This window comes from Anser brachyrhynchus (genome assembly GCF_964034855.1).
Source record: "Anser brachyrhynchus genome assembly, chromosome: 11".
NCBI classification, from domain to species: Eukaryota; Metazoa; Chordata; class Aves; order Anseriformes; family Anatidae; genus Anser; species Anser brachyrhynchus.
In genome coordinates this window covers 7239975-7711292 of record NC_137706.1, presented here as the reverse complement: position 1 = coordinate 7711292, position 471318 = coordinate 7239975, and the positions used below count along the sequence as shown (strand labels likewise).

Sequence of the window (471318 nt, the reverse complement as noted above, 5' to 3'; positions counted from 1 at the left end):
GTAAGAGGTGATTTCAGGCTTCCTAAACCAGAGAACAGTTTGTGGTCTCCTAGAAAGCAAACAGTTTTAAGCAGCAGTCTGACCTTACTCAGGCACATGGTTTAGGTCCCACGCACGGACCATGGGACCATAAAAGCAATCCAGTGGAGCACGCAGCACACTGCTCTGGAAGACTCATGGCCAAGAGCCATGAACTCCTCTGATCAGTTCTCAGCTCTACCTAGCATAGCACTTCCTACTGCAAACAGCCCTACTGTGCCACAAGGCTTGAACTCTTAGAGCCCAATTATCTGACACTGTATCTTTGTACTACGGTATAAGAAAGATTAGTTTAACTTACCTCTGCACATCTTATATATGGAGCTTTACACTGTCAGCCTCCAGTAAAAGCTTAAGATACTGCCAGAGCTTTGTAAGACGTATTTTGCTTCCCAAAATCACTTACATGAGAATGTGAAGTCACAGATCTCCTTTCCATTCAGGATGACTTGGTAGCAGCCAATGAATCATGCAGAGGTGTGCCATGTTGCAAAGTTCTCCCTTTCATAACACAATCAAAACAAAAACTAAGGCCAAAGAGACTAAGATCAGCAGATCCTCCTTTTCTGACTCCCACTTAACCTGACACCATCATGTAATACTTCATCCTTTCACCACTACACAAGCTCCTGAGAAAGTCACCTGGTTTCAGTTACTTGCTAAGGAGATTCTTTGATGATCTGGAGGGCTACCTCTACCTGCCTCCTACCAAGCTCCTTACTGCTAGAAAGATGGACAGCATCAGCTTTCAGCAACATACTACAGGAAAAGAAGGGATGAGAATTATTTCTGAAGTTTCTCATTGACATACCTTGTAATTCAAATAAAAATGCCTAGACATGCTGAAATTAGCAACCAGTAGAGACAAGTTAGGTGAAAGGATCTCTCATGAACTTGGCACATCATTTTGAAAAGTTTATCACCATTGTCAAAGTAAATTAACACATATTAACAGTTAAGATGTACAAGTACATGGTAGCATTTCGAAGAACACAGCTGTAAGGGCTCACTTCCCACAGAAGCCTATGTCATACAGAAGTCATACAGTGCTTCTACTGAAAACAGTTTTGATCAACAAGTAATAATTTTTGAAATTCTTGTCTTCCCTTGAGTGGTGGTTGCTGTCTGCACCCATCTGGGAATACAATCAAGTGGTTGGGATAGATTCCTGCAGTACAGTTCTCAAATGGCCCTTTTAAGCAGCTGCAGGTCCACGTAAGTCCAAACCACTGCATTTCTTTGCATTTTTATACTTTTATACATTAACTTGATAGCAAAGGAGAAACTGAAAGCCGACGTGGTAATGATGCATCTCAATGACATACAGCACACGTGTGCATACTTTACACAGCAATACACAGACAGGTAACTAAATGATGAAAAACAAATCACAGTAGAGTAAAATTTAAAAAATGTCCTAAAATGTGCATTTTATTCCATATCATTATACAATGTTTACATACAGGTATACTTTTTAAACTGCTCAAAAGAAAGTGTGAAAAATAAAGTGAGGCGAATATCGATTTATAAATTCCACCCCCTCCCCAAGCTCCACACAAATAAAATACATTTTAAAACAATCTCTTCCAAATTTGTTTTGTCCTGAATTTATTGAATCTTTCATTTCAACATGAAAAATACAATCGAACGAATACTCAAGGTGAAATGTTGACCTACACTTCTGTAATGAGTTGGAAGTACATAATTTAAAACCTTCATAAGCCTTTGCTTTTTGCTGCTGCTTACATAACCTTTGTTTTATTGAATTAGAAGGCACAGAAAGTCCAAATCCTCACAGATGAGTAAAATTCTGATAAAAATAAATTACTATGCTGGACTACTCCTGACTTATCTGGTATCACACAAAAGAAGTTAGTAAAACCTTTTGTTGAAAATAGCACCATTTCCACTTAATCTCTTTTGAATATGTATCATCATTCTTGTTAAAAGTTGTGGTGGCACTTGAGGTGGGACACTTTCAGACAGCCAGGGTCCTTCAAAAGACCAAGCACATCAAATTACTGAACTCTCTACAAAGTGTAGGTAACATTTTGTTGGGAAATGGCACATTTAAACCGTAACTTATTAGCTTAACCCGCATATGGCTTGCCCATTTTGGTGTTTCCCTGACCCCTGCCTGATAATTTAGCTGATGTTCTTGTGACTGTGGTGAAACTAAAATAACGACATGTTTATGGGGCTTCGCGGCAAGCAGGTGTAAAAATAACAAATAATGTGGTTGCTGCTAAGAAGGTTTTCACATGTTGTTTAACTCCAGTAAAGTTTGATCCAGCATCTGATGCATATTAAGGTTTTCTTCTTTGGCATGCGCCACTTTCTCTGTTGTGGGATTAGAAAATCAAAACATGAATAGTAGTTCTTCAGAGGCACTGATTCTCAGAATATGAAGGCATGCAATGATCATTTCTAATCAAGGGTTTATAAGGTAAGAAATGTGCATGCTCATAAATACTGATATCTCCAGACAACTCATCTAGACATAATTCCAAATTAATAGAACAAATGGCAAGCAATGCAAGTTTAGAACTGTTTGCAGGTACATTTGTTAATAAAATGCACTGCCAACAGAAATGAGGTTCTTGCATGTTCTAGAAGCTCTTTGCTATAGGAAACTGAGACAGTGAATGGATTTTATTTTTTTTAATTAGGGCAAGAAGAAAATGATAGAGTTCTTCGCAGACCCATAACTAAGGTTAATTTATTTCAAAACTTGCAAAGAACAAACAAGAAATTAAAACCAATCTCCCCTTCAGTCAAGTGACTTTTAATAAATGTATTTTTTTCTACAGCCTAAAAAGTTAGTAGTTTTATGTTGCATGCACATTTTTATAGGACTGTCATTTTAACACACTTATATGATACAATAAACAAGCACAGTGTTTTAGAACTGCATCATACCAGAATCCAATAACAGTAACTTCATACTAATGCAAGCATACCTTTAAACTGACCAGGTATTTTCAGGTAGAGCTCTCATTCCTAGCATTTTTTTTTTCCTTTTTTTTTTTTTTAATCAATAGCTTTTTTATTTTTGAAATTAAATGCAAGACCATTTCATAGTAATGCAAAATTAATGCATTAAAGTCTCCAGATAACAAAACAGCTGTAATTATACTTTGTGTTGGTTCTGAAACATGAATCCTGGTGAACATTTTTCTCTCATCCACTTTCTAGTAAAACTCCCAGGGCCAACTCATGACATCAACAAAGCAGCGGGTCTCTCCACAAGAAAGGCTGCTACTTTCTGGACACTTAGCTAAGTGCTGTTAAGTGTTCACTGAAGTGGAAAGGAGCTATTGCACAACCAAAGTAACAGCATACTGCTCGTCTGAAGGAGGCGTGAATACAGATATACAAAAGCCGCCTCAGAAGGAGCATTTGTGTATTTTTCCAAAATAAGATTAGAATTTGATCCATTAATATACCACAGAATCAACAATCTGAAAAATCAATGTCTATGTTTCTTGCTTATTTCTACATTTACTGATTCATTCTTGAGGAACTTTTGGAAGAAGCCGTTTTTAAATAAGTTAACAACATAGTCACAACAAAGTTTAATCCTCATTCAGTGCCAGCTTTAGTTCATTAGTTAGGCGACTGTTTTGCTCAAGTTGCTGGTAGAGTTGGTCTGTACAGGCAGCAAGCAGGTTAGAAGGAAAAAGGCAGAATGAAGACAGATTAGACAGAGAAAACAGGTAAGTAAGTTAATAAAGAAACTGGTCACACCACAGACAGTTCAGTAACAGAAACATTTTACCTTTGTTTCCTAGAACTCTGGTAATTAAATAGCTACTCCACCGAACAGCTACTATAACCTGCAAAGGACTTGCTAAAACTCCTATGCAGAGAACAGCTGTGAGACAGGCAAATGGGAATACAAATGGAAGAACAGCAGCTATATTCCTAGAAGAATGAAGTCCTGCTTTAACCTTCATGAACAATGCATGGAAGATTTGTTTTATGAGTGCCAATTTTCTTTGTGCATTTTTCACGATGTGGTGGAACCTCATCCATCAGCTATCAGAATGCAACTGTGTCATAACCAGTCTAACCAACAGCAGGAGAGATGCTGAGAGCACGAACTGCCTGCCCCTAGGTTTGACTCTCATTGTATGCCTTTACTGTGGAATCTGAGAGCCCAAATGGTATTTTTGATGGGTAAACTTATTGTTATCACTGATATTAACACACTTCAATATCTGTAAATTGTCCAGTGGTACTTTATAAAGAGACAACCCCAAAACACTTGGTGAACGTGAAATGGAAGTGGGAAAATCTGCACAGCTTGAATACAGCAAATTGACAAGATGGTTCACTTCCATGGTCAAACAGAACACCCACAGCTATGATGCAACAGTGAATTTAGTGAGTTCTGCAGAAAGAAGTTCTCTGATGGTTTTTGATGATTGTTTTTTCTCTAATTGTCTATATTGGTCTCAATAGTCTAGATTCAAACAGTACTCCTGACCTCTTGATCCCAGATTATTCCACTACGGGAAAAGACTGGTTCTTTTCCACAAGATTCTTAACAGCTTTCACAGAAATCCTCTTCCCCTGTGGGGTTTGGACATAACAGCCCACAGCAATAGCAAAGCTGTTTTTTTGTTTTGTTTTGTTTTTTAAAGCAGTGAGTTACTCCATACAACACACTTGCACTGAGTGGCAGCTCCTGACAACTTCTCCCCACAGCCTAAACTCTGACAGCCAGCTCAGTAAAAGAAGGACACATTTCACAATTCTGTTCTTGGTCCAGTAACAATTGGGTTTTTGTCTCTACTATGAGGATAACATTTGACACTAAGACACACATGGAAAAAACATCGAGACATCATAATAATAAAAATTCTACTTTGGCAAAATGTATTTAGTTGTTATTCAAATACGACAACAGAATTTGAATCACAAACTTGATGCTTACCTTCATCACAGAGAATTAATTAATCTCTTGGTTTGAGGCAGAGACTTCCAGTGTTTCTCAACATCCAAAATGAGACTAAAACCCCAGGTCAAGTGTGGAAATGTTGTGAGCATAAAGTCAGCTCTTGATTACCTGTACACAAGTCTGGCTAGGTTGCAATTTATCACGCAGATAGAGCCAAAGGTCCTGGCTCTGTATGGAGCCACCTTGGGCCAAGCAGTGTTTGACTTCTGGTGCACAACCCCTGAAGTTCAGCCTCAGCAGAGCTACCTTTGCACATCACATAGCCCAGGCAAATGAAATGTCAGAGCCAGCTTTGCACTTCTGTCAACCACTCGCGTATGCTACTACCTACACATGGCCAGACCTTGTGGGATGTACGGTCTACTGTACAGGTCAGGTCCAAGGGTGACAGCATGCTGAAGTACAGTGCACTGAGAAACCTGAACAGCTCCATGGAGTTAACATCAGTGTAGCACAGCCAGCTACAGATTCTGTGGGCAGCTACCTGGATATACGCACTTTGCTACCCATTTCTAATCCTCTGTCCAGGCACTCATCACCCCACGGTGCAGATGACTGATGATGCATGCTTGAACAGAAGTTTTTAATTAAATACTGACATTCAGAACAACTGTGAACTTTCCATCTTTTTTTTTTTTTTTTTTAATATTACTAGGTTTCTACATTGCGTTTTTCTTTTGTTACTTCTTTAGAAACAACAGTATTGCAAGGAAAAAACATTACTGACAATAAATGAAATTCAACAGATTAAGGGGTTGGAGTTGCTGTAGCACAACATACACTGGTTAAGCTGATAAATGACAGGGCCATGTTCTCCGTGACATTTGCATATGTGAAGTTAACCACATTAGCTTCAGTCATTTTACAAATGCTCATCCAATTATAATTGGTTAACCTTCACACTGAACATTTTATTTTTCAGTTGCAATACACCAAGTGTATTCACTTACTGTATCTTAACTGGTAAGTAATAAGTTATTGAACTCAAGTAACTGTACAACCTGTGATTGCTGATAGGTATCCCAAGAAAGCCACATTTACAAGATAAACTAGAACTCAGCTGTGCTACGTTTGGAGATTACTTAGCCACTGCAACTTAGGAACTTTAGCAATATATGCAGTAACAGGTGTAATCAGAAATCAATTTAGTTTAAACTGATTCACCTGAATGTGAACTGAAAAATAATTTCTCATTGTGAAGAAAATGAAATTAAAATAAATAGGTTAAACTTCCTAGTGGCAAACAGCTACAAAAAACAAGGTGTCACTATTTAATATTTCATACTCAACTAGGCACTACCAAATCAACTGAAAGTCAACGTTTAAGCTTTCAAACCTGAAATCAGTGTAGCATTGTACCAGAATCATCACATTATTACGTTAATAATGAGAAGTTTCCTGTTCCAATTTTAAGACATTTCTCATGAGTCTAGAATTCAAACTCTCAAATCTGAGCTAAGTACAAGAGTGAAAATCTACTGAAATCTCTACTGAATTTTCAATCACATCCTGCCACTCAAGAAAAGTCTAATGAAAAAGTAAGCACACAGTATCTTCACTGACCAATCAAGGTGCAAAAGAGGGGAAAACTTTTTGCAGAGTATTTTGAATTTTTGGTATTGCCCCTTTAAATCTCTCAGATTTAAGCTCAAGATCAAACATATTGACATAAAAACGGGAAATCTTCAGCATCAAGCTTGCAGAAAATTTTGGGCTTTAAAGTGAAAAATCTAATGTCAAGGGCTTAACTGCTCTCAGCTACGCTCCCACGACCAAGTGACCTTAAGGCAGTAGTGTTTTTGTAGATTTTGGCCCAACAATAACAACTGAAAAAATTCACATTAAATTTGTCATTTTATCTGCATCATAGTTAGGAAAAGAATGAGACCATAACTGGTCAGTATTAACCCCAGAATATCATGAATGGTATCCTCATCCCATAGACTCCTGTCGCTGGCTTTGCATTGTCAACAGGCAGGCAAAATTGTTTGTAGAAGAAAAATGGATGCATCAACAAAAATTAAATCCCTAATGGCAAAAAAGTATATTCTTTTTTATTAATAACTGAAATGGCTCTTTAAATAAATAAAAGGCAAGGGGATAGCAACAGGGATACAGCTGGGATGTTTATTTTACATTGAGAGATGTAGAGTTTCTGTACAATAGAGCACAAAAAGCATATTCCGAGACAGGTGCTAGAAGGATAGAGTCAAGTATGCTAGCAGACAGGACAGTGAACCATGAAACATCCAAAAGCTTGGAAAGATGTTTTATCCAACCTGATGAAGATGTCTTTGGAGAAGTGAAGCAAAGAAAATTATCTGCATGAAAAGAAAAAGTGAGATAAGATAGGAAATAAAAAAGCGCAGGAATAAAAAGTCCAAAAAAGCAGCACACAACAGAATCCAGCATGCCAGGATGACTGCTAGTGAAACACCACACCATGCTGGGATTGGAATGCTACAGCAATTTCCTCATGTACCAGTAGAGGACTGCATTTTAAAGCCTGTTTTCTATATGGAAATATCCCAAATGGATGAAATACTGTAATCTCTGTATACACGGGAGGAAGAAAAAAAGAATCCATTTGTTTGATAAGCCACTGACTAAACTGATGTGCTTGTACATAACAATCAAAGCACAGAAAGCAGTCAATATTAGACCCCTAATAAGTTGCGGAAGACAGGGAGGAAAGTAATGTAGAAATGTGGGGATTAAAAAAAAAAAGGAATAAATATTTAAAATATGCGTGCACGCAAAATACATATTAAGCCCTGCTCAGAGCTAATGTCTTGCTGGAAGTGCTAGCTTCCAAAAGAAGTTCTAGGACTGGACATCACACCTCACAAGCACTTGAGAAAGCCACAACTCTTCCCATGTCAATTTTACAGGGTTCATGCAAATGAAAGGTATGAGCATGGGAAGGTGGATTTAGCACAGCTGACCTCTGTTCAGAGTTTTACATCAATGCAGGAAGACTCAGTGTGTATGAATCACTGCATGGACTAGTCACAACTTACAACTGATTGTTTTGTTTTTCTCCCACCTAAAATGATTGTTCTTTTTCTCCTTATAACTAAAGTTGGTTTTACCACAATTTTGGTATTTATAAATTAATTACTACTACTCTCCACAAAATATGCAGAAACAACCTACACTTCAACTGTCACTTTTATGGGTCTAAATCATAAAGTGTTCTTATTTTTCAAACTTGTAACTTAGTGCTATCAGCAGAAAATTTCAGAGCAGTCTAGGATATTTAAGATGCACACATTCCACTATTATTAACAGAGCTAAGTCTAAATTCCTTTGAAACTCTTCTAAGAGCTTTACCAGAGCAAAACCGTGAAGGCAAAACACACTCGATGCAACATGTATACTGAGATTATCATCTTTTGGCAAATTCAAAATGATGGGCCTGGTAGGAAATACTTGAACAGAGGTGAACTGAAAGGATAAGTGCAGAGCTACAAAGGGCAACTGCAAGACACAAGGATTGCAGATACATACTGAAAGAGTAAACACAAGCTCATTAGCTCATTGATTAGCTTACAAAATCACCATGAGTATTTACCAGGCTAGGCACAACACTCACCCACACTTTGCCACGGTAAAGAAATTGTTCATGGTATTTTGTACACCTAGTCTCGCTAAAGAAATGCATCTCCCGCTACAGAGGGAGTATGATTTCACAAAGCCGGAACCGCGCAATCAATGAGGGCAGGAAAGCAGGTGCAGGCACAAGCTGGGAAGACATTTACATGGAAGTCATATCGTTGAGAGCGTGGTCGAGCTCCTCGCTGATGGCTTTGTACTTCAGTTTCTGAGCATATAGCTCATCTAACATTCCCCCCAGGGAAAGAAGAGGTGCACGAGGAAATGGAGTGTGATCATGGGATGGAAGATGAAGGCAATGGCATGGGATACCATCCAGAAGCAGGAGAAAAGGGTAAGAATGCACAGAAAGAAGTGTTGCGGCAGACAGGACAACAAAAAAAGAAAATAAAATATTAGGGAAGAGTAAAAAAAAAACAACAGTGAGTAGTTTTATATGACAAGTTCATTAACCGCACTGCCAGTGGGACAACCTGTGATATAAACAAGATGAAGGAAACAAAGTGTATATGGAAAGCTAAATCTGTTTCCCTGCCCTAAATTTTTGTTCTAATGCACATTAGGAGGGCACACAGGAATTACAGAAGTCAGTATCAGGGACAGGAGATCTGAAAATGGGTCTCCAGAAAGATGCTAATTTTTCGTTTTTTAGAAAAAAACACACAAAAAAACCTCTGGTTTGGGTGATCTGTCAAGCACTTTTTAAACAGAGAATTTTTGTTCTAAAGACTTAGCTTTTTTTCTCTGCTTCCTGAGTCAGCAACCATAAACTTGCAGCAGCTCCCCAGCTATATTTCATACCCTAAGTCTGACATGCCAAGCAATCAAGCTTATTAAAATCCTAGACTGTATGTAACATCTAAGTAGTGAACTCCATACAACTTTTTATTACCAAACACTGCTGAATTATTTTCTCTGGAGGGAGAAAGCACATTCTACTGCAGTTCTGAAAGATTTATCAAAACCTTAAACCAAACTCCATGAATTTAAATAAGCTGTCCTCCCAAGTATCTATACAATCCATAAGATTTACTGAAAACCAGCAACTGTTCTATGTCACATTCTTAATGTCCTGTGTCATATTCTATGCTACATTCTTAACTATTAGAAACCTAACTCTTCACCACCTTTATAATAAGCTAATGCTACTTATCTAATCATTTACCCTATACATTTATAAAACTCCAAGTAGACGAGTGTGAAGCAGAAAATGAAAGGAGTCTTGAGAACATCAGAGAAAAGGAACAGGCAAGAGCAAAACACTGTTCACCTGAAACATTTAAGTCATCAATATATTTCAACTAGAAAACATTTTAACTTTTTTTTTTTTAAAAAAAACCTTTTAAACTAACCATATTTATGTAAGCAGGACAAGTTAGGCAAGTAGAATTGTGTACTAGATAAAACCAGGAGAATAAAAGATCTGTATTTCTTTAGCAAGTAAGGAAAACAAAGACCCATACCTTCTAGATCATCAATGCTCTTCTCCAGCTTGGTTACTGACCTCTCAGCAAATTCAGCACGGGTCTCAGCCTGAAGTCAAGACCAGTACAAACGATTGTAGGGAATACGTATTACTTACAAATAGAAGAACGATTTATATGAGGGAAAAAAGGACAATGAGAGGAATAAGACTAAAAATAATTAAAACAATAAGGCAATGCTCCTTTTTAGGAAAGACATCCAACACCATACCCCAAAATGACATGTTCATCCTTAAAGAATCAAAGTAGTTTTTATATTAAAAGAATCAAAATTTTAGTCAAAGATCCGTTGTAAAGAACAGCTCTAGTTTTACCTCCTTCAGTTTGTCAGTCAGGACTTTAATCTCCTCCTCATATTTGTCTTCTTTCTGTGAGTACTGTAATTAGAAAGAAGATCACTGATATTAGATCAAGCACTCTATGTATATAAAAAATACCACTCTTCTAATAGATCAACTGTGTAAAAGAAATTAATGCGGGTATAACTAAATTCCTCTTACCAGACTGTGGTCATATACAACTTACTTCAAGAGAAAAATTTCCCTGAGTTGTATTCTAGCAGGATACAGCAGAAACTCTGAGTAGAAATTAGTATTACAGTTTAAAGATGAATGGCACTTGGAGAAATTAAAGATTAGCACACAAATGCCATTTTGAGTCATATTATATAAATAATACTAAACCCTGTTAGACTATTTAACAGTAGATATGTTCAAATAATACTAATCTATGTGGAACCTGAAGGAATACAAAGTTCTGATAATAGCCAGATATGAACTGAGTATTAAGTCCAAATGCTTCTACTAACAAATCACAGAATTGTAGGGGTTGGAAGGGACCTCAAGAGATCATCGGGTCCAACCCCTCTGCCAAAAACAGGTTCCCTAGAGCAGGCTGCCTAGGTAGGTGTCCAGACAGGCTTTGAGTATCTCCAGAGAAGGAGACTCCACAACCTCCCTGGGCAGCCTGTAAATGGTCCTGCTGAACTGCTGCAAAGTGATCACAAAAAAAAGCCAAAGGCCAATCTAAGGGATAGCATAATGAGCACATTCTCACGCAAGTCTCTAGCCTACCTTCTCGGCCTGAGCCTCCAGCGACTTCAGGTTGTTGGTCACAGTTTTCAACTCCTCTTCAAGCTCAGCACATTTGCTGTTATTTCGGAAGGAAGGCAGGAAAGGGGTGGATGGAAGATTCAGTCAAGCAAAGGAAACAGGAGAAAAAAAAGGGGGGAAAGATAGAGAAAAATGAAAACAATTACAGAGCAAAAGAACGGCCTCAAAAGCAGCTGAATCTATCACAGACTGAAAGCAACATTTTACAATGCCAAATTCCATTTTAAGTGTGCATTAAGACGACAACCAGACACAAATTATCTACAGCCTTTGGCTTACACAGAAATATTTACAAAGCATTTACATGTGAGATAGTTCAGCTTCTTTTTGGCTGCATAAGAGATCAGTTTTAAAGGCAAAAATGAACAAATAAACAAAAAAGAGACCAAAGAAAAACACCAAAGCAAGATGCAAAGGGAGCAAAGAGCATAGTGAAGATCTGTTTGTTACTGAGTGAGCTAACTGGCTATGGAAGCTGAAAGACTCGGGTTGCAGTTAAACCTAAAAACTGTTTATTAGTATCAGTACCTTATCCTCTGCAGCCATTAATGCTTTCAAGGTTTGATCCATTATTCTTAACTGTTCTTCCAGCTGTCGGACTTGGCTGTTAGTGAACACATGAAATGCACAAAAGCCATTCACAAAATCAGTGTGCAGGTACAGCATGCAGTGACAAAACACACGCGCACACACATACAAACACATTTACTTTGGTGCTGACCATTTATTTCAACCATTAGAGTAAATGAGCAAAACATAGCTTTGAGCTGAACACAGGGTGTACTGCCAATGTTTCATGCTGTTACAGTTACTGTCTTGTGGCACCTCACAGGCATCTCAGGGACAGTTGAACACTTACCTTTCCGATAGTTCAGCACGTTCCTCAGCTCGCTCCAGGTCACTCTCAATGATCACAAGCTTACGAGCTACCTACAGACAAAAGCAAGTGACATTCATGGATATCCCATTGCTGCAGCCAACAACATCTGTCCGTAGAATCCACAAAGCACGCAGTTGGACCTCTTCCCGTTTTCTGGTTAACATGTGGGTGTCATCATGCGACATCTTCAGCGTTCACTTGGGTCTTTGTTACCTGACCTTTTTCAAGACCTCTTTTTTCTATTCACTGAAAGGCAGCTTTAAAATATTTTTTCTCCCTGTGAGAGAGTCCTTAAGAAACCAGGGAATACTCTCAACCATTTTAGCACAAAGATCTGAGCACAGATGTCCTGCTACCTTGTCCCTGAAGGCATCCAGGTGCCTGCTTTTGTTTCTGCAGCTGCAAACAGTGGTGTTTGCAATCTTTTGCACTTTAATCAGGAAACAAAAACAAAAAGGAATTACAAGAACAGCCTAAAGTGTCTTAGAAACAGATGATCTGTGCCCAAAAACTAACCTCTTCATACTTGCGGTCAGCCTCTTCAGCAATGTGCTTAGCTTCTTTAAGCTGGATCTCTTGGATTTCCATCTTTTCTTCATCCTTCTGGGCTCTATTTTCAATAACTTTCATTCCTCTGAAAGACATGAAAAACAGGAAATGTAAGGTTCAGGGTTTGCCAGTTCATCTCCAGTTCTACTACTACCGGAGTGTGACTTTCAGACAGATGCATTAAGATGAACGAAGCATATCAGATACTTGACTTATCACACCAGAGGTCTAGTCCTGTATATCCACACTTTTGAAGTTTAAAGCAAAAGCAGCATGATTTAGGAAGAAAGAAAAGTTTGTTTGTTTAGCTCTTTCCACACTTTAGCTCTACGCAGAAACTCAATCACTTCACTATCCTTTTTTATTTAAAATTCCAGGACAACTGTTCTCAAGAAAGGTAAATAAGGGATCTTGCTACTGAAGACCTAATATGACTAAAGACATCCGTGTTTCTACACTCACTGTGAGATAGCATGCTCCAACCCCTGCAGGATTGACAGACATCATGTTTACGGAAAAACAGATTCAGATTCCCATGAGCTTTCCTACATCAGAGTCCTAAAGCACTGAAGTTCACTGTGCTCTGCACAAGCAAATTTTAATGCCTCCATAATAGGAAATATTGTGTTACCCCTTCCATACATGTTTGACCCAAATTTTCTTAACTATTTCACAATGCACAGTATGCATTTTCTTTTCAACAGGCTGTGCTGTTAGCAAGGTAGAAACAAATATGCAGAATACTTGGGATTCCTTCCCAAAAGGTACTATCACAGTTATAAAATGTAATTTGCATTAGTGAAAGATGGGCTCTACCAAAGCCAACAAATCTTGAGTTCCTAACTCGTATTAGGAACATCTGGAAATCCGAGCCTAAATGTGACAGAATTAATGGGATCTCTCTCTACTTTTTTCACCTACGTGTATAAATCCTAACAACAGGAGAATCAAAGCCTCTTCCAGCACTTTGCTATTTCCCTGTGGGATTTTCTATCCACAATGAAATTAAGAATCACATAGCAGCACAAGAGTAATGTTATCTTTACAACTGAAACACAAGTAAGAATTCAAGCCCATACATTTCAGACATCCTTACAGACAAACTGTGACTGAAGTCCACGTGACTGTAGTCCAAAGACAGAGTGGATTACATGTGTGCAGAGACATAGGAGTGGTTTAATTTATTTCCCTAGCCCACACCCTGTCAACTACCACCTTCGTCATAAGGGTAATCCAGCTAATAGGAGTGGATCCACCCACCTTTCACTCTCATCTGCAGCCTTCTCAGCCTCCTCAAGCTTCTGCAGGGCAGTAGCCAAGCGCTCCTGAGCCCGATCCAACTCTTCCTCAACCAGCTGGATGCGTCTGTTCAGAGAAGCTACTTCGCTCTCAGCCTAAGCACAGAAAGAACAGAAATTAGTTCATGATAAGACACACATCACCTTTTTCAAAAGATTACACCACGTACCTGCTAGTGCCATTTAACAGCGCTTTTGTAATTTCTGACTTCATCCACTAAAAAGCCCACGTAACGATGTATATGCCCTCATTGAATTATGAAGTTATTGCTTCCTTTACACAAGGCACATTAAGGACCATACAACGTGTACTAGAAAGAACAGGACTAGAAGAATTATGCATTGTTCCCTAAACATGTTACCTTATTTGCAGATGTGAACCAATTGCCTTTCTTCCCTTCTAGGAGATCAACACAAACTATCACAATCCTTCCATGTTATCCCAAATCTTTTACCTATGCCCTTTTGCCATATTTTGCAATAAATATTGCCCCAATGTTTCCTTCAATTCCATAAAAAAAGCTCAAAGTAAACATGCAAAAATACACCTGGATCAATATCTGCAATGAGACAGCTCCTACAGAGATGGGATGAGAACATTTAAGTGCTTGAATATTCACAAGTTTTGCTTATAGGCAAGCTATTCAAGAGCTGACAAAGAAGGCAACGGCAAAGGTTACATTTTGTAAGGACCCAGATACAGGCAACAATTGCTTAAAATATTATTTTTCCCCTCCAAACTGTCATCCTCAGATTTCCCCCAGATTTGCCTCTCTTCCATTACCTATTTGCTTAATCTTATGTACAACACAATTTATCTGCCTCCTATCATTACAAGCTTTTACTTCTAACATATTGAAACCCAAACTTGTATAAGTTGTAGAATAAGTTCTATAACAACCTTCCCATAATAACCTCATTATTAAACTCAATTTCTTTCAAAATAAACAAAACATACAAGGTCACCATTATTCCAATAAGTTAATTACTTCCAAGAACAGCAGTTACTCTTAACTAGTACTGAAAATATTCTTGCCATACGTGACGACAAACAAATTTTAATTTCTAGCAGGGAAAAAAAGAAAAGAAAGCTATCATACCAAAAGTACCAGTGCTTTTTCTTTAACTAAAAATTTAAGAACTGTTGTTTGTTGCTTTTACTACTCTGAGGCAGTTAGATACAGCTGGCCACAGCCTGAATTTTGTTGTGAGTAACACAAGAACAACTTATACAACAGCCAAGTAAACGGCATCTGACATAACAGTAACACTGCTACTTGAAACACTGGAAGTAACGCAAACATCTGGGAAGCAAATCTGTATTTGAACATTAATGAGTGTTGGCAGTGAGTATACCGTACCAGGAGTAGAAGAGACTAGATCCTTACATTTCCACATTAGCCCCCCCTCAGAAATCTTCACCTAGCTATGTAACCAACAGTGGGACTCCAAACCTGCAATTTGCCAACTTTGAACAGTAAAAAATTGAACTTTTTTAGAAACAAAGCAGCTTTGGGAGTGGTGGAAATACATGTTCTTTCAGAAACATCACCCTTGGGAAATCTGTAATGCTACAAGTTAATTATTATCATGTCAAGACTCCTCATCCTGATAAGAGCGTATAATATGCTTAGAAAACAGAGAGTGACTAAAGTTCAAGTTTTTACTTCCTGCTCCACCACCAGCAACTCAATGAGGTTTCACCAACGTTGCAGCCTTATATGGCCCAAGTCACGCAGCGGAGCAGGACTTCTCCCTTATATGGTGAGGAAGGAAAAACCCCAGTGACATTAGGGGCACTCCCACGGCAAACAGGCAGACACAACCTTCTGCATTTTTGACGCTGCACTTAGACACCGCATATTTTCACAATGAGAGATGCCATGGATAGGTTACAACTGAGCGTTAATTATCACTGCCGTAAGAAAGACTTTTCCAGCTAATCATATAATTGAAGAAGGAAAACTGCATTATGAAAATGCAGTTACTAACAGCCCCACGAGATGCACGCACACAACCAAAGGGACTCTTTCTAAAGGCAATGCCTGCTTGTCACAGACTCCAAACTTTTAACAATCTGGTTTAACAGTCAAAAGCTGTAAGCTGCAATACGTTTTGGCCACTGCTTTAGCTTTTTCATTGTTTGCGTATCTGTACCTTGCACAGGAAAAGAAAAAAAAAAACAAACCTTGAGCTGGTCACATGCTATACACATAAGGCAATACACTAAGCGAAGGGTCAAGTTCACACCTCAGCTTGCTTGCTGCAGCATTCTCAAAGCTTCCCTCCTCAATCATGCAGCAAAAATTAGAAAAAAAAAACTGTGCCTGGTTGGCATTAGGGAAGAGGCACAGGTCTTTGTGTGCCTGGGAGTTCAGTTTTCTGGGTTTATTCACCAAAACGCTGATCCCCTCCAAACAAAAACGTAAGTACCAGGCAAACACGCTCTGCACAATTCCACATTATCTCCAGGAAACAGACAAACACTACCCTTTCGGATGGTAACTCTAAGCCTTGCCCTGTGGCCAAGCTCTAATGGCACGACTTAACCAGCAGGCTCTAATTGCTCCTCCAGTGCTCTTCCTTCCGCCACCAAAGGTATCACCAAAACTTCCCATTTTTAGTGACACTGTAACTAACTTTAATATCCTTGTTTAGAACTGTGTGTGTTGTTGAGTAGGAAAATGGGTGGCCTTTACCCAGAGGAAATAAAAGCTTAGAAAACAAATGCAATCGTTTTTAAAACAGAAACCCTTAGAAGACAAGTTACTGACTGTGACATGATCTCTCTCTCTCAAAAAAAAAAAAACAAACACCAGGTATGTGAAATGACTTGCAAGAATGAAGCAGCCACCCACCTGTAAGGAGCTGTACTGAACTCCTTTGGAAGGCCAGCTTGAAGGGATCAGAAGGCTTACTACTGCTACCTATCTTATAAGTTTGCTGCCCAGAATGTGCAGAAAGCCCCACATTAGATGCAAATACAATAATCACCGCTTTTACACTGCGATAAACGATGTGTGTAAAAAAATCTTATTTTGCATCACTTTCAAGCAACCAGCAGACACTGCTAGAAATGACGCTCTACGTTTTACAAAAAGAAAAAATAAGTTACAGATGCTAGGAGCTCCCAAGGTCAGTAGCAAGGCAAACAACAGCACTATCAGTTTTTTGCTGCAACTACCACCCATAACCACATCTCCCTGCTACACAAATCTGTGCTGCTTACACCTGACCTTGTCCCTGCCTAAAACCGTGCAGACCACTCCCTTCCACTCTCAGCTATTGTTTTTGGTGTGCTAAACATACTGCAGATGCTCTAGTGCAGATGCATAGTGACAGGGACCAGCTAATCACATCGTTGGGGTGTTTTCACATACTGTGGCTAAGCAGTCAGCTGCTGCCACCTCCGCTTTGCTCCCAGGTTCGTGAGCCCTTCGCAGCCCAGACGCTTACCTCCCCGGTGAGTTAAGCTGGATGGGATGCACAGCCAACGAGCAGCTGCAAAAACCCAAAAGCTTGCTTGGAACCTAGTGTGGATCACCCGATCTCAGATCTCTCCCCTAAATTCGACCTCGTTCTACCTCGACATCTTGTGACGTGCCCGCAGCGGTCCCCTCGGACGCTGCAGCCTCCCCCGCCGAGCCGCGGGCCGGAGCGGGGCCGCCCGGGAGCGCAGCGCCCCGCCGCCCACCTGCAGCCTCGGGGAGGGCCGGCCTCAGCCCCAGGTGACCATTTTGTCGGCGGCGAGGCGAGCGGCCGAGGCCGGGCTGGGGGGGAGGACGCGCACCCCCCCGACCCCTACCTCCTCCCGCAGGGCCCGCTCCTGGTCCACCTCCCGCTGCAGCCGCCCCGCCCGCTCCTCGGCGGCGTCCGCCTGCTCCTGCAGGCTCCGGATCTTTCTCCGCACGGCCTCAAGCGAGCTCATCGCCGCCATGCCCGGCCTCGCCTCGCCTCGCCGCGCCGCCTCCCTCCCTGCAGCCTCCGCCCCAGCCCCGGAAGTCTCCCGGTGCGCAGCGCAACGCAGCGAGCACCGGGGCGGGGCTGGGGGCGGTGGAGCCCCGCGCGGAGGCCGAGGCTGAGGCCGAGGCCGAGGCCGGCGCGGCGAAGGCTCCGCGTCCAGGTGGGCGCCCAGGGGCTGCGCGGGGCGGCGGCGCCCCCTGGCGGTGCGGGGCGAGACCGCTCCCTTCCCCCTGCCTGGCCTCGGGGCTGGGGCCTCGCCGCCCGCACGGGCTCCCCTGCTGCTGCGCGGCATGCGGCGGCTCTCCGCAGGGAGGCACGGAGGCACGCCGGGGAGGCTTCCTCGCCCCCGCTGTGTTTCCACTGCAGGCAGCCGGCGCTCCCTCCCCTGCCCTGTCTTTTTCCTCTCTCTCCACACTTGTCGAGTGAATACTGGACCAGCTGCCGTGCCCCGAAGTACTCCGCATCGCCGAAAAAGCAAGACATCCTTAAACTGTCAGGCGTATTCCACGCATACCATTAAACACGGCATTCATCTCGATGAAAACAAGCCAGACGCTCTACCTACCCTCCGCCCGAGGGATGACTGCAAATACAATTGCCCTCAACGAGCTTCCAAACGCTGTTTTCCAGCAAAGGCAAATAGCCCTGGGATTGGTTAGAGAGATACTCTTTTCCAAGAGGGAATCTAGTAGCATTTCTCTTGCCTTCATCCTAGGCGAGCTATTTCCAAATAGTCTGCATACTTTTCCTTATAAGGAATATCTCCCCTAGATCTATATGCGGTTCCTTTGAACAAGTTAAATAAACGTCCTGCTAGGAAGCTGCCTCTCATCTATGCAGCCATACACAGAAGAAGAAAGACATCTGATCCCCATTACACGCAAAATCCCTCTCCCCCATTCCTATGCACACTTATGTTTGTCGAGTTCTCTGTCAAAGCTACACAACTTAATTGCTGTACTGAAATTAAACCTTTCTTTGTGGTCTCTTCTTTTTAAAAGTAAAATAGCATAAAAGCATGTTGCCTTTCATGTAAAGTCGGCTTGAGTAACATTTCCCTTTCTAAAAGTATCCTTCCACCACTATGCTTGCTTCATCTGTGGCAACTTGTCTTCTTATTATGGCTTTGAGGTTAATTTTAAAAGCTGTGTTATAGGAAAAGGATGGTCATCGCTTTGGAAGTACTGTGCTTTTGCCTAATCCTGTAATTCAGACCCAAGGTGTACTCAGAGAGAACTGGATTGTACAGCAGCAGCCATAGTGATCTGGACCGTAGCTGCAGAAACAGTAAATGCACAGTTCCGTGCATGTAATACATTAAATGCATGTCAGGGGCAGACAGGTGGGTGGGATGAGGGCCTGGGAGGGCCATGCGCTCTTGCATTATTACCATATAAAGTGCTGAGCTATATATATCCCCCAGCTTGCTCCCAGGATCCCTGTCCTCTGAACTGCAAACCTTGCAAGTATCATCTTCCAGGGAGTTTTCACTCTTGCAGGACTGAACTTTTCTTTGACAAGTAAAATCATCTCAGGGATTTCCAGGAAGAAAAACTAGGAGAAGACCTTTTATCTCAGGGATCAGTGAGTGAGCCAACTAGTATCTAGCACCAGCTCTAACGCAAGTGTGCCTAGGAACAGCTCTCTTGCAGACAGAACTAGCAGCCCTTGCTCTTCTGCATCTGTGGGGTCTGTATGATGTGCTCTTCTTGGATGTCCCTCTCCCAGATCTAGTGGCTATTAGCTCTCAGATTCTGTTCCACTTACTACCAAGGTAACGTCGTTCGAACTCAAGCCATTTTCCCCAACATCTGAATTGACAATCCACAGGATATGGAACAGCAAATACACATGAAAAGCACGTGCTGAGTGAGCAGCAACCCAACCAAATGCCTCTGAGAGTGTGCAAACCTCATGCAAGGAGGCAGTGCTGTGACTCCCACCTCCCTACCCAGGAGGTGCTTGGACCCTGCCTTCAGCAAGGCTTCAGAGCACTGCCTGGTAGGAGTCCTGGCCAGCCTGTGCAGCGGGGCTGTGTGGTCTCTGTATCTGGGTGGTGGTGAAAGGGATGGGGGTAACTTACATCTGTGGCCTTTTTGTCAGCCAGTTCCAACTTTTCCTGTGCATCTTTAAGGGACTCGGAGTATTTGTCGAGCTCATCCTCAGTGCCCTTCAGCTTCTTTTGCAGAGCCACCAGCTCGTCCTCCAGCTGTGATTTGGGTGGAAAGTGGTGGAGAGGGGAGGGCGGGCAGGAAAAGGTGCAGCAGGCAACGTGATCGTGCAAAGGGAGAAGTGCGAGTGCAGAAGAGACAGAAAAGGACAGACGGACAGAGAGAGAGAGAAGGAGAAACAGTTAGATTCTCTTTGCTTACGGCAAGGGCACAATACCTTGGCAGCATTCTCCTCTGCGGAGAGGAGGCTATCCTCAGACTTGTGTAGCTCTTCCAGCACTTGGTCCCTCGTATCCTCCGTCACACGCAATTGCTTTTCCAATTGCACAATGTCATCCTCTAACTAGGTGCACAAGAGAAATACAATGCGCAAATACATTTTTCCCTGGGCTCTGAAAAGGAGGAAGGTCATTTTAAAATCCCTTTCCTCTCCTCTGGCCTCCTTCAGGATCTCCAAGAAACTTACAACCACCATGCCCCCCTCCCTCAAACTAATAAAGCCCCACGTGTGAAGGAGGGGGTTTGGAGCGGGCCAGGAAAATGGGGCACACAGCCGGAGATGGGGGGAGCAGCCGAAATTGGACAAGTCTGCTGGGTGGTACGGGGGGGGGGATACAAACCCAGCTTTAACGTCTCCTTCATCACGTTGCAGCACGTCTGTCCCTTGCTAACCCGCTGCTCAAGGCAGAGGCTCCCAGCCAAGCCACTGTGACAAAAGCACAGAGGCCATGCAGCTGTCCCAGGGTGTGGGGACACCACCTCCTTCCTGCTGGGCCCCCAGAAACCTCCAGCCACGGGGAAAAACCCTCTTTAAGAGGGCTTCATTAGTTCAACCAGTTCTGCAGGGAAGGAGATGGGGGGAAGGAGGGGGGGGGAGTCAGCAAGGTACTTATAAAAAAGTAATCAGAGAGAAATAGTCTGGAAAAACTTGTGCCCCGGCGCCAGCCACGCCAGGGCCCTCGGTGCAGACCTGCTTGCTCCTCTCCTCTGCTGCCTTCTTGTCCGCTTCGGCTTGCTCGGCTCTGTCCAAGGCATTCTCCTTGTCCAGTTTAAGCATCTGCATCTTCTTCTTGATGGCATCCATGGTGGCGGTGGGCTAGGGCGCGTCCCCGCGTGAAGTGCACCCGAAAGGAAAGCTGGAGCAGCACCGGGACGGGTGGGAGCCGAGCGGGAGCCCGAGGCCGAGCAGTGCCAGACGCGGCCCCGCGGAGCTGCCGGCGGGCGGCGGGGCCGGGCGGTGCGGGCCGGGGCGGCGGCAGAGTGCGAGCGGCGGGCAGGGAGCGCCTCCCAGATATGTACTTTCCCAGGGGGCCGACTGCATTCCTCAAGACATCCAATACTTTTTTGGAAAGGGCTTTTTTTTTTTCCCCTCCCTCCTTCCCTCCCTCCCTCCCTCCCCCGCCCGTCCCTACCCCTTTCCCTCGGCCCGCTCCCCCCGGCCGGGCGCGGAGGCTGGCCGCTCCCACTCGCTGCCGCCGGCCCCTTGGCCCTGGATGTGCCTATATTTGGGGCGAGGGAAGGCGGGGAGCCGTCCCTTCCCTTTCTAAATAGGCAGCACGGGCCGCTTCGAGGCTGCTCCTGGCAGGGAAGGGAAAAAAAAAAAGGGAAAAAAAAGAGCAGCAGCTCGGGGAACGGGGTGAGAGCCGGCTGCTGAGGGCCGGGCAGAGCAGCTGGGTGCCAGCGCTGGGGACGAGGCTGGTTTGCGCTCAGCTGCGCAGTAAGGGGCAGGGGGGCGAGGCCCCTATGCTGGGGCACAGCGGGGGCCCGGCTGCCCCCCCGGGGGAGGCAGAGCTGCAACGACGGGGAGCCCACGGAAAGCTGGGACAGGGAAACCGGCTGGTGAGGCTGCTACGGCTCGCACCCTGCGCCTGCAACGCCAGCGAGCGATCGAGGCAGCAGAGAGGCTCGAGCAACCCAGAGAACAATTAACAAAACCTATAATTAAGTAGAAACCTATTTTCGCTTGTGGCAAGTCTCTGTCTCATTAGCACAGCGAGCAAGACACAACACGCTCTGTCACCACTACGCACGCTCCTTCCCATAGTGCAGAAAGTACACAGCCATGCACGAGCCCCACGGGATGGGGTTGCAAAAAGGGAAAATTAAGCAGCCTCTTTGTCTGAGCTCTGTACTTACACCAGAAAATTCCTCCCTGGTGCTGTCACCAATCTGCTGAACCGACGTTACTTTGCAGCAGGAGAGAACATCCTATGGCTTCTGGCCTGCTGTACTTGCCAGGGCAAATAAGGGCCGTGAGCTGCGAAGCAGGCTTAGAGCCCAGCTTCCTACAGCCTCAACAAGTCACGCCATGAAGCTTCAGCTTGCCCGCAACAAGACAGTAAAGCCCCGAGTTCGGATGAGAGACTGGTTCTCTTCCTCTGCTCCCGAGAAGGCCAGAATCTGGATCCAGCCGTGAGCCACACAAAGTTCGGAGCGGCTCACACCAGGCTCAGGGCTCAGTGTGTTGCTGCTCGAGAGGGCATAATGCCGCTGGCAAAGCAGCAGCTTTCCCTATGACTACCTAAAGATGATTTCTTGCATTCCCTTTTAATAACCAAACTCCTCTGAGAGTAATAGTAAAATAACAGCAATGATAGTAAAAAACAGTAAGCAAAATCTTTCTAGAGAGTGAAATCCTCTCTTTTCTACACAATAATGTGCGTTAATCCATATCTATTGGTTTGAAAAACCATCTATGTAAAACCATCAAAATAAAAACAGCAGTGCACTGCCGCAGACTATTTAAAAATGCCAGACAATAAAGTATTCAAAAAGTTTGCAGATTTGCAGCTAACTCGTAAGCACAGATTTTCTTTGTGCTTATCTTGCTTTCACTAGATAGCCACTTAGCCTTTCTTAAGTATAGTGAATATATAAGAGACATCTAGTTACACATTGTTCAACAACTTGACTGTATTAAGAAATGCATCAGTATGTTTTGTTCCTAGTTGAGGAGAACTAATTCCTCTGCCACAAAAAATTCCTTTAAAAGCATATTGTGGCTGGGAATTCAGTGAGGTAGCTCTTTCGCCTTTGGGTGAAGCACATGTCTTGCGAAATTAAACAAACAGTATCCTGTCTGGCTAATTTGGGAGTGGTGCTGATAGGCTCTTAAAGAATTCCTGTGCAGACCCATTTTTCTAAAAGAATGTTAATGATGACATGGGAGCCTCTGGGAAACATGAGAAAGTATGATATGGAGAAAAGGAAAGGAACTAAAAGCTTTTTAAAAAAGACACCTGGAGGATGCCACCGCTTTCACAGAAAAATAATAATAATTAAAAAAAAAAATCCTGAGATCCCATGTGCATGAAAATGTCCAAATGATAAGCTTTCTTTAAATCAAAGACTGCATCCATGGGGCTGAACTGGCTGATTTTTTTTTATTTTTTTTTCCTTCCTCTGGTATAGAGAATACAGAAAGTATAGACACATGTAAATGTGCCTACTTTACCTGTAATTAACAATTTCAATTGCCTGGAAATTTCCAGCTGGCTAAAAAAGATAGGCTTGGAAAGCAAGCAGCTTGTATAGTCACTCCCTTTTTAATTGGTATGTGAAGAAAGACTGTATACAAATTAATTTTGTATTCTGAAAAAAGAAGGCAGCACAAACTCTGTTGCTCTGACATAACACTAATTCTACAATGTTACTTGGTATTCCCCCTGCACCCCCCTACCACCACAGGGACTGTCTCACCTCTCTCTCCTTGACAAATGGTGCAGGAACTCCCTAGCAGCAGTTTTACTTAATTCTGGGGAATACCTACTGTACTGGTTTTCAGTTCTGCTATTTTAATCAGGCTCTTCAGAAAACCAAGCCAGCCAACACAAAGAACTGGTGAAGTGTAATCTTTTTTTAAAAAGAAACATCACTGCTTCTCCTGTGAGTACGTGATGTGGCACTTCAGGCTTACCGACAAGATGATATTGTTTTCCCAGGGCAAGGCTAGAATCCATTTATATCACGATGTTCCTGTCATGTCGTAAGTCCCTTGACACAGGCAGCATTTGCCTTGCGAAGGACCTGCTTTTCTGTGCATGGATTGGGCTGGTCAAAGGCAGTTCTCACTAGTGATGCTGATGACATGCAAAAAGGCAGGTGGATATATTTATTTGGAAACAACTTCAAATATACCCATTCCTAACAAAGTTGGAATTGCTTTTTTTTTTTTTTTTTTTAAGGAATATGCAGGAAATGACATCTAACTTCATACTACAACTGGTTCTTCCAGTTCTATGAAAACATGCCTCTTAAAAGATGATTAAGGATTCGAATTAGGTCAGTCAGAGTGAACTCATAGGCTTGTATGTGTCATTGGAAAAGTGAAGTGTTCCTTCGGAGGGAGGCAAATGTAAATAAAATACAAACTCATTTTGCAAAGTCTTTGAGACATCTGCAGCCCTTCTAAAACTGGAAGGTTTATTTTAGACAAAGGGAGCAACATGGCTATGGCATGTCATTACAGATGTGAAATAGAAATCACAGAATCATAGAATGGCTCGGGTTGGAAGGGACCTTAAAGATCATCTAGTTCTAACCCCCTTGCCATGGGCAGGGATGCCAGCCACTAGAGAGATCAGGTTGCCCAGGGCCTCGCCCATCCTAGTCTTGAACACCTCCAGAAATGGGGCATCCACAGCTTCTCTGGGCAACCTGTTTCAGTGCCTCACCACCCTCTGAAGAATTTCCCTGTATTCACCTAGAAAACAAAACAATAGGTACTGATTATATTAGGGAGGTTTTACTACCCCCAGTAGTGTATTTCATACTGTAAGGATCTCAGAGAGCTTTGCAAAAGGCAGCCGAGGGACAGTATTTCTAAGAGAAGCGTAGAAATCGCAAAATTTCCCCTAAGGGAAGCAGTCGTATATGCTCCAGCCATAAGGCAACAGGACTTAAAATAGAGGTAGGAATCCTGACAATCAGTTCTCTGCACAGCCCAGTGGGCAGCAAATGAGTACACAAATACCCCCAGAACATGCCATTCATGCTTGACAAATGCATGCTATAACCTTAAAAAGGTTTTCCATAATACTTCTAATGTAACTGCAAAGAACACTTTAGCTTTTGAAATTGTAGAACTGGAAGACTGTTGGAAAATGAACCTCTTCTAAAATTATTTTGATAATTTTCCCCTTCAGAACTAACTTGTTTCTGTCTGGTTTGTCATTCAAGAGGGCAACTCTATGAAATCTGTGAACTCCTTAAGGGTGAAAGTATTTATAGTACAGTCTTCTGCACCTGCCCTGATCTATAATCTGAGGGTCTACTCAGATGCCACACCAAATGCTAAGGAACTCATGATCTAACTCATGACCTAAGGTCTTAAAATATCTCTGAGGTCTTTTTTTGCACTACCCTCTTTACCCTAATTTCACTATTTTTCAGCTGAGCAAAGTTATGTCTCCCAAGGTTCTGTACTGCATTTCATTTTTAAAGATCAAGAGATGTGCTTTCATTGGTAGTTTTCAAAACCTACTTTAAGTATCTGAAAATAAACAAGAGCCAAGTAATAGACCAAAAAAGACCACTTTTGGTAAGATGTCTTCCCACATCCTTCTTTTTATAGTGACAGAGCTTTAGACAAAAAAAAAAAAGATAAGCAGTTAATCTTCTAAAACTGATCGTTTGTACTCATACATTATTGTATTTATGCTCTACCCTGCAAAGTCTCTGTTGAAGTCACTTAATTGAAAGTGGCTACAGCCATCCAGTACTTAAAAAACAGTCTTGCAAAAAGGAAGAAAATTCAGTCCACTTCAATTTAAAGCGTGAGAGTGTGAAAGAGAAAAGAAGAATCTAAAAAGGTTAAGTAAAAACAGAGGGCAAATAATATATTATGGGGACAGGGGGACAAAGACTAAAATCAGGTGTACCCAGGCACCCAACTGAAAAGCACTGTGGATCATCAAACCCAAAAGGAAGCAACTCACCCCTGGTGAAAGGGCCTAGTCAAAACTTTACATTGGCAGAGAAATGGCATGAAATTCAGTGGATTTATTCCTGACTTACACTGTACTAAGTGATACCAGACTCGGTTCTGCTGAGTGTAAGGTAAGAAAAAAGTTGTTGAAGTATCTACTGACCTGGACAATAAGAAAGGCTAGCTATGCCTTCAGAAGGCATAACTCTATCCTTATTAAGCAGTCCCTTTGCCAGTGCTCTGAGCTATATATAGATAAATACACTATCGTTGTAGCATCTACTGCCACAACTACATGATTATAAGCTGTATCAAACTATAGCTTTGCAGTTGTGCTAGTGATTCTTTCTTTTCTGGCAGAACAAACAACAGTTACCACTATTTACGTGTTACTGATCTGTACAGCAACATATGATGACAGTAAGTAGTGAAGCAGAGTAGGAACGGTAAAAGCAGCCAAGAAACCATATAATTTTTCTGATGTCCACCCCTTGATACAGAGGGATACAAAAGGAGATGCTGTAGAGACATACCAGGGCAAACAGCTACCTCCCTTCTTTCAGCTGCGAGAACACAAAGTGTTTCAGAAATGTCCTCTAACAACCTGAGTTCACAGCAGAGAATATACAGCAGTAGAAACTCCTGCAGCACAGAAAGCCAGAAAAGAAAAAGCAGCTCCCATAAGTGAATCAGCAGAAGCCTCTAGGCTGTACGTGTGAACGCTCCTTTCCAGACACGAACTAGTTTTGTTTTGTGGAGGTTCATGCAATCATCAGTCTGAATGTCTGAGTGTGGACAGCATGAAGGCAAATACATCCATGTTCATGCAGCCTAAATTCAAGTTACCTGCTCATGACCACTGACCTAGGAATTTAAACAGAAGGCTTCAGAGATTCCTAGCCAAGAAGAAACACCAGCACAGAGAATTTAGGCTGTGTGAATCTGGCTCTGGGAAAACCAAATTTGCTGAGGCAACTAGAGATATCACAACACTTAATCTTCACCACTTACTCCATTTCAATCACAGCATAGATATAACTCAAGAAAATAAGCGAGTAATTAAATTGTCAAAATGTATTAGATGAGCCTAAAAGGTAAAGAGATTACTTCTGAAAGACAGTAAACTTCCTTATCTGATCTCAATATTCACCTTTCTAGCGGGAAGATCCTGAAAACCTGGCTGTACCTTGAATTTATTCATTTTTGTTTTCCCTGACAGCTAACCTACCAGATCTGGTCAAAATTTTCTTAATACCAGAGACTACAAGACTACACCTCCAGAGAAGGGAGAAAAAAAGCAGGGGGGTAGGGGGTGTTGGGCTTGAGGAGGATCAAACTCATTCCCAGTCACTAACAGTTCCAGGATGTTTTTGGAGCAAATATATGAAAAACGCTTAGTTGAGTTTTATGCTTAGTGAGCTTTAGCCTCCCTGTTGACACTTGGCCGTGCTAGTGAATGTGAAAGGTAGTGATTTCTGTGAAGAGGTCTCCTGCCCGCTTACCAGACAGAAATCAGCTAATTTTAACAGTGTTCAGCCAATACTAGCAGGGGCCAACTGGCATTGAGGCCTTAGATATAGTTGCTCATCCTTACTGTCATTCATTCTGTTCTTTCATGCATTTAAATACTTAATCTAGGCAAAGAAAAAATCTCAACTGAAACTTAGAGGGTTTTTTCTTCTGATCCAAGTTTTTTTTTTTTTTTTAAGGGAAAAAAGTCAGTGAAGAAAGATGCATTCAGCCTTATTTTATAAACAATCATTCACCATGTTGCAGAACAAATAGTATTTTATCCCCTTCACATCAGGCCTTTTATTTGTACAGCCTGAAACTTGCTGCCACAGCAAAATAACTGTGAAAGTGCTTAGTCTCAGTTCAGATGATAGTCTGTAGGCCAGGTACTACCTCTACCCTTTCAACATCTGTCTTCACATATCCCACAATCTCTGCTTGTTCTTTCCTACCCTCGCCAATAGCAAACATGCATTTTATATCACTGAGATCTTTGAGCTGGCAACTTGACATGTTGTTATTTAAACGTGACAGATGAGATTCAGCACTAATAAACACAGTAAAACCAGTCCACTGCAATAACAAATATACATAAATCTGTCCTCTCCTTAGTTCCTTATCCTTTCTCTTTGTATCTCTGAAACTCTTCAATAATTTCTTGGCAGTTAATGTTCTTCCAGTTAAAGAACTTACTTATGTTCCCATTAGTCTTCAAGATATTTTTGCTATGGAAAGCTGTTTGGGCAGAAGTCACGGGTCTGCATTATTTATATTTACACACTTGCTCCCCAACATGAAATAGAAAAAAATAAATTGCCTTATCACTTTCCTGGAATAAATTCTGATTTTATATTGAATGTGCTTCCCCAAACCTCAGAGGACAAATTTGCTATCACAATGTAAGACTCAAATTAGCAGATCCAAAGGGAAGGTGTGAAAGGAGTTGTCAAAGTTCACCAAGAATTGCATCTTTCTCCAGAAAAATGATCTTTCTGTGAGCCAGTTAAAATCCTCTTACATGCCATGATGCCAAAGTGAATGACTTGGGAAAGCTGCACAAGAATACTGGATACAAGACTACCCCGGGAATGCTGTACAAGAGCAGAGAGAAGAACCTCTGTAGGCCCTTTGTAAAGGTACTGTAATAGTTGATTCAGTATAACACAACATTTATATTTCAACATTCAGATGGCAGTTTCAAGCATTAACATCACTGTATGGTGTTTGGAGCTTACAGCTTCTTCTATTCTGACAGTAAAATGGCCTCTTCATTTCAAATTTCCAGATCAATTTTACTGAGCACTGTTTTGAACTGTGTCTGGGGCCTCATGGTATTCTGTGATTGTCATACTTCTCAGCTAATCGCTGGTGTTGTAACAACACTTATCAAAACAGCAGCTTGCAGGTGCCAACAATAAAAACGTCTGAAGAGGTAATCCTCTGCATGTCAATGTGTTTAACATCCATTTCAACCATCCCATGGTTTGAATGAATTGTTAATCAAGTAGAATTGAAAACTGGCACGCAAATGGCATAACTGTTACAGCTGGATTTCAGGCTAGGAGCCAGCCAGAAGCTAAAGTTTCATTAGAAGCTATTTTAACATTCATTGGTCTGTGGGGACAACAAGCTTAGCACACAATTGGACTTTTGCTATAGCCCTCTGCCAGAGTGATTCTTCAAAGTTCATGGCTGAAGTTAACATTTTACCAAGAATCAACTGCACACTCTTTCTGTGCAGCCAACAGCAGGTTTAACCAGAGACAGAATTCTCCAGTGGCATTTTTGCAACAGTTTAACATGGTTGATTACAATTTCACTTCAGCTGTTTATGAGAAAGAATGACAATTTCTAACACAGGCTGCACAACTTTATATTTTACTTCTGACACCAGCATATCAGACACAAATCCTTATGAAGCTGAAGCCTGCTCACAGCTTTTCTTCTTTAGCATTGCAGCTCTACAGCAATGGGCTTCAAAAACACACAACTGCCAAGAGTTAGGGAGATTTAGATGTTCTGGACTCATTCATCTGGGCTATGGAGATGAGTAGGATTGCACATTCTGCCTTATTTCATCACTGACCGAATAAGGTTCTGCATGCCAACAGCGATTCATTCTAGGGACCTTGTTGAAAACTGACAACTGCTACAAGCCCAGGGTGTATAAAATAGGCTGTTTGGGGATTTCTGGCAAGTTGCCAATTCAGCTTTTAGATTTTGTTACTGCCCCTGATAGTCTGAATGGTTTTCAAGACAAGATTTGGCCAGTGTTTGCTGTCTGCTTCATCAATAAAACATCTGGTAACATACAGCAGATCTGTAACAAGTACATGCTGACACTAAATAAACACTAGGAAAAAAAAGGATATATTTTTCACATTCTACTAATATATTTGACTTTGAGTGTATAACATGTAAGTTGTATTTAAACATATATTGGTTTGCTGAAATAAATCCTGTGTCAAAAGTTGGGATTTATGCTAAGCAGCTAAACTTTATTTGCATTAGACAAGCAATCTGCCATGCTTTTGTCAAGTCTGTTGCACAAAACATAGTTGTTTTGCATGTTATTTTCCCTGTGAAAGCAAGTCATGAATTTCATTGTGTTGTTCTCCACAAGCCCGCAAATCAGAACAGTAGATCATATACATCACACACGAGACCTTCGCTTTCACACTAAGTACTTTCCATAGTACTTAGCTGTGAAGAAAGATACAGGTGTCTGTATACTCCAGGGTATAAATGTAATTCCTGTACTTAAGGCAATGGTATCTTTTAAATTTACTGTTATTATCATTATTATTATATTTCCCTTCCCACAGCATCACTTATTACCAGGTTCATTTTACAAGTCCTTTGGGCATGTACATATCACGTAATGAACACCCTGTAAAAATCCCCAAGCAAGTGTTAAACAAGTTAGTATCAGAACTGAAAGAAGTTTAGCTGCTTGAACACAGAAAGGTAGAGAGCTAATTAGCACTCACAGCACTGCAGCACCCAAACTCTGCTTAGTATCTCTGCATGATACTATGCTGCCCAATGTAAAATCACCAGCTAGCTTGGAGCCAAACTTGGAATCTCTAATATGGATCTCTTTTCTGCAGAGTAGACCTGGCCTTTGTTTGCTCCAGTTAAGCAAGCTATCTGCAAGACCTCCTCTATTCTGCAAAACACAACCTCAGCATATATAGGAAAAACAGCTAGTGCTGGCTGCTGAGTGCTCTAAAGACAAGAAAGATAATGCACTCCTGTACCATATGTTAAAAATAGAAATAATAAAATATATTTTGGTCCAAAATGTTATGCATGGCATATTTCATTGTAATGAAAACTATATTTTAAATCAAAAACAATGGGATCCTTCTGCCACCAATCCGAGGGGAATTAATTCTCAATATTGGTGTAGGAGCTTGGTGTTGAGAATAAGCTCTTTGTGTTTCTTTTAATCCTTTTTGAACTTTGGAAAACCTTACATTTCTCTCCTCTCTATGCAGTTTATTTTGTTTAACAACTGGTTTTCAAAGCGTGAAGACCTTAAGCTCTTGAGGATTCTAACAAAATGGTTGGGTGGGGGAATGCATTTTTTTCCTAAATAAGTAGTTTATTCATAAATGAAAACACCGACTTCCACCAGAGCTTCGAATCTCATGTATAATTTAAACAAATACTGTAAACTAAAGAGAAATTTAACTGTCTTCACAGACTGGATTCCAGAAATAATTATTCATGTCATAATTATTTCTAGCAGTCTATGCAGCACATCTTAGCATCAGTATGAAGGGAAGAGGGGCTTATTGGAGAAAATTTTTCTAACAAATTAAAAACATCAACATGAAGCATTATTAAAATGCTAAATTAAATGCTGGAACTAAAAGACATAGGGAATCACACCAATTCCTTTAACAGTATTGTCTTCAAGATATTACAGCTGGCGACAATGAAAGTTCTAAGGATTTAATTCAGCAAAGTATTTCAGAGCTAGCTTAACTTACGCACATGCTTTAATGCAAACTCACTAGCTAGAATTAGCACCCAACTGGAATTATCAGCCTTAAAACAAAAGGAAATGCTTTTTCATACAAAACATAATTAAACCATGGAACTCATCACCACAGGATGCTTTGGAGGCCAGCAGTATAAATAGGTTCAAAAAACCATTACAAAATTACATGAATACATAGACTATTAACCTACTGAAGACTGTTAAATTTGATTGGTTAGATGCAAACATGGTTCATGAAGTCCCTAACCTGTTGCTGGAAGGAGGCAGAGACCAGACAGTGCACTTGGGAAAGGAACATCTCAGAGTGCTGCTTTTTTTTTCAATTATTATTATTATTATTATTTTTATTTGCCCTTAAGAATTTGCTAGTAAATATCCTTGGATTCTCATGTTTCTTTTACCCAGTACCCATATTGATTTCTTGTTCTGCCAAAACACCTCTCTATCTGAGAAGCTACAGAAGACGACAAACCTGGTATGCATGACTTTCCTGCAAAAGAATAAATTCAGCAGATAAATGGGCAAGAACCTACAAAACCTACAAAATCAGTCCAACTGCTTTAAAAATACAAAACAAGATGAGAAAAGTGCTAGAAATATGATTTTCACAAGCATGCATACAAGTGAAAAAAAGAATTTAGAAACGTCTTTAGAATCTGATGTGTTGTTGAGGGTGAGGTTGTATGGTATTTCTGAGCACATCTTGTAGCTCCCTGTCACTGAAAGAGGCAGGTCTGATCCAGGCAGTAGGATCTTTTCCTTCCTTGGAATCAGATTCAATGCTTGTCTAACCTTTGGTGAGCTGAACCTGGCTCACTAAATCTGCACAAAATAACCCAATAACTTACAACAAATCAGTAGTTTTTTGGTGTTGTTTTTTGCTATTTTCCAGTTCAGTGATCTGAATCAGCTCACTAAGTGGTCAGATAAGGCCCTGATCTGGCACAAGGGAACAAATGGCCAACAGTGGAGCCACCCCTTTTGGCTGCACTGAGTTGTATCAGTCAAGGTATCTCATGGAGCTTTGCTCTAAGTAGTCTGGATAACTGTTTCTGCAATCTGATGGGTCAATGATTTTCGATTAGAATACACGCAGAATTATTTCAACTAAGAAGTCATGCCTGTAAAGTTCATTTTAGTCTATGGTACTTGATTTTCTTCATTACCTTGCAACAGATATTTACCTTCAACTCCTGGAGAACCACATACTACAGAATGGGATCTTCTACAGAAGAGACTGGCACAGAGAGCATGTCCAAACATATGGTGATAATCTGACTGACATATAGTGTTATAGATGTGCAGACATGGGAAGTGACAGATATTAGGAGCACCAAAGATTAATGTACATCCTTGCGTTCCCCCTGGGTTACTTATAAACAAGAACAAATTTGCTGCCATTTTACTGATGAAACCCTTATCCCTTCTCATGCATTTATATAAAGTAAACTATTTTGTCAGTGAAAAACTACCTTGTCATTCTCATAACTCCAACCTTGTGTTTCTAAGATTCTAAGATAACCCCAACCTGAAGCTCATGTTCTGGACAGGAAGTCTTAACAACAGCTGAATTCTCGTGGCACCACATAGGCACTCCTTTGCACGGATCTGCCCAGAGGAAAAAATTTAAGAGCTTGACATTTGTCCCTCACCTTTCACCTCTGCTCCCCAGTTTGTCTACTCCCTCCTCCACCCTCCCTTGGGGGGGGGGGGGGGGGGGGGGGGGGGGGCACAGATGGAGCAGCAGGGGGCAACTACCAACATGTATATTACATTAAGTATCAAGGATTCCTCACTAACTGCTGTTTAACTCAAAAGATGCTGCCTTTGAAGCTTTACATCTTGTTTCAGAGTGTCAGACCTTGCCTGTGGCACCTGTAGCTGAAGCCAGTGTGGGGCTTGTAGTATATCACAGACCTGAGAAATGCAGCATTGCTGCCTGGAGGTTCTATATGTTAGTATAGCATTTACAGGTTTTAATAAAACATCTCAATTTGTCTAAATCTTTGCAAGGCTAAACAAATACTATATGTAACTTGAAATTTCCTCTATCTTCCCTGCTGTAGAACACATAACACATGGGTTTTCTAACACGTGCAAATTATATCTGCTAACAGAGCATGTGTGCTGAGGCAGAAGGGCAGCTCAACATCATTCAGCCAACAAGGCAGTTATCTTTCCTGAGCAAACTCATGAGGACTCTAAAATGGCCTTCTAAAGCACAATTCAAACATGACTTTAACTGGTTGTTAAATATTTGCAGAAAAAAATAACTAATTCTATTGCTCTGATCAGCAAGACAGACTTAGACTACCAAGGCATTAGACTACCAGGCCAGACTCTGGCCAGCTTTGCCAAAGGCTGACCCACGCAGTCTCAGGCAAAGCAATCCTATTCACGTTTGGTCTCAGTAAAACATGTACTACAGTACTGTTCTTTCTCATGATTCAAATATGAGCACCCACCTCTCAGTGCATTCGTTTTCTCAAATCTTAGGGCAACAGGACGTCATCTTGCATCACAGATACCAGAGTAGCAGAACTAATACTGGTTCACAGGTAATGTACAAAACAAAACTCAGATTGAGAACAGTGGATTCTTTGTTAACCTCACAGCACATTTGTTTGAACTTAGAAAAATCTCGGGGTTTATGTTATTTGGTACTGGAATTCTGCATCATACCTACACGGCTTATTTTAAAAGCAAAACTAGACATCTTAGATAAAAAGAAAAATGAACAAGTCACTCACTGAGTGATTTTCTCTGCCAGCACATCTTGCAGCTCACAAAATTCAGGGAATACTCCATTGGGGCCACAGCTGCTGCATTTTCTACAGATCCTTTTCTTAAGCCTCAATGTTTTCCTTAATTTAGAACTAAGAAAATTTCCTAATTTTTTCTTAATCTCTCACTAAATTAAAAACATATTTTCTTAATGTTCTAATTCTTAATCTAAACATTCTCTCTCTCTCTCTCCCCCTGAGTTCCCTGATCACGGTTTAATTGCTGAAGTCATGAGGTAATAGCCATGTAGAAGCTAAATTTTTCTTTCCCAGACCAGCAGAAATTTGGCAGTAGAAACGTGACTGCAAGCACCGGGCCTAGAGCACCGGGACTAGAGAAACTTCTGCTACTACTGTCTTCACAACAGGCCATTTATTCCAGAAATAGCTGAAAATCTATCTGTTGGAAGAGAGTTACAATGACTGCGGGGAAAAAATGGCTTTCAGTATGTCTTGGGGCGCTTAATTTATATTACATGTGGGTATAGAAAGCACTCACTGTGGACAGAATACATAACTAAAATGAAATTTTCCAGAAGTTCTCAGAGAAAACCTTAACTGCCATCAAAAGGCAACAGGCATCATTAGTTACAGGCTTTTGTGAATGCCTTAATTGAGTGAAAGAGAAAAATGAGGCAGAATAAGCATATAGCTATGCTTTTATCTGTCCCTGTCATAGGCTCTGATAAAGTGGAAAAACATAACTTATAATAGGCTTGCCGAAGAGAGGCCCTATGGGGGCAACGTAGGAGGAAGAGTCCTGTGGCCCCTGTCAGTTCCCTAAATATTCACTCTGAAACCAGAACTATGTCAGGAATCCCTATCTTTCCAAAAAAATAAAAAATAGAAAACCACAACCGCAAGATTTTTCCTACTTAAAAATGGCCAACAAGATTAAATTCAAATTCAAGGAAAAAAATTCCTGGACTGCATCTTTTAATGCCAAGTTTCTGCCTGGAACAAATTTTTGTGGTTACATATTAATCCCCTAAAAACAGCATAGAAATGTTGACAGCTGTTGTAGAAGTTATTCACGTTGGTCCTTTACTTCCACAAAGTTGCTAAGATCTTGTATTTAATTATCTATGCCTAATTATCATGCCAATGTTTAAAAAGAAATCTATCCCCACTACATTGATTTTCAAGAATAGGAGCCGGTATCTGTTTGTAACATCAACATGGGTTACCATTGGCCAGGGAACTCCCAAGCTCTTCATCAGTACCATGCAAAAGCCAACCAACCAAAACAACAAAACAGGACTTGCTGAAGCCCTTGTGGTTCGGGAACACTGGTGACACAGAGACATCTTATTCCACTGGGAGCCAGCTGCTGGGAAAAGGGGCTTCACTGCTCTATTACTGCCTTTGAAAATCTGCTTGAGAGCTAATTCAGCATCCTGCATTTACAGATAGTGACTACATCTCCTATAGAAGCTTGCTGTGTAAGAATTAGCCAAGAATACTGCTGAAAACATTTCAGCAGAATAAAGGACCCAAAGGCACTACGAACTTTTAATTAAAAACAGAAACAAAACAAAACAAAAAGCAAAACAACAGAAGTTAATTTTAGCCTATAGCTGGTAGGAAAACATGACATTTGATTATTATCATGGAATTTTCCAAGCTTGCTGATAATTCCCTTGGAAACAGCTGTATCAGAGTTCTTTTTAGATGAGATTTTGTTGTACATCACTAGAACTGCTTTAACATACAGCAAGTTACCTACTATTTGGTTTTGTTGTTGTTGTTTGTTTTTGTTTTTTTTTCAACACCATCACCAGTTGGTAAAACAAGGTATTTCTTCACTTACCTATTGTATGTGCCATAAGATTGGAAACAGAATAATGAAACACAGCATTAAAGCCATCATGTAAGCAAGTTTAATAAAACAATGACAAGAGCCAAGAGTCTTTTCCTTTTCATTATTAGCTCGTTTCAAAGCAGACCCATAGGAGGAGGAGATGCAGAGCTTGCAGAGAGAAATTACAGCCTTGTCCATTACTCACGGGGGTAGGAATTTCCAGATTTCTAGCTAAACTGATAAGAGGAAGCAGGACCAGGACCAGGCAAGGATACACTGAAGGCAGATTTTGAGTGGAAACTGGCTGCAATTTCAATGGACAGTTTGACCAAATTGTGTTAAATTATTTCCAGCAGGACCCCAAAAACTATACCCTGATTTTTATGAACATAAGCTATAGATGACGCAATGAGGGTTAGAGATGCAATTGCTTAGATGTTATAATTCCTAACTGTAGAGTGCCATAGAATGTACACTATTTGAATTTTTGTTAGCAGACAGCAGTTAGGATGTAAAAAAAAAAAAAGAAAGAAAGAAAGAAAATTAAGCACCCCTCTCTTGGTGGAGTTGAAACTGAAACTTTTAGCAGGAGTTTACCACAAGATAGTACAATTAACACCCGAAAGTTTTGCAGGGATATATTTATTTCTACCAAAATACTTGTTTCTACAAAAATATAAATGTTTGAGTTAAACTGTTGTCTTCTTGTTTTGGATTGCTATTTTAAGACTATCAATATTTTACAATATCATGTAAAAACCTCACTGTTATTGTTTTCAATTTGCAGAAACTTTCAGAATCTGTATTCTTGGGTCCAATTTGTGTTTCTGTTTGTTTTTTCCTCCTTCCGAACAAGAAATTCTGGAATGGAGTTCCCGTTGACAAACGGATGATGATGACATTGTATTTCAGTTTGATTGTGAAGGAAGAAATCATATTAAACCACAGATTTTAAAAAATTGTATTCAAAAATGAGGAAGCATGTCAAAAGAATATTGGTTCTAATTAATTTATTGTAAAATTATTGTGATTCATAATCCTAAGTTTGAAATGTATGATTAAAAGCCCTTAGATTCAGCTACTTGACCAGTGATTATATTCATAAAAATCATCAGAAATTGAGAGGGATTTACCAGTTACATGCTCTCTCCTGTAATTTTAACTCTGTAGAAGTGAGTAAAACGGGCACATTAACATCCAGCAAATTCTTTACTTTTTAGAGTGAAGTAATGTACCTTGCAAAGAATGTTCTGAATTTCAGCTATTCATAACTGAGTATAACTGCTCATGAGCAAGAGGTGAGCTAATTGCAGGCAGCTCTGTTAAGTCTCTATTCATTCAGCTGATAAGGTCAAAAAGGTTAACACTCAAGTGGAAAAAAAATAATTATAAAATTAAAATGCTATTCTAAAGTGAAAGGACTACCTTCGCCTGTGTTACTGGCTTCAGTTCTAGGCAGCAAGTAGGCAAAAGCAAAGTTGAGGGAGACTAGTGAAGGAAATGGCTGAAGGAAAGACTTCTCTTTGAAAAAAAGCATGGATGAAAGGAACATAAATGTTTATTTTAGAAAGGAGATTAACAACAATCAGACTCTACAAAAACAATAAATGCTGCAGGAAAAAGACAAATTTATTTTTGGCTATTCTCACTTTAAAAGAAAAATGAGATATTCCATAGGGAGTTGGTGGACAGAATTCCTAAAATGGATGAACAGAAATCTTTGATGAAATATGTTTAATCCATGAAATGTACTGTTGCAGGTATAATTAAGGCTAAGACTTCAGCAGATACAAATTAGGACTGAATGGCTATGAAATCACCAGGCATCCAAAACACCAAGGGAATTTTGCACGGCACATGTTTGCAGCCTTCTACATTGCCCCCATCCCTCCTTCTAAGAAACAAATGCAAAACAAAGACTAAAACAGAATATAAAGCTCCATGGTTCAGGGAGGAAGTCAGCAATTAAAAAGAAATCTAAACCATGGGCAGGTTATGTCAGAATTGTACTTCACAGATTTTCGGCATTCTCTTCAAAACATCTGGCTCAGACTATCAGAGATAGACTTCTGGACTACATAAATCACTGTTCTGAGCTTGCATGTCAGGTTTAGATTTTGCCTTTATATTGTGGGTATTTTGCTTTTCTATCTCCCTATCTGTTAGAGACACAGTCAAAGCTTCCTGTGTTTATGGAATGTCTGCAAAAACCACTAGCTTTTTGGTGGGGAGAACTGACCACAAGTGCTGAATGTTCAGAGATTGTCACAATAGTAATCTGATGATTAAAAACAGGCTTTGGGAACCAGAATACCCCTCTCTTCCTTCCCCAAAATCAGAGTACTGATTTAAACGCATGCACTTTTAAAAAGGAAGATGAAGGATATTTTTTTTCAGTTAAGGAAAAAATAAAGGAACTTTTTTTTCCTAGCAGCAAGAACTTGGGATTGTGTCAGTTTTGAACTTTGCAAGTTTTTTCATCTGTGCTTGCATCTCAGTTGGGCATTTTCTCCTACTGTGCACACATATGTAAGTAATCTCTAGTATTTTCTGTGGAGGAGGGGGAATAAAAAGCAAAAAACAAACAAACAAAAACACCCCACCACTGTGCGCAAAATGCTCACTAACTCCTTCATTAGTTTGTTGATAAAACTACCAAAGCAATGGCTTTGGTCTCCCCCTCTCAACAGGTGAGAGTTCATTGAGTGAAGCTTGGAACAAAGTGGCATAGCTTTTGCTAGAACCACAGTCCAATGCCCTAAAGCAATACTAATGAAGCACCAGGACTGCAAATATTCCCACCCAATGGATATACTCTTCAGACCACAGTGAGCTGGTATACGGTACAGCACTGCCTCGCTACACCTTACTACTAGCCTTACTGTAGAACTGAGGAGCTGAAATGCAGAAAGGTGAAAACACCTACCTACTGTAGGAATGCTCCTGAGATAATGGACTTCTACTCTGGTCTCCCAAATATGAAAACAGTGATACACAATTGCTGGAACATCTCTTCCTATAGGTACTATTTATTCCCTACCTTGCTTTCCTGACTTCCTTATTTAGATGAAGACACCAGCCACATATAGAAAAAAATCATGTTAAAATGAAAAATAAACATTTTTGATGTAGTGAAGAAAAAAAAAAAACAAAACTTTTCTTTGCTAGGACTTGAGAGTACAAAGCTCATGCAAGTGGAGCTCAGGACAAAAAAAACCACACACACAAAACCAAACCAAAACAAACAAACAAAAAACTATAAAACTGCTGTATGACAAATTCTGATGAGACCCTAGGTCCAGTAACTTTCTTTTCTCATGACAAGCGATCATGTGACAATCACTGTATTTTTTTCTCACTGCAATGAAGATGCGTCTTGGGCTTTATTCAGAACTGTGCAGAACAGCCCTGCAAACTAAATTTCCAGGAACAAACATTCACTCTCTCCTCACCCCTTCAACCCCCTTCCTCCAAGACAGTTGGTCATCTGAAACAGCGTAAGAGTGGACACTTGCCATTTGGTAACTCATAGACTGCACAGTGTAACTGAGGACATGAAGAACGTGTTCAGTTGAAACTGTAGATGAATTTTAGGTAGGAAGAATACAGTTACTCACACCGGACTTTAGTCAGAAGACAGGAGTTATCAGCACTTGCAAAAAAGAGCAGGTAGCTTAGACTTCTGCTTATCACATCCAGTATCTCTTGTAGTATCTTAGAGCCCCCAATAATGGCACATCAAGGAAGGAAGCCAGGACAGCCATATTTGCTGTCAAGCTGACATTTTCCAACCGCTGCTAGTACTGCCTTTGTTTCTGTAAAAAACAGGAAAAAAAAAAACCACATTAGAAGTGGAGAATAAGCAAAAAAGCACACAAAATCAGCAGCAACATTAAAAACTACGAACCATAGCAGTATAGATCAATTGCTTGTAAGCGAAAGAAGGCATTATTAGCATGTAGATCTATCCATGATGGGAATTTGTTCAGGGCTCTCCTGCTAGGATGGTCCAATATTCCCTTTAACAGTCTTGCAAAAAAGGTTTCAGAAACGAAAAGTATCATTTGTTAGGAGCTAAGGTGAAAGCAACCTTGATTGCTGGTGTGGGCAGAGGGTTGATCAATCCTTCTGTTCTTTAAGTACTGTCTTTTAAAAACCCAGTTTTACTAAATTCCAGCACTGCTTGCTCCCTTAGCAGGCTGCTTGTGGTGTCATTCACTCAACCAAGTGTATTTTGGAGCAGCCAGTTTCCTTTAGAATGTGCATTTATAAGAAGTTGGTGTTACTCCCTGCCTTTCGCACTCAGACTCCTCTTTGAGCTATCCTCAAGTGCCTCGGCCAACTTAATTAGTCCAGTCAGGCCAGGCTCATTTCTTGGGCACCAGAATTTGACAGCTCTGGTCAGCAGACAGATATCTGGGGCTAGGTTTTTTATGTTTTAATTTTGAAATAATAAGGAAGGAAAGGAAAAAAATAGGACTGCTAGCCTATGGAGGTGGTGCCATCCATCCACTTGAGATGCAAGTACAAAAAATAATATGATCCCATACTTCACAACTTTCACTCCTGCAAGGTTCGAAATAATGCGACAACGGACAGTGATAAGGACTGTTGTTTGTTTGTGGGTTTTTTTTGCAATAACAAACTGCAAAGCAGAAGTTTAGTCAGAGATGTGAAGAGAGGCAACAGTTAAAGAACACTGTTCCTTGACTAAGGCATGATAGTTGATGCAATGAATTATTTTTGTTTGTTTGTTTTAAGGCATAAGCCTAATACAGTAATTCTTCAACTGCATAAGCTACTAATTTATTATATGAATTATATTTCCCATTGGTAATTATGTGAAGAGAAGAGAGAGAATACTCCCTAGAGAACAAATGCCAGATACTCTGCAATGGCCAAACTATTCTACATGGAGTATGTTCACATTCTGTGGTGATGGGCAGCAGCATAGGCCTCTAATAACATGTTGGGTTTTTTAAACACCTTTTCAACTTTGTTCTTAAAGATGTATGTTTTTGAACACAAGTATTCTTTCAAATGCATTACTGTGCAGTACATTTTGGAATGCATATGGAAAGAATAACAGAATTAGATATTTAAACTGAGAGACCTTCACAATGGGAAGATGGATGATAAAGTTTGAGACAATTTTTCTGGAACAATCATTAAGGATAAGAAAGAGAAGCCCATGAAAGAAGCATTAATGAAGGATTAGGAAACCAGCAATAGGGCATATTTAAGGTGATAGATTTTTGAGAGACTTTAATTAGATTATTCCCAAAGAAAAAACACCAGGTAATCAAAATTATGCATAACTAGATTATCTCATGGTAAATTCCCATTGAAAGAAATCCGTTCTATTCAATTCAATTATCAATGGAAAGACGAGAATGATCCTCCTGCCTGAAAATTAGAAGGTCTCCAATGAATTTGTCTTCCAAACACACAAATGTTTCCTTTTAGCTGTTCTGAGAGCGAGACTATGTTTTCAAGCAATACAATTAATTTCTGGAAATATCAATGGGATTTTGTGCCAAACATCTTTTAGTAACTGATGGCTTGAGCAATACAAGGTGTGAGATTATGACGCCACAGTATAGTGAAGAACTAATGAGAACATTTCATCAAATGTTCAAGGGCAAAATTCTCTTTTGGGATTCAGAAATTCTTCTGCTGCACTGTTGTCCTTAAACACAGAAGTTAGCCTGCAGAATTAATTCAAAAGATTTCTCATTACCCTTAGAGCATGTAAGTCTACTGCAGAGCAAATGCGAGCAAAATTCTTTGCTTTGACGCTGACTGCAGTACTATAGACCCCTGGGAGACATAACAGGTAAATCGAGCAGAAGTTAGAAAACAGATGGAATGTAACAACGGAAGATTTTGCTAGTAATCTCAAAGCACCTGGAGACTGTCAGGCTCAGAAGTCTCTGTACAAACTAACTGAGTATTCCATCTAAAGCAGAAACTATAGAAATGTGCATATTTAAAACCCTACTAGAATTGTTGAATGGTTTTACCCTTGGTGCCTTTTGGATATGGACTGTGTGATACAGTGTTTTATCAAAACATAATCCAGTTCAGATCTTGGAAGCAAGAAACTTGCATTGTCCTGCAATCACTGGCTAATAAACTGTGTTTCTCACTACAGCTAACATGCTGGGAGGAGCGCAGACTTCCTGGGGCTATATTGCATCACACTGTGGGCGTGCGTCCTTTGCATTGGACAGGCTGAATTTAGCAAGAGAGAACAGAGTTTTGCACCCAGCTGACAGTACACAGTGAACAATACCAGAGTCTGGGCTCAGAGCTGTGCCCCAGGAGAATCTTCTGTTTTCCTTGCACTGATTTTCCTCATGCCAAAACCATACTTGGGTATCACGTTTTAACTCCAGTAGGTTGAGTGAAGTGACTTTTAAGCACATGCTTGTGGTAAGCAGTTAGTTAAGGCAGGTTTTGGAACTGATAGTGATTTACATGGCAAGCTACGTTCCTCTAAATACTGTGATCCAGAGGGACATAAATGAAGTTTGGCAAATGAAGTGGTTAAAAAGAACTGTGAGCAAGACTTGGGACACTTAAATTTTTTTGCAGTGTAAAATTAAGATTATAGAAGAAATCACCTGAAAAAATATGGCAAATATGGCAATTCTCTATGAATTAGATGTCTTAAATAAGTATGTTGTAAAACGGCATCTCCCGTAGAAACAAAAAAAAGATATATCTTGCCAGAGGCTCCTTCTGGCTTAAAACTCTCTAGCAATCCCAGCACTTGATGCAGTGATCCTATGAATTTCCCACAGCAGGCAGTGGGAATGACAAACATTCTTTTCAAGGCTATCCCCAGTAGTGGACCCCTTGCACAGACTGCTAAAAACAATCCCTTAATCCCCTCCACTCAGCGCTGACCTAAAGGAGCAGAGGATCAAAACACAACCCATAGAATGACCTCAGCTTGCTCTGTAACACCTCACCAAGGGTCAGAGGTGTCAATAAGCTCCCCATGGGCCTTTGCTCTGCTCTAAGGAATGTGCTCTGTATCAGACAAACAGGAAAGCTCCTTTAGAAGTATGTAACATATATACAGGGACTATTGGCCGCCTTCCTTATGAGATCTATATGCAAAGCAGAAAGCAAAAATTACATGTATCCAATCAGCTTATCCAGGCCACATTTCTCAATGCTTATCGTCTACTTTTCACTTTCCAAATAATTTTCAGTTTCTCAAAATGTAGCAGAGGACACTAATGGCACAACAATTAACAGTAACTACACAAATCCCGAACTGAAAAATAAGAACATCTCAAGCAGTCCGCAGCTGTTGTCAACTTGTTAAATGCACTGTTTTCCATTTTAAGCCTTAAGGCCAGGAACAAAACTGCACAGTGAAGACCACGATCCAGATTCTCTCCTATTCCTTCACATACAGGGTCAGAAGAGAGAGAGAGAATTTAGATAGATCTGTAAATCTAATTAAAATGGCTCTGACAGAAGCCTCTGTTCAAATTTGTCTCAAAGCTACAAAAGGTTCGATCGTTCACTCTTAGGAAAACTATGAATTAGCTGCTTGTTATCCTATTAATTACATCTCTCTCTCTAAATTCAGTGACAGCAATACAGAAACATGAATGTGGTGGCAAATGATGCTGTACTTACCCCCTCTGACATACTGAAGTCAACTTACAAGCTATTCATGGCTTTGAGGATAATCACTTATCTTTTGGCATATTTACTCTGCTACTCTGTTGGGATTCCCTAGCTATCCGCTTACCTAGACATGAGATCTTTCTCTGAAGAGATAAGCTAGAAAACCTGGATCTTTTGGACTAGTTATCAAGATTTTCCTCAGTATCAGTTTATAATATTTGCTGCCTGTGACAAAACTCGGCTAAATGAGCAAATACTATATTAAAAAAGATATCCCATACCTGCATGTTGAAGACTCTTCAGCATTCAGACTCCATTCCAAAATAGAATTCATAGGTTGCTAGAGGGACTCAGGGATCACAGCATCACAGAGATGTGTCAGTTAATTCTGAAAAAATAAAAGGAACAGAAATCACAACACTACATCTTGGGAGCATATCACTTTTCTATTGCTTAGCATGTTAGCAAAGAGGCACACTTTTTACATCAGTCTTTTCACCAGTACTCCTCTGACCAATTGCAGTCTGGAGGAAGCAGAAAAGAAAGTAAGCCAAACACAAAACAGAACATGCATTTGCACACTCCTGTGCACTTCCTTGCAGGAGACACTAAGTAAAATGGAAAATACTACAAATTACAGAAGAACAGTTTGCATTTATTCTCATATTTGTCATGGTGACAATGTGTGTGATGATCTTCCTGTTGTCTTCCAAATAACTTGGTGGTCCTTGGACAAACACAAAAACCTACCCTAGGGCACCAATACATTTTATTATTTGTCAGCATGCTGGGCAGATCCAGTTCAGCATACCATGCACCCATAGCACATGGTGTATGTGATGGCCCAGTACATAGCTTTCTTTGTCAGAGCATAGCCTGAATAAATCCAAAAACTGGTGACTTTTTTCTCTCCTGCTCAGTCCACTTGCAGCTAAGCCATACAAAGAACATCTCACATACTAAATGTTTGGATCCCTGGGTCTCTATCCAAAAGATGGGAGATTCGCTTAGTAGAAAGGGCAGACAAGCTGTACTGGACACTTACAGCTGTAAAAGGATCAAGGGAGTTTCTGCCTGGAGGATTTTATTGCTCTTCTGCTGGGGTTTCTACCAAGAGAAGCCAGTTGCAAAGCCCCCAGCAAAGCTGACAGCCTAGGACTTGTTCCATGCACTTGGTATCCCTACACTGTTTTCTAGAATAAAACTAGGTGAGATGAACTATATAAAAGCAAGGGTAGCATGAGGGTTGTGTCTCTGCTCTGGCACATTCTATCCCCTTTCCACTATGGATACATTTGGAACTACAAGTCCAAGGAATGCTAACTCAGATCCTAGAGAACTTAGATGCTTCCAGAGCACTTCCCTTTTCTATCACAGCTTGGTGTGAAGCAACTTAAAAATAGATCGCCATGTCAACTAGACCTTGGATTTCCACTGGCAGAGTAGCAAAGAGCATTGTCTACCTCCAAAATCAAGTTCTGGATCAGCTGACAGAAGCAACAAGGGAGATGCTGCTTTAGACAATGTCATTTCTGGAGATTACGCAAGGTTCTGCAGATGGCCAGACCTGCACATCTGAAGCATTTGATAGAATCAAGGTCCAGATGGGTAAGACAAGGAAATTTTCAAGCGCAGTATCAACTTACTAATCACAAAACTTAGCAATCTGAGATGAAACCTTACTGCTTATCATAAGCCTGCTAGAATATAAAGATTTGTTTGTCTCTTTCCTACCTGAATATATGCCAGCTTGGATTTAATGGAATTCCTAATTTAAGATCACACTTGCATCACAGCACTTATCTCAAGTCAGGTTACTTGCTTCCTAAAGAGGAAGTTATCACTATAGTCAACGGATGCTACTTTCTGCATTTAGTCTTCCTGACTCACAAGAAATTAAAACATTCTTCTTCTTCAGCAGCTCCCACATGCCAGACCTTTCTGATACCCATCTAAGTCCCAACCCAGCTCACTTATTCACTCACAGACTTTTTTAAAGTGCTAAGGGGCCTTAGAAATTATCAGGCCATTTCTTACGATGTCGTTTGTTGCATTGAAAGGTCACCGCCTCTGGGCTATGCTGCCATCATTCCGATGGCATCAGTTTCCACAAACACATCTGAGCTAGCTTGGTAGCACTGTTGGCACAGAGGTACAGAGCTAGCTTAACACTGCATCTTATGTATTCAGCCAGCTTCTTAAATAGATTTTACAGCCTATTTTTCCTTAACTGTAACTACACTTAGTGGTGAAATAGCCTGTTTAAGGACAGAGGTATTAAATCTTCGGTCAGAGCCTTCCATTCTAATTTTATCTTCTGCTCTAGTCTAGTCTTTTGAAGGAAATGTCTCCAATAAAGGCATTTTCTAAGCATTTTCTTTTTAAAATAGAAAAAGCAGAGATGTAGAGGCAGAATCATGCTTAAAACAGCTTGGAAGGAAATGCTGTGATCCCCAGGGGGGTTGAGAAACATGTGGGTTTGGGATGAAAAGAACCAAGCCAAGAGCTAGCTGGCCACTTCCAGCTTTCACACCATAAATCGTTACATTCCTTAATAGTCAGCCAGCTTTCACATACAGAAAGAAACTGAATACAGTAGGATGTAGCAGACAAGATACGGCTTAGTCAAGGGCACACTGTGTCAGGGATCCTTTCATACTCATAGCTGCAGTGCAAAGACACAAATGGCACAAGGCCCAGCATCTCTGTAAATCAATACAGCTGTTTATTCAAACCAAATGGCTGGCGAGAATATCAAGCTTTGATTGTTGTAGCCATTTCCAAAAGGAAATTAATAACACTTTAGGAGATGACAGCTAACCCATGTGAGAACAAAAGAATTCTTTCCAAGTAAGTTTTTATTCATTTATAGGGCATGCTTTCAGTTCACTGCTTCAAGGCAGTAATAGACAGTACCCATTATGATCAGAATTGATTATCATAAAACCCAACAGATTAGCAGACAGATATTCCTCCCCAAGTGTTCCTGACAGTAGAAACCTCCAAAATCTATTTGCAGTTATGAATGGCATGTGTTTAAGCTTCTTGGCAATGTGTGGTAATCAAATCCCAAGATTCACGTTTAACTGCCGGGTGTGCTGAAGAGTGGCATGGACATGTGCTGCCGCAGTGACACATCATCCCCTGGGTGAGAAGCCAGACTTGGCACGACTCTGCATACAGGTTCTGCCTGCGTACAGGAGTAAGTGCAGCAAGAACACTAATTTTCTGCCATGTGATATCTCACTCTAATCCATTTTTTCCCTTTGTGGTTATGACAGCAGATACATAAATCTCTGTTACAATAAAGTAGGAAAAAACAAGAGAGAAGGACAATGTGCATCGTGAACCTCCTTTTCCACCCTATCCTGGATCATACAAATGTTGGTAGTATTTTTTTAATAAATAAATTGCTTTTCATTGTACAATTGCTCCCTCTCCACTTTCAAGGTTATTATTAATTTTATTAATAACCTCCCAAGAGATGGAAATTGATACTCTTAAAAAAGCACTATGACCTTTGACATTTTTAGGCTATGTTGTCAGATCTTATTGGAAAGAATTTAAGATGACAGGACAGGATAAATGAGACAACTTCAAGTGAGCACTGGGAACAAGGCTAAAGCCTGTTCTTTTTACACCGACTACCAATATTTTTTCACCATGCGTGAGACTTGCAGTTGGTGCAAGAGGGTAGCCCAGACACCAGTCTGGCCCAGGGTCATAATAATAACAAACTTCTTGTTTGAACGTTACTGATTAGGGTGCAAGGGGACACCTGGTCAGAGCAGCACTAGATATCAAGAGTGAGAAAGCTAGAGATTTAGCAACTGTAGATTATTCTTTAGCCTGCATGTTTGTCATACCTATTGCAGGAGTTAGGGATTCCAGAATATTCTTTTTTTTTTTTTCCTCAAAATCTGTAGTTACTGACAAACAAGAAGCTTCACCTATGAATAAAGTAGAAAAATTGAGCTAATTTCAAAAGAGACCTACCAAGCTGAAAGTAGGCAACAACAGAACGTTAAGAACCACAATAATAGCAAGGGCCAATAATCTGCTCTGTAGAGACGGGATTTCCCTCAGGTTGTGCTAATGCACCCAATTAAGAAGCACAAAGACCATCCTGATATTCTTAGTCTGTATTTGAAAAGAAAAAAAAAAACAAACTGTGTCCCTGGGGATCACAGACTGTTAAAATGGCAGAAGAAAAGTTCAAGCTCTGTTACTGTGTTGTGGAAGAGATTTGTAAGACATGACAGCCGAGGACACCATTAGGAATTCAAGTGGCTGGTGGAACATTCACTCCTGAGCTGACACAAGTTGTTGGAGCCTCCTGGACACAGTGATTATCCTGAAATTGATGCAAGGCCATTTTGTATACAGTTCTTTAACTGGCCATAGAATATACCTATCCCTCTCAGAAAGCTTGGAGACTCACACTGAGGTGTCAGAGAAGCAGTATTTTGTTCTGCATTTTTTCTGTTATTATGTTATTGATAGAAATTTTGGACAACCATTACAAACATTTTCCTTCAGCATTTTAATCCTGATCACAGCCATGATAATCTAAGAGAGAAGGAGCACTGAAGACTCTCAGGTATGGGTGCTCCAGACGACAGCCTGCAGGATTTCCTCTAACCTATCCCTTTCTCTTGCAGGAACTCTTGCATCCACGTTGAGTAGATGCCCTATTGCACCTGTACAAAGCCAAGAACATTGAACCATCAACCACCGCCTCGCACAGGCTGTAATTGAGGTCTGAACTGCAGTATTAAATGATTGTTCTGCCCTACTTAACACACAGCCTGCAAACACAGGCACTCTGTTCCACAAACATAACCTAACATTACATCTTGCCTTCTCCCCTAGCTAATGCTTCTGCCCTGGATTAATCTTCATCTGTTTCAGGAACAGAAGATGGAACAGGAAATAAAACTTACATTGCTCCAAGCACTACCTGAACAAGGACTCAAAATCAGTGATATAAGATTAAAGACTTAGCAATGTAAAGACAAAGCAATATCAAAAACCAAAGAGATTAGAACATTAAGCAATTCAGAACAGAGATTCTGAATCTGTTCTCCTATACCACATCAATCTGGAAACGAGTGAGATTATTCCCTTACTCGACCCAAAATAATAGTAAAGCTAGTCAGTGTATTGCCCCACACAGTAGTGCATTAATTAAGTACAGCAGTGCATTAGTATGCCCTATGTTACAGACAGGAGCGCAGTCTATACCTCTCTTTAGAAGTTCTGTCCTGAAGAATCTGATGACTACTTTCACAAGTCTACTCCCTCAGGAAAAATGTGCTTTTTCTGGTCTTTGGTGGTCTGTTGCAATATTCCCAACCCTGTAATCAACAATGAAGTACAGACATAACCTTACTGCCGGCTGAAGACATGGACCTCGCGATACTGTACATATGACCAAGCACACACACAAAACCTGCTTCTTAACGTCCTGAAAAGCACTTATAATTAACAAGAACAAAAATGGTATATATGGTATCAAGAATACTGAGTGATCTAAAACACATTAAAACACTGAGTAGGTCCTTACATTTTACTTTTTCAATTCCTTTCTTTACACTAATTTTCAGAACCCAGATGTCACATCTGCTACAGAAGGACACTTATATTTCAAATAGTGACAGGGGCATGGTGCAACTCAGAAAAAGATCACAACCCTCCCGTCACTTCAGTCTCTCCAGTCCAAATCTCATCTTGTTTTTGACCACGCTGATCAGATCTTATGACTAGTGATCATTAGCATGAGGATCTTCATTTATAGATGGAACACATCCATATTTCACAGAATCATAGAATATGATTCAGTGTTTACACAATGCAGTAGGATACATGGTAGGAAATATGTTACCCTCTCTTCTCTACATTGAGCCAAGCATATTGCTGTCATTCAAACAAACAGAAGAGAAAAAGCAGAGGCCCAGAACATTTAATATACAGATCCTTCAACTACAGCACCAGAGGAAATTTTAGCCTGGCTCTTCAGAAATACAGTTCTAAAAGTAGCACTTAGTGGGTAAAAGTGTATAAAATCACCACCACCACCATTCAGGAAACTAAGAGTTACACCCAGCCTAAACCACAAAATATCAAGTTAGTGTTATATTCCAAAGTAGTTATCTAGCTGCAGAAGAAGGCTGTGACAGTGTGGTTAGAAGATGAATGCCTGTGTATTTGACTGTTTGATTGGTGATGGTACCCTCCTTGCTATACAGTTAAAAAGACTCTTCCCGAAACGTGCCACATCTCCGAACAGTGGCCACTGACTTCAGATAACCCTTTCACCAACATTGACTTGACATTCAGAAAATGAGGACTTTAGAATAGACCTTTCCTATACAAACAAGATCGATTACTCCCTGCCAGATGAGGGATGCTCAGGTGGGAATACTGAGGAAAGGATTTGCCAGTGACTTAAGAGAATCATGCTGACACCTTGCAGGGTCTGCAAGAGAAGGTTAGCGTGGACCTCTTGACCCTGCTTAAACTGTAAGAAATGCTAAGGTATGTTATTTTACCCCTCCTCCCCTGAATATATTTCTATAGATAGCAAAAACAGAACTACAAAGGCCTACAAAGGATGCACGATGCCAGGTTATCCGGAAAAGGTCTCTCTGGATCAGATTGCTAGCCTGCAAGCAAGACCCATGGGTTCTGCTTGGAAGTCAATCATGCTGCTTTAAAGACACCCAGGAAAAAGCAGAGGTGGATCTTCAAGGCAGCTGGTTCTGTAACTGTGGTATATCTTTTCATCTAAAACACTTAGAATTTATTCACAGGTGCTGATACAACAGGTGTAAAAGGTAATGGTTGCCCAGGAAGCAAGGGTTGTAGGAAAGAAAGGCCGTTTAGCAATATATCATCATACATGCTTGGCCACAGCTATCGCTGAAAAGTATTCCATTTGATGATTTGGGAATGGAACATGCAGAGTTCATGTAATGAGTGTAAGTGATAGATTTAAATTTACCGTTGTAGGATTTTTTTTATGGTCTAGCCATAAAAATGAAGCCTAATTATTCAAGCCTTTTCTTGAGCATATACATATCTATACATACATATATAGATGCAGTATTTAATCTAGTTTCTTTTGCTTCATTTCCAGCAATTTTTCCAACTGTCTAGAAGAACAAGCTTACCAAAAGACACAAACTTCAACCATGCTCTGATAGCAATTCTAAAAAGACAAACGTAATACTGGTGCCTGCAGACTCCCAGCTGCCCAGCTATGCTGTCCTTCATTTCTGTGCCTGTACCTCTGATCACAGCTCTGCCAAGCCCACAAATGGAGGTATGGTTCTTTTTCTTTCGATAGAGCAAGCTCTGCAAGGATGTTGTTAGTAGGTTTTTTAATATTGAGTTAAAAACCTCTCCTAGTCAACAGTTCATATGGCTAAGCATCTAACCTTTGACTTAGTTCAATTTAAATATATTTTCAATGGAAACAAGCTCATCCCTACACTCACTAGGAAGCTATAGTACATACCATAGCAAAGAGCAAGAGGACATTAGCAGCTTTTTAACCACACACAAATACTGCAGAATTCGGCAAGCTTGCTGTTCCCATTTCTATCACACCTCTACATGCTTTCGCAGTCTTTCATCACTCCAAAGCTAAATGCGAACAGTTACACATGTGAAACTCAGATGTCAAGAAAGATGAGAATTCAGTGGCACAGGCTGTGCACACTATGCAAATTGTTATTTTCATAAGAAACATTAAGTAGCACCTCGTCTCCGAGACAGCATTTGCAAAGGCAACAGGTGGAAATTTGGTTTTTGACAGCATATTTTTTTCACCTAATATGAAACATGTAGAAGACTTGTAACGGGATGTAAGTTGCTCAGTCTTCAGGAAATTCCACTGGTGCTCTCTGGAGCACTGGTTTAGGAAAAGAAAAAGGAAAAAGAGAAAGTAGGAACTGGAGCTGGCTAAGCAGAATATTACTTCTGGATTCTACGCTAACAGATGCATTAGAATGACACAACCTCCAGAGCAGAAGTGTGGAGACCTGAACATTTGTATATATACTCTCTTGCTCAAGAGAGAACATATGGAAATAGAGTTGAACAAAAATTGTAAAGATTAATTTTGAAAAAATGGAAAAATCAGCTTGTCGTATTTGCTTAGTATAAAAAAAATAACATCTCACATTACTGTCTATACAGAAGGTCATTTAGATTTCCTAAACTTTAGTAAGAGGGACTTCAGTAAAAAACTGATTTTAAGTATGAAAAACACATTTCCTTGCTTATGTAACTAGTATTTCTCAGCAGGAACATTTTCAAATCTGGAGTTAGTTCTTGCACTGGCAACTTCGCTTTATTTTTATATTTTCTGTAGCTGAAAGAAGAAAGCAGACTTCTCTGGCCCAAGGCATTTCTATCTCAATTGTCATGCACTGCTGTGCTAGGGCAATGCTTTTTGCAAAAGCAGATTTATTTTTTGATTTTTAATTAAACAGACTATTGTAATGTTCTTCTTAAAAAAATAATCTGATTTTCTTTAAAAGCACAACAACAAGAACACTTATAAGCCACTATTGCTTTATCTCCTACCCAGCCCCTTTCACACTGGTCTACTTCCTAGGTTGTTTATTTACAGTTCCCTTCACAAACACATGAAACAGAAACACATTGAGCTAATCAACTGATGTCGATCCACCAAACTCTCTTACAGTTGATCAGTGATGAATACAAGTGGTTGGTTGCACAGTTAACCAGTTAGTAACCCCCCCCCAACCATCCCCAAAAAGGGGCTTAAGATCCTGTCAGATTCAGCCCTCCAGCCCATTCCTGAATCTGTTATGCACAAAATAGGCAGTTCTCCCATCTACAGTGCAACACAGCTCATAGAACAGTTTGGATCTCAAAGAAACATCTGTGGAAATGTATTGTGACTTCTATTGTCCTTTGATAGGTGTTGTATCAAACTCTGCACAGTTATCTCGGTGCTTTGGCATCTCGGCTCTAATGTTTGGGGGGGTTTCCTCAACTTCTTCCTCCCATTGTTATCATCTTTATCTTTCTAGATGTAATCTGCTGCTTCTTCCATCAATGCATCCAACTCAGTCTTCAAACAAAGACATTAAGAATATGGTACTTGGAAGTGTCAGTCAAAGACAGAAAACAGAACTCTTTATATTTGTTGGCAGTATCTATGTTCATGCTGTGTTATAATCTCTAATAGGGGCAGCCACAAGAATAAAACCTAAGCCCATGGAAGTGGAACTGTAAATTCCACACTAACTAGTTTGAACTGAAAGGATATTGGCAGCTTAGGCATGTGTATAGTTACCGTCTTACTCACAGGTGAAATCACTGGAAAGCTTTTTGGCTGAACATCCATCTGGCCACTTTTAGAGAGCAATAAAGACATAGGCACCAGCAAACAGCAAGGGGGATTACAGAATTTGGTAGCACGTGTTAACATTTTATAATTTGTGGATGCAGCAACCAGTGATCCAGGCAAAGCTGATGAAAGTAATGATGTCCTGCCTCATCCACTGCTCCAGGTATAGTACTGCAACCTTTCCAGTGCTTGCAAAAGTTAATGGAGTCTCCATTTGCTAACTGGAAGTATGTATAGCCTAAGAAACCTCATTTCATATGGCACAGCTAGGTACAGATTACAGGACTCCACTGAGATGAAGTGTGAAACTACATTTGTGAGCAGCACTGAGAGCAACCGATAAAACACAGACACAATCTAGATTTTACACTGTGTAGTGTTAAAGGCATTTCCTTTTACCCACAGTGAACAACAGTCTACAAGTCTTTATCACCCCTGGATATGAAATACGAGGAGGCTTCTAGCTCTGGAGGCCGAAAAACCTACAACAGCCTAACCACCCATGTATCCATCAAGGAGGTCATTAGAAGTATGTGAGCAGTTTTCCATCAAACTGTCCAGTAAGAGCTGAACATTTTAATCCCCTCTGTGGACACTCATGTATGTGGCAAGGAACCAAATATTTCTTAAGTGACCAAGATGCTGCAAAGGAGTGACAAAGAAAGGAGAAAAAAAGAAGCGAAAAGAAGAGAAAAGAAGTGAAAGACTGTCCTTGGAGATGAAAAGGAGAAAGCATCAGCTAACAGAAATCTTCTGAGTTACTGCCAGACTGGCTTTGAGCTGCAGCAAAGGAGGACTTTTTAAGACCTCAAGCCCCAACTCCTTTCTTTCAAGAAAGTCATGCTATTTGTAAAAATATTACGTATGCCATACCTTAGGCAGTTGAGAGGACTGATTTTTTCATTCAAAAGTTTTACATATGTACAGTTACACAACAGCTTTTCAATTTCAGGGCTATTAACTCAATTTCTGATTCTTCTTCCTCTTAACAAAGAGCCAGTCCTTGTTGTAAGCAAATACCTATAAAGAGTCTTTTGTGTAATCTAACTTGCTGAATTTATCAAATTACTTTCACTCTAATAATATGGACTATTGCAGAAGGTATACAAAATTTCCTAGGGAAACGCTGAAACACAAAGCTGGAAATGTGGTAGAAGATGTATTGTGAATTAAAGGAAGCACCTGTGAGCCAGTGGTGGATAGGTCCTCACCTGGAGGATCCTGGAAGTGGCATCCACATTATCTTGAGAAAAGCTGGAGGGAAAACATAGTAGGGAAAAGACAGGGATAAGTCTATCATGCATCCTGCTCTATGGACACATCCTCCTCCTTTTCTGCATAGGCAGGAGGCCACTCTCATGCTTTTTGTTTCTGTCAGGGAGGTCACATTGCTGGCAGTCTTAATATTGAACCTGGAGTCTCCCAAGCTAAAAGCATGAGCTGACACAACCTGAAATAATGAGCTAACACTTTCTGGCTAGGGCAACAGCTAACCGGTAACTTTCTGGGGGTTGCACACAGAGGGAGATGTACATCAGGCTCACTGAGAAGTTTCAGTTGTCCAATTTTGGAGTTTAATGCTAGTAAGCCTACATAAAAAGAACATGCAGAGGACAATTTCTGCCAAGTTGCTGTCAATTTGGGTAAAATCAGAGCCCTTGCAATAAAAGCTGAAATCAGAGCGGACAATGTATGTTCCAGTCTGAAAGCCCAGTGACTTTTCTTTCATCCGTCCAGCCCAGCCATACCACAGGCATTTGTTTTAACAAGCAGCTTGAGATACACATTTAAAACACTTACTTCCCTCACTCAAAAATGTTCAGATGAAGGCTTTTCATTTAATGCTGGGGAATGACTAGTAGTACCTTAAAGGTTTGAGCTGTTGAAGCATTACTTGCCAGAGATTTGTGACTTGTAACACTAAATAAATACACTTATCAATTATAAGAGCTTTTTGCTCTGCAAATGCAGGGAGGTGCCTCAGATTTCCAGTAATTCCTCTTCACCCAGTTCTACATGCTCACCAGGTCTTTTTATTACAGCTCTAGGGATTCCACACATTCAGGCACTGATAGTAAGAAGATTGGTTAGTGATGTGACCAAAGGGAACTGGAAGCCAGGGTTACAACATACTTCTCTGCTTGAGGCTAACATTAATTTTCAGACTTCTTGCTATCAATCCAATCATGTTTTTAAACAATATAGCTCTCAGCTAACTAATACATAGGTACCAACATGCTAGTGACTTCCCTTTGGAAGGCTCTTCTCCAGTCTGTGTGCTAGTCACAAACACATTGATTGACAGGCAGCATTTTTGTCTCTGATGCTTTTTTTTTGATACCACTGGAGAACTCTGGGTCTAAGAAGGGGACACTGTACCTGCACCATCGGGAAGCTGCTCTCCTTTAATGGTTCATTACACCTTCAGCCTGAGAAGTTTCTAAACACAAAGCAAAGCTTGTTTTTAAAGGGTTGAATCAACTGATTAATATTTGCCATGGGCTCTGTCAAAGTGGCATGTATGGCAGGGAATCTGTCATTCATTTTGCTCTCTGGGAAGATGTCCTGATGCCAAGGCTATAGATAACAGTAGTAAGGCTTTCAGACAAGGATCTTCCCCTTGATTATCAATCTGTCCTTACAGAAGGCCAGGATCAACCTGAACAATTTACACTGGCAGTCTGACAATGTTTGCACAATGCCTATTTGCATTACACCTTGCTCATACCAACACAATGAGCTACTGGCTTTCATTATCACTAAATATATTACCAAGCTTGAAAGAATGTGGCTGTTTGAAATCAAGGAGGATCCCATAGCAATCCTCTGCTGAGCACAACTAATATTCCTTCTGCAAAGTAGCTGCACTTGTTTTAAAACCTCAAAACCAGAGTCAGCCTGAACTGTGATAGGAAAAATGGGACTGAGATACAGCATGGAACCACTACAATTACGCGTTAGCAACACCAGTTCACACAGGGCTCTGAACCGGAAGGCTGACGTTCATTTTACTTGCTTACGCAGCTTCTTAGCTTGCTTCTACAAGAACAACACTCATCTGCCAAAAATCTTCTATATTTAAGGGCTATGTCATTTCTATCCAAACATCATCAATTTCTTATAACGAGCTTATAAAATATCAAGAATACCTGAACATTTTAAAGAAATATTCAATGCAATATTCAATGCAAATAATTAATGAAATTATAGGTTCTAGGTAATTAATTTGAGTTATGAATGCAATCTATTATGTAATCAGTGACTCCCCATTAATGAGTGGCCTATGGTTTTCTTGGTCCTCAAAACATTTAAAAGGTTTGCCCACAAAAATCCTAAGTGAAGGCAACATATCAGTCTGTGACATGTTTTTAACAAACACTTATTTGTTATAGGCATAAATATGTTCTGATGTCTGATGAAGTCAGAAAACATACTGTATTTCTGAGTCTGGAAATGGAGAAAGAGTACATGATACTGTTTCTATTGTAGCTGGCATTGAACCTGGGCTGCTGAAGATCTGCACTCCCTGTGTTGACTACCTGCTTACTAACAGCTCTTTTGACTGTAAAAAAAAAAAAAAGTTAATTTTATTGGTGTATGCATAAGCTCCTTGAGGCAGACCCTCTCTCCCCAGTACTTCTACAGCTCTAAAGTAGGGGTTCTCTCCTTTGATGTAATTAAGGTCTCCGCAGATAATTGTAAATAAATTAAAATATGACTAGTGACCTGCAAAACAAATCAAGGCAAGATATGTACAGTGTATTTCTTCCTTTCATCTGTTTTTGAAGGGCTTTACATACCTGAAGAACAGATTCAGTGATGCACATACATTTCTAACACTTCCACATGACTGGGAGTGAACTCTGTCCTGATCTTCTAGATTATGTACTAGCTATGCACATGCACCTCCCCTTTCTGCATCAGTCTTACGGCACATTTAATTCAATTGCTATGTTTTGCATTTTCTGTGTTTTCATTTGTATGAACCTACCCTATATGCCTCCTAAATAAGAACTAGCTGGATATGTAAAACAAAAATTAAAAATTAACCACGTGAGATTATGGGAATATTGCTGATCTCCCTAAATCCTGAGATAAACTCTTCCAAAGAAATGAATGTTCGAATGTCTTCATTTCAACAGTTTCACAGGAAATATACCTTGATGTCAGGTTTCTTTCTGGATTTTGAATTCACATGACACTTCCAGGCTTTTCTTCATGCATAGTAATTTAAACAAACAACCTTACCCTACCCCGCCAAAGCTGAGATTCTCACTCGCTCATGTTGCTCTAGAAGCTGGGTCTCACTGAAAATCATTCTGTAACACATGACAAATGCTCAAACTGAGCAAGCTGGCAGAACTGGCACAATAAGGTGAAACAGACAGTGTTTCAACCATGTGCATTATTGCTTAACAGTCACAACAATAAACCTTTATTGAGAGATTCATAGTCTTTCACATAGAAAAAAATAAGAGTGTTGCGCTGCTGGGCCCACTGACTGTGAACAGAACCTAGACACAGAACTGGCATCCCCAAACCAACAGATGGTACATTTCCATGTCAGGGAAGGGACCTCTGATAATTCACAGCATGCAAGTTACCCGGTTTATTTCCTGCACTGTAACTGTTTCAGCATTTTTGGCCATGGGAATTTTGCAGTTTGTCATTCTAGGCAAGAAGAATTATTAAACCAAGCAACCACCTGACCAATCAGAATGAGCTATGAAATCCAAGATGCTTTATCATATCAGGACAACATATCACTGCGCTTATCTCTCCCAGTAAGAACACAAGTTTGTCTGTGAATGTTCCGGGTGAAACACCGGTGGAGATTAACTTTTAAAAATTCTTAGGCAGAGATCTGATATGAACATTTCAATCTGTTATATTTATTAGTTTTATTTGTTATTCAAATCTTTTTTTTTCAGATGGTGCTATGGGATTTTACCTTTTGCTCATTCTTCACTGAGGTCATAGACTAAAACACTATGCTTAGGTTTCAGAAGCCATAACAGGGTAATGACTATTTCCTTTGCTCATGTCTGGAAATAAATGGGGCAATTCCATTTTTCTCTGTGGATGTGAACACTTGCAATTTTGCTACTCTGAACAAAACACAGTTCACCTCACCACTACCCAATGCTCACATGAATTTAAATACAGCAGAGAGAATGAGCTGTAGCATTTTATCCTCCACTGACACTACGAGCTCAATTTCATTGACACGTGGCTCAATTTCTTACTCTACCAGATACCCTTAGTGCTATGCAACTTAAAGACCCAAAGCCTCAGCTGGAAACTAAGTTGCTGCAAGGTGCTTCATCGTTCTGGTCTTCTACAGAACTTCTGTGAATGGCATTTAAACTGAAAATGTTTCTAGTGTCTTCTCTCATGTAACAATAAATAAATAAAAAATAATAAAAAACAAAAACACACCACACAAACAAAAGCAGAGCAATAAAAACATGCCAACACAAAAAGTCACCCAAAACCAAAACCCACAAACTGTCAAACACAAAAACCTCAAAAAAGCTTTGTCAGAGTATCTGAGAAAGCCATATTTATTCTAATAACTGCCACGTTGAATCAGAGTTCGTATTACTGCATCTAACCAGTGCTAACTGTCCCTCCACGTTCAGAGAAGCATCTCCAATAACCAACCAACTGAGGCGACGTCTGGAGGCACTGGGCAGCAGCAGCACACAACTTCCTCTCTGAATCTCTATGGAAGAGACCTGTGAAAGGCAGAGCTCTTCAGCACATTTTTTTTTTTTTTTTTTAAGGGTAAAAACAGGGAAGCCTCAAATCCAGCTGCTTAAAATCTGGAGCTGGTTTCCAACTTCCAAAGAACATTTCACACAGCTTTATTTTGCCTCTCTGTAAAGACCTTTAAGGACTGTTTCTACAACAACAACCAAAATGACAAACTTCATAGCCCCAGCTCACCTGTTTGGAAGGGAGTCTCAAACCCACCCCCCGCTATTGTATGATCATCAAATCTGACCATAACTGGCTTCCAACTTTGACCTCATCAGCTACTCAGAAACCCCTGTCCGAACACTTTCCGGCTGGTTTTCATGCATGCAGATGTCTTCATTTCCTGTTAAGTATACCAGAGAATGTGACTCTTTCTCATCTCTGATTATTCAGATAGTTCCATGCTTGACCACAAAACAAGTAAAAAAACGAGTACAAGTAATACTACAAGTAATACATCTTTAATACTAGCCTGTTCACCACTCCCTATACACAGCTGTGCTAACTGGATTTAAAAATGTCTGAGATTTAAAAATACTTACTTCCTTTGTCATAGTTTGTTTAAAGATTGCTGCCATCTGCAATTCATAAATGCCAAAAGCCCCATGTCAAGTTCCTCTTGCTTCTAACCTGCCCTCAGGCACTGAAATTGGCTCCTGATGCTTTTAAAGAGAGGGAAACTCCCAAAAAAGTCACTCAAACCCAGGGAGATGTGTCTCATTGACCCCTTCTCCTGTTCCCCATCTCAGAGAGAATCAAAGACTATCCCGAGTTGGAAGGAACCCACAAGGATTGCTGCGTCCAGCTCCTGGCTCCTTTTATTACAACAGTTCAAGGACCAAAATGCCAAAGCACACAGAAGACTTACTTCTAGAGAAGGAAGTTACTATGCCAGAATGAAAAACATTCCTTACTCCATACCTGGATACAAAGCCAATCCATAGCTGAACACTGGGGATACAGGAAACACAACATGACTCGAAAAACTCCTGTTTTTAAAGCTGAAAAAAGGGGAACAAATTCGGCCAAATGCTATAAGGCTTTGAAATTCACCATGATATACAAATTTCTGCATCTTTTCCAGGAGAAAAGCAAGAAAAAAGAACACTTCTAACTTTTTCCAAGCTACTCCTGCCTTTTGAGCCTTTTAAACTTTGCTGATGCAGGAGCTGTGAAAAGTCAGAGTTTCTTCTGGGAACATGTGCCTGCTGCTTTATGTTGACACTAGGAGATAAAAATAGCTGTGAGCTGTATCAATAGCTATTTTCAGAATGGATGGAGTCAGGCATGGTGGTATTAATTCCTGAAAGCAGGAAAGGGAGGCAGCATAATTAGCCCAAATGAAATATGAGAAATCCTTCATGTAAGAAAGGCTGTACAATGTCTAGAAAGGAAAAGCTAGCCTATGCAACTTCTCATAGCGAGGTAAGGTCAACAATTCTGTCTGGATTTCCAGCTCTCTGACATCACCAGCTCTTTAAATCACAGTGAGCTGAGAGAAAGGAAAATGTTGATAATCCTTTGATGTCATCCCTGAACATGGCCTCCTCTTTTGACTTGCTTTATCCAGAGGATAAAAAACACTCCACATTCTTCATTTTTGCCACTAACACCGATGTTAACCCACCAGGCTGTTCATTGCTCCGCTGTGCTTCTACTTGTTTTATTGAGAAAGGCAATGGGATGGAGACGGCAGGGAGACAAGAAAAAAATCTCAATCTTAAAACCAGTTTTATATCAACCTCAGCAGCCATAAGAGCAGTCTGATGGTGCTAACTCCCCAGTAGCTGTAATCACAGAGGTAATGAGAATAAAGATGCTCTGTCAGCCTCTCCCTCCTGTTTCTGCCCAAGACAGCAAATAGCACTGCATAGGGCCAACCATGCTGACTCTATGTCCAGCAGTAAGTATCTCTAGCACATGGTAAGCTTCTACTTCTTGATATTTTGAAAATACACAGCTGGTCTACATATCTTCTGTGCCAACAGATATTGGACAAAAGAAATTCAATCTTGTTTACCCACCTCTGTTAATGTAACTCCTGGATTTTCTACAGATGCCTCTACTTTTGTATCCACCATGCACATTCTACTTTGCTCCAGGCTTGAACACTGAAAAATCTGTTCTGTAGCTGCCTGTGTATTCCATGGGCATGCTCTTTAATCTGCAAAAGCAACAAACAATACATTATATTTTCCTCTAAGGTCATCCCCTGAAAGCTGGAATGATTATACAGCCATCTCTTCAGTCTACATTTTTTGAACTTCTAGCACTATAAAGAAGTTCTATCTAGCCCCACTCATATAAATTAAGAAATAACTCCGGGAAAGCTTAAAAATGTGGGATGCATTCTATGCAGTCTCCAGACAGAAAATAGATACAGTATTTATGAAGCCTTTTGTGTCCACACAAACCTAACAAAAGGACACAGAACAGCTTAATTTTTTATTGTACATGAATTTTCCTGTGTATCTGTGACTATCTTCTGCTTGAGGAGTATCATAAATAAACTCCTTAAAAGATAAGTACAGACAGAGGAAAAAAAAAAAAAGGCAGTATAACTGAGAGAAAAAAAATCAGCAGCATCTTAGATCAGTACTTTTAGGGACAGCAAATCAGTGTCCACCACCAGCCTAAAAAGGAACCTCAAAAGAGCTGTCTGAGAGCAAAACAGCAGAAGGCTATGCAAGTTAGGCCTTTCAACGTCTTGAAAAATGACAAAGAACTGTTACAAATGCCATTGCTACTGACTTTGTCTGGTTTTGTGTTTCTCACTGCAATGACGAGGAACTCCCCGTGAGTTCCTGAAGATTTATGCTCTTCCTGGGACAAAGCAAGCAAATTGCTTGAATTACCAAACTCAAATAGTAACTTGTGCACTCAGAAAATGGCTGGAAGACAGGTGTGAATTGGGAATATCTGGAGGTCTGTGATGGTACAAGGAAAACAGTTCAAAGAAAAACAAATTTCTAAAACGTACTCACCATGGAGACACAGGAAAATCATGCAAAATACCATAAATGATTATTCTGATACCAATTTACAGACAATCTTACAGGACACTGTCTTTACTTGAGCAACATGTACTGCTTCCCTGTGTTTCCTTTCCCATTATTGTTACCCTGTACCTATTACAGAGGTCAATGTATTGACCCTGTTCATGCCGACAAATAAATCACACGTGGTTCCTCTCTGACGATCCGCATTGTAAAGGGCAACAAAGTTATACCACACTCCAGATATATACAGAGACAACAAAAACTTCAAGAATCAAAACTGACTTTGAGGCTAGAAGTCACTCCACATTATCTGTCTTGTTACATGCTACCCATTTAGCTCTACCAAAGGTTCCTTCCTTTCACAGTAGTAAAGGAAAAGCAGAATAGAATCCGTCATCTTCTCAATGAACTTACAGCTTAGTCATACAAATTGGAACCTTTATTCTATTCTACACCAATGATACAGAATACTCCACATACAGAATATTCTATCCTATACCATATTCACTGCCAGTAGTCTGGCAAAACTCCCAGTTCAGTTCCCTCACCGCCTCGCAGCTGAGCTCAGGGAACCCTCTCACTTCCACATGCAGTCGTAACTTGGAAAGATATGCCAAAGAGGCCATTCCAAATGTTCACTAGCCAGGGCAGAAAAAAGAAAAATCCTAACTGCAAACCATTTCCCACCCCTTCCCTCAGGGGCTACTTCCAAAACCTACATGCGAATCTTAAGCCAGTTCAGAGGACAGAGTAACAAAACCCCTTGTCTGCCCTTCCTGCCTGGAAAGCTGGAAGGGAAGGGAACACCCTTCTCCTGATAAACTCAGCCCCAGCTTCCCCTCGGCTCCCAGCTGACCAAGATCTGCAAGGCCATCAGCAGGAATGGTAACTCCTTACTCCCCACAACACCTGTAACTCAGCTGTGTTACTACACAAAGCACACATAAGGCTATTGACTGTAAAGCCACTGGCTCAAATTCTGAGCAGGAAAACAAATGTGTAATACCTAGAATTTTTTGCATAATCGCTCAGCTATGTAGACATGGTACCCTTACAACCAAACCACTGTGGACAGAGGAGAAATGGTAGAGCCAGTACTGTTCTCTCCTGAAAACACAACTAGAGATGTTTCCTGTAGGGGAAAAAGAAAAAAAAAAAAAAAAGGCATTCTTGCACCACTGGAACTTAATAACTTAATACAGTCCTTTCTTATTTTTGAAAGGAATTCACATAGTCCAGCTATAGCTTTGAACAGAAACCTCATCCATATAAAATTAGGAAAAATGTGTGAAACAATCTGAGAACTTTTAACGTAGTAAAAGCTAGATCAAAGAGAGATTTTTCCAGGACAGAAATAGCCTGTGAGGAAACAGTGGTCACCCATGAAGCAGCTTAATTTGATTCAGTGTGTATAGATCATAACAACACTTTGCACTTCTAACACAAGGATGAAATGACATTTTGCACATTCTGACTAATCAGTTTAAAAACACTTCAAGACAACACAGGCATTTTATAAACTGGGATTTTTTTCATATATTTCTTAAATTAAAAAAAATAAAACAAATAAACTTCCACAAACTAACTAAGAAATCTTTAGAAGGTAACTCAGGAGATCCGCTTTTCAGGCCACTATTTCATATGGCCAGCATGCCACATGAGGTAAGGTTCACCTGAAGAAAACAGGGGAGAAGTGAGAGAACTGCTTAATTATAAGATAAGATGAAAGAGCTCATTACATAGCCCTGAAGAAACTCCAGCATCATTACCATCTTAATTTATGGATGCATCTCAATATATGATCCAAAACAAAGCATGAATAACCAAATAAAAGTATTCCAAGCAAAAGACTGAAAACAACTCAAGTTCTTATAGCCAGAGCATAGAATTGTCTCTGGAATTTCAGGTTTAAATTACCAGTCTAGTATCATGCTATGAATTATTGCGTTCACCTCCTGAACAGAGGACAGACCTGTTACATCCCTAGTGATTGGATTTAGAAGCAGAGCAGATTAGTAATTATTCAAATAGGCACTTGTCATGAACTACACACAAACAGAAGCAGTTAATCTAACACCGACACACCTTCAGAAAAATCTGTCCTCACTGATTCACAGATGAACTATGATGCAACCCCAGCTGCTCTGCTCCCAATTCGTAATGACAGCATTAGGTATATTGCACAAAAAGTCTAGTACCTTGTTCCACTGCTACTTTTCCAATTCAGGATGGGTTTGAAGGTAGTCTTAGCCTCAGGACCAGGGAAGAACAAGCTCTTACAGATGATATTCTCTGCTATCATAGCTCTAAGATTTATAATAATTTTGATTTGTCTATCTGGGGATATCAGCTGCAATGGACACTTGAGAAGAGCAGTACCCTACATAGGCATCAAAATAGCTCAATTATCTTAACCTAGGACTTAAAGGACAAGAAGAATATTAGTCCAAGAAAGAGCTAGAGAAGGTTAGCTAAGCGTATGAAATTGGCAAAGGGTATTAATAATTTTTACCGTGTGGCTTTTTGTCCAACAGTTTTCACTTGAGATTCTTTTTCTAAGAAAATCAGAACACACATGCCTTACCTCCTCTAGAAGCATAAACAACTGGAGTTATTGGCACAGTTGAGTGATTTCTGAAAGCCTTCCCACTTATCCTTCACAACTTCCACGGTATCATATTGATGTGGTTTGAACTGGACATTCCTGATAGCATTTAGAGATCTCTTTGAAGCAGAGCATATCTTGCTGATTACATTTGAAAAACGTCTTGCAATTTCTCCAAGCAGCATAATTACATTTTAATCCAACTACTTGTTTATTGGAGTTTCACCCAGAAACTTGGGTTACCAGATGAAAACTTCCGTATCAAAACAGGATAAAGCTGGAGGAAAGCCCTATGCAATTATTTTTCAGAACAAGAAATGCACAGCAAGAAACTGCATGACTATTAAAGGACATGCATGCTTGATCTGCAGATACGAAATTTCTAAAAATGAGAGCATAGGAGAAATAGGAGAAATCTTTAAAGTTTGTGAAAAAAAATCAGCTGTCTAAAGCCTCCCCTTATTCAGCCCTTTCTCACAGCTAATCTTTCAAATTGATAAATCTCCTTTGTACTTTGACAACTTGCATGTTAAGAGACATTCCTGTGCTTTTCATCACACTGCATCGATTGCTACGTAGCAAAATGCAGCATGTTTGGCAGGACTGTGGGAAAGAGTGTCATTTTACTGAGGCGCTTGGACATACTTCAGATATGGCATTCTATAAAGCTTGAAGTTGTTTTGGAGATGGGATAAAAAAAGAATTCACCTCTTTGTGCAACTGTTTGTCCTCCAAGTAGATATCTAATAGGGAAAGGCTGTTCAAACAGTGGCCAGAAGAAATAAAGTCCAGGTTTTCTGGTACTGCAGACCAGTTCTCTGGTTCCACCTATCTCTTGTTAAACAGGTACAGGCTTTTAGTGCGCTGGCTTATACTTAGGGAGCCACTCATATAGTAAAGGAAAGTAAAAGCTTGATAGGATTTGATTTCAAGGCTCCCCCAAAACAAACACTTTGTAAAGAACAAGACCCAGGGTAGAATGCTATTTAGTACTGACTCAGGAATATTTTTTCTCTCTTCTAGTCACATTCCAAGATAACTGAAGACATCCCAAGCTAGAGGGAGCAATGCAAACTAGAGAAGCCTAATCAGTCCAAATCAACGTTTGGAGAGTCCATTAACAAAGGGCATACAGAAATGCTCTCCTATGAGTTCTACATAATATTCAATTTTTATCCTCAATGCCCACCATTGATAGACACCCTAAAGCACTAAAACAGCTTGAACTGGCACATCAGCAGCAGGCTGAGCTCCAGACCACCGTATTACCTAATAGCCCTAATATCACAGAGAGAACACCATCGTTACAGTATCAATGTTTTCTTTTTTGCGATTCTAAAATTGTAATTTTGAATTTGCTAGTGCATACATTGAGAATCACAGTACTGATGTGGTGTTACCACCATGACTGTTAATCCAAACAAAACTGTGAAGCAGATAATCTGACTTAAATTTTCTCCATACAGTTAAACTACATCTCCCTATCTCTTCCTTACAAAAAGCATGTTCCAGTGCATAGTGAAATCTGCAAAAGTCTTTACAGTGGCTTGAAAGGTTTCTTCAACATTTTGAAGCTTCTCAGGAAACCTGTATTAGGCATATTTTAACAGAAATAGAATCTGAGATTAAGCTTCAAAGCTCAAATTAAATTCTTAAAAAACTCAGTGCTAAGAAATGTTAAGAATTGGGCTATTTGTTTGGGGTCAGTTTGGATAAGAGTATGTTTGTCAAGGGAGAAAAGAGATCAGAAGATAGCTTGTGCTTGGTTGAGATTCAGGGTTAGTTTAGATGCAATCCTGGTTTCAGCACTTTCCTACTCCCTCCTCAAAAATGTAAATGAATATACCAAAGCCAGGGTGGCACTTCTGAAAAATTCACATTTTAAATATAATACTGGTGGTGCTTCAACTGAATGATAGAATGAAAACACCATTTCTACCTGCAAAAACTGCCAGTGCAAGCTGCTGCTCTAAATCCAAACCAGACACTTTATTTGGCATGAAATCACTAATGCATGTAATTCTTTCACTTGCATAAAACTGCATTTTATTTGGAGTATGACATTATGGTGAATCACATTGTTTTAATGGTATGATTTCCTTAATGGGAAGAAGGCATTTGATCGGTACAGGAACCCCTCTCCATTACTGGCCCTTACTGAATGCAGAGGGCACATGTTTCAAACATAGTAAACACACATTGCTAAAATGCTGTGAGGCGAACACTACTGTATTTTCCTCCATTAAAGTTCCCATCTTCCTACAGGCTTGATATGGTCACAAACGAATATAATCAGCACGAAAGGTGTCTCAGGTTTTTCTCTTCTAGGTTTTCTCTTTCTGAGAAACTCTGTATCTTTTGCCTTCTGAAAACCACTCCTTTTTCTTGTGTAACTACTGTGTAATAATTAATGAGACATCTGCCTCAGTAAGGACTCAGCAAAATGCATTAAACTATTCCTTCCTCAACTAGATCAACACTTATTAGGAGGGTGGAGAACTTCTAGTAGCCATCGCCAGCCTGTTACAGCTTGTTAGATGCTGGTCCAGAGGCAACAATCAAAGAGCCACCAGTTCCCTTCTGCGACAATTTCTGTTACAGGACAAACCCTGGCCTGCTCCCTCCTGAAGCCTGCTTGTGCACTGGAAGTCCTGGGACAGCACGGGTCAGCGGCCCTCCGGCAGCTGGGGCAAGTATGCAAGGAATTGCTCTGACCTACAAATAACAGAACAAATCATAGCAGAGGAATTTAAAAAAAAAAAAACAAACAACAAACAAACAAACAAAAACACTAAACCTCCAACAGCAGAACTTGTGGCAGAAAAGCGCACCAAGCCTCCCACTTTTGAATGGCACGCTAGGCAGCAATAAACAGCTCAGCACCTCAGACAGGCTCCTTTTTTCCTCACCTTCTATATTCTGCCTCTTCAGTGCCTTCTGTGCTCCTTCCTCAGGGGCTGGCTCTTGCCCTGCGCCGAACACCAACTGACTGGAGGCCAGCAGCCCCCTCCGGTGCCACACCGACCGGTGAGGGGCAGCGCCGCCGACCCCGGCCCTCAGCGCGTGCCGCTAACGGCGGCCGCAGAAGGCGGGAGCGGCGCGGCCGGGCCCTGAGGCGCGGGGGAGCGTCGACGCAGGGGGCGGCTGCCATGTCCCGGTCCCCCCTGCTGGCAGCCACAGACGGCAACGAACGCGGGGGGACAGGTAGCTGGTGGGGGCCAGGCAGCTGGGGGCCCTCCCGATGAGCCGCCTTTGTTCTGTCGTTGTTTCTGGCCGTCCTCAGAAAAGGGCGGGAAAAGCTCTGGGTCCGTCAAGCAAGGATACAAAAGACTGGAGAAAAGTGTGGCCTGACAAATTTTTTACCTCAGTGAAGAGATAAAAAGTATGTGAAATGCTAGTCCTGCTTTAATTAAAGCTAGAAAAGGGAAGAGACCAGCAACTGCTTCCAAATTTCCTTCCCCACATCAGCAAAATAAACAGTGCATTTGACTGATGAACCAGTGGGGGGAGGGGGGTACGCAGGGAACCCCCCTGCGCTGTCTCATGCCCCACACTAGTGGAGGCAGCCCTGCGTGTACGTGCACACCCCATACTCCATGGACTGTGAGCAAACACCACGGCGTTTAGTTGCCTGCCTGCATTGTGGAGTACGAAAAGTTTATAAAGAAAAATCTGAGTGCCAAAACCTATATGCGAGAGGGCCATGAAAGCGCCATTTTGCTCAACAACATGTGGGTTGTATTATATGGGAATGGCCACAAAAAGCTTTCTAATGTGTACAGATAAAGCAAACTACTGCACTGTTGTAAAGATCAGAGATCATCAATCAGCGGCACAGGGAGATTATGAAGCCTCAAAGGCTCTGACTACACTCCAGAGACTCTCACCACAGTAGTTTGAAGCATTACTGGTCCCGTGCAATCATCCTGCCTCCAAGCGAGAGCTGATATCCCTCACAGTACAGAGAGCAGAAGAGACATGTTCCTGCACTTCAGCTGCTGCAATATGTAGTCCATCTTAAGAGGAAAACAAAAGTTGATAGAGCAAAGATACCAACCAGTGCAAGGGAAGGGCTCAAGCACAGACTCTGCCATGAGGCAAGTAAGCTTTGGCAGATGGGCAGAGTGGACAGCAGGAGCCATTATGGCTTATGTGGCTTTACTGAGGTGCATCCTTACCTTGCTTTAGTGAGACGAGTCGGTGCTTGTCTGTCAAAGCCCCCAGTTTGGTAAAATACACAAGGCCTTGCAAGGAGTAGAGCCCAGAACCAAGCTCATCTGGAACCACCTCTGAGACGCTTCCCTGGGGAAATAACAGCTGAGGTAAGATTTTGAATACCAGCCATAAAAATCCAACAATTTGTTCTGTATAAATTTGAGATGGTAGCTATCGTCCAGCTTTCATCCCTTTCTTTACTCTGGAGTAACTTATTTGACTGTAGCTGTTTTCTGTTAGATAAGATAAACACACTTCAAGCTTCCTGAACTTGCAGAGAGTTTTGAACTCATGTGGCAGCTCAGTGTTGCACTTAAATCACCTGCTCATATCAGAGCAGTATGATGACCCATGAGCTCCTGAGTGGAGACACATATGCAGCCATGCACCTTGTTTGCCTGTACAGTTTCAGTAGTCACAGCGAGGGCAGTGTTGGAGTCGTGCCTAATGGAATACCTTAAACTGTCCCTCTGTGGAGGAGCTGGAAGACAGCACAGTCCAGAAGAGAAAGGTAAGTTATATTACAGTGTTCTTAGGAAGCTATTTCTAGAGAAGCACCAAGCTTACTATTATGCTAGCAATAAGGAGTGGAATTTAAACTGCAAGTTATTTTCACCTGGTTGGCTAGCTTAGGAAGAACAGAAACTGCTTATCAGAGTTGTTAGAAAAGTCAGTGGAATTACGTCCAATATTATCTGTTGCCCATAGTGCAAATCTGAGTAAGGACTTGTCTAATCTCTGGACCAACAAAAAATGTTTTCGTATAGTATAAAGTGGTTACTAAAAACAGTATCTCTGCAAGAAGAATGTGCTTTCTGGTATCTGTAGAATTACAGTATATATAACCTTCTGCAAATATAGGGTAGGCTAGAGTTTTAACACCAAAATACAGTAATTTTTTGTTCATTATTAAATACAACGTTATGAACAGTTGTGCCTAAAACATCCCCCACACAATTGACTGACTGAAGTAAGAGAGATAGTATGACTTAGGGAGTCTTCAAGAAAAATTGTTAAGAGTATCATATGAAAACAATACACTCACAGGTTTCTCAAGCGAGGCAGGCAAATATCTAGGTAAGTACCCATCAGCCTTCCATGTTCTCTCTTTTAGCAGCCTCAAAAGCAGCTCTACAATAGTATGTTCAAGTCCCTTGCTTCATGCAAACCATGCGGTCCAGTGGTATGTGTACTTCTTCACTGTCACCACAGCATTGGTGCTCAGAACCTCTGTCCCAAAGTTTGCATGGGGAGACAGGTCAGCTCAGATGTTAAAACCCCTTGTGTAGCCTTCTGTCTTACAGAAGCCTTAGGGCTAGATTCAGCAAAACACTGAACAACCTCTGGAAGGACGACACCCTATGCAGATGAGAGAGATAACAGATCAGGCGCCAGCAGATGGCACCCAAGAATGTGAGCAGCACTCCTGAGCTCAGATGAGTTGCAATGCCCCTGGTTGTGTGAGGCTCTGCCAAGTACCTGCTTGCAGGCTTTACACACCCAGTATGTTCCCAGACTGAACTCAAGCAGAGTAACAAATAGCACTTTCACTGTTTCTCATCTTCAATCAGGGCTCTAATTCCTCTCTCCAGTTTGGGAGGTCTTTGCATGTGTGTTGCATGTGACCAAAGCACTCTATGAAATAGCCTCTTTCTGGATTTAAGGCTTTTTTTTTTTTTTCCTGCATTATAGATAAACTGAGCTGATTCTTTTTTCCCCCACGTTTTAGAAGTTTTCTTGCCTCTTTCTTGGGCTGTGGCAGTTGGGTTGAGGAAATTAAACTTCAATGGTTTACAGCTTAAGAGCTGTTTTTAAAAGGATAGCTTTGATATCTAGCTCACTACTCTTTACTAAGATCACTGCAGAAATTTATTTCTGCTAGTCGTATGAAATAAGTTAATCACATTTTTTTTTAATTTAATTAATGACACTAAACAGGTTTGTCTGATGGAATTTTACTGTTGGAATCTAGGAAGTGTTTGGAAAGAAAAATCAGGCTTTGCCTGTTTATGGCACTGATCTCCAACCCCCTCAGGTCTACAAGCTAACCTGCCTACTTGCAGGAGGTCATGACTTGAGTTGATGTGGCTGACAAAGTTACAACTTAGAAGGGAGATGTTAACTAAGGAAGGAGTCTTGTTACTCGAATTAATGAAGTTAGCCCCTCAGTTTGCTGACAAGAACTTTATTCTATGATTTATACCTAGACTAGAGAATTTGAGAGGTTTTTTTTCTTCTTCCTTTTTACACCGTAATAAGGGTGAATATATCCAGCATTCTTACACTCTAGAGTTTTCAGAGTGCCTGAGTCATACTTTTGCTTGTGTTTCTTTGGTCTAATATGGGTAGGTAAAAAAGAAGTCTGTCAATGCCAAAAGCTTTTACCAGAACTCTCCCTGTAAGGCTTCAGACTGAATATTAAAGTCTGGGCTAAAGTCCAGCACACTGAATCCACAGAGGTTTTATAAGCTAAATAGAAGAATTAAAAAACATTTGTGCAGTTTCAAGTCTATCCAAAGCACTATGGGACTGAACGTGGCATGGATCTGAAGCTCTTTGAAAGGGTCATATGCAATTTCCAGTATAAATATAGCTGTACAGTGGTTAAAATCTTAGCATTTAAATTTTATCTGTTGAAAGCTTGGTATACAAGTTAAAATGACAGGATTTTTCTTTTGGTCTCAAAAAAAAATGGTTTAAATTGGTAAAACCATTTCAAAATAAGTTTGTGGTTTATACTGTGGTGGTTTTTTTTGTTTGCTGTTGTTTAATAACCCATGAAAATAGGGCTTAATTAGAAAGCTGACATTTTTGTACTGATCGGTTCCTCCCTGAGAAATACAAAGAAGCGAGCTAGCCACACACACATGCAAGCAGCAGCTCTGGTTTCCAGCCCACTGAGAGATGAGCCTGCAGAAAAACTCATTGTCAGTTTCCCGAGATTTCATGAGCCAGTCACAAATGTCTTGATTATTTGGATTTAGTTACCACAGCTCCAGTTGGGATACAATTGTGGATGGCTTTTCATCCAAACTGTGCAGTCATCCTGATCGAGGGAAGAGTTGGTTAAAAAAAGGGGACTGAACTGGTTAAAAGAAAATAAAAAATACTTAGTTGAGAAGCACACATCTCTGTTTATACCTAGGGTAACTGGTAAGATAGTAGCCTGGAATCATGCTTTGAGATTCAACTCCAAATCCAGCTGTTTGTTTAATGTTCTGACTTTGAGCAAGACCTTGTGTACTGAGTTTTCTTTCCCTCATCTCAGTTTTGGCTGAAAGTTCTAGTTGGATCTACTAGGGCTCTTCTCTAAACATTTGTTAGTGCAGTAGACCTGCTTGCATTCTGGTCCTTGCTATGTGGCTCCAAGGTACCTTGCAGTGAGATGGAAAGTTAAAATACTCTCTGTACTGAAGACCTGACCTGTCTTGCAGACAGCTCATCACTGTGGAGCCTGTAGGACCACTGGAATGCTAACAATAACTTTAATTCAACATTGCAGAGTGGCAATGTTGAATTGCAATGCCCGAAGCTGGTCGGGCTCTCTGACTACTATCCCTTGCTCTTACTCCACATGGGTGCAAATGATACCGCTAGGGGAAACCTGAACAGTATCAGAAGGGACTACAGAGCTCTGGGGGTGGTAGTCAAGGGCATGGGATCCCAAGCAGTGTTCTCAGTCCTGCTGGTGAAGTGAAAGGATATGAGGAAGAGGGCACTTGGTTGCAGAACTGGTGTTGGCAACAGGATTTTGGGTTCTGTGACCATGGGACCCCGTTTGAGAATCAGCATCTGCTTGGGAAAGGCAGGATTCACCTCACTAAACTGGGCAAAGACAGCTTTGCTAGGAGGATGGCTGAGGAGACATAAGAGGGGATGGAGTGAGATACAGCCAGCACAACTGGAGATACCAACAAGGCCAATTAAGAGGCATGAAAAATGAAGCTGAAGCAATAGAAAGCAAGCAGAGAGGGGTGGATGAAACAGTGGAAATAAAAAGCAAGCAGAGAGGACTGGATGCTGCTCCTAGAAGGGTGACCACTTCTCGGCATGTGCAACAACCACAATAAAAGGAATTCAGCACAAGCTTGCTGAAAATGAGCAAAAGGTTAAGTCATAGTGGATTTTGAAGAAGAGGAACAATACATAGAAATGGAATGCAAGCTATAAACTGCAGGAAAGGTGACCTGAAAAGTAATTGTATGCACATTTTTCCAAGGGCAAGTTCCTTGTATAGTCAATAGTCACATGTAGACCATGGATTGATCTTTAAGCCTCTAGCCAAAATTCCACATAAGGCAAATGGTGATTTGACTGGAACTTCTAGTGGAAAGGAGGAGTTCAACGCTTGATTCAGAAGCTGGCTTGCACTGGTCTAAATTTGAAGTAAGCTCATCGTTTCCTAAAGTAGCGGAAGAAATCCAAGTCTTCTGGGATGTTTGCATGAGGCAGACTTTTGCCCTTACTTTTGTTTTATTTCCCTTCTTGTCAGAAGAAGCTTCAGTTAGAATGCCTTAACAACAAGAGGAAAGTCTTGATTCTGATCACACAAACCATTTCACACCAGGATGACTTCACAGACTTCATCTGAATTACTTCCAAATATGCTAGGGTAAATGTCTTCAGAATTAGGCCCAGGGTACTCATGACATCACACTTCTTCACACTTCTTTTTTATGATTGGCACAGGCACGTGGAGAACTTGGAGATCACTCCCACTTCAAAATAATATAGCTATGGTGGAGAAAGTTTACAAATAGCAGTGGCTCATTCCACCTGTGCATTCTCCCCTCTCTGAATGCTAGAATATTGCCTGCCTACATTCAAGCTGCTGTCAGCTGTATACCTAATTCAATTTTCATAATTCATTTTAACACAAATGAAACAGCTACCACAAATGGCAACTCACAATCATCAAAGCAAGCAAATGGCAAACATGCGTAAATAAGAGAACAGCATAGTTTGATGGAATTTAGTCTTAATGAGATAGCGAAGAGTCACACAGCCCGTCTCGCCTGTAGGATACCACTGCAAGTGATAGGTCTTGGCAGACAGCTTCTGAAGAGAGGCAAAAGCATCATACTGAGCTCACAGCTGCAGTCAGTCCTGGCAGATACGATTTCATAGCCATACTTGGGATTTCTCACTGGGTCGAGGTTCCAGCTGCTCTCTCAAGCTGAATAAGGAAGTGTGAGTGAACACTGTCTCATGTTGCCCTTCTCATATTGGGAGTATTTGAAATCTCATCCTAGACAATGACAGGACAAGATAAAACTGTGGCAAAACAGTATCATGGAAATTTTCATTTTGAACCCTTCCCCTCTCTTCCTGCCTGAAATTACTTTTTTGAAGGTATTTCTCCACAGTAGTCTGAGTGGAAAAGCTATAAATATCAAAGCATATTTCTTTCAGTGCTGCAGCTAGTTTCCAACTGAGCTAAACAGATTATATCTGGAGTTAAATAGGCATCCCTGAAACCTACTGTTGTGGAAAATTTCAGGTAAGGCAAGGCTGGTCTCTTGACATTAACCTCATTTATAAGTTTCACACCTTCCCATATTTCCTTTTTCAATATTAATGTCCATTTTAAAGGCCAGTGAACATGCTCTTGTTCATGTAACTTGACAGTAATGACAAATATTAACTTATCTAACATTCCATTTAGTGGGCTTTATTTTTAATATATCTCAATGTGGAAATTTTTTTATTCATTCTGAAGGTTCATCGGGTAGTCCTTTGACAGAGTTTAATCTTGGCACTCATTTTTTTCATGTAGTTAATCCATTTAATGGGTATTTTTATGAGCGCTTGAAGAAACATTGTTTCTACCCATTTCAATTCATATGGAAACATCAGCTAGAAAATCTGCTGGTCATGTCAAACTGCAGGGCAAAGAAGCAAACAGAACACACAATTCTCTGCTGGCCATGTTCTTTGAATTTAGGGTTCCTCAGCTTTGGGACTGGGAATCCTGCTACTGAGAACAGCTCCAGTTATCTGTGCTTGGGCTTGCTGCAGCTCATATTTTACAGAACAGGGGACAGTAGCTGTCTATAAAGCTACAGTAATATTTAGGACAGACTATTTACTGATAATATCTGCTTTCAGTGACATTGTGCTGACTCATGCTAGCTAGATGTCCAACCCAATAAATCTAAAGTGTGACAGAGGGGAGCTCTTTATATACATACACCTATGCACTGATAGGCAGGTCCTATTGTAACTACATTAGGAAGAAGTGTGTAGAAGTGACAAATTTGTAGGGCAAATCTGTTGTTACTAAAGACCATGGTTTGCCCTACGTACACTTCAAGGAGTTTTATTTCAGATTTTCTCTATTTTTAGGGGGGACTGAATGTCTGTTTGTGGTCTGGCCACAGCTTCTGGGTTCATCTAAAAAGCTGCCCAGTCTGTGCACCCCAAGTCCATCCAACAGTACAAACAACAGCACAGTAAAAGAGGCTGACAGAGATCTGCATTAAAATGACAATCCTGATCTGAATTAAAATGCTAATGAAGATACATGATACGTCCCCAGTAGCAGCGCATAACTTAAGTGGGCGAAGCAGTGCAGTACTGCTCTTCTGATAACAGTTTGCAGAGAAACCTTCAGCACTATTAGATGTAAACGATATTTGTATAAATCTTAAGTAACTTCTCTTAAGTACATGCAGCCTGACTTTTCCCTTGTGCTTAAATGCCATTTCGAGTTCATTTCTTCTTGGGCTTTAAATCACTTTTAGATTTTTTGTGGCACCTGAAGCTTATAATACCACACCATAAACGTACTGTGCTTCCCATTGTCTTTACAGCTGAGAAACTGTTTCCTTTCCAGTCCTTTTTTTTTTTTATTAAATATATATACATATATATGAACAATCTTTATGTTGTTAACTTGGTCAATCTCTATTTTCCACTGGCCTGTAATTTAGAAGGGAAAATAAAATATGCTAAGCTGATGCTAAAATACCATGACATACTTCATTGATTTACTAGGGAATAAACAAAGGACAGATCTTGCCTTTTATAGATGCAAGCTGCTCTGTGCCAGAATCGTATAATCTGCCTTTGCCAAAGTTTCATTACACACAACACAGCATTTACAGGCGTTTAGAATCACAACCTCAGTTAACTTCCATAGGAAAAATAAATCTGTGTTTAAGTACCTCACCAGAAGACATTTTCCATCATGGGCAGACTGTCATAAAGGAATCAACAGCGAAAAAAATATATTGCTCTTGAATGCAGATTCTCTGCCTCCTCCCAGGAGACAGTATGTATTAATATGTAGATAATTCTGATCTATCATAGCAAATACCTTGCTTCATCAATGCCAAGGATGGTAAAATAAGTTCTGATGCCCAGGGCTGGCTGGAATATTTAAAAAAGAACAGTAAAATCCCAGATCTCAAAACAGCCTGAATGCTGCAACAGTGAAGAGCCACAGCAGTCAGGAGTTGGAAGAGAGGGGCCATCTGAAGTTGCTTACATTTTAAGCTCAGAGCTCCACAAACCCAACAGTTTAGTCCTGTCATCATTCCTACTGAGCATCCTAATCTCATGTACTCAGGTCAACTCCACGCACCAGGATCCCTGGTATAGGTAGAATATCATAAACCGTATTTTTATTATTGCAATAATTCCTGTGAATATTTTTTAAAAGTGAAAAAAAGAACTGATTCGATCACCTTTTGGCTAAATATATTCACCAAAGAGACTCCTCCAGCTGTACATAGTCACTTGGATTTAATTTTTCTTTGCTCCATTTGGCAAACATTTCTTCTCCTTCCTATCACCATCCTGCTTCAGTTGCAGATAGAACTGAGGTTTCAGCTATCCAAGCTTCCCAAACACAACACAGGAATTGCCAAAACCTTCAGCTGGCAATGTTTTCCAGGACATGCAGAGAATTTTCAGGCAATCTGAGTAGCTTTTTTCTCAAACGTCTCTTTCCCAGTTCCCCATATAGTCATTTAGCGGTTACCACCAGCTGCCTAAGAGTACTGAGGTTTGATGGTTCAGGAGGCAAACGGCAACAGTAAGCAAGATCTGGCAGACAGCAAGATGATGATGCACGTTTTGGAGCATTTCTTACTGACCACTGGAATGAGCTAGAGAACAGAGCTTTAATCAAATGCCCCTAGGCTGGAGATATTTTAGAGCTGACTCAAGCGTCTTACCTGGCAACAGCTTTCCACAGATGCCTTATTAGTGCAAAATTTATGCTACTGTGCAGTGATTGTATCCACAAAATTGTGGTGGTAACTATCACTGTTGGATTTCTGCTGCTGAGGCATGAGCACAACATGTATGCCAGCTGCAGAGGTATTAATGAGACACAATATTTGGGTGTATGTTACTTGAGCTACAAAAAAAGGTTATGTAATTTATAGAACTCCAAGATATTCCTGAATCTGGATGAATTTAGTTCTCCAAACTACAGTTTTAAAATCTACAGGTCCTGTTACTTACAGTGAAAGTCCTGGCCACAGTACTAGTAAAGCTGAACAGTGAACTTTTAATGCATATTTAAGTTTCCACATCTGTGATTTAACCAAACTTTGTGCTCACTTGCTATAGGTATTTTACCCCCTGAGAAGTTGCCCACTGTCCATTGTTCACATCAATTCCAGTAAAGTTTAAGGATATTGGATTTACATGCATAGTAGAAGCCAAACATTACAGGAACATGTATAGCAACAGATGGTGGTACAGACTGGATGATTAGGGTAGCCCCAAGCTGTCTGGCCTATGGATGTGAAAGAGGAGCAGAGGTGCTCTTGCAGGTTATTTCTTGAAAGATAGCACTGCATTGCTGAGATCATGGTTTATATTTACATGTCTGTTTCTGAGATCAGACGTTCATATTTACCCAGGAATACCCACTGACTTCTGACATAGGCAATGCAGTTTCAAGTCCCTGCACTATAGGAATCAGCCAGGAACTTACAGCAATGTCTCCCACATCTGAAATGAAGGCCCTAAATGCAGTGATATTGAGTGTATCATTTAATTGTAACTTCGTGGTGTCAGGGAAGTCAAAATAGTCACTAGCCACAAAGAAAGACTCAACCCAGAAGATGACAGCATATGAGAAGGAGCAGAGGGCAACTGGAAGGAAATGGTGGTAAGTGTAACTGTTATTAAGCAATGTCACAGCAAACCAGCTGCTAGGGAGAAAAAAAACTCTGTAGGTTTCAAGGCTTTTCCAAATCCAAAGGCATCAGCTGTGCTAAGCAAGGGGTTTTCAGCACATTTGTTCAGTGCAGGAGGGCCTGGGGTATGAACGTTGTGCTGTACCATAGGCTTGCAAGGCCATGTTTTCTCTGTTTCTGAAACTACTTCTGCCAGTCAAAGAACTGCCAGATTTGGCCAGTGTTCCTGTACTTTTTGTCTGAATCCCACTAATGACATGGGGGCTTGAGCTGATGTCATCTTTATATTTTCCAAAATCTGTTCTACATTCTCCTTTTCTCTTTCAAGAGCAAGTACTAAAGGACTGATTCAGTGGGTCAGATCCCCAGGTGACATTAACTAGCATGACCTATGTTAAATTAATTCTAACGAAGCCATTTCAGTTTACACTGGTTGAGTATCTGGCCCAAAACCCCAACCCCAGAATGCCCATTATTGCATTTTGGCACATTTGCTCTACTGTGCTCTTCTAGCAGACTAATGGTGTGAGGACCTGGGGAAAGGAAGAAAAAACATCTGGCCACTTGCATTCAAAATCAGACATTCCCAACTTATTTACATTCCTAAATCATCCTTTTTTTGGAGGGGGGGAGGGGCATTTTCCTTGTGGTCCTGAATATTTTGTCTGAGAGTTAAATAGCAGGGAATCAGGTATGACACGGCTTGTTGGTTCTGGGCCACCTAGATCCTTTAGTCCTAGCAGGAGGCAGGTATGCTTCAATGGAGGAGACATCTAGCAGATTAGGCAGCTGCTGTCCCCGGTAACCCCTGCAAAGCACTTGACACCAGCGAGTGCCAGGCTGAGTGCATTACTGAGCCGTGGACGATAAGCATATCTCCAATAGCAATAACGGCTGTAACTTACCCAGCACATTCCCCGACCAATTAACATCTTAACTGCACACACGCTGCCTAAAGGATATAGGGAATTTGACAAGGGATTAGACTAGATAACTTGGCATTATTTTTACCGTGATCCTACCAGTGATCTATCTTGTTTCCATAAAGATATTCTTCACAGCATTACTGGTAGGGAACAAGCTTCAGTTTGTTACTACTGCTTCCAGGTTAAGTTTTAGTTTTTAAATCCTGGCAAGTACAAATAGGGACACTCCCAAGTAATACTAAAGCAGCAGACTATTCCCTCTTTCCTACTAACCTGGTAAACATCTAGCGTGCTATAGAAAGGCTTCCAGTATCGTTGCCTAAGTAGAATGGCACTGGCCTGGGATGTCCTTTACAATCCTGTTTATCTGCAACTATCTGTAGAGATAAAACATGGGTACAAATTAGAGGCTGCTTTGAAGTCCTACAGAACACATGGACAAACATATTAAATAAAAAGGCAATCAGTCGACTGTCCAGCGTGGTCAATTGGGACTCCTCTTTTCCAGGAGAACTGGTTGCTGTCATTCTAAGTTAGAGTAATATTCACGCCTCTGCAAAGCTCTCTAGGAATGAAGTTAGCATAAGATCAAAACACTCCTCAAGTCTTCAGTACGTTTAATCTTGCCATCTATCTCTGTGAGGTTTGTGTGCAATTATTCCATTTTACAAATGGGGTCGAAAGTATAGAGGACAAAACTTGTGACTAAGATCATACAGGAAGTCTGTGGGAGGATGAGGTATCAAACAGGCCAACATCCTCGCTTTTGAGAGACACCATCTCCAGCATGGCACTGGAGGCTAGCCTTTGTCACTGCAGCGGACTCAGAGGAGACAAGGAGTGCTCCAGCTGACAGCGCCACAGCCTTCATTGTTTTGTTTCTGAATACTCTCCAGTATACATACAGGGTGGGGATGAAGAGAATTGCCTGGGAGGGTTTACAGCTTTGACCAGTTTGTGTATGGTACTGTGACTAGATGTTAGTTTGGAAGAGTGAGTTTCTGCTCTGGAAAACCTAAAGAATACAGCTCCTTGCCCTCCCATGGGGTCTCTGAAAGTCCTTGGGATGAACAGTCTTGGTGGACATCCAACAGGCTGTAAGGGATCTCTTGACTAAAAATAATAGCTGATGCTTTTTCAATGCTTTTGATTCCAACACTTCACATGCTTGAACTGCTGTACTAGAAGTCATAACATTACCCATTGCTGACATGCTGACACTTGAAGAGCTCCAAGCAGAGCAGCACACCATGCCACTGTTGCTGAGGGAAGGAAAAATGGTGAGAATTAAGAACACGGTTATTTAGCTTGGAATTTTACCAGAATACAGAAAACAATATGCAGCTTCTTAGTAAAAACAAACAAACAACAATAAAACTAGATCTTCAGTTATAAAACATGGAAAGACTGAAAAAACTAACTTGAGCTTTTCACGCTTCAAGGCAAGGACTGTGAATTTTCTTTGAACGCCACAGCTATTATCAAGACTCATTCCAAGTTTGTAGTTGTACTTTCAGAAGTGCTGTGCTACAACACACCTGGGCCAAGATACAGCTTATCCCTCAGTCAGAGGGACTACCTCTTTGTTACTGCTGAAGAAAGAATGATCCCCATGTCTTATGTATAACAGGCACTCTGCCTCTGCCCTCCTCCTCTTCAAAGCCTGCAGGCACGTCCATGTCCCTCAGCACAGCTGCATGGAGCCAGGGAGCAAGTACACCCTGGAGCATCGGAGTTGCAGCACAGGGCAGACCAGACTGCTCGCAGCTCTGTCACCCGCTCTGCCTTCTGTCTGGGGACTGTGTGTTTGAAATCAAAGACTTCCACACTGTGCAGCATGTCACTGGACATTGCCCAACTCTGCTGGCATTTCTATATAAAGAGCCGTAACCTGGTTTCAGATTATCTGCATCTATCCATGTAAATAATGAGGCGGGCTTAAAATTGTTTCATTGAAGTGGCAGGTTAAAACTCACAGATGGCCACAGAGCTGCACTTTGCTATGAGATGACAGGATAACATGCATCACCTTTTCTCTGGGGAAGAATCCCTCTTTCCATGGTCAGCCTTTCCCCATGCCCAAGAGGCCTCTGTCTGTTTTTTGGTTTGTTTAAAGGAAATCAAACCAACGAAGTGACACCCTCCCCACCCTTTTATTTATTTATTATAAATAGGCCCAGTGCATCTTTTTTAAACTTGTTTTTAGGAGTGCAGAATCTTCTTAAAATGCTGCTTCCTAGCATCAGACCACATGGTTAACCAGTCTTGGAAGCAGGAGGCTTTCAACAAACACTGTGGTAGAAAGGCAAAGCAATTCATTAGCCTTTTCATGTGCATGTCCCTTATGAGGGACAAAAGTCTTCAGGCATAACGCTGAAATTACCAAGGCCTTCTTGTCATTTCACCTCAGCCAAGGGAACTCCTGGTACAGAAGATTAACAGTGCCAATGGGAATAATTTTGAATTGCTGTTCTCCTCTGTTAATCACAGATGGTACCACAGGATGCACCCCAAAACAAGGAAGGGAGTCAAAGTTGCTTACTTATGATGCTTAGCTCACTGAGAAATCACCAAAAGATTTCTTTGCCCTTCCTCTAAAACACATGGAACTGGCTGCTGCCCCAGGTGCAACACCAGCCTGCACTGGCCTCAGGCCTCAGTGGGGCATGTGGTTCCAGAGGGCTGAGAAGGGTTTGCACCCTGCGCCCTGCAGCAAGAGAAATAAGACACAACCCTTCATGGTCAAAATCTCTCCCATTCTTTCAAGAAAATCACTGTACAAAATAGAGGTTTTATTTCTTTCTCCACTGAAAAAAAAGCCAACCCCAGGGTCCCTAGGAACTACAGAAAGCAATAAATAGCAAAGAGTTTCTAGAAATATGACTGGTACTGATAAAGGCAAGTAGACGCATATTTAAAAGTGATGCTTGACTTTAGAAAGAGACACTTCATAAAATTACCATGGGTTTGGTCTATTAAGCACAAAACAAACAAACAAAAAAACTGTGAGACCAGGTGTCCAGTTTTTAGGGGCAGAGAAGCAGATTTATATACACTTGCTACTTACTTTTCTCCAACCCATCTCCATCACTTACCAACTTCAGCATGAAAAGCATGAAAACCTTGAAGGCTGCTGGAGCTGGATTCTGAATTCCCTGCCTTCTTTATTGAGCACTTTAGGTCCACAATATGATGTTCTGTTTTGTAGCACATACACTAACTTCCTCAGGGACTTAGTGATCCCAATTTTTTGCTAAAGATGTTTACTCAAAACCATCAAACGTGATATACTGCTACTCCAAACAAGCTGCTCTTGTTGTGTGACTCCCTCTTTCTCTTACATACCGAAGTTTCTGTAGGAAGTCAGTCTAAACATCCTGACTGATGGAAGAAAATTACAAATCTTAGACAGTTTAGCTACACAAACTGCAAGTATCTCCTGACTTGGATCACTCAGATTACTATGCAATACTGTCATTTGGAGCAGCCCCTAAAAATGTTATGTATGCAAGCAAATACAATACAAGTTCAAAGCTGAAAACTGAGAGAACAAAATTATTTCTTGAGTGGGGGAAAAGTACACAGGGACTATCTTATATTGTACTGAGAGTCTTTCTTTTATTTATTATTTAAACAGTCAGCATCTCTTTAAAGTTGTGTGACAGCTTTGATGACAGAAAGCAGATCTCTCTAATGCACATCTAGCAGCAGTGCCAGGAATGCCAGCAGATGCATAAGCCTTTTCTACAACTAGACAGGGACTGCGAAGAGAACTGGCCAAATATGGTGCTGCTTCAGCATCCCAAAATGCCTTGAGAGTTACACGTGCCTGAGTAGCAGTAAATTCACCTCACCATGCTCAAAACCTAGATTATTAGAGAACATTTTCTATTGCAACTGCATTTCGTGCTGCATTTTTACCATTAAAACTACAGATTGGTGTACCCTCCCCCATCCCTTCATCCTTTTTATAAAAGTGAAGATAGTAGCTCAGAAAGCCCCAGTGTGATAGCTAGAGGTGGTGCCGTCAGCACTACAGCAACTGAGATCCTGCCAGGGGCTCGGTCTGTTGGCACATGCAAAGAAGCGTATCTGCACAGCCCTGCTTTTGAAAGGGTTTCACAGCTTTCACAGAGCAACCTGGTGCTGCAAGATGACAATTGCTGGCTTCCAACTTTACAGTTAAATGCTATTTGAACAGTCAGTGCTTCAATGTGGACACAGCAGATAAGTTAGACTAAGGACAGAGGAGGTGTATTGTGTGGGACTGCCACCCAGACCATTTTGACAAAGAAGGAAAGGGTTAACAGTATCATTTCTGTGTACAAAATGGATCTCTGCCTGCCTTATCACAACAATTTGTACCTCAAAGAAGAGTTACTCCTGGTAAGAAAGAATGCGTAGACTTAGCGTTGCTTCCTCCATTTATACAGTTGCATTTCTCACAGCAACGTAGTCCAGAGGTACCCAAATAAGTCCTAAATGGGAGACTGGACACCAGATGTAGTTATACGAAAAGTAAAATGCTTCTGAGGAAGACCTTCCTTTCTCTTTGCTGTGGTTAATGCTGCTGGTTACCACAACTGAGAAACTTCCCCTCTTTTATTTCCTCCTCGTGATAAGAGCAGTTGATTCTAAGCTGAGCAGCAGGAATAAGGAAAACCGTAACACTTTTATTCTAATTTGGAGGATGGGAAAAGGGAAGAAGCTATCTATTGTTTCATTTCCTGGATCTCATGCCTCTGTGTAATACTGTTCTGAATAGATTTTAAGATAAACTGTTTAAATAGAGCTGTCTGCAACAATTGGAAAACTAAATGAGGAGAAATTATTATATTGACCATTCCTACAGTGAAGTTCAGTGTTTTGTGGCAAACTGTATTTCAGAGTGATGCTGGACATAAAGACCTAAAGAACTAGAAAACAGGAGTCTTCAAAATAGTGCAAAGCTTTAGAGCCAGTTCATGAAACAGTTGATTTCTCCCAAACCCTCTTACCTTAGGGTCCTGATGAAAAATGCCTTTTTTTTTTTTCCCCTTCAACATCCCTTAAACAGGTTATAGGAAAAGTTCTCCACAGGTATATGACAAACTTTCACATGCCTAATGTGTGCTACATGTGTAGCATTTGTAGGAAGCATCACTCTTGTGCTTCTGTGGATTTTACAGGTGTGGGTACAAGGAAGGGAGAGGAATGGTACACAGCTGTGTTGCTGAGCAGTATTGACAAGCATTGTGCTGGGCCATTCCAAGGTAAGGTTTAAGGAAGGTAAAGTTAATTAGTTGATCTACTTCACCCAAATATCTTTAGGGGATGTAAATAAAGAGGAAGCAACAGAAGTTAAAATATAATCTAGCCAGAGCCAAAAATAGCATTGACATTTATCCCGTTTCAAATGATTATGTAATCATTTTTATTTAAAAATAGTTAAAAAGTGATGCCAAATTTACTCTATGCCCTAAATGCATCTCTCTACTGAGAAAAATGAGCGCCATTGTCTACACTCAGTAAGAAAACAGATAAAATTGCCAAGAACCATGTAAGCTCGAAGGTAAAAACTGAGCTCTCAGGTTTGAGGGCTGTAGGTTATTCATGGAAGTTTTGCACAATGAAATTGTGCAAGGACAATTTCTGCTTAGCACTAGTGACAAGTAGTGGGGCAAGCTTGGCATATGAAGGCAGAGGCATAAATTCCACCTAACTCTTCATTCTTTTGTTCCCCAGCATTTGTTGAATTCTTCCCACTTTCCATGATTTAAGAGCTCTTGCAGATGTTTTAGATTTCTTCTAATCACATTTAAGCACTACTTACATTGTTTTTTAAACAACATGCAATATATAATTTTTTTATATTAAGCTCCAGTTTTCCAAAGCCTATGTTGCCCTGCACTTTTTTGTTCTCATATGTTACGCATTATAAAGTGGGCGTGTTAGCCAGAAATTATTCCACAAGTATTTTCAAGTTTTGCCTATTCTGTGTCTGTACACATTTCTATCTGTCATAGCACAAAGGCACTAAATGGAATTGTGGTCACTAGTATATTTGACATTTCACACTTGGCCTGGAAAAAAAAACAGTGATACAGTTCAGCATTGCTTGCTGAAGAAGTAATGAACAGTAATCATACTGCAGGATCAGGTGATAGAGCACAAGCAGCAGCTCTTCTAGCACAGGACCAGCTCACACTGCAAGACAGGAATGGGAGAAGTCAGAATCATTCCTTGGAAAAAAGGAATAGTCTTTCTGCTTTCCACTGCATATCTGTACAGCTGAACAGTGCAAACAGCATCTGTGGCCATGAGTCAGCTATGCGGGAGCATTGTTTGTCTCTGCTCTCTATCCAGGAAGAAGTCCCAGACTGTGTGCTCTGCTGAAACCCAAACCCTGCCTGGAAGACTCTGAAGGTTTCAGACCACCTTGCTGCCCACAGAGAGGTGCTAACAAGTCAGAACAGCTCTGATAGGAAGCAGGAACCTGGAGCGACATGAACAAATCTAATTGGGCTTGTGAAGCTTAGTTGGAGTGGGAGAAAAATCCTCTGGGAATATATCATATGAGGAAGTTTTTCATTTTCTTCCTTCTTTTTTCACTTTCTTCCTTCTTCTTACTCTTCAGTCTTTCAATTCCTTTCAAGCAAAGTAAGTGGTCTCAAGTACCAGTATACCAGAAACATGGTTAGGACTGATCGAGTTCGCATTTGCTTTTCTCTTGTGTTCAGTCCACAGGCAAGGAACAAATAGGAAAAAAAAAAAAAAGCAAGCTTCACCCAAAATAACTTCCTGAAACAATCACTTCCTCAACGGTTCACCTCTCTCCTGTGGGCAAAGAGAGAGTGTCAACAGATCAATGTGGGCAGGAAAGGCTTTTAAGTAAAACACTTCCACAGTGATCAAATGCAAAAGACAACAGAAGTGGGTCATTCACTCAGGCATATAGGAACTGTCAGCACTAGTAGGCATGGCTGAGTGGAAAGGGGCTCTGTAAAGGCGCTTAGGGCGAGCCTCCAAGTTCACAGTCGAATCATCACCAGAGTAAGTGGAAAGAGAGTCTGAGATAGCACAGTAAAATATATTTGGGTTTTTACACTGACAGCACTTTTCAGACACCAGTAAGTTGAACACCAGCAAGATCCAATTCCCATAGGATCCTACTGGACAAAATGTCCAGCATACAACTAAACAAAAACATCATACGATGGGTGAGCAATTGGCTGACGGGCAGGGCTCAAAGGGTTGTGGTAAATGGGGTCACATCACGCTGGCAGATGATCATTAGTGGGGTCCCTCAAGGCTCCATTTTAGGGCCAGTCCTCTTCAATGTTTTTATAAACGATTTGGATGTAGGACTAGAAGGTGTTTTGAGCAAATTTGCTGACAACACCAAACTTGGAGGAGTTGTAGACTCGGCTGAGGGTGGAAAGGCCTTGCAGAGAGATCTGGACAGATTGGAGAGATGGGCGATCACCAACCACATGAAGTTTAACAAAAGCAAGTGCCGGGTCCTGCACCTGGGGCGGGGCAACCCTGGCTATACGTACAGACTGGACGACGAGATGCTGGAGAGCAGCCCCGCAGAGAGGGACCTGGGGGTTGTGGTTGACAGCAAGTTGAATATGAGCCAGCAGTGTGCCCTGGCAGCCAGGAGGGCCAACCGTATGCTGGGGTGCATCAAACACGGCATTGCTAGTTGGTTGAGGGAAGTGATTGTCCCACTCTACTCTGCGCTGGTGTGGCCTCACCTCGAGTACTGTGTGCAGTTCTGGGCACCACAGTACAAAAAGGACATTAAACTGTTGGAGAGTGTCCAGAGGAGGGTGACAAAGATGGTGAGGGGCCTAGAGGGGAAGAGGTATGAGGAGCGGCTGAGGTCACTGGGCCTGTTCAGCCTGGAGAAGAGGCTGAGGGGGGACCTCATCGCAGTCTACAACTTCCTTGCGAGGGGGAGTGGAGAGGCCTATTCTCCGTAATCACCAGTGACAGGACCCACAGGAACAGTGTTCAGCTGAGGCAGGGGAGGTTTAGGCTGGACATCAGGAAGAGGTTCTTCACCGAAAGGGTGGTTGCACACTGGAACAGGCTCCCCAGGGAAGTAGTCACTGCACCAAGCCTGCCTGAATTTAAGAAGCGATTGGACTGTGCACTTAGTCACATGGTCTAAAATTTTGGGTAGACCTGTGTGGTGCCAGGAGCTGGATTCAATGATCCTTATGGGTCCCTTCCAACTCGGGATATTCTATGATTCTACGAATCTTATCTGCTAATGCATTTGTCCAGCAGGTGGGAGACTGCCTTTAATCCTAGGCTATATTCCATGATGAAATGGTGCAGTCCATTGGAGAACAAAGCCATTGAATTGTCCTTTACCATCTGTTAAACAATCCATAGAAAACAGTTCTTTTCCTCAGAAGGAAAGAGTTATATACAGCACATGCAGAGAATATACAGCGTTTTCAAGGGAAGAGGCAGTCTGGTTTTGCGTGACAGTTCAGTCATACCTGCACTCCAAGGTGCAGTTTGCATGTAGAGAGAGAGGCTGTGTATGAGAAGTTTGATTGACATATCCTGGAGGCAAATAGGGTCAAGAAAACCTTGACACAAATTCTTCTCCATGTAGGACAGGCCCATACATTAAGAAAATTACTAAACTACTAGCAAAGTCATCCAGACTCTCCCTCAGCTATTTCTCTCCATAGTTCCTATAAGCAGCTGTTCTAAGTGTTGTTTGTAGAGGGGCGCGTGCTGCTAACTCATCCAAACAGTAGGCCTCCTGCAAACTTTTAAGAGCTCTCTGCTTGTAGCAGGCATCATTTTCCAGACCTTGTAAAATGTTATTCTGGGCACTGGTCTATACCCTAGGGAAATTCCTTACTGAGCAATTACAAGGACAGCCAGTGACCCAATAACCTTCATTTTCTTGGGATGACGCAATGGCCAGTTCACGCTCAGGAAGTACAGCAGGCTGAGCAGAAGGTGAAATGAGCTGCTGAAATTCCCACATCAGCATTTTGTTTCCATTCCATCAAGGGCAAGATTTCAAAGTGTGGAATGGTCCTTTAAGTTCTGTCTTTTATGAGGTCAGGCTAAATGCTTCCCTTTTATATATGAAGAGAGGGTGATCTTTGCCAGAGTCCACACTGGGTTTGCTCTTGTTTTGATTTGCGTTTCGGTTGAGAGCTCTGTGTAGCAGGAAATGCAACTTTCAAAAGCAGTTCAGGCTTTGCTGGAAAGTGGACCCTGTAAGAAACAGTGGGCTGCAGAAGCATTGCTGCAGCAGCAGCAGCAAAGATGTTCTGCTGTGACCCCACTCTGTCTACAGACTGTAACTCAATCTTCCTTTCTACCCAGTCCTCATCTTCAAGACTATGCTCGATTTGGGGCAGTAAATAACATACATGAAAGAATAAGACAGGAAAAAAAGCTCATAAGAGTTGGCTAGGTTGTGTGAGAAGGGCAAAGAATTCAACATAAACCTGACTGTGAAGAAGTGAAAGGCGGCTTATAAAATTCAGGATTGCATGAGAGGGATCCTGTAAGACATTGCACGCTGTAATTTCCATCTTCTTCATTTAGTCAACTACAGTTGACTAGACAAGAAAAAACAACTCCCAGCACAGCCTGTAGAGACCTCAAGGAAAGCATTAGAAAGTCTATTAAAATAGTTAAATTGGATGAAAGCACCTGAAAATGTTCTGTGGTGGGTAGTACTTGCAATGGCAGAAAGATGAACTGGATGCACTGACACAATTGTGTATGGTTTGGCTTGACTGCAGGCACAATGAGTATCCTGAAGTCTGTACCGCTTTTAAGATTACAGCAGTCAGCAGAAGTAGCTTGAACATTAACTTCAGCCATGTACAGCTAAAATTGCACCTGATCTTACATAATGTGTCTCACTCACATGATACATGTGTGAGAAGCATATCATATCACCGTGAATTACACTGAAGAAAGCACAGCATTGTGCTGGGACACAGTTCCCCAAAGGCTCAGATAAGTCTTCACAGCCCACAGTGATCCAGGATATTATTTAGATTTCAGGCTGATAAACCTGTAGAACTAGCACTGCGTTCCCATCATACATTTCAGTGACAATTTGTAAGGGACAAAAGCAGGAGGGCCCGAAGGCCAAATCCTTTGTGACTGTATAAGCCTGTTTCTCAGTCTTGATGTCACAAGCAGGTTGATTGCTACTCCCCTCTAGCCATACTTAAAGACAAGTCCAGAATTTCCTTTCTCTCATGGCCATGAATTCTCTTCCTGCCTAAACTTATTCAGGACCAGTACATACCAATTGTTCTTATGGTAACAGTGTTCTGAATTTAAATAGCTCCGCATGTCCCAACTCTGCACTTACCTTCTTGCTGTTTTTATGCAGTCATATCCTCTATGAGACTCTGAAGCTTAAACATGTCTCCCCTTCACTCCCACAGCAGACTTTTCTTCCCCTTCGATTTCAGAATTTACGCCCTTAGAAATGCTGTGCTTTGCCAGCTCAATATTTCTATTCACCGAAGGGTTTCTGCAGGAAAAAAAAACATCAGGGCATTCAGCACTGGCACCTGGAATGAGTTCCGGGGGAGCTAGCTTCATTACAGAGCTACTGGAGCTCTGTGGAAGTAGTTGGCCTGAAGAGTTGCCAAGAGGGCTTCAAGCAAATATATGTCTTTTTCTTAAAAAAACAAATAAAACAACAGGAACTCGCTGCTGATGGAATGGGTTGCACATGAGACTGGACAAATATTGCTAAATCAGTAGAGTTCCAGGGACTGTATACCAGGTGTGGAAACAAACCTTCAACAGGATGCAGGATTACTCTTTAGGACTGCAACATTAAGATTAGTCTGTTCTCAGTCTAGAAGGGAACAAAATCAGAGGAATTTGATGCCAAATACTAAAAAAAAAAAAAAAAAAAGCCAGACATTTTCTGGATGTCTGTGTTATTTGAGGGACCAGCCAGGGATGAGTTATTTGTCTTTGAGCTATACAGCTGTTAAAGTTCCAAGAAATGAAGTCATGGCTTTCAACAGGCCTCGGTTATAGCATGTGTTTCTGTTTGAACTTTGAAGGTGGCCTTGACTCTCAGAAATGCATGGAAGTCTCAAAAGCCACCACCTACTTGCCTGCAAGATCAAAAGGGACCAAAACAACATCTGAGCTTACCTTATTTTAAACATGATCCTGTAATTCAGCAAACGAGTGCCCTTTCACCATCAATAGTGTCACTGCAGGTCTGACTTACCCCTTCAACACTTAGGGAAACTTGTTACCAGAACAAAGCCATCACAGCATCGCACAACACTAGCACTCAGCAGACAGCAACATTTGCTGTATGAATTCCATGGTTAATTTTGACCAGCAGGGAACAACTACAGATAGTAGTCCCTGCTTGGAAGCAAAAATCTGAAAAAAAACATGAAATACTTTGTTTTCTGTCTCAATTTATGTATTTTCAGAGTTTCTCTAGGAATATAAAGGTATCACAGCACTTCCTGGCCCTGAGATTTGTGTCAGCATCTACCTTTTACAGGAAAATCCAAGTATATTCCCCCCAATCCTTATCCTGTTTCCTTTTTGCAAAACAGCACAGATGCAGCAATATCTTTTATAGTGTTGATAAAAGGGTGCAAAGCTGTTATCTCATGCTTTCACCTTGCTCTTGCTCATGGTGAAGTTCTTTTCTCCAGCACAGAAGTTAGACTTGTCTGTGGTCTGATGTTTGGCTCCTCTTCAGCCACATTTGCAGAACACCTTTGGACACATCCAAAGCTGTGCTGGCACCTCAATTCCACTGTATTAAGATGACCCACCAGACCTATAGAGACCTCTCTATAAAATCCAAAGCTTCTTCTTAACCTATGCCTGCTTTACAACCCCCAAAGAACGTAATATGCAACTTCTTATTCTTTATTCAATATTTCTCCCTCCACTCAAAAGGTTATTAGTACATTAGAAACCATCCAAAGTGCTAAGCAAGGAGGAACAAGAACATGAAACAACAAAATGCAAAGGAATACCTCTTATCTTCATCTACTGACATTATGAATTTACTCATAAATCTACTTGGGGACCAGTGTGAACTCTGCTGCTAGCAAATACATTTGAAAAGGGACTATAGATTGAAGGTTCTCTGTCTAGTGGCTGTTACCTTTACGATAGTGAAGAAGATCTGAATAGAGTCTGACCTCTTCTGGAATGAGTGCACTGGCAGCCTGGGTTGTTTCACAAATCATTTAGTCTAGGAGATGCTCTGCATATTCCAGTGGAACAGGAAACTCCTAGAGAAATTTTTGCATCTAGCCTCTTTCCAAGATCTTGGACAAACCAAAATATGACTGAGCTGGACATGTAATAAAGAGCCACTCACATGATTTCGAAGAGATCAGAGATGACTCCTGAACAATCGAAGACGTTAACCAGAAAATTCTCTGTGGCCTGTGGCTTGAATTGATGGGTCACAGGATCAGGAAGCATCACAGACATGTCACAGAAGTGGTTGGGCTAGAAAATTACCCTAAATAGCCTTTACTATCACCAAATGATACAGGATGATAATGGTACTGTAAGCCAAACACAACGGGCAATGAAATGATCTATGAAGCTGTTCTTTTGAGGTCTTCTGTTTGAACTTGTTTGCTTTTTCCCCCCACAATTTTGGTATGTGAAATAATGTCTCATTAACACAGTCCTGGGGCAGAAAAGATCAGCAAAATACGTAAAATCTCAACACATTCATACTGAAGTTCTCATTTACTTTAATTTTTCTAAGGCAAAAAGAAACATGCTCAAACTTAGGCTGGCACTCAAACATTTAGCTGAAATCACTATTGATTTCATAAAGCAAAATTTTGGGCTTGGTTTGACGAATATATTCAATTTGTTTCCTAACACTCCTCATAACTGATACTCCTACAATGTGTGGGTTGCTTGAACCCACCTCATTTCAAATCTATTAATAAGAACATGATTATTCATGTTCATGACCATAGAAGAGGGGACAAATTCTGTTCCTATAACGCAGTTTTGTGAATTTAGGGATTGAGTGTCCTGTCAATAACGGCAGTTAATAAACACCACTGAAGGATTTGTTCTTAATTCAGAAAATATATTGGTTCTGATTTTGATAATAAATCTCTAAGCTAAGAGCCCTAGTTTCTCCCCAGATAGACACAACTGTGACTAAAGCTCCACATACTAAAACATACTGACTTTCAGGGAGAAAAGCCAACCACAAGTAGATGTGAGCAGGCAAAAACAGATGCAGGCAAAAACAATTGCAAGAAAAAAAAAAACAGAAATAAACATTTAGCTGAAGCCTCCAATGATTTCATGAGACAAAAGTTCAGTCTAGGCTTGAAGAACAAACCCATTTTGTTTCCTAATATGCCTGTCTTAGATCATAACCCAAATATTCCCAGAGTGACTGTATTGCTTTAACTCTCTACATTTAAAATCTAGTAATCTTTGAATTGTTAAGTAAAGCAATGAACTTCCTCCCCCCAGTAAAATATACAAAACTGTCACAAGTACAAGCATTTAATACGTGCTTGAGCAGCTACTAGATGTCTCACACCAGCTTTGCCACATATGCCTTTTTTCCCTTTTTTTTTTTTTTAAAGTACAGGCAACAATTTATATAGAAGTATAACTAAATATAATCCTCAGACTGAATCTAGAGAAAGTGTGCTATTTTAGAAATATAGTGTCATTTCAACTCCCTTACTGTTAAAAATGAAAACAAAAGATGGATCTTTAGATGAGAAAATTCTCATCCTTATATAGCCGAAGGCAAAAAGTAACTGCAGACAGACAGGAGTCATTAGTGTGGTGCTGTTAATGTCTCTCACATGGATGAGAGCTGCAGATGACTAAAGGCATTTGTGAGTAAACTTCAAAACTGGTTCAATGGATAAAGTGTCACAATAAAAGGCTTCAGTGCCTCAGGATTTTCATATTTTGCAGGCAGCTTTGGTAAAGCAAGAGGCTGATTTAAATAACCTGCAAGAGCTTTGGGCCAAAGTCCTAAAGCTGTCACTTCTCTTGTAGAAAAAGACAAAAAATGAAGCATTGAGTAAAAGCTGGAGGAGAACGGAGGCTAATGCCTTACTAGAAGCCTTTGCATGGGGCAAAGCCAAGACACTGAGCACAAATTCTTGCAGATTAATTTCAACTCTGGAAGACAGGATGTTTGTCTAAAGCATTGGCAGTGAAAGACAGGGTTGTTCTTGGCACCAATCACAATCACTGTTTTAGTCCCTCTGCTATACAGTTACAGGAAAAGAATGCATTTGATTTCTCTGGAGCTGACAGAATACAGAAACTTTAATGTAAAAAATAATGTAGACCAGTTAGTGACTAAATGGGAATATAAATATTAACCCTTTCCTGGATATGTCCACTACTGATCTATTTAGTTCCTGGCTAACCAGTCCTATTCTTAATCAGGTCAACAGTTTGCTTACTTATGTTCAAGTAAACATTTTATTCAATAAATTAAAATACACAATGCAATTGGAATCAAAAGGTCATCAACTATAATACTGGAACAAACCTCTGTTTTAATCTTCATACTTGATCAATTGCACCTTACAAAATGCCACCAAAAAGATTGATTGTGAACCATATTCAGAGTAGACAAAACATGCTACAGATAATTATTTCAGAACAAAAGGATTATACTAACAGCTCAGAAAGTACTGAATACTGATCTGTGTGGAGTTGCAAATTCCAACTGATATTATTAAATCCAGCAGTTTAAAAGTAAGAACTGTATTAAAGAAATAGCCAACTTTTTCTGACTGTCTTCATGCAATCTTCTTCACAGACTTCAAAACAATTCTGAGACTGCTAAATCAGCAATTGACTGTACTGTGAGGGAATTTTCATGTTCAGTAGTTCTGAAGTTATGAACTTCATGTTCCACCTAACATTTTTAATAAAAAGATTTTGACTTTATAGGCATAGCAGTTACGGGTAACAGGAGAAAAGAAAACCACTTCACCTGAGATAAACTCTCATGGTGGACACTTCAGGACACTGAGTAGTCACCAGCCCATACTATCCATTTTTAAAATAAGTAAATATACTTATATGAAATAATTAGTAGGGAAACAAAATCAGATCTGATACATAAGACTTCCATTATCCAAACTAAGAGTGGATAAATCCAACATATTAGTATTTGTCCTAAGCAATGCTAGAAAGAGCTGATCGGTGGAAAACTTGGTATATATATTGTTAAGGGATGATTGACAATGAAAGACCAGCTCTCATAAATGCTTGGAACAATAGGGAAAAGGAAAAAAACAAAGTAACTTGTAAAAAACGTTAAGGACAAAAGGGATTGAAGCACGTAAAAAAAAAAACACATTTTAGTCTTAAAGTCTTCAGGCATTACTGGGCAAGCACAAAAAATTAACTTCCGCAGAGTCTCTAAAGTTGTGGCTAGGATGTTTTCAACACATACTAAAATGATGCTACACTGAAAACAAGGACAGCAAATACCAAGCAGCTGACAGACTACGTTCTGCCCAGAAGTATCGGAACTACCAGCTACTGAAGAAATGAATGCTGTTATGCCTCAGTACCAGGTCCTCCAAAGCAGAGTAAGTTCGGAGGTGCATCTGTCCCCATGACCATCCTGATGAAAGCTGTGATGATGCTTCTTAGTTGGAAATACCCCCATGTGGCTTGACCCTGTGCTGCATGCACTTAGTGACATTGCTCTCCACTGAATGATGCTTGGTGCGCAAGGACAGAGTTCACACGTTAACAGTAAAGTAGCTCATGAGCCTGATCCACTCTGTGCACCTGTCACCTCTGAGCTTATTGATCAGACTTCACCACAGATACTAAGGTCAAACAAAATAGCCATCTGTAACAGACTAGCATCTCAAACAACCTAAGTTTCTTCATGTGGCATCAAACTTTGTATCACAGAAATGTGTTGTTCCATTAACAGGTACAACTACGATGTGTTTAACTTACACTACTGTGAGTACTGAAAAGCAGGTTCCAGGAATCATGTCAAATATGGGCAGATAAATTGTTAATTGTTATGCACTTATGTAAGGACAAAATTGCAGTGCAAGTCAAAAAAATATCCAAAACTATAGATTAAAAAAACTAAGTGGAGGGGGATAAATTTAATGATGATGGATGCCATACTCCTGAGGTAAATATCTTATCAGTTTGGTCTGATTAAGAGCCAAAAAATTGCTCATGAGCTAAACACATTTAGAGTGAGAAAGTTTCTACAACAATTATCCATTCCTTCACTAGGAATTAGGTAATGAAGATGCAGAAAGTCAAAGGGGAAGGGAAAGACAAAACAAGAGTCTAGCCTTCAATTTTTGTTTTAAACCTTTTCTTACTTTGAAGCTTCTGATGTAGAAAAGGAAAAACTTAAGACATGATAAAATGTTCCATTTGAGTTATTTTCTGGACAGTTAGGGAAAACAACACTAGACTATCTGTACACAAACAACTTTGAGGCATTTTGCTTTTAATTTGCATACAATTCCTTAAAGTGAAATCCACATGAAGAAGGGTGAGATACAACAGAGCCAATTTACCATTTCACAAGTTAACAGCACAAAGTAAACATCTGTCCTCCCTATTAACTAACTTCCATCCCTTACCCCAACTTGTCACTTACTGCTGCAAGTTTCCATGACAAATAAATGCATGGACTAGTTCCAAACTCCACAGATGTTCACATGTGGACTTCAGTGGTACTGCAGATTATAACATCACGAACAAATTGAAATAGAAAACCTTGAATGTGCTTATATTCTCTGAATGTTTCCCAAATCAAGTCCTAAAGTTCACAGTAAAAAAAAAAAATACTCCTTGAATTGTTCTATTCAGTTACTTAGCTGACTGTGGTTCCTCTGTGGAGCACATAGCTGAGGAGAAAAAGAACAATACTTTCTGTCAAATGAGAGAGAGCATTAAATCAGGAATAGAGAGGTGTCAAAATAACTATGCTGAAATGGACTTCCCAAGCAACTTTATCTGGAACACAATTTGAGCAGGCTCTTTCCACCTATGAACTCATAAAATTTTCTAGCTATGCAATTTCTGCATAAAGTTGAACTTGACCAGGCTTGCGGCTTCTTTCACACCGGCAAATACCATTTTGACCAAAATATATTAAAACATTATTATATATACCTAAGGTAGAATAATGGCAAGGTACTAAGGACAGCATCATCTTTCTTCGTGTTTTAATGAGACTAAATAATAGGATAAAAATAGGCTGAAAGGAGAACAACAACAAATCTGTCTTGTAATCTTTCCAAAAAAAGATAGGAACATATGAGAGAGAGATTGCAGAGAAGCTTGGCCTACCATCATCATCAGAAAATCTCTATCATTTAGAGCTGTCTGTATTTAGGTCTTACAAGAGTAACACTGATATACCTTTCTACCTAAAACTTTACATGAAGGCTTTTTACGTGTGTAGGAATTCTTAACATGGAGATTCTGTGAAACTACATCACTCACTGAATTCACTGTTTAAAAGTTGAGTGGAAAAAAAACACAATTGTGCTGAATTGTATATTACAGAACTCAGAATTGCGTCTCTGACAATAAGGGTTGTGCATGCACAAAAGCTTACACATCACAGCACATCTGTCAATAACCAATGATTCTATCTGGCATTTCCCTTTTTTCCCCTCTCATCAGTATGGATTCTCCAAAAATTCTATTGTCTGAAATATTTCAGTACCAGAGAAGAGACTAACAACAACAAAAAATCTTTGTACACGTTAATATTTATTATTTTTGTAATCATTTTTCCTATATATTTAACACTAGTGTGACAAAATTCCTGTTAATTATATGCCATGCAAGTAACTTAAATGAGTTAGCACTATCTAAACTGGTAAACCTACCACTAGGGGTTACTTCTGAGTCTACAAGATATTTCTGCAACAATGTTGACTAGATGAGTCTGCATATAACATAATAGGCTCAGTTGGAGGTACTTTACAGGTATCTAAATGACAGCACAGCCTTCAGAAGCACTGTAGTGGCATCATCCTTTGACCTAAGTAGACTTGACATTATTAAGAGGGCTTGAGTGGAGGTGTAGGTATGTTGGAAATTGCTGTTAAGAAGGATGGTGTTTCTGCAGTTAGTCAGTTTATCTTTTGCTAGTTAAAGTTGCTGTGGTTCATGTTCCTTCTTTGACAGGATAAAAGGTAGAGATTTTACTCACTCTACCCATGTTGCTGTTGTCTAGGTCACAACAGAGATATTGAGAACATACAGTACCTTTCTGCAGCTGAAGACAAAGATTGCTGCTCAGACTGCTGCTATTCCTTCTCTGCAATTCTTTGGTGAGTACATTTTCATCAATACCAAGTATGAAAATAAACTCCCTAGAGTCCAGATCTTTATTATTTACATTACAGGAAAGGTCTACTTGTAAATCACTTATTCTTTTCTCCTACGACACCCACAGGTTTCAAAACAAAATAATTACAAGTGAAATTATTAAAAGAATAGCAAGAGTTGTGATAGTCTTTTGTTGTACTGGGTATTTCCCTTTTTAACTAACATACATTCTAACAGAAATCCCACAGTACAAACCAGATAATTTCAATTACAAAACAGAACACTAACTATTCAGTCCAATGTGAGAGCATGTGTATGTGTGTATAATACTGTAAAAGTAGTCACACATTAGAGGTATATAATTCGAACAGCATCTTCCTTCATGAACCTACTATGATTGAGGCAGTGACAAGGTTTCCATTTCTTTGTTTTCTGCGCTCTCTAAAGAATGGCTATTGCCACATTTTGTGAACCATAATACTGTACAAGCAGAAGCTTGTTGGTATCAGGTAAGGACTAATAACACTAGTGCAAACAGGTGCAGAGAGAATTCCTCCAGTTTTGGGATGAACCAGCTATATAACACTGAAAGAGGCCAGGCATCTTCTTCAAACCCACATACGTGCATCTTTCCCACTCAGGACATACCTTTTTCTGACTTGATCTTCTCATTACAAGGGTAAGGGGGAGAACCATCAGCTCATGTGATATTTATCACGTGCATGATTTCTTGACTGTTTTCCTATTAATACTATGAATGTTTTATAACAAGTTTTTATAACAAGTCAAGGAACAATAATTATGTCAAGCATCAGGAAAGTGACAATAATACTGATTTAGAATCTTCAATAAAAAGTAAAACATTTTGTCCTGAGATGCAAGTCCAGGAAGGAACAGGAATGAACTTAATACTGTACCATTATTTGATCATCATGCACCTCAGCTGACCAGATGACAAAGAACAAGTGTTTATTGCCCTCTGCTCATCCAAAGATATGATAAGCAGTTTATTTAGATAAGTGCTTGGCATACCAGAATGTTGTCAGACCAGTTCTCACTGTACTGTCCCCCTTTAGCTTATTTCTTCAAAAGAAAAAAAAAAAAAGAGAGAAAAAGGAAAGAAGAACATCTCAGCAGGTTAACCCTCATCTTCTCTCAGCTCTGTGGGTAGAAATTTGTATTGCTGTTGGCGGATCTGAGCTAGTTTTTTCCTTGCCTCTTCCAGCTCTCTTTCCTTCTTTAGCATTTCTTCTTGGGCTGCAATGATCTAGAAAAAAAGAAGCATGAATTAGGATAGCAAAGAATACTGTCTGTAAAGCCATTCTTCTTTTTCTATGGCACCAGTCACAGAAAGGGTTCCCAGCATTATCCACAGAAGTTTCAATGACCTCAGCAGGAATTGCTCAAATGTTTCCCAGATTCCATCAAGAATAGTACTTTATTCCCACTTGTTACATATAGAGGATAAAAAGAAAAAAAAGTATCTTCTAGCACAGTTTTACCATACATCCATGTTGGATTTTAGAATGCTGTGCTCTTCCAATATTCACTGTCCAATTAGCAAAAATTAGACAAACACCATGTCTTAACATATTGTTTGTGTGACAGTAGAATTGCATACTCATTGCTGCATGTAACCAAAATATTTTCCTGCATCTTGAAATGCCAAAGGAGAAATGACAGTACTACAGAAATTGACAAGTTACAGTATGTAACCTCAGTATGGTATGTACAGTACAGTATGTAACCACAGTATGGTAACCTCAGTTGATGCTGTTTCTTCTTATTCATAACAGTGAATCCAGAATTTGGTATAACATCAGAGCCTTGAAATCTTCGTTATTATTTCACCATATTTAGTAAGGTCAGTGTAATGAAATGTCATCAGTTCTTATCTCTCACGCTTCGTCTTTGATGATGTACACAGAAAACTGGTGTTCCATTAAGACTTGGGGATATTTAAAGTGCATAATAGAAGTTTGAAAAGAACCATTAATTTAATCAGGACAAAAATTGACAAGATATTGGACAACTGTAACTGCTCTTATGGTAACCACTCAATGAAGAAGTGTAGTCATGCTAGAGCATTTCATGTTGCTGTTATGTCAGCGGTTACTTAACTGAGGGAAGTGATTTATCATAGATCTCTATGTAGCTTTGTCCAGTCAGAAATACAACATGTGAACATTGTAATGCTATGCTACATTTCCATGACAGTTTTTCTCCACCTTAGCTATTGGTGATTGTACCAACCTGAGCAATTCCACCCACAAACTTTGTTTTGACTACAACGTCGTCATCCTCTGCTTTTCCAAATGCTGCTTTTTGAGCCGCCCTGACAAGATTGTCTGATGCTCGCTTGACAGCATTTCCTGCGGCCTTGGGAAAAGACAGAAGAAATTCAGTAATAACAAAAATGCATAATTGTAGCATTGATTCTTCTGAGCACCAAAACTAAAACATTTTTGCTTACCTTCACAGGAAGGCATCCTTTTTTGTTTGTTTCCAGTGAAAAGAAAAGTAATCCTTCCAAAAATCTAAGCTTTGATCAAAATCAATCTCTTTTACTAGAGCTAAAAGGTGGAGCTGGCACCTTGTTTTGGAGCACTCAGGTCTTGAAGACCATTGACTAGGAAATACCCTGTGCAGACAGCTGACTAGCATAGTGCTCAGCATCATATGATCTGGCACTGAATTTGCTCTACTGTACTAATAACTGGTGAAAATCATGGAAAGCTGACTCTAAAAGAGTAGCCCATGGTTTAAGGGGTACTGCACATGGAGGTGTAAATGAGATTTTTGATAAATCACTGGCAGTTCTTAAAATTTGTCCCAGATAAGGCACGCATCTGATATTTTGTATTTCAACTTGGTTGATACACCAAAGATTTGACCTACGCCTCCTATTTGGCTCTTACTGGAATCCTCCTCCTTCCCACCTCTCTATCTAATCATCAATGTCAGAACAGAGGCAAGAAAAGAAACTTCTGGGCTGCTGCGGACTTAGAGCCAAGAGGTGTCATAGGTCACTCAATCTGAGAGACTGACTGGGAGACTTATCTATTTATGTGCTACTCAGTTGTACATACAAATACTGAAATACATTTGGGGACCCACCTTTCAAGTGCTTTATCAAAGAAAAAACTTTACGAAATGGGACAGAACACCAAAGATATTTCTACCTCCTGTGCAAGAGAAACACCTGTGAAGAATTTAGTAGAGATACCAGAAGGAACATCTTATCAAATTGACGTGACTTTATCACTACTCAAACTTGCTTCTGCTATCCTGTACAGCATTACTTTGTATCAAGTACTCTTAAGAGTAATTGAATACTTCATGAAGGGAAGGATGTGAATGGTTAAATCTCCTATTCCCTTACTCGAACCCCTGGACTGGGAAGATGTTTATCCTGCAAACTAAATTTTACACCTTTGAGCTACAGGAGTGGATTTGCATGTCACTGAGATATTCCTGATGCATGGAATGATATTATAGCTGGAGGAGGTTGGGACAGACGTAAGTAAAGCTTAATCTATTGACCAACAAGACTCTAAAAGTTTACATAGGGTTAATGAACTTTTGATCTTATCCAGTAGTGTAACATCTCACACTAAGTCCTGCTCATACAGCAGATCAGTCAACGACATCAACACACAACATTGATGTTATCACAGACTGTAGAGAAAAGGCAGATACTTGCAGTGTTGTGACAGGAAGAAAGAGAGAATAGGAAGACCATTCTCTGTTCCATGGCTCCCAATGTCCCCGGGGTGTTATGTGCTGAGAACACTTGTTCTCACAGAGGCCACTGGCCAAGACAGCCTGCACTGACATGCTGGAGGCACACAGGCAGCAGGAAGGGAAGCCACAAGGACCAGCTCTTAAACCCCCTCTGTCCTATTCCATATCTCAAATATCACCTCCCTTTCAACTTAACTCTTTTTCCACCTGAAATGACCCAAAAAACAAGTCATTTGAAATTTGCTTTGCCTAGTCTGGACCTGATCCAAAGCAAATGGAAACATTTCCACTTATTTCCTTAAGTTTTGGAAAAGATTCCCTAACAGTACATTCCAAGCCACCATTCATGGGAAATGCAGTTCAAATACCTTCTCCCAAAGCTTGCAGCTGTTTGTGGGGCTAGAAAAGAGAAAAATAATATACTCGAACTCCTGTACCTAAACTACTGATTAAAGCTATATAAAATCATTTGTGCTGGGGGCAAAGCTAGCTGAAAAACCACGGTAGATTTGGCAAATCTACCAGTAAAAATATTTGGTAGACATCAACTCACTGTTTTTGCTATGATAAAGGACATTACTTCCAAGCGCAAACTGCTTTTCCCTTCATTATTCATTTTGGGACTAATGTAAAGCTTAGTAAAGTGGCAAAGTTCACTTTCAACCCATGCTTAGACTTGTCTCCTTTTCACATTCCCTTCCAACTTTTCACATTCCATGGCTATTTAATAATATTTGCCTACAGTGACTGAGTACCCTGAATTTCCTGGCAGAGCTGAGAAAATACAGCCTCAAGTACATGATTTTGTTCCTGTTTCTATTCTTTGTTCTGCATTTAAAATTCATTGAAACCCATCCGGGCATTTGGATATGAAAGTAAAGGTTGAGTTACAGTTGGAACTATCTTGCAGTTACTGATACCTCCCCCACAGACCCACGACAAAGCCAGTCCATATGAATCCACATTAAAGCACTAAAGCCATCTCATCCCTAGGGATAACATTAACATGCCACTGCTTTCTGTGGAAACAAACACATTTCATCCCCTCATACATTTATTTTTTCTTCCTAAATACTTAAACCATTTTTCTATGTTGAAAAAATGACAATATCAGTTCCTCTTGCTCAGACAGCTACTCAGTCATGTATTTCTGCTAGACTTGACCTATCAAGACCTATCTATACGCCAGTTGTTATATTGGACAGCTTATATATAAGCATCCACTAGCAGTATCTGTGGTAAAAATTGAAAAAGAGGAAATTCCACTGTCACCAAAGATACTAGATATTGGCGTGAAAAAAAGGAGCTGAAATAGTTCTCGCATTCCAGGCTGAGCCTGCAGGATTGGAAGTCAGAAAAAGCTGTAGCCGTTTTTAAATGAACACCCTCAAAACAAAGCTCCAGGAAACAGTAGACTTTATCCATCATAACACAGTGCTAAATTCAGTAGCAGTTCAAACAAGCTAAATGTGAAATAGATATGTAATGTGAAAATGAACCAGTTTCATTTAAAAACGTTAAAATGGACTTAGGTTGAGGTGTTGCATCCAATTCTGGTTGCGGGTTTCTGGTTGTTGTTGTGTTGTGTTTTTTTTTTTGGTCTGACAATGACTCTCCATTTCAGAAAATTTCTGTTCACAACTGGGGTCTTTTGACACCTAGAAACAAAGGAAATCTGAAACTGACTACATCCCCGGCTGGCAAATGCTTCATTGAACATATACATAATCTTGCACAGGTCAGAAGGATACTCATGTGCAACCAAGTTAAGCCTTCTTAACAGTCTGCAAGCTCATGCAACACTACAGGCTAGGGGAAGAGTGGCTAGAAAGCCGCCTGGCAGAAAAGGATCTGAGGGTATTGGTTGATAGCTGGCTGAATATGAGCTAGCAGCGTGCTCAGGTGTCTAAGAAGGCCAACAACATCCTGGCTTGCAACAACATCAAGGTGCTGGGGTGTGTCCAAGGAAGGGCAACAAAGCTGGTGAAGGGTCTAGAGAACAAGTCTTAGGCAGAACGGCTGAAGGAACTGGGATTGTTGAGCCTAGAGAAAAAAAAAGTGCAGGGGAGACCTTATCACTCTCTACAACTAGTTCAAAGGAGGTTGTAGCATGGTGGGGGTTGGTCTCTTCTCCCAAGCAACAAGCGATAGGACAAGAGCAAACAGCCTCAAGTTGCAACAGGGGAGGTTTAGGTTGGATATTAGTAACAATTTCTTCACTGAAAGGGTTGTACCAGCACTGGAACAGGCTGCCCGGGGAAGTAGCTGAGTCACCATCCCTGGAGGAATTTAAAAGATGTGTGGATGTGGTGCTTAGAGACATGGTTTAGTGGTGGATTTGGCAGTGCTAGGTTAATGGTTGGACTTGATGATCTGAGAGGTCTTTTCCAACCTAAATGATTCCATGATTGATTTTCACTGGAGGCCTAACTGAATACAGAATAATTGCAGAGAAACTCACTAAACGCAGTTGCTGTAAAAACGCACACAAACTTTCTCAGCGCATGTATTCCTGTAATTGATCAAAAGTATACACCTATGAATATTGCATCTAAACCAGGCTAGGCAAAGACTAGTCAATGTTTGCATCTCTCAACATCTTTCAAAAATGAAGAATAAAACAAACATTGAAGTGAGCTTTAGCTACTGCTGAGTAATGAGAAATGCACCACTACTTCATCCTTAATGAACTGAAGTCCCCCAGAATCCCACAAGGAAAAGTGAGTGTAAGTCCAGAAATTCAAGAAACATCCAGAAATTCTGGATTTGTTCAGCAGTGCTAAAACAGTGTTGACGTAGCACTACTGTGGGTTTTCAGTAATGAAGAAAACAAGTACCTGTAGCCTCCTCATGGCTTCAGAGTCATGATCAGCCTTTACTTTGCAAGCCACAAGAAGTTGTGCTGTAGAAGCTGCAACTTGTTTTGCAGATGAGATGAGCTTCTCCTCACTAGCGTGGCCTTGTACTGAGGCATTAGCTGCTTCACAGAGATTGCTGGTTGCAGCTGCCACCATTCGGGCCTAGGAGTCAGTAAAGAAAGTCACTGTGTGTTCTCACAGGATATTATTTCTGCAGAGAAAGTACTCGTTTGCCTGATATGTTAAGGACCAACAAAAAAGACAAGTAGTTACTCACAGCGGAAATAAGTCCCTGAGACCACTGTCCATCATCAGCTGCATTTGCAGGGATTGCTCCAACCTGAAAAAACAGTTCAGAGATAGCTTACAGTGCAACAGAAAATACAGCTGTTTTGTCTTTGATTTAGATAAGCAGTGATCAGTGAAAAAGGACAACACCTGCAGCTGTTACTGAGCACAACACATAGATAAAGGAGCACAAAATCCACTTGAAAGTTAGTTATCACGAAGTGTGCTTCCAGCACACATCTGCCTGCTCTGGTGGTGTCCAACTTGCTATGCTGCTTGAATTGCCCCACCCTTGAAACACATTTAGAAATCCCACAGTAATACCCGTTACAGCTGAGACTTTGGCCTAAACAACACTAAGCAGTAGATCATTAACTCCGGGCCTTTCAAACAAGTTATTTCTGTCTCCACAACACACTTGGATTTACATGATTTCTGAATTTGTTCTGATTCTGGCATTATGGAAAGGTACAAAACAGAAAGCTCCCCAGGGATGTCCCCTAACTGCCTTCGACTCTAGTAATAGCATTTGAGGAAAGCATCCCATTTTTCTGCGTGGTTCACTGCTGCTGCTGAGTCCATAGAATCAGCGGTACTGGCAACAACCAAGAAAGAGTTTTCTTCCAATTTCAAATGAAAAACCAGGAAATAAAAGCTTACAGTTGGTCACCAACCCCCAGTTTGCCTGGGTTTGGGAGGTTTAGGGAGAATAGCTGAAAGATGTGAAATGTAAACATGGTCCAGAACCTTTGTATGTTTTAAAAGAAATGGAAACAGGGATTTGTGCATAATGAGGATCCCAGGGATCACAACTGAATCCTCATGCATGGCATCAACATAAACAGGATATGGTGACACTATTGTAACATTATGAGAGAATTCAGTTATACACCAGAATATGCTACAGTTCCTGAATTTGTAAGGTTTCAAAGTTTTCTTGCCTAAGCATTCCCAGAAAAATCATTTGAAGTAGTCCATAAATAAAAAAGTATAGGCACTGGTGTCGAGAGAGAGAGAGAGAGAGAGAGAGAGAGAAAATATACAGCCAGGTGTGGTAAAAGAAGATAGATCAGATCCGACTTCCCAGACTTCATCTGTTCTGCAGAAATTGCTATAAAAGAATTAATTTCAAGTAAAATTTCTTTAACAAACTCTTCAACTGCAATATTGTGCAAGTTTGCCCTTTAAGTTACTTTCACAGCTTTTACCATGTAATGTGGGAAATTTAAGTGGGACAAGAATGTGCCTGGTTCACATATATCCATGCAGTTGTCTCAGTATTTCCCACTGCCTCCAGACCAATTAAAAGGTCAGTGAGAAATCTAAGCCAGTAGTCATTACTCTTCAGTACTGAAGAGATGGATGTGGAGCAGATCAAACTTGTCCTTCCTTCCTATGTACCAGGGTCCATATCACACGCCTCAGAAGGTTTCTTGCAAAAGCAGAACGCTTCCTCCAGCATCAACAACTAAATCCTCCCAGCAGGCAGGTTGGAGCCATTCAATATGTGCAAGAATTCCGTCAATCACTTTAGGAGCCAGCTTCCCATATTTCTGACTAATCTGGAGGTACAGGTGCACACATGTCTGTGGATAACCTGAAGTGACAATTATCTAAAAACTAGTAATTAGTAAAGACAGAAAGGAGAGAAGGAGAAAGGGTTTTCGCTTCTGTGTATCAGAAATATCTTATGGCCTTATTTATTTGTGTATCATGAGAGGAACTTGCATAAACAATTCTAAAGGTATTTTTCATTACATTTTCATTTTGACTGGGATTAATTTCTTTCCTTAAAGATCACTGCATTGTCTGCTGGCTCAAGAGAAGAAATCCAAGCAGGCAAGCAATTATCAGTAAAAGCCATTCAATGCAAAAACTTGATGATCTTACAGCAAGTAACCATAGAATAATGAAAGATAAAGCAAAACGGCTAAATTCAGTAAAGCAGGCTGAACAAATCTGCTGTTATGGCACTATATTTGACAGGTGTGCTTCTATTAGAATAGTAGACTATGGCTTTCCTTCAACAGACAGATTAAAGTGGTTTTTAGCGATTTTCTGAGCTTGGATAGAAAGCATGCATGTGACCTTAGCCTCAGTCTGAAAGATTCAAATGGAAACATATTTGAGAGAGCAAAGAATCCATAACTACCAGACAGATATGCAGGGCTCACACCTGTACACAATGTATAACCCTACAGTGGCGGTGGTGAGAAACGTAAAGCAAGCTGTATATATGTAATGAAACTAAGAACAGGTCTTATCACATAAAAGCAGACTGCACAATAGTCTAAATGAAGCAGTAAGGTAGGTCAAACCTGTCATCAGGGGGACTGTTTCCACAGTCAATTTCAAAAGGAATTAATAGCTTTTATGTGTTATCGAAAAGTTCAATAGCTACAGCTTATAGAGGGTCTTTTCAAACAATTGCATTACTAATGTTCCAAAACAAGTGTGTTGTACTCCTGCTGGAACTAAAGCAAAAAGTTCCACAGGAATCACAGTTTAAGTAGACAGACTCTCTTTTGTAACAGGATCCATGATGCAGTCTGCTCAGAATAAAGACTTAGATGAAATTAGAAACCATAACTATACAACAAAAATGATCCTATAAACAAATGGTTCTCACAAGCAACATACCCATTCAAATTTTACATTTCAAATTATATTAACAGGAAAAAAAAGACAGTGATGGATATGAAATGGATTACAAAGAGTTCAGTTCTAACAAGACCAAAAGGATAATGGCATGTTATTAGCACTGCTTCATTGGTATTTACAAGCATGTCCACTTAAATGTACCCAATTTACATGCAGGCCTGTGTCCCCATTGGATTAGACAAGAAAACACTGAGGGCACAACTAGTGAGGCCCTTTGCTATTCCTGTCCACAATGGTATTGTATACTGTGACATTTGGGTTTGGACACCCAGGCTGTGACAAAGGGACTCTACATTACTTGCTTGAATCACATCTCTTCATGAAATGAAAAAAAACCCACAACCTCTCTGCAACTGAAACCTTTGAAGAAGCTAACTACGTGATTACAATTGCTAGACTTAAATTAGAAGCATTATTTTGAACAGATCCAGGCCTGGGCCATGTATTCTGAACGAAGAATGAAAAGATTTACTTTTTCACTAGTCCATTCCCAAGCTTCTTTTTTACTCTTTTAACACAGAACAGTTAGGAGACTAGATTCAGTTTCAATGCTTCCCCTCAACACTGTTGATACTTTTCCTGTTTACCCACCTTTCCCTGTGCCACGAGTTCTCTCTGTGCTGCTGAAGCTGACTTCACAAGGGCACTGGTAGCAGCGGCAATGGATTTAGCTGCTTCCAGGATCTGTTCTTCAAAATCCAGAGTCTCATCTGCTTGCTATAACCAAGAAAGAACAATGCCACACATTATTCACCAGAAAGCAGTTGCATTTTGAAGATCAACAACATATGTAAGCTGAGACAAGATCTTGAAACCAACAAGTATATTAAAAAAGAGGTGCAACATGGTTTTCTGCAAAGGAGTTTCACGTGGTCTACAGCTAAAAATCAACATAAATGAACTTAAATATTAAAACACTCTTGTGGCTGATCATATGTGAAGTTGAATATCACATGAGATATTTCAAGAACTGCCTTTAACTTTCTAATACATTACACTCCACCAGGGATACTCAAAACTACATTCAGAAACCTACAAGTCTGAAAAGAAATTCTTGCCTTTACATATCAAAATCATCTCTGTAGTGCTACAATACTGACTTCCCAGAAGCACTAAATGAGATGGGAGGGTTTTCTAAATACTTAAATACATACGGCATTAAAAAAGGAACAGTGGTAGCCATATAATATGCCATTCACCTGTACTAGGAAGTGTAATAGAAACTAAGCAAACACATAGATTTAGCATCTTTTGGTAAGAGCTGGCATTCCATAGAGAGCAGCGCTGTGCAGTAGTCCAGTTTAGTCATCTGGGAGATACAAAGGTCCAAAGGCCTGTCTGGAACAATTCAATCATCCAGACATGTCTTTCAACAGGCATGTGTGAATAGACAAATCAACTATTCCTAATGAGGTTTCCTGCTATTTAAAAGGCAAATCTGTTGTGCCATAAAAAAATAAAAAACCTTCCTTGACTTGCTAATCATTTAGACATGTACTAAAAAAGCTTATTTAAGCATCTTACTAGTTTCCTGAATGTTTAACAAAATCAATAGATAAATGGTTATGATTGATTTACATATATATATATATATATATATACACATACAAAAAAAATAAACCAATACAATTTCTTTTGATTGTGATTAAATCACAAACCTACCAGAATCCAACACAGTATGACCAGTAGGACTAGTGGATACAATACCACAACAGACCACTTTGTGAGAGATGAAGCTTTTGAAATACGGGTTTCGTCCAACTTATGCAACCATCGCATTGTTGTGTAAAATAACTAGGAACACAAGCTATGTGAACTTAGAGTGAAGCCCTGCAGATCAAATGCTCAGTTTTTTTAAGTGCATCCATCTAAATTTAACGCAGGTTTTGTTCTGCTGTTACTACTATCTGATGTAATATTAGTCAATCATTGTCACTACCTATTTAGTATTTAATTAATTATAAAATTGCACATCAAGCAGTGACTCAATCCTACAACATTTCACGTAACTGCCACCATATAAAACTAAAATAAAGTCCAAAAGATGAAACTGCATTGTCCATGGAGAGCAGAAAAACTTAATGACCTGAAAAATAAAAACTGATGTGCAGATGAAGTTGTTTGGCACCTAAAATTCTTTCTTAACCATTAGGAAGAGCCACCTAATGCAAAGAAAAATATTTGTCTTGTGTTGCTATTGGGCTAATGCCATCAACTGAAGTGTATGTCTTTGTAATAGAAATATGATAAGAAATGTCTTCGTAAAGTGAGTAACTCATGTTCCACCTGTATTTTTGACTATGCTTGCAATGTAAAATCATGACCAATTTTATATCTAAATGGTAATTACACTGAGTTTCTCAAACTTCCAAATCCTACATTTCCTGTCATCTCACAACTCCTTTGAAGGAAGGGAGTTATTTATGGGGAAAATAATAATCTATTGACTGTAGATCCCCTCTGTGAAGAAATTATTTTTGAACTGGCCTTACACAGCACTCAAACTATAGAAATTCTGTCGAGTTTTCATCTTCTCTAACAACTTTTTTTTCTAGTAACTCCCTGTAATTTTCCTTCAGCATTCTCAGGTATTACATCTAAGGGCTGGATGCTTATCTCTGAAATGGAGTAGACACAATGCCTAATCAGCACTGTGGGTATGTTTACCTGCCTGTACCCACCTAAAAGCATTCCTTGGCAATAAGGACATGCCAAAGTCCAAGACTGAGCACAGAAGAAAGCCCTACAAGAGCAGTTATTATTGTCCTCATTCCCGTTATTGAAGACTGTGTCATGGTAGGTTCACACTCATCAACAGTGCTCTCAAAACCTGTGTCTGTTCACAGCCTTCATGAACAAAGTTAGCAACAATGGTGTGATATTTGGCAGAAAATTTCACATTGTAAGATTTTAGTTACTTCAGAGGGCTATTTATATTTTTTTAAAAAAGCAAATCTGAGACAAGTGATTAGCTTCTCCTTCCTCAATTTGCCACCATAAAGACCAGCACCACTTTCTTCATAACCTTAAATTAATAAGCTACTAATTACTGTCTATGTATGGGAAAGGTCAGTTGGAAGACAAGGTCACCAGAACAGAAAAGCCAAAATTATTAGGCTAGCTACACATTCTGTAATATAAAATATCCTGAATAAGTTGATTGTGCCATTGATAAAAAAAATCCTTGTTTTTGTACTGTCTTTTAGCCAGTTTTCTGTAGAATCTCCATTATGAGGGGTAGCATAAAGTCATGATTAATAGGAGAACAAATAAACCCCCAGTGAGATTGCTAAACATTAAAAAGAATTACAAAAGACAAACCATTTTCTTTTGAAGCATCTCTCATCTTCTATTTCATAAAGAGAAAACCAATATGGGTAATGTTAGCGCACTGAGCATGGAAAACACAACCATTTCAGTGAAAGTCAATCCGTGGCATAGCTGCTGCTTGCTATCATAAAAAGACCTACACAACTTACAAGTCCCTCCATGAGCACATCTACTGATAGAGGAACACTTCATGTATATATTTAAAGTTGGATTAGATCAGGAGTCTGCAGGAAGTCTTCTAAACCTGCTTGAGAGTGAATGTACTCCTTCATATTGCATTCTACTATGTTAAAACCCCCGGAGACAGGGCAGGACACTGTAGGAATATGTTTGATATATAGTTGGATTAAATAACAACCTAATATATCAAACATATCACACAGAGTCCTGCAGAAAAAGACATCCAGAATTGATTCATCTTGGGGAAAAAAAGGACAAACTGCTGAAAGCTAACAGCAGGGAACTCTTATTGACTGCTAAAGACACTTATGTTTGAAGGCACGTGCCTGCAAAGAAGCATGAAGAACATACCAACAGAATAGTGCGGGTACAGCAATGCTCTCTGTTGCTGTACTTCATCTACAGCACCATTTTCCTTAAAGTGTTCTTTCCAGTATTACTGAAACATGTAGTTTTTATTAGCTAAAGTGATTTTCTTGTTCAAAAACGAATTTGGGAGGTTGTTATTTTACAGTCAGTGGCATATTTACAGAACAAGGGTCAACAGGTGACTGCACTGCAAGACACAACTGCCCAGAGAAGGAAAACAAAAAAATTCCAAGCTCTGAAAAAAAAAAAAAAAGTAACTGTATTTAAAGGAAATATGACAGCCAAAACTTGCTTAATAAAAAATAAAGATCTCATTGCTTCACCAATGATTCCCTGCCTTGAACACTGCAATGAAAATATTGATCAGGTTTCCAGTTTTCATGTTATGGGGAGGAGTAGCAAAGCCTATTTAGGAGAGTCCTCAAAGTGCTTGCAAGATACAAGCTCAGAAGACAGATATTAACAGGATATCACTGGGGCAATGAACTAGCAGCAGTCTAAACATCTTAGGATGTTTAGATATTCACCTGCAGCCAAACTACCAGGCTTCAAAGCTAACAAAACACGCACACACCATACAATAAAATCTGGGCAGCAGTTAGCAGGGCCGTGTCTTTCTAGAGACTGTTCTTCTAAAGAAAGAATGATTCTCCAGTAGTGGAAAGTGAAAAAGCCTCATACTATTGCTCTTAGACTAAGACATCATGAGGATATGATGACTGCAAAAATATGAAGAGAAAACAAGCAAAACGAAAGAATTAAAAAGTAGAAAAGGACCAAAAAATTTCAGGTGGAACAAATGAGAAACAACCCTACCTTCAATAACTGATTTTTTCTTTAGAGATAACAGACAAACTGGAAAACAAAGATGAAAATTTCAAGTCTAAAAGAGGCTCACCCAGAAATAGACAATCAGCCACCAATTAATAAGGAAGAAGATGGTGGTTTCTTGCAGGCAAATTATTCTAAAATTACCAGAGAATTTATCTGCAGGCTCACTTAATGATGATTACTATTAACCGAAGCAAGATACTGGTGTAGCTGGACCAGCAGTCTGTTCCATTGTAGAAAATCACTACTATCGGTGCATTTCGTAGACTAAGCATAAGAAAAATCAACTGTATCAACCCTGTTACCTAGCCGAGGCATTCACTCTGCAACACCACGTATGTTGTCAAAGACTTGAGCATCAGAAAGTCAGAGCCTGTTAAATGCAGGGAATCCTACTCTGGGAAGACACTAGAGAACATCGGTCTTTTCCAAACTAACTCTTCAAGAGAAAAAGTGTTATTTGAACCACTCTGCGATCTTCCCTGTACCTTTGATGTGCATTACAATCCGTACTGAAAAAGGGATTAAACATCTAAAGAAAACGTTGTAAGGGGCTGTTTAATTCCCAAATTAAACAAAGAGTTGAATATGAATTTTACTTTCAGAAAGTGACAAATAAGCTGACCAATAAATCACACAGACTGGATACTCAAATTAACATGTTAAATGAAGAGCAGGTGTGGGATCTGTATTCACTAGAAAATTACAATGACCCTGGAGTGGCTTCGATGTTGGAAGGAAACTGCTCTGCAGTTACTAGGCAACGCACATATGTTATTGTGCAATGATTGTATAGAAAAGGTGATGGAGGACTCTTCTCCTCCAACTCAGCCTGTGTCCTTTGCTCTGTAGAATCTCATTATAAGGGACCATTTTTTCTTTATAAACAAAACGGATGCACTTGTTAAAAAAAAAATACGCAGTACAAAGAGCATTTCTTTTCCATGAGCTAATTTATTCCTGTCACTAAAGGGGGAAAAAAGTCCTGAAACTGTGAAGTTACCAAGAACTATTTCATCTGATGTTCCTGAATGGCAGAATACCGCTATGCACTGAAAACAAGAATCCAACACTGAATGTTCTTGAGGCCCTGCTTTTTGGAAAGACTTTTCATTAGCTTTACTGTTAGCTTTAGTTAGAAAACAATTCTGTACCTACAAAGCAGCTTAAGCAAGGAAAGAGATACATAGTCCTTCCTGAATTCAATTACAAAGCTAAAGCGCAATTTTGTTTTGAAGAGATAAAATTTGTAGGCAGCATGGCAATTTCTTCTAAAACCTGACTGTTATTCCACACTAGGCAAAAGGTAGCAATTCTGGGTGATCCAAGTCATGCATACAGCCAGAAGTAACAGCGGTGTCATACATTCCCTCTGTACCACTCATGAAAATAGTTGGTTTTATTTTATATAACATATTCAGACACATTTGAAATGACCTGGCAACATACAGCACTACCTGCTTTCACAGTGAACTGTAATTTATTTTCCTTCAGGAAAATTGAAGAAAAAGGGTCATACCACATACCTGATCTGATACCAAAGTAGTTACTCTTTTATCATAGAATAAAATACTATTTTTATCTTACAAAATCCTGAAGGTCTTTCGCATTCTGCTCAATCTTTTCTGTTTTGCTGCTGCTTTCTCCCACTATACTACACACATTCAGATGAGAACAGAGGGTCTTCAAAGGAGAGCAAGTAAGAATGACTTTTCACATCAATAAAGTATGTTTGGAAACAGTAAGGTACATAATCAACAGTAATGATACTGTGACACTTACAAGCATTTCTAATATTAGGCTTTTCTTCCTTTGCTCATGACTTGTGCTTGATTTGCTCCCTGAAAAGCATCTTTTTAACCTCTTCCTTCAGGGGTGAGTTCCACCCAGTGCAGCATCTAGTGGCACTGAGACTGATGCAAATGTTTGATTGTTTATACCATTAACATGGATGGTAACAAACACTAAGCCAACATATGGGTTATTTGCATCATCTGCTTTATTCAAAGAAACAATTGGGATAGACACTCACCTTTGGCTTGGCTCTTGGTTTCAGCTGCTCTAACTTCTTTGCTGCAGCCTCAATTGATGCTGCAGCCCCTAGTAGCTCTGTCTCTGCAATGACCGTTGGATCTTCTGGATCCACCCACTCTGTCCCTGAAATTAACAAAGACAATAACTTCAGTGCCACTGCGAGCTGCCATTCAAACAGGGTGATTTACAATCACACTTGAAGTGTCAAATACAGCATGTGTGTTGTAAAAAAAAACTCATTTTAGTAACATAATGGGATAAAATATTGTAATTTATGCCAGTGAGAGCAAAATAATAATAAAAAGTATTCAGCAGGCAAATCTGTTATGAAAGTAACTTAATTAACAACTGCATAATTAAAGCATCTTCAAAAAGGAACACTGTCCACACAGGAAACAAAACTAGCTCTCACTCAACTTTCAGTTATCTGGGCTCTTACTAAAACCTTGATCAAATTGTAAGGTACAGTGAGAAATCTAACATTGCTAAAGATGACAAGTTATAGACAACAGATAATCGTCCACAGGACGCTTTTCAGAGTCTCTTTTTTTGGCACTGGTTAGAGATGAAACTAGCACTGAATGAAGAAAGCATGGTTTTCAGCAGTGTGTTTCTAATGAGTTTTAGAAAAGGCCAATAGCAGTTTCTGTAACATATCCAAAGGTCAGGTTTTTTGTTGTTGAGTTTTTGGCATTACTCTTGACTCAAAGAAATGTTGTAGGTCCACGAAGTGAATACTTGGGTAGAGATCATCTCCAATTTATTAAGTTCATAGTGCATCCTTATTTTCAATTTCATAACATTATTCTCTGGGTGACAAGATTTAGAAACCATCCATGTTTTGAATTGAGGGAAGCAATGAAACAGACAAAAGAACAATCAGCTTCTGGGGAGAGACGGAAAGGAAAAAGGAAACTTCTGAGTTCATAAAAGGCAAAAGGAGAAAGTAGCATCACAGATGGAAACAGAAAAGGATGGGCAGCAGTGTACACCGACAAAGGAAGACTAAGTTAAAATTGAAAAATAAAGAAAACAATCTCTTTGGGCCTTGTTAAACTTAGTGAGACTTGATTAGGAAGTTTATGTAAACTTAATAAAATATCAACTAAAACAGTAATCATCATTAAGGACAAAGGGGTAGAAGGATACTGGCACTTTGCATCAAGAGTAGTATAACCCATTTCTGATTCATCAAACACCAAACAAAAGAACCTTGAATGCTTATGGATTCACACCAGCTATATAATGAGGCACTTTCTGCTATGGATGACCAAATCACAGGAGAATACAAAATGACTTGCTCCTATTTATGATGTGCTGGAAAAAAGCTGAAGTTCATGGTGTTCTAGTGAGGTACATCTCATACACACATATATATAAAAAACCAAAACATTACCAGAAACAATTTCTCAGCCTAATTGGTGTACAAGACAGAGGAATTCTTTATTAAACGCTAGCCTCATCCAAATAAGCAGGGAAAAAATAATGGCTTTTTTGTTAGAGGCAGCATACAGAAACACAATCAAATCCAAACTTTTAAAATGTAGGATTTCCTCTTCAAAAAAAAAGGCATTTTGCAAAGGTGAAAACATTCACAATCTAAATCAGTTAGGAGACAGAATTTTACCATGTATCAATAAAAGATAACTGTAAATGGTTAAAAAAATTTACTTTGCACGAAGAAACTTCTGAAGAAAAAAGTGCCGGCAGGCAGTAAGTAAAAAAGGAATTCAAAAAGGAGAAAGCGTAATTTAATTTTAATGTATATGAATTAAAATCCTGAAATTACTGGAAGTAAGTAAATGTCTCTGAAGATGAGGATAGCAACAAGATTTCTTAAAAAGCATTTAGGGAATACAAAATCTCTGATATTGGCTTGGCTTCTTAGTAAACGAAAAGAGAAATTTCAAAACATCCTAAAGACTGCAGAAAAGGCTAGAGTATTCAATTTATTTACTTGGAGAGGAACATTTGTTCCTTGCTACACATGTACAAAAAAGCGAAGAGTTACTGCCATCTAAGTGTAAGCTTACTTACATGGAAGTGTCATGACTAAGATCATGATAATGGCGTTAGTAACTTGTACACAAGTGAATGCTGGGAGAGAAATTAAAGTTATTAAATTAGATGGTACCAAGATGCCTCAAACATAGTAAAATGGTCTTTGTTAGTTTTTGTTTAAAGTACAAAAATCATGGATCATTGTCTCTAAAACGTCTTAATGGCAGTAACCAGGCTACCCAACTCACCTTTCATTGCTTCTGCTGATTGGATGAGCTCTGTAACAGCACCAGCAACCCGCTTGGAGAAAGCTGACAACTGATGCTTTAGCTCTGGAGTTGGTTTTTGAAGGATCTAGAAAAAAGTACAATTGTCAATGAATCACTAGGAGCAAGGCTTATACTGCAATGGCTGGTGCATACTAGAAAAGAGGCAGGGCTGGCCATTTCTACAGGAACTACCAATGTTGTCTGGAAGTTCTCAATACTAAAACTAGGACAAAATCCTTCAAACCTGGGGCATGTGGGAGTATGTGGGAGGAATACACAGCTTGGGCACTCCATTCTCAGATATTACAGTCATTATATTTAGGCATCAAGCTTAGTCTTTCTAAACTGTGGGAGAAGAGACAATTTGCTAGTGTTATCAACTTGGCTGAACACTGTAATTTCCTTTCTTAGAAACACAGTTGTGTAAACTTGTGCTAGTTGCCTGTCCTGGAAAGAGTCAACGATTGTGCCTATCCTGGAAAAAGTCAGCAATGGTGAACACAATGGAAATGCCAACCTTGGCAAGACCCTTAAACTGATGGGAAAGAAAGAAACCTCTGAAATGAATTTGCATCAAGTACTACACTGTCCTGCTTCAAATGGAAAACAATCCATAGACAGTGAATTTGACTTCTAAAGATATCTGGCTTCCCCTAAACAGAAACAACATTTGCATTTTTAATTACCACATTGTAAGGAGAAAGAAGATTAAGTTCTGGAAATTAATTTATACTTAAAAACTGCTTCTGAGAATTACAGATATATGGAGAGATTTAGGAGCAAAACAAGATGTTGAGTCTCCAAAGTCACATTCAGTTATGTGTTTTCTTAACATTTGCAACCGCCCCCCCCAAAGCAGCTTGGAAAACTAGGCACACATTGAAAATACATTTGTACATTTGATGTTTTTGTAAGCCTGTTTCCCATTTTGCAGTGAAATGCCTAGCCCCTTACTCCGAGAGAATAAACTAAACCTAATTGTTTCCTTAATTTTGCCTGATGAAAGTTCTGACACGAGGAATTTGATCTCTTTGGAACTGCTGTGTCCACATATGGGTACACTGGTCTGCTTCCTCAGGATGATCCTTAGTCAACTAGTTTCCATAGTAAACAGAAGCACATGAATCCTCAATAGCTAAACAATCTGCAGTATTATCAAAATGAACAACAAGGTTATAACTAGGATTTATTCATTGCATAATTCTTTAGAACAGCAGAAATTGAGCATCTCAAAGGTAATTTTTCACAAAGCAAATATGTCCAAAAATGCTTAAGTGCAGTCAGGCCCTACAGCAAGGAATAACATTTTCTGCTCCAGCAACTGTGACACTAGTGCCACCTATATGATTGCTGTGACAGTGTTGGAATTGAACAAGTGGATGCAAACGTTAAAACTGAAAGGTTTATAAACTACATTGTTCTAAAGGCAATTTACAACTCGCAACAGACCCTCATCCCCTGCAGACCCATGTACTGATATGACATGAGAATAACAATGAAAGCTTCAAAGTTCCACTCGACTCAGCACACATCAATACTGAGATGAAGGAAGCACTGGCATACACGTAGGAGAGCAGATCAGTCCTCAGCCTTCCCAAAAACACAGCTTACAAGTTGTTTTAGACTAATTTGTACATGCCCAGGAAAGCCATGGCACAGATGGAACCGAACTTGGAAAGGGATGCAAAGAATAACAAGGGATTCTATAGGTACATTGATCACAAAAGAAAGAACAAGGAGAATGTACCCCCTCTGATAAATGAGAAGGAAGAACTGGTAACAACAGACATGGAAAAGGCTGAAGTGCTCAAATTCTTGGCCTCAGTGGTATCCATCAGGGGTCCAACTTGGGACCGGTGCTGTTTAACATCTTTAGCAATGACAGTGGGATCAAGTGCACCCTCAGAAAGCTTGCAGACGCCACTAAGCTGCAGTATCAGTGCAGCTGATACAACAGAAGGAAGGGATGCCATCCAAAGAGACCCGGGCAAAGCTTGAGAAGTGGGCCCACGTGAACCTAATTCTTCACTCAGAGGGAGGTGAAGCCCTGGCACAGGCTGCCCAGAGAAGCCCCATCCCTAGAGGTGTTCAAGGCCAGGTTGGACAGGGGGCCTGGGCAACCTGGTCTAGTGGGCGGCATCCCTGCCCATGGCAAGGATGGAAGTAGACAATTTTTAAAGACCCCTTCCCACCCAAGCTATTCTATGGCTCTATGAAATACAGCTGCTGAATACTACTCCTTGGCATCTCGGTGTTGAGACACCCACACAGTCAACTCTAGTCCAACTATCAAGGGCATTACTGAACTGATTAATAATTGTATTACAGAACACCACCTAGACTAATTACAGATTTCTAATCTGTGATGTCTCTTATGAGGTTAAAAATTAAATGCAATTGTAGACCTAGGGGTGCTGAAATACCAGAGTAACACAGAGCAGGAAGCAAAAGAATTTCTGACTCTGAAACCATCTTGCTGTCATTTCCCTTAATCTGAGGAAAACAAACCTGAGGTAGGATGTGAATGGCAAGAATGTGTATGGCAAGAGAACAGCTCAGGTAAACACAGAACAAGCAAAGAAATCATTTGCATCACATCCAGACTGCATCTCTCAAATCCAAACAGAACTCAGGAGAAAGAGTCACAAGATCAAAAAGCTGTTAATCTCCTTGGTTCAGTGCTCCTCCAGAAGAGATCTTTTTTCATGTACTTTCCAGATCCTGTTTGTATTTATGGAACATATTATGGATGTATTACATACATGACTAGCTCTACACAGCCTTCTGCAAACAGTCAAGATGAAGTTATCATTCCACCCATCTTTTTTTCAATAAAGTCATTATCCTCTTCAATTTTGGTTGGAATCTGGGTCAGGGTGAGTTTTCTAAGACAGCAAGTATTCGGGGGTGGAGAATATTCTCAGGGCTTTAGGGTAAAAAAAGAAAAGAGGCTTAAGATAAGAAACGCCTGTTTGACTTATAGAACAGAACAGAATGTGGAAGGTAAGCAAAGAGGGAAGAATAAAATGAACAAAAATTGACAGGTTCTGGTGTATAGTTTGAAATCTGTTCTCGTGTACAGTTTGAAACAAGTACTGTGACTGAGTATAGGAGACCAAATCTAAAAAAATACCCAGCTTTCTTTTAAACAAAGGAAAACATTTACACATCTAATGTGAAAATTTTGCAAGGGATACAAAGATGGTGAAGGGCCTAGAGGGGAAGACGTATGAGGAGCGGCTGAGGTCACTGGGCCTGTTCAGCCTGGAGAAGAGGAGGCTGAGGGGAGACCTCATCGCGGTCTCCAGCTTCCTCACGAGAGGGAGTGGAGGTGAAGACGCCGATCTATTCTCCTTAGTCACCAGTGACAGAACCCGCGGGAATGGTGTCGAGCTGAGGCAGGGGAGGTTTAGGCTAGACATCAAGAAGAGGTTCTTCACTGAAAGGGTTGTCGCACACTGGAACAGGCTCCCCAGGGAAGTAGTCACTGCACCAAGCCTGTCTGAATTTAAGAAGCGATTGGACTGTGCACTTAGTCACATGGTCTGAAACTTTGGGTAGACCTGTGTGGTGCCAGGAGCTGGATTCAATGATCCTTATGGGTCCCTTCCAACTCGGGATATTCTGATTCTATGATTCTATTGCTACCTAGCTCTAGGAATTACATTAAGAAACTCAAACTTTCTTCAACTACTTTCCTTACTAGTGGCAAGCATAAACATAACTGTGACTTTATGTCTATGTTCTGTATTCTTAAACAAACAAGTTGATGTAATTGATTAGACATGCTGTATTCTCATCAGTAAATGAGGCATAGATTTGCTAATCTGTAGTTGGTGGCTCCAAATTTCAGTTTCAGATACTTTAATATGTCCACTTAAAGCCACTTAAAAGAAATCTCTAGGAGTCTATGAATGTAGCTGCCGATTCAAATCATCTCCAGAAACTTGAATATTTCAGAAATCTTTGTTCTAACACACATTATTGCTTCCTGCAGTTATAATAGCAGCAGAAGAGCAATATATTACTTGTTAATTATCCGTGGTCAAGAAAAGACACCTGAATATAGGATTCTGAGTACGGATTTCACAGGAGAATTTTATTCAGAGCTTTCAGGGTGTCATGAGTTGGAAAGATCTTCGTGATATGGTGCTAACTTGGGGTTTGGGGATGACGTTAGTAGGTGCCTCGTCTTTTTCTGGAATCAGAACTGCAAAAGGCATGTCTAAGTGTTTTCATGAAGTTTTCACAACCTCTTTGGTGTGGGGAACAGGAGTGTGCCTAATACATCTAGAGCTTACAGTAGGTTTAAAAAAAATACTGAAATGCCTTATTTTAATTTATTTGCTGGGGACCATTTTTAGGTCAGCACCCTTACTACCTCCATATCTGCTCCAGAATGCTATCCAATTTAGGTACTTCCAGTCTTCCTTATGTCCTACAGTTTGAGCTGAAGTACTGAGTTTGCTCTAGCTTGTTTTTCCTGAGTAACAAAACTGTTCATAAAGTATGTCACTAACAGCCACTATTATAAAAAGTTCAGAGACGTAATTTCCATCGGAAGGGACCCAGCATGTGCATGGAGGCCCCTGCTTACCAGGAGAACGTGTTCCAGGAGTTCCAGATATCCCAGCGTACATTCTGTTCCAAAGCGCAGGGCTCTCTCTCGAACTTCTTCGCTCACCTCTTGGTGATACGATGCTTGCTGTGGAGGCAAAACATTAGTATCCCCCAACTGCTCCCAGTTGAGGAGGTCAACGCAAAGAGGACAGAGGAAGGAGAGGGGAAGAGATTTCTCACAACAGACAGAAGACATTAGAGCTTGAGAGCCAGCTATTTCTATTGTAAAATAGGTGAGCAAACTGGGCTTCAAAAGTAGCAGGGTTCCAGTTTTCAGAAAAGCATTAATACATTCCCTTTTATTAGCACATCTTCCTCTCTGGCTATCCTTCATCAGTCTTTCTCAGCATACTTCCTTAGGTATTGTCAGCAGTAGTACTACTTTCTACCAGTTAAAGCCAAATACAGAATCCCCTGAAGAACACTCTGAAAATAGAGGAATATTTATGATTTCTTTTAATGAAAAAGTATCACTTGGAAAACATCTTGGGGCTGGAATTGGCTCTTGGGTTGCACACAATGTTCTACAGTGCAAGGTTTATGCCACTGTGGCTCTTCCTGTTTACTAATATCAACAAAAATAAAAATTGTAAGAGTAGTTTTGCAACCCACAAATGGGCATATACATGTTTCAGGTCACAGAAGTGCTAAAACCCTATTTTACAGTAAGCCTGGGCAGTCAGTCTTGAAGGAATCAATACAGAAATGGTCATCTGGTTTAGAAGCCAAAGCACAGGGCTGGACACAGAAAGCACTGTACCAGAGTTCAAGCACCAGCCTAGTGCTTTTCCTTTTCTCACTTTTCCTTCTCCCTTCCACAAAACAAAGACAAGGGTTTGTTCCTTGTAGAAAGCTTTGCAAACAACAGATGAAAAGTGCTCTAGAAGCACCAGGATGTTGTTATTCTACATGAGAGGGGAAAAAAGCAAACCAACCAACACCAAAAAACACTTAGCTGCTTTTTGTTATCTTAAGACATTGTAAGTAAAAACTTATTAATGGCTTGAGCTTGAAATAGGGATTTCATACAGCAATAGACAGCGTGAGAACCATCTCTTTAAATACAGACAAGCAGCAGCAGCAGCAGCTTTTGACTTCTTAAGGATTTCCACTAAGTATAATGTCTGACATAAGCCTGAATAATTCAATCATTTAATCCATAATAAAAAGTGAAAACTGCAGCCTATTCAAGCCTTGTATTTTCTAAAATAAATGTCTGTTTCATTGGGAACTTCTAAATTGAACATAAGTGCCGGTTGTAAACAAGTAAAACTTCATAAATAACTTAAAAAATAGCATTTTCTCTCACTGAACAGCCCCATTCACCCCTGGAGCCTCCTGCCTTCGATTAGGACTGGAGATTATCGCTATACGTGTATTTGGGGTGCTTCCCGCAACCCTCCACACCCAGAGCAAGTCCTGTTTTCGGCTGGGCCTGGAGCTGGTCTACGGGCTCCCTCTGCTGGTAAATTCAGGATCAGCACAGCACAGAAACCATCCAACCCTTCATCCTGCAATAAATAAATAATCTGAAGGGAAATGAGAATTGAGAAACAGGATAGGTTTTTCCCCACCTTCAGCATACTTCAAATAAGTTCTAGAGGTTCTGAAAATGCAGTACTGCTTATCTTCCTTTTTCAAATCGAGCAAAAGGCTTCCCCAGTGTTCCATATGAATATATTGCATAACACCATAAAATGCCTCTTGTGTACTTAAGTATTATTTTTACACATGCAATTAGAACAAACATCTGTAGGAGAGAAATATAAACTTCCTCTGTGCTTTGCACACATGACCAAGACTGATATCTGAATACTTACGAAGTATTTCTGAGGTTTGATAAATCTTAAACCATTTACTTCACAGCAGACTAAAGTAGTGATAAACTCATTTTAAAAAGACATTTTTGTAATCTAGAAATATACAAACATAAATCTCACTACATCAGTTAGGACTTGTAACAGAAATTTTTACCTTCCCTGATGTGCAAACAAAGCCTGACAACGCTTCTCAAACAAACATGTTTCCAAAGAACCAAAATAGAGATTTCCTCACACCAAGGCTTCTTCTCTTTGCTATCAAACCTCATTTTCTCCCTGTGCTTTCAAAAGCATTGAGGCAGCACTACCTGACTCTCACTCTACAAATCCTAGCCCGTCAGCACTTGTGGGCGTAAAATATACTAAAACAGTGTTAGAATCAAAAAAAAAAAAAAAAATCACTGCTGTTTGAAGGAACCTTGAGAATTCATGTAGTCCAACCTCCTGCTTAAAGCAGGCTCAACATTGCTTTCAGACCAGACAGCTTAGGTCTTTGCCCAGTAGGGTCTTGAAAATCTCCAAAGATGGAAATTTCGTATTCTTCTCAGGTCCCTGTCCCAATGCTTAATCATCCCCAGAGTGAAACACATGGAACTTTTAATGTTTCCATCTTGGACTGTTGTGTTTTGTTCTTGTGCCATGCACCTTAAGTAAACGGCCTGACTCCATCTCTTCTCAGTAATTTCCCGTTAGATTTCAGAGGGCTGCCGCTGGGTCCTGCCAAAGCCATCTCTTCTCCAGGCTGAACAAGCCCCACTTCTTCAGCTTCTCCTCACAAGAACTGTGCTCCAGCCCCAACTGTCTGGGTGGCTTCTGATGAACTCGGTCCAGTGTAATCAATGCCTTTCTTGTCCTGGGGAGCCCAAAACCGTACTTCTAGATGCAGTCTAATGAGTGCTGAGGAAAGTGAATAATCCCCTCCTTCAATCTCCTGGCTAAGTAACAATCTAAGTGATTACTTACTTCAATTATTTACTATGCTTTTGACACACCTTTCGTACTTTTTTTTTCTTGTTGTTTTTTTTTCCCCCAAAAGCAACCATAAGAATATCGATATTCTGCACTGGTTACTTACTGCAGAGTCATTATTTTATACAAGACAAAAATTATTAACAAGCATAGGTATATATAAATATAGCTACTAAAAAGTCAAATCCCTTATACTATTTGGTTTAGGCAGCTGACAATGAAATACATCTTTAAATTAATTTAAATTACTGACACTGGTGAAATCTGTGCAATGTTTTACACAGTTCTATAACTCACATACATGCACATTTGTTGTAGCCCAAAGAACCTCAAATTTTGGTTACTTGTCAGTGGTTATTTTACAGATGAGCTATATCATGCTGAAAAAGGAAATAGTATTTTTCAAAAAGAACAAATTGCACATCACTGCACAGTTCCCACTCTAAAAGTTCAAGGGATATCACTTATCATGGAAATGCCATGTACAGTTCGTAAAAATTAATGGCATAAGGTATCTAAATCTCTGGGCAAAAAATTTAGAAACAGGATTTTCTAAATAAAGTCTGATATAAGCTGTTTATTTAAAAGCTTTGTTAAATGACATGACAATTTTGTCCCATATTTTAGGTTGTTCATCAAATAAGCACTCCTGTGGACTCATTCCTGTTTCCCAATAATCTCTCTTGATTTTATGAAAGCTAGAGAAGATAAAACTAGATTATTAGCCTTTACCTTAACTGTTCTAAACTATACTATAGCTAATTGGTTATTATTTTGAATTTTTCTTACTAAGTTAGGGAGCCTAATTCAAAGAATTCATAATTGGCTGAGAAGGCCTCCATGTCAGTGTATTATTATAGCTAAGTAAAATGATTTCCAGACATTTTCCTTCTGCACATTGCTTGCTTTGTGAAACTAATTCCCTGAGAAGTCGTGAATGCTTTTCTAGCATTCCTTAGTACATTATTCAATTTGCAAAAAAAATCATCCTGTAGGCCACCAGCTACAAACTACGGAACCATTAAATTAACTGGGAGCAAAAATGAACATGAGAAGATGAATACTTTCAAAGCAAATGTTCAAAACTACATACCAAGCTTTGCACTGTGCATATAACATTTTTAGAAACAGATGACTTCCTGAGAATTTGTTGCTTGTTTGGAGAGAGATCCAAACAAAAATGTGTCTACACTAGCCAATTCCAAATGACAAAGGATGTTTAGTGCATTTCAGCATCTGAATTGATGCCTTTTGTCATAACATTGCACAATTACAAATTGTTCTACCCTCTCCTAGAAGTGTCAATTAACTGGATTCTGCCTAAGACATGATATGGAATAGTTCTCGTGTAATTAGCATGGTTGCTTACTTTTCCTGTGCAAATTATACCTGTTTCATTTTGTTATGCTTCTGAGATTAGCAAGTAGAGACGGTAGAATCAAAATGTGAAGTATGCAAAGTATTCAAGAACTGTCAGACACTAAAAACGCTCTAAGAAAATGAAGTCAAAATAAAAAGTTTAATTCAACAGTTTGTATAAATCCAGCTTTATGTTATATTAGACCTTCCACTTTGGTTTTTAAAATGATCATTAATCAAAAATTATTCCTCCAATTTGGTCAGTATTAAGCTAAAAGTAATCTGGGACAGACTTTGGCAGGAATGCAATGAAATAACGCAATTCACAAGTCACAGAGAACACCATTTTCCTGTCATCTTCCATGCATGTAAAGACATAATAAATACAATTTACAGACAAAGATCAACAGGAATGAGTTAGTTCATATGGTCTTTACAGTCCCAACATTTTTATTTATGCCTAGATCCTTTTTATCATCAGAAAAAAAGACAAATGATTCTTCAGTCACTTATACAACATACCCATGCCTGCCCCAAGTTTTGTACATCTGCTTTTAAAAGTTGTCTAGCTCAAGCAAGTTTAGAAAAGAAGTTATCACTATTTTCAGTGCAAATATCAAACACATTTTTGTAAAGCAAAAAAGAAGCTGATAAAACCAACACGTTTGCCTAAGGAGAAAAGAAAGGACTACTAAAACAGACCTAAATGACTACCTTAAACAGGGGATTCCTAGAAATACTGCAATCATATTTCTGACCATAGCATTATTCTTATACTCTACTGCTTGTGCAGATTTCTTGTCTTCCAGTTTAGTAAGATACTGAAAACATGAAAATTAGGTCAATTAAAACTTCATTTTCACAAAAATAAAGCAGTGAGCATTAGTGTTGGTTTGGTTTTTTGTTTATTTAACACAGAAAATTCTGATAGGGATGTTACTACATTACCTTAGAATTATCATAACCATTAACTTCCTCATCTGAAAAGTAAAACCTTAATAAAAAGAAAACTGAACAGGATCTATAACATTCAAGGGATTTAGAGAGAGAGGAAAAAAATCAGTCTTAGGCAAGGAAGTGAATCTTTACCTTACAAGCTGTTAGCATGTCAGCTACTGCTTTGCGGCTCAGATTTGCTGTAGCAATCACATCCTCCTGTCTGCATGAGTTCCCAGCTGCAACAGCTTTGGCTGTTGCCATGGTGATTCCTTTCGTCATCCGGATTGATTCTTCAGGTGATGATGTCTTTTCTGGAACCTCATTTGACTGAAACACCTGTAAGTGGAAGCAGAAGGAAAGCCTGACACCCTTCAAGTCAAACCAGAACAACTTAAACCACGAAAAAGAGACAACTGGAAGCAGCCTTCAAATAGCAGGAAATTAGAAACACATTCAGAGTACTTCAATATCATTTTCATTGGTCATCAGCCTGGTTCTGATAAGCCTGCTCACCTACAGACAGAGAGAAACAATAAGCTGAAGAAAGGATACAAGAAAAGCTTAACCCACTCATCTCAAAGGACAACTCATCTAAGTACCTAGATCACAGTTTTACAGACAGCTGTTTAGAGCGTTACAATATCAAAAGAATTAATATTCTTTCAGTTAGATGTATTTTTTCATCCTGACTGCTGCCTACGCTGCTCTACTCAAATAAAGAGATCCTTCCTTCGCAAAGGCTGTGGGCTACCAAGTGATTGCTGCCGAAACCAGCACAGTGCAGGGTAGACTGAGAACATCACCAAAATATTCAAATGCCTCTTAAAAAAATGGAGGTGGAGAAGGGATAAAAAAAATGTAGAGCATTTTCTTTTTCTCTACACTTGGTGTCCCTTAAAAGCCTAAAGATATAATTTTCCATGGAGAATTGTCTGAAAACAGTTCAAACTATCTGACAGTACATACCACTTACGGATAGAGGAATACATTAACTGTCATAAGAGATAGATAAGAGCTGGGTAACTTTAGATTTAGCTCATATTTCCCGTTCTCAAGCTTTAATCTATTTGCTTGCCAATCTTTTTTTCTCTGCAGTAGCAATTCCAAGTGTACAATTAATCAAGTTTTCTCTAATACACACAGTGCAAGCAATGCTTTGGGAGTATTTCAATCTTACACATGCTAGTGGTTACAGAATCCAAATGTCTTGACAAACATTAGCCTGATTTACCCCATGCTCCTGGTTCATCAGTGTTTTAACTTTCCAGAAATGGAAGTGATGTTAAAAATCAAGCCTAATCAAGTATGCGAATAACATTCCTTGGTGTTGCTCAGCTTCAATCCATGGAGTTCCAGGTCAAATTTGAAACATTTTCCTGAGCACGTGTACCATTCTTGCTTCCTCTCTGTGCCCTCCCAGCACTCTGCTTTTCTTCCCACATCCTCCTAGAATTCCACTTTTCTCCCCATGAAAAAAAATGACATCACCACCACCACAGGCCTGTTCCTTACCAAGTCCCATCACTAAACTATGTCCCTTTGTGCCATGTCCACATGTTTCTTGAATATCTCCAACTTTCCAACCACTCTTCCCCAAGCTTATAGCGCTGCATGGGGTTGTTATGACCCAAGAGTGGCACCTGGTGTACGTCATATGATTGGACTTGTCCCATTGATCCCTCTGCAAAGCCTTCCTAACTTCAACCAGATTGACCGTTTCATCTAACTTGGTGCTGTCTGCAGACTTACTGAGGGCGCACTGAGCTCCCTCATCTGGATTATTGATAAATAATGTTAAACAAAACTGGCCCCAGTACTGAACCCTGGGGAACACCACTGCAGACCAGCCGCCAACTGGATTTAACTCTATTCACTAGGACTCTTTGAGTGCAGCCGTCCACCCAGCAAACTAAAGACCTGTCCATGCAATGAGCAGCCAGTTTCTCCAGAATACTGTGGGAAACAGCAAACACTTCATTAAAATACTATGAAGTATTTTTCGAAGAAAATGCCTATATTTTTCAAAAATGGATTTTAACCAAAAAGGGAACAAAACAGGCTTCTTCACAAACACACAAGTTTTGATTTATGTCACTGACCAGTCTACTAGTAAAAGAGTAACTGAAAAGTGCAGTTGTAGGTTGTACTATTGTATCTTAAAGAGGAAGAAAAAAAAAACCTGTCATGGTCTAACACCTAATTTGGAAGAAAATTCTATTCTATTGTTAATTCCTACTTAGACAAAATATTGGATATCAGGCTATTTAGCGCTTCTAATATCATGTCATAATAAAGGAAAAAGAAACAAGATTAAACTGTAACTGTAATACAGCTTTGATAGTAAAGAGACATTTTGAAAGCTAGGGTCAATAAAAAAGCAAAGAACATTTGACTCAAAATAATATCTGCAGTGAACGCTTTGTGTCTAAAGAACAAAGAACCAGTTGCTTCCAGATTTTTACATGACAGTAGCATCTCAAATCCTGCAGTGGGGACTTGTAACATCTGAAAGTACATAGGCTGAAGTGGTATGTAATTGTACTTTCAGAGATGATTTATAACAGATGGAGGGAGCCAAATTGCATCTAAGTCATTGCAGGGCAGTAAAGCATAGCTTGAGGAGTCCCTGGGCTGCCTGGCTTGATGTTAAGAGTTTATTTACAAAAGCTGCCATGTATGGCTATTCTATTCTTTACCGTGAGTTCCTGTTTGATATACTCAATTGTGGCCTCAAGAGCTCTTGTCCCTCGAGTAGCTTCATCTTCTACTGCTTTAACTGTCTTCAAAAGTGATGTGACATTTGTTACCATCACCTGAAAAAGAGAGAGGTAGAGAAAAGGATGCATGATTCCTTCTTCGCATTTTTCAGAGCATGGTATGAATCATCAAGGCAGATTGATCTAAGTAGTCTTATTATTTCTAATAGGGCCTAAAAAGCTTCACGAATTGTATTTGTTACAGGAACAAATATCAACTCTCCTGTTTGCCAGCTTATAAATGTTCCCTGTAAGTTGCAGAAGCGTAGCACAACTTACTGCAGAGTGATACTGCAGTTATTGTTCCCATTACAAACAGTTCTAATGCAGCGTAACCTGTCATTCTCTTTCCTATACCCCAATGTGTTGACATACAAACAATACCTAGTCACACCTGAAGTCTTGGGAATTAAGAGACAGAAAGGTCAGCTTGTTGACAGTTTAGGAATTACAACACAGATAGCTCTTCTGAGCAGAAAGAGCCAAGAAACCGCTTTTCTTGGCTAGACAGGTCATTTTTAAGTAGCGCCTCTACAGTATGCAGTTCTCATCTGCTCTGAAAGAAACAGAGGTGCAGGTCTTACAGGTAAGGAAGAGACATGAGTAAGAACTTGTAGACAAAATGCTATCATTACACTCCCATAATGTGAAAGCAGAAGTAATACTGCCTAAGTCTCCACATCTGGAAATATTTTGTAGACACAAAGTTGAAAGATCTTTCTGAGGCACTGTCATAATATATCGCAGATGCAAGGAAAATATAGCACAAATACAGCATAGATGTGGTGGAATCTACATGACTTTTGAGCTTTGACACTTATGAACTACCTCCTGGAAACATCTAGGAGAAAAGGACTGGACATGCACAACATCTTACTGTGGAGTTCTTGGTGGTGTTGTTCCCCCTCCAGCCTGCAAGGTCTAAATAAGGAGTATAACATGCTTATCTTCAGCATTATTCAGATTCCAGGATGTAGGTAACACTTTTTTATAGGATACAATTTAGTCTATAACATTATTAGATGAGAACTTGCCCTCAGACATGCAAAAGATGCAAGTTTCTCTCTAGAAAGACTACAGTTCTTCCATCAAAAACCCAAAAGTTACCTGACTGCCTACAAAAACTGATAGCTTCAGGGAAACCCAATAGTATCTTACTATTTTCCTGTATCATCCCAGAATGCTAATGAAACAAAGAAAGAGATGAGATCTCAGTGAACCAGAAACTGCTGAAATCCAAGCTTCAGCTGCCTAGGAAGTGTGATTGTACCTAATACTTTCAGATAAAAAATAAGTTTTCACCTTGGCAGCCCCCTTCAGATGGTACATGGATGGGTCATCTGCTGGTTTGCTGGCAGCTCCTTTGGTAGCACCAATGAGATCAGAAAGGGCCTTTGCAACATCCTTGATAGCATTAATCAGGACAACCTATAGGAATGAGCAATAGCCATGAGGCTCAGCCAAGAAATGTCAGCCTGGATGAACGCATGATTTTTAGAGAACTGCTAAACAAAGCCTAGTAGTGATAGGTAAAGACACAAATATACACAAATATAACCACCCTCCCTCTCTCTACCCCAATAAAACATATAACATTCTAGAAAAGGAAAAACTGTGTTTATAGCTACAGTATTTCATACAATCAGTCAGTTTGTAAAAATGATTATTTCTTGTGAAGAAACTGAAACGCTGATTGCAAGTAGGCTGTTGTTCCTCTGAACTTCTGTAAGAGGTTTACTTTTCCCTATGTTCTTGTTGATGTTCTTCAGATGACAGCAATTAAACAGACTGATTATACGGTTACAAACTACCACTACATACCAACTGTGAAATTCGCTACTAAAAAAGCAAGTGTACTTGCTTCAGCTAGATGTTAGAGGGAGACATTACTTTAGGGAAAAGAATGTTGAGTCTCCTTAAGTGGCCTTACAGAATTAAGTGCCATATGACTTAGCTGTCATTAAGGTCAGGAAAAGTCAAATCTAGAGATATTGCTTCCTAAAACCAAGCTCAAGTAGAGAACTCCCAGACAACATACAGACACTACAAGAAGTTATATACAGACACTAAAGCCTTATTAGATAATATAGGGTACTATTGAAATAACTTCTCCAAAGCCTTCTCCCTTGTGCTTTCCACTTACAGAAAATGTGCTAAGTATTTTTCCTAGGTTTCAGAGCATTTGTTCATCTTAAGAAAAAATATTAACACATGCAAGAAAAATAAAGCTCAGGGGAAAAAAAAGGCACAGTCAGTTATCAATAACTGCATTTCTATAGCATTATATAACTGCAACTTCCTTCCAAAGCTGTGATTCTATAAATGCTAGTGGGCCCAGCATCTGAAATGCAACATGTAGATGCTGAGCTTAGTGACATGGTTTAATGGTGGGCTTGGCCGTGCTATGTTAAAGGTAGTACCAGATAATCTTAGAGGTCTTTTCCAACCTAAATGATTCTATGATCTTTTACGCCTCTTTTTAGTTCATTGTAACTTTTATAGAAGTAAAGTCCTTGCCACTGTAAGACATCTGAAACTCTATCACTTCAGTTAAAGTCAGTTTTGCTTCCACAGAAAAATGCTGTGATGGTATTGTGTGCTAAAGCTATTAGAAATGCTCCATTTAGGACAAATGATGCACTTAAAATTTTCAACTGGCAATATAAAATTGCTCCCTCAAATACCTACTTTTGTACAATAGCTTTTATTCTAGATACTACATTCTCAGCTTTTACATAGAGAGTAAAACAATGATAAATCTTTTAAATTTGCAAATATGTTACTAGTTTAAGGAAATCCTCTGTTAAAAACAAGAAAATATTTCCAGCAGTGTGTTTTCCAGAGAGAAACATCTTGGAAGTTTACTCCATCACGGAAATCATGCAAAAGCAGAACACACATCCCTTTCAGAGCCCTAAGCAAACAAGCAGACTTTTTCAAACCGATTTGCCACCACAGGCACATCTGCAACAATTGTCAATCTCCATTTCACCAAGATCCCAAGAAACAACTGAAGAAATATTTGAGATAACCTACACTGAAAGCTTAAGTTACTGCATTAAATTAAAAAACTCAGATATAGCTATAGAATGCTGAGAATTTAGCCTATGCAAGTAACACAGTGCCTAGCTCAGCTGTAAGCTCAATAAATAGCTTTAAAGTGATGCAATGTATTTACAACAAAGTGGTAACTCGGGAGTCCCATCATAACATAGCAAAAACAATACTTTGCCAAAAGCATCCAAGCCGTAACACACTCGTGAAATAAAACCAGAAGTCTTATATAAAGGCTTGTCTATTTCCACTCGGTGTTCTAGACTCGTGATTGTATATTTAAAAATGAGCTATGTCTCACCCAGAAGAGCCCCAAGAGAGATAAATCCTACTGTCTTGCTTTAAAGCACAAGGCCTGTAAGGTCTTATCAAACAAAAAGGTCCTTTAGCCTCTTTTTCAATTTCTGTAAACCCCTTTGGTCTATTTCAGAGTATCAGAAAAACCTTAAGACATCTCACCTGCGTTTCAGGATCATCTGATCCCAGGCTAGCTGCTCCCAATTTTACAACCTCTGCAAGTTGAGTGATGGTGTTAGCTGATGACTGAGCTGCTTGAGCCAATTTGTCCTGACTTGAGGCAGCACCAGAAACCAACAATTTTGTATCTTCAACTAGGGCTTTTGCTGTTTTCAGAATATTTTCCCTAAAGGAGAAAAAAAAAAAAAAAAGCAGGGAAGTGAGTAAAAAGGAGAAGAGGAAAAAAACATCTTTTTCAATGTTATGCTGACTAACATCTTCATAAAAGAGCTGATGTAAGTCATCACACCAGTCATGACAATGTATCACAAGCCAGCTTGCTATTTAAAAACAAATAAATAAAATAACAAGACAATTAAAACGGCAGCATTGTATTTATATAATATTATATACAAGGCAGTTCACTGAAGTTACCTTGTCTTGAAAAGAAATGAGATAGGGAAATCTTGGAACAAAACGTTGCATTTTAACACAAGAAAATCAAGCCATGCTGTGAACAAACTAACAGGTGTCAAACGTCCACCTTAACCAGCATACCATATGGAAATGAAAACAGTCATTCTGACAGAGGGAGGCAGCAGCAAGAATGGCCAAAGGAACAAACAACATGACCTTATCAGGGCTCCCCTTCACCACAAACTAAGTTTTGGCACATCAGGCAAACAAACCCACAGCAACATTCAGATTAAAAAAAAAACCAAAACATTTTGAGTATACACTTCACAAATGACACAAGTTAACTCAGAACTATAATTGTAGCCATAGAAAATGTCTACCTGGAAATTATTGGCACCTGCAGAAAAAACCAACAACTTATTTTCTAACTCACTCACTGTAACAAACGGAGAGACACTCATTCTAGGGTTGTGCTTCAGGTAAGCTTTAAGTTCCAGTATTTGCACCATAAGTAACACACATTATGAAACTAAAAGACTGGTATAGTACAACCATTTAGCCTTCATTTACCTTCAGTAATCTAAACTAACAAATATCCTTATAATTCATAGCTTCAAGGAGAAAACTGTTTGAGGCCAGTCTTCAATATCTACCCATAAAGCAACAAAGAAAACATTAGCCTGGTGAAGTTAAAGAGAACAAGCCCGGACTTTCACTCTGTAGAACAGCAACAAGTAACACACCATCATATCTTGCCTCTTTCTTGAGCAACTAGTAGCGAGTCGGGAAATAAATACAGGCTATCTAACTGCTGTGTTGGCCAGCTAGGTTGCTAAGCAAAAATTCGGTATTGTGTCTGTGAAGCCCTGAGTTTTACTGCAAAGGTAGTCAAGTCAGATGGCATAAATCTCTTAATGTGTTGAAAGACACTGAGATTGTTATATTCCAGTTGCTACTAGAAGGAAAAACTGGCTTCTCTCCCAAAGGAGAAAACATGTGGCATAGCTGTGCCATTTCATTAACTGCTGCTTACATCAGCATTAACCATATGCAGTGTTGAGCAAGAAAAACTAGCAGACAGTCATAAACAGCTGTTGGAAAAAAAAAACATATAGACAAGATTTGTCTTCAATGTCATGGACTGTGATTCTCCCTACTGGGATGACAGTGCATGGTAGTCTATACAATGAAACAGTTTAATCAAAAACAAAAAAAAAGCCAAAATAGTGCTACAGATGTGGTTGTCTGTTGGAAGAGCTCTTGGCAGATGTTCTCCAACTGTTAAAAATACTTTCCTCACAGAAATAACCGAAGTGAGGTTTGCTGTCCTCTACCCATAATCTAATTTTCCTATTTCTCTTCTCACTCCACTGCTTCATTTGACTGCATTCCTGGGAATCTAGAAAGGTAGAAAATTTATCTCCACGTGCCTTTTGCTTCTGCCAGTTCCATTGTTCCCCTGTGCTCGCACTCTTCTGTCTTTTTCAGTTACACTGACCTGTGGTCTGCAAATGATTCGTTGTTTTCAGCATTAAGGGTTCCAGCAGTAGCAAACATGATAGTCGTGTCTAGATCTGCAATTATCCCAGACACAGCACTGGCTGCAGTAATACAGGCTTGCGTGCCTTTGTTTCCTGCTTGAAGGGCAGACAAAACTAAAGAGACCTGGAAATGACAATAAAGGAACAAGGTGGTCAATGAAACGAATCGTTTTTGTCTGATAGGAGTTAACAAACCCTTTTTGTATGATAGGAGTTAAGTTTGCTCTTCAAAATGACTGCAATCAACATTTGAAACTGATCCTGCACAGTTATTTTGCAAACTTTAACAAAACTCTCCTTTTCCTTTCTTGCTTTATGTGTGCATTAGTCACATAGGTTATGTTTTCCACCATAGGAAGCCTGTTACTAGCCTTTGTCATTCATGCTAAGACAGGCTGTCTCTTGATCAGGCATAATACGCAATGAACAAGCAGATCATGAAGGTCTTATCTACATCTGCTCTGAGTATAAACAATGACATTTGGCTATCAATACTATAAGCAGTCGTCTTCCTTATTATCTAAAAGAAGAGAAAAGCTGCCCCTGCTACAATAAATAAGAATTCCGATTATCTTGCAATACTTTGTATTGTCAATAAAGGGCCTGGCTACATTTACTTCAGGGTCACTTTTCCATCTCTCTGGTACTGCTCGGTAATATGATCACGAGGATAAAAAAAATCTCATTGTGATTCAATGTTGTCATACAGACAATAGTAAAGGAGGTGAATTTCTGCTGGCTGATGTTACACAACTGCTGCTGAGCTGAGATCCCTCCTATCCCTTTTTGGTAAATCAACATTTGGCAGAAAACCTGTGAAGAAAATAATGGCTCCATGTCTTGTACTGTAGTCACAGTGCAGTCCTACAGTGCTAAGACATCACTGCCACTCCAGTTCAAACAGTCACTTGAAAACAATCACCATCTGGTAACAAACATCTACATCCAAACGATACTTCAGTCCAAACAAGTGCAACCTACATATGCAAGCTACGCAAGGCATCTGCAGCATGTATTTCCAAAGACCAAGAAAACCCAGGCAAGCTGAAAATGCTAAATGCATGAGAACAGCCCAGTTTTAAAAGCAGAGGACACCGATGAACGAAGAACACGTCCTCAACCAACCTCATCATAACAATTGTTACTACCTACATGGACTTACTGTTTCCAGGGAAGTATCTTGTAAGACACAAGTGGCATCTCATGTCTTGGGGACCAGATTTGGACCACACTCCCTCCAGTATGAGGTTAATGTTTTATTATAAGTTAGAAACAGGACTGAGACTTATCTAGTACATGAACTGTACCGAACACTTGAAAGAAAAGAAGGAAAGTAAGAACCTCCAGCAATTCAGTCAATATCATAGTATAATGGGAAGTTTAAAAAAAAATATTTCCTGAACATACACACAACTTGACTGATTTACTCCCTGGTGAAGTCTAGTAGACAAACTCTGGGGCAATACAGATGGATGCCTTACCTTTTCAGTCACAGCACGAGCGCATTCTATCAGCTCCCTTTTGGTGTAACTGTCTGTAGGACAAATCTGGAGAGCACCAGCTTTTTGCACAAGAAAAATACAGCCATGACCAAGTTCTTGCACCCGAGTCTTGATCTGGAACCCTATCTACATGATAAAGGAGGTACAGGGTAGAAGGGAGCAAGAGCAAAGTAAGTAAATGTCATGCTGGCACACTGTGTCAACACAAACGGAAACATGTTCACTCTGGTGATTCCTTATTACCAAACTTCTGCCCATCACTATATTTTTGGCAGAGATTGGACTGATTTATTGTCATCTACTCACATAGCCCCTACAAAAGGCTTACTGATAAAACTGGAGAGCTAGTGAACCAGACCCTGGGAAAGAGAACACATCTGTAAACCTAAATTGGTGAGCATAAGACATTTATCCAAGCCAAGAGTATTTAACTCAAGCACACAAAACTTCACCAAGAAGTCTGCATGCATTTGAGTAATGCTATTTAATCTCCCAAAATCAAAAAGCAAAAAGAAGTTGTTGTCAGCAGGAGCTGTCTTAAACGTATTTATGATGGGTAAAAAGTAAACATTTGCTCTACACTGTTGAAATTGGGTTGAAGAATACATGACTTGATTCATTCGTTTTTGAATCTCGCACAGATTCTCATCTCTCCAGAAGTAACTATGTCCATATGCGATATTGAAAACTGAGATACTTCTGATTTATTAATAATTATATAGCATAAGGTGTGGTGTCCCTGACTGGAAATGTGTGCTAGTTCTAGCACCTGCAAGTACTGAGGCATATAATTTTGTATTTGGATTAATATGTAAGCAGGACTCACAGCCATTAGTATCACAAATGAAATTATTTCTACTTCAGGCAAAAAGTAACGTGCAATGGTCATTCAATTTAACAATATAAAGCTGAATGCAAGACATTGCTTTTCATTTAGCCACTGATCATGAAGCACTCAAGTAGTCTCTCAGTGGTGAAACCTAATTACAAAGTCAAAATCTCTGTGGAGATCTTTTATCTAGATAACCTGATACATCTCATGATGCTAAGATACCCTCTTACCCCATCTCAACCAAGTTCTTCTATGCTCCATAACCAGAGGAATTCAATGAAAAGAAGAGAAAAATTTATTTTTGCTCACAGAATATGCAGCACCTACTATAGCTGGTTAATCCAATTGAGGCAAATAGTAAGCGTGAGGAGCTTAATACCATGTAAGGAAGCCAATCCTCCAACATTGTTTTCTGATTCTAAGGTACGAAAGATGCCTGGCAGTAAAAGACAACTGTGCTCCTACTGTGTCCACACCCTGCTGTCAAGATGCTATACTTGAAAATAAGTACAGGAAGTACATTTTTCCAAGTATAACAGGAAGTTATATTTGAAATCTCTTACAGGCAAGATAAATAAACATATTTGTAATTCATCAGATCCTATGAGATAAAGAAAAACTGTATAGTAAATAAGAGCTTTCTCTGTGTTTGCAAGTTGTCTGTAAGTGATATCCTCAAGTGATTTGGAGAATTCTGACCTGATCTACAGGATTGTTAACTATAATCACAAGCTGTTGATTTTTGAAGCTGGATAGAGGTTTTCACTGAAGATTTCTATTCTTTCATCTTACACCACTTTCTTACAACAAATTGAAATGTTATTCCTTTTGCATAATCCCTAATGCTTGTTAAACATCTGCTGATTCATAGCTCTACTAATAGAAAACTTATTCCCTACAGTAAAAGAATACCCATGTTGACGCCACTGTGTGCACAGAATAGAGAGGTCTAAAAGCTGCAGACCTCCTCTGGTTCAGCTGTAGCTGCAGCCATTCGGCCCTGGAGAGCCAAATGCCCATAGTCATTGGTCATTTGTGATGCAAGTCCTCCCAACTCTTCCGGGTTAGTAACCGACTTAGTCATCTGAAAAAAGAACACAAGCAAGAGAGAAAGAAAAATGACAGGCATGAGAATAATTTGTTAATACACTCCAGTTTAGAAGCACACTCATTTGTTTGGCCACACTGATGAAACAGGGAAAAATGCTTGAAGTATAAGGGAGTTGTCTTCCAGCAATAATTCCGTGAGGAAACCCAAGCGAGCATGCTTTATTAGAGTCACAGTAACCAGGCACTCGCAGAACATCCGGAGTAATCAAAGAGCAGCAGTTAGATCTGGTAATTCACCCTTTGACATAGCAGGGCAATAGGCCAGCTACACAGTTATTCACACTGAATAGTGATGTGGGTTTTGCCTTTCAGAGCCACCTTATGTTGGCAAAAGTGAAGTAGCCTATATCAGCCTCAGCCCGTGTGGCATAGGAGCATAAAAATGGAGAAAGTCCCAGAATCAATGCAAAACGTGTCTAAGACAGGAGAAAGAGTACAAAGAAATAGCCGCATATGCAGAATGCCATGGTACAGCATCAGTATAAAAGATGGAGCATCTCTCTAGAAAAAAACCTACCTTTTAACAAAACTATTTCTTCTTTCTCCAATTTATGTTAGCAAAAGCCATGAAATTCCATCCTTGGGGCAAAACTAGTTTTAGACAAATTCCTACTATTAACAAATAAGCTGTCACGTCATAGAGAGCAGTAATATCAACATTTCTGGACTGCAAAACCAAACAATTTCTTAAAAATCATCTCCACAGGAAATTCTTGCAAACATACACTAATAATCCGCCATCTCTCTTAAAAACAAACGAGGTATTCTTCAAAACTAAAAACATTTTATCATAAACAGTATAGTGAAACAAACAGTTTCAAATAAAGTTTCTTTTGTTCTGTTTTTAAACCCAGATAAATCTCACAAATGAATGAAAAAACAATTTAACATCTTGAACTGCATTCATAAGTATTACAGTGATCTGAAAAAACTGATGTTATTTCATGGGCTAAGTTAAATTACAGCACACACTGTGAAAGGGTAACCTGCAGTCATCAATAAACCTAGGGCTGTATTTCAGTAACAAATAATCAGACTGACTAAAATGAATATAAAAATATTTTCCCTGTATTTCTAATAGAATACAAACTAAATAGAAGTATCTTTGTACAACAGCTGCAACACAATACAGAGACCCAACACTCCTCTTCTAAAGAGCAACCTTACCAGTACACCAGTAAGGTCCACAAGTGGATTTAACAAAATCATGGCTTCTTTTATAGAATTATTGCTAAATAGACAAGATTATTGGGAAACAGCATTACACAGAGTTACTCAACAGCATGTAAAGAGTTCCATGATGTTTATGTACACAAAAGAGCTTTTACTCAGGTCTAGCCAAATTTCTTACCATTTCCTGTGCTGTAACAGCAATGGCTTTAGAGTATTTCACCACAGTGGTCTGATAATCAACAAATGTTCCCTTGGGATCCACAGGTGTGCCTTCATCCAGCTGCAGGAATGTGGAAGTTATGGAAAAAGTAAAAACCTCATAATAGATAGCAACTTCCTATATAATATTGAAATTATCTATGTATTTTTAACAATCTCGCTCTTTCCAAATATGCAAATAAAGACAATGCACCAGGGATATATATATATATATATATGGAAATTTAGAAAATGCTTTATCCTATTTTGTGGAAATGAAATAGAGCCTGGTTAAAGGAGTTTTCAAGTGGAAGGCCAACTTTCCATGCAAGTTCATACCAACTTTTGTTGTTCTCCACTAATGCAGAAATGAATGTGTGAAGGCTAGATTTATTCATGAGAAAAAAATATTTTAGATTCCCAGTTCTGCACCCCTTTAGAACAAAAAAAGAAAAAAAGCTCACTTTTTTGGTTCAGCTTATTTACATGTTACAATTGCAATGTTCCAGTATGACACCTTTCAAAAGACAGCAAGATACCTCAGGCTTTGCCACTTTTCCCCACAGGCACTAGTCTGCTTCAAGGCTGGACGCTAATCATTTAAAACACTAACTTAAAAGATAAATAAGAAAAGGAGAACAATTAGAAATATAGCTGACCTATACTTATGACCTTTTTTTTCACTATCAGCATAGTGCTAGACAAAAGCATTCCATAACAATTCTAGTAATCAATTACTACCTAGTTCAGTAACGTGAACACCATCCCACATCTCAGTTTGAAAAATAGCACGTATCGTGAAGTCAAACAACCACTGAATTGTTTGTTGTTGCATATCAGTTACCACATAACACTGAGATGAATTAGCTGTAACTTCTCCAAAACCCTACATTGTGGATCTGCTTTAAGTGCCAGGGAAAAAAGGGTGCTCTTTACTTCTCTCCTCACCTTGCTCATTGCCTCTGCTATTGAGTCTACCATGCCTCCAACCATGCCTACTTCGCTAGCAGCTTCATTTAAGGTAACCATAATATCATCCACAGCCTCTTTCATCAGTTGAGCTGCCTCAGTGATTGCATCATGTGTATGTGATGCCTGTAACAAAGAGAACAAGATAAAAATCAACATTCTGTAAGAGAAAGACAACAAAAAAGCCTGTATGATTTAAAAATAAACAAAACTTGAAATATGTGAAAATCTTATCTTAATACAAAGACTCTAATAAAATAAGTTGGTAGAACCTGTTGTATAAGGGTCGCACTGATCGCACCAGGTGTCTTGGAAACACATGCTCTACTGGGGGAATGTGCCCACTTTATAAAAGGTGGGCTGCACATACCATATGTCTTGGAAGCACACACTACACCTAATTTGTAAGTATCCTAAGGCGCGTATAATTTATTAGTATCATAAAGCACACTGTGTGTGGCTGCTCTATAAGGGACTGCACGCAGTGCTCCCAGTATCTTGGAGGCACCTGCTGAGCCTGCTGTATTAGAGTCAAGCGCTGAGCGCCTAGTCTCTTGAGGCACAGTGCGCACACCCACTCTATTAGGGGCATACACAGTGCCCTGGAGGTGGTGTGCTGCACCCACTCTAACAGAGGCATGTGCAATGCACCCATTGTCTTGGAGTCATGGGCTGCACCCACTTTGGAAGGGGTGGGTGCAGCATGCCCACTGTCTGCCCCCAATAAAGCAGGCATATGTGGCCCTTACAATTCAGGCACATGTAGGCCTAAAGACACTGGACACTCTTCACATGCCCCTTACAGAGTAGGTGCACACACCCATTTCAAGGACACCTGCCTGCTGCGCACAACCCTAATACAGTAGATGTGCTGTGCCCACCCCTTACTGAGCAGGTGCACAAGTGCCTCAAGACACAGGGCACACTGTGCCTGACCCTTAGTGAGCGGGTACACACTTGCTTCAAAGCACTTGGTGGGCGGATCTTTTCATTTATCCCATCTCTGTCCAAGTGTATTCCAAACCCCATTTTTAACATCCCTACCATCCCTGACTGTACCACAGTCTATGTCTCCATAGTAGTATTACAGCACCAACTTATTGACAATTTCACCTTGTCATGCCCACTTCTTTGGCTGCATCACTGCAGGATGCATTTCACCCTTCTTCCTCTCGTGATTTGCTTGTTACGCACAGTGACTATACCTTGGGATTTCCTCCTCCTTCCTTAGCTGCATACAACATCTGTAAGGCAGATTCTGCAAGTGTCTTGCTCTGGTCCAACACTGTCATCTGTTGCTGATGATCGAGAGTTTTGGATGCCACACCAACTGCAGCTAAAACCAGGGGTTCAAAGTAACTTGCCAGCTGTGTAACCTAGGAAAGCCAAAATAATCTTTTAACTCCATTTCAAACTAAGATGAAGAATGGTACTCTTTAACTAACATACATTTATAAAATGTAGGACTGTACCTTGTGCCCAAGCTGAGCTGCTTCTCCCCGTGCTGCGGTAGCTATAGGATCAATTAGGTGGCCAATTTCCTGAACAACTGATGTTAGCTGCTCCTGTAGAGCCTAATACAAAGAGAAGTTGTCAGTTACTGTTACAGTTCACTTATCAAGTCATACTGTACCATAACAATCAGACTGACCAACTGAAATATTTCCAACTGTTAAATGACCAACTACACCACAACACAGAAATCCACGCTGTCCATTTGATTTCCATGATCATTTCTTCTCCTTTATCCTTCAAAATATGAAAACACTGAGATAGGCCCTGCTGCTCTTTAGATTGCTACGGCAGGTCTAGGGAGGGAAGGGAAAGATGGCTGCCTCCTACTCCAGCTGATAGTAGCAAAACATCTGCCATTTATCATTGCAATGTGACCGCCCCCCCCCCCCCCCAACAAGCAAAGCAAACAAATAAAACACCTATTCTTGCCCTGCAAAGGGTTAATACTGCTGCAGTAATCAGGAAAAAACAGCAGGAGCTCCCATTTAAATATGGAGACATTTTTCAAAGCAAACAATACAGCACAAGAGCTCTGCTGTAGACTTTGAAACCAGCAGCTGAAATTCATCAGTAGTGAAAGACAAAGGTGACATCTCAGAGATGAGGACTGATCCCCGAATACACTCTGTGGGACAGAATTCTAAGCACATACTAGTGGGTTCCCTAAGACAAACACTGGCTTTCAAAGTTTCAAAAGCGGATCGTGTCTTGGCAGCCAGGATTTAGCTCATTCTCATGCAAGGCAGGAGAAAAATACTATTTTTCCATTTAGTTATATTTCTATATTACTTTGTAATTAACTTGCTATTCTAAGTACTATTTCCATTCAAAATGACAGCTGAGATGACTTGATTATTTCAATTAAAAATATACCTATGAAATATTTCCTGTAATAGCTTATTTTATACAGCTTCATTTAGTCTGAAAGGTTTCTAGTATGCAGCATTACAGCCCAAAAAGACCACTGGAAAACAGAAACAGATGTAATTTCAGGAAGCAACAGTACAATATGACACCTTGAGGGGAAAAATCTTTTCAATGAGAACATATCAACATTGGTTAAGGAATTCAGTTACTTAACGACAAAACACACATTAATAAGAAGGACATTGAAATTTAAATCACTGCACTTCTAGCAATAGATTCATTTCATAAACATCCTGACTTCCACAAAGCCAGACACCATAGAAACATTAACTAGCGCTCATATCACCAATGGAAACGAAAGCAATACACGGGTGGTTCTTAAAAATAACTACTTTCACCAGTACTGGTGATTCTGTTACCTTCCCAGAAGCAAAGCACTTCAGCTAGCATGTGATTTTACCTAGAAAGATTCTACTAAGAAAAATCCTTCGCTCAGGCTCATTCAGCTCATTCTGCTGAGTGCTCAGCTTTATATGTTCAAACGCAAAGGAAAGAAGCAGGGTGAGCGAGGCTGCTCAGTGCTCCTCCGTTACTGTGCTATCTCCCTTACCTCCACTGATATGTCATCTCTGGTGGCCAGACTCTGACTGACAGCTGCAAGTGAGGCCTGCTCAATGTCTCTGATGCACCTGTTGATCCCATCAATAGAGTAATCACATTCGCGCTGGCCTGGGGCCTTATCCCTGAAAGACAGCAATAGTAATTTGAGCAGGATGGGAAGGAGGCAGGCTCTACCATGAACGCACACCAGCACACTTCATTAACTGATGATACATAAAGCACATGGGAGGAGGACAACAAGGACCTAAGTGAGCTCTGTAGAACTGACAAGATTTGATTTATGTACCAAGTACTCCAAACACTTTGCAAAAATCAGTACAAGGGCTGGAGACACAAGGGAGCATGGAAGGAAATATTCCTCGTTACACAGAAATAAGTGAGCTGCCTCAGAAGAGAAGGGAAAGCTCAACCTCCTCACTATGATCAGAGGATTAGCCCAATCAGGTCAACATGAAAATGCAACAGACACTTGGGAACAGGCAAATGGAAAAAATATTCCAATTTCTGCACAGTGCAACTGTCTCAGAAAATAATTCCTTGGTCATTATCTTTTAAACTCAGTCCCAAGTATCTCTTAATGAAAATTAGTTTTGAAGTACTTTGTCCTGATGTGCAGTTTGCTATATCAGTATAATCATTACCAGAAAATAATTCAACCGTAACACTCCCTAGTGCACTACATTCATGCAATTTAGACTTGATATTGAGAGGTTGAGGACAGAGTACACTCCTAATGAGTTCAAAATTTGTCTGCAATAAATGGATAGAAAGGTTTAGTTCAAATATTAAAAGATGTTCACACTTGGTGATGACATTCTTACAACTAAACCAAAAAGACTATAGTAAAGAATAGATAGAAGAGATAATTTATTTACTATCTGACCTGCCCACAAAAACTAGTTTTCCACACGGCCCATGTAGGTAAGCAGTCTGGATGGAAATAATACTAGCTAAATTTGTTACTCCACAGCATTTCCTCTTACATTTGATTTACACTGAATCAGAGCTGGAACTGGAGAAGGAGAACAGAATAGAAACAAAATATCAACCCCATGCTGCACAGTGCTGCAGTCATCAGTTACGATTAAACAGCCAGCATGACTGGAGAGATCTCATGCACCGCAGAACAAGTAATTTCCATTAGCGAAGAATACCACAGCACCATGGGCTGTACAGTGTTAGTTTATTTTCCCTTTATTGGAACAGCTGAATTAGCATGGATCTGGACACAAATGTACTTACTACAGAAGACATACCTGATAGAGGTGATAAGACTCTTAATAGAATCTGAGACAGTATGGGAATGACCAGCTAGTACAGACCACGTAGGGGGGTCTTTTGGATTGATAGCTAAAGAACGAGCAGTCTTGATCAACAAAGATGAGCTCTCCAACATCGTTTTAGCAGAAACTAGAATTGGCTCCTGTGCCCGTGATCCCTGTGGTCAGAAAGGTGCAAGATAAAGAACATTTATATCACTATTTGAGTTTGTACACGCATTCTGCTACTAAAAATAGGTTTAATTAAAAGCAGTGAAATGACATTATTGTTTCTTGTATAGTACTACAATATTTACTAATAATCAATATGCAAATTGTAGTAAAGTCACTGCCATTTAATTGTTTTCTCTGTAACATAATTCAGAAAACAGTGTATAAGTTTGTAAAGGCACCATCTGGCTGATAAACAGGACAAAACAGACACTTGTAAACTACAGATTTAACAAACCTTTTGTCACAAAAAGTGTAAGATCCAAACAAGTGTGCTCTTTTCAAAGGAATTACTCTGACTACAACACTTATTGGATCATCATTTTCATATCTATTTTAACTCCAGTAACCTGGTAAACCCAAGGACCACAGACCTGGGAGGTAGGCTTAAATTTCAGTTACAGCCCCACAATTTTGAAGATGCAACAGCTACTGCATCATCTAATATTGCCAGCTAGAACTGAGCTTGCCAAAAGCAGGAAGCAGCAGTTGTAAAGGCAGTAACAATACTTGATCTCTACACTTCTAAGCTTTTATGAAGCTGGATGGATTTTTCCCCCCTTAAACTTTTATTAGTTACTTTAAATACTAATCTGTTGTAGTTACACGGATTGACGACAAAACTGGGGAAAAATACAGGTGACCTGTGAAAAGTTATTCTTTGCAAAGAAACTTCTTGTCATCATAACTCTGCATCATGTTTGGAGGGGAGAAAGCACAGTGACATCCATTCAGTCCTTTTCAGGACGAATTAGACGCTGTGTGTTAAAGCTGTTCTTGAGGGAAAAAGGGAGATTTATTACTTTCTCACATGCAAGAATCCAGCTAACAAGATAAGCAAGTCACTTGTACCATATAACTTTACTAACAGGAGATAGCCAGTGCTTGCTGGAGCATAACTAGTATTATCTTACTGGTAGAAAAGTCAAGATCAGAGGATAAGTGAAAGACTGCAGAATGTCTTATGAACACTCAGGAGCACAGCCACATTCCACGGCCAAGTCTCTACACCCGCTTCATGTCTCCCACCAGAGGATTAATTCAACGTTTTCAACTTTTTCAGGACTGAAGTGCAAAATCCTGCCTACCTCAGTGCTGATCTGTGCTGGTATGCTGACAAATTCTGGATTTGAAGCAAACGCTGTCAGATTTTCCACAGCCTCTATCAAAGGTGCAGTAGCAATTCTGCACTTGTTGCGATTCTCTTCAGAGAAATCACCATCCAGGGCCTGGAAATTAAATCACGATTGAGCTCTATGTGAAAGGGTTTCCTTGTGAAATTGAATGAAGATGGTTTAATTCCTCAGAGGTTTAAACTGTTGTGTTTATGACATCTGAAAACTGAAACTTCTTCCAGAAACAAAACTGAGGCAAAGAATGTGATTCTTTAAACTTTTTTTTTCAAACTTAGCTGATTATTGACCCTAAACTTGACACAGCTGCTTTACTTCACAAGACTGAATAAATGCTTTAAATCATTGCACTCAGATGACTCTCACAAATCATGTCTCAGTACACCTCATGCTCCAACAGGTAGAAATGGCTAACAAGTTAGTACTCTAGTACAGCTTTTCTTTTTTAAAGCAAACTATGAATTTATTGCTCTCATTTTCACATGAATGAACTAACCTCTTTCATAATCCCACAGAAATATTTCAAAACGAAGGACCTTCTGTGTAACTTTCCAGTCTTAAGAAGATAGCTATTTTTATAAGAATTTCAGTAGTGTACCAGCTAATGGCTTCCAGAGGAAGGACTAAGATTCATTAGTCCTCTATGCCTTAACAAGTATTATTTTTGCTTATAAAAAGTAAAGCTACTCCCTGCCAAAACGCAGGCAACTATCTGCAAAACACAATATTACCATTAACAAAAGACTATTAAACAGCAGCAACATAAACTGCTTCTGTTCGGTTCCAAGTACTACTATTATGTTACTTTTTGTTTGTTTAATTAATGATACAGCTGTCAAATACCTCCAAAAGGCTCTGGATATCGAGTAATTTAACACCATTAAAAACCTTCACATTCACTTGTTCACAAACTATTCTGATGGTGCAAGCTCATTCAGTATATCAATACAGAGGCATCACATCTCATAGTGAATGAGCCAGCCGCCTTTTCTAACATTAACGTCGTCTAGATCTATCTATTTTGACTATGGCACAGTTATACCACTGGTCATATTTTGCAGGCCAGACCTTCAAAAATGTAATTAATAATTTCTTAAAGCACACATATCACAGAAGTTTAAGCGATACCACTGTTCTGATTCAGGGGGAAAAATGCAGCATGATTAAGCAGCACATGTACCTTGATAGTCTTAACCAGGTTAGCTGTGCTGTTTGCAACTTCCTTGGCAGACTGCACAAAGTGTCTCTTGGCAACAGGATTTGCTGTCTTTGATGAAGCAATGCGACAGGCATTGCACAGAGCAGAAGTATGTTTGGCCACAATTGTGGCAGCTGACAATACCTGTAAAAACACACAGCACAGAAGAAGGAGACTGTCAGAGCACCAGGACGGTTACTACATCCTAGCTCTGCAAAGTTGTGGTCAAAGCCAGGCAACAATTTTAAAAGAGAACTCCTTTGCTTGGTCACAAATTGAACTCATGTGTCCTAGCAATGCTAGGCTCAATGCAATCCTTCAGTTACCTGCGATGGGCTGCTTGCTGGATCAACTAAGTTCTGGCAAGCCATTTGGATCGCTTGATTGGCTCTGGCAAACTGAATTGGGTCAACAAGACCCTGCTGACCTGCCTGACTGTTGGGATCTGAAATGCCAACCAAGTAAGCAGCCTAGAAATGGAGAAAGAAAGAAAAGACAAACGATGAAACATTGCTAAATCCACCTTGTTCTTTTCTGATAAGCTTGCCAAATGTCATTGCATTTGGTAGTCAGCAATCATCCAGAAATCATACTGTTAAGTATTAGTAACATTATTTTTAGTAATACATCTCCACAAACCTCTGAAACCAAGACACCTCAGCCATTGCACTTCTGAAATTTAATTAGCCAAAACAAAATCATCCCGTTTGCTTAGGCAACTAGTCTTCCTGTAAAGCAAACAAATGCCTCTCCTAACTCCTCCTTACTGACGTCAGATCACCACAGCAAATGAACTACTACTACTAAGTAGCTGACTGTCACATCTGCAGGTGAGCGTCTTGAGCTTCAGTGAGACCATCATATCTGCAGGTGATGGTCTCACTGCAGCTCAAGACGTCTTCTGGCCAAACTTATTTTCTTTCTTCCACAATATAAGATTGTTTCATGCCTCTGAACAAAGACCTTTTGTCTGGATTGGCAAAACAGTGTTGGAAGACTGCTTGATGAATTTCCATTACAGATACAGTATTTGTCAGCTCCACATGCTGGTAAGGCAACCCAGGGTTAGATTTGGAGAAGATTAAGTTCAGAATGAGATTCTGTACTGGGGAAATCAAAAAGCAGTTTCCAGATGCAAAGCATAATCTTCCACAGCCAGATGCTTCACTGAAAAGGTTGTATGGGCTTGAAGCACAAGTGAGAGAATCTCATGAGTACAAGTCAACCAGTTACCAGATCAAACCACAGTGACCTTGTCTTGACTCTAATTGTTGTGATAGCTTAAGATATTTGGTTATTGAGAAAGTAAAGAGCTAGAAGGCAGATTGCTTATTATCTGAAATGCAGTCTCAAATTAGGAGTGTAAACTAAAACAAAGCTGTATCATTTATTTTTACTGCAGCTTGATTTTGTGTGCTTCTCTATGATGTAATATGAGCTGCAAACATGTATTCTATAGACTGCAGCTTTGACATTTGCTTTACCCTCAGGAAAACTTACCTTCTTGATGTCACTTCCTTTCTTTATAAAAATTTGCATGTTATTGTACTCTGTTACTCCTGCAACATACAGCAGCATGTTCACAATTTATGTGTATCCTACACAGAGCGCACTGCGTAGTACAAGGTCATTATTTGGCCCAAATGAAAAAAAAACTCAGAATTACACAGGTATAACGTAATATTTTTTAAAAAAATACATACATTTGCTTCACAGACTTCAATAGCTTACCTGAGCTGCTGCCTCTGTGAGGCCACAAAGAGCCTTGGATGCAACTCCAACACATTCTCCAAAGACTAAAAGATCCCCAGTTTTTGCATTCTGGGAAATGCCTGCCATTGATTCTCCAAGAACCTTGGAAATTAAAAAAACAATGTAAACTTCCAATATGCTTCCCTACCAGTAAAAGGCAAGTGATTTCTGGCCATGAACCTGTTCAGGCTCATGAAAGTGCTTGACCTGGCTTCCAGAAATTTTAGCTAGTTAACAAGCTCGTAGATTTGAGCACATTCCTTTGTGTGGCATGAGGGATAAGACATACAGATCAGCACTGGATTTACAGGGCCAAGAACTAACACTATTATAGCTCAATTGACTATGAGGGTACAGAAATAACACGCATTACTTTTTCTACCATACAGTATTTGTCACAGGTAGCCTGGCTCTAGGTATGTTTCATGGATTTCAGAACATGGCAACCAAACCAGCAACTGCTTCCATACATCTTGGATCTTCTTTGCCCCCAAACTCACTGAAGTTCACTGGAGATCAAGTTGTATCTAATCTGCTGGAACCATCCAGATATCAGAACGCACATTAACTCTCAAAGAATCTCTCACCAAATTCAGCTTATGTTCGTTTTAAAATTCAAAGTAAGTTCTGACTACAGTAGAGCACTAGAACAAGATGACGTGCACATTCCCAACCCCTTAAGCATTCTGTTTTTCTTTTAGAGAGCAAAGAATTTGAGAAAATCCCAACACATCAAGTAATAAGGACACCAAAGCAAAGCTTCAAAGCAAGATGTATGACATGGTATGCTCAAAAAGAACTTCAGAGATTTCATACAGATCTTCTTGTGTGCTGGAATATCTGGACTGCTCAGACATTTCACTAAGCTGTTTCACACAGAACAATACCATGGTATTTCATTGCCAAGGCTCTCATTTACACTTTGGGCATTTCTAACATAGCTGCAGTCAAAACATATCATCGTGCATGATAGACATCCTGTAAATTGTCTAATAAACCAGAGGAGAAGGGAGAGAGGCGAAAGCTTAACCAGCATTGCATGCCAGTCACATAATAAAAAATACTACCAAGGCAAAAAAAAAAAAAAAAGACTTCAAAGTGACCAAAAAAATGCACTGACCTCTAAGAGACTGATCTCAGGCTAAGTCTTACCAAGGAATGCAACACACACTTTAGAAATACTGTGCTGTGTTTCTAACATGTTTGATATACTTGTGGAAATCTATGACAACCAAAATGTACTTCACAATTGGCAGAGAGGTAGCAAAAGGAAGTTACCTTTGAGTTTTCCATTACACCCTCAATGCAATCAAAATATGAGAGGTCGCTCACAGGCTCATTGGGGTTATCCAGCATTCCCTTAACTGTCTGAAAGAAGGAAAGAAACTTGGCTTACTGACAGAGCCAAAGACTGAGCTGAGAAAAATGTACACTATCACAACTGCTCTGCTTATCCCAATGTAGTTGTAACTGTCTCCAGCCAGCACAGAAAACTACAGTCACTGAGGGTTCACATACAGATATATGGACTACACATTAAATGCTACCCCACATCAACTGAACTACAGTAACTATTCATTTCTGCACTACCCATCTGTTGGAAGTATGGGTTAATGTGGTTTACCCTGCATTTGTTATGGCTGGCCTACGGTCAGTTAGTAATGCTTGGCTCACATGAGGCAACCTGTTTTTGCATCAGTTCTGAGTAGTCTAACGTTTTCAGTAATATTTTAACATTTTATAACTGGAATTAAAAGACTAGGTGATAGGAGAACAAGCTACCATTTAAGTACTGTCTAGAGATAAAAAGGGCTACCAAACTAAATGCTAGTAACCATCTGCCTGCTTCCTCCTACTGTCAACAGAACCCACCAATATAGCTCCCTCTGCCAAAAAAACTACAAGCACAAATGGGATTTAATTTTTCTGAGGTGAAACTGATTCCTGGAAATGAAGAAGTTCATCAGATATTCATTTAGAAGATTTAATGCATTTAGATGAAGAAACTTGTAAAACGCTGCAAAATACTGTAGACAATAATTCTCTTATGCTTAAAATATTTGTAAGGTGCCTTTTTCCAAGTTTGGAAGAACCACCTCACTAAATATCAGGCAGAAAAGAGTTGAACTTTCTGAAGAAAAACTAGGTAAGTACAGAAAGATACTAGTATCTTTATCTGACCTTTGCCTTGCACCTGAAGGAAGTCTGGGCATGAATGTAAACTATTAGACTTGCTACAGAAATAAACTCCTAACATTAAGGCATACCTACAGTATTTGTAAAGGCTTTTTTTTTTTTAATCTTTACATCCTTACAGCCATTAAGAAACTGTGACAACAATGTGATGTGACGAAAAGGTTGTATTTAGAACACAGTTTCCAGTGTCTTCCCATCTCTTTCCCAGTTCTCACAGCAACTGCAGCAATTCCTCATTGTTATGCTTGATCCTTAAATAACACCCTTGTAAAATACGCCATGTTCCTGCAAAGTTTATACTACTATGGAGACAGAAGTCCTCAGAATATAAAGAAACAACAGCATAACACAAGCCAGCACAACTTCATACTAACAGCTAACATGTATTTGCTATTGTTATAACATCTTTGTGTATTCTATAACCCTTTCCGTTGAAATACTGTGAAAGTTTAGCCATCTCTCTGGAGGCCATACAGGAAGGTCCTCCCAAAACACGGTCGTCCAGAATCTCCGGGAAAGACTACAGAGCATCCTAACAAAGTCCTGGCTGAAACACACTAAGTGGTTAAGTAACACCATAAATAACAACCTTCTAAGAACAGAAAATCAAGGAATTACAACTCCCTTCAGTACACTGCTGGCACTGGGGATGTCCAGCCCACTGAGACTCCTTTTTAATCCACAGTAATTATGAATAATACTGACTGAACTGTACTTTATGGGGAGCAAGGAAGAGAAGGGGACAGTAGGGCAAATTTCACTCCAGCCAAAACTACAAGATGTTCAGAGAGGTTCTGTGCTTATCTGGTATGCAATTAAAACCCCTGCCATATATCTAAGTGAGAAGACAGTGACAGAAGCTAATCAAAGACAAAGGAAAATCAAATATTTTGGTCCCGGTGCTCTTCAGAAGACCTTTCTGGAATGCAGTAATACCTCCAGTTCTCTGAGTGCATTGTCACATTCCTTCTGACCAGGAGCTTGCTGGGTGCACAGTGTGATGAGCTGGTTTATACTCTCAGTCACAGCTCTAGGGAAAGTAGAAGAAACAAGGTACATTTTTAACTTGAACTATTCATTGAGTTAAAGCTTCTGTTTCACTAAGTGCATACTACCAAGTTTTCAAGCTTTGATGTTCTATTACTTTCCTTCCACTGTTTCGGGAATAACTCTGCTGTAAAGTAATTGGCCTAAAGACCCTTTCCTTAATAAGCTTCCTAGAATCAGAAAAAAATTAAAGCATTTAATAGTGATCAACATCAGAGACAATTGCAAACAATTAAGAAGTTAGTCCAGAGGCAACAGCTTTATTTCACAGTGACATGTGCATTAGGTGTGCATGGCAAGGTCTTGGTGGGGAGGGCTGCAGGGGTGGCCTCTGAGTTCAAGGCCAGGGGCTGCCCTGTGCTGAGTGCAGCTGGTTCCAGCTGACTTCACAATGGACCTACTACAGGACACAGCTGAGCCCAGCAAACAAGCTGGAGGTGCTTCTGGGAATGCACAGTTTAGAAAGAGCACGTGGACTCCTCACCACATGGCAGTGAAGGCTAGGAGGGAGAAGTGCAACAACCCTGCAAACACCAGTGCCAGAAGAAGGATGGGAAGGTGCTGGAGCAGAGGTTCCTCTGCAGCCTGCGGGAGAGACCATGACAGAGCAGATATCCGACAATGCAGCAAGTGGACATTCCCTGAAGGAAACTACAGCCTGTGGAGAGCCCACAATGGAGCAGGGTCTCCCTCCAGGAACTGCAGGCCCATGGAGGTCCCACAGTGGAACAGGTTTATCCTGTCACAACCAGTCTGTGAAGGACACACTCTGGAGCAGCTGGTCCTGATAGGAACTGTGCTTCATGGAGAACCCATGCTGGGGCAGGTTTATTCTGAAGGACTGTGGTTTGCAGAGAGAGCCCATGCTAGAGTAGTTTGTAAAGGACCGCAGCCTATTCCAAGAACCCACACTGTAGCAAGGGAAAATGTGAGGAGGAAGGAGCAGCAGAGGAGCTGTCATAGACCAACTGCAACCCCCCCATTCCCCAACCCCCTGTACTGCTCGGGGCAGAGAAGGAGGCACAGTAGTCAGAAATTGAGTGAAATTGAGTCTAGAAAAAAAATGGAGTAGGGCTGAAGGGAAGATGGTTTAAACTGGTCTTTGTTTCTCACCATCTATACTTTAATTGGCTATACATTTTTCTCAAGTGTTTTTCTTTTTTCTTTTTTTTTTTTTTAAACTGTGATTGTAATCACAGTCTCCTCATGTCAACCCATGAGCTTTTTCATGTTATTTTCTTCTGTTGAGGAGGGGTGTGAGAGAGCAGCTGTCTGGGCATGAGGCAGCCAGCCAAAGTCAACCCACTCCACTAGCACAATGACAACTCAGTTGCTAAAAGGCATTTATGACATTACCAATATCTTTTCCTGGTCTGATATTAGCTGAAGAATTTCTGAAATAGCACCCCAGACATCTTAAAATACACAGAAACAAGTGGCCATTATGTCCAAAATGTTTACATGTAGAGGAGTACTACACCTTTTGCTAGCAGTCTTCCATCCCGACATACTGTATTACACACACACACACGTGGTCCTGCTATATAAAGTCAGTTATCTTTTTTCTTCAGCTGATCATTGATATTTTGAGTCAACATATCTCACTTAAGTTAAAATCAGCAGAGATCAAGGTATTCATTGCATTGAGTTTCTCCAAGAGTTCACAGTGCTTGTGCTGTTGAACACAGCCTGTGCCTGACATACCATCTAGTCACTATTTGTGCTTCCACTGCAATATTCATTATCCCTAGCAACACACCAGACTAGTGGCTAATTAGTCAGGGAAGCAGCTTCTAGAAGAGGCTTTGCAGAAGGAGGAACAAGTCTGCCTTTCATTGTTACTAGTCAAAAATCATTTTCTATAGCTAGGCATGCTAGGCAACTTGCAAAACCTTGACTTACATTGTGACATAGGGGAATGCAAGTTCGCGTTGTATCTCATGGCAAATTAGAAAAAGGGTGAAGGAAGAGTGCATGGAGAACATGCTTTGCTCTGACCTTGAGAAAACTACATGGTGTATGGATAGTTTTCTCTTTAGAATACTGGCACTGGATAAAAATGACTGACAACTTCAATAGCATGATTACTTAGATGGATGCTATCGTACTGTTACAAAAGGAAAAAGGACCTACTTTAAAAATAAAACTGACATATTATATTTCAGGGCAACAAGAATTGAAACAAAGGAGGTTGAAGGGTAAACTTGTTCTCTACAACTTCCTGAAGAGGGGAAGTAGAGAGGGAAGTGCTCATCCTTTCTCGCTAGTAACTAATGACAGGATGCATGGGAATGGCTCAAAGCTGTATCAGCAGAGGCTCAAACCAGACAGTAGGAAGAACTTAATTACCAAGAGAACAGACACTGGAACAAGCTTCCTAAAGAGGTGGTTGATAGCCCATGCTTAAGAGGCATTTGGATAGAGTTCTTAATGATGTGTGTTAACTTTGAGTCACCCCCAAAATAGCCTGACAGTTCGACTCAGTGATTTTTGCTGGTCCCTTCCAGCTGGAACTGCTCTATACCTATTTGTTTAATTGAGAAACCTACCCTTTTTGGTACGCTTTGGTGTCCTTGTGGAGTCATTTTTCCAGGCTTGACCAACATACCATCAATACAATGGATTCTTTCTTAAAACCTCTTGAATGTCACAGTGATTTCTACAAATCGGAAAAACTTCATTGCATTCAGACATATAAGCAGATGACAAAAAAGAATGGTTCTGTTAACTCCCAGAGAAATTTCATGTACAAATATTTCATTCTCTGTTGATTGTAACCTAAGGGAGATGAGTTGACTTGGAGAATATCAAAGATTAAAGAAAAAACTTGATGGCAGACTCATAGTTTGCTTTGTAGAGGATGCAGTATGGTCTCACTAACATTAATACTATACACCACAGAAAGAAAATACAAGATGAATCATAGCACTATAAAAGATGAGAGGAAAAAATTAGAAGGTAAGCCAGTGAGAAGCAAAGAAGTTGTGCCTTTTTATTTCCTCATTTCCTCAGAGAAGATAAAGTAGAAATATTTGACCTGACCACATCATAGCAGCAAAGTGAACGGAGCCCTGGCAAGCCACAGAAGATTAAAGAAGGGAAATATGATGGTCCCTTGTGTCTCAAACACAAACCTGGAATTGATGAAATATTTACTTTTTGTTGCTATCTAATGTCTGTGCACAGTCTTAGTCATGCAGACATGCCTTCACACAAACACCATGGCAAAACAGACCATCTCTGATGACTCTATACTTTATACGCTGCTTGTGTCTCCCTTTTTATTAAATGTTTCTACAGAGAGAATACCAGCCTGGTATTCTCTCTGTAGAGAAGAGAAACAACCAACCAACTGGCTTTCACTGGAGATATTAACTTGCTCTACACTCTAAAGAAACGGCAATGTTCCAAGTCTAAAGCAGAAATCCATAGCAGTCTGGTGCCATGGCAGTAACACAAACACATGCGACTCCTTCATTTGTATTCAGTGTACCTTTGATTACCTACAACTTCTCTACAAGTCTAGATATTTCTGGGGAGACAAGGTAAATGTCAGAGTATTTTTGTCAAGAACACAACAAAAAGTAGCATACCTTACTTATTTAAGTAGTCCTTTATTAAGAGTGGATTTTACTTTTTTAAATCAAGTTATTTGACATTAAAGGAGTGATGATTCCAGGGTCCAGGACAAACATCAACTGCATTATCCTCAAAGAAGTAAGTCTTAAATTACTCACTTGCACTCCATGCTAATCTTTGTGGGAGTAAACATTTTGGAAGACAGTATTGAGAGTAACATCCGAACTTTATTTCAGACTTTCACATGATAATATTGACATTTCTAGGTCTGAGTGCCTAGCTGTCCTTCAGCAGTCCCCTTCTAGTTTGATAGTTGAACATTCAATGTAAAGACATAAATGAGTTCACTTGAGAAAAAAACATGAAAAGGGTTTGGGAAAATGAACAAGAGGTGATTATCCAAACACCAAAAGGTGTGCAGTTTTCAAATAAACACTGAGCACTGAGGCTGAGAAACAGAGTCCAAACAATGAAATTCAGGGCATGGTTGAAAATCCTTGAAGTAAGAGAGTATCTTCCATCAAATAAGCATACCCTATCAGGTAACCCTTTGAAGTCTTCTTGATCATACATGCTGTTGTTGAGAGGTAGCCACAACACGATTTTTACAAACAGCCTATATAAGGACGTTATTCAATTTCTTGTCTTCGTTAAGGATTGAGACTTACTATTACCTAGCAAGTTGTCAGAACATAGATGGAAAGAGGAGCAGGTAAAGCACACTAGTCCCTTTCAAAAAACAGGTCAACTCTTCAACTGTAGTTCATATTTCAACCAACAGTAACAAGTTATGTCAGATAAAGGACTCCTCTGAAATAAGCAATTTGCCTGGGACCTACATTCATTTAAATAGAACTGTAGGTTCCAACCACTCAGTTAACTGTATCAGTAAGAATACCTAAGCACATTTTAAGTAGTGCTGAGGAAAGCAGACAACTTAAGTAAAACAAAACAAGCAATACATCCTTACCTTGCTGCTGCTGCTAAGAGATTTTTGGCATTAGGAGCTCCGGGATCAACAGACAGAGACTTGGCAGCCAGTAACAGTTTGCTTGAAGCCATAGAGATGCTCTTGAGGTTACCTATTACTTGAATCTGATCTTCTTTAGTCTGAAAGACCATACCCACATAACATTAAGCGCCTAGTTTGCAATAAAGTGTGTGCTAAAACAGCATCTGGAAACATAGTCTGTTATCCACCTGAAACCACTGACATGCAAGGGAATTCTGTCCAAAGGAGGACGTGGACCAAAGCCTCTGTTCACCCAGACAGGTGCCTCTAGCTCCATTCACATAACCGAACAAGAAACCCATATAACAAATAGCTTTATTTTTAACAATAGCAGTATTCATAAACAAGCAAGGGAGAAACTTTACTACTTGTTGAACAATGCTTTCATTGTCAAGATTCTCATACATCTCTGCCTGGCACAACTGATCCACATTACTCCATCAGTGTGTACTGTCTATTCTATCATCCTGCATAACCCACAAGCTCTCTTGCATTTAACTGGGATTACTCCCACAAAGATATCTCCAGAAGGTCCTCTGCCTCAAGAAAATAAATTTTTATAATCTTACTTCAGAACATCCAAATCAGAATGCTTACTATTCTTCACTAACTTTAAGCCATTGCTTGAAAAGGATAACCTTCATGTGTGCACAATTACAGGGAAGCACTGCAAATAGCTAGAACAATATTCTTCTTTCAGTTATCGGTAGAAGTTAATTTGTTCTTTCTAATGGGCTGTTTAGGGTTTTAAATTTAGAGGTTGTATATTACTTAGATGATGTGAATAGCTTTTAATCTGTGTTTACATTCTGCTCTCCTCCCTACCCTCTTCTGCCCATTTGCAAAGCATCCGAAACATCTGATACTGCTTCTGTTCAGGCCAAATAACTAGACACAGACAAAAGGTATTCTCTACTGAAAGATGAGCCAGTATTAGCTAAGGTGGTTTTAATTCACTATGACAGCAGGAGAATCAAATCTTCACAGTCCACAAGGTCATCAGCACCTGGAATTTTCAAGTAACTGTTTGCACCAGCTCATATAATTCCTACCCTTGCCTGCACTCAACTGTTTTATTCAGACAGTTTTATACAAATAAAATGTTTTACAAGTTAATGAGGCCCATGGCTGAAGAGATAGATATCGAACTCCTATTTAATTTCAGAGAATCAGCTGATATTTGGTGCCTACTTCACTTCATGGATCTGAACCTGAATGATTAAAGTTTAATGAAGAATAATCAACAGTTATTGCCTGATCTCTCTGTTCTGCATTATCTACAAAGCATTTGCTTTATAGAGACACTTCATAAGTGACTTTGAAGGACTAGTGTACTCCTTAGATTTCCTTCCTATTTCTTCTGGCAGGAATTCTTAGGTTTAAAAGCTCCTTTTACTAAGACAATACAGTCCAAAAATTCTTTTATCTCCACCCTCCTAGATCACCTGGTATGTGACCCTTCTTTATATGCTGGCATTTACTATGTTAAATCATCTCTAATTGACCAACTTCCTTAAATCTGTACACCTAAACCCAGTAAGCTAATGAATGAGATAGCTCCAACTTGAAATGAGCACCCAGAATACTAGGAATAAACTAGGTAATGTGACAACGCTCCTGAATGTTACTGAGTTTGTCAGAATAGATCTAGGCCAGATTGTAAATCACCAAACAGATTTGCAAGTGCTACTGAAATAGAAGCAACTCTTGCCATAACCTGTGAGAGGTTCAGCAGGCCTTTTTACTTTCAGATATACAGCTTATAAATTAGTTAGCTAACAGCCCAAACCAGACAGAAGAGCATGAAATCACATTTCTGACTGGCCACAGAAACGAAGACACAAATGCTAAGCTCACTTCACTCCAGATGACTGCTTCATAACATACATCCCCTGTTATATTTGGATACACTTACACTAGTAAATTATACTGTATTCCCAAATTAACCTTGGTCTCAGTTAGCAAGATAAAAAAAAAAGCACACACGCTTACTTGGGCTTGGCCAGCCATTTCAATCCCAGCATCAAGAAATTCATCAAAATCGTCACTGAATTTTCCAGATGCTGCAGCCAGTTCCCCACTTTGGCCCCGTGTAGCATGGACAACTTCTCCTGCTGACTGGTTCAGATCTGCTGCTGCCTGGTTCAGTTCGCTCTGAGCTTCTTGAAATGACTTTGAACTTGGAGGTAGCTGTAAGAGACCAATAACTATTTTATTGTCTACCATGTCACACCAACCCTTTGTGACGATAGAGTTCAACACAATTCAAGAACACTAAATTCAAGACAGCAGTAGGCCCCACATACAAGCTAAAATGGAGTACTGCATCTGAACTGCTAGTTAATCAGTCCTAAAAAGCAGAATAGTCCAACTATGGGATAGTTATCAAGCAGAAATCTACACAGCAAGCTTTGTCTTGCTGTTTCTTTCAATGGACAGACAATCAAGCAAGCCTTTCTAGGGACAGAGAAGATAACAGCTATTTTATGGTCCAACTATGAAACTCGAAGTGATGAACTCAGTGGAGAAAGTGGGAGAAATTTATTCTCCAAGTCATTGTTCACTTCCACAAACAAGCCTTCCAGAACAACCTACAAGTATCGGCAGTTCTTCAATGACTGAATTTAGTCCTGACCTGATTCAACCAAGTAGCATTGCAGTAATATTAAAATATAATCCCTCCTTCATTCACAGGGTAGCAGGATCACCAGTAGATGAGACAGAGTTGTTCAAGTCATGCAACCTTCCAGCAAGTTAGCAGTGCTCACAGTTGTTTTTTTTTGTCCCCCCTCCACCCCTCCCTGACATGGATGCAGATAAATATAACAATTCATCTCTTCACACTTAACGGTTCTAGATGCACTAAAACTTCTAAAGGACCATTCTCCTTCAACTGAATTGGTCACCTAGGTGGGAGATGGATTATAATTTATAATTCTCATTTTCATATTCAATTTGTGAAGTCACAGTTAGCATTCTCAAAAACAAAACAAAACCCTAATGGTGATACAAGACAGCAATTTTAATACTGCTTTCATAAGCCCTAGGTACATTTCAACTTTCCCGTGAACTAGAAGAACAGCATTTTAGCCAAGTAATTAATTTCTTAAACCTGCAAAACAAATAAAACATACTTGAAGTATACTTCAGGCACACTTGCTACATAATTTGATATGTGGAAAACCCAGATCAGCTCTTCAATTCTCTGAATTTATTTGTATGGTAAAAGACATCTCACCAAATCAACAAGGAGCTTCTTGCTAGACTCTCCAATACTCTTTAAAGCCACATCAACATCCTTTTGTCCAGGTAGACAATTCACACAGTTATTCAGCGAATGAGACACTGCTTTTGCCACCTACAACACAGAAGTAAACACACAGACACTGAGAAGGACTTAAGCAATCATTTAGCTAACAAACAGGAGGAACAATCTAGAGCCAGCAATTTTTACAATTCTGACTCCAACAAAGCCATATTTGAAGCCTGGGATAAAGGCTGTACCACCCTAGCTATGGAAATGCACCAGAAGTTAACTATATACTAAACAGAAAAATCCTTTGTGTACCACTTATTTCAGATAAAGTCCAGATACTTATTTAAATCAAATCTCACCTCCTAAGAAATTATTTGAAATACAGGCCAAATAAAGATCTCTTCAAACCGGTTAAAGAACCTACTATTCCTTACAATCTTCAAAAGCAGTTGTGCTACTCATGGAGAAAAAAGCGTGCTCACATTTTGAAGATAACATGAATACTAAGCCTTCTTTTGGCAATGAGTTTAACAGGTGTTTCATCTTGCAATCAAGCAGCCCACTCTAAATATGTTGTGGGTAAAAGCACCTAATTTCATCTTTGCATAAGTTGATTTCTCTGAAAGAGTATTAAAATGCACTAAGTGCCATCTACATTCTTTGACACAAGCATAATGTTACAATTTGAGAGCTACTGGCAGTAATAGGCAGCTCTCTGATATTTCTTGAGGCCTGATCTGTTGTATTCTTTTACTGTTTAGGGCTGTGTTCTATGCAATTTCAGTGGGTTTTCCATAATTCACATCGCCGCAACTTACCTGGGCTAATCTCTGCTGACTGTCCGCATCCCCCGGTGCAGCCAGGGCCTGCTTTGCCTCCTGGATAAGCATAGCAGAGCCTTCCATGACATCCCTTGCTGAATCCAACATCGCATGCGCCGCTACAGGGTCAGTAGTTGATGCTGCAACCCCTCGTGCTGCCTGAGCCAAAGTCTTCAAAGCCTGAGCAGTTTCTCTTGCAGCAACTCCTATGTTCAGATTTCAACAAGGAATCTATTAGCACTCTTAAAGATAATTTCTGTATTTTATGACAGCTGAATTTGCAGGTTATGATCACATTGCAACACAACATTTCAAATGCAGTTTAAAAGATAACCTTGAAACATGACTAGATTTGAAATACACAGCATCATTTACCAAGAGAAATGCCTGTAGTGAAGCCATAAAGTAAATCTTATACCCCAAAGAGGACATTCCAGAGCAGCTATAGACCAGTGACTAAATCTCAGTGAAGCAGGGGTAAAGAAGGAAAGCTAAAAATTGGAAATAAGATAAAAACCGCAGGGAAAAGTGATTGTCTCCAAGAACTGTGTACATGACTTCAAAGGGGGAAAACGATTGTCTGCAAGAACTGTGTATATGACTTCAAAGCCAGAGCATCTGTCATTTCTGAAAATGTGGCTTTGGGGTTTTATAGAATCAGAGAAATAGCTTAAGTTCAAGCAATTAAAAATTAAATAAAAAGAAAACACTAAGGATGAGGTATCTTGATATAACTTCACCCCACTGTGAGTACAAGCAGATAAAAATAAAGTCAGAGAACATGTCATGAAATTGCTTTTAAATACACAGTGAAAAGAAACTTACTATTGCAGCTTCAGACAAGGGGGAATGATTAATTAGTGAAGATAAGCTGTAAAGACCTTTCATCACTGAGAACAGCAGAATATGCCATAATACCTGCAAACATTCAGCACTTGCTCAAGCAAAAAAAATCTTGCATAACAAAATACCATGATAGAAAATAGCTACATGAGCTCTGAAAAGGAACTCATTGCAAAACTTCCCAAATGAACAGCTTTTATAGCTTGATGTTAAGAGAACTAGATTCAATTATTAGATACCAGCTGCAAGTACCTGTATTCCTTCACCAGATATCCAGTGCTAACTTCTGCATAACTATGTAATAGAAACACAAGCCTTATTAATCCAATTACATCTGCTTCGAATGAAAGCAACTGTAAGTTACTTAGCCATGATGCAGTTATATCTAATGAAGTGGTAATTGCCGTAACGGATTTTATCAGTAATATAAAGAAAATTCTACTGTAGCATTTGCATCAACAGCTTCCATTTTTTACACAAAGGAGGGAATGGAACATTTTATCATTTATATGTAAACCTTCCCCAGCAACCCCCTGCAAGGAGCTTTCTCCTTATTAAGTGCTTCAGTCCCTAAAAGCACAGGTACAAAAACTGGGGCAATGTATAAAAAGAATCAATCACAGAATGCGCATGTCAATATTCCCTGTTGGCTTTACCCCAAACTATGCAAATTTGATTAATGAGCCAGAGAAGATAGTTGCGTTATACATGGGAAACGGTGAAACATCTAGTAAGAGATGCAATGTTTTAAACATTACCAAATCATCCCAAGTATGTTTGAATCTTGTGTTTCAAAACATACCCAAAGACCCTTTCAAGACTTGTGAAAGGACACAGCAACATTTCAGTGGCACTGGCCTTTGAATTGCTTTACATTTTAGTTCTGTCCAAAAAGAGTTTGTGACGCTTTCAAAAACAGCAGATGTCTCAATCTGGTTATGTACATAGAGCAGATTGGAACACTATTCTTTCATGAAGCACATTATTTACATTAGCAATTCCTACTAACTTGCCAAAATTCACTGTCAGCATAGAAATAAAGAAGTGAACAATTACTTGACTTCAGCACTCTGTGGTAAGAGAGCCTTCTAACAAACATCATCTGGGAAGCAGAGTTCTCACAGACATTATGAATAAAATGGTACCTGTGTAGTGCTCATTGCCTTGAGCAGCGCAAGTTAGCAGCTGGGCCATTGATGAACCAACTGCTTTGGAAGTACTTCCTAGATCCTGAGCACATTTCTCAAGCTGTGAAAAGTTGCAAAGGACAGAATTCTTCACTTAAACTTAACTAAAACACACTTGCCTTTTAAACAGTATTAAGAAAACTCCTCTCCTACCAAAAACAAGCTTTTATCTCAGCAACTGAACACAGAGTTTCTCTGAAGCCTTATTAGCATGTTTTCCCTGCCCCAATTGAAATAAATTTACATATTAGGTCATAAGAACAACAACATTAGAATTACAACATTTAATAATTAGCAATGGAAATCACTACTTTAAACTGTGGTGAGAAGGAAGTTTTTACCAAATAAAATATTTCTGTTTCTAAGAATACCAACTTTTGAGTTCTCATCTTTGTCCTCTATGAAAAAAAATTATCTTTTTGGAAAGACTGAAACATTACTACTACTAAATAATATTTTGTTCAATATAGAAGGAGGCCTTACAGTCCTGTGAGTACTTCTGCTAAAAAACATTCCTCTTGTGTAGTAGGAACATATAATCTTTTTAAGAGAATCAGCGCAAAATCCCAACAGCATGATCCCACCAGCATGATAATTATCCAAAGCCTCACGACTTATTTTGCCTCAAACACTTAATTTTTTTTTAACAGATAAGTTTGTTTATAAATGAAGGACACCCTTCATTAATTACAGTTTCTCCTGGGAGAGGTTTTAGCTGTCCATCCACAGCTGCCATCTTTGCATCTTGCAGTTCATTTTTGAGTGTCTGGACTGTATTCAAAGCAGAATCGATCTCCATTGGGCCACACGCTTCATGAGCCTATTCAGAAATCAGATCAGTAACACTGTTAGCACCTGTAAGACACTATTAGAAATAGTAAATGCTTCAGATACAATCCCTCCAAAATATCTATTGGTCTCATGACTTCAGTAGCCCCTGTGGGCACTCTACACATCATGGCTTCCAAGCTACTGGGCAATACTCTTAGCTTGTGAATAGAATAACACTGGTAAGAGCCACCACAGGAATGAGATGCACTTACCTTGTGTATACACATCTTCACATTAGGTAGTCCAGGTACTGAGAAAGTAACTAATGCAGTTTGGACTTCACCTTTGACAAATAGTGTAACATAATTCAAGTCACATTGAACCCTCTAATCTGGCAGCCCGCAATAACCAATAACTTGGCTGAAAATTTTGCAGATTGCTGAGGTGCAATTTGAGGTGTAATTTTTGCTACAACCCTCGTTTGGGGCTTCAGCATTCACAAGAAGATAAGGCTTTCCGCTAAGACTTTTTTAAAAAAAAACAAAACATCAAGTTTAGAAGTCTGTGTGTCAAACACAGACACCCTCTACCCCTCATATTTAAAGGGAACAGTTCCAGGCTAACTCTGTGCATACCTCCCTGCCATGTTTCTGGTACGTCAATAGTACCACAAGCTTTTCAGTTTTCTTGTCAGTTATTCTTCCCTTGTCCATTACAACACAGAAGCCACATGGGACTCTGAGCAAACCATGCATGAAGGCAACACTGAAGCAAACACTGCCTGAGCATGAACCATTCCCTTTGGGTGGAAGGGGGTGAAGACAGTAGAGCCAAGGAGTGAACCTGTGACCACCATTTGGGCCATCTTGCTTTAGCTAATTAAAACTACTATCCTACCTTCTGAGAGGCAGTTCGTAGCTCAGCTAAGCTGGTTGCAAGGTTCTTCGCGCACTGACTTAGCTGCATTGCTGCTGCTTGATCAGTCACAGTGGGTACTGCAGCTTTAGCAGATGCCACCATTTTACTTCCAGGCTGTCCAAAGAAGAACCAGGAAAACAATTATATGAGTTCATTTTCTTTAAGTAAGACTTAGGATTTAATGTACACGTTGGTTCCCCCATTCACACAACCATGAGCTTTTTACATCTTCTGCAATGACCACTTCATGCACTTGCCTGCTCCTTATCCATGAACCTCCTAGACTGCAACCTTTTTATTCATATGCTACACCCAATTATAATTCCAAATTGCAGTGTCCTCTGCAGCAGAGAACATTTGTTCTTTACTACTACACCAGTCACTTTGTAGGCAACAATGGAAGCCAAGAGGCCTTAAAGTATTTGTACAGACTGCTTAAAACTATTTAAATTTGCAGTTCAACTATTCAGCATCTAGGTGGTACAATCAGGTCCAGATGGTATCAACGGGAAATTTCTTTCAGCACTTCCAAATATTAAATTCTTTCAAAATTCTGTACACTGAAAAAATTAATACAAGCAATGACTCTTCACAGGGTTCGTTTCCTGCTAATGCAGTTAAGCTGCTTTCCTGATTCACACCACCGCTTTGGTACACACATACAGCCAGAGAGGAGGCAGATTATTTTAATGACTACAGAGGGAATCATACAGCAAAATAGTGACAGAACTGTATGTGATGCTTCTACTACATGAAACCATAAAGAACCTGCTAACAGCATCTAATGAAAGAGTTCGCTTCCACTTCATATTGAAGGCATAACTGAAGCTTATTAATGATAGTGTCATTACACAGACAATTAATTTCTTCAGTTTGTTTCTTGTCAAGAGTAAACCCAATAGCATTATCAACACTCTTGATTTTATCTTTTTTCCTTCCCCCCCCCACCCCGGGATGTTTTGGAAGAAGCAGACTCAAGATTTGTTTTGAACAGAAGCCAAATCAAGATCTATAACATCTGTAGATTAATATCTAAAAATCATCGTAATGTTCCCTTTTATTCGTGAAGAATTCTCAAGATTGTTGCTGCAGCACTGCGACTCTACCTTCACTACAAATGGTTACAACAACATCTCTTATATTCAAGATCCCCGTTTAGAAAGATGCTGAATTGTCACCACCTTGTTCATTAAACTCTTTCCAAGAAAGCAAATGCCACTACAACAAATGTTTTTTTCTCCATATATTTCAGTTTTCCTGTTTCTTATATCCAAAATTTTGACAGCTTTCACTCTCCACAGGTTCAACATGTTTCAGCCACCTGACCTGAGGAGCTAAGTTCTCCTTAGCCATGGCAAAATCCCAGTCTGCAATGAACTTCTTTACATTGTTTGTAACAGTTTACTGCTTATTTGTCACAAACAAAAACATAATTAAGAAGTGCCTTTTCTTCTGATGGAATCTACTACAATGATTGATTTACTTCACCTGAAGGAAGTTTTGGCTGGAATTTATTAGAGCAAGCTGAGCACTGAGGTCTTCTGCCTGAGCTTGACTTCCTCGTACACCCTGCACCAACTGAGGAATGTGGTCTGCAACATTCTATAGTAAACAAAAGGAGAAGTTTTCAGCGTATAAATATGAACCCTCTGACATTAAAACAAGCCCCTTCCCTGTCCCTCTCAAATACAGCTGGTAAAACTCACAGGTATAATACTCTTCTGACTTCAAAGAATTTGTTTAGGAGTCCATGGAACTCAATTAATACATGATTGGATTTCTCAGAGACATTCTGTTTTTACTTAGAAAAGTTTATTTCCGCTACTCATTAGTTGAAAGACCCTACTATACAATCAAGATTCTTGTGAAAAATTAGGTATTTATACAGCATTTTGAATGACTTCCTTTGTATGCATACATGCCAGTAGCGGAGATTAGCAACAGATTTTCAAGAGTGTCTTGTTTTCAGAAAAGCAAAATTAAGTACCTCATGCTGCTTTTCCTTGACATCTAATACTAAGTTTATACTATAACTATAGAATTCTGAAGTGTAGATTGTCAAAACAATATTCTTGGACTGCCCAAATTCAAGCTCATATAACTCTTTCACTTCACATTAATCTTACCTCAGCAGTGCAATACTGTTTTTAATCCCCAAAGTACAAAAATAGGTATTGATCTTCTCTACTATCTAATAAATCATCAAGATCAAATGAGAATAGACTGTAATGTATGCAGCAAATCAGCTTTTTATTATTATTATTCACAATAAAACAGCAGCTGTCTACAACACAATCCTGATATGTACTGCATTATTTATTTCCCAAATTTCTTCAGAATACCACCATAACAAGAAATAATTGCTGCATATTAACGTGGTTTTTAAAAGATGCTTTCTTTCATGGTTTGGTTCTCATTCCCTGCATAACTGTTCTCTCTGCAAGAATACACTTTTGCCTTCTATTATCCTTTTAATTATTTTTTTTAATGTAATTTCTTTTAGAATTGTGAAGAAACATCTGTCTAACATTTGTTAGAAATTAAGCTGTCAAAGGTAGCTCAAGAACAAAGCAGAACAGCTTCTCACCACCAGGACTCTTAATTCTAGCTTGGAGCTATAAAAACATACTTGACTTTAGGCATACCTTGAAATCTGTGGTCTTAGCAGCTTAAATTGCAAGCTAAGAATCATGTAAACCGAAGTTATGGTCTACACCTTAGTTCTGAGTGACATTTAAGGCCCCAGCTGCTTGTAGACTGAACAACAGAATAGGATGATCAGTGTTGTTAATTATATAACCAATATATTAAATAAAGATTTCACTGCATTATCCTATAAGTGACTATTGCTACTCCATCCTTCGTTTTGGAAAATTCCAAAGCTACTTTTATTCCACAGCAGACTTCGGTACCATTTCACTGCTTTCATCATTCAACAGCCTGTTTTTATGACCATGGAGGTACTCAGTTGCCAAAGAGCATAACCATGCACAGAACTGATGGCCAAGACTTCTTGCCAGTGTACAAATTTGAGCAACCAGACTCATATACACAGTGCTTTCAGCATAGCTCTGCATACACACTACTGCTGACTGTTTTAGAACAAAAATTCCACTTAAAACACTTGCTTAAGGTGACCTGTTTATTACTCGGATACATGCTGAGTTATATAAACCTGCAATTCTTTCTAGTAAGATGTTTTCAGGGGTACTGTAGTAAGCAATTCTTTGCACCTACAGTAGCTCAGCTTTCTAAGGCTCTCCATATATTAGAACATATAAACCAGGGGAAAAAACAACGAATGATGGTTCTGCCGAACCCATATTGATGAATGTGGAGATACATATATTTCATTTTTCAGTCTCTGTTGAGGTTAAAACAATATGACTAGAGAGGTCTGTCTTCATCTTGCCATAAATCTGGGTTTGAGAGTTATTTGTCAATAGGCAGTGATAGGTTTACCTTACAGCTCTGCACAAGTTGCTGGTGGGCTGCAGTGTTCTTATTTGAAACAGCTGCATTCTGAGAAGCTGCAATAGTCTGAGTAGCAGCAGCTGCAGCTTGTTTAGCTGCAATCTTAGGAGAAAAAGAAATAGATAAAAACACTTAATGATTATAGTAATTCAGAGGATGAAATACACACTCTAACTAACTTTGAAGCTAACAACTTTGATAGATTAAGACACTATCCCTTGATTAATTTGATTTGCCTTAAAGGAAATAGGCCTCAAGATGAAGATGAGCTGAACACTGTTATACAGATGTTTACCTGATTTGTTATTTGATTTGAAGGTCGATTCTGACCCAAACCATTCAGCTTGTATGATCCATCTTGCCAAAAAAGCAAATGGTGAAAACAAGCTCCTGCCTTGGGTGAAAGGGTGGTTGTGAGCTCCTACCATTTGTATCTTAGTCTGCAATATTACCAAAAGATCTCACTTATAGAAATGCTCTAATCAGTTAGATGCTTAGAAAGAAACCCACAGAAAGCAAGCAAAGTAGATAGAATATTGCTACATTAACATCTCTGACAAAAGACTGAAGGGAGCCCATGCTTTCTTCTACTGAGATGGCTCTTCGGCAGAAGTGAAGACACTAAACTGATGCAGAGGTACAAATTATTCTGGTATTAATGAGTCTAGATGCACTGAGAAGGTCTTCAAATACTTAGGACTTTTATTATTTATTTTATTACTCTCCCTCTCACAAAATTAAAAATTCAACAAGTTATCCAAGACATTCCAAAATGTTGTGCAATGCTCTTCTTTAACTGGCCCACTAAACACAACCAAGCATAAAGTTCATCCTCATCATTACACACTTCATTCCTTTAAGGCATTATGTATTATCAGAGCAATATAAAAAAATGATTTTTCTATAAAGTTTTCCTGCATTCAGTTAGAAAACTGAGGCATGATTCATTTCCTAAAATACACCTAATTTTTGTTCTATACAGATAGAGGAGCTTAAATGAACTTCTGGAATATGGTTATTGACTAAGGTCTTCTTGTTTGTCTAATCTAATTGTACCTGAAACATTTTCAGATTACCAAAAATAACATTTGGAAACCAGAGATTAGTGATGGGTGTTTTTTTTTTTTTAATTGTTTCTACATTCTAGCTGAAAACAGGAAGATCAAGCCCTGCCTGCATGACAAATTTCAGATAAATTTCACCTTTACTGCACAGTGAACCTTTAGTTCAATGCCTTCTGAATCAAATGCTTACACCAGTTGACTACATCAGTGATAAAAGTTATTTAAATTTCCTGTATCTGACAACTATGGTATTCTACGCTACCATCATAAATTTCAAGCCCTGTACTCTGGAACTGATCTTACAGCACTTAGAACTTCTCCTGAAGCATGCATTTCTAATTGTTCCAGCTAGAGATTTATCAAAATATAGTAAACTGAAAATTAAACAGTATCTGGTTCCAACCTCTAATCTGTTGACGATTTTCTTCTTGATGGCATTCTGTGCAGCAGCATTTGTGGCAACACGCAATCCCTCTGCTGCTTCTCGCAGACGCTGTTGTTGATCCTCATTTTCAGGATTGGCTGCAGCTCCCTGCACAAAATTTCAGAGCAAAAACCATCAGCCTCAGAAGCTGTTCCTGGAGAGAATGTAGATGAATATTAAACCTTTAGTTACAGACAGTATACTACATCAGCCTGTATTTTCTATATATTACCTTAGCCAAAGTTAGAAGAACATTTGACTACTAGAAAAATATTAAACCATTAAAAGCATATGCAGAAAACTTAATGCTAGTGCAAGATCGTTTCTGTTCTTACTGATTGTTAAGTGCTTTCAGGATAGATTTATTTATTTATTTGTATACAATTTTTTGCTTTACATACTAGTTCAGCTGGAGAAGAAATTGTTTTGTTAAATGCTTCTGTTGTGATCTGTGGAAATATACTTTGATTATATGAATGCTGGTTTTGAAAAAAAACACACATTTCAAAATTCCTAATTTAATATGCATTTCAGTAACTGTAGTCCAAACCCTGAGATTTAACACAGTGCGTTTTCTCCATTTGAAGTCTGAGAAGGCTGAGAAAGTACTGGAAAGTCAAGGATATGCTTGTAGCCAGGGACATGGCTCTCTTTTAGAGGCCTAGGACAATTGCTCGCCCTGATCTATAAAAGTCTTTTTGAGTATACGATCTGGGACTCAACTCAAAGAATCTAGGCCTAACTTAGTGGATTTAAATAGTTTTCCAGCACAGAAAGGAAAGAGAAGTTCAGATATTTGCCTTTTGTGAGAACAAACATGGAGCAGGAAGGTGGGGAGGTGTACATGGTATACAATACACCAAACATTCCCCAACCGTAGGAAACTGTTCGCAAAAGAAACAGAGGCAGAGCAGACTAACCCATTACATTCAAAACACTTACAGGATAAGAAAAAATGTCTACTGTCAGCCAAACCTAATCTATAACATACCACATACTATCTCTACTTCATGTATAACTACACAGTTTTAAGCCGACAGTTACTTCAGTTACCCAGTACCTTTGCAGCTTCAACCATGCGGGCTGTAGAATCTGCCAGGAGCTTTGCAGCAGCTAGGAGCTTCTTTGAGTTGTCCATATCAATTTCTGCTTCAGCATCCGACCTCATAGCATTGACAAGATCTGAGGTAGCTTGAGCCAGTACCCTGGCCTGTCGTACCATTTCACCTATGATATACAATTATGTTTTTACTGTCCCCATCTTTACATTTCAGCTTTGATTTAAAAAGTCAACAAGATAAAAATAGAGTCACATTTGCTGAAGTACTCATTTCATTTGACAAGGATATATAAGTAGTTCATAGCACAGTAGCTTCACAAAGTCTTGGATGACAATAATAAATGGAAAATAAATGTCATACAAGATTATCTTTTACTAAATCCTTCTGTACAGAAGCCAAATGATTTATAATTGACAGTTGAACATAAGACTTAATATACTTTATTGTATATACATATATACACACACACACACACACACTAATTAAACCCCTTTGAGTAGCAGAGTATTAGCTTTTTTTTTTTTTTGGCAGCTTTCAACTGGAAGGTTTAGAAGGGTTTAGCAAACAATGCTCCTGTATGTCTTGTAAAAATCTTGATCATTCATTTCTCAGAGAAGCTGCTTTTAGGGCCAAAATACCCCCAAGAATTCATATTACTTTCCCACACAAGTTCCTCTAGAAGATCACCGCACAGCTGAAATGATAGTTCCTTGAAAAAATAAATATCTGAAAGAATCTGAACCTACAAGAAAAGATTAGTTGGTTCATATTGGCTGTACTGTGAATACAGCTGTGACAGTGATATATTTAATTTCCTGTCCTTGTGTTCAGGTAACACAAAAGAGGGAGGAGATCAAAACCATATAATCCCCAAGAGGTACCACAACCGCGTTTTAAAATTGGTGCCATTTTAAAAGTTTATATGAATTGTCTTGTTATCAAATAGACATTGCCTCTTCACGCCGTTGATAATTCATCCCATTTTTAACCATTGAAATATCACTACTCTATTTAATTTCCTGTGGGGTTTTGGTTTATTTTGTTTCTGAAAGTTCACATTGGGTCATTTCACAATATTAGGTATCTCAAGTCTGCCTGGTTCTAGAATTTGCACATTTTAGAAATGTCACAAGCAGCAAAATAATTTTTAAAACCTACAACAAAATCTAAGCACAAAGAAATCCATCATTGGCAAGTGTTCACTTAGGTACCTGTCCTCCTATTCAGAGATGAGGACTTACTGCACAATTTTGTGAAGTGAAGCAGTAAAAGAAAAAACACTGAATACTACAGTGATCCTTTAGCATGGTATTCATTGTTTTCATAGAATATTCATTCTATCTAGCATGCAGCTATGTGTATTTCACTGATTTAACATTATGGGTTGAATGACCATGAGCGTGCGCTAGCAGAGTACCCTACAGAGCTTTTAAACTTTATTCATTCGAAATGTGCAAATTTCCAAATCATGAAAAGCTATTATCCATTAGAGAGACTTACCAGCATCCCCCATTGAACTGAAAATACTCTCCGTGACACACATGATGGTATCTGTGGCCTGATCATAGCGACCAATAGGTTCTCCCCTGCTTGCAAACTGGCGGACATGCTGCAAGAGGTCATTCAGGGCTTGGCTGACAATGCTGGCAGCTGCACCAACCTGCTTCAGTAACTCAGTATCATCTGTGGCAGCCTGGCAGGCCCTCACGCAGTTCTCCACTGAACGGTCCACCAGTTTCCCTGCCTCAATCAGCTGTTCCTGGCACACCGGGGAGCTGATGGTGGGACTCACAACCTGCATGGGGAAGACAGACAAAACATTCAGAAAATGGCTTATTTGCAAATTTTCCAATTACCAGTAAGCAAAACATCTGCTGTATTAGAGGTTTTAATCCTTAACATATCTGTTTTCCCTAGACAGAAAGCCCTGTAGTGAGTATTCAGATAGGTAGCTTCACACATTTAAGTTAGGAATCTGGGTTGTGGATGTCATTAATCTTCACTTAGATGCAAGAACACAAGCCACCACCTTGTTTCATGCTTCTTCAGCAGCTGCTGACCTGAGCAATCACTTAACAGTGGTTCTGTAAGACAGGCATTCACCAAACTCCTCAAAAAAACCTAAGTACACTTAGCACACTTGTGTACTCTAGAGTTCCAAGTAAAATTAAATCTTAATTGGAATTGGTATTTTGTACAGCCTTCTCATACCAGCCTTCTGTTTGTTTAAATAAGTTACTCATCAAAAGCCACACAACACTATTTCTGAAGCTACAAGTAATAAACTCAGTAATCTACAGATTAGAAACAACCCTTCCCCATTTTGACCAGGCCTATCCAGACAGTTTTTAGCAATGGGAAAACTGTGCATATCTTATAAGGAAAAAAAGGATGCCACTGGTCATCTAATTCTGTACTGAAGAAATTCACAGGCAGTAAGAACATCAAGTCGAGATAATGAAAATTCATACATATTCATTACAAAAAGCCCTTACAGCCAAAGATATAAGGTGAAAATATTGAAAATGTAATAGCTAAAATTGGCTATTAGTTTTATTTTAAGCCTCCTGGATGTTTCCGAATAGTTGAATACACATTCTCCAATCACAAGTAACCTTATGAAAACTGAATCTGCAGACTTTGAAAGCAGTTGCCAAAGTCAGTAGTGTGAATTGCTTTCATTAAATCAAAAAAGGCTACAAACAACGTAATGTTCCAAGTGTAGACTTGAGACTTTGCAATCTGATCAACTCTTTTGTACTTTTCTTATACTGAGAAACAATACTTGGCCAAAAGCAATGGACCCTATTAAAACAATTGGGCTACTATGAAACAATGCAAATATATTTAATATCAATGATTACTACGTTGATTTTAACTTCAGCATGAATACTAACTTTTAATTATTTGAATTTTAGATTAGGTGAATTCAGTGTAATTCTAGTCTTCATCAGAAAACTTGCACAGTTCCCCAGGCATGCTGTATTTCTAGGGCTTTTTTTTCTTAAAGTTACTATTTTGATCATTATCATCAGATGATCGATATTTTCTACAGAATCTCCCCTGGGGATTACAGCAGTACCTCACATCCTCTGGGCCGATATTCGATTGCCACTCTTACGGGTGAGAATTTATTAATCATCAAGTTTGATATTGCACAAGCCTCCAACTACGATATTATGACAGTATATTGCCTGAACTACTGGAAACACACAGAAGCAATCTCATGAACACTGCTAGCCTCACCTTGGCACAAGCCACGAGCTGGGAAGTAGAGAGTGCACATTGTGTAGCAGCAGCAATGACCCTGTTCTGCAGGACTGTATCCTCAGCGACCTGGGCTACGTTCTTGGCCTTCAGCACTAACATGGCAGCAGCATTTGCAACAGCTTTGGCCAGACTCATTAGAACATCCTGATAAAATAAACAGAAAAAAATCAGTATTATAAGCTAATAGTATATACTTTGTTTATACAAGATCAAGTCTTCTCAAGGTAATTATATATATATATTATATATATATAAAACCCATGCATCAAAACATTTAAAAAAGTAAGCAAGGCAGCAAACATAGATACTACTGAGAAAACTTGACAATTTTCTACTCTCAGTAAAAATAATCTGATATGTGCTATGGAGCGTTGGAGAAACCAGGTAAGGAAGAGGGATGGTTTATCATGCCTTCACGTCTTAAAAATACAATGAAAACCTGGTGTTTTCAGTTTCTGAAATTCAAATTTTCTGCCACAAAATTAAAAGTTACACATAAGTATACGGAATGTAGCATTTTAAGTGGTAAAACAGGAAGCTTTTTTTGTACTATTTAATTGCAGGAATTAATTCATGAGTGTTTTAACTTTTCACTTCCAAGGAATGTTTAGGTTCTTTCCTTTACCAAGGAAGAAAGCAGAGGGCTGCAATACATATATTAAACTAGGAATACAAACAGTAACTGATGAAACTTGCAGACAGGTTTACTAGTGAATAAAGTGTTAAAATGGCCTTTATTCCTACGAGTAGACATTTTTCATGACATGTCCTCCAGATTTCTACCTTCTGCTGTAGATTACTTCCCCTTGTTTCTGAGGGGAACCTTATCTTGGCACTGAGTGAAAAAGATGCATTTATAACAGAGCATTTAAGGACAACAGTTTTAAACTGCTAATAGGTTATTATGTGATTAAGCCAAACAGGCATTATGCTTTGACATCTGATAATACTAACCACCTTAAAGAATTTACTTTTGTAATACGAAAATTTTCTCCTCATCAGTTTGCCAGAAAGTTTTGTACACATGCATACATATACACACAGTAAAACATATACATTTAATGAAAAGAAATACTCATTGTTTATTAATCTTCATAAATACATAAATTCAATAGGTTTAGTAGTTTGCAAAAACAGGGAAACGCAAGGAAGGGCAAGAACTGAAGTTGCCTGCATGCAAGTGCAAATTTTAATCCCATAAAATCCCTGTGTCTTACAGGGCAAGCAAGGATCTGACTAGTACGTATATATTATGAGCCATGCATTCTCAACACAGGGGGAGTATAGCACAAACAGCTTTCCATGGAGCAAGAAACCATCTGTATGATGTATAGAATGAAGGAGTTTCTACAAAAACAGCATTCTATGATCATATAATTAAAATAGTTTCACAATGGATTAACCTCAATTACCATTGAGCAATCTCAAATCTAACATTTGGAAATCACACTTGGCAAAGCCTGGTTTGATGCAATGGCCTCCTCATTATTAATCTACACAGCTCTGGCAAAGACAAGCAACCCCCTCATTACCTGGAACCTTTCATCTGTTTCATTCTCTCCAATCTGTCTCAGTAGCTCCCCGCTTGCTTGCCCAATGCTTCCAGCTGCAGTCAAAACTGTCTGTCGAGGCTGGAAAAATAATTGTGGAAAATAAATTCAAAGACAACATGCTTTATTTAAACATCGGATTTCTTCAAGAAGCCTCTGCATTAGCATGCAGTCAAAATGATTAAAAAATTAAACCAAAAATACTTTGGAAAAATCTTTTCTATATACACAGCTGGATTATTTTGCAAGTTTCATCTGTAGTGCTCCCTGAGAATGTGTGAAGAACTTTGAAGAATTTGAATAGACATTATTTATTGCAGTAACTCCAAGGAAAATTAACGATGGACAGCCAATAGGCCAACTGATCTGAAACAGCAGCAGATTTCAGTCGTCTTCTTCAAAACAAATATCTCCTTTATGCTGAGTCTGTTTCGTCTGTGGCAGTAATTTGTGAGTGAACTTCCTTGTCCTTCTCTCGACCCATGAACATTTTCCCCCCATCATATTTTCTCAGAATGTCCTTTTGAGGAGAGGGAGTAAGACAGCAGCATGGTGGTGCTTAGCTGCCCATCAGTGTTAAATCACCACACTCACCTCCCCTGAGGTAGGTTGCACAGCCTTCAGCAAGTCTGAGACAGCACTGGCTAATGTTCGAGCAGCTTTCAGGAGGTCCTCTCCACTTCCGACTTCATCATCCATGAGAGCAGCAAGCAGTTTTACACCTTTAGACATCTCAGTGAGGTTGGAGGAGATGGTTGTAATTGCACATCCCACAGCAGTATAGTCTGTGTCAACTGGGTCACCTGCAGAACAAATGTTTTTTCTGAGCAGAATGCTTCAGTGGTTAAAAGGGAAAATGAGGTAGCCACCACAGGCTACGCTCTGGTGAGAGATAACAGATACATTTAAGGATGGCCAAGAAATGTCTACTAAGTAATTTCAGTGTCATTTAAAAATTAAGGTCAGCTATCACTTTTCCAGTCTCCACATTTCTCTTCTAATAGAATTTCTCTTCATCCAATGCAATTTGCTGACAAGTCCACAGTTTGAGCTATTTTCCCAGTTTCAACCTTGAAAGAACCCAAGGTCACGTGGTATTAACCCCTTTAGGTCACTCACAGCTCCTTCAACCTGTAATTTGCCAAAGCAAAACCACTGTCAATAAACATCTGTAACCTCTAACAACTGTCAAACAATTAATGCTTTTCAGGGTAACCTTGCAGAGACTGCTTTGTTGAATAAGCAAGCTATACTTTTCATCAACAGTAGTAACTTTAATGTTAGAGATGATAAATTGAATATAAGAAAATTGTGTTGAGAGGGACATAAAGCTTCTTTTGCATGCCAATGCACTCAACTATTTTGACTATTTTGAAGAAAATTTCTCCCCAGCCCCCTCATAATCTGTCCCTATGATACCTGAATTAGACTGATAAATAATTAGGAAACTGCAAGAAAGTCCTTCCTTTTGAAATTTACCTGCCGTAAGGTTAACAACAGATGCAGTTCCTGCAGTGATAGCATCAACCTGAGAGTGTATTTCATGTTTTGATTCATCAACCTTGTTCTGAACCCATACTCTTGATGCCTAAAGAGCAACAACAAAAACAAGAATGAAGGACTGCAGCAAGGTTCTGTAAGACGAAATCCTGTATTAATCTCTCGTTCCTTCATCAATCTTTTAAAATGAAACAGAGGACAACTACTAAGCCTTTAAAGAGAAAAAAATAAAGCAAACATTCTCTTTTGCTGAGTCTCTCACTACAGAATTGCTGTTAGTCCAACAGCTGCCCTTTTAAGGTGAATACCATAACCAGTGCATCATCAAGGATGATGATTCTTGACTGACAGTCCCGCATGAACAGTAGTTTATTGATCTGTCCTTCTACCTCAGCCTGGATCAGATGCGACAGAATCATATTTTGTTCTTTTTTCATTTGTTCATATTTTTCAGGTGTCTGGGAGACAGTCACTCTCATCACAAATATTGCTTACAGTTTGCTTTTACTTGTACATACGCACATGAAATAAATAGAATTATGGACACAGTTATGCAAGGAAGTTTGCTGTAACTAATCTCAGAAGATTGATGAAAGTGAGATGGAGCAGCGTATATGAATTCCTTACAGCAAGCACAAACATTGTTTTTTTAATCTAATTTAGGAAGCTTTACGGATACCACTTCACCTCCAGGGACAATTATTAAACTGATCTGCAAACACCCCAAAATATTAAGATTCATTTCTATGGGGACTAGAAAAACTCACCATGTCCTGCCCTAGAGGTGGAAGGTTATCAACTTCACTGAGGTCGGCTTGCGCTTGTTGAACAGCATGCATGCTCGTGTTAATAGTTCCCATCAAGGCCTGCTGAGCTGAGGTCTGAAAGTCAGAACAAGGAAACGGCTGTGTGTTGTGTTCCAGATGGCAATTCCAGCAGGTGTTGTTACTTAGGCATTAAAAGATGGTGAGTGACAACAATTACACCCGGCCATTTCAGACAGCTAGCATTTCCTTCATGCAGTCAGGAAAGCAGCTTAAGCTCACTGAAACTCCTCTCTCATAGTCTTGATTCTGCCCAAGCCACTTTACACTCCTCTATACTTACACACGTGTAAGATGTTGAACATTCACAGATCAAACAGTGCCCAACAGACACTCACAAATCACCGAGCTGTCTTACTGACTTGCAACCTGCATACTGAACTGTACAGGACTGACTTCCTGGAACAGCCTACAAATGTTACGAAGAAAAATTCTAAAACTAAATTACCATCAATATGCATAAGCTAATGAAAAATTGAAGAGTTTTAAGTGAGACAGGAGAGCCATCTCCATAGAGCGCCCATGGCAAGGTCTTGGCAGGGAAAGCTACAGGGGTGGCCTCTGAGTTCAAGGCCAGGGGCTGCCCTGTGCTGAGTGCAGATGGTTCCAGCTGACTCCACAATGGACCTACTACAGGACACAGCTGAGCCCAGCAAACAAGCTGGAGGTGCTTCTGGGAGTGCACAGTTTAGAAAGAGCACGTGGACTCCTCACCACATGGCAGTGAAGGCTAGGAGGGAGAAGTGCAACAACCCTGCAAACACCAGTGCCAGAAGAAGGATGGGAAGGTGCTGGAGCAGAGGTTCCTCTGCAGCCTGCGGGAGAGACCATGCCAGAGCAGATATCCGACAATGCAGCAAGTGGACATTCCCTGAAGGAATCTACAGCCTGTGGAGAGCCCACAATGGAGCAGGGTCTCCCTCCAGGAACTGCAGGCCCATGGAGGTCCCACGCTGGAGCACCTAGCTTTAGCTGATCCCACCTTTAGCTGGAGCTGAAGGACTGCAGCCCATGGGGGAAAACCCATGCTGTATCAGGGGAAAAGTGTGAGAAAGAAGCAGCAGCAGAGAGGAATTACTATGGAGTGACCACTTGTGGGTGGGAGGAGGAGGTAGAGTAGTCAGGAATGAAGAAATGAAGTTGAGTTTGTGGGGAAAAAAAGGAGGTATCAGTGTGGTAAAGGTGTTTTAGTTTTTGGTCTTCGTTTCTTACCATCCAACTCTATTTTAACCAGTATTAAATTAATTTTCACCAAGTAAAGTCCATTTTGCTCATGATGGTAAATTGTTATCTCCATGCTTTTATCTCAACCCACATTGAAATAAAAAGCTTTGTCTTATTTTCTCCTCCTGTCTGGTTGAGGAGGGGTAATCAAAGAATCTGGCAGCCACTAAAGTCAACCCACTAGACATACCACACTTCTAGTGATATTTCATGAGCTTAAGCACTGAGTATACTCTCTATAGCCCATTTAGGCCTTTTGGTAGTGTTAAATTTAAATGAGAAAACTCAGCACCAGGTTTAAGCCGTCTAGAAACATCTAAATTGTAGACTAGTGACAAGCTAAAAATGAGCTTTTTCCCTAAAATTGCTTACTTTTGCCAATCTTCAACATGCTTTTTTTCCCCTAACCCTTGAATACTGGTTTAACTACTTAGAAGCAAAGGAAAGGGTGGAAGAGCTGTTGTTAAGACAAATGAGCAAGTCATTGAAAATGTGATAACCTAAGTATTTCAGCTCAAAAAGTGTTCAGTAAGACAGCCAGGACACCACACTCTACACTTAGCAACATGGAAAACATCCTGTTTCTGACAACTTGCAGCACCAATAAGTTTCAAATGCTATTACAAAACAAGGAGGTTCCTCACAAGCGGGGGCATATGTCCTCTGTGCATCTGACCAATGGTGACCTGTTGCTGGGGAGAAGGCATGATGCCGATGTTGAAAGTTTCTGGGCCACTGGACCCTGAACGCATAACAGCTGGTAGTGCCACAGAGCCATGCTCTACCTTCCCTGTTCGGTTGAACTGCTGCTGCAAGATGGTGGACCTAAAAAAAAATATATTTTTTATATGTATATATAATAAAATAGAAAAATGCAATACAAAACTAGTCATCTCCTGCAAGTCCTGCCAGATGTTCTTCCTTTAGGATTTTAAACTGCATTTCATAATATTTGGAGAAGCTGGAGAAATTTTAACAGTCTTTTCTACCAAGCATTTTCTAACATTCTAGAGAAAATGTACGTGCCACTTTTGACAGATCAAATATTAATAGCACTAACAAGCAGGCAGCAAGGAAAGAAGGTACAGTTTTGGTATATGTGGTACAATAGATTTACCCCTCTAACATGCCTTACAGACCGAACAGGGTTTATGGCATAACAGGCTGCTTTGTTTCAACTGTGATATAGGCTGATGAATAGAAAATAGAAGCATCAACCCTCTGAAGATATTTTTTACAAGCAAGCCCGATGTTTGGGATAAAAACTAAATTTTTTTTCTCTCCTCTTTATACACATATACACACAAAATGCTTGCTAATAATCTGGAAGCCTGTAATATTACAGATTGGGAGGTAGGATGCTTTCAAGAATAATGAAGTCATTGTCATCCATAGTCACTATCTCCTTTGCCAGATGTAACACTCTTATTTAAATAGGATTCCAGCTTTAACAGCTAGAGGTATTGACAGGACTTCTAGCTTTAGCAGCAGCAATCTGCTGGAGAAAAAAGTAGTTTTAATTATGGAGAATCTTGTAATCATTTATTACAATCTTTGGGCTTCGCTGCACAGCACTTAACTAATACAGTATATTCTGGAAGTAACTTGGAAAGGGCAATGTTGAAAGCAAACATCTGAACATGCGTGTCTCATCAATAGTTGAAATTTCACATGAGGCCAAATGAAGTATCTAACCAGTTCGTATCCACTGAACCACATGTTGAACAATAAATCAGACTTTTACATATATAATGCAGACGCTGTCATCCTTAAAGTACAAACACGAGACTTGAGGGGCTCATTACAGCTTAAAATATCAAACCTGCTTCTATTTCTTCACAGCAAGGAAAGACTGAATATTTGTTTCCAAGAGTATGTCCATCTCTGCAGTTGTACTTTTTGCTATGTTCAATTACTTTCCCATCAGAACCATCGCCTGACCTACTAGAGCCAAAACCTTACCTTGAACCACACCACACATCTGACTGGTTTGTCTAAAGTGGTTTGGTGTAATAAGCCAGTTCTGTTAATGACACAGTGTACAATTAAACTGCCAGGAGTCAAATTCTGCAGGAAACCATGGACCTAGAAAGACAAGTAACTAAGATCTTGCAAATCCTAGGTGTTTGTATGAAGATCAAAAAACTAATACAATATTTTCAGCTCTTTTTTTTTTTTTTTTTCATCTTATTGACTTACAGCCTGAACTCCATTGTTGAAGAGTCAAGTTACCACAAATTGGTACCACTGCTGGTTGCCCTAACCAGCACTCTTAAGACAGAAAAGCCTGCTCTGCAATCCTAGGATGAAGCTGGAAGTCTACAGAACTGTCTCTTGAGATAGTGCTTCCTTCTGTTAAACTACCCTGTAGAAAATCATTTTTAAAAAGTAATAACTAGACTTTTTATAGTTATTACTATATTTAATAATAACCATACTTTGAGGGATGAAGAAACTGCCATAGCTAAAAGGTAACTTAAATAAAAAGCATTTCCACTCACTTCTTTGGTGAAACAGATTCTTCCAACATTGTTGATTCCTCATCGCCTTCAAGACCAAATCTATCTTTACTTTGTTTCTAGAGAAAAAACAAACAAAGTTGAATATCTGGCTTTTTGCTTTCTCTCCAGCATTTTCTTGCCATTTATCAGAAATCTAGTCAAAAAAGTCTTGTCCAGTACTCAACACCATGGCTACTTTTTTTTTCTTTTTTTTTTTTTTTTGGGGGGGGGGGGGCGGGGGGGGGATGTTTTTGGCAGAGTGTAACAATATAGTCTCATCTGTGGAAGAGGAGCTGTTGCTCTTCAGCATCTAACAGACCAAGTTCTATGCCTTGGAAAATTCAGTGCATAAAAGAAGAAAGCCTATCACAACTGGCAATGAAAGCAAACTTGAGGCTTTTTTTGAACAAACGGGTATAAATAAAGTGCTGAGATTAACGTCTTTACCTCTCAGAAAAGAACACTCTGGAGACAGTGATATGCAACAACAGCAAACTACAGCACAGACAGGACACGTGCCAACCACTAAAACCCCCTACTCTTCTGACTCAGGAACAGCAGACTAACTCAGCCAACTAGAACTCAGCTACAAGCCATCTTTAGCATCCTAAAATGTCACTATAAGGTACTACCTACCTTTAGGAAATACATATCCATAAGAAAGAGAGTATGTTTAACATGGTACCAAGCCCTTTTACCATATATTTCATATATCTGGACAGTCTGTGCATCTGCCTTTGAGACTTTTTTTTTTTTTTTTATAATGACATAAAGGAGGCAAATGTACACAAGGGAACTACAATGAGAAAAAAACAGGAAACTACAAGCAGTTATAAAAGCAGAGCCTTGTAAAAGCAGTCCATTGCCTCCAGTGACCAAGTGCAGTTTGCTTTCCACCTTGTTACGTGACTTGAATACTCAGCAGACAACAAGAGGGAAACACCCACTATGATCTTAGGTACATTTAACAGGAACTTTTCATGCATGTCCATACATACACGTACCCCAGCTTTCTCTGCACAAGTCCTTACCGTAATAATTTGAGTTTAAGCATGACCCATTTATTTCTAGTTAAGATCGTGTCTTACTTCCAGATTAGTGTGAAGTAAAAAGTAAATAAAAAAACAAGTAAAAGCTACTCAGGTTCAGGATTCCCTGTCAACTGTTTAACAACTTATTACTAAAACTGCAGGACTGCAGGACAAGAGTTTGTGTCTTTTTTTTCATTTTTTTTGGTGCATGGGTGTGCGCTTTTTTAATCTAATACTTTAATAATACTTTAGCAGGGGAAAAAATGTATCCCTAATCCACACCAGAGCAAATGAGTTGAAATAGTCCAAAACACATCAAAAATAACATTAAGCAACTGAGAGGGATGACCCATACTTTGAGTCATGCATCAATGAGCAAAGTTGAGCTCAACAACCGGAAACTGTGTGCTTTTCACATGCATCATGAAGCATCATGGGTGTTTATTACTTAACCTGTTCGTATTTCATCCATTTTACAATCTGCTGACACAACCAGTTTAAAAGAAGAAATCGAACGGAAAGGGGTGGAAATACGCACATCTATACTATCAAGGTGGAAAAGCTGCTTTTGTTTTGAATTAGAAAGCAAAGCTAATTGTGAAGCTTGAGAGCTAGAATCAAGTTTTAAACCATCTATAGAAGGCTGTCATTTCTTTAACACATTAAGTGAGATCAACAGCCTCAGAGAAAAAGGCAAGTACTTTGATGAATTCTGGCAATCCTCTTCAACCTCTGATTTCACAACAGTTGATGTTACACCCCACACTGTTTGCATGAACAAAGGCCAAAAATTCTCCTGAGCTGCTTAGCTTTCTGTCTTTCTTTAATAGTAAAGATCTGTTAGAGCAAATTATTGAGATTCAAACAAACTGCATCAAGTATAATCTTGTCAAGAAGCAAAAAGTGCTATTTGAAAAACTTGGCTTTTGTACACAACATGCTCAGAATAAAATCTTTCAGCTTCATATTTGTTGGCAAAATAGGTCTTTTTTGCTGTTGTGTTCATTTACTTTTAAATATTTTTTTCTGCAGGTGCTTATCAGCCTCTACTCTCTTAATATTTTGCTAAAAAGCGTTTCTAATAGTCTGGCGCCTTTACAAACACCAATTTCCTCCCTCTCTCTCTGCAGAAGTGAAATATAAATCTTTGCTTTACTGACCACAGTATTTATTAAGCAATATGCCAAAAATTACTTTTTTCTTTACTTTTGCCAAAATACCACCTTGGCTTTGATGCAGTGTATGCAGCAGACAGAAGACAACTACTACATAGTCTTTAACGTAGTTTTGAAGGCTGCTACCATGTGATCATTTCCTCCCATCTAACTCACCATTTTGATCCATAGCTTAAAGCCCACAGTTGAAAAGACAACTTTTGTCTGTTCTATGGATATACACTCATAACCAGCTGTTCATCTTCCAGATGGACAAGCAAAGCCCAAGCATTCTGTATTGAGCCTAACTACTGTAGTTAACAGCCTTGATATTTTTCAGAAACAATCACTGAGGTTGAACTGAAAGAGCTTACGATACTTAAAAGTAAATAACATCAAGACACTAGATAATACTGACTTTATGAGAGGAAAAAACTGCAGCTTGCACATATTCAAGCTTTTGCACTGCTGTACAGTCATTTTACTGCATTTTTACTAGATGTCATCCCAATATTATACCTTCTTCAGGATGATATCAATATAACCTGCAATTAACTGAGAGATCTGCTCTCCTTCAGTGGTCTGTACTGAGTAATAGCTTTCCTGATATTCACCAAAATCCTGAAAGAAAAAAAAAAAAGAAAAATTAACTCTTGGCAAATGAAAGATAAACAAGCAGCGTCAAATGTGGGATTAATTCTCATTTTAAAGTTGTTTGTATAGGCATATTTTTTTATATCCAACAATAATTGAAACTACTCCAAGATTCTAAACCACAGTATATAGGGGGGTAAGGAAGGAGAGAGGAAGGATACTTTTTATGTCTGCTTCACAGAAGAATCACAAACTGAAATACCAGAGGACCAACAAATATTTAGTCTGACTTCATCAAACTTAGTCACCAAATAATGGAGAAAATTCTAAAGAATTGTATTCTAAAGCATAATCAACTATATCAATGGAAATTAAATGCATATTATTAAAGTGAATATCAGCTGCTAGTCGCTGCCTCTTACTCTAGCACATTAAACAACCTTTTTTATATCCAGGATACTCTTTTTGCAGTGGATTCCTACGGATCAATTAACAACACACATCATATTCATGAGAGTTCTTTAAATTCATAATTATCAAATGTTTTCATGACAATATAACTTTGCTTATGTTCATATCCTGCGAGTCACAACTTGCATTTTGAATGAAACCCTGTGATTGATTAAGCAGGTTTTAATGGTATTTTTCATAACTGCACCAGTTCCAAGGTATATAAGGGATTTAAACACTGCTTTTGGGAAAATGGTCTGTCTAGAAACATCAGAATACAGACTGACCGTAGACACCAAGATAAGCCAATTTAACACTTTAGGACTTCGCAGCTCTACTTAATTCTAGAGAATTCCAGATAGAAGAGGTTGTATTAAAAAAAAGGGTGAGACTACAAGTCCATCTTCCTTTCTCCACATCACATGGATTCCTCTTCCTTCTCAAGATGTACAGAAAGATTACCAGAGTAAAGCTTTTAGGTGAGGCAGCCCAGCGTTTCACAGTTGTCAGTGGCCATTCTTGTAACACTTCCTTGGTCTTCTCATCCACACGCATCACTGAGTCTTTGGTGACCCCCAGTAAGCGAGGAACCAGCTTGTTTTTGCCTTTCATTTTTTCCTGTAACGGGGTGTGAAAGTTTGTTTTTCATTAAAGCGCAGCATGCCAGAGGAGAAAGGGGAAAAAAAGTCATGATACACTGAAAAAGGGTAAAAATAGCATGCAGATGAGGACAATTTAAGCCTCAAGGCTCAGTTTTTCTGGTCATATCAAGTCATTTTCAAGCAATGCATTAACATCAAGTTTTTGTCTTTACATGATTTTTACTAAGCAGTTCATAAGACGCTCCCTTTTCTCCCTCCCCCAGCAAATAGGAGCATTTTAGGGAAAGAATTGTTGGAAGTAACTTTAAAAAACAAAAACACAAGAAGACAGTCTTTCCAGAGACAAGCCTTTAAAGTAACACCATATTAGAGAAGCAGAACAGGAAATTGGCATCAGAAGGACTGAAAACTTGCCATCAATTTTTGCACTCAGACTCACCACTTCTCCAAAAAATTTCTGGAGAGGGAAAAAAAGAAAAGAAAGGACTGTTGGGGTTCACTTGGGCTGTAAATTAAGCAAGATCAGCCATAATTTGTCCCGTATTCTGGATTTGAAATTTTAGTTACTTTCAATCCACAAGAGCAGTCTAATCAAGGGGTAAGGAGAGGGTCAGTCTGCATGCTGTGAACTGCTCTGTCATAATTTGTTGGGCATTCCACCTCTTCATTTTTCTAAGGTTGCAGAGCACAAGCCCAAACTACTAATCTGCTACATAAACTATCATAAATAGAAATGAATCCACATCTCCCATTTCCCTCAATTTATGTAGACTGTAACGAATCAGTTCCTAGTTACAGTTGGCCATTTGATAGGCTTCAAAACAGACCAATTTGTCCTTTCAAACCAAGTTTCATGACAAAGTTAATTGTTTCAGTTACTGCTTGCTTTAAGTTATGACCAAAAAAAGCAAGATATTAATGAAAAATATAAAGATAGCCACGTTACTTTTTACCATACATGTTGCCTAGATTGTGTTAACAAATCCCTCCAAATTAATGGTTCTAAACATACATGCTTTTTAGTTTTAACATTTTAGTTACTGAACATGGCACACCATAACTTTAGTATAGTTTCCGAGATGAAACTTAATATATTAGCTGACAAAGTCAAGTTGAAATGTTTATTGCTTATGGTGCTTTATCTTATTCCAATTGTTTGCATTTTAAGGATTTACGCCCACAGCAAAATTTTTTTAAAAAAGTTTTCCAGAATATTTAGCTTTGTATTCCTAAATAACTGGATTAGAAGCTCCATAATTCAGATGTAGTAATGACAACTAATAAGCTTTTTTGTAATTCTTTATTACACTAATTTAATGATTGATACTATTTCAAGATGTCTATGAGCTACATACATTCTGTACAGTTGACACGAGCCTGTAACACTGAAAATAAATGTAGCTTCAGATGAAGTTGAAAACGTTTTTCTCAGTCAGGATGCTAGCTCAACAGCTCCTTTAGAGAGCTGAGACTGCTTTCTTCATTAAAGATGCTAATAAAACATTTTCCCTTAAAAGAAGGAAAAATAAAAGGTAATTATTTCAAAGGCTACTGTATGAATAGTATTAAGCTCTGCATGTTTTTTTCCTTTTGTTTTCACCTATCTGCTTCACTAGAATTTCTCAGTGACTAAGTACTTTAGGAAAAGGCAACCTATTGATAAACAAAATTCAGAACTGTAACTGTGGCAAACTAAAAAACTTTGCCAAAATTTAGCCTTCTTTTAATTATGTGGTAACTAAATACTGAGGCACTAGTGCTTCAGTCCAGTTTTCGCAGCAGAACATCAGTATCTTGGTATCAAATTGTTTCAGCGCCTTTAGATCACAGCCTTATGGTAAGGATTAAGAGAAATTAATCATGCAACTGATGAAGTTCTAGGTCAGATGCTGGCTTCAGCATGCAATTCATATTATCATTAAACTTTGAACAGAAGCAGCTTCAGAGCTTTTTTGTGAATGTTTTTATGAAGAAAGTACTTCGATGGTAATCAAAATTAAAAAAGAGAAGTGTCAATTTAAAGAAGTCAAATCAAGACTAAACTGTCTTTCTGGAATTCAGCATGAAAAGTATCAAAACTCAGATCACAATTCTCTCTTAGGTAGTCATTTCAACTGTTTTTCCTCCAGATGTTGCTTTCAGAAAAAAAAGCTTAAAAACAACTCTGACCTTTGATTAGTGGAAAACCTGTGGTAATACATAACCAACCATACAATATGGTCAGCAAGATCTGCATTACCTTAACAAGAAAAAAGGACACTCCATAGGTCCGCAGGGAGCGGGCTAACTTCACGTATTTCACTTTGGCTTCTATTTCAGTCATCTCACCACAGTTTTTGTGCTCCTGTAATGAGAGTTCAGTATCACTTAGACAGAAATAATACTCTTTCTGGAAACAAACAAAAATGGGGTGTTAGCTTTTCTCTGTTTAAGAATGTTTAGTTAATAATCATTCCAATTAAGACATTTGAAACAATACTGTGTAGAAATGTTAGTATGACTATATCCCTTAATTCCTCATCAAAAAATATAAACAACATGTGCAAATGAAACATTTTTCTTTGACCATCATCCATCTATTTGTGCCTCAGTCAAGCAGATTTAAACCATTTATGAAACAGTTTTAAATTATTGGTATTGCTGCTATGTGACACCATTATGTTTCACACAGTCAATGTCTACTTACTTGACTTAAATCATTTAAAACTCTCAGCACACACAATTTTTTCCAGGAAAAGAATATTTCTGCTTTGTACCCTAAACCTCCAACTCACTAAAGCCTCATGCTTTGTAATTGACCATTTGTCATCTCTTAAATGGATTTCCTGTAGCTTATTTATTTATTCATTTTGCCAGTTGCACCTTTATCCACATTTTTGCCATAAGCTGAAAAGAATTCTACAGGTGAGAAAGGAGCAATTATTTTTTTCTAGTAGTTCATTCTGAAATGTTCATCTAGGTGTATTAAAACTCCATTTTTATTATTTGAACAATTTACTCATTAGTAAATTTTCATACCTCTAACTAATGAGAATTACAAATACTACCTATTCAAACTTCATTTCAACATCTGCTCTCCTACTCTGCTGAAAACCCTGTCCTGAAGTCCTCCTGTTTAAATACTGTCTGTGGGTTTCTGTAGCACCCCTTATCTTCTCTTCACCATTGTCTTGTGAACTGCTGGTTACCACCTCCTTCGTGCTAATTAATGGCAGCAGGGGGAGCACCAGTAACATGGGAAACACTTGCCTACTCCAGTTCACTCTTGTCAACACTCCACAGAGGAGCACTGGGAGAAGCAAGTGCAACTCCAAAAACCTTTTTGCATCCCAAGGACACAGACTAATCAGACCTCTCAAATTCAGTACAGAACAGAGTCAGGATCGCTGAAGAGCAAGAAGCCCGAACAGTCATTGCAGATGGAATATTTGGAGAAAGTCAGCTACCAAACTCAAGATGTAAGTTTTTCAAAGCATCAATTTGCATATTCTGCCTTGCTGTTGTGTTATCCCCCATCATCTAGAGCCCTCAGTGATTAACTTCTCATCCATGCACTGAAGTATGTCAGGAACTGAAACTACTCAGATCACATTTGACGTAGGCAAATCATTTGCTATGAATCCCACAATGAATGAATCTTTTTTTGCTTGAAGTGCAATATCACTGCCACCAACTAAAGGTATACACGGTAAAGTGTTACACATCCTCTTTCATAAGATGTATTACAAGCTCTGGATAGAATAGGATTTACTGAGCTACAGAATTCCTACATTAGGAATGTAACAGACATAGAAAAGGATGTGACTTCACATGATTTCAAAATCACAGGTCACTGGTATGTCTTTCCAGAAACTGTACTATTTCAGCTGTTGACCTCAGATTTTTTCAGTTTAGATTACATTGCCAAATACACATATTAATCAGCACAGACATTTAGTGCATTTATAGTGCTTCAGCTTGGAGAACATTTCCAACAGTATCAGTACATTGGAGACTCAGCTGCTTTACATCTTTTACAACTGCATGACTCCCAGGCACACCACTGAATTCAAGCATTCGTTAGTAGAACTACATATTACTTGAAGCTCATGCCTGAATAATGAATGCATGAAAGGCCATGTGGAAGAAGTTAAAATGATTTTCCTAAATGTGCTTCTCTTTTAGTACAAACACACATCCTTACATTTCAATGCAACTGAGAAAACGGACTTAAGAATATTAAATACTTTCTTTGTCCCCTTCAACAAAGTACACTGAATAGTCATCAGTGAAGAAAAAAGGATCAGGACAATAAATCTGCCGAAGAAAGGAAAAGGAAAAAAGGGGTGAAAAAGGGGGGGGGGAGGGGGGGAAAGAAAAAAAGGAAAACTGTCAGATTCTTCAAACCTGATTTTCTGGTAGTGATACAAGTCAAATATATAGAGATCACACACCTGTGAAAGAGAGATCATTTCTATTATAACAGAAATGAAACTGTAGTAAGTTTTTCAGCCTCACAATTACCTGAAATATTCTCTTTTCAGCCCCTCTTTGCTTGGTATATTCTTTAGGCAGGAATTCTTTTAGGCTAGAAAAAAAGAAAAGCAATACTACAGGTTAGTGGTGCCTTCTTGAGGACAGACTCTTTCCACACTCTATTGTTGGCATTATGTTCCCCAACATTCCCAAAGTGGGCATAAAATCTCTCTACAATCACTAAGTAGGGTAAGGTTAAGAGGATAATTGGCATAACAAAATAAAAAAACCACACTTAGCTATGTCCTCACATAATACCCTCTTCATGTTTTGAAAAGTCAGAAGTAAACAAAGTTGGGACACTTTCTATTGTTCATCTATATAATGTCTATTATTATATAGCTGCATTATAATGTCTATTAGCAGCTCAAAGGGGTTCACATTTAATCCACATACATTTGCTATAGTCTGAGAAATCAAAGCTTAAGCCACTTAGGTGTCTGAGTCCAGACACTACTATTACTGTCCCGAAGCACTTTGATTCACTGACATGTGGGACACGGTTCTTCCTCTGCATGTTCCAAGAGGAGTTAAAACAAGTATTTTATTGAAAAACTGCAAAGCCTTTAAGTGGACACTTAATACCAGCCATTATGTCAAAAACAAAGTCACAAATAACTAGCCTTAATTTTTTATTTATTTTTTGCAGTACTCAAATACTAAGGTTTCAGAATATAAAGTAAACAAAACAAGTTCAGCCTCCCTGTTAAGTTCAGTGAAAGAATCTTTAAACACCTCACAAGACTGTCTAGCTGTATGTACCTCTTTTTCTTTGCAATTAAATTAGACTTTTATCTCAGCCAAACATCAACCCAACCTGAAGACTTATCAGCATCATGCATTAAAAAATGGCAGTTTTCTGGATTTTATCTTCCTATCTGCAACACTGAACTCTGATGAAATTATGCCATATATTCAGCAGTTCACCTTCAGTCTGAAGAAAATTCTGCCCTTCAAGAGAAGTTTTGGGTTTCTAACCTAAATTCAACATAAAAAAAAAAAAACAGCACTTCCACAGATATATAAAAAAAATAAAATAATAAAAAAGAGGTTTCTAAGGATCCAGTATGACTGGAGGATTTTATCCTCATTTTGGTCTATTGAGTTTGAGTATACAAGCCCACTATTAACACAGAAACTACTAACATCACGAAAAGGTGCAGGTTTTGAGGAGGACATCTATTCCAGATTTCCTAAACAAGATTGGCAAAAAAATTGTCCCATCATTCCTCCCCCCCTGACTCCCTTCAAAGGAAGCCTGCCACTGCAGACAACAAACAAAAGAACTTCAAGACTGTCATGACTTTGTCACTCCTCAAAAACACTATCTAGTAGTTAAAATTTTCATTGTTATTGCCATAAAGCTCTAGCAATTCCAACCCAAGTAAGAGCAATTGCGCTTGCTAATCTGCCTTCCAGTGTTTCCGTAGTTGTGTCTCAACTGATTACATCTTAATTAAATCTCTTCTACAAAATGAATTCTATAGATAAAGTCTGAATACAGCTTATTATCCTAAAAAGCTAGCACATCTATTCTAAAAATAAAAAGCAAAACAAACAAACTAAACAGTGTTTTTACGCAGAATTTCATAGGTTCAAACCAGTTTGGTTACATTCACTTCTAAGAAAAACAAAAATAACTGAGTTGAATGCACTCTCATTCTAGCAGTGGATTTATACAGAAAAGGGATAATCATGCACTTCCAATTCTCATCTTTTATTAACTAAGTTAATTTTCTCAACTATTCTTAAGCAGACAAGCTATCGAGAACATCAGATGTTCAAGCATGTCTACTTATCTTGTTAGATAACATACACTTTAAGAAGCGATTGCTGAATAAACATTATTTGGAGCTTCTTGAGAAAAAGTTACATCTGCCAAGTGCCAATTGGCATACTTTTGTACGTGCAGCTGGCAGTTAGTTATGAGCTTTTTCCTTGTATGACCCTCCATTTTTCGATCAATAGAGAAGCAATCACCACAACTGAAAGGGTGAAATACTAGCTGCAGACAAATTATTTTGATGCTGCCCATAATATTTTCTTTATTTATGTTGCAACAAACAATGGCTTTACTTTATTTAACAGTTTGTGTAATAAGTTCACAAAACCACATGAAATATATTATTCATTTAGCCTTCTTTAAAATCTTTAATTACACATTGTAACAATGTGCAATGAACTCAGTTAATAAACATCTAATAGCAAGCTGTGTATATCTAACTTCATCTAATTTGAGTTACTCCTACAGTTCTTCAAAAATGATTATACCAAGTGCCAGCATATTGTTTTTCATTAGCATAAAGGTATATAGCACATCCTTGCAGAAGTTTTAGACAGTAAAATAGGCTATATTGTAAAAGTGAACTTAGTGGTCACCAAGCATGCTTAGAAATAAATGGCAGAGGCGAGCAAGTTTTAGCTGCTCCTTTCTTACCTACATACAAATTGTAAGATTTCTTTAATAGATATTCTCCATCAAATTTAAATGCGGAGTGCCTCTAGATGCAATGCAGAACTTTAGCTGTATGAGGAAGGGCTATTTAAGAGCTTTCACAATTTACTTTGGCATGAGCTCTAAGGAAATTCCAACAGTCAATATCAAAGGGTTAAGAAGACACAGGCAGTAATCTTCACCTGTGCCAAGAATGACTTATCAATGGCAAAAAAAGGATAAAAAGTAGCTCTGCACACAAACATACTGCAGACATAGCAAAGTAAGCCAAGCTGCTTTAAAATAATACTAAAATACGCTAGTACTATTCTGCTATATGCTGTTTTCTATATGAGCAGAGACTTTCATTTAAGGGAACCTGTAGGCATGTTCAGGGGCCAGCAGCTAGTGAATAAACACTTCAACAACAAGAAGTGTTTCCTGAAATGACAGGAGATGCACTCTTCAGTCAGCATTCATCTATACTATTTTTATATATTGCTCATAACAAGATAGGAGAGCTTGGCTTGATTAGACTCAACACAGAAGCATGAGATTTCACAAAAATACTGTCATGAAGGCTTAGTACAGCCAAACACATGTAAAGCTAAATCATAAGCATCTATACTTTAAAACAAAAAGCAATGACTAGGACCTTATGGTTCTCAAGTAGGCTTCTCCACAGAGAACAAAAAGGCAACAAGAATTACTTGTAAATCAGAAATGCGTAATTTCATGAAACTAGTTATATACGTGGACAGCAAGAGACTAGACTTGGTGGCCTGCAAGGCTCAATCCTCATGCAGTCAAAACCCATTTAAATTAAAATTATACGTTAAGTAGAAAAAACACCCTGCAGGAAAAAAAAAAAAAAAAAAAAAAAGAAAGCCAAGGTTATAGAATTTGAAATTCCAGTTCTATATTATTTCCACTGGACTAATGTTCCCTTTTCTAACATGCAGTTTGGTTATTTATACTTCTCACTCACATTAGCATATAAAGATACTGCACTTTCTGTGTAACATTTTATTCTGTGATGGACTTCCAACTAGCCAGCATTCTGTATAAAGCATAAACGTCATCCAACCAGCAGTTCTTGCTGAACATAAAATACAGTTATGATAGAGGATCGTAAAAAATAACTTTAAATTTAGAAGATCAAGAAGAATGCCTAAATAATGCCTGCCATCCTTGTTCTGTTAATTCTGTTAATTCTACTGCAGGCAAAACAATCAAAATTTGTAGAGAAATGGAACCTCTAAACGTCATCCAAACTAAGTTTGCCCATCTGACAACAGGAAAGTAAAGCATGACAACCAAGGTTAAAGGATGGGTCTCCAGGCCAGGACTAATACAAAGAGCACAATACTAGATCTCCATTCATACAATGCCATGAGAGGGTGAATCCACACAACTAATTAACATCATTAAAAAGGTTAGAAAAATTCAATATCTACACACAACAGTATTAACTTCAGTAAAATGATTAAGTATCTTTCCATTCATGTGCTTTCCTATCAAATCAAACATCTGATATATACTAACATATACTTACTTCACAAATGGCATTACTAAATGCAGGCAGAAGATGACATCTGAGCAAGAACAAAGCTCCAGTTCTCCCTAACTCAATAACTCAGGAATAACAAAACTTCCAGTACGCTCAGTCTAATCAAGGATGCATATGACATGAGGATGGATACATTAAAGGAGAGGAGACTATTGGGTAACATGAACCTTGGCTTCCAGAGAAAGCAGAAAGGGCTTCCATGGACAACATTACCATATGGTTGGAAAATCCAGTTGCATACCTAACTGGCACCCTAGGGGAAGCTGGCACCCTGTGTTGCCTAATAAGTCACTGTCAAATGTCCCCTCACAGCAGCTGGAATTGCTGATTTACGCAGTAAGACTCCTGGTTACAGAAAACACACAGGATCTGGCTACCACTAACTGGAATACTAATATGCTTTTAGGCTATGAAAACCTAACACTAGTTATACTTTAGGTCACCTGAATTTATAAGTTAACGTAAGTATTTACTCTAAAAATCCAGGTTTGTGTTTATGTTCTACATGAGGTCCAAACTGTATCTGCGCTTGAAAGCCTCCAAACTCGCAGGCCTTCTCAAAGGAGACAGGATGGGAGCCATTCAGAATGTCATCACGAGCCTATAAGAAATAAGCAAAGACATATCAGGGACATCCAAAAGAATTACTCCATCCCTGAAATTCATCAAGAGCTAAAACACAGGCCAAGAATCCAGCAACACACTTCTCTGTCTGAATGTCTTCATTATTCCATTGTGCATGTGTCTATGACTAATAAAATAAACAAAGGGATAGATTCTTCTCTGGTGAGTATCTACAGAGACATGCTAAAATCATGATTGTAACAACTGTTGTCAAAAAGACGATTTGATATACATTTCCTGTGGCATGTATATATCAAATACAACTTATATACATGTACACACACACACACGTGTATGCATTCACACCCAACATAACTCTTATCTTACCACCTTGTAATAGCAGGGAAAACGATCTAACTTGCAAGTAAAAAAAAAAATTATTGTTACAGAAATAGTAAGAGGTGAAGGCAAACAGCATTTTCCTTCTTTTTGTTTACATTTTGTAGTCATAGAAGATGATGGATTTTATAGTTCTGGCATGGAAAGACTCATCTATCCATACAGAAAACAAGATAGTATCAGTGCATACTGTTGTAACAGTAATCTGGAAGAAGTATCTAATGGACATGAGAACAGCAGAGCGTGATAATCTTTTAAAACTCCTGAAAATTTAGTGCAGTCCCACAACCAATACCTTCTTATAATCATCTTAAAACCATTTTATAATTTGCCTCAGACCTTTAAAATGCAATTTAGAACAATCCTACTTGAATCAGCTTCAAGTATAACAACTGAGCATCCCGTTAAACATTCAATGGATTTTTTTCAACTAACAAAATCAACCCTAATGATTTCAAACTGAATTACAGCCAGCTACACTGGAGACTACAGTTAGAAACTATCTTCTGCAGAAAAACTCAAGTTTCCTAAGGTATAAGCATCTCTAACAATTCGGGGAACCTGCCTGGCTGGGCTCCCACTGTGTTAAATGATATGGTCCATCTCAAACAGGAAGCCCACCTGCTCTGTGCTGTTTATGTTGAATATTGTAAAGAAGGTGCAGAAGCAGCTCAGGCAGAAAGAGATAAGTGGAAAGCCAGCTGCAAGATTGAAATGAGATTCGACATTACAGAGAAAGCATCACCCATATTACAGAATGGGGAGGACTATACCTGATACCTGAAAACAATGATCTAAAGACAAGGCATTAGTGAACACATTTATTTATGTATTTAAGGAAACAAGAACGACATAAAAATCACTGTATTTTTGAATGTCCATTATTCGGTTGGAAGTATTGATTTTGAGCATCAAAGCCTCTACACTATCAAGAGTGCTAAACCAAAAACAAAACAAAACAAACACACACAATCCACATTCAGAACAAGAAGTTTAGAAGATCGAATACCTGAGCAACAACGGAGTCAGTTATTTAACACTTGTTTTTTTAATATTTTTCTTCTAATTAACCTATACAGGTTTCCTCAGGCAAGCTAGAACTGGTACTCCTGGTTCACATACTGTACCTGAACATAAAGCAAATTCAGTTGAACAGGATCTCTTGAATCTACATTCTGGTCTGAATAGAAGAACTTTCGTCTCAACAGTAACGTTTCATTTTCATCAACTCCTTGTTCTCTAAATGTTCGGCTATGATCTAGCCAATTTACTGCAACAGAACCAGACAGACAGAGTGTTTAATCTGCAGCGTTGCCAGCGTTAATAGCTATTGAGAAAATCATACGACAACTGGCCTTCCCCTTGGAGGGGGACACCTAGCAAAAAAAAATTATTTTTCTTTATGTTTCTAGTCAGTGCTGATGGTTGCTACAAATGAGAATTTAATAACAGAACAGCACTGCTGAAGAAAAAGAGGAATTTACCCCATGGTGTAAAACACCATGAATACCATTGAAGCAGCAACCACAGCAAAAATAGTATTTCAATACTATATTCAGACCTTCAAAGCTGCATTGCAGTATTACTCGAAAGATTACCAAAACACCACCACCGAAACCAATTGCTTTGCTCACTTTTTTTATCCCTTAATACACTTTAAAACATCTTCCTTCCAGTAAAAGTTCATCTTAGTCCCCTGATGTTAAAACAAAGTAATTTTCATCATTTTGCATATAAAACAGATCAAATATTGTCTTAGTTCTTTGGCACACTCCATTTACACTTCAAAGACATAACCAGACACAACTTTAAACGGCTTTCAGTAGGCATCAGTAGCTAAATATCCAACTTGAATGAAGGGATAAAAAGGGTCATTATGGAAATAATCTTCCCTTCCCACTTTAAGTTATAACTCCACCACAAAAAAAAAAAAAAAGCAATATAAACACTTCAAAAGACATGCTATCTCTCATAGCTAGAGGCAACAATTTGTCTACTTAACTAAACTCAAAAATGCACAGTAGTAGATGACACCATATATGAACAGATGCAATACAGGTAGGGAACAAGTGAGTCATACTGAAGAAGCTAAAAATGCATTCCTGTATGGTTTTCTTGCCCTGTTCTGCAGAAAGGTAGTAGTGAAAGAATCATCCTGGAATTCACTACTCACAATCATCATCAGTATGAAGCTTTGCCTTCAATTTTTCCATTTTTCTTTCATCACGCAACAACGTCCTATCTTTCTTAAGTGTTCCTGTACTCTCTTCTTTCTTTTCTTCAATGCTCTCCTGGATTAAGGAATATTCCTCATAATTGGTTATTCCTGGAATTAGAAATAGATCCAGTGTTTGTAATAACAAAAATTTTATACGTTTAATACACAGATAAAATTATTTTCCATATATTAAAACACCAATGCTTCGTTACAAGTATAATGAAGATATTCCAGATGAAATGCAAACCAAAGCATGGGGAAAGGGATCCCAAGAATAATCTACAAGTTCTGCATTGAAGATGTTTCTCTAATGTTTGGCATTATTCTTCAAATATATCATATTTGAAGGTGCGTTTCCCTTCGCGGATGCCTACAATTGCTTCCTGAGAACTGGGTGATTTCAGCTTGCCCACAATGTGCAGAAGAAACATGGCACAGCAGACTGAGGAATAAAAAACACGTGAGTAGAGTTCCAGAACTCTCAACTCTTCCTATGAATTTTGCATGAAACTGAATTGAAAAAAAATCAGTTCACAGGATTTAGTATATATGCTATGCCATTCTTATTTCTCTGTTCTCATCATCTTCCTCCACAGCATATTTATGTTATACAAGAAAGCAAATTAAATAAATGCTTGACCACATTCATGAAAATTAGTCAAACTAATTTTTAGAGCAAATTAATTGCAGCACATTGGAATCCAGCATAGAAGCACGCACACAGTTAAAATACACATTTTAATCTACCTTGAAAGTGAATTAAGCTAAATCTATCTCAGTCAAATTAAGATAATTAATTCTAAATGAGAATGAAGCAAGAGCTTAAGATCTTTTAAAGTAATCCATGTTGAATGCATGTTTATAGGTAAATTTGAGTTAGTTTCCTAAAATGTCTTTATTTAGATAAATATAAAAATAGACTATAACCAAAATGATACATTTTAGGCCAGCTGCTCTGGATGGTTTCCATATGTAGTTACACAAGTAACATGATATTGTGACTAAACCTAAATCGTAACATAGAAACCTAAGTTTAGGTGTATTTCAAGGTCAACAACTTCTATGTCATTAATATTTAGCGAAAATTTAGTTCTATTTTTCTACCACCTAGCAGGAAAGCTTGTATAAGAAGTAACACACACTGAAGAATTTAAAACAGTACTGTCAGATACCTGTGCCTTCAAATGTTAAATACTGAAGCTTAAGGATATAGATAATTCTTTACTGACTTTCAGAAGAAAGCATGGACAACAGCTTTCAAAAAAATGTTTGGTCACTGTTAATTGATAACATAATTTCAACAGTTTTCAACATGTGTCAACTTCTATCCAATAACACGCATGGCATCCTAAATTTCAAGATGTCAATACGGGAATAAACAAATAAATGTTCTTGAATATGTAGGTCCCAAAATCTTACCTATCCTGCTGCAAATGGTAACCAGCAATTCACCAACTGTTTTAGAATCATCCACCATGACTGTTTTCACTGAACCATCCAACATACGTATTTTCTGAGGTCTCTGTTTCTTTTTGTACTCCAATATATCCTATGAAGTAAACAATACTGTTTCTAAACGTTTAGGGAAACCACCACAAAACCAACTCTATAGGGTAGATTCCTGAAGCAAGATGCTCCCCCCCACATTTTTTTTTTTTAGATGCATATATGCGTCTTTGAAATGGATCAGTTTCAAGAAAAGACTCAAATTTCTCCTACCCCTCCAAACACTAAATATTGTTCCTGCTACTTGGGAAACACTTTTCTGAAAACATGTTGATGAACAAAGCAACAGACTTGTACCATACCCCATTTCTCAGCATGTAATAATCCAGCGTTCTTCCAGACTCCAACCATATACCTTTACGAGGATCTTCATCTGACAAGAACAATCCGTAGTCAGAGGCTGTGTAACAGAAAAGATGTTTCATTGAAAAATATAAAACCTCAAAAATCATCGTTTTATTCAAGATTATTCAGGTTCATGGTTAAGCTTCCATTATGTTTACCCCCCATTCTTAATGAACTAGTATGCCTTTATTTTTTTCTGTGCTTCAGAGAAATATTTAATTTAGCAGCAGATAGCAGGGTAGATCAGGCATTACAGAAGACTTGAACAAAAGCTTCACTAAATATGCACATTTCACATCCATTATGGATCATCTGTACTATATTTGTAATTAGTTCTCTCTAATAAGACCTTTTTAAAACGCTCATAGGTCCTGCTTAAAGACCTATATCCTTAGAGATCCAAAAATACAACCAGTTTGGATTTAATCATAGTATACCATTTTAAGCAGCAGTTGTATTTCAAAACATTGTTTTCAACCCTTAACATACTGAGCCTATGCTAAACATACAAATCTTTTTTTTGGTAGATGTTTCAGGTTTATAACTTGAAAAAGATAAGAGGTTTTCAGAATTATATTTGTAGTAACAATCTCAGAAAAAAAAAAACGCATCTATTGAAGGCTAAGCAGAATCTATTGATTCCTTCGGAAACACAAGTAAACGGTAAAACTCTCGTGGCCACGGAAGAACAAATTCAGGCTTAAGCTTCAAAGCCTAGACTCCAGGTACACTAAATGAATACCATGACTGTCAACTGAAGGACTACTAAAGCATGAAGAATTGATACACAGTACATGCTTAGACAAATCCACTATCACAAACAGAAAAGGCTACCTTTCTTCCGTTGCGCCTGCTCTAACTGTGGTCTTAAAGTTGAAGCTAATGCTTGTTTCCATAAAAGCTGGTCACCTGTGTGCACACAGTCTGTTACAACAGCCCAGTGAAGGGACAGTGCCCTCTTAATTTCAGCCATGTGATCACACCCTCTGATTAGAACCTCAAGTAAACATAGCCACAACTTTGGGACAGTGTTTCATCTTTAAGCGTATAATTCACATTTATTCAACAACATTTACATTAAACACAGTGTTATTTATGCAAAGATATAAAAACATAACTGAAAGATACCAACTTTTAAAGGAAAAACCCTTCCAAGAAACTGAGTAAGAACAACTTTTCCTACAGACCATACTTAAAAACTCTGCTGAAAAGGCAAGTGATCCATACAGAGATGTTTATGGACACAAATTCAGTACAGAATCAATTATATGAAATTTTAGAATCTGTGCCTATAAATAGCTTGTGACCTTTACAAGCACACAAAGGGCCTTTGCGCTGAGAGCAGAATTACCAAGGAAGCGTTGACTGCTCTACATTTCACTTCTGGGGAGCGCACCCTAGTAATGAAGTAACAGTAGCTGTGCAGCTTGCACATGAATATCACAGTCGCCTCTGTCCCAGCATGCAAGCTTGTTGGAGAAGTCAAACTTACATGGTTGATAGTAGAACTACAAGACAACATTTTCTGTTGTGCAGGAACTGGTTAGATCACTCTGTACTGCACCACTATGAGTTTTCCTAACGAACAGGCAAACAAATGTTTTAACAGCCACAAGGAAGGGGAAAGGATAAGTTGTTTTATATATATATTGTTATGCATTGCAACTTCAGAAAGGTGTTTAAAGTTTGCAATTGCACTGCAATCACATAAAAAAAACAACTTAAAAAACCTCAAGACAGTTCCCAGGCTTTTCTGAGATTTATGATATTCAGCGCTATTTATTACTTGACTTCACTGAATACAACAGCTGTTCAAAATAACTGCCTTAGGAGATCAGTATATCAAGAACGCACAAGTTATATCTGAAAAATAGAAGCTCTGTAACTAGACTTCCTAAGGGCTTCTGCAAAGGAGAAGCATTACTAAATAATACCAATATCATACATTACTGGATTTTATTTTTTTAAACAGTTGAGACAAGGTTTTCAGGAGACCTCTAATATTGGAAAGCTGTGCATAAAACTGTTCTAACAATTACATTCCAATGGCATTATACACAGTAGAGAACCAAATGATTCTGAAGAATCTGGATTTTTGAACAACTTTGGCTAAATTTAAAACAGATTTTCTGCCTGAGTGAACAAATATTTCAGTGTTTTCACATCTAATTTGCTCAATATGTACAGAGAGATTTGATTAATGAATAGCACCATTTTGAATATGGTGGGGTTTTTTTGTTTGTTTGTTTTTGCTCTTGTTGTTTGTTTTTAAACTTAAACAGTTTAAAGCATTTCCCTTTCTGCGTTTTGGAGATGTCCAACATTCTTTGGTAATCCACATTGTCCCTTTCTTTGCTGAGGCATTAAACAAGGTTACCCAGACCTTCCTAGAAAGCACAGCCACAAGCTTTGCTTTAAGATGATACCACAAAATCTGTTCTCCAATAACTTGGCCTTTCAGAGAACAGAGCAAGATTCAAAAAGGCTGGTGAATGTGTGCACACAGGGAAAACAATCCTTCAGCCAAACAAGCAGTTTACATAGAAAGTGAGAGTTTCAACAAAAAATGTTCCCATTGTAGAAAAAAATCTGTCTCACCACAAGAAGAAAGAATTCAGCTAACTTCAGCAACTTAAAAATCTGTTTCAACTCTGTGTCTTTTACTCCAGAGTCTTCTTTAAATTAAAACACAAGCCCTACAACCGTAAAGATAAATGAAGGAACACAACAGACAGTAAAAACAGCGTGGGTCTGTTTATTTTCAGTTCAGCCAGTGAATCGACTAAGGATAAATACAGGAACTCACCTTGTCCCATTTGAGCCTCTGGAACTCGTTCACGAATAACTCTGCAGGCATCATACACTGCAGTGGATGGTTCAAACTGCATCGTCTTCACTACATTGCATTGGCGGACACAGATCTTCAAGGAAAGTGCTACCATGGTGTTCAAAATCTTGCAAGTTTCTGCTGAATTGTCTGAAAAAACAGTGATACATTATTGCTCAGAATTTTCCACTTAACTCTTTCATATGCTCAAACTGTTCATTGAAAAAAATTGAATGACTTTAAAAAAATGATACATTTTCAATAGCTCTATATACAGTCCCACTAGCATCCTCAAGCTAGAAACCATCCTCAAACAGATATTATTCTTGGCATACTGGAAATTCATTTTCAGAAGAGGTGTGTACACATTCCTAAAGGTTAATATTTTGTCTGAGATAAGACAAGATGCTGCATAAGAAAACAATATACTTATTGGGTATATCACCAACAGTAAGTATTTAGTAGTAACAGAAAAGCAACTGCATAATTTCCACTAAATCCATATTTCACTCTTCGATATGACAGATTTAATAACAAATACAAATTAGAGGTCAAATTTTCAATATGCAAAACTCAAATCAAAATGGTTATTTTTTCCTCCTCCTTTTTAAATCCTGACACATGGGAATCAGCGGGTACAGGAAGGAGTAGGTTGCTTTCCAAAGACAAAGGCTACATATTTTCAGATGAGGAAATTAACTGGTTCCCCCTAACGATGAACATGACTCTCACCATCCCTTTTTGTTAGAACATTTAGATTAGCTGGTAATAAACTGCTTAGAAAAACTACATTAAACAAAGCAGATTCTGAAGTATGCAATACTGTGTGTTCTTTTCAAGCCTGCATAAATCTACTAGATTTTTTTCTATCCTGTTATGCACCTACCCAGAGCTCCAAGAACAAGTTATTTTTCATTCCAGTTCTATTTCAGAAATGTCGTTGAATTTGACAATATTTGTCTACAAAAACAGGAAGATACAAATGATTTTTGTTTCATTTTGTAAATTGTCTGGGGTTTGTCTCAAGTGTCCTTCCTCACTGTCCTGACATTCCAAATCACACCTCCATCACTGGACTTTCCTTAGGGATCTTCAAAAATTCTTCAGAACTAAAACCCTTTCTGCATAAATGCAGAATCAACAAAATCTTAAAATGCTTTCTGCATAAACGCATGTGCATGTTTTTAAATAGGAGGGTGTGAGATGCTAAGGACTCAAATTAACTGCTGCTGATAATTTGAGGACACATTCCATTAGCTAAAAATTTAAAGGCCAGTTGTGCATCTTTTTACAGCCCAGATACTCAATTTGGCAAACTCACTTGAAGCAATAGGAAGGAACCACCATTTATATCTCAAGAGTGTTAAGAAAACAACACCAAAGCACCGAGCTTTATGACTGCACCCTTCTCCAAGGCACAGACAAATCATCTCTCTACTGATGCCATTTACGAGTAACTCTAGCTCTAAAATGTCACACTCCCACATATTACTGGGGCAGCCCACCCAGCTGCCTCTCAACAAGCTAAATCATTCTACTTTGTGTTTTTGGTTTTTTTTTTTTTATTACTTCCAGAACCACTTATTACCACCAGTATAAATTCTAGACAGTGCCAGATTTTCAGATTGACAATGGAAAAGAGGTCAGTGAGAGGAAAAATGTACAGGGAACATCGATGTATATACCTCAATGCTTTCTGAATCTATGAGTGCCTGATAAAAATCTGGATTTGAACCATTCTAGGCAAAGATATACATTTATTGACCTGACCTACTACCAAACACTCTTCTTTATTCTTATCCAAAAGGTCCTTACTTTCAGAAGTAATCATTCAGTACAGCAGCAGGTCAAAATAAATGCAGAAGGAAAAAGAAAACTCTGCAGTATTTCCACAGAGAATCACCGAAGTCAGGATTAGCTTAGTACTTAATCATTCATAAATAAGCAAACCCCAGAGCATCACGAAAACAAAAATATCCTAAGAAACCACAGGTTGGAGCAGTGTTCACCAGAAGGGTCCCTGGGAGAATTGTGTGTTCATGTGTATGTACATACACTGTTAAAAACAACTGGCACACTAACAGCTGGAAAATAGACACATCAGCTTGAAAAACAGCCTGAGCAAGTTGCTCAGAAAGCAACCCTAACTCACAAGCCACCTTTAAAACCTGGCTGTTGGCTCTGGTGCAGTACAGTGAGCCACAATTCCTGCTCCCTTCTCTGTCTGGAGAATGTTAGGGCAGGGACATTAAATGCAACCCTCTGGACTCTCCCTCTCTCATCATTGCTACTCCTCTTAAAAAGATTAAGAGAGAAAGTGACACCAGTGAGTAAAAGTTCTAGAAAACATTTTCCAGAAAAAGCTGTCCTCTCCCCTTTGCTTTTTTATTGAGCCAAAGGTGAGGCTTGCAAGCCACTCACATTAAATAGAATATCCTGAGTTGGAAGGGACCTACAAGTATCATCTTAAAACTTGAGCTGTCTTGTCCATTAGAAAGTAACATGGATGTTGACCTTTTCCTGGATTTTTCAACTTTTCCATGAACGAGATGCAGTCTAGCTTTTGGTATGAATGCCTTTGGTTGAAGGGAAATATTCAGAAAAAAAATATAAATGCATTCAACAATCATCTTTTTAAAAAAAAGAGTAGAAACATGTAAAGATGTCTCCTCTCTTCTGCTAACATACACATTCAACTGAATCTGTATACTCAAACATTATAGCTAAATGAATATAATACAGTTGCACAGGCACATGGCACCACCTTCTCCAAGATCCATCTAGCCACCTTCTTTTAAGGTTAAAGTGAAACATCACCATGTCTAATGAAGTGATTCATGTTTCCTGGTAAGAAATACTAGACCAATGACTTAATAGTCATAAATTAGCACTTAGGTTGAAAGTTTCCTGACATACATAGAAATCCTTTATTATCAGCCCTGACAGTAGTCAGTGGGTCCTTGTGTAAGTTATGATGATGTATTATTATGCTTCTTAATTCTGAATCTTTATATCATGTCAGAAAACAAAATTTTCTTTTAAGGTGAAGGGTCACAAAGTAATGGCATGAAAATAGACACATTTACTTCCAACAGATAAGTTTTAAAAGTTTAATTAACCCTTTCATATGGATCACTCAAAAATGGATTTTTAAAAGGGCACGCTATGAGGAAACATTTAAATTCAGTGCAGTGCCTAATCTCCCTCTATGAATGGAGAAAAGGGGACAGAGAAAAGCCAAATGGTAAAGCTAGGCTATGAAATTTCAATAGGAAAGGTAAATATCTATGATAAAAGATATTCTGCTAAACTTGTTGTGATTTTGCAGTTTGTACTATTTCTTTTGTTAGGTTAGTATAAAATTAGCAAAACACAGCTTTTGGGCAGGATCTCACCAGTAAGATACAGAACACAGTAAGTTAGAACTTGGAAACAGCTTCACCAGTATGATCTCATCACATACTTGATAAGTTTAAAAACAAGGTGATGACCCATCGCTTCATATTTACACCAAAAAGCCCCTTCGAAATGCATTACATTGTTTCCTAGCTTGATAATATTTTCACTTTGTGGTTGTCCATTAGAAGAACCACCATAAAAACAACTTGTCCAAAGGAACCTCCAGAGGCAGTCTAGTTTAGTCCCTTTTACTGAAAAATGGTGCATCCCTATGGTGTCCCCGGCAGGTGCTTATTTTATCTATTCTTACAAAGCTCTGTTGAAATGGAGTCCACAACATCCACAGGGAAGCTACTCAATTGTTATTTTTACTAGTTTTTACATTTTACCACCACCTCACCTTGCAAGTTTTCAAACTAGGTCTTCCATGCTGCAAAAGAACCTTTCCCCCCCCCGCTCTACATACACAGACATGGCAAATTAATCCCTGTAGTCTTTAATACAATTTTACAAGTTATGAACCTGTTACCATGGCCTCCCAATGCCTTCTTGTTATTTTTTTTCCCTCTAGGTTCAAACACTACTCCTTAAAGAAGGAAGGACCTAAATATGCAATGGTCTAATCTCCCTTAAACTCAATGCTCCTGTTTTCAGAGATGCCAAAATATACTTTATTCCGAAAAGAGCTTACTAAAAGAGTCTATGAGTTATCAGCTTCCTTCAGCACTGTGTTCTCAAAAATCAGACGTGGGTATTCATGTGTCTACTTCAGATTAGCCTCAAACTAAACCTCCCCACCTGGCTTTCAGCAGTAACTGGGACAGGCAGTTTCCATCTCCTGGGTAACAGCCAAAATAAGAGAGCTGTTTTTCCTCAAAAGAAAAATGAACGTGGTTAAGAAAAAGGGCTGACACCATGGAGAAAAACAATGGAAAAAATCCTTCCATGTTCCCTTTAGCTTCTATACACTGATTCACACCACATTCAAGTATTTTTCTGTGCAACTAACAGACACTTTGTTTCTCTTCCCCAATATCACTTACTCTCTGGAGCAGGTGATCAAAAATCAAAGGATTCCTGGAAATCAAAAGTATTTTGGAAGCAATGTTTCACCTCGTACTAAATCTAATGCCCTGTAAGCACTGGAGTAGGCAATTTCTAAATCAGACTGTAACTGATCCGTGCTTGCAAGGCTGGAGATCGAAATAATAAGTTACAGTCCAGACAGCATGGGAAAGAGAGCAGCAGCTCGAAGTTCTTAAACAAGAGAATCATCACTGAGAGAACCCAGTACTGACAGGTACGTACCCACGTTCTGGGAAATCCCAACAAAACAAGAGTATAACCAGTGGTTGAATAAAGATGAGCAAGTGCCTATGCACCCACAGATATACCTTTGATAGATCATGACAATAAGAAAAAATATTTCCAACATACTAGAAAAGATAATACTGAAAAGTATGAGCTGAGAACGAGACAATATTAAGTTTCTTTGGAGTGAAGTAACATCAGGCTGTGGGGATGCCTGCCATTCCAGCCACAGTCCAGCACTGGTGTAACCACTACAACAGCCAGCTACCTTCCAGCTGCAGACATTAACAGCCCCTCTCAGAACTGCCAACATTTGTCTGCACAATCATGTTCACCCAGTTCTGATGCTTTTTTTCATGTGTTGGTCATCATGTTTTGAAGAGAATCTTCTCCTTAGTTTTGACAGAACTGGGTTATGGAGTGATTATATAAACGATATGCCAGATCATCCAAGACAGTAGTGATCTTCAGTAGAGGAAGAGAAGCACCATGTGGTAAAGTGATGATCACTGTCCCATTTGGGTCACCGAGAGACCAGCATGTCACCATAGCTGGCAGTCACTAACCTGGGAGGATAAAACTTGCAGCAGACACTGTACTTCCGTATGCAAAGCCTTACTTCAACTTTCAGCAGATATTATTTTATCCTTCCTCAAAGCCCCTTGCATAGACATGCATTCACACAACCACAGCTAGAACTAGGATGCTGGTACTGTTAAGCTACAATAGGTCTGGGTTTAGATGCAGATACATACTCAGTGAACAAGTAATCTCAGTGAACAAGTAATCTCAGTGAACAAGTAATCTATTTTTCTTTTACATTTTTTTTCCCACTAGAAGAATTTTTCTGAAATTCCCTAGAGAAAAATATATTTATATTATATATATACACACATATGCATGCATACACACAGTAAACATCCCTTCATCTCTTGAATTTTTTTTCAGTGAAAGTTTGAACATCAAATACATTTTCTATACTGAAAAAAAATGTAAGTATCTGTAGATCTGAACATTCTATTTTCCCTGAAGTAAGTTTGTAAAATGCTTTTCTATTGATTTACTTGTTTGATACAAAATAAGCAAGAAAAGTACAAAGTTAATGATGGACAACAAGTCACAAGATAGTAAGTCAAGCAAATGTTTGTTAACATTCCTTGAGAAATGTCTCCAAAGTAATAACAAGAAAGCTGAGTGTCAAAGCATACTCACCTTTTACTTCCACTGGCAATTCATTTCAAATTGCTTTCCCTCCTGGTGTCACATGACAAATACAGAAATTTCACATCACATTCCCTGAGAAGCTAAATGGTAACAGAGCACAGCTCTGCTAGACTGAGAAGGTGGCACTGACACGAAAACTACCTCATCAGCTGCTGTGCAAAGAGATAGAGGGGGGAAGCATAATTATCTCAAGAAGCATTTTACAAGGACTCTCAAGAGACATATAACCCAAGATAAAAGGCTGTGCTTCTGAATATTAACAAGAACAGGAGTTTGCATCCTGTAATTCAAGCAAGAATTAACTATCATCAAGCTAAAAGCATACAACAAAACAGCAGAAGCATAGCTTATGAGAGCCACAAGAAGTGAGATTTACAGGGGTGATCATTTAGCAAACACTGATCTCCTTGAGCATTCACATACTTACCTGGCTTAATTTCTACCATTCCTACCCCAATGCTTGGGGTGTCTGACTGCTGATGAGGCAAGGACATGGTTTTTATATTTTGAGCTACACTGCTAAGCAAACAGAGAATGCAGACTTTTTTTTTTTAAACTATCTCAGCTTAATGCTATGATGAAATGAACATGACTTTGCTTCCATTTCACATCCTTGCCAATAGAATGCTTGAAGTAAAACAAGCCAAAACATCTGCATTTTTAAACCAAGCAAACATGGAACAGCTAACACTGATTATGGACATAGTCCATATTTGACACGTCAAAGTTGCCACTGCCAGTGCTATTGGTGAAAAACAACGCTCTGCTATGATTTAGCAGAAGTCGGTCTCCCCAGAGATGTGCCTTAACTTGTTCATTTAGGCTTGAGAAAATACAAATCTAGATTATGGGAGTATCAAAGTCTAAAAGCCTACATGTATACATGATAGTATAAGGCAAAGTTATGTATTTTTATATTAGACTAACTTAGTAAGACAACCCAGTGGGTCAGAAGGTCTCTATTCATCGCAGTACGCACCACCCTACTGCTGGCCCATGGCACGAGCAATACAGCACATGCTATATTTTCTACTAATCACAACAGTTGAACATCTAATTCTCCTGCAACATACCAAGCACTTCTTCAGTGGACTGCTACCTGCTAAAACCTTCTTAAGCAAAAGGTAATCAAAAACACAAACTGAGTTGTCCTTCTAGTTACATTTCTTATTTCCCAAATTATGAATGCAAATTGAAGTGTCATCTTTCACAATCAGTAACGACGGCACCACACGGCAGGCAGACAACTGTGCAGGCATTAAGATCAACAAAATATGTTTTACTACAAACTCACAGTGGCACTTAAACCAGTCGTTCGCCGTTGCCACCTTATGTAATTATCCTGTAAAAGCTCACACTTTCCAAAGAAGTCCACCCTCTCTATAGTGCTCCATTGCTGTCTGTTTGTAACTCATTTGTACCAGGCTGCTCTCAAAAGTGCTTAAGAGGTGCTATTTATATTTTTTCTTAGAACACTAGGCTGATTCTCCACCAGCTCATTGCAGAGCAGCTGACTAACCTGTGGGTTGCATGCCTGAAACATGGTCATATGGCACAGCAAGGCCTTTATCAAACTCCTTGATGGACAAGACACTGAAGATGCCATCACTGACCGGTTGCTTTCCCATTCCCCTGAGAACACTGTAGAGAGGTGCTTCAGGGAGAATTATCACTGATGTCCAAATATCACACACACGAATGCTGAACTAGAAGTTGTGTTTCATCAACAACTTTAGAAGGGAGCAGCATGCACTCTTCTGGCAGCCAGAAACAGAACAACAACAACAAAACAAAAGCAAAAAAAAAACCACTCTGTTTTGATCAAATAAGCTTAAAGGTGAAGGCAACAGCAGTAAACAAACTGCCCATTTCAAGTATTAACTTCTAGTCTCTGAGTACAAAGATATCAGCTTAGGGGTGTCCAAAAGAAAACAAAGTCTCAAGTACTACATGCTGTCTGGGGTGGCTAGTCAGAACTGTTTAAGCGTGAACAAGCAAACAAGAACTATAAGCCTTCCATCACTTATAATACAAGACACTTAACACTATTCCAAAGAACATTCTTTATTCTGTGTGTAAAATGTGCATTGACAGTTAAATGCAAGACCTTAAACATACCGTGCCCTAAGAAAAGCCCTACTCAGCCACAAGGCCTATATATACATACCACACATTCTGATAAAATAATAAAAAAAAAAAGCTTACACTTATATGCTGTGAATTTTTGCTGAGATTTTTTTTTTTAAAGATATCATCTAGTGTCCAAAACCAAGTCTTAAAAATAAGCCATTTGAAAACCAGTAAAATGAAGGTGAACTAGGACCACCTTTGGAATCATTAATAAGCATCAATCATGCTATTTGCGGTTCACACAGTCATACAGGAACATCATCTATTTTGTTCCGTATCCAGCAAGCAAGCACCTTCAAGCAAAATTATGTAAGAAACCAAAATATTCAACTCTAAGATTTGTTTATAGGACAGTCAGTTTATTAGCAATTCAACTAGTTTGCTTTCCAAGTCAAAAGGCATATTTGCTAACTCGCATGAATGTACCTTCAAGATGAAATATGAATTACAATGATATGGGAATATCACTGTTCTGAACAGAACCAGGGCAGCTTTTGGGCAACAGAAGCAAAGAGCTCGACTGAAACTAGTTATAACGTGGAAGTCATTAGCCTCAGGAGTAACAGCCTCTGACACAGCAGTCAACAACTCAACGCTTTGAAGAGGCCTTCCAGGCGCTTGCTCCTTTTTGGCAAGAACACCACAGAACAAAGTTGAAAACAGGGAATATGAGTTTCTGTTGAAGCCAGAAGAGGTGAAGCAACATGTCAATGTGATGCCCATCTATAAGAAGGGCCGGAGGGCAGACCCGGGGAACTATAGGCCTGTCAGTTTGACCTCAGTGCCGGGGAAGCTCATGGAGCAGATTATCTTGAGGGTCATCACGCGGCACTTGCAGGGCAAGCAGGCGATCAGGCCCAGTCAGCATGGGTTTATGAAAGGCAGGTCCTGCTTGACGAACCTGATCTCCTTCTATGACCAAGTGACGCGCTTGGTGGATGAGGGAAAGGCTGTGGACGTGGTCTACCTTGACCTCAGTAAGGCTTTTGACACCGTTCCCCACAACATTCTCCTCAAGAAACTGGCTGCTCGGGGCTTGGACTGGCGTACGCTTCGCTGGGTTAGAAACTGGCTGGATGGCCGGGCCCAGAGAGTTGTGGTGAATGGAGTCAAATCTGGTTGGAGGCCGGTCACTAGTGGAGTCCCCCAGGGCTCGGTACTGGGGCCGGTCCTCTTTAATATCTTTATTGATGATCTGGATGAGGGCGTCCAGTGCACCCTCAGTAAGTTTGCAGATGACACCAAGCTAAGTGCGTGTGTCAATCTGCTCGAGGGCAGGAAGGCTCTGCAGGAGGATCTGGATAGGCTGGAGCGATGGGCTGAGGTCAACTGCATGAAGTTCAACAAGGCCAAGTGCCGGGTCCTGCACCTGGGCTGCAACAACCCCAAGCAGAGCTACAGGCTGGGAGATGAGTGGCTGGAAAGCTGCCTGGCGGAGAAGGACCTGGGAGTATTGGTGGATAGTCGGCTGAATATGAGCCAGCAGTGTGCTCAGGTGGCCAAGAAGGCCAACGGCATCCTGGCCTGTATAAGAAGCAGTGTGGCCAGCAGGTCGAGGGAAGTGATTGTGCCCCTGTACTCGGCTCTGGTGAGGCCGCACCTCGAGTACTGTGTTCAGTTTTGGGCCCCTCGCTACAGGAAGGACATGGACGTGCTCGAGCGAGTCCAGAGAAGGGCGACCAAGCTTGTGCGGGGTCTGGAGAACAAGTCTTACGAGGAGCGGCTGAGGGAGCTGGGCTTGTTTAGCCTGGAGAAGAGGAGGCTCAGAGGCGACCTTATCGCACTCTACAGGTACCTTAAAGGAGGCTGTAGAGAGGTGGGGGTTGGTCTATTCTCCCACGTGCCTAGTGACAGGACGAGGGGGAATGGGCTAAAGTTGCGACAGGGGAGGTTTAGGTTGGATGTTAGGAAGTACTTCTTTACCGAAAGGGTTATTAAGCATTGGAACGGGCTGCCCAGGGAGGTGGTGGAGTCACCATCCCTGGAGGTCTTTAAAAGACGTTTAGATGTAGAGCTTAGGGATATGGTTTAGTGGAGTACTTAGTGTTAGGTCGGAGGTTGGACTCGATGATCTTGAGGTCTCTTCCAACCTAGAGAAATCTGTGAATCTGTGAATCTGTAAACATCCTTTTGCTAGGTTCCTCTCTAAATCAAGTGCTTCCATTGTAGAGATAAGCCCTTTTAAGAGGGTCCCTTGGGAGGATAGCAATAAACATCTTCACAGGCGTCAAGAGCAAAATTTACACAATACCTGAGATACAGATGTATTTTATTTATTTAAGCAAAACGTAACTGCTTGAAAGGATTATCTATATCCATCAAAAGAGCAGAAAGTTGCTTACACTCAGACAGTTAAACAGTTTTGAATATATTTCTGGTAATTTAAGAGCATGCATGTAAATTAAATAGCATAGAGAGAATAAATGAAGATAAAAATAGCTTTTCTGTGGAAGAGTTAAGCCAATATAAGACTGATTTTTCCAAAGCAGCAGATTATTTTAAGCATTTCATCCAGATTCGAAATCACACTGGCAACAATAATAGGTCAAACTACCAACTGGGCTGTTTAATCCAGGCTTGCAGACTTCTGCATATTCGCTCCGTTTTCAAACAGTGAAATGATATCATATTTTGAAGGACAATTTTTTTTTTTAAATATTTTTATGCCCGAGTTTACAACCTTTAAGAGCATACTTGCTTTAAAGCATTGCTTCATTAATTCAAAGCAGCTACTCAAAGTTCCGGCTACGTCTGTCACTTCTTGGCAGCAACCCCCATGTAGGATGTGATAAACAACTTGACAGAGCTGTTAATTTAGTCATTAAGTGACACAGCTAGGATATGACCTACTGGGTTCATCTACTGTGGTCTAAGTATTACTCAGCATTTCCTTATTCTTTTTCAAGTGGCATATAGACACAGTATAGAACACGTCACTCATTTTACACCGCAATATATTCTGCCCATTCAAATGGAAAAAAAGGAATTGTTTTCTTTAGGCAGTGTATTGGCATTACATTGCTAATATCACCAAGTGGGTCTTTAGAATACTCTTTTTTTTTGCCTTATAATATTTAGTGGAAAATTCAATGCTTAGCCTATCACTACTTGAATCTACTTTCTTAATTCAGTTACGTTTCTACCTCTTAAGTGCTCTGTTCTTGATCCCACCTACTGTAAAAATACCCCGACAATTTTTTCTCATGAGCAAACACAATTTGGAATCATGAGATTACCATCATTTCTGTATAAATTATCCTTCTTTATCAATGTTTGTGTCATGGAGATAAAGTTTACAGAAAAAAAGATTAATAAATAAATGAATAAATAAATAAATAAAATGGTGAGGACAGCAATAATAATCCAACATATATCCCTCCCTACAAAGGTAGTCCCACAGAACTGTGATACTTCCATTATATCCAAATAAATGCTAGATGAGTGTATACAACAATTTACACACTACCTACGAGTCAAACGATGCCTTCATAAAACATGTCAAATTGAAAAACAGCAGATCATGTCACCTCCTCCCAACATACTTCAATAGCTAATAAAATAAGATGTTCATGCTCTTCCAACCTCCATCACCCGCTTAAAATTTATTGTGAATACACGTACCAACCATAGTTTCCAATATCTAGAATACCAAAGGATTTTCGAATGCTGTTGCAGCAACCTTGAATGAGCTTAGTGCAAGCTCCTTTAAGTTACTGAGAGCAGCAACTGAATAGGGAGGAAGGAGAAAGGAAGGAAAAACGATGTCTTGACACTTAACCATTTCATGTCATCACAAAAGTTTAATGTTCCTTGTAATAATTTTTTTTTTAACATCAAGGTTTCTGGTAGACCCAACAGGCTCCTGTGTTTTTATAACAATATAGATTAAAAAAAAAAAAAAAAACTACTTTTTCAACATGAGAAAAACAACAAATGACTAACAAGAAGAACTCCAGGTAAGAAATGTAGAGTACCAGAAAGAGTAACAGTAAAGGAAAGAGACAAAGTAATAGCAAACAGAAGGCTCAGTTGCTATCAGAAACATCAACGCTGATGAAAGCAGAAAAGCTAAGCAAGGATAGTGTTCTTGCACCTATCAAGCCAACATTTCTGAGGTGTTCAGAATTTCTGTATGCCAGCTGGGTTCACACTGGCAGAGTTGGGAGTTCTACCCAGCCATGTGTTACTCCAGCAAGCCTTCATCACAGCCCTCTCACATTTCAGCTCTAACTAATTTGGAAGGATTCAAATACATTCACAGAAGTGTTACACATGAAAAGACAATGGATACATGCTGAAAATGAAAGTTGTTAAGACTGATCAAGATCTGACTACTTCACTCTATGAGGGAAGTAACCTGAAAATCTAGGAAAAATGATTCCTCAATGCCAGTTCTCTCTCTCTCTGTCTAATGGAGTAGCATCATAACAAAACAGCCACGAAATACGAGAGCAGAGAAACTGAGACAAGAAAAAGCTAACATTCATCAGCCATTGGTTCAAGCAAACATCACAATGTTCATGTATTTTAAGCTTTAAGACTATTTCCATTCCCCCACAATAAATGCTCACAACTACTGGATAAGGAGGGGAGGACATTATAGAATGGTGTAGTCCCCATGACAATTCCTGAAACTGATTTAAGCTTGAGAAAAGCCTCAGTCTCTGAAGATACCAGGATAAAAGCGCAGAGCAGCTACTACTATAGAGATAAAAAGGATAAGATCATAAAATGCTGCCGGACTTTTATAGGGCTTAACAGGATGCACACACATTGCAAGTCTATTATAAGATAATTAGTCTAGTACATTGCCAACTATGTGCTAATCTCAGGTCAAACCTGTGCAAACCTTTATGAGCAAATATGCTTGTTAAGAGACGCTGGTGATGATCTTACTTAAAAGCTCATAGTCAAATCAGCAGACTCCTCAGTTGGTTAAGCTCCAATTCACATGTTTTATTATTTTTCTTAGCAGAGCCTATTTCAAAATGCACCTAAAACACTGGATCTTATGGCTCATAACCACAGTCTTATGGCTCATAACCATCTGCTCACATCTTCAAATGGGTTACTCACACAGATGAGGAAAATACTACATATGCCCTAAGTGTGGAAGAACACGTACTCTGCACCTACATACCTAAGTATATACGAGCAGATGTATATGGAACACACACTTGCACATAAAACTGAAAAAATATTGGGCTAGTATTTGTGACAGAAGTATGAATTCACAAGAAAAGATGTGTTGAACTCATGCTACCACTTTAATTTTAAGTTCACTATCCAGAAGAGGATTACCAAGTACATTTTCTACAGAAACCATCCCTCCAGAAAACTGTTTCTTAGTCCAGAATAAAGTGCCCTACCAAGACCTCCCTCACCTCAGCTCATGGACAAAAGCATTCAAGGAGAAAGCAGGTCAGCAAGGAAGTTCACTATATTTTAGATACTAGATTCAGCCTCCAAGAAGACTTAAGCCACCACACTTTGCAATGTACACAAAAATATCAGAGGGCAATAAAAACGTTACTGCATAAAAAAAGCAATGAGGTTATTTTCCAAGTGCAAGTGGGAAAAACAGTCTGTTATTGTTACTGCTTCTATTGATTATATCCAGCAACAAATGGGAAATGAACCTGAGATCCAATTTACAACTACAGGTATCATTTCCTACCAAAGCACGTATGACTCTAGCTTGGGCTTCCACTTGTTTCAGCTGGTATCAACCTTCAACAACTACCAGTTTGGCCACCTCAGAGACACTTACCAGGCAGACCTGCTTTTCTAAGATGAAAAACATCTTCCTTTAACGTTTTCTTAATTGGAAAGCAAGGGAATATGTAAAATGGGGATAGTCAGAATATTTGAAGTATACGTGCAAATCAAGCAGCTAAGCTCCAAACTGGGGACACGCTCTGACTTATTTCCCTGTAGGGTTTCTACCTACAAAAACTGTCCATTAAAAAAGAGCCTGCCAAGGCAGGCTGCAGGAAGCAGGACAACAAGATTTCGCAAATTTCACGTTCACCAATGATTCCAAATACACAGTCCGAAAATACCTTCTTCTCTGACCCCACCTTTAATGGAAAAAAAAAAGCACATCAAAATGATTTGATAGCAAGTTATGAAGCAATCATCCAACAGCCTTTTGAACATTTGCATCTTTTGCCCATGTGTAACCAGCACTAAAATTGTGCCTATCAGCTGGTGCTTGCTCTCTGAAAGTCCACAAAACCTTCTTTGAGAATTTTGTCAAGAGAACAGAAGAAAAGCAAATTAAAAACTTGGAACATTCAACACACATCCAGTATTTGAAAATCCCTTTACCAATCCAATGATTGAGAACTGGGACTTAAAACCAGTTCACCATTAACAATAACACTGTTTACAAAGACTACAGTTATTGCACAATAAAATAAAAAAGAGGGGTGACTAATTTATACACACAACAAAAAATCCACAAAGAAAACTCAGAATGGAGGGAGCAACACTCAAGAATTCTTGCAGCGCAAGACCTATTTCTGATCTGCTTGCCCTGTAAGACTAACGGCTGCAACCAAAGTTACATGCTGACCCAGTATTTATATTTGAATTGGGTTCACAATTGTTGCATGCATCAAGGTACAGTGTTGCTTTTAAAAAACACTATTCAACTATCACCACACCAAATACTATTTACCTTGTTCACTGTCTGATGCAAACATGTCTGCCTCTGCTGTTTTACAAACTGATAAAACTTTTAATGAAATTAAGAAAGGTTAAGATTTTATTTCTGGAGAACTGCTAGCCAATTTATTCAAGTGCAGTAGAATACGTAGCTTTTTAAAATTCATACATTATTGATAAGCAAATCACCCTCTCAAAGCCATACAATGGCAAATTTTCTCTAACATCAAACTTCTCGTTTTAGTATCTTGAACTGTCTGATACAGAAAAAACTCTGAGTCACGGCTGGAAATATCAGCTTCCTTGGACACTTTTGTATTAGTAAATTCCAAGGAACCACATTCCCATTAACTCTCAAAAAGTATTATATTGAGTTAGATTTCTGCAAAACAACCACAACATTAAACGTACCCAGGAAAACTTTCAGAGATAAGCTTCCGTTTTCCTTACATCCAGCATATGCATGCCAAGAAGAACTTGAAGCATTCCCTACTATTCATATTCTTCTCTGGCAGTGATTCCACTAGTGGTTACTTTCTCCTATTATTGGGTATTATTTTAGCTCATAATTGTACACAATAACTTCAGTTCAATTTCCAGTCCCCACATGCACTCTTCATTAATCTCCATATACTGAAAGAGACACAGCCTAGGCAAGCTTTAGATTCAGATTTACATTTTCCATGACTAGTTCAGTATGAAGCTTTTTCAGAAAGATCTTAAGTTAACCTCAGATACTAAAGCAGGTCTTACTGCCATCAGTGAACCAAGATCCCATGTGAAGAGGTCAGTGAATTTAAGCACAGTTTGTTTTCCCACCATTTGCTTACATTTTTGCTCACATTTGGAACTGCCAGAAGCACTGACATATTACTGACAGAGAAGAGGGAAATGATTGCAGACTAAGCAATACATTCAAGAAACAGGTCAACATGAATGAACTGAAAAAATTTCCTTGGGGAAATCTCCTTTCACAGCTAGGCATTCAGGAATATTCCCAATAGCATCTGTTATGTCTGATATGTAAGGAATTACCAATCCAGTTCAATCAGTTGCACAGCCAGACACAATTAGCTTGACTGATATAAGATATGATACTTTTTAAGAATGAATTTCTCAAATCAAAACCTAATTAATATCTTTAGCTATACTATTTGATATCACACTTGATAACAGTGATTTGATACAAGTATCACTAAAGTGAGGAAATGGTGGCATTGCAAAAGAGGACCTAATACAGTTTTAATTCATAAAATTACACTAGTTACAACGTTCTTTCTGTTACGCTTGATTGTAAGAATTCCCTATACTTAGCTCTACCTATAAAACAATACGAATTAAAGAGTTGCTAACCATTGAGCCTTAAGACTTGCAACTATAATCAAGTAACTATTTACTCTTTAACAATTTTACATCATTTAATCTTGTCCTCAGACATGCTGATTTAATTATAGGCCGTTTTCAAGCTCACTAAAGACATTTTTCAAAGATTTTGGAGAGTAACAGGACAAAATTCCATTAGCAACCTTTTAGTATTATAAGCACTACTTCCAGATGAGAAGTCAGAGCCAGAGACACACTTAAAACAGTAATGTGTACAAGGTCAAAATAACTCCGACAAATTAAGAATCTAGAGCAGGATTTATCAACATTTTGTCTAAGGCCAGTCTTACCACTTTCAAAATGACATTCACTTATCAAAACATTACGGTATAGAAATAATATATCTGTTTAGTCTAGTAATGACTTTCCTTTGTTCTTTCTGCCACTTTTCTTACATGTATTAAGATGGAACAAAGTAATCTTCTCAACTATTTGTTCTCATACCAGTGAAAGGCACAGCCCTTTTTTCCTAAGGCTTAGAGAACTCATTTATTTTATGATATTATCCTCCAGTATCTAGGTTTCCTCCCTGGAAACTGTTTAAAAATAGTCAATAGCTGTAATGGTCAAGTTAGTCTCCTGGCTGTTAATTGCAGTGTTTACTTGGAGCTTTAATATTCATGCATTGCATTTAATTTTCACCTTGATTTCTCTTTTCACAAACACGGCAGAAGATATATGTATTCATATGGATTATCTAAAGAAAATACTATACTAATAAGTACAGGCAGCAGATAAAGGTTTTAAATTTCTGTAATTTCTTATCCTACATCATATTGCATAAAGAAAGGTAAAAGTAAACTGAACCTTACCTCAAGATTAAACTTCATTTCATAGAAAATAAGCCTGTCAGAGAGTATTGCTTGACCAAGAAGAATGTTTCCAGTAGCCAGGTCTGTAACACAGGAAACAAACAAGTTACTTTCTTATCCCCAGTCCATTCATTTCTAGTTTTAAAGTACTTTCTGCCAACAAACTGAAAAGGAAGCAACTCAGGAAGTTATGAATTTCCTCTTCTCTTTGAGAGTTGGAATTAGCATTGCAGAAAAAAAATAAAAAAATCTTAAGACAATCAAATTCAACCCAGGCTTCCAAATAATTCACACTTAAAAGTTCATAATAAATTAACTCTGAGTTTATAGAGTTAAATACCTTGAAATTGTCTAGTCTCTGGACAAAAAGCTTGTCAACATAAATAAAACAGCTACAGTGATCTACGACAGACTACTATTTTGCAATAACACTGCTTTTCTGTGGTTTAAGGTATCTTCATCAACTACCTTAGTGTAGAAAACAGCCCAGCAAAAGACTCTCTGGGCTATTTCCCTTCACAGTGACCTCCATTCACTGCAGAGTATCACTGCAGAAAAAATAAAAGTAAGTTAAAGGTGCTGTTTGTTTTTTTAAAAAAGAAGAAAAAATATTTCACTGTTTTAGTTGTTTTGAGGAGATGAGCTTTGTTACTGAGCTGGTTTTAGACGGTGCATTCCTTCTGCTTTGAGGGGTTTGCAGATCTGTTGCTTGTTTTTACTTCAAGCAAAAGCCAATTTAGTATGCAAACTTAATACTCATCTCATGCAGATGACCAAATCAGTTGGAACATCAAAATAAATTGCAATTTATCATTTTTTCCCTGCAGTGCTATGCAATGAACAACATCTTCCAAGTATGTCAGTGATTACAAGATTGACTGGTCACTCTTCCAGGCAGAGAAATAGATCTGGACAAACAGAAGATGGCCTAAAGCTTGCTGCTACGAATCGCCTGTGTATGTTCCATGTGTGCAGACTATAGTCATAGCTGTTCGTCCTCGCTTTTAGATCTCTTGGAGTAGTCTCTTACTGCAACTAAAGAGAAAGTTCTGATCCACAACAGATATCCAAATTTGAAGATGGTTTACATATCAATTTAGAAAGACCAGGAAGTTAGAGAACAAAGTTATATGTGTATACACTTACACGATACAGAATGCCTTAACTGCCCCCAGCAACAGAAGAATCCCTATAATTTTTAAACAACAAAAAGCTGGCAAGTACATTGCTATAAGAATTAGTTAATCGTATTTCTCTTGCCTAGGCTGGTTAGAAAAGTGAAACTTTTTTTAAAAAAAACGGGACCTTTAATTAACATGCCAACTTTGCCAACACAGCTTCTAACTGGAGGTCAACAGATTTATTGCACGTCAGAGTAAGAGAAGCCTATATTAACTATTTCAGCATCCAATGGATCATCTGCACTGAAGGTGGCATTACAATAGTTTACTACTTTTCAAATCAGACATCTAAGCCACACATTCCATTTCTCAATGCAGACCAAGTCTCCGGTAATGTGCTAAGAATCTACAATTAAGCTTAATTATAACACACACCACTAGTCTGCACTACATGGATTTCCTGCTAAGATTTAAGGTCAGGATAAAAGCAAGTTCAGTGCACAGAATGTCTGCATATCTAATGCATGCATATCTAATCCCTTAATGTGGTTATATCAGTGTACAAAGAATTTCTCTGGAATGCAAATATTTGTATTACTGTAACATGTCAGAGTCCTGTTCTGTACAGACCATCAATTTGCCAGCCACTCTATTTCCTGGAAACCACTATTTACTTTTCCATATTTGCACATGCTTTAAATTTCTAAAATACATTTTAAACACAATTGTAAAGTATTTCCATCACTTTCAACATTTATACCTTTCTTCATCGTTAGTTATCTGTTGACAAAGGCATCATAATCCCTTTCAAATGTGAAGTTGTGAGAGCATCAAACACTAGGCTGGAAGCACCTTCCCTACTCAGAGCCTTCATCAATTGAGGCTGATACTTACCAGGCTTGCATCAAAAATCAATGTCTAAAGAACACCACATCTACAGGACTCTACCTGATGTAGCAGAGAAAACAGATAACCATCTCAATATTGCTGCTTTCTAGTTATGCCTGACAAAGTCCTCCAAACAAATTTTCAAATTCAATACAAACTGATTCATTCATCATTGTTGCGATAGTTGGGAAACTGCTTTGAAATCTGCCCTTTTCAGACGCAATTCTATAACAGAATTTAGTTCTGTTGCAAAGGAAAAATGAACTCGTTTTCAAGCTAGAAACTAAACATGATGTTAAAGTTTTCCTGCTCTGACAGAACTCAAAATAGATTCTTCTCTAGTGTATCAGAAGGGTCTATCTACTCACGCAGGTGTTAACCCGAAACTTAACTACATAGGACTGAGGTGAATAAACTGCCCTCTTATGTTTTACATCGACAGAAGCAACAAAACAATGCATTTGCACATACTGCCAGAGCAACCTAATGAGTAGAATATCATATTTCATAATTAAAACTCCTTTTAAAACACTACATTCAGTCATCTGCATATTTAATAGAAGAAAAATGAACGCATCATCTGGAGTCTTACGAAAAACCTGCTTACACTATGGTCTATTTTTAGGTTAGCTTGAACAAGTATGACAGTGGGAAGAACGTTAATTTTTCAAGTGGGTTAGTTACTGCTGAAGTAGCCATACACTTTTCCTTTTCATTAAACTTACCAAGTGGCAATCAGAGCTAAAAAGAGCCTAAAAATGATTAATCACTGTTTATTTATTCTAGTGTCCTCACTTCTTGGAATGTAACCAGAGATGAAACTGAACTGCCCAAAAGCCCTGTCAGCAAATTAGCTGCCCTGAAACCTGGATTTACGCACAGTATGAGCCTATTTAGTAGCACTCAACCTACAGTGGGGTGAGGACGACGACTGCATAAAGCACCTCACTCTGCGAGTTTCCACAAAAAGCAACAGGGCTGAACATTTCAAATATTTCACTGTTGTTTTTTTTTAAACCATAAGTAGTATTGTCCATTGTGTACCCCTGCCCTTCAATTCCTACCCCCCCCCCCAACTTAGCTGCAGCTACATATCTGTGAAGGGGTTTTAGTTCAAATGCTAGTGATATTATTTACAGAAAAAGAAGGTTGAGTGAAAAAGAAAAACACTGAACTGGCACGCTTTCTGAAGTCCACTGCAGAATCCTACGCTGTGAATTACAGGTAAACTACAATTTTGCCCTTCATAGATACTTCCCAGGTAGTCTTCATTCTCAAAATTCATCGTGTTACTATAATTTACTTCAGTAGTATTTGCATTAGAGGCTCACTGAGACTGTAAGGATAAATTCCAGTATCCTGTTATACTGTTATTTCTGCCCACATATTTCCTTTGGGTTTATATGGGTTTTGCTATATTGTGTGCTTTTTGGTTTTGTTATTGATAGCCAAGCACTGCTGCAGACACCAAAAGGAAATCAAAATACATGGTCTATTAGACAAAGCATGGATTCCAGTGTTTTAGTCCTGTTGGCATTCATCACCATATTACATGAATCTGATAATAGCTTAATATTTTTGAGCTATAAGTGGGGAAATAGCTCCTTCCCCCCACCCCTCTCACAACATTGAGAAGTTTAATCCTCTGATTGGAGATTTAATGCCTCAAAATTTTGCTCTGTGAAAAGAAGAACAGCACAGAATGACCATTTTAAGCTTGTAGTTCCTCCAACTTTCTTCAAAACCACTCTCACTAACTTGATTCCTTGGCATCCTGCATATTGATTTGAGCTCCAAACCCTAAAAATACGCACGCGAATATAGCTCCTATCCTCTTTTCAAGTGTTTCCTCTTTTTTCTTCTTCTAACTTGGTTCTAATCCTTAACCACAACAAACAAGTTGCATTCTGTAAAACAACATTCTGAAAACATGCTCACGCCACTACATGCACTCCTGGAGAGGGTCTGCAACATGCTGAGGTAGGACATGCACAGTTCAATGAGTTTTCAATAACATTGCAGAGTTTACAAGAGAACAAGAGAGCTATTGCTCTTAGTCAGCACTGTACAACAAAAAGATAGCCTGGACAGCAAAGCAGAAACTGTCCTCACTAGGCAAAGATGACCTACTGACCAGTATATATCAGTTCCTATATTCTAATTCAGCTACAGCACAGAAGAGATTGTACTAGCACACTCTGAAGCAAACACAATTTAAGTAGGACGTATGAATGTAGCAGTGTTATCTGTAAAATTCAATTCTGTTTTAAAAGTTCCTTTTTGATGTAATGCTTGATATCTTTTCCACCTTCACTGACAAGGATCTCCATCCATTTCTATAAAAAAAAAAAAAAACACAAACAAATGAACCCTAAAGAAGAATCACTCAAAAGTCTGCCTTGCAATGAAAGCTATGACCAGGCTTCTAGGCCTCTATTTCTCATTCTTTTTCACATACCAATGCTGAGTTAACTTCTACTGGTAAATGTTGCATTCACACATCAGGTCTACTTATAACAAGATTATAAAACAAAGAAAAGAAAAATTATTACAAACTTAAGTTAGTTTGCTATTAGAAAATACCAAGTAGCTGGCATTTCAGTTTTGAAACTGGGAGGAGTTCAGTCAGAACTGGGAGGCATCCCCATCATGTGACACTTGAAAGCTGTAGTAACTTTCAAGCTATCTGTTCTATTAAAGATCTGGAAGTACTGGAAACAGCCACACATCTCAGTAAAGCTGAGCTGTCATACAACTTAACTAATCAAACTGACATTACAATGTACCAGCAACATTTTGGTGCTGTGGATTCATACATGATTTTTCAACAATCAAAGCAATTTGGCATTTATGACACTAAATATTCTTGTAACCACTCACATCTCTGTACGTTACCACCATAGTTTTGCAAATGATTTCCCAGAAGTGATACGCTACCTGTTCCTATTACCTGGAAGTAATATGGCAACAACTGCCAAAGATCTGGGGTATCCAGTGGGTCATTCTGAGACAAAGAATGTGGATATGTGCACACCAAGCCAGGACAGGTACACAAAGAGTCTACTGCAGAAACACTCTCAGAGAACCACAGTTGTACTCTTCAATTCGCTTATACTAAAAACAACTGGAGTCCAACAAAGAGCTAATACAAAAACTTAGGCTGGTACTATTTGAAGAAGCTCGCATTTTAAAAAATTCCTAAGTGGTTTGTGTTCAGTTTTAATCTGGGTTCATTACCAAAAAGCCATTACCGAAAGCCATTAAGATAAAGCTTTAAATATTTTATATAATGTTCCTCTAGAGTACCATAATGACAGTAAGTGTGAAAGGTTGAGCAATCATAGCACAACCATTATAGTATTCTTCTTGGTTAATACAGAGAAGTTATTAAATTATAAGGCTGAACTTTCCTTTATGCCTAAAGCCACCTTTCAATTAGTGATTTTCTTCAAGTTTTAGGTGTTGGGACTACTTTGAAACCAGAAAGAAGTTCTAGCTACAAAAGGTAAACAGAAGAACACTGTGTATAAATCTAGCAATCCTACATTTAGTTTCATCACATTACTTCCTCAACGACACAAAACACCCACATGCTTTGGCACTATGCTTACTATTCATGAGAAATAAATCAGGCAACAAATGGGGAAAAGTGACCAATAAGCAACCTATACCCCAAAGTAGCTACTGCAGATAAGTCAGTTTTTAATAGTATGAACAGAAACATGAAAGGTACCTTTGAATATGAGAACAGTTTTAATTAACCTCACCACCACCCCCCAAGCAAAACATTACAGGAGACTTTATAGTCAGAAATCCATGTGTGCCAACACAAACCAATATGCTGTGTCAATTCTTGCTCTTCCACCCACCCCAAAACACATGGTCTATCATTTACACTTCAGATTTGAGAAACTACTATTTATCATGCAAGTAAAGATTGCCCCATCTCCCTAGCCAGACTCCTCAGATCATGTCATCCCCCCTGCCCCGCCCTTCACAGTTTTTACATAATAAACTGCTACTGGTTGAGAAACAAGTTAATAGGATGAAAGGTGGCATTTCTTCTTTCAACAACAAGCTTTTCTCTGTAATTTTCTGCCAGTAAACACTGAGAATCATTTCAAACTTGACATACAGAAGAGATTAAAAGTTGTCATAAACACAGCATCTGAAGAGCAAAATCAAATACTTAGAAAAGGTTATTATTTTGTAATAGGGACTTATCTTACGGAGCTAGTCTGAAACAAGTATGAAAACTGTCACAAAGAATTAAATTACAGTTTGGAATTTTTTATTCTTTTTACGTTCCTGAACAAGTCGGACATACCTAAGTCATCACTGAAGAAAAGCAACCAAGACTGAGGTGGGACATGCTCAGATATTTACACGGACACCCAACAATGGAAGTTAAAAGGAGACAACCCCAAGATCTTCAAGAATCTGAGGTTGTACCTACCAATGTAGGCAAAACTAGTTAATCCCAGATTAGTAGGGAAATTCAAAAGCTCATCTACTCCCATCCCTACCTTGAAATTGGGAGTTTTGATTCGCCTGACTGAATTTCAGGCACATTAACTGCTTGTGCACTGCTTTTCATAAGTCAAGTGGTGCTATTAAATATTTGTGTCTTTTTTGTCTAACATCTGTAACTTCAATCTTATCTGTTCAAAACAACCATTACAAACATGTTCTTTACTGATAACACATAATCTACAGCTGTGTCAGGTATTTCATAAACAGAAATCACCTACTGGAACAATGTATTCAGCATGTAGGCAAATTTGACTATCCTGCAGCTGAAACTGTACTCTCAAATACAATTCTTCACATACACTTGGAACTAAGCATTATTCCTTTAAAAATGTAAAGCATATGAAAATAGTGCTTCAGGTATGAGCTGAAGTATTTAAACTAGCCTTTTTTCCTTTATACTTCACAGGTGGTGGCTGCTCAGTCCTACACTGATCTGCTAAAACCCAGTCTCAGCCTCTTAGGATCTACTATGCTTCTTAATTATTTGCAGCTTTGAAGATTCATCATCTTCATTGCATCCTACACATGTGGGATGACAGCTTTGAAGAGATCTGAAAAGGCACAATGGGTAAGTTTTTCAACATAAGAGGCAAGTATGCCATCAATTTCGTCTTACGGCTGCATGTTTGTATACAGGTCAAAAGAGTGCATGTTGTGACCATTTAAAGCCAACTATACTCTGCTGCATTTTCAAGGTAATGTAAATCTCATCTCTTACATGATGAAGCTGAACTAACCTTCTGAAATAAATATCAGAGATAAATCTCTTTGTGTTTTCACAAACTCTTTGTTAGGCAAATACTACTTTCCTGCTGTTCACAAATCTTCAGGAGTGGTAGGAAGTTCTCCATAAAGCAGCAACTACTCAAACTTTACTCAGAATTGTACAATGAACTCCAAGCTTACTCTCCAAGTAAATTAGAAAAACAAGTTCTAACTTTGTTGTCGGATAGGAAGAGAAAATCTTGTTTAACGTGTATAATTGTTCCTCTTAAGGGGGAAAAATGAGGTTTACCAAACATGAAATAGTAACTTACTTCAACTTAATTATTGTTATTACAGTAAAAGCTACAGCAAATACTCACATTCAGTCACACTTATTAAGTTCTTTGAAAGGCATTTGCCCGGAACAGTATGTCATCCTGGCATCACATTGCAATGCCTTTCCTTTGATGACAGAAAGCTAGTTTGACTGATTTACCAGTGTAATCTGAAGTACAAGGCAGTCATGCTTTACCACCCTCCTGCGAAACCAAGCACTAAAAATGTGTCACGAGTCAAACTCATCTATTCTTCTGTCATGATGTGAATGATATTTACCCTCCAAAATGTCCAGAGACTCTCAAGTATCAACTACTTAGGCATGCCAGACTCACAGTCTCTGCAAGGAGTTCACTACAGTTATCATCAATGGTTCTTCATTTAATGTAACATGTCTGGCTCTAGACTTAAGCCTAGAAATAGGCTTTTAAAAATGGAACTAAATATTTTCCAAATAAGGGGATACAAAACATAGTAATTGAAAATGACAGCTGATGATGTGAAATAACATGCCTTTGAACTATGAGTACACGGCAGTTTCTACAACAACGTACCATTCACGCTAACTGTAACTTCTCACCTTTCTTGATTTGGAATCTGCACTGAAGTTATCCTTTATTCACATCTGGACAAACTTTAAGCTGTTGAACAACTGTGAACAAGACATTAACCTTATTTGTCCCGGAAACGGAAAGAGCAGCTTGCCTTAGAACAGTTGCATTCTGTTTCTCTTCTGGCTACTGACACCTCAGCAGCGAACAACCCCATAATATTAAAGAAACTTCTCAGTACAGGGTTTATTTTGTTCCCACCTTGTGATGCCATACACTCAGAATATCCAAATATTTACTTGCATTCAAATCAGAATTCATTGGATTTCTTACCCATTTATGCTGATATACACTACAGCAACATTTATTCAGCAATCCTTTACAAAGGCTCACTGGTTCTGTGGAAGCTAGTTAGCCTCAGCAACTCTATGGCAATATATTTGTGTTGTTTTCATTAAAAAAAAAGCATGAATTCAGATGTCATAAGTAATCACTATCAAAAAAACATACAGGAGCTTCTACTTTTTCTGTACTATTAAGTCATGAATTACTCTGGCTGCAAACATTTCTTCTGAATAAGCATCCTTTAAAGGAGGTTCTTGTTTCCCCTTCAAGATACTCATCCAAGAAAGGTCTATCAGTACACGATAACACTAGTCCTGTTCCCAAACCCCATTCCTCTTCACAAAAACATATTTAACCTCCACTTATTAACAAGTCGATTTTCATATTTCTTCTCAAAAAAGTTAAGTCAAAATATTTATTTTCTTGTTAATGTACTATGTGCACAGTAGATTTTAGCCCCGTACAAAAAAACAAACAAACAAAAATACCTATCACCAGATCCAAGCCTTATATTAAATTCATCTTAAAGTTTTGACTAATGCTGCAAAAAGGCAAGCACACCAAGTGAGCCTAGAAAGCTGTCCAGAATATTGCCTGTTGCAGCACATGTCCTAAACACGCTGGTGACTATGCATTTTCAGAAGTATGCTCACCTTTCAAAGTTACAGGTACAGCCTTTGAAGCAGTTATTTAAGTGCAAAAACGTTCAGCACTGATCACCAAGAACGAGCATATATACATTTTAGAGACCATAACAATTCATAACATATGTGCACTACAGAAAGATTTTAAATCCCAGTTAGTTATATAAAAACAAAAAATAATTGAAGATATAAGAAGGCTTAGCTGAATCTGAGGTTTTATACTAGTAATCCACCTATGTCTGCTGCTGAGCAGGTCTGGAAGAATCATGTGTTTGAAGGCAGATGAAATTAGTAGGTAATTATGTGAAAACAGGAGCAATTTACATGGCCAGCCTCTGCCTTCACAACAAGCACTAAAAAGCATAGTAAAAACAAAGAATAATATGCATTTCTAAAATCAAACTCAGCACTGAAGTGCAAGCTATTATTTTACTAGAACAAATAATATATACGTATGAGTAGCCACAAGTTCTAAGATGAGGTATCTGCTCTAAGTCCATTGTTTGTATTAGGCTTATTGTTTCTATTAGGCTTCGTGGGTAGCAGTACTCTTGGAGACTAGATACAGCTCCAAAAGAAAAACAAAAAGGGCAGAACTTGCAAATTTATGCCAATGCAAAGCACTATTTCTACATTCTAAGTCTAGACAGTTGTACATTTAAATCAGTCTGGTTGAAACAGATCTCTATCTATATTTTACATTAGAAGCTATAAAGGCCTTTTAGCTGATTCAGTTTGCAGGTTTCATGTAATAAGGATTTCCACCATTCATTTCCCATACACAAACTGACAATTTAATTCATGCAAGATAGTCAGGACCCTAAGATGCATGTGTACTAAAGCGCAACTAAAAATGCACTTTCCTTTATTGTCTTTTTTTTTTTTTTTGAGTTAAAAGGTGATTTTTTTGTTGTTGTTGTTAAGCACTGACAACATGCATGGAAAACAAGCATATATGAAAAAGAGGAATCACTTCTTACCTTGAAAACACTTAATATAAAGGAGGGAGTTAAAAGTCACACTGCATATAATGCAAAATATCCTAACAGTATTATAATCTCGTATTTATACAATTTAAATATTTCTGGAACAAACATTCAATAACTTCAGTTCTTAGTAGAATACTGTAAGTATATAAGTATTTTGTGCCTAGAAAATACAACAGAGAATTTCATGAATGTAATTCTAGTTATCATTCAGCTGTTAAAACTACATATATTTCCGAAAAGCAGCCAGTACGGAGACCTATGCTGCCAAATTTGGAGTGCTGAAAGGGAAGAATGTGGAGTCAAACACAATATAGGATTTTGTAGTACTGCAGAAATGTTATACCAGGATATACCAGCCTACTAAGGAACTCCCGAGAGGGGCCCAAATTCAATTAGTACCCTGAAATCGACACATTCCTCTATTGCATTCTTGCACTCCAGAAAATTATTCCAAAAAACACAATACCTTTTCAGAAAATAAAAATTGGCATAACATCTCTGATCTTCAGACTAAACAGCTTGAGATAAAATTCTCCTCAAAAAAATAGATATTTATTCCAGTGAAAAGTCATTAATTTATCAAGACACCTCAAAAGTAATCTTACAATTTGCCTTCAAACTACACAAATTAAAAGTGTCTACTTACAAACAACACGTGCAGAAGGCTGTCCAGACCAATAAGGAACCAAAATGCTGTTCCGGAAAGAAAGCAAGCTATAGCTCTGTATGTATGTTTCATCATAGCTCTCTAATTCACAGTATGGCATCTTAACACAATTTGTTTGCAATTTTTCTGGCTACTTAAGACTTAAAATTGAAGGTATTCAACTTATAACAAAAGGTTTATTTCTTCCTTAAAATTTCTCCCTACAACAACAGCCTTCGTAGATCAAATTATCTACTTCTAAACATCAAAATACTCTGGACTGTTAGGAAGCATGCTATTGTATCATTTATTTATCTTCACTTTCACATCACTTACGAATTAGAAGAGCTAAAATGCCAGGAAGTCTCCACACTGACTACTGCTACAGAAGCTATGCAATCATATACACATAACGTTACACATTTTTTCCCCTCTATGCATTTTGTCTAATGACATACAGAAGCAAAAATCAAACTTTCAGCGCCAGGAAATTATTTCCACAAGTATATTCTGGTAAGATGAAGAGAGAAAGAAATGTTCTGCACTTGAAAATTAATTTGTTTTAGGCTGCTACTTCCTCAGTAAACAGTAATGAAGAAAAAAAAAAAAACACCTTTTTTACAAACAGGAACTGCTGATGCAACTAGTGTGTGCTTTTAACAGCCATCAGCAGCTCAGGAGTTCAAAATGAGATCACAAGCAGCCACCTGAGGCCTATGGCCACTTTCTGTCAAGGAAAGTTACCACTCCAGTCAAGCTCTTAAGACGGTAGAAATCAAGATCAAAAACAACTGGCATTACAAATTGACCAGAGTGAATGTCGTTGACTAGCACAAATGCAAAGCACTTCTTGACCCACAAACACTAGTCTCCCAGATCAAAGCAAGCCCACTGGCATCAACAACTGTTCTAAGTCTTTCCAGAGGAAGAAAAGTGCTCTTTAGAGCAGATTGCCAGTAATAAAATTTTGTGAGATTTCCTAAGACAGTACTTTTTCATCCTCTTGTATGCTTGAAGGTCATCTTCACAGCACAATCATTTGGTAACCAAGCTTGCTGTACAGTACTGTAACCCCAGCAATCTATGGTTTTTAAATTACTTGCAATGTGCCTCCTTCTCCAAATAACATCCATTTATACAAGTAAGCAAAGTCACACCAAACGGGTTAAGACCACTAGTGGCTATTTCATGGATTAGTAATTTACTTTTTTGCAGGAGGTACCAGTCTTTTGATACCACTCGAAAACAAGAGCAAATTAAAAAAAACAAAAGCAAATTAAAAGGCAGCTTTTTCACTACTAGTTATTAGAGCTCTTCAGTGACTGAAAATTTCATAGTTCCAGGAAGCATATATATGATTGTTGTACGCTATACCAGATAGCATAAATCTGTTCTCTTTCTGCCTGCTATATCTTAGAGGACAGGACGTTCACTTTTCAGAAAAAAACAGTACATCTTCAGGTCCTGACATCATCACATTTTTACGTCTATTACTTTAACTATGCAGCTGCCAAATCAATTCTGATTAGAATACACTTTAAATTTCATAAAGTCTTCCCACAGACATATATCTTTCAGTCTCAAGCACTTCATGTCATTTTAATTGCTTCACTTCAAGTACCCCTAGGAAAAAAAAAAAAACAAAAAACAACTGATGCTTTGCAGTATTCACAGGCAGTTTGAACAGCACTCACACTGTCCCATGAGAGAACACTGTCTGGAATCACCATTTAAATAGGGGAAGAAGGAGAGAGAATGCTGAAAACACATACATAAGAAATGCATGCTGCTTATACTCTTCATTAAAATCAAACATAAGACCAGCTCAACTCTCCCCCACCCCCACGTGCCTTCAATAAAAAGAAGAGAGATGTCTTCTCTTGACAGAACTAAGCTTTCCAAGCATGTGTTTTGAGGCTGAGGCAGTGTCTGAGCTATGTAGGAAAACATGAAATAATCCTTTTCAGGATGCCTTATCTACATAGTCTCAGACTAAGGCTTTTTTGTTTGTCTGTTTTTCCACATATTTTATATTTACCCAATAACATAAAGAGCAGGTAGGACGCCATCACACTTGTCTTTGTCAAATCCTTGAACTAAATCAACCCTCCAGTTGTGTGCATGTAGGCATCTAACCCCAAGCACTAACCCTTTCAATCGCTCCCCATACTGGGACTGTTTCAAGTTCAAGTCTCCCTACCATTTCACTGAGGTTCATCTTTGAGAGGAAAAAGCAAAATCATTGCATCCTCAGCCTCCCGTATGCCATAGCATTTACACATCTTTAGAAGATCGTACAGTTGATATCCAAAGTTAACTCCAAAGTTTTTTCTCATACGCTATCTGCCCAAGGGACTGATTCCTCTGCATTCTGAAAGCACATCGGAAGTGTTTATTGCTTCCAGATTTTGAAAAGAGAAATTACTGTTATAACTCAGCTGGGTTGTCTTAAGAGCTCTGCTAAAGCCTCTCTGGTTTTCATCACAGAGTCTCACTTCAGAATAAACACATTTCCTGTGTGTTAATTTTCTCCAACTATACAAAACTCACACTCAAGTCTTGGGCAGAACAATCCATTTACCAAGGAAGAAGAACACAGCAGCATTTACACTGCAATGTGCTTGAAACACTTGCAAAATATTTAGAAACTTCAGTTGCTGCACATAATACTTTTGCCCTAACCTTTTTGCCACTCTCTGCCAAGAATCTGACGCACTACATTCAGAATTCGCACTAAACACAAAATTTGATAATCATGACTTGTGTCCAATTCTGCACTTAGTTTTATTGAATTAAGCTAGCACATAGGTGAAAACTGACCTCACTGTCCCAGGTACACAGCTTATGTCAGACAACAAGAGCAACCGTTAACACACAGGTCTACCCAAGTTAATGATAAATGAATCTAATGTATAACCTCCAGATCTGAAAGTCAACCAACGTAACAGCCCAGCTACCAGCTTGACTCTAGCGATCAGAGTACAGACACTAGTCATGGCTGCAAAAATACACAAACTTACCCAGAGAACTTTTTCCCTCAGAAGTCACAAACAATAAAATTAAAACACAGCCATCTACTGAGCAGGTAATTTGACAGCTGTATTGTTTGAAGCCACAGTTTAACCACTTCTAACCAAAGACTCCAGTATGGTTTGATTTGCCCAGTTTCAGACTAAGCATCATGTCTTTGAGGTCAGGAAAAGCCAGTCACTCCTAAGCAACCATCAGCACAATTCAGCAAGGCTGATGTTCGTGCTCATCTCTTACCACTACACTGAGCCAGTATTTAAGCTGCTTTTTAGGATGTGCTGGAAAAACACAGTTTCTATACACATATACTCTCCCTGCTGTCTTAAAAAGCAAAACAACTCCCCCACACTCTAGAAAGCTTTTGTATTTAACCATAAAGTCAGGCATCAAAAATCACCATTGTTTTACACCTCTTAACATTCAATTTGCACACAACAGAAACTGCTCCATTACACAGCAAATCACCTCAGGCCACAACACTCTTGTGGCCTTTCTACAAAGACATAGAAACAGAAGTGGGCATTTCTAGCCTACCTGATAAACAACCTCAACTGCAAATAGCAGTATTTGAAACACTTTCATTACTGAGTGGAAAACCAAAACCGACTTACACAAATGTCATAAGAATCAGGCATCCTATTCCCTTCCTATTGCTGTCTCACAGAGATGAGGACACTTCTTATGCTGGCCAATTACTTGCTAGAAACATCTCTAACTTTGCTAGAACTGTCTGGGGGGGGGAAAAAAAAAAGGCCTGACATGCGTGTCCATTTGCAGATGTTGGTTTGCAACGTACATACATTAGAATAGAATAGAATAGTACAGATGGACCTTCAAAGACTGAGTCCAACTGCCTGAACACCTCAGGGCTAACCAAAAGTTAAAACTTATTCATGAGGGCATTGTCCAAACACCTCTTGATTGCTGACAGGCACGGGGCACCAGTCACCTCTCTAGGAAGCCTGTTCAGTGTTTCACCACCTCCTGGTAAAGAATTTATTCCTCATATCTAGCACACCTGCAATATAGAAAATCCCAATAAGACGTCAAGTTTGCTACCTAACTACCTAAAGACATTAATGCTAGTGATATGCTCTTAGAAGCCTCACTTGCAAAGTTCAGTCTGCAAAACTTCCTTGCTTTCTGGCTCTCTCTCTCTCCTCGGTACAACGCTTAACATGCTCAGCGTCATTCAGGAGAATCCTACATGAAAACTGATATGGTTTAAAATCCAAGCGCAATCCAGCTGCCAGGGAATCGGGTAATTATTGTACTTCTGGAATATGATACCAGCTCAAGTGTTAAAAAATCAGCACCATTTCTCTCTATAACACTGTAAAAGCCACAATACTCAATCGCGACTAGTCAAGCTTCGTTAAGAGATGACTTGATCCCCCCCATTTCACATTTCTTACAACTAAACAAAATTGAACTACTTAATTAGCAGGTAACATTTTATGCAATAATTATACGGAAATCCACACTGACCGTGCATTCCCATATTACCATTCAACTAACACATTTCTCTATGGAAGATTCAATACAACTTCAGCCATTTCTGTCATCAAATGGAATAGATCTTCTCAACTGGTGTTTCTAGTGGCATTAAGACAAACACATCAGCCACCTACAACCATTTATATTCACTCTGACACCTTATTACTTAAACACTTGCTTACCCACTGCAGTCTAACCGTTACCATTTAGTCTATATTGATTTGCTTTGCATTAATGTTATTATACTGATACCTATGCACCTAATATTGTCTCAGCCAAGCATATGAATAAATTGAAACTAAGTAATATGACCACATAAAAGATGACTGCTTTCTTGCTGTAGCTGTAAAAAGATCAAAATCCTCCTTATTTGCCAAATTTAATTTCTGAATGCTGGACTTCTCAGCTATGCTGCAAGGATATATTTAGCTGCTGTACTACAGCTCTCATCTCAAATTACACTGCTATTTAAATCTAAAAGCAATGCATGTGTTCATGAAAGCTGTTAGAGTAAACATTCAAGTCCAAATGTGAAGTCTTTGTGGACTACGTTAAGACATATGTACATATCAAATTTAGACATTACAGGGAAGGACTTCGGTGTCTTGTTTATCACAGCTTTCAAAAGGTACCTGTAACTAATTCCTCAATTTAAGATGGGAAGAGATGAATACTTCTCATTAGTGGCGAAAAGCCTTTCCAAAGCAAGTTGAGAATATAGAAATAGACACACCATAACCTCCACTCACAGGCCACAGCTAAGCTTTCTTTCCCAGCCTTTCACCCTTGAAAGGGCAAAAAACACACAAGCCATGTAAGATCAGAACTGAGTACTCATTTTCTGTGCCCAAACTAAGGAATCTTTAGCAGCCTAACAGAGCAGAGCTCAAGAGTCTGAGGGTGGTTCAGGATTATTCTCTGGATACGGAAGGCATAACAGTACTGCTCCCAAAGGAAACACACAGCCTTTACAAGGACCAGTAACACACATGGAACCTGAAAGCCAAAGGGGAGAAAACAGTAGGCTAAAGGGAAAAGACACTGGAAAGAGTTTGGCAGCAATTCCTCCTTCTGTACAGTGCTTTTGAAAAGACAGTCAGTAGCATTCCCACATGGTGATATGAAGCTTGAGAACAGTAGCTCAACCACAGGAGGCTGAACTAGCAAACCACAATTTGTTGGCTGTTGGTGCAATTGCCTTACACAAGTCAATCCACTACAGAGCTACACCTTTCGCTATTGTAGCACCAGAGCCTCCATCCAGCTCTTGAATACTCCTGCACAGTCACTAATTTTGTGATCTATGCTTGGAGCCCAGATACTTGGTTGTACCAACTTCATTTTGATGTGACAAAAAGAAATAGACCCTGGTCGTAGGTAAATGAATGTTAACAGTAATAAGAAAATGCTAGCTATGCTTAGTTGTTGGCAGAACAACTGACTATACACGTGCCGAATACCTTTAATTAATTAATACAAACTCCAAGTAACAACAGGAAAAAATATTCTGAGGATGGAAAAAAGCTTACAAGATTTGAAGATGGAGGGAAGAAATAAAGTAATTAAAAAATTAGAATTGTCATAGTAAGGAAATTCAAGATTGATAAAGTTGTCCCTCAGAAGCCTTGTTGTAGCAAGCAGGCAAAAAGCCAAGTCAGGCCATTCAGGCTGCCAAGAAGACAAAGCTGACAGCATGCAGGTGACAAGCCAATTCTGCTACACGTGGAAGCTGCAGTGGACACTGAAGACAAGATCCAAGATCACTGCACATTTTCACAACAGTTAAAGTGGTTTGTAAAGCAAAAGGTTGCACAGGGCTCTGCAGCGTTACCAGAATGAAAGCATCAATTCATACCTGATACATGTCAGCATCTCACTCTAGTTAACCCCATTAGTCCCACACAACTTCTTGTTCAAATACAGTATGCATATGGACTTGAATCATTATAACAAGGAATAACAGCCCTCTTTAAATTTGGATAGACTCAAAAGAAATGTCAGGCTCTCCTACTTATAAAAATAGGAAGAACTAAGAGGTTCAAAGAATGTGACCGGAAGTGCACAAAGTTGAATTAAAACACATGATATTCAATACTTGTTTGAACAGTATTGTTTTGTTTTTGAGTAATTCCAATGCCTTGAAGTTCAGGCTATATCTGAGGGGTCTTTCCCCACTGCCGGAAAAAAAAAAAGCATAGGAATACCCATTTAACTTTACAGCAATCTACACAATTTCTCACAAGCTTTACATTTCCTCAAATTTATATATATATATAAATTGATGCCACTTCCTAAAATTTGAGCATATTTAATTTTTCTTCATTATGCTGTATAAACTGGCTCTGCATCTCAGAGTGCAGTTCAGAGCAGTTCTGAAAGGTTCAATATTCCTCATAAAAAACCTCTAGAATTAACTTCGAGCTACAGGCTCCGTTTAATCCACTTGGTTAGGATAGTCAGCACAAAAAATATTAAACCAAAAATCACACATTTTGTAATCACAACATCCAGCCAACTGTGATACTTGCAACAAATAATACTTGCCAGCAGTATACAAATACATAACATGACACTGTAGTAAGTCTCTGAAGAAGCTGAACTACAAACTGTTGGCAATCATCCTAGAACTTATTTTGAAAAGAAGTCGAGGACACTGCCACCACTGCTGGACTAGTAGTATAACAAAAACCCTACGTATAACCGAGCATGCTTACAGTTACGACAAACTTCACTCATGTTTAGCATACACAAATGAACAAATTAAAAAAAGGTAGCCTGGAAAGCTCTGCTTAAACAGCAGCTTTATCACTGGATTGGTGCTGGCTGTCTAGTATTTGGGTATGTCAGGAGGATAATGCCCTCCTCAGTAGGATTGGCCACTTTATAACTCTTGCCTCCTCCCTAAAGCTTCAAAAAAAAAAAAAAAAGTAAAGACACAAGAAAGTTAGCCTATCTTACAAATAGAAGAATCTATTTGCATTCTTTGTGGTATTTTCATTGTTTTAAAATCTAGAAAGTTTCAGTACCTTTCTGTTCAGAATATCTAGGAGTCAAGAGTTTTAAGCCATGGTTTCAACTTATTTTCAAAACAAACTGTCCAAGTTATTTCCTATTTGCACAATAAACATCAACACCTGAAGATATTTTAGCATCCAACTGCAAAATGAACTACAGAGCAGTTCAAGCAAATAATTCATTCTTGACTTTGTAGCTCTGTAGGAAGAAGAGGCGGAGTTCTGAGTCCATACATGTGCATGAGACACAGATATTCATCCAAACTTAAAGGATAACATTGCAACTATAAACTTCATTACAAGCAAGATCCAGTCAAAATTCACTATTTGTTTTTAACTTTCACCATCCAACATGAAGCTCTTTTAAGCGTGTGCTCACATTCTCTGGAATAAAACAGTCAAATCTTCCTTGCAATAGCTGTGATCAACAACATATCAATGGTCACAGCCCAGAAAATGAGAAATAAGTGTCAGTATGGTAGTATGTACGTGTAGCAATATTTAGGGGATGAAATTCCAAACAAAGTTGAGTGGTCATACTTCATAATCAAGTTAGTAACTCAAACTGAACCTAGTACTCAAACAAATAAGCAAAGCTAATGAAGAATTAACCGTATTGACACAGTTACATCAATGGAGACAGGAGTGACAGTGGGGGAAAAATTGATAGTTTTATTTATACCTAAGAATTCTTGTGCCTGGAAATAGTCTCAAACAAAACACTTTGAAAGATGAGTTATCATGCCACTCTTCATTAATGAAATTCAAAACACTGCTACATGATGAAGCAATGTCATTTTCAGAGTAGTGTAACTGATAAAGACAGATTCTCTCAAAGAGACTACGTTCTGCAAGTGCCAGGAAAACAACTGCAGTTTCCAGTCACATGTAAACCACATCTTGACTGAAGTGTTTTCATATTCCTTCCTGAAGTCAGGATTGATGATAAATATAATCCAGTATTTCCTATTTCTGAACTGCCACGGTATAAAATACTTGCAACAACACTTTTTTCTTGTTTAAAGGTTTCTCTAGAATCCAACTATTACACGATGGCAGTTGCTTGAAACACCATGTATTGGTTAGTATGGCATTCCCAGTAACAAAGAGCTGACAAATCTCTCTCGAGACGTACTTTTTTCTTTTCCACTATTCCTGCTAAACCGTAACAGCAACTGTTATCTTCATTCTCCATTTCTCTGTGGGTAATGCCACTTCTTCCAGAATATGTGTTCAAATATGGTAGTCACAGTCCTTTTTGCAGTATTACTTTGCAACAACACACCAATCAATACAGCAAAGGCTGTGTTATAAGGATCCAACTATCCCCTGTAACCTAAAATTCCTAGTAGGTAACTCCAGATTATCAAATTAAATACCCACCATATTCGGTTATTTTAAAGTTAACGTGCTTCCCTATAGTCTTCTTCCTCCTATTTTAGCTTTGCCTAAGATTGTAAGACACCTAAGAAAGATTTTGTTAACAGAATTTTCTCCTTTTTCCGTCTAATATTTTCATTAAATGCTAAAAATACAAAATGGAGTTTTAATAAAGCAATACCCGATCTTTGCTTATTGATCAACCGCACGCACTAAATCAGAGAGGACTACATGGTATAAAACAAATGCTGCCATTCACCACTTACTTTACAAGGTTTTATAAACAACATCACACTATCTTTATAGGATGCATACCTTTAAGTGGCAGCAAAGTATTCCCCCATACCACTGTACTTACAGATTCCTTCGTGTCAGTCTGTGGTCTCAGAATATTGGAACAGGTCAACAGAACAGTCCAGCAGCAAGACAGACCTTGATGTTATCCCACAATGCAGTACTGCTGGAAAAAAAAGAGGGGTAGGGAGGATGAAAAATAATTTTAATATTCTAAGTGAAAAGGTTAGCAAAAGAAATATCAAGTTATGACAGCACTCTTCAAGATGACAGGCACACCAAACCCAATGACAAAGAAAAAGCTTGAAATATGGCAGTAAAATGACCCATACACCAGTCCTTCAAAGTGAAGTTATTAACAAACCAGCACAGTTTATATTGCAGAATTTAGGCAGAGTGACCTGACAGCAGCAACTGCTATCCAAACCTATACCAGTAATTGGAAAACTACAGGGATTGGTCAACACTCCTGAGAATGTGCATAGTGGAGATGTGAATAGAAAAAAGAAACTCTTGATAGATAACTTCAACATCTGCAGCATCACTACTTTGTATCACCCAACGCTTGTTTGTAGGAAAATGATCGTTGTTTTCAAGATGACTGTGATAAAATACTACAGCAAACCTGCAAGTCATCATGCACCCAGAAGTTGTTTGTGAATCCAGTTCCCCTTAAATGCCAGTCATTTGTCCTCACTGACATCTATGAGTCTGAAGGCCACACAGACTGAAATAGTCAAAAACTATGGTGTTTTGTCCAAATTATAACAAAGTACCTTTAAGAAATGCCATATTTTACAGGACTTTGAAAAAGGCTGTATTTTATTTTCATGCAACTCAAACATTTGACATGAACATTTTTAGGCTTAAACTTAACATAAGCAAACTAAGTAAAGAAGTTACACTAGAGCCAGTAAAGGAATAAACACTGCAATCAAAGGAAATACTTTCCATCTACGTGAACATTAGAACATCGGTGCTAAAGCATTAATTTGAGGAGAAATGCACTGTATAAAACTGAGGTGCTATTTCCAGGACCTCATCTCCCTTTCAAGTAGCTGACCTCCAGATTACATAGGTCTAACAAAGAACTTTACTGATTTTAGTGCCTGCCTTTGGAACTTGCAACATGCTCATTAATTTAAAAAATATATATATAACTTGCAGTATTCAAATACAACTTCGAAGCTACTGACAGTGTTATTCAGGAATGCAAATATACATGCAACCACATATATGCATGCAGATATACGATACACAGTGTACCTTTTACTCCTCATTGGTTTCATTTCTCCCAGTTTCAGTAATGAACATGCTGAACTACTACATGCTGTTTGAGGCCTCAAGGATTATCATACAAGGGGTTAGCTTTTCACAAAAAGAGATCTAGGAAATGAAGTCATTTGTTTGTCTTGAAACTATAGCAGCTGTCATTACTATTCAGTCTAGCACTGCTGCTCATCTGTATAGTAAAGCTGGCCATTTCAGAAGACATCAGTCATTCACAGCATGACTGCCCAACTGCTTCCCCTCCAATACAGAAGGGGATCAGATTCAACTATTCTCAAATTACTCCGGGTAATCACAAAACTAAGAAAGTAATGTAAGATATTAGCCTCTCCCCTTTAATTAAAAAATCTTAAGTTTATTCGTAGCTTTTCTTCAGTTTTAAGGCTCAGCAGAAGAAGGTACTTCATGGACAAGGACAGATGAACTTAAGGTCATTTCCTCTCAGAGGTTTACAAATAAGGGAAATAATAATTTTATCTAACAAAGCTGAAGGCACTCCAGAAATAATTGAGAATTCAAAGCAAACCTACATTGCAGTCTACTTTTAGTTACCTAGTTTCCCTTTAGTCCTTACTAAAACTACCATATGCTTGCCAACCTGAGACTGTAACCTTACCTTATTTCCTTCTACAAACTTGTTGACTGCGTGGTTTAGCAACAGAAATATAGGGTGACACAGAGAAAGCCTAAACTAATCCTAAAACCTTGACTTGTATATTAATTAAATATCTGCAGTTGTAACTGAAAATTGCATGCGCCTTGTCTGCTAGAGTAACACTAACAAGAGATTAACATACAGATCATTTGAGTTGACATTTGGTCTTATTTCCTCATGCAGCAAAAAAGACAGGCAGGATCCTTCCTCACATCCATACTCAACTCATGCAAATAATGAGACAAATAATGCTCCTTCTCTGCCACCAAGCTGACTGTGTACATCAGCAAAAGCATATCTCCTAGAAGCAGTGTCACTTCCTTTAATCAATGAACTTGTGATATGCCATCAGTCAGTCAACTTGTATAAAGATACGTATTGAAATTCTGACACTGGTCACAAAAGCCTTCTGCCTGGCAGCACTGAAAATGATCTGAAAGAAATATCATTATGTGTGGAAAGCTATTCAGCAGACACCTTTCAACAAGGTGATAGCTGTTCACATTCAACAATTTCCTCAACATCACGACAGATGTTTCCTATATTCCTATATTCTCTGATTCCTTATTCTATGATTTCCTTATTCTGTAGTTTGTCTTGGCTGCTTTGTAATACCAATACTACCTGCCTGAAAGCCAGGCAGTCCTGGTACATGGGCAATACCACTACTTGGGCACTGCATTCATTATAATCTAACTGCCTGCTCATACCACTTGACCAGATGGCAGCACTTTTGAAAGCCTCACATTTTTGAGAGCAGATCTAAAGTTCAGGCACCTGAACTCCCACAAGCACTGTCCTGCAGCACTACATACACAGCCTACTTGTGAAATATTCTCCCACCAAACCTACAGTATCTGGAAATACTTAGAGCACGGCACTGATGGGCTGCTTACATGAGTGAAAACACCAAACAAGAACAAGCAGGCTTTTCTTTCACCTTACTTTCTTAAACACATGAAGTGCTGTACACAAACCAGCAACACCAACGAAGTCTTTTTTCACATCATCCACTTAATGTACTCTCTAGAGAGATACATATATACAATCTACAGAACAATGTACAAACCAAAAAAAAACAAGTTAGATTTCTGCTGTTAAATACTCAACAAAAGGAGATGTTCTCCAGTGAATACAGGACTAGTTAAAAGCTTACCTTTGGGGAAAAATTTCTATCTACTTGAAAAAGTTTTTCTAAAAGACTTCAACACAAATCCTAATATCCCACGCTTAATATTCAGAAGGCTACTGGAAATACATTGTTTAAAATATGAAATTTTATAGGTGTATGACTACAGGTATAAATAGTCTTGCCCTTTACCACTTCAGCACTTATTAAGGAAAGAACTGAGTATCTCCCTTACAACCAATCTTCTCACCATATTAAATATTAATGAAAAGTGTACATGTTTAATCTAAGAAAAATCCTTAACCCTCACATTACTTGCTTGTCATATGACTAGATAAGTCATTATCAATATCATCTCACTGTTTTATCACAACCAAACACGTTATACATTTGTTTCCCCTTAGCTTTCTCAGAACTGTCTTGAAGTTGTTGCATAACTCATGAGAATTATTCAAGCTGAATAATGGGAAAAAAAAATCACTAAAAAGATTCAAAAGTTAACAGAGCGTACGCATTTTACAGTCTACACACATATCCAAAAGCCACGAAACATCAAGCTAGAGACATGGTTAGTATTGCAAACAGCATCACTCATTTTCAAGATGTACAAAAAGAAAAAGAACAATTTTGTTGTGTAAGTAACTAGTGGAAATTTACAAAGTCTAGAAGTCTCTCTAACCAGTTGCAGCTGGTTTGAGAGCCTACCAGGGGAGGTGCCCCGCTAGACCTTCTGTTCACAAACAGTGACGGACTGGTGGGAGATGTGGTGGTCGGGAGCTGTCTTGGGCAGAGTGACCACAAAATGGTTCAGTTCTCTATTCTTGGCGAAGTCAGGAAGGGGACCAGTAAAACCGCTGTCTTGGACTTCCGGAGGGCTGACTTTGAGCTGTTCAGGACACTGGTTGGCAGAGTCCCTTGGGAGGAGGTTCTGAAGGGCAAAGGAGTCCAGGAAGGCTGGGCACTCTTCAAGAAGGAAATCTTAATGGCTCAGGAGCGGTCTGTCCTCACGTGCCCAAAGATGAGCCGGCGCGGAACTAGACCGGCCTGGCTGAACAGAGAGTTGTGGCTCGAGCTTAGGAGAAAAAGGAGGGTTTATAATCTTTGGAGAAGAGGGCGGGCTACTCAAGAGGACTTTAAGGATGTTGCGAGGCTGTGCAGGGACAAAATTAGAAGGGCCAAAGCTCATCTGGAGCTCAATCTGGCTACTGCCGTTAAAGATAACAAAAAACGTTTTTACAAATACATCAACACCAAAAGGAGGACTAAGGAGAATCTCCATCCTTTACTGGATGCGGGGGAAAACTTAGTTACAAAAGATGAGGAAAAGGCTGAGGTGCTCAATGCCTTCTTTGCCTCAGTCTTTAGCGGCAAGACCGGTTGTTCTCTGGATACCTGGTACTCTGAGCTGGTGGAAGGGGATGGGGAACAGGATGTGGCCCTCACTATCCACAAGGAAATGGTTGGCAACCTGCTACAGCACTTGGATGTACGCAAGTCGATGGGGCCGGATGGGATCCACCCGAGGGTACTGAGCGAACTGGCGGAGGAGCTGGCCGAGCCGCTTTCCATCATTTATCAGCAGTCCTGGCTATCAGGGGAGGTCCCTGTCAACTGGCGGCTAGCAAACGTGATGCCCATCTACAAGAAGGGCTGGAGGGTAGACCCGGGGAACTATAGGCTGTTAGTTTGACCTCAGTGCCAGGGAAGCTCATGGAGCAGATTACCTTGAATGTCATCACGTGGCACTTACAGGGCAACCAGGCGATCAGGCCCAGTCAGCATGGGTTTATGAAAGGCAGGTCCTGCTTGACAAAACTGATCTCCTTCTATGACCAAGTGACGTGCTTGGTGGATGAGGGGAAGGCTGTGGATGTGATCTACCTTGACTTCAGTAAGGCTTTTGACACCGTTTCCCACAGCATTCTCCTCAAGAAACTGGCTGCTCGTGGCTTGGACTGGCATATGCTTTGTTGGGTTAAAAACTGGCTGGATGGCCGGGCCCAAAGAGTAGTGGTGAATGGAGTCAAATCCAGTTGGAGGCCGGTTACTAGTGGAGTCCCCCAGGGCTCAGTGCTGGGGCCAGTCCTCTTTAATATCTTTATCGATGACCTGGATGAGGGGATCGAGTGCACCCTCAGTAAGTTTGCAGACGACACCAAGTTAGGTGCGTGTGTCGATCTGCTCGAGGGCAGGAAGGCTCTGCAGGAGGATCTGGATAGGCTGGAGCGATGGGCTGAGGCCAACTGTATGAAGTTCAACAAGGCCAAGTGCCGGGTCCTGCACCTGGGGCACGACAACCCCAAGCAGAGCTACAGGCTGGGAGATGAGTGGTTAGAAAGCTGCCTGGCGGAGAAGGACCTGGGAGTAGTGGTTGATAATCGGCTGAGTATGAGCCAGCAGTGTGCTCAGGTGGCCAAGAAGGCCAACAGCATCCTGGCTTGTATAAGAACCAGTGTGGCCAGCAGGGCTAGGGAGGTGCTTGTCCCCCTGTACTCGGCTCTGGTGAGGCCGCACCTTGAGTACTGTGTTCAGTTTTGGGCCCCTCACTACACGAAGGACATGGAGGTGCTCGAGAGAGTCCAGGGAAGGGCAACGAGGCTGGTGAGGGGTCTGGAGAACGAGTCTTACGAGGAGCGGCTGAGGGAGCTGGGATTGTTCAGCCTGGAGAAGAGGAGGCTCAGGGGCGACCTCATCGCTCTCTATAGGTACCTTAAAGGAGGCTGTAGCGAGGTGGGGGTTGGTCTGCTCTCCCACGTGCCTGGTGACAGGACGAGGGGGAATGGGCTAAAGTTGCACCAGGGGAGGTTTAGGTTGGATGTTAGGAGGAACTTCTTTACTGAAAGGGTTGTTAGGCATTGGAATGGACTGCCCAGGGAGGTGGTGGAGTCACCATCCCTGGAGGTCTTTAAAAGACGTTTAGATGTAGAGCTTAGTGATATGGTTTAGTGGAGGTCTTGTTAGTGCTAGGACAGAGGTTGGACTAGATGATCTTGGAGGTCTCTTCCAACCTAGACGATTCTGTGATTCTGTGATAATTGCTCCAATAATCACTATAAAAATACTCAATTGTGATCACTGAATTGTCATTATCAATAATACCATTTACAAGATTCCAGGATTTTAAAAAAAAAAAAAAGTTCTGTGTTATCAAACCTTAAAGTAACACCCTCTGCAGTACAACTTGTGAAAATGAGTGTTGAAGAAAGCAAAATGAAAAAAAGGACCCCATAAGTTTTTAATGTTACAAATAGCATGATTGCAAGCAGGGATAGCTTTGAAGAAGACGCCCAAAAAATGAATGGTTAAAAACTAAAACATTACTCCTTTATGAGAATTTCAGTATTTGATTCCTATTTAAATGAATGAAGCAGAGGGATTCTTGCAGAAAAAGTGTGTGCTTGCAAGCTATCTCATACCCACCCTTCCACTACAAATATCTATTACAAACTAAACTATCACCATCAAGTATTCCAGGCACAAACTCCTGAGATGCATAAATTTACATGTAGCACCTTCTCACCACATGTTTTCTGAACACAGTAACAGCGATTTCCCTCTTTTTTGGGAAAAAAAAAAAAAAGAGTTGGTACTTCTGAAAAGGCTCCATTTTGGATGTTTAACACCGATAGATGTGGCTTCTTCAAATGCCATATTCAGTCATCCTACAATTGATGCCTCTTACCTCTGCCTTACTAAAATGCCAGCTAGTCCAAACAACTGGTGGGTAGCCAGCTACAAAACAAAAACAGCTTATGATCTTGTGTCCATAGAATCAACTCAGGGCAGGAGAGTTCTAAACATGCTTCCGCCCTACAGCTGCTGATACAATAGGAAAATTTAGATTCAATAGCAGCACATACCTATCTTCAGTCTAGTTTCTCTATTTACACTAGTCAGTAAACACAGATTTCAAATAAAAGAAAAAGTTGGCACACCAGTGCTTCCCTCCTAAGTTACTTGTGATCAGTGAGAACACCAACAGGTAAGATTCTATTCCCAAAGCAGACAATAATTGACCTAAAACTGATTTAACAAGCGGTTTCAAATTCATAGGGAAGAATGAGCAGACTCGTGTGTGAAACTATTGCAAGAGTCAGACATTAATGGACTGTCAATCCAATTTGTGCCAAGCATTACTGACTTGGTCCCTAGAGTTAAGGACCGCTTGTCAGCCACCCAGGATTGGCAACCCCTTTCAACAGGGCACATCGTTCCCCATACCAAGAGATCCAAAAGAAACAAATTTTAGCTACTCAAGAACATAAGCTGATTGCTTAATATTGTCTGACCTGTTTCTGTACTGTGATAATCATGCTGTAATCTGTTTTGTTTCAGACTTCTTGTAGTTTACTCCGTGCCTCCACAGCTGGGCAGAGACAGTGTTGTTGGAGACCTTAACCAAATCACGTTACACTCATGTTAAACGTATAGTATATAAATATATATATATATAAATATAATATAAATAAATGTATAAAGTATACAAAGAACACTGACATGGGCTTGTTTTCACGTCAAGAAATCCTGCAGGGTTTGCTTATGAACACATATGAACATGGCGTGCAGAGTTACTTCTATGTAATCACCAAATCAACAGTTTAAAGGCATTTTACAAAGCTTGGCTTTGTCATGGATAGCTTAATGATATAGTGAATGAAGAAAGTTTTTAAAACACACTGTGAATCCTAATCAACACAAGAACAGCCTTCTAGAAGCAAGACTGTTTCTGTGATACCTTTGCATACAAACAGAGCAGCTTTGTATTGTATTGTACAGACCTTCTCAAATACAGATGATTTCCTGCAAAAGTCACAAGCACTGATATCAACTATAAAATACTGAGAAGTATTTGATGCTTCACAAGTTTCACTGAATGCACCTTGTGCTGCCCTTGCAAATTCCCTCTGCCCTGGCTTTCACTGCCAGCCAGCACTCTACAAAAATTAGGAGTACAGAGAAGATAAAACCTGTTTTTTTCCAGTATTCCTGTGCAGGTGCCAAAATAAAACTATTAACTAGCTGACACAATACTTTGGTCCTTCCTGGCAAATATGTCAGATGATACCCAAGTCTGTAATTAAGGGTAACTTCTGCAGCACGTGAGGGGTTGCTGTATAGGCCAGGGTAACTCACCATCGTTCAGTACAAGCAAGACAACACCTGAGACTTTCCACTACCTCCAGGAGGAACAAGTACTGACAACAGTGTGACACTCCTCCTGTACAGCTGCTACTAAAGCAAGACAGCATTTTTGTTCAAGTTATGTGACAGAAGTTACCTTACACCTACCAAACTTTTTTTTTTTAAATGGAGTCAAATTTACTCTTCAATATCTATAACTGGATGCTGTCATATTCTTTTTTCTGTTTTCATGCGTTTGTCAGCTAGCATCATTGTACATTAAGGCACAAGTAATATCTTTTATTTTCACATACTTGAATTCAACTACAGCAGCAGTTTATGCTACTAAGTAACTTGAAAAAGCTAACCCAAATGTATATTAAGCAGCGAATTCTCACACTAAGAATAGCTTCCACAAAGATACTACCTCTCAACCTCCTGCAAAGCAACATTACAATTAAGTGTCCAGTATCAGACAGGCACTGACTTAATGCTGCCTTCATTTACAGCCTTTTGCATTTAACCCCCCCATACATCAGAGAAATAAAGCTACAGTGACTCCCCTCAACATGAAATAACTCCAATGCAGTTCAGAGGCCAATGTAAGTAACTTTCTTCCCTTTCAGTTTGGAAAGGTTTCTGAACACATATTTTTAAGTGAAATTTAACCATATGCACCTTGTTTAGCTTCACTGGTACCATGCAAGCACTTGCACCCATCATGCAGCCACACATACTGAGACGGGTACTGCAGCAGGTGGCAATGACTTGCATAGCTGGGAATGACAGGAGCTGTGCCATGGGGCAAATCCTAAGAAAAACTGGAAAGCACAGATACCCACATAAAAGAAGTGGCTCAACAGGAGGCTTGTCATTTAAAGGATGTTATAAATTAAGCCAACCCAACCACTGTTTTCCCTATATCTGCAGTTACCTCCCTTATTTTACTAAGACAAAACCGTAGTTTTGTTGGACTTTGTTGTTGTTTTGTTGGTTTTAAGTAGCTCAACTACCAGAAATCTTACACTGAACAGTTAAAATGTTGTAAGAAATATCTTCCCTTCTCACCACCGTTTCACATCCAGCCTTCTACCTGTGCAGGCACAAGGTTGCCAAGAGATGTCAAAGCAGCCATTAGTGTTGCTTACCAGTTGCTCAGCCGCACAAAGCAAAAGCTACCACTTTGACTGAGTGGCATCATAGCCCCCGTCCCTCATAGCAGCCCACACATTCATTCTCATGTCTAATTGGCTCACACAAGCACATTCCTCCCTCTACTCAATCTTTCACTTGCTTTGAGTGCTTTGCTAATTACACGTCAGGTACAAGTTCACTTTAAGGGACCTCAGCAGCACTTGCCACAATTTGAGATACCCCTTTCCAGCACTGGAGGAAAAGAGAGAAGAAAAAGAAAACACCACCACAAGAAAAACTTTACACCTCCATGTCACAGAACAAAATTTACATTTCCATCACCTACCAGGACTAGAATTTGTAGCTTCACATTTACTTAAAAAAGAAAGTGATAAGTGATGAACTATGTTCTTTTTCCTAACACATTTGAGAGCTAACAGCACGAATTACTGGCCTTTCTACTGCAGCACAATCTTCTAGACTGCCAACAACCACTCTTAAACACCTTCCTTGCTGGTTATTTGCTCACACCTATATCAGTAGGCATACCCACTTGAAAAACCTGCTTTAAGCGTTCAATTCTGCAAAGACACTGTATTCCAACCCTGGAGTTGTTTGTTGTTCTTTTTTTTGTTTTGTTTGGTTTGTTTTTTTTTGGTGCACAAAAGCTTACAAAAACAACAGCTGTCATTTCCAACATCAGCCACTCTCAGTAACACTCCTGATACTGTCCTGTAACATTCAACTTGCACATTTGGTCAGTTTGAATTCCAAATTATAAGAATAGCATTCTGAAAATGTAGTATTTCAGTTTAACACAATTTTTAGCTGTAGTCTAGTTAAATACTGATAAGCTGTCAGAGATGTTGGTGAAATACTGCCTGAGTATCAAAGCCATATTGAATTTTGAGGTTATAGCACCACAACTGTAAGACTCCATCAATCCATAGGATGAGAATGCGGGACAATGCAGGACTGCCAGTGCTGTTCTGCCAGTTCACTGGGTGGACGCACTATACCCTTGTAGTACTACTTCATGCCCAGGTTGTTTTGGCTGCCCCGAACAGGTAACTACCAACTCTGTATGAAGACAGAGAATGCAGTATTATGCTACAAAATTTAACAATGAACATTCAGAAATGCCACCTCCTGCACACCTGAAGCCCACCACAGATCAGGGAACTGTAAGTATTTGGAGTCTTTCTACACTCAAATATTAGCAGTTGGCTGTAAACAGTACTGAAAGTTTGCCAACAACCACACTGCATGGTGCAGTTGACACGGTGAAAGGAAGAGATGCCATCCACAGGGACCTAGACAGGCTTGAGGGGTGCGCCTACATGAAGTTCAACAAAGCTAGGTGCAAGTTGCTGCACCTGAGTCAGGGCAATCCCAAACACAAGTACAGCGCAGAAAATAGATAGAGAGCAGCCCTAAGGAAAAGAAATTGGGTGTGCTGGCTGATGACAAGCTCAACATGAACCACCAAAGTGCACTTGCAGCCCAGAAAGTCAACCATATCCTGTGCTGCACCAAGAGCAGCATGGCCAGCAGGGCGAGGGAGGGGATTCTCCCTGTCTGCTTTGCTCTCTTGAGACCCCAGCTGAAGCCCTGTGTTCAGCTCTGGGGCCCCTAGCACAAGAAACATGTTTGTCAGCTCAGTCAATGCCTCAATTAAGAAATCACCAAATGCTATTTAAAAATTACTTCCATTAAAACCATTAACATGGAAATGGCAGTGTAACTGTGAAGACTGGTGAGCCAATTGCATTAGCACTCAAAATGGGTACCTCAGGTCCGCTCTTCCCACCTTCTCCCATCCATTGTTGTAGCTCCAGAAGTGATGAAAGTAAAAACAGAGCCATTCTCAGAGCAACACTCAGAGCAGCAGCAGACTGCAATCTGGATGGTTCTATAGAGGGTTACAATGAATTACTTGCTTTACTTCTCATACAACATGTGTTTAGGTTCATGTGTCAAGAACGTTCATCATTGTTACTATGCCCATACAACTCAGCCCAGGTCAGCAAGGTAGCAAAAAGTTTACCCACAGCAACACATGACATTTGAGAGTTGTTTTTTCACCTCTTATTCAAACTAGCTAAAATGTACAAAATAAGACAACCTTCAAACCTTTAAAACAGCTAACTTTTCTTCAGCTGAAAAAATCTCTCTTCTCTTGTCCTTTGCTGTTTTTTGAAAGGAGTTAGGAGAAGACAAAAATAGATAATAAAAGTCATGTGAAATAACATTGATACACAAAATCAAGTATCAAGAATTTTATTTTTATTTTAAAAAATTATACAAGACATAGGGATGGCTAAGAAAGAATAACTGTCCCCCGTAGGAAATTTGCTCCCACTAGGTTTGGTTATTGTTGCTGTTTTATTTGTTTTAAATCTATCCACTCTTCCTGTCAGTTTCACTCAAGTTTTAGTAGAGATGAAAATAAGTATCAAGAAATACATGAACAGAAAACTGGCCATTACAAGTGTTTGCGTTCTACAAGTTAATTTAAAACAATTACACAAGAAACCAAACTCTGTTCAAAAAACTATTTCCTTTCCAGAGGAAGGAGACAAACTAGAATAATAATGCACACAGAAAAACTGAGTGATGCCAGCTGCAGGAAAGCAATGATGCATAATTGAGCCCACATGAAGGCACTAAAGCAAACTTCAGCATTATAATTACGCTCCAGAAGCGACTTGTTTCACCAGTCCAAGTTGGAAGCTCATAATGCTGGGGGACATAACCATCTCCACCCTAACAAGCAGTCAAGTCAATACTAGGACTGGTACAAGGGGTAAAGGAGGAAGAACAGACAGCAGCTGACCTTGGTTTGATCTAAACCAGTCTCCTTGAAATTGCACCCTCAGACTAGAGAAGTGTTCCTGTATCAGGAAGCATTTCTTACACGCACCGTGTGCTTCCTTCCCCACATGGTGCTTATCAGGATACAAGGTAGGCCTGAAAGACCCATGGTAACTAAAAAGGCTAAAGCCTCCTCTTCATCCCGGTAACAGTTCCTACAGCAGGATGACACAACCTAGGTACAGGAAGCCAACAGCAAAGCAAAACTGCTCTTGCTCGAGCTGAGGGAGACACAGCATACCAGAACAGATTTTGCAGTCTAAGGAGAAGGATACCCAGAAGACCCACAGTGCTGACCCAGTCTTTTCAACCCTTTATGACAAAGTATCCAAGCACAGATGCTCTAAAGGAAGCAGGAAATAACTCAAAGAGGTTCTCTAATAGATAAGGTTATTGTTCAAGTCCATGAACAACAAAGTTCAAAGTTGGGTTATTTCTTTCACTGTTGTCAACTGTACTGGAAAATGTGAACTTGGATGTTATTTTTCACGAGAATGAGCTTTTTCAGGCAAAGGATTGTGCAAATCTGCTTAACAGACTTCACCATCACAGCTTTTGTAACACAATCAGTGTTACGTTTATATTCAAGTTAAGAAGAGCATTTATGGCAACTTCTGCCAAAGGCAGATGGCACAAGCTTATCTCTTCTTTTAAACAAATTATCATGCTACTTTACTCCCAAAAATCGCTCACTTCAATTTCAGCCCAAACCATTTATATTATGTATCCACTGGAATGAAAGGAATAAGACTAATGAATTTACACAAAGACTACAGATACTTCACTGCAATGCTTATAAAAGGCTTCAAGACACATGTAGAATGGAATAGTGTTTTATTAACCTACTGGATGTGGTAAGTCACCTCTGCTTTCCACATTTGTGCCTAAGAATCATTTTTTCATAGCTGGGGAGACTGCACGTTATTTTCTTAGCTGTACAGTTGTAACCAGAGAAGACACATCCTTTCTATACTGGTAGCTAAAGAAGCTAAAGTGTAGGATAACAAAAGATTCACCATCCTATCCTTAGAACATTTAATATGAAACATCTTCACAGTGTTGAAACAAGTCAAATTTTCCCAGTAGCTTATATGTTACTGACAACCGAATTTATCATGTCTTAGCAAGATGTTTTATGATAGCTGAAGGAGCACTGAATATGCAGGTTCCCTGTAAACATATGAACCTATCTTTCTAGTTTCACAGATGCTATAGATGCCAAAGGCCCTCATCATCAGTCTGCAGTACAGGTTGTTACCCAGCACAGACCTTCGCGAACACAAGAAAACAGCCTGGCTTACAACAAAACCAGGCATATTTGGAAGCTACATTGCTCTGGAATGATAGCTGGCTTTGTCCTTCTCCCAGCTCTCATTTAAGCCTTAACTCCCTACAAATGCCATAGATAAAACTATTGCAGCCTACTTTATTTAGCTGCCATTCATTTGGAATAAATAGGGGCTTTGTTTATAAGTTTCAAGCACAGAATGAAGGCCCACCCCACACATTTGTGCAAGGCAACTGGAATGCATCAGCATAAAGGTCTTCAACTATTAGTGGCTTCACATTTACAAGATACAAGTTTGTCAGTAAGTTGTCAAAGCTGAAGAGTTAATGCATTAACTGTTCTCCACCTTAAAAGAAGTGCTGGATATACCACAAACATATTTACTAGCAGCTTAAAACAGATGCTTTTAGTCTACTTGAGTGTCAGATAATTGTTCACATATTAATGAGCATGTTGAGACCAGCAACTTCGATTGCACTGCAAAGAATCAGAACAGCATTAAAACCGAAAAGGTTCCACTGTTAACATCCTCCTCCCCCCCCCCAACCAATCTTATTGTAAAACTTTTATATGCAAAGGTTTTAGCCTTGTTTCCACAAACCATTTCAAAATTCCCACTAAGGCTTCCCTAAGGAATTTGTTGTTTTGCAGCAAAAAGTAGATTTGAAAAAGATTATACTTCAGATCTGAGACAAACACTTTCTGTAAGCATGAAAGGCATCTCACTGCAATACTTCAAGTGACAAGAAGTGATTGCTTCTCTTAACACCAGCTCCATATACCAGACATTTGCAAGGAAAAGTCTTACATATATGGTCTGGAGAATCAACAGCATCAATTTTTACAGTAGTGTCACATTCAAATACATTTAACCGAAGGCGAAATAATGACTTAAGCTTTTCTTATTTTCCCCATACAAAATATGTGGGTTCAGGGTTTCTTTACCAAGCTATTCTGTACTCAGTTGGATTATTTTCCTTTATTTAAGGAAAAGTGTTAGAACTAATAAGCTGAAAGTAGGGCAGAGATCACCAACAGAGATGGGAGAAGAGCAGTAAGGTGACCAACACAACAGTTCATTTCTGTAAACAATATTTGTACTCAGTACTACAAAAAAGCTAACTCATCATGCTCTTGAGCTAACAATATCAGCAGCACCAACTCTTCTCCAATTCCATGGTCTTGAATTACAGCTCATCTAAAATTTAGCTCTGTGAATGCAAAAAACACTTAGAATGTTTGAAGAACAGCAGCTTTGCTGTCCAACTTGTAGAAGCTAACCTCTGCTGTAACCTTATGGCTTAAAACAAAGACAGCCCCTAGGCACCCAAACCACTATCCTTTACCTTTCAGACACTTGCTCTCTTCTTCAGTCACAGAATCATGGAATGGCTGAGGTTGGAAAGGACCTCTAGATGTCATCTAGCCCAAATCCCCTGCTCAAGCAGGGTCACCTTCAGCAGGTTGCACAGGATCACATCCAAATGGGTTTTGAATATCTCCAGAGAAGGAGACAACACAACCTGTCCGGGCAACCTCTGCCAGTACTTGGGCACCCTCACAGTCGAGAAGTTTTTCTTCATGTTCAGATGGAACTTCCTGAGTTTCAGTTTGTGCCTGTTGCTTCTCGACCTAAGTGAGGCAAGAGAAGCTCCAGTATTTCTGTTCATGGCCACCACAGAGCAAACTCTCCTCTTCACCTACCTCTAAAATCCATAACCCTTTCTTGGAAAGATGAAGAGCTATATGGGAGAGAGAAGAGAATTGGCTAAGGAGAACAGTGAAAAGAAGAGAGATTAGTTTCAGCAACTAACAGTTGGGAAGTAGCAAATGAAAGTAACAGTCATGACTTAATGCAAACGCCTGTTCACAGGGGGTGCACGTTAACAGAAAAGTTGGCCTTAAGAGAGAATTTGGAGTGTCTTACAATCTTTCTCTTAAAGACTAGATGGGTGATTTAAGTTTCTGTAATGCTTTTTGAAAACAAAAGCTGCTATTCAACCAAAAAAAAACACATCTTTAATATTTCAGCCATTTAACAGTTCAAGTCCAAAAGCTGTCTTTGTACATCCAAAAAAAGTTCATAACCACAAGACAGATTCATATCAAAGCAGTCTCATTTGTCTAGATTTTCCCCACATCGCAAGTGTTTAAACTTGATAACAACTCAGGTGAAGAAGACTTCGGACTTTTCTCCTTCTTCTATCAGCAACCTGTGACAGGGTGAGGGAGGAATCCCTCTAGACAGAGATTTTCGGCCACGGAGTGGGAGAAGATTGAGGAACCAGAAGTACAGAAGTGTAATCATCCTGAAACCCTGAACTAATTACTAGGACTTCTTACCTGTCACTGCCTGATACTGGTACCTGGTCCATCAAAAAGCTCTGACCAAAAATACCTAACATTTTGAAATAAACTACTCTGCTGCTTTTACAGCTTTACCAGTGGCTATAAAAACTAATCTCACATCTGGCACCATAACCCCCGCCCCTCATTTAGAAAGTGACATTTCATCCTGACATTTCATCCTTTCTTGTCCATGTTCTAGATTTCTTGCTCAACATTGCCATCCACCTCACGTTGCAGGTCTCTTGTTTACATTGTTCGCCTCTCCTCTCTCACACGGGCAAGTCCAAGCAACCTCTTTTCTCACTACACTCCTAAAACGCAGATGCCTTACACACTGTAGTTGATATGTGGAGTTCCCACGATATGTGGGAAGCTAGGGAGGAAATGGAACGCAAGGAACATGTAAAACTCCATTTCTGAGGTAACTATAAATAAGGGAGCAGCTTTTCCCTTATTAAACAATGCCACTGACTTCTGATACCTTACATTTCTGTCCTTAGGACAAAAAAAATTGTCCTGTCGCATAGTTCTGAAAAATGCATACAGCATTTCCACCTTCATTCACACACAAGAAAGAGCTCTGTGAATGGAGTTGATTGCACAGCTACCAACCAAATCAATGCGAAGCCTGTGCTACAGACCCTCCTGATTTCATCTGGGGAGCCTGGTAATGCTAGGAGAAGAAACAGAGGGAGAAACAAGTAGATATCAGGTATCAAACCACCCTGCGTCTTTCACAGGGATATCTACAATGTCAGGCCACAGCTTTTGTAAATTCATTCTTCTACTGGACAGAACAGAGGACACAGCAATTGCTTATTTGAGGTTAGCTCTGTGTGCACACATACATATGCATCATGCCCACATGCATGAACAGGTAAGGGAAAATTGTAGGCACATCTCCTTTGACCTTAAGGATCAAGGACCGACGACATGGACTATTCAACTCACTTTCAAGTCTACTTCCTTAGGGTTTTTCCACTGTACTTTCAATTGTGCAGCTAGAGTTTCCCCACTAGTCCAGCCAGGGGACATAACTATTTTCAAACCATTGTTTGATGCCTAACAAGCTTGTAAATTCTCCAAGCTCTAACCAACATATTGCAGATGCAGTACACAATTATAGAGCTACCTCTAGACCTATGCACCAGAACCGGCGCATAGAAGACAACAACCAACAATGGCAATACTTCTGGGTTTCAGTCACTTAAAATTGAGTAGATATCAATTTAACTAAAGCAATAGCAAGATTTTAACAGCATGTTGCCTAGCAAGTTATAAAATAATGCCCACAGAGGTATTCAAAGCTAAAGCTGTGAGGTATTCAAAGCTCAAGTGTTGTAGGGTTTCTGGGCAGGTCTGTTCAGGTCCTAACAGAAGAGATTCTACAATTAGTCTTAATTTTTTTCAGTTCTCTAAGGAGTGATGTTACTGGTCAACCAGCTGCCTGCATGAGGCATTAGTGATTCACAAAGACTGCATACAGCTGGAGTGAAGTCCAGCAAACAGCAACATGTAAGATCCAGGGCTCCTGATAGCTATAGCTTCTTCACTGAGAAACCTATTACTACAAATCATGTTTCACAAGCCATATATGTACAGTAACACCTGTAGAGACACTGCCTGCCTCATTGCCCTAAAAATAACTTTGCTTCGGAAAGCCATCAGGACATCATACATTATGCTATGTAGGCACTTCCAGTGCAGTTTTTACATTCAACAACTGAACTGCAGCCGAAAGCTAAGCTTACTGAGAACTCATCTGCTCGTAACAGTAACCATGCTCATTAACAAGACCTGAAAAACAAAAATTCTAGCTCTTGCCACGCTAACAAATAAGTTTACGTGTTGGAGTTTTTAAAGTTGTCTGCAACAGCTTAAGGGTCCACAATATCAAGCCCTGTTGAAAAATTACATTCCCTCAGTGGTACTCTCAAAATACCTTGAAACTGAGTTCAACAGACTATTGAACATAACAGCATAGAAGGGACAAAAAAAAAGAACAAGTTTTAAGCCAACTAAACATTCTATTAGCAGGCAGATTTCTCACCTGAAACTAAAAGAAATGAAAAATTAAGTAATGATTTTCATGAAGGGTTTTAAGTAGAAGAACAGGAAGTTACTTCCAGTGCATCTTTAGTGAAAAAGAAGATTCTGGCTAGTATTTCTGACAGCATGAAAACCTAGGAACAGTTCTGAGTGTAGAATCAATGACTGAGTACTGAAGCCAGCAGAAGGGAAGAAAAAACAATGATCACATCTGAAGGACTGAGTTATTAACTGTTTCAGCAATCTTAGGTTGAGCATTTTGAATTAAAAGACATAGGTGACAAAGATCCAACACGTGAAATTACAAAATGTCCAATCTCTAAGGGAGAATTACACTACAATGGGCACCCAAGGGATGCGGGTGGGGAAGCGGGCCACAAGCAAGAGATGCTGTGCAAAAACAATCGCTGCTCCTGACCTAGTTGTGTCAGTCATGGAGAGGCTGAATCAGACAAATCTGATTTTAGCTTGTCTGATGAGAGCAGAAGGATGGAGAAGCACTGACATGAGTCTATTTGCAGCTCACCTTTTTCAGACTAATTCTAATTTCTCCCACAGTTTTAGTACCTTGATTTGATAAATGATATAAAACAAATACCTAGGCCCAATCAGTTTCATTATCCCTTAAGTCAGAAACCAAGCTAACTCCATTTTCCCTTAAACAACTGAATCACATCATGCACAAAATAACGGCACGCCAACTCTGCTTTATCATCCACCTGCCAGATACAGAGCATTTTACGCAGCAGTGCAGCAATCAGGTGTTTTTCATTCAGTCCACTAGAAATCACTGACTTAGGACTCTTGTTGTCCCAGTGGTATTACTTTCAAGATCAAGGATCTAGATCAAGTATCAATCGTGTTTTAAGCAATCAGCTGCTTCCAACACACCAACACTTACTGCGTTGCAAAGTCAGAGATACAAGTAGTAAGATCTGAAGATAGCATACAAGGTAAATGCCAGCACCTACCTATATTTGGCCAAAGATACATTTTAGTAAGACAATTATCAACTAGCTAGCATTGCAATATTTGTAACTGAATTGTTGAGAACGCTTAGCAATAGTGATATTAAAATACCTGATTTAATAAGAGTGCGTTTTTATTAATGTTTTATATCACAGATAGTTTTGAAGATTTTTTTTTTAATGTTAAAGAAAGAACACACACCAAAACATTGCTAAGTTCCTTCATCATTTATTCCAAGGACTTAGCTTCCATAACAGCTGCAGTACAAGAACCATAGCCATGTAAGGGAAAGCAATATAAACAAAAAGTTTTTTCCTTTCTATCATTCATTCAAGATTTATTTTCTTCAAATTTCAAGCATAGCAGATCAATGCATGAAATACTCAAAATAGCATGTAGCTATGAATATCAAAAGAATCGTTTCAACAAGTCTCCTGTTACCTAGTTTTTTATCCTGTCCCAGGCAAAAACAAACAAACAACAACAACAACAACAATAAAAAAAAACAACACTTATCACAGTGACTTTACCAGCTCAAGACCCAAAGTGCATTGTTTTTGGAGTACAGCTGAATTTGTTGCAACTTGTTGAGGGCTCAAAGTCACAGCGCACTGTAAGGTACAGTTTGAACAGAAAAAGGAAGCCATGAATGGGGCATGAGCAGCAGGGGAATCCCCTTCTTTCTCACTGCTATTTGTAAATGAAGGCAAGTAAGGTCATTTCCAAATTAACACTCAATTCTCTAAGCTACTTCTGCTGAGAAGGGAGAAATAAACAAAAGGCATAAGTATTTCAAACAAAATGCTCTAAAGCAACAATTGGAAAACTTCATAAACTGGCGAGACAAACTACACTGACCATCTCTACAACAAACCAGTAACAAAGTCAGCAGTTAGTGTTCTGTGTGTTATTTCTTTTAATGCCAAATGCAATGAACTCTGAAGTAGCTGGCACTGAAATGTGGAGTAAGGAAGCACAACTAACACTAGTTTCCTTATCAGCTGTAGGAATAGATTTTACATTACTTTGGCTTATACGAAAATTTTGTTTGGCTGCAAGTATCCTTTAGAAAGCAAACTTCAATAAACGGAAACATTCTTTCAAAGGGAGTCTCCAGCTTCTAGTCCAGCTTCAAAAAAGTGGGTGTCATTAATTACATCTGCTTCCCCACAAAAATAATAAAAAAAAAATCAAAGCACGCTGTTGATCATGACTTCCATCCTAATGTCAAATTAATTAACACTAATTCAAATTATGAATGTAAGAATGTTTTGAATTTTGAAGAGTTAGGAGGGGATTTTATTTGCTAGGCACACCGGAAGTCAAACAAGTCTTCTGTCAACTCATTGCCCAAATGTTTTTCTGCCCTAACTACATCAAGAAGCTAAGTGTTGTACTATAGTTCATTTATGGTATTAATTTCTGGAAAAAGTGAATGGCAGTGAGCACTGTAGCTACTCGTGTCAGGAGGCTGGTTTGTAGATGCTCCTGCACACAAGAGAATGAACATCAGCTTGCTGCTCTGTTGGAATCACCACAAATTCTTTGCCAGCACAGGAACCAGCACAGAACCTGCATTTTCTTTGCTTACCTGAAGGAAGAAACAGGCTTTAGAACCATGTTTACTACAGAGCTTAGCACAGAACAGTGATCAGAGTTCTGCATGAAAAGTTTCATGTCTTCTGATAAGGCAGCTATTACAACCTGGTACCAACAGCAAACCCTTTACCTACTGCTGAAAGGAAACAAAAAGACTTCCAGAGAAAAGCACGCATGAAATTATACTAAGTGCTGGTGAGATTTGCTTTAAAACATAACTTATGGAGTAGAATCCAGTTTGTAATGGACCTTGAAGATTTACACTGGTTCAATCAACAACCTTACATGATCTAAGTACATCAAAAATTGGTATTTGAGAAAGAGATGAGAAGTCAGTCACTCATGTAACACAAGCATCCCCAGCTTCACTCTATTTCCTGTGTGCACTGCCACACAGGATTTAAGACTCCACAGCAAAGTTAGGTTCCTCACTGGACAGGAAGTCTAAGCTCTACCCCCTTAATGTAAGATTTGAACCTTGCAGAATTGTTGCTATCAATACCTGCTAATCCATGAATAAATTCCCCATCTTCACACAGAACATAATGAACTGAGAAGAAAGTGAAATTAATGACAACTGTTCCGTCTGGATGGTGCATCTCTGTGCTGCTGGAACAACTTGGTAATGAGCTCTTCTTACCAGGATTTGGAACTAAGTATTTCTTGTAAACCACACCCAACATGAAAAAGCAAGGCTTGTTTTTAGTATTAACACCAAGCAATTGAAATATATGCTCCCTATTTAGAGTAGCAAAAGGAGAATCAAAGCAGAGCAGCTATCTGTCCTGTGATCTGCCAACCATCAAAGAAAACAGCTTTTTACAGAGGCCAAGTGCACTATCCCTGATAACTGGACACTGAATTTGTGAGGGTTTGTTGTTGTTGTTTTTGTTTGTTTGCTTCTTTTGGTTTTTGTTTTTTTTAGATGGCATTCATCTGAAGTCTTGAAACACCTAGTTAAAGAGACAAAATTACTGAAGTAGAGGTATAATAGGATTTGCTCTTCTCAAAATAGGAAAATAGGACAGTAACTGCAGCAGTGCTTGCAGGTGTTCATTTTCCATGGAATGACACCTTTATTTTCACAGGCTGCACTCCAGTATGCAGCTACTAAATATTTTGGGAGTGTTTACCATATCAGCAATTGGGGAGGGTGGAAGGAAGGCAAGAAAATAAAGGAAAAACAAATACGTATTTGCCCTAAAAGTTAAAGCTTCACAAATAAGAAAAAACAGGTATTTAAGAAACAAAAGTTAAACACCAAAATCCAAGAAATGTATTTTTGAGTTTTGAGATAAGTAGTAACAAAGGCTAACAGACTTTCATCTTAAGTATACATGATACAGTTACAGTGCACCAAAAAATGGGCTCCTCATATTCCAGGTACAAGTCAAAATTAACAAAATCTTAGTTTCCTCTTTTTTGCCACTAAAAATGAGCAAGAAAATTAAAAGCACACACATAACAGCTCATCTTAACTAAGTTTAACAGAATTTGCAACAGATAAAATCCTAAACAACACACAAGTAGAGAGCATGCCAGATGCTAAAAGCCTCCTTGCAAGTTCTTCAGTCAAAGTGATATTAATGCTCAGGAAGCTGGAAGAAACTATAATAAAAGTTAAACATCACTGCAAGATGAGGTCAGTTATATCCTCTTGAATACGAAGGAATATACTCCCAGGTAAAATGGATACAACACACTTTTAACCTTTCCCAAATTGGTAACTATCTCAAGACAAAATATCATTAGGTATACAACCTAGCTCAGTATCATTAGATTTGGTTTTCAATATTCATTGTGATAGATAGCAATTCACCCATCAACGTTAAAAGCTGCACTTTCATTATCAAAAAATAGCTAAATTTGTCATGTACAGCATCATCAGTAACAAGTTATTCAACAAGTGTTGTCAGAAGTGGCTTTCAGATTATTAGGCCAGTACTTTCGATATCTGAGCCTACAGTAAAATGTGCTTCAGATGTTCTTAACCTAAAACACCAGTGTTAAATGCAATAGTCTTGTTCACCTATACAGTCTTCGTTTTATCCTGCTAACAAATAGTTTCATAAAAATACGTTGCTACATTTGAATTATACTTTTGGTAATTCCTATTCAGTGATACCATGAACACAACTGGATTCTGAATGTCAGCTGTACAGGAAACAAAATCCCTACTACAGTAATGTTAGGAATGGCATCTGTTGAATACACTTAAAGTAACATCTATCATTAGCCAAACCTGATGGGGCACATCTGGAAACTGTTTGCTTTTGTGTTTTTGTTTTTTTCTTTTTTTAATTTACTTATGCAATAATTTGAAAATATTAAGTTTCCTGAGAAAGTACATACTTTTGTGATTAAGAGAAGACTTTTAAAATGAACACTGATGTCCATAATCAACTCTCTGGGCTTCTCTCATATCATCAGAACACAGCAATTCAGACTTGTCATCATGTTCAGAGAGTATATGAAAGGTTACTGGAGAAGGGGATATGAAAGATGGGGTGGGGGATACAAGTTTAATAAAGCCTCAAACTCAAGCCATTGGTCAAAATATGCCTGCACAGTCAGTATTTCAGATTACTCTTACAAATCCAAGCCTGACATTTGGGCTTAGGAACTCCATTTGCTATGACACTTAATTTCTTTCACCTCACCCTTTAAGGAGGTCTCTGACTTCACCTTTGACAGAGCAAACACGTGCCTATAATGTTTCTGAGAAGGGCAAAATTCTGATCCTTCAGCCAATACCTATACATACAAAGCAACAAACAGAATTGGTCCCCTTAAGAGTCTCAACTTGAACTGTGCTAATTTGAGGACTTTGACTGTAGCATGTATAACCACATCAGTCCTGCCTGCACGGCTACCCAGCTCTGATCCCCAGAAGTGCCCTGGAATCCACAGATGGGCTATGTGCGAAAAGAATGAAGTATCGAGTGACTGGAGAACTTGGCCTTAAGCTACCAAGCTCACTTTTCCCAGAGAGAGAGAAAGTGAGAGAAAGAGAATGCAGAAACAAAAAATAGATGCCAGTAATTCATTGATAGAGGGTGCGATGGTTCTGTGTACTTCCAGGTACAAAGATTTCCGTTGTATTTCAAAGACTTCAACTGCTTCCATGGATAACAGAAAAACTGCATTTGATAGAAGAGAACATCATAAGTATATGTGACAGAAAACACAACTTGACCACCTCATTAAGAATCTGCATTGTCTTCAAGCATAGTAACAGTCATATGACAAGGGTAGCCCTATCTTCTCAAAATACGATCAAAAAGCTTTCTTTACTTGAATGCTACTGCAGTCCTTCTTACAAATATCAAGTGTAAACCAGTTTTGCAGTGTATATGCAGTCTTCCACATTACCCAGAGATGCACTTTTCCAAGTTGTAAACCTAAATCCTTACATCCTAGACGTAACCTAGGGCCCTAGCAAGTTAAAAACCATTTTTCTTAGTGTTCAGGATCCTGTAGTTGCTACTGAGCCCTGTCAACAATCTTCATTTTGCACTTCTATCTTGTGTGATTGTTAGCAACACCTTAATAAACAAACAGTAAGCACAAACACCATTGCACAGCTATTCCAGTAGGACTAGAACTTGGAACAACTCCATTCAATGAGAGATGGTATCAACACACTTCAAATGAAGTTAGAAGCATGGAAACCTCCTCCTATCTACACTTTGTTTTATGTAACACTAAGTTGCTATGTATTTGAAACCATTAAACAGAAGACACAGCAGGACAACAGAACATACATGGAAAAATGAGATTCTTTTCCTCTTTTCCTGATTTGGGGATTTCAAAGCCATGTTACTAAAAATTCATTTTCTGCACTACCTGGTGAGCACTGCCTTTGGCCTATATATTTATTCCAAACACCCAAGGAAGACTGCTTCTTTGTTTAGCTGCATGAGACATTAACTATTGCAAGACTTGCTGCCGAACAAGCCAAGAGACCACTTGAAACCACTAGCTGTCAATATAAGCAAACTTAAATTGTTATCTATTATACTCATAAGCTGTAGCACTTTGCAGACTTTTCCAGACCGTCTCAGAGCAGTATAACCATCAGCTTATTTCCTCCAGCGCAAGAAAATCAGACTCCTCTAAAGCAAATGCATTTCAAATGCTTTAGTTCTTTACTCATCCCACTAGGAAGACACACCACTATATCATTCATTTGCAGTATAACATTCAGATGAGAGAACCTTAAGATCAAGGCTCTGCCAATTTTTATTATTAAACAATTAGATGGTTAAGCACACTGTCTTTAAACTCCACCCCCCTTGAGTGGAAACAACAGCCACTATCTGCTCATGCATGTATCGGACAGATAATTTCAAGTTTACATAATATAGAAATCATCTTTGTCAGAACTTCTGTTATAATCAAAACCTTCCTAAGGGTATCCTCTTTACATAAAGGATTTTGCTGAAGAGGTGAGAACCTTTTCCCTTCTGTGTGCCAAAGAAAGCCTTCCAAAGTAGATGCAACTAAACAAGGAGAAACAAAGGCCTTAGTCTCCAGACATCTAACTGTGGATGGCTCCAGAAAGCTGGTTATATGTCCCCGGACACCACACACTTAACAGAGGCCAATGCTTATTGATTGTGTGCCCTTGATCCCCACTTCATTTCTTGAATAAAAATCAAAGCTGCAATGGAAACCAAGGGTTGCTGGAAATGTACATTTTTAGCTTTTGAAATTCTGCTCTGAATTAACTCCAATAACTATTAGTCAGGACTTGCATCTTCCACATGACACTACAGCTTTTTTTGATGAATACAAACAGATTCTTTGTTATAACCCCTTGAATTTCTAGAGTAAAGAACTAGCACCAGGATACTGCAACACCATTCACATCTCACTTCCTTGTTCCCAAGACTTGCATTACCTAATCAAAGTATGCTGAACTTTAACACAGGTTCACTTGTTGACATTCTGGCCCAAACCATATCACCTGAAGTTTTTTTGTACAAATACTTCAGTCTGGCCTCATTTTGAAGAAAGAGTTGCTTTCATGCAAGTATTCCTTAACCCCCAAAGCACAAGAACCAAGAACGAGAAGTAAAGGCTAACCTCTGCCCTACTTGTTCCAGCTCCACTATCACACGTGCCCCTTGTTTCCTTACCTAGTGGTCACTGACACACTCACAGTGCTCTGTCAACCAGCACTGTCCAAGTCTAGATCCAACCAGCTGCTTCCAAGAGTCATGCTTCTTAGACAAGCTTGGTTGTACAACTACTAGGTCTTTATTATCGTAGTACTCAGTAAGTACATAGTTACATACTACCTAATTGTGTAGTACAGAGTAACAAGCATTTTCCTATTGTGCATTGGAATATTCTGTAAGTATTGTCAGAAGAAAGCTTTTCTAATTCTAAGCCAGTTGGAGACATCTCAAATATGAATTGCTAGAATTTCCAACGGCAACTTCCCAACAAGTACAAATGTTTCAAGTATCTCTAAATTGACCAGGCAGAAAAAAAAAACAATTGTCCTCTAAGGAACACCAAGGAAGGTGGTTTTACCTGAAGGAAGGTAAACATCACTTGCATAACATGTCTCCAGCATCTTGACTCACCTGTCATGTGAAGTAGCACCCACAGCTGCTTCCTGCTATTCTTACCCATTCCAAATGAGGGAGGGATCCCACAGAATAAATGTATAGGAAAACGTCACAAATAAAATAAGGTAAATTGGGGACTCTCCTCTTAAAAATAATTTAACTCTAAAAGAAAAAAAAAAAAGCCTTTAAGAAATACACGTAGGTAACACATACTCACTACAGAGGAACAAGACTTTCTAGAAGTTAAGATGATTGCTTTCCCTATCTGATCATACTAGTGCAAAGACTACTTCACAGGTAGTAATGCAATTTTATTTTAAATAACGAAAGATACAACTTGAGCAAGAAATTTTAAGCATAGAGTCAAGAAAATAAAAGATTAGTCAATACCAATTGCACTATACTGCATATCTTCTGTCTTTACAAAGCTGTAACTACAGTTAAAAGAAACACCTGCCTCTCTTTTTTCTTTTATCCATGTATTTTCTGTCCTCATTCTACATTTTTCCTTTGGTTTTATGAGGTTCCTTGTAAACAACTGGAAAAGCAACTCCCTCCTTAATCTTCCCTTTTTACCGAAGGGACTGTTATCAGCAATCCCACCTTGCTTCTGCATCCTCTTCAGGGACTGAAGTTGTGTTTAATTCCTTACAACTCCCATGACAGCTACAAAAAGCTGAGCTGTACGTGAAGAGATATACTTATTGGGTGGGTACAAAGACAGTATTGCCGCCTGATAGCAGATGTTTAGCAGGTACTTGAAACTTATCTTTAAGGGAAGCTCTGTAGCCTAAGGCAGGATGAAAACTACATTGTGTTGGCCAATAAAAAAACTGAGTTAAGAATTACTGTCCCTTCTTAGAAGTCCTAGACAAAAGAAAAAAATACTTCAATTATTTAGGAATGTTTATTTCTAAAAGTTTGCGTGACGTGACCTGAGGCCACACTTCACAAAGGTGTGATCATTAGAATTTGTTTGCTAACACAACACACAGGGGTCACATTACCTAACACCCCATTTTAAGTACAAGAATGCAAGGCAAGTGAAGACAAGGAATTCTAACCAAGTGGTTTAGGGCCCTCTGTAGCTGTGATTTTGTTCATCTCATCTCGCTTGAAAAGCGTTGCTGTATGTTGCATGCAAAGATACCATGGCAGATTTGTTTTTTTCGTTAAAAATCCATGTGCATCAACCAGCTGGATCAATGCACAGCTAGCAGTTTTTCTAATACGCAGCTATGCAAGAATACAGGATCCTGAACACCTCAGTTCAACACCTGAGCAAACAGACTTGAAATCCCCCTTCCCACTCTGCTTTGATCATCAGTATTTGAACACAAGTACTTCAGTTTAACAATGACTACAACACTACTCACAGCTTCATCGGTGGCTTCTCAGTTGCCATGTAAGGAAATGGGTAACATATCACACTAGAACTAGATCTCACAAAGTGAGGCAAAAAAACAAATAGGGTTTTGTTGTTCATGCGTAGTGCACACAAAGCAAGAGGTAGCACCCAAAGCTGCAGACTAAAATGAAGTTTTGGAAGTTAAGAACAAGCAAGTGATCTTACCCCACTGCAAGACCGTGAAAACCCAGAAACCCACACCGATGGGCTATAGCATGCCATCACCATCCCACCAGCAATTACAGAATTAAAAATACCTCATACGGTCAAGGCTCGTCAGACAACGAAGCATGGTAAACTGTATAAAGCAATGCTTTATCAAGACCAAACAACAAAGAGCTAAAGACAAAGTATTCATCGGACTAAGAGAACATGATTTGAACCTCCATGAACAAATAAATGTAGATAATTTTTTTATTAAAACAGGCACAAGTTACTAACAAACAGCACCCCTTGTTCCAGACTGTTCATAAAACCAAGTAATAATCTCTGGTTTGGAGCTGAGCTAACAGTACTCTTTGTAACAACCTCCTCTATATGGAGGGAAAAAAAAAAAAAAAGCCTCAACCAAAGGAAACTCTGGTATCTGGTTAAATCAGGGTAGTTAGCATGCTTAGGTAGCGGACTGCTTAAAGTGATTTAATACAGGCGTGCATGCACACACACACACCGAGCAGCTGCCGAACTTTGTGTTAAGATGACTCTTACAGAACTTCCCAAAGCAACTTCATAAAATGTTGATAATTATATTAAGCACCAGATTCCCTAACACTAATGAACAGAGCAACTATTGCAGAAATGGTTGGCTAGCATGGCCAGTATTAGGCCTGCCTGATTCCACGATGTCTGTCCCCAAGTGGTACAGCTGCTGAGTATTTGTCACCCAGGGTGGCCAGCAGCATTCTTAACACAGCATTGGCCAGACACCACAGGATTTGCCATGAATTACCTACAAAGGAAAGCATGAAGACAGATAATACAATTCCAAATGCATGGTTACCATGTTCCCCCCCACACACACAAAAAAACACATCATAACACTATTAGGCACACTCAAAACCCTGCACCATGAAAACTTCCCAGGTTTTATCTGATTTGCACAGCTGGACTTGTAAACCATACTGTGCAACTACATGGTCAGCTACTAAACATAATTCTTTTCCTCGAGATCATCAAGCTTCATAGTATTGTTTTCCAGGGTACTTTGGTACTTAAAGACTTGGTGTTAATGTGGGATGGTTTGTTGTGATCACTACCATGGGATCTCTCAAGCCTGGACCGTTTTCTTTCAGGAACAGCTATGCATCTCCCCATATGAGCTGAGTATCTGCTTCTTCTGGAACGAGGTGGCTGTCTTGGACAACACAACAGGGCAGTATAGAAAAGGAGGAAAAACTCAAGCAACCACGTTCTCCAACTACCACAGTCAGTGCAATGGATACAGGTAGCATTACTAGGAAACTATTTTCTGCTCCTGGGAAGGGTTTGTTCTGTTTAGCCCCTGGCCTTTGTTTTCTCGTCTCTCAAGGGACAAAATGTCGCTCACCCATATAGCACCTATGAAGCCATTTGAACTGATCCCATACTTCACTACATCTTCTACATACAGTGGCCTTAGACAAGGCCCATCTAACTCATTGCAATCCCCTTTCTCTCCTCTTGGTGCCTGGGCTTGTGCTTTCCCTAAGGCACAGTCTGGCCTGTCCTACCTCACTACACAAAATCCAGTTAATCACGCTTCCTTCACGGGTTTTTGTTCTATTCATTCAGTTATGTTTCTCTTGGCTTCCTCAGCTGCTTTTAAGTCTGGTTAGCATCATGCTGCAGCTGAACATGCAATTAGGCAATTCACCTACAACCACACTGACCTGGGCCTTACCTACCACTGCAAAACCAGCCAATGATTTTTATTATTATTATTTTTAATTCAAAATATTAACATTTTCCAGGGTGGGTGCATATAAGACCTTGGGTTCTCCTCTGGGGACTGTACATCTTAAGCTAATGCACATAACATTTCCCAGGAGTGCTATAAACATCACAACAAAATTATCTCATTTCCCACAGCCTTTGCTGTTTTAAAGTGAAGCTGGGCATTTCTCTCTCCCTCCCTGTAATAGTTCCTTCAGTGATATTCTGGCTCAGGAGGCCTGCCACTGTTTCTTTCTGCTTGACCCTGCAGTCCTGCTGTGCAGCAGTGGCGACCACTCGATCCTTTCCCCAGGTAACTCAGATACCTCTTGACAACGGGAAATGTTTCCTTAAACGAGGAACAAAAATTAAGACAAGAAAATTTGTGGCCAAAAATAGGAAGATTACAAGGAAACACAGAACGTGCAAGCTACGGGGAAATGTAGCATTCAAGTTCTGATTCCTGACCTCATTTATTCATATATCCATTTATAGGACCATCAATTAATTTCAATTCTGTCCTGTTATTTCAACGTTTTTATCACGTCTAAAGCACTGTGTTTTAGTTCTACACCACCATCACATTCCTACCACCATCCTTCCAAATAGATTACTATAGGTCTTTTCTTCAACACAGCTGAATTACCAATTCTGCCAGAAATTCATTCCCTGCCTTGGCTGCTTTCTTTCTCCTCTGTCTCTCCAGCAAGTACCACCTTGCTGTTTCCTGTTACACAGTACTTGGCATATTGAAATTGGACAGTCAAAGATAAGAGATACTTCCCATCAATGCCTTTAAGGCTAATTAATGTTTCCACTAATACACATTCAAGCCTGACTTTTACAACCAGTAAGTTTTCAAGATTGTTTTATGCTTATGTATTTCGTCTACATTTGAACTTTAAGTATCACATTCCAAAAAATAAAACAGCTTTCCCATTAGTACATACCACCTCTGTAAATTGACAACATTAAAAGCTAGATTCCAGGTAGCTGCAACAAAGGCAAATGAACAATATTACAGATATCAGCTCCCAAGAAAAATAAGAGATCATTAGACACAAATATACAAGCATACATGTGCTAAGAAAATCCCTATGCAGCTCTGAAGGCCTTCCTAAACTGAAGACAATCCTATCGTTTAAGTTATCACCCCACTCAACACTGACACACTACAGTAACAAACACTTCTACCTCAGCTGATAGAAATGTAAATTGTTATTCAGCTTGAAAAAGTGCATGTCCCATATAGTACCACTAATTCTTTATCACCCTAATTGTTATTTGCTGTGATTTAGAAGAGTGAAACCCTCCTGGCCTCTTCCTGTGTTAAATGTCACTTTTCTATGGAAATAAAATCTCAATGTTAAGAAAGCTGCCAGATAGAAAGACACAAGGTTCATTTACAATTCACTTCAGTTGCCACTTTCTTCCTGCTGCCCAAACACAGAAAGATGAGCTACCTACGGAGAATGCAAGTGAGGCAGTTTCGGGTGCCTGTCTGACCCACCTTGGCAGAAATTCAGCTGGTTGCTGCCAAGTAAAGGGACTACAAGTCAGAAGCCAACAGCGTAGTACTGTAAAGATATATTAAGACAAGACTTATTATTGTATGGCCACCCTCATGTTGTGAAGTCAGTCAGTGTGTTCTCTGGCTTTATGAATATGCTTTGGCAAAAAAGCACTGGAGCTTTGAGAATTGAGGGGGTGGATCTCGGGGGATGGAATACCAACTTGCAGCTGGAAGTGGAAAACATCAAAATGTTATCACAATTGCTTTAAGTATGCAGGCTAATTCAAACTCAATTCCAGTATAATCATGTGTGCACATAACACACCCAGGGAAATGACCCTCTGCCACTACCATGAAATGGGTTTTCAGCAGCATTAGCAGGTACAGAAATCAGCTTTCACAGTTACAAGATTAACATCAAAACTAACCACAGGCTCATCACCAAGCCTCACTCGAAAGGCATCTGCCTATTGCATCCAGAGATAGAAGGCCACAGTTTTCTAACAACTGAGCAGGCCCAGAATTTCAGCATCGTGTGGTTCAGCCTTGCATTTACAGGTCTAAGTAGCTCAGGCTACTTGCAACACAAACGGACTTGGATTTTTATTTTTTTTTTTGAAAACAAGCAGACTGTTTCATGACAAAAATAAAAATAAAAGGGCTTAAAAAGCGATGTGATGTCCATACTCCTAACAGTCTCATCCAGAGTCTTAAAGGCCTCAACTATTCTGCCTAACAGAAAAAAAAAAAAAAAAAAAGCTCTGCTGTTTTATTTGCATCATCCCTGCCACCACAAGTTCTTCAGTTCAATTTACTTATTGTTCTTATTACCACCTGTGGTCAAAAGGAAAACTCTCACTAAGGAAAACCTGGCATTCCTCTTTGGGTACAAACAGATGAGACTACCTGAAACAACTTCCAACTACACACAAGCAACATGTGTTCCGACTGACATACTGCAATGCAAAAGCAAACAAATGAAACCTAATATGCAAAATATTACACACTGAGACAGCCTCCCCCCCTGCTTTGCAACAACACCCAACCATTTTGTTTGCTCTTCTCAATTTGCATCAGCATTCTATTGTCTGCAGAAACATGTATAAACAGACTTGCCAAATCTTTAAAGGATTCATGAGTGGGGAAAAAAATGAATTTTGGAAAGCTGGATTCAGTGCTCTCACACATCTCTCCACTTCTTCATTATGAAGCAGCATCTGGATGAGAACTTAGCAAGAAATTTAGTTTATTTAAAAAAAAGTCAGGATGTCTACATATTTGGCAGTTTGTTGAAAACCCCAAAGTTTAGAGAGGAGATGAGGATTACTTCAAACATTGTTTTTGGTATTTTAATGCTAACATTATGTATTGGAATGATGGTTCAGCAAGCAGCATTGCCCACATCTCATCACACACAGTATTGCTATTGCAGCAGCTATCGGACCCTAAAATGCCACAATAAGGAATGGAGGTGGATGTCTACTCATGTCTAGCTGTAATGACTAATTAAGTGCTGGCGTTTTTGGAAGCTGCCCAGACCTCACATTTGCACAGATTTGATAGATATATATTCTATAGGTAAGCATATAAAGTGACATAGTCCAACTATGAATGCTTCAGAACATCCTTGCTATGCTGGGTCAAGTCTTTCCAGACCAATATCAGATAAAGTAATTTTTTCACAGCAAAAACCAAGTCATCATGAAGATTATGCAGTTCAAGCGATGCCACGGCCAGATACTTCTGTCAAGCCCACACTTCCCTCTCCAAAAATAAAAAAGAATTGAATAAACTGATTAGTGTAAAACAGTGCTGCAGTCATATTTTTAAACTACAGATGCATTTCCTAATATAAGTAGAATTTGGTGATTAGATTAGTTGGCAGATCATGAAAGAAGTCTAAGAAAAACTGCACAGAAAACCAAGCTCAGAGTTAAAGTACTTAATCCTTTGCAGTTCAAATGCAAATTCATGTTTCTCAGCATCTTCTACTCCTATCCAATCCATCACATACACACCCCTCAAAAAAACCTCTCGCCCTCTGAGGCACTACTACAGTGCAATGGCAACGTTTCAAATCAACTTAAATTAAGCTGTACCACATTCCATTACATGATATCATGCAACAGATGTTACTCTAAGAACACACAGGACAATTATTCAGAAGCATTCAGGGCAAAGTGCTATAATTTGGATGATAAAACAAATGGATATCCCACTAGAAATTGTTATATTCGTTATCAAGTTTTACACGAAGATTCAAAACTTAAATATTGACCAAGTTTGTCACGGCTAACCTGGAGACTTAGACTCACAACCAGAAACAAGAGCTCTTCTCCTATTTAGGCTCAACAATTTTGCCAAAAACGGGAAAGGTGGAAGAAAATTCAGCTTAACCCTCTAGCTCTGCAGCACCAGTTAGCTAAATGAGCTGTTGTTAAACTCATATGAAACACACTTGCCAGAAGCAAGAGGCTTTTTCCTAGCTCTGTGGTAGCCTTCAATTTCAAGGAACTGCCTCAAATATTTCATATTTTGAAAGATAAAGCAAAAGTAGCAGTTCATACAACTTCAATCATCATCAGCCTAGCTAACAGGTGTACCATCTGACCATTACCTCAAATAAATGTGAAAGTTTTTCACATATTACAATTTGTAAGGTATTCTTAACTAACACTGGAAACTTTCGCCTATACTTAGAACATGTGGACACACACATAAAAATAAATGTTGTGGAACATAAGCAAGAGCTATCTGGTAGATCTGTTGTTTGTTTGCTTTCTAATCATATGGGCATTTTCCATAGCTAATGGGCTCTCTCAACCATGCAGATCTGATGCTTTGAAGTACCACGCTTTCAAACCCAGAGTTGGCCTTCTGGCTTGAAATTTAACATGGCCCAAACTTGGCTCTAAAACACAGCTCTGTAAAATAAGCTTATAAAAGAGCTGGAGAAAAGCGGGCAGTTATTTAACCTGACAGAGCTTTTGAATCAATGAACATTCCCATGGTCTTTCCAGCTAGACACTGCAGCAGTGTTTTAACGCAAAACCCAATGCAGAACCCAAATAAATCAAAGCTGCTGGTCAGCACAGCAGAACCCCTCAGAAGATGAGCATGAAGACAGCAGAAGCCCCAGCTCCAGGACAGGCGCTGTGCCCAGACCATGACGGGTTTCACCCCAAGGCATGAGCACGTCCTGCACCCCGCAGCCACGGGGCAGGGTGGCACGGAAGAAAAGAGGGCGCCCAGGCACGTCGGGGGAGGCCAACCTGTGGTGCGGAAAAGACGCTGCACCAGGAGACAGTCCAGCAGCACCGGGCCGGGCAGCCCGGGGCAAGGGACAGCCAGGGAGCAGCGGGGCTCACGGACCCCCTCGCCTCGCCTCGGGGGCGGCCCCACGGGAGCGGGCTGCGAGCCGCTTCTAAGCGGAGCCGTCCCGCGAGTCTGTGGGCAGGGGAGGCACACACACAGCTGCATGCACGGCACGACCGTCCTTGGGAGGTCGTCACTTCCAACGTGCTGCGAGGAGAAAGCTTTCTCCCCCCCCCCCCACCTCCTCCTACCACCCGGCCGCAGCCCCGAGGGAGCCGCGGTTCCCCCACGCCCCGGCTCCGCTCCGGACCCAGGGCACGGGGCTGCGGCAGCGCAGCGCTGCCGGGACGCGGCATCTCGCCGGGCGGGCAGCGCTCCGCGGGGCTCCGTGCTCGCAGCGCGGCTCGCACCCGCGGGACCGGCCGGCGGCAGCCGCCCCCCGCCCGCAGCGGGCTCGGAGCCTTCCCCTCCCGGCGGCTCGGCACGAAGCAGGCGCCCCTGCAGCGTGCACCGGCGGGGCAGGACGGGGGTCCCCGCGAGATCCTACCGGGAACGGCGTCGTAGCAGCGCTGCCGAGCACCCGAGCCCGCTGCTCTCCTCCTTCCTTCCCGTCCTTCCTCCCCCCGCTCCTCCCGCTCCCGCTCTGCCGCCGCCCGCAGCTGCCGCCGCTGCGGACTCGAGGCGCAGACCCCCGGCGGGGAGGGCAGGAAGCGCGTCATCACTCCGGGACCGCATGGCCCGGCTCGGCCCGGACCGCAACCCGGGCCGCCCGCCCTGCCGGCCGCCGGCCCCCGGGCCCTTACCTGAGCGCTCCGCAGCGGCCCTGCGGCACCCGCTGAGGCGATGTGGGCAGCGCCGCTGCCGCCCTGCACGCCCACAGCCGCGCTTCCCGGCCGCTCCTGAGGGAGGAGGAGGAGGAGGAGGCAGGCAGGGGGAGCCGGGCACGTTCCTCAGCCAGAACGAGAAGCCCCGGGACGGGGACGGGAACAGAGCTGGGGAGGCGACGGCTGCCGCTAGGGCCGCCCCGCCCGCCGCGAGTCCCCTCAGCGCTGTGGCAGCGCGCGGCGCCAACGGCCGGGCTCGTGCCCGCGGCCGTCCCGTACCTGAGGGGAGCCCCTGGCACCTGCATCAGCCCGAGCTCGCGCCCCCCGCCCCGTGAGCGGCGGCTTCAAACAGCAGGCCGGTTTCAGAGTACCAGAAACACCTAAATGCAGCCAAAGCAATCTAAACCGCCTTCGGGTCTTGTTGTATTAAGCGTTTGTAATGCCACCAGCAAGAACTTTACTGCTGTAGTTACTGTTGTAGGTTTGAGACTCCTTAGAGGGTCCTGTTTTAACTGTGGCACTGCGCTCACAGCTGTATAGATGGTTTCCATACCAACGCACCTACATCTGTATGAGAAAGGAGGTAACTGCAAATTAAGTCCTTCGCGTGAACCACTTTCATGCATGCTGGGGCCTCTGTCAGTGAAACCGCTGCAATTCAAAATCCTACAACCAAATACGATGAAGCCTTCCTTGTTCAGCACACAACTCAGCTTCCCCCTCACAAAATACATAACGGCCACTCCAACATTGTTCCTATGCTGTGTTACCTTATTTCCTGGCCACAATACTGCTTCAGAAGAAAATTCCTCAAGCTCATTGCTTTACTTCACTGCATGGCCTTTTTCTGCCTCATTTTTTTAACCTTTCTCTAGCCTGCATGTTCTTGCATATACCAACATGCAAGTTCTAGACTCTATTGCTCATTTTGGATGAGTGTTCTCCTGTGATCTCCCGCCCCGACCGCTCACAGGAAGGCCATGAAAGCCTCTGTACCACATGGCCCCCCAGACCTCTTCTTTGAAATGCCAGCAAAAACACCAAGCAGTGAAATGTTCCTGTAGTATGCAGTGCAATGATGAGACCAGGCTAGCCTGTACCAGTTCAGTATCTGGCTACTCCCAGTCCATCTGTGTGTCTGGGCCCATTTACTGCCTAATGTCTTTGCAACCAGCCATTGACTTGTTTTGCAGCACAAAACAAGTGTTTGGTTTTTTTTTCCCTTTTTTGCTTGTACAGTACAGTAACAATTCACGAGAACAATATTATAAAAAATATATAGTAATATAATAATAATGTTCTAATAATAAATTAGATCTATCAATCTGCCATTTGAGGATCCAGCTTTTGTTATTCCAGTAATAAGGAACAGTCATATTTTTACTGCAGTACAGTGGATATAGAGATGGACGTGAAAATGCTTACATCAGTGTACTCATGTAAATTTCTCTAGCATTTCTAGAAATCTTTTGGCCTTTCATTTCACTTCTATTCAGTCTGCCACTGGTTTCCTGGAGTACCATTAAACCAATTCTACCAGTCATAGCTGCTGAGTTTGAGATCTGAGTATCTGCACAACGAAATAATCTCTTGAGATTAAATCAGATGTCAGGCACAGTTACCAGCCATGACAAGTAAAGTTTATGATTTGTAATGACAGGTGAAAAAATAACTTTTTTTTTTTTTAAGAATATAATATTTTTTTGCTTTACCTGTATTCAGACACTTTTTAAAAATTGAAACATTCTATCAGGTATCTGACTTTACTTCTGAAGTTATGTTTTCCTTCCATCTCAGCTGTTCAAATACTTTTCCTTTCCATCTCCCTAATCACCAAACCCCAGAGCCTTAACAGTAAGTGTGCTGTGTACTTTGTCAGAGCAGAGATACAACAACCTTACGTGCTCCTACAAAACAAACAGGGACTGGCACATGCACATCAGGGATGCTCTCCAGTGGTTTGTCAGGTAGGACAGTAAGGCTGGGGACATTCCTTCAGCTTGGGAGGCAGATGTTAGGCAATCCGCCAAACCAGAGGAATGAAACAGCTACACAAACTATCCATAAATGCTGTCTTACCTGTTCATAGCCCTGTGACAACCCTGATGAAAATATTTTAGGCATCTGCTACTTAAAATAGCCCATGGATGACAGCAATTCCGGCGTATTTACTGATGTTTCAGGTGAAGTAGAACTTAGTCAAGCATGCATGCAGGGGACTTCAATGAGGTGTGCTATAAACAGTTTTCTGAGCTGTCATTTCAAATACATTTTAAATCACTATCTCAGAACATGTCCATTAAAATGCAGCATGAATCATCCCCAAGCATGTAAATTGGATTGAGTGTGTGTGTATGAGTGTGAGAATGAACATATGTATTTCCACTGTGGTATGGCAGATTGAGAAAACTGACAGTGATAAAACAACCTTCTCCCATTATATAAATGAGTGTTCTGCCATTTACCAAAATAATTCAAACACCTCAGTGGAAATGATGTCACTTAAAAGGCTCGGGAAGCAAAATTCCTGCAAAATAAACTGTTTAGGAAAAAAAGAAAGAAAGAAACAAACAAACAAACAGCTGGTTAGAAGAGGCTCGGGTTAAGCTGTAACCAGACTGATAACTGCTTTAGGTTTGGACAGATGAATTTAAGAGAGATAGCTTAAAAAAAAGGGGGAGGGGGGCATTTATACTGAGTCAAAGTCGTTCTTGATGAGCAAAGTCAGGCAAACATCAGTATTATCATTACTACTTTAGCATAAGGAGGCAGTGATATTATCAGGGCCCTGACTGCACTAACAGCCTTTAATTGTTCTGACCCGCCTCACCTGGGGTCTTCACCCCGCACCCTCTACCCTGGGTGTCCTGGGGCTCTATTTAAGCTCAGCCTTGGGCAGTTAGTCTTTGTAAGGCCTTGTTTATTGAAATTTCTGCTTGTTTTTAAGCTTCCTTTGGTATGCATGTTCTTGCTCTGATGTTGTTTAATGCTTTAGTGCTTAGTTGAGTTTAGCTGTTAGCTTAAGGTTTGCTCTGCTTTTTTTCTTAGGTTGTTGTAGGATGGGCTCTGGGTGTTGAGGACTTTGTGTTAGAGGTGTTGCTGTGTGTAGCTCTTCCTTAGGATGTAGCTAACTCTTATTGCTTTCTGGTAGTTAATAGCATAGTTACAAACTGATTCCTCAAATTGTTACAGTACTAATGTGTGCCTTATTGTTCTAAGGTTACTGTTATTGCTGATGTTAAACCTGTGAAAGTTCAAACTTGTTGAGGTATTAAGTAAGCATAGAATAAAAAGTAACTGCTCTTGAGCAGCTTATTCATGAACTTGGTAGTGAGGAATCTTACATGGAGTAAGACAGATGAGGAGTAAGATGTTGGTAGTAAACACAAACTTCTGTACATCAGTAGCCTGAACACTTGTGAGTTATTTGAAAATGCTTTTGCAAAGGGAGGCTGTAAAGAGATACGAGGGAGACCCTGCAAGTGCCTGCAGAAATAGCTGAGGTTTGTTGTAACATATATGATAGTAACTAAGTGTACAGTCACTAAAAAGAAATCTGAAAGAAACTAACACTCTACATAACAGCAAGGTGTATAGGTTCTTAAACACTGCTTTAAAAAAAAAAAACTCTTAAAATCATCAGGGTAGGAGATAATGCAGTATTTCTATGTAGCTGGTTCCGGTGTTCCACCTTCCAGTAGAAGGTTTATTTAAGGACCTAGCCCAGGTTTGTGGTGTTAATTTAGTTGTATTCTACCTGTATTATTCTCTAATGCAGGGTAAACCAAGGGGTCATGATTTTGGTTGTGCGCTTATTCAAACTACAACTCTACATACATTCTCAGAATCATCTAGGTTGGAAGAGACCTCCAAGATCACCTAGTCCAACCTCTGACCTAACATTAACAAGACCTCCACTAAACCATATCGCTAAGCTCTACATCTAAAAGACCTCTTAAAGACCTCCAGGGATGGTGACTCAGCCACTTCCCTGGGCAGCCCATTCCAGTGCCTAACAACCCTTTCAGTAAAGAAGTTCTTCCTAACATCCAACCTAAACCTCCCCTGGTGCAACTTTAGCCCATTCCCCCTCGTCCTGTCACCAGGCACGTGGGAGAACAGACCAACCCCCACCTCGCTACAGCCTCCTTTAAGGTACCTATAGAGAGCGATGAGGTCTCCCCTGAGCCTCCTCTTCTCCAGGCTGAACAAGCCCAGCTCCCTCAGCCGCTCCTCGTAAGACTTGTTCTCCAGACCCCTCACCAGCTTCGTGGCCCTTCTCTGGACTCGCTCGAGCACGTCCATGTCCTTCCTGTAGTGAGGGGCCCAAAACTGAACACAGTACTCGAGGTGCGGCCTCACCAGAGCCGAGTACAGGGGGACAATCACCTCCCTAGCCCTGCTGGCCACACTGCTTCTTATACAGGCCAGGATGCTGTTGGCCTTCTTGGCCACCTGAGCACACTGCTGGCTCATATTCAGCCGACTATCAACCAGTACTCCCAGGTCCTTCTCTGCCAGGCAGCTTTCCAGCCACTCATCTCCCAGCCTGTAGCTCTGCTTGGGGTTGTTGTGCCCCAGGTGCAGGACCCGGCACTTGGCCTTGTTGAACTTTATGCAGTTAAATATTATAAATATATATATAATATATATGACTTCATACAGTTAAATATTATAAATATATATTAAATAAATACACATTATTAAAATACATTTTTTCTTTGCTAGACTGAAAGTCTTGTGTGTTCTTGAAAGATAATTTCCTGTATCCTTATTTAGATCCTTATTAGATCACTAGCACTTCATGTATGACTCAGAAAATCTGATGGACGTCTTTGTATTGTTTTTTACCTTTTATTTCTTATTCAAATTTATCTTCTAAATAACTTATGCTATTCTCATGTTGAGCTAACTATTTTCTAATTGGTGTTTGTACATGGACTTTCTTTTTCCACTTCAAACGTTTCTCTGCTAACTGAGCTTTTTGATACTGGGCAATTTACCTCGTTTGTTCAGATAGATAGTTTAGCTCTCTTCCAGGAGTACTCTAAGTAATGTATTTTAAACTTTAGGTGTTATGACTGCTAACTCCAGGAGTGCACAAAGGATGTTTTCTTGATGCAGTAGTGCCTAAGAAACAAAAGCTGGTATTGTGGGCACCGCAGGGGCTTCTCAAAGATTAAGTCTTTCTGTTACCTTGAGTCATGTTGTTGCAATCAGACTTAAATCAAGTTACCAGTTTGTTCCTACATTTCTTGGGCAATATCCCAAGACCTCTCTGAGCTGAGAGGCAGTGAATGGCCCTTACATTACAGGTACAAAAGGGAGAAATAAACAGGGCATGTTATGACTTTCTTCCCTGTCACTCATTTCTACTTACAGGTATGAGTAACCAGCAGCTGTAAGACCTGTGCCATGTATCATGTTAGATGGATTCAGTGAAGATCTGGGGTGGGGGAGAATTTTGTGTAACAATGCTACTGCTTGCTTGTGTGAATGCTATTTTGTTTATTCCAGACTAATCCATCTTCCTTTTGAAATAACAATTATAAGAGGCATTATAACATTGCTCGATCTTCAGATTGCATAGTAATGTCCAGGAATTAATTATTTAGGAAAGAAAACTTTAGACTGTGATACTTAACAATAACTGTTACTGAATGGAGTACTTCTTTTATTGTATACTTAGTGTTGTATATTAAGTTGTGTTCAGAGTTGTAGCAATTTTGTCATGACCTTACCAATTTTTCCCAGCTCTACTAATTTTTGTTGCCTTAAATACAAGGCACAGAATGATGTCTGTAATTCAGGATCAGCTGATCTCATCGCATTCCTTTTTAGTTCTGTAGTTACCGTACTGTAAGATAAGCCTAGTGATTATATTTCTCTTGTGTGATAGTGGTTATATCTGCAGAAAATCTTCTGGCCACTATAAACTAGAGAATGCATTTAGAGAGTTAACTTTCTTGGTGTGGAATACTGAAGACTAAGACTGCAGAAAATAAAGAACACATTTTGGTACCTAATCTTAAGGGGAAGAGCACTTTCAAGGGCTCAAAGAGCATGAAGAATAGGATTGTTATTCAAATCTGGTTCCCACAGAAAATGTCAGTCCTGATGAAGTTAATGGGACACAGATTTGGCAATGTGTGAGGTCAGGAGACTGACTGAGAGCAAAACTAGTCTCCCTTGGAGTTATATCTTGCACAGCACCCAGATTGGAAGGGTCATAAATGTGAGTCCCAGTCAGTCTGGCTGTGCTTATGCAGTGTCTGTATCATCAGAATAATCCTAATGCCTCAACAGTGGTGGTTTCTGTAATAACCTCTCACAGAAGACAACCGATGTTGCCTTTTGTTTATAAGCTCCCTATGGCTTCAGACAAATGTCTTTTAAAGTTGGTGTTTGTAGCTGAACTATCTGATCTGATGAATGCTTCCAGGTTTGCAAAACTGCTGTGGGAAAAATCAGAAAATAAGCATCGTGACTGTCCACAAACCCACATGCATTTAGCTAACTGATAATTCTCAATGTGAACAGTGAGTAATATTCTTCAAGCTCCAGATACTCTGGAATATAATTATACATGCTTCATCCTTGTTTTTAAGTGTTAATTTAGCAGATGCCCTTATTTTTCAAAGTTTGGCCCTTTATTTTTCTTTTCCATATCCAAAGAACGAGCAAAGTGTTTTTGTGAAAGTACACATGGAGATACTGTATTAATTTTCAAAATAGGATTTAGTCTTCCAAACTGCTTGAGTAGTACACTGGTCTAAATCAGATGCTACTTGTATGGAATTAACTTGAACTTTTTGCTTTGTCTGAAATTCATATTGTAACAATAAAATCATATTTTCTCAAATGCCTATATTTTGCAGATGTTGATAAAGCACTGGAGTGATGCCATGTATTTTACAGAATTTATTGCTATTTCCATGGTTCCCCAGATGTTACAGTACATTAAACTTGTTGCTGTAATAGAGTAACTCTTGCTGAATTTCTGAAAGTACAGTGTTTCAGTGTTAAAGAAAAATCCTCACCTTAAAGCAAGTGATGTTGTTAGCACTATTTCGTCAAATTAATCATTCAGATAACAAGCACTATAATGTACAACTGTTTCCTTTCTCTTTCAGTCTCCTTCAATGACTGGCAACATCTGCACGTCACTTTTCTCATGTGGTTTTATTGTTTGGAATTACTAATTATTTGTTATGATTTATAACTGCAAAATTCTTTGATGCTTTAAAACAATGAAGCACACTTGGAGATACTGAAATGAATCCAACAGATGCATTGTCTGAGTCTGTATGATACCAAAGGAGAGTGCTACAGTTGACACAGGAATATTTCCTGCTGGAGGTTTGCCAGAAAAAATTGGCAGCAGTCACATTTTTTATTGCAAATCTCCTCTAATTTGTATGTTTAATAAAGCACTAACATCTGGACCCACAGGGTAAACTCTGTGTACAAACAGCATAGCTCTCTTCAAAATCATTATTTGCACACTTTTTAGGAATGAAAAAAATAAATCCCATGATACTGGCTTTGGGGCCACAGTGTTTTAGCATGACTACGGGTTTATGTGGGACTGCAGTGTTAGGTAAGGTTTGTTCTTTCCTGCAACTTCTATTCAATTACTGTCTTCTCTTTATGGTCACAGAGCGACTTCCATGGCATGGCCCCAGGCTTCTGCAGGCAGCTGGTATTGGTGCCATTACTGACTGCCACTGGGCAGCCAAGGAATGAAATCACAGGAACAGGGAGCTCTGCCTGGGGATGGCCACCTCTAAGGTAAGGTGCAGGGCAGTGCTCTGAAGGTATCAGTCATTCTGGCAGCTGAGAAGCTGCATATGTTGTTGAATCCCTTATCCCTTCCCTGTTTCTGTTCCTCCTCCTCATCCCTATACATAATTTTATAGCAATTAGTGGGTACATGCACAGGGCTGTAAGCATGGGCATGTGGGCTTATATCTTCTGCAAAGGCTTTTTCCATAGCAAGAAAGAAGCTGTACTGAATGCTTACTTCTGCTGTGCCAGGTTGCAGGCCTTTTAAAATAGCTCTACCCAAACCCTGTGGGAATATTGTTCGAATTTCTTCTAGATCTCTGGCTTTCTCGCACTTGTTTTATGTGAACCAAAACCTGAGGCCTCCTCAAACAGGAGGCAGGACAGGTTGGGTAGTGTTTTCCTTGGTAATATGTGTTGCCTATATAAAAATGTAGATTAATCTATGGTAGAAATATACTGGGGTATTTGCTAAAAAGTATTCTACTGTATTGCTGACAAAGACTCAAATACTCATAAATGACAAATACTAATGTAATGTTGGCGGGGGGGAGGGGAGTGGGATGGAAGGTAGGGGAAGTTATTGTGGCTGCTAAAGCTTTGAATAAGCTCAGGAGCTCTTCATCCCCACATCTGTCTTGGAATTTCACTCTATAAACTGAGTGGCTGGATAGAACTAGACGATCAGTGACTTAGGGGGACAAAGGAGTTACTATAAAGAGGGCAGTAGGTTCTCTGTAGACTGTTTTCTACTTTCATACCTTACATGAGTTCACCCATTTGCACAGAGCTGGATAAAAAATACAATGTTGGCAAAAAAAAAAAAAAGTAGATCAGCTTGTGCAAGTACTGTGTGGGTAAGAGCCACTCCGTAAGCTAAATAGGAGAGAATTATATATAACTTATGCAAAAGCATGCATGTGGAGTCCTTTCCTACCAGTGCTGAGCAAGCAACCTTGACGGGTGTTCTTTGAGTATAGCAGGATGGCCTGTATTTAACACTTTAAATATCTTCATCTTATGGGATTTTCCCTTTTGCAGATGAATTTCTAAAATACTAGTGCTAGTGTATTTCTTTCTGCTTCTGCCTAATCTAAGATGTCTTTTCCTGCTGGTGCATACCCAACCAGGTTTATACGAGGAACACTTGCAACCAAGTAATTAATCACTTCTGAATATCAAATTTGTACATAATCAGCTTTTTACCCAGGGGAATAGCATATTAGATCTTCCCTCAGCAAAATGAAAAATTCTTTCTTGACATGAAATCACTGACAGCATGTAATTATTACGAAATATAACTTACATGGAAATAGTTTTATAAAAAATAGATTACTGTATCCTTTGTCTCCTACATATCCTTCTCTTAGGCTGCTTCCTCAAAAGTAAGCTTCCTTTTCTATGATTGCATCAATAATCTCTTGTTTGTTTGTGGTCTCCTGTTGATGTATTCTGTCAGTAATGATTTAATGGCCTTTTTTAATAATAACAGCAGATATTAATGAGAACTGTACTACTTCTGGCATGCCTGAGGTCTGGAGGGAACATGAGTGTAACAGCCCTGACTCTTAATTTTATGCTTAACTGGAAGACACCTTTGTGTTCTTGGCATTTTACTGCCAAGTGCTGGCCTCATTTATGTTCAGATGCCCATACTTCAGGCTGGATGGTGGCATAACGAGTATAGCTGGCATTGATCCTTCTCCTATCCTCCACATTTCAAGTACTTGTCCCTTGTCTTCCAGCAGGAAGCCTTGCTGCCAACCTTGTGTCAGATATGAAGCCCATTCTCTAGTCAGTAGTCCCTTCGGGGACCATTTCCAACCCTTTTCTGCTGCTTGTGTAATGCAAATGAAGTGGGATGCCACGGGGCATTTAATGTATGTGGGGATAACTACATATATTAGGGCAGGGCTAATGTTTGTCTTTCCTCCATTTTAAAGATCTCATAGCAGAAAAGTCTATTAAATCTACTAATTGTAATCGGGACTTGTGGATTTGGCGGTTTTCCCTTACTCCCTAATCAGCTTTACTATTTCTGCCAAGCCACCCCTTCCTTTCCAGAGCTGACAGAGCTTTGTGGAGTTGGACCTGAGGCAGCTTGTTCCAACTGCTGAAAACAGAGCCATGGATTTCTTTCTACAGTTGTAATGACTTCTGCAATAGTTTGTTCTTCTTTCATCTTATTTATCCCCTCAAGGGCAAAATTAACTGTTTCAGTGCAGACTTGCATTCCTTCCAGAATGGGTTAGTCTGTTGTATTCTGTGCTTACGCCCTCCTCTGTGGAAGAAGGGGGAATGAGAGCATCATAAAAGGATCAGTTGAACAACTTCTGTATGGATAAATCACTGAAGCTTTCTTTGTTGGAACATATCACTTTGGATTGCAAGCTATTACTCATTTCATGTTCAATTGCTAAGAAATAAAGGTATCCCAGAACAGAGGAGCAGTGCCAAGCCTTATGTTCAGAGATAAGTGTGTTTGGGGTCTTCAAATTATAGTAAACTTTCCTTAATCATTAAGCATGAGCTTAGACTTCACTGGGGCACATAGCCTAGTAGGAAATGGATGCAAACTTTAGCTCTTACATGCCATTCTACACCCTCTGTGTATATCTGGCTTGTAGTTTGTATTTTTTATTTGCCTTTGCAACAAATGATCACTGACAAAGCATAAAACAAGCACATTCTGTTATGGATATAGTAAGTGTCTGTGCAAATGCATGTGTATATCTCTATGTAATCTGTTTACTAGAGAAGCAATTAGTAGCACTGACTTTGGCAACTTGTGAGACTTTTTTGAAAATAATGCTGTAGATGTAAGAGTTAAAACTACTGACAAGATGGAGGCTGGTGCATACTGGATATAAAGATGCACAGTTTGCTGTTTGAAGCTTGCAGGCAAGATTATTGATGTATAAATTTCTAGTGAGATGAAGGTGTTTACTTAGAAGGCATAGGTGGAGTTGTTGAGGATTTTAATTTTGAATGTGGATAATCCCTTAGTGTTTGACAGGGCTAGGTCCAGGCACAGGCAAAGGAGGCAGCACTAGTGATGCCACGATGAGAATGAATGGAACAGCAGCTACTTCTGGAAAACAGGGCACATGGGCCTCATAAACCCTAGTCACTTTTCTGTGATAGAAGCAGCTAACTCCGAGTGTAACACAGGTACTTCATCCTCAGGGCAGTAAAACTTAGTTTAAGTGGATAAGAAGCCTTGAGACAGCTCTGGTGGTTGACTTGAGTTCCCTGTGCCTTCCAGATGAAGTGTGTACAATTAGCAGTTTCACACAAAGTCTTTTTTTTTTAATAAAAAACTTCAGATAAAACATTTATGAATGGTGGCAGACTTAGATGTAGAGGACGTAGTTCGACTTACATGGAATGAAATAGAAAAGATGAGCAGAACTACTGAGGAGAAACTTGATTGTGCCAGAAGAGCAGCAATCTGAATGCTTCTAAGGTCTGAATACAGGAGGAAAACTGGTGAGATGTAGACATACAGGAGAGTTATTCAACACATCCAAACTGCAGAGAAGGCTCTTGCATCACTTGTGAGGCTTTGTGAGAAGACTCAGGTACAGCCAACTCTCAATGAGGGGAGGAAGGAAGGGATAGAGATGATCAATGACTAATCTCATTAAGAAATGTTGCTTTTATTTTTTCACAGTTCTATCCAGAGAATTGTGATATTATCTGTAATAATATCTCCAATTGCTTCTGAGTGCAATGAGTAAGTTTCTCCAGTGGCTCACATCCAACTTTCTTTGTTCTGTGCTTTATATGATGGAATATTCTTCCCTTGCCCAAAGGGTGATCTCTTTCATGGCCTTTAAACTGGCCAGAGGCTTGGGTTTCTCTGCAGGAGTCCAGACTGCAGATTCTTCTGCATGTCTAAATCTAACAGTTTCAAAAATCAAATTTATTTACACAATTTCAGATATAGCCACCTCCAGTTAATCCAAATACTGATGGATTTGGCTGGAATGTTAGCATGTTATGAGAGATTTTTCTTTACTATGGTGCTTTGGGGAATGATGAAAGTGCCACAGTATACCATACTCATCGTCTGGTGATAACTAATCCATACACTTAAATGTGTACTGAATTGATCTACATGTTAGTTTGCTTTGTTACATGTATTCCCCCAGGCTTTCACGAACTACTGGCAACTTCATGACCCTTACCTGCTTGTTATTTCTTCGCATTGCTTTTTTCTATCACTCAGATAAAGCAGTGTGTCACTGATATTTTTTCTATGCCCAGGTTTAACAGCTATCATCAGGATTGAATGTCTCTGGAACAGAATTATAGTTGAGTTATGAGCATGGTGATGTTAAACAGGTAAAGTCAGCTAGGCTTACATAATAGTATCCCTTTTTCTTGTTTGGAGAAAAAAATGTTTAAATGGGTAAGGAACTTTTTTCTGAGTATAATTCTCACCTATTCTGTTACCCACTGCTGAGCATGCCAGGGCCATTGTATATAATCAGGCAGTTGCATAATTACAAGTGATACTGGACAGTACTATTAAATGTAACCGTTCTGCCTTAGGGATGACTTCAGCATTATGTCAATGGAATCTAAGTGCCAAACTGCCATTATGCTAATTAGAAGCAGAGCTTGCCCAGAAGTGTTGTGCGGTCCTTAAGGATTTAATTCAATTTTATCCTTAGATCAATTTACATGAACAGTTCTACTTGAATTTTATTTTGTATCAGTTTATATTCATAAAACTGAAGTGGTTAAATATTTAATTACCTAGGGAGGTAAGAGTTTGTCTCCTGCAGTAACAGAGCAGGCTCTGTGGAGTGCTTTCCCTTAGCTGAAAGCCCCCCCAAAACTGAGACTGCAAACTTGTGAGCTAATAAGAGAAAGATGGAATCAGGGAATGTAGGATACAGAAGACCATGTTTCTGTATGATCTTAGTGCCTTCAAGTTGTGGTGTTGCTGGGTGTCAGGAAGAATGATTCCTAAACTAACACTTCTCAGGCAGCAGAGACACTGTATGGTGTACTGCTTCATTCCCCATCCCAAGCACTTAGGTTACACATCAGGCCTCCACTGTGACTTGCTTTTCAGTTACTCAAGGAAGTAAAAATCAAGTGCTGGTAAGCTGTAAGTCAGATGCCAGGCTTCAGCCAAATAGAGGAAAGAATGCTCCTTAAGAACAAGGAGATAAAGTCCAAATGAAAAATGTTGAGGTGACTTTGCAAGTGTTTGAAGAAAGTGAAGATTTCTCTGAATATGTGAAGGACTAGAGTTAGGAAACTTGATTCTAGGATGCCATCTTGTTGCAATGCGTCTCAGTCAACCTCAATGCAGTCTCCAATGATTGTAGTGAGGTCTGAACTGCTGTTCAAGTGGCAAATTGGCAAAGGCATGTGGCTACCTAAGAATGTATGTAGACATCGAGCACTGACTTTAAAAGTAGGCTGTCATGAGGTGCTCTGCTGGCTGGAAGCGTTCTGGGAACGTATCTGTGGCCAGAGGTGTGCAGCAACACGGAGTGCTGGGGGAAGGAGCATGAACTGGTTGTGGTTTGAAAAACAAAGCTATTAGACAAGGGAGAGAAAAGGGAGGGAGAGCATGGCATTAGATTTTCTGGGCATTACTGACTGTGGAGGGAGTCAGTTACAGCTTCATAGTTTAGTGTGGAAATTTATTCTGCGTCAGAACTTGGCCACAGGGCAACAATGCCTACCAGTCTCACAACTCTAAATCTTTCTGGCTTTCAGACAGGTTTTGCAGATGTCTCTTCTGTGCTTAAACACTGCTTCTGCCCCTCAATTCAATGAGGAAATAGTAAGTATTCTACTGGACACTGAAGCACAGCTATTTCTAAGTAGGGGAGCTATGCTGATCACCAGTCTGGACTTGGTTTTTAAATGCACTGTCTTTGAGGGGAAAACAATTGCCAAAACAAAAGCTACCTACTCCAGTGAAGTAAGGTGTATTTATACTTGTTAGTTGGAACCATGTCAACAGTGAATAGCTCACGTTTGGGTGGTGACCTTAACACTGCAGACTGGATTCTGCTGCCTGTAGCCCAGCTCATATACTTCAGGTAAGCCTGTGTGTTCCCCCCTCTTCCCAAGGGGGAAGGGCCAGTATTTCAGTGAGTATGGTCAGCTCTGTGCTTTTTAATGGTGTGATTTGATTTACTTCCTCCAGATAACTTCAAATATTTCTCAACTTAAAGAAGAACGAAGTTCTGATATCTGCATTTTACAGCTGACTTCACAAAAGATTCTAAAATTAAAATCATATGTATTAATAGTTCTGATAAAATTATCCCCTAGTATTGATAGATTGAGGGACTGACATGAGTTTTGAGTTGAAAAACATAAAAATGATGCATTATATATCTGTCTCTCTCACTTTCAAATGAGGAATTCGAGATAAAGCAATAAGGTTTTTTCCACCTCATCTTTTGGTAGGTTTTTGATGCATTGGCTGCTTTATCTTATATCCTATGTATTGCTTTATGAAACTTTGAGCTGTTTGGCTTATTTTGTATTACTAAAAGTAGAGGAAGGTTGTTAAAAAAAATACAGACAGATGTGGTGGTGGCTCTGTGTCACTTGGGTATGCCTTAAGTTAACTTAATAAATGTCTAGTTTTTGACTAGTAAAACTAGTGTAATACATTATCACTTGTCTTAATGTTCTTCTGAGTTCGTGCCATGGTTCCCTGCAGAAGAATGGAAGCATTTGCCAAAAAAGAGATTCACTCTGAATTTGCAAAATTTGAGACCAACAGCTGTTCCAGAGCCAACAAAAATAAAAAGCATGTAGCAGGTGGTACCGTGTATGTATGTCTAATTGTAGTCCAGCAATCTGCTATCCAGTTACCAAACAGTAAGGAATTTGATCATGATTCAGGCAAAGGAGGGGAGTAAAAGAATGACAGAGAAAGTTTTGGCTCAAGCAATTACTATCTTTATAGATGAGAGTAATCTGTGCAGCTAGGAGCAGTGAGATATTTTCTTTTTCTTGTTTGAAATGTTCTCCTTTTGACTACTCACTATTTAGAGGAGCTGGTTATAGGTGCCAAGCTGACTGGAGAAATTATGGCATGTCCATTGGAGGGTTCATTGTAAGTAAACCTGGCTGTTGGACATGCTATATCAGTGACACGCAGCTCATGGTCCAGAGACTGATGCGAAGCAACTGTACACGTTCTCTAGGGGCTTGCATTGCACATAGTAAATCCTCCATGTGTACATGCTCACACCTGCACTTAGAAGGACCAATGATATGACCATACTTCTTCATTTGCACTATCCTGATGGCAATTCACTTGAGCTCTGTGAATGGGCTGTTCCTACTCAGCTTTCCTCTGGCCTCTGTCCAGAAAGCAGTTTATTTGGATTTCTGATGACCAAAATATTCTCCCTCTTCTCTCAAACAAAGAAAACCTTTGCTTGAAACATCCCATGTGGGAGGATTGGGATGAGGGTGGAAAAACTAGTGTTTCTTTAAGACAAGGGGAAAAGAACTGTTGTCCACTAGGACTGAAGGGATCAAAAAAAAGTTGAGAGCTGCAAAATGCATGGTCTTGCAATTAGGAACAAGAACAAAACCCTCTGCAATGAAATGTGAGCCATTCAGGGGAGTGGCTTGGGTATGAAGTCAATCATGAAATCTCCACGGGCACTCAATGTAAAGCAGGTGTGAAAAATACATCTATTAGGATATCTGTTTCCCTTAGATACAAAGAATACTGTTTCTTTGATATAAAACCCCAGTGAGAGCTCCTATTGCAGGGAAGGACAGGGCTAGTCTCTTCTACAAGAAAAGATCTAAGGAGTGTGATTATCTGCAGAAAGGCTGAAATAGTTGCCCTTCGTAGAGCATCAGAGGATGAAGGCTGGTGGGAGGGAAGAAGGGGGAGAACTGAGTGAGGTTCAGGAAAATGTCAGCATCAGGATAGATGAGCCTGGGTGGCTGTGAATAAACTGAGCCTGAGAAGATTGCAGTGGTGTTTGGGATCTGGAACAGCTTCCTCTGGGAGAAATAGTGCTGAAACCTGATTTTTCTTTTTTTTTTTTTTTTTTTATTTTCATGAGGTGGTGTAAGTTTATGATGGGGAATTGGATAATGTGGTGTCTGCAATAGCAAGGGATCATGTTCAGAGATCTAGGAGGCCTTTTCCAGCTAGTCCAAAAATGGTCTACTTGGCAAGTTTGCCCTGTATAAATAGTCTGGGATTCAGAGAAACTCCAATGTCAGCAGTAGAGTATTTGGTAACAGGAGAGGGATCTCTAGATCAGTCATACACAGCCAAAGCCTTATCTTAGCTGCTTGTTCTGCTTCAGATAGTTGCAGGACCTGTAAGAATGGGTTTAGAAAATGGATTTAATATGTTAAGACAGGCTGGATTTGAAGGTGTCAGGCAACTGACAGGCATTTGACTTCTAGGAGAGGAAGAAAATAGAATTCTGGAGCATGGTGTAATACACAGCTGGAGAAGTGATAAAAGATGAAACAGATGGAATCGGGCTATGCTATCTACTAAGCTTTTAAAAATGTTTTTTGAGAAGAAATGTTCCAAGTATACTAGACTAGCTTCCTTTGGCCAATATTTTTGTGAGTCGCATTGAACTGGGTGTGAGAAGAACTATGATAAATGGGTTTATCAACTGACTAGCACAAGTCTAGTCGGAGAGATAAAAGGGTGGCATGGGAATTATGCTTCATAAAAGGACTGACAGTGAAAAAATACAGTACAAATGAAGACATTAACTCTACTTTGGGAGCTCTGAAGAAGGATAATTACTGCTGCTCTTGATGTTAGAGATTTTCAATGAGATGATTCAAAAGAAACATAGAATAAAATGAGCGAGGGTATGCCAGCAATTGCCTTGTACAAGAACTGGCAGGAAGCCTCCTCTCAAAGTGCTGCATTTTTTGAGAGGAGCTCAAGTGCCCTAGTGCAAAAGGTGACCAGGATGGATAGGAACATTATTGTTGGAAACTCTGGAGTTATTGTGAAGTTTGGTCAAAGCTAGCATGGTGTGTATTTGGAGTGTGATTCTCTTCCCACTTAAGCAATAAAAGCCTGAAGCCAGCAGCCTTACACGAAGGTAAATCCAACACAACTGAGGGGAGCACTGACTCCTAGCTGCTCGGGCTCCAGGTTCTGATGGTGATTTATTTTCATCACAAACTGTCAGTTTCTGCTGAGCTTTTCACTGACCCCCTAAAGGTATAATTTGTTTGCATTTCCTGTGATCACATCAATCCTTCATCTTATTGTCAGTCATTCACTCACAGAATTAACTGAAGATTGTTTTCCTTTAATGATGTCTTACCATATAGATAAACCATAAAGGGTTTCTTTGCCTGGAGGACATGAAGTGCTGCTAATTTAAACTGATTTATGAAGTGTCTTTTGATGCTTTCACTGAGCAGCACGCTAAAGCCACTTTTCAAAAACAAAATCCAAGTGTTCAGTGTATTGTTCCCCACACTTTTCAGAGTGGCAAAAGTTGTGCCCGCACAGTCCTAGAAGTGTCATGTACCCCTGAAACAATCATTGAAGGGGTTATATCATAACTGGTGTAACAGTTCCCTGATAACATTGCAATTGTGCAAAAAACAAAACCTGGGAGTGTCTGGGGGAAAGTGAATGTCCAGGGCAAAGCTAACAAGACATACAAACCTCTATTTCATTTTGCAAATTTTCTTCACAAAACTGACCTAAGGCTAGAGTCAGGTGAGGTCCCTACATGACTCCTAAGGGGCTTTGGTATAACAGAAAGCAGAAGAGATTTGAATTATGTTCTTAGAGCTTAAGTGGGTTGTTGCAAAGAGGATTTGACAAATCTAAGGGCTGAATTGCTGACAGGTGAGGTGGGGTAGCTGTTAATGACTTCAGACTGCCTGAAAAGGCTGATCTCTGAATGGGCAAAACCAGTCAGGTATTTGGGGGCTGAAGCTTCTCTGGCCTGGCTGCCACTTTGTCTGCTGTCAAATGCTTCCACTTGAACAACTTTCCTAAAGCAATAAGCAGTAAATTGGTGAGTGTAATATTTTAATTGTTCTTCCCAACTGATCACAGTGAAGAGCAAACAGTGCAGAGGGAGATTGCTGCTGCTATGCAGCTCAAAGCTAGAACTATCAGAAGCCAGACCTATGCTTGCTGGTGCCTGTGAATTTGCTGGCCTTCAGTTTCCTTACTTAAAAGCACCAGGAACAAGCTCATGGCTTTCTGATCCTGGCCATATTTCTTGAGGAATGCTGATGAGGCAGACACGGCTCCAGCACTGACTCAAAGTGGTCTCTGTCCTGGAGGCCACAGATGGGAATGAAACAGCTCCCAGGTGTTTCCAGCCCCACAGCCTCCAGGGAGGGGCTGCCCCTGCCCTCCCTGTACTCACATGTACCCATGACTAAGCATCTGCATCCAAATAGATGAGAGAGTGCAAAGCTGCTGACCAGGAAGTTTTTTTATACTCTCCTCCCACCTGAATTAGTGATTAAAAACCTGCTGATCACCTGTCTGATTTCACACTCAGCTCTGAGGCGGTGCCATAGATCACAAAGGAAGAGCTGTGCTTCCCATAAGTATGGGTTGGAAAAGGTATTCCCTGATATCCCATCTTTCTTCTCCATGCAGCTCCTATAAAACTGATGTTGGAAAAACACTTTTTCTCATCTTTCATTGCATTTCTTATTTTTACTAAGACAGAACAAATGGCAAAAGATACTTGCAGGTGTTACAAAACAGAGGAAATTGCTTTTTAATTTCCATGTATGGGCAGCAAAAAGCACATCCCAACAGCTGAAGCATTTGGTTCTGCCATGCTTTTGGGTAGTGTGAAACATGCATGGCAAGCAAATTGCAGCCTGTTTTCTCTTAAGTGTTTTGGGCGGAGAGGGAGGGTTCCCAGTGCCATGTGGTCTCCATTGCCTGCTCCAGCAGGGAGGCTGCCAGCCCCGGGGGGCAGGGGAGGAGGCTCAGGCTGGGTTCAGACTTGAGACTTGCTCGAGGGGATGAGGCAGCTAAACAACCAAGGGTTTTTATTGCGTCCTCCCCTCTTAAGCGAAGCTCCTCACCATGCAACCATTCTTACCAAGTGCCAGAGAATCCCTTATGGTCATATGAGCCTGTTTCTACTTTTCCCAGTGGGAATGCATGACAGCAATAACTTCAAGTTGTTTTTCTTTATACAGTAATATCTGGCCATACGTTAAACGCTTTGTGTTTGGGAGTGGTAGTTAAGCTGTTTGTTCTCTCTTATGCCTATGGATTCCCTGACTTGGAAGCAATTTGTTCAGAGAATATCCTTGCTTTTCTCATACTCTTCCTGTGCACTGCTGTGAGCCAGTGTTGTTCTCTAAACATTTTTAACTGATTTTGCTACTTTTCTGGTGATAAATCATTAATGGCAGTTATTTCCCACAAGGATTTGGGAGAGGAGAGGAGCAGCAAAATCACCAGAGCTTTTCCTGGGTATTATGACAGTATCCTGTGACTTTCTTCTAGTTTTCTGTTAAATGAAATTTCTGATAATTGCCTCCTGATAATAAAAATGTCACTTTTTCTTTCTTTCTTTCTTTCTTTCTTTCCTAGGACTACAAACAGCACCTCCATTAGATCCTGAGCCTTCTCCCAGTCACCTGAAGTCTATAGGGCTCCTTAATGGTTCCTGATATCAGATTCTACTTACTGGTATCAGTTTCATTAATGGTTTTGTTTTTTCTACCACTGATATTCAAAATTACTTCTGTTTTCCAAGACTCCTGTTCTCCAAGTAGTCTGTGGGCATAAGGAGCTCTGGCATATGTGAGGTAATCATGGATGATCTGGATGAAGGTTTTACAGGGTCAAGGACTTAGCAGGCCCTGGTTTTTAAGTGGAAAGTAAAAATGTGGAACACTCTTCTCATTGCAGAAAATACTTCTGCAGAAACACAACAAATTGGTGTACAGAAAACTACAGTACAGCTGCTGAAATGCAACTGGGTCCTTCCAAAATAAAATTTTTAGAAAGCAATGTCCCTCCTCTGTGCACAGAAGTGCAGAGGACAGTCTGAGATGGAGGGTCTAGTTTTCAGTGTTTTGCTATGTGTGGTCTCCAAAACAAGGAACTGCTGGTGAGAACTCGAGTGGTAAATAAATAAAATAATAATAATAATAAAAAAAACCAACTGCTGGAAGTGGAAAAAATGCATTGGTTTAGGTAGTAATTGCCAACCTTCCAACTTTCTTAAAGTGCTGAATTCATTCAGATGGCAGAAGCCTTGTTAAAAGATGCAAGGAATAATGCAGATGTTAAGGAAAATGATGTTAAGGGGAAAAAAATGCTTTGTAGAACAACATTAACACTGAAGAGCAGAATCCTTTTAACCATGTTGTTTTCCTGTTTTACACCATGTTTTCAGCAATTAACATTTGGCCAGCCTCTACCTGGCTCATGGCTCATGCAGACAGGCAGGGGAAAAAGGGGTTGTACAGGATGATACCTGTCAACAAAGGAGGATAGAGTTCTGACCAATGCTCTAGCTGCCTACCTGATGGTAAAATATCAGGTATATCAGACTTGTACAGGACCCAAGCTTTGAGCTACTATTTATCTAATATGTGGTTCTGGCTACACATTAGATAAAAGATTTAAGCCAGTAAGTTTTTATACACTTGTGCTACAGGCTGTGGACTCACACAGGCATATTGGAGAGCAAAATACATCTTAGGAGCTTGTAGTTTACTTGGTCATCTTGGGTTTGAAGGTCTCTTGCATAGGGAATTTTCTCATTTCCTGACAGGTCACAGCTTGATAAAATAAACCAAGTTATTCACTCTTATAAAATATAAATTGGGTTATTTACTCTTCTCATCACCTTTGCTGTTGCATGATGAATGAAGCATATAGAAAAGGAAAATGAAAAGGTTTGCGGTGGCACAGATCTTGGATGAGCTGACTCTTTCAGCACAAAGAGGACTTGTCATCAGGTACTCTGTGGCAAGGCTCTGTCACCTGCTGTTGGTATTCTGTTGATGGACTGGCTGCTGTGAAATAGATTGAGTGAGCAAGAAAGAGCATAATCTAGATTTGACAGGTCAAATGCCATAGGTGTAAGAAAACAGTAACATTCCTTATTGCAGTGGGCATCCGTCAGTTTGGGAAGAACTCCAGATATAATCTCTTTCAATTATTTTTCTCTTCACCATCTTCAACGTTCTCCCTGTGGGAAAGGCCAGTCAGGTCTGGAGACGGGATGTAGATTCAAAAACAACAGTGACAACTCATGCTATAATCAAATGCAAGAGCTAGGAGTAGATGGCCTGTTTCAAACATTTTTTGAAGCAGTAAGCAGTTCAAAAGCAGTACTTCTCTAATTAGATGTTGCTGATTAGTGATACCACTGAAATCTATTGCACTTAAATGTAATCCTAGGATACTCTTCTGTTATTCATAAGCTTTCTATTTAATATTCTACTTGCAGGGTCTAAGCGAAGCTGCCTGGACTGTCTGGCTGTCTTAACCTGCTCCAAAGCAGGAATATTTCCAAGTCAAATCTTACATCAAATGAAGTCTAGGGGAAAGATGATACAAGCAACTAGGCATTCACCACATAGGATCTGGAGAGGAGGGAGACAACTCTGCCTTTAAAATCTCTTCCTGCTTAAAAAGCACTTCTCACAAGTCTTATATAGCACATCTTCAACTCAACATTTGTCCCTGAGAAATATGTTTGATGCTGTATAATTAAAGAGCACAAAATACAGATGTAATTAGTATTCTGCAAAAATAGCTTTTGCACTACCAGGCTCTGAAATGCATGTTTGCCTGCGCTATTTGCAGGCTGTTCTTGCATCCTTGATGTACCCCTGTGCCTATGTCACAGGATCCATCTACCTGACAGCTCCCTATCAGAATTCTCCCCCGCAAAATTGGGGAGTTGCTCCCTGATGCCTCCCCCTGCAGTGTGTGGCTGGGCAGGGGCTGGGGGAGGAATGCCCTGGGAATGCCCAAGGTGCTTCCACAGCCTGGCTCCTTGGAGCTGTGTTGTGTTCACAGGCTCTCAGTCTGTCGAGTGTGGCCTGCAGGCAACTGCATTTGGTGTTGTCATAGCTGAGCCTAGAAACTCTCCTTGCTCACTGACACCCCAGTCTTCATAGCTTGTGGCATGGGAGGAAAGGGATGTCTGCCAACACACCTGTTTTTCAAAACATTAAATGCTCTGAATCAAGTGGTAGCATGTTTTGACAAGGTAAGTTATCCTTTTTGCAATGGCCTTGGCTTGATGTCTCATTCATTCTCATGAGCCTTGTTTGTACTAGCAGGCTGCTGCTCCAACACAGCAACGTCACCTAGTGCATTTAAGCTTTATACGTACTGTACCTGCGGGACACGCTGCAAACAGCCAGGAAGCCCCAAGAACCTGTGTTTCAGGTGCATTAGAGAACTAATCTTTCCTCTCTTCCGTTTAAGGCTGTTTCTGATCTGTGCTCTTTAGGAGAGGACAGTATGTATGTAGGTTACTGAGAACTATTTGTTTAATAAAACCTGCCAGTAAATCCTTTGCTGCGCATAGATCAATCTCTCCACATACAGGGAATCAAAATCACCTTGTTGCGGGTTTCTGCATGACTTTCAGAGCGTGGTGTGATGCAATTGGACAGGATGCTCTTGGTATTGCTTTTTGTGCAAGTCGTGGGCCACAGGGCATTGTGTCTAACTTGGCAACTTTAGCCTTAAGTCTTAAATGAAGAAAACAAGCAGATAAATCCTAGCAGCTTTTCTTCCAAAGAACAATTAGTGACATCATAATGCTTGGTTAATGTAGTAGTTAATTGCTGACTATTACAGTCCTTTTTGGAGGACTAAAACAATGTATCAATAAATCAGCAAATAAATCCATAGCTTTTCTGAAATTTGATATTTTTGGTGAATGTTTTGCCCTCTGACTGATGTCAATGATTGATCTGGACAAGCATAGTGCCGGGCTGTGTGCTAGGGTACTAAATCTTTCCTTTCTTTTTTTCCCCCTTCTCTTTCTCAACCTTGCATGTTTTTGTAAGTCCATGATATAAGTGACCGTTACTGAACTTCTTACTAAAGTTTTACTAAGTTTGTTGGAATCTTGTGTTACAAAGTCTAAAATTCAGAATAAATATGTTTATTCTTTCACCCTTAAGTTTGTTTAGAGCACAAAGATGATACAGAGAACAGTTTTGCTGAATGTGTTATTTGCCTTACAGGTGTCAGTATAGCCTTTAAGTGCAATAAATTCTTTTAGAATACATAAGAATTAACTTAGTGTTATTTCATGGTAAGCTTTGGGCCAAAGTGCAGGCAATGTTTTTCTGTCAAGGTTACCAGGACAGAGACAGCTGCATGAAGTGCTTGGATATTTTATGATTTTATTTCCAAGAAGGGAATCTGTAATGAAGAATTATTAGATAAAGTTGGACTGCCTGACTTTATTTTATTTTTTACTCTGAGGGAAATGTGTTATAACTCTCCAATGTCATGAGCTGTGGTATATCCAGGTACAAGCCACAGCATACTATGTCTTCAAAGCCATGAGATGAATGGTGGTCATTACTACTGTAACAGAACACACTCCTGTGAAAAGAGATGACCCGTTTGGGGGACTTTTTTCAGGAAATGCTTAGAAGCATTCACCCTTCCTAGTGGAGAGAGAAGCCTGCCTTGAAGCCAGGCTAGATATTTGTACTAAGGGGAAAAAACAACCCAAAGGTCAAGTCAATGCAAGACAAGGAATCTAGGTCTTGGGAAGGAAAGCTCTTCTGTCACGTTCAGAGTTGTCTTCTGTCATGTTCAGAGTTGCTGTCACTTTGCAGTCATCTGAATATACAACACTGTAGATGGGGTGGCCTACAGGATAGGATGAGCTTTCCCACTGATACTAGATATCTGTGCCTGGCAGCCATGAAGTAGACAGATCAAGCCTGGTGAATTTGGTTGACAGAAAGCCCAGGCAGGGATGGCAGTGTTGCCTCACCACTGTTTTTAAGGTAAGCCTCTACATCCCAGGCCACTACAGTGGAATGTAACTTACTTGTGCTCATTAATTCCAGCTACTGATGTTAAATTGTCACTACTACAAGATGAGCTGTAGCATATTCTAGCATGCCCTGTCTCTCTTGACAACACATCATTGTCATCTCCTGTTCCTCAGTGGCTTTGGTGTTCCAGGACCTGTGAGCCCGAATGTATGGCCAATCCACCCAGCTCTGCAACTGTCATGGTTTCAGGAATGGAGAATTGGGGGCACCTACAGAGTAATCTGTGGATTACTTTTTTCTAGAAGATATTCAATTTCCATTCTCTGCAGTTGTGCCTGCTTTTCCCAATCAGACATCCTTTAACTGTACTGACAATATAATTCCTGGGAGAAGTATCAGATACTCTTGTGTCACCCTTCAGAATGGTGGCCTCAGATACAGGGGCACTACTGGTCTCCTCTGGAGTCCCTCAGTCCTTGTCAAATAAATAGAGCACTAATTTACCAAGCCCCATCTGAAGTTGCACACTTCTCCTATTTCCAAGTGCAACAGAGCTCAAAGTCCTTTTTTTTTTTTTTTTAATAAGCAAGCAGAACAAGCTGAGTCATCCTGCCCATCATTCTTTCAATTAAATAATCTCTCTCTGTCCCCTATCTTCTTCTATTCTCAAACTAGTTCCAGCTGCTTTTAGGATCCTTTCATCAGTGTACCTAAACTGCACAGGCTGATTGGGTGCCTGTCAAACCCTCTGATGGTGCTAGGAAATCCATTATGCTCTGCTATTGAATTTTATCCTTGTCGTCTGTGCGCAGAAGCTTGGTTTTCCAGGTAATTGGCTGAATTGAGCCGTGAAGCTTGTTTCACTACAGGCATGAGAAGTGTAAATAATGAAGTACCTATTGTGTGATATATTTTCATGATGCTGATAGCCTTTAAAACATTTTCCAGTTCCATCCTTCCCTATGGCATTGCAAGTCTACCTGGCAAAGTTATTGGCAGTCTTGAGCTCTTTATATGCTACTGCCACGAAAAGATGCATCTGTTTTTCCATTAATGTCCAAAGTGATCTTTGTGTGTAACAGTACCCTGGGCTGTTGGGCTGCTCATTAGTACTGTGTTGGCCACAGCACTGTAACTACAGCTGAACAGTAAGCAGAGAAACATCTTATTAATTCGAGGAAATATATCGTCATAGAAACAATAAAAAATAATTTAACTTTATCAATCAGACTCAGACAACAAATATCTATTTTTGAATCTAAATAGTTCTGTAGATCCCAAGACAGTTGCACAGTTATAGAATTTTTTCCCTCAGCAATATTGGTATACTCTAGGCTGAGTTTATTTTTGTTATTGGTGTTTTACTAGAATATTCAATGTTTACAGCTTTCACCAGGAATGTTTCACAGAGCTTTTCCGAGGATACATAATTGTTACTTTCATTGGACAGAAGACAAGTCTGATAACCTGCTACTTTGTATAAGCATGTTCCAGTTAATTGAATGGTTGGTATAAAATTTGTAGTTCCTGTTTAAAGTCTATAAAGTTGCTACATATTTATAATGCTTTCTCTATGTGTTCTCTACAAACCCCAAGCCATCTCTTTCTTTATATTTTAAAGGAATTCAGATGCAGTATCTCATCTGCTTATTGTAAGAGGTGGATGACTCACTCAGAAAAGAATGTGTATTCAAAATCTGCTCATCTTGTTAGTTTCAATATGGTGGTATGGACTTTGTGGAGACATAGGGAATACTGAAAAAAATGATTTACCATCAAAAGCCAGCCTGCCCCACAGGCTTTATTGCCTGTAGGCACTTTAATAAATGATGTGTTAATTTAAATGAAAGCTTTTAAATCTTTTCTGAGGGCAAAGGCAATGATAATAGAGAATTAGTTTTCACATCCAGCTACTTTCAGGTATTCAGTCAATGCAAGCAAAGCCAGCGATTTGCCTTTCTCTGTGACCAGCTCTTTTCCTATGGTAGAACTTGCTCTATGTCAGAAGTGTTCCTTCTTGTTAGTGATGGTTATGGAAACTAAATTTCCACAGTAAGATAGTATATTGTTTTCTGTGCTTCACAAATAGAATAAAATCTAGGCAAAAGGTTTCTGATGGGTACAATTATTGACTGTTGACAAGTGATGTGGGTGTACTTTGGAGTTGTGTTGAGTATTTTTTATCATTTCAGGTAAAATCAGTGCTAAATATTCATACGCTAGTACCAATGTAATCAAGACTAATCAGAAATCAATATTATTTACTGGTGCATGTTTGTAGTCAAACTTCTATTGGTGTTTGGGAGAATGGAATAAAATGTTTCCAATTTAAGCTTTAAAGAACACAAGCAATTTCAGAAAGGATGTTAGTCATTACTGGTAGGCTGCTTGAACACAGAAAATGCAAGACCAACTTAATTCCCCTTTTCATTAGAGCTATTATCTTTTTTTTCTCCCAGCTTTATGCATATTCATGCCTGCTTTGAGAGTTCCTTTACACAGCTGAGCGCGGAAATTGCAATTAGTGAAAGTTACTCTACCTTCATGTTAAAATGTGTGAGAGAGAAAACAGACTAGAACAGCTCACCTATTTTTGGGCACCAAAGACAAATTGTTGTGAAGAAAAATATTTTCTTGACTTGTTTTGATGATTGGCTTTTCCATAGTTAGCATCTGAATTTTAATGGACTTGGACACCATGTTTTTATCTGAAGTGTTTCAACCTAGAAACTGTTTTGTCTTATGCGGACTTAAATCCTGGAATGTATGCAGGGAACAGAAATAAAATGTATACAAAACAATGAAAATGTTTTCAGATTTGAAATAAATATGAAGTAGGTACTGCCTGGAATTCAGTGTATTTCCATTTTAAACATGGAAAGCATTTAAAACCACATGTGGTTAGATTCCTAAGTAGTACTGTATTTCAGACCAAGTTCAGTGGCAGTGGAACTAGGGGCAGCAAAATCTCTTTGGATTCTGCATGGCAAGTGTTAGCTTCTCATCACAGGACCATCTAGTATGCGACAAAGAAAGAATTCTTCAGTTCAACCTAGCAGATTTGCCTCTCAGGAGGAGAATTATCCTAGGCACTTGAGATACTTTGCATAAAGTCCCTATGTGCCTGAAGGCCCTGCCACTCATATGCTCGTGCTGCCAAGCAGCATGCAGTCATCCGTTGTTTCATTCACGCATTCAGAGGAGCACAGACACATCTTAGAAAACTGCATGGGAATCGTTCTTTGCTGATGAGGTAAAATACCAGCTGTTCCAAGATACTAAATAACAGAAGAAAGATAAAGTTTTCAGATGAAATTTGCTGGACCTCTGTAACTACATTGCATTGCTATCTATATAAGCTATGCAAAGTGACTTGATCTAAGCTGGAAATGGTGAGCAGACTGCTAGTAGCTATCTTTCACCTATGTCAAAATGACAGGAATGAATCAATGTGCTAAATATTTGCTCACAATATTGATCTCTGAAAAAAACGTAAGTGCCTCTCAGTCTGTTGAGGCTTTTTTCAGGAAACTACAGCTGGATGATGGCTGTTCTCTTTAGGAAAATGAAACTGAACAGGGTTATTTATTCTCACAGAAGCCTGGGGAAGTTTTGCATATATCATGTGAGGTAATATAATGCACTAAGCCATTTCTCCTGCTTTAAGAATGTCAGATTTTGTGTTCCCTCATCTATGTCTGCCTTGCACATTCCCTGTTTACAGTGGAGCAGAAGTTTTTCTTTCTCTTCCCACTCATCTTGACTGGACATGTTGAGCAGGAAGGACAGAGCCTGAGTGGTGACCAAGCTCACCTTTCCACGGGCCCTGATGCCTTCTACAGGGAGCCCACCCTCAGTCCCTCCACAGGGCTGTGAGGGAGGTGGCTGTGCTGAGCCCCTGCGAGGGGAACTCCACATCCCTGCTGCCCATCTGCTGCGCGAGGCCTCCTGTCGCTCCCCCTGTGACCCCCTCGCACTGCAAGGACCCAGCCCTTGGAACTGATCACTGCCAGAGATGAAGACTGGGAAACCAGTTCTGAATTTCCATCGTTACTCCAGCAGTTATCTTCTACCGAAACAGCTGCACTGCACAGGCCTTGCAGTTGTGCAGGGTAATGTTGTTCTCCTCCCCTGACAGAAATAGGAGAGGGTGGGTAGTTTGTGTGTGGGAGGGTATACGGGCACCTTTTTTTTTTTTAATAAATAAGCAGCACATTGCTGTTGCTTACAGCAGACTGCAACCAGGGCTAAGCCAAGTCCCGAATCAGCCCGCTGAGGGAGCTGGGACAGGCAGAAGGGAAGGCCGAGGCGGCGCGGCCACCAGGGGGGGCTCGGGGCCGGTCCCTCGCTGGGCTCAGGGCGGGCACGGCGCCGGCAGACCCCAAACTTCTCCTCGGGAGGGGGACCCCCCGTCACGGCTCGTGCAGCCCCCGGCCGGACCCCGCGTGTCAGCAGGGACCGGGACGGGAGCTGAGGTGAAGCCGTGCCCCCAGCTAGATCCCTTCCGGTTTCAAAGTGTCTCGCTGCAGAAATTTGCTATAGCAACAGGAAGCCTCGTTGGCAGCGGTTTTTAATTACGGTCTGAAACTAATCAAGGAAAGGAGAAGCTTTTGAACGCAGGAAGCTAAAGAGCTAATCATCCGTTTGAGTGCCTCTTTCCAGGGGGGATGTACAAGTACTCCAGCGCTGCTGAGCTCCCAGCACGCCAGCCATCTGGCAAATGGCTGTAATGCGCAGGCCTTAGGGGAAGAGGGGATTCAGGGAAACCCGAGGGATTTTCCACTGGGTGTACAGGAAGCCTCAAGAGACTAAGTGGAAAGTAAGTCCCTAAAACAGGGTGGCTACTTTCTGTCACTGCTGCCTGATGCTAGTTGCTGTACTTGCCGTATCAGGAGAACATGTGTGAACCATCACTGGAAGTAATAATGTTCCTACTAAAGATCTCTAATTCCTTAATTTTTCTCCATTTTTAGAAGCCAATCTTTTATTGTTATTAAAAGCAGAGGTGTGCACATTGGGAAGAGGCTCACTTTGCAGATACTACATGTAAGGTGTGACACGTATAGGACCATATTGCCTGGTCTGAAACAGTTCCAGTGTGTGCCTCACAGCTCTGCTTCCTGAAGGAGCCATCCCCCTGTCTTCTCCTCCCATGCCACTGAAAAGTCCCATTAGCTGGGGAAAGGGCCAGCCCCCCTCTAAGCCTCTCAGTTCAGTCAGAGATTATTTGAACCACACTCACAACAAGCAAGCCCACTGAAGTAAACTGCAGAAGCACTAACAATTGAAACATTATTAGGATGTTTTGGGGTGTCCTCAACTCTTTTACAAAGCATGGCAGATTTTTTTCCCCCTCATTTAAACCCCTAGAGGACTATTATAAAAGTGAAGTTTAATTGTAAAACAAGCAGGAGAGGCAAGGCTCAGCCCCAGAACATGTGTGTTCCTATATAAACCTTTCAGCAGGTTCAAAATGTTCCCTGCCCCTGAAACCCACTAGATTTGTTTCCTCTGAGCATATCCAGTCTATTCCAAGCACTGAGTAAACATGAACTTCAGCTCTTCAGGGAGAAAAGGAAAGACAAAATTGTCTACTGTCAGTGTGTTACAGGCATACAGCTTCCACTGAGTATTCAGCTAACCTCTCTGGCAGGCTGTTTTGGTTTTGCTGTTAGGGTTTCTATTAGGAGCTTGCAGAGAAATTACAAAGAGTTTGCAGAGGCCCGTTTGTGCCCTGCTGCACTGCAGAGCTGTGTTGGTAAAGTTCATGGATCCCACCTGCTCTGCGCAGTGTCTGTTAAGGGTCACGCATGCCTGCGCTTTGGAGATATTCCATTTCAAGGTGACTTGCCAGAGCGTTCCTTTGCCTCGTCTTTCTCCTCATTTCACGTGCATGCCCAGTTCTGCTGCTGCTCAGCATCAGTGATAGGACACTGGGTCGGGGCTTGGTCATCTCATGTTCTTTGTAGATAACAAGCAGAGGGGGGCACATATCCAGATGCAGAAAAGAGACCAAGTTCTTTTCAACTGAGCTTGCAAAACTGCAATCCACTCTTCCTACTGCTCTCACGCTGGACACCCGCCAGGATCTCGAGAAGAAAAGGAGCAGAGAGACAATCCCGCCTTTGTCCCGGGTTTGTTCGTTAATACCTCTGGACGCCGGCGGTAGGGCACGGACGAGGGGCCCCGCGCTGTGATGCTGGCTCCGGGGCCGGGTTTGGCCACCCCCAGGAGCGCGGAGCGGGGCCGGGCCGAGACTGGGGCTGGGGCTGGGGCTGGAGCTGGAGCTGAGGCTGGAGCTGGGGCTGCCGCCCCCTCTCCCTCCTTCCCTCCCTCCTTCCCTCCCTCCGCCGGTGGCGCGGTGGGAGGCGCCCGGCGCCGCTAGAAAAGGGCCGGCGGCCGGTGCGGGGAAGCGGCAGCGGCAGGAGAGGGCTGCGGGGCGCGGCTTCCCTCGGCAAGGTACGTGCAGAGCTCTGTCCTGCTCTTAGACAGGGCTCGCTGCCGTGGGGTCTCTCGAGTGGCTTCTTTTCGCCCTCTCGGCGCGATCCGCTTGCTGCCGCGCTGCGGGTTGCGCCGGTGCCGGTCCTGCCGCTCGCGGTATCCCCGCTGCCCCCTTTGCTGTTGTGCATCCGAGAAAGGTGTTCATGTACTTTCGTGTTTCTGTGTCTGCAGGTGGATTTGTGCTTTCGGCTGTTCCCCTCCGAGGACGCCCAGGCTGGCTACAGCGATGTGGTTCTTGGAAAAGATCAGAGCATCCCATGAAAACAGAAGCCTCCCTTGCCCTGCCTTCCTGGGACTGCCCCCCGGCCAAAACGTGCTAGAAAAAGGCCACCTGGGGGCTGCTGCTTTTCCCAACGTGCTCACCCCGGACAGAATCCCGGAATTCTGCATCCCCCCCAGGCTGGCCACCTCTGTTCCTGGAAAGGGCCCTGGCTCCCACCAGCGCCACGGTTTGGAGGACACAGATCTTAATTCCTCTGACTGCAGCTCCAGCTCTTGTTTGCCCCATCTCATCCAGGTGGAAAGTGCTGAAGAGATCCCAACCATGGAGGAAGAAAGCACCAACTCAGACCCACAGTCCCAAGCGGCACTCTCCCTGCCTCACTTCCCCAGAGCCCCCACTTCCTATGGCTTCTGTACGTTGCTGGAGAGTCCACACACCAGGAGAAAGGAGTCGATCTTCCATGGCGACACATGTGGTGCTCTGCCCGGCCTGATGCTGCCTCGATCCAGAGCTAACACTTTCAGTGGCAAAGGGAATATGTCTAATCCTATTGCTATCAGCTTTGCTTCTGTAAGGCTGCCTCCTAAGCACCTCTCCCTGCACAGGCAAAGTGCCTGTGACAGCGATACTGCCTCCTCCAGTGACTCCTCTCCTTTCAGCTCCCCACTTCTCAGCAGATCGCCTCCCAAACCCTGCTCCTTGGTCAAGACACGAAGCCAAGAGGGATTGCTCTGCCGAGCACTGAAAGCCAAGAACAAATCCAGCATGGCCAGGAACAACTCTCTGTCTACAGAGGAGAGTAGCTCCACTGATAACAGCCCCAGTGCCATCAGGCGGGCCTCAGAGGGGCTGCTTGCCGCGCGGAGCTTTAGCATGTCCTGTTCTCCCATCTTTCCCCTGGACCTTACCCACAGCCGGGAGAGACTGTTGGGAGAGAGCACAGTGGTAATGGACAAGGGAGGCATGCTGAGGCTGTCAGCTGAATATTGCTCAGAAAATGAAAGGCTGCGGATCCGCCTGATCAGTGCAGAAGGTTTATATGATGACTCTGTAGACCCCAAAAACATAAACTGTTGCATCACCTTCTCCCTGGTACCAGGGAAAACGCAGAAGCAGAGAAGCACTGTTATAAAGAGAAGCAGGAATCCCATCTTTAATGAGGACTTCTTTTTTGATGGTGTTACAGAAGAAGAGCTTCACAGCCTCTCTGTGAGGATGAAAGCCACAAACAAAGGGTGCAGTATGAAACGGGATTACACCTTAGGAGAACGGGAATTGTCTTTAACGAGCATGTTGTCCTTGTAATACTTCAAACAGTTATTTTGTATACTGGAAGTTTTGTACTGAATAAAGTTTTGGTTCTTTTTGTTAAAGGGTACTTCAAAGCACTACGTTGTTTGGTATTGCTCTCATGCTGTTGTAACTTATTTTACTTAACACTTCAAGCTCTGTAAGGCATTTGGTGCTATATTCAAAGGTGGCTGTGGAGCAGATCTTCTGCCTGTGAAGGTGGAGGAGGGGAGAGAAGAGCTAGTTCGCCTTTAGGATAAAAAAGCATCAAGCACTTATTAAGTCCAAACTGTTTGGTATATGGCTTTGAGGGGGTGGGAGGGTTGTTTTTCACTCCCTCTGGTCCCTAAGCACGTAGGTGGCATGTGCACACAGTAGGTGCTGAACTCTCACAGCTCCTAGGTATTACATTAGTTAAATAGACCGTTTAAACAGCACTCATTTACAGAAAGGAAGGTTTAATGTGCCCTGTGTTTGGGGAGGGAGAGAAAGGTTTGTTTAGGGAACAGCCATTCTCCTAGGAAGTGGGGGGGAGAATTTGTATTCCCAAAGCAGGCATTAGCGGTTTTCCGTGTTTTGAGGATAACAGGATCAGCACGAGCTAAAAGTCATTGCTTGCAGGCTTGGCTCTTTCTCTCACAGACCTATATTGTCAACATTAAGCAGTCAGGTGGCTCCTGCCTTGCGTCACTATGGAGAGGGTGATCGCTGTAGCACCGTTAATATCTTCATTTACCTTTCTTTTCCATGGTTGATTTTGCAGCTGCCAGGATGAAGTTGCCAGGTAATTATGTTTTGGTCAGGAATGTACCCTGGAGCTATGACCCTCAGTAATTCAGCTATTGCATCGTTTCTTCAACTGAGGCGGATAGGATATCAGTGCTGAATGGGTAAAAGATAGCTTTGGATCTTTGGGTTGAATTCCCGCTTCAGCTAATGACTTGTTATGTACCTTGTTCAAGGCACTATGGTAAAATTAGGATAATCTTTCTCCATATTGTACCAGCAAATGGTGAGTGGCTGAAGTGCTTGCTTCAGTGTCATGAGAATCACAAAGGTACAGAGCTTCTGCATGCTTGAAGGGTCGTCCCCCCCCCTTTATTTTTTTTTTGGCTGTGGTGAACTGGGGACTGGGTGGAACAAATAAACTTGTAGAAACTGCAGCTGTGCAAGTGCAAGGAGACAGAAGCTCAGTCTTGGAAATCCAGGCCTGTTGCTGCCTCACTTGATTAAGCTGCAGGCTTCATTATGTGAAAGGTAGATAAGCCTTAATGGGGGAACAGTCCACGCAGGCCTGGGGCACGGAAAAGGAAGGGTTGTTTTTTTTTCAGAGTTGATTGTGAGGCTGTAGAAATAGGGCTTTGCGTCTGCCAAAATCGACAGCTTTAAGGATCTTTCAAAAGGATCTCTAGTAGATCCTCCCCCTGCCCTATTCTGGCAGGAGTTTAACTGCCTGCAAATCATGAGCCTATTCATGGGAGGTTGTGGTATTGCTTGGCCACCTAATCATTTGATTCTCTTTCAGGCTTTACCACCCCAGGAAGGATTTTCTTCCTTGGTATAGCAGAAAAAGCCCAAAGGATGTTAACTGTGATGACAAGTGGTCAGAAATACTCATTGCTAGTCCTTGATCCATCTCATGTGAGATGTTTAAAATAGAATCCTTGTACAAAGCACAACTTGCACAGGGGAATGGCTGAGTATATTCCCAGAAGCTAATTAAAATCAAATGTAGTAATAATTCCTTTGTGCTAAAGGAGAGAATTAAATGTACTAATACATGTTTGCGCAGCAGGAGGTGATGCACTGTCACTTGTATCCCTGAATCTGGCCAAACTGACTATAAGCAAAAATAAAAAGGTAGTGGGGAGATGTGAAATTAAAAAGTGTGACTTCAAGGAAGAATTAAGATTGCTGCAAATGAAATGAAGCCTTTTTAAATGGTCGTTGCATGCCAAAATGACTTACAAAAGAGCCATTTCTTCCTACTTCTCTCATGTTGTATGGAGTTCCCCATAGGAAGTCAAATGCTTCTGCTTCAGGCTGATCACTCATCCACCATCACAATTTTAGTCCTTGGGACTTAAGGTTTCTTTGCAGGTATACCCACATGGAGAAAGAGGCTGAGATATACAGAGTACAACAGTTCAGAGGTTCACTCACAGTCACACTGCAGTGTGTATCTACCTGCCCTGTGACAGGGATGCAGAATGACTGATCAGCTGAGGTGGAAAGGGGCCTCTGGAGACTGAATCCCCTGACTGCTGCTGTGAGCAGTGTCCTCTTTATCGCTGCCCATCATCCCATTATATGCAATTCTGAGATCTCTCCTGAATCTTCTCTTCTCCAGGTGAATGGGCATAGCGTATTTTCTGGCATCGAAGACAGGTGGTTGTAAAGTCTCATCCATCATCGTGCAGGGAAGGAGTTAAGTCCTTGGAGAAAGCCCTCCCTTCCTGTAATAGGAAAATAAGTTTCCAGTTCATCTAGTCAGGTATTTGAAGACGAAAATTCTTTGTCTCTGGTCAGCTGAATGAGAATTGAGCTGTTTCTAATGCTTTTTAAAAATGACTAATTTCTGACAAAGTCTCCTTACAGAGGTTTGACAACAGACCTGCCTGCCAGGGGATGACTTGCTGCTTCAGCTGACAGCAGCAGCAGACTTGCAGACCTAATTCAAAGGCAGAGTTTAAGCTTGGGAGGGTGGCTGGACTTTGCCTGTGTTTCTCTGGTAAATAATGTAACTTCAGCTTTTCTTTGATAATTTTCTTCTCTCAGAGAGAGAACTTCTTCACGAGAACTTTGAACTAAGTACTTATTCAGCTTCATTAGTCAGACTCAGGACTAAGTCTGAGTGTAATGCTGGAAGGAAAGGAATTTTGTTCCCTTTCTCCCCTTTCTCTCCTCCCCAGGGTTTATTTGATCTTTTTACATTTTGGGGTATTTGATTCCTTCTGAGCTTTGGGGTGTTGCCTATCAGGGCACTGTTTTTGTTAGCAATGCAAAGCCATAATACAACTTGAACAGTTCGATTTGCCTTAATATCAAATATTGTAGGGCTTATTTTCTTTTGCTCTTAGAGGTTAATTGAACTGTAAGTGGTGAACTGTACAACACTGCCTATGCTGCAGCTGCTTTCCAATAGCGTCTGTTGTCTTGGGGCTATTACGTAAAACACCTGCATAAGCAAACAAGAAGGCAACCGGATACTTCAACCTGGAAAAGACTCATGATGCTTCAGTGCTGATATGAGAGTCAACAGCAGAAAGAAAATCCACCTCCTGGCACTAGAAAACAACTCCTCAGAGTGAAGAAATGCCCTGTTCAGAAGTTTTCTAAGTTTAAAATACCACTTATAAAAATGTGCTACCCTAAATGGCTCTCTCAAGCAGAACTCCTGTTTTGGGTAGTCTGGTCAGTGCTGTTTAGTGGTGCTGGATGGCCAGATCACCTGGCAACATTGTGTTTTAAAAGAATTACAAATATTTGATAAAAGAAGTTCTTTCTGCCAAGGTCCTGGACTCCTGTTTTGCTAAGCAAATATTATCTGTTTCTGCTGCATGGGAAGTACTTATTGTGCTGGCCTTTTCAAATAGAGTTATTTTAGGCATGCCTCTTCAAATGGTTGGGGACAAACGTTACCGCAAAGAAAGTCTTATGTTTTCCTTTATTTTGATGCCATTTTTCTGATTATAAATCCAAGGTCCAGAAACAAATCTGTGCAGATTCCACTCTGTGGTGCAACATACTGAAGTACAGTAGGGTAAAACAGTCCCTATAACCATGCTGCTTTTCACGTAAAGTTTAGGAATAACACCAAGGGAAGCAAATATCTATGACCTCAAAAGCCTAAGAGGACAGGTGTGTAGATCAGGGATTAGGCGGCTCAGTGACTGCAGTATCACATTCCATGTATTGCACCACTTGTTCTAAGCTGCTCCTGTTTTTTCAGACCGGCTCTGGAAAGGCACTGCTGAAAATGGCACCCCCGCTGTCTCTGAGCCCTTTCCAGGGGGAGCTCTTTAAGGAGGCTGCCCCTCGGCTTTTCCAGTCCACTGCAGTGGCTGTGATGAAAGACTGAAAGTATGGTGGGGTCTCACGGGCAGAAATTCTTCTGATTTCACCTAACTATTAATTGCTGCAAGTAACTTTAATTTTCCTCAGAAAACTGAGGAAAAAAGAACAGCTTAACAAATGTACAAATCTTTGCAAAACCTGTCTTCATGCTTCCAGGCTGTTTCCCCCAGGCTAGGGAAGCTGTCCCAGAGGAATCTATGTAAGCAGGATTGCTCTCCTCAGGACTGCTTGGGACCCTGTGCCACAGGCCATGTGCTTGCTGGGCTGTCCTAGTGCTCTCCAGCACCTACCACCTGCTTCAGAGATGCCCACTTGTCCTGCATCTAGGTCAGAGGTCCACCAGCTTGCTTAGGGGGCCAAATTGTTGGGCACAATATTTGGCCAAGGTAGGAAAGGTAATGAGTCACATCTATTGATGGCTTTTTGTAGCAGGATGTTTGATTAAAACAAACAGCAGCCTTACGTTCACAAAATGAATGGCATAATTAAATGCTATCTGTCTTCCATTATTATGTGTTCTGAACACACACACACACACACACACACGCACACAAACACACAAAACCCACAAGATTTTGTCTGCGTTTTAAAATAAGATGGCATTTCAATACAGACTTAATGCTGATTGTCAATGAAATGTACTCTAGAAATATTAACATTATTAACAGTGTGTTAGAAAAAAAATCTTTTTTCCTTTTTAAATCTTTATGGAAAATCCTTTATCACAGTGGAGGTAAAAGGAAGCTGAATGTTGCAGAAATGTCTGTGAACTGATGTACTGTGCAGAAAAGGGACTGACAGAAAACCCAGGTGGCAGGAGGAGATAGAGCTGCAGATGCCCGAAACCAGACCTCAGCCTGGTCTGTGCACAGAAGCACACTGCTTGCGGACAGGGGCTGCTTTGGGTTTGTGCATTGGTCCTTCGTGTCTGCATCCACTGGGATTGCTATGGAAGTCATTCTTTATGCTGCCAGTTTCTTCGCATTTAGGGAATCCTTATAAGAGGAAAAGATCTTCCAGAAGTTCTTTGCTCCTGTGAGGAACAGAAATGGCTACAGTTCACATTGCTGGTGGTATTTGGCAACTGGAAATTGAACACAGTCCCAGAAATGAAAAGAATGGTCCAACAAACTGGAATGAAAAGAGATGACAGCCTCTTTTTGCCTTGATACCATCACAAGTGATTAAACAGCTATATCTTCTGATATTTTTTAACTCCCTCTGCTATTCCTTTTCTATTTCTGGCCATAAATGTTGTCATGCTACAAAATTAGCTATCCTGAGTGGTACAGTGAGAACCTGACCTTGCCAAGCATCACATGTACTGGACAGAAAACAGTGAACAAGATTTTCCAGCTCATTTCCTTTCTGTTAAAGCTAAATGATTTCTCTACTTGCATTTCTCAGCCTCTTCAGGGCAAAATCAGGAAGCATTTGAAAGAACACAAGGTAAATGAGAAGGCTGTGGCTTCTTCTCACTGCAAGTAACAAAAGAGTAGCGCGCATTTTTTTTTTTTTTTTTAAGTAAGAGGGCCAGCCAAAGTTCTGTGTCTTCACTACATTGCTTAGTTGAGGAGCCATGTACAGGGAAACAGGTCACACACAGCCTGTTTAAACTGTTGCTGTGAAGTCCAGGAGGTCACACAAGTATAGTTTTCCAATGTTTGCATAACCCTAAGTGTTGTGGGTTGCTTGTGGCTGTCTCACCAGGTTCCTCAGCTGCCTGTAAGGATAAGCCCTTCCTTGCCTTGACATAATAGATGAGAAACACACTGAGAAGAGCACTTGGGTAAGAGGCTCATATTAAAGGTGCTCATTTTCTCACATGCAGAGCTGAAGGATGAGAAGGGGTAGCTCAGAGTGGTGCTGCTCAAATTCCCATCATTATTTCTGTTATCCCCTTATCAAAATGCACAGTTCCATAAACTGAAACAATCTAACTTCAATCTTTGTTCTGTTTTTGGTCAAACATTCCTCTCCTAACCATTAGCAATTTCCAGCAAGCAATAAACCTCAATTTATCATCCCAGTAAAAACAATAACAGACATTACCTTGAAATGCCAGAGACAGCCTAATTTTGTCTGAGGTTTCTCTGATTTCACCATATTATTTATATAACTGTGATTCTAGACGATACCCTGGTTGAGTGCGCTTTAGCTCGAGCCATTCTAGCAGCCCCGTGCCCATAGAAGAGCTGTGCCTGCCAGATTTGCTTTCTGCTGGCATCCCAGTCATCAAATTTTGGGAAAGGAGTTGGGAAGTAAGCACAGCTGGCTTTTGTTGTGCTGGATGCTAGAGCTACAGCTAAGCTGGAGGCCCCAGCACCGCTCCCACACCTACTTGGTGTGACAAAACTTTGATGTTAAAAATGGGCTCCACATAACCTGCTGCCCAGCCTGTAGGGACTGCTGAGCTGTGCTGAAGCTGAGGCTGAAGCCCAGGTGGGCAAATCACATGTTAGAGCCTGCTGAATGCAAATGGCTCATGCTGAGTGTTGGCAGAAGCATTCTCAGTGATGATGAAAGAGCAGCTGTGGTCATTGCTGACTCTCACACCCTTAATTATTTTGCCTAAAGTGTTGAAGCTGATCCAAGACAGTAATTCAGTTAGGCAGTTTTGGATCAGTTAGTTGGGAGTGGTAGTGGTGGTGGCATGACCTGCAGGAAGAGCCAAGCTTCCACAGATGATCTTTAATGGAAAAGTTGTCTCAAATTGTTGCTGGGGTTTTTCAGAGAAAGCTGTTTAGCCCAGCTTTGTACTTAATATTCACTGCCTCACATCTTGGAACAGCTAAAACAGACTTTGAGTTCATCCCTTGCAGACAGCGGGGCAGAAGCGTGCCTGAAGCACAAACCAGCAAGGAGCGTGGCGATGTGCCGTTTGCTCAGTGGGCTGTAGCCTCAAATCCACAGTTGTTAATACTTGCTTGTTGTCAGTCTCCTGGCTTATTGCTGGCCACAAGGAGAGCTACTTTTGTGTGGGTAGCTGAGCAGTGCAAGGCAGCCTTATTTGATGCCACAAAAGAGTTGCACCTGGAATTTGTGCCCCTTGTGTGTTCTCAGGGCATGGGGCTGTTAGAAGTGAATGTGACCTTCAGCAGGGAGTGTCACTTCCCAATAGGGTGAGTATCCCAGTGCCCTGACAGAGGATGCGATGCAGCTGAGAAATCATGTTACATCTTTCTTTGTAAAAACTTCTGATTTCTGTTCAGAAAATTTCCTAAACTGTTCTCCAGATCTGTCACCCAGCTGCCTTTATAGCAGGATGCTGGAGTATGTGCTTCATCCATAGGAATCTGAAACAAAACCATTAATGTGAAAAAGCTGGTAAAATTGAGAGTTACTCCTAATCCACTGGGAGCACCAGACATTATCCAAGTCTGTGTAAAACTTCAGTACAAATCTAATTCAATAGTGAGTTTCCTAAGACTTGTCCTAAATATTTCTACTGGGAAGGAATGGGCACATTTAGTAACTGTAGGCCAGAAGGATTATGTGAGTCTGGAAGATTTCTGTATTGTCCTACAAATACACATGGCTTCATTTAGACATCCGCTTTAAAGACACCTTGCTAGCGATGAATGAGTTAAGCTTGCCTCAGGAATGGGACTGGATGGAAGTTACTGGACAATAGATATGTTCCAGCTGGCAGAAATGATTTGTCATGCCAGCAAGTTACTACATGGGTACAGACGATGAGGCTTTAATGTCAAACAGCCCATGCGAACAGAGCACTTAACAACTGCATGAATGCAAAGGAAAACAAAGGGATACTTGCTTCGTGGGACCTTTTTAAAGGTCAAAATTCAGCATACTGTGGGGGAAATTACTGGAGGAGAAACTGATAAAGTGGAAAACCAAAATGTGAAACTAGGATTATCAGTATGGAGCTAATCTGCTTCACTTATTTGTATTTCCACTCAGTGTTCTTGTAGTAAATAAATATTATTTGAGTCTGGATACCGCTTATAATTCCTTTTTTCCTGATAATAACTTATTAATAGGTAAACTCTCATTTCTAATGAAGATCAGTCCTTGCTATGGCATTGACTTTTTGCCAGCTTCAGAATCACAAAATAGTTGAGGCTGGCAGGGACCTCAAGAGCAAAAATAGTTGAGGCTGGCAGGGACCTTAAGACCTAATCCAACCCCTTGCTCAAGGGGCAGGGTCAGTAGGGCTCAGCTACAACAGATTGCTCAGGACCATATTCAGCTGCATCTCCAAAGCATGGAGAGTCCACAACCTTTCTGGGCAACCTATCCCAGTGTTTGACCACCTTCAGAGTAAAAAAAAGCTCTGGTTTTCTTTCTTCTTTTTCTTTTTATTCCTCTTGCGTTTTCTTAAGTTCAGATGGAATTTCCTGTACTTCAGTTTGTGCCCACTTCTTCCTGTCCTTTCACTGCATAGCGCTGAGAAGAGTCTGGCTTTGTCTTCTTTGTCCCCTCCAATCACACTTCCATAATTGCTTTTAGTCACTTTCACCTTTCAAGGGCAGAAGGTGACTTTCCTGGTTGTGTTTTGCTTGTATGTTTTGCTAATACCAGAAATCTAATATAAGATGTCTCATCCATCTTCACTTTCTTAAAGGAATACAGATATTTTTGGCCTGATCCTGCTTACACTGTGTAAAGGGAATCTCAGGAAAATGTCACAAAGGCTGAGTTAGAAAATTACTTGTAATACCCAAAAGAGATGTAATGTCTTCAGAGTAAAATTCAAGTGTTGGAAAACTACGTCTTAAAATGCAAAAAGCAGAAAGCCTTACACATTTCCTTGTGAGAAATATTACAATGGTCTTGTTTCTTATTAAAAACAGGCATTATCCAGCAATGGGGAACTGCTAAATCTATGGAGAAAGATACAAAAATGAAGCTCAGCAGAGAGGTTGATCAGACTGATGTACTAAACACTAAAAATTGTGTCTGATGTTTGTTTGCATTCTGTACGGAAAAGTCAACAAAGACCTTGAGCTATTTGGACTGATTGTGGTTTGCAAAGAATCAAAATATTTAAAGTTGTGTGTTTCTAGTGATGAGATGAATTTGATAATAAAAATAAGTATGTCACCAAGAAGCTCCAAGGCCTTAGTGCATCTGTAGTGTTGATATGGGGCAGCATGGGATATAAGTTTATAGGTGCTGTGAACTTCTGATGGGTGTAAATATAAACATATCTGGACAGTTTAAAATATCTAAATTTTAAGACTGACTTGACTGTTTTAACATTTTATCTCTGCAGTCTAAAACTCAGGCTGGTGGCTTAGGCCCACAGACCTTATTCCAACACAGGCAGTTCCTGTAGTTCTTGGTATATTTGCTGTGTTGAAGAGCTCATATGCATGAGCTATGCATAGATTTAATTTTAACAAATGCACCTGAATAATATGCCTACGTCCTGTTTTAGCTCTGGTCTAGAGAGGCAAAAATACAGAGAACATTCTGCAAGAAATATATAAATTGTAACCTATTTCAGTAACAGTTTCCTAAGAAATATAGTCAAACTTTTGTTGTTTGACTAAAATAAATGGAATAGGAAGAAAGGGCCCTTTCAGTGAATGCACTGGCTGGGCCAGAGGCTGTGCTTGCTGGCATACTAACAGCAGAAGAAGCCCTCTCTATGGAGCCAGTTCAGTTCTCTCCTGGGGACACTGAGTGGCCACAAATTGCGATTGCTGCTGCCCTTCAGGCTGTAGCGGGAGCTGCTATTGAAGGATTAGCAGGCAAGCTTAAAAGCAATGGATACTAAATTAAATTATTTATAATAAACAGAAAACTCTGTAGACAAAACGGTAGATATTTCTAGGGTAAATTCTGTAATGGCATAGTTGTGTTGCAGTGCTCTCTTACCTAATGTATTATGAGCTCATATCTTGCTCTTTTGTCAGCTGTTGCTGTTGCAAAGGTCAGACCCTCTGAGTCTTTATCTCTGATTTTTAGCACATCACTTCGCTATTTTTGCTGACTCTTCTCTCCTGGAAATGTATTATCTTCTCCCACCTCTTTCCATTGCACACAGTAAACTCTTCTCTCTGGTGTGTCCTCTTTGCCATAAATCTTTCTCAGGTAAGGACAGAACTGAAAGCCTGTGTTCCTTTATCTGTCTCCATGTGTCCATCTCCCTATGCTCTCCTAAACTGTTCGGCCTCTTTGCAAGTGCTTTATTTGCCTTTGACAGTATTGTCTTTGCTCCAGAACTATGCAGTTCCAGACAACGTATTTTTACCCATGGGTTACTAGAACTGGGTCACTTCCAATTGTGCTATGAAACATGTCATGCCTCGCAGGTGATGCAGCGCAGCACTGACATCACAAACCTGATTGTCTCCAGTCAGCAGTTCCAACACAAAGACAGGGCTGGTAATATCAGAGTACCTGGAGTAAAACTAAGTGTGAGCTTTGGTGCCAATCATGCAGACTGTTGCTTTATACTAAACCTAAAGCTACAATACAAGGGCAATATTGGTATATAGTAATATAGACCTGGTACTTTTTCTCTTTTGTTGGAAACTTCACACTTTGTACATGGGAGATAGGCTTAAAATTAAAAAAAAATATTCTCTTTACTAATGGTCAGACTGACTTGCATAGAAACTGAAATACTTCACTGTGCAGACTGCTTCAAGCTATTTAACACAGTATCTCTGGTTTTACAAATCCCTGATAAAATAAAACGACTGCCTGATGCAGAAGAGATGATTGCTCCCTGTGCCAATACCTCCCTCCCTGAGAAGGCTACAGCACACAGTGTTTGTTTGTTTCTGTTGGTTGGTCTGGGTTTTTGTATTTCTATTTTTTTTTCTTTTTTGCTTTCTTCCTCCTGAGAGACTTCCTCCACAGCCACAGCAGGTAGCATGCTATTGTCATAGGCGCATTTCTACTTTGCCTATGCCTTTGGCTCTATTACCTACTTACAGACCAAGTACTTGAGCATTCATCTTTGATGTTACAGCTTAGTTTGTGTTTTAGTTGTAAAGACAGAAGAGATGGACTCTTTCCTGACAGAACCTTTGACCCTCAGCTCCTCTGAGACTAGCATCTCCCCTGCTTCAAGTACATTGAAGAAAATAATTTGACAAGGCAGAAGATTTTCCTTTCTGATAAATTACCAGCTCACAGCATGGGATTCAGCCATGGTTCATTTCTCGTTGTTCATTGCACTTAAATTAACAAGATCTTTTACTGCACACACTGCAGGACTAATGCCTCAAAGGATGAAAAGACTTGCAGTATGTGATAAAAGCATACCTCTGTTAAAGCGAAAAATACAAAAAAATAACCCATGCCTCATCTGCACTTAGAAACCACTGTCGTCTAAATTGAATAGAATGGGTTTCAAAGGTAAGATATAAAAATGCTGACAAATACAGAGAATGGGACAAGACTTTTTTTTTTTTTTTTAAAAGGGACCAGAACTGAGTGTTCTTTAAAGAGTTGAGGGTGAAAGAAGCCCTCTAGAATTTTACTGTGCCTCCCTGTTTTAACTTGTCTTTATTAGTTTCTTTACTCCCAACAGAGAAGAAATAGTTTTCCTTGTAATCACGGTACCATTTATGATCCTGCTTCTTGAATTTTACTTGCTGTAAGATTTTGAGAAGCTACTTGGAAAAAAGTCTTCTCTTGATTTTTAGAGTTCTTTGGTAGCTAGAGCCTATTAAATAGGTCAGTATGTTCTGAATTCTATTTGACAACTTCTGTAATTAGGTTCTTGTCTGACAGATACAAAAACAGGAAAGTTCTCCCCATCCCCAGCTCCCTGCTCCCCCAGCACTTTCCTAAATTCATTTTCTTTTTCCAAGGCAAGTTCAAATGCATAACCCAGAGTGACAGCAGTTTAAAAGTGAAGACAGGAGTTGTTGGATGCATTTTGAGGAGTGACTCAGAGCCCTCAGTGCAAAGCAATTTATTGCATAAACATGCATTACTCTTACATGTGCTACAGTAAAGTCTGAAGAGAAGCTTTTGCCCAGGATACCTCTGAAGGGAAACTTCAGTTTACCATGCTCTCTAGTATATCAGGCCTATAGCCGCCATTTAAGTACCATTCTTTTTATTATAAAAGAAGCAAAACTGAGTTAGTGGTAGTAGCAGTAATGACTATATTCCCTTGTGTGACAGGAGACAAAGTTCACCACCTTCTCTCTAATTTCCATCAGTCCCTCTTCCTCTGACACCATACAGCCTTTTACATCCGCCTCAGTGTGCCTCCTCTCCATTCCCATTTCGTTATGTGAGGGTTATCTGAAGAGGCTGGACATTTCAGTTGTGGGCTGTATGCAGGAAAACAGTAATCTAAAGTTGTTTTGTGCCATCTGTGTAAGTGTATGTAGACTTGAGTGGATAAATTGGGCTGAGTAACCTGAGTATTACGCTATTTTCACCTATCAATTTGTATAGATCATGAGACAAACAGAAAGCAGCACGGGTCTTCTATAGGTCTCCCAAGAAAACATAGCTATGAAAATAAAATAAAATAAAAGCAGCAGCAACAGAAATCTAGGCCTACTGAATGGAGGATTGGGCCTTGAAACAAAACATGTAATATCTCAGAGTATGTTGTTCTCTTGGAAACAATTTTTTAAAAGACCTAAATGGAAGATTGTTTTCTAGGAGATACATTAAAAGGAAAGCTGGGGATCAGCCCCAGTTGGATTGATTTGTAATGACAGGAGCATTTTGGGCTATGTAAAGCTACTGGATCATCACATAAGTGCCCCATGTTGCCCTGGTAACTGATGTTGAAAATGTGCGTAAGAATCATTTGCTTTGGAAAGAGCTGGCAACACATTGAAACTTGACTTGTTAGCAATGCTTTTATACACTGAGTAGTGGTAGGTGCTAGGAGATTTCTGACAGCTACATTAATATGGCTCATCCCATACAGGCCTGTGCTACCAAAATTTCTGTAAACCACAAAAGACAAGAGAAGTAAGAAGATGCAAATGGAGAGTAGAGAGACACAGAATGTCATGCAAAAAGAGACCTGCAGGTTCCTTGCACACCAAGTCCACTTCAAACTCACAGAAACATAAACATTAACAAAACCCCCTACATAGGATTCCCTCAGGTATATGAAGCACAAAACATTTAACAAGGAAACCGTTGAAATTAGAGTACATCTTAAAACATAATTATTGTCCTCTTCATTTAATGAAACATTACACCCCATTGGAACAAGCAGTCTGTGCAATAGCAAGTTTAAGGAAATAAAATTAGGCCTCCTTATATCTCCCATGAATTTAAAAGAGTTCTAGGAAAAAAAGAAAAAAAAAAGCATGGTCATAGTAATGACAGGCTAACTTCCCATGGAGAAAAGTTGACGGAGTTGCTGGTTCACTATGTGCATTTACTAAATGTTTCTTTCGCCACCCAGATTCTGAGCCTCCCCTCTAAACTGCCACCCACAACTATTTTGCATATCTGTGACTGATAAACATAGCAGAAGCCTACTCTGTACATGTGAGTGGGAAGCACGCATCCAGGCTCTTCATCCCTGCTCAGTGTGTATGGAATCAGTTGATTCATCATTTATGCTGCTGCTGAAGAAGTCCAGGCACCATTGCATTATCATGATTAATCTAACAAAGCTAACTTAGAAATGACACCAGAAGCAATACCTAATGGCATGTTGTTTCACTCTTAAAAGCAACATCTAATATACACTTACAAGGAAGAACAAGGGAATGAAAGTGTGTCTTTCTGACTGATAAAATGTGAGGCTGAATATTTTTGACTTTTTCCACATTGGCATGTAATTGCTCAGGTGTTGTGTTAGCTGCTCGAGGCAGCTTCAGTCTGCAAAGTAGAGGCAAACAGATTCCCCCATGCGAGATCAGTAATTGAACATCAGCGTAATGTTTATGGAGGTAGCTTATTCACAGGCCCACAGCATTTACAGACATTGCCTAGCCAGGCTGTCAGCCACACCAGGCTTATTTGGGATGTTTTGGAGTTAACTGCTGCATCAGACATGGGTAGTAGTGTCCTTCCTCCATGTGCACCCTGGTCAAATGCATTGAAGAACATTTTGCAAACATATCTCTAACTATGTGCCTCTCAGCCAGGGAACTCCATGAACTGCTGACACTTCTTGGTGCAGCTTTGACTTACCAGAAAGGTTCCTGAGGGAAGTCTGACAGTTAGGTTCAGCAGCCCCGCAGTTAACATGTTTCCCAGACTGCATCAAAACTATTGTACCATCAGACCTGCCACAAAAACAAATGAACTTCTTATGAAAATGCTTTTAACCTGTAATTTAACGTTTTTTTGGGGGGGAAAGTGTCAAATCTGCATTTCACATAAACAGATATATGAGTCATTACAGCGAGTGTGTTTATTGTACATGGCAGTTCTTTCCAAAACACACATGTTTAAACAGATGGCTTATGTTGACTATTAATGCAGTTCCTGCAATTAAGTTCAGTCTGAACAAAGTAGACAGAGACTGACATTCTATTGACATCAAAGCCAGTGTATTACATCTTCCCCTTATGAATGTTCAAATTCAGATCTGCTACTATAGCCTTACTGAAATGTCAACTGCGATAAGTCACGATGTAAATGAAGAGGAGAGATAAGGTAGCTGGCATCTTGCTAATTTACTTTTTGACTGGGATTTACTATATGCATATTCATGCTGTTATAATGGTGAAAGTCCATGTTTCAGCAAATTACTGTAAATAAACACAGCAGTAGGGTTAAATTTGGTTCTCCATATCTATAGGTGTGGTGGGCTCAAAGCACAGGCAAACTAGTTTTTACTGGACAGGGAGCCCAAGAGCAGCAGGGTGGTGGTGTGCTCTGCTGGCTGTGCTGCCAGCTGAAGCAGCTGTATGGCCCATGGATGATTATCACAGAATCACAGAATCATCTAGGTTGGAAGAGACCTCCAAGATCACCTAGTCCAACTTCTGACCTAACACTAACAAGTCCTCCACTAAACCGTATCACTAAGTGCTACATCTAAAGGTCTTTTAAAGACCTCCAGGGTCCTCCATTATGGTCCTGCAGGCAAAGCAGCTGTGCCAGAAAATAAAAATGGCCATACCTGCTCATACTCAAAGCTATTCTAGCACAGTATTGTGTTGATGGAGGATATTGCAATAGGGGCTGGCTAAGAAGGAACATGAGAGCAGCTCAGATGAAATGGCCTAGATGACGAAGCTTAGGCTGCTTCAGGTCTTCCTGAACTGCAGCCTGTTTCCTTGTATTTAATAGTGCCTAACAGGTTTCTCCTCTACGAATTTGTTGCAGAGGTTTTGGAATCAATGTAAACATTCAGTATTCACAGTTTCCCGTAGCAAAGTGTTTCATACCTTAGCTGGGTGTTACATGGAAGAAGTGCCTCCCCTTCTTTTGAACTTGCTATTAACTTCATTTAACAATCTGCAGGTCTTACACTGGAAGAAACAGTGAACAATTGTTCCTTACTCACTGCCTCCTGTGATTTTTTGTAAGTCTATTCTATCATCTGTTTTGTTTTCCAGGCTGAGGAACTCTATACTATTTCTGGTATGGAAGGAGTTTCATACCTTTCTTTATCACTTTTTCTCTATTATCTGATCAGTATTTTTTTGCATACCTATCTTATTTATTTTCAGATAAACTTGTGCAGCAGGCAGTGCCTTGGCCCTGCAGCTGGAGTCTCCTGGTTGCATTTCAGTGAAGGGCATCTCCAGCTTCATGTGACCCGTTTAGGAGATGTTAGTTGTAGCTTCTGAAACAACATAAAAGAACAAGTATGTTTAGGCTTCGTGAAGTAGAGGAGCTGTTTATAACAGCTTAACAAGCATGTCATATCTATTAAGTGCTGCTTACCTTTTCCTCCTTCCTTGGTACTCTCCCAAACCAAATTTCATCTTCTGCTTCTTCCTCTATTATATTCTTCTTTGCTTAAATCTAGTAGTGGAAAAAAACCAACAGCATGCATTTCATACGTGCCTCTGGATAGAGATGTTTTAAATGCCTTTTCATATTCAGTAGTAACTTCCTAAATAGGCATGCATGGGAAAAGCTTTGTTACACCACAAAAGCTGTGTAATAGTTAGGCTAGTTTGGCTTCTGCTCTAGCAGGGCCTGTGACACAAGTTCTTGGAAGATCTCCAAGTGTCATGGCATGATGCTGGACAAGGCTGAAGCTGAAGCAGAACAAGGTCCCTTTTATCAAAAAGTCTGGCACGTCTTCAGCATTACAGGGCTGGCGCTGCACAGTGGAACACTGCCTCCCTGCTGAAATACCACCAGCTGTTGAAGAAGAGAGCTCATTTTCAGTCACACAAATGCAAATAGCCAGAAAGCAACATTCAACAATCTAATTGAGGCTGAACAAGAGGAGAAACTTGATATCTTACAACCTAGAAAACAACTAATCATCCCTCTTTGAGTGGTCATTGCTGGAAGTAAAACAAAAACAGCAAACAAACAAAACAAACAAGTAAGAAACAAAAAATACGCAAACCCCAAAACACACAGACACACAAAACAAACCCCACAACATTTCTGGGAAAGCCCTAGGAAAACTATTTCAGGAACAACATACTTTACTTTAATTTCTTCCAGTTTGTTTTTGACCAGCTTTAACAGAATTCACAAGACAAGAATAAAAGGGAAAATATATATCTCCAATTTTACAAAGTCTATGAGCTTTCATTTCAGTGTATATACAATAATAGATGTGAACTTCACAGAGTTACTATTTCAGCACTCCATGGTAGTATTAGGAGAAAAAAACAACCTTGCATAGAAACCTTTCAGTGAAATAGCCTGGCTGTAGTAGATTTACCCTCTAAAAAGCTATAGTTAGTGTTTCAGTTGACACAAAGCTCCAGGAAGAAAGTTTTAGACCCAACGGGAAGAACACCCTGGATGCTTTTCCAGTAAGGGGTAACTACAGCAACCACCAGGCATGGCTATTTGTTCTTTACAGAAAGAGAAGTAAACTTCAGTTGTGCTGCAGCTAGATTAAATATTTGTGAAGCTCATTTAATGTCCTTTCAACAAGTGAACGTATAATGGTCTAAACAGCTGTAATTATAATGCATAAACATAACCTACGAAAATAGATTCTTTTTATAACTTTCCTTGAAAAATGGCTTCAGAGCACTAAAGGTAGTGTACTGATACCAGAAACATTAGGAAGCTGATTACAAGTGTATCTCCTAACACTAGTTATTCAGGTTGCTTGACACTTCCTGTCATCAGAGCAGGATTTCAGTCGTGTAACTTTGCCAAACTCTAAGTGTTTAGCCTCAAGTTTTCTAGCCTGAATGCTAACCCCAGGCTACATTTTAGTGAGAAACACTGATCAAAAGGCACAGCCTAATGATCAAGCTTAGGAATAAGATTTTGTTTTTTAATTCTTGCCACCAAAGGCTTGGGAAAATGGTTCAAATACAGCATTGGCATGGCTCTTGTAGCAGGGATAGACCTCTCGATGCTCTTGTGCAAGTTAGAAAGCCTTGATAAATTGTAACTTGCACACAATCCATGCAGACTTAGATCTTAGTTGCAAAAATCTCAGTATGTCTTGTCTGGCTTGCGCATGCCTGATAAAACTATGTTTTGCAATTTTTGATAAAGCTGTGTGTGCATGAACTCTACAGAGCAATTAAACTTGATTCACTTCCCACAACAAAGCTACTCTGGCTCCAGCACAGAGCTTGTCTTTTCAGAACCTGCATTGATCCTCCTGCTAGGATGCATAAGAAGGAGGAGGAGCAAAGGCTGAGGGCAGGGAGGGAAGCTGATGGGTTGCCTTGGGGAGGTGGCAGGACATGACAGCCCCTGCAGGAGTGGCTGATGACAGTGGTATGCTGGTCCTGGCTGGGAGGACCAGCGCATCTGGCCAAGGGGTCAGCAGGAAAACAGCTGAAAGAACTGGGGTTTGGAGAAGACAAAAGGAGAGGAGGAGCAGGGCAGAGAGTCAAACTGGGACATGAGGAAAAGCACGGGAGATTCGGGAAGGACCACAGCTGCAGTGGTCCAGGCAAGGGAACGAACGAAACAGTAGTAGTTTTTCAAGCAGCAAAAACAGTTTATTGATTTTGAGGATAAAATATTCAAGGTCAGTAGATTTTTTTTTAAATGTGTGTTTTCTGAAAGTTAAGTTCTAAAACAAACTATTTCAAAAGAATAATATTAACCATTCCAACCATAGTAAGAAACATCCAGGTCTTTCCTCGAACAGAAGTTTCCCATGCTGTTCTGAAGGATGTTGGTGTTAGCAAAGAATGTCTGCAGGCAACACACACTCATTTAATTTCTCAAATCCAATTTATGGACAAAAGAGAGGGAAAAATGATCAAATTATGGCTACTAGTAGTTCTTGAATTTTACCTCCTACTACGTTAAGCAAATGATATGATTGTGCTGATGCCTTTTTTTTTTCAGATTCCTGTCTCTAAGCTTATTGGCATTTCCTCATGCCATGAAAAGGTAAAACTAATTTACTGAGAGATTATAGAGTAGTTAATTTATGTTGGTTTAGGCAATGATTCAGCTTCTGTCTGACATGAAACATCAATCTCTGTTTCCCTTTGGCTTGTGGATAGATGTGACTAACTTAACATAGCCACACAGGTAAGTTAAGGAGTCTTACGGATAAGGCAAGGAAATAAGAGTGCTGCTCCTTGAAAAGCAGAATTACACTTCAGAACACCAGCTATCACTTTAACCTTCTAACTGCTGAGCATTGGCAGCATTCCTGAGCTGTGCTTCCATGTCCTGTAATGCCAGCTATGAGGAGGGAGTAACTTGCTGCCAGTGGCCTTGATAAACCATTAGGCTTAACATTCAGATGGAAAGAGATGTGAATGGTGTGGTTTTGTTTGTTTGTTTACCTCAACATTTTCTACAAGTGAACAGCTTTTGCTTTTTCTTTCTAGAAGGAATCTATCTGTATGTAACAAAGCACTAATAGGGCCTTGAAGATGATCAGAAGGCTGGAGCACCTCTCCTATGAAGAAAGGCTCAGAGAGCTGGGCATGTTCAGCCTAAAGAAGAGGAGGCTCTGGGGTGACCTCATTGCAGCTTTTCAATACTTAAAGGGGGCTTATAAAAAAGATGGAGAGCAACTTTTTGCCCAGTCAGATAATGACAAGGGGGAATGGTTTTAAACTAAAAGAGGGGAGATTTAGATTAGAGGTTAGGAGGAGATTCTTCACTCGGAGCATGGTGAGGCACTGGAGCAGGCTGCCCAGAGAAGCTGTGGATGCCCCATCCCTGGAGGTGTTCAAGACCAGGATGGACAAGGCCCTGGGCAACCTATCTAGTGGGTGGCATCCCTGCCTATGGCAGGGGGGTTGGAACTAGATGATTTTTAAAGTCCCTTCCAACCTGAGCCATTCTCTGATTCTATGATTCTTCCTTGCTTAAATGCCGATCATGAACTGCCTGTCATTCAGAGAAAGACATCTCATCAGGCAGCCTCTCCATGCTGGTGTTTTTGGCATACTGGTGGTGTCCTCCTCTTTCTCTTGGTCACTTTGTTTGGGCATATTTTACCACACAGAGGTGCTGCAAACAGGATATAAACACCTTCAAGGTACAAAGCAATTATTCATTGCCCTATGCACACAGGCAATAGGCTGGGACTAACAAGTTCCCAGACCAAAGAAGCTGGCTCAATGTTGTGTTGGCCCAGCATTAACAGCCCATAACTGAGACTAGGTATTATTGCACAGAAATCATTTCAGAACATCATTAGTGAAAGCCAAAATTAACCCTCTCAATTGTCTAAACTTGAGACAACCCTGCTTATCAGGGTCTAAAAAAAAATATTTGGTACTAGACTGTTTCTGCTTGCATTAGCAAAAGAGTTACTTTTAAGGACCTTTCAGGAAATGCAGGTCCAGCAATCCTAATGCAGCAGAAAGTTTCATGACTGAAACTTCGGGACAAACCTGAGTTCACAGTGAAGGAAAGGCAATCAGAGGATATTACAAACCTGTCATATATTGATGAAGATGTGAGACAAGTCTGTGACACAAAACCAAAACTGAAATTCTTATATGTAACAGTACATCTGGCACTTGTGGGCATCCTTCTATATTGAACACATGTAAAAATATCTTATTTTAAGACTTACCTCATCAGTCATGCCACTTAAAAGTCTTACTCACTGATTAGTCTAAAAGTTGTATCTTTGTAAAGGAACTTATTCCTTTCACTGCAGTTGCATGTCTCTTACCAATTGCCAGTGAAATACAGTTCCTGCCAAGCTCCAGGATAAGAGGAACATTCAGAAATTGCATTTATGTTATGAATTACATCATGTTGCTATGCTCTTGAACCATTCAGGAAATATTCCCCTTCTTTCAAAAAGCCTTTGATCTGCTTCCTGGGAAAAGAAACAATTTTTAATCTTACTTGGTGACAGAGAAAGACTTTTTTACATTTTTAATTCAAGTTAATAAAAAAGCATGACAATTTATCTGATATCTCCAGGGAAATTTATGTCTGTATCAGGTGTACAACACTGACACAATTGATAGAGAAAGAATACATTGCTAACACATTCAGAAACACCAAATACGTAGACCTGGTTGTTGAGCAGTCACATTTTTGCAGATTTCTAAGTGTTGCCCTACTATAAAATTTGTCCAGAGCCTCGTTCTTTGGATAGGTATGCTCCTCAACTTCACCCATGGTCAGTCTCTGACAGCTGCCAGCATTGGCCTCTCCAGCTCTTCTCCCTCCATAGCACTTGTGACGGCTGTGAAGAAAAACCGTATCCTTATCACCCTTCCATTTGCTAGGCTAATCCATCCAAGCTCTTTTATTCTTCTCCTGTAAGATATGCTAATGTCTCCTCTGATCATGCTAGCAGATAAATTCATCTTTCTTGATAAGGGGTGGCTTTCTCTAATAAAGGCCTTTGTTTTTAAAAGTCCTAATTTGTGTTATTTGAGGTACCTGTAAAGGGCTATGAAGGCATAATCTAGTTCTGTGTGCTTTTTCTGATCTTATTGTTGTAAATAGAAAAGTAAATATTAACATCACAGAAGCACATTACATAGACTCAACTACTATAAACTTAAAATGAACAATATTATAATCAAACCAAAATGGCTGCTGAGATTAGATCAGTGTGTGACCAATTATATTGGCTTAGCTCACCAGTTTATGAAATCATAAAGCTAGTACAGTGTGTAATCAAAGTGTGTGTCCAACAAAGAGAAGAATTGCTATGTGTTAATTTTGCGTCAGGTGATTGAAAGAGGAGTTGTTTCCTGCTGCAAAAAGACCTATCAGTAATAGAGAGCTTTAGCAACCTGGGGATTACTAGTGCCAGGATTCATGGAGCAAAGGACATTGCCTGAAAGAGAAGATAAAGCCTATTTAGCTAATCTTGAGGAACTACAGAGACCTAAGCAGGCCTTCTGTAGTTTTCTGCTTCAACGCTTTCTCCTTAAAATTTCATTGCAGTTGTGGGGCTATTGTTTACTCTCCTTAGTTATTACCTGCCTTTACCCACGTGAACACAAAGCTTGCAAAGGGTTTTGCAACGAGGTCAGTTTCTGGACCAGCCTTAAGACTAACAACAGTGGGTTAACATGGCCTACATTCAGATTTCTCTTTTTTGGTCTCAATTTAAACAACAGGGGTTCATTTTTCTGTGAATTATGAGTTCTTATACAAACCAGCACTGTCTGATCTTCCTTGTACATTATTGCACAGGTTGACAGCCAAGTTATTTGTGCACTCTGGACAGGAACTGAGTGAACCAGTCCTTTTCAAGTGGGAAATCTTTAGACATGAGTCCCATTCAGAACTGATCTTGATCACCCAATGCCGAGGAAAAAACCTTAGAAAGGATCCATCTATCTTTTAAAATGCATAATCACCTGTTATATAATGAGAATCCACATGACTGGAAACATTTTTTTTTGAGAACATACAATAAGTTACATGCCAAATCTGTTTTTCAAGATAATAATTCTTCTGCATCCACCCAAATTTTCCAATTTCTGGGTAATCTGAACACTCATTATCTTTGGTAAAACAAACAAACAAGCAAAAAAACCCACTAAATTGATTTCTTAAAATGTTGGAATTGTGTCTAAGTTGCCATCTCTTATCTTTACAGTACGTAAAAAGGTTGTATTTTGGAATTTGATCTACTTTAGTTCACAAACTAGCATTGTACAGTTAAATATTCTCAGTACCTCTCAAATGTTCAATAAAAAGAAGAGTTTTTCAAACTATCTCATAAGTAAAAAATGGTGTTTTTTATACAGTGTAATTGCATTAATTATGAAAGACAAATTGGAAAAAAAAGTTTTCTGATCACAACCTGACAAACACATTCAAGACTGAGCTGGCTGAAACACTTATTAATTATAATATGCTTTTATACTTTCCTGACTGCACCAATTCCCAGAAATATTGTAAGTGGTGCTTCTGAACACAGTTTAACTCCCCAGTAAACATACCCATCTGCTCAGTGTTTTCCTTCCTGCCTAACTTTTACCTCTGCGGTAAAAGCAGCTGACTGAGGGCATTAGGTAAGAAATACGTCTGCTCTTACAGACTGTCTTGTTATAATGATATTGGAAATCAGGTGATGTTAGTTCTAACAGTTGATACCTATGTTGACAAATGCCAACTAGAGTTCAGGGATTTGGGTGACGGGAAGCTTCAGTGCTTACCACCTTTAGTACCTAAGCGCTAAGGAAGCCTTTTTATATGCTTCTGGATAGCTCTATCCTGGAGACAGTTACAATTTAAAATGGTGTTTCTCAAAATTGTAAATGCTTGAAGTAGGTAAAATTTGATGTGGTTATGAGCAAAATTGTCATGTTGTGGAAATGGTTAGGACTCCACTTATTTCAAATATTTTCTTATTCTCAGAAGTAGCATCATCTTCAAATTTGATTATTTTAATGGCAAAGGTGTACATACAGCACACACGAAGTTTAGGATAGTGTAAGGAACTTTCTAAACTCTGGTGGGTTGCCTCTCATGCTGCTGACAAATTTCAGAGGTAGGATGGTGGCAAAATTCAACTCATGAAAGCTATGTATATCACACCTGGTCTGCACTTTGTACATAAAATCTGAGTCTCCCATTTTTACCCCTGCGAATTTTCTGCTAGCAATTATCAGTTTCACAGGTACAACAGCCTCTATAGGGAATGAGACGTATTGCAAATCAGACAATTGCAACACCACAGTTATGGTTTGTGTGTTACTCCTGTGCAGTTATGCCAAAATACCGAATACAGAACCTGTTCTGCTAGTTGCCATAAAGGCAAGTGCTTGTATCATAACTCTTCTTGTAAAGTGAAAGTGGACAACGTGTGTTATGTGGTCAGTCACACACTACTTATGTGTGGCCAGCTTGGTTTTAAGCAGAGCACGCTGTTTCCTGCAGCAGTTTGCCAGCTCATGGATTCAACTTTGCTTAGAGGCCATGTGTCTCCATGCTTACTCCGGCTTCTCTGTGAGAGAGCACAAAATATCCTTCAAGCAAATAAAAAGCTTAGTTCAGTTCAGAGGATCAGAAGACGTCTTACATGTTTGCTAGTCCTTAGTTTTTACAGTGGCGGCTGGCTGTTCTATTCTTACTAATCTCTTCCCATTTAATGAGACTTTTGGAACTAGCCTACTTTTGGAACTAGCCAGTGTCTAATTTAAATCCAGCTTAGATCTTCATCTGTGCATTTTAGAGGAAATAATATAATTTTTAAAAAGTTTGAAATGAGAATTACTGTTTAATTCTCAGACTTGCAAGAGAAATGTTTATTGTTGGGGAAAATACATAGATATCTAACCAGGACATTATCTGGTATTATATAAAGGCAAATGAGAGCTGAAAAAAGTCAACATCGGGAGACAGACTAAAAAGTATTTGTGCTGGACACTACTCCTTCAGAGGTTTCACCTGGAGGAAAAACATTTAGTTTGATATTTTAAATGACTTTTAAACTGAAATGTAAATAGTGAATGTTTGAATATGAGAGGTTTTTGATCTAGCTGTGGAATTCAGATGGATCCCTGTACCTGTGCAGTTAGCCTGTCTACATGTCTAGGATTTGATATAAAGTGTAGGGAGACAGGGCTTTTGATGTGAGTCTGCAGTTCAGAATTGCTATTTTGAATTCTTAAAATGTGTAAGCCAGAAGATTTGTCATTCAAACAGTCTAGATCACCTCATTGATTTCTACAGACTCCTGCAGCACAGCATATGAGTGCTTAATTCATGTACATGTTTAATATTTAACAGAGTGCTTCTTTGTTACAGTAACAACAGGGAAAAAAATACATATGGTTTGCTGCTGTCAAAAATAAAGACCTAGAAGAACAACAAGCAGAGGCTGTTCATTTCTTTCTCATCTGCCAAGTAGTACCTTTCACCTGAAAAAAAAAATAAATCTGGAAAAGTAGTTGCTATGTTGTTATTTTTATTAGGTATTATTGCATAGCTTTTACTTCCTTTTGATAAGGGACAGCTTGAAATACATACAACAACTTACAATTCAATTCCTATCCACAACCTTGAACCTTTCCAAGTCATGTATGTTGACTGTTCAGAGGGTTAATGGTTTCAAGAGAAAAGCAAGCTTATGAAATAAGGCTAAATCTATAAATAGTTTGATTATTGAATGCTGGTGCTTAGGGCTTTGGAATATGTGGTAATTGAAGAGTTTGTGTTTCCCAATATTTTCTACAAATAATTAACAAATTATATAGACTAGGTCAGGCTGCCTTTACTGCTTCCTAAGCAGGATGCAGGAGACTGTGGGGGCAATTTGTTAAGAGGTCAGGAAGAGTAGAATAAAGTTAGAATTGTAAAAAATAAACATGAATCAGATTTAGCTAAATAACTTGGTTCTTTGTAATTTTTTTCCTCTTCTTATGGAAAGCTTTTTATTCACATCATAATGAAGGGCAAGGAAAAGTAAGTTGCACTGATTTGTAGGAGAGGTTTAAGAAATACGGAGCCATTCTGCTGAAAAGGACAAAGACAGGGAACAGACCAGTAGCGTTATTTCTCTGGGCTTCCTTTGGCCCTGGTGATGTGGTTCGATGATGTTGAAGTCACATAATAAAGAGGAAAAATGGCAGCTAACTTTCTCCCATGCCAGAGGACTGACTCCAGCTGTTAATGTGGAGGAGCAGAGGCTGCTGTGCATATGGACTTGGTCTCTTTGGGACCTCCGAAGCAGAACTCAGGGAGATTCTGCCTTTTGGGATGCTCTTTCTTTTTCTCATAGCAAACACTGGGATCAGTGATAATCACCGAGGTTTGCACTGGTGTATTTAATAAATAGACTCTGTACAGCCTGAGGACTGCTGATTCATAGCACATCGATCTGTCTAGTCCATATCGTTGTCTGATGCTTCCTGAATAATCAATTACTGGTGTTGGTCATACCATTCTGCTTTGGTTTATCTGCAAATTTCATAAGTATCCAGTTTGTTCTGGGATTTTCTCTCTCCCTATTATTAAATGTAAAGCATATTGGACATCAACAGCTATCCATGAAAAACAATCATTATTGTGACAGATTTCTTCTCCATCTACGTAATTTCTCTCTGAACATTACCTGTTACAATCTCAACTTTAGCCACTTTATAATATATGTGTACTTGTCCTCTATTTTAATACAAGTTTTTTTAAATAATTCAATTTTTTTAAAAGAATAATTAAACATCAAATAAGATTTTTAAAATAGTGATTTGCCATTGGGCACTGTACAAAATGCATTGCTTATATCTTCTTAGATTAGGCCTACCAAATTCTTCTGGTCTGTGGAGCTAGCTATCCTGTCAAAGAAAGACAGCAACTGGTATGACACGATCTACTTTTCATAAATCTGTGTTGCAAATTATTTCAGCCTGGTGACTCAGGCTTAATTTCTTTGGGTATCTACACAAGATCCTCAGTTTAGAGTGTTCTCCTTAGCTCCCATCCACTCAGATCCTGAGCCAAAGTTATCTTCTTATCTAGGGCCTCCAGGCTTATGGTGCTGGAGGCAAGCAGCACACCCAAGTAGGGTTCAGCCTGGATTTTAATTTGATGTGGAGGGATTATGAGATGCAGTGCTGTTAACTGCTTTTGGGAGTTCCTCCTCAACTTTATTCCTAAATCACACAGATGATTTAAACTTCAGAAGTGATTTTGAGCTAAATCAGAGTCACTCAGCCAGCCAGGCACCAGTCTTCTGCAGGGTATTGCCTCCCCTGACAGTTTCGATTCCTTCTGCTTGAACTGGCCACCCACATAATTTGGGCACCACAGAACTCAATTTGACATAACCTGTGTGAGATTTTCCGTAGAGCTGAGGTCAATTCTGCTGGCATTGTATCTGATCATATCACCTTTACCCTTGCATTTCTCTACTATGCTTGTTGTTCTGAGATACACATTTGAACTGACAGAATAATTAAAAATCATTGATACAGGACTTATGCTTTTGTGTGCTGGCTCTTTCAATATTCTGTCATGGAGATCACCGGGAACAGCTCATGTCTGGGCTTTTCCTGAAAAGCTGCCAATTCTACTTCTCTGTACTTTCTGCCTTAGGTATGCTGACTTTCTCCACTGTCTTTACCAAAAACTGAAGTAAAGTTTTTCTATGGACTTTGGCCTGTATTCACATTGCTCACAATCACTTCTGTATGTGGTCACCAAATTCTCCAGTCCATGCCCACTTTTTAAATAATGTCAACTCTCCAGAGCTTTATCTTTTGTAGTTAAGTTTATAATGTCTGACAGTTCTTGTATAGTGAAGTGTTTCCCTTCCTGACCTCAGGGCAAGGAAACAGTATTCCTGCTTCAGTCACATTGCACTGGCACGTGGCTTAGTCACACTGCAGCTACAGATCCCTGGATGAGGTCATCGAACAGTCTGATGAGAGGTGACGGCTGTGCTAACAACATCTGCAGTAATATGAAAAACTATGCAGGCTTTCAGGGAGCAAAAAACAAAGCAAAACTGGTTTCTTTTACCTGGCACATGTCAGCTCTGTGACTTTTTTCTCTTATTGACCATTCCTGACTTTTACAGCAGAACCCTCTTACAAAGGATAGTGAAATAATGTCTGTCTTCAAATTCTTGGAGTTGTTACAACTTTCATATTCTATTTTTACACCTACAAATTTACTGATTTTATGGCCTCATCAAACAGAAAAAAATAGTGATTCTAAGTTCATTTGTTTTTAGTTGCCATGTCCTCAGATGTCAAAAAGAGGCAAGAGTTTCAGCAGGTGAACTCAGCACTTTCTGAGTTCACAGGCATTCAAAAGCATTTTACAAAATTTCACGTGAGACTTAATGATTTCACTTACAACAAATCTGACAGACAACACTAAGACTTTCTTGCTGAGATGTGTAGAAAGACCTCTCTCCAAAATTAGGAGCTTACCTGCTCATGAGTATGCCCATGGCGTGCGAAGATGGATTGCCTCGCAGGGTCTTGTGGAGTTGTGACCTTGATGACTGTTACTCCTGGCTGACTCTGGAATTGGTGAAATGCATTAAAAACATAAGGCATCCCATATTAATGTTTCCAGCCACAACTAAGAATCTGAAAACTTTAGGGCATCTTATAAATAGATTCTGTAAAAAGTAGGTGACAGTGAAGATTTTTGATTTCCTGTTGCTTAGATTTGTTTTTCCTTTTTTTTTTTTTTTAACCAAAACTGTCTAGTTCAGCAACGTCTGGAGTAAGGGTGCCTTCTGTGAGAAGAAAGAAAGTCTTGCTCTTGATTTTCTGAGTTCATAGTAAGTGGGATATTTGGTATTTTTCTTAACTTCATAATTTAAAGACAGACCTACATCTAGAAAATTAATAACTGTTAATAAACAAAGGGTATTATAACTGCAACACCCTACTGTTCTTCTCTTAGCACTTTCCAAAGCAAACTTCAGCTGATAATAAGTGATTGTGCTACCTTTCAGCATCCCACTTCTTTAAAACCAGTCAACACTTTTCCAAAAAAGCCACTCATAAAATCTATCTTGAACAATTCTATCTTTTACCATTTAGTGAGTTTTCTGGAGAACTGTTCCAATATGCAAGTTAATGTGCAAATAACTGAAATTGTTATCAAGTGAAATGGCTTGTCTTTGTATTCATAGATATTCATATGGGCTTTCACAATGACTAAGTTCAAATTCTTACCAAGTGAATAAAATTATGCTTATCATTCGAAAGCAAGTGTGTTTGGTCCAGACTAGACTATTACTGCTTCTTTCCCCACTCAAAGGCAACATATTCACTGAAACAAGTTTATTTTTATTTTAGGCGATTTTCTTACATAGCTAGTGGCTTTTTCATCTTCACAGCACATCACTGAAGAAAAAAGCTATGACTTCCAGAAATACCATCAAATAAAGTCCTCATAAAAAATTAAGTTAGATTCCTTTTATGATGCAACTTAGCTGGTTTTTTGAAGATTCCCTGGCTCGGGATAAAAGATAGCAGTAATTTATAATTCAAAGCTCATTTGGTATGACATACATGTGATCAACACTGATCAGAAAGACCAATCCTCTTGGCTTAGACATTTCACACAAAAAATGCAAGTTCTAATTAATAAATGTCCTAGACACAGATAAGGCACAGCAGATCATGGAAATGATTCTTTGAACTCCCTTGAAAACCACCTGACATAATAAGACTGTATGTGTATCCTCATTTGTGGATACAACATTATTTCTTACCATGTGGAATCTATGCAGTATTTTTTCTTTTGTAATCACATGAAAGCTGTGAAGAGCTTTGGGTCTAAGCTTTGAACAAAGAACAGTCAATAGGACTGTCATTTTTTAATCCAGATTTTCTCTGAAGACTTGTTCATAGTATGAAGTGAGGCTTGTCCTGGAGTATAATGGGAAAGGGTGCATATCTATTTATTCAGAAACAGAGGTGGCATTTTTATATGCAAAAATTACAACTATTGTGTTAGAATTTAGACAGCTCATCTAGTTTAAAATTATCCTGAGAAACAAAACTGGGGTTTCTCCAAATGGGTGAAGGCATTTTTATTAATAAGCTTTGTCCCTGTGCAAAACAGCTGTGCCTTGGCAATAGTAGCTGAAGTTAACACTAGCTTCTTATACTGACACTCTTCCATTTGCTTATCAATTAGTTCTTCCATTTTTGCGCCTGGGAAAATCTTTTATATTTTATTGTTCTGTCACAGAAAGGGAAAAGGACACACTGAAACAGTATTCCATTTTTTTGCAGATACTAATTCTCCCACATTCTCCACCGAGAACTGGAAGCTTCCAGCTGTCACAAGGGAAAAGGGAAAGCAGATTACTATATGTTGGCATCTTCTTAGTGTTTCAACCATCTTAATATATTGTATTATGTCGAGTTTACTCATTGCTAATATATTTGAGGTACGCGTTGCAAAAATTCCCAATATTGATCTTAGGAAATTATTGCCTAGCTGGTTGTAAGGCAATTTGGGTGTTTTTAGTGCAAAAATATTGTTAATATAAAAATTTAACATAATAAAAAAACCACAGCAATATCATATTGTATTATTTCCATGGAATACTGTGGGGTTTTTTAGATAAAGGAGGATGGTAAAATTATCAATACTGATTTCTTTCATCTGTTAAGTCCAAAAATGTGTCTTAAATATATAGTTACTTCTTCTGACACTGTTACAGTCAAAAATTACATCATGGGAGATTCTAAGTAGCTAAAAGGTATTTAAAAAAACCAACAAAACCCAAAAAACTCAGAATCAGAGTGAATAAGGAACAAGTTGCTCATGGAGGCTGTGGCATAACCATTTTTGGACATTTTCAAAACTTGTACAGGCAAGGCTTTTGGCAACCTGATCTAACTCATCAGAAAATCCTCTAATCTCAGTGTGGTTTGTGGTGAAGAGAGTTGATGCCACATTACTTGGCTGATTTCCCAACAGCTAACAGGCATATACTCTGTTTAGTGAGGTACAGTGGATAAAATTTGCCATCTGTTCACTTGCCAACAGTCAGATGGTAGGAGCTGGAGATTTTGTAATATTAATGCAGTAAAATATGAGAAGAAAGCTTGGTTATTGAGCAATCAGTCCATGTACCCACCTCAGATTAGCATTATGCTGTGACTATAATTTATTTATGTGTACAAAATTGTGTAATACGCAACACCAAGCAAATATTTGTTGTTACAGTGTGAAGGTCTATTCACAAAACCGATGCTTTAAACTTTAAACTTTCAATGCAGATATTTTTTTTTTTAGGTTTAATTTTTTTTAAAGTTTTACCTCAGTGATTTGAGCAAATCTTGCCGTGTAAATAAGTTTTGCTACAGTGCTGTATTTCTGTTTTCTTTTTACAAAATTATTATGCATTGATGGAGTCATCAGATCCTTCTATTTAATGAAATACTACCATAATACACAAGGAGCATGTTTTCATGACTTTTAGCTGAGTGAAACTAGTGATTCCATTCACATTTATCAACTCAGTCATGTCTATTCAACATTGGTATTTAGAAGAAATAGGCAAAATGCATGTTTTTTTCCTGCAGTGAATGAACATTTTCTGTGTATTCAATGAATGGTAAGCAAATACCAAAGATTCTGCTTGTCCTGTATCTGTTCTTCTAGACACAGAACTTATATGTCATGTAACTGTTTTTTTTTTTTTTTTTCGTTTTGGACTGTTTACCTTTTTCATTGAGAACACAAAAGGAATGGTACCTACCAACAGACAGGAGATGCATTAATGTCATTTTTGAGTGGCATCCTATCTGCAAGGGAGGCTCATGAAGACTACCAAAGGATTGTTTGGTAATAAAGGTGCAAAATTATGCATCTTTATTTACCAGAAATATCTCAGTAATTACAAGTAACTGCATATATGTCTATGGTTGATAAAATATCTATTAAAACCGCCTTCTTTACAGTTCATCCATTCATAATTCCATTCTGTTTCCCCTTTATGTTTTTAATACATGTAGGTTTTACTGAAGCAGAATATTTGACGCAGACTTGCCTTTCTGGGGCTTTTTTCCCAGATGAAATCACATTATTTTATGAGCAATTTTTGATCCACTAGGCCATATATTTCTGTTTGTTAGGGAAGCATGTTTGTAAAGAGCAATAGTAATTTCATTTACTCAAATGCATGCTTTAACAAGATGATTTTCAAAAATCACTTTGGTTAATTGGGAAATGAATTGACTACATACAAGCTGTTTTCTTCTTTTTTTTTCCCAAAAATTCATAGTTGTGATAAATTGATCTTTGCTTTTTGCTGTGCAGAAATCATTATGACTGTTATGAAATGCAGAGAAAATGGATATATCATCCTGTTTATGTTCCACAATTGTTATAGAGAACATTTAGTGCCATTGATTTGCACAATTGCTCTTATATACTCTGATATAAGAGCATAAGCTGCTGTTAGCTTTTGCTCAAAACTTAGTTATTCAGCCATGGTTTATATATAAAAAGAGTAGTAAGTGATGGTCTTTTAAAGCTTGATAAAAACGATCACAAATGGAGGTTTGTTACCTAACAGCAGGAGCTCTGTGCACAATTTTCCATCTTGTTTTCTTGCATTGATGATTCCCTGTGATACAAATTGATTTGATGGATTTGAACAGCCAACACTGCACAAAAGAACTAAAAAAAAAAAGAAAAGAAAAAAAAGTAATTTTCTGTAGTTTCTATAACTTACATAATTAGCAATTTGTCTTTGTGTCTGAAGTTAAACAGAGCTTAAAATGAGAATTTGATCATTTTTGGCTAAAAGTCCCTCCTCTGTTTCAAACATGCAGAAATGCAGAAATCAATCACATGGCAAAGAAGTTTTAAGCCATTATGGAAGATAAGTTGCATCAACATGCTACTTAAGGTTAAAAAAAAAATCAGCATTGACTTTGGAAAACAGAAATAATGGTATGAATGGCTAGAATTCTCAAAAGAACAAAAATGGCACTAACAACTAAATATAAAACCAATTTATCCAAATATAGGCGCAGACCAGTCTTGCAAAAGGGCTAGAATACAACATGTACCTATGTTTTTGACTAATACAGTGACTATTAATAAAGCATCTGACAGTGCTTTTACAAGAACTGCCACAGTACGCATGAGGGAACAGACACCCAGTGTGCACTGCTATGTCATTGTGATCAGTAGTGGGTGCTTATGGAAAAATATTAAGAAGGTGAGACTTTCCAATTATGAACCTCCCCGGGATTTCCATGTGTCTCCAGCATACAGTGATATGACTTCCCCAGTCAAATCACGTGGATCATTGTGTTTAACAGCCATTGTCAGCCTGAACTTTGGTTTTAGTGGCATAAGGGTCTGCCTTATGCACCGAATCTTTAATGTTGAAAAATGCGTGCAGAGAATGTGGGCACATATATTTACAGCAATGTGCAGATGTGGCATGTATCTCTTAGAATGTTAAATAAGGTGCCAAATAAAGAATCTTCTTGTGTTGCTTGCATGCTCTGGGCTGCAGTCTGTGCTTTACTGCATATTTCACAAACCAAAAAATGCGTTTGACAGATAACTTTAGGTATTGCACTGTAGTCCCCCTGAAATTTAAAGTTCTGCTCTACCATCAACATGGCTACCTGCAGATTTACCACACAGGGCTGCATGTTCTCATCTACTTTCTCTGTAGTGCCTTTAACTCCCTGAAAGATGTGTTTTTTAGAATCAACATTCTTGTTTGTGATCCCTTTGTCTGCCAGTGTTCATGTCACTTGGTCAGCTAGATTAACAGCAATGATTTTTTTCCCTGCGCTGTCAAAACAAACCAGGTTCAGTCAAACCGTAGCCAAAATGGCAGCTAGCATATCTCCTAAATAAACAGGTGGACAGGAAAGATGGCACCACCACATCAAAGCTCAGTGCTCGCACTTACACGCTGTACCAGGCTGCACCTCAGGCACAGAACAGTTTTTCTCAGGAGCCGGCTGAGATAAACTCTGGGCAGCCCTGGGAGGCCTGTAGGGCACGCTGGAGTCTCCAGGGGGTGTCTGAGCACACCTAGGGGCACCGGGAAGCTTTCAGGGTGAGCCAGGCAACAGAGACCCCCTGGAAGATTATAGTGTGCGCTGGGAGGCCTCCAGCGCTCTCTAGAGTGCAGTGGGGGTCCCGGGAAGCCTAAAGGGATACAGGTAGGCGCTGGGGACCCTTGGAGGCCTCCACCGTGTCCCGGAAAGGCTCTAGCGGGTGCTAGATGATCCTGGCAAGTCCCCAGAGCTCTTATAGCTCACTGGGAGGCCACTGGTGCTCTATCGAGCGCACTGGGGGCCTTGGGAGGCCTCTAGAGCAAACTGGGCGGAGGCCGGGAGGCACCTGAAGTGACAGAGGGTACACCAGATAGCACCGCAGGGCCACGGGTGGCCTCAGGGCTGTGCTGGGAGGCCTCAAGGACATCCTAGAGGACACTGGGGGCCACTGCAAGGCCCTCATGGGTACCTAGAGCGCCCGTGGAGACCCTAGTAGTCACGTAGGTGCTCTAGAGCTGACCGGAGGTTGGCGGGAGGCGCCCACGGCGCTCTGACAGGGTTTCACAGCACCCCCACGCCTCCCCGGCAGGACGAGGCGCGCGCCCCTGCGCGGCCCCGGCGGCCTGCGCCCCGCCCCGCCACGTCACCTGCATGTCGGGGGCGCGCCCGCCGCCGCTCCGCGCTGAGCCCCGCCGCCCTCTCCCTCAGCTCCGCTCCGCTCCCTCCTTTCCTCTCCTCTCCCCTCCCCTCCTCTCCCCTCCCGGCGGCCGCCTCCGCCATGGTGCTGGAGTCGGTGGTGGCGGACCTGCTGAACCGCTTCCTGGGCGACTATGTGGAAAACCTGGACAAGTCCCAGCTCAAGCTGGGCATATGGGGGGGTAAGGAGCCCGATACCTCCGGGGCGCGCGGCGGGGCCGCCGCTCTCACGGGGGGCGACCGCTTCCTCACGCCTCGGCGGGCTCGGCTGGCCGCGACCCTTCTGAGGGGCGGGCGGGCCGCGGGCCGGCGGCCCCCCGTGAGAGGCGAGCGGACTCCAGCGGCGGAGCCTCCCTGTCGCCGCTTCCCCGTGAGGGGCGGGCGCTCCATGGGCCGCCGACCACTCCCTGAGAGGCGGGCGGGAGGGCAGCGGCACCTTTCCCCCTTCTTCCCCCTCGGCCGTGAGGAGACGCCTGGGGGCTGCGCGCTCCCGCGCTGGCGTCGCCCCCGGCGAGGGGCGGGGCCGTGGGGGGGGGGAGCTGCCGGTGAGGGGAGCTGAGGGGGCTGTGCTCCTTCCCCCGTCGTGTGAGGGGGCCCGGGGAGCCTCAAGATTGCGGCCGTTTCCCGCTGAGGCGAGGCGCGGGTGGGCGCCGCTGGCCTCAGAGTGCTGCAAACCGGCTGTGTGGAAAATAAAAACACGTTTGTTTTGTATTTCTTGTGAGCGTGCTTTGGGGTCTGTATGTTGCATGGGGTAGCGTGGGGTGGTTTGGCCATGGTGGTGCTGCGAGGAGGGGGAGCCTGGGCTGCAGTGCAGGTGTGGGGTGCTCAGGGAGCTGTCTTTCACCTCCCATTTCAGTGCTCGAAGTCATGTACTAAACAAACATAGTAATGGATTAAGGTGGTATAGCTGTTTCTGATGAACATAGGGAACATCCAAGTTTGCTACATGATAGGCAAAGAGGATGCTGTTGAGGTACTGCATGGAGAAGGCCTTACCTCCATCCCCTACATACACCAGGGAACAAGACTTTTCTTATTATTAATTTTGTGGTTGCTGTGTCAGGAAAAGTTAATGTGCTTTTGGAAATAGTTATGCAAGAATCCTTACATTTCATGGAACAGCCTGGGTTGGAAGGAATCTCAAAAGATTATCAAGCCCAACATTTCATGGGAAAAGGGAGCCCAAATGAGATTATGTAGTATCCTCTGCGACTGAAGCTTGAAAACCTCCAGTGATGGGGTTTCCTTTTTGTGGTTCTATGATGCAGGATTTTCCTGCTGTGTAAAATCATCAAAACCAAGATACCACTACAGAAACATGCGGAAATGTAAGCTGGTGATATTTCTGTGGTCTCTACAATCATTAAATTTTGCCTGTGTAATCAGTGTTTAATAATTCTTACAAAATAGCTGTTTATTATGCTCTTCTATAACTGGAGTCAGGTTTTCAGATTTTATCCACGTGTATTTGGGAGAATTGCAGTTTTGTTCCTTGATTCAACTTGCATGGCACAGTAGTTGAAATAACTTACTCTACTTTTTTCTTCTACATAGGTAATGTGGCACTTGACAATTTACAAATAAAGGAGAATGCATTAGTAAGTATTACATTAATTTTAAAGTAGTATTAATGGGTCCTGGGACTACTTATTATGGTCTCACTTTACACAGTATGCCTTCTTTACTGGTTATTCAAAGTAGGTATTTGGTTAACAGCTTCTATTTTTGCTAATGTTATTGGAAAAAAAAAGAAAAGCTATGGGCTAAGTCATCAGCATGCTCCTGAGAAAACTGATTCTGAGAAATTAGCAGTAGTGGTTTGAATTGATGTTTTGTGCGTATGTGCATACATAACCCATTCTAATGTTTGAGGCTTGAAATGATAAAACATTAAATAAGATATTGGTGCATTTTTGTTAACATTTTAGTCTTCTAGTACAACTTAAAGGATTTATTTTCATCAGTGATTGCTACTGCATAATCATACTTCCATATGAAATTTCTTCTAAAATACTGAGAGCTGATCTTGCCTGTTGCTTCTTAGTTATAATCTTGAGGTATTTTCAGCACATCATTTTTTTTCCCTGAATATCAAGCCCCAGTGCTCTTATTGTCTTTAATGTCTGTAAATCAGTTGTCTTTACCAAAAAACATTAAAACGCCTTTAATTTCTAGCATTTTCCTTCATTTTTTTTTTTTCCTCTCTGGAGTTTAATCTTCAGAAAACTCATTCTTCAAGGTCAAACTTATGGTCCAGTTGTATCAGCAGGCCAAACTGAGCTAGTCCCTCTTGGAACTCACCTGTGGGTCATAAATACGGTATCAACTGGGGTAGATGAAGTAGCTGGTATCTGCTTTTATTTCACTGCTTCTGGCTCTGTCAAGAGCAGAGATCTTTCTTTGCTCTCACAGTTTGTTTCAACCTCTTTCCATACCTGTTCATACTACTAAAGACCAAGTGTAGAGACAAAAATATTCGAAGTGAGTCTGTTTTCGCTTACTCTTTTGATATATTTTAATCACAAATTAAAGCTGACAAGAAAACTTCCAGTTAAACGTTATTATTTTTTAAATATTTTAACAACAACCAGATTTTTAAGATTTAGCCTCCTGCAGGAAAAAAATAGAAAGAAATATTTAAGAGTTCCTAAAGAGTGGTCATCACCAAGAATTTAAAGCATATGGAAATATTTCTAGGAATATATAGTCATAACCAGAAAAGGGTTGGAATGTTCCATATTTTTTCAATTGTTTCTTTAAAGCACTAAACAAGACCAGGCCACAGAAGAATTGTTGCTAGTTTTGTCAAATAAAATTGTTTGATGTTAGACTCATAGCTCAGAATGCGTTTTTAAAACTGTGGAAATCTGGCAGAGATGTTAATTGGGATATTAATCTTCTTTTTAGAGCAGCCTTGTTTAATATTTTTGAGCTGTTGGAAAAGTGGCATTCAAGGCTGTTTTGTAATATGTAGGACAAGCGGTTGACATGTCTCATTTGAGAAAGCAGGTTTACTTTTTATAATCTTTGAGATTGAGAATTCATGTCTTTGGATTGTACTTAATTCATTTCAAAAGAATATTGAAGTGGAAGATCTAGAAAACACTTTGCTGAAATAGGGGAAGGAAATTCAGCAGCTGGGTACCAATTGGAAATTTTCTGTAGATCTTGTTGTTGAGGCTTTTAAAATATCTTAGTGCAATGCTTAGTATTTACTGATAATTAAAAAGAGAACACCTATTTGGCAAATCAAAAAAATAAATTATATTCTCTTATGTAAATAAAAATCTACATCTCAGATAACTTTTGGAGCAAGGCATTACGGAACTTGTAGGAGAGAACTGCTAGAAATGTGTGACTCCTTTGTTTTTAGGCTTTCTACAAGCCTAACTATATTTATGGATGCCTGTGTTCACGTGATTATTGTTAAATAATTAAAGCTATATCATATAGAGAACTGTTTCTGTTCTGGAATTTCAGTTTTGAGAGGATAGTTTTAAGAGAAGTCAGGATAATAATTTTGCTATATAAATCAGGTTACCTTCAAAATACATGTAGCTATTTAATACTTATTTTTCTTTACAGAGTGAACTGGATGTACCTTTTAGAATAAAAGTTGGTCAGATAGGTAAGTTTTTGTTTCAGCCTGAATCTTAAAATTGAAATTTTAAGACCTTAATATGAGTCTTGCCTCAGAATTTTTTATATTTTTTTCTTCAGTGCTCTCTGTAATAGTGCTTGCTGTTGAAATTAGTGTTGATGTCTAATGTGACTGCACTAAATAAATCATAAAAAGTTACCTGCCTAGCCCTGTTTGTGTAACTTCACAATCTGGGTATGAAAACATGCCTGAGAGGTTCTTTTCAGGTACATGGATGATCAAGAGAGCTTTTTGGTATAATTTTAGCATTTGTGATCTTTTAAAGAAAAGGTAAGGAATATGAAGAAATTAAGTAAGATTCCTGAAAAACTGGCAAACATGCCAAGAGTTTATGACCTCTTAGATAAATGTTGTTAGAAATTGATTCCCTTGAGGTCAACATTGCTTTTTTCGCATGAAATGTTTGTTGGAGGTGAATGTATTGTATTGTATTCTTATATTTTCCTGGAAAAATCATATTAATCCCAGCAAATTAAACTCCATTCACAATTTCAGCTTTTGATCTTGACTGTTTGGACTCAAACACTATCTTTGTACTTAAATCTCTTGCTTTTATTTTCTCTGCATGCATTTTGTAACTTCAAGGGCTTTATAAAAGATATGCCCATCCAGTATCTCCTCACTTTCTAAATTGTTTAGGACATGAATGAAGATAAAGGGTTAATGCCCTGTATTGCCTGAGTTACTGATCAGGCTAAGCATATATACAAAAATACACATTTTGATGTAACTTTTATCTGCTTTATATAGACAAACTTACTCTGAAGATTCCTTGGAAGAACCTGTATGGTGAGGCAGTTGTTGCAACTCTAGAAGGCTTGTATCTTCTAATAGTTCCTGGAGCAAGTAAGTAAACTCCTCAACAACACAGATAAATAATGGAAGGGAGAAAAATATATAAGGGTACCCATTTATTCAAGTGTATAATAGCAATTACTTCATATAAGCTGCCATTTTTACTTTCTGTTCCTTCAGGGAGATTTCTAGATGAATGCTGGCAAATGAGTGGAAGAAAGGTGGGTTAAAAAGGGGAGCATGAACAAGATGATAAAGGGTACCTTTCATGAAAATCCTTGGTTGTATCCATTTGAAGTTCAGTTTAACAGGTTTCCTCTGATGCGTGCTTATCCTGAATCCATTCTTCTGGCATGGTTTAGATCTTTTGACTGTTGCATGATATAGTCTGTCTGCTTCTAACTTAGAGCAATCAAAAGTAGTCATTCCATTAGAACTGATTTTTAGGGAGGGGGGAAGAGGATCAGAGAACTTGATTTGTTTTCTCTGAAATCAGATGCTCTGTTGTATGAAGGAAACTTTCAAGTTTCGAGAGCATCACATATATGTGATGTGAATTAAAACCTGTTACATTACACAAACCACACTTGAAGGTCCGAGTACTCATGGAAACATCCTCTTGAAAAACAGTGCTTAAACGCTGATGCAGTCTTTTGTGTTCTACTGTGAAAAAACCCCAATTTCCAAGGCTGTATGAAGGTTTCAGCATTCAGACCTAGAATAGCCTGTGCTTCAAATGACATATTGCAACATAATGCTCAATATTGTGCACATTGCTTGATTATGCATTTATAAAATTTGAAACATAGGGTTAAAGCTGTCCCAACTTGGTTTACAGGCATTAAATATGATGCAGAGAAGGAAGAAAAATACTTGCAAGATAACAAACAGAAGGAACTGGCAAGAATTGAAGAAGCCTTGCAGAAAGCAGCAGAAAAAGGTACTGAGTTAATAATTCCTCCCCTGGAATCTGAGGACCTGTTGTGCTATGGAAAGGAAGTCCTATGTTGCGATGGACTTTATAAATTAAGTATCTAGCTAATCTCAGAATCACTTACTATAGAATCGTTGAATATCCTGAGTTGGAAGGAACCCACAAGGATTATTGAGCCCAACTCCTCCAGTTGGACTCTTACTGCAGTGCTTTAAAATATCTTTTTGCTCTGAAACTTAGAGCGTTACTCATTTTATTTATCATTCCTTTGTACATTGGAAATGAGAACTAGATTATCTGGAATTTTTTTTCTCAAAGCTTTGGGAAATAGGACCAAAGACAGCAACTACATTGCATGAGGCAAATGTATCTTGCTTTGGAGTTTTAGTAATGGATGTTTAATAACATGTTCTAGATAAGCATAAGACATTCTTTGCTTAAAGGAAACTTCAAGGAGAGTGGTAAGGTTTGTAAATTTTTCACAAAAAATACCAACAATAATGCTTTCAGTTCAGTTTCTGCTGTCTTTTTCTGATGTACTGCATTTGGACTAGTTTGAAAAATGAGACTGTCTTGATGAGGTAGTAAGTAATGACACAAGAAAAGAGTTGAACATGAAGACAGGAAACTTTAAGCAAAGCTGTGATCTAGATCATTAAAAATGTAAAATTTTCCATGATTGGGTAAAAGAATTGATCATTTCAGCCCAGTTAGCTTTTTTTTTCCCTCAAATAACTCTAATAGAATAACAGTATAAATTAGACTTGAATGGACAGAGACAAAGTTCAGAGCCAATGACAGAATGACAGGTAATGAAAACTTGCAATGCCGCAAGTCATTTGCCTTGCAAAATCTCCTGAAAATAAAATGATGCTTAGAACACTTGGGGGGGAAAAAACAGTCCATATTGTAGACTCTTTGCTTACTTTATTTTTCAGTTGCAGGACTCTCTACTGCCTTGTCCTGTTCTGGTAGTTTGAAATATACATTTGCATTTTCCTTCAGACAGCAATTTGGTCATCTATATACAGTGAAGAAATAAGCCCTGCTTTATTTCTTGTCTTTAATATGCCAGAAACTGTGTGTGAGCTAAGACAACCTCAGTTGATGAATTTTGCAGCCATTACTTCATACTGGGAGAAGGGAATATTTGTAGAAGTTTTACCCTGATTATGGAGGACTTGGATACTGTAGGAGCAGCAATGTTTAAGCTGTTTTTTTCCATCGTTAGCAATGGGATGAAGGGATAATGTAACAAGAAGAATTTAACCTGGTAGGCAGCACTTGAGGAACTGCAAATCTGGAACTTGATGTAATATGGAGTCAATGCATTTGCAAGAAAAGTCAAAAGTCTTTTTTTTTTTTTTTGAGAGTCTTAATACATCCAGCATTTGCACGGCTTTTGAAAAAGAGTTAAAAAGAGTTAGATAAAAATGATACCTCAGTAGATCGACTTGTCATGTGAAGAACTAGAATTAGATTCAGAGTCATGTTTTACAAAGATGCAGTATTAAACTTTTGGCTTGAGGTTTAAAAAGCTAGAGGAATGTTCAAGACAGATAATTTTAAATTGCTGTCATGCTGCAGCCTCACTCAGTGGTACAATAGCTTTGCAATTTGTGTGACCAGGTCTTGTATTAGGATACTGTAGTCACGAGGACTTGTCTTGTTCTTTTATGAGCAGATCTCATGCCTTTGCTAGGTACAAAGGTCTTGGGGTCCAAATTGCTCTGCTATGCTGTAAAGTCATAAGAAATTCAGCTCTTCCTGTAAGCTTTTAAGAGCTTGCAACAGCTGGTGAAAATCTGGAAAATACACTGAATAGAATATTTTCTCCATGAATTCTTAGCTGTATTTGCTTTTGTGACTGTTACTCAACTTACATGAGTAAGCGTATAATCTTAATTCAGTACTTTCATTTATTTGAGAATCACTTGGCATAAATAGTCCTGAGGATATTTTCTTTCAACATACTATTCAAATGTTGAGCAAAATGGTCACGTCTCTATGTGGTTATAGTGTGATGGAGAAGTGATAGCAAGGTCTGCTGACACAAGCTGACAAAACATTTTCTGTTCTCTGAGCTATGCAAGTCTCTCATTGTCAAAACTCATTAATGGAGACCAAAGCTTGAAACTCTTGTCTTTGGCTGGATAGAAGTAAATTGAAAATTACCTAATTTGCATCTGTAGATAGTATTTGAAACTTGATATTTCTGAAGTGGCTCTGGCTGTCAGATACTATACTGTAAATGCTAACTTGACACATGAGTCTTACAAACTCAACATTCATTCAAGAGCAGAATGTAACATAATATCAGGATCCAATTTCCTCCTATTAAACAAAATGTGTTTTTCGGTTATTTGCTGCCATGTGGACCAAGGCACCCATTCACAAGATTCCTTGTATCATTTGGAGAGTCTGATTTGCAAGGACACCAAGCCTGGTGGGTATGCATGGTTAATTGCAGCTTGTGTTTTTAAAAACAAAAAAACCCAAAGCAGCCAAATTTAAAATGAGGAAACAGCACGTTTGGTGAGCATATGCATATTGATGATTCTAGAAATAAGGTGGTGATTGTGGATTCAAGCGGAAACTTTGTGTGACTAGTCTTAGCTTAATTGAATGGCTGTTCAAGGAAATTAAGAGACCACTTAGAAAAATAGCCATCGGCCATCTTGAGTTCAGAAATGTCATAAAATACTGACAACATTCTGCTTTAGTTTTAAAATAATGTTGTGTAGATATTTTGAGAACAGAAGGTAGTTCCTAAAATGTCTTAAAAATTAAAAATGTCTTAAAATGTCTTAAATGTCTTAAAATGTCTTAAAAATTAAAAATGTCTTAAAAATCCTAAAGTCTTAAAAATACCGTAAGTTTAGGATGTCTTGCAATAGTGGACAGGCAAAATGACTCATAGCAGACAGAAGGCTTTTAGTATGTTTTTTTCCTTGATTTTGTTTAATTTGATAGCTTTTAGCCAAGGAAGCAGTTTCCACTGAAATTCGCTGGAGCTGTTATGTTGTATCTGCTGCTGTTTTTTATCTTCTTGAACCAGATTTTCAGAATGTTACTCTTAGCTAAAAATATCTAGGGTACTTTTATCTGAGTCAAGCTTTAGAATGAGCTTCAAGCTTTACTTGGACTGTGTTTAGTCTCTCCATAGTAGTGGATGCACATAATCAAGCGTAAACCCATGTTGCCTTAGTTTTGTCTAACGTGCAAATGAAAGTCCGAGAACTACAAATTCAATACGAAGTGAAGTAAGCTGTCTTTTAAACTATCCTCTCTAGAGGGTTCCTTGTACCACTAAAAGGAACTATTCAAAAGAAAACATAATTTCTGTTAGGCATTGATTTTCCTCCTTGTGACTCCCTCTACATTTTTTATTTGTAGCATGACCACCTTGTAAGTGCAAGACAGGTTGAAGTCTTGGCTGGCACTTCTTTCTCCTTTGTTTGAACAAGCATGCAAAGTACATCGAAATAAAGCTCTTCCCCTAAGTTAAATAGGCCATTGCACTTTCTTCTGTCCTTGCTTTCATAGGACACACCCTTCTTCTGCTATAACCTTTTAAAGTTAAACGTTCTTTTTCCCCTTTATGGCCAGAGAGGGGGAAGAAACAACGCAACTCACCAAACCGGTTTTCTTTGAAAATATGGGAAAAAAAGAGCATTAACTTAATTCATGTAATGGTTGTGATTTGTTTGACCATAATTTGTGTGTGAATATTAGAATTTAACTTTATATAAAGCCATTTAAATAATCATTATTTCTGTATGCCTTTTTTGTAGTTACTGTTGTTATTTCAGATTGCATTTATACCCTACTGTTGATTGTTGTGAGAATCTTATTGATAAATGTTCTTTGGGTTTTCTTGTATGTCTTGAGTTTCTTAACTTGGAAGTTACACACTTGTATAGTAGAAGCCTCATCTGGATTTAAACTAAAGGTTTTCCTGTGCGCATATTGTTAGCTGTTAAGACAACTATGCCTTTTCCTTAAGTCATTAAATAAATAAATGCTTGGATTACAGAGAAGTTTATTCATCGGTGTTCTAGTAAGTAGTCATGCTTCTGTTTTCAGATCTTCTTTGTATGTAAGAGATCTGAAAGTGTGTTATGCAATGCATTCATCAAAAGGCCTGACTGTGTATTTGCTGAGAAGCCTGGTGATCTTTTGTAATTCCTCAAACTCACGAGATGTTGTATAAGGAATATTGAAATCTGCATTTAATGCCTTGACTTTACAATTGGCAGGACCCTGTCTTGATCCAGTGGAAATTTGCATACATAATTTAAAGTTGTTACTGGCTGCTTATTTTAGTGGGGCTTTAAACTTAAATGATGTTTAGCTTAAAAAAAAAAAAGTTGATGGCATCATTAATGGCTATGCAATTCTTTAAAAGCTTTTAGTGCACGCTTCCTAAGTCACTTTGCTTTAAGACAAGCTAAACTTTCTTCTGTCTTTTATTGTCTTGCATTTCTGCGTTACTAACTTGAATTTTATCCTTTTCCAAAAAATTGCTTGCGCTGAAAAAGGACGTAAGCGTAAAAAGTATAAAAAGCATTTTAAGAGACCCTTTAAAGGTCATGATCACTCAAAAGGTGGGTAAAATACATGGCTTTCAACTTCTTAAAATACTATATATTCTGCATTATTTAGGATTAGTTTCTCTTATTTAGGATTAGTTTCTCTTATTTTGGATTAGTTTCTCTTTCTTTAGCATCCGCTGATACTTCTTATTTTTCCCCTCCTTTTTGAAAGGGGGGACATAAATTGGAGAGAGACTTTCGTTGCTGTATATCCATTCTCTCTGTCAAATAAGATTGAACTTAGTTCAGGTTAAATGATTAACTTAGCTTAAACGATCACAGTATAATTCCACTATTGAACAAATGGAGTATTTTCCGGAGTATCTTTTTATTTTTGCTTATGGTATGCAAGCTTTTTAATACTCTCAAGCAATGTCCTGTAAAAGGCTCTAATGGACTGATCTTGTATTGTGCAAGTATCACCTTCATCAGATTATTTCTAAGATACTTTGTACTGAATTAAACCTTCGTATCTATTTGAAAGATACTTGCTTGTTGAAACTCATAGTTAATTGCTGAGGGGCTTTTAAGAGAGAACCTTTTAGCTTAGAAGGAGTGGGGAGATGTATCCTAAAAATAAAAATGAAACTGGAACTTGCTGTAAGCTAAACTGTCTTCACCGAAACTTAAACATAAGTTTTCCTATGGTTGTGTTGTGTGCACACAGCTAATAGCACATCTTCAGAATATGGATGTACAGAAAAGGAAAACATCTGAAAAACTAAAAACTGAAGTGTTAAGTATTCACATTAGAATAAGCATTACATTTACATGGGAATAGCTGTGGTTAAAATCAACTGTTAGGCTGAATGCTGACTTATTTTATTTTCCAGACAAACCAAAGGAGGAGAAGAAAGATACTTTTTTAGAAAAGCTTGCAACTCAAGTTATAAAAAATGTGCAAGTCAAAATCACAGGCATTCATGTTAAATATGAAGATGATGTAAGTATCTGGCACGTACTCCTTTCTATCTTAAATTCAACCAAAGTGCAGTCATTATAGTCTAGTCAGTAGAGATAAACTGTTATTTGCCACATTCAAAAAGTTATTGTGGTTTCTTCTACACCTCTTTAAATGAAGTACCTCAGGTACAACCAGAAGTCAGAAGTGTTTTGAATATATGAACTAGATGTTCTTTGTTTTGCATTGTTCAGTGATACCTTGCTAAATTTGGGTGGTGGCGGTTTGTCGTACATTAATAGGCTCAAATGATATACAGATTTTTTTGGTGTAGTAGGTGAAATGGAGAATGACAGGAACATGAGAGCTTATGGATGAGTTGGAAAACAAAAAGTTTAAAACACCTACTAGATTATGGAGTATCTTTATATAAACGACACTAGTATTATTCTATCCCAGTTCCAGCTTCTTTTAAGAAAAAAGATGAAGCAGTTTGTGATGGGATAGTTGCAAGTAGATGGGAAGTATCGGATGTAGAGTATTTCCCTTATTTTGGGACTGTTTCCAGAGTCATATTCAAAGTGGTGGGAAGAATGGAAGTCAGAAAATGATGTAGCTGACTGAGGTATGGTTCTTTGTATTTTTTCAGTTCTTTACCTTATGAAAGTTTTAGGACCTGAAATGCAATTTTAGAATTGAATTCTGAAGCCTTTAAACTACAGCCATATTGGTTTTGTCCCAACTCAGTGTTAGAATACTGAAGCCAAGGAAGACCCTTAAAACAGCTCAGGATTTCAGTTAGTTTTAATGATATGATGCATCTTTGTATGCAGGCAGTAGAGATAAATAGCTGTTCTTTTTCTATTTTTGCAGATCACAGATCCACAGTGTCCGATTTCTTTGGGAATGACATTGAGTGAGCTTAGTTTATTGGTAATTATGTGCATGCATGTTTTTACATTTTTGATTTACTTATCTTTGCTTGGGTACCAGAAGGGAAAAGTCACGTGTTTAATATGCAATGACAGTATGCATATGGAGGGTAAGACGGTCTTTTATTCGTGCAAGTAGTACTTGAAGTTTGTTCAAGCAGCAGAGATGATGATTGAGGAACATCGTACTTTTTGAGACTAGTGTTTTGTTCTTACGATACAAGTGATCTTTAAAACTGAATGTGTTGACTTTGATGGGGGTTATCTCCCTGTCTAATAAATAAAGTAAGCAAACATTATGTCATGATGAACAATGTGGTATTTTGCCAGGCCTTTTGAGAAAAGAGGGGACAGAATTTCAGCTCACCTTTGTTTGCCATAGATTCAAAGGATTTTAATGGGTGGGATAAGAAGTTGAAAATTGAAATAAACCCACACATTTAATACTGGATTTTGAGCTGTGCATATGCAGTCTAGAGGAACTGACTTAGGTTATCTAGTAGCACCAAAATGACTCATTCTGTGCTTGAAAGTATAAGATAAAACTTGGATGTGTTAAATGAGATGCTCAAAATGACTTTTATCACTTTGACCTTTTAGACAACAAATGAGAACTGGAAGCCTTCTATTCTGAATGAAGCTACGAGAGTAATATACAAGGTAATATGGTGTTTTTTCCTAGCTACCAAGTGAGCAACTAATCTTTGGAGTGTAACAGTTTGTAGTTGTAAAGGAGAGTTGGAAAATGTGTTGTGAATTCTTCGTCTTCTTAATTTTACTTTGTAATTAAACAGAAGTAGAACCAAAATTACTGGCTTTATATAAGCCATAACTTTCAAGTCCATGGTTTAAATAGTTAAATGCAAACACTGATCATCTCATTAAAGGCATTATACAACAAGTCTGAAGTCTGCATAGTAATTATGATTTCGAATAGTTTTGTCAAACTGCCATTTTTCACTCTAGTCTATATGCCTAACATGTATTTGGGATTCTGGTAGCTAAGCGTGCTTGCTTGTGTTCCCCTCCTTCTTCCCACCCTGTTGTGTTTAATCAGTGTGTGAACTTGTGTGTGCTTTAAGAGCTTGCTTTTGAGCAAGTAATTTTCATTTGAAAAATAGTATTATAAGATTAAATACATCTTAGTGCTTAAAAGATTAAATACATCTCAGTGCTTGTAGTATCTTTGCTGTCTAACGTGCCTTTGTTTTCTCAAATGGAAAGCTAAATTCATAGTATGGATTGAATACTGAGTATGGAGTCTGTTGATTTTTTTTTTTTTTCCCTACGCAGCTTTTGTGCTTGGACAGCCTCAGTGCTTATTGGAATGTACACAGCAAAATGTATTATCATGGCTCCCGTGAACAAATATTGGTAATGTAGAAGAAAATGTGTACTATATTTCACGGCTCTAGTGGTATTTTAAGTTATGCCATACTAATTTCTACAACCCCCCATCCTCATGCATTTTGGTCAACACATTTGGTCAACTCTATTTTGATACCAGAGTCATACGTTAATCCATCACACCATTAACGCTAATCCTTTTTTGTTACCTCTATATGTTACCAACTCCTATAGGTTTAGAAATGGTCAGAAATTGGGTCTTTAAAATCAGTTTTGTTGGTATGTTCATCTTGACCTTACCAAGTACTGTTTGTTAGTATCTGGGCTATATGAGATTTTATATAGCTACTATAATGAAAATTAAGTTATTAAATGAACACAGAATTAATAAAATTTCAGAATATTATGTCCTTATCAGAGCAGAAACTTGTATCATGTGTTATGCAGATACCTAAGCTGTGTGACTGAAACAAAACCAAACAGAAGAACAAGATGTTAAAGCAAAAAGCTTTTTTTACAAAACAAACAAACCAAAGCTTATAGGTAGTGTGTATGAATCCTCGGACTTTTAAGTTAGAGAGGTTAATGTAGTATTTCTATTAAGGTAGAACCCCTCATTGTGGGAAACAGCTCTGGTAAAATTTTGGAAGAGGTTTATTAGAATAAGTTTTATATATGAATGAATGAATATGTTGCACTTGTCAGACTGAAGAGGCTGAAGTACATGAAGGTGCTCCATTGCAGATGATGAGACACAATATGAGGGCAGTGAGTGTAAATTGCATACAGAACAAGAGGCATGTATTTTATTCTTTCCCTTAAATTAGCATTTTAAACTCAAATTTAAGTATGTAAGTTTCCTGGAGGCTCTGTCTCTTTATTTCTGCTTTGTTCATGTTTTGGGTAGTTATTAGCTGGATGAGTAATTGTCTCTTGCAGCTTGTAATGTTGTAAGTCTATGAAGTACTTGCTTTGCTTTCATTTCTGCCTTCTCTCACAAGTTTTACTTCCTCAGAAGGGGAACTGGGAACTTTAGTGCTATGAATAGGGCAGTTGTATAGATACAAATTATGTCTGAGGGCAAACATCCTCTTTCTGTGCTACAGATGAGGACTACTGAACTGTAAAGGCACCATTAGTGTTAAGTTTATTTCAGATGGCTATGACATTCATGTAGTTAAAAAACAGCTTGTTTATAGAGGTTATGCAAATATTCTGTGTATCCTTGTACAATACTGCTTGTTTCCCTTGTTTCCTTTTCTTCTGTTGTCTTTTAGAGGTATCTTTTTTTTTTTTTCCTAGTTAATAAAAGATATACGTAACCAGATAGGCTTCATGCTGATAGGGAAGGTTGGTTCAAAACTGAAGCGTAAAACCAACCAGTGAGGAAATGTGCTCTGAATCTTGCCTGTTACATGGATCTTGAAACCTAAGACGTCCTTTTATTCTGTTCAAGTTCCCATTGTAGAGCAATTCTTTTTGTCTCAAAGCTGGGGTGTTAAGTTCACTGTATGTAGAAGATGCTGTGAATATGTTGATTCTTTATCCTGTCTGTAGTCTCTTGCTTTGTTTAAATAGCTGAATAACCTCAGAGCACTTTCCCTTATGCCTTTCTAGTTTAGCAGAGATGCTTGCATATTAATAACAGCCAAGTTAATGTTAGTGTTTTCAGAGTTAGCGTGGAGTGAATGACATTTGACCATAATACTTGCAGACACTGGTGTCATAGCTTTTCTGTGGATATTTTCTCTGTTAGATCTCAACCAGTCTGAAGTGAGATGTAAATGCAAACCAACATGTACAGAATACACTGCTTGAATTGACAGCAGCAAAAGCCTTAGTTCTTCAAATGCATCATGCCAAAATTGTCCATGGAATCACAGGATGGTTGAGGTTCAAAAAGACCTCTGGAGATCTAGTCGTCACCCATGCCCCCACCCCCGCCAACCAGGCTCACCTAGCACATGTTGCACAGGGGTGAATCAGTGCTTCACATGCTTGTGGACAGATGGCATTGTGGCCATCTAACAGTGGCTTACCTGACATCATCAATTGAGTTCTTAACAGATAATTTCTGAAAGAAGTGGGAGCTTTGCTCTCCATGACTGTAAAATGGAGTTCTCTGTATCAAAAGCCTGTGGTATGTCCTGCATGTAAACTTTTCTTTGAGGGTTGACGGCAGAACAATTCCACTGTAGCAGATGGTGTCTAGTATTCTGATCACCCGTTAACTTGAAGCATCTCACCACTTGCAGTTTTTTCCAGTCCTTGAAATCCTTAGCAGTTTTGGCACTTTGTACTAGTGTCACATTGCATACTGGGATTGTCATTTGGATGTTTTGCGTCTTGTGATGGGGCATTTCTTTTGAGATCATAGCTGCAGCTTTTGATGCATCATTTCTGAGAGTTAAAAATCTGTCAGTTGTGATTAGTCGTCTTTCTGTGCTTTGGTGAATTTGGCAACCTTTATGGCCCTGTGCCTAGAAGGGGAAGAGAGGGAAAGCAGGAAGCAGCTCAGAACACATGTGAGAAGGCTTGAAGAAACATGGGGGAAGACTGGAATTTGGCATGGGCATAAGATTACTTGTGGAAATCCTTTCAGCAGCTTGTTAAATCCTCTCTGTTTCACAGTTTTAAAACAAATACATAAACTAAATAAACAGCAAATAACATTTTTAGTAGCATTCCCTGTATTAAAGACCTGAATACATTTTATATGTAGTTTATAGTGTAGCTTGTTTCCTGGAAAGCTAGACCTTCTATCCAGACAGGCCATTTTAGTCTTACTTTTAAACAGTATTATCCAGAAATCGTATTTATTACTGTAGCTCATTGGTCAGACTTGTAGTTAAAATAAGCTGTGTAATCCATAGCAATCTGTCACTTTCATACAACAGTCTTCATATTTAAATAATGTGAGCATATGGCTGTTTGTGAGATTAGCTGTTACACACTTAATCTCATTGAAAAGCTAACTTTTATTACTGTGGAGCAGTAGACAGAAGGTAAGTTGAAATACAAATATTTTTAATGAGAAATGTACCTTTTTATAAAATGTAAAGCTGTTTTTAATTAAGGAACTGGGAAAAGGAATTGCTTGAAGAAATTCATAATTGTGAAATATTTTCCACGTAAAAACAACTCTTGATGTTGACAGACTTTGTAAAATATGACAGAAACTTCATCTGCTTTCATGTAATACATGCAATAATACATACTTTGTCCTAAAAGCATGCCTCCTATTTTAACTGATTGTGCCATGGCAATTTGGAATCTAGCTAAAATGTTTGGGTAGCATCAAATACAGCACTCTCAATAAATTGTGGAACGATTGTAGCGGCAAACAGACTTCATTTTGAATGAAGACTCAGCTGTAGCATGATATTTCTGAGACCTCTCATGCTGTTGCATTACTTTCCTGACTTCTTTCTATCTTTAGTTTCTCTCCTACCCGTGAAATACTGGAAGGCTTAAGTGGCCTCATTATGTGCTAAACATGAGAAGGGATAGTTTATGAATATTTATTCTCAGTACCCTCAAGTAGTTTGAAAACAAACACTTGATCTATTATGCTACGTGTTTGAATGTATACATGAGCTATGATACTTCTAAGTTCATACACACTGGTTTTTGAAAGATTTCAAGGTTCCATGAACCTCTAAACAAAGTTGAATGAAAACTGTACTAACCTTCCCCTTGAAGAGAGAAACTTAATCTTTTTTTTTTTAAAAGGTATATTAAAACTTTTTACTTGTAAGTACTTGTGCTATATTAGATATGCCTTTTGGGAATGCAGGGTGGAGAAAACTCCTGCAGAAAACATGTGAATTGGAGTTGGTCTACTTAAACCGTAGGGAACCGCCCAAAAGTAGTACCTTTCAGCAATTATTAGACAGTATCGTATTTCTTCACAGGATCAGCTGAAAAGAGGAATTCCATGTGGTGGTAACCAGTCTCAAGACTACCAATACAGTAAGTAAACTATATGAATATATGCTGCTTTGAGCATGTTAATTAGTCTGACCTGATTATGCAGGCAGGCCCATAGTAGCTTCATTTTACAAAAAAAAACTAAATGTAAAATCTCTGTCACGTTAACAGATTAATGTAAGATCTCTGTTACAGAGCTGGGGATGTTCAGCCTGGAGAAGAGAAGGCTCTGAGGAGACCTCACTGCAACCTTTCAATATTTAAAGGGGTCTTATGAAAAAGATGGAGAAGGACTCTACTTGGGTAGATAACGATAGGACAAGGGGGAATGGTCTTAAACTAAAAGAGAACAGATTGAGACTGGACATTAGGAGAAAATTCTTCACTGTAAGGGTACTGAGGCACTGGAGCAGGCTGCCCAGAGAAGCTGTGAATGCCCCATCCCTGGAGGTGTTTAAGGCCAGGCTGGATGGGGCCTTTGCCGACCTGATCTAGTGGGTGGCATCCCTGCCTATGGGAGCTGGGTTGGAGTTAGATGATCTTTAAGGTCCCTCCTAACCCAAACTATTCTGTGATCTCAGACTTTGACTAACGCTGGACTAAGCTCATTTGTGGTAAGAATCACGTGCTGTTTCTATGGGTCTTGGGCATATGTATTATCCCTATGAAGTTTGATGTATCAGGCAGTGCACTTAAGTACTTTTAAGATGTATTTTAATTGTAAATAAACACATAATTTGAATTCTTAAGTTTTTAGACCAGTATCAGCCTCTGCAAGACTCTATATCAACCCATATGCAGAAGTAGAACTGAAAACTCCCAAGCTTGATTGTAATGTAGAAGTACAGAGAATTGCCATCGAACTCACTAAGCCACAGGTAAGTTGGCTTGGTGTATGTTATCACCTACTTCAGTTTGTGAGGATTTTTAGTGTAGGATATTTTTGTTGTTGAAAAACGGTGTTCTTTAGGTGTTACGTTGATAGGTGCGTAGACTGAAATGTGTATCAGCAATTGTGGTGAAGTGTCACGTCCTTTTCTCACGATGTAAGTCACTCACTGCCACTAGATCTAGGTACTCTGACCCTGTTACATGTGGACCCTCTGGGGACAGCACTTTCAGTAGCATTTCTTTCACATAGAGAACGGAATCATTCTTTTGATTAGCCCTTACCTTGCTTTAACTGTTAAAACCGTAGGCTGATACTATAACTGAAGAGAGGCAAGGATGGGAATGAATAGTGTATACTGGCTTTGACAACAAAGCCTACTGAATTATCAAGGAATCAATTTAGATTGTTCCCCAGCAATGATATTGTTGTCAGTTATTCACTGGTAATTAACAGTTGGCTAAATAGCTCTCATTGATATTAAAGTGTAATCTGTGTTCAGAACAGTGCCAGTAATGCTTACGAAAATGCAGTTCCAGGATTGGGGAAGTTGTGTATTGACCAAGGAAGAAAATAAGATTGGTTTGAGAAAGTCAGCGACTTTGTTCTGAGCAGGCTAACAGAAATGCAATTACTTTGTTCTTCAAGGAAACCAGAAATTGAGGTGGTGGTGTCCTCTGAGAATAATAAGTATAGTTATTGGTCTACTTTAATGTACTAATGAAAATGCATAGGCTTACATTTCTGTGTAGTTTGGGGAGTAGCGAAGGCCATGGTAAACATATAAATGTATTTTAATCATTGCGTGTAATGGCATCTGAACCTTTGCCAAGAAGCTTGTTTTCCTATGTTTAGTACCTCAGCATGATAGACCTTCTGGAGTCCATAGATTATATGGTTCGCAATGCACCGTACAGAAGATTTAGGCCAAATGTATCTCTCCATAAAAATGCCAGACAATGGTAAGTTGAATATGTTCATGCATTTTTTGGGAGATGCTGTAGTCCTTTCCAGGCTTTTCATTCTCCTTTGTGGTTAATACAGTTTTAGAATGAGATTGCATGTATCATAACTTTAATATAGCTTTGCTTAGCCAAGTTTAAAAAAAAAAAAAAGGTTTGCAGAAGGATTATGTGAAAGAACTAAATAACTGATGAAAATTACTTGAAAGCTAACTTTGATCCCAGAATCTCTGAACAAAAAGCCAATGTTTGTTGTAGAGGTTAGAGTGCAGTTTTAGAATGACTAAAGAAAAAATTAGGCAATGTTTTACGAGGGAAATGTATGTCAACTCTAATTTTAGTTCTTAGTTTTGAATTGATAATGTTTTATGGATCTCTTTCTGAGTACTTAAGCACTTTGACAAACAGCATCAAGTAATTGTACTTAATGCTATTACAGCCCAAATTTGTAAACATGCAGAAGTCAATAGAGAATGTCAGTTTATAGTTCTTCAGGCATTAAATATAATCCATCAGTCTTTTTCAGAAGTGATGTTGAAACCATTAAAAGTTTTATAAACAAAGTTACTTAAAGGATGTGGTGAACAAAGTGCATATTAATATGCTACATCCACTGCAATATTTAAGTTACCTTGCACAAAATGAAATAAGAAATTGCTTACAAGTGGGGAATGTTGTAGGTGGAAATACGCAGGTGACAGTGTTCTTGAAATTCACATCAGAAGACATACTCGTATGTGGTCGTGGAGTAACATGAAACAACACAGGCAGCTTCTGAAGAGTTATAAGAAAATGTACAAAAATAAGCTGACACAGAGTAAACTGTCAGAAGAAACACAGAAGCAGATTCAGGTATGTGGTGTTTTTCTTGAGAGAAAGTATGTTTTGGTCCCATAATTAAATAATTGTTCAAATGTACATGAGAGTAATCAAGGTTGATAGTTTTACTAGGGCAGAGGAGCTCTGGAAAGACAGTTTTCATCAGAAGTGCAATGTAACCTATTGGGGAAAGAGAGAATTCTAGTGAATTGCTGTTAAATTAACCTCTCTTGGTTGCAGAATAATGAACTTGGACATGTTTACTGAAGTGCAAGATTAATCTATTTAAAAAAAAATCAGGCTGTCTAACATCAAACATCACCTTTTAAGTGAACTTTGGCAGGAGATATACCCTTGACAGAAAGGAGCATGTCTAGGAAGAAATTAGAGTATAAAGATGAAGGGGCTGGTAGAGCAATTGTATTGGTGAGCACCTCCGAAGTGTCATTGAGAGGCAAAAGATTTCATCATACGTTTTTACAGGACCTAGAAAGAAAACTTGATGTCTTCAATATAGTCCTAGCAAGACAACAAGCACAAGTTGAGGTAAGAAATAATTTCTGTTCAGTAATATTTTAACACTTCAAATAAGATTATCATAATAAAATCTTGGAAAAAAAATTGTGGTGACAAATGACTGGATGGGGAAGAGAGAAGGCAAGTTGCCAGTCTTTACAGAACAGGAGTAAATCAATTTCCAAACTGGATACCACTCCCTAAAACTTAACACTGTGTGCACACAGTGTTTCTACTGTGTACTCTGTACCATTCAGGAGATTGTCTCAGGGTTTATGATTGTTTTCTTCCTTTGACTTTTGTTATTTCGAGACTGATTCTCAGGTATTTGAACCAAACATATACAGCTGTTTCCATACTATCTGTATTCTGGTCCCTTTCTAGTGGATAGCCAGTCTAATTAAAGAGTAACTATGATGGAGTTGTTAAAAGGTAGATTAAATATGCATTTTATTTTGGAAATCAACACATCTGGAATGTACATAAAAAAGATGAAAAAACAGTAATGATGTTGCTTGTTTTTGAGATATCGTGGCCATGCCTAGATTTTTTTTTTTTAATGCAAAGTGAAAGCGTGACTATGATGTAAGAAAAAAATAAATATTACTAAATATATGCAGTTTTACAGGCTTGGTCATCAGGTTTGTTACTGTAATGTTAGAAATGTAATTGCTTCTCGTATCCCCACTCATTCTCTTTTCATATGGTTCCTGCCTTTTTGCAGTATGAATGCTAGTGAAATGACTTGAGAAAGGGCACCCAAAGTAACACACACTTGCATTCTCTCTTCCTCCACTCTGTCCCTGCCCCCTGCCCTCTTTTTGTTTGTCTGCTGAGTCAGTGGTCTTAATCCCTTCCATGTATGATGTTGCTGTCTCTCAGATATCTATTCAACATGCATGCATGCATACATGAATTATTTACAGAAAAAAACATATTATAATTAGTTACATATTCTCATGTCTGGTTTGTAGACGATAAGATCAGGACAGAAACTACTGAAGAAGAAAGCCACTGAAGGTGAAAAAAAAAGTGGAGGATGGTTTAGTGGTTTCTGGGGTAAGAGAGAATCTAGAAAAAAGGAAGATGAAGAATCATCCATTCCTGAAAGTAAGTGTAGGCTGTAATATACTAACTTTTTCATAGACTTTTAAGTTACTATGTACTTTTATTTAATAATGATAAAGAAACAAGTTACAATATATCTTGCTTGCTACTATATAGAAGAGAGTACAGCATAGACAGTACCATGCAGTATTGATCTATTTTATAGTATTACATACTGTTACTGACTGTTGAGTTGAGAAATACAGCCTATTTCTGAAATGGCTGTAAGCATTTTAGAACTTTGTAAGAAGAAGAACATTGAGTTTACAGCTGTAGCGCAATATGCATCAAGTGAAATACTGTAATCTGTTGATTGCTGTCTGGATGAGATATGTATTCTAATAGTACTCCTTAAAGTTATTTTTGTATTTGGAAATTATGGGTAGCCTAATAAATGATTTCACTGCTATGTATGTAATGCCATATATGAAGGCTGGTTATTATTTTATAATACGGAACATACTGCAGTATGGAGAAACAGAAGATGAGCTTTGTGTCAGCAGAACTTTAGTTAGTAACCATAACCAATTTTCCTCATATGTTTTTAGCTGTACTCAAGTGTACATTTTTGTGGGTTTTTGTTTTTTTTTTTAGCTATTGATGAACTAATGACACCAGAAGAGAAAGCTAAGCTCTTTACTGCTATTGGTTATAGTGACAGCTCCCATCACCTTTCCTTACCAAAACAGGTAAATGAGTCTTAATGGGTGGTTTAAAAACAAACAGACAAAAACCCAACTTTCAGACACATGTTATTCTTAAGCTAAAGAATGTGTTGGTAAAAATAAAATCTGTGCGGAATTTGTAAAGAAGATAAATAAACGTATAAATTCTTAGTTAGAAAACATGAGGAATGGCTAATGTTTTCTTGGATGTTTTGCCTTGTGCATAGCCCTAATGTGGAGTGATTTAGAAGTAGCAAACTGGAAGATAGATAGATACCTGTTTGCAACTTTGAAGAGAATAAAAGCTAACTGTAAATGAAAAAAGATGCCACATTAGTAATGAAAAAATAGCATTTATCTCTTGCTTCCTGTTGTGGCAAAAAACGAAGTAGCCTGTATGGTTGTCTTGACTGTTCTGTAAATCCAGAAGTCAGTTATTCTGATAATTGAGCTGTTGTTTGTATAAAGGTGAACATTAGCATGGGATTATTTCCTGTTTCACCTAATGCTTGCCACTTCCTGGGATGCCTTTGTTAGAGGGCTCATGTTATGTTCCTGTTGAAACCTTTGTCCTCATAAGAAGTACTCGGAGATTCCTGTTATACTTGTTTCTGCAACAGCGAGGAAAGCATAAATTAAAAAAGCATATATTTAAAAAAGAACACAAGACTTTTGTGATAGATATTTTTTGGCTTGTTAAGCAAAGGAATAAAATATCAACTTGCTGGTATAGCAATCTTGGCAGGGTTTATCAGTTGAAAGTTACAAAGGAGACAACAAGAATGTGTTTAATGTTAAGGTTTCTCTCAGTATGGCTATTTTTAGACAGTGCTATTACAAGTCTTGTTTTAAATCTGAACATGACTGGTGGCTCTGCTTCTAGTTGCTCATCACTTAGAGAAGCACTTTTTTGCTTCCTTCAAGGAGACTTTTGTCTGTTTTCCCCTGCTTGCCTAACTGAATGCTCCAATCTTCCACCCTTGTGTATATTTGTTAAATTTTGTCATTGTAAGCCTACATGTGCTTCACACAGGGAAACTCAGAATTATTTGGGGGGCAAAATCCCAGCCTCTGCATGATCGTGTGAACTTTGGTTCTTGTTAAATTGAAAAGAGCAGAGCAGCAACATGCCTCTGTTACCAGCAAAGATGATGAACAACCCGAACTCTGCCCAGTACTGTTGCATTCTTTTGTTTCACACATTCTTGCCTAACTCTGTAGGAAAAACTTCCATTTTTAATTTGGACAGGTGATTAAGTGTAAAGATGCATTCATCTTTGTCAATACCACATAGAAATGTGCAGGCTTCAAATTGAATTGGGAAGTATGGTCTGATTCTTTTTAAGTTACTGATTGATGTAGTCACAAATGGTACATAGAAAGGCTTACCCATCTTTGACAAGGTTGATACCTGACATTAAGCAGGAAGAATGAAGGCATTTATGCAATTACTTCTAAAAAGTAGTTATTTGGTGTGATTATAACAATTTTGTTTACTGGTCTTGCTAGCTGTCTATTGAGTGTAGCTTATCTATGCTTGATTTCACAGCCTAAACTCCTATGAATCTTAAAAAGAAATACAGATTTTATTTGCTCAGCATTTGTTGAAATATGCTATTTTATATTGCAGAATTGACTAGTGAGGGTTGAATGAAAGTTCTCTATAGCTAGCTTCCTGCATGGGGATGTATGGCTACTGGAATAGCTGCAATTACACATTTCGTTAGATGGATTTAAATTACAAGCGCTGAAAAAAATTTCAGATCAAGATGACTAATTTCAGTTTTCTCTGTCCTTCTCACTAGTACGTTGCCCATGTTGTGACGTTGAAGCTCTTAAGCACTTCGCTTACAATTAAAGAAGACAAGAATGTGGCAGAAACTCTTAAAGTACAGATAATTGATCTGAGTACAAAAATATCACAACGCCCAGGAGCACAAGCCATTAAGTAATTAGATTGATGTTTTCTTTTTTTAGTAGAAACATTACTTTTTTCAAACTTCTAACCTTTTTTCCTTGGGTAGTTTTCTTTGTATTATATTGTATGTTGACTTGTACGTTTACAGGGGTTCTGATATTTCAGTCATTGCGGATAATTTTAAAAGTTGTCGATTTGATAAATAACATTGAAGGGAATGAAGAAAGGAATACTACTTGTTGCTGTGCGTGAATATGAGTCATCTTTTTCTTGAATCCAGATGTTGAAGTGCTGAATATTTTGGGAATTGATGCTTAAACAGTGTGAAGTGGTTGAGCTGATTACATTCCAGCCAAGCTACCAAAAGTGCTGCTTGATTACTTCCTACAGAAAAGAAAATCTACGTCTGTATGTTGTGGGTAGGAGATGAACCAGGACAGCTGAGACCTTTGTCCCCCTTAACAAAGGGCACATCAGAGATACTGAACACCAATTGTGTTATACAGTCAAGGAATAATGTTTCAGTGGCTAGAAAATGAGTTTGTGCATTTTTTTACACTTTGATTTGCAGTTCTATCATCATTTGACTTCATGCATAAGATCACGAATTCATTTGTTAACTGTGGAAATATTTTGCTGAAAACATTTTTGGGGGTAGTATTAAAAGTGCAGACTGAGTGCTGGAAAAAAAAAAAGCTTTGAAAAAACTTTTACTGAAGTGTGCCATATAATTTAGTTGGCAAGGCTGAAACAGTAGGGAAAAATACCATTGATTTTAATTTTCTGGAAAAATGTCATTAGGTTATCTCAATGAAGTCAGGTTTGTGACTTCAATTATGCCCAGAGTCCAGAAATTCCAATGGTAGCAAACCAGGACCCTAAAACCGGTTTTATGTCTAATAGTTACTTCAAAATACGAATGAAGTTAGGCATGTGGACACCACCAAACTGCTCTTTCTTTCATAGATATTTTTCTGCTGATTCCACTTACCAGTGTTCCTAAGAAAGCTGGCAGTAAAGGGTATCCATTTGCGCCAAATCAAGCCCATAACTTGTTTTGAAATCAATAAGTAATAGTTAACATTTTTAATATTTTTTTACCTGTAGTATAAATATTCTACCTATTTTCTCTTGGAACTGATTTTCTTAGTAAATATGAGCTGAAAGTTACTTTTACTCCACTTTGCAGATGACAGAAGGTAAAAATAAAATACCATCCTTGTCACACTGTGAACAACTCAATTCCTACCTATTTTTCTCTAATCTATCCATGTTACAATTTCTTAACCATGTGGCGTGTTAGTCCTATGAAGCTAGGTTGGTTTTGTTTTCCTTTATCAAAAGCTTTCTTATCTTGCTTGTTTTCACTAGATGGAACTGTGTTCTGTATTGTAATTAAATATATTTAACTTTTTATCTTCTTTAGGGTGGAAGCCAAGCTTGAAAACTGGTACGTTACAGGCCTGAGACAACAAAACGTTGTACCATCTCTTGTGGCTTCCATAGGAGACAGCAGGTCTTCTCTACTTAAGATAGAGTTTAATATTAACCCAGAAGATAGTACTGCTGATCAGAGTCTTAGTATTGAATCACAGCCTGTGGAAATAAAATACGATGCAGTGAGTAGTTAACAAAATTATTCCCTCTTTTTCTGATTCTGATTCTTTTCTTTCTCTACTGTTGCTCTAATTCTCTTTGATCAGTCAAGATCTATTTTGTATTTTTTTTTACTGAATGACTTCTGTATATGTTGATAATTCTTGTATCTCTCTCCTTCCTGAAAAGAAAACAATAAACGCAACGGTAGAGTTCTTTCAGACAAGTAAGGGAATGGATCTTGAAAGATTAACGTCAGCCACATTAATGAAGCTGGAGGAAATCAAAGAAAGAACTGCTACAGGTAAGATAACATGTATCTTACCTGAAGTGAGATAATTTCATAAAATATGAATGTTTATATATCATAAACATTGTATATATCAATATCATAAAATGTTTCTATATGATTTGCAAAACTTTGTGTGTTTTTTGCTGGCTTAATAGAATGATTAATTTTTTTTTTTGCCTTGTGTTTTTTCTTTTGGCTTGGATTAGTGAATGTTTTGTGGGGAGGAGTATTCAGTTTACTGGGAAAATGCCATTCTGTGATTGATTTCTCTTTATGGAAACCAATTCTATGAAAACAGTAAACTTGTATGAAAATAAGACTTCATTCAATATGCCCTGTCTTTGAGATAACATCTCTTTATATGTTGTCTGGAAGAACTATTTTACTTGTGACTAGTATTTCAATTTTTATGTACCTTTCCTTTTATTTAAGGATTAGCTCATATTATCGAAATGAGGAAGGTCCTTGACTTGAAGATTAATCTGAAGCCTTCCTACCTTGTGGTTCCACAGACAGGTTTCTACCATGAAAATTCAGATTTGCTGATTTTGGACTTCGGTACATTTCAGGTACATAGATGATCTTTTATAAACTCGGAGGAAGAAAATATTTTTTTCTTTTAACATAGCTGTCATTTGGAAGCGTATGGTTTTCAGAAGATGAAGGTGGTCATCTGTGAATGTGTTTTCGCATAGTATGCTTACTACAAAATCAGTTGGGGTCAGCAGTTTCATTGGTGTTCAGAGCTGTTAGGTTGTCTTTAGACATAGTTTTACTAGTTAATCCACCAATAAAACATTTCCGTATTTGGTGAATCATAATCACAGTAGTTTTAATCTTCCATGTCTTCAGCAAAATGTGAATGTTTCCCCCTTATTTATAGAATGGTATATCTTTAATGGATAAAATACCTTTTCTTTCTTGGAGCTTGAAAGTTCATTTCCTTGTTCCTGTAAAACTGAAAAATGACAATTATTTAACTTGATTTTAGCCAAGTAAATATTTTGGTTGTACTCCAGCAATAAACTAATAATGAGAATTAATTTTACATTACTTGAATATGAATGGTTCTATACCATGAGGAGAAATAAAAAAATATTCTAACTATCCTTGGTGAGTGAAGTGTTAAAGAAATAAAGATCTCATCTCTGTAAGGGTCCAAATGGCAATCGTAAACTCCTACGAATTGTCTTTTTCACCATCACTAGAAATAATAGCATGTAAATGCATGTAAGTTTGAGACTTAACTTTGTCTTGTCCTTATGTGTTTAGCTGAACAGCATAAATCAAGGCAGTAGTCAAGCTTCTAGCTTTTCATCTTTGGAGGAGATAATGGACAAAGCTTATGACAAGTTTGACATGGAAATAAAAAATGTGCAACTTCTATTTGGAAGAGCAGGTAACAAAACAGTTGCTGTTTACTCAAAGGGTTGATTAAGGATAATTGCCTGTAATTAGTAAAAATCTTTTTAAAGAAAGAAGGCAAACAAAAACCAGTAGTTACGTAAGAGGTTGTAATAGTCTGCTCTCAGGTATTCAGCTACAAAAAGTTTGCATGTTAATTTCTCTTAAAGCACCTGCTTGTTTTTTGTTTTGAGACTGGTGTATTATTTCTTTGCCAGTGAGCAACATAAATGCATAGGACTGTTAGGTTTTCCTTAATGCTCTGGCAAATGAACTAAAGTTGGCCGTAGTAATACTTAATTTGGACTTATATTTTGCAGTTAACAAAATGCTAGGTTACTTTTTAAAGATTTTATATTCAGATGTATCTTTTAGTGTAGAATTGGGTTAAGGCCGCTAAGTTAACATAGTGTTAAGGAATATTGAAAATCATTTAAAAGCTCTTAAAACAGTTCACCTAAATAGTTCTGGCTTCTTTTGTGAGTGGGTTCTTTTAAGTTTTCCTGGGAATGCCATTTGGTTACTCACAATGCATTAGATAGCGCAATTAGCAAGCAATCTTTTTCTTCTAAGTTGGTTGAATACTTGCAGGTGAAGACTGGAAGAAGGCTCATTTTCAACATCCATCAACTTTGCATATATTACAGCCTATGGATATTCATGTACAGCTGGCAAAATCAATGGTGGAAAAAGATACCAGGATGGCAAAGTAATGTATTAATATTGAGAGGACTTCTTTAATTACTGTGTATTTAGAGAAAAGAAAAAAATATATATTTTCTGCAAGGGTTTAGTAACACATTAATGTAGGAGATAGTTAGCTTACTACTTCTTACAAACCCTTTCTTCTCTACTAATTCCCTGGTCACCTTCACTTGTTACTGACTAAAAAAAAAGTCATTAAAATGAGTCCAACACCTATTTTTTAATACAGATTCACAAGCTTCACTGTGATGCGATATGATATTTATATATTAGCATAGTTACTAGTAACATTTTAAATCAAGAGTTGATATGTACTGTGTTTTTTTTTTTCTTGGAGTGAATCAATTTTTTTTTTTTAAGGTTTAAAGTGTCAGGAGGGCTTCCCTTGGTACATATCAGACTCTCTGACAAGAAAATCAAGGCAATTTTTGATCTGATTGATAGCATTCCATTGCCTCAGAAGCCATCTGTGTCAATTGCAAGCACAAAGGTAAGCTGACAACAATTAATAAAAATGAAATTTAAAAAATAAGTAAGAAGACATGATCAAAGTGATTGTTTTAAGTGTGAATTCCTGCTAATGTCCTTTCTCTTTTTCAGTTAAAGTAAGAGATCTATTGTCCATCTGAGCTAGGCAGAGTGGTGCCAATACAACTTGATATCAGAATATGCTGGGCTTATTCAAGCAAGGTTACCTGAGACTTTGTCACTGTCCCATTGGCTTCAGTATAAGTTATTGGAGAATCTCACACTTCTAAGAAATATGGGGAAGGCCACCTGAAAGATGCATAACCAGTGGAAAATATAACTGAACATACCATGTTACGTGAACTTTAAAATGATGGTTTCTTCTTTCTGCTCTATGTAGGTAGCAGTGATTCCCACAATTCCTGTTGTTGATAAAGGGTTACTTAAAACCCACCAGTTGTTAGCAGAAATAGTGTCAGGTAAGAAAACGTACATGCCCCTTAGTAAAAGTAGGCGGCCAACATTTATGGAATAACTTCACATTTCTAGGCTAGCATTGCCCTTAAAACATGTTATAAGGACACTAGGGATGAGTATGGTTGTCTCTAACTTCCACTGCATGAGTATTAAGATGCTGTTGTTACATCAGAATACGAAACTTATTTTTTTTTTAAAAACAAAACCCCTTTTTTTGGAGGTGAATTCATACTCTGCATAGCAACCTCTTGAAATATGAGTGAGATGTTAATAAAAACTGCATTCAGATGTTATTAGCAATCCAGTTTAATTATCCAAATGTCATGAGGCATCTTTTTAGGGAATTGAACTGATGAATGTGTTTGAGAATTAAATTACACTGATTTAGTCAAAAACTAATCTGCTGGTTCTGCTACTTGAAGAGTTTGAAGTCTAAGACATTGATTTGAAGGCAGGCATATGGAAAAGATAAATAACAAGGCTAAAGCACATGTACTTGCGTAAGCAACCAGCATGTGGCAGAAATACTGTTACAGACATCACAGATGTACTGTCCGAAATGTTTTACATTAGCAAAACTCTCCTTTTTCAGTAAATGCAGAGCTAGAATAGCAAATAGCAAATTAATTTATTCATATGGTGGATTTGAGTGTTTATTTTCATAGTTCTAGAGAGAAACTTGTACACTGGAATCGGGAAACTTGTTTTTTTTGGAGTTTACTTTAGAACTGTTTTTCCCCTATATAGATTCTTTAATATCTAACGATACAGCCTAACTCTAGTTCTTTAACAGGGCTTTAATTTTTTTTTTCACTTTCCCACCTTCATCTAATGGGACGAAAGCAATATAGATCTAAAAACTACTTGGTCGGGTCAGGTTTAAATAGTTTGTACAGTATGAAATGACATTGGAATGGGAAATAGAGCAGTAGATTTACCCCTGTTCATGGAAAAAGTTTATCCTTTACTAAGAAGGAGGTCATTTCTGTTCTGTAGACTCTGAAGAAGAATATTTTGATTTTGAAGAAAGTTCTGACCAAACTGACAGGACACTGATTAAAGGAGAAGAAATAAGAAATAAGGAGCCTGCTGAAGATGAACTGACAGATCTTCAGTTGAAGTTTGAAATTAAAGAGGTATGTCTCTGTAATTCTATCTTAATCTTCTATATAAAGACCACTTAAAATAACAAAACCCATTATTCTATTACAAGTGTTCTCCAAGCTTAATGGACACACACAACGTAGTCATTAAAGAAACAATACACATGTATATACATATTTCTAAGTGTATGTGTTATTTCTATTCATAAGATAGAAAGAAGTGTAAATAAAACAGTCTTCAATTGTGTGTATGAGTTGTGTGTTATGCACAAAAAAACATGTAAAAAGTCCATTCTTGCAACTAGTATTTTCTACCAAGAGTACTCCAGACACAATTTGACCAAGAGGAGAAAAAAAAAAAAAAAAAAAAGCAATGGTAGAACAAAGCAAGTACCTGGGCAGGTTACTTACGAAGAGCAAGACTTGTAAGATCCACAAGATAGTTGTCTCCCACCGTCAGATATTCACAAGGCATTAATATTAGCACTCGTTCATTGTTCATTTGAGCAAAGAAAATACAATATGTGAACAGATGGCCTTACTGTGTATTTCTTGCTCATCCAGGTTTTGTTAGAGCTCACCAGGCAAAAAAAAACTGAAGAAACAGTACTTGTATTTGATGTAAAGCATCTTGGGACAGAGGCTACAGTCAAAACCTATAATTTAGCAGCTGTATCATATTTGAAGACAGTTAGCTTGGATTACTATGAAATTGGAGGTAAGGAAAGAGGAGTAAATAGCATATTTTCCGTAGTCTGAAAGTGTCTCTCTCCTGTCTTTTTGTGCTCACTAAAATTCAATTATTGTTCTAGTTGCATAGGCACAGTACTTATTATGCAATTTTCCATTGGAAGTGCTTGTGTCAGTTGTACAGTTGATAGTTTTTGACTGCCGTGTTAGTGCTTATTAGATAAATAAATAGCTTTGGATGGAGAAGGGAAACGGTCTTTATGTTTTAGACCTAACAAAGGGAAACTATTGATATATATCTGTCAGTGCAACATATTTTAACAAAGTGTACTGAAAGCTTATTTGTTCAAGGCACAAATTCCTTTGGTTCACTGAAAGAAGAAAAATTACTCTATTTTTTGTGTGTATTTTGTGTGTTATGTCACAGGTAAAAAAGCACCCCTTCATCTAATTAGTTCCTCAGATAAACCTGGCTTGGACCTTCTGAAGGTGGAATATATCAAGGTATAGATAAAGCTTTTCTAGAGGTTGACTTTTTTTTTTTTTTTGGTTTAAACCTTTTCTGTACTTGATAAAGTCTTAAGCGTACTATTCAGAGAGTGGATTGTTTTGTATCTTCTAAAGAGCACAGTGGGTGGTTTGAATTAACAAGCTACATGCTAATCATTCATTTCAGGCTGACAGAAATGGTCCACATTTTCAGACAACTTTTGACAACACTGAACAGAAGATTGAAGTGAGTGCCTGCAGATTTTGTTTGCTTTCTTTTGGTTTGCTTGCTTAGAAGTGGGGAATTGATGGTGTTTTTTTGGCTTTCCTGTTTTTTTTTATTTCTTCCTCTTGCACCAGGGGAGACGTAGAGATCCAAAGTACTTGAATTTTTTATACTCTTTGTTTGAGAGAGGTGTGTTAGTCTATTTCCTAACCATGGAGAAAAGCTGTCTAGTTATTAGCTCATGTGAATAAAATTAAAATAAAGTAAGAGTGCCGTATCTTCTCAAGCATTTGAAATAATAAAGTTCAAATGCCTGCCTTGGGGAATATGTATTAGTTCTAGAAGTTTTTCTGTTTCTTGTCAAATTCTTTGAGTATTTCTATTGTGTGAGCTGTGTAATTAGCACTTTGGGTAAATTTCCATAGAAATCTAAATCCATTTGTGAGTGACATGTTTTTTTTTTTTTTTTTTGGTGGGGAGGGGAGCGAGTTCTAATTCTTCACTCTGAAATACGATTAAGGAGTTTCTTGTGATACTGTTTTCCTCTCCATCACCTCTGTCATTCTCTAGAGCAAGAAATTAAAAACATCTTCCTCTACTGCAGTAATTTATAAGGCAGCATGTACCTACCTTGTTAAATTCTGACCGTTGTACTAATGGTATATTTCTGAGTCAGTTTTCATTCTAAGGAAAAATAGTATATTGAGTAACTCTGGAAATAAAAAAATGGGTTATTGGTTTTCATAATGTGATGAGCTATTACTAAAATAAGAAAAATATATGACATTTCTTTAAAAGACATCTTTCTCCCTTTTTTACTTTATTGCAAATATTTTGCCTGTTTTTTTCTGGCATAACAACTGAAATATTCCTGAATAGTTTTCAGTAAAATTGAGTAGTTTTGCAATTTCTACAGATTTCATCAGGGAAGTCCAGTTAATACTGGCATCTTTTTCCTAAGAAAAGGCTCTGAAAGCCACAGTGGAGGATGACAGTTTTATCCCACAGCTAGTGGAGTAGATACATATGCTGAATTGACTGACTTCACCCTATGGAAGAGTGCTGATATTTAGAGAAATCATCTTTCCCTACATGATTAGGTGTTGGCTTGTAGCTCTTTGGTAGGACTCGTGTTTGTAAGAATTGGATTTGAACTCTTTCTTTTTCCAATTTCAAGCCGATTCAAGTGGTAATAAGTTTTGCTAAAAAAAATAATATAAAAAAAATGAAACAACTGTGGGCAGTTTTCACCTTTTGGACTCCCTTAATGGATTTATTGAGAAATGGCTATCCTCAGTATCAACGTAACAGCCACCTGCCACTTACCTTTTTACTTTGTACTGGGTTATGGCATGAGCATGCAGGAGTCTGGGTTTGACAGAGCATAGTGCTTGAGAAGACTGAATCCTGGTTGAGGTTGAGTACCTAACTGCTAACTACCTTAATTCAGATGTGTCTCTCTGTTAGTCATAAATGAGTTTCCCCTCTTTTAATGCTTCTGAATTCATTTTGTCACTTTGCTTTTGGACTAACCAGGTAATATCTTAACAGAGCTGTTGAGTTGTTGTCAGGTTCAGTTATTTTCTGAGTCTACCACTTTTCTGCTTTACAAAAAGCTTTTTTTCCTTTATAACTTGTTGCTGGTATAACACATGCAGCTTTTCTGTTTCTAAGGTAGCTATGCTCCGTAGGGTACTTTTGCACCTCAGTCCAGCTCTTCTACTTGTAAGCTGTGTTTTGTGATGAGGAATCTCATATTTTCAACAGGTAGCTTTTTCATCATTAAACATTCTGCTGCATACAGAAGCCCTTATGTCTGCTGTCAGTTTTCTAACGGCTGTTAGTCCATCTGCGGATGAAAGCAGTAGAGAGACATCAACTGAAGAAGAAAAGCAACGAGATGACATTAGATTAAAGAAAGGTACTCTTGTGTTTGTCAGAATGATGAGTCTGGGTGGATGTGTTGCATGCTGACCGAAGGATCAAATCCTAGAGAAACCTGATTAACTTTGTAAAGTGGGGTGAGAATCAAAGCTTATGATACAGTGGCTCTCCAGGCTGGAGGATTGATTTCAAAAAAGCAAACAAACAACAACAAACCCCACAAACGTTATGGTCACAAATAGTGTCTTCAGGTGAGCATTCTGTTCTTATGTTTCACAGTTGATTTCACAAATCAACTTGAATTTCAGTACATGACATTTCTGTGAGGACTCAGAGTATGATCTTAGTGTTCATGGTAAAATAGAAGAAATAAATAGTACTTCGATAATTATGATATTGAACTAGGCAATTTAAGTATACTTGAGAAGAAGTAGTCAAGTGCTTTGCCAGCCTAATGAAAACGTTGCTTTTCCTAGAGCGCTGGAACAAAAAAATGTATTTGTCAAAACAATAGGCACCGAGGGGAGCAGCTGCACTTCTTTCAACACAAAGTGCAAAACTCAAGCATCACATGAACTGGAATTGAGGTGTTCAGCAAAGAATGGTCATAGAGTTGTTTTTAACTTGAAATGGCGTCGGTTTGACTGCAGACTGAGAAGCTGCTGCTGTTTAACAACATCCATAAACATTTAAGCTCTTGTATTAACACTTGCTACTCTTGGTTAGTGAAGGTGCAGACCATCAGTGAGGTCTGATGGTTTCTGGTTTATCCCTCATAGATCATTCTGGCAGTTGTGCTTGACTTCACCTTATTCTCCACAGCCTTAATACTTGCTCTCAGAAAACCTAGATGTTGGCTGCCTGAAAAAGGCTTTCAAGGTTTGCCATTTCTTATAAGGTGAAGTTTTCTGTTAATATCTAAGGATCTTGAAGTAGGACATTTGATAACCTGAAAAAACCAGTACTGAGAACCTGCTGAATTAATATTAAAAGTACTGTGCAATTATTCTCCTTACAACAGCATTTACCATTCATTTAAAAAAAATAACGTATCAGTAGAGACTTAACAGTAGGTGGGAGTGGTATTAGACACAGATGAACAAGGAAATGCTGACATGTTTTATCAATAGAGTTGGCTTCAGAGGGAGTTTTCTTTCTCTAAGATCACAGAATCACAGAATTGTAGGGGTTGGAAGGGACCTCAAGAGATTATCGGGTCCAACTCCCCTGCCAAAGCAGGTTCCCTAGAGCAGGCTGCCCAGGTAGGTGTCCAGAGGGATCTTGAGTATCTCCAGAGAAGGAGACTCCACAACCTCCCTGGGCAGCCTGTTCCAGTGCTCCGTCACCCTCACCGTGAAGTTCTTTCACATGTTGGTGCGGAACTTCCTGTGCTCCATTTTGTGGCCATTGCCCCTTGTCCTGTCCCCACAAACCACTGAAAAGAGGCTGGCCAAATCCCTGTCTCCCACACAAGATAGAACGGTAGCAGTTACATACTAGTGGTGATGAAAGAAATGATAGGAAACAATACTGAATCATCTGAATGCCACAGTAACTAGACTAAAACAGCCCTCCAATGCTCTCAGGAGTTTGACTGAAAACATGCATGATGTGCCTTTAAAATACACCCTCTGTCTTTTTTTTTTAGTGACTAGACCTTCCAAGGATAAGGACATCTTTGCCTTCAAGCTTTTTGCCAAGCTGGATGCCTTCTGTTTAAATATTTGTGATGAAAAAAAGAACATTGCAGAGATCAAGATACAAGGTATTAAATTCTTTGTTAGCTGTACTAATCATGTATTTTGATTTCAAAGCAACTGCTGATAAATGAACTGAAAGGTAGTTAAGGTATAAATTTTCAGCACATGCTTTTTTCTCTTGTGCTTTGGAACAAATGTGGTTTGTAGTATTTTTTCCGAAGTCAGTCCTTTACTATGTCATAATGTTTTGGCCTCCATTTGGATAAACATAATCAACTACTCAGGTATTGAATTAGCATTCAAGTTTTGAAGGAATTTGATTATAAGTTACTTCTCATGTTGTGCTAGATTTTGTATTTTTTTTGGTGTGTGTGTACCTGAGTTATTTAATGCATCTTAAAACTGTTTCCTTTGGTTTTGAACTCCTAGGCTTTGTTCGGGTTTGTTGTTTTGGGTTGTGTTTCTTTACCCTCACCCCCAAACTTAAATTTCCAGAACTTAAAATGCTTTTCTTTAGGATGTGATTTAATGTGTTGCTAAAAACAAAAACAGAAACAAACAAGCAACAAAAAAGCCCACTCTCTCTCCCCCTTTTCTGATTTTGGGTAAATTGTGGTAGTTGGAAATTACTTCTAATTATCCTTACTTGGATACAAGGAGTCTAAAATGTAATAGAACTTGTAGTTCATATGCCCCTTGGTGAAGAGGCTGTAAATAACTTATTTTATTTGGAAACAAAAGAGAAAATCAAATTTTTTTTTGTATGTATGCAAGCGTGTGTGGGTTTGTAATATTTGTTGAATTATTGCAAGATTAACAGCAGAATTGTTTGTAACGATGTAATTTGAGAATAATATGGTAAGACCTTTCCTCACCTCGCCTATTTGTGTTGTCCACCCTACCCTGAAAGTGAGTGCTGCTTCTGTTATGCACTGCTGCCATTTATTTTCTTATACTTTACAGGTCTTGACTCATCTCTTCTTGTTCAGCCAAGTCAAACTGAACTCTTTGCTCGACTTAAAGACATAATTGTCACAGATGTTGATTCAAGGACCCTTCATAAAAAGGTACAGGTATAGGATTTTAAGTCTTACGTGACTCTTCATTAATTTTGTGTGTACAAGTGAAATTTAATACACATTGTATTCTCTGAAATATTTGATTTCATGTAAATACCTGTTTCCCTGTAAACATGGTGAAGCATGGATGTCTAAACAGATGTTTTCTAAAAGGTCATATCTAATTAGTATATCTGATAGTCTGACAATATATTTAGTTTTATATTGTATTAAATACCTTCGTAGAAGCTACTGATGGCTGGAAGATACTATTTCTTTGTTTCTAGGCTGTATCTATAGTAGGAGATGAAGTTTTCAGTTTCAGTCTGACTTTATATCCATACGCTACTGAGGGAGAAGCCTATACTGATATGTCAAAAGTTGATGGTGCCGTATCTTTGAGAGTCGGTTGTATTCAAATAGTATACCTTCACAAATTTCTCATGTCTCTGCTGGTAAGTCTTGCCGTTGTGTGACTTGTGCTGAATTCTTCAATTATTCCTCCCTGTTTGCAATCTCGGTATAAAGGTTAACTTAAGTATGTGAAAGAGAAAGGGTAGGCTTAATTTTCCTTATGTACTACTAATAAACTCAGATAAACAAACTGTAACTGGTTTGAATTTGAAAAACTACTACTCTGCCGGGGGTGCATTCTGAGTCTCCCTCTTCCCCACCGTGCTTTTAAGATATTCATGTTCTCACACCCACCTTCAGCAAAAAACTGAATTCGTTGCTCGTGCAAACATATCTGAGTTATAACTAGAGACAAAATTTTCTGCAAGGTTTGATGCTATGAGGACAGCAAATTAACCACTGTAAATCACTTATCCCTTTGTCAAATATTCTAGTACTGGCTTCTTTGGCTAAGCACTAGTGGGTTCTTTGCCACTTAGTACTGGCTTTAATAAGTATTAGCGTTCACTGGTGACAGAAGGGCTCTAAAAATAATGTGGGTCCCCAGAAGGTAATGAGATAAAAGACTGTTGCCATTAATGAAGGTGGAGAAGAAGATGGGTTCAAAAATCGCTTGATTGTACTTGTTAGTACATTTTTGACCATCTAACAGAGGTCGTGATACAAAGTAGTCAGTTGTCTTGCCCCAGGGAAGAATTAACACAGGAGGCAGCATAACTTGTGGTTGATGTTGGTTGTGACTGGTGTTGTAAAATGAGAGAATAGTTGAGATTAAAAACAAAACTGTTTATAGCTCTGTTTCTGCTTTCTCTTCAACTCTTTTTTCTTCTAGACCTTCTTGAACAACTTTCAGACAGCTAAGGAGGCACTGAGTGCTGCTACAGTCCAAGCTGCAGAAAAGGCTGCTACCAGCGTAAAAGATCTGGCTCAAAGGAGCTTTCGACTTGCTATGGACATTCACATAAAAGCTCCAGTTATAGTCATTCCTCAGTCCTCAGTTTCCCTCAATGCTATAGTAATAGACCTTGGCTTGATTAAGGTTCAGAACCAGTTTAGCTTGGTGTCTCCAGAAGGTGGTTTGTTCCCTCCAGTCATTGACAAAATGGACGTGCAGCTGACAGAGCTGAAACTATCTAGGTAAAGTGCATTGTACCATGTGTAATGTCTTAGCTAATTGTTAATATTATACTTAGATATTAATCTACTTGTTTAGAAGTCATGGTTCATAACAGTCAAATATTTGGTGCTAGAATGCGAACCTGTTACCCTAGGGGCAAATAAACGAGCAGTAAAATAAGGTTCTGTTTTGCTCAGGAAGCTATGTATGTCTAAAGAGAGATTAAACTTGATATTTAAAGATACTTGAGTTGAAAATGTAACATGATAAACTTCTAACATCCCCCAACACTTTTTTTTTCTCCTTTGTTTTAAGAACCACTATGGAGACAGGTTTATCTCATCTGGACATTCAGATACTTCACCCTATTAATTTGAGCCTGTCTGTGAATCGAAATCTAGCTGCAGATTGGTTTCACAAATTGCCAGTATTGGAGATTACAGGGTATCTGGGTACAATGAATGTAAGTCTTGTGAAAAGAAGGTGGTGAGTAGCTCATGATGCTTAACGTAAGACTAAGCTTTATGTTATTTCTGGGCACAAAAATGGAACAAACTGCAAGCTGTTAGTAGCTGTGGAGTGTTTTTTAGGGATGTCAACTGGATTTAACCTACCTTTGTAAATGGTGAAGTTTAAAAGTGTCATATAAAATATCCAGCCCCCCTGTGTCCATTTATTATGCTAAGAGAATAGAGAATTGAAAGGCATGTCAAGGAGTCTTGAATATTCCCTGCTATAAGGCAGGACCAACTTATATCAGATGTTGTTGTGTCTACTTCACTAAACGAGTCTATTTCAGTGCCTTTTAAAAGAAATGGTATCTTCTTGAGAAGAATTTAAATCTATGCTAATATTTGCCATAGTAACTCAGCTGTGTAACTTTCAATCTCCCTTGAATGATCTCACGATAGTCGTGTATTGTGGCAACATACTGGGGAAGAAATACCAGTTATCTCTTGGCAAAACTGGAAATAAAATGCCATGAGGTAGCATGTCATTCATAGGAAAGTATTGAAAACATAGATACTCTAAAGGCTGCGTTATATATTGATACAGCTTTAAGAAGTCATAACTTTCTTTAACCTCATAGTCCTTCAACTGTAAGTAGTCAGAAGATTTTCATTGTTACTTTACTTAAAGGATGATACTGCTGACAAAACAGCTGTAGCTAAGCACCTTTAATCTTGCCAGACAATAATGGTCTGCTTTGATAGCTAGTTATAACTTTAAAGAACAGGTTTTTTTTTTTTTTTTTTTTTTTTTCCACCTGAGAACTTTGATCTGCAATTTTGTAGGTTGCGGTAGGTCAAGAGGATTTGAATGTCTTCCTCAAAGTGCTGACAGAAAACCTTGGTGAAGCAGAAGATAAACAAGCTCATGCAAAACCAGTACTGCAAGAGGAAGGTGAGAGATAAAATTTGTCTTAGATATTAAGTTAGCATTCAAGAACAACGAAAATCATGTGTTATATGGAAAGCAGACTTAGATCTGAGTATGATGTGCAAGTAAAAACTCATCTCCTTAATTTTGCAAGGATAGTGTTCATGCTTCAAAATATTGCAAGACAGAGTTTGGTGGTTGTGGGAGCTAAAAAGTAATGGAGGTGACAAGGTATTGAGATGGCAGTGTCCTTGTTGCCAGAATATTTCTACTTTCTTTTCCTGTTCTGAAGTTAAAGGCTCTGTTTGTGGAAATGTTGCTAACTCAGGTGAATTTAAGCCATTTAAATGAATAAAAGAATTGGATCTGTTTCTTGACCTAAACGAATGTTAGCAAATTGGGGAGTTAACCACTTTATTGAATGCTGCAGGTAAAACCAAAGAAATGGAGAAATCTGTTTTGACACAGGATAAGAGTGTTCCAGGAGTGCTGTCTGAAAAGAGGAAAGGAGCATTAAATGAAGATGCGATCAATATGCTGCTTAATTTTGAAATCAAAGAGGTACATATCTATAATAAACTTGTTACTGGTTCTAGTATTCAAATCTGTTTATCAGAAGAAGTGGGCTGTAATTATTAGTTATTTAAAGAAGGGGGTAATAACTGATGAAAAGAAATTAAAATAACTGAAAACCTAGATTCTTCAGTCTAGAAGGGTATACAGAATGCTACCTTTATTTAGCTGTTTTCATTTGTCTGTGTTATGTGAGTTTGTATGTATAAACTTTGTTTTAGATGTTCTGCTCTCATGTAGCCTTACACGAGGCGTATGGTTCTTAAAGCAACAAAATGGCTCTAGTAGCAAAATAGGTAAGGTATAATTAATGTTTTTCCTGTAGGGATACAAGACTGAAGGTGAGTTTATAGGTGAAATACAGGGAAAATGCACAAGCAGCTGAGTAACAAAGATATTTATGGATAGGAAATTATCCAAGTATATCTTTTCTCTGAAGATAGATGTCTGTGTGAACAGAAGGGGAAAAATATTTACAAACTGGTGTTATAGATTTCGTTTGTACAAAAAAGCAAAATGTCTAGACTAATAACACTTTTGAAGTCTAGCTGAAGAGAGAATGTCCGCTTATAACTGCATTCTGTGCTCTCTGAACAGTTTTACTGAAATAGTGAACTCAATTCCTTTCCTGTATTCAAGGTAGTAATAACCTTGATGAAGCAGGTTCAGAAGGAGAGGTATCCATTACATATTCTAAATGTGCTACAGCTTGGAACTAAAACTAAAATCAGAGATCATGAATTGACCGCAGCAGCATATCTGAAAAAAATTGCTATGAGGTGCACTGAAATAACTGGTAAGTATTCTACGTAAAATAATAAGTATAGTGCATACTGTCAAATTCTGTGGTAAGGTGATATGGTACAAAACAAAAAAAAAATCGAAACAAAACAGAAAAGGGAGATTACGTGCCAAGTTAATTTAATGATCCTTCTCTCTATAGTTCAGATTCCGTTTAAGTGTTTCATGTGATAAGAAGTTCTACTGCTGTTGCTAGAGTTAGCTTGAATAGTTAGTTGCCTACTTAGAATCATTCCTGTGAAGTATTCTTTCTGTTCAGCATGTTTTGATGAACAGTTACTAAGTTGTAACAACTTCAGACTTCTTAATCTGTGCTTTATTACTACTTCTGGCAGCATTGGAAATCCAGAATATTTCCTTTATTTGTGAGGTAACAATTTAAAGTGGTACTCAAGTGATAACAGAAATAGCTGTGTATTTAAAGTAGAAAAGTATGTTACAGAATATATAAATAAAGACAGGAATGTAAAACTATGGGTAGGAGTGCAATTAACTTTCCAGTTCTGAATCTTCTTGCAGGACCGTGCTAAGTTTATTTCGACTAGTTTAATTAAATGGATTGATTCAATTGACAATTAAAAAAATAGTAATCGTGGATATAGCATTTCACAGGGTAATGCTTGATCTGCAGCTTCTCTATGAAAAGAGGTGTTTCCTTTCGTAGTTTCAGCAAGAGTAGTATATAATTGAGAACTAGAACAGGGGCATTCCATGGGTGGAAGAAAACTTGTGAATGGAAATACTTTCCATTAATAACTAGATTATTTCTTGATTTGCAGACTCAAATGGAGATCCTCTTTGTATTATTAATTCTTCAAGTAAGACAGATGAACATCTTCTGAAAATGGAATACATTAAGGTTTCAATACCTTTTTAGCTAAGATTATTTGTGGACTAAAATAAGGCTTCCATACTTACCCTGTGAGAGATGGTTTGTGGGTTTTTTTTTTTTGCTTGTTTGTTTTAAAACCTGTAGGACTTGCATCTAAAACTGGCTGAGGCTTTCTCTCAAGTAGCCGTTTTTCAACTTACATCTCATTTTACTCTCTGATGCATCCATATAGTGCTTGCTTCGTAAGTCAACCTACCTACTGAAATCACTGTGTAAGCTAAATGTGTGCATTCTTCTCTGTAAAGAATACGGAGTAGTACCTTTGTGAAACTTAATAGGTGAGATAGTCTTTGCCTATTCAAGTGAGGCCTTTATAGGGGTTAAAAACATTTGAGGAGTAATAAGTTGGTAGATGGCTCTTGAGATTTATTTAAAGAAAAAAAAAAAGCCTTTCAGAAAGGATGTAAAGGCTTGGGCATCTCATAGGTCTCAGGACCAGTGGGATATTGTTATTAAAATTTTGTCATTAATGTTAAGAGTAGAGAAAAACAACTTAATTGGTTCTGACAGAGTACTAAGCATGGATTGATCCAGTTTAAATTGATTGTACATAAGAGAAGATATTGTACCTAAGCAGTTGAACTTATGCAAAGTAGATGCAATAAAATGTTGCTTGGAGCATTGTGAGTACCTATTCTTTTGCCTGAATAGTGTATTTTAAAAAGAGAGAACTCTTTTCCTAAGGGTTCATTGCTTTCCTCTGTTTTCTTTTACAGTGGTAGTAATTCTTGTGTGTGTAGAGAAATAATTCAATTCATTCTATTAATTGAATAGAAATTGACTGTATGCTTAGGCTTTTTTTTTCCTCCCTCAGGCTGATGCAGACGGACCTAATTTTGTTACTACTTACAGAAGCACCAAACAGAGCATTAATGTAAGTAGAGGATGCATTTCATAACTTTAAGCTTCTCAAGTGGTAACATCTGTATGAACCTGTTAATTACTTACTGAAGAGAACAAGCCCTGTTATTCTGATCATTAAAACATACTACTTTATATTTCATTACTTCAAAGAGAAATGGAGGAAAAAAAATTATTTAAAAAAGAAAAAGTAGTAGTATTTAGCACTGATTAGTTAATTATTTTTCTAATAGAAGCTGTAGATTTTTAGCTAGTTAAAGTATGTAAGGACATTATTTTTTAACTGTAGCATATGGGGGGTGTGTGTGTGTTCCTTGCCCCAAATGATAAACTCGGCAGCATGTAAAATGCAAGCCGTGCATTGCAGAGCTTGAAAGTTCCTGACAGTGAAATTGAGATGAGGTGAAACATCTTATGAGCATGTGACATATTCAATGCTTTTTACTTTTCCTGAAAGCAACTGTCTACGTGTAGTTTTCCATAACTTGTGACTTCTAAAGTAAGCAGGCCTTGGTAATTGTTGCTTTTAAAAATGTTTTCCTTTAAAGCAGTCATGGTAGGTTGAGCTTGCTTCTTGATAGCCCTATGGAGAATTTGACATCACTGATCTACTTTACTGAGAGTCAAAAATGCTGACATCCTTTAACATATCAGTAAAACTAGCATTTTCAGAGAGTTGCTTTCAGCTACAAAAAGATGACTAGCTGATGGTACTTCTCAGTAAGTAGTACTGGCCAGAGTAGTTGCTGTTCATGTACTTTCTGTTCTGATTGCAAATTTTGAATCTTGTGTTTTTGTGGGTGGGTTTTTTCTTCTTTTTTTTTTTCTTAATCATACCTACTAAAATATTTCTGTGTGGTTCTGAAGATGTGATCCAAAGAGGTCTGTAGTCTGCAATGAAATGCAACAGAACTAAGAGCTTACTGAAAAAGCACATCTACATTAAATAGCAATTTTGAGACATGCACGGTACTTCTGTAGCTGTTGTAGTGTTCTCTTCCATGGCTCCTTCATCTACTCCGAAGTTTCTATATGTTGTTAAGCTGAAGAAGGTAGAAAAGGGGATATGCATGTGAAAGAGCAAGACTTTGAATTGTGACGATATCTCTGTGTTCATATGCAATCACTTGGTACTATATATTAAATGACAACATTACCGTGTTTCCTTGCCCTTATTTTAGGTCATCTTTTCAAGTTTGGATCTAGTACTTCACACAGAGGCTTTACTTTCCATCATGAGTTTTCTCACATTCAGTGTTCCATCAAGTGCTCCTCCCAGTACTGAGAAAGCATCAGACCATAAGCCCCGAATAGAAGAACAAGAAAAAGGAAGTGCTCTCAGACCAGGTAATGTCATTATGAAGTCCATGCTTTTGTTGCATGGCAGCATATAACCTTTGTTTTCGAAGGATACCATTTCAAGTGACAGCACTGCAGCCTGTTCGGTGAAAAACAAGATATGCACAATTGTATGTGGAGAGAAAATGATCTTATTTAAAAAAGCCCAAAACATTGCTCCGTATAATGTTAGTATTTGAAGAGGCCAGATGTCCTTGCTTAATTCTACAAATCCTCCTTACACCATATGTAATTTTACTAAATAGTAGACTGAAGTGGAACAAATAATGTTGCAGTAAACAGTACCAAGGCCTTCCCAAAACATCAGTGTTATGACTTTGTTGTTCTCCAGTCTGCAGGCTTTAAGAGTGCTGACACTGATAAAAATAGGTGTTCCTGAGCCATGGGGAAGCTAAGTTAAGTTCTGAACTCAAGGATCTCCCTCAGTCTTCTGGTTATTTTAAAAATTGGTATCTGTAACCTTGAAGTAGTATAAATTTTTATATGTAGACTCCTGAAGGGTGTTTTGTCAGGGCTTCTGTAGTTGATTACTCTGTACTGTTTGGGAGACACAAGGTTTTCTAATATGTTGGGATCAAGCTTCTAGTGGTTGGTTGTTTTATTTGAATTTTGGCAGCACCTTCAGTTTGGCTGCAGAAATGTTTTTCCTCATTAATTAAACCTAAATTGGCAGTGCTACTCCATGCAGAAAAGAACATTTAGCATGTGAGATAGTGTTTGAGACTGTATTCAGTATGCTGTTGCATTAAAAAACAGATATTGAGGGTAAAAAAGAACATATTGTCCTGATTGTTGTTTGCCTGTGTTCATTGATGACTGTTCTTGTGCCAGAAAATAACCATGTTTTAATTAAAAAAAAAAAAAAGTTGCTTTAATGTCATATCTAACTAGCATTAATTTTAGAGAATAACTGCAAAATGTTTTTTGAATCATATATATACAACACACAAATACTGTAGTATGTGGTTTAGAACAATTGAGTTATGATGGTGATCTTGCATATCACTTGGTTTTCCCATCCAGTGTCTGGTAATGCAACCCATGATGATATCTGTGAGTTAAAACTCACTGCAAAGCTAAATTCATTCAGCATTTCAGTGTGTGATCAGACTTGTAGAATTGCAGACATTAGAATACAAGGTAAGTTTTATTTATTTATTTAATTCGACTAATTAATTGTCAGAAATATTATTTACCTTTGCACACTTCTGAAAGACTAATGTGTGCACTACATATGTGTCTTGTAACACTTCCTTAAATATGCTTTAATTATATAATATCATTGCAGTTAACAGTTTTAATATCCAAAATGCTTGCAAGGGAAGAAAATGTGAAAATATTTTCTTTGAAAAAAGAAGGCAATTGCTTTCTAAGTGCAGTAAAATAAGAAGAAATGAAAACACAATTTGATATATAGCATAAGCTTAAGTTTTTGAAGAGCTAGATTGATCTTAGGTAGTGTCAGGATTATTTTTTTTAACTGTAGTCTTAAAGTCAATTGAGCTTGGATTTTTCGTATGTAGGAAGGTCAGGACTTCTGCACTGGGCTTAGCATCAGTTGTTACATAGCAGAAAATTTAAATTCTAAGTTATTCTTATTTTATTTGTATTCAGTAATAATACTTCTTTCTTAGATAAACTATTTAGTTAATAAATGCTTTTTAATAAGTTGCTGTCTTCTTTTTTTTATCTCAAATCAGGAATGGATGCATCTGTAGCTGTGAAAACTAAAAAGATTAAAGTATTCTCCAGACTTGAGGACATTGTGATTACAAATGTTGATCCAAAAACAATTCATAAAAAGGTGATGTGTTGCACAGATTAGAAACAGACTAAAGCACCCCTTTTTTCAAGCTATTAAATGAAAGTGCTCTAGTTGATTTGGTCTGATGTATGTATGCATTATAGTAAGTATGATGTAATGCATCAAATATTAGGCAGAATTTCATTACTTTATTTCAGGGAAGCAAAGCATGCTTCCATTCATTATTTAATTCTTTTTAATCATGTTTCAGTCGTGTTTTCATTGATGCTTTAATTCTGATGAGTAGCGTGGATTAAATATAAATCGAACTACGGATAATCAAATGAGATGAAACATACCCTGAAGTAGCTAACTTAATTTCTTTTTGTGCCTAGCATATGTGTGTCCAAGTACTGCTGGTAAATTGCTGTTGATTTGTTTGTGGAAATATTACTTGTCTGATACCTTAAGCAATAATTTTATCACAGATTACTGTCTGGGAATTTTAACTATATGGACTTCATCTTCTAGGCTGTCTCCATAATGGGAGATGAAGTATTTAGATTTCAAATGTCGCTTTATCCAGATGCTACTGCAGGTGAAGCCTATGCTGATATGTCAAGGGTGGATGGTAAAATGTCTCTGAAAGTGGGCTGCATCCAAATAATTTACCTACATAAGTTCTTTATGTCTCTCTTGGTAAGACACTAGTTTCACTTCTCTTCTTGACAGTAGGAGTTTTTTTTTAAAAAAAAAAAACAAAACACAAGTTTATTCAGCTCTGTCTGACCACTGCCTTGTGGTGAGCTGATCTACAAGCATGCAGAAGTATTTTGATGAAGAAACGCCCTTAAAAGTTGCACTGTTTTATAGAGGAATAACAAATAAGGGCAAGGATAAAAAAAAGCGAATAGGGAATCTAATCGATAGCTTTAGTATCTTCAAAATGAAGTAAATGGTGTCTTTCCATATGTTTTTTATTCCTTTTTCTTTTTTGAAACTTTCATGGTTGAATCAAACGTTTTGTATTTCTGACACAGAAAAACTATTTCTCTTAATTTTGTTTTGCTTCAAATTTACCTTTTTTTTGAGGCTTATTTGCTCTTGCAGTTCTCATCTTTTTGACTTCTTTCCGACAGAACTTCCTAAACAACTTCCAAACGGCCCAAGAAGCCCTGAATGCAGTGACAGTCCAGGCGGCGGAAATGGCTGCTTCTAGCATGAAAGACTTCGCTAAAAAGAGTTTTCGTCTCTTAATGGATATCAACTTGAAAGCTCCAGTTATAGTTATTCCTGAATCTTCAACTTCCTGTAATGCTTTGATAGCTGATCTTGGCTTAATCAGAGTTCAGAATGAATTTAAGCTGGTGTCTTCAGATGAATCTTCTCTTCCTCCAGTCATTGACAACATGGATGTACAATTAACTCATTTGAAATTATCAAGGTATACCTAGGGTTGCCTTCTGCCCTGAGAAATATTTTGCTGAGAAAACAGGTCCATATTCCATATGCAGCTGCTCTATTACTTAAAGATTAGGGCCAACGGAAATGTTCAAAAAAACAAGCACCATCAAAACAAAACAAAACACCCTAGGCTTAAGAATGCATTTAGGTAGGGATATCTATTCATAATCTTTTAAAACTTCTTGGAAAGAAAAAGAATGATAGGAGAGTAACTGAAGCACTTACGTGCAAACCTGGGCCTACGTGCATGTATATACACATTATTATCAAAGACCCATAATTCTGCTAGATGATCATTATATTATTTGGGTTCTACAGCTATTAATATCTTTCCTGTATTGCTTATATCATCTTTTGTAGGTGCATTTTATTCACAGATTCTCAAACAGATTCTGAAATTCTGTGTCCTGTGAGTTTGACTTTACTGGTCCAGAGAAATTTAGCAGCAACTTGGTATCATAAAGCCCCAACAATTGGAATCAAAGGGGACCTAAAACCAATGCAGGTAATATCATGGCAAATCAGAGCTAGAATGAAAGCTATAATTATTCTTGGAATAGTATTAAGCCTAGTTACCAAACTTGTAGACTCATTACAATTTGTATTCTTTACAGAATGTTAACGCTTAAGCCTGACAGTCCCATTCATAGATGTGCTAGTTTTGGTATTGTATGATGAATAGTTCTGGTAGTTGCATGCAAATGAAATAGTCTGTTTTTTATGGGGGAGAAGGGAGTCTGTCTGCAGCCATCATTTGAATTAATAGCAAAGTCAGTAAGGTTTATCTGTTGAGTTAGTATTTAGTATCTAGATTACTAATGTTTCAAATTGTTTATAATAATCAGTTATTTGAGTGTTCAGTAGTCTTAGTGGAAGTTAAAAGGGTAGGAGTAGGTCTCTGAGGCAGTAGTTCAAAATGATGCTTGATGACTTCTCAGGCAAAGGAGTTTACTTTCTCTTTTCCTGTGTTGACCGTAAAGATTTAGGTGGGTAGAAATGGACTGCAAGGCATATTAATTGTATATCAGACTAATTTCATTCCTCTGTCTGCCTTGAAGTCAGGTGTAGCACCGGTGAAGCACAGAGGAATATAATACTGAAGGAGTACCATTTAAAAAAAAATGGATATGGAGAAACTAACATATTACGTATTTTTGGCTAAGTGACTGTATCTTGCCACTTTTTTTATTGCTTATTTTTTATGACCCTGCAATGTTATAAATGTATTGAGATTCATTAACTCTTTAGAGACTTACTGAATGACAGTTGCTTCCGTGTATACAACGAAATAGTGATTTTTATGTTATCTGTCTGTTTCTGGATTACTGATTTGTTAAGAAGCATTTATGTTTATCAATTATTGTATTTCTGCAGCTAAAGAGCCTTTAAAAGACCAGAAAATATTTAACACAGTTCTTATTGTAACACCTGTTCATAACAAGCAACTAATCATATTTTAGAAGTGGTCCACCTGTTTCTACTCAAGTTTAGGATGTTTTGAGCAGGATTATTTTGACTGACTGACATGCTTATGGTGGAATCAGTATGTTGTTTCTTCTAAACATTTGCTTACTATTGACAAAGATAGGGTTCTGCACTGGAAGGAGATAACATCACCACGAATAGATTGTGGGTTTGTCACTTTACAGATTGCACTCAGTGAAGATGATCTAACTGTTGTCATGAAAATTTTACTTGAGAATCTTGGAGGGGCTTCTTCCCAGCCAAATACTCTGCAACAAAGCGTTGAAGGTACCCAGATGGTTAACAAAGGGAAAGTTTCAAATGAATCTGATTTCTCTGAGGGTATGTTAAATTCTGTAGCTATATAGATATATGGAGAGGACTATTTGCAATTCCAACATGTTATTCTGAAATACTTCAGTGTAAATAAATTGTTTTTCTTAATGGTTATGAATGAGTTTATGAAAAATTACAAATAAGAATGTGTGCACATACCAAAAACATTGCGATGCAAGCTGTTGATAGTCAAAAATTTTATAGCTGTTTCTTGCAGTTAATATTTTATAGGGTGGTATTCTTCAGCCTGTATCAGAAGCTGAAATTGCGGGTTTAAAAAAGATAAAACCCAAGCCAAAAAGCTTCCCCAGAATGTTAATGAACAATTATGAAAATCCAGGATAATATCTTTTTAATATTTAAAGAGCATATTAATGTAAACGGTATGTGTTTCTAGCTGAAATATAGTTAAGTTTGCCAATTTTTTTGTTCAAAGCATAATGTTCTCAATGTCAAAAAGTTTTTCAACCAATAGTTGAAAGCTATACTATGAAAAGAATCTAGAAGGAAGAGTAATGCAAATTCTGGTATTGCTACTTTATGTAGTTGACTAAAAGAGGAACAGCCACAGTAAATTAATGACAACTTTAAAAAAAGTACTTAAACCACTCAAAGCATGGTGATTTTAACATCTATTGAAGAGAACAAAGTGCTATTGAGTATATAACTGTGAGTTGTCCAGAGTAGTCATCCTAACTTTTCCTCTTTCTCTGACTCTTTGATCTTAACTAAAAAAACAGAACTCAAACCCAGAAAACTGTCCCCAAGCTTAGTATTCTAAAGAAATGTAAAAGTATTTTCTTTTTATCAACAGACCCTCTTCTTGCTTTGGGACAAAAAAGTTTTTCTACAGTTGAGTCTTCTGCAGAACGTTATGAAACACTTAAATTTGACTTTAATTTTGAGTCACTTTCAGTAATTCTCTACAATAGAGATATGAATCAGGTTTGTGACAAAGCTTTTATTATACTGCTGGGGTGGGGAAGTTTGCACATGGACAGAACTCAAGATAGTAAAATAAAATATTTCATTTGTTGTCTTGACCTTGTTATGCTTGCCTTATGGATCTTAGGCAATTTATCCTTCAACCTGGAGACTCTGAGCATAGAATGGCCTTAATTTGAAGAATGTCAGTGCACTTCTAAAACTCACACATTTAAAAAAAAATAATTAAATAACCAATCAAAACAACCCACCATCTCTTTTGGTCATTCAAGACTTAATTCCAGTTATCCAACCTAAAAAACGAAAATTTGGAAGTACGAATTGCTAGTCTCCGTGATACTAGTTCAGTGCATGATGCCTGTATCGTTAGTAAGCAGCTGCAGTATGTACATGATCCATACTTCCCTCTTACATAGCCCTGAGTGTGAGCCATTAACAAACACTGTGAAAAAGTCAAACTGTGCTGAAAACAGAAGAGAAATGTATAATGCTGCCTTATAATCATGATTTCATAGGCTTTGTCTAGATATGAAGGTTCTTACTTTTTACACCTTGGTACCTAGTGAATGGGTGGTAGCTTTGCGTTTAAAGTGACTGTAATACAGGAATTTGCAGTGGATGTATTTTGAAAAGTTCATGAGCATCACCAGGAAGAAATGCACTAATGTGATGTGATTTAAATGCCTTGTTTATATCCTTTCTATTTAATGCTGAGGTTCTGGTTGTAAATGGAGTTAGTGTGATGGGAATGGAGGGATTCTCTGGTGGGAGGTTCAGAGTCAAGTGAAATATCGTTCGGTCATGCATTCTGAACAACTGCTAGAAATGATGTGTACTTCAGTTACTTGCTTTGACTAATTTGTGTGGTTGAAGGACTCAGGACATCAACAGGCTTCTTCCATTTGCAGATTTTAATGCACATCTGTGTGACTAGCCTCATGAGAAGTGTGCTTACTACTTTGTTCTGTACTAAGTAATTTTACTGCTTTATGTAGAAGTCCCCGCTTTTGCTGCATAGTGACAGATTACGCCTTGGTGAGCTCCGACTGCATCTCATGGCATCGTCAGGCAAGATGTTTTCCAATGGCTCAATGGATATAAATGTTAAGCTTAAGGCATGTACACTAGATGATCTCAGGGAAGGAATTCAGAATGTGACAGCAAGGTAAGTATGAGTGCATCAGAAATGAAAAAGTCCATGCAGTTTATGAGGAAGACTGTTTCATAGATCTATACTTTGCTTCACATGGCACTGATAGAATGTAGTAGGGCTGTCAGTTGTGCTATGCACTAGAGCAATTAGTGATGTATTTTTAATAATGTTAAACAGGTTTCTTCAAACTATATGTTGGTTTATGAGGTAATACAAAAAATACCTGGGAGGCTTGAGTATTACAGTCAACCGTGGTGAAGAGATGAGTAGAGTGCAACCAGCCTCAGTTAGAGAGTTCTAGGTACTGATTATTACACGCTGCACGTGTAATTCCTAAATTGTAGGACACAGTTAAAATAGAAATTATTCCTGTGTTAGAGAAATGTCCATATTCTCATTTCTCTGCAGAAAATGTTGATTGCTTATTTAGTAATTCTTTTATAAATGACAAATGATATTATGTATCCTATTTTTTCTATATTAATGTATTATGCTATTAGAAATAATTGTCACTAAACTTCTTTTCCAGAATGATAGACAAGAAATATGACACAAATGACAGTTCTATGATAGATATAAGATACAAACAGGATCAAAATGAAACTCAAGTTGTTGCCATCCTTGACAAGCTGTACATATGTGCCAGTATGGAGTTTTTGTTGACGGTAGCGGATTTCTTCGTTAACTCAATGCCGGCATCTTCAGCTGAAAAATCTACACAGCTCCATTTAAAGCACGTTGCTTCTGGGAAATCCAAACCAGAAACAGGTCTGTAAAACTGCCTTCTTTCCCCTTTCTTTTTACAGACTTCATATTAGAAATAACTCATCCAAAAGTGTTCAAGTGCTTATCTTGCTATCAGACTTATACATTATGAAGAACAAATACAATTTAAATTGTCCATAGGTTACTGCTGTATTAAGTAACCAGGTTGTGCTCTACAACAGAACTAAATACTGAAAGTCATCCCGCTAAATAGTATTTTTACTCATCTTATTTACTCTTACTTATTTCTGCAAAGGAAGCAAGACAGACCATGTGAATAGTAGTTAAGAAAGTAAAAAGAACAACTTGCTCCTCAGATGTGAGTGGCAAAGAGTGTCTTATCTATCTGCAAGCTAGGAATTTTGAAACTGTATGTTGGTATTTCAAGGACAATAACTGTATGTTATTGTTTCAAAGATATGGAAAACTAAGTTTTTGATGAAGGCAACTTTTCTCTTTTTGGTTAAAGACTGAAGGTATGGTATGATGAAACAAGGGCACAAAAGACCACTTTTGAGTTGAGTTTTGTTTGGTTTTAAGTGATAGCCTGGCTCGACTGACTTGTGGTCAGACCTCATCTGTGGGTTGTGTTGTCTGGACTGTTCCCCACAGCCCTCTCTTTTGGGAACTTGGCAGAGTGTTGGGAGTGAGCCCTAGGTTTTATGAATTGCTCTAGTTATGTCAGCAGTTCACTTCCTCTCTTCTTCCCTTGATGGAGATGTGCCAAGTCCCATGATAAAGGAGGGATGATACACACGCCAGAAAAAGGGTACTTTTAGTGGCTGCTCAAATGTGTTGGCTACACAAATGTGTTGCTGGCTGCAACCGATGATGCCTTGCTTTCTTTGCTTTTGCTCTTGTAGCACCCCAAGCCTCAACTTGCCTTTTGTTCAATTGCATGGGTGCAATATTCTGATGTTTCCAGCAAGTGCTAGGCTCGGGAAACCTATGTAATGAGTACTAGCATGCATGAGGGTTACACACACTTATACCTCCTTATCATTTTGAACTGAAGTGTCTTGATCCGTCATTAGTATGTTAGAGTCCTCCTTTGAACTGAGATACATGTGATTCTATCCTGTTTGGAGACTGAGTGGATATTCAGACAAGAAACTGAACTGAAATTAGCAGTGTACAATTAGAAAATCTTCCCTCTAAAGAGCTTATTTGCTTTAGGTATTGAACCAGAAGATAACTGTTGTGAATTTGGCTTTATAGAGCCATTACTTAGGTTGATTGCAGAGCATTGAGCAAATAATGCTTTTATATAGTATCGAGAGAGAGCTTCTTCAGAACGAAACTGCTGACCAGTTTGCTGCTGATTTCTGGACACTGTGATTTTACTTTTTAGTGAAATACTACAGCATTACTGTAAATACTGAGATACTCAATTTATACCTTCAAAAACTATGTACCAATTTTTATGCATAGTTGAGGTATTACATATATAATAATGCTGTTGAGCCAGTTATATTCAAGGGTGGTTTTACTTATTTTCACAGAAACATCTGTATGGCCAAATATGAGTGTAAAAGCTGTGATCATGGATCCTGAAATTGTGTTTGTTGCTAATTTGACCAGTGCTGATGCCCCTGCCTTAAAAGTTTCTTTCCAATGTGACTTATCTATGAATTCGGTAAAGCTTGCACAGAGGATGACCGCTCAAGTGAAGGACTTCAAAGTGTTGGCTTGTGCCTTTCTCAGAGAAAAACAAGACAAGAGTGTTACTAAGGTATGAAAACTTGATTTTCGTAATGAAAAAAGTAGTGACAACTGCTGGCAGGCATGTCTGTTTGTTGGTATATCCATAGCACTCAGAAAACTCAGTTCTCATGTAATTATTATGAAGATAGGAAAGGGCTGTGTTTATGCAGAGTGCCATTTAAAAGTGAATCATTTTTCAGAATGCACAAGACTTCATCACATAGATCTTTGTTTAAAACCTGTGTGGTGGATCACTACGTTGAAGTAAAGGTTTCTGAGTGAAGAAATTGCATGAGGGATTTTGAAGACTAAGAATACATCTATGCAACTTTGTTTACTGCAATTCCAGCAATTTTGGATGCTGGAATGAAGCACAGTATTGTAGAAAGAATGCTGTTACTTGAAAACCAGTTGTTTTATTGGGTCAGCAGCCTTTTGCCAATGGAATTAAAAAATACAAGTATTTCAAAAGGCTAGAATCCAGGAGTAACCTTAATCAAATTGTATTTTTCACTCAGGTGTTACGACCATGTTCTCTGGTCATGGAAAATATGAGGCATGTCTCGGGGTTACAAACTGTGGTAGTAACAATTGAAGAACTTGTCATAAAGGTAAGTTAGATTATTAAAGCTGTCTTGGGAAGAAGAGCTTTGTTTCTAAAATGAGCTATAGCTTAGTTTTTTTAATCCATGTATCCCTATCTAAAACTTCTGTTTCTTCCATCAGTTTAATTTTGGAAATAGGCATTTTTGTTTTTCAAGGCTGCTCTGAGTTGGAAAAATCATTATATTTATTGTTTTGGCCATCTCTTGGCAAAAAAGGGCAAATTTAATATTGGATACTAGGACTCCTTCCACTAGTTTCTTCCAGTTTTATGAAACAACCCTTTCCCTGTCACTGCCACTCTTTCTCTTCAGAGAGGTTTATGAACAGGAATGTGAACAGAAGTGCATGTTAACTTAAGGCACTTAATGTGACTTCCGTGGTGATACACAATGTGAAATACAGTGTTCTTAGTAGGTAAATTATTAAGCAAATATATAGTAAAGGTATCTCTGAGTATAACTTGCTAACTCTCCTATAAAAATCCTCATACTTTTGTATTTCTGATCTGAAAAAATAGCCAGTAATGAAATTTAAATCGGAAACAATAGTATGCTGTGCTTAAAGCTTTTGACAGGTGTACTGTACCTTTAAGTGAAATGGTATTGTATGTAACTCTGATATGCTTTTTTGAACACCTTGAAATTCTTAAAAATTAATTTTTAAGTGTTGATGATTTACAGTATACTAGGGAAAAGGTGTCTGTTCGCTGCTGTTGTGGGAATACCATGTATCGGTGAAAATGAAATAGCAATCTGAGAATATTCTTCTTGACCCTGTGGGATTGTGAGGGACGAACTAGGAAAGGTTGTGGGAAAGGAAAATAAGAGGAGGTCCATGAATAGGTTCTGTTTCTGTTTCTTAGATAACTTGTTTTTTTAATGCTGTGTACGTGTATCAAGAACCTAAGAGTTATTTGCCATTTTCATCTATCATGTATTTTATATGTTCATCAATTTTAAAATGTTTTGAGTAATAGAGGATTTTTTGTTGTTGTTGTTCAAGATCTCACCAATAATTCTGAATACTGTGGTGACCATTATGGCTGCCCTAAAGCCAAAACCAACAGAAGAGGATTCTAGAGGAGCAACTGAAGTTTGTGAAAATTTGTGGCAAGTGAAACCTTTAGATCAGTACAATGCTTGGTTTCTTGGTGTTGATGTAGCTACAGAAGCAACAGAAACTTTTAAGGACTGTGAGCGTGCTGTGAAACAAGAGAAGTTTGACATCGTAGTGAAATCTGTTCAGATCACCTTGGAATGCGGTCTGGGACATCGCACTATCCCTTTATTGTTGCTAGAATCTGTATTTTCAGGTGTGCTTAAGAACTGGTCCTCGCTGATGGAGGTCTCTGCTGATATGTCACTGGAGGTTTGTACAATCAAATTATTTACAATTTAAAATGTTACTGCATTTATCATAATGTTCAAGTAACTTCTTTTCTGGTAGTTTCTACCAGTAGCTGAGTTAACAATAGGTTTACATTGTAATGGTCTTAGGAATTATCCAGTAGTCAGGCAAGTATTGAGTAAGCATAACATGTTTATTATAGGAATTTCATAAATAGATCAGCACTAATATACATGAATTCAGTAGGAGGTTTTAATGGCAATTACTACTGTGAAATAATTAACTCCTGTATAATAATAACTCCGTTCTTTACTGGTTATGCAAATAACCTTCTTTGCATTGCTAGGTGTGCATGTCATAATACAGTATGGAAGATGCATACCTAATCATATAAAATGAGGTCCCAAAACGGAGGAGGGATGAGGAAAACAGCTGAAAGTGAGCTTCCAGAATTGCGCCTGGCCAACAGTTCTTTATTCAGATTTGCAGTGTCTGAAAGAAAAGAGTATTTAGGGTGGCATTTAAATGGATTGTTCCAGTGGGCCAGATCTAGACTGAAGAGTTTTTGTTCAGGCCAATTGCTATTTCATAGTAAAATGAAGTTACTGATGTCAAAGTCACTCTCATGGACACTGTAGGAGAGAATAGAGACTATATTATATTAACAAAATGTGTTAAACAAAAAGCTATGAAATTACTAGGCTGCTTGGTCCTATTTCTTTATAAGTAAGCCAGATACGTAATGCTTTAAAAATTACGTCACTGAAGAAAGAATGTATGATGTATTTCACTTGTGTGTATTGATTTTAGAAGCTGTTAAAAATGAATGCTAGACTTCTGAAATGTGAAACAGATTTAAACAGCTTTTTTACTGTACTAATTACTTCAGGAAGGAACTTAGGAACTTTGTCATACTTAATTTTGATTCTTTCGTTAGGTCCATTATTACAATGAAACTTTTGCAGTATGGGAGCCTCTTATTGAAAGAATTGAAGGAGGAAAGAAGCAATGGCGTTTAAAGCTGGAAGTATGTAAATGTACTGGAAACTCTGTAAATACTTGGTTTGAATAGACAGTTGTATTTTAGTATTTTTTTTGTAACAGAACAGTGACCATTCAAATGCTGTTGCTTGGAGGGAGCTACAGAATTTTGTAGGGAAATATTCAGTCTGTAGAAATCAGAATAATGTTATTTGTCTAGTGCATGAGCAAAGCATAGCATGCAACCACACACACAGAAATGGAATAAAATAACTTGCTTGCTTTCAGTATTGGTATAAAGTTTCCATGTTACTGACAAGTTTAAGATGTATTACAGATTTATGAGGTAAGGTAGGTATTCCTTTGCTTGGTAAAAGTTTCAAGTGTAGAGCAAGCTTTTTCCTGTTTTTTAACATAGGAGGAAGTAGTTCAATATGTTCATAATTGCCTAAAGAAATTCTGGTTTTAGATGAAGACTAACCCTGTCCAAGAGAGAAGTTTGATGCCTGGCGATGATTTCATAATTCTTCCTGAGCCACAAACTGCAGTTAACATTTCTTCGAAGGATACAATGAACATAACAATATCCAAATGCTGTCTCACTGTTTTCAGTAACTTAGCCAAGGTAATCCTAACAGGCAAAAGGTGCCAAATTATTCAGCTTTGTGGGAAGTTCTGACGTTTGAAGAGCTTTCTGTGCTGCTATCTCAAGCTAGTGATTGTTTTAGAGCCCTGACAAATGTTACCTAGCAGCGATGAGGAGTTTTGATAGCCCTTTAGGGATAACAAAAAGGTGGTGCTGGCTTTTGAAAGGGAAGTAAATTTCTGTTAATATTTCAGAAGATGGACTGTAAGAAACATTTGTGTTTATTGGAGGGCTTTATTTTCATTCAGCTTGCTGCTTCTTTATAAGACTGTTCCATAGTAGAATACTAAGAAAAGTGTGCGTTTTAGGATCGGCTGTTAAACTGTAAAAGTAGAAAGTTCTGGTTTTTTTAAACTTTTTGCTTATTTTTTCTTTTGTTGATGTGCACACTTATGAGTGTCCAAGGCTTTTTTTTTTACTGGGAGAAGAAATTTTGGTAACTATATCAAGCCATTTGTACAGAATCTATCTTGCTCCCAATTGTTTTTTTTTTTTTTTTTTTTAATATTAAATGAACAAGAGTTCTCTAAGCTAGTATATTGGGGGGGTCAGTTAATATGACTTCTGTGTAATAAAACATGTTATTAAGCATATGTTGTTGTTAAGTACCAAGTATGTGCATGGTGAATGTGTTTGGGAATTTGGTGTCCCACGTCTTTTAGTTTTCTCTTACAGTGCTCCAACAACAATAAAAATATCCCTATGAGGAGTATGAATACTTAGTATGGTATTATCATTTGCTGTTAGCTACAGAATAGTGAAATCTCACATAAGTAAACTTTACTTCTCTGAAATATTACTACACATATCTATATATAGTGTGTATATAGTTTTATATATATATATACACACACACACACACATATATATATATATTCAAAACACTATTTGCTTGGCCCTGTCTTTTAGAGACTTTAATTTTTTTATATTTGTTGCTGTGGCTATTTACATATGGTTACATACTCATTATTATATTGTTTTAATTATGGATGTTCTTCATTGCAGGCATTTTCAGAAGGGACTGCATCCACATTTGACTATTCCTTTAAAGACACAGCTCCTTTCATAGTGAAAAATGCCCTGGGTGTTCCTCTCAAAGTGCTTCCTAGCTCCAGTTTTCGGATTGTTAATACAGTTGAAAAAGCAAATGTGAACCTTGTAGAAAGTGGCCAGAACATGGAACTAGAATACTCAGTTTTTGAAGCTCCTCAACAAGGAAAGCTGTCTACATTGCATCGGCAAGAGAGTTCCATCTTCTCTTTAAATTTAGGTATTATAATAAGGAACATTGCATGTTACTATACATTGAGAATGGGGAAAATGAGGGAGTCAGCACGGTTAAATTCAATGTAATTAAAATTTAGGTGAGGTATGTTGTGTCGAAACTATTTTCGAGTACTGATAGCAATTGAAAACAAACAAACTAAAACCAGCTACTGTTGGCTTCTTAAAATGATACAAAATTTATTCTGCCCAGTTTTCCAGAGAATGAAAAGTACAGTATTTTTCTTACCTCTTTGAACAAAATGGAAGATGCTTTAGTATAGTCATTGACAGATCATCTTAAAGACTCCTGAGACATAGGCTTGTGGGTTCCAAATCCTGTCAAACAGGATCTTCATTTCTCAGCATCCTTACTACCCATTTATTTTTTTGTAGTTAGCTATTTTGCTTAGAGCATTTATGAATATTCTGTGTTTTCAGCTTTGCTAGAGAATATTCGTAGGGGCATAGGACATCATAACTCCTCATACATAATTTTTTCCCCCTTTCTTTCCAATTCCTTATGAAGATACTTGGCCATGATGAAAAGATAATGCTCAGTGTTCTAGCTGTTAACTTAAAAAATACGCTATTCATCATAATATGACGTTATGGAAAGTTAAGATCTTCAAGAGTTTTCTGCCTTTAAGCTTCATTTTTCCCTTGTGCTCAAATGCCACTTCAAGTTGTTTTTGCCAGAGGGCAACTTTGACAATTGTTGCCGAGTCTACAGAAACTTAAACATTGTTCAGTTCTTAAAAATGGTAATGTGATTTATGTTTTGCATAAATAACACTTGTGTATTTTCATGGATTAGAACTTCAAGGATATAATGAAGTGGTAAACATTCCCATTGCCAAACCAGGGCGGCGACTGTACAACATTAAAAGCCTTCTTGTTGATCGTTCAGACTCTATTGTTGTCCAGATAGATGCTACAGAAGGAAATAAAGTTATTAGTGTACGATCTCCTCTGCAGGTAAACAAAACAAAACCTGAAATATATATTCTACCTTCTGAATGACTTTGCTTTTCTTCTTTTTTTTGTTTTTTAGGATAGTACTTTTCCCAAAAGCTAATTAAAGCCAAATTACTAACTAATTTACTGTGTTTGTTAAACTATTTTTTATTTATACTATATACATATTTTTTTTCTGGGAGATGAAAAGTTAGATTTTTGTTGTAAATTTTTCTTTGTTTAGCTTTCTGATATCCTGAACACTGAGTTTGGAATACATACATTGTATGTGGTTTATTTTAAATGCATTGTAAGCATGTTTTTCAATTCATGGAACTTAAAAGGAAGCATAGTCTTCTCATATGCTTGCATATTGTTCTCCTTCAGAATTGTATTTCTTACTAAGATGTGTTTAAGTCTATTGTCCAGGTGAGTGATTAGATCTACTATTTTTCTTCCTTTTTGATATTCATATATTTTCTTGTAGAAATGAGTACCAAACAAATGTAATGAAAGTTATGCTTTTTGATCCTAGATCAAGAACCATTTCTCCATCCCATTTATAATCTATAAACTGGATAGGGACTCCAGATCGTTGGAGCCAATTGGCATATGTAAGCCAGAGGAGGAATTTCATGTTCCTTTACATTCGTATAGGTATGCTTTTTCTCTTCTATAGAGCTATTGTTTGCAAGACTGATACACAAATATAGCATTACTGTGGGAGCTTAGATTTGTACTTAGAACTCTTCCTGGTTGGGCAAAAAAAAAATAATCCAACAAGCAAAACTGTCTTCATTAGGTATTTACACAGTGTGCTTGCAGAAACCCTCCAGAAAGTTAGCAATTACTTAGAAATAGGTGATGGTAGCTGTTGATGCAAGGATATTCTGTGTACCAGTTCTGTCCTCTTGCCGTAGGTGTCATTTATACGTTCGACCAACAGGAATATTAGAGGGTCAATTCAGAGAGTCCACGACTTACATTACGTGGAGAGAAGAGCTACATAGAAGCAATGAAGTAAAGTGCTTGTTACAGTGCCCAGCCACTGAGATGAATTTCTTGCCTCTAATAGTCAGCTCAACAGCTGTACCTGATCAATTGAATTTTATTTCAACATCTGGAGAGGACTGGGATCCTGCCTACATTATCCACCTTTATCCTACGCTGACTCTGAGGAATCTTTTGCCATACTCCTTGAGATATTTACTTGAGGTAGGTTATTCCATGGTTCCATTCTGAAATGCTTTCCTTGATTTTAATGAAGATTTGCATACATTTAGAACTGGAGGTAGAAGTAGTGTAGAAGATACTGAATGCTGTTTATTGTATTTTTTTTTTTTTTTTGGTAAATTACAAAGTTGGCTGATGGATTCGCCCTGGGAATTTGGGGGATTAGTTATTTTTTCCTTTGGATCTACTTTGCCAGTTTCACTTTGCTCCTGAAATATTAATGCTTTATTGGATTGGTCTATCTCTTAAATCCTTCTGAGATCGTGTTCACATATTGCAGGATAGCTTTTGTTTCACAGGGAGAGATGTAAGGAAAAAAAGCCTGAAAGTACAGGTGCTTTTCTTCTATGTAGAAAGACAACTTGTCTCCATTCCAACAGTGACACTTCACTGAGTGCTACTGTGAGGCCTCCCATGCACAAATTAGAGGATTTCTTTGCAGAATCCTATGCAGATGTTCTTGCTCTCCTTCCAGTGTCTTCTGTTTCTAATACACGTTTTCACAGAAAAAGCTGAATGATTCTGGTAAATAGAAATGGCATGAGGATCTGCAGCTATCATCCTAGTTTGTTCTGTTTTGTCCTGGTCACACAACTGGCTGTCACATTCATTTAGATCTTCCTTTTGCTTCTGTCTGCTGTAGTAAGAGCACTATTACCAATTTTCCTTCCCTTCACTCCACTTCAGTACCTAAAGTCAAAGAATGTAGAACATCGTGCCATTGCCTTAAAAAAACTAGTAATTCAAATCTGTTTCTGAAGTAACTTCATCTGTAGGTGAGCTTATAGTCTTTGTGTCCATCAACTAACCAAGCCTGGCCACTGCTCAGTAAGGTATCATACACTTTTTTTTTTTAAAGCTAAAATGAGGAAAGCTGCTGTTCTGAGGTGCTGCTCCCTAAGGAGATCTGTGGTACCCAGCAGTATGGCACAGCTGCCAGATTCCTGTCTTGTGCGTTGTTTCATGTGAAATGTCTTGGCTGTGCATTTGCAGCACAAAAAAATCAGTATTGTACCTAGTAACATTGCCATGGAAATGAGAACTCATTGCCAAAATCTACTAGAAGTCATGGAGGAAGGAGGGAACAAGGACAGGGGATACATTGGAACTCATTTGTCTTCCTGAAATCTAGAATTGTTTAGTCTTTACTGTCCTGCAAGAAAAGTGCAGTTGACGTCAGGTGGCTCATAGGATTGGGCTCAAATGAAAGTGATTGGAAGGTGGGACGTATGGTACTAAAATACATAAAGCACAAGTACCCTGAAAGACAAGAAAAACACTGTTTTGTGAATACACACGTTTTACATGTTAAAAGCTTAATTTGTCCCTTACAATTTTTACTACAGGGAACAGCAGAAGCCCGTGAATTGCTGGAAGGGAGTGCTGCAGATGTATTTCATTCCAGAATTGCTGGGGAAATAATGGAGCTTGTCTTGGTAAAATATCAAGGCAAAAACTGGAACGGACATTTTAGAATTCATGGTGGGATGCCTGAATTTTTTCCAGTGTGTTTCACCTCCGATTCTGCAACAGTGATGACAGTGGACATTTACATACACACCAGGAGAATTGGAAGCCGTATGATCTTGTCTGTGTTCAGTCCGTATTGGATAATCAACAAGACTTCCCGTGTTCTCCAATATCGAGCTGAAGACATTCATGTGAAGCATCCAGCAGATTACAGAGATATTGTTTTATTCTCCTTTAAGAAGAAAAATATTTTTAGTAAAAATAAGGTATGCTTATTTTAGGTGATGCTGGTAGTGCTATTAAAATCCTTCTTTGAAGCTGAAAACTGAGCTGCCCTTCCATTCCAGTCCATCTACACCTTCAGGAGAATTTTGTCTAAGGTTGGGAGCTGGGTGACCATATAGAGTGGGTAGGTCCCAAATAGTCAGTGGATACCCTCCCAGCTTACCTCCCGGCAAATTCTTCTATCTGGTAGAGGAATTTAATGAACGTATCTAAGATGGAAGTAAATATACCTGGGGAGGTATGTTCTAGTGAATGAAGAAAAATCACAGACTTGTCTTAATCACCTAGGTGCTTTGACATTTAACATGCACAATGTTAAACCATACTTCTTTTATATTGTTTTGGCATGTCATTTGTATGGTCAAATGAAGTGTACTGTGGTAAAAGATACTTTTTTTTTTCTTTGTAAAGTGACCCCTCTTTCCATTTCATTGTATTTTTTTCACCCAACAGTAATTGAAGCAGTTGAAGAAACAGTCTTGACAAAGTGTTACTTTGATTCTTTTCATTCCACTTCCCCTTCCAGTTTGTAAAGCACTACAAAATTGTATTTTTTTCTATCATTGTGTGTGCTCTCAGTAACCATAGTCTGTTACTACCTTTATTGTAACATCTTTCCCAGACATCAAGCATAGACTAACAAATGACAGTATGAATAATGATACTACAGGCTTAGGCTTATCTTAACTTATAGAAGGTTTTAAAAGCACTTAAATGTCTTCTTAGTACTGCTACATGTGATACGGAAGCACTCCATAATGCATGAACTCTAAAATTAATTTATTGAAGCATTTTCCATGTCCTTTTTTTTGTGTAGATCCAGTTATGTATTTCAACAAGTGCATGGTCCAGTAGTTTTTCCCTTGATACTGTAGGAAGCTATGGATGTGTCAAATGTTCAGCTAATAACATGGACTATCTGGTAAGAAAGCTCTGATGTGTTTTGTGGGGTCTCTTGAGGCACTTTTGTCTTGATTTCTTTCTTATCTTCATTTTGAGGCCTTTGTTTCACTACTTACGCTGCTTTTAAATCATGGAAATATTTAAGGTCTTGGCTGGTAATTCTTAAATAAGTAAGATCTTGGCTGGTACTCAAATCTATGCCTGGTGACAAGTAGTTTCACCAACAGAAATTTCAGTATGATTTGTCATTGTGTTTTACATAACAAATGTCTAGTATTAGGCTGTTGGAAAATATACGAACCTTGATAGTGGAGACAAAAGAGTTCATGTTCTAAACTTGTAATTGTTTGGGATTGTTTAGAGCCTCACTCTAAACAGTGGCCAGCTTTGTTTAAACTAATCTCCAAAGCTAAGCAGAATAAAAATCGCAATTTTTTCTGCTTTTCGAAGTACAGCGCTGAGTAATAGTGTAGAACTTCATTTCCATGTACTTTTTCATTGATTTCTCATGATATGATCATTTTAGGTTGCCTTGATTTACAGCAGAGGTGTTCCTGTTTGACTTTTCCCTGCTAAGCTGATACTCATACTACAGCTAAAACTGCTTGTTTAGCATTGTGCTAATCATATTGCAAAGTGCACCATATTTTACTGCATGCTTCTTTGTCCTCTTATTGCAGGTGTTCAGAACAGGAGTATTCTGTGTTAGCCTTTTTATTTACTGTCACGTTGGCTTTCCTTTACTTCCATTCTGACTTTTCTTTGAATCTTCTTGTTAATTGTTTGATCAAATTGTCCTTGTTCAACAGGTTGGAGTTAGCATCAAAATGAGTAGTTTTAACCTTACCAGGATAGTTACGTTCACTCCATTCTACACAATAGCAAACAAATCTTCTCTGGAACTAGAAGTTGGAGAAATTGGTCCTAATGGCTCTTTTCCAACTAACAAATGGAATTATATCTCAACTTCGGAGGTAATATTTCTGTTTGCTTCCTTTGGGCGTTAGCATAGACGAATAGCTGGTCTCTAGCTGTCACCTAAGAAAATAAGGTTTCTATAAATGCTCCATCTTCTCTGCTGGTGTGATGTGGATGCTTCACACATCTCAGGGCAACATTTAGATAATTTACTAAATTTACTTGTTATAACTCTCAGTAGAGATGAGGGTGACAACTGGGGCATCTGAGTAGGTGTCTCGTGCAAGATTGTTTACTACTGTTTACTATATTAAACCAATTCAAACTGTTCAAGTGCTTATTTCTTGTTTTATAGTGTCTTCCATTCTGGCCTGAAAACTCATCTGGTCAACTTTGTGTAAGAGTAGTTGGCTATGAAAGCTCATCCAAACCATTCCTGTTTAAAGCCCCAGATAATGGTACTCTGCTGAGGCTGGAAGAATTGGTGAGACTGACTTTGTGTGGTCCATTTTTAATACTCTATTTTACTTTTGTGAAATTGAACTTAGTACAGCTTGATTCCCCAAGCTGATCAAGATGGAAGCCTTGTACTTTAAGGTCCTGGTGCATTGCACTTTAGTACTCTTTCATTAAAAAAAAAAGAAGGCTTTCATTCAAGTTGACAGTATTCTCGGTGTTTTCACAGTTGTCAGATTCAGTCAAGATGATCTAGTTTTGACAAGCTTATAGGAAGCTGAACATCTCTAGTGCTATTAAATTAAAAATGAGATACTATGCTTAAAACATTCCTTTGCAGTGAGTGTTTCTTAGGTGACTTGATTTTCTTTTAGGTATCTGAAAATACAGTATCTGTCTTGTTTTCTTGATGATCTAATGTATGTTCAAGATGGAAAAAATATGGCTGAATTTATAATTGAGTTAGTAAAATAGTAATTCTTTGTGAATTTAACCTCTCCTAGTATTCGGGAATGTGTATGTAATTCTGGCATGTTCAGACAAGCTTTTGGAGATAATGCTTCTCATAATTAGCTGAGATACAAATGATGGTGAAGATAACTTACCTCTCCAAGTTTGCTGAAGCAGCTGGAAAAATTGTTTTCAGAGCAAGATGTCAACATTGATCTGGAGTTCTATTGGCACACTTGTGTATTTTATTTAAGTAGGATCTTGAAAGCCATTAAAAGAAAGGGTCAATGTGGCTTGTTGGGAGGTTTAATCAATAGAATTTTTCTGTGCAGTGATTGCTTTGTTAACAAACTATCATTATTCTTGTCGTACCTTTAAGAACTTTGATACAGTTGTCTAGACTTTTATCTTAAACCTAACTTTCATTTTTATAGCGTGAATAGAAGGGAATGTCTGGCTATAGTTTTTACTGAACTTACTGAATAAAGTAATTTTTAAAACGTTATGCATCTAATTTTAAAAGCCATTCTTGTTATAATTGGAATATAATTTTGAATTAAGTTAAACCTACAGGTAGCTTGTGAATACTTCTAGTGTCTTAATTGTGCCACTGACCTAAATGTTTGAGGTTACTGTTACTAGATAATGAAGATTGTTTCCTTTTTTTTCATTTGTGAAAGACCTATGAAAGACAGATATAAAAGTAATAATTCAGTCTGTTCTAATTTGAATTTATGTATAGAACAAATACTGAATTTTCTCTCTAACTTTCTCTTCAGAATGGGGGCTTATTGGTAGATGTGAATGTGTCTGAGCATTCTACTCTTATAAGCTTCTCAGATTACCATGAAGGAGCTGCTCCGGCTCTAATTGTTAACCATACTTCATGGGACTCCCTCAGATATAAACAGAGGTATGTGAAAGAAACAATTCATCATTAGTTGTTTAACTAGTAGATATGCTTTGAGAAGAAAGTAGTTCTCTTTTACCATTATGGTGAAAGGTACCATAAAAAAGTATCATACACTTCTGATGAAGTATTTTATTCCTGCTTTTAGTCAGCTTTATAGTTTGAGAAAGTGGAAAGAGTATAGTGGTAGTATAGATAGATCATAGTTCACAGGCAGCCTTGCTACAGCTGGTCTTGTTTGGAGCTGGTAGCCTAGACCTTTCATGCCTCACGCCTAGGAAGCTGTAGTAGTGGAGTATATAGCGTCACGAACTATATCACTTAAAGCAGTAGTCTTAAACTGCAAATGCTATTGTCTTTCTTACTATTATTTTTTTTTTCTAACTGCAGTGGATTACAAGAGGAAATGGAGTTGAAACCAAAGCAAGTATGCCTGTTTGCATGGACAGATCCAACCAAAACAAGAAAATTGACTTGGGGCTACTCCCAAAGTTTTGGTGAACATGACCTACTGAAGGTAAATCTCAGAAGGGGAGAAGTAAATACTTGAACTGGTCTAGGACTATAACAAGTCTAAAAATTTTCCAAGAGAAAGCATCTTTAGTAACTTCTCATCTCTGTCTTGTCCTGCAGGAAGTTCTTGAGTCTAATCTCAAGTAGCAAGATTTTAGGTATTTAGATTAACTAACTGCTGGATTTCAAACAGTCTTCAGCCTGTGTTTTCAACATTATTTTTGTGGATATCAAAGAAGAAAAATAGAATTCGATCTCTAGAAGTATCTAAATAATACTATGGATGACTAATAGATCACTTTTCTAGCAGTGCTGCATTCAGCTTAAATAGTTACCTAAAGATGGAGAAAAACCCTTACTGGTTGTGAGTGTAGCCTTCTATGGGAAATGTTTGCATGGAGAAAAAACTGAGTTGCTCAGTGAGAGCTATTTTCGTGCTTGTAGCTCGCACTATTAAAATAGGCCAAGATCGGAACTGGGGGCAAAAGAGCAATGATCAAGTTGGAAAATGAGTGAAGGGCTGGGGGAAAACAACTAGAAGGAGAGGTAAATCTAGGATAAGACCGAGCAAGTATTTTGTTAAGGAATGGGGAAGCAAGCACTTACTGTATAGGCACTTTCTTGAGTCGGAATTTTTACATGTACTTTAAGATGGTTTCAATTTGCATTAAAACTGTTTTCCTTGTTATATCATTATGGTTACATTCATGATTGCTTTGGGCTTTTGAGGAGTGGATTTTAACTATCTCAGTTTTGACTCACAAATTAATAAACAAGAAATCTCTGCATTCGAAATGCAGAACTTTTTAAAATCATTAACCGTTTTTACTGCTTTGCGGCATGTGATTTAATTAATTCTACTCACATGACTTAATATTCGAGGTCATTTCTTTTGCTGTGAAGACTTTGTTCTCTAATCACTACCAGTGTTCTTCTCATCTGTAATTATTGCTGGAATGCCTACACTTCAAAAGGAAAAACAAACAACAACAACAACAGCAACAAAAACAAATAACAAAAAATACCCACCCTTCTTGCCAGTGCTTAGAATACAACACTGCACTAAATCAGTATGATAAAGTAAACTGAATCAACAAAAAATTATTATTTTGGTTCTGGTTTGCATGTGTGACAGTAAACTTGTTTATATACGTACAGCAATATTATTCCTGTAATATACCTATACATATATATATATTTTTTCCGATACAGGATGAATGTGGCCAATTTCCATATAATGCAAATACTCAGATACACTGGGTTTCTTTCCTGGATGGACGCCAACGAGTGCTGCTGTTCACAGATGATGTTGCATTAGTTTCCAAAGCATTACAAGCAGAAGAGATGGAGCAACCTGATCAAGAAATAAACTTGTCAATTCATAGTCTTGGACTTTCTCTTGTTAACAATGAAAATAAAAAAGAAATCTCTTATATAGGAATTACTAGGTACTGCATATAGAAGTCTAAAAATTCGTTTGGATAATCAAAATTTGACAGTCAATTGTAATTTTAGCAGTACAGTTGAATTCGTGGGAACATCTTTCCCATGAGATCAGTATAAGTGGGACCTCTTAAGCAAAATTAAGTTCTGCCTTTATTCCTGTTGTGCAATTTGATTAGGATATAATTGCTCTATTTCTTAGCTTCTATAAAAAAGTAAGTAGTATTTTTTTCAAGCCTGGAAAATGAGGATTATATCTTTTCACATGGTTTGTGTGCATAAGAAAGGCTTAAGTACTTTTAAGTTGTAACCTTCTTGTATGTCGTGCAGCTCTGGTGTTGTTTGGGAACAGAAACTGAAGCAGAAATGGAAACCATTTAATCAAAAACAAATAAACCTGTTGGAACAAGCCTATCAAAAATATCTTTGTAAGAGTGCTTTCCAAGCTCCAGGTTGGCATAAACTAGACAACAATACCGAGGTATGATTTGAGTTTCAGTATTTAAATGACTGCAGTACCTGAACAACAGTGAAAACAGACTTATGTGTTGCTAGTTAAGGATAGATGACCTATTAAGAGAAACACAATATGAACAGCAAACTTTGTTGGAATAGTTTTCATATTCTGTACGGAATATCTTGTTTTGAGGTAATACTGAGGCAATGTTGAACTATTTTCCATAGTTTTATTAGTAGGTGACAGATCATGTTTCGGGATCAGGTTAGAAACATCAACTGGGAACAGAGCTGCATGTAAACATCTCTAATTATACCAGTGTGAGATAACTCATGAATTAGTTATTATGACACTTGGTACTTGAGGTACTTGATTTGAACAACTGAAGTTGCAATGTAACGTGCTTCTCAAACTAACTTGTGATCTTCTTTCCTTTCTGTGTGAATACTTGATGAGAGTTATTTCAGTAATTAATTATGTGTTTTTCTTTACCCTAAAGCTTAATTAAATGATACATCACCTCTGTGTTCTTATTATTACCAGGTGAATTTTAGTAAAGTTCCAATGGAAATGCGTCTCCCAGTTAGATGTAGCATCCGACGTAGTTTCCTGTCAGGAATTCAGGTTGAATTCAAACAGTCACCTCACCAAAGAAGCTTACGAGCTCAACTATATTGGTTGCAGGTAACATCTTTCATCATGTTCTACATACTAAAAACTTGAGTTTTTTATTTTATTAACTTATGTGCATGAAGAGGCATCTCTGAATCTCATGTATGTGGTTCTTTGCTCTCTGATGTCAGGGTAGTAAAAATGCTATGAATGCTCATTCGTGGGAAAGTAGCGCGTTCCATGATTTCATTTCGTATGGAAAAAATTACACAAAATTGTGGGTTACTGTAAAGCATGGTGCTATAATGAAAAACATATTTTTTGGTGTTTTTAGAAGAAGGAAAAAACAAGAACCTTTTTCAAAATGTATTGACCATAGATTGTGTATTATCATGTAACACCATGTTCTAGATAGTGTACCTACAGATTCAAACCTCTTAGTATAGAAAAGCAATCTGTCTACTGTAAAGTAGACAGTAGAAATCTAAATGCTCAGAACCAGTATCCAGTAATATATCAGTGTATCAGAGCTGAACAGTGAATTAAGGTGCGCTACTTTTCACTGTTGACTTTTTTCACTGAGTCAACGTATACCATCAGTTTCAGACCCTCTAAATGAATCTTTGAGCATGAAACTCTATAAGCATCCCTCAACCATCCGACCTTTTACAAGTAAACAAGTAACATCTTGAAATAATTTCAGCAAAATCTTTCTCGCTTTTTCTCCTTCCCCAAAATGTGAATGACATTCTTCTTGACCACAGTTTATTTAAAAAAATAAAAAAAAACTCAGGCCTTCTAAAACTGCAGTGGTTTTTGATTAAAATGGTCTTTGATTATTGTGTCATTAAAACATGGCTGTAATTATGCGATAATTTAGGTTGATAATCAGTTACCAGGATCGATGTTTCCTGTTGTGTTTCACCCGGTGGCCCCTCCCAAGTCAATTGCGTTGGATTCAGGTAAATAAAAGCCATTAATGATACCATCCTTATTCAATATTGAAGGTAGTAGCTTGGCAATTTTTTTTATATATACTTACATATATTTTTTTTTCAATTCAGAACCAAAACCATTCATTGACATCAGTGTCATCACTAGATTCAACGAATACAGCAAAGTTCTGCAATTCAAGTGAGTTTAGCAGTGTGTAGTAATACCTTAGAGATTTTAAACCTTTTTAGAAGTGAACCCTATTTTAAAGGTCAAATCGTCTTATCCAAACAACTCGTGACTTGAATTGAGTTTTAAATGTCTCTAGTGAAAAAGCATCATTCTAAAATAAACTTACTTTTAGAAAGTAAGGACTGGCCTGGTTAAGAAAACTCGTACAAAAGTTCTGAAGTAATTGGGATGATGCACCTTCTACTACAGCATCGGAGGTGTATGTCTGCCTGTTTGCTTTATAGTGCTGTTTTTTTTTGGTGCTCTAACAATAGACAGCTCATACAGTCTCTAATGTAGCTCAAGACTGTGTTTTACTGTGAAATGTATGTTGTGTACTTAATATGTCTGTGTCTTCATTGGAGTTCTTGCACTATGAAGTGAGATGAAAGTATACTGATGGTTACTAATGCAAGTTTTTCTGCCTAGCTTATACTGATAAAATGTTTGAGGATGTTGAATTTTAATAAAATAAATACTCAATAATACGCCTTCTGGAGAAAGGCAGTTGACTAAGAGGAATACATATGCTGTTAAAGTGATACCAATGGAGCATACAGAATTATAAATATAATAGGTAATTGGTGATGGTTAATATTTTTAAGGTAAATTTTGAAAGCATTAAGATATGAATAATCTACAGTAAAGCAACACATAGTTTCATGTGGCTGGCAAGCTCTCCTAACTACAAATATACAGTAAATACTGTAGACAGTATTACTATGGAATATTGCGTAGCGAAACTTATAAAAAACGTGTGGTATTCAAATGTGTACAAATACACACTGTTCCTATTTCTGTTTTAGATACTTCATGGTTCTTATTCAGGAAATGGCACTGAAAATTGATCAAGGCTTTTTAGGAGCACTTAATGAACTTTTCACTCCATCTACAGATCCAGAAGCTGAAAGGCAAAGGGTAATGTATGGGAGAAACCAATTTTTGGCACAATAGATCCTTATGGACCTACGTGATTTCTCTGAATATTTCAGTGAATATTGCATTTGAGAACAGCGAGTAAAGGGACTTTTAAAGATAATTCTTAGTGAAACGTGGAGATTTCTGTTGAACATTTGGGGTTGAGTATTTTAAATGGACAAGTTTGAGTAACTGATACTGCATTATGTATAACTATTTTGTTCTTGTAATGTTTCGTTAATTGTTTGACACAGTTGTTTGAGCTGTAGCTAGAAAGCATTACAGGTGGTAGATGAAATAAGCGTAGGGTATAGTGGTCTTCTAACTGATTCATCTATGTGTTCACAGTGTCTTCTGCTTTTTGTCTTTAGGGAGCAGAAGACAGTGATTTTCATGGCTTTGACTTAAGTCTTTTATTCAGATAGTATTCAGAATAATCACATCTTGCATTTGACGCTAGTGTGCATAGGAGTCATTCTCACAAGCTTCTTTTTCTAAGAAATGTTACCTTCAGATGTACTGTCTAAAATTCTGATTTGGCAAGGAAATACAGAAAACGAAATAAACTCACAAAGTGTGTTATTTTACTAATATTTCTAAATTAATATGGAAATGGCACCTTTAGTGATTGAGGAATTGAAGGGCGTATCAAGTACTGTATAAAAAAACAAAACAAAACAACAACCTAAAAACTGAAAAGTCTTTCAGAAATTGTTTCTTCTCCCTCACCTCTCCATTTACACATTTCAAGAAGAGAGTTAGTGTAGTTACAATTTCTTATAAAAAAGTAGTTAGTCCATTCCCAGTTTTGGAGGTGCTGGCCCTTTAGTTGCTAGCGATTTTATTATATCTGGATATGAGTATGCGTTCTCCTGGTTTTTACACTCTCTCTCTCTCTATATATATATATGTATAACATGTACATATTTGTATATTATTTGTGCTGTTATGTATGTTGATGAAATAACCTTCTGTTCCATTTTCTTTTTTTCTGTATTAAAAGTCTAAATTAATTCAGCAAGACATAGATGCACTTAACACCGAACTAATGGAGTCTTCCTTAACAGACTTGTCAATGCTGAGCTTCTTTGAGCTTTTTCATATTTCTCCAATTAAGGTATGTAATAGAGATAATTTGAGTTAATAAAAGACTATAAATGACTTCTTAATTCCTCACCTTTTGGGTAATTGAGTTCTTCATACTGTCTTTGGAATTGGGATTTTTTTATGTTCTCTGGAACTTAATACCTCATTGGAAAACTTACTAGTAGTCTGAGTACAAACAGTACTTAACTGTTGCTTAGTGGGAGGAGTCAATGGAGATAACATTGAAAAAAGCTATATAAAATCTGAATATATTTAACAGACATGTTGTCTGTTAAATTTAGGAGGGGGCTGCTTTTTTTATTTGCTTCTATTATATTTGCACATGTAAACATAAAGTTATTTTTGTAGGGCAATTTGGCACTTCTCTATATGCAAATACATATAAATGCATTCATTATCAAAGCAATACCATTGTGAGTTCAAGCATGTTTATTCAAATTGTACATTTCCTCAAAGGGAATAAAATATACACTTGACACTGTTTCAGCATTGGTTTGTTTGTTTAACTGATTGTTTCTTTACAGTTGCATTTGAGCCTGTCTCTGGCTTCTGGTGGAGAAGCATCAGATAAGGGTCAAGAAATGATAGCCATCCATTCTCTGAATTTATTGTTAAAAAGTATTGGAGCTACTCTAACAGATGTGGATGATCTTATTTTCAAGTAAGCTAATAAAGATTTTTCAAATTATTTCAATATTTTGGAAAAAAAAAACCTAGAGTAAATGTTAATAAATAGGTCTGTGTTAAACTTTGCTGACTGACACTAGTATAAATGGGTAAAGCCTTTTAGGAACGGAGGGAAGATGTTGTTTGTGCTCCTTTTCCAGGGAATGTGGCTTCAGGATTACCTGAAGGAAAAAATAGACCATTTAAAAGGAAGGAAGTGAGGAAGTGTGTCGTTAAATAATGCACAATACTTGTCTTTCAGACTTGCTTTCTTTCAAATTAAATACCAGTTCTACAAGAGAGACCAACTGATGAAGAGAGTTGTTAGACATTATAGTGAACAAGTAAGTTTTAGTCAAGCCTTTGTGACAAATTTTGAGTAACTATATTATAGAATGAGGAAAATAGGAAAGAAAAGGTGAATAACTATAACGGCTACTAATTTTTTTTTAAAGTTTATGGTACTGAAGTAGGAATCTGATGGCACATGACTGAAATGTAAATACAAAATCCTCCTGAAAATTTATTTAAGAATTTTGATTTAATTGCTTTTGTATTCTGTCTACACATTTTTTCACAACAGTATTCTGTAGTTTATCTGTGGATACACTGTATCTTTTCCCTAAGCCAGTCTTGATTGTAGTAGAAACACTTGAGTGCTATAACACCCTGCTTGGGTAGTCAGTCAAAAAAATTTACGAGCCTTGAATTCTAACATTGAACTGTGTAACAACCAATTAAGCTGTTCTTGTTTTTTTCATTTTTGTTGATTTTTGTTGTTTTTGTTTTTATTTAGTTCCTGAAACAAATGTATGTTCTTGTACTTGGGTTAGATGTTCTTGGAAACCCATTTGGCTTAATCAGAGGCTTGTCTGAGGGAGTTGAAGCTTTCTTTTATGAGCCTTTCCAGGTATGACCTTGTGATTATTCAAACATCTATGAATAGTAGGCTGATGGAATATACAAGTAGGATTGTAGATTTTTGTGTCACTGTACTCTCCGCTGTTAAGAAAGCAATATATTTTTTTTATGTTGACATTAGAGAAATGCCATATTCAAATGATTTCATTCTCGTCAGTTTAAAGGAATTGCTAGTGCTTTCTTGAAATAGTTTTCTTTTATTCATAATAAGTTTTGTTACCAGGGTGCTGTTCAAGGACCTGAAGAATTTGCTGAGGGCTTTGTAATTGGTGTTAGAAGTCTTCTTGGACACACAGTGGGTAAGTCGTAATGTATAGTGGGTAATATTTAATATAGTGGGTAAAATACTCTTTTAATAAAATAGGTTAACTCATGGATAACATTTGTTTTTCTTATTTGGGAAGGAAAGTTGTTTCTGAAAATATCTACATGGTAATTTTTTGACAAGAATTACAGACCATTCATGTCTAACTTACTTGAGAGCATCTAAATCTGTTTTGTAGAATTAGGAAGCAAACTGAGAAACTTGGTAAGTTTAACTGAATTTGTAACATGCTGTGGATGAAAAAAGAAATTATAATGGTCCCAAAATATCTGGAAAAGCCTGAGAAATGTACTGAGGACCAGTTCTTGTTACAGTTCATTTAGTTTTTTATTCAGCTATGTGTTGCAGCTATTACAAAAAGTCAGATGCCATCCAATATGATATGTAATATATACTGAGCTAATTCAAGAGTCACCTTTTACTAAGTTTATGAATTTCAGGCCAATTTCTTCTCATGATCAACATGGTAGTCAGTCTGTGTAAATTAGTAATACCTAAATTCAATACAAAATGAAATCTGTGAGCCTTGTGGTTTGTTGTGTGTTTTCTGCTATTAAATTTACTTTGTGATCTATTCCATCAGGTGGTGCAGCGGGGGTGGTGTCTAGGATCACTGGCTCTGTTGGGAAAGGCTTAGCTGCCATTACTATGGATAAAGAATATCAGCAGAAACGGAGGGAGGAAATGGGTCGTCAGCCAAAAGACTTTGGTGACAGCCTGGCCAAAGGAGGAAAAGGCTTGTTGCGGGTATGAATTTGAAGTTGAGTGTATTATGTGCCAACATGTTGTAATCCTTGCATGTGAGATTGATTATGTCTTATTTGGCTTTATCAGTTCACAAGCTAAACAGAAAACAAAAACAGGAAGTCAGTTTATAGGAGACTCCGTATCCTCAATATCGTTTATCAGCGTTAGGGTTTGAGGTAATGTAGTTCTTTTGACCAGCACAGGGAATTGAGGATAGGGTCTAAAAATGGGAAAGTTTCCTTTTTTCCCCTCTGCTATCATTTCCTTATGGATCTGAAGTAAAAAGGAAATGTTTTTCTTCCTGATATTGAACTGCATTATTAAGTTTTAAAATGAAGGATGACAAAATTGGTTGCCTAGTTAAACCATAGCATTCCTATTTCTAAGCAGGAACTTAATTATCTTCTTTGTTCTAGGGTGTTGTTGGGGGTGTGACAGGCATAATCACTAAACCTGTAGAAGGTAAGTGCTAAGGTTGCACTGCACTGTGTAAAGATTTCTTTCAATATTTTAGGATTTATTAATTTTAAGCAATATCAGTCTAAGTGTGGTGGTGGTAAAGCATAGGGTAAAGCATTTTCTAATTCAAATATAACCTTATGCAGTGTTTTACTCAGATACACTTCTAGCTGTTGTTTGCTTACCACCTTTTCACTCTTTATATGAATTAGGGAATGATTGTCTTTTTGATATATTTTGTAAGGCTTGCTGTAGTACCCAGTTTATTTTTTAAATAGAATAGAACAAAGATACTAAAAATGATTCTGCGATTCTTTGGAAAAAAATAGTAATTTTAAGAAGCACTAATTGAAAAAGCTTTGGATGTTATGACATGGGGACATGGGTTTAGTAATGGGACTCAGTAGGTCAGTTTGATGGTTGGACTCAGTCTTGAAGGTCTTTCCAACCTAAATGATTCTATGATTCTGTGACATTTTCTCCCTACAATATCGTACAATGTTCATGGCACATGTATATCAGATGTTGAGCTAGTAGATTCTGGATACTACAGAAATAATGAACAACTAAAATAATACGTTTATTGAAGATAACAGATGTCTTATCACTATAGTTTATTTTGAGGGGACTCCAGAGGCTGGGGAAATATTAATAAAAAAATTTTTGGTTTAGTGCCTGAGAGCAGTATGAATTTTGGTTAAGGCTGTCACTTCATCAGTATGATAGATGATGAAAAACACCCAAGAAAACAATACTTCATAGTTCACACCTAAGTGATTTAAATACTGGAAGTTAATTGTTTTGCTGTATTTCACTTGTGTTTTTTATGTTGTTGGTAGATAATATGAGGTGTAGTACTTAACTCACTGGTGGATGAAAACATGGGCTTTCTAAACACTCTTAGCTCTTCCATAGCTAAGCATTACCAGAAACATGGAGTTTTGAAGTAGAAATAATTAACTTCTGTTATGCACGTGCAATTTTGAGCCTTTGGATTATTTTATTGTTATTATTGACCTATAAAAACTGGTGATCCCCAGTCAGGGCTAAATGTGTGAGAAGAAGGATCTAGTTTGGCTGATGATTTGGGCTCAAAGGATTGTAACAAATGGGGTTGTGTCAGGCTGGCAACCAGATGCTATTGGGGTTCCCCAGGGCTCCATTTTAGGGCCAGTTCTCTTCAATGTTTCTGTAAGTGGTCTGGACACAGGACTTGAGTACATTTTAAGTAGGTTTGCAGATGACACTAAATTAAGAAGATTCTGTACGAGTGATGGGGCTACCGTGGATATATGTACCATCTGGAGGATGAGAGCTTGGAGAGCAGCCCCACAGAAAGGAATGTAGAGGTTTTGGTTCATGGTAAGTTGAATATGAGTCAACAGAGTGACCTGGCAGCCAAAAGGGCCAGTCATTTCCTGGGGTTCACCAAACACAGCATTACTAACTGGTCAAGGGAAGTGATTGTCCCTCTCCTCTCTGTGCTGGTGTGGCCTCACCTAGATTACCACATACAGTTTTGGCTGTCATAAGATTAGAAGAATGTAAAACTACTAGAGAGCATGCAAAGGAGGGCAGCAAAGATGGTTGAAGGTCTAGAGAGGAAGGCATATGAGGAGCAGCTGAGGTCACTTGGTTTGTTCTGCCCAGAGAAGAGGAGACTGAGGGAAGGTGTCATGGCGGCCTGCAGCTCCCTCATGAGGGGAGCGGAGGGGCAGGTGCTGATCTCTTCTCTTTGGTGACAGCAACAGGACCTGAGGGAAGGGCATGGAGCTGCATCAGGGGAGGTTCAGGCTGGGTGTTAGGAAAAAGCTCTTCACTGAGAGGGTGGTCGAGCACTGGAACAAGCTCCCCAGGGAGTGGTTATGGCACCAAGCCGACAAGAGTTCAAAAATAGTTTGGACAATGCTCTTGAATAGATGGTTTGATTTTTGAGTGCTCCTGTGGAATGCGTGACTTCTTTGTAGAGCTTTTTAGTATGCAAACTATACATAATCAATTTCTACGGGCTGTTTTCAAGATAAAATGATTCTAATGCAGTTCAGAGTAGTAGTAGTTGAATTCTGTGGTTACTGGGTTCTGGCACATAATTAAAAATATCATTTTTTTTTTCCTGTTTCTTTTAAAGGGGCTAAAAAGGAAGGTGCAGCTGGATTCTTTAAAGGAATTGGAAAGGGGCTTGTAGGAGTGGTAGCCCGCCCAACAGGTGGCATTGTAGATATGGCAAGCAGTACCTTCCAGGGAATTCAAAGGTAAAACGTCAAGAGGAAATTTTGAAGAATTCTCCATATGTTATAAACTAGGTGCTGAAATGGTCCAGTAGTGACAGAAATTTGTTAAAGATGATTTGCAGTAGGATTATATAGGACTGAGAGTTACCTAGCAGCTGGTAATGAATGTATTTTATGATAATCTCTGGAAATTGTTGCTTCAGAATACATCTTGTAGTGTTACAGTTCACATAAACAGTAACTAGCCCATTTTATCCTTTCGCTACCATCCCTTATGAAAACATAATTAAAGGATCATGTTTAAACCTTACTTCTGAGGTAATTTATGTACTGCAGAATGCAAATGTTTAAATGTCATTTAAACTTACTGTAAAAAATCAACCATTGAAATTCCGGGAGAAAATTTGCTCATTTGAAATTCAGTTAACAGTAACTGGTGAAACTCAAATATATAGTAATCTTATGAGAATATTGTTCCATTGTCTCTGGCAGGGTGGCAGAGTCAACAGAAGAAGTATCTAATCTTCGCCCTCCACGTCTCATTCACGAAGATGGCATTATCCGGCCGTATGACAGGGTGGAAGCTGAGGGTTATGATTTATTTGAGGTATGACTTACATTATAGTTTAAGTACTCTAATCTACAGGTTTCCTTAAAAGATTATAGAAATTAGGGAGAAAAAAAAGCTGCTCTGAAGGGAGATGGGATTAAGAATGCTTTGAAATATGTGGAAATATTAAGAAAAAATGCATTTGACACTCAGGTCAAATGTTTAGCTTGAAAAAACAACCTAGTACCACTAAGTCTTCTTCATAAACTAAGCAACTCTTAAATAGGATGAATAGGGCTTGAATTAATTGGCATGTAATAGAATTACTGAAATTCCTGTGGTGTTTGGGTGGTACCAGCAGTTCAAAAAACTGCATGAGTTCTCATAATACCACCTTTTGGTATTTATTACGTTGTTCTTAGTGCTAACGTGTCATAGCTACAGGCATTATGTAAACGTATTAGCCTGCTTCCACATCTGGATGTGGATAACATATGGAGGTTGAGTAACTGCTGGTTTTAAGTCCTAAGTAATCAGAATCCAGTTGAATTGCATTTCAACTTTCACTTTCTTAAAAACTGAAAATCTTTATCTTTTGCTAAGAAGTTAAAGTAACATTACTTTCCTCATTAATGATTTTAAAACTAAAACTTGCATAATTGCTGCTTCCTTCTTGATGTTCATTTTTTAATCCTTATTTCCCAGTCTATTTCTAATATTTCTCTTCTTTTTCTTTCTCTCCTGGCTTACGCAGCAAGAACTGGAATAAAGGAGTAAACATTTTCCATGTTTCCTCTTGATTTCCTTTATGGTCTTTTATCTGCCTTAATTATTTAGATTAAGGGCATGATTGCATTTAACATGTCCTCTCCCCACCATTCATGTCTTTCCTGTGTAGCAGATAGTGTTTCATGTTGTCCAGGCTAGAAAACAAACAAAAAAAGAAACTTGAATATCTAAGGTAAGGTTAGATAAGTGAGAAAGATGAGAGAGAGGTTGTTTTTTCTCTTTTATATCTGTTTCATACTTACCTCGTTATGAATGTCAGATAATAAAGACTCTTGGGGAAAAAATCATGGTAGGGTAGATATTGAGTTCATTCATCTGTTAGCGTTCTCTTTCTCTTAAAACTAGGGCTGTGGATGAAGGGAGAGAGCGATGTTTCATATGTGCACTAAATTTACAGTAGTGATACGGAATAGAATTTTCTTCTGTGAAAACGTTTGCTTACATTTTCAAGATTATATGGAAATGTTGTTTCCAAAAGGACTCTAACAAAACTTTTCTTTTTATTTCTGTAATATGCCATAGCCCTGCCACTTAAACATTTAATGAACCCTTATGACTTCAAGTAAACACTACTCCTGCTTCTATTTGAAATTTTGTCAGTTAAAAAAAATTATATCCAGCTCAGTTGACTCTGCTTTCATTCACAGAATCTTAGGGCTTTTCTGTTTAACATACTTACATGTCAACTGTTAACAAGAATATGTACTATACTGCTAACATGAATTTATATTAAAACATATTTCTAATCAAGTGATGCCATAGATTTCATTTCTAACACAACACCTCAGAAATAACAAACTACACTGAACAAGTTGTCTTGGGAGCCAATTAATTGCTTATCGTACACAAATAAAACTTCAAGCAGACACATCTCTGCTAATGCCTTTCTAGAATTTGCTGTTCAATAGTGAGCTTTTTTTCATTTAAAGTAGTTTAAAAAATGTAGGAAAATTATTTTACCTATTTAAGTGAAATCCTCAGTGTCATATATTGAGCAAAACAAATTGCTTCATGTAATGAGAATTTTCTGTCTTTAACTTCTATTATTCTTAGGTCTTGCTTGGGATATTTTTCAGTAATGCTGCACTTCCTGGTTGGTTGCACTGTATTTTTTCCATCTATCAAAAAGGAAGATGTAGCACAATTAGCACTGCAAATTGGATATTATGCATTTCCTGCACATCTAATATTTGTATTTTTTTTTTGGCATAAATTATATCAGTAATATAAATAGTTTCTTCTTTTCAGAAGTCAACTTTCTGAAAACAGCTTTTATTTTTAACCAATTTTGATTTTTATACTACAGCTTAGTGTTGGGAAGTTTTTGTTTTGTAATATAATTTCAAAACAAGATGGACAGTGTCTGACAGGAATAAGATAATTTACGAGAAGGATAGTTTATACACACTTGGAAATTTCATTGTCAGTAAGTCGATTTATAGATGCTAGTTCTGTATATTTTTGATTCCTGTTTTGACCTAATATTACATGTAGTTTGACCATAATTCCCACTCTCTAATCTCTCATATTAACAGTATGCCATCCCTCTTCCCCTGTAAAAGAAGCTGAAGAATAAAATTCATAATAAGAATTATTTAGAAATGGAGAATTTTAACATAAACCAGTCTGGATTCTTAATTCCTGTATTCTCTTGCATGCAAGGCTTCTGGATGCTTGCTGTCAGCCATACAAATACTGACCTAAAGATTATTTTCCTGCCTAAGCAGTTAAAATCATTCCAAATAACATTCTTACCACCCCTAAGTACTTCTGCGTTTTATCTTGATTGTGTATCATCTCTGATTTGGCCAGTGACTTCTGCCGTATTAAATTGAGTAATCAATTGAAACTCATCTCAGAAAGCTCTGCTTCTAGCCTGCTGCTTTAGCCATACTAATAGCTCAGCTCAGGTACATTTACAGTTGGTCATTTCTATCAAATTAAAGGTGACTTTCCCTTGGTGATTAAAATGTTGTTTCAATATCCCTTCTTTTCCAACCACCTTGCTTTTATACGTTATACATCATTAAATTCATGACTTTTCCATGGGGAAAATGAACTAAAGTTCTTCAAAGTGCTGTAATATTTTCATCAAAATAAAAGCTTCTTATAAAGATGCTTGAATTTTAACAATGTTCTCAGATCATGAAGTAATTTGCATCAAGTGCCCTAACCCCCTTTTTACAAAACACACTGCCATAGCACACTGAATTTGTATCAGGAGTATTGATGCAGCTCTGACAAATACTGCATTGCTTAGGCAGAGAGCTCCACGGAAATTCTTACTTTAATAAAGTATTATGTATAAAATTTAAAAGTACTAGCAGGATGGTTTCTGAAGTTACAAAACCAGACTTCATCACCAAAGCTTGGAGTTTAAATAGAGAAATAACCTTATGAATAAATTTCTATTTAAATACGTGGTTATTTCTCACTTCTTGCTTATCCAACAAAAAGATTCAGAATATGGGTTTCAACCTTTGAATTGCAGTCTTGATGGTGATATTTTTTGTATTTCTTTATTTGTATTTATTTATATACCTGCATCGGCTATGCTTTGGTTATAAAATGTGAGTTGATATTCTTTTATTGATATACTGCTGTCTTTCTGTGATTTGAAGAGATGCAAAGACTTTGAGATAAGCAGTCTTTTGTGGCATTTTTCCCTTTCATGTTTATTTTACAGCATCAGAAACTTATAAGATAGTCAGACAGTGATATTTTTCCATAGAAGATGGGGACTCTATATTTTTGGTTGTTGGAAATTTCTGAATTAAAATGATTTTTAAAGTATCACATGCCTAGGGATCAAATCCAGGAAAACGTGCTGTTGATTTAATCTGTAGAACATGAATCCACCTTTGAGCTTAAAGGTGTTTTTTAGGTTCTGTTGCAATGTATGATGATGCTTTAAAACATTTGTTAAACCTGTAAATATACAAAAATAAAATGCAAATATAAGTAAATGTTGAAGCTTCTTTAATTGATTTTGTTGTAAGCTGGATTGACATCAGGTCCTTCCGTTTTGGTTACTTGATCTATATGGAGTTTTTAGCCTGCATGGTTGACCATAGACAGATAAATGTGGAATCAAGTCATAGATTCAGCTATGGAAATTAAGAAGGAAATGAATTTTTACAGGGAATAACTAAAAATATACTGATTTTATTTTCTCCTTCCTCCTTCATTTCAAGTATGTTCTCACGAGTTTGTCAGAAACAACTTGAGAGATTTACTTTTACACAGTGGCTGAATTCCTCAATAACAGAAGTAAACTGAAAACCAAAGGTCATTTTTACTTTGAAGATCATTGGACTAGTTTTGGGGCCTCCAGTTACAGACAGTTGATGGGATACTGTAAACCTGATGATGTTCTAGAAAGTACTGTTCTTCAGTTAAATAGCATATACAGAATAAAAAATTAGAAAAATACTTAGTGAAAAATTGTTGAAGAGCCTAAAAATAGCTGGAAAGCACTTTATTGTTTTGTTTGGAAGCGTTTTTAAACCTCTGTTCATGGTTTATCATTTGTTATAGCTGACTAACAGAAAGCGAGGATGAGTAGCTTGATCTACACTTTCATATACCTTCCTTACATACTTGAGATATCGAATAAGCATGTCTTTTCAATGCTTTAGAAGCATGACCCTTGAGGTGTATTGAGTGTAACTTGGTTGTATATTTCTATAAGTCTGGGCCATGTGTTGTATTCGCAAAAGGTATTGCCACAGGATTTTCACTCTTGATTCAAGTCTGCAGCATAGGATATAGTAAATAAATAGGAATTACTAAACAATTAGCACAAAAAGAAAATTCAAGCTAGGTGAATAGCCTAATGGCACTGCAATGTCATGTTCTCCCTTTTGAGGGGAAGGGAGCAGACCTTTCACTGACTCAACTTCAGGAGTGAGAACACTGATTAGCCTGCTTTTAAAGAACCAGTTCAACTAGGTGACATTTAAAAAGGCTTTTGAATTGAAAGCACCACTTTGACTTCTGTTTTTACGGTCTAAATGTCTTCATTTTCTGTTCCAGAAATTGCACATCAGAAAGCTGGAAAAAGAAACCTACCGATATCACTGTGCACTTCCAAGAGGCAGAAGGGCAAACCTTATTGTTACCAATAGGTATTTAGCTTTGAAGGCCTCCTAAGGGCTTCTCTTCATTTCAGCTTCATGATCAGGCATCTGGCTAGTCTAAAGCGGTAGCTATTGTCTGCATATTTACTTTCCTTATTGGTTCTCTTCATTTTATAATTTGTTTCCTTTATGGAAAATGTAAGATGACAATCAATGATGTTGATACAAGATGCTAGTTCAGGAAGCTATTTTAATTGACGCTGAGGTCAATGACCGTTTCATAATAGTGGAGGGAAATACTCCTTTTTCTGTTTCTGATGTTTCAAATTAGTTTGTGTTAAGTGTCTGTAGTCAAAACTATGTTTTTCTAATGCATGTGTACAGTCTTCTTAATTAAAGGATACTCTAAGTGAAGTCTTAGCTTTTCTTGTTCAAGTATGAACATAAATATTAAACCCATCAGGCAGTATTTAGAATGTAAGTTGTTACTAGTCTCGGATGCAGTTTGAGGACTCAAAACTTTGTAAATATGTTTAGATAACAAGAAGGTGCCCATAGTTTCTTCTCCGTATCCCAGATGTCACCAATTTCTGCCCCTTGCCTGCATGTATGAGGTGGTCTAACCCATAATGAGACTCTGAAAGACATTCCACTTAAATTTGTTTTATAACAACTAGCACACTTCATAATTCATGTTGCACCAGAACAGTGTTTTTAAGATAAGTACTTATGTCTTTTTATAATAGTTGGGTGGTTTAGTTTTTTGCAGCTTCAGCTAAATGTGCATTTCTGTTCTTATCCCAATTGGGATAAGGGCATGTTTAAAAGTTCTAGTTTAATTCCATTCAGAACTGCCCCTTGTTTTGATCCTAGTGTGACAGCTAACGTTGGAGTTTTGAAATGTTAGAGGGATTGCTAGTTAGCAAATGTAACATGTAATTAGGACTGCCAGATGATCCATTTCTACTTTGCACTTGTTTCAATATATAGTTAGTATTCAGTTTGCTGGCTGCCCTGAAACGGTAGAGGCTGGCATTGTGGAAGAGATTTGAATTAACTGATGACCCTGTAGTATCCAATTCTAGAAAAATGTTTGGATTTGGAGAGATGGGTGAGTTTTGACTTAACTTGCCCTGTGCATACCGTGTGATAACAGACCACTACGAGTCCTAAGGACAAAGTTATCATCTCAGTGTGTATATTAAAGAAATATTGTTCTACTGCTACTGAATTGGTAGTTTTGATCCACATAGAAAATGCCTTCTTGAGCATATTTCTGGATTTCATTTCATTTTCTAACAAAGTTCTAGTCCCATGGAGAAACTGTATTGACTTGTTTTTCTTCTGAACAGGAGAGTGATATATGTAAAGGAGGTTGAAATCTTAGGTCACTTAACTACAGAGTGGGATTACTTATTTGAAGACTTCGCACGCTGTCCCACCTATGAAGGAAGTGTTTTAAAAATAACTGTTTTGGTAAGAAAAGCTTTTTTTTTTTTAAATTAATTTATTTCATTTAACACTACTTATTTAGTAATCCAAAGATGCTTAGAATTTGCTTAAGGGTTCTAACCGCTGACGTTGGAGCTATGAGGTAGGAGTTGCTTTGTATTTTTTGGAACTATGGATGGGTTGGACAGAGACCATGCGGAAATCTAAACTGAAGTTGACATTCAAGCCATTTAAGTATCAGGTTCTGCATTCTTGTTTTATGAGTCACCTGAACTACATTTTTGTTCCCCTCTGCAACAGGATCAAAGGATGTTCCACAGGAAGGACAGTGTAGGTCATGAATGCGTAAAGGCAATTCAACTTCAGGATGAATCTACAGCAAAGGTATCTTCTTTCTTCTGTTTTCTTTCTCCTTATGATATTGTTAGTAGTTGTTGAAGCTCAGCACGTTTAAAAAAACAGTAACATTCACAGACTAGTTACAGAATAGTGTGCTATGTCTGGGGACTGTTTAATTTGTTGTTGAAAATGAGTTTGACCAGGAAAATGAGGTAAGATAGTCTGAAGCATTCAAGAGAGTAAATGCGATGACAAGTTAACGTTAAAGCTGGTATCGTCTTATGCTTTGTGTATTATAACTCATTAATAGAAAATAGTTCAAATAATTAATGAGCTAGGTTGAGTTCATTCTAGTCTCTAGGAGTCAACATACCTCTGAATTATGCCACCTCCTCATTATTTCAAGATGACTGAATTAACCCAGCAAGTGTACCTCTGTGTGAAATGAATGACAGACTCCTTCCCCCCTTCTCACTCTCTGCCCATTTTCTCCTGTTTATTTCCAAATGTTTGCTCATGTTGATGCTGGAGAGGTTGATTTTTGAGTGTTTTTGTTTTATGTATGGCTGGGTTTCCTAGCTAACTCACACAAGCTAAACTAACAGTTTACATAAATTCCACGGTACTTAAACAACAGAAAAATCTACCTGGGTAACTGTATATCTTGTAGTTCTGTGTCAGATTATAAGAGACAATGAATTCTTCCCAGTCCCCACAGTGGAGTAAAGTAATTCCACAGCATCTTGTAAGCACATGTGAAACAGTAGCTTGAGTAAATGGCAACTCAAAACTAGAATATGCCCAAATTCCTCCTATGAAATTGATCAAGCCATCTAAAAGCGCAGGCTAGACAGGGGACAAAAAAGTTGCTATCATTTGAAGGTACTTCTTTACATACTGGAACAGTGTATATTACTATTCCTTCACCATCTCCTGTCTGAAGAGTTTTTTTTAGGCTTCTCTTTTGGCATGTGTTCCAAATCATGCAGCTGGTTCGCTAGTGTAAATCCTTTCAACACAAACAAACAGCAACTACAAAAATGTAGGCAACACCAGAGAAATAAATTACTTTTTTGTTTCATTCTCTTTTAAAAATTTTTACTGTTTATTTACATATTTCTCTGCTGTTACACTGGCTTGTGTGTGTTAATAAATTTGTCTTCAAGTGGAACACTAGCGCTTACCTTTTGTGGATTTCAGTAGCATGAGTTCATTAGCATTACTCTTAATTTTACATCTCCTTTCTTTGCATAGATCCCACTTAGAAAACTCTCCTAATTTGACAGGAGGCCACAAAAAAGTGTGCTTCACAGATAATTATCATTTCTTTTAAGACTTCTGTGAAGCTCTTAGTGACAAAAACATGAAACAAATGTCTGCAAGATCAACTTAAGTTTGTCTGTAGCTTCCTTGTTCTTTCTGTCCCCTATAAAAATAACACGGGTTTTGTTTGTTTGTTTTTTAGTCTTCTGAATCTTTCCCCAGTCTCCATGAGTTACCAGCAATCCATAAATGTTTGAAATGCTTCAAGTATACTCTGATGCATGTTGTCTGTCCACCCAGCTTAACTTACTCTTTCTTCTCATATTCATTGTTACATAAATCAGTTTGTCTTACTGAAATCAGGAGTAAAACTGCCCTCACAAGCATTTCCAACACTTTTCTCTTAATGCCAGAGTTATTCAGGTAAAATGAGGCTGACCATCCAAACTACCCTAGTACTTGCGTAAATGCCTTGGGGGCGGGAGGGGGTGTGGCAGTGACATTAATTTTCTTTGACTGGAGGTATATCATAATGTTAATATTATGGATATGTCTTATGCATAACATAAGTTTAATGTTAGGTAGTTGTGAAACGAATTTTTCTAACTATTGGACCTGTTTTTTTGGGTTGTTGCACTGCTTTGTTCAGCTAAGTTGTTTCTAATTGTATCCTTATTATTTGCTTCTCTTCTAATGTATCCTTCAGTGGATTGCAACTATCTATCCAGTTTATTGTGAGCGCTTTTCATTGTAAACCTTGACAAAAGCATGGGCATTTATATCTTCCTTTCATTATCACGAATGATTCTGTTACATTTACAGATAATGATAATGAAAATCTGTTGGTTGGTTGGCCCGAACATAGTTCTTTTTATAGCCCTATCACCTCAGACTGAAACTTTTTAGGTGTAGGCTCTCAGTATTTTATGTATTTTTAGAAGAGAAAATACTGTTAAATTTGATCTGATATGAACTTTTTTTTTCAAAATACCCTTGTTCTTTTGGTATTTAAATTTTCACTAGAAACAATATATAATGAAAGGAACGGGATGAAACGTGCTAGTTAGGACATCTACTACATTGGGATATATACTTGGTCAGTATATATCTATTTGAGAGGCCTTTGGTTCTATTTATATTTATTGATTCTACTATATTTATTTGAGATGCCTTTGATTCTATTTATTTGAGAGGCCTTGGAAATTAAGCAAAAAGAGAGGGAACACATCCTTTCGTTGGTGTTAACAAATATTACATATAATGCAAAATGGCTATTTAAATGTTAACTGGTATTTTACAGTGCTTTTATGTTAGTACAGGTTGTAGTTCCTGGTTTTTGGGCTAGTATAGTGCTGGACCTTTAAACGGCCTGACTTTGAAAGCCTTCAGAGTGTATAGTATTGGAAAAGGCACTTGCTTATCTATTTAAGATCACAGCCCTTGCATTGTGGTGCTGCCTAAGGAAGGTTTATCTAGCTAAGTGTGAATAAAATCATTAATGCAGCTACTTGAAAAATCTGAGCAGATTGACAACATCACTGAAGCTTTTTCTGTGTTGAATATTATGTAGGTGAGTCAGAAGCTGTGTATTTAACTTAAGGCACATAAACTAGCCAGTGCATGTGTAGGTTTTGCTGCAGGTGGCAAACTTTAATCTTTGTACTTTCAATATATTGTTTTACAGAACATTTGTTCTGCCATTGTGGAAGCCCAGGCAACAAGAAAACAACAGAAGCTGGTGAAGCAAGCATCACTGCAGTTGAAGAAACCACAAACACTATCTTGATAATAACTGGATTTGTCGGGTTTGACCTTTGGTATGCAATCTTACGCCTAAAATTGATTAGAAGCAACATGAAAATATTTTACAGAAACTAAAGCTAAAATATCTGAGGTCTTCCTTTGACATTAACAGCCATAAACACTTTATTTTAAAAACCTGTGTGTCTTGCCAAAACTGTGGATTTAATTAACCTAAAATAAGCATCAAAGCCTAAAAAGTACAACTTTAGCTAACGTTTTCCCACTCTAAAACTACCTTTTCTGCACTTTTTAATATCGGGATAAAATAGTTATATAATTTGCGCTCTAAGGTTAAGGTTTAGAAATAGGTTGTAGTAATCGTGGTTCTAGCATTTTGCTAACTGAAGTGCTTATCTTAGTGACTGATTGAAACAAAAACTTCTATTTTTAAGAAAGTGTATACAATTTCACTACTCTAAGTTGTTCTGTGTCTGTTTAGTATCCTAAAAATAGTGCACTGGAGTAACATAAAAATGACTAATGAATGAAATAGGTTGTTGTGTGGGGATGCTTACTTCGGAATGTTGTCATTTACACTGTAAATGAAAATCTGCACTTTAAAAATAGAAAATATTGTTTATCTGTCTTGAGCATATATATGATTTTGGTTATATCACTGTAGCTTAAAGACCTTCCCATGGAGGAACAGTACACTCTTGTACTGTGAGAATGTTGTGTGCCAAAATCTTAAATCAAAATAGTTTGCAATATTTTAGTGTATAGCTATTTCACTGGAAAAGTGCCATCTAATTAAGCTAAAATATGCTTCTGATGTATTATTTTCTGTTGCAGTTTTTCTTTCTGAAGACCCTTAAAATACAGTTTAATAAGATACTTAAGCATATTCAAAACATTCCCTGTATATACTATGGTATGAGTAATCCTGCGAACTTAATTGAGACAAATTCTGTAACACAAGGCTTACGCACAAGTAACTGGGTCATGGACTATATGAGGAAATCAAATGGGTTTTAGTTCAGTGAACAATAAACTAACAACACTTGCTGTCAGTCTTTGGCTCTCAAGTACAGAAAATGCTCTTATGTGTGCTTACTCTTACAAATTTGTTCGTTCCATCTTACTTCACTTGGAAACCATCAATGAATGATTTTTGTATTTTATTATTATTTCATTTTATACTAGATAATAATTACAGATATGAACTCAAAGTAAAACTGGCGATGTTCTTGCATAGATCTATTCTGTAAGTGTAGCTATCATGAGAGCTAGGCCTGGATTTTTGAACTTTGTCCATAGTTAAGGGCTGTTGGATTCTATAAATTTGTTCTGAACTTGTACCTTTTCATTAGATATCTTTCGGAGAGCATCTGCAGCCGTGATTTTATTGCTCTTGTATGCATGTGGTTATTAATCCTGTTCAGTCCAAGGGGAATAAACGTGGTACAACCTTTGTCTGTAATATCACCTATGTTCTGGAAAGCTCTGCTTAAACATTGAGATTAGCAGCCTAGGTTGTATGTATTTCAAGCCTTGTGTTTAAAAAGTATATATATTGACAATAAATTTTTATATGCAATTATTTGTGGAATTGTTTTTAATGATGGTGCTTTTGAAATGCATTCTATTCTCTTGGTTTGCTGTGTCTCAGTGTCACAATATGGGAGAAAAAAAAGGAATATTAGTGTTCCTCATGAGCTATCTGCAGCCCTGTGCTTCCTTCAGTTTGGTGTCTGGCATTTAAGGGATGGTTCTGTATGTATTGTCTTTTAATCTTAGCTGAAAGTAGATTTCAATTCTGTGTATCTTTGTGTTTACGATGTGCCATTTTTGAGATGGAGAATTGAAGCTTAAAACAATTCTGATGACATTTCTTGCTCTGGTCTTCTGCTTGCTTCAGTTATTTACTTCTTTGAGTTCTCAAGAGTAGATTCTTTTTCTCACTGTATTTCACTCTAGGTACAGTGAAATAGCTTTCTGTTTAAAGCAGTTTGAAGAAGCAGTAGGGTTTTAAAGAAGAACTTTTGATTTTGAAATGCTTGCCTTTGCATTTTGTGTTGCTAGCTGAGTTTGAAGTGGTAGATGTCACTAGGACTTCTAGCTGAGGTAATGAATGACCTTCTGTACCGCTTGGACCAAGCACTCTGGAGGACATGAGAGATCACTTGCTTCACAAGAAATTGCATTTCTTGTTTAAATAAAGATAGCTGTTTGGGTCTAGTATGTTTCCAATTCTTGTCCTGTGCTTTCCTCAGTCTTCCGTTTAACGCGTCCTTCCCCCTTTTGCTCTGTTGTTTTATCTAGCCTTTTGCATTGCTGTATTCTCTACAGCCCTTGTCTGTATCTAGGTTTTGTCCGATGATGTCAGTTTTTTTTTTTGCCCTGTTCCCTTTCTGTCCTTTTTCTGAAACTTCCCATCTTGTTAAAGTGCTGGCTGAGGGAATTAGGGCTGAGGAGAGTCTCTTGACTCATATACCTAAGTATATAAGCATAAGAACAGTGAATGAATTACATGTTGTTTGGGTGATCTGTAGGAATGAGGCATTGCTGGGGTAGAGAATCTTTAGTGATGAATTTTCAACCAGCTGCTGTGGTGCCAAGTGAGTTTTCTCAAAGATGTAGGCGCACCCTTGCAGTGTTGCAACAAAGTGATTTCCCATCCCTTGTAAATGTTATGCTTTTATGAAGCTCTAGAGTTTCAGTGCTACTGAACACCAGTGGGCGAAACTGCTGAGATCTTTCTAGACCTTTCATTACAGTGAGCTCCTGGAAGTTTTTGCTGTCCCAAAAACCAAATTTCTACTAATTACAAGACATGGCATACTAGATAGCTAAAACAGAACTCCATGCACTTATGGCCTGGATCCCTGCTTTGCTTCAATTACTCTGCTTTTTGTATGACCATAGGTTTCTCTGGCTCTTCAAAAGCTTTTCTTTCCATGACTTGGATGGCTGTTTTGTCCTTGCAGCTGTTTTTTTCCGTCTCTTGCTTGAGATATAGCCTCCCTTATGCAACTATCTTGTTCCTTTCTGCCATGCAGTTCCCCTGCCCCCAGCATTCTCAGTCCTCCTAGGTGAAGATTAGCATGCACTTCTTCAGTGGAGAGCTATCTCGATCTAGTAATCATTTTGAAGGGCAGTAGTAGAAACGGATATTAAAATCAAACAATCTTGTATGTTTTACTTATGGTCTTAGAACCATGTAATGCTTTCCAAAAAAAAAAAAAAAATCCAAAAAACTATCGAGGAGGTTTCAGAGTAGATAAAAGGTATCCATGATTCTTCAGAGGGTGGTGCTGTGGATTTTTAGTTATTGATTTATTTATTTAAGGAAGTACTATTACTTTGTTTTCAATGAATTTCTGTCCAATCTGGAGACTGGTAAGTCTAGATTTTATTCAGACTTTCTCCTCTTAAAGGAACCCTATGTTGATTAATTATGCAGTCATTGTGATGTTTTTCTTTATAGAATTAGGGTAAGTCAGCCATTTAAAACTACTAAAGTGAACTTCAAAAACACCAAGCAAATTTAAAAAACAAAACCAAACCCCACCAACAATAAACAAAAGACCCCTCCCTGACACTCTCTCTTAAAAACATTCAGGGTGTAGTCTCTTACGGATACTTACAACCTGACTGGACATTGTCCTCGACAACCTGCTGTAGCTGACTATGGTTGGACTCTGTTAAACCCAGAGATGTCTTCCAACCCCAGCTGTTCTGTGATTCTTTGCCAGTAAGAAATTTGAAATACCTTTAGAAAGGAGGGGAAAAAAACAAGTGAGAGGTGGTGTTTCCTGGGTTAACTTAAACTAAAACTGCCAAAACAATTCTACACTTTTCACTATTGATATTAACGATTTTCTCAGCCCTTGCAGTCTGGAAGAATGTTTGGTTTATTATGCACACTGAATAGAGAGTGTTTTATTAATAAGAGATTAAATATAGTCTCTTAAATTACTAATTGTGAAGTTGAGGGAGGGGATAAATCAAGAAATTCAGCTAAACAATCAAAAATTAAGTTTAAAGGAGAGAACTGAGTTGAGAAACTTTATTTGAAACTAGCTAGCTACCATTTATTTGACAAAATTGTTTTTTCAACAGCTCCTGAAGTCAAATTTACTCAAATCTGAGTGTGAAGACTTAACTTCAAATAGATGCCAGTGGACTGACTGCTTCAACAGAAATGATAATATAAGAAACAAGTGGAGGGATTTGAGAATCACTGTATACAACCTGAGATTCCATTTGAAAAATCAAACCTATAGTTTCTTTATTAAAATATCCTGGACAAAGGTATGCTTTTGAGAGGGAGGGCAGTTACCAATTAAGAATATGATGCCACACAGCACATGAAGTGCAGGTTGAAGAAAAAGATTTAGACATGCAGATGTAAGAGAAAATGTGTGTTCTGAATGCATGAATATTTTTCAGTTTACTGATGCTTCCTAATGCAAGTCCACACCTTGGATTGTGGATCTCATTTGCATAATCAGTAAGGATGTTGCAAATATGCAGATTTCTAGACTTCACAAATTGTTATCTCTGGGATTCAATTTACTTCTGTTTTGGAGTTTTCAAGATGTTTGTCATCAACTAAGCAACTAAGATGGTAGCTTATTCTATTCACCTCACTTAACTGGGTGAGAAAAGCCTAAGTGTGAAAGGAGATATAACTCTAAGGAGTTGACCTATCAAAAGGAAGTTGTAAATTCAAATCATTTGATTCATTACATTTTGTTTTCACTTTAACATTTCTCTACAGGTCAACAAGGATATTTCTGCTTATAAAATGATTTAATATAGTTTGTTACCTATTTTACAGTGTTTCAGAGTTTCTCTCCTGATCTAATCTTTAGTGTTCAGATTGCATTTGGGATGAGGGGAAGGAGGAACCCCATAATTTAGATGTGTTAGCTGGTAATTAAAGAAAGTGAAAGCAGGATGGTGGTAAATCCATAAAATGGCTAACTCTTCAAAGGCAGAATATTGGTAAAAGCTGTTTTGATGTACTGAAATCCTGCTACAAATTCCTTTTACATCAGTACTGAAAAATACCTCATCTAGTTATGAAGAGTAACTGTATTGAATTTTAGCAAGGAAGAAATTTCTGCTTGGATTTCAATCAGGGAGGCAGAGACATTCCCAGACATTTACTGGAGTCAGCAGATGGAAAACCGAAAATCCTCTTTACTGATAATATGACAGCAGTCAAGTTCCATTGTTCATCTTGTGTGTGCCCAGGGTGTTTGTAGACTCTACTGTTTATCAAAGGTAAGCATAGTAAGGATGTATGATTCTGAAAAATACTTATCCAAAACAAAGACTTGGAAAATAGGAAAGGTGGTGATGTACTGTACAATGTGGCATACTTCTAGGCATTTGAAACTTCTCCATTAGGAATGAATAAATTCAGTATATATATTATATGTATATATATATATGTGTGTGTGAGTGTGTATATATGTATATATATAATAAAAGCTTTATAGGTAAAGCACCGAGCTGTGCAGGTTCTAGTCTCTGCTCTGATAAATATGGTCCTGAATGAATCTGTCCTTGATTTAGAAGATTTACAAGGACTGTGTTGTGCTTATAAAGCTTTCTGTTAGGTTTGTTTACCTCTGGCTGTGCTTTACATTTTCGTGCTGGAAATAAGTTTGCTGTTCATTTTTAAAGAGCTATGATATGGGATTAAAATGCTCTTAAGGAGTCCCAAAATACTGGTACATGATTCTATAGGATTATTGCAGATTATCAGTAAAAGCAAGACAGAAGATATCTTCAGTCAATAATTTACATGTAAGAAACCCAACTTTTGACATTTTCCTGTCTTGAAAGGAATATAATCGAAGAATAAGGCATAATGCAAGTATAGTATGACATTCTAACAAACTTGCGGGGGAGCATTTTTCTACAATTGCTCTTACATTAGAATGATAACATCAGTAGGCTTGTCAGTGGGGGACAGTCCTGAAGAAACAGATCTCTCTTAAATTTGAACCCCAGTCAGTTAACTTTGTTCTGTCCAATGCGAGACATTCTGCAGACTTTAAACAGAGCAAAACAACTTTGAGTAGTTGATAACCAATGCTGATAAGCATCAAAACAGTAGACACGTTCTCCAAATTTTTGTGGGATGTTACAAATAAAATGTACTATAAAAACCTTTGCAATTAATTCTAAGTGGATTTGATACGCTGTAGTATAGCAGAAATTCATAAAAAATGTCTTCATATAAAATCATATAAAATCATATAAAATGTTTTCATATGTGAAAATCCATAGACAATAAGTTCCTATGTTACAAATCAAGTGCTACAGCGAATTGTTGTTTCAGTAGTTATCCACAAGGTGGGAGAATGGTCCTTCATATTTTACTGCTGTTGTCTTTTCTCTTTTCTGCCCACCCTCCTCCCACCTGGATACTGTACTGTTGAAATCACCTAGTTGATATGGTAAATGCAGAGCATGGAGCTATATGTCAGAGGCTGTCAGAAACTTTACCGACTGTAGATCCAAGCCTGAAGTTTTAGAAGTGTTGAAAATATAATGTAAAGCTCATTCAAATGTGAATGCTTACTTGTCCATAGAGTACTATAGGAATTGATGCCAATTTTCGTGCGTAAAAATTTCTTTAATGTTTTAGAGTAAAACCTTCCTGTGTAGTTTTTAATTAAGTGCTCATTCTGCTAATGAGGCTGTTAAATTGCAGAAATTGATCTGAAGATGGCTGCATAACAGACTGTGATAAGGTATGTACTGCTTTTTTTGTGTGTTTTTAATAAATTCAGAGAGAGATAAGGCAGCCCAAGAAGTCAAAACTGTTTAATGTGATTTTGTTTTCTTTTGCACTGTTCATATAAAGGTAAATCTAGTCTTCCTAAATAGAGGAGCTTGCTCTATGATATATCTATTTCAAATAGTGCTTAAAAACTACCTAAGACTGACTAATACTTGCCAACAAAGTGGAAAATGAAAAAGTAAGTAATGTTATTCTGTGTTTGGGTCATGATTGCCACTTCTTACTGTACAGATTACCACTATGAGCTACTTTAGTCTTCACTCAACTTCTGTAGTTCAGATGTAGGAGCCATTCTTATACTTGAGCTTCCAGGAGAGTGCAGAACAGCATTTAGGTTCCTCTACAGCATGCAAGAATTGAAGATCTATTAGTGTATTTGCTTTTTTTGTGTATGTTTTGTTGGTTGCAAGTGTCCTTTTCTTTGTCTGCTTTTTTTCCTTCCTCTTCCTACTTTGTAGAGATTCTCTTGCCTCTACTACAGAACAAGATACCTAAAACACAAAGTAGGTAAGGCTATCTAAATGTTTAAAAATAGTAGCTATGTCATGTATTTCTACTGGTGAAAAAATGTGTATTTGAGAGAAAAAGTTGCTGTGAGTGCTTATGCATGAAAGACAAACTATGCTGTAAGTAAACAGGGAAGTAAACATTTTAAAACATTATTTCTAATGTTATCAGGCATAGTGTCCTCTGTTTCTGAGGCTGATCAGTTCCTCCTTGTCATCCCTCACAACATCCCTCACAATTTTCTAACCCTGTAGTATCTAGGGCTTGCAGGCAGCTACTTTCTGTTGCAGGCAGGAGCTGAGAACTGAGAAGAAAGGTAAGACAGAGAAGGTGCTTGCTTACTGCCAGCACATGCAGTAAGATTGCTGCCTTACTACCATTATAGTCTTTGCCCAGCTATTCTGATCCTTTCCACGAGAAGACAAGAATTTGTAACGTTTTGTGTCCAATCTACTGTATCCTGGGTAGCTAACAAGTAACACATGATTTTATTTTATTTTTTCCTAGCACAGCCTTTTTAGTATAGGAGGTCTGTTAGACATTGTATCCTGGGCTCTCATCTTCCCTTTTCTAACCTTCTTTGGGGGAAACTTCATGGCTTCTATAGGTTTGAAGGGCAGACTGAGCTGGCTGTGTTGGCAGTGGCGTACTTCACATATGCTGAGTAACAAATTTTGGATGGCCTCCCATTTCTTCCTGGTCATTCATGTGTCACCTACCTGACTCATCTAGAGGCTTTTGGAGGAATTAGATGTTTGTAATGGACGAAGACAGTAGTGAAGGAAAAAAAAAGTAGAAACCTCAATAGGTCAGGAGCTTCTGAAAGCCTCTTTTTGAGAGACAGAAATAACTGCTTTAGAAAAATAGTATATGGAAGTGCCCACAGGCCTGGTAACATGATGTTCTTTTTTCTGAGCACCTCTTTTTCAGAGCTAACTGTCCATTTGTCTCTGCCCTCCACCTGAGTTATGGGACCCTCCCTTATGTAAGGATTTAGGCTATATAGTAGACCCAGGAAATGCATAACATAGTTGAAAGCACATTGAGAGCCATGCTTACAAATAATAAACATTAAACAATATGGCTAAAGTGGTATTAAAACCACTGAAGCAAGCAACCTGACCAGTGCTGGCAAGGAGGTACTGATATTAATCGTGGGTCTGTTTACTGTTTGTATCGGTCCTTCTGTGGACTCTGATGCTTGGAACAAGCCATAGTTTGGCAATATAAGGCATTTAGAATCAGTATTGGTTTCTAGAGTTAAAATGCAGTCTAAGCCACTCATTCCTGTTAATGCCACATCCTCAGTTGAGTAAAGCCCATTGCTGGTGGAACCAAACACAAAATCAGATGAGGAAACTCCAGTGGTCTAAGCAACACCAGCAACACGTGTCGGTGGTGGGGCTGAGCAGTCAGAATGAGTAGTGATGTTACTGCCAGTGATTTGTATCGCCAATCAGAGACTTGACCTGTGTAACTCTTGTTTTTTCTTTACTTTTCTGTTGTGTCATGATGTGACATTTGTGTCATTTCATGTTGTGTCATGTACATCAGAATGAGAACCTGTAGTTTTTAAAGGTAATTTCTGTTCTTAAGCACAAGGTGTACACCATTTACCAATCCTTCTACATCTGTTGAGGAAACTATTCAATTATCCATCTAATATGGCATTTAGATTACTGTGATACAATAGTTAAGTCAACAACACATGAACAACCTCCATCCTTTATTTTAATTGCTTACAGCAATCAGCGCAGCTATGCACCAAATATGCTTTTGGCTCAAGAAAATAGAAGGCAGTCTTACATTTCTCATCTTGGCAAGAGTTGCACCAAATTCATACAGTATAGCATTGTGTATCCAGTAAATATTAGTATGCTTGACACAGACGATATTCAATTGATCAGAGGACAGCTGTGTAAGATTTTTGTGCAATAGCTCTTCTTCAGCTTCTTGTAACCTGTAGGGAACATGGATGTTAATAGTTCAAATACAGACTGAGTGTAAATACAAATAAGCAGTATGATTTAATGTTGGGAAGAAACTAAAGTGGTGCCAGTCGTCTTAACCTTGAGCTCAAACGTACAGTAGAAGGTTGGAAAATATGCATGTTAAATACTGCTCTCAGTCTATATATTAAATACTGTGATATAAACACCTAAATACAATCAAAAAATTATGCAGAGTGGATTACGTTTAGTGAGGGCATATTCCACTAGCCCTGTGCTGGAATAATTTTGTGCCAGGTTACTACCTGGCAGTTAGTTAGTTGAGGTTAGTACCTCAGCTGAGTTACCTAAGGAGGGGAAGAGTAGGGAAAGGAAGGGCTTAGTTCTTCCCTCTGGATGATGACAAGCTGTTAAGTTGGCTCAGCTTCGTCCTGAAAGTTAGCAGTACTGAAAAACTAGTTGAAATTTTTCCATGGAAATTGCACTCTGAAATGTGGATTACAGTGTGGTCTGATATGAGGTGTGGCAGTGATGGTCATTTAAAGGTATCTTCACCACTTTATAAGCAATACTGTAGCCACTGATAAAAATAATTTAAAATTTCCCTTTGCAGCAGGTTCACAGAGGCATTCTTCACTGAGAAAGGATGAACTAGGGACTGCAGTACTAGTTTGGGACTACTGTTCAGTTACTAATGCTGCTTCAGACTTGAGGTGTGACTTGCAGCAGAATTTTTTAGGTGATTTTTAAAGCCTCACCCTTAAAGACTTCAGTTTTTCATCAGGCAAATATGATTACAGTGCTTCTTGTAACTACTCATATTTGTTGTTTAAAATTGTCAAGTAATCAAATACAGTTATCTAAATACTGTTAACTGAAGTTATATTTTTGTTCAAGTGATTTTTTTTGCATTGACAGTGCAGGTGTGCTTGTAAAAAAAAAAAGATAGTTGGAGGTCTTTTGTTTTATAAATATCAGAAAATATTAATCCCTGTTACACAATTTAATTTTAGCTGATGCTCATAAACTAAATCATGCCAAATAGATTCTTTTATTGTATCTTGCCTTTCACTCATCTAACAAATACTTGGAGGCTTTCTGTGGGACAACGGAAGATGCAGTAATAGTTGTTGAACAAAACATTAGTCAAAGTATATGGATTCACAGAAATCTTTGTTCTGCTGGATTATGTCAAATTAGAGTTAGTTATTTTTAACAAGAAATGGATTTGAAGACAGACTGATGCTTTGCTATCCAGATCTCCTACCTGTTGCTCAATGAAATCTGGTTCCCCGTCTTAGCAGCACAAAAATCTTGGAAATGCTTTTGAGACTTGAGTATGTCCAATCCTATTGGAAACAAATGTCTAAAACTTAAGAATTTCTTGCAAAATGGAATGAATATACTGAGCCAAGATTCTGAGTGAACAAACAAGTGCACTGGTTTTTAAGCCTTCTAAACAATAGTATCCGAAAGTGTTTAAGAAAGAGTATGATATTACAATATTTTTATTAATAAGGAAAGCAACCCTTTATAAATAGAATATTTTGTCAATGGGGGAGAGAGCAAATTTATTGAAAGCCTAAATATGTTGGCACATACTGACTTGAGGGAAAGTAGCTAGGATTCAGTTAAAAATTGAAGTCAAAACAAGAGAGACTTCTCTCTCCTTCTCCTGTTGCTTTAGGGACAAGAATAGTAACGTGGTAGGTGAAGCATTGGTCTTCCACAATCCAGTGTGTTGATGGAACTCTTTTGTTGCATCACAAAACCTTCAAAATTTAGTGTTTTTTGTCCAAGTGTGTGACAGAGAAAAAGTGAAAAAGGTAATAGTGGAACAGGAAATCAGATTTTCTCCTAGCTGTGAATCTAAGCTGTACTTTAGACACAACTTGGTCCTGCTATGTCGTCATATTAAGCCTGAGGGGCAAAAAGAAAAACAAACAAAAAGCCCACTACTGACTACATCTGTCATCTTGTGATATTGTGAATGAAGAAGACAAGACAATGCTGACTCATCTCAAGATATCAGCATTCTAGAGAGGTTAGAGCTATATTTCTCCTGTGTGGGTGTTTCAGCATTTGAATTGGCCATCTGTAGGGAGAGTAAACTGCTTAAACTTTTTCTTCTTTGAGATATTTCTATAACAGTCTGAGAACCAAACTAGAGTTCTAATCTATAGAGGAAATTCAGATGTTCAGCCACTCCATTTTACAAAAGATACGATGCTTATCTGGAAAATTTTCTTAATAACCTGAGAAGTATTGTAAATAAAAGCAGTGAATATTTTTAATTATATTTCAATCCAGAAGTGCTTACTCTGTGTGTTCAGAAGTCTGCATTGAGTTAGTTAAAATCAGCTCTGAGATAAAAGGTAAATCCAATGAATTTCCACAAAGCATTAAAAAAAAAAAAGCCTTAAACATAGCAAAAAGAATTAGCTGATCTGTGAGTTGTGCTTGTTTCTGGCTCATGATACCCATAATCAGATTGCACTTGCTGAAATTCACTATGGCATTTTTTTCATATATATTATTACCAGAAAATTGCCTTTTTCTGATTAGGCATAGATTTTCCAAGACTATTATTTGTAGTCAGAGATAAAGCCTACGGCATTTGTCTGGTGCAGGGTCTCTACAGATACATGTTCATTAGTGAGTCATTGTGAAGTTTACAAGTTCAATAGCTTGGGCAGCTGCTGGTTGACTTAAGTTCAAAAGTTTTCATGAAAGATCCTCAATTACAGACCTTTCTGCTTTTGACAGTTCAGTATCTATCTCAATTGTCTCTTTCTTTCCAAAGAGACAGTGATTTAAGATTCACCCTAAATGTAAAATAAATGATCGATGGCAGCTGACAGGTGCCATTGTTTGTTTGTCCAAACTGGTAGATGAGCAGCCAGGTCTGAACAATTAGTCCTTGGTTCAGTTTTTGTGTGGGCTGAAGCTAATTTTGTACACAGTGGTTATTTTTCTTGTTGACCACGTAGAAAGGTGTATTTTCTATAGTTTAGAGTCTAGGAAGGAAAGCTGTGATAAAAGGTCATAACTACCTTGCAAGAAACTAAAACTTTCTCTCTCAAAATGAGCATGTGGAGAGGCAGATATGGTTAATGATACGCGATGATAAAATTACTTTAAAAACAAATGTTCCGTGTTGTGGTGTTACATTCCTACACACCAGATCATCGTATTCTTCTTGTCTTCTATTTTAAACCACAGTGTCTTGGCTGTGGCTTATTTAATGAAATCCAGAAACATTGAGAAAGCACATAGTTGTCTTTCCTTATGGTCTATCCTTTTTTGAAAATGTAAGTACCAGAGAGAAGTAACTGCTTAGTAGTTATTTTTGCCGTGGTGATTCTGATGAGAAAATGCAAACCTTAGTATGTAAATTCTATGTAATGGAAGAACACAACTAAGTGAGGAACAGACACACAGTTTTACATAAATTGGCAAATTATTGAGATCAGGTGTTCTCTAAGTTTTCTAAAATACGGGTTTTGAAGTCGATAGAACTAAGGTCTGTGCTAATACCTGTAAACTTCCATTCTTCATCTGAAAAGTATGTTCACTGCTTGTTCCTTAAGCCCTTAATTTCTGTCTTTTTACATTATGTGTGCTGTTGGCCTTGCAATTTTGAATTTCATCTAACTTTTTTCTGCCTCTTTCTGCATTAAAATCATCAAGAGCATTAATACCAATATAATATGACCTGAAACAAACAGAAAATTGCCTAGCATGAAGAAGAAAGTGATGCATAAAGGGTGTGTGTAATCTATGTCTTTTCCATGGAAAAACGTTTTTTACAGATTGTAATGAAGCATTGAGACTGTTCCTCAATGTTGTTTACAGTAGCCCCATTTTAGGTGCTTCTCTCTCATTTTTCTCCTGTTTCTCTGCTGCTAGATAAATTTTGTCTGCTATTGGTTCTTCTGGAAAAAGATGATGTAGAGCTGCCAGTATTATTTCTATGAGAATGCCTAGAGATTTGGTAAAAGACCTGTACTGTTGTGATAACATGGCATTTCCTGGGCTATTTTCTAAATACCTAGTTGAAACCCTAAAGACTTGTGACTATCAGAGGATGTTAATACTTGGCTTAATGATTGTGTAGCTTTGGTGTGTCAGTCAAATAATGATTTTGTAAAGTTAAAATTTTCAATTTTCTTTCTCTTCAGTTGATTTCTATCATTGTTTAGCATGGTGGCTGAAGTCACACAATGACTAAATGCAGTTGTTGTGGCTTACCCTGGCAGGCAGTGAAGCACCACATAACTGTTCCCACCACCAGTGGGATGGAGGAGAGAATCAAAAGGGGGAAAAAAATAATAATAAAAAAAAAGGTAAAAACTAGTGTGTTGAGATAAAGACAGTTTAATAGGACAGAAAAAGATGGGAAAAGAACAAGAATGATAACAATCATGGAAAAGAATACACAAAGTAGGTGATGCACAACACAATTGCTCACCACCTGCTGACTGATGTCCAGCCCATCCCTGAGCAGTGCCAACTCCCCCCGTTGTATTGCAGAGCAGGATGCTGCATGCCGTGGGCCATCCCTTTGGGCAGCCTGGGTCAGCTGTCCTGGGTCTGTCCCCTCCTGGCTGCTGGGGCACCCCCAGGCCCTCTCTGGCAGGGCAGAATGAGGAGCAGGGAGCGTGGAAAACACGTACAAGCATTGACAATTGGTTGAGAGGAATCTTGCTTTCTTGTGGTGAGACCCATGTATGTCCATTGCATTAATGAATGCTGCAGGAAGCATTTGTCATCAGAAATACTGTGCTGACCTGGGCAAAGGCTGCCAGCCCCAGCTAGCTTTGTGATGATTCTTTTGTAGGTCCTTCAGTGGGTGGAACAATTTCATGCATTGTTATGTGACACTTGTGAAATTTCAAGTGTATATGCGTGCACGCTTTGATTAAATCAAAGTGAGTGGTCATGTAACACCTGAAAAAGGCCCAACAAAAGGGTTTTTATGTACCTGCCTGGGAAGTTTCTATATCTGTATGCGTTTTTTTTTTTTTTTTTTTTAAGTTCAATTTGCTGGTCATCAAGTCCCTATAGTTTGTGACCTTTTCTAAAGAATACCTGTTTCATAACAAGTATCCACTTTAAAATGCACAAAATCTTTTCTTGTCAGAACATCTTTGTCAGTGAGGATTCAAGTAAGGGTGTTTAAATAAAGAGTAGGTACATAGTTGTATTGCCCACGTTCTGGTTAGCTAAATGTTGGATTGAAAGACAGCAAGTAAGCAGGAAAACTAATAGTCGTTTTCTCAATACAACCTATCTGTGACACTCCCACCCACCTTTTTTTTTTTTTTTAAGTGGAAACAGTAAACATTCCCCTCGTAATCCAAGTTAATTAATCCCTTGAAAATATTTAGGACTACTGTATTATTGGTGTACTCTAATTACACTCATTGCCATTCTGCATTTCTTTTCTTGGCAAGTACAAAATAGAATATGTTCCAGTGTCTTTCTGAGACCTGCTTTATTACTGCTTATTAGCACAGTAAATAATCTCTGCAAATTAATGTCCAGTATTAATGCCAGAGAGAGGGACGCTCAGTAGATTTCAAGCTGAGGAACACCACTAAGCTTCTTATACAAATTTAACTTTATGGAAAAGGCTGCTTTTTTGTTGACTACTATTTCTTTTCTCTCTACTTTTCCTTTTTTTAACTTCAGCGAATTTATAACAGTTTTCTGTTCTAGAGTTGTTTATCTGGATAAAATGTCTAATAGATCCTCTTATTCAAACCACACAGCATCCTTAATTTATCCTTCATTGTGCCACAGCAGAATCAATACATCTCATGCAGCTCACTTGCTGAAAATTTTTATATGCTGTGTGCTTTACGCAGACCTTTTGAGGGGAATGGCTTATATTGAGATAGCTACAGTAAAATCCTGTATCCCTTTCTATTCTGTGGGTATGGTACAGTTGGTTGATAAATGGAATTTGGGCAAAGCCCTGTGTAGCTGGTTAAGAAATAGTTGTGGGTCATTTTACCTAAAGAGATGTGAAATTAGCCCTATTTCTAAAGGTCCACAGTTGGGCTAGTTATAAGCAGCAATACGACAAGCTTTATTAAGGGAGACAGTGTTCTGACAGAACGATCTGTTTGTAGAAATCTTCCAAGCTGGTTCTTGTGCTAGTTTCAGGAGAGGAGCTGGCAATGAGGTGCTATTTACAAGGACTGGGGATTTAGTTCTTTTTTCCCTTTTTTAGTCTTTCCTTTTTCCCCCAAAGTTCTTGTTTATTTCATGAAGCCCAATTAGTAGATTGTAACAATTTGATCTCAGTGAAATGAATAGTTGATTTTATAGTGAATCTGTGAAAGCAGGATTACATACTGAAAGGCCTTGTATGAATATGAGCTTTTGAAAACCCACAAAGAAAAACTTCCCTATTGCAAGAGCCAATTCTGCAAAAATGGCTTATACCATTCTTTGTTACAGTGACAGCAGCTGAATTTTGTTTTAATAGGAGTACTGCACTGGTTTGCAGATTTCGTTATTAAGAACGGAGGTGAATGTTAAAAACGCTTTCTTTTGGGGATAATTATTTCAGGTGATCAAGATACACTAGCAGTTTAAGGGGAAGGAAAAAAATATATGTTTCTAGGTGCAAAAGCAAATCTTGCATGTACACCAAGCCCATCAGAGCAGTGAAACTGCACCGGGTTAGGTATAAGTTTACACTCATCCCCCTGCAAATCATTGCAATTCACCTCAGAAAAATGACTGAAGTGTTAAACTAATTAGTAAAGCAAATACACTACTTATATTTCATAAAAGGTTTCAGTATTAGCTGCTGCTTAAAATCTGTTTCAGCATGAACTTTTGAATTTCCCAATATATCATAGCTGAGAAAAGCAAATGGTCAGACTTTTCACTGGTTTTGAGTACCTCTGAATTGCTTGCACAGGAGACATTAAAATGCTTGTTTTTGAGTTTGTGACGTGTTCCACCCAACATGCTTACAGCTTGATGTAAAAAATAGTCTTTTTTTTTTTTTTTGGATAAAAGTGAATAGGGGTACTACAGTTGCAATGCAGTTTCCAGCATGATCTCATTAATTATGAAGGGATGCATAGCCATATGCTGAGTGGCTGACTAAGCTTGAACATCTCCCAGTGCTGCTGAAGCCCTTGAAGGTTGTTGAACTAAATGCAAACTCATTTTTTTTCGCCATGCTGTCCCGTGGCATTTGAGCTACCACAAGCCCACAATCTGAAAGAGCACTACCAGTGTTGCACCCTTCCACTCTATCCTCAATCCAAGTCACGCATAAGGTTTAAACTGGAATTTGACTGCTTTAGTATAGTTGAGGCCTTTCAGAATCTGAATTTCAAAGTTCATAGCAGTTTTAGTATCAGTAATGGGTAAGTATGAGTTGGGTCAGCATTTGCTTTTTACTTGATGTAATGGCAAAGAATCATTTTTCATTAGTCCTTACAGGCTGCTTTTGCTGCACATTTTTCCTGATTCCCATTCATAGACAGTGTTTGCCATTTCCCTACTTCCTACTGTCCATCCTTCCTTCCCATCCTCCTTGGACATTGCTTCATTTGCAATTGCATTGGTGTTCACAAGCTATCTTGCTTGTTGTCAGAGGCATTAAAACAGTAAAAACAAACAATACAACATTATATTTCTGAATTGATAAGTACTTGATGATTACTAAATGTGCCTGTAACCCCTATGCCAAAGGCCTGAGATAACACTGATTGCATCAATAAGTAGTTGCCCTGCTGCAGATGCTAGCTGTGTTTTCTCACATTATTTGATTGGTTGTGGCAACATCATGTTTTCGTGGCTATGCTTGTGAACAAAGTAATAAATGCTTAAGAAAAAAAAACCACAACTTGATAACCTGGGCCAACTTTCTTATCTGATGTTTATTCTTTTTTTAGAAGAAGAGGCTGTCAGTAAAGTACTTACATACTTTAGGAGATAATGACAGCAGGCATTCGAAAGCGTATCTCTACACACACATAAAATTGCATTTGGCACTGTGAAAGCTCATAATATGTTATACCTTTTATGTCAAAGAATTAGAGACTTTTACCTTTGAACTTTTTGCTTTGGAGAGGAAGGAAAAAACACAACTCATGATGTACAAGTTATTTGTATGGTAGACTTGTGAATCCCTTTGTTATTTGATGTGACTACTGCGTAAGGGCTTCACTGTAAAACTGATCCATTCTTGTACAAGTTGAGAAGAATATACATCAGTATAAATATTAACAAGACAACTTGTAATTGCAATTGAATTGTTAGATTTTTAGCATAAGCATTACTTACCTGCGGTGATTTAGTCTCTTACCTATGAATTCATATTCCAGTTTCTTGAGAAGCTATTTCTGCGTACGTAGAATTAATGCATATAGTGAAGGTGTTAAGCAGTGTCAGAGCAGTGCTGTGATCCCAATGACGTTAGCCATGTTGACTTGGCAGTGTGGTCGTAATTCATGTTTGGCCATCTACTGAAAGAGCAAGGCTTTGTTTGTGGTCAGCAGCAAATTGCTCAGGTGACTGTAGTAGTTACTGTCACCAGTTGTCCTCTCTGCTCCTTTTCTGCTTGTCACCATGCATGCCAACAAAGGCTGCTGAAAATAGTGTAAAGGCTTTTACCTGCTCTGTTTACAAGCTATTTTATTCATAAGGGTTAATAGTAATATTTCAGATGCTGAGTATCGCATAAATTGATGAGCTGTTTTCAGCTGTCCTGTTCGTGCTATGGTTGAGATACTAGTGAGAAAGCAAGTAAATTGGCAATTTATTTTCCAGGTCTAGGGAGGAGGTATTGGTGAGCACTACTTCACCAAATGAGAATTGATTTTCTTACTGTTGCCATGATAGGAACTTCTGCCAGAACTACTGTTTTAGGCAGCACACCTTAATCTGCTGAAATGGAAGTCATTATCTGGTAAGTATCCTGATTAGTGTACATCTTATGTGTAACCATCTGTAGTAATCAAGAACAAGAAACAACCGTCCCCTACCAAAAGGCATTGAAGGGATTGACTTATTTCCAGTATAATATCTTGTAAATTAGGTGATGCAAAATTTTAAGTACAACTCCTTGGAGAGGGCATCTATGAGAATAACCTTGTAAACATGAATATTACAAATGTGAGAGCAAATACATTATTGTGGTAGAGAGCTGATGATCTATTTGTGGTTTTACTGTGAATAAATGACACCATCTTATGTACGAGGCAACACCAAGACTAAATAAAACTTAACTATCTACATAATGGCTTAGTATCTTGTATGCATGCACTCTCAATTACTGCTGAGAGGAGTTACGTGAAAAATCAAGAAAGACTGGAAAAAAATAGTTGTCCTGGTGTCTTAGTGCTCACACAGAAGCTAATCTTATAAAGCAAATTTGGGACTCAGTTCAATTTATCTGCATGTATGAAGGAAGAGGACTTGAATACAAAGAGGTCAGTGGAAGGAACAGACACGTCCTTGTGTTTGTGCTCTATCTAGCTTTAAAAATGTTCCCTTTTCTGAAAAGGAAGTGTTCCTTTGTGCAGATGTGAAGCATGCGTATTGAAGGTTTTCCTCCTCCTTCTTTCCAGGTGGGGATTTAAGTGAAACGCATTCTTTTATGTGTTTCTGGTGTTTCTTCAATATGGTCTTATTTGTTTACAAATAATATATACAACCCCACTTCCTTGAGTGAAGGAATCCAGTTCAGGAAGGGCTGCATGTACTACCAGTGGGTAAAAAGAGTATGGTGCTGCGGCCCTGTAGAGTCTTTTTCACACTTAGATATGTTTAGTGAATTACTATGACCAGCCTGATAATGCCTGAAGACAGTAGGATGTTTGAAAGGAGGTTTCATTGTCCATTTATACTTTGCTCTTCCAAACAGTAGTTGCAGTGTTACTCTTTGATTGCACAACTGGAGGGAGAAAAATGGTTTGTGGAAGTGAATGAGCAAAGAGAGCACTGTGTCCCAGAGCCTGAATTTTCTCTTAGCTGGGCCAGCCTTAAAAGCAAAGAAAGCTCCTGAGGAGCTGGTCCAATAAGGATATTGGAGTGGTCTTGGCCATCCACAAGGGATGTTAAAATTCACACGGAGATCAACCACTGATTCAATTAAACTTAAAGCCCAAGTATGAGGTGATATTATTTCCTGTGTTCTTACGCAGAGTAAAAACCCGCACTGCAAAACTGTGCACTAGAAATGGCATAATAGGAAATTCTCTGCCTTGGCTGTTCGGAATTTCGAGGCATACTTTTTCCCAGCTGTGGCAGTTGATCCTTATTTGCTGTTGTATGGCACACTGGTGTAAGGAATTCAGCACAAATATGACTGGTCCAGCAGGTGTTGCTAGGAGCCCTGGGGAGGGTTGTCTTTTTGCTGACAGAAAGACTGTTAGGTAGAAGCCGGTACTTACTTGTATCATTTAAACACATGCAGTGGGTCTATCTGTCTGGTACACTGAATTTACAAGAACCAGGAGCTGTCCCGAGACTCTGAGCTCCTAAGTATTTGTAAGCTACGTGAAATGTTGTCACTGTTGTAGTTGCAAAAGGTGTGAATGAAAATTAACCAAGGAAGTAATTCTTAAATCCTGAGACATCAGCACTTTCAGGGAAGATAATTAGTCAATAATGGTAATTCACAGCAGAGATGAAACATCCCTCAATATTGTTACCTCTTTCTTTTCGTGCTTAATTAAGATAAAAGTTTGCGAGGCCTTACTACAGGAATCTCTTCACAGGCAAATCACCAGTAGGATGTTTTATTAGGATATTTTTTTCAGGCTGAGATCTAAAAAAATCAATCTAATCAAAGCATGTTGTCACCATCTAGCAATGCTTTACTTGGATTTCTAGGGTGGTTGCTAAACTAACAATTCTTGGTGTACATCTATGCAGATTTTAAAAATGAATGAAAATATGATCAAATATCAGAATCAAAGAACTTTGTCTTCACTTGACCAATTCTTTTTATAATCCTAATAAACAGAGTTCTTAAAAGAAAAGCATTAGTTTAGCTTGGATTCAAATTAGATTCATATCTTAAATGTCATTCTTTAATTTGAAGGACGAGTGGTGTAAAACTGGAGTGACATGGAGAGTATTTTAATTGATTGTGTGGCTTTGATTTTTTTCAACTCGGAAATGGCCTAGCTTTTTAAACATGAGCTCTCAAATTGGTTTATCTCCAGAAATATTTTTAGCTATTGGAGATACATAGGGTATATGAGGAGTTTTAAAACTTGTACCTTTGTATCTCACCAGTTATATCTTCATGTAGAATACTCAGAAGCCTTTTCTGTACTGTTTGATGGCAGTATATAAAATTGCATGGAAAATGGAAACAGTTCACACAAACTGTATGCTTCATGACTGAGAATCTCATGTAGAAATACTGTTGGAGACTTCAGTCATTTTCTCCTAGATATATTCTGAATTTTCAGATGCAATAAATGAAATATTTACTATACTCTGATTTTAAGAAAATCGGTAAGTCTGTATTAAGCAATGCCCACGGCAAATTTATTTGCCTTTGGCTGAGCCTCTAGCTTTGGCTGTCCAAATGTTGATATTACTTAGGGAGCGTGGTTTCTGAGGTTTTTGGCATGTTGATGCTAAAACATTGATATATGATGTGTTTGGGTGTGTTATAAACTATAATTGTTTGTGACTATCTCAACAGTAAATTCTAAAGGTGTTGCTGAAATGGATTTCCCAATCAATGAGGCTGCAGACTTGCAGTAAGGGATGCACAGCCTGACTGGTGTGTCATTGGCTTAGTTATTTCTGACTTAAGATGTTTTATCTACCTCTGTCAGCTGACTGCCTTAGATACTCAGTCGGCATGAGAGCAGATGATATTCATGGTTATGAGAACAGCCTGAAGTTCTTCCTTTTTTACTTGCATCCCTTTAAGATACCAGATAAACCTCATGTCAAGTTTTTCCTGTCTGTAATGGTCAGTTACCTGGTGTTGGCTATTGGCACTGAAAACAAACAAACAAATAAATAAATAAATAAAAACCTCACCTGATTTCCTAGCCTTGGCTGTTGCAGTGGATCCCGCTGTTGTGACTCATCTGACTTCTGCCTTTTTTTTCACAATAACTGAGGATTTTTTCCTCTGAGGTGTTTCACACTCTTTTAGCAGTGGTTTCTAGGTGAGCTACTGAGGTGATATTTTGTCTTAACTTCAGTATATTATAGTTACATCATAAATCTGTCCCAACTATGTCCATTCTGCTGTCTAAAATTTGGCTTATTTTCACAAATGGGCATAATGACAGTCATTAGTATTGGTGAGACTCAGGAGTTGCCAGCTTCCTTAGAGTAAAGCCCCTACTAATGCTGGCTATTTCTCCAGTTGTGTGAGCACTTTAGTAATGGAAGGTTATTGCCATTTCCTTTTATCATTTCTGTCCATACCACTGTATCCCTCAGCAGGTCATCTTAAATAAATAAACTAAATTAAATAAATGATTTCACCTTGTCAGCTGCACTTAATGTGCCATGATGTTACATAATTGCCAACCTTGTGTTTCTATGATTCTATAATTTTAAAAGTGCTATTTCTAAGTGATGGCTGCAAACAGGGAGTCATCTCTGATGACTCAAATGCAAGGTCATCTCTGTCTACATTTCTTTTAAAAGCCCTTATCCTAGAGCCTTTTCTTTTAAAGCATACAAACCAAAGGCTTCTTTCTGGTGAAGCTGGAGAATGAGTGTGCATGCTGTGGTGTGTTCAGCAGGATAATAAATGTTGTTTACATTGAAACAATGCTAAGGTATTTACAGAAGTATTCACAAATGCCGTCTAACCTTGAGAAGCTGTCTTGTTAGGTTTCTTTTCAGGTTGATGGACAGGTCCAGCTGATAGTGATGCAAAGAAGGAAAGCAGCCATTCCTCAAGGATATGTTGTCCTTCAGTACCGTCCAACTTGGGCAGAATCTGTAGCATCCTTGAAGGAAAGTTTTGGAGATGGAGCATGCTGTCTTTTACATGCTCAGTATGGGGAGGTGGAACTGCCTAGTGACCCACAGCTGAGTGGTGGGCTTCTGGCAGAAAAGGCAACTATGAAAAGCAGCAGGGTCTCTGCAGGCAGATTTAGACACCCATTGAAGAACTGGGTATGATTTCAGCACTCAGTCCTGCTGAATTGGGCCAACTGCATCTAATGAAGCCCACTGGCCTCAGAAGAATTGCAGTGGTTACAGGAGTGGCCTAGGTAGGTTAGCCTTCCTTCACTGCAGTTAGGTTCCTTAAATACCTTTCTGAGGTACAAATTACGTATCTCCTTGACAGAAAATGCTGGGTAGAAAAATCTTTATCAGTTTTGTCCGAGCAAGCAATCACCAGTGCAGGAGAATCACACAGGATTTTTGCTGTAAAAGTTCAACAGTAACTTAAAATTCTTATTTGTCTTATAGTTAAACAGCACAGGGCATGGCATTGGTCGCATACATTAATCTGCAAGGTGCCTGAACTAGTATAATAAGCTGCATACCATGTTAAAATACTCTTCGAATATGTTTTGAGAAATAACATACAGAAGCAGGCTAATTTAAATAACGGTAAGAACGGCATCCAAAAGCCTGTTCCTTTCCTAGTGAGTATAGGTTAAAAAAAAAAAGGTAGCTTTGCCTTCAATGGCTGTTCTCCATGAGCAGCCAAAAAAATAGCATTATATCCAGATTTGAAAACAGCATTATGTGAGAAGGGGTATTTCCCTGCCCACGTGTTCAATTGCTGTCTCTGCAAGTTAATACCAAGTCACCTCTCAGCTTTTCTCTTCTGTTTGCTCTTTCAGTCTGATGCAGGATATGCTTTGCACCTCTTCAGTTGATTAGAATAGAAGGAAAAGGTAAATGTAAGAATTGGAGACTCTTTGGCTGGTAGGTGTCAGCCTCCTGATGTTTTTGTATATGGTTTAAGCAAGAGCAGGGACTAAAACAGGCTCTTTTGGCATCTGAGCTGGGATGGGTTTTATGGTAGAAGACCAGCTGGCCAGGTTGTGACCCATCCAAGACACACAGACAGGCCTGGAGTCTTGCTGTGGACTGTAGGTTTACCTGGAAAGTTGACAAACAGTGGTCTCAAAAGCCACATATAGAGCTACACAGATTTCCAAACATGCAAGGGCACGTTCTCATTGTTCTCAAGGCAGTATCACATGTTTCACCATTTCAGTAGAAGCAGTTTTTCATCCAGAAAATAGTTTTGTCTCCTAGCGTAGTTTCTGTACTCCATCCTGGCTGGAAACAAGATGACTGAGGTAAAGGAAATGCCTGCACCAAGTATTTTAGAGAATGCAACCTGTTTGCCAGAATTGTTCCCGAAAAGTTCTGGTAAAAATGGAAAGTTAAAAATCAGCCAGAGAGCTGGTCTCTCTCAGGAAATGACAAAATACATGGTTGCTAGTTCTTTCACAGTGTGATACGTAAGCTGGAAATGATGTTGGTACCTTATTATGTGTATTTTTTTTTGTGTTCACAGAGCATTTGGTTAAAATAGAAAATCTAGTTAAAAGGATACCATTTCCTCTTCACTTAATATTGTGAGTTAAACTAGTTGAACAACTTTTGCATGAAACTCATAACTTTAATGCCCTGTTTCAGGTATTGTTTACTTGACAGGCTTGTAACAGCTACACTGCTTGAGCTCCTAGAAGACAAAATTTGTTTCATACCTTGAGGGTGCAAAGTCCCAGGGCAGCAGATGGCCCTATGATTATTATTTCCAACCTGTCTTACCTGACCATTCCTTCCCTGTATGAACAGCTGTTTCATTCACTTCAGTGCAGCCCAGCCCGATTGGCTATTTTTCTTCTGCCCTTTTCTTTCTAGGTAACATAAATCTTTTTTTTTTCTTTTGACCTGGCCTGCAGCTCCATCCACCTGTGCATGCCTTAAGCAATGTCAAACTCTTGCCAGATCCACGTTGCTTTTTCTAGATACGTTCTTTTGAAACTAAACTTTTTTGCCATAGTGCTCAATGGATAGAAAGAGTCCATTCTCCTCTTAGAATACTCACTTCTTGTGCGTTCAGAGGGGGTGAATTTAGCTCTGTCCCTTTCAGTGCATTGATTCAGGGGTATCAGCCTATTGGTGTGAAGGTGTGAGCAGGCTCACTTTCTGCAAGTTGCAGTTTCCAGCTATGCAACACACTTCATATAAACCTGTAAAGTTAATTTCATCTCTTATGTTGCAAAGGCAAATGTTCACATTAGAAAATGACAAAATTAAGATGTGCCCATGCAACTTCAGCTTGGCCTCCTTATGCCCAGATCCACTTTCAAGGTGTTTTTTAGCTCTGTAATAATATACATATATATTATTTTCTGGAAGAACCTCATTTCATTTCTATGCATGGTGAATGAGCAGTTTCTCAGCGATTCATTTTATCCTTGTTGTACAGACGATGGCTGATGTCTTATTTACTGTGCAGTACTCACACTGTGCTGAACATGGAGATACTGATTTCCATAATGACAATCATCACTCACCTTCAAGAATTTTAATGCTACTGTTAGACATGGTAGAAACATTCCTACCAGCTGACAGGTGGACGTTTGGGGCAGGCGAAAGTCTGGTACATACTCTACTGAATGGTGACACACGATGACACAACCTCAGTTACCAAAGCTGTGCTCCTGTTTTTTTTTTTTTTGTTTTTGTTTTTGTTTTTTTTTTAACCATAAGGACCACTCTTGTAGTAACTGATAATGCTTGGAAATTCTGCACGTCAAATAACTGATGTTGGACCCCTGTAAAATGAAGTTCAGATAGAAACTATAGAGCTTCTGCCTTATGTAATTTGCATGGTATCACATATTCTTTGGGACAGAGCCAGCAGCAGAATCCAGAGTAGAAATGAGATAGCTTTCATATGAGGTCTGTTCTTTTGCTTATGATATCTATCTTCTCAAGCTTTCCAGATTGTCTCAATTTGTAAGACGTGGAAGGGAACCCTACAGACACCAGATTTCTTCCTAACAGTATTCAGAACGTTTCCTGGACACTGTCCTTTCAGTTCCTTAAGTGAGGCAGGCCTCCCCTAGTGAAATGTAGAGACTTGCCAGGTGATGCACACTCACAGAGCAAACTTGCTGAAGTTTCACAGGTATTCCTATTTTTAGTATTTCTCGATTTCATTGCTTAATTTTGTGGAACTGTTGCTGTTCTGATGTTATTTTTTGTTTTTGTTTTAGTCCTATGGATACTTCCCTATTTTCCCTATATTCTTTGTGCCATGATATGACACAGTAACTTATATATATATATATAATATATATAATATAATATAAAATATAATATATAGCACAGCAGATTTCTGATGCTGTTGCAAGCCAGTGTCTGTCTTTTATTATGTGGATAATGTTTTTTTTTTTCGTCGATCAAATGCCTTGATTTAGAACCAAGTGTCTGGCTGTATGTTCTTTGAAATGCTGTTAGCAGTTACTTTTAGGTAACTTGAAATGCAAATAAGGATATATTTGATACAAACTAATCCCTAAAAGGACTTGATGAAGTGCTGCAAGCTTATTTTTTTGAAAGCTGAGTCAAGTCCCACTTAAACATCAAACTGTCTTCCAGCATATGTTCTACACAAATAATGAGTAAATTGTGCTTTAAAAAAGCTTCATCAGACACTTTCTGATTTTGTTTTGTGATTTTTTTAAAGGAGAAATAGTGATCTACATAACAGAAGATATCCAGTCCTAATTCTCTATCACATTTAAATATATATATATATATACATATATATATATATTCTAAAACTAAAATAAGAATATTATATGGCAACTGGAAGATCGAAAAGAGTAGGTCTTTTTCTGAAAAAGGAAAAGTTGTTCCTGAAGAAATCTCTGTAGAACAGCCACCTTAAGCTAAGATGTATCAATTGAGAGTTCACCTGCAGGTCATGTTCAAAGACAGAAATATGCAACAGGGATGTGAAGCAGTTGTAAAATTGAGGGGCTTATGCAAATTTATTTGTGATATAGCTGTAGTTTATTAATTTAACTGGAGGGAAAAAAAAAGGCCTTTTGTATATAAAATTGAGGAAGAAAAGATGAATTTTCCTTTACATCCTAAGCAAAAAAACTGGAAATTATTTAATGTCTGTGAATCTTTGGAAGACAAATAGTGATGATGATGATAAATTACATGTGTACATGAAAATTAATAGGCACAAATTTGCGTATGTTTGACAAACGTATTGACTTGCAGAGTCAAAGGCATTACACAAGTGTGGTAGACATGTTGTAAGGAGTACTGTTATGTGATGTGGCGTATTGTCTTCCTCTTTCTAAAGCTATATATAGAGGGGATAAAAAGTTTGTTATGACTCCTGTAATGACCTGGGTTTAATTCCCTGTGTAGTAACATGCTTGCCTTACATATGCAAGCACCCATCAACACTTTTAGATTACTTAAATACGAAAGGCATCTGTTTTAGGCCTATGGACGTGAGAGAAGATCTTGCATGTTATTTGAGCTTTTCTTTTTTTCTAGGAAAACAATTTGAATTTTCTCTGTACTATGGTATTGCAGAACCAGAAGTGGAGGAGTCATAAATGATGACAAGGTGTTAAAAATAATAATCCTGAACTTTAAAAATAGCTGTGTAAGGAGAACTGAATTAAACTTTAAATGTTTCCACTGCATGTACAAAGTTGTTTTTTCAGGCTTGGCTGTTGAAATGCAAGTGCCTGTCATTAATTCAGCAGACATTTTTACTATGCTTATTAAAATAATTTACAATAGGAAATGTATATATATGTATATATATATTAAAGATGAATACTAACATTTTGCTTTAGGACTGCCCTGCACTTGTTTGGCTTTGAGTACACGTTAAACTGCAATAATTTGGAACCAGAAGTTTGCATCCAGAGCCTGCTTCTTGCTTGGACTCACTCAGTAGTGATCCTGAGTGATGCACAGCATCTATACTACAGAGCAAAAACATTTGAGGCCCTGAAATGTTACTGTTCCATGTTATTGTTAATTTTATGATCTTTTCCTTAGCTCAAGTCCAGTGTAAAGTCATATTTCAAATTCATTCTTTTTTGTCTCGAGCTAAGGGCACAATGTAGTCATAACACAGGTCTGTTATTTAATTTTTCTGTTAACCTGTACTTGTTTTACTGAATATAGCAGGATTGATACAGTCTAAATTGTAGTTGTGACATATGAAGGAAACTGTAATACGGTTGCTGTATAGCTGGGTATCAAGGCTCTGTCAGTGTACCAAGCAGGTTTAGTTGTTAATGCTTTGAGTGGTCCAAGAATTCCCCGGAATTCATTTTGTAGATGACACAATGGACTGACCTGAGATGAAGTGATTGCCTGAACTTCTGGCCAGCTTCACAGCAAAGATTTTGTCGCTTATGAGACAAAGCTCTTCAGGTGGGAACTTGGGACAATCCTGGAGATTCCCCCAGGTAGCTCCTTCTGTTTCTAGCCCAATTAATATATACACTTTATATGCTTCAATGTGTTGATTAACATCCTGGGTGGAGAATCTGGCAGTCTCACAGGCTCCCCCAGGCAGCTCCTGCTGCAGAGTTGACCAAACTTTATGTAGATAAAGATACCTGTAAATAGTCAGCAGAAACTGCAAACGAGGAAAGGTCGTGTAGCATTGTCTTTTCACATGCAGCTATAACAATGAGATAGTGAATAGCAAGGAATTGTGCAAGTGCTGGAGCGCTCGTGTAGGACCATGAACCAGCTGGATTGTAAGAGCTGGCTGTGCTGATAGTTGAAGGAGCGAATTGACAGTGCAATTCCAAGCACTCTTGCAACAGAGACTCCTGTCAGCATCCCGACAGTAATTGGCTGTTTTGTTCAAGAGGTTTGATTTCCCCATTTAAATCTTACCCTGTACAGTATTATTTTTTTAAACATTCTTTGAGTGTCTGTACAACGTAACACGATAACATTTTTTCTGCAAATCAATTTGCAAAGTCATTGCAAATGGGATGGTGAGGAGGAGGTTTTAGTCTGCTGGGTTCTGATGACAATACACAAGGCTGCATTCTGACTAAGGAATTTTCCTCCCAGGATGGAGAAAGCAGCTTGAAAATGCCACGCCATGCTTTAGGAACATGAATGAACCCATGAGGTTCATTGCCATGAGGCAATAACAATATGGGTTTTACATTTCCCCTGTACTTGAGTCTGGTAAGGCTACACCTCGAATACTGTGTTCAGTTTTGGCCCCCTCACTAGAAGAAAGACATCAAGGTGCTGGTGTGTGTCCGAAGAAGAGCAACAAAGCTGGTGAAGGGTCTAGAGAACAAGTCTTAGGCAGAATGGCTGAAGGAATTGGGGTCGTTATGCCTACAGAAAAGAAGGTGCAGGGGAGGTTGAGCGGGGTGTGGGTCAGTCTCTTCTCCCAAGCAACAAGCAATAAGATGAGGAAACAGCCTCTAGTTGCACCAGAGGAGGTTTAGGTTGGATATTAGGAAACTTTTCTTCACTGAAAGGGTTGTAAAGCACTGGAACAGGCTGCCCAGGGAAGTAGTTGAATCACCATCCCTGGAGGTATTTAAAAGACGTGTAGATGTGGTGCCTAGAGACATGGTTTAGTGGTAGACTTGACAGTCCTAGGTTAATGGTTGGACTTAATGATCTTATAGGTCTTTTCCAACCTAAATGTTTCTATGATAATTATAGAATCAACAAAAGGAAATGTTACGGAAATTACTGGAAGTGGGGAAAAAAAATGAATATTTAAAACACTTTTCTCACTCAGCAAGTAGTGTGAGTTAATTTCATCCAGTCCGTAATGCATTTTGTTTTTCAGACCACAGATCAAAAACTTATTTCAGTGTTCTCAGAATATTAGAACATCATATTTTAAGAGCCTGATGTACTTCCAAACATTAGCTCAGTATGGATTTCTTGGAGACATTTTGAAGTATCTGTTCTCAGGTTGCTACAGACACAGAACTTGAGAATTCCCCAGTATCAAGGATTATCCTTAATACTATTCCTTAATATTTTAGAAGCTAAACTGAAACTAAACATTGCAGTAGATAACAGGGAAATTTATTTAGTAAAAATTGGTATCAGATCTTAGGTATTTCTAAGAGTCAGATGTATATCAGCCATATGTTTCTTCTGAAAGCTGGTGGCAAAGTGTGTGTGTGTATCATTTTTTGTGTATGCATGCGTATATCCTTTACAGTATACTTCACTTCAGATATGGAGCCCTGTTTCTTCTGGTCTTGTCTGTGAATACTGATAAAAGGAGAAAATATTCTTAAGTCTCCCTTGGACATTTTTGTGAACATCTGTGGTGTTTGCAACTGAGAGAGAGAGAGAAAATAGTATTGTTCATTTTGCATTTTAGCAAGCAAACATACAGAAAGCAGGCAACACAGACAGTGGGTTTGCTAAGCATCTTAAAAGCTACTGGTCTTGCATTTGTAAGGACTTTTCAAACATTTCAAAGAAAGGTCCAGTGTAAGGCAGCAAAGCAGATCATATACGTTCTTTGATATCTCTTAGAGTATCCAGATAAGGAGACGTTAGATGAAATACAAAGCTGATGGCTCAGAAAGCAAGGCAGTTATTTTTACTTACTAAATCACTTCTACTAATACAATGAATTGAGACACTCCGCAGTTCTTCAGTGGAGCTGTGTCACCTGGCTTAAAGGGGTGCCTGGAAACAAATCCAAACATGATTTGTTGCATCTGGTTTCAAAAGCTGAAGGTTGATAAAATCTCCATGACTCTGGGGTCATTGTTTCTGAAGCAGTTAGAAATGGTAGAAGTTGAACAAACACATGCAGGCAAGGTTTGGAAAGATTATTTGCTTTTGGTTCTTCCCTTTATTTCACAGTGAAATACAAGCATTTGATGGAGACAAGCAGATAGGCATTGCAATCCAACCAGGAGCAGTGCTTTTCTACTTGACTGTCCCCCACGTATAAGGCTAAAGAAGTTACATCATCTTTTTTTTTCCTTTTTTTCATCAGGCTTGTGCTCTGTCTTCTCATTCTTTTCCATTGATTCTTACAAGGTGGAAGCTTGTGTGCAGTTAAGTTGCAATCTTATTTGTAAAAGAAGTCAGGAGAGGATTTCTAGCAAGAAATTCCTAGAGTAGAGAGAATGACTAGGAGTTTTGACATTTTAGATCCTGTATGTGTGCATGTTGTCAGAAGTATATTTCTACTTTAGAATAAAGCACTGTGGAGCCATCCTTTCTGTCTGAATTCAGCTATTTCACCAGGAATTACAGTGAGAAGTCTCACTTGTAACCATTTACAAAGGGGACAGAAGGACACATTCACCTTGGGAAGAGTGTGTGATGAGCTTGTCATTCCTTCAAGCTGCAGAAAAACAGTAATGGTTTTCTCACAATGTGAAGAAGTGATTACCCTAAATAACGTCAGTTTGGAATTCATTCCCATTCTTCGTAAGGTCAGACGGGGCAAAACTGACAAAAGTGGGGTATTTTGCTTATCTGCTGACCTAAACACATCAGGTATCTGTGCCTCCCTGGGGGGGGGGGGGGTGGTGGTGGACACCATTTTTATTGATAACTTAATGCAGGTTTATGTCATAAACAGCAATCTGACTGCTGGACAGCAGTTAGGATAGAGACTCTCATAATTTAGACTTCTACATGAAACTCTTTCTTGAGATACTGTTAAATTGCACCTAGAACTATTGAGACTTAGCTATTCTGATGCCTGTCATCAGAAATTGTCAGTTCTATGAATTTGTTAATTTATGTTTAAAATATCCTAAAATATCTACAGTTATCATATAATCAATGTATTTTAGAGATCTGCAGCATCAAACTCTGAGCCAACTTTCTGTGTTGAAGTTGCATCTGAAAACCAGTAATAGAGGGCCGAGTTAATAACAAAATGTCAAGCTGGCATTTGAATCAAAATGGATTCATTTTAGTGGTTTAACTTCACTGTGTGAATTTACACCTCTTGGGTACTGCATCTGTACCGTACAAATACACTGGCATAAGATGGTATGGTTAGAATTAATAAAGAGAACTTCAACATTAGAAGTAATGTAAGATGTAAGAATGTTAGAAAACGTAGCCTCCTGATTTTCTGACATTTCAAATCCTCTAGCATACTGCTAATGAATATAAATGGGAATTAGGAGAAGGCTAATAAAACCAGGAGACTAAACTTTTAAAATTAAGGTTGTGAATTATTTAAAAAAAAAAAAAGAAAAAGTTGATGCTAGTGGAACAATGCATGTTCTGGGTTTTTGAGAGAAAGATTTTATTTCTGAATTGAAGGTCAGAGCGCTTGCCCTTTTAAATGCCATCTCTGGCACTGTTATACTCTTTCAGGCTCTCATTAAGAAAATGTGTTTGGAAAACTTCCATTTCCCTCACTTAGTACTTCTAACAGGAGCACGAGTTACAGGAGATAAGTACTAGCAAAGCTGATATTTAAATTTAGACCTGGAGCCTGTGTTGTTTTGAACAAATATAATTCTAGGGACAATTAGTTATCCTATCTATACATGTTATTATATTAGGGTGGAGGTTATAGAAAAGGACGGGATGAAATACAACATCTGTTTAAAAACTGTCACCTGAACAATACCAAAGCAAAATCTGGTCTTGTGTATGCTATTTAAGTCAGAAGTAAACTTACCTTCCATAGAAGCCTCTCTGTGAGAGACCGTATGTCAACCCTCCTTAGGTTTTCTCTAAGAATATCTCAAGTAACAAAACGGAAGTTTAGTCCTCCCCTGAACTTTCTTCTTAAGATTGTTTTTCACTTAAAAATGTTATGTGGAAATTTCCTGGATCTGAATTCATCCATGATTCAGTCTTGCCTTCTCCTACTTCTCCTACTTTGTTTTTGCAATACAACATTTTCGTAACTCCATCTCGACTGCATCTGCAGAACAAGTTAATATATCTCCGAGGAGCTGTGCTGACTGGATAGATCGCCCAGTCACCCTGTTATCCTGATGTATGGGAGATGATATGTTGACAAGGGAGAAGTGTGTGTTACAAAACACACAAAATGTTTCCTATCAGAGATTGTTCCTTTAGATCTATTTCTCTTCAATTAGTCCGGCTGTCTTCTTTCCTTGTCTCAATATACAAAGGCACACAGAACATCAGAGGCTGATAAACTGTGATAACAATTGCATAATTATTTTCATCAAATAACTTTTCCTATTAAAAATAGCTGTTCCTTGTTGCGCTGGGGATATTTGAGTTTCTGATTCTTCAGACATGATTCTAACTTGAGGTGCATTTGGAGAGCTTTTTTTTTTTTCCTTTGGGCTTTGATATTCAAAGGTGCAGGAAAAAAAACCACAATTGATTACCCAGTATTTTCTTGTTCAACTGGATGCATATCGCTTTTATGGCTGCAGGACAAGACACCTCTGAATCTCTTCAGGAGTTACTGAACAAGATGAGTGGTAATTTTTAATGCACAAAGATAACTGCCAAAATTATAGTTCCTAGGAAATCCATGTAGCTGTAATACCCATGAGCTTTGCGAGTTGAAATGTCGTCCTGTTCTAGCCCTATCACATGAAGATGTTGGGAACCATACCTGGCTGCAGGGTAGTTGGTGTCAGGCAGGTTTCACTGCGTGCATACCTTGACTCTGGGGAAGGGTTAGCAGAAGGTTATATCTTAAAGTCCAGTCCCACTAGGTAACATGTATCAAATTACATGGTGATTTTCTGTTGTCACTCAGTTTTTGGAGCATCTAAAATGTACCATTTGCTTTTAGAGTCTTGGTTTATACTCCTGGTTCTGACTTTTTATGATTTTCTCTTCAGTACTGCAGCCAAATGCAGAAGGGAGTTGCAAAAGGAAGTTGAGGAACTATTCTTTATAGATGTTTGCTCTAATTATTGTGTGTTTTGTATTTTTTTTTTTTAATCTTATCTGTAGTTAAAGCAGCTTACATTTGATTTATATGGCGTTTTGGCTGTAGTTCACACTCTTTTTAAGCTCAGTTCTTACTGGCTTGAAATACACGTGAAATCAGCTTGCTTGCTTGTAGCTGTTTTGAACATTCCAATGCTCTGTGGGCTGTGCACTAAAGTTTCTGCCAACTTCTGGAAGTTTTTCCTAAAGAGCAATACTGTTCATACCACTTCTGTTAGTCTTATTTCCGTGTATCAGCTTGTCACTTTAGAAACTTCCACGTTGTCAGACATCATGAAGGTTATTGCACTGACAAAATCCCTAATTCCAGTCATACATTTTCTTCACAGTATACTTAAAAATTATCCTTCTTTCCAGCACTTCTGATAGTCATCCCAGGCACAAGTTCCCAAAGTACGAATGCCATCTCTTCACAGGTGGTCTTAGTGTACTGAAGCCAGTCTGCACCAAAAAGTGAAAAGCCAAACACACAATGCTTGTTCATTAATTGTTAAACTTTCTAACTTTTTATGAGTATGTATTCGGATTGTGCTAGTGGGGTAAGCAAATAGTGTAATCCCATGAAGTTCCCATGGCCATTAGCTCTGGGAGAAATAGAACAATGTATTTCTGTCTGAAATTAGGAAAAAGGAGCAGCAAAGACTGGCAGACACTGTTGGGCTTCTTTGAAGTTTAAATAAAACAAGTAAGCTCATTTGCGAAGGTGATTCCCTTCCTTGGCAGGAAGAAAGTATCAAGCATATTTACAGAAACGCTGTGTTATTCTGACAAAATGTACCAAGTTTAGATATTTTATCAAAAATGCCAGTGTAATTACCATCTGCTCTTATTCTGTTTGCCTTTTCCATCTGGATACCAACATATCTCTGTATAAACATAACCCACCTACTAACTCGTCAGTCCTCCAGCCTGCCTCATAAATTGTAGCACTTAGATGATGACGTGGCTTGTTGTCCTGTTGTCAGCTTAACTGAGAGTAGATTGTGATCTCACTACAGTAATGACTCCAGCCAGAAGGATGTGCTGAGTAGGCATCAAGTGGAAGTCAAACAGAAATATGTCCCTTTAGATGATGGACTGTACAGGAAAGGGTTTTGCACATCCAGAGCTGTCTCCATGCCTGTGTTGGCCCACTGTAGTGGTACTGTCTTGCATCTACACTGGAGAGCATGAAATCACAGAGGAGATTGGTGTCTTTATCACATCATCTTTCTAATGCTGACTAGTTGTTATATTTCTGATAAATGATTAAATTTGAACTCCACTGCTATGGGTTTTGTAAGTTTCTTTTGGCCTTTCATTCCTCTTATTAAGAGGAAATTAGTCTGAGCTGTTCAGTATTATATTTTGATTTCAGATGAACTGATTTGCATTATTCCTTTCCACAGTTCTGAGTAATTACCAGAGAAAAAGGTTCATTTTATAATGCTGAATGCACCTGTGTTGTGACTTCCTCCTCCAAGGAGGAGGGATGACAAACTGATGCAATTACCTGGTGTGACATCAAGCCAATGTATGTGACCTAGGAACCTGGCTGCTCATTCGTTACTCGTTCAAGTGTTCACATTTTACCTCTTTGTGGTCTTGCCACACTGTAAATTAACAGAATAGTGTTAGTATGATATATGTTACTATCTTCATAAGGAAACGGCTGGGGGAATGCTACAGGTGTTTGTTGTAGTCAGATTTTTTTGTAGTCAGATTTGTTCTTGTGCTTGACCCACTGGTGTTTTCAGTAACTGAGTTCATGACAGTTTGGGTGTCTCTGGCTGTGAGTTTGGAAAGTCTGTCTTCAGCCCCGTCCTGTCAGAACAGCAATTTCAGGATAGCGACTGAGAACCCATATTGAACCGAAGCCTCAGCAGAGCATCTAAGGGACCTCTGCAATAGATGCTTATGCCTCTGAAATAAATGCGTATTTTCCCAGCTCACTGGGGCTATATCTCTGTGCTTGAGGGATCTGGGCTTTGTTGTTATCATGCATACTCTGCTCCTAATTAAAAAAATATTGCAGGAGCCATATAAAATATTACAAAGGCTGTGCAAATCACCTCTATCTACTAGAGACACATACCTACTTAAGTAGATCACATTCTGACTAAAGAAATTTGACCTGTATCTTTTCGTTCTGCTGTAAATTGAGGTACATTTCATTGGCATGCTACTAAATGCCTGGCACCTACCAGCTTAATAGGGGGACAAGCGAACTCATTCCTCCGTATTCAAATTAATGACACTAATTGATTCTCCACATAAAATACTATACAAATAATCGGGGTAGTATTAAACCCCACCACCAGCTCTACTTCATTGATTAGCGTCCTGTGATTTTTCTTTCAGGTAAGGGTCGCAGTCTCTTCCTCCAGTTCTGTCTGGTAAAATTTGTCCCCTGATTGAATAAGAGACAGGGTAGCCAAAAGACTGGGCTGGTGCATCCAGAATCATTAATTCAGTCAGTCAAACAAATGGGAGGCAAGAGAACAAGAAACAGTGACCAATTGGTCACATGGCGGGGGATCTGCCCTGGAGCATGAAACACACTGAGTTCAGCCCCTGAGCTGGATGGTCACAAATGCCATAATGATTTCTTAGCATGGCCCTGGCTGTGGAAGCTCATGCCAGCCTGCTGAGCAAGTTTGGCCAGGCTTCTTGAGATTCACAGATAAGATTTATTCCTGAAGCCTGACCTACATGAGTGTGTATCTAAATGTGTGAAAGCTGTGATTTGATGGCAAGCAATGAAAGGTCATAGAAAAAGCAGGCAATGCATTTAAATCAAAATGATGAAGCTGGGTAATTTCATTAGCAACAGTTGTATTTACTGGAAGTCACAGATGGTGCAGTTTAGCTTATGGCCAATTTGTTAAGACAAAATAAGTATAAAGAAAGAAATATTCCAAGTGAGAGGTGGTTAAAAATTAAATAGGCACCAGATGGCTCAAGATTGTCCTTCATACAAATTTGGTGAAAGAAGACATAAACAATCCAAAAGCATTTCTGAATGGGACACTTAGATGCTGGCTAGGCCTTTAGCAGAGCTAGGTTTAAAACCAGAGTGATTAAACTTCCCTCACTTTGTAACATCTGACATCCCAGCAAAATGTTCTACATAAACTTCTGAATTATTTTTATTTTCTATTGGATAAGTTATTGAAACTGAGAAGCAGGCTAAATGGAAAATCCATAAATCTGCCAGCCTTCGAGTACCGTTCAAGTAATCTCAGCTTTTACTTACAGCAAGGAAGATAACTTTTACTGTGCAATTTTATACATCTAAATGTGTGCACGTCAATTGTCAAGCTTTTGTGCTCAGTGGCAATATTTTAAGTGTTTGCTTTTGAGAAATGTTAGCAATTGTTGTAGGTCACTGATAATAAGCCAAGGTTATGGCTCTAGACTAAACTCCGGGAGATATAAGTTCCTGTTCTTGGCTGCTTCTAAATATTTTCTCCAGCTTTGGACAAATAAGTTTTCACATTTATATGTTTTATCTGTATGCTAGCCACTCTGGTGCATGTTGGAATATTAATGTTTTTTGCATAGTCTAGAGCTGCTAGATGGTTAGCACTGATACCTTTGTACTCGTTTGTAAAACAGTTAACAAAATGGATTCCCTGTGTTTCTAGTTGGATAACAATTTACTGTACGTTACCTGGATTCTGTTTTCTGTTCATGTGCATAATGTACCTCCTGTTCCTTACACAGGTAGATCAGGGGACTTAACACATTTTGTTCATATTACAGTATACTCCTCTACTGTAACAGAAACTCTAACATTTAAAAAAAAAAAGTGAAGACATAAATGACTTCAAGGAAAAGAGTCAGCATAATGTTACTAAAGTGTGCTCTCTAGTTTTATGTGAAACACTTAATATAGGTGACATCAGAGATACAGCAGAATCTTCTTTAAAGAAAGCTGTATGTATGGAGCTGGTTTCCTTTGAGGGTAAAAAGAAAAAAAAAAAGCTAAGGAAAACAGCCTTGAATGAGGGAGGCAGCTGGAGACTGTGTTGACTAATTAATGAGCAACATACACTTGAGAGTTTTTACTCATCCTGCACTAGCTTTGCGCATTTTTGACTGCATGTTTCATTCTCTGGGTATGAAAGCTGTGCGAGTGGTGCCTGCTTGCAGGGAAAAGATGCACTTGAAAAGATGGCTGTACGTACTCAAGGGAAATGAAAACATTTACAAATGTCCTGGAAAAGCCTGGAAGAGTCCAGATGGGAAACAGGATTTGAAGAATTTTAACATTAAATGAAATTTAAAAAAAAAAAAAAAAAAAAGATAATCCAGGAATGATTTTCCCATGTGCCAAGTAATGCACAAGCACAGCCTTGCCAGAGAAACACATTCTCCACATCCATCAGGAGCAGTTCATGTGTCAGGTGCTAGAGTTGCACCTATGAACAGGAAGGTGATTCACAGTCATGGCGTTGTGTTGAAAAGGATCATCCAAGTTAAGGTAATAACATTTTTTTAAGAGGCAAAATGACAAAAATGATATTACTGACCTTTGAGCAGAAATAGTACAGACTCTTTCTTGTATGTATTCACAGTGCTTTCTGTGTGGGAAGAGAAAGGGGGAATGGCGGAAAGGCAGGCTAGGAGGAAATCAGTCTCTTTGAAGTGTGTGCCCCAAAAGCTTTGTATTCAGCTACTGCCTTTTAGTTATTGCTACCCTTTGCAAACTGGTTAAATGTCAGTGCCTAGACAGCGCATCTTTTGCTGTGTTTCTGAGAACCTGTCACCTGGGAGACCAATTCTTCTGCCTGAAGTTAGACCAGCTCTGATTGTACTCTAAGGCTTGAACACTAGTAGTGGCAAACCCCTGCAGCATTTACACTGGGAACCTTTGACCCTCTGCAGGTAAGATATCATCCTGCTCAACACCCATGACCCTTACACTTTACAGCAGGTGTTCCTAGTTCATAAATATGGTTCTGTTCCAGGCTCATAAGCAGATGCAAATTGTCCCGAACTTGCAATTAATGGCGTTACGGAGTCAAAAGCTAACTCCAGTTACAGAAACAGTGCTGAGCGTGATTTGTCCTTACCTATGTTTGAAGCTAATAATGTTCTGTAGTCTGGTAGCCCCTTGTTGCTAATATTCTTGGTGAGCAAGGTGTAGGGCCTGTAGCACAGGAGTAAAAACAAGACCACATATGGGTGTTTAATGACAAGATGGGTTGAGGCTCTGTAGGTAGCTGAACCAATGTTGATGCTCTGAAGTATGTGTCTACTCCTTTTTAAGTATGGTAGAAACAGTGAAGTAGAGAAAGCATAAAGCTTGCAAATTATATAGCAAGAAATCTGTAAACAGAGTAGAGTTTCAACTCTACATCCTTTTTTCCACTGGATCAGTTTCATGATTTAGCAGATCAGATGTTTGTGCATTAAAGAAAATACTGTTGGAAGTGAATTTAAACTGAGTATGAATAAGGTATTCTGTGTATCAGCAGAAAGCATCTGAGGCTTAGTGCTAAACACCTGGTAAATTCTGTTACGCAGAATGCATGTAAGTGGTATTAGTGCTAGTATTTATATTACTTTATAAATATGAAGTCCTGTGTGGTTTATATCATGCATAGGTTGTTAACCCTTGGTATCCAACGTAATGTAAGACTGTTCTCAGTTGTCCTGTTGTTGTGCACCTTTGAAGACTAAAAATTCTTCAGCAGACTAGTTTTATTGTGCTGTCTTGAAGTTTGTTAGTTATTTTTTTTCTAACAAACCTAGGCCTTTGATTACTTTTATTTTAAATGTTTTGTTTTCAAGTGTCTGTTGTCTGTCCCACTATAGCAGTATATGAACTTTTATAAAGACCAAAGACAGAAATAAATCAAGAACTTTGCATATTTCATAAAAATTGTTGTTGTTTAGAATGAGCCTCTTCACTGTAGATGTGCCAGCTGACAAGGGTTTGGATTGCTCAGTTAAACCTTAAGGAGAAGGAAAACTGTGTCGTTGTTGCAGTCGTAATAACCGTGGATTCAAACTGTCCTCTGGGTAGTAGCGTAACAAGTCCTGTTATTTGCCAAAAGAATAAAACTCCATTTACATCTTCTAAACCAAAACCATCTGAACAGAATTATCGGTCCAACTCATCATTCCTAGAGGTGCTTACACAGAACGCACTGTGTCAGGAGCTTTCTGCTATAGCCAGAAGAAGGTTTAGAAGCGTGACCGAGGAGCTCATTTTATGTGAGTTACATGAAAGGGCTTTTTCTTGATTGTTTTGCTAGCATATGGGATGTGTGTATGTAGCTGGAAAAAACAGGGGATTTGATACACATCTCATTTAGCTGGTGCTGTGTGGATTCTTGCATAAGAGAAGCCTTTCCTGGCTAATGTTTAGTCCTGCAATAATTGTACCTAGGATTTTGTTTTAGCATTCATTTTTCAGGCTTTTTTGTTTTTGGGTTACTAATTCTGCCAACACTAATTAGAACCAAGATGCTAAAGTCTTTCTTCCCAGGATACAAATTTACAATCCTTTCCTTTTTCTTCAGAAGACTAGTCCTGGCTTCTTCCTCTGTGGTTCTCAAGTGTCAGCGTTGATGAATGTATAGATAGGGTTTGTGTGTCCGGAGTCTGCTGGGTTCTACTGACCTGTAACTTAAGGCTCTACCCGCGTGCACACCAGCAAGGTAATCTGTACACTTGAATAGTTATCCTTAATTTTGATTGTGTTGTGACTTCTGCATTAATTGCTTAATTTTCCCTAACTCTATTAACTGTCTTATTAGCATATATCATTGGTGTTGGTTTTAGAGTGCAAATTAGCATATAGGACTTGCTTCTGAAAATTTTTCGATGAAAGCCTTACAGTTCAAATTTTGTCATCTCCAGGAAGGACTCAAGACTCAGTTATAGCTGCTTATTCTTTGATGAACACTTTAGTGCTAGCAACCAGTTCAAAACAGGGGAAAATGTGTAGGAATATATATGGTTGGGGTTGAAAACCAGGGTGAAAGAAAGTTCACAATACCTTTCCTAAATAAAAGTGTATTTACAATATAGGACATCCTCCAGAGCCCATGTAATATAGTCTTTGAGGGATTACAGAAGCTCTTGGAGTTAAATTGATTCAAAAATATACAATTCTTATTAACCGAAATCAGATGGGAAATAATGGCTAGGTAAAATAGGCAAAGAATTCACATGACGAGTTTGTACTGGCCCAGTCTTGTTTATGCATGCTCCTTTGACTTCTGTCTATATTTCTGGGTGGTTGATATGCCATGGGAGAAGAGCTTCAGAAGCTAAGGTTTCGAATTTTGGGGGAGACCTTGTTCTGGCTGGGTCACGTGGGTATTTGTGAAACCATGCAGCTTAGGCTTGAGTATGACTCCTCACATTTACTTCACCCTTTCTTGCACAACAGAAGAGGACATTTCTTTTTCTTCTCTGGAGGTGTCTGCATTTTGATGGTTCACCATGATTTGATTTTTCTTGTTTTTCCTCCAGTTAATTATTTCAGAAGATGAGAAGATCTAATTCATTATGACAAACTATACAGAAGGAATTGTGTAGAGATGTGTGACTGGTAGATACACCAGCAAGTACAGTGCATATACAGTAACTAAGAACTGTCAGCCATAGAAACGCTGTTAATTGACATATAATACTTAGCACTTTTAGAGCAATTTACATCTTCTAAGGAACATACTATATAAGCACTAATTAATCTCTAATTAACTTATCTATATGTATTAGTCAATTAATCTCTAATTAGTTTATTTGCAGATTCTTCCACATTGGGAACTAATTTAGGAGAGACTTAAACCTCTTGGGACTAGTTCTGATCTCTCACAGAGGTGGAAATCAGGAGGAGCTTTAAATCCACTATAGTGGAGTCATAGGGATACACTGGTGAAAAACTGCTCCAATAAATGTATAAATAAGGCTCTTTGAGCTCAGAGAGACATTCTATGCTGTGGCGGGAAGCGACATCCAAATAAAATTAATTAGCCAATATTGATGGGTTTTAAAAGTAGAGTGTTGTTGTTTTTAATCTATTTTTTTCACAATACAACATACTACTTTAAGAGTATTAGCAGGAGTGGAGAAAGCAGCTAACAAGCCTGAATTGCAAACTTGCTTACTGCTAATGCACTTGTTATGGGGTAGGGCTCTCGGACAGAGAGTGAGGGAGAATAAAACTTAGCATTTTTTAAATGGAAACAGTCTGTCTCCACACATACCACTCATCATGGCTGAAAATAAACTTCAGAGGGATGCTTCTGACACACATTTGGCCTAATGATCCCAGGTCTTAAGTTCACTTACCTTTTGAAATGATAAAGATAAAAACATGTCTAGTTTTAGAGGTGACAAAGGCACTGTATGTTTTATAAAGTCTTTTTATCCTGTTTCTAGAACACTGTCCAGATAAATGTGAGAGAAGGAATTCATTTCCTTAACATTTGAAGAGCCAGTGTAATGGGAGGTTTGACTGTTTCAGAGATGTCCGTTGCCTATGTTCCCCTTTATAGTGGGTAGGATTGTTTAAGCCATTCAAAAGTAAGTCCTCCTCCATGGTGGTGGCACTGCAAAGGCAGCAGGGCTTTGCCCCTAGACAATGGGGGGTCTGTTTGCTTTGGAGCAGCAAGGAGCCCAGGTGTGGAAGCAGAAGGGCATAGGGCAGTTCAGCTCTAGCTCCTGAGGACTACCAGGAGCACGTTGCCTCGTGTCTTTTCCATATTAAGGACTAAGTATGACATACAGAGTCTGAGTCTGGACAACGCTGTAATAGTCCCAAACGGCTGTGCAGTTTTGTTATCTCTTTGGGGAGAGAAATAGGTGAGTTCTAAGGAAGTTATAAATTTCCTCGTATTACTTTTACTGGATTAGTTAAACCAGCTGAAGCAGCAGGACTACGTTGTACTAAGACTGCAGGAAGTAGACTGCTAAATGCTGACACTGGTCATAAAACTGATATTTTATTTAGGTGTCCTTGCAGCACAGGACTATCTGACATCATGTTTATTGTCTGTATACGGTAGAAATATAAGAAATCATATACATTTTGGTAGGTAGTGTTCTGATTCAGTCATAATAATTCACAATGTTGCTTCAGGGCTTCCATATTGCTTTGGGCATAAAGCTGTATTATAAATTACAGCACACAAAGCTGAATTTGACCTACCAGTTGATGCATAAGAAACTGACTTAATTCTGAATATTAACTACATATTGTGGCCTAGAGGTTTTTTCTCCTCTATCTGTAGCACTGAATTATACAAGAATCTTTCTCTTGGGTGAAACCTAAATATAAATACTTTCCCAGCCTTAATACCATACAAAGGTACCAATGGGAGAATATTTTCATCCTAAATATTTCTAATGGCAGCAAAAGTAATTCTGAATATTGACAACTACAGGAAGTAATTATCTAGACTTCTCAAAAAGTAAGCATCAGGAGCTGATTTATGTCTGAAGGATTTTATGCAGTAGTCATTATGAATAGAGAAATATTCTGATTGCAATGGCATGTTATTTCTTGTTCTGCACAGACCTATCTAATGATCATGGATTCTAGCTCAGGTCTAGAATTTTGCCTTAGGCTGAACTATGTGATAAAAAATTTTGGACCTGGTGAAATTGTCTAAAATAAAAATTATGTGGTCAAACCATCTTGGAATTTGAATTCCACTCACAAAGTTTTTGCTACTGGTCGATAATGTATGTTAATATGATCTGCAATATATACTTACTCACTAGAAGGACTAGAGATGTGTCTTTAGAGACCGAGTCAAAATGTGCTCATTTTCTTCGAAGATATTGCTGCGGAAGGTCACAAACTAGTTCTTTAGGTTATTTCATAACTATCTGAAAAAAAAATCATGACAAATCACGGGATTTTCTTAAAATCTAAAATAATTACCTTACATTGTGCTAGAGGTAAATGTGTATTAATAATTATATATTGCATTTTCTGTGAAATTCTTAGGCATTTGCAGGACTTTTCCATAAGTACAACGAAAATTATGTAGTTTTTTCTGTCCTTTATAAATCATATCATATCATAGCTAGTTTTTTCTTTCAACTATTCATTAACCTTATCTGACTTGTAAGAATGTCGAATACAACAGTATCAGTTACTGTAAAGACTGCAGCATATTTCAAGTGCTTTAACTGGCAGGCATACAATTCCACACCACCCAGCAGTGTTTTCTGTTGCTCATGCTTCACTTAATTCTCACCTTCAGGGTTACAGCTCTGGGTCTTTTCAAACAGTTGGCTTTCTGTGTTTTTTTCCCCATTTGTCTAACAATGCTGTTTGGTACCAGTGTCTCTCACTGTGCCTCTCTGCCAGCAGGAGGCATGAACTGAGCTCTGAATGGCATCACCTACGAGGACCTATCCTCTCCTTGTACAGTATGGCCCCTAGGGAAGCTATGACCTCTTCTCATGCCCAGATCTACCACCTGACAGGATCTTCCCAGGAGATATTCTGTAAGCCATCAACTGTCCTTAAAACTAAAAAAAAAAAGGCGACAGTATAAAATTCTCCAAAATGCTGGATGGAAGATGAAAGCATCTCAGTGATGTTTTTCTTTGTGGCACATCAAAAGGAGAGATGAGTAGACTATTTTTACTTCTGCTATCATCCTGCCTCAGAGGAAAAGGGAATAGAGAGGAAGAATATGGAGCTGGTCTGCTTGGGATCTTCTTATCCCCTATATTCTTGCTGAAGAAGGAAGACCAAAAATTCCAGATCCCCAGGCCCTCTTGTCTAGCAAGGCCCATACAGATGCTATCAGTCTGGATAGGCAGTGATCAACATTAACAGTTTAATCAGTCAGTAAGGCCTTCATTTCTTTGCAGGTACCATAGTAGCTACTATTACCACGCAGTTGTTATTTCTGCTTGCCTGCAACACTTCAGGTGGAGTTCAGATGGTGGATACTCCTAGTAAATGCTAAACTGCATTTGAAAACTTGTGATTCAAGAGTACTTTAAATACCAAGTGTTGTGGTTTAACCCGGCTGGCTGACTCAATTCTCTCTGGGGTGCCATGTTGCCATAGGACTTGCTTTTCAAGGCCCAGGATAGTGTTCCGGGCGGTGGCATGGGGCACAGGATATGTTTCCAGCCATCCGGTGGTTGCTTCCACCATTGTAAGTACGTGGCGCTTGCCATTGCGGGTTTGAGGGAGTGTGATGTAATCAATCTGCCAGGCCTCTCCATATTTATATGCGGGGTCAACTTGCACTGCTACAGCTCGTTTCTCTGACCCAGACACAGGAGGGGGAGCAGCTGCAGGAGCTGGAGCTGCTGCAGGGGTTGGAGTGGCTGCAGGAGCAGGAGCTGGAGCGGCTGCAGGAGCTGGAGCTAGGTTGCTAGTAGCATCAATTGCAGCTCGATAGGCACAAGCCAGACCCCAGCACGCTACAGTGATTTGTGTCACTTTGGAACTGCCAGAGTCATGACACCTTTTTTTCAAGCATTCTGCCAGCTTTTTAGGATTTTGCAGTTGTTCAGGGGTGAATGTCCAAAACACTGGAGGTGACCACTGCTCTAGAAACCTGCCCATATCCTCCCACACTCCCTGCCACTCGCAACTATCCCGCCTCAAGACAGATCTCCGGATGAGATTCCTAAGTAGTTGTTTAACCCTCAACAAAACCTGAAGCGCATTCAGGAGACATAACAACAAGAGCAGGCTCGTCTGAGTATCCCAAGGATATTCAACATCTCGGAGAACCACCGTAACTAGCTCGGGGCATAAGAGGGTGGTGAAGGAGAAAGGGAGAGTGAACAGGTAGGGAAACATGTCTTCCCCTGTCCCCTTCACAGATTGGCTTCCTAACGAAAAAAGGCAATAGGTGTAATTGCTAATAGTTTCCGAGACATGGTTTCCAAAGTATAGAGTCGACGTCAGTGCTGAGTACAAATACCAGGTTAGAGTCGTGACCAGATATTTCATCATTTCATAAGCCATTGTTACACCGCACAGTACCATAACAATCTTAAACCAGGGCCCGGAAAGGATAAACAGTGCAACAGGGAGCACATACAGAAAGTAACGCGCTATAAAACTCAATTTGGAAAACAGGCACAGCAGACTGGAGATTAAGGCAATCAACATCGTGACTAGCAACTATTAAGCAGGTCCAATACTTATACCAATTTTAGTTTAACACACTCAGGTCAAATTTGTCGATATCTCAACCCTTCGAGCCCCACACTGGGCGCCAAAAGGACTGTTGTGGTTTAACCCGGCTGGCAGCTAAACACCACACAGCCGTTCGCTCACCCTCCCCCCTCCCTCTCTGGGATGGGGGAGAGAAACGGGAAAGTGAAGCCTGTGAGTTGAGATAAAGACAGTTTATTAAGACAGGAATATAATAATAACAATAATAGTGATAATGATAATAGTATTAATAATAATAATGTGTACGAAACAAGTGATGCACAATGCAATTGCTCACCACCCGCTGACCGATGCCCAGCCTATCCCCGAGCAGCAGGCCCCCCACCCCGGCCAGCCACCCCTATATACTGTTTAGCATGACGTCAGATGGTATGGAATCCCCCTTTGGCCAGTTTGGGTCAGCTGTCCTGGGTCTGTCCCCTCCCAGCTCCTGCTGCACCCCCAGCCTGCTCGCTGGCAGGACAGAGCGAGAAGCCGAAAAGTCCTTGGCCTGGTGTAAGCACTGCTCTGCAACAATTAAAACATCAGCATGTTATCAGCGCTCTTCTCATCCTAATCCAAAACATAGCACCCT

General features: G+C 38.8%; 5 protein-coding genes and 3 long non-coding RNA genes across 45 annotated transcripts; 4 read left to right on the top strand and 4 right to left on the bottom strand.

Moving 5' to 3' along the window:
* Nucleotides 1-1443: 1443 nt before the first annotated feature.
* TPM1 (tropomyosin 1) lies at nucleotides 1444-21478 on the bottom strand. Of its 27 annotated transcripts, none has more exons than XM_080608239.1 (10): nucleotides 21045-21396; nucleotides 20292-20417; nucleotides 19987-20112; nucleotides 13903-14036; nucleotides 12610-12727; nucleotides 12073-12143; nucleotides 11175-11250; nucleotides 10416-10478; nucleotides 10081-10150; nucleotides 1444-2379 (listed from the first exon to the last, which is right to left on the bottom strand). In XM_080608239.1, the coding sequence occupies exons 1-10, from the start codon at nucleotides 21156-21158 to the stop codon at nucleotides 2297-2299; spliced, it is 981 nt and encodes a 326-aa protein (XP_080464365.1). In that variant the 5' UTR covers nucleotides 21159-21396; the 3' UTR covers nucleotides 1444-2296. The 27 variants fall into 27 exon arrangements, with proteins under 27 accessions (XP_080464365.1, XP_080464362.1, XP_080464358.1 ...); XM_080608242.1 differs by lacking the exons at nucleotides 1444-2379; nucleotides 11175-11250 and adding exons at nucleotides 7333-8842; nucleotides 11742-11817 and having other exon boundaries at nucleotides 21045-21405; XM_080608241.1 differs by lacking the exon at nucleotides 1444-2379 and adding an exon at nucleotides 7333-8842 and having other exon boundaries at nucleotides 21045-21405.
* A 22558-nt stretch (nucleotides 21479-44036) lies between these two features.
* Nucleotides 44037-272778, bottom strand: TLN2 (talin 2). 6 transcript variants are annotated; one of them, XR_013956084.1, is made up of 62 exons: nucleotides 272361-272519; nucleotides 237695-237796; nucleotides 217658-217740; nucleotides 200709-200879; nucleotides 197860-197957; nucleotides 197471-197600; nucleotides 196007-196159; nucleotides 194961-195103; nucleotides 193344-193471; nucleotides 188855-188918; nucleotides 186591-186695; nucleotides 184212-184367; nucleotides 183225-183326; nucleotides 180521-180597; nucleotides 178664-178844; nucleotides 176739-176852; nucleotides 175951-176059; nucleotides 175066-175274; nucleotides 174454-174552; nucleotides 172898-173065; nucleotides 171152-171446; nucleotides 169651-169817; nucleotides 168570-168698; nucleotides 167091-167204; nucleotides 165117-165230; nucleotides 163608-163742; nucleotides 162631-162759; nucleotides 161898-162000; nucleotides 159907-160115; nucleotides 159071-159190; nucleotides 157825-158022; nucleotides 155791-155930; nucleotides 151131-151224; nucleotides 149277-149366; nucleotides 147978-148100; nucleotides 146573-146716; nucleotides 146229-146390; nucleotides 145004-145144; nucleotides 143682-143863; nucleotides 142415-142547; nucleotides 140895-140996; nucleotides 140628-140798; nucleotides 139402-139548; nucleotides 138434-138535; nucleotides 136937-137056; nucleotides 135120-135266; nucleotides 133596-133762; nucleotides 131684-131867; nucleotides 129473-129598; nucleotides 128111-128227; nucleotides 125565-125750; nucleotides 120305-120412; nucleotides 115687-115792; nucleotides 113436-113560; nucleotides 107285-107410; nucleotides 104022-104084; nucleotides 103724-103906; nucleotides 99396-99521; nucleotides 89155-98409; nucleotides 68683-68806; nucleotides 60925-61064; nucleotides 44037-44143 (listed from the first exon to the last, which is right to left on the bottom strand). XR_013956084.1 is itself a non-coding variant. In XM_080607981.1 (60 exons), exons 5-60 carry the CDS (start codon nucleotides 200842-200844, stop codon nucleotides 98281-98283), a joined length of 7629 nt encoding a protein of 2542 aa, XP_080464107.1. In that variant the 5' UTR covers nucleotides 200845-200879; nucleotides 206652-206815; nucleotides 217658-217740; nucleotides 237695-237796; nucleotides 272361-272519; the 3' UTR covers nucleotides 96562-98280. The 6 variants fall into 6 exon arrangements, 5 of the variants coding, with proteins under 5 accessions (XP_080464107.1, XP_080464106.1, XP_080464105.1 ...); XM_080607981.1 differs by lacking the exons at nucleotides 44037-44143; nucleotides 60925-61064; nucleotides 68683-68806 and adding an exon at nucleotides 206652-206815 and having other exon boundaries at nucleotides 96562-98409; XM_080607980.1 differs by lacking the exons at nucleotides 44037-44143; nucleotides 60925-61064; nucleotides 68683-68806; nucleotides 272361-272519 and adding an exon at nucleotides 272617-272778 and having other exon boundaries at nucleotides 96562-98409; nucleotides 237695-237793.
* Nucleotides 68802-98268, top strand: LOC308201188. The gene is made up of 2 exons (XR_013956111.1): nucleotides 68802-69230; nucleotides 83969-98268. It is a non-coding gene; the product is annotated as an uncharacterized lncRNA (long non-coding RNA).
* A 230-nt stretch (nucleotides 272779-273008) lies between the features above and the next one.
* LOC308201185 lies at nucleotides 273009-294248 on the top strand. Of its 2 annotated transcripts, none has more exons than XR_013956106.1 (6): nucleotides 273009-275593; nucleotides 280298-280428; nucleotides 284692-284769; nucleotides 286165-291886; nucleotides 292007-292105; nucleotides 293880-294248. It is a non-coding gene; the product is annotated as an uncharacterized lncRNA (long non-coding RNA). The 2 variants fall into 2 exon arrangements; XR_013956107.1 differs by having other exon boundaries at nucleotides 292007-292224.
* Nucleotides 294249-300579: 6331 nt separating this feature from the next.
* On the top strand, nucleotides 300580-304511 carry LOC308201166 (C2 calcium-dependent domain-containing protein 4C-like). 2 transcript variants are annotated; one of them, XM_080608135.1, is made up of 2 exons: nucleotides 300580-302543; nucleotides 303082-304511. In XM_080608135.1, exon 2 carries the CDS (start codon nucleotides 303137-303139, stop codon nucleotides 304436-304438), a length of 1302 nt encoding a protein of 433 aa, XP_080464261.1. In that variant the 5' UTR covers nucleotides 300580-302543; nucleotides 303082-303136; the 3' UTR covers nucleotides 304439-304511. The 2 variants fall into 2 exon arrangements, with proteins under 2 accessions (XP_080464261.1, XP_080464260.1); XM_080608134.1 differs by lacking the exon at nucleotides 300580-302543 and adding an exon at nucleotides 302566-302868.
* Nucleotides 304512-322508: 17997 nt separating this feature from the next.
* Nucleotides 322509-338662, bottom strand: LOC308201178 (uncharacterized protein). Of its 4 annotated transcripts, XR_013956097.1 has the most exons (4): nucleotides 338338-338662; nucleotides 335984-336094; nucleotides 331867-331959; nucleotides 325217-328851 (listed from the first exon to the last, which is right to left on the bottom strand). XR_013956097.1 is itself a non-coding variant. In XM_080608174.1 (3 exons), the coding sequence occupies exons 1-3, from the start codon at nucleotides 338527-338529 to the stop codon at nucleotides 324765-324767; spliced, it is 354 nt and encodes a 117-aa protein (XP_080464300.1). In that variant the 5' UTR covers nucleotides 338530-338662; the 3' UTR covers nucleotides 322509-324764. The 4 variants fall into 4 exon arrangements, 3 of the variants coding, with proteins under 3 accessions (XP_080464300.1, XP_080464299.1, XP_080464301.1); XM_080608174.1 differs by lacking the exons at nucleotides 325217-328851; nucleotides 335984-336094 and adding an exon at nucleotides 322509-324833; XM_080608173.1 differs by lacking the exons at nucleotides 325217-328851; nucleotides 335984-336094 and adding an exon at nucleotides 324841-325208.
* Nucleotides 337660-426972, top strand: VPS13C (vacuolar protein sorting 13 homolog C). 2 transcript variants are annotated; one of them, XM_080607976.1, is made up of 84 exons: nucleotides 337660-338321; nucleotides 339694-339737; nucleotides 341725-341767; nucleotides 342551-342646; nucleotides 343434-343535; nucleotides 345913-345975; nucleotides 348958-349067; nucleotides 349899-349958; nucleotides 350558-350617; nucleotides 351251-351331; nucleotides 355219-355276; nucleotides 355985-356112; nucleotides 356979-357085; nucleotides 357766-357937; nucleotides 358388-358450; nucleotides 359395-359530; nucleotides 360122-360216; nucleotides 361998-362140; nucleotides 363537-363729; nucleotides 363896-364010; nucleotides 364431-364567; nucleotides 365271-365397; nucleotides 365994-366111; nucleotides 366468-366597; nucleotides 366976-367054; nucleotides 368049-368188; nucleotides 368720-368873; nucleotides 369273-369349; nucleotides 369522-369581; nucleotides 371328-371481; nucleotides 373093-373209; nucleotides 374108-374211; nucleotides 374490-374657; nucleotides 375449-375753; nucleotides 376049-376196; nucleotides 377029-377137; nucleotides 377544-377674; nucleotides 378326-378482; nucleotides 379267-379346; nucleotides 380194-380253; nucleotides 381422-381587; nucleotides 382623-382739; nucleotides 383300-383403; nucleotides 383875-384042; nucleotides 384483-384787; nucleotides 385168-385312; nucleotides 386457-386613; nucleotides 387422-387552; nucleotides 388548-388717; nucleotides 389235-389473; nucleotides 390973-391202; nucleotides 391693-391785; nucleotides 392783-393148; nucleotides 394065-394154; nucleotides 394578-394733; nucleotides 395760-396024; nucleotides 396835-396995; nucleotides 397510-397631; nucleotides 397895-398189; nucleotides 399554-399943; nucleotides 400780-400884; nucleotides 401675-401839; nucleotides 402139-402267; nucleotides 403469-403602; nucleotides 403990-404116; nucleotides 405325-405560; nucleotides 405886-406036; nucleotides 406556-406696; nucleotides 407505-407586; nucleotides 407689-407758; nucleotides 408595-408706; nucleotides 409710-409823; nucleotides 410338-410474; nucleotides 410742-410823; nucleotides 411276-411389; nucleotides 411624-411699; nucleotides 412309-412472; nucleotides 412889-412934; nucleotides 415060-415183; nucleotides 415655-415769; nucleotides 420537-420628; nucleotides 421933-422056; nucleotides 422333-422416; nucleotides 425319-426972. In XM_080607976.1, exons 1-84 carry the CDS (start codon nucleotides 338222-338224, stop codon nucleotides 425418-425420), a joined length of 11220 nt encoding a protein of 3739 aa, XP_080464102.1. In that variant the 5' UTR covers nucleotides 337660-338221; the 3' UTR covers nucleotides 425421-426972. The 2 variants fall into 2 exon arrangements, with proteins under 2 accessions (XP_080464102.1, XP_080464103.1); XM_080607977.1 differs by lacking the exon at nucleotides 345913-345975.
* Nucleotides 426973-427104: 132 nt separating this feature from the next.
* Nucleotides 427105-471055, bottom strand: LOC308201187. Its single transcript, XR_013956110.1, has 3 exons — nucleotides 471022-471055; nucleotides 468301-468415; nucleotides 427105-459022 (listed from the first exon to the last, which is right to left on the bottom strand). It is a non-coding gene; the product is annotated as an uncharacterized lncRNA (long non-coding RNA).
* Nucleotides 471056-471318: the final 263 nt, after the last annotated feature.

Excerpts from the sequence above, each read along its gene's own strand:
- TPM1 (XM_080608240.1), bottom strand. The coding sequence starts at position 18,195 with ATGCCGCGCAGCAGCAGGGGAGCCCGTGCGGGCGGCGAGGCCCCAGCC. Across the intron at positions 10,151-10,415 it reads TGACTGACAAACTGAAGGAG|GCTGAGACCCGTGCTGAATT; the intron begins GTAAAACTAGAG and ends TCTTGACTTCAG. Across the intron at positions 7,324-10,080 it reads GAGCATTGATGATCTAGAAG|ATAATTTTCTTTGCTTCACT; the intron begins GTATGGGTCTTT and ends CTTTTCATGCAG.
- TLN2 (XM_080607980.1), bottom strand. The coding sequence starts at position 200,844 with ATGGTAGCACTTTCCTTGAAGATCTGTGTCCGCCAATGCAATGTAGTG. Across the intron at positions 195,104-196,006 it reads GCTTCATACTGATGATGATT|TAAATTGGCTAGATCATAGC; the intron begins GTGAGTAGTGAA and ends GTTCTGTTGCAG. Across the intron at positions 162,001-162,630 it reads AACCTCTCCCAGGAGAAACT|CTTGAGAAATGTGCTCAGGA; the intron begins GTAATTAATGAA and ends AACTTTTCACAG.
- LOC308201166 (XM_080608135.1), top strand. The coding sequence starts at position 303,137 with ATGTGGTTCTTGGAAAAGATCAGAGCATCCCATGAAAACAGAAGCCTC.
- VPS13C (XM_080607976.1), top strand. The coding sequence starts at position 338,222 with ATGGTGCTGGAGTCGGTGGTGGCGGACCTGCTGAACCGCTTCCTGGGC. Across the intron at positions 343,536-345,912 it reads GCAGAAAGCAGCAGAAAAAG|GCACCCATTCACAAGATTCC; the intron begins GTACTGAGTTAA and ends ATGTGGACCAAG. Across the intron at positions 381,588-382,622 it reads AGGAAGTGCTCTCAGACCAG|TGTCTGGTAATGCAACCCAT; the intron begins GTAATGTCATTA and ends TTTCCCATCCAG.
- LOC308201178 (XM_080608173.1), bottom strand. The coding sequence starts at position 338,529 with ATGGAGCGCCCGCCCCTCACGGGGAAGCGGCGACAGGGAGGCTCCGCC. Across the intron at positions 331,960-338,337 it reads CCCCGCCGCGCGCCCCGGAG|AGTCAGCCAGGAGTAACAGT; the intron begins GTATCGGGCTCC and ends CACCAATTCCAG. Across the intron at positions 325,209-331,866 it reads ATGGGCATACTCATGAGCAG|CCGTCACAAGTGCTATGGAG; the intron begins GTAAGCTCCTAA and ends TTTTCTTCACAG.